Source organism: Cinclus cinclus, chromosome 3 (assembly GCF_963662255.1).
Source record: "Cinclus cinclus chromosome 3, bCinCin1.1, whole genome shotgun sequence".
NCBI lineage: Eukaryota > Metazoa > Chordata > Aves > Passeriformes > Cinclidae > Cinclus > Cinclus cinclus.
Genome location: NC_085048.1, coordinates 111,578,762 through 112,152,319, shown reverse-complemented (window position 1 = coordinate 112,152,319; position 573,558 = coordinate 111,578,762). Strand labels below are relative to the sequence as shown.

Here is a 573,558-nt window from a genome sequence, read left to right as displayed (position 1 = left end):
GGAGCCATGATGGGCCAGTGTCCCTTCATGGCAACAGCAAAGCTATTCATTTGGGAAATCTAATGGGGTCCAAGCAAACTCCAAAATCCCCTTTGCCTCTGAATTGTAGCAAAGCTGTAGTCCAGGACCTCCTCTCCAGACAAGCAGCACAGAGCCAAGGGCTCCTGGCACTTGTGGGAAATGCTGATGCACATTCAAGCCTCTTGGGGGACTGGTGCCTAAGGACTGCACCCCCACAGCTTCTGGTGGATGTCAGCTGCAGTGTTCCACGGGCAACAAGAGCTCTCATGGCACTCAGTGTTCTCTTGTGTCAGAGAGGCAGAGACACAGTTGAGGAGAGTCCATGTCAGCCTTACCAAAATGAGAAACGGATTTTTCCAGCGCTTTCACAGCTGCAGCATGAACCCCGGTATCCTTTGAGTTCAGGCTCTTTAGTATTCCTTCCACTAAACGGACAATCACGGGGTTCAAGGCATCTTCCAGGATGGCTATCATTTCTGCCAGCACGTCCAGCGCCATCTGCTTCACTCTCTTGTGCGTGTCAGATATTCTCAGGACAAAATGATCAAAAATCTGTGAAGAGAACAAGCAGCAAGAAAGCTGGATTAAAATGTCCTTGTTTGAAGAGGGGATGTAGAAATGAGCATTCGATACCCGAGAAGGTTACACACCATCTTTACCAAGTGCAATAGAGACAAGGATGGAAACGAGTAGCCACAGTTGTGTTTGTGCAAGACAGGATGGAGTTTGGAGAAGTATGTCTGTAAAAACATTTGGGTTATACCAACCCAGCCTGATACTTCTCTTCCCCATTCAAAGCCATTTTTCATCAAGAGAAGAATTGCCATGCTTTCAGTGGCTGGATTCCTTTCATTGAACCCAGCTGGGAGTAGGAGACAGCAAAGGTTAGAGCAGTGGAAAATTCTGTCATCATGTGATGAACAACATCAATAGGCACCTGCCAGACAAATACAGCTGGACTGAAAGAACTTGTCCTGCATGCTGGACCTGAATTAAATTTGTCTGGGTAAGAGGGACCAGCCTGTCCCAACAAGGCAGGATGTAGTGCCAAGACAGACTGAATTAACTTCATTGCTACAGGCTTGGGAGAGGAGCTGAAGGGAAGGAACAGTGAAGATACCCTACATACTTGGACAATGTTTGTGGTGATGAGCTTGGGGCTGTTTTTGCACAGGTCTAGGAGGAGTGCCACTCCTTCCATCCGTGTCTCAAACCCCTTGGCTTCCAGGAGATCATAAAGCTTCTGGAGCATCTCCATTTCATCCACAGCTGGAGGCAACGTGACCTGGACTTTTGGATGGTGTAGGAGGCGTCCATCCGAGGTCGACTTCACCCTGGAAAATAAAAGCAAATGATGGCTTGTTGGTGATAATACCTGCAGATAATCGTGAGCAAAACATCCAGAGGTGATTTACTCATTATGTGATTTCAAGCTAGAGAATCATGAGGCTCTGAAAACAGCATGGACTTCAAGACAATCATTACGGGAGACAATCTACAAATATTATTAATGCAGATATAGGCATTTTTATCAAAGAAAATTTGTAGGGTAAGGAAAGAATCAGTGGCACAGGCCATCTCTCCAGAAAGATTTTCTTGAGGAAGAGAAATGTCAAGCTTGTTGTGTGCTTTGTCACATCTAACAAAAGTGCTCAGTACCGTTGACTAGAAGGAAATGTGGCCTGGGGCTTCTTTGAGACATGGCTCCTCATCTTCACAGGGCTCTTGACAGATGGGCGTTCACCCTTCTGCTCTTCCATCCCCTACAAGGACACAGAGAAACCCCACCAACATTTCGAATATAGAATAGGAAACCGTCTGCTTAAAAACACAAGTTAGAACCAGGATCACTGCTACCAAGGCTTAGGGAAATATTTGCAAACCTACAGAAGGAAACAGACCAGAGATTCAGTGATGCCAACTCTTTGTTTGCAATAGCCCAAGGCAGGTTATGGGTGCTGCCATAGTGAGCAGCAGTTTAAACTCCCCAATTCATGAGTATCGAGCATAAATGGGAATAATGGAAACTGGTAGGCACCAAGAGATCTTATAGGAAAAAGCAGAAAAATTAGGACTCTTTGGGGTGGGCCAATTTTGTTGGAAGATGATTTGGTTCAACACTCGCTCTCCCTGTTTGTGCACAAAGGACACGCTCCCTTCTATAACGTAGATAAAAACAATGAAAGTCCCCCCCCAGACAAATGATTTTCCTCTGGATGCTGCTGGATTCACCAAGCTTCTTCCAGCTCCACAGGGCTTGACAGCAGGGCAGTATTCCCAAAAGACAGACGGTAATTGTAGTAATTAGGATTGACTGGGACATCTGCTGCAGTTTTGGAAATTCTCTTGGCACTACTGCTTCCAGTGTCTTTTGCAAAGACTCTGTTCTCCTCAGAAGCACTTTTCTCACTTCATTGCTTTACTGGGAGCAGAGCAGGGACAGCAGGGTGGGGAGTTATGCTTAAATGTAAACCCACTTTCTCCTCTTCCCCTTTCCTCTTTGTGACCAATAGTCAAAATATTCAAAGCCCCACTTTTCCCCTAAGAATATCAGTTCCTTTGTGGTCTGCAGATGAACAGGCTGGGGATTAACAGCTCATTCCCAGGAGCAAAATGATTGAGCAGAAGGGGAATGAGATAAAGACAGATTAGGTATGTTTGATGTCCTATTAGCTGTGGCTATACTTGCACAAAGGAGACATTTCTCCTGCCAAGCACTTACTTTCTTCTTTATTCTTCCCAGAATATCTTCCAGGTCACAGGCAGGAATGGATCGCTCCAAAAGCATTTTACATTTTGGATGATTTATCAACATCTTCACCATCTCCTGTCCATAATGCCTATGGAAGGAAGGAAGGAGGGAAGGAGGAAGCAAAGGGGGGAAGGGGGGAAGGGGGGAGGGGAGTAAGGGAGGGAGGGAGGAAGGAAGGCAGGAAGGAAGGCAGGAAGGCAGGAAGGAAGGCAGGAAGGAAGGCAGGCAGGCAGGCAGGCAGGCAGGAAGGCAGGAAGGAAGGCAGGAAGGAAGGAAGGATTGATTCCAGGAAGGAAGGAAGGAAGGATTCCAGGAAGGAAGGAAGGAAGGAAGGAAATCGAACAAACAAAGGAAACCTGTTAACAGAAGAGGCTGATACCTTAATGTCATCCTTTGCAATCCTTGCATGAGATGGCATTACCTACTCAGCAAAGTGAGAGAAAAATATCATTTCACTCTGAAACTGTGGGTGTGCTTCTGTGGGATCAAAGGATCCCAGGGAACAAGTGAAACACATCTGTTTTGTTGTCAGATCCCATTAGAAGTACCTTGCTGCCATTGCTCAATAATTTGCCTTCCATTAACTGGCAGAGAATCCAGCACAAAACACCTCAGGCCTCCTATTGACTATTCTATATGTATGCAGAGCAGCAGCTAGTTGCTCCTGTATTTTTGGCAGCTATTAATTGAATCATCAAAGTAAGGGGATTTGGGTGGCTTGGGTTGATTTTGCCACTAGGAAGCCAGTTTTCCCCCAGAAGAAATTTAGAGGTCATTGAGCACAGACAACAGCATTCTAGAAAGCTGCAGAAGAGGTTTAGACAGACTGAATACATTAGCCCTGAAATACTTCTAGAAAAGTTTTAAGTTAACAAGAAAGATCTGCTTTGGGTCTTTCAGTGATGAACATGAGGCAACATTTTGGCTCTGTGTTGTGCACCTAAGATCAAACAAAACTGTTTGACTGCCAAATCTGAGCTCTTTTGATCTCAGGAAAGAATCCTTCAAGTCACAGGAAGTTGGCAATGCTCCTTCTTGCTGGACAACCTCAGCTTACCCACTACAGTCATTTCCCCAGGTAATCCAGAGCAGTGGTCACAGCACCAAGGCTGACAGAGCTCGAGAAACGTTTGGACAATGCTCTTGGGCACATGGAGTGACTCTTGGCATGTCCTGCATATGGCTGGCAGCTGGACTCCATGGCCCCAATGGATCCCATACAACTCCGGGTATTCCATGCCTCTATGGCCCTTATCCACACCGTGAGGTAACTTAATATTGCCTTTCGTTACCACTCTTTTGTGGTTTTACCTTTCTAGACAGACACAAGGCAGTTTTCCTGCGTGAGGAGGTGAAATGAAGATGGTTACCTTGTGTCCTTGTGGCAGTCCTGAGCAAGCGTCCCTGCCGCGTGCGCCAGCCTCTCAGCCCTGGGTGTGCCTGCGAGCTTCGTGACTCCAATTTTCTCCATCAAGGACAGCAGCAGTTGCGCCGCACACTTCCGCACCTGGGCGTGGCGGCTCCTGGCAAGAGGAGAGCAAACACTGGGGCACAGGGAGAAGGAGCAACAGCAGCACAGGCCTTGGCCAGAGCGTGCTCCCTGCCACTGCTGCGGGAAGGAGGCCTGGCTTCTCCCTGCAGCTTCAGACACCTGTAGAAGCTTCTGTCCTCAGAGAAACTCAAATTAGCATTGGACACAAGGACTGTCTGCAAGGAAGACGGAGGAATTCAGTCTCCCTGCACGACCTGATACTCAGTGTCTTTGCCACAATTTCCACTGAGAAAGATAAAATAATAGATTACATATGAATTCTTTAGAAATGAAAGACCATTCATGCTAACCTATCAGAGGGCACCCATTACACAGAGCTGCAGCAGGACTGAGGCTCATTCCAGCCATTTATCCCCAAATCTGCAGAGCTTTGGAAAAATACAGATGCAGAGAAAACACACTGTGGGCCGTGAAGTTGCAGAATATGCAGCAATGCAGCCTGTTTCTTTTGTGAGGATTGGCAAGGGGTACATCTGAATGTTTTATCCTATTGCAAAGATGGGGAAAGTGTGGCAATCAATTTAACCAGATTGTCCAGTTCTAGAGAGTGTCTTTTGATAATTATCAGGCTCAGCACAAACACTTAAGGCAGCATTTGCATCAGCTATTCCATAGTAGTGGGCCTGTGAAGGTGTATGTGCAGTGATTCATCATCTCAAGGCTCACATGAAACACCAGTTTGATTAGAAAGTAGAGCTCTATGGCCAGGACAGTCATTCAGGACTCCTTTTGGCAGGAGCTGCACCTGCTGTGCAGGCTGTGTCACAGCCAGCACATTCTCCCCTAGGTGCTCCATACCCCAGCAAGTACCCTCCTTATTTCTCCAGTTAATGGCATCATGAGGATGCATGTTTTTTCCCAGGGCCTCTGTGCTTAGTGCAGTGAAATATCAAAGAGCACTCATAGCTGCAATTGCAATTGTCCCTCTTCCCACAGAAGCACAAGGCTCTATCCTTAGCCTTTGCAGGCACTTGCACTTCCCCACCATTCACCACATCTAGGCAACTCTGACAGACTGGGAGGACTCCAGGAAGCAGCGGGAAGATGAGTCAGAAGAGGTTTAGGTTGCATATCAGGAAAAGCTTTTTCACCCACAGGGTGCCTGGGACACTGGAACAGGCTCCCCAGGGCAGTGGTCAACAGCACCAAGCCTGACAGAGTTCAAGAAGCATTTGGACAACAATCTCAGGCACATGGTGTGACTCTTGGGGTGCTCTGTGCAAGGCCAGGAACTGGATTTAATCATCCTCATGGCCTCGTCCAACTTCCCATGTTCTACAGTTCTGTGATTCTGAGACCTCATAGGCTGAGGGAGGGCAGAAATAAGGGAGAAGAAGAAAGAAATGAGGTGGATTGGAGAATCCAGTCACTGAGTTGACAGAAGATGCAGGATACAGGACCCTTCCCTCCCACCATTCCCATTCTTTCTCTCATCCCTTCCCCCACCTAGAAGTACTCTAGAAGGTGAAGAATATCACTGAAACAAGAAACCTACTTGACTCCACTGTCCAGGAGAGCAGTCATTGCTCGTGCAGGAGTCACATTCTCCACCATGATCCCCAGGGTGTGACTGGCTGCTTTCTCAACAAACTCTGGCGAATTACACATCATGTGCAGAAGGACCCGAGCCACCTCATCCACCTCAGAGTCCATGTCCTTCTTCAAGGTCACAAAGAGCTCTCCCAGAGTGACAATGGCCGAGTAGGACACCTTTGAGCGGAGGTTGGTCACCTGGGGAAGTCATGAGGGGAAACATAAGAATGACCTCGGAAAGAAAACCAGTTGCCTTAGACAGACGACTCAGGAAATGACAACACATCCCACTGTGTCCAGAGGAACATAAAAGCACAATAAGAGCAGAAGAGCACATGCACAGCATGACACTTCCACTGGCACCAATATCTGGCCTCAGACTTGCATGTAACAGGCCTAAAAATAAGAAATTTCATAAAGTATCTACTTAAGCCTTCTTTAATGTCAACTGCTTTCCCTTTAGGCTCTTTTCTTTGAAACACAAAGAACCAAATTAAAGTAAGGGCTGCTTTCAAACCATAAAGGCGTCAGTCATAAAGATAAAAGAGTCACGTGCTCCTGTTTAAAAAAGCAACACCAGCAGTTGAAGCACTCAGCCAGGAAACAGAAAACACACGCTCAGGCCTACAGACTAATTTGCAGTGTTGAATGACAGCTCGGGCAGAGACTAGGACTCTGAAAATAACATAATTAGAGTATCTTTTTCTGCATTTGCACATTTCATGATAATGGCAGCTCACTCAAAGATGAGTGTCAGATACCCGACCTACCAGTGAATACAACTACATCTACACACAGATCCCATAGAAACCTGACAGACATTAGAAATACAAGATCTAAAAAGAGAAATGAAGGCAGTCTCTGAGCACACATGGAGATGAACAAGCACATAGCTACTCCACACACTGTGTATGAAGTACAGGGCACAATTCACAAGAGTGTTCTCACCTCACTGGTAACTGCCAAGCAAATGTCACGAAGCCTTGAAAGCAGGACTTCTGAATGGGACCCAGCCAGGAGTTTGATGCTGACCAGTCCCTTCTCCTTCATCTCCCTGAAAGGCAAGTACCAAAAAGATGGATTTTTCTCTCCACCCAAGAACTAGGCAGCACCCTCTGAAATTACCAGGCTGGCAGCTCAGTCAAACAATGGGAGGTGCTTTTCAAGGAGTACTTAATGAAATTGTGGAGCTCCTTCCCGCAGGATGTTGTTGCTGTCAAAAGCATACACAAATCCAAGAGACAAATAGAGGGGTTTCAGTGTCTTCATTTGTGGCTCTTTTACAAGACAGCCTTTCTGAAATGTCTGGCCTATGGAGTCCCTATGTCACGGTCTCCTAGAAGCTGTGAGACTGGGTCATGCTCCTGTTTCTTGTCACCTCCCTATACCTGTCCCTAAGACACAATCCCCTTGGGCAGTTATTGGGGCATTTTCCTTCTTTTTCATCCCCAGCAGGCAGTTCAGCAATAAAAGTCTGCACTGGCACTCTGGAGCTCAGTTTCCATGCTACAATCCAGGCTTGTTTCTCACTCACTCCACTCCACCTCCACATTCCCCAGAAAAGGAGCAGCAGGGTGTCCCATAAGATTCCATGCCTGGGAAAGAACAGTTGAAACTCTGCCTTTTCCCAGAATCCCCTACCAAAAACAATGCCCACTACAGCAACATGTTATTTAAAAGGTGTAAACAACTCTGCCTCTCAGCACTTGCTCTAGGCAGCCCTGAGCTACAGGAAGGTGTGTGAGGCATCAGGGCTGCAGCACAGGGCTGCTGACCGATCCCATGGGCACCCCTGAGAGTCACCGGGACCCCCCACACCTGCAGAAGCTCTCTTGTACCTCAAAGGGCACCAAACAAAAAGGGGGAAGAGGAAGCAGAAGAGAATTGCAAAGCAAATGTGACTGCACAAAGAGATGCATGGTGGCAGATTTTTCATGCTTATCCCAGTGTGAATGGAGTCTGTACCCCTGTGTGAATGAAGCATCCAACAGTGAGTTTATGCTAACCCCGATATCACAACCAATATCACCAAAAACTTAACCAGCATCACCTAACATTCGTAGGGTTATCACCTCTGGGCCTCCTTCTCTCTGTGTCTAATTGTGGGACACATGTTGAGTATTGGCAAAACACCTCCAGCCCATATGAAGCAGTGAGAAGAGAAAAGTTGAATTCAAAAAGTCCAAGATTCCTAGAGGGTTTCATTGCTTTCTCCTTCCCTTCTGCCATGAGCCTTTCAGGAGTAAAGACAGGCTGGGGATTTGAAAGCACAAATCAGTCCATTTCTCAGAAAGAGTGACTCCCTGGAGCTGCTTCTGGGACTCACATGTAGGAGGTCACAGGGAGACCCTGTCACCTGCCATTGCTGTCAGCACTGGGAGCAGAGAGAAATCTTACTCAGTCCCACTGGGCCAGTGCCCCAAGGCACCCAAATCTCTACACTCAAAACTGCTGCCATCCTGCTGCTGCCTTCAGCCAGCAAATCATCTCATCCCACAGCTTCCTCTCTTCCCTCAAGACTTCCTTTGCAGCTCCATGGAGCAGCAGGCAAAGCGAGGGAGCAGCACAGAGCGGCAGCAGCTGGAGCACAGCTGCAGACTGAGGCCAAGCAAAGGCTGCTCTCAAATCTTGATCCTCTCACTGCTCTGGAGTGGTTTCAGCAGAGTCCTTTGCCCTCTGGGCTGTCGGGGCTCAGAGGCACTGGCAAGATCCACTTGTAAGCTTCCTTAACGCTAAGAGGGAGACAGAGTGACCGGGGCCTTTCTTACCAGTCATCGCTGCCCAGCCAGGAGAGTGCCTGGAGCAAGGACTGCTGTGGGTCAGCAGAGGCTGTGTCCTTGTGCCCACGCTCACGGAGCAGCTCCTGTCGGCGCTCGGCACCAGTGGCCGTCTGCGAGGTCACTGTGAGGAGAGGGTCAGCCCTGAGCGCTGCAGCCCCGGGCAAGGCACCCCGCCATGGAGCGGCCTGCAGCCCCAGCTCCCAGCCAGGCTTCCATGTGCTGCAAACTGGCACTGCCTCACACACCTCCCTGCTGTCTGCCTCCTTGGGCTCCTTGCTTTCTCCCAGCCCCCCCAGCTGGGCACAGCTCCAGGCTAAACCTGACCATTGCCCACACAGTGCCAGCTCCCAAGTGCCACAGGTAGCACAGCCAGCGGCAGGTTCCTGAGGCCGCAGAGCTCCCACTCCCTGCCAGACAGGGACGACCAGTGGGAATGGCTACACCTAGAGGGAACCCCCCAGGGGCCTCTCTTGTCCCAGCGCCCTCATTTCCCCCAGCCCTGAGGACTGAGGCACTCTGCAACTCTCTGAGGAAACTCCTGCAGCTGCCCTGCCACAGCACCAAGCCAAGCTGGAACAACCCAGGCTCAATTCTGGTCAGTTCTCAACGTGGAAGTAGCATCAGTAGAAAAGAGCATTCCAATTATTATTCCTTGCTCCCTTCTTTTTATCTCACCCTAGTTGGGATGATAGCACAGGCAACCTTGGAGCACCAGGCAGCCCCTCCTGACTGTCACCTCCTACCAGCAGCCACTGTGTTTGGCTGCAGTGACACAGGAGGCACTGCTTGTTTCCTCTTGGAATTGCAGGCCATGGGATGGTGGCAGCCAGGAGCCATTGATCGCTTCAGGGAGCAGCAGCACGACTGCACCAAGGCACTGACTGCCATGCAGAGACAACCCTTACTGGGATAGCAGAAAAGCTGGCTGCAGAGCCGAACAACAGCACAGGCAGAGGGCCCCGATGGGGAGTGGTCAACTGATGGTGGTGGTACTCGTAGGAGCACAGTCAGCACACCCTGGCACACTGCCCCCAGCTCCTCTCTGCACTTACAGCTGTCTCCTGGCACCAGCGCTGTAGTTTGGATTATCAGGATGGACAAAAGCCCGAGCTTAGGCCTTTACCTCTACTTTATTCAGCTCAACTTTCCAATGCATCTCTAAGAACCGACTACGGCAAGACAACCAAGCTGGAGGAACTCAAATGTGGATTTGGTGCTCATTCTCAGGACAGGCTATTGACCAAAGAGCCCAGTTGTGCTGGCTGAGGCAGGAGGCACTTTGGGCTCCTTTTGCAAGGAAATAACTATATGGGAAAAAGCTGCCACGGAGCAGACTTACCTGAGGAGTTGCATGGGACACTGCCTTCCTCTTGGATGATGGGCATAGTGGGCAGTAAGGGCATCTTGTCCTGCTTCCTCAAGACCTTCTTCTTCAAGGCATTACCAGGGTGTTTTCTCTGCACACTGGAAGCTGTGCCATTGACAGCTGCTTGGCTGAGGCCTGCAGGGACCAAAGAGGAGCTTGTAAGTGGAGGGTGCTGGACAGGGCAATGATGGAAAGGGCCAGAAAATTTGCTGGAGCTGGGTAACATCTCTGTGTTATCCCAAAGAACTTCAAGTAGAACACTGGCACGCTAGTATGGGACAAGGATCATACAATCACCCAGGAAAACCTACAACAATTTTGGTGGGAAGGCCCCTTTAACCACCATCTAGTCCAACCCCTGGGAAACGGAACATCTTCATCTGGATCAGGTTCCTCAGAGCCCCATGTAAACTGGCCTTGAACACCTTCATAGATAAATCAACAACAGCTTCTCTGGAAAAACCCTTGCAGCATTTCATTGCCTTCATTATAAAATAAATTCTACCTAATATCTAATCTAAATCTACCTTCTTCCAGTTTAAAAATCAAACTGCAGTGATGCTTCCCCTAAGAAACAAGGAGAAGCCAGTGTTGCTATGCTTTCGTTTTCCTGTTTCAGAGGCAGGCTGGGCAAGTTCCCAAAAGAAAGTGCAGATAAGCTTGGGTGGTGCCCTGGGGCTGAGTGCTGCCCCCGAAGGTCCCTGCTGCCGCCCTCGGGGCAGCGCACACAGCGCTGCAGCCAGAGCCCCTCAGCCGGGATTCACTGGGGAATGCTGCTTGCTCCTGGGGCTACAACAGAAGCACTGCCTCAGGGCTTCAGCACAGCTCTACAGTGCCAGCTCCTTGGAGGGGAGTGGCTCGAGAAGGATCTCTGGTCTTTTCATCAGTAGGAGCTGAATTTGGTTTCTTCCATGTTGCACCTTGGTTAAAAAGCATTCTTCTGCATTCACATTGCCTGGAAGCTGCTCTCCAGGACAGAGTCTGAAGGGCAGGCGACTTTCCAAGACTGAATTTTCTACTCTGAAAGATTTTAGAGGTGAAGGTGGGAAGCTGATACTCTGTTACTAAGTGAGGCCATGGGCAAGACAATTAATGCCTCTGTGTTTTTCTCTGCAAAATGGAAATCATTCCTATGCAGGTTTCCACTCAGATGCAAGTGCAACAGCCCCCCAGTCTGATTGCAACACTGTGCAGAGGGTAAGGAAGAGCTCAAAAAGGACCAGCAGTGTAGACACCACTTACTTGCTTCAGCTGCATCCCTGGGCTCAACTCTCAGTGGAGGCAGCTTTAAGGATGATAAAATTTCATTCCTCTTCTTCATCTCATTCTCAAAAATCTCAGTTTTCTTCTGCTCTAACTTCTTTTCAGCCAACTTGCACAATGAAGAACGAACCTAGTTGCAATGGAAATACATCACAGACTGTAAGCAGAGACACACAAACCAGGCACATCATCTCATTGGGAGCATAGAGTCCACAGAGTGCCACAGACATTAATCCAGCTCCATATGCATTCCAATAGTTTCAGGAGAATGTCTCCCATCCTCACCTTGGCAATTATACACAGTGAGGTGGAACACTTTAGTGCCACAGCCTTACTCTGCTCCAACTGTGACAGGAAACCCTACTTGAAACATGGAAGTCATAGGAATGCTCCAAGACAAAGGAAGAGCTCCCATGAGCAATGAGCAGGCAGTTCAGCTCCTAGAGGCCATGGCAGGAGAATAAAAGCCATGTGCAATATGCAGCAAGGAGGTGTAATTGGCTGATGCTTAACACTCATGGCCAGGAAGTGCAGCTGTTTGTCACTTCCTGGCTTCTGAAGGACTCAGCTCTGAAGGACTCTCAACGACTTGGTCTCTGAGACCAGGAGACCAAAAGGAGGAGGGAGTCATGTGAAAACAATTTGGAGGAACATGGATATTAAGGAGCAGAAAATGTGAGAATGAGAGGGCTGTGAGATACAGCCAGAAAGGTAACCAGGAGACATCAAACTGTCCCGTTTTTATTTTGAAGCCTTGCTTATACTCAACGTTAGCATCTTTGCTTCTCTGCTTCTGAGGGTGCCCTTTGCCCACATTCACTGGTTTGCAGTTTGCTCTGCCAATCAGAACTTCTCTAAAATGGCCTTTGCATATAAAGAATGCTTCGGGCATGACCTTGGCACCATCTCCAGGCAGTGACTTTGGCACCACTGGAAGTAGCCAAGCAATTGCTCAGTAGCCGTCAAATATATTCCCAAGACAATCCCCAACCCCCAAGAGTGGAGGATCATGGTTTTCAGAGGCATTTTGGGCCAAGCACTAAACAGCCACTGGAATGGAAGTCTGCTCATCCCTGTTCTTATCCCTTACCTTTCCAAAGCCCTCTCTCAGGTCTCTGTCACTTGTTAGACCAGGACTGCTGGGATGATCCATCTCCTTGAGCTGGCTCAGTGGGAGGCCTAGTACTGGAAGCAAAGGTTCCTGTAAATCTCTGGCACACTTCAATTGCCCAAAAATGTCATGCTTGGCAACAGGCAAGACAGCTTCCAGATTACAGAGCTCTAACAGGGCACAGAGATGGTGCATGAGAGCAGCAAGGTACATATGCCTAGACCCTCTCCCAGTGGATGGGCTCCTGGAAGGAGACATGACATTATTCTGTGGGCCAGCAGACTGAAACCTGCTGCCTCAGCCCCTGGTTGCTGGAGAGCCTCTGTGTTTGATAGAGAAGGGCAGAGATGAAGAATCTCTGTCAAGAGCAATCTCATCTGCCCTTATGCTGATTTTAGTAAACATCTTCTTTCTGGTTCCTAAAAGTAGTCCCAGGTTCTAAACCTGTATGCTTTTAGATCAACATTTTGGGACAGCAGGGAGCCCAGAGCCCTGAGCTTCCCAGCAATGGCTCAGCTGCACATGCAGCCTCCTGCTCCTCTCCCTGCCCCACAGCTCAGCAGCCCTACAGCTCCACGGGGCACTGGCAGCAGCACAGCTCATGGCAGGGGGCACCTGCAGGGCACAACTGCTCCCTGCCAATGTGCACAGGCTCTCCAGGCTGGCACAAGACCCTTCCTCCCACCAGAGAGCGGCCCAGCTCCCACCTTACCTCTGTGGGAGGCTGAGCCATGCTGGTCCTTCCCCTTGTCCTCCTCCCTGGCAGTGACCCTGGGGACAGCGCTGCTCAGCTGCCTCTGCCGGGGCTCCTGGGCCAAGGCCCCCTGAGCCGGCCGGGAGCCCACACCTCCATTCCCAACGCTGGGCTTCCGCATGCAGGTCTCCAATCTGAGCAATTCATCGTTTTTCCTTGGGAGCAGAGACATCCCAGCTCCTGTCACACACCAAGAGCTCTTTCCCTTCATCCTCTGGTTTTGTGTCGTAGACTCAGAAGGATCTGTAGATCAAGTACAGGAAAAGAAGTGAGTTAATTGAACTCACTCCTTTACAATCAACTCATCTAATGGGTAGCGAATTCAAACTTTATTTTTTTGACTGCAAACATTTGTTGTTTCTTTATTTTTCATGAATCTAGCATAATTTGAATTTCTCTGAACAATGTGGAGCTGGCAAGCCAGGAGAGATGGGTTCTATGCCTGTTGCCTCCCCACTACTCCAGGAATCATTTCCTTCCAAAGAGTTGGAAACTCACACTGGCCTCTGGAATTTGACACTGTCTAGGAAGTGATTGTTTTCCAATCCTGTTATCAGGGCCATTGTTTCTGTAACTCCCACTCAATTCTATTTTAGGTTTTACACTTCTGTGTTTTCTTTATTTCTCTTTCAAACAAAGGAATTGCTGGTACACAAACTTTGGCACCACATGTTAGATGCAAAAGAAGCTTTGCTTTCCCAGTTAGATGTCCTCAGGAATATGCAAGCCCCTCACTGAAGGGAATAAAGAGATCATCCAGAAGTTTCACTTTTGTTCTACTTCACTCTTGGAGGACTTTATTCCCTACCTTCTTTCCTGCAGAAACACCCAAGCCCAACATAGATATGACCTGTCTCAAAACATTTCTGATCACGGCCGATACTGACAAATTAGATTTTGTCTAATGGCGGGTCATTCTCAAATACTCTCCAACACAGCTCTTAGAACTATTTCTTTACATGGCTTCACAGGGGATAAAATCATGTAGCAGCCAAGCAGTAGGGGCAGAATAAGTGCCTCATACCAAGATTTTATTTCCCTTGTAGGATGTCAGGACAATTACAAAACTACAACCGGTAAGGGTTAATGCTATAGCTAATTTCTAGTCCAGAATAAATCCAGCAAAAATGCCACCTTACTTATTGAGCAATACTTCTCCCTAGCTGCATTAAGCATTCCAGCTGCATATCACCAATTAAGGAGTCATTCCAAAGGGCCTCTGCCCAGGATTTGGCAGAACTAATCCTGAGCAAAGGGGCCTGGGCATCTGATCCCTTTTTCTGCATCAGCACAACTATTTCTTCAAATCTCATCTCTCCTATCATGACATGCCCCAAAATGGCAAAAGAACAACAACAGGCTTTGATGGAGGCTTTCAACTCAAAGGCATTGGCTGGCACAGACGCACCAGAGACCGCATTTTGTCTGGCACAATTCTACTTGTCAGGGATCAGGCAAGGCAGGGACAGGGGGACAAGGCAGAAGGCATCTCCTCCCCCAGCCTCAGCCTGCAACACTGACACAGGCAGAGAGAGTCAGGCAAGAGATTTGCCATTGTGAACATTCCACAGGTGGCTTTGGGCTTGTGCTGTCAGAGGATGACAAACTCAGACCCTGCATAGGCTGCATCCATTTGGAAGATTCCTTCTCCTGAAATGCAAAATTCAACAGGATTTTCTGTCATAGGAGGTTTCCTGATTTCCCCCTGTGCAAAACCAGGCGGTGTCCATGAATCTGCCTTAGATCTCAAAGAGTCCAGCTGAGAAATTGCCCAAAGGAAAGGTTTTCTCCTTGAAGGGCAGGAGGAAGGAAAGGGAACATTTCTCATTTCCTGCTAAATGAGGATTTCCTTCTTTTTCTCTCCTAATTGCAACACTACAAAGACTGCATGGAGATAAAATGCAAATGCAGGATGGAGAAGAATGTTTTCTTTTCCCACACTACAATTCCAGTGCCCCAAAGTACCACTCTAGCTCCTGCCACTCAACACTTCACAATGCAGGAATTTTCATTGTACCACCGGAGCGCACTCCCCGTAACTGGGCTCTGGGACAGTCCACTGAGGCCATCAAGGAATTGAAACAAATTTAAAGAAATTCTTAAAACCATGGTTCATAACCAAGTTTTCAAGATGTCACCTCTGATTCAATATGCCAATGGTCATTTTAGGACCGACATGCCCTGTACCTACCTGCATGTTCAGACTTCTCTTTGATGCTGCCGCTCGGTCTTGGCCTTGAGAAAGGGAGAACAAAAGCACATATGAGGAGGGAGAAAGAGAAGGGAGGGAAGAGGTGTAGCATGAGAGGAGGCAATCTTTCCTAGCTTGTTCACTCTGATGAAGGAGGAAATGCAAGAGACATCAAGCCAACAAGATGCAAAGCTGATTAATTGTCCTTAAGCTTTCAGTTGCTGCAGTCAGACAGAGCTGGCCAAGCTCCAGCTGAAACACAGCAGTCATTCTCCAACTTGCATCATAACTCCCCAATTGTGGTGTCTCTCCTTTTGAAACCTGGGGGGCTCCTACAGCCTCTCTGAAGCAGCAAAGGTTGCTAAGCTGAGACACGAGTCTGTATGGAGGGCAGCTACTTTGCTTCTGCTGACAAAGCTTGGCTTTGCCTGCTCATGCCTTGCGCTGGTGCCAGTCTCGTGCTACATGTGGTCAGAGCAATGGAGTGTTCTGAGAAGGATATTCCACCTCCTTGCTTTTTGAATAAGAAAACTACTTTTTCCAACTCAGCTGATAGCCAAGGATATTCAGATTGCACTTTCAAAGCCCTACCTAAGCTCTTCAATAGGAATGATACTCCTGAGTCCTTCTTTCTTCTTATTTATCCTTCTTTCTAACTCAGATAAGCATGACAGCTACATTTTATCACACATTTCCAAACCAATCTTTCCATCAGGTACAGTGCTAGAACTCTTCTCTAGCACCATGACCTCTTGGATTTTGAACCCAGGCCTCTATATTAAACACTGATTAAATCGTACATCTATAACCCAAAACTTCCCTGGAATCTCAGTTCACAGTGGAGGCCAAGGAAGATAGAAGTTATGCCTGACATTGTCTTTGGGATCCCTTCCCTTCCAAACAGATGCCAACCCACAGAGATGTCCAGAATCTGACAATAACTCCCAGGAGGTAATTGCTTTCCTAAGCTAGATTTCATGGCCTTTCTATTTGCAACTCCCACTGAGTTCTGGATTGGGTTTTATGTGCTGTTTATATTTCTCTTTACAACAAAGGAATGTTGTAACATGAACAACAGCACCCCGTGTTAAAAGTAAAAAAAGCAATACTAGAATTCGCAGACCCCTCTCCAGCAGCCAATATTTCTACAAGCATATGCTTGTGGGTGCTGAAGGTGGCAGTCACGGATTATAGTATTCTATCATCTTCAGGAGACAGACCCATGCAATACAGTTCCCAAATGACACCACAAACATTACAGAGGGAATCAATACCAAGCCCAGCAGAGGACCCATCTTCAGATGCTTTTAAGCCCTGCCTCCTCTTCCCCACCACCACCACCTCTGCCCTTGTGACATGCGGTGTGGGGTTTGACATGGAGCTGGATCATCACGGATGGGCCAAATGGTGAATACACAGAGGTTTCCCTAAGTACATGGGAGAGAGCTGACTGTGCAAAGGAACCTCACAAGATGGCAAGAGGGAGCTGAACAGCAGAGTGGAGCAGCAGACACCTTGGCTTACCTCATCTCCTGGGACTCTTGGACATCCAGCTGCACAGAGCTGAGCAGAGACCCTGCAGCACTGCCAACACGGGGACTGACTGCCTTGGGTATAGGGGGGATCAAAGGCAGCCCCAATGACCCCTTCTTCATATCCCCACCTCTGGGATACAGCAAGGATGCCTGGAAAGAGTGGTACACAGTGCTCAAATATAGCATCCAGCCTTGCCCTCATTCATGACTCAAGACAGTTACACATGCCCTGACAGGAAAAGTCAATATCATATATAGCAGATTGTCCTAGGAAGGGGAAGGGCGGCATAGGAAAGGGAATTGGTGAGGGAGAGACCATCCCAGCAGGAATCCACATGGTTGGCATCAGCATGTTCTGCAGTGCCACTGCCTCCACTGGCCTTTTGGATGGTATGGGAATGGGTTCAGATCACTGTTCTCTCCCTGTCTCTTAGGCACCTCACAGCCAGTGCTGATCTCCAACCAAGTCTCCACAAAGCCATTCTGCAGGATGTCAGAACCTGCTTTTCTCAAGCCCCTCAATTCTTCTGCTGCTGCCCTTCCCTCTTACAGTTGCCCAGCAGCCTTTCAGCCCAGAAGCTGCTGAGCACTCGCAATGCTCCGTGCTCTCCAGCTCCCACACCTCCATCATCTCAGGCTCACTGGCATTTAGGAAGTTCAGCAGAGCTCCCTGCCCTGCTGCTCTCTGCAAGGTCTCTGCTTGCCCAAGTTGCTCCAGGGCCCCCATGCCATGACCAGGAAGGAGGGTGGAGGTAGGAGGGGCAGGTGCACACCATTCTTTAAGTGTCCCTTCCTTTCTGGCACAACTAAAGCCCCAAATCAAGTCCTCTTCAAACTATAGTTAAAGGACCACATCCTGTCAGGGATACACTGGGCCCTTCCTCAGCAAGGCTGGAATCAAGTACATCAGCCTTTGATTGGACATTCTGTTTGCCAGACCTGTTGCTCATTTGCCTCCTCCTGCACCCCATGGCAAACCCAGAACAACTGCAGGTGCTGGCCCTGCTGCAAAGGCAATCGTGTGCCTGGGCTTGGGGCTGCTCTCCCCATGGTCACCTCCCATCCCTTCTCTCTGGACAAAGCCATGCCACAGCACACAGCTGCCCAGAAGCTGAAGAAATCTAGAAATAGCATCAGAGACAACTGTGTAGGAGGCCATGGCTGTACAACTCAAACGCTGTGACAACCTGGAACTGACTTTGCAGGACTGCCTGTTCCAGCAAACTCCTTTTTCCATCCCCACCAGACAGAGCTGATGGAAACCACCACCAAGACATAGACATGGTTCACAGATACCCGTGGGTTACTGAATGCAGGAGGATTGCTTAGCTGGAGCAGACAACTTTAGCAGCGCTGCCTTCTTGTTGGTGTTTTCTCAGCTACAAGACAAAGGAGCAACCATGACAGAACCCAGAAATCATTCAAAGCACTCTCCTGCTATAGATACACAGTGAGGACTTGAAATCTGCACTACACACCCATTTGCAAAGACAGCCTGAAGTGCAGAGTCCAGCTGAGACCTTCCTTTACTCAGGGGTTTCCCTTGCCTCACACCATAGGAAAAAGTCTCAAAACTCTGCCTGCAGCACATAATCTGAAAATCTATCACATGGACTTATCTTGGTCTTCTTACCTTATGCATTTTTCCCTCTGAATCCAGCTCCTGCTTGTTCTTACTGTCACTGGTGCTGCTGCCATTTTTCCCACCCTCCTGCTCCACACTGCAGATTTTAATTGGTTTAGAAGAAGGAGAGCTCTTCTGGATGGGAGGCAACAGTTTAGAAGGAGGGAGCATGGAGGGAGATGGCCGGAACAACTTGGAAAACATGAACCTAGTCAGGCCTGCAATGTGGAGACATAAAATAGAACAGAGGCTGAGATGCAAAGCTAAAGCATCTAAAGCTCCATATACCATGGAACACATTTCCTCAAAACTTCTAAACAGCTGCACAGGGAAACATGCACGTAACAGCAGCCACGTGAGGCAGGCCAGGGGCACACCCTGAGCCACTTCGCAGAGTAACCAGGGGAACTCCATGGCTTCTGGGCTGCTCTGGGACAGCAGGGAGCCCTGTGCTTCCCAGCAATGGCTCAGCTGCACATGCAGCCTCCTGCTCCTCTCCCTGCCCCACAGCTCAGCAGCCCTACAGCTCCACGGGGCACTGGCAGCAGCACAGCTCATGGCAGGGGGCACCTGCAGGGCACAACTGCTGCCTGGCAATGTGCACAGGCTCTCCAGGCTGGCACAAGACCCTTCCTCCCACCAGAGAGCGGCCCAGCTCCCACCTTACCTCGGTGGGAGGCTGAGCCATGCTCACAAGGGAACAAGTGAGTTAGGTGAACTCCCACCTGTAGAACCAATACATCTAATGGATGAGGCAACCAAGGGGTCTTTTTAGTTATTCAGAAAATTGCTTTGCTTTTATTTTTCAGGAAATTAGTATCACTTTAATTACTCTGAACAGTATGGTGCTAGCAAGCCAGGAAAGAGAGCTTCTACTGCATTGCTTATGTGTTTCTCATTGCCACCCCACTACTTAGGGATCTCTTTCCTTCCAAACAGCTGGCAACCCACAGTGGTCCCCAGAATTTGACAATTACACCTAGGAAATCATTCCTTTCCAAAGCTAGATTTCATGGCACTTGTTTCTGTAACACCCACTCAGTTCTGGGTTGGCATTTGTTGGTTGCCTTTATTTCCTTTTGCAACAAAGGAAGGGCAGGCTCATGAATGATGGCAACCCACATTAGAGGTAAAAGATGCTTTGCCCTCCCCATTGCTTGTCCCCAGTATTCAAGGAGCCCATATCTGTAGGGGACACACTGGCTTGCAAACATTCTGTTTTTGCGAAGCTTTATTGCTTCATGGGTTTTGCTTCATGGGTTTTTTCCCTGCTTTCTTTCCTGCAGAGAACCCAAAACCCAACATAAGACCTACATCCAAACATTTCTGATCATTGCAGTTAAAAACAATTCCAAATTCGCTTGGTGGAAATGCCATAGGGCAGATCATCAAAAGAAGACCTTGCATAAATCTGTATTTCTTTATGCCTGTAGATGGAACAGGTCATTTGTAAAAGCACACCAGATAAGGAGTAATGATACAGCTCATTTCCACTCCAGAACTAATCCAGCAAAAATGTCACCTTACTTATTGAGCAATACTTCTCCCTAGCTGCATTAAGCATTCCAACTGCATATCACCAATTAAGGAGTCATTCCAAAGGGCCTCTGCCCAGGATTTGGCAGAACTAACCCAGAGCAAAGGGGCCTGGGCATCTGATCCCTTTTTCTGCATCAGCACAACTATTTCTTCAAATCTCATCTCTCCTATCATGACATGCTCCAAAATGGCAAAGGAACAACAACAGGCTTTGCTGGAGGCTTTCAACTCAAAGGCATTGGCTGGCACAGACGCACCAGAGACCGCAGTTTGTCTGGCACAATTCTACTTGTCAGGGATCAGGCAAGGCAGGGACAGGGGGACAAGGCAGAAGGCATCTCCTCCCCCAGCCTCAGCCTGCAACACTGACACAGGCAGAGGCAGTGGGGCAAGAGATTTGCCATGGTGAACCTGCCATAGGTGGCTTTGGGCCTGTGCTGTCAGAGGATGACAAACTCAGACCCTGCATATGCTGCATCCATTTGGAATTGTCCTTCTCCAAAACTGGAAAATTCAAAAGGACTTTCCCTCACAGGAGGTTTCCCTATTTCTCCCAGTGAAAAACCAGGCAATTTCCATGACTTTCCTTCCGATCTCAAAGGGTTCAGCTCAGAATATACCCCAAGTTAAAGTCTTCTCCTTCAAGGGCAGGAGGAAGGAGTGGGAATATTTCTCATTTCCTGCTAAATGCTTTCTTTTTTTGGTTCTAATTGCAACACTAGAAAGGCTTCAGGGAGATAAAAGGCAGGCAAAGAATGGAGAGGAATGTTTTGTTTCCTGCAATGCATTTCCAGGGCCTCAAGATACCACTCCAGCTTATGCCACCTAAGACTTCACATTAGAGGAGTTTTCAGAGCATCCCCGGAGCATAATCCCAGTGACTGGGCTCTGGGACAGTCCACTGAGGCCATCAAGGAATTGAAACAAATTTAAAGAAATTCTTAAAACCATGGTTTATAACCAAGTTTTCAAGATGTCACCTCTGATTCAATATGCCAATGGTCATTTTAGGACAGACATGCCCTGTACCTACCTGCATGTTCAGACTTCTCTTTGATGCTGCCGCTCGGTCTTGGCCTTGAGAAAGGGAGAACAAAAGCACATATGAGGAGGGAGAAAGAGAAGGGAGGGAAGAGGTGTAGCATGAGAGGAGGCAATCTTTCCTAGCTTGTTCACTCTGATGAAGGAGGAAATGCAAGAGACATCAAGCCAACAAGATGCAAAGCTGATTAATTGTCCTTAAGCTTTCAGTTGCTGCAGTCAGACAGAGCTGGCCAAGCTCCAGCTGAAACACAGCAGTCATTCTCCAACTTGCATCATAACTCCCCAATTGTGGTGTCTCTCCTTTTGAAACTTGGGGGGCTCCTACAGCCTCTCTGAAGCAGCAAAGGTTGCTAAGCTGAGACACGAGTCTGTATGGAGGGCAGCTACTTTGGTTCTGCTGACAAAGCTTGGCTTTGCCTGCTCATGCCTTGCGCTGGTGCCAGTCTCGTGCTACATGTGGTCAGAGCACTGGAGTGTTCTGAGAAGGATATTCCACCTCCTTGATCTTCCAAGAAGGAAAAGGCCTTTTCCAACTCAGCTGATAGCCAAGGATATTCAGATTGCACTTTTAAAGCCCTACCTAAGCTTTTCAATAGGAATGATATTTCTGTGACTCATTCATTATTGTAATCACTCGGATAAGCTTGACAGCTACATTTCCTCAAACATATCCAAGCCAATATCTTTCCATCAGGTACCATCCTATAAAACTTCTTTAGAACCTTTCCCTCTTTGATTTTAAGGCAAGATCTAAGCATTAAACATTGATTGGCTTACACATCTATAAACCAAACTTCTCTGGGAGCTCATTTCAGACCGGAGGCCAAGAAACAGACAAGTCACACAGCATGTTTACAGAGGCAGCACCTGACTGTCCAGACGCCTCTCCAGCAGCTAATATTTGGCAAAACGTAATTTTTGCGTGCTGAACTTGAGACTCAAGGATCACAGTATTCTATCATCTTCAGGAGACAGACCCATGCAATACAGTTCCCAAATGACACCACAAACATTACAGAGGGAATCAGTACCAAGCCCAGCAGAGGACCCATCTTCAGATGCTTTTAAGCCCTGCCTCCTCTTCCCCACCACCACCACCTCTCTGCCCTTGTGACATGAGGTGTGGGGTTTGACATGGAGCTGGATCATCACGGATGGGCCAAATGGTGAATACACAGAGGTTTGCCTAAATACATGGGAGACAGCTGACTGTGCAAAGGAACCTCACAAGATAGCAAAAGGGAGCTGAATTGCAGAGGGGAGCAGCAGACACCTTGGCTTACCTCATGTCCTGGGACTCTTGGACATCCAGCTGCACAGAGCTGCGCAGAGACCCTGCAGCACTGCCAACACGGGGACTGACTGCCTTGGGTATAGGGGGGACCAAAGGCAGTCCCAATGACCCCTTCTTCATATCCCCACCTCTGGGATACAGCAAGGATGCCTGGAAAGAGTGGTACACAGTGCTCAAATGTAGCATCCAGCCTTGCCCTCATTCATGACTCAAGACAGTTACACATGCCCTGACAGGAAAAGTCAATATCATATATAGCAGATTGTCCTAGGAAGGGGAAGGGCGGCATAGGAAAAGGAATTGGTGAGGGAGAGACCATCTCCCAAATTTGCCACCTCTCTCTTCCTGCTCATTTGTCTGCAATTGCAGCTACACTCCCAGCAGGAATCCACATGGTTGGCATCAGCATGTTCTGCAGTGCCACTGCCTCCACTGGCCTTTTGGATGGTATGGGAATGGGTTTAGACCACTGTTCTCTCCCTGCCCCTTAGGCACCTCACAGCCAGTGCTGATCACCAACCAAGTCTCCACAAAGCCATTCTGCAGGATGTCAGAACCTGCTTTTCTCAAGCCCCTCAATTCTTCTGCTGCTGCCCTTCCCTCTTACAGTTGCCCAGCAGCCTTTCAGCCCAGAAGCTGCTGAGCTCTCGCGATGCTCCGTGCTCTCCAGCTCCCACACCTCCATCATCTCAGGCTCACTGGCATTTAGGAAGTTCAGCAGAGCTCCCTGCCCTGCTGCTCTCTGCAAGGTCTCTGCTTGCCCAAGTTGCTCCAGGGCCCCCATGCCATGACCAGGAAGGAGGGTGGAGGTAGGAGGGGCAGGTGCACACCATTCTTTAAGTGTCCCTTCCTTTCTGGCACAACTAAAGCCCCAAATCAAGTCCTCTTCAAACTACAGTTAAAGGACCACATCCTGTCAGGGATACACTGGGCCCTTCCTCAGCAAGGCTGGAATCAAGTACATCAGCCTTTGATTGGACATTCTGTTTGCCAGACCTGTTGCTCATTTGCCTCCTCCTGCACCCCATGGCAAACCCAGAACAACTGCAGGTGCTGGCCCTGCTGCAAAGGCAATCGTGTGCCTGGGCTTGGGGCTGCTCTCCCCATGGTCACCTCCCATCCCTTCTCTCTGGACAAAGCCATGCCACAGCACACAGCTGCCCAGAAGCTGAAGAAATCTAGAAATAGCATCAGAGACAACTGTGTAGAAGGCCATGGCTGCACAGCTCAAAAAGCTGCGTCAACCTGGAACTGACTTTGCAGGACTGCCTGTTCCAGCAAACTCCTTTTTCCATCCCCACCAGACAGAGCTGATGGAAACCACCACCAAGACATAGACATGGTTCACAGATACCCGTGGGTTACTGAATGCAGGAGGATTGCTTAGCTGGAGCAGACAACTTTAGCAGCGCTGCCTTCTTGTTGGTGTTTTCTCAGCTACAAGACAGAGGAGCAACCATGACAGAGCCCAGAAACCTTTCAAAGCCCTCTCCTGCTATAGATACACAGTGAGGACTTGAAATCTGCACTACACACCCATTGCAAAGACAGCCTGAAGTGCAGAGTCCAGCTGAGATCCTACTTTGCTCACCTTCTTCCTTAGGCTCACACCACAGTTAATGGTCTCCGATCTCTGCTTACCGGACATTAACTAAAAATCTGCCACACAGGACTTATCTTGGTTGCCTTACCTTATGTGCTTTTCCCTCTGAATCCTGGTCCCGGTTGTTTCTAATATTGTCCTCCTTGTAGCCAGTGCCATTTTTCCCATTGTCCCGCTCTCCTCTGGACATCATATTTGACTTGGTTGAAGGAGAGCCCTTCTGGATGGGAGGCAATGGCTTGGAGGGAAGGAGCATAGAAGGATTTGCCAGGGAAAACCTCTTGGCAAGAGGGTAGCCAGTCAGGCCTGCAAAGTGGACACACAAAATGTAACAAGAGGCTGCAAAGCAAAACAAAAGCATCTGAAGCTCCATGTTTCATGGAACACATTTCCTGGAAACTTTCCTGGAAACTTTCCTGGAAAATAGCTTGAAAAGGAAACCTGCTCCTGCCATCAGCCCCTTGAGGCAGGCCAGGGGCACACCCTGAGCCACTTCCACAGAGCTCCCAGGGGAACTCCCTGGCCTCTGGGCTGCCCTGGGACAGCAGGGAGCCCAGAGCCCTGAGCTTCCCAGCAATGGCTCAGCTGCACATGCAGCCTCCTGCTCCTCTCCCTGCCCCACAGCTCAGCAGCCCTACAGCTCCACGGGGCACTGGCAGCAGCACAGCTCATGGCAGGGGGCACCTGCAGGGCACAACTGCTGCCTGGCAATGTGCACAGGCTCTCCAGGCTGGCACAAGACCCTTCCTCCCACCAGAGAGTGGCCCAGCTCCCACCTTACCTCGGTGGGAGGCTGAGCCAGGCTCACAAGGGAAGAAGTGAGGTTGGTCAATGCCCACCTCTATCCCAGAATCAACATGTCTAATGGGTGTGGCACTTAAGGGATATTTGATATTTTTAAAAACAATTGTTTGGTTTTAGTTTTCCTTAGACTGGCCTGTGTTTATTTCCTCCAAACTCTATTGAGTTAGCAAGTCTGAAGTGAAAGGTGCAAGGATCCAATAATAACAGGGGAATAAGGATCCCTTCTAGAGATTGGCTTTGTCAAAACCCAGGAAAGACCCTCACAGCGACGAATGCTATTTCTGCAAGCTACAGAGACCTCTCAGCATGCAGGCAGGCCTTGCTGGGGTTTTTATATTATCCTGTCATGCTCAGCGTTGGACCCACCCAATCACCAAGCAGAGGAAGAACAGGAAATTTATCAGTAGTGAGACCCAACATTTATGGTTGCGGATTTTGATTACTTCTCTTCACAACAAATAAAGTGGTGCCTTCCCCTCAGCAGCCCTGGGGATGTTCCTATGTGAAGCCATCTGTCTCACACGGTTTTAGACAATTTAAAACAGAACACTATGGATAAGCCGTCTCCTCTAAAGTGTTCCAACAATCCCGTTTCCAGCAAGAGGAAGTGAACAGTAAGAGATAAAGGTGGAAAAAAGGCCTGCCTCACCGCCCACACGGCCTGGGGGAGAGACAGCTGGGCCCCGATCTGGCAAGGGCCCCAACCTCGGCTGCTGGGCAAAGGAAAAGGAAAACCACCAGCCCACCACTAACATTACGTACAGCAAACGCCAAAAAACAACCTTACAACCAAAAAACTCATCTCCGCTTTCTGGCCGGGCCCTACAATCCCAGCCCGGCCCCAGTGCGGCCTTAGAAGGCTCCTTATGGTAAAGAGCTCCGGCCGCCCCACCTAAAAACAATCACAGAACCCTCTCCTGCCCCGGCAAAATATTAACTTTTTCACTGCCCAAAATATGACTTTACAAATACTTTATTCTCTGTCCTGTGGAAAAAAAAAAAGAGAACCGAAATGATAATATGTACAAAAACAGCACAAAAAACACCAAAATCAAAGTACGAGAAGAGTCAAGTCTCAGCTGAGGGAAGGAAGACATAGACTGAAATTCTTCCCTTTTTTTATGCTATAGAAAAGCATCCGTTGTTTCCCTATAACACATAAAAAAATATGGGGTGGATTAAAGATTCTAACTCTAGATGTAAGAAGAAGCGTTGGTGTTAAATTAAATCAATGTTAAAATTGCTGTAAGTGCCCTAGGTTTAAATAGTGAAAAAACCCCTGCTTCTCCCTAGGGAAGAAGAAGAAAAACACCCTCTATTTTTAAAAGTGGAGTAAGCTTTTGTTTCAACTATTATAATCCTTTAAGTGTGCCTCATAAGTTGATATGGTCCTCAGTATTAGTTATGAATTAAAATGTTAGTTGAGAAAAAAAATATTACATAATAACCAGATCTCTATCCTCCCTGACGGCTAAACACTAGAACAGCAAGACCACTTACAAATGGTTTCTTATGAAAAAATCTCTATAGGCTGAAGAATCTCCTCTCTGAAAGAAACAAGTAAATGACTATTTTAGAAATGGTAAACTAACTGAGTTGTTCTTTGTATGCTGTCAATGTAAAAAAACAAATGTGTGGAAAGAAGAAGAGTAGTCTGAAGTTTTATTCTAATTTTTCTTCTTCTTTTTTCCCCTATAGTTTCTGGTAATAAAGTTTGTCTTTGTACCATTTAATGCTAAGCCTGTTTTATCTTCCTCCTAATCCTATCTCACAACTAAAAACGTTCAAATTAACAATCCAAAACCACTACACTAAAGCAGTATCTCCACCCAAACTGAAACTGAACCCAAAACACCCCACTGTGGAGACCCTAGAAGGCATTCCCTAGTTAGGAAGACACGAGAGGCTTCTCTCATAGCAAGCCCTGTTCTGTTATGCCAATGTAGCCCTGTTCTGTTCCCTGGGCCAGCCCCCTGCCCTCTCCCTGTCTCTCAGGCTTTTGGTCACTCCCACCCTGTTTCCCTGTTGGCTCCCATGCCCTAACCCCACCTTTGTGCCACCCCCATGTCCCCTGGTAAGTGCTCCCTGATGCTCCCCCTGCCCAGGACACCCATCTGCTTCAACCTGGACCCTCACCCCGACGTTCCCCTTTGTCTTTGCCTCTGACCCTGGACTATCCACGCAGTGGCTGAAATAAACATCTCCGTGGATCCCATACAAAGGCCCTTGCTGCTCCTTTACCTGCAACCATCTTAACAGCTATCCAGGCTACAACACCTGGGGAGACAAAGGAGACAAGAAGGATGTCCCAGCTCCCAACATTTCCTTTATCCCTACAGTAGCTGTACTCCAATTACTGCATACGAGAGTTTTACTTGATCCCTTTAATGCCAAGGGACCATGAAGGACTTGAACCTTGTTCAAGTCCAGCCTTGCCTGCCTATTTTGGAGTGGAGGGCAAAGACGCAGACAACTTTGGGCGGGGGTAGAGCTGAAATCGCATTTTGCTGCTTCTGATTTCCTCCCTGCTTTTGCAGCAGAGGGACATCTTTGTCCCTGCAAACCACTCCCCTTTCTAAGTGAAATGTGGGCCTGGCTACCAACTCCAGGTTCTTGAAGAGACTGCTGCGGTTGGCAACAGGAATTGTTGCTGAACTTTTTGTGTTACTTAAACCCCCCCACCCATTCCACCAAGTGGATGAGGAAAGAGGCAAAGAGATTTCGGTGGAAGAAGGGAGGCCAAAAGCTTGAAAAAAGGATGAAAGAAATGCTCCGATGATGATGATGATGATGATGTTAGTAACAAGAATGATTTATTTTTGGCAGCAAATGAACACCCGCTGCCGTCCAGCCCTCCCAGACTGGCAGGTCGAGCGGTGCCGTTTCCATGGCATGAGCTGCTGGTAGCCTGGGGACAGAAACCAGAAAGCCACGGTCAGTGGCAGCAGGCTCCTTTCCCCCCTGTCCCACCACGGCCTATGCTCAGGCCAGGCTGCTGGCTGTGCTCAGAGCCCAAACCTCCCAGCCCATTCCCTCCTTGTTAGAGGAGAGCAGCGTGGCAGGACACGCTCCACCTCTTCTGCTCAAGCATGGCACAACAACCTCCTCAGCAGCTGCAAGAGCGACATTCTCGTGTGCCTGCTGCCGTTTGCCCTAAGCCCTTCTGCCACCCGAGCTGTGGAACCGGGTACCCACCTCTGGAGACCTGCTGCCAGGAGAGGAGCCGATCCCACACAAGGTCCTCATCCTTTTGCAGGGGACATCCACACTGTGGACCCTCCCCGGCTAGCACCGGCACGGGATGCACTCCACGGACGGTGCCGGTGCTTCTCCATCTGGTCTGGACACAAGTGGCAATCTTTCTGGAAAAAACAAAGAACAATTGCATGAAAGTCATTTCAAAACAAGACCTGGAAACAAGAAAAAGCACCAAAGGTTGTCACCGTTTCACGGGCCTGGGGAAGGTCTGACCGCTCTTTATGATACTAAAATCTCTCCAGTGGTGGGGAAAAACCCTACCTTTCCCACCTGTATGCCCACCCCTTCCTCAAGGGCCTGCAAAGCAGAGCAGCTGGGCCATGGCTAAAGAACCCGTCCCCCTCTGCTGCTCCCTATCCCCATGGATGCATGCTTTTGTCAGGCCGGATGCCCCCACCCCAGCCTGTGCCATGCTGGCAGGAAGAAGCTGTCAGCGAGGCCAGGAGCCGGCTCCCCTTCCACAACATCCATCCCCTGCCCCACCAAAAAGCAGCTGAGCAGTTGGCAGAAAGATTAATATTGTCCACTGCCACCCCATGGGGAACCTCCAGCATGTGGCCAGGCTGAGCCCTGCCATGCCTGGAGGCACGAGCATCCCCCCACCCCTGCACCGCCTGGGGACTCATCTTGATTTCGTCGGGGTGCAGAGCATGTCCTCTAGGAAGGGGCTGCAACCAAAGCCCATCAGCTTTGCCCTGCCAGTGGCCAGCTCGAGAACGGCGTTCTCCAGCTCTGCGCTGATCTCCAGAAGAACACACCATATGTGCCTTGGCTCGTGGGGACATCACGAGGCCATTGAGCTGCAGGGGGATGTTTCCCCTTTTCCACTCTGTGGCAACTTCACTGCACTGTGCCACAATTTCTCCAATAGGATGGGGAGCCCTGAGCCGCTCCCTCCACAAATCGCCGGGGACCTGAGGAAGCACCTCCTTGGCTGTGCTCTCTGCTCCATGCCAGGGCCACTGGGAAATGCTCTGGGGAATTCTTTGAGAGCCACAAGACACGAGCAGCTGCTGCTTGCGGGCATCCTGGATTCTACTGTGCAGAGGGATGGATCTCTGCTGTCTCCTGGGCCAGGTGGGGCTTCTGCACCCAAGAATGTTCTAAAAGGTCATCCAAGGATGGCCTGTCTGCAGGGTCCATGGATAAGCACCACCTGATCAGGTGCTGGCACTCTGCAGAGAGAAACCAGAAACTGCTGGTCAGCTCCTGTCCATGCTCTCCCAGATTTCACAGTGCCCACAGCACACTAAGAGTGCTCAGAGCTGTTCGCACAGCTTCCCATCCATCCTCTCTTCTGGAAGAGAGCAGCAGAGGCACACGTGCCACCTCCTCCAGCTCAGCCCAGGAGATGAACCTCCTCCCCAGCTGCAACAGCAGGACACTTATGTGCCACCTGCCCTCTCCCAAAGCCGTTCTTGCTCCCGTGCCTTGAAGGCCCATCCCCACCTTGAGACACCCGGGGCGGGAAGAAGAGTTGTCCCCGGACGATGTCCTCTCTGCTTTTGAAAGGAAGGTGCCTGCACACCAGCTGATAGAGCAGGATGCCCAGGGACCAGATGGTGGCTGGCTGGCCATGGTAGCGGCCAAAGAGGATCCACTCCGGTGGGTAGTACTCCCGCGTTCCTATGGCACACGGGCACAGCTCATCAGGCCAATGCTGATTGCTCCCTCCCTCCCAGCCAGCTCCTCAAAAGCCAGCCCCAGCTCCTGCCAAAATGCAACTTGGCTGCAGCCGGCTGAAGCAGCATTCCCCCTCCCTCCCTCCCTGTGTGTTCCACCTGTGGAAGCACAGGGGAGAAGCTCCACTGCCCGGCTGGGCCCCGGCTTTGGGCTCACCGGCCATCTGGGTGTAGAACGTGTCCTGCAGGATCGTGCCGCAGCCGAAGTCGATGAGCTTCGCCTCGCCGGTGGCCAGGTCAACGAGCACGTTCTCGGCCTTGATGTCGCGGTGCAGGACGCCGCGGCTGGTGCAGTGCCGCACGGCCCCCAGCACCTGCCGGAACAGCGCCCGCGCCACGGGCTCTGGCAGGAACCCCCCCGCGTGCAGCAGGTGCCAGAGGTCCTGACAGCGCTCCGGACGCTCCATGACCAGCGCGAAGCCGTCGGGCAGCTCGAACCAGTCCAGGAGCCGCACGATGCCGCGGAAGCCGGGCCACGACGCCATCCAGAGCAGCACCAGCTCCAGGGGCACAAGGGCGCCGTCGTGCTGCGGGGGAGCCGCCATGCCGTCAGCGGCGCCGATGCTGCGCTCGCCTTCGCCACCCCCTGCCCGGCGCCACCGCAGCTCCCATTGCCCATGGCCCGGGACGCTGCGCGGCCCCCGCTCGCTCCACGCTCGCTCCCATCGCAGCGTCCCGGCTCCCACCCGGCCGGGCCTGGCCTTACCCCGCCCGCCACGCCCCGCCGCCTGCTCCCGCTGGCCCCGCTCACTCACCAGCCGCGCCCACTCCAAGACGCGGTCCCGGGACACTCGCTTGATGGCCACCTGCAAGCCAAGGCGAGCGGAGGGCTCAGCTCGCCGCCCGCCGCTCGCCGCCCCCCTCCCCGCTCCGAGCCGGCCTCGTCTCTTACCGGGACGCCGTCGGCGAGCCGGGTCCCGGCGTAAACGCTGCCGAAGCCGCCGCTCCCCAGCAGCGGGCCCTCCCGGTACAGCTGCTCCAGGGGAGGCTTCTCCGCCCGTGCGGACGGCACCGCGCTCTCGGCATTCTGCCCGGGGCACCCGCCCGCCCCGGCCGCCGCTGCTTCCCGAGCCGCCCCGGGCTCCGGCGCCTCGGGGCCGGCGGCCGAACTGCCGGGCGGCGAGGCTCGCTCGGGGGAATGCGCCGGCGGCGGGGCGGGAGCCGGGCGGCTGCGGGCCAGCTGTGGGCGGAACCGCGGGAGGGGCCTCGGTCGGGGCCGGGCCAGCGCCAGGGCCCGCGCCAGGCGGAGCCAAGAGACGCTGCTGCTCCACCACCGCCACCAGCGCAGCGAGGAGCTCGTCCACAGGCTCTTCAAAAGGTGCCACAGGCGGTACGGACTGAGCCCCGCGGAGGCGGCACCGCGGCGTGCCCGACAGGGGCGGGCAGGGGGCCGGCTCGCCCACGGCCGCCTTGCGGGGCGCGGCATGAGCCGGGCTGGGAGAGGCGCAACAAGGACGGGACCGAACGGGATCACAGGGAGTCTGAGAGGGAGAAGGGCACGGAGGGCGAGCGGGAACTCGAGCGGAAAACCGATCGAAAAACCGATCGAGAGAGGCGCTGCTGCTGCTGCTGCTGCTGCTGCTGCTGCTGCTGCGGAGCCGCCGGAGCGCGCGGCCGTTCTGCCGTTGCCTCCGCGAACCCAACGGAGGAGCCGCCGCGCGCCCCGTGGAACACAGGAAGCAAAGTAAGAATAAATGAAGCTAATTCCTATTAGAGAAATAGCCAAATAAAGCAGTGGAGGCGTAAAGAAGACTGTTGGCTTGTGGCTTTCTTGTTTGAGTGAGATGAAGCATTTTGTGGGGAAGAATTGCCTCTTCTGACAATTTTGCCAGTGTGGGCTGGAGCGGAGCTTTTAAATTTCAAGTAGCAAAGACAAATCGTGTCAGTATTGTCATCCCTTTTCATTCTCTGCTGAGACACTTGCAGGCTGCCCAAAGACATCGTCTGCAATATGGAACTTGGACCCAAATGGATTGTTAAGTGTGTCTGGATGTCACCAAATCTATGGGAATGACAAAAACTCTCTAGCAATATTTTTAGTGTTAGAGAATCTAGGAACAATGATATTCTGACCACGATGTTGTTCTGGCCGGGATGTGAAACAGAAATAATGTAATCCACACGTAGCCCTGGTGTGCACAGAAATTTTGTTTGTTTATTTCCTGTCAGTGTTAGTGGCAGAAGCATCCATTGCTCAGTTTGGGAAGGCTGACCCCTGACATGGACTCTCCTCAACTGTGTCTCTGCCTCTGACACTAGAGAACACTGAGTGCCTGGAGAGCTCGTGTTGCCTGTGGAATGCTCCAGCTGACTGCCACCAGAAGCTGTGGACGTTCTTTTGGTATCTGATGCAGAAAAGGAGTTCTCCATAATACCATGCTACTTAAACCCACATTGGGATGCGGCTGTGTAGTGGCTCACCATGGAGCAGATTGCCTGCTTTGTCACTGCCAGCCCTGCTGATCCTGCAAGGGACCCTAGTGTATCCCATGCCTGTTTTGCCTGCAAGCAAAGCTTGCCTTGCCTTAGTAGTGTGGAGTAAATAGAGAAGTAATAAAATGGACAATTAAACAAGTTACTTTGGAGGAGATCCTCCTGCTTTCACACATCAGCCCTGCATCTCATGCTCCGTATCCTAGTTTGAATGGACAGGTGTGTGCTAGGGAAAAAGCAGGACGTTCCCTTGAAATGGAGAAAGTAAAATCCTTCCCACTGAGTCAGTATAATTTTGAAATCAAGAGGTTCTCAGGGAAAGATAGGGGGACAGGAAGAACAGTTCTCTACTAAATATATAACAAGGCCAATCTAAACAACAATAACTATGAAATTAACAGGAACCCAGTCACAGTTCCTTTGGTTGTGTGCTCTTTTCCCCCCTGGTGCAGTTACCATCGCCATTGGCAGTGAGCTCTGGCAGGTTCCCAGTGGACAGGGCAGGTGTGTGGATCCCTGCACAGCTGCAGGAGAGCTGGGGGTGATGGCAGCTGTGTCTCAGATGGGAAGGGTGGAGGAGAGACTCTGCTCACGAATCCTTGGAGCAGTGTCGGTCCCGGTGCTCCAACAGGATGCTTGGAGATAGCAAACTGAAGCAGGACAGCATCCTGGCAGGGGTGTGAGGTCCAACACCAGAAGAGGCAGCTCCTGGCACTGGGATGGCGTGGTGAGGTTTTCCAGCTGCCTTCCTCCTTCCAGAGCCAAAAAGGGGTGAGTACCAGTAACTGCCCCCCCACCCTCCTTTACCTGCTTCGAATCTCGTGGCCTTGGCCTCCTTCCCCCCACTGGCCCCACCCTCCCAGAGAAACTCACAAAATCAGGGAAGCTCTCCCTTCCCCATCTCAAGGTCTCAGGGACCTGGCCATCCTTAGCATGTCAATGGGAAAAAATATAAAACTATAAAATATAAAAAAACAAAACATACCACCAAAAATATACACAAAAAAAATATAACAACAAAATTATTAAGATACAATCAAAATATATTTATTGAAACCTACAGATAACTATCAGAACATATGTACATCTGGAACTATACAGGCTAATGCATAAATCCTTGTCTTCAAACGCTCTTTGGATAGGCAGCAGCTTCTTCCTGGGCTTGGAGGAAAGAGCTCTTCTGGACAGCAGGAAAGGACTTTGTGGGTAAATGCACAAAAGAATGTCCAGAGAAAACTTGGTGGAAACACAGGAGCCAGGCAGGTCTGCAAAATGGAGACACAAAATGTAACAGAGGCTGCAATGCAAACCTAAAGCATCTGAAGCTCCATATTTCATAGAACACATTTCTTGGAAATTCATAAATAGCTGCACAGGGAAACATTCTCCTACCATCACCCTCTGGAGGCAGGCCAGGGGCACACCCTGAGCCACTTCCACAGAGCTCCCAGGGGAACTCCCTGGCCTCTGGGCTGCCCTGGGACAGCAGGGAGCCCAGAGCCCTGTGCTTCCCAGCAATGGCTCAGCTGCACATGCAGCCTCCTGCTCCTCTCCCTGCCCCACAGCTCAGCAGCCCTACAGCTCCACGGGGCACTGGCAGCAGCACAGCTCATGGCAGGGGGCACCTGCAGGGCACAACTGCTGCCTGGCAATGTGCACAGGCTCTCCAGGCTGGCACAAGACCCTTCCTCCCACCAGAGAGCGGCCCAGCTCCCACCTTACCTCGGTGGGAGGCTGAGCCATGCTAGTCCTTCACTTTGTCCTCAATCCAGAGTGTCTTCAGGCCCCTGAGCATGCCATGACTAGGAAGGGCAGTGGAGAGAGCAGGGGCAGATGCACACCCTTCCTGAGTATTTTGTCAATTTTGGCACAGCTAAAAGGTCAGAACCGCAGGTGTCCATCTCAGCACTTGGTCAACTTGCTGGAGAACATCAAGCCTTCACCAGCCCAGGATGTTGGAGAGGTTTTCCTGGACATGTGGGGGCTGGGTGGCAGCACGCTTCTTCAGCTTGGTGCCCATCACCTCGTAGAGGGCAGAGGCGAGCCTGGTGACCACCGTGCGCACATTGGCGCTGCGGACAGGCAGCGCCTTGTTCTCCAGGAAGGACCAGAGCACGGGCAGGGCGTAGCGCTGGACCACTTCAGGGCTCCTGGCATAAACCCCTTCCACAAGCACTGCCGGGACAGAGACACAAGCTTCTGAAACAACAACCTTAATGCAAACAAGGATCCACCTCGAGATTTGCTTCTTGGAAGCCTCTCTGCCTAAGAGCAGCGAAATAGCACACAGAGCCCAACGATCCAGAAATGGCCAAAGCAGCTGATCCTCCCCAAAATAGAACCACCAACACCTCAGGAGTACTGTCTCCAAACAAATACTTGCACCTGTGGCAGAACTTGTACCTTTACTGGATCATTTCACAACCTGTTTCAACATCAAGAATGACTAAAATGTCAACTTCCCTTTCATTTCCATTAGGAAGTTGTCTAAACCCACACTGAAGATTTGGAAATGCACCATGGAGATTCAATTGAAAGGTTTCTAAGAAAAAGGACAATTCCATCTTTGTGACTCTTGATGTCAAAGTGCCAGAATCCAATCTGGCTCTTCCCTTTGCTCAGTGGCACACAGCAAAGGGCACTATTAGACCATACTTCCAAACTCCAGCCCACCAGACATGGGTGCTGCTTGACAGCTGGATTAGAAACATCAGTGACTAGCTGCTGTCTTTGGCACAATGCTTTTGTGCCTTCCAACAAACAGCTGCTTCAAACCTCAGGGTGTCTTAGGTAATTACCCAGACCTCATTGCTGTGGCATTTGTGCATCTCCACATTTTAATGTCATTCCCCCTCCCAATGTTAATGGCATTTTTCTTGCAATGTGCACTGCAATAGTAGAATGTAGAGAGAAAAATGCAACACAGATGAATGAAATTTAACCACAACACGAGTGTCTTCTCCCTTTCTCTCTGAAGCCTACTCCCTGCTCAATTTCTGAACTGAACTTTGTCAAACACAGGCAAAAAGTTGACAACCAACAGGCTCCTTGCATGGCAGATGTGGCTGAGACATCAAAACCTGAAATGCTCTGGACACCATTCATATTTTCTGATCAGGCAAAATGTTATGCAGTAACCACTTCTAATTCTGTGGTGGAAGAGACTTCATTTTCTCTATGCTCGTAATCCACCAGCAATCATCAACATTTAAACACTTCCTGAAAGTGCCCAAAACCAATTCTGCCAAGCAGGAAAAGGGTTATGGCATCCATTTCAAAATGGGTGTTAATTTCCAATGGGTGTTAAAATCCAATTCAAGACATTGGTCACAATGGAACTTGAGAAAACATTGTTTGTTCCCACTAAATCTCAGAGAGAACATCTGCTCTTCCTAAAAGAGTCCTAATTTATGTTTATTTCCTTTATTTGAAGAAGAGATCAAAATATCTCCAAAACTAAATTCCCTCTTCCTAGACATCTACTTTATCCCAATGCCCTTTCAAGGGCTTTTGACATTCTCAATCACCGAACACTGAGCATTTGAGATTGCTGAAGAAGACACAACATCTATGAAACCTTGCATTTAAAGATGCTGGCACACTTAGCAGTGCATTTAGACCCCGTTAAAGCAAGGCTGTAAATCATCTTGTCCACTATATATAGAGATTATCACTTTTCCATTCCTGGGCTGTTGCTGACATAGCAAGCTCCTCTGAGGAATCAATTATCAGCTGCATTTGTAGCATTTTGGACAGCACTGACACAGGAAGACAATGTTGGCACACCCTGAAATGCTCAGTCCAATGCCACTTTGACAGCACAGGCAGGGAGCCTCAGCACTCTGCTTCTGCCCCTCTGGCCCCAAAGGCTGCCTTGCACCAAATCCGTGCCCCTAATCTGGGTGCTGAGTTTTGACCTAAGCTGTGACCCCCAGGCACTGCAGGGTTCAGTCTCAAAACTTTTCAAGAGCAAGATGAGAATTCTGTGAGGACAAAAGAAACGGATTGCCTGAAACAGCACTTGCTACATTTTCCCTAAAGGACCAGAGATGACCCTGAGCTCCCAAGAGAAGAGCCAGCTCGGGTATTTTTAACCCCTCCCTTTCCTGGAGGTGGGCTCTGAGATGCCCCAGTGAGAGCTCGGCCCCAAGGCCGAGCGCCACCCCCGTGCCAGGTACTGCACACCTCTGCAGCAGCCAGGGAAAACCTGCCAAACACAGCTGCCATGGGCATTGGGCAGGAGGGACAAGCTCAGCACCTCCTGATTTGGAGCAGCTACTCTACTGTCTATTGCCAGGAATGCCCTGGAAATGCTCCCTGGGGAGACCTCTTGGCTTAGCAGAGGCCATACCTGTGATACGCTCTGTCACATCCAGCAGAGCTTGGCCACTCAGCTGACTCCATTGGTGGCTGAACTCTTTCATCAGTGCTACTTTATCTACAAGAGAAACACACGTTTCTGCTCACTCTTCTGAGGTCCTAGGAGAAAGGAGAGTGGGGAGGGGAAGGGCAGGGGCAGCCCCAATTTATAAAATCAAGTAATTTTCTGCTGATGTACTTCTTTCCTTCCAGCCTACTTGAGGGGGGTTAAATTCCCAAAGAAAATCTCTCTGTTCACATTTGTCAATGCAAAGTTGTCTGCTGGACCGGGAGCTGTGTTAAACATTTCAGATCAAGGACCTCAAGAGTTCAATCACACGTAAGCAGTGAAAAGGTTTTGAACTCCAGAGCAAACAGGAAGAAGCCCAGACTTGGGATACACAAAGGCACAGAGTCAGGCAGTTCAGGAGTTCGCAGAGCAGCTGAGGTGGAGAAAGTGGAAACTCCCCTTGAAGATCTGCCTCTTCAACACTCCATTTGTCAGGCATATTTCTCCCGAGCAGCATTTTCAGTGCTGACATAAATCTCTGTGACAAAGGAATTTAGAGCAGTCCTTGCCTGTGTAGGTATTTGCCACAGCCATCCTGCCCCATGAAAACAACATGTGGAACAAGACATCACTGACAGCTGGATTTCTATCTGCTTGTTTTAAGGAAATGCACTTGGTGAATCATAAGTGTCCCATTTGAAAAAAGAAGACAAATGGGAAAGGTGGAACAGAGGCAGCTAATGCCTATAATGTGGAGCCTTCCAGGGGGCTGCTCTGCAGAAGCTTTGATGGGCCAGTGTCCCTTCATGGCAACAGCAAAGCTGTTCATTTGGGAAATCTAATGGGGTCCAAGCAAACTCCAAAATCCCCTTTGCCTCTGAATTGTACAAAGCTGTAGTCCAGGACCTCCTCTCCAGACAAGCAGCACAGAGCCAAGGGCTCCTGGCACTTGTGGGAAATGCTGATGCACATTCAAGCCTCTTGGGGGACTGGTGCCTAAGGACTGCACCCCCACAGCTTCTGGTGGATGTCAGCTGGAGTGTTCCACGGGCAACAAGAGCTCTCATGGCACTCAGTGTTCTCTTGTGTCAGAGAGGCAGAGACACAGTTGAGGAGAGTCCATGTCAGCCTTACCAAAATGAGAAACGGATTTTTCCAGCGCTTTCACAGCTGCAGCATGAACCCCGGTATCCTTTGAGTTCAGGCTCTTTAGTATTCCTTCCACTAAACGGACAATCACGGGGTTCAAGGCATCTTCCAGGATGGCTATCATTTCTGCCAGCACGTCCAGCGCCATCTGCTTCACTCTCTTGTGCGTGTCAGATATTCTCAGGACAAAATGATCAAAAATCTGTGAAGAGAACAAGCAGCAAGAAAGGTGGATTAAAATGTCCTTGTTTGGAGAGGGGATGTAGCAATGATCATTTAGTGCCCAAGAGAGGTACACACCATCTTTACCAAGTGCAATAGAGACAAGGATGAAAATGAGTAGCCACAGATGTGTTTGTGCAAGACAGGATGGAGTTTACCAAAGTGTTCTTTTAGAAACATTTGGGTTATACCAACCCAGCCTGATACTTCTCTTCCCCATCCAAACCCATTTTTCATCAAGAGAAGAATTGCCATGCTTTCAGTGGCTGGATTCCTTTCATTGAACCCAGCTGGGAGTAGGAGACAGCAAAGGTTAGAGCAGTGGAAAATTCTGTCATCATGTGATGAACAGCATCAATAGGCACCTGCCAGACAAATACAGCTGGACTGAAAGAACTTGTCCTGCATGCTGGACCTGAGTTAAATTTGTCTGAGTAAGAGGGGCCATCCTATCCCAAACGGGCAGGATGTAGTGCCAAGATACAGTGAATTAAGTGTACTGCTACAGGCTTGGGAGAGGAGCTGAAGGGAAGGAACAGTGAAGATACCCTACATACTTGGACAATGTTCGTGGTGATGAGCTTGGGGCTGTTTTTGCACAGGTCTAGGAGGAGTGCCACTCCTTCCATCCGTGTCTCAAACCCCTTGGCTTCCAGGAGATCATCAAGCTTCTGGAGCATCTCCATTTCATCCACAGCTGGAGGCAACGTGACCTGGACTTTTGGATGGTGTAGGAGGCGTCCATCCGAGGTCGACTTCACCCTGGAAAATAAAAGCAAATGATGGCTTGTTGGTGATAATACCTGCAGATAATTGTGAGCAAAACATCCAGAGGTGATTTACTCGTGATTTCAAGCTAGAGAATCATGAGGCTCTGAAAAGAGCATGGACTTCATGACAATCATTATGGGAGAAAATCTGCAAAGTAACATTTTCGCCAGTTCTCACTCAGGAAAACCAAGTATGAGATGCATCTGATCTATCTTCAGGTGGCTTCCCAGGCACACAGGTTGCATTGCTCTGTGGAGAACGAGAGACACTAATTCCATGTTTAAATGCCTGCTCATATGGGAGGTGTGTGTCTTGTAAGAAGGAAACTCATCACTCTGCAGAAATGTCTCTACACCAGGCATGACAGTCTGAAAGAGGAGCTCAGATGCATCTGAGCAGATGACCAGGGGCATATCTGAAGGATCCAGAAAATCAGTAACAGAGATAAAAACAGATGCCAGACATCCCAGCACTATGCTCACATTAAGTTTGCGTTCCTAGAGTCTAGATCTATAACTTAACAAACCCACTGGGAACAATTCTCTTGGATCAACTTGTCTCTCCCATGAGCATGGGAAGATCCTAGCTATGCTACTGAGGCATGTGGTCACTTTCCTGCCACTGCTGAGCATCACAGAGCTAAATAAATCTGTTCTGTTATCAGAGAACAGGTACAAGTAGCTCTGCCACTGGCATGAAGACACAGCAAGGACCAAATCCCTGTCTTAAGTGCAGATTGCAGCACAGGAGGAAATCAACCAAACATGCTGTCCATCCAGCAAACTATATGAAGGACAAGAATATCAAGACAAAAAGTCCCTATTGAGACACCTTTTGACCAAAGTTGCTCAGGAGTTGCCTTGCTACTTACTACTCAAACTTGGTTCTGTGTGAGGGTAAGAAAACCATGACTCAGCCAAGCCAATCCACTTGATTGGGAACTGCTTGTTTGGGGAATGGCATCTTGCCGCTAGACTGGGATTTCTCCTCAAAACACCCATCTGAAAAAGACTCCACTCAGATGTAAAAAGCCCTGGTTGAATTTACTTGTCCCAAGTCGGGCAGCAGAGACATGGCCCTCTCCAATCCTCCACAACACAGCCCTTGCCACTGCCCTGACTTGTCTGTGCTGCAACCAATAAGTGTCTTTCTGTTGCCTCATTTCTGTGGAAACCCCTGCAGAGATGTTTGTTCAGTGTAACACAGAAGTAGACATTTTTATTAAAGAGCATTTGTAGGGAAAGGAAACAATCTCTGGCACAGGCCATCTCTGCCAGAAAGATTTTCCTGAAGAAGAGAAATGTCAAACTTGTTGTGTGCTTTGTCACATCTAACAAAAGTGCTCAGTACCGTTGACTAGAAGGAAATGTGGCCTGGGGCTTCTTTGAGACATGGCTCCTCATCTTCACAGGGCTCTTGACACATGGGCGTTCACCCTTCTGCTCTTCCATCCCCTACAAGGACACAGAGAAACCCCACCAACATTTCGAATATAGAATAGGAAACCGTCTGCTTAAAAACACAAGTTAGAACCAGGATCACTGCTACCAAGGCTTAGGGAAATATTTCCAAACCTACAGAAGGAAACAGACCAGAGATTCAGTGATGCCAACTCTTTGTTTGCAATAGCCCAAGGCAGGTTATGGGTGCTGCCATAGTGAGCAGCAGTTTAAACTCCCCAATTCATGAGTCTCGAGCATAAATGGCAATAATGGAAACTGGTAGGCACCAAGAGTTCTTATAGGAAAAAGCAGAAAAATTAGGACTCTTTGGGGTGGGCCAATTTTGTTGGAAGGTGATTTGGTTCAACACTCGCTCTCCCTGTTTGTGCACAAAGGACACGCTCCCTTCTATAATGTAGATAAAAACAATGAAAGTCCCCCCAAGACAAATGATTTTCCTCTGGATGCTGCTGGATTCACCAAGCTTCTTCCAGCTCCACAGGGCTTGACAGCAGGGCAGTATTCCCAAAAGACAGACGGTAATTGTAGCAATTAGGATTGACTTGGACATCTGCTGCAGTTTTGGAAATTCTCTTGGCACTACTGCTTCCAGTGTCTTTTGCAAAGACTGTTCTCCTCAGAAGCACTTTTCTCACTTCATTGCTTTACCGGGAGCAGAGCAGGGACAGCAGGGTGGGGAGTTATGCTTAAATGTAAACCCACTTTCTCCTCTTCCCCTTTCCTCTTTGTGACCAATAGTCAAAATATTCAAAGCCCCACTTTTCCCCTAAGAATATCAGCTCCTTTGTGGTCTGCAGATGAACAGGCTGGGGATTAACAGCTCATTCCCAGGAGCAAAATGATTGAGCAGAAGGGGAATGAGATAAAAACAGATTAGGTATGTTTGATGTCCTATTAGCTGTGGCTATACTTGCACAAAGGAGACATTTCTCCTGCCAAGCACTTACTTTCTTCTTAATTCTTCTCAGAATATCTTCCAGGTCACAGGCAGGAACGGATCGCTCCAAAAGCATTTTACATTTTTGGTCATCCAGCAATATCTTCACCATCTCCTGTCCATAATGCCTATGGAAGGATTGAGGGAAGACGGGAAGAAAGGGAGGCAGGCAGGCAGGAAGGAAGGAAGGAGAGAAAAGACAGAAAGGTGAACAAACAAAGCAAGACTATTAAAAGAAAAGGCTGATACATTAACCTTAAACATATCAGCTGCAATCCTTGCATGAGAAGGCATTACCTACTCATCAAAGAGAGAGATTTACCCCTACTTGTCACTGCACAGTTCTGTCAGCTGAACACAAGAGGCAAGAGGAGAATGTGGGGCTACAGAAAAATACCATTTCACTCTGAAACTCGGGGTGTGATTCTGTGGGATCAAAGGATCCAAGGGAACAAGCAAAAGACATCTGCTTTGTTGTCGGAGCCATTAGCAGTACTTTCTGACATTTGCAATGGCAGTGCAATACAATACAATAATTTGCCTTTCTTTAGCTGGTAGGGAAAACAGGGAAAAACACCTCATGCTTTCTATGTGAGATTCTATAGGATATGTATGCACAGGGGCAACGAGTTGTGCTTGTATTCGAGGCGTCTACAGATGTGAATTTGAGTAAGGGGAGTTTGGTGTTTTGGGTGGATTTTGCCACTAGGAAACCACAGTTTTCTTCAAGAAGAAATTTGGAGGTCATTGAGTCACAGACAACAGCATTCTAGAAATCTGCAGAAGAGATTTAGACAGACTACAGAATACATTCTAAACAATATAGACAGAATACATTAGCTAAAGTGCCCTGGCATATTTCCAGGAAAGCCTTAAATTCATAAGAAAGAGATGTTTGGGATCCTTTGGTGATGAACACTTTGGATTTGTGTTGTGCACTTCAGACCAAACAAAACTATTTGACTGCCAAATCTGAGCTCTTTTGATCTCAGGAAAGAATCCTTCAAGTCACAGGAAGTTGGCAATGCTCTTTCTTGCTGGACAACCTCAGCTTACCCACTACAGTCATTTCCCCAGGTAATCCAGAGCAGTGGTCACAGCACCAAGGCTGACAGAGCTCAAGAAGCGTTTGGATGATGCCCTTGGGCACATGGAGTGACTCTTGGCATGTCCTGCACATTGCTGGCAGCTGGACTCCATGGCCCCAATGGATCCCATACAACTCCGGGTATTCCATGCCTCTATGGCCCTTATCCACACCGTGATGTAACTTAATATTTCTTTCATTACCACTCTTTTGTGGTTTTACCTTTCTAGACAGACACAAGGCAGTTTTCCTGTGTGAGGAGGTGAAATGAAGATGGTTACCTTGTGTCCTTGTGGCAGTCCTGAGCAAGCGTCCCTGCCGCGTGCGCCAGCCTCTCAGCCCTGGGTGTGCCTGCGAGCTTCGTGACTCCAATTTTCTCCATCAAGGACAGCAGCAGTTGCACCGCACACTTCCGCACCTGGGCGTGGCGGCTCCTGGCAAGAGGAGAGCAAACACTGGGGCACAGGGAGAAGGAGCAACAGCAGCACAGGCCTTGGCCAGAGCGTGCTCCCTGCCACTGCTGCGGGAAGGAGGCCTGGCTTCTCCCTGCAGCTTCAGACACCTGTAGAAGCTTCTGTCCTCAGAGAAACTCAAATTAGCATTGGACACAAGGACTGTCTGCAAGGAAGACGGAGGAATTCAGTCTCCCTGCACGACCTGATACTCAGTGTCTTTGCCACAATTTCCACTGAGAAAGATAAAAAATTAGATTATATATGAATTCTTTAGAAATGAAAGACCATTCATGCTAACCTATCAGAGGGCACCCATCACACAGAGCTGCAGCAGGACTGAGGCTCATTCCAGCCATTTATCCCCAAATCTGCAGAGCTTTGGAAAAATACAGATGCAGAGAAAACACACTGTGGGCCGTGAAGTTGCAGAATATGCAGCAATGCAGCCTGTTTCTTTTGTGAGGATTGGCAAGGGGTACATCTGAATGTTTTATCCTATTGCAAAGATGGGGAAAGTGTGGCAATCAATTTACCCAGATTGTCCAGTTCTAGAGAGTGTCTTTTGATAATTATCAGGCTCAGCACAAACACTTAAGGCAGCATTTGCATCAGCTATTCCATAGTAGTGGGCCTGTGAAGGTGTATGTGCAGTGATTCATCATCTCAAGGCTAACATGAAACACCAGTTTGATTAGAAAGTAGAGCTCTATGGCCAGGATAGTCATACAGGACTCCTTTTGGCAGGAGCTGCACCTGCTGTGCAGGCTGTGTCACAGCCAGCACATTCTCCCCTAGGTGCTCCATACCCCAGCAAGTACCCTCCTTATTTTCCCAGTGAATGGCATCATGAGGATCCATGGTTTCTCACAGGGTCTCTGTGCTTAGTGCAGTGAAATATCATAGAGCTCTCACAGATGAAAACTGCAATTGTCCCTCTTCCCACAGAAGCACAAGGCTCTATCCTTAGCCTTTGCAGGCACTTGCACTTCCCCACCATTCACCACATCTAGGCAACTCTGACAGACTGGGAGGACTCCAGGAAGCAGCGGGAAGATGAGTCAGAAGAGGTTTAGGTTGCATATCAGGAAAAGCTTTTTCACCCACAGGGTGCCTGGGACACTGGAACAGGCTCCCCAGGGCAGTGGTCAACAGCACCAAGCCTGACAGAGTTCAAGCAGCATTTGGACAACAATCTCAGGCACATGGTGTGACTCTTGGGGGGCTCTGTGCAAGGCCAGGAACTGGATTTGATCATCCTCCTGGCCTCGTCCAACTTCCCATGTTCTACAGTTCTGTGATTCTGAGAACTCATAGGCTGAGGGAGGGCAGAAAGAGGGGAGAAGAGGAAAGAAATGAGGTGGATTGGAGAATCCAGTCACTGAGTTGACAGAAGATGCAGGATACAGGACCCTTCCCTCCCACCATTCCCATTCTTTCTCTCATCCCTTCCCCCACCTAGAAGTACTCTAGAAGGTGAAGAATATCACTGAAAGAAGAACCTACTTGACTCCACTGTCCAGGAGAGAAGTCATTGCTCGTGCAGGAGTCACATTCTCCACCATGATCCCCAGGGTGTGACTGGCTGCTTTCTCAACAAACTCTGGCGAATTACACATCATGTGCAGAAGGACCCGAGCCACCTCATCCACCTCAGAGTCCATGTCCTTCTTCAAGGTCACAAAGAGCTCTCCCAGAGTGACAATGGCCGAGTAGGACACCTTTGAGCGGAGGTTGGTCACCTGGGGAAGTCAGAGGGGAAACATAAGAATGACCTCGGAAAGAAAACCAGTTGCCTTAGACAGACGACTCAGGAAATGACAACACGTCCCACTGTGTCCAGAGGAACATAAAAGCACAATAAGAGCAGAAGAGCACATGCACAGCATGGCACTTCCACTGGCACCAGTATCTGGCCTCAGACTTGCATGTAACAGGCCTAAAAATAAGAAATTTCATAAAGTATCTACTTAAGCCTTCTTTAATGTCAACTGCTTTCCCTTTAGGCTCTTTTCTTTGAAACACAAAGAACCAAATTAAAGTAAGGGCTGCTTTCAAACCATAAAGGCGTCAGTCATAAAGATAAAAGAGTCACGTGCTCCTGTTTAAAAAAGCAACACCAGCAGTTGAAGCACTCAGCCAGGAAACAGAAAACACACGCTCAGGCCTACAGACTAATTTGCAGTGTTGAATGACAGCTCGGGCAGAGACTAGGACTCTGAAAATAACATAATTAGAGTATCTTTTTCTGCATTTGCACATTTCATGATAATGGCAGCTCACTCAAAGATGAGTGTCAGATACCCGACTTACCAGTGAATACAACTACATCTACACACAGATCCCATAGAAACCTGACAGACATTAGAAATACAAGATCTAAAAAGAGAAATGAAGGCAGTCTCTGAGCACACATGGAGATGAACAAGCACATAGCTACTCTACACACCGTGTATGAAGTACAGGGCACAATTCACAAGAGTGTTCTCACCTCACTGGTAACTGCCAAGCAAATGTCACGAAGCCTTGAAAGCAGGACTTCTGAATGGGACCCAGCCAGGAGTTTGATGCTGACCAGTCCCTTCTCCTTCATCTCCCTGAAAGGCAAGTACCAAAAAGATGGATTTTTCTCTCCACCCAAGAACTAGGCAGCACCCTCTGAAATTACCAGGCTGGCAGCTCAGTCAAACAATGGGAGGTGCTTTTCAAGGAGTACTTAATGAAATTGTGGAGCTCCTTCCTGCAGGATGTTGTGGCTGTCAAAAGCATACACAAATCCAAGAGACAAATAGAGGGGTTTCAGTGTTTTAATTTCTGACTAATTTTACAAGATAGCATTTCTGAAATGTCTGGCCTATGGAGTCCCTATGTCACGGTCTCCTAGAAGCTGTGAGACTGGGTCATGCTGCTGTTCCTTGTCACCTCCCTATACCTGTCCCTAAGACACAATCCCCTTGGGCAGTTATTGGGGCATTTTCCTTCTTTTTCATCCCCAGCAGGCAGTTCAGCAGTGAGACTCTGCACTGGCACTCTGGAGCTCAGTTTCCACTCTACAATTTAGGCCTGTGTCTCACCCAATCCACTCCACCTCCACATTCCCCAGAAAAGCAGCAGCAGGGTGTCCCATAAGATTCCATGCCTGGGAAAGAACAGTTGAAACTCTGCCTTTTCCCAGAATCCCCTACCAAAAACAATGCCCACTACAGCAACATGTTATTTAAGAGGTGTAAACAACTCTGTCTCTCAGCACTTGCTCTAGGCAGCCCTGAGCTACAGGAAGGTGTGTGAGGCATCAGGACTGCAGCACAGGGCTGCTGACCGATCCCATGGGCACCCCTGAGAGTCACCGGGACCCCCCACACCTGCAGAAGCTCTCTTGTACCTCAGAGGGCACCAAACAAAAAGGGGGAAGAGAAAGCAGAAGAGAATTGCAAAGCAAATGTGACTGCACAAAGAGATGCATGGTGGCAGATTTTTCATGCTTATCCCAGTGTGAATGGAGTCCGTACCCATGTGTGAATGAAGCATCCAACAGTGAGTTTATGCTAACCCTGACATCACAACCAATATCACCAAAAATTTAACCAGCATCACCTAACATTCATAGGGTTATCACCTCTGGGCCTCCTTCTCTCTGTGTCTAATTGTGGGACACATGTTGAGTATTGGCTAAACACCTCCGGCCCATACGAAGCAGTGAAAAGGAAAAAGTTGAATTCAAAAATCCAAGATTCCCAGAGGGTTTCATTGCTTTCTCCTTCCCTTCTGCCATGAGCCTTCAGGAGTAAAGACAGGCTGGGGATTTGAAAGCACAAATCAGTCCATTTCTCAGAAAGAGTGACTCCCTGGAGCTGCTTCTGGGACTCACATGCAGGAGGTCACAGGGAGACCCTGTCACCTGCCATTGCTGTCAGCACTGGGAGCAGAGAGAAATCTTACTCAGTCCCACTGGGCCAGTGCCCCAAGGCACCCAAATCTCTACACTCAAAACTGCTGCCATCCTGCTGCTGCCTTCAGCCAGCAAATCATCTCATCCCACAGCTTCCTCTCTTCCCTCAAGACTTCCTTTGCAGCTCCATGGAGCAGCAGGCAAAGCGAGGGAGCAGCACAGAGCGGCAGCAGCTGGAGCACAGCTGCAGACCGAGGCCAAGCAAAGGCTGCTCTCAAATCTTGATCCTCTCACTGCTCTGGAGTGGTTTCAGCAGAGTCCTTTGCCCTCTGGGCTGTCGGGGCTCAGAGGCACTGGCAAGATCCACTTGTAAGCTTCCTTAACGCTAAGAGGGAGACAGAGTGACCGGGGCCTTTCTTACCAGTCATCGCTGCCCAGCCAGGAGAGTGCCTGGAGCAAGGACTGCTGTGGGTCAGCAGAGGCTGTGTCCTTGTGCCCACGCTCACGGAGCAGCTCCTGTCGGCGCTCGGCACCAGTGGCCGTCTGCGAGGTCACTGTGAGGAGAGGGTCAGCCCTGAGCGCTGCAGCCCCGGGCAAGGCACCCCGCCATGGAGCGGCCTGCAGCCCCAGCTCCCAGCCAGGCTTCCATGTGCTGCAAACTGGCACTGCCTCACACACCTCCCTGCTGTCTGCCTCCTTGGGCTCCTTGCTTTCTCCCAGCCCCCCCAGCTGGGCACAGCTCCAGGCTAAACCTGACCATTGCCCACACAGTGCCAGCTCCCAAGTGCCACAGGTAGCACAGCCAGCGGCAGGTTCCTGAGGCCGCAGAGCTCCCACTCCCTGCCAGACAGGGACGACCAGTGGGAATGGCTACACCTAGAGGGAACCCCCCAGGGGCCTCTCTTGTCCCAGCGCCCTCATTTCCCCCAGCCCTGAGGACTGAGGCACTCTGCAACTCCCTGAGGAAATTCCTGCAGCTGCCCTGCCACAGCACCAAGCCAAGCCGGAACAACCCAGGCTCAATTCTGGTCAGTTCTCAACGTGGAAATAGCATCAGTAGAAAAGAGCATTCCAATTATTATTCCTTGCTCCCTTCTTTTTATCTCACCCTAGTTGGGATGATAGCACAGGCAACCTTGGAGCACCAGGCAGCCCCTCCTGACTGTCACCTCCTACCAGCAGCCACTGTGTTTGGCTGCAGTGACACAGCAGGCACTGCTTGTTTCCTCTTGGAATTGCAGGCCATGGGATGGTGGCAGCCAGGAGCCATTGATCACTTCAGGGAGCAGCAGCACGACTGCACCAAGGCACTGACTGCCATGCAGAGACAACCCTTACTGGGATAGCAGAAAAGCTGGCTGCAGAGCCGGACAACAGCACAGGCAGAGGGCCCCGATGGGGAGTGGTCAACTGATGGTGGTGGTACTCGTAGGTGCACAGTGAGCACACCCTGGCACACTGCCCCCAGCTCATCTCTGCACTTACAGCTGTCTCCTGGCACCAGCCCTGTAGTTTGGATTATCAGGATGGACAAAAGCCCGAGCTTAGGCCTTTACCTCTACTTTATTCAGCTCAACTTTCCAATGCATCTCTAAAAACCGACTACGGCAAGACAACCAAGCTGTAGGAACTCAAAAGTGGATTTGGTGCTCATTCCCGGACAGGCTATTGACCAAAGAGCCCAGTTGTGCTGGCTGAGGCAGGAGGCACACTTTGTGCTTCTTTTGCAAGGAAATAACTATATGGGAAAAAGCTGCCACAGAGCAGACTTACCTGAGGAGTTGCATGGGACACTGCCTTCCTCTTGGATGATGGGCATAGTGAGCAGTAAGGGCATCTTGTCCTGCTTCCTCAAGACCTTCTTCTTCAAGGCATTACCAGGGTGTTTTCTCTGCACACTGGAAGCTGTGCCATTGACAGCTGCTTGGCTGAGGCCTGCAGGGACCAAAGAGGAGCTTGTAAGTGGAGGGTGCTGGACAGGGTCACTATGGAAAGGGCCAGAAAATTTGCTGGAGCTGGGTAACATCTCTGTGTTATCCCAAAGAACTTCAAGTAGAACACTGGCACGCTAGTATGGGACAAGGATCATACAATCACCCAGGAAAACCTACAACAATTTTGGTGGGAAGGCCCCTTTAACCACCATCTAGTCCAACCCCTGGGAAACGGAACATCTTCATCTGGATCAGGTTCCTCAGAGCCCCATGTAAACTGGCCTTGAACACCTTCATAGATAAATCAACAACAGCTTCTCTGGAAAAACCCTTGCAGCATTTCATTGCCTTCATTATAAAATAAATTCTACCTAATATCTAATCTAAATCTACCTTCTTCCAGTTTAAAAATCAAACTGCAGTGATGCTTCCCCTAAGAAACAAGGAGAAGCCAGTGTTGCTATGCTTTCGTTTTCCTGTTTCAGAGGCAGGCTGGGCAAGTTCCCAAAAGAAAGTGCAGATAAGCTTGGGTGGTGCCCTGGGGCTGAGTGCTGCCCCCGAAGGTCCCTGCTGCCGCCCTCGGGGCAGCGCACACAGCGCTGCAGCCAGAGCCCCTCAGCCGGGATTCACTGGGGAATGCTGCTTGCTCCTGGGGCTACAACAGAAGCACTGCCTCAGGGCTTCAGCACAGCTCTACAGTGCCAGCTCCTTGGAGGGGAGTGGCTCGAGAAGGATCTCTGGTCTTTTCATCAGAAGGTGCTGAATTTGGTTTCTTCCAGGTTGCACCTTGGTGGAAAAGCATTCTTCTGCATTCACATTGCCTGGAAGCTGCTCTTCAGAACAGAGTCTGAAGGGCAGGCGACTTTCCAAGACTGAATTTTCTACTCTGAAAGATTTTAGAGGTGAAGGTGGGAAGCTGATACTCTGTTACTAAGTGAGGCCATGGGCAAGACAATTAATGCCTCTGTGTTTTTCTCTGCAAAATGGAAATCATTCCTATGCAGGTTTCCACTCAGATGCAAGTGCAACAGCCCCCCAGTCTGATTGCAACACTGTGCAGAGGGTAAGAGCTCAAAAAGGACCAGCAGTGTAGGCACCACTTACTTGCTTCAGCTGCATCCTTGGGCTCAACTCTCTGTGGAGGCACCTGCAAGGATGTTTTCTTTGCTCTCCTTTTCTTCATCTCTTTCTCAAAAAGCTCCACATCCTTTGGTTCTAAGTTCTTCTCAGCCAACATGCACAATGCAGCACGGATCTGGTTGCAATGGAAATACATCACAGACTGTAAGCAGAGACACACACAGACCAGGCACAACCTCTCACTGGGAGCGGAGTCCACACAGTGCTACAGACATTAATCCAGCTCCATATCCATTCCAATAGTTTCAGGAGAATGTCTCCCATCCTCACCTTGGTAATTACACACAGTGAGGTGGAACACTTTATTTCCACAGCTTTACTCTGCTCCAACTGCAACCTGTGACAGGAAGCCCTGCTTGAAGCATGAAAGTCATAGGAATGCTCCAAGACAAAGGAAGAGCTCACATGAGCAATGAGCATGCAGTTCAGTTCCTACAGGCCAGGGCAGGAGAATAAAAGCCATGTGCAATATGCAGCAAGGACGGGTAATTAGCTGATGCTTAACACTCATGGCCAGGAAGTGCAGCTGTTTGTCACTTCCTGGCTTCTGAAGGACTCAGCTCTGAAAGACTCTCAACGACTTGGTCTCTGAGACCAGGAGACCAAAAGGAGGAGGGAGTCATGTGAAAACAATTTGGAGGAACATGGATATTAAGGAGCAGAAAATGTGAGAATGAGAGGGCTGTGAGATACAGCCAGAAAGGTAACCAGGAGACATCAAACTGTCCCGTTTTATTTTGCAGCCTTGCTTATACTCAACGTTAGCATCTTTGCTTCTCTGCTTCTGAGGGTGCCCTTTGCCCACATTCACTGGTTTGCAGTTTGCTCTGCCAATCAGAACTTCTCTAAAGTGCTCTTTGCACATAAAGAATGCCTCAGGCATGTCCTTGGCACCATCCCCAAAGCACTGACTTTGGCACCTCTGGAAACAGCCAAGCAATTGCTCAGTAGCCGTCAAATATATTCCCAAGACAATCCCCAACCCCCAAGAGTGGAGGATCATGGTTTTCAGAGGCATTTTGGGCCAAGCACTAAACAGCCACTGGAATGGAAGTCTGCTCATCCCTGTTCTTATCCCTTACCTTTCCAAAGCCCTCTCTCAGGTCTCTGTCACTTGTTAGACCAGGACTGCTGGGATGATCCATCTCCTTGAGCTGGCTCAGTGGGAGGCCTGGTACTGGAAGCAAAGGTTCCTGTAAATCTCTGGCACACTTCAATTGCCCAAAAATGTCATGCTTGGCAACAGGCAAGACAGGTTCCAGATTACAGAGCTCTAACAGGGCACAGAGATGGTGCATGAGAGCAGCAAGCTACATATGCCTAGACCCTCTCCCAGTGGATGGGCTCCTGGAAGGAGACATGACATTACTCTGTGGCCCAGCAGACTGAAACCTGCTGCCTCAGCCCCTGGTTGCTGGAGAGCCTCTGTGTTTGATAGAGAAGGGCAGAGATGGAGATTGCTCTTGACAGAGATTCTTATCTGCCCTTATGCTGATTTTAGTAAACATCTTCTTTCTGGTTCCTAAAAGTAGTCCTGGGTTCTAATACCTGTATACATTCAGATCAACTTTTTCTTCACTTTGTTGGAATATTTCAGTGGACAATAAAGAAAAACTTAGGATTACAGGAGGGGTACCCTAATGAAAATTGTGCCCTTGACACTAGATTATTCATTTTCCCCAAAGAATTTTCTGTCTAAACTGTATGGGCTCTGGCACTTTCAGGCCAGCCTGACAGAACGCTGATTTTCTGAATGCAAGTAAGAACAATGTAACTCATTCTGCAACACTCTCCAACACAGCTGATAAAATTCAGACACTTTTTCAGTCTTTGACAGCAGGGAGCCCAGAGCCCTGTGCTTCCCAGCAATGGCTCAGCTGCACATGCAGCCTCCTGCTCCTCTCCCTGCCCCACAGCTGAGCAGCCCTACAGCTCCACGGGGCACTGGCAGCAGCACAGCTCATGGCAGGGGGCACCTGCAGGGCACAACTGCTCCCTGCCAATGTGCACAGGCTCTCCAGGCTGGCACAAGACCCTTCCTCCCACCAGAGAGCGGCCCAGCTCCCACCTTACCTCTGTGGGAAGCTGAGCCATGCTGGTCCGTCCCCTTGTCCTCCTCCCTGGCAGTGACCCTGGGGACAGCGCTGCTCAGCTGCCTCTGCCGGGGCTCCTGGGCCAAGGCCCCCTGAGCCGGCCGGGAGCCCACACCTCCATTCCCAACGCCGGGGTTCCGCACATAGGTCTGCATGCCAAACACGTCAGCGAGTTTCCTTGGGAACAGAGGCATCCCAGGTCCTATCACACACCAAGAGCTCTTTGCCTTCATTCTCTGCGTTTCTGTTGTAGACTCAGAAGAAGCTGTAGACAGGTACAAGAGAAGAAGCGAGTTAATTGAACTCACTCCTTTACAATCAACCCATCTAAAGAGTGGGGAATTCAAAGAGCACTTCAGCTACTGAAATGATTAGTTGTTTTTTTTATTTTTCATGAAACTAATGTCTAACTAACTTGAATTTCTCTGAACAATGTGGATCTGGCAAGCCAGGAGAGATGGGTTCTATGACTTGATGTGCTGCTCGTTGTCTCCACACTACTACAGGATTCCTTTCCTTCCAAAGAGTTGGAAACTCACAGTAGTCTCTAGAATTTGACACTATCTAGGAAGCGATTGTTTTCAAAAGTAGATTTCAGGTTATTGTTTCTGTAACTCCCAATCAGTTCTAGGCTGGGTTTTTTATTCTGGGATCTTTTTAATTCCTCTTTGTAACAAAGGAAGTGGTGGTACACAATCAAGATCACTACATGTTACATGCAAAAAGGGCTTTGCTTTCCCAATTACACGTCCCCAGTATTCTGCAAGCCCATAGTTATAGGGAATAAAGTGGTCATCCAGAAGTTTCTCTTTTGCTCTACTTCACTCTTTGATCGGTTTATTCCTTGCTTTCTTTCCTGCACAGATACCTAAGCCCAACATAAACATGACCTGCCTCAAAACATTTCTGATCATGGCTGACACTGACAACTGAAGGTTTTCAAAATGGAAATAGCAGAGGGCAGGACATTCTGAAATACTCTTCAACAGAGCTGTTAGATATAAGGCAACTAATCATTTTTACGTGGCTAAACATGGGGTAAAATCATGTAGCAGCCAAGCAATAAGAGTGGAATAACATTCTTTAAACTGGGTTGATTTCTCCTGTAGAATGTTCTACTGAGTTATAAAAGAAAGGCAGGTAAGGTTTAATGACATAGCTCGTTTCTAGTCCAGAGTAAATCCAACAAAACTGTCACCTTACTTACTGAGCAATACTTCTCCCTAGCTGCATTAAGCATTCCAGCTGCATATCACCAACAAAGGAGTCATTCCAAAGGGGCACTACCCAGGATTTGGCAGAACTAACCCTACGCAAAGGGACCTGGCATCTGATCCCTTTTTCTGTATCAGCAAAAGTCTTTCTTCAAATTTCATCTCTCCTATCATTACCTGCCCAGTGATGGCAAAGGAACAACAACAACAGGCTTTGATGGAGGCTTTCAACTCAAAGGCATTGGCTGGCACAGACGCACCAGAGACCGCATTTTGTCTGGCACAATTCTACTTGTCAGGGATCAGGCAAGGCAGGGACAGGGGGACAAGGCAGAAGGCATCTCCTCCCCCAGCCTCAGCCTGCAACACTGACACAGGCAGAGAGAGTCAGGGAAGAGATTTGTCATGATGAACTTGCCATAGGTGGCTTTGGGCTTGTGCTGTCATAGGATGACAAACTCAGACCCTGCATAGGCTGCATCCATTTGGAAGTTTCCATGACCATGATTGCAATTTCAAAAGGAATTTCTATAGCAGGACGTTTCCATATTTCCCCCAAAGCAAAATCAGGTCATGACCATCAATCTCCTATGGATCTGAAAGGTTTCAGCTGAATATCTGCCCCAAGGACAGGTTTTTTCACTTTACTGGGCAAGAGAAATGAGTGGGAATATTTCTAATTTCCAGAAAAATGCATAATTTTTTTCTACAAATTGTGACATGAGAAACACTGCATGGAGATAAAAGGCATGTGAAGGATGGAGACGAATGCTTCTGTTTCCTGCACTGCACTTCCAGGATCCCAAGGTCCCACTGCAGCTCCTCCCACTCAAGAATTCACAATGCAGGAATTCTCACTGCACCACTACAGCACACTCCCAGTGACTGCACTCCAGGAGAGTCCACTGAGCCTATCAAGGAGTGAAACAAATTTAAAGAAATTCTGAAAGGAATGGTGTTTAATAAACCTTTCAAAAGGTCACCTCCGAGTCTAGATTCCAATAGTCATTTTAAGACAGACATGCCCTGTACCTACATGCATGTTCAGACTTCTTCTCTTTGATGCTGCTGCTTGATCGTGGCCTGGAGAAAATGGAAAACACAAGAACATATGAGGAGGGAGAAAGAGAAGGGAAGGAACAGGTGTAGCAATCCTTCCTTGCTTGGTCCCTCTGATGAAGGAGAAAATGCAACACATCAAGCCAACAAGATGCAAAGCTCATTAATTGTCCTTAAGCATTCAGTTGCTGCAGCCAGGCAGAGCTGGCCAAGCTCCAGCTGAAACTCAGCAGTCATTCCTCAACTTGCATCATAACTCCCCAGTTCTGCTGACTTTCCTTTTGGAGCCAAGGGGCTCCTACAGCCTCCCTCAAGCAGCAGGAGCTGCTAAGCTGAGACACGAGTCTGCAGGGAGGGCAGCTACTTTGGTTCTGCTGACAAAGCTTGACTTTGCCTGCTTGTGGCTTTCACTGGTACCAGTCTCGTGCTACATGTGGTCCGAACACGGCAGTATCCTGAGAAGGATATTCCACCTCATGGCTGTCTCAAGAAGGAAAAGCCTTTTTCCAACTCAACTGCTAGGCAAGGGTATTCACATTGCACTTTCAATGCACTACCAAAGCTTTCCAGTTGGAATGACATTTTTGTGACTCCTTCATTATTGCTGTCCTTCAGATAAGCTACATTGACAGCTACATTTTCTCACATATATACAAGCCAATATCTTCCCATCAGGTACAGTACTATAACTCTTCTGTACCTCCTTGCCCTCTCTGTTTTAATCCCAGACCTAAATATTAAACATTGATAGGATTTTACATCTATACCCAGAAAATATAGCTGGGTTCTCAATTCACAGTGTCGTCCCAGGCACAGAGAAATTATGCCTGACATTTACAGAAGCAGCACGTAAAGACAGAGACACCCCTCCAGCATCCAATATTTGGCCAAACAAAGTTTTCCAGTGCTGAAGTTGCCAGTCAAGGATCACAGTATTCAAAGATCTGCAGGATCCAGAGCCATGCAATACAGCTCCCAAATGACACCACAAACATTACAGAGGGAATCAATACCAAGCCCAGCAGAGGACCCATCTTCAGGTGCTTTTAAGCCCTGCCTCCTCTTCCCCACCACCACCACCTCTGCTCTTGGGACACATGGTGTGGGGTTTGACATGGAGCTGGATCATCACAGATGGGCCAAATGGTGAATACACAGAGGTTTGCCTAAATACATGGGAGACAGCTGACTGTGCAAAGGAACCTCACAAGATGGCAAGAGGGAGCTGAACAGCAGAGTGGAGCAGCAGACACCTTGGCTTACCTCATCTCCTGGGACTCTTGGACATCCAGCTGCACAGAGCTGTGCAGAGACCCTGCAGCACTGCCAACACGGGGACTGACTGCCTTGGGTATAGGGGGGATCAAAGGCAGTCCCAATGACCCCTTCTTCATATCCCCACCTCTGGGATACAGCAAGGATGCCTGGAAAGAGTGGTACAGAGTGCTCAGATGAAGCATTCAGCCCTTCCTCACTGATGGCTGAAGACATTTAGCCATGCTTTTAACTGGGACCTGGCAGGAAAAGACCAGTCAAACTGCTGGAGTAGCTTGGCCTAGCATGGGGAATGAAAAGGCAAGTGGTGAGGGCGTGCTCATGCCCTAGACTTGCCAACTCTCTCCTTGGGCTCAGTTCACTGCAAGTGTGGCTATGATCCCAGCTGGAATCCACATGTTTGGTATCAAGTTGTTCTGCGGTGCCACGGCCTCCACTGGCCTTTGGGATGGTATGGGAACAGGTTCAGATCACTGTTCTCTCCCTGCCTCTTAGGCACCTCACAGCCAGTGCTGATCTCCAGCCAAGTCCCCACAAAGCCATTCTGCAGGATGTCAAAACCTGCTTTTCTCAAGCCCCTCAATTCTTCTGCTGCTGCCCTTCCCTCTTACAGTTGCCCAGCAGCCTTTCAGCCCAGAAGCTGCTGAGCTCTCGCGATGCTCCGTGCTCTCCAGCTCCCACACCTCCATCATCTCAGGCTCACTGGCATTTAGGAAGTTCAGCAGAGCTCCCTGCCCTGCTGCTCTCTGGAAGGTCTCTGCCTGCCCAAATTTCTCCAGGGCCCCCATGCCATGGCCAGGAAGGGAGGTGGAGGCAGTGGAGACAGATGAACGCCCTTCCTCAGTATCCCATCATTTCTGGCACAACTAAAGGGCCAAATCAGGACCTGTTTGAACTGCAGTGGAAGGATTAGATCCTGTCAGGAATACACTGGGCCCTTCCTCAGCAAGGCTGGAATCAAGTACATCAGCCTTTGATTGGACATTCTGTTTGCCAGAGCTGTTGCTCATTTGCCTCCTCCTGCACCCCATGGTAAACCCAAAACAACTGCAGGTGCTGGCCCTGCTGCAAAGGAAATTGTGTGCCTGGGCTTTGAGCTGCTCTCCCCATGGCCACCTCCCATCCCTTCCCTCTGGACAAAGCCATGCCAGAGCACACAGCTGCCCAGAAGCTGACGAAATCTAGAAATAGCATCAGAGACAACTGTGTAGAAGGCCATGGCTGTACAACTCAAAAGCTGAGACCACCTGGAACTGACTTTGTAGCACTGCCTGTTCCAGCAAACTCCTTTTTTCCTTAGCAAGCAGACACAGCTGATGGAATACATATCCCTGACACAGCCATGGTTCAAAAATACATGTAGGTTATAAAATCTAACATGCTTGCTTGGCCAGATTGGACAGCATAAGCAGCTTGGCCTGATTCTTGGGCTTTTCTCAGTCATAAGTCAGACAAGGAATTATGACAGAGCCCAGAAACCATTCAAAGACTTCTCCTGCCATTGATGCATGCTGAAGATGTGAAGTTTGCACTACACACCCATTGCAAAGGCAGCGTTTTCTCAGACACTTCCCAGAAGTGCAGTGTCCAGCTGAGCTCTTCCTTGGCCCAGCTGGTTCCATGTGCTCACACCACAGGAAAAGCTCTCTGAGCTCTGCTTACAGTGCAGAAAGTGAAAATCTATCACACAGGACTTAGCTCGGTCTCCTTACCATCTGTTCTTTTCCTTCTGAACTCAGCTCCCTGTTATTTCTAATTTTATCCTCGCAGCCGGTGCCGTTTTTCCCAGTCTCGTGCTCTCCTCTGGACACTGTGCTTGGCTTGGTGGAAGGAGAGTCCTTCTGGATGGGAGGCAATGGCTTGGAGGGAAGGAGCATAGAAGGATTTGCCAGGGAAAACTTCTTGGCAAGAGGGTAGCCAGTCAGGCCTGGAAAGTAGAGATATAAAACTGTAACAGAGGCTGCAATGCAAACCTAAAGCATCTGAAGCTCCATATTTCATAGAACACATTTCCTGGAAACTTTCCTGGAAACTAGCTGCACAGGGAAACATGCACCTGACAGCAGCCACCTGAGGCAGGCCACAGGATCACACCCTGAGCCACTTCCACAGAGCTCCCAGGGGAACTCCCTGGCCTCTGGGCTGCTCTGGGACAGCAGGGAGCCCAGAGCCCTGTGCTTCCCAGCAATGGCTCAGCTGCACATGCAGCCTCCTGCTCCTCTCCCTGCCCCACAGCTCAGCAGCCCTACAGCTCCACGGGGCACTGGCAGCAGCACAGCTCATGGCAGGGGGCACCTGCAGGGCACAACTGCTCCCTGCCAATGTGCACAGGCTCTCCAGGCTGGCACAAGACCCTTCCTCCCACCAGAGAGCGGCCCAGCTCCCACCTTACCTCTGTGGGAGGCTGAGCCAGCCTCACAAGGGATGAACTCATTTAGGTGAAGTCCCATCTTTATCATAAACACGTCTAATGGGTGGGGCATTTGCAGGATTCTTGAACTTTGGAGAAAATTTCTTAGGTTTCATTTCTCAAGGACCTAGCCTGTGAACTATTCCTCTGAACACTATTGAGTTACCATGGCTGAACAGAAAGTTGGATGGCTCCAATGGGAAGAGGGGAAAAAAACTCCTTCTCTAGTGTGGCTTCTGTGAACACCCAATAAAGACCCACACAGCTGTGACTGCTGTTTCTGCAAACTACAAAGAGCTCTCAGCAAGCAGGCAGGACTTGCTGGCGTTTTCATAGCACCTTAATATCATTCTCAGTGTTACACCCAATTAGCAAGCAGAGGAAGAACAGGAAATTTATCTGTTGTGAGACCTGACATTGGTGGCAAACAAAGGAACAGAACTTGCGTCTCATGACCGTGTCCAGTTTGTGGTCAGCTGTGGCCACAGTCCCTGTCCTGACTGAAAGTTTGAGTGATTTGGCTACTGTGAAAAGAAGAGGACGCTAATGACAAAACATAATGAGTAAGCTAATGAGAAAATGTTGTGATGCCAGGGCTGTCCTGGCAAGATCACCTGTAGCTCACAGCCACCAACTCTGACACAGAGCCAGAACTGACCACCATGGACCAATTTTCCCTGAAATCTGGTGGAATTTGTCTCCATTTGACTCGGGCCTTTCAGCTCCTTTCTATCCTCACCTTTTCCTTCCGTGGTCTTTCCTTTTGCAGTAAAATCCATCTTTGAACCCGTGCTTCTGTCTCGCAGAAGTACCTGGGGTTGAATTTGGGAACTGTCTCGGAGCAGACGGCGATAGGAGCTCGGTCCCCAGCCCTAGAACAAGGTGGGGTGACTCCAATCGCCAGCAGTCGGCACAGACAGGCAGAGCCAGACGTGTCTCCTGCCACTGTGTCCGTGTCAACCACAACCTTCACAGCCCCTTGCGGGGCTGCCCCTTTGTGACGCGCTGGCCCGTGGTTCTCTCGTTTCCATGGCCACAGAGCCCCCACCCCAGCTCCATCCCATCCCCTTCCCTTCCCTTCCCTTCCCAAGGGCAGCCAGCCCTGGGCCCGGCCAGGCCAGGTCGGAGGGTTTGGCACTGTCTAGGAAGTAGCTGCTTTCCAAAGCTGCTTTTCAAGGCCTTTATTTCTGTAATTCCCACTCCGTTCTGCCTTGCAGCTTGTTGGTTGCGGATTTTGATTACTTCTCTTCACAACAAATAAAGTGGTGCCTTCCCCTCAGCAGCCCTGGGGATGTTCCTATGTGAAGCCATCTGTCTCACACGGTTTTAGACAATTTAAAACAGAACACTATGGATAAGCCGTCTCCTCTGAAGTGTTCCAACAATCCCGTTTCCAGCAAGAGGAAGTGAACAGTAAGAGATAAAGGTGGAAAAAAGGCCTGCCTCACCGCCCACACGGCCTGGGGGAGAGACAGCTGGGCCCCGATCTGGCAAGGGCCCCAACCTCGGCTGCTGGGCAAAGGAAAAGGAAAACCACCAGCCCACCACTAACATTACGTACAGCAAACGCCAAAAAACAACCTTACAACCAAAAAACTCATCTCTGCTTTCTGGCCGGGCCCTACAATCCCAGCCCGGCCCCGGCGCAGCCTTAGAAGGCTCCTTATGGTAAAGAGCTCCGGCCGCCCCACCTAAAAACAATCACAGAACCCTCTCCTGCCCCGGCAAAATATTAACTTTTTCACTGCCCAAAATATGACTTTACAAATACTTTATTCTCTGTCCTGTGGAAAAAAAAACAGAGAACCAAAATGATAATATGTACAAAAACAGCACAAAAAACACCAAAATCAAAGTATGAGAAGAGTCAAGTCTCAGCTGAGGGAAGGAAGACATAGACTGAAATTCTTCCCTTTTTTTTATGCTACAGAAAAGCAACCCTTGTTTCCCTATAACACATAAAAAAATATGGGGTGGATTAAAGATTCTAACTCTAGATGTAAGAAGAAGCGTTGGTGTTAAAATAAACCAATGTTAAAATTGCTGTAAGTGCCCTAGGTTTAAATAGTGAAAAAACCCCTGCTTCTCCCTAGGGAAGAAGAAGAAAAACACCCTCTATTTTTAAAAGTGGAGTAAGCTTTTGTTTCAACTATTATAATCCTTTAAGTGTGCCTCATAAGTTGATATGGTCCTCAGTATTAGTTATGAATTAAAATGTTAGTTGAGAAAAAAAATATTACATAATAACCAGATCTCTATCCTCCCTGACGGCTAAACACTAGAACAGCAAGACCACCTAAAAATGGTTTCTTATGAAAAATCTCTATAGGCTGAAGAATCTCCTCTCTGAAAGAAACAAGTAAATGACTATTTTAGAAATGGTAAACTAACTGAGTTGTTCTTTGTATGCTGTCAATGTAAAAAAAACAAATGTGTGGAAAGAAGAAGAGTAGTCTGAAGTTTTATTCTAATTTTTCTTCTTCTTTTTTCCCCTATAGTTTCTGGTAATAAAGTTTGTCTTTGTACCATTTAAAGCTAAGCCTGTTTTATCTTCCTCCTAATCCTATCTCACAACTAAAAACGTTCAAATTAACAATCCAAAACCACTACACTAAAGCAGTATCTCCACCCAAACTCAAACTGAACCCAAAACACCCCACTGTGGAGACCCTAAAAGGCATTCCCTAGTTAGGAAGACACGAGAGGCTTCTCTCATAGCAAGCCCTGTTCTGTCATGCCAATGTAGCCCTGTTCTGTTCCCTGGGCCAGCCCCCTGCCCTCTCCCTGTCTCTCAGGCTTTTGGTCACTCCCACCCTGTTTCCCTGTTGGCTCCCATGCCCTAACCCCACCTTTGTGCCACCCCCATGTCCCCTGGTAAGTGCTCCCTGATGCTCCCCCTGCCCAGGACACCCATCTGCTTCAACCTGGACCCTCACCCCGACGTTCCCCTTTGTCTTTGCCTCTGACCCTGGACTATCCACTCAGTGGCTGAAATAAACATCTCCGTGGATCCCATACAAAGGCCCTTGCTGCTCCTTTACCTGCAACCATCTTAACAGCTATCCAGGCTACAACACCTGGGGAGACAAAGGAGACAAGAAGGATGTCCCAGCTCCCAACATTTCCTTTATCCCTACAGTAGCTGTACTCCAATTACTGCATACGAGAGTTTTACTTGATCCCTTTAATGCCAAGGGACCATGAAGGACTTGAACCTTGTTCAAGTCCAGCCTTGCCTGCCTATTTTGGAGTGGAGGGCAAAGACGCAGACAACTTTGGGCGGGGGTAGAGCTGAAATTGCATTTTGCTGCTTCTGATTTCCTCCCTGCTTTTGCAGCAGAGGGACATCTTTGTCCCTGCAAACCACTCCCCTTTCCAAGTGAAATGTGGGCCTGGCTACCAACTCCAGGTTCTTGAAGAGACTGCTGCGGTTGGCAACAGGAATTGTTGCTGAACTTTTTGTGTTACTTAAACCCCCCCCACCAATTCCACCAAGTGGATGAGGAAAGAGGCAAAGAGATTTCGGTGGAAGAAGGGAGGCCAAAAGCTTGAAAAAAGGATGAAAGAAATGCTCCGATGATGACGATGATGTTAGTAACAAGAATGATTTATTTTTGGCAGCAAATGAACACCCGCTGCCGTCCAGCCCTCCCAGACTGGCAGGTCGAGCGGTGCCGTTTCCATGGCATGAGCTGCTGGTAGCCTGGGGACAGAAACCAGAAAGCCACGGTCAGTGGCAGCAGGCTCCTCTCCCCCCTGTCCCACCATAGCCTATACTCAGGCCAGGCTGCTGGCTGTGCTCAGAGCCCAAACCTCCCAGCCCATTCCCTCCTTGTTAGAGGAGAGCAGCGTGGCAGGACACGCTCCACCTCTTCTGCTCAAGCATGGCACAACAACCTCCTCAGCAGCTGCAAGAGCGACATTCTCGTGTGCCTGCTGCCGTTTGCCCTAAGCCCTTCTGCCACCCGAGCTGTGGAACCGGGTACCCACCTCTGGAGACCTGCTGCCAGGAGAGGAGCCGATCCCACACAAGGTCCTCATCCTTTTGCAGGGGACATCCACACCGTGGACCCTCCCCGGGTAGCACCGACACGGGATGCACTCCAGGGACGGTACCGGTGCTTCTCCATCTGGTCTGGACACAAGCTGCAATCTTTCTGGAAAAAGCAAAGAACAATTGCATGAAAGTCATTTCAAAACAAGACCTGGAAACAAGAAAAAGCACCAAAGGTTGTCACCGTTTCACAGGACTGGGGAAGGTCTGACCGCTCTTTATGATACTAAAATCTCTCCAGTGGTGGGGAAAAACCCTACCTTTCCCACCTGTATGCCCACCCCTTCCTCAAGGGCCTGCAAAGCAGAGCAGCTGGGCCATGGCTAAAGAACCCGTCCCCCTCTGCTGTTCCCCATCCACACGGATGGACGCTTATGTCAGGCCGGATGCCCCCACCCCAGCCTGTGCCATGCTGGCAGGAAGAAGCTGTCAGCGAGGCCAGGAGCTGGCTCCCCTTCCACAACATCCATCCCCTGCCCCACCAAAAAGCAGCTGAGCAGTTGGCAGAAAGATTAATATTGTCCACTGCCACCCCACGGGGAACCACCGGCACGTGGCCAGGCTGAGCCCTGCCATGCCTGGAGGCACGAGCATCCCCCCACCCCTGCGCTGCCTGGGGACTCATCTTGATTTCGTTGGGGTGCAGAGCGTGTCCTCTAGGAAGGGGCTGCAACCAAAGCCCATCAGCTTTGCCCTGCCAGTGGCCAGCTCGAGGACGGCGTTCTCCAACTCTGCGCTGATCTCCAGAAGAACACGCCAGATGTGCCTTGGCTCGCGGGGACATCACGAGGCCATTGAGCTGCAGGGGGATGTTTCCCCTTTTCCACTCTGTGGCAACTTCACTGCACTGTGCCACAATTTCTCCAATAGGATGGGGAGCCCTGAGCCGCTCCCTCCACAAATCGCCGGGGACCTGAGGAAGCACCTCCTTGGCTGTGCTCTCTGCTCCATGCCAGGGCCACTGGGAAATGCTCTGGGGAATTCTTTGAGAGCCACGAGACACGAGCAGCTGCTGCTTGCGGGCATCCTGGATTCTACTGTGCAGAGGGATGGATCTCTGCTGTCTCCTGGGCCAGGTGGGGCTTCTGCACCCAAGAATGTTCTAAAAGGTCATCCAAGGATGGCCTGTCTGCAGGGTCCATGGATAAGCACCACCTGATCAGGTGCTGGCACTCTGCAGAGAGAAACCAGAAACTGCTGGTCAGCTCCTGTCCATGCTCTCCCAGATTTCACAGTGCCCACAGCACACTAAGAGTGCTCAGAGCTGTTCGCACAGCTTCCCATCCATCCTCTCTTCTGGAAGAGAGCAGCAGAGGTACACGTGCCACCTCGTCCAGCTCAGCCCAGGAGATGAACCTCCTCCCCAGCTGCAACAGCAGGACACTTATGTGCCACCTGCCCTCTCCCAAAGCCGTTCTTGCTCCCGCGCCTTGAAGGCCCATCCCCACCTTGAGACACCCGGGGCGGGAAGAAGAGCTGTCCCCGGACGATGTCCTCTCTGCTTTTGAAAGGAAGGTGCCTGCACACCAGCTGATAGAGCAGGATGCCCAGGGACCAGATGGTGGCTGGCTGGCCATGGTAGCGGCCAAAGAGGATCCACTCCGGTGGGTAGTACTCCCGCGTTCCTATGGCACACGGGCACAGCTCATCAGGCCAATGTTGATTGCTCCCTCCCAGCCACCTCCTGCCAAAATGCAACTTGGCTGCAGCCGGCTGAAGCAGCATTCCCCCTCCCTCCCTCCCTGTGTGTTTCACCCGTGGAAGCAAAGGGGAGAAGCTCCACTGCCCGGCTGGGCCCCGGCTTTGGGCTCACCGGCCATCTGGGTGTAGAAGCCGTCCTGCAGGATCGTGCCGCAGCCGAAGTCGATGAGCTTCGCCTCGCCGGTGGCCAGGTCAACGAGCACGTTCTCGGCCTTGATGTCGCGGTGCAGGACGCCGCGGCTGGTGCAGTGCCGCACGGCCCCCAGCACCTGCCGGAACAGCGCCCGCGCCACGGGCTCTGGCAGGAACCCCCCCGCGTGCAGCAGGTGCCAGAGGTCCTGACAGCGCTCCGGACGCTCCATGACCAGCGCGAAGCCGTTGGGCAGCTCGAACCAGTCCAGGAGCCGCACGATGCCGCGGAAGCCGGGCCACGACGCCATCCAGAGCAGCACCAGCTCCAGGGGCACAAGGGCGCCGTCGTGCTGCGGGGGAGCCGCCATGCCGTCAGCGGCGCCGATGCTGCGCTCGCCTTCGCCACCCCCTGCCCGGCGCCACCGCAGCTCCCATTGCCCATGGCCCGGGACGCTGCGCGGCCCCCGCTCGCTCCACGCTCGCTCCCATCGCAGCGTCCCGGCTCCCACCCGGCCGGGCCTGGCCTTACCCCGCCCGCCACGCCCCGCCGCCTGCTCCCGCTGGCCCCGCTCACTCACCAGCCGCGCCCACTCCAAGACGCGGTCCCGGGACACTCGCTTGATGGCCACCTGCAAGCCAAGGCGAGCGGAGGGCTCAGCTCGCCGCCCGCCGCTCGCCGCCCCACCTCCCCGCTCCGAGCCGGCCCCGTCTCTTACCGGAACGCCGTCGGCGAGCCGGGTCCCGGCGTAAACGCTGCCGAAGCCGCCGCTCCCCAGCAGCGGGCCCTCCCGGTACAGCTGCTCCAGGGGAGGCTTCTCCGCCCGTGCGGACGGCACCGCGCTCTCGGCATTCTGCCCGGGGCACCCGCCCGCCCCGGCCGCCGCTGCTTCCCGAGCCGCCCCGGGCTCCGGCGCCTCGGGGCCGGCGGCCGAACTGCCGGGCGGCGAGGCTCGCTCGGGGGAATGCGCCGGCGGCGGGGCGGGAGCCGGGCGGCTGCGGGCCAGCTGTGGGCGGAACCGCGGGAGGGGCCTCGGTCGGGGCCGGGCCAGCGCCGGGGCCCGCGCCAGGCGGAGCCAAGAGACGGTGCTGCTCCACCACCGCCACCAGTGCAGCGAGGAGCTCGTCCACAGGCTCTTCAAAAGGTGCCACAGGCGGTACGGACTGAGCCCCGCGGAGGCGGCACCGCGGCGTGCCCGACAGGGGCGGGCAGGGGGCCGGCTCGCCCACGGCCGCCTTGCGGGGCGCGGCATGAGCCGGGCTGGGAGAGGCGCAACAAAGACGGGACCGAACGGGATCACAGGGAGTCTGAGAGGGAGAAGGGCACGGAGGGCGAGCGGGAACTCGAGCGGAAAACCGATCGAGACAGGCGCTGCTGCTGCTGCTGCTGCTGCTGCTGCTGCTGCTGCTGCTGCTGCGGAGCCGCCGGAGCGCGCGGCCGTTCTGCCGTTGCCTCCGCGAACCCAACGGAGGAGCCGCCGCGCGCCCCGTGGAACACAGGAAACAAAGTAAGAATAAATGAAGCTAATTCCTATTAGAGAAATAGCCAAATAAAGCAGTGGAGGAGTAAAGAAGACTGTTGGCTGGTGGCTTTCTTGTTTGAGTGAGATGAAGCATTTTGTGGGGAAGAATTGCCTCTTCTGACAATTTTGCCAGTGTGGGCTGGAGCGGAGCTTTTAAATTTCAAGTAGCAAAGAGAAATCGTGTCAGTATTGTCATCCCTTTTCATTCTCTGCTGAGACACTTGCAGGCTGCCCAAAGACATCGTCTGCAATATGGAACTTGGACCCAAATGGATTGTTAAGTGTGTCTGGATGTCACCAAATCTATTGGAATGACAAAAACTCTCCAGCAATATTTTTAGTGTTAGAGAATCTAGGAACAATGATATTCTGACCACGATGTTGTTCTGGCCGGGATGTGAAACAGAAATAATTTAATCCACAGGTAGCCCTGGTGTGCACAGAAATTTTGTTTGTTTATTTCCTGTCAGTGTTAGTGGCAGAAGCATCCATTGCTCAGTTTGGGAAGGCTGACCCCTGACATGGACTCTCCTCAAGTGTGTCTCTGCCTCTGACACTAGAGAACACTGAGTGCCTGGAGAGCTCGTGTTGCCTGTGGAATGCTCCAGCTGACTGCCACCAGAAGCTGTGGACGTTCTTTTGGTATCTGATGCAGAAAAGGAGTTCTCCATAATACCATGCTACTTAAACCCACATTAGGATGCGGCTGTGTAGTGGCTCACCATGGAGCAGATTGCCTGCTTTGTCACTGCCAGCCCTGCTGATCCTGCAAGGGACCCTAGTGTATCCCATGCCTGTTTTGCCTGCAAGCAAAGCTTGCCTTGCCTTAGTAGTGTGGAGTAAATAGAGAAGTAATAAAATGGACAATTAAACAAGTTACTTTGGAGGAGATCCTCATGCTTTCACACATCAGCCCTGCACCTCATGCTCCGTATCCTAGTTTGAATGGACAGGTGTGTGCTAGGGAAAAAGCAGGACCTTCCCTTGAAATGGAGAAAGTAAAATCCTTCCCACTGAGTCAGTATAATTTTGAAATCAAGAGGTTCTCAGGGAAAGATAGGGGGACAGGAAGAACAGTTCTCTACTAAATATACAACAAGGCCAATCTAAACAACAATAACTATGAAATTAACAGGAACCCAGTCACAGTTCCTTTGGTTGTGTGCTCTTTTCCCCCCTGGTGCAGTTACCATTGCCATTGGCAGTGAGCTCTGGCAGGTTCCCAGTGGACAGGGCAGGTGTGTGGATCCCTGCACAGCTGCAGGAGAGCTGGGGGTGATGGCAGATGTGTCCCAGATAGGAAGGGTGGAGGAGAGACTCTGCTCACGAATCCTTGGAGCAGTGTTGGTCCTGGTGCTCCAACAGGATGCTTGGAGATAGCAAACTGAAGCAGGACAGCATCCTGGCAGGGGTGTGAGGTCCAACACCAGAAGAGGCAGCTCCTGGCACTGGGATGGCGCGGTGAGATTTTCCAGCTGCCTTCCTCCTTCCAGAGCCAAAAAGGGGTGAGTACCAGTAACTGCCCCCCCACCCTCCTTTACCTGCTTCGAATCTCGTGGCCTTGGCCTCCTTCCCCCCACTGGCCCCACCCTCCCAGAGAAACTCACAAAATCAGGGAAGCTCTCCCTTCCCCATCTCAAGGTCTCAAGGACCTGGCCATCCTTAGCATGTCAATGGGAAAAAATATAAAACTATAAAATATAAAAAAACAAAATATACCACCAAATATATACACAATAAAAATATAACAACAAAATTATTAAGATAGAATCAAAATATATTTATTGAAACCTACAGATAACTATCAGAACATATGTACATCTGGAACTATACAGGCTAATGCATAAATCCTTGTCTTCAAACGCTCTTTGGATAGGCAGCAGCTTCTTCCTGGGCTTGGAGGAAAGAGCTCTTCTGGACAGCAGGAAAGGACTTTGTGGGTAAATGCACAAAAGAATGTCCAGAGAAAACTTGGTGGAAACACAGGAGCCAGGCAGGTCTGCAAAATGGAGACACAAAATGTAACAGAGGCTGCAATGCAAACCTAAAGCATCTGAAGCTCCATATTTCATAGAACACATTTCTTGGAAATTCATAAATAGCTGCACAGGGAAACATTCTCCTACCATCACCCTCTGGAGGCAGGCCAGGGGCACACCCTGAGCCACTTCCACAGAGCTCCCAGGGGAACTCCCTGGCCTCTGGACTGCTCTGGGACAGCAGGGAGCCCAGAGCCCTGTGCTTCCCAGCAATGGCTCAGCTGCACATGCAGTCTCCTGCTCCTCTCCCTGCCCCACAGCTCAGCAGCCCTACAGGTCCACGGGGCACTGGCAGCAGCACAGCTCATGGCAGGGGGCACCTGCAGGTTACAACTGCTCCCTGGCAATGTGCACAGGCTCTCCAGGCTGGCACAAGACCCTTCCTCCCACCAGAGAGCGGCCCAGCTCCCACCTTACCTCGGTGGGAGGCTGAGCCATGCTAGTCCTTCACTTTGTCCTCAATCCAGAGTGTCTTCAGGCCCCTGAGCATGCCATGACTAGGAAGGGCAGTGGAGAGAGCAGGGGCAGATGCACACCCTTCCTGAGTATTTTGTCATTTCTGGCACAGCTAAAAGGTCAGAACCGCAGGTGTCCATCTCAGCACTTGGTCAACTTGCTGGAGAACATCAAGCCTTCACCAGCCCAGGATGCTGGAGAGGTTTTCCTGGACATGTGGGGGCTGGGTGGCAGCACGCTTCTTCAGCTTGGTGCCCATCACCTCGTAGAGGGCAGAGGCGAGCCTGGTGACCACCGTGCGCACATTGGCGCTGCGGACAGGCAGCGCCTTGTTCTCCAGGAAGGACCAGAGCACGGGCAGGGCGTAGCGCTGGACCACTTCAGGGCTCCTGGCATAAACCCCTTCCACAAGCACTGCCGGGACAGAGACACAAGCTTCTGAAACAACAACCTTAATGCAAACAAGGATCCACCTCGAGATTTGCTTCTTGGAAGCCTCTCTGCCTAAGAGCAGCGAAATAGCACACAGAGCCCAACGATCCAGAAATGGCCAAAGCAGCTGATCCTCCCCAAAATAGAACCACCAACACCTCAGGAGTACTGTCTCCAAACAAATACTTGCACCTGTGGCAGAACTTGTACCTTTACTGGATCATTTCACAACCTGTTTCAACATCAAGAATGACTAAAATGTCAACTTCCCTTTCATTTCCATTAGGAAGTTGTCTAAACCCACACTGAAGATTTGGAAATGCACCATGGAGATTCAATTGAAAGGTTTCTAAGAAAAAGGACAATTCCATCTTTGTGACCCTTGATGTCAAAGTGCCAGAATCCAATCTGGCTCTTCCCTTTGCTCAGTGGCACACAGCAAAGGGCACTATTAGACCACACTTCCAAACTCCAGCCCACCAGACATGGGTGCTGCTTGACAGCTGGATTAGAAACATCAGTGACTAGCTGCTGTCTTTGGCACAATGCTTTTGTGCCTTCCAACAAACAGCTGCTTCAAACCTCAGGGTGTCTTAGGTAATTACCCAGACCTCATTGCTGTGGCATTTGTGCATCTCCACATTTTAATGTCATTCCCCCTCTCAATGTTAATGGCATTTTTCTTGCAATGTGCACTGCAATAGTAGAATGTAGAGAGAAAAATGCAACACAGATGAATGAAATTTAACCACAACACGAGTGTCTTCTCCCTTTCTCTCTGAAGCCTACTCCCTGCTCAATTTCTGAACTGAACTTTGTCAAACACAGGCAAAAAATTGACAACCAACAGGCTCCTTGCATGGCAGATGTGGCTGAGACATCAAAACTTGAAATGCTCTGGACACCATTCATATTTTCTGATCAGGCAAAATGTTATGCAGTAACCACTTCTTATTCTGTGGTGGAAGAGACTTCATTTTCTCTATGCTCGTAATCCACCAGCAATCATCAACATTTAAACGCTTCCTGAAAGTGCCCAAAACCAATTCTGTCAAGCAGGAAAAGGGTTATGGCATCCATTTCAAAATGGGTGTTAATTTCAGTTAAAATCCAATTCAAGACATTGGTCACAATGGAACTTGAGAAAACATTGTTTGTTCCCACTAAATCTCAGAGAGAACATCTGCTCTTCCTAAAAGAGTCCTAATTTATGTTTATTTCCTTTATTTGAAGAAGAGATCAAAATATCTCCAAAACTAAATTCCCTCTTCCTAGACATCTACTTTATCCCAATGCCCTTTCAAGGGCTTTTGACATTCTCAATCACCGAACACTGAGCATTTGAGATTGCTGAAGAAGACACAACATCTATGAAACCTTGCATTTAAAGATGCTGGCACACTTAGCAGTGCATTTAGACCCCATTAAAGCAAGGCTGTAAATCATCTTGTCCACTATATAGAGAGATTATCACTTTTCCAATCCTGGGCTGTTGCTGACATAGCAAGCTCCTCTGAGGAATCAATTATCAGCTGCATTTGTAGCATTTTGGACAGCACTGACACAGGAAGACACTGTTTGCACACCCTGAAATGCTCAGTCCAATGTCACTTTGACAGCACAGGCAGGGAGCCTCAGCACTCTGCTTCTGCCCCTCTGGCCCCAAAGGCTGCCTTGCACCAAATCCGTGCCCCCAATCTGGGTGCTGAGTTTTGACCTAAGCTGTGACCCCCAGGCACTGCAGGGTTCAGTCTCAAAACTTTTCAAGAGCAAGATGAGAATTCTGTGAGGACAAAAGAAACGGATTGCCTGAAACAGCACTTGCTACATTTTCCCTAAAGGACCAGAGATGACCCTGAGCTCCCAAGAGAAGAGCCAGCTCGGGTATTTTTAACCCCTCCCTTTCCTGGAGGTGGGCTCTGAGATGCCCCAGTGAGAGCTCGGCCCCAAGGCCGAGCGCCACCCCCGTGCCAGGTACTGCACACCTCTGCAGCAGCCAGGGAAAACCTGCCAAACACAGCTGCCATGGGCATTGGGCAGGAGGGACAAGCTCAGCACCTCCTGATTTGGAGCAGCTACTCTACTGTCTATTGCCAGGAATGCCCTGGAAATGCTCCCTGGGGAGACCTCTTGGCTTAGCAGAGGCCATACCTGTGATACGCTCTGTCACATCCAGCAGAGCTTGGCCACTCAGCTGACTCCATTGGTGGCTGAACTCTTTCATCAGTGCTACTTTATCTACAAGAGAAACACACGTTTCTGCTCACTCTTCTGAGGTCCTAGGAGAAAGGAGAGTGGGGAGGGGAAGAGCAGGGGCAGCCCCAATTTATAAAATCAAGTAATTTTCTGCTGATGTACTTCTTTCCTTCCAGCCTACTTGAGGGGGGGTTAAATTCCCAAAGAAAACCTCTCCGTTCACATTTGTCAATGCAAAGTTGTCTGCTGGACCTGGAGCTACGTTAAACATTTCAGATCAAGGACCTCAAGAGTTCAATCACACGTAAGCAGTGAAAAGGTTTTGAACTCCAGAGCAAACAGGAAGAAGCCCAGACTTGGGATACACAAAGGCACAGAGTCAGGCAGTTCAGGAGTTCGCAGAGCAGCTGAGGTGGAGAAAGTGGAAACTCCCCTTGAAGATCTGCCTCTTCAACACTCCATTTGTCAGGCATATTTCTCCCGAGCAGCATTTTCAGTGCTGACATAAATCTCTGTGACAAAGGAATTTAGAGCAGTCCTTGCCTGTGTAGGTATTTGCCACAGCCATCCTGCCCCATGAAAACAACATGTGGAACAAGACATCACTGACAGCTGGATTTCTATCTGTTTGTTTTAAGGAAATGCACTTGGTGAATCATAAGTGTCCCATTTGAAAAAGGAAGACAAATGGGAAAGGTGGAACAGAGGCAGCTACTGCCTATAATGTGGAGCTTTCCAGGGGGCTGCTCTGCAGGAGCCATGATGGGCCAGTGTCCCTTCATGGCAACAGCAAAGCTATTCATTTGGGAAATCTAATGGGGTCCAAGCAAACTCCAAAATCCCCTTTGCCTCTGAATTGTAGCAAAGCTGTAGTCCAGGACCTCCTCTCCAGACAAGCAGCACAGAGCCAAGGGCTCCTGGCACTTGTGGGAAATGCTGATGCACATTCAAGCCTCTTGGGGGACTGGTGCCTAAGGACTGCACCCCCACAGCTTCTGGTGGATGTCAGCTGCAGTGTTCCACGGGCAACAAGAGCTCTCATGGCACTCAGTGTTCTCTTGTGTCAGAGAGGCAGAGACACAGTTGAGGAGAGTCCATGTCAGCCTTACCAAAATGAGAAACGGATTTTTCCAGCGCTTTCACAGCTGCAGCATGAACCCCGGTATCCTTTGAGTTCAGGCTCTTTAGTATTCCTTCCACTAAACGGACAATCACGGGGTTCAAGGCATCTTCCAGGATGGCTATCATTTCTGCCAGCACGTCCAGCGCCATCTGCTTCACTCTCTTGTGCGTGTCAGATATTCTCAGGACAAAATGATCAAAAATCTGTGAAGAGAACAAGCAGCAAGAAAGCTGGATTAAAATGTCCTTGTTTGAAGAGGGGATGTAGAAATGAGCATTCGATACCCGAGAAGGTTACACACCATCTTTACCAAGTGCAATAGAGACAAGGATGGAAACGAGTAGCCACAGTTGTGTTTGTGCAAGACAGGATGGAGTTTGGAGAAGTATGTCTGTAAAAACATTTGGGTTATACCAACCCAGCCTGATACTTCTCTTCCCCATTCAAAGCCATTTTTCATCAAGAGAAGAATTGCCATGCTTTCAGTGGCTGGATTCCTTTCATTGAACCCAGCTGGGAGTAGGAGACAGCAAAGGTTAGAGCAGTGGAAAATTCTGTCATCATGTGATGAACAACATCAATAGGCACCTGCCAGACAAATACAGCTGGACTGAAAGAACTTGTCCTGCATGCTGGACCTGAATTAAATTTGTCTGGGTAAGAGGGACCAGCCTGTCCCAACAAGGCAGGATGTAGTGCCAAGACAGACTGAATTAACTTCATTGCTACAGGCTTGGGAGAGGAGCTGAAGGGAAGGAACAGTGAAGATACCCTACATACTTGGACAATGTTTGTGGTGATGAGCTTGGGGCTGTTTTTGCACAGGTCTAGGAGGAGTGCCACTCCTTCCATCCGTGTCTCAAACCCCTTGGCTTCCAGGAGATCATAAAGCTTCTGGAGCATCTCCATTTCATCCACAGCTGGAGGCAACGTGACCTGGACTTTTGGATGGTGTAGGAGGCGTCCATCCGAGGTCGACTTCACCCTGGAAAATAAAAGCAAATGATGGCTTGTTGGTGATAATACCTGCAGATAATCGTGAGCAAAACATCCAGAGGTGATTTACTCATTATGTGATTTCAAGCTAGAGAATCATGAGGCTCTGAAAACAGCATGGACTTCAAGACAATCATTACGGGAGACAATCTACAAATATTATTAATGCAGATATAGGCATTTTTATCAAAGAAAATTTGTAGGGTAAGGAAAGAATCAGTGGCACAGGCCATCTCTCCAGAAAGATTTTCTTGAGGAAGAGAAATGTCAAGCTTGTTGTGTGCTTTGTCACATCTAACAAAAGTGCTCAGTACCGTTGACTAGAAGGAAATGTGGCCTGGGGCTTCTTTGAGACATGGCTCCTCATCTTCACAGGGCTCTTGACAGATGGGCGTTCACCCTTCTGCTCTTCCATCCCCTACAAGGACACAGAGAAACCCCACCAACATTTCGAATATAGAATAGGAAACCGTCTGCTTAAAAACACAAGTTAGAACCAGGATCACTGCTACCAAGGCTTAGGGAAATATTTGCAAACCTACAGAAGGAAACAGACCAGAGATTCAGTGATGCCAACTCTTTGTTTGCAATAGCCCAAGGCAGGTTATGGGTGCTGCCATAGTGAGCAGCAGTTTAAACTCCCCAATTCATGAGTCTCGAGCATAAATGGCAATAATGGAAACTGGTAGGCACCAAGAGATCTTATAGGAAAAAGCAGAAAAATTAGGACTCTTTGGGGTGGGCCAATTTTGTTGGAAGATGATTTGGTTCAACACTCGCTCTCCCTGTTTGTGCACAAAGGACACGCTCCCTTCTATAACGTAGATAAAAACAATGAAAGTCCCCCCCCAGACAAATGATTTTCCTCTGGATGCTGCTGGATTCACCAAGCTTCTTCCAGCTCCACAGGGCTTGACAGCAGGGCAGTATTCCCAAAAGACAGACGGTAATTGTAGTAATTAGGATTGACTGGGACATCTGCTGCAGTTTTGGAAATTCTCTTGGCACTACTGCTTCCAGTGTCTTTTGCAAAGACTCTGTTCTCCTCAGAAGCACTTTTCTCACTTCATTGCTTTACTGGGAGCAGAGCAGGGACAGCAGGGTGGGGAGTTATGCTTAAATGTAAACCCACTTTCTCCTCTTCCCCTTTCCTCTTTGTGACCAATAGTCAAAATATTCAAAGCCCCACTTTTCCCCTAAGAATATCAGTTCCTTTGTGGTCTGCAGATGAACAGGCTGGGGATTAACAGCTCATTCCCAGGAGCAAAATGATTGAGCAGAAGGGGAATGAGATAAAGACAGATTAGGTATGTTTGATGTCCTATTAGCTGTGGCTATACTTGCACAAAGGAGACATTTCTCCTGCCAAGCACTTACTTTCTTCTTTATTCTTCCCAGAATATCTTCCAGGTCACAGGCAGGAATGGATCGCTCCAAAAGCATTTTACATTTTGGATGATTTATCAACATCTTCACCATCTCCTGTCCATAATGCCTATGGAAGGAAGGAAGGAGGGAAGGAGGAAGCAAAGGGGGGAAGGGGGGAAGGGGGGAGGGGAGTAAGGGAGGGAGGGAGGAAGGAAGGCAGGAAGGAAGGCAGGAAGGCAGGAAGGAAGGCAGGAAGGAAGGCAGGCAGGCAGGCAGGAAGGCAGGAAGGAAGGCAGGAAGGAAGGAAGGATTGATTCCAGGAAGGAAGGAAGGAAGGATTCCAGGAAGGAAGGAAGGAAGGAAGGAAATCGAACAAACAAAGGAAACCTGTTAACAGAAGAGGCTGATACCTTAATGTCATCCTTTGCAATCCTTGCATGAGATGGCATTACCTACTCAGCAAAGTGAGAGAAAAATATCATTTCACTCTGAAACTGTGGGTGTGCTTCTGTGGGATCAAAGGATCCCAGGGAACAAGTGAAACACATCTGTTTTGTTGTCAGATCCCATTAGAAGTACCTTGCTGCCATTGCTCAATAATTTGCCTTCCATTAACTGGCAGAGAATCCAGCACAAAACACCTCAGGCCTCCTATTGACTATTCTATATGTATGCAGAGCAGCAGCTAGTTGCTCCTGTATTTTTGGCAGCTATTAATTGAATCATCAAAGTAAGGGGATTTGGGTGGCTTGGGTTGATTTTGCCACTAGGAAGCCAGTTTTCCCCCAGAAGAAATTTAGAGGTCATTGAGCACAGACAACAGCATTCTAGAAAGCTGCAGAAGAGGTTTAGACAGACTGAATACATTAGCCCTGAAATACTTCTAGAAAAGTTTTAAGTTAACAAGAAAGATCTGCTTTGGGTCTTTCAGTGATGAACATGAGGCAACATTTTGGCTCTGTGTTGTGCACCTAAGATCAAACAAAACTGTTTGACTGCCAAATCTGAGCTCTTTTGATCTCAGGAAAGAATCCTTCAAGTCACAGGAAGTTGGCAATGCTCCTTCTTGCTGGACAACCTCAGCTTACCCACTACAGTCATTTCCCCAGGTAATCCAGAGCAGTGGTCACAGCACCAAGGCTGACAGAGCTCGAGAAACGTTTGGACAATGCTCTTGGGCACATGGAGTGACTCTTGGCATGTCCTGCATATGGCTGGCAGCTGGACTCCATGGCCCCAATGGATCCCATACAACTCCGGGTATTCCATGCCTCTATGGCCCTTATCCACACCGTGAGGTAACTTAATATTTCCTTTCGTTACCACTCTTTTCTGGTTTTACCTTTCTAGACAGACACAAGACAGTTTTGCTGTGTGAGGAGGTGAAATGAAGATGGTTACCTTGTGTCCTTGTGGCAGTCCTGAGCAAGCGTCCCTGCCGCGTGCGCCAGCCTCTCAGCCCTGGGTGTGCCTGCGAGCTTCGTGACTCCAATTTTCTCCATCAAGGACAGCAGCAGTTGCGCCGCACACTTCCGCACCTGGGCGTGGCGGCTCCTGGCAAGAGGAGAGCAAACACTGGGGCACAGGGAGAAGGAGCAACAGCAGCACAGGCCTTGGCCAGAGCGTGCTCCCTGCCACTGCTGCGGGAAGGAGGCCTGGCTTCTCCCTGCAGCTTCAGACACCTGTAGAAGCTTCTGTCCTCAGAGAAACTCAAATTAGCATTGGACACAAGGACTGTCTGCAAGGAAGACGGAGGAATTCAGTCTCCCTGCACGACCTGATACTCAGTGTCTTTGCCACAATTTCCACTGAGAAAGATAAAAAAATAGATTACATATGAATTCTTTAGAAATGAAAGACCATTCATGCTAACCTATCAGAGGGCACCCATTACACAGAGCTGCAGCAGGACTGAGGCTCATTCCAGCCATTTATCCCCAAATCTGCAGAGCTTTGGAAAAATACAGATGCAGAGAAAACACACTGTGGGCCGTGAAGTTGCAGAATATGCAGCAATGCAGCCTGTTTCTTTTGTGAGGATTGGCAAGGGGTACATCTGAATGTTTTATCCTATTGCAAAGATGGGGAAAGTGTGGCAATCAATTTACCCAGATTGTCCAGTTCTAGAGAGTGTCTTTTGATAATTATCAGGCTCAGCACAAACACTTAAGGCAGCATTTGCATCAGCTATTCCATAGTAGTGGGCCTGTGAAGGTGTATGTGCAGTGATTCATCATCTCAAGGCTAACATGAAACACCAGTTTGATTAGAAAGTAGAGCTCTATGGCCAGGATAGTCATACAGGACTCCTTTGGCAGGAGCTGCACCTGCTGTGCAGGCTGTGTCACAGCCAGCACATTCTCCCCTAGGTGCTCCATACCCCAGCAAGTACCCTCCTTATTTCTCCAGTTAATGGCATCATGAGGATGCATGTTTTTTCCCAGGGCCTCTGTGCTTAGTGCAGTGAAATATCAAAGAGCACTCATAGCTGCAATTGCAATTGTCCCTCTTCCCACAGAAGCACAAGGCTCTATCCTTAGCCTTTGCAGGCACTTGCACTTCCCCACCATTCACCACATCTAGGCAACTCTGACAGACTGGGAGGACTCCAGGAAGCAGAGGGAAGATGAGTCAGAAGAGGTTTAGGTTGCATATCAGGAAAAGCTTTTTCACCCACAGGGTGCCTGGGACACTGGAACAGGCTCCCCAGGGCAGTGGTCAACAGCACCAAGCCTGACAGAGTTCAAGAAGCATTTGGACAACAATCTCAGGCACATGGTGTGACTCTTGGGGTGCTCTGTGCAAGGCCAGGAACTGGATTTAATCATCCTCATGGCCTCGTCCAACTTCCCATATTCTACAGCTCTTTCATTCTGAGAACTCATAGGCTGAGGGAGGGCAGAAAGAGGGGACAAGAGGAAAGAAATGAGGTGGATTGGAGAATCCAGTCACTGAGTTGACAGAAGATGCAGGATACAGGACCCTTCCCTCCCACCATTCCCATTCTTTCTCTCATCCCTTCCCCCACCTAGAAGTACTCTAGAAGGTGAAGAATATCACTGAAAGAAGAACCTACTTGACTCCACTGTCCAGGAGAGAAGTCATTGCTCGTGCAGGAGTCACATTCTCCACCATGATCCCCAGGGTGTGACTGGCTGCTTTCTCAACAAACTCTGGTGAATTACACATCATGTGCAGAAGGACCCGAGCCACCTCATCCACCTCAGAGTCCATGTCCTTCTTCAAGGTCACAAAGAGCTCTCCCAGAGTGACAATGGCCGAGTAGGACACCTTTGAGCGGAGGTTGGTCACCTGGGGAAGTCATGAGGGGAAACATAAGAATGACCTCGGAAAGAAAACCAGTTGCCTTAGACAGACGACTCAGGAAATGACAACACGTCCCACTGTGTCCAGAGGAACATAAAAGCACAATAAGAGCAGAAGAGCACATGCACAGCATGACACTTCCACTGGCACCAATATCTGGCCTCAGACTTGCATGTAACAGGCCTAAAAATAAGAAATTTCATAAAGTATCTACTTAAGCCTTCTTTAATGTCAACTGCTTTCCCTTTAGGCTCTTTTCTTTGAAACACAAAGAACCAAATTAAAGTAAGGGCTGCTTTCAAACCATAAAGGCCTCAGTCATAAAGATAAAAGAGTCACGTGCTCCTGTTTAAAAAAGCAACACCAGCAGTTGAAGCACTCAGCCAGGAAACAGAAAACACACGCTCAGGCCTACAGACTAATTTGCAGTGTTGAATGACAGCTCGGGCAGAGACTAGGACTCTGAAAATAACATAATTAGAGTATCTTTTTCTGCATTTGCACATTTCATGATAATGGCAGCTCACTCAAAGATGAGTGTCAGATACCCGACCTACCAGTGAATACAACTACATCTACATACAGATCCCATAGAAACCTGACAGACATTAGAAATACAAGATCTAAAAAGAGAAATGAAGGCAGTCTCTGAGCACACTTGGAGATGAACAAGCACATAGCTACTCTACACACAGTGTATGAAGTACAGGGCACAATTCACAAGAGTGTTCTCACCTCACTGGTAACTGCCAAGCAAATGTCACGAAGCCTTGAAAGCAGGACTTCTGAATGGGACCCAGCCAGGAGTTTGATGCTGACCAGTCCCTTCTCCTTCATCTCCCTGAAAGGCAAGTACCAAAAAGATGGATTTTTCTCTCCACCCAAGAACTAGGCAGCACCCTCTGAAATTACCAGGCTGGCAGCTCAGTCAAACAATGGGAGGTGCTTTTCAAGGAGTACTTAATGAAATTGTGGAGCTCCTTCCCGCAGGATGTTGTTGCTGTCAAAAGCATACACAAATCCAAGAGACAAATAGAGGGGTTTCAGTGTCTTCATTTGTGGCTCTTTTACAAGACAGCCTTTCTGAAATGTCTGGCCCATGGAGTCCCTATGACACAGTTTCCTAGAAGCTGTGAGACTGGGTCATGCTCCTGTTTCTTGTCACCTCCCTATACCTGTCCCTAAGACACAATCCCCTTGGGCAGTTATTGGGGCATTTTCCTTCTTTTTCATCCCCAGCAGGCAGTTCAGCAATAAAAGTCTGCACTGGCACTCTGGAGCTCAGTTTCCATGCTACAATCCAGGCTTGTTTCTCACTCACTCCACTCCACCTCCACATTGCCCAGAAAAGGAGCAGCAGGGTTTCCCATAAGATTCCACGCCTGGGAAAGAACAGTTGAAACTCTGCCTTTTCCCAGAATCCCCTACCAAAAACAATGCCCACTACAGCAACATGTTATTTAAAAGGTGTAAACAACTCTGTCTCTAGGCACTTGCTCTAGGCAGCCCTGAGCTACAGGAAGGTGTGTGAGGCATCAGGGCTGCAGCACAGGGCTGGTGACCGATCCCACGGGCACCCCTGAGAGTCACCAGGACCCCCCACACCTGCAGAAGCTCTCTTGTACCTCAGAGGGCACCAAACAAAAAGGGGGAAGAGAAAGCAGAAGAGAATTGCAAAGCAAATGTGACTGCACAAAGAGATGCATGGTGGCAGATTTTTCATGCTTATCCCAGTGTGAATGGAGTCCGTACCCCTGTGTGAATGAAGCATCCAACAGTGAGTTTATGCTAACCCCGATACCACAACCAATATCACCAAAAACTTAACCAGCATCACCTAACATTCGTAGGGTTATCACCTCTGGGCCTCCTTCTCTCTGTGTCTAATTGTGGGACACATGTTGAGTATTGGCAAAACACCTCCAGCCCATATGATGCAGTGAGAAGAAAAAAGTTGAATTCAAAAAGTCCAAGATTCCTAGAGGGTTTCATTGCTTTCTCCTTCCCTTCTGCCATGAGCCTTTCAGGAGTAAAGACAGGCTGGGGATTTGAAAGCACAAATCAGTCCATTTCTCAGAAAGAGTGACTCCCTGGAGCTGCTTCTGGGACTCACATGCAGGAGGTCACAGGGAGACCCTGTCACCTGCCATTGCTGTCAGCACTGGGAGCAGAGAGAAATCTTACTCAGTCCCACTGGGCCAGTGCCCCAAGGCACCCAAATCTCTACACTCAAAACTGCTGCCATCCTGCTGCTGCCTTCAGCCAGCAAATCATCTCATCCCACAGCTTCCTCTCTTCCCTCAAGACTTCCTTTGCAGCTCCATGGAGCAGCAGGCAAAGCGAGGGAGCAGCACAGAGCGGCAGCAGCTGGAGCACAGCTGCAGACCGAGGCCAAGCAAAGGCTGCTCTCAAATCTTGATCCTCTCACTGCTCTGGAGTGGTTTCAGCAGAGTCCTTTGCCCTCTGGGCTGTCGGGGCTCAGAGGCACTGGCAAGATCCACTTGTAAGCTTCCTTAACGCTAAGAGGGAGACAGAGTGACCGGGGCCTTTCTTACCAGTCATCGCTGCCCAGCCAGGAGAGTGCCTGGAGCAAGGACTGCTGCGGGTCAGCAGAGGCTGTGTCCTTGTGCCCACGCTCACGGAGCAGCTCCTGTCGGCGCTCGGCACCAGTGGCCGTCTGCGAGGTCACTGTGAGGAGAGGGTCAGCCCTGAGCGCTGCAGCCCCGGGCAAGGCACCCCGCCATGGAGCGGCCTGCAGCCCCAGCTCCCAGCCAGGCTTCCATGTGCTGCAAACTGGCACTGCCTCACACACCTCCCTGCTGTCTGCCTCCTTGGGCTCCTTGCTTTCTCCCAGCCCCCCCAGCTGGGCACAGCTCCAGGCTAAACCTGACCATTGCCCACACAGTGCCAGCTCCCAAGTGCCACAGGTAGCACAGCCAGCGGCAGGTTCCTGAGGCCGCAGAGCTCCCACTCCCTGCCAGACAGGGACGACCAGTGGGAATGGCTACACCTAGAGGGAACCCCCCAGGGGCCTCTCTTGTCCCAGCGCCCTCATTTCCCCCAGCCCTGAGGACTGAGGCACTCTGCAACTCCCTGAGGAAACTCCTGCAGCTGCCCTGCCACAGCACCAAGCCAAGCCGGAACAACCCAGGCTCAATTCTGGTCAGTTCTCAACGTGGAAATAGCATCAGTAGAAAAGAGCATTCCAATTATTATTCCTTGCTCCTTTCTTCTTATGTCACTCTAGCTGGGATGATAGCACAGGCAACCTTGGAGCACCAGGCAGCCCCTCCTGACTGTCACCTCCTACCAGCAGCCACTGTGTTTGGCTGCAGTGACACAGGAGGCACTGCTTGTTTCCTCTTGGAATTGCAGGCCATGGGATGGTGGCAGCCAGGAGCCATTGATCGCTTCAGGGAGCAGCAGCACGACTGTACCAAGGCACTGACTGCCATGCAGAGACAACCCTTACTGGGATAGCAGAAAAGCTGGCTGCAGAGCCGGACAACAGCACAGGGAGAGGGCCCCGATGGGGAGTGGTCAACTGATGGTGGTGGTACTCATAGGTGCACAGTGAGCACACCCTGGCACACTGCCCCCAGCTCCTCTCTGCACTTACAGCTGTCTCCTGGCACCAGCGCTGTAGTTTGGATTATCAGGATGGACAAAAGCCCGAGCTTAGGCCTTTACCTCTACTTTATTCAGCTCAACTTTCCAATGCATCTCTAAAAACCGACTACGGCAAGACAACCAAGCTGTAGGAACTCAAATGTGGATTTGGTGCCCATTCTCAGGACAGGCTATGGACCAAAGAGCCCAGTTGTGCTGGCTGAGGCAGGAGGCACACTTTGTGCTCCTTTTGCAAGGAAATAACTATATGGGAAAAAGCTGCCACAGAGCAGACTTACCTGAGGAGTTGCATGGGACACTGCCTTCCTCTTGGATGATGGGCATAGTGGGCAGTAAGGGCATCTTGTCCTGCTTCCTCAAGACCTTCTTCTTCAAGGCATTACCAGGGTGTTTTCTCTGCACACTGGAAGCTGTGCCATCGACAGCTGCTTGGCTGAGGCCTGCAGGGACCAAAGAGGAGCTTGTAAGTGGAGGGTGCTGGACAGGGTCACTATGGAAAGGGCCAGAAAATTTGCTGGAGCTGGGTAACATCTCTGTGTTATCCCAAAGAACTTCAAGTAGAACACTGGCACGCTAGTATGGGACAAGGATCATACAATCACCCAGGAAAACCTACAACAATTTTGGTGGGAAGGCCCCTTTAACCACCATCTAGTCCAAACCCTGGGAAATGGAACATCTTCATCTGGATCAGGTTCCTCAGAGCCCCATGTAAACTGGCCTTGAACACCTTCATAGATAAATCAACAACAGCTTCTCTGGAAAAACCCTTGCAGCATTTCATTGCCTTCATTATAAAATAAATTCTACCTAATATCTAATCTAAATCTACCTTCTTCCAGTTTAAAAATCAAACTGCAGTGATGCTTCCCCTAAGAAACAAGGAGAAGCCAGTGTTGCTATGCTTTCATTTTCCTGTTTCAGAGGCAGGCTGGGCAAGTTCCCAAAAGAAAGTGCAGATAAGCTTGGGTGGTGCCCTGGGGCTGAGTGCTGCCCCCGAAGGTCCCTGCTGCCGCCCTCGGGGCAGCGCACACAGCGCTGCAGCCAGAGCCCCTCAGCCGGGATTCACTGGGGAATGCTGCTTGCTCCTGGGGCTACAACAGAAGCACTGCCTCAGGGCTTCAGCACAGCTCTACAGTGCCAGCTCCGTGGAGGGGAGTGGCTCGAGAAGGATCTCTGGTCTTTTCATCAGTAGTAGCTGAATTTGGTTTCTTCCATGTTGCACCTTGGTTAAAAAGCATTCTTCTGCATTCACATTGCCTGGAAGCTGCTCTCCAGGACAGAGTCTGAAGCCCCAGGCGACTTTCCAAGACTGAATTTTCTACTCTGAAAGATTTTAGAGGTGAAGGTGGGAAGCTGATACTCTGTTACTAAGTGAGGCCATGGGCAAGACAATTAATGCCTCTGTGTTTTTCTCTGCAAAATGGAAATCATTCCTATGCAAGCTTCCACTCAGATGCAAGTGCAACAGCCCCCCAGTCTGATTGCAACACTGTGCAGAGGGTAAGGAAGAGCTCAAAAAGGACCAGCAGTGTAGACACCACTTACTTGCTTCAGCTGCATCCCTGGGCTCAACTCTCAGTGGAGGCAGCTTTAAGGATGATAAAATTTCATTCCTCTTCTTCATCTCATTCTCAAAAATCTCAGTTTTCTTCTGCTCTAACTTCTTTTCAGCCAACTTGCACAATGAAGAACGAACCTAGTTGCAATGGAAATACATCACAGACTGTAAGCAGAGACACACAAACCAGGCACATCATCTCATCGGGAGCATAGAGTCCACAGAGTGCCACAGACATTAATCCAGCTCCATATGCATTCCAATAGTTTCAGGAGAATGTCTCCCATCCTCACCTTGGCAATTATACACCGTCAGGTGGAACACTTTAGTGCCACAGCCTTACTCTGCTCCAACTGTGACAGGAAACCCTACTTGAAACATGGAAGTCATAGGAATGCTCCAAGACAAAGGAAGAGCTCCCATGAGCAATGAGCAGGCAGTTCAGCTCCTACAGGCCAGGGCAGGAGAATAAAAGCCATGTGCAATATGCAGCAAGGAGGGGTAATTAGCTGATGCTTAACACTTATGGCCAGGAAGTGTAGCTGTTTGTCACTTCCTGGCTTCTGAAGGACTCAGCTCTGAAGGACTCTCAACGACTTGGTCTCTGAGACCAGGAGACCAAAAGGAGGAGGGAGTCATGTGAAAACAATTTGGAGGAACATGGATATTAAGGAGCAGAAAATGTGAGAATGAGAGGGCTGTGAGATACAGCCAGAAAGGTAACCAGGAGACATCAATCTGTCCCGTTTTTATTTTGAAGCCTTGCTTATACTCAACGTTAGCATCTTTGCTTCTCTGCTTCTGAGGGTGCCCTTTGCCCACATTCACTGGTTTACAGTTTGCTCTGCCAATCAGAACTTCTCTAAAATGGCCTTTGCATATAAAGAATGCTTCGGGCATGACCTTGGCACCATCTCCATGCACTGACTTTGGCACCTCTGGAAACAGCCAAGCAATTGCTCAGTAGCCGTCAAATATATTCCCAAGACAATCCCCAACCCCCAAGAGTGGAGGATCATGGTTTTCAGAGGCATTTTGGGCCAAGCACTAAACAGCCACTGGAATGGAAGTCTGCTCATCCCTGTTCTTATCCCTTACCTTTCCAAAGCCCTCTCTCAGGTCTCTGTCACTTGTTAGACCAGGACTGCTGGGATGATCCATCTCCTTGAGCTGGCTCAGTGGGAGGCCTGGTACTGGAAGCAAAGGTTCCTGTAAATCTCTGGCACACTTCAATTGCCCAAAAATGTCATGCTTGGCAACAGGCAAGACAGGTTCCAGATTACAGAGCTCTAACAGGGCACAGAGATGGTGCAGGAAAGCAGCAAGCTACATATGCCTAGACCCTCTCCCAGTGGATGGGCTCCTGGAAGGAGACATGACATTATTCTGTGGGCCAGCAGACTGAAACCTGCTGCCTCAGCCCCTGGTTGCTGGAGAGCCTCTGTGTTTGATAGAGAAGGGCAGAGATGGAGATTGCTCTTGACAGAGATTCTTATCTGCCCTTATGCTGATTTTAGTAAACATCTTCTTTCTGGTTCCTAAAAGTAGTCCCAGGTTCTAAACCTGTATGCTTTTAGATCAACATTTTGGGACAGCAGGGAGCCCAGAGCCCTGTGCTTCCCAGCAATGGCTCAGCTACACATGCAGCCTCCTGCTCCTCTCCCTGCCCCACAGCTCAGCAGCCCTACAGCTCCACGGGGCACTGGCAGCAGCACAGTAATGGCAGGGGGCACCTGCAGGGCACAACTGCTCCCTGGCAATGTGCACAGGCTCTCCAGGCTGGCACAAGACCCTTCCTCCCACCAGAGAGCGGCCCAGCTCCCACCTTACCTCTGTGGGAGGCTGAGCCATGCTGGTCCTTCCCCTTGTCCTCCTCCCTGGCAGTGACCCTGGGGACAGCGCTGCTCAGCTGCCTCTGCCGGGGCTCCTGGGCCAAGGCCCCCTGAGCTGGCCGGGAGCCCACACCTCCATTCCCAACGCTGGGCTTCCGCATGCAGGTCTCCAATCTGAGCAATTCATCGTTTTTCCTTGGGAGCAGAGGCATCCCAGCTCCTGTCACACACCAAGAGCTCTTTCCCTTCATCCTCTGGTTTTGTGTCGTAGACTCAGAAGGATCTGTAGATCAAGTACAGGAAAAGAAGTGAGTTAATTGAACTCACTCCTTTACAATCAACTCATCTAATGGGTAGCGAATTCAAACTTTATTTTTTTGACTGCAAACATTTGTTGTTTCTTTATTTTTCATGAATCTAGCATAATTTGAATTTCTCTGAACAATGTGGAGCTGGCAAGCCAGGAGAGATGGGTTCTATGCCTGTTGCCTCCCCACTACTCCAGGAATCATTTCCTTCCAAAGAGTTGGAAACTCCCACTGGTCTCTGGAATTTGACACTGTCTAGGAAGTGATTGTTTGCCAATCCTGTTATCAGGGCCATTGTTTCTGTAACTCCCACTCAATTCTATTTTAGGTTTTACACTTCTGTGTTTTCTTTATTTCTCTTTCAAACAAAGGAATTGCTGGTACACAAACTTTGGCACCACATGTTAGATGCAAAAGAAGCTTTGCTTTCCCAGTTAGATGTCCTCAGGAATATGCAAGCCCCTCACTGAAGGGAATAAAGAGATCATCCAGAAGTTTCACTTTTGTTCTACTTCACTCTTGGAGGACTTTATTCCCTACCTTCTTTCCTGCAGAAACACCCAAGCCCAACATAGATATGACCTGTCTCAAAAAATTTCTGATCACGGCAGATACTGACAAATTAGATTTTGTCTAATGGCGGGTCATTCTCAAATACTCTCCAACACAGCTCTTAGAACTATTTCTTTACATGGCTTCACAGGGGATAAAATCATGTAGCAGCCAAGCAGTAGGGGAAGAATAAGTGCCTCATACCAAGATTTTATTTCCCTTGTAGGATGTCAGGACAATTACAAAACTACAACCGGTAAGGGTTAATGCTATAGCTAATTTCTAGTCCAGAATAAATCCAGCAAAAATGCCACCTTACTTATTGAGCAATACTTCTCCCTAGCTGCATTAAGCATTCCAGCTGCATATCACCAATTAAGGAGTCATTCCAAAGGGCCTCTGCCCAGGATTTGGCAGAACTAATCCTGAGCAAAGGGGCCTGGGCATCTGATCCCTTTTTCTGTATCAGCACAACTATTTCTTCATATCTCAACTCTCCTATCATGACAAGCCCCAAAATGGCAAAAGAATAACAACAAACTTTGCTGGAGGCTTTCAACTCAAAGGCATTGGCTGGCACAGTCGCACCAGAGACCGCAGTTTGTCTGGCACAATTCTACTTGTCAGGGATCAGGCAAGGCAGGGACAGAGGGACAAGGCAGAAGGCATCTCCTCCCCCAGCCTCAGCCTGCAACACTGACACAGGCAGAGGCAGTGGGGCAAGAGATTTGTCATGGTGAACCTGCCATAGGTGGCTTTGGGCTTGTGCTGTCAGAGGATGACAAACTCAGACCCTGCATATGCTGCATCCATTTGGAATTGTCCTTCTCCTGAAATGCAAAATTCAACAGGATTTTCTGTCATAGGAGGTTTCCTGATTTCCCTCTGTGCAAATCCAGGCGGTGTCTATGAATCTGCCTTAGATCTCAAAGAGTCCAGCTGAGAAATTGCCCAAAGGAAAGGTTTTCTCCTTGAAGGGCAGGAGGAAGGAAAGGGAATATTTCTCATTTCCTGCTAAATGAGGATTTCCTTCTTTTTCTCTCCTAATTGCAACACTACAAAGACTGCATGGAGATAAAATGCAAATGCAGGATGGAGAAGAATGTTTTCTTTTCCCACACTACAATTCCAGTGCCCCAAAGTACCACTCTAGCTCCTGCCACTCAACACTTCACAATGCAGGAATTTTCATTGTACCACCGGAGCGCACTCCCAGTAACTGGGCTCTGGGACAGTCCACTGAGGCCATCAAGGAATTGAAACAAATTTAAAGAAATTCTTAAAACCATGGTTCATAACCAAGTTTTCAAGATGTCACCTCTGATTCAATATGCCAATGGTCATTTTAGGACCAACATGCCCTGTACCTACCTGCATGTTCAGACTTCTCTTTGATGCTGCCGCTCGGTCTTGGCCTTGAGAAAGGGAGAACAAAAGCACATATGAGGAGGGAGAAAGAGAAGGGAGGGAAGAGGTGTAGCATGAGAGGAGGCAATCTTTCCTAGCTTGTTCACTCTGATGAAGGAGGAAATGCAAGAGACATCAAGCCAACAAGATGCAAAGCTGATTAATTGTCCTTAAGCTTTCAGTTGCTGCAGTCAGACAGAGCTGGCCAAGCTCCAGCTGAAACACAGCAGTCATTCTCCAACTTGCATCATAACTCCCCAATTGTGGTGTCTCTCCTTTTGAAACTTGGGGGGCTCCTACAGCCTCTCTGAAGCAGCAAAGGTTGCTAAGCTGAGACACGAGTCTGTATGGAGGGCAGCTACTTTGCTTCTGCTGACAAAGCTTGGCTTTGCCTGCTCATGCCTTGCGCTGGTGCCAGTCTCGTGCTACATGTGGTCAGAGCAATGGAGTGTTCTGAGAAGGATATTCCACCTCCTTGCTTTTTGAATAAGAAAACTACTTTATCCAACTCAGCTGATAGCCAAGGATATTCAGATTGCACTTTCAAAGCCCTACCTAAGCTCTTCAATAGGAATGATACTCCTGAGTCCTTCTTTCTTCTTATTTATCCTTCTTTCTAACTCAGATAAGCATGACAGCTACATTTTATCACACATTTCCAAACCAATCTTTCCATCAGGTACAGTGCTAGAACTCTTCTCTAGCACCATGACCTCTTGGATTTTAAATCCAGGCCTCTATATTAAACACTGATTAAATCGTACATCTATAACCCAAAACTTCCCTGGAATCTCAGTTCACAGTGGAGGCCAAGGAAGATAGAAGTTATGCCTGACATTGTCTTTGGGATCCCTTCCCTTCCAAACAGATGCCAACCCACAGAGATGTCCAGAATCTGACAATAACTCCCAGGAGGTAATTGCTTTCCTAAGCTAGATTTCATGGCCTTTCTATTTGCAACTCCCACTGAGTTCTGGATTGGGTTTTATGTGCTGTTTATATTTCTCTTTACAACAAAGGAATGTTGCAACATGAACAACAGCACCCCGTGTTAAAAGTAAAAAAAGCAATACTAGAATTCGCAGACCCCTCTCCAGCAGCCAATATTTCTACAAGCATATGCTTGTGGGTGCTGAAGGTGGCAGTCACGGATTATAGTATTCTATCATCTTCAGGAGACAGACCCATGCAATACAGTTCCCAAATGACACCACAAACATTACAGAGGGAATCAATACCAAGCCCAGCAGAGGACCCATCTTCAGATGCTTTTAAGCCCTGCCTCCTCTTCCCCACCACCACCACCTCTGCCCTTGTGACATGCAGTGTGGGGTTTGACATGGAGCTGGATCATCACAGATGGGCCACATGGTGAATACACAGAGGTTTCCCTAAGTACATGGGAGAGAGCTGACTGTGCAAAGGAACCTCACAAGATGGCAAGAGGGAGCTGAATTGCAGAGGGGAGCAGCAGACACCTTGGCTTACCTCATCTCCTGGGACTCTTGGACATCCAGCTGCACAGAGCTGAGCAGAGACCCTGCAGCACTGCCAACACTGGGACTGACTGCCTTGGGTATAGGGGGGACCAAAGGCAGCCCCAATGACCCCTTCTTCATATCCCCACCTCTGGGATACAGCAAGGATGCCTGGAAAGAGTGGTACACAGTGCTCAAATATAGCATCCAGCCTTGCCCTCATTCATGACTCAAGACAGTTACACATGCCCTGACAGGAAAAGTCAATATCATATATAGCAGATTGTCCTAGGAAGGGGAAGGGTGGCATAGGAAAGGGAATTGGTGAGGGAGAGACCATCCCAGCAGGAATCCACATGGTTGGCATCAGCATGTTCTGCAGTGCCACTGCCTCCACTGGCCTTTTGGATGGTATGGGAATGGGTTTAGACCACTGTTCTCTCCCTGCCCCTTAGGCACCTCACAGCCAGTGCTGATCTCCAGCCAAGTCCCCACAAAGCCATTCTGCAGGATGTCAGAACCTGCTTTTCTCAAACCCCTCATTTCTTCTGCTGCTGCCCTTCCCTCTTACAGTTGCCCAGCAGCCTTTCAGCCCAGAAGCTGCTGAGCTCTCGCGATGCTCCGTGCTCTCCAGCTCCCACACCTCCATCATCTCAGGCTCACTGGCATTTAGGAAGTTCAGCAGAGCTCCCTGCCCTGCTGCTCTCTGCAAGGTCTCTGCTTGCCCAAGTTGCTCCAGGGCCCCCATGCCATGACCAGGAAGGAGGGTGGAGGTAGGAGGGGCAGGTGCACACCATTCTTTAAGTGTCCCTTCCTTTCTGGCACAACTAAAGCCCCAAATCAAGTCCTCTTCAAACTACAGTTAAAGGACCACATCCTGTCAGGGATACACTGGGCCCTTCCTCAGCAAGGCTGGAATCAAGTACATCAGCCTTTGATTGGACATTCTGTTTGCCAGACCTGTTGCTCATTTGCCTCCTCCTGCACCCCATGGCAAACCCAGAACAACTGCAGGTGCTGGCCCTGCTGCAAAGACAATCGTTTGCCTGGGCTTGGGGCTGCTCTCCCCATGGCCACCTCCCATCCCTTCCTTCTGGACAAAGCCATGCCAGAGCACACAGCTGCCCAGAAGCTGAAGAAATCTAGAAATAGCATCAGAGACAACTGTGTAGGAGGCCATGGCTGTACAACTCAAATGCTGCATCAACCTGGAACTGACTTTGCAGGACTGCCTGTTCCAGCAAACTCCTTTTTCCATCCCCACCAGACAGAGCTGATGGAAACTACCACCAAGACATAGACATGGTTCACAGATACCCGTGGGTTACTGAATGCAGGAGGATTGCTTAGCTGGAGCAGACAACTTTAGCAGCGCTGCCTTCTTGTTGGTGTTTCCTCAGCTACAAGACAGAGGAGCAACCATGACAGAACCCAGAAACCATTCAAAGCCCTCTCCTGCTATAGATACACAGTGAGGACTTGAAATCTGCACTACACACCCATTGCAAAGACAGCCTGAAGTGCAGAGTCCAGCTGAGACCTTCCTTTACTCAGGGGTTTCCCTTGCCTCACACCATAGGAAAAAGTCTCAAAACTCTGCCTGCAGCACATAATCTGAAAATCTATCACATGGACTTATCTTGGTCTTCTTACCTTATGCATTTTTCCCTCTGAATCCAGCTCCTGCTTGTTCTTACTGTCACTGGTGCTGCTGCCATTTTTCCCACCCTCCTGCTCCACACTGCAGATTTTAATTGGTTTAGAAGAAGGAGAGCTCTTCTGGATGGGAGGCAACGGTTTAGAGGGAAGGAGCATGGAGGGAGATGGCCGGAACAACTTGGAAAACATGAACCTAGTCAGGCCTGCAATGTGGAGACATAAAATAGAACAGAGGCTGAGATGCAAAGCTAAAGCATCTAAAGCTCCATATACCATGGAACACATTTCCTCAAAACTTCTAAACATCTGCACAGGGAAACATGCACGTAACAGCAGCCACGTGAGGCAGGCCAGGGGCACACTCTGAGCCATTTCGCAGAGTAACCAGGGGAACTCCATGGCCTCTGGGCTGCTCTGGGACAGCAGGGAGCCCTGTGCTTCCCAGCAATGGCTCAGCTGCACATGCAGCCTCCTGCTCCTCTCCCTGCCCCACAGCTCAGCAGCCCTACAGCTCCACGGGGCACTGGCAGCAGCACAGCTCATGGCAGGGGGCACCTGCAGGGCACAACTGCTCCCTGGCAATGTGCACAGGCTCTCCAGGCTGGCACAAGACCCTTCCTCCCACCAGAGAGCGGCCCAGCTCCCACCTTACCTCTGTGGGAGGCTGAGCCATGCTCACAAGGGAACAAGTGAGTTAGGTGAACTCCCACCTGTAGAACCAATACATCTAATGGATGAGGCAACCAAGGGGTCTTTTTAGTTATTCAGAAAATTGCTTTGCTTTTATTTTCCAGGAAATTAGTATCACTTTAATTACTCTGAACAGTATGGTGCTGGCAAGCCAGGAAAGAGAGCTTCTACTGCATTGCTTATGTGTTTCTCATTGCCACCCCACTACTTAGGGATCTCTTTCCTTCCAAACAGCTGGCAACCCACAGTGGTCTCCAGAATTTGACAATTACACCTAGGAAATCATTCCTTTCCAACGCTAGATTTCATGGCACTTGTTTCTGTAACACCCACTCAGTTCTGGGTTGGCATTTGTTGGTTGCCTTTATTTCCTTTTGCAACAAAGGAAGGGCAGGCTCATGAATGATGGCAACCCACATTAGAGGTAAAAGATGCTTTGCCCTCCCCATTGCTTGTCCCCAGTATTCAAGGAGCCCATATCTGTAGGGGACACACTGGCTTGCAAACATTCTGTTTTTGCGAAGCTTTATTGCTTCATGGGTTTTGCTTCATGGGTTTTTTCCCTGCTTTCTTTCCTGCAGAGAACCCAAAACCCAACATAAGACCTACATCCAAACATTTCTGATCATTGCAGTTAAAAACAATTCCAAATTCTCTTGGTGGAAATGCCATAGGGCAGATCATCAAAAGAAGACCTTGCATAAATCTGTATTTCTTTATGCCTGTAGATGGAACAGGTCATTTGTAAAAGCACACCAGATAAGGAGTAATGATACAGCTCATTTCCAGTCCAGAACTAATCCAGCAAAAATGTCACCTTACTTATTGAGCAATACTTCTCCCTAGCTGCATTAAGCATTCCAACTGCATATCACCAATTAAGGAGTCATTCCAAAGGGCCTCTGCCCAGGATTTGGCAGAACTAACCCAGAGCAAAGGGGCCTGGGCATCTGATCCCTTTTTCTGCATCAGCACAACTATTTCTTCAAATCTCATCTCTCCTATCATGACATGCTCCAAAATGGCAAAGGAACAACAACAGGCTTTGCTGGAGGCTTTCAACTCAAAGGCATTGGATGGCACAGATGCACCAGAGACCGCAGTTTGTCTGGCACAATTCTACTTGTCAGGGATCAGGCAAGGCAGGGACAGGGGGACAAGGCAGAAGGCATCTCCTCCCCCAGCCTCATCTTGCAACACTGACATAGGCAGAGGCAGTGGGGCAAGAGATTTGCCATGGTGAACCTGCCATAGGTGGCTTTGGGCTTGTGCTGTCAGAGGATGACAAACTCAGACCCTGCATATGCTGCATCCATTTGGAATTGTCCTTCTCCAAAACTGGAAAATTCAAAAGGACTTTCTCTCACAGGAGGGTTCCCTATTTCTCCCAGTGAAAAACCAGGCAATTTCCATGACTTTCCTTCCGATCTCAAAGGGTTCAGCTCAGAATATACCCCAAGTTAAAGTCTTCTCCTTCAAGGGCAGGAGGAAGGAGTGGGAATATTTCTCATTTCCTGCTAAATGCTTTCTTTTTTTGGTTCTAATTGCAACACTAGAAAGGCTTCAGGGAGATAAAAGGCAGGCAAAGAATGGAGAGGAATGTTTTGTTTCCTGCAATGCATTTCCAGGGCCTCAAGATACCACTCCAGCTTATGCCACCTAAGACTTCACATTAGAGGAGTTTTCAGAGCATCCCCGGAGCATAATCCCAGTGACTGGGCTCTGGGACAGTCCACTGAGGCCATCAAGGAATTGAAACAAATTTAAAGAAATTCTTAAAACCATGGTTCATAACCAAGTTTTCAAGATGTCACCTCTGATTCAATATGCCAATGGTCATTTTAGGACAGACATGCCCTGTACCTACCTGCATGTTCAGACTTCTCTTTGATGCTGCCGCTCGGTCTTGGCCTTGAGAAAGGGAGAACAAAAGCACATATGAGGAGGGAGAAAGAGAAGGGAGGGAAGAGGTGTAGCATGAGAGGAGGCAATCTTTCCTAGCTTGTTCACTCTGATGAAGGAGGAAATGCAAGAGACATCAAGCCAACAAGATGCAAAGCTGATTAATTGTCCTTAAGCTTTCAGTTGCTGCAGTCAGACAGAGCTGGCCAAGCTCCAGCTGAAACACAGCAGTCATTCTCCAACTTGCATCATAACTCCCCAATTGTGGTGTCTCTCCTTTTGAAACTTGGCGGGCTCCTACAGCCTCTCTGAAGCAGCAAAGGTTGCTAAGCTGAGACACGAGTCTGTATGGAGGGCAGCTACTTTGCTTCTGCTGACAAAGCTTGGCTTTGCCTGCTCATGCCTTGCGCTGGTGCCAGTCTCGTGCTACATGTGGTCAGAGCAATGGAGTGTTCTGAGAAGGATATTCCACCTCCTTGCTTTTTGAATAAGAAAACTACTTTATCCAACTCAGCTGATAGCCAAGGATATTCAGATTGCACTTTTAAAGCCCTACCTAAGCTTTTCAATGGGAATGATATTTCTGTGACTCATTCATTATTGTAATCACTAGGATAAGCTTGACAGCTACATTTCCTCAAACATATCCAAGCCAATATCTTTCCATCAGGTACCATCGTATAAAACTTCTTTAGAACCTTTCCCTCTTTGATTTTAAGGCAAGATCTAAGCATTAAACATTGATTGGCTTACACATCTATAACCCAAACTTCTCTGGGAGCTCATTTCAGACCGGAGGCCAAGAAACAGACAAGTTCCACAGCATGTTTACAGAGGCAGCACCTGACTGTCCAGACGCCTCTCCAGCAGCTAATATTTGGCAAAACGTAATTTTTGCGTGCTGAACTTCAGACTCAAGGATCACAGTATTCTATCATCTTCAGGAGACAGACCCATGCAATACAGTTCCCAAATGACACCACAAACATTACAGAGGGAATCAGTACCAAGCCCAGCAGAGGACCCATCTTCAGATGCTTTTAAGCCCTGCCTCCTCTTCCCCACCACCACCACCTCTGCCCTTGTGACATGAGGTGTGGGGTTTGACATGGAGCTGGATAATCACGGATGGGCCAAATGGTGAATACACAGAGGTTTCCCTAAGTACATGGGAGAGAGCTGACTGTGCAAAGGAACCTCACAAGATGGCAAGAGGGAGCTGAACAGCAGAGTGGAGCAGCAGACACCTTGGCTTACCTCATCTCCTGGGACCCTTGGACATCCAGCTGCAGAGAGCTGCGCAGAGACCCTGCAGCACTGCCAACACTGGGACTGACTGCCTTGGGTATAGGGGGGATCAAAGGCAGCCCCAATGACCCCTTCTTCATATCCCCACCTCTGGGATACAGCAAGGATGCCTGGAAAGAGTGGTACACAGTGCTCAAATATAGCATCCAGCCTTGCCCTCATTCATGACTCAAGACAGTTACACATGCCCTGACAGGAAAAGTCAATATCATATATAGCAGATTGTCCTAGGAAGGGGAAGAGCGGCATAGGAAAAGGAATTGGTGAGGGAGAGACCATCTCCCAAATTTGCCACCTCTCTCTTCCTGCTCATTTTTCTGCAATTGCAGCTACACTCCCAGCTGGAATCCACATGGTTGGCATCAGCATGTTCTGCAGTGCCACTGCCTCCACTGGCCTTTTGGATGGTATGGGAACGGGTTCAGATCACTGTTCTCTCCCTGTCTCTTAGGCACCTCACAGCCAGTGCTGATCACCAACCAAGTCCCCACAAAGCCATTCTGCAGGATGTCAGAACCTGCTTTTCTCAAACCCCTCAATTCTTCTGCTGCTGCCCTTCCCTCTTACAGTTGCCCAGCAGCCTTTCAGCCCAGAAGCTGCTGAGCTCTCACGATGCTCCGTGCTCTCCAGCTCCCACACCTCCATCATCTCAGGCTCACTGGCATTTAGGAAGTTCAGCAGAGCTCCCTGCCCTGCTGCTCTCTGCAAGGTCTCTGCTTGCCCAAGTTGCTCCAGGGCCCCCATGCCATGACCAGGAAGGAGGGTGGAGGTAGGAGGGGCAGGTGCACACCATTCTTTAAGTGTCCCTTCATTTCTGGCACAACTAAAGCCCCAAATCAAGTCCTCTTCAAACTACAGTTAAAGGACCACATCCTGTCAGGGATACACTGGGCCCTTCCTCAGCAAGGCTGGAATCAAGTACATCAGCCTTTGATTGGACATTCTGTTTGCCAGACCTGTTGCTCATTTGCCTCCTCCTGCACCCCATGGCAAACCCAGAACAACTGCAGGTGCTGGCCCTGCTGCAAAGGCAATCGTGTGCCTGGGCTTGGGGCTGCTCTCCCCATGGTCACCTCCCATCCCTTCTCTCTGGACAAAGCCATGCCACAGCACACAGCTGCCCAGTAGCTGAAGAAATCTAGAAATAGCATCAGAGACAACTGTGTAGGAGGCCATGGCTGTACAACTCAAACGCTGTGTCAACCTGGAACTGACTTTGCAGGACTGCCTGTTCCAGCAAACTCCTTTTTCCATGCCCACCAGACAGAGCTGATGGAAACCACCACCAAGACATAGACATGGTTCACAGATACCCGTGGGTTACTGAATGCAGGAGGATTGCTTAGCTGGAGCAGACAACTTTAGCAGCGCTGCCTTCTTGTTGGTGTTTTCTCAGCTACAAGACAGAGGAGCAACCATGACAGAGCCCAGAAACCTTTCAAAGCCCTCTCCTGCTATAGATACACAGTGAGGACTTGAAATCTGCACTACACACCCATTGCAAAGACAGCCTGAAGTGCAGAGTCCAGCTGAGATCCTACTTTGCTCACCTTCTTCCTTAGGCTCACACCACAGTTAATGGTCTCCAATCTCTGCTTACAGGACATTAACTGAAAATCTGCCACACAGGACTTATCTTGCTTGCCTTACCTTATGTGCTTTTCCCTCTGAATCCTGGTCCCGGTTGTTTCTAATATTGTCATCCTTGTAGCCAGTGCCATTTTTCCCATTGTCCCGCTCTCCTCTGGACATCATATTTGACTTGGTTGAAGGAGAGCCCTTCTGGATGGGAGGCAATGGCTTGGAGGGAAGGAGCATAGAAGGATTTGCCAGGGAAAACCTCTTGGCAAGAGGGTAGCCAGTCAGGCCTGCAAAGTGGAGACACAAAATGTAACAAGAGGCTGCAAAGCAAAACAAAAGCATCTGAAGCTCCATGTTTCATGGGACACATTTCCTGGAAAATTTCCTGGAAACTTGCTGCACAGGGAAATATGCACCTGACAGCCGCCACCTGAGGCAGGCCACAGGATCACACCCTGAGCCACTTCCACAGATCTCCCAGGGGAACTCCCTGGCCTCTGGGCTGCCCTGGGACAGCAGGGAGCCCAGAGCCCTGTGCTTCCCAGCAATGGCTCAGCTGCACATGCAGCCTCCTGCTCCTCTCCCTGCCCCACAGCTGAGCAGCCCTACAGCTCCACGGGGCACTGGCAGCAGCACAGCTCATGGCAGGGGGCACCTGCAGGTTACAACTGCTCCCTGGCAATGTGCACAGGCTCTCCAGGCTGGCACAAGACCCTTCCTCCCACCAGAGAGTGGCCCAGCTCCCACCTTACCTCTGTGGGAGGCTGAGACACTCTCACAAGGGAAGAAGTGACGTTGGTCAATGCCCACCTCTATCCCAGCATCAACATGTCTAACGGGTGTGGCACTTAAGGGATATTTGATATTTTTAAAAACAATTGTTTGGTTTTAGTTTTCCTTAGACTAGCCTGTGTTTAATTCCTCCAAACACTATTGAGTTAGCAAGTCTGAAGTGAAAGGTGCAAGGATCCAATAATAACAGGGGAATAAGGATCCCTTCTAGAGATTGGCTTTGTCAAAACCCAGGAAAGACCCTCACAGCGACGAATGCTATTTCTGCAAGCTATAGAGACCTCTCAGCATGCAGGCAGGCCTTGCTGGGGTTTTTATATTATCCTGTCATCCTCAGTGTTGGACCCAATCACCAAGCAGAGGAAGAACAGGAAATTTATCAGTAGTGAGACCCAACGTTGATGGCAAAGAAAGAAGCAGAATTTGCATCACATGACCACGTTGTATTTGTCATGGCCACAGTCCCTGTCCTGGCTGACAGTATGAGTGATTTGGCTACTGTCAAAAAGCAGGAAGCAGAGTAAACTAAAGGTAGAATGTTGTGATGCCAGGGCTGTCCTTGCAAGATCACCTGTAGCTCACAGCCACCAACTCTGACACAGAGCCAGAACTGACCACCATGGACCAATTTTCCCTGAAATCTGGTGGATTTTGTCTCCATTTGACTCGGGCCTTTCAGCTCCTTTCTATCCTCACCTTTTCCTTCCGTGGTCTTTCCTTTTGCAGTAAAATCCATCTTTGAACCCGTGCTTCTGTCTCGCAGAAGTACCTGGGGTTGAATTTGGGAACTGTCTCGGAGCAGACGGCGATAGGAGCTCGGTCCCCAGCCCTAGAACAAGGTGGGGTGACTCCAATCGCCAGCAGTCGGCACAGACAGGCAGAGCCAGACGTGTCTCCTGCCACTGTGTCCGTGTCAACCACAACCTTCACAGCCCCTTGCGGGGCTGCCCCTTTGTGACGCGCTGGCCCCTGGTTCTCTCGTTTCCATGGCCACAGAGCCCCCACCCCAGCTCCATCCCCTTCCCTTTCCCTTCCCTTCCCAAGGGCAGCCAGCCCTGGGCCCGGCCAGGCCAGGTCGGAGGGTTTGGCACTGTCTAGGAAGTAGCCGCTTTCCTAAGCTGCTTTTCAAGGCCTTTATTTCTGTAATTCCCACTCCGTTCTGCCTTGCAGCTTGTTGGTTGCGGATTTTGATTACTTCTCTTCACAACAAATAAAGTGGTGCCTTCCCCTCAGCAGCCCTGGGGATGTTCCTATGTGAAGCCATCTGTCTCACACGGTTTTAGACAATTTAAAACAGAACACTATGGATAAGCCGTCTCCTCTAAAGTGTTCCAACAATCCCGTTTCCAGCAAGAGGAAGTGAACAGTAAGAGATAAAGGTGGAAAAAAGGCCTGCCTCACCGCCCACACGGCCTGGGGGAGAGACAGCTGGGCCCCGATCTGGCAAGGGCCCCAACCTCGGCTGCTGGCAAAAGGAAAAGGAAAACCACCAGCCCACCACTAACATTACGTACAGCAAACGCCAAAAAACAACCTTACAACCAAAAAACTCATCTCCGCTTTCTGGCCGGGCCCTACAATCCCAGCCCGGCCCCGGCGCGGCCTTAGAAGGCTCCTTATGGTAAAGAGCTCCGGCCGCCCCACCTAAAAACAATCACAGAACCCTCTCCTGCCCCGGCAAAATATTAACTTTTTCACTGCCCAAAATATGATTTTACAAATACTTTATTCTCTGTCCTGTGGAAAAAAAACCAGAGAACCAAAATGATAATATGTACAAAAACAGCACAAAAAACACCAAATTCAAAGTACGAGAAGAGTCAAGTCTCAGCTGAGGGAAGGAAGACATAGACTGAAATTCTTCCCTTTTTTTAATGCTACAGAAAAGCAACCCTTGTTTCCCTATAACACATAAAAAAATATGGGGTGGATTAAAGATTCTAACTCTAGATGTAAGAAGAAGCGTTGGTGTTAAAATAAACCAATGTTAAAATTGCTGTAAGTGCCCTAGGTTTAAATAGTGAAAAAACCCCTGCTTCTCCCTAGGGAAGAAGAAGAAAAACACCCTCTATTTTTAAAAGTGGAGTAAGCTTTTGTTTCAACTATTATAATCCTTTAAGTGTGCCTCATAAGTTGATATGGTCCTCAGTATTAGTTATGAATTAAAATGTTAGTTGAGAAAAAAAATATTACATAATAACCAGATCTCTATCCTCCCTGACGGCTAAACACTAGAACAGCAAGACCACCTAAAAATGGTTTCTTATGAAAAATCTCTATAGGCTGAAGAATCTCCTCTCTGAAAGAAACAAGTAAATGACTATTTTAGAAATGGTAAACTAACTGAGTTGTTCTTTGTATGTTGTCAATGTAAAAAAACAAATGTGTGGAAAGAAGAAGAGTAGTCTGAAGTTTTATTCTAATTTTTCTTCTTCTTTTTTCCCCTATAGTTTCTGGTAATAAAGTTTGTCTTTGTACCATTTAAAGCTAAGCCTGTTTTATCTTCCTCCTAATCCTATCTCACAACTAAAAACGTTCAAATTAAGAATCCAAAACCACTACACTAAAGCAGTATCTCCACCCAAACTCAAACTGAACCCAAAACACCCCACTGTGGAGACCCTAAAAGGCATTCCCTAGTTAGGGAGACATGAGAGGCTTCTCTCATAGCAAGCCCTGTTCTGTCATGCCAATGTAGCCCTGTTCTGTTCCCTGGGCCAGCCCCCTGCCCTCTCCCTGTCTCTCAGGCTTTTGGTCACTCCCACCCTGTTTCCCTGTTGGCTCCCATGCCCTAACCCCACCTTTGTGCCACCCCCATGTCCCCTGGTAAGTGCTCCCTGATGCTCCCCCTGCCCAGGACACCCATCTGCTTCAACCTGGACCCTCACCCCGACGTTCCCCTTTGTCTTTGCCTCTGACCCTGGACTATCCACGCAGTGGCTGAAATAAACATCTCCGTGGATCCCATACAAAGGCCCTTGCTGCTCCTTTACCTGCAACCATCTTAACAGCTATCCAGGCTACAACACCTGGGGAGACAAAGGAGACAAGAAGGATGTCCCAGCTCCCAACATTTCCTTTATCCCTACAGTAGCTGTACTCCAATTACTGCATACGAGAGTTTTACTTGATCCCTTTAATGCCAAGGGACCATGAAGGACTTGAACCTTGTTCAAGTCCAACCTTGCCTGCCTATTTTGGAGTGGAGGGCAAAGACGCAGACAACTTTGGGCGGGGTAGAGCTGAAATTGCATTTTGCTGCTTCTGATTTCCTCCCTGCTTTTGCAGCAGAGGGACATCTTTGTCCCTGCAAACCACTCCCCTTTCCAAGTGAAATGTGGGCCTGGCTACCAACTCCAGGTTCTTGAAGAGACTGCTGCGGTTGGCAACAGGAATTGTTGCTGAACTTTTTCTGTTACTTAAACCCCCCCCACCAATTCCACCAAGTGGATGAGGAAAGAGGCAAAGAGATTTCGGTGGAAGAAGGGAGGCCAAAAGCTTGAAAAAAGGATGAAAGAAATGCTCCGATGATGATGATGATGTTAGTAACATGAATGATTTATTTTTGGCAGCAAATGAACACCCGCTGCCGTCCAGCCCTCCCAGACTGGCAGGTCGAGCAGTGCCGCTTCCATGGCATGAGCTGCTGGTAGCCTGGGGACAGAAACCAGAAAGCCACGGTCAGTGGCAGCAGGCTCCTGTCCCCCCTGTCCCACCACGGCCTGTGCTCAGGCCAGGCTGCTGGCTGTGCTCAGAGCCCAAACCTCCCAGCCCATTCCCTCCTTGTTAGAGGAGAGCAGCGTGGCAGGACACGCTCCACCTCTTCTGCTCAAGCATGGCACAACAACCTCCTCAGCAGCTGCAAGAGCGACATTCTTGTGTGCCTGCTGCCGTTTGCCCTAAGCCCTTCTGCCACCCGAGCTGTGGAACCGGGTACCCACCTCTGGAGACCTGCTGCCAGGAGAGGAGCCGATCCCACACAAGGTCCTCATCCTTTTGCAGGGGACATCCACACCGTGGACCCTCCCCGGGTAGCACCGGCACGGGATGCACTCCACGGACGGTGCTGGTGCTGCTCCATCTGGTCTGGACACAAAAAAAAAGCACCAAAGCTTATTCTTCAAAGTTTCACGGGCCTGACTGCTCCATGTGATAATTAAATCTCTCCAGTGGTGGGGAAAAACCCCACCTTTCCCACCCGTAAGCCCACCCCTCTTTCAAGGGCCTGCAAAGCAGAGCAGCTGGGCCATGGCTAAAGAACCCGTCCCCCTCTGCTACTCCCCATCCACACGGATGCATGCTTTTGTCAGGCCGGATGCCCCCACCCCAGCCTGTGCCATGCTGGCAGGAAGAAGCTGTCAGCGAGGCCAGGAGCCAGCTCCCCTTCCACAACATCCATCCCCTGCCCCACCAAAAAGCAGCTGGGCAGTTGGCAGAAAGATTAATATTGTCCACTGCCACCCCACGGGGAACCACCGGCACGTGGCCAGGCTGAGCCCTGCCATGCCTGGAGGCACGAGCATCCCCTCACCCCTGCGCTGCCTGGGGACTCATCTTGATTTCGTCGGGGTGCAGAGCGTGTCCTCTAGGAAGGGGCTGCAACCAAAGCCCATCAGCTTTGCCCTGCCAGTGGCCAGCTCGAGAACGGCGTTCTCCAGCTCTGCGCTGATCTCCAGAAGAACACGCCAGATGTGCCTTGGCTCGCGGGGACATCACGAGGCCATTGAGCTGCAGGGGGATGTTTCCCCTTTTCCACTCTGTGGCAATTTCACTGCACTGTGCCACAATTTCTCCAATAGGATGGGGAGCCCTGAGCCGCTCCCTCCACAAATCGCTGGGGACCTGAGGAAGCACCTCCTTGGCTGTGCTCTCTGCTCCATGCCAGGGCCACTGGGAAATGCTCTGGGGAATTCTTTGAGAGCCACAAGACACGAGCAGCTGCTGCTTGCGGGCATCCTGGATTCTACTGTGCAGAGGGATGGATCTCTGCTGTCTCCTGGGCCAGGTGGGGCTTCTGCACCCAAGAATGTTCTAAAAGGTCATCCAAGGATGGCCTGTCTGCAGGGTCCATGGATAAGCACCACCTGATCAGGTGCTGGCACTCTGCAGAGAGAAACCAGAAACTGCTGGTCAGCTCCTGTCCATGCTCTCCCAGATTTCACAGTGCCCACAGCACACTAAGAGTGCTCAGAGCTGTTCGCACAGCTTCCCATCCATCCTCTCTTCTGGAAGAGAGCAGCAGAGGCACACGTGCCGCCTCGTCCAGCTCAGCCCAGGAGATGAACCTCCTCCCCAGCTGCAACAGCAGGACACTTATGTGCCACCTGCCCTCTCCCAAAGCCGTTCTTGCTCCCGTGCCTTGAAGGCCCATCCCCACCTTGAGACACCCGGGGCGGGAAGAAGAGCTGTCCCCGGACGATGTCCTCTCTGCTTTTGAAAGGAAGGTGCCTGCACACCAGCTGATAGAGCAGGATGCCCAGGGACCAGATGGTGGCTGGCTGGCCATGGTAGCGGCCAAAGAGGATCCACTCCGGTGGGTAGTACTCCCGCGTTCCTATGGCACACGGGCACAGCTCATCAGGCCAATGCTGATTGCTCCCTCCCTCCCAGCCAGCTCCTCAAAAGCCAGCCCCAGCTCCTGCCAAAATGAAACTTGGCTGCAGCCGGCTGAAGCAGCATTCCCCCTCCCTCCCTCCCTCCCTGTGTGTTCCACCTGTGGAAGCACAGGGGAGAAGCTCCACTGCCCGGCTGGGCCCCGGCTTTGGGCTCACCGGCCATCTGGGTGTAGAACGTGTCCTGCAGGATCGTGCCGCAGCTGAAGTCGATGAGCTTCGCCTCGCCGGTGGCCAGGTCAACGAGCACGTTCTCGGCCTTGATGTCGCGGTGCAGGACGCCGCGGCTGGTGCAGTGCCGCACGGCCCCCAGCACCTGCCGGAACAGCGCCCGCGCCACGGGCTCTGGCAGGAACCCCCCCGCGTGCAGCAGGTGCCAGAGGTCCTGACAGCGCTCCGGACGCTCCATGACCAGCGCGAAGCCGTCGGGCAGCTCGAACCAGTCCAGGAGCCGCACGATGCCGCGGAAGCCGGGCCACGACGCCATCCAGAGCAGCACCAGCTCCAGGGGCACAAGGGCGCCGTCGCGCTGCGGGGGAGCCGCCATGCCGTCAGCGGCGCCGATGCTGCGCTCGCCTTCGCCACCCCCCGCCCGGCGCCACCGCAGCTCCCATTGCCCATGGCCCGGGACGCTGCGCGGCCCCCGCTCGCTCCACGCTCGCTCCCATCGCAGCGTCCCGGCTCCCACCCGGCCGGGCCTGGCCTTACCCCGCCCGCCACGCCCCGCCGCCTGCTCCCGCTGGCCCCGCTCACTCACCAGCCGCGCCCACTCCAAGACGCGGTCCCGGGACACTCGCTTGATGGCCACCTGCAAGCCAAGGCGAGCGGAGGGCTCAGCTCGCCGCCCGCCGCCCGCCGCTCGCCGCCCCCCTCCCCGCTCCGAGCCGGCCCCGTCTCTTACCGGGACGCCGTCGGCGAGCCGGGTCCCGGCGTAAACGCTGCCGAAGCCGCCGCTCCCCAGCAGCGGGCCCTCCCGGTACAGCTGCTCCAGGGGAGGCTTCTCCGCCCGTGCGGACGGCACCGCGCTCTCGGCATTCTGCCCGGGGCACCCGCCCGCCCCGGCCGCCGCTGCTTCCCGAGCCGCCCCGGGCTCCGGCGCCTCGGGGCCGGCGGCCGAACTGCCGGGCGGCGAGGCTCGCTCGGGGGAATGCGCCGGCGGCGGGGCGGGAGCCGGGCGGCTGCGGGCCAGCTGTGGGCGGAACCGCGGGAGGGGCCTCGGTCGGGGCCGGGCCAGCGCCAGGGCCCGCGCCAGGCGGAGCCAAGAGACGGTGCTGCTCCACCACCGCCACCAGCGCAGCGAGGAGCTCGTCCACAGGCTCTTCAAAAGGTGCCACAGGCGGTACGGACTGAGCCCCGCGGAGGCGGCACCGCGGCGTGCCCGACAGGGGCGGGCAGGGGGCCGGCTCGCCCACGGCCGCCTTGCGGGGCACGGCATGAGCCGGGCTGGGAGAGGCGCAACAAGGACGGGACTGAACGGGATCACAGGGAGTCTGAGAGGGAGAAGGGCACGGAGGGCGAGCGGGAACTCGAGCGGAAAACCGATCGAGACAGGCGCTGCTGCTGCTGCTGCTGCTGCTGCTGCTGCTGCTGCTGCTGCTGCTGCGGAGCCGCCGGAGCGCGCGGCCGTTCTGCCGTTGCCTCCGCGAACATAACGGAGGAGCCGCCGCGCGCCCCGTGGAACACAGGAAACAAAGTAAGAATAAATGAAGCTAATTCCTATTAGAGAAATAGCCAAATAAAGCAGTGGAGGCGTAAAGAAGACTGTTGGCTTGTGGCTTTCTTGTTTGAGTGAGATGAAGCATTTTGTAGGGAAGAATTGCCTCTTCTGACAATTTTGCCAGTGTGGGCTGGAGCGGAGCTTTTAAATTTCAAGTAGCAAAGAGAAATCGTGTCAGTATTGTCATCCCTTTTCATTCTCTGCTGAGACACTTGCAGGCTGCCCAAAGACATCGTCTGCAATATGGAACTTGGACCCAAATGGATTGTTAAGAGTGTCTGGATGTCACCAAATCTATGGGAATGACAAAAACTCTCCAGCAATATTTTTAGTGTTAGAGAATCTAGGAACAATGATATTCTGACCACGATGTTGTTCTGGCCGGGATGTGAAACAGAAATAATTTAATCCATACGTAGCCCTGGTGTGCACAGAAATTTTGTTTGTTTATTTCCTGTCAGTGTTAGTGGCAGAAGCATCCATTGCTCAGTTTGGGAAGGCTGACCCCTGACATGGACTCTCCTCAACTGTGTCTCTGCCTCTGACACTAGAGAACACTGAGTGCCTTGAGAGCTCGTGTTGCCTGTGGAATGCTCCAGCTGACTGCCACCAGAAGCTGTGGACGTTCTTTTGGTATCTGATGCAGAAAAGGAGTTCTCCATAATACCATGCTACTTAAACCCACATTGGGATGCGGCTGTGTAGTGGCTCACCATGGAGCAGATTGCCTGCTTTGTCACTGCCAGCCCTGGTGATCCTGCAAGGGACCCTAGTGTATCCCATGCCTGTTTTGCCTGCAAGCAAAGCTTGCCGTGCCTTAGTAGTGTGGAGTAAATAGAGAAGTAATAAAATGGACAATTAAACAAGTTACTTTGGAGGAGATCCTCATGCTTTCACACATCAGCCCTGCACCTCATGCTCCGTATCCTAGTTTGAATGGACAGGTGTGTGCTAGGGAAAAAGCAGGACGTTCCCTTGAAATGGAGAAAGTAAAATCCTTCCCACTGAGTCAGTATAATTTTGAAATCAAGAGGTTCTCAGGGAAAGATAGGGGGACAGGAAGAACAGTTCTCTACTAAATATACAACAAGGCCAATCTAAACAACAATAACTATGAAATTAACAGGAACCCAGTCACAGTTCCTTTGGTTGTGTGCTCTTTTCCCCCCTGGTGCAGTTACCATCGCCATTGGCAGTGAGCTCTGGCAGGTTCCCAGTGGACAGGGCAGGTGTGTGGATCCCTGCACAGCTGCAGGAGAGCTGGGGGTGATGGCAGCTGTGTCCCAGATGGGAAGGGTGGAGGAGAGACTCTGCTCACGAATCCTTGGAGCAGTGTCGGTCCCGGTGCTCCAACAGGATGCTTGGAGATAGCAAACTGAAGCAGGACAGCATCCTGGCAGGGGTGTGAGGTCCAACACCAGAAGAGGCAGCTCCTGGCACTGGGATGGCGCGGTGAGGTTTTCCAGCTGCCTTCCTCCTTCCAGAGCCAAAAAGGGCTGAGTACCAGTAACTGCCCCCCCACGCTCCTTTACCTGCTTCGAATCTCGTGGCCTTGGCCTCCTTCCCCACACTGGCCCCACCCTCCCAGAGAAACTCACAAAATCAGGGAGGCTCTCCCTTCCCCATCTCAAGCTCTCAAGGACCTGGCCACCCTTAGCATGTCAGTGGGAAAAAATATAAAACTATAAAATATAAAAAAACAAAACATACCACCAAAAATATACACAATAAAAAATATAACAACAAAATTATTAAGATACAATCAAAATATATTTATTGAAACCTACAGATAACTATCAGAACATATGTACATCTGGAACTATACAGGCTAATGCATAAATCCTTGTCTTCAAACGCTCTTTGGATAGGCAGCAGCTTCTTCCTGGGCTTGGAGGAAAGAGCTCTTCTGGACAGCAGGAAAGGACTTTGTGGGTAAATGCACAAAAGAATGTCCAGAGAAAACTTGGTGGAAACACAGTAGCCAGGCAGGTCTGCAAAATGGAGACACAAAATGTAACAGAGGCTGCAATGCAAACCTAAAGCATCTGAAGCTCCATATTTCATAGAACACATTTCTTGGAAATTCATAAATAGCTGCACAGGGAAACATTCTCCTACCATCACCCTCTGGAGGCAGACCAGGGGCACACCCTGAGCCACTTCCACAGAGCTCCCAGGGGAACTCCCTGGCCTCTGGGCTGCCCTGGGACAGCAGGGAGCCCAGAGCCCTGTGCTTCCCAGCAATGGCTCAGCTGCACATGCAGCCTCCTGCTCCTCTCCCTGCCCCACAGCTCAGCAGCCCTACAGCTCCACGGGGCACTGGCAGCAGCACAGCTCATGGCAGGGGGCACCTGCAGGGCACAACTGCTCCCTGGCAATGTGCACAGGCTCTCCAGGCTGGCACAAGACCCTTCCTCCCACCAGAGAGCGGCCCAGCTCCCACCTTACCTCGGTGGGAGGCTGAGCCATGCTAGTCCTTCACTTTGTCCTCAATCCAGAGTGTCTTCAGGCCCCTGAGCATGCCATGACTAGGAAGGGCAGTGGAGAGAGCAGGGGCAGATGCACACCCTTCCTGAGTATTTTGTCAATTTTGGCCCAGCTAAAAGGTCAGAACCGCAGGTGTCCATCTCAGCACTTGGTCAACTTGCTGGAGAACATCAAGCCTTCACCAGCCCAGGATGTTGGAGAGGTTTTCCTGGACATGTGGGGGCTGGCTGGCAGCACGCTTCTTCAGCTTGGTGCCCATCACCTCGTAGAGGGCAGAGGCGAGCCTGGTGACCACCGTGCGCACATTGGCGCTGCGGACAGGCAGCGCCTTGTTCTCCAGGAAGGACCAGAGCACGGGCAGGGCGTAGCGCTGGACCACTTCAGGGCTCCTGGCATAAACCCCTTCCACAAGCACTGCCGGGACAGAGACACAAGCTTCTGAAACAACAACCTTAATGCAAACAAGGATCCACCTCGAGATTTGCTTCTTGGAAGCCTCTCTGCCTAAGAGCAGCGAAATAGCACACAGAGCCCAACGATCCAGAAATGGCCAAAGCAGCTGATCCTCCCCAAAATAGAACCACCAACACCTCAGGAGTACTGTCTCCAAACAAATACTTGCACCTGTGGCAGAACTTGTACCTTTACTGGATCATTTCACAACCTGTTTCAACATCAAGAATGACTAAAATGTCAACTTCCCTTTCATTTCCATTAGGAAGTTGTCTAAACCCACACTGAAGATTTGGAAATGCACCATGGAGATTCAATTGAAAGGTTTCTAAGAAAAAGGACAATTCCATCTTTGTGACCCTTGATGTCAAAGTGCCAGAATCCAATCTGGCTCTTCCCTTTGCTCAGTGGCACACAGCAAAGGGCACTATTAGACCACACTTCCAAACTCCAGCCCACCAGACATGGGTGCTGCTTGACAGCTGGATTAGAAACATCAGTGACTAGCTGCTGTCTTTGGCACAATGCTTTTGTGCCTTCCAACAAACAGCTGCTTCAAACCTCAGGGTGTCTTAGGTAATTACCCAGACCTCATTGCTGTGGCATTTGTGCATCTCCACATTTTAATGTCATTCCCCATCCCAATGTTAATGGCATTTTTCTTGCAATGTGCACTGGAATTGTAGAATGTAGAGAGAAAAATGCAACACAGATGAATGAAATTTAACCACAACACGAGTGTCTACTCCCTTTCTCTCTGAAGCCTTCTCCCTGCTCAATTTCTGAACTGAACTTTGTCAAACACAGGCAAAAAATTGACAACCAACAGGCTCCTTGCATGGCAGATGTGGCTGAGACATCAAAACCTGAAATGCTCTGGACACCATTCATATTTTCTGATCAGGCAAAATGTTATGCAGTAGCTACTTCTAATTCTGTGGTGGAAGAGACTTCATTTTCTCTATGCTCGTAATCCACCAGCAATCATCAGTATTTAAACACTTCCTGAAAGTGCCCAAAACCAATTCTGCCAAGCAGGAAAAGGGTTATGGCATCCATTTCAAAATGGGTGTTAAGTTCAGTTAAAATCCAATTCAAGACATTGGTCACAATGGAACTTGAGAAAACATTGTTTGTTCCCACTAAATCTCAGAGAGAACATCTGCTCTTCCTAAAAGAGTCCTAATTTATGTTTATTTCCTTTATTTGAAGAAGAGATCAAATTATCTCCAAAACTAAATTCCCTCTTCCTAGACATCTACTTTATTCCAATGCCCTTTCAAGCGCTTTTGACATTCTCAATCACCGAACACTGCGCATTTGAGATTCCTGAAGAAGACACCAAGTCTATGAAACCTTGCATTTAAAGATGCTGGCACACTTAGCAGTGCATTTAGACCCCGTTAAAGCAAGGCTGTAAATCATCTTGTCCACTATATAGAGAGATTATCACTTTTCCATTCCTGGGCTGTTGCTGACATAGCAAGCTCCTCTGAGGAATCAATTATCAGCTGCATTTGTAGCATTTTGGACAGCACTGACACAGGAAGACACTGTTTGCACACCCTGAAATGCTCAGTCCAATGCCACTTTGACAGCACAGGCAGGGAGCCTCAGCACTCTGCTTCTGCCCCTCTGGCCCCAAAGGCTGCCTTGCACCAAATCCGTGCCCCTAATCTGGGTGCTGAGTTTTGACCTAAGCTGTGACCCCCAGGCACTGCAGGGTTCAGTCTGAAAACTTTTCAAGAGCAAAATGAGAATTCTGTGAGGACAAAACAAACGGATTGCCTGAAACAGCACTTGCTACATTTTCCCTAAAGGACCAGAGATGACCCTGAGCTCCCAAGAGAAGAGCCAGCTCGGGTATTTTTAACCCCTCCCTTTCCTGGAGGTGGGCTCTGAGATGCCCCAGTGAGAGCTCGGCCCCAAGGCCGAGCGCCACCCCCGTGCCAGGTACTGCACACCTCTGCAGCAGCCAGGGAAAACCTGCCAAACACAGCTGCCATGGGCATTGGGCAGGAGGGACAAGCTCAGCACCTCCTGATTTGGAGCAGCTACTCTACTGTCTATTGCCAGGAATGCCCTGGAAATGCTCCCTGGGGAGACCTCTTGGCTTAGCAGAGGCCATACCTGTGATACGCTCTGTCACATCCAGCAGAGCTTGGCCACTCAGCTGACTCCATTGGTGGCTGAACTCTTTCATCAGTGCTACTTTATCTACAAGAGAAACACACGTTTCTGCTCACTCTTCTGAGGTCCTAGGAGAAAGGAGAGTGGGGAGGGGAAGGGCAGGGGCAGCCCCAATTTATAAAATCAAGTAATTTTCTGCTGATGTACTTCTTTCCTTCCAGCCTACTTGAGGGGGGTTCAAATTCCCAAAGAAAACCTCTCCGTTCACATTTGTCAATGCAGAGTTGTCTGCTAGACCAGGAGCTGTGTTAAACATTTCAGATCAAGGACCTCAAGAGTTCAATCACACGTAAGCAGTGAAAAGGTTTTGAACTCCAGAGCAAACAGGAAGAAGCCCAGACTTGGGATACACAAAGGCACAGAGTCAGGCAGTTCAGGAGTTCACAGAGCAGCTGAGGTGGAGAAAGTGGAAACTCCCCTTGAAGATCTGCCTCTTCAACACTCCATTTGTCAGGCATATTTCTCCCGAGCAGCATTTTCAGTGCTGACATAAATCTCTGTGACAAAGGAATTTAGAGCAGTCCTTGCCTGTGTAGGTATTTGCCACAGCCATCCTGCCCCATGAAAACAACATGTGGAACAAGACATCACTGACAGCTGGATTTCTATCTGCTTGTTTTAAGGAAATGCACTTGGTGAATCATAAGCGTCCCATTTGAAAAAAGAAGACAAATGGGAAAGGTGGAACAGAGGCAGCTAATGCCTATAATGTGGAGCTTTCCAGGGGGCTGCTCTGCAGAAGCTCTGATGGGCCAGTGTCCCTTCATGGCAACAGCAAAGCTATTCATTTGGGAACTCTAATGGGGTCCAAGCAAACTCCAAAATCCCCTTTGCCTCTGAATTGTAGCAAAGCTGTAGTCCAGGACCTCCTCTCCAGACAAGCAGCACAGAGCCAAGGGCTCCTGGCACTTGTGGGAAATGCTGATGCACATTCAAGCCTCTTGGGGGACTGGTGCCTAAGGACTGCACCCCCACAGCTTCTGGTGGATGTCAGCTGCAGTGTTCCACGGGCAACAAGAGCTCTCATGGCACTCAGTGTTCTCTTGTGTCAGAGAGGCAGAGACACAGTTGAGGAGAGTCCATGTCAGCCTTACCAAAATGAGAAACGGATTTTTCCAGCGCTTTCACAGCTGCAGCATGAACCCCGGTATCCTTTGAGTTCAGGCTCTTTAGTATTCCTTCCACTAAACGGACAATCACGGGGCTCAAGGCATCTTCCAGGATGGCTATCATTTCTGCCAGCACGTCCAGCGCCATCTGCTTCACTCTCTTGTGCGTGTCAGATATTCTCAGGACAAAATAATCAAAAATCTGTGAAGAGAACAAGCAGCAAGAAAGCTGGATTAAAATGTCCTTGTTTGAAGAGGGGATGTAGCAATGATCATTTAGTGCCCAAGAGAGGTACACACCATCTTTACCAAGTGCAATAGAGACAAGGATGAAAATGAGTAGCCAGAGATGTGTTTGTGCAAGACAGGATGGAGTTTACCGAAGTGTTCTTTTAGAAACATTTGGGTTATACCAACCCAGCCTGATACTTCTCTTCCCCATCCAAACCCATTTTTTATCAAGAGAAGAATTGCCATGCTTTCAGTGGCTGGATTCCTTTCATTGAACCCAGCTGGGAGTAGGAGACAGCAAAGGTTAGAGCAGTGGAAAATTCTGTCATCATGTGATGAACAGCATCAATAGGCACCTGCCAGACAAATACAGCTGGACTGAAAGAACTTGTCCTGCATGCTGGACCTGAGTTAAATTTGTCTGAGTAAGAGGGGCCATCCTATCCCAAACGGGCAGGATGTAGCGCCAAGATACAGTGAATTAAGTGTACTGCTACAGGCTTGGGAGAGGAGCTGAAGGGAAGGAACAGTGAAGATACCCTACATACTTGGACAATGTTCGTGGTGATGAGCTTGGGGCTGTTTTTGCACAGGTCTAGGAGGAGTGCCACTCCTTCCATCCGTGTCTCAAACCCCTTGGCTTCCAGGAGATCATAAAGCTTCTGGAGCATCTCCATTTCATCCACAGCTGGAGGCAACGTGACCTGGACTTTTGGATGGTGTAGGAGGCGTCCATCCGAGGTCGACTTCACCCTGGAAAATAAAAGCAAATGATGGCTTGTTGGTGATAATACCTGCAGATAATTGTGAGCAAAACATCCAGAGGTGATTTACTCGTGATTTCAAGCTAGAGAATCATGAGGCTCTGAAAAGAGCATGGACTTCATGACAATCATTATGGGAGAAAATCTGCAAAGTAACATTTTCGCCAGTTCTCACTCAGGAAAACCAAGTATGAGATGCATCTGATCTATCTTCAGGTGGCTTCCCAGGCACACAGGTTGCATTGCTCTGTGGAGAACGAGAGACACTAATTCCATGTTTAAATGCCTGCTCATATGGGAGGTGTGTGTCTTGTAAGAAGGAAACTCATCACTCTGCAGAAATGTCTCTACACCAGGCATGACAGTCTGAAAGAGGAGCTCAGATGCATCTGAGCAGATGACCAGGGGCATATCTGAAGGATCCAGAAAATCAGTAACAGAGATAAAAACAGATGCCAGACATCCCAGCACTATGCTCACATTAAGTTTGCGTTCCTAGAGTCTAGATCTATAACTTAACAAACCCACTGGGAACAATTCTCTTGGATCAACTTGTCTCTCCCATGAGCATGGGAAGATCCTAGCTATGCTACTGAGGCATGTGGTCACTTTCCTGCCACTGCTGAGCATCACAGAGCTAAATAAATCTGTTCTGTTATCAGAGAACAGGTACAAGTAGCTCTGCCACTGGCATGAAGACACAGCAAGGACCAAATCCCTGTCTTAAGTGCAGATTGCAGCACAGGAGGAAATCAACCAAACATGCTGTCCATCTAGCAAACTATATGAAGGACAAGAATATCAAGACAAAAAGTCCCTATTGAGACACCTTTTGACCAAAGTTGCTCAGGAGTTGCCTTGCTACTTACTACTCAAACTTGGTTCTGTGTGAGGGTAAGAAAACCATGACTCAGCCAAGCCAATCCACTTGATTGGGAACTGCTTGTTTGGGGAATGGCATCTTGCCGCTAGACTGGGATTTCTCCTCAAAACACCCATCTGAAAAAGACTCCACTCAGATGTAAAAAGCCCTGGTTGAATTTACTTGTCCCAAGTCGGGCAGCAGAGACATGGCCCTCTCCAATCCTCCACAACACAGCCCTTGCCACTGCCCTGACTTGTCTGTGCTGCAACCAATGAGTGTCTTTCTGTTGCCTCATTTCTGTGGAAACCCCTGCAGAGATGTTTGTTCAGTGTAACACAGAAGTAGACATTTTTATTAAAGAGCATTTGTAGGGAAAGGAAACAATCTCTGGCACAGGCCATCTCTGCCAGAAAGATTTTCCTGAGGAAGAGAAATGTCAAACTTGTTGTGTGCTTTGTCACATCTAACAAAAGTGCTCAGTACCGTTGACTAGAAGGCAATGTGGCCTGGGGCTTCTTTGAGATATTGCTCCTCATCTTCACAGGGCTCTTGACACATGGGCGTTCACCCTTCTGCTCTTCCATCCCCTACAAGGACACAGAGAAACCCCACCAACTTTTAGAATATAGAATAGGAAACTGTCTGCTTAAAAACACAAGTTAGAACCAGGGTCACTGCTACCAAGGCTTAGGGAAATATTTGCAAACCTACAGAAGGAAACAGACCAGAGATTCAGTGATGCCAACTCTTTGTTTGCAATAGCCCAAGGCAGGTTATGGGTGCTGCCATAGTGAGCAGCAGTTTAAACTCCCCAATTCATGAGTCTCGAGCATAAATGGCAATAATGGAAACTGCTAGGCACCAAGAGATCTTATAGGAAAAAGCAGAAAAATTAGGACTCTTTGGGGTGGGCCAATTTTGTTGGAAGGTGATTTGGTTCAACACTCGCTCTCCCTGTTTGTGCACAAAGGACACGCTCCCTTCTATAATGTAGATAAAAACAATGAAAGTCCCCCCAAGACAAATGATTTTCCTCTGGATGCTGCTGGATTCACCAAGCTTCTTCCAGCTCCACAGGGCTTGACAGCAGGGCAGTATTCCCAAAAGACAGACGGTAATTGTAGCAATTAGGATTGATTGGGACATCTGCTGCAGTTTTGGAAATTCTCTTGGCACTACTGCTTCCAGTATCTTTTGCAAAGACTGTTCTCCTGAGAAGCACCTTTCTCACTTCATTGCTTTACCGGGAGCAGAGCAGGGACAGCAGGGTGGGGAGTTATGCTTAAATGTAAACCCACTTTCTCCTCTTCCCCTTTCCTCTTTGTGACCAATAGTCAAAATATTCAAAGCCCCACTTTTCCCCTAAGAATATCAGTTCCTTTGTGGTCTGCAGATGAACAGGCTGGGGATTAACAGCTCATTCCCAGGAGCAAAATGATTGAGCAGAAGGGGAATGAGATAAAGACAGATTAGGTATGTTTGATGTCCTATTAGCTGTGGCTATACTTGCACAAAGGAGACATTTCTCCTGCCAAGCACTTACTTTCTTCTTTATTCTTCTCAGAATATCTTCCAGGTCACAGGCAGGAATGGATCGCTCCAAAAGCATTTTACATTTTTGGTCATCCAGCAATATCTTCACCATCTCCTGTCCATAATGCCTATGGAAGGATTGAGGGAAGACGGGAAGAAAGGGAGGCAGGCAGGCAGGAAGGAAGGAAGGAGAGAAAAGACAGAAAGGTGAACAAACAAAGCAAGACTATTAAAAGAAAAGGCTGATACATTAACCTTAAACACATCAGCTGCAATCCTTGCATGAGAAGGCATTACCTACTCATCAAAGAGAGAGATTTACCCCTACTTGTCACTGCACAGTGCTGTCAGCTGAACACAAGAGGCAAGAGGAGAATGTGGGGCTACAGAAAAATACCATTTCACTCTGAAACTGGGGGTGTGATTCTGTGGGATCAAAGGATCCAAGGGAACAAGCAAAAGACATCTGCTTTGTTGTCGGAGCCATTAGCAGTACTTTCTGACATTTGCAATGGCAGTGCAATACAATACAATAATTTGCCTTTCTTTAGCTGGTAGGGAAAACAGGGAAAAACACCTCATGCTTTCTATGTGAGATTCTATAGGATATGTATGCACAGGGGCAACGAGTTGTGCTTGTATTCGAGGCGTCTACAGATGTGAATTTGAGTAAGGGGAGTTTGGTGTTTTGGGTGGATTTTGCCACTAGGAAACCACAGTTTTCTTCAAGAAGAAATTTGGAGGTCATTGAGTCACAGACAACAGCATTCTAGAAATCTGCAGAAGAGATTTAGACAGACTACAGAATACATTCTAAACAATATAGACAGAATACATTAGCTAAAGTGCCCTGGCATATTTCCAGGAAAGCCTTAAATTCATAAGAAAGAGATGTTTGGGATCCTTTGGTGATGAACACTTTGGATTTGTGTTGTGCACTTAAGATCAAACAAAACTGTTTGACTGCCAAATCTGAGCTCTTTTGATCTCAGGAAAGAATCCTTCAAATCACAGGAAGTTGGCAATGCTCCTTCTTGCTGGACAACCTCAGCTTACCCACTACAGTCATTTCCCCAGGTAATCCAGAGCAGTGGTCACAGCACCAAGGCTGACAGAGCTCAAGAAGCGTTTGGATGATGCCCTTGGGCACATGGAGTGACTCTTGGCATGTCCTGCACATGGCTGGCAGCTGGACTCCATGGCCCCAATGGATCCCATACAACTCCGGGTATTCCATGCCTCTATGGCCCTTATCCACACTGTGAGGTAACTTAATATTTCCTTTCATTACCACTCTTTTGTGGTTTTACCTTTCTAGACAGACACAAGGCAGTTTTCCTGTGTGAGGAGGTGAAATGAAGATGGTTACCTTGTGTCCTTGTGGCAGTCCTGAGCAAGCGTCCCTGCCGCGTGCGCCAGCCTCTCAGTCCTGGGTGTGCCTGCGAGCTTCGTGACTCCAATTTTCTCCATCAAGGACAGCAGCAGTTGCGCCGCACACTTCCGCACCTGGGCGTGGCGGCTCCTGGCAAGAAGAGAGCAAACACTGGGGCACAGGGAGAAGGAGCAACAGCAGCACAGGCCTTGGCCAGAGCGTGCTCCCTGCCATTGCTGCGGGAAGGAGGCCTGGCTTCTCCCTGCAGCTTCAGACACCTGTAGAAGCTTCTGTCCTCAGAGAAACTCAAATTAGCATTGGACACAAGGACTGTCTGCAAGGAAGACGGAGGAATTCAGTCTCCCTGCACTACCTGATACTCAGTGTCTTTGCCACAATTTCCACTGAGAAAGATAAAATAATAGATTACATATGAATTCTTTAGAAATGAAAGACCATTCATGCTAACCTATCAGAGGGCACCCATTACACAGAGTTGCAGCAGGACTGAGGCTCATTCCAGCCATTTATCCCCAAATCTGCAGAGATTTGGAAAAATACAGATGCAGGGAAAACACACTGTGGGCCATGAAGTTGCAGAATATGCAGCAATGCAGCCTGTTTCTTTTGTGAGGATTGGCAAGGGGTACATCTGAATGTTTTATCCTATTGCAAAGATGGGGAAAGTGTGGCAATCAATTTACCCAGATTGTCCAGTTCTAGAGAGTGTCTTTTGATAATTATCAGGCTCAGCACAAACACTTAAGGCAGCATTTGCATCAGCTATTCCATAGTAGTGGGCCTGTGAAGGTGTATGTGCAGTGATTCATCATCTCAAGGCTAACATGAAACACCAGTTTGATTAGAAAGTAGAGCTCTATGGCCAGGACAGTCATACAGGACTCCTTTTGGCAGGAGCTGCACCTGCTGTGCAGGCTGTGTCACAGCCAGCACATTCTCCCCTAGGTGCTCCATACCCCAGCAAGTACCCTCCTTATTTCTCCAGTTAATGGCATCATGAGGATGCATGTTTTTTCCCAGGGCCTCTGTGCTTAGTGCAGTGAAATATCAAAGAGCTCTCACAGATGAAAACTGCAATTGTCCCTCTTCCCACAGAAGCACAAGGCTCTATCCTTAGCCTTTGCAGGCACTTGCACTTCCCCACCATTCACCACATCTAGGCAACTCTGACAGACTGGGAGGCATCCAGGAAGCAGCAGGAAGCTGAGTCAGAAGAGGTTTAGGCTGCATATCAGGAAAAGTTTTTTCACCCACAGGGTGCCTGGAGCACTGGAACAGGCTCCCCAGGGCAGTGGTCAACAGCACCAAGCCTGACAGAGTTCAAGCAGCATTTGGACAACAATCTCAGGCACATGGTGTGACTCTTGGGGGGCTCTGTGCAAGGCCAAGAACTGGATTTGATCATCCTCCTGGCCTCGTCCAACTTCCCATGTTCTACAGTTCTGTAATTCTGAGAACTCATAGGCTGAGGGAGGGCAGAAATAGGGGACAAGAGGAAAGAAATGAGGTGGATTGGAGAATCCAGTCACTGAGTTGACAGAAGATGCAGGATACAGGACCCTTCCCTCCCACCATTCCCATTCTTTCTCTCATCCCTTCCCCCACCCACAAGCACTCTAGAGGGTGAGGAATATCACTGAAAGAAGAAGAACGTACTTGACTCCACTGTCCAGGAGAGCAGTCATTGCTCGTGCAGGAGTCACATTCTCCACCATGATCCCCAGGGTGTGACTGGCTGCTTTCTCAACAAACTCTGGCGAGTTCCAAACCATGTGCAGAAGGACCCGAGCCACCTCATCCACCTCAGAGTCCATGTCCTTCTTCAAGGTCACAAAGAGCTCTCCCAGAGTGACAATGGCCAAGTAGGACACCTTTGAGCGGAGGTTGGTCACCTGGGGAAGTCAGAGGGGAAACATAAGAATGACCTCGGAAAGAAAACCAGTTGCCTTAGACAGACGTCCCAGCAAATGACAACACATCCCACTGTGTCCAGAGGAACATAAAAGCACAATAAGAGCAGAAGAGCATATGCACAGCATGACACTTCCACTGGCACCAATATCTGGCCTCAGACTTGCATGTAACAGGCCTAAAAATAAGAAATTTCATAAAGTATCTACTTAAGCCTTCTTTAATGTCAACTGCTTTCCCTTTAGGCTCTTTTCTTTGAAACACAAAGAACCAAATTAAAGTAAGGGCTGCTTTCAAACCATAAAGGCGTCAGTCATAAAGATAAAAGAGTCACGTGCTCCTGTTTAAAAAAGCAACACCAGCAGTTGAAGCACTCAGCCAGGAAACAGAAAACACACGCTCAGGCCTACAGACTAATTTGCAGTGTTGAATGACAGCTCGGGCAGAGACTAGGACTCTGAAAATAACATAATTAGAGTATCTTTTTCTGCATTTGCACATTTCATGATAATGGCAGCTCACTCAAAGATGAGTGTCAGATACCCGACCTACCAGTGAATACAACTACATCTACACACAGATCCCATAGAAACCTGACAGACATTAGAAATACAAGATCTAAAAAGAGAAATGAAGGCAGTCTCTGAGCACACATGGAGATGAACAAGCACATAGCTACTCTACACACCGTGTATGAAGTACAGGGCACAATTCACAAGAGTGTTCTCACCTCACTGGTAACTGCCAAGCAAATGTCATGAAGCCTTGAAAGCAGGACTTCTGAATGGGACCCAGCCAGGAGTTTGATGCTGACCAGTCCCTTCTCCTTCATCTCCCTGAAAGGCAAGTACCAAAAAGATGGATTTTTCTCTCCACCCAAGAACTAGGCAGCACCCTCTGAAATTACCAGGCTGGCAGCTCAGTCAAACAATGGGAGGTGCTTTTCAAGGAGTACTTAATGAAATTGTGGAGCTCCTTCCTGCAGGATGTTGTGGCTGTCAAAAGCATACACAAATCCAAGAGACAAATAGAGGGGTTTCAGTGTTTTAATTTCTGACTAATTTTACAAGACAGCCTTTCTGAAATGACTGGCCTATGGAGTCCCTATGTCACGGTCTCCTAGAAGCTGTGAGACTGGGTCATGCTGCTGTTCCTTGTCACCTCCCTGTGCATGTCCCTGAGACACAATCCCATTGGGCTGTTATTGGGGCATGTTCCTTCTTTGGCAGTGCCAGCAGGCAGATCAGCAGTGAGACTCTGCACTGGCACTCTGGAGCTGAGTTTCCACTCTACAATTTAGGCCTGTGTCTCACCCACTCCACTCCACCTCCACATTCCCCAGAAAAGGAGCAGCAGGGTGTCCCATAAGATTCCACGCCTGGGAAAGAACAGTTGAAACTCTGCCTTTTCCCAGAATCCCCTACCAAAAACAATGCCCACTACAGCAACATGTTATTTAAGAGGTGTAAACAACTCTGTCTCTCAGCACTTGCTCTAGGCAGCCCTGAGCTACAGGAAGGTGTGTGAGGCATCAGGGCTGCAGCACAGGGCTGGTGACCGATCCCATGGGCACCCCTGAGGGTCACCGGGACCCCCCACACCTGCAGAAGCTCTCTTGCACCTCAGAGGGCACCAAACAAAAAGGGGGAAGAGAAAGCAGAAGAGAATTGCAAAGCAAATGTGACTGCACAAAGAGATGCATGGTGGCAGATTTTTCATGCTTATCCCAGTGTGAATGGAGTCTGTACCCCTGTGTGAATGAGGCATCCAACAGTGAGTTTATGCTAACCCCGACATCACAACCAATATCACCAAAAATTTAACCAGCATCACCTAACATTCGTAGAGTTATCACCTCTGGGCCTCCTTCTCTCTGTGTCTAATTGTGGGACACATGTTGAGTATTGGCAAAACACCTCCGGCCCATACGAAGCAGTGAAAAGGAAAAAGTTGAATTCAAAAATCCAAGATTCCTAGAGGGTTACATTTCTTTCTCCTTCCCTTCTGCCATGAGCCTTTCAGGAGTAAAGACAGGCTGGGGATTTGAAAGCACAAATCAGTCCATTTCTCAGAAAGAGTGACTCCCTGGAGCTGCTTCTGGGACTCACATGCAGGAGGTCACAGAGAGACCCCGTCACCTGCCATTGCTGTCAGCACTGGGCGCAGAGAGAAATCTTACTCAGTCCCACTGGGCCAGTGCCCCAAGGCACCCAAATCTCTACACTCAAAACTGCTGCCATCCTGCTGCTGCCTTCAGCCAGCAAATCATCTCATCCCACAGCTTCCTCTCTTCCCTCAAGACTTCCTTTGCAGCTCCATGGAGCAGCAGGCAAAGCGAGGGAGCAGCACAGAGCGGCAGCAGCTGGAGCACAGCTGCAGACCGAGGCCAAGCAAAGGCTGCTCTCAAATCTTGATCCTCTCACTGCTCTGGAGTGGTTTCAGCAGAGTCCTTTGCCCTCTGGGCTGTCGGGGCTCAGAGGCACTGGCAAGATCCACTTGTAAGCTTCCTTAACGCTAAGAGGGAGACAGAGTGACCGGGGCCTTTCTTACCAGTCATCGCTGCCCAGCCAGGAGAGTGCCTGGAGCAAGGACTGCTGCGGGTCAGCAGAGGCTGTGTCCTTGTGCCCACGCTCACGGAGCAGCTCCTGTCGGCGCTCGGCACCAGTGGCCGTCTGCGAGGTCACTGTGAGGAGAGGGTCAGCCCTGAGCGCTGCAGCCCCGGGCAAGGCACCCCGCCATGGAGCGGCCTGCAGCCCCAGCTCCCAGCCAGGCTTCCATGTGCTGCAAACTGGCACTGCCTCACACACCTCCCTGCTGTCTGCCTCCTTGGGCTCCTTGCTTTCTCCCAGCCCCCCCAGCTGGGCACAGCTCCAGGCTAAACCTGACCATTGCCCACACAGTGCCAGCTCCCAAGTGCCACAGGTAGCACAGCCAGCGGCAGGTTCCTGAGGCCGCAGAGCTCCCACTCCCTGCCAGACAGGGACGACCAGTGGGAATGGCTACACCTAGAGGGAACCCCCCAGGGGCCTCTCTTGTCCCAGCGCCCTCATTTCCCCCAGCCCTGAGGACTGAGGCACTCTGCAACTCCCTGAGGAAACTCCTGCAGCTGCCCTGCCACAGCACCAAGCCAAGCCGGAACAACCCAGGCTCAATTCTGGTCAGTTCTCAACGTGGAAGTAGCATCAGTAGAAAAGAGCATTCCAATTATTATTCCTTGCTCCCTTCTTTTTATCTCACCCTAGTTGGGATGATAGCACAGGCAACCTTGGAGCACCAGGCAGCCCCTCCTGACTGTCACCTCCTACCAGCAGCCACTGTGTTTGGCTGCAGTGACACAGGAGGCACTGCTTGTTCCCTCTTGGAATTGCAGGCCATGGGATGGTGGCAGCCAGGAGCCATTGATCGCTTCAGGGAGCAGCAGCACGACTGTACCAAGGCACTGACTGCCATGCAGAGACAACCCTTACTGGGATAGCAGAAAAGCTGGCTGCAGAGCCGAACAACAGCACAGGCAGAGGGCCCCGATGGGGAGTGGTCAACTGATGGTGGTGGTACTCGTAGGAGCACAGTCAGCACACCCTGGCACACTGCCCCCAGCTCCTCTCTGCACTTACAGCTGTCTCCTGGCACCAGCGCTGTAGTTTGGATTATCAGGATGGACAAAAGCCCGAGCTTACGCCTTTACCTCTACTTTATTCAGCTCAACTTTCCAATGCATCTCTAAGAACCGACTACGGCAAGACAACCAAGCTGGAGGAACTCAAAAGTGGATTTGGTGCTCATTCCCGGACAGGCTATTGACCAAAGAGCCCAGTTGTGCTGGCTGAGGCAGGAGGCACTTTGTGCTCCTTTTGCAAGGAAATAACTATATGGGAAAAAGCTGCCACAGAGCAGACTTACCTGAGGAGTTGCATGGGACACTGCCTTCCTCTTGGATGATGGGCATAGTGGGCAGTAAGGGCATCTTGTCCTGCTTCCTCAAGACCTTCTTCTTCAAGGCATTACCAGGGTGTTTTCTCTGCACACTGGAAGCTGTGCCATTGACAGCTGCTTGGCTGAGGCCTGCAGGGACCAAAGAGGAGCTTGTAAGTGGAGGGTGCTGGACAGGGTCACTATGGAAAGGGCCAGAAAATTTGCTGGAGCTGGGTAACATCTCTGTGTTATCCCAAAGAACTTCAAGTAGAACACTGGCACGCTAGTATGGGACAAGGATCATACAATCACCCAGGAAAACCTACAACAATTTTGGTGGGAAGGCCCCTTTAACCACCATCTAGTCCAACCCCTGGGAAACGGAACATCTTCATCTGGATCAGGTTCCTCAGAGCCCCATGTAAACTGGCCTTGAACACCTTCATAGATAAATCAACAACAGCTTCTCTGGAAAAACCCTTGCAGCATTTCATTGCCTTCATTATAAAATAAATTCTACCTAATATCTAATCTAAATCTACCTTCTTCCAGTTTAAAAATCAAACTGCAGTGATGCTTCCCCTAAGAAACAAGGAGAAGCCAGTGTTGCTATGCTTTCGTTTTCCTGTTTCAGAGGCAGGCTGGGCAAGTTCCCAAAAGAAAGTGCAGATAAGCTTGGGTGGTGCCCTGGGGCTGAGTGCTGCCCCCGAAGGTCCCTGCTGCCGCCCTCGGGGCAGCGCACACAGCGCTGCAGCCAGAGCCCCTCAGCCGGGATTCACTGGGGAATGCTGCTTGCTCCTGGGGCTACAACAGAAGCACTGCCTCAGGGCTTCAGCACAGCTCTACAGTGCCAGCTCCTTGGAGGGGAGTGGCTCGAGAAGGATCTCTGGTCTTTTCATCAGAAGGTGCTGAATTCGGTTTCTTCCAGGTTGCACCTTGGTGGAAAAGCATTCTTCTGCATTCACATTGCCTGGAAGCTGCTCTTCAGAACAGAGTCTGAAGGGCAGGCGACTTTCCAAGACTGAATTTTGTACTCTGAAAGATTTTAGAGGTGAAGGTGGGAAGCTGATACTCTGTTACTAAGTGAGGCCATGGGCAAGACAATTAATGCCTCTGTGTTTTTCTCTGCAAAATGGAAATCATTCCTATGCAGGTTTCCACTCAGATGCAAGTGCAACAGCCCCCCAGTCTGATTGCAACACTGTGCAGAGGGTAAGGAAGAGCTCAAAAAGGACCAGCAGTGTAGACACCACTTACTTGCTTCAGCTGCATCCTTGGGCTCAACTCTCTGTGGAGGCACCTGCCAGGATGTTTTCTTTGCTCTCCTTTTCTTCTTCTCTTTCTCAAAATGCTCCACATCCTTTGGTTCTAAGTTCTTCTCAGCCAACATGCACAATGCAGCACGGATCTAGTTGCAATGGAAATACATCACAGACTGTAAGCAGAGACACACACAGACCAGGCACAACCTCTCATCGGGAGCAGAGTCCACACAGTGCTACAGACATTAATCCAGCTCCATATCCATTCCAATAGTTTCAGGAGAATGTCTCCCATCCTCACCTTGGTAATTACACACAGTGAGGTGGAACACTTTAGTCATAGGAATGCTCCAAGACAAAGGAAGAGCTCACATGAGCAATGAGCATGCAGTTCAGTTCCTACAGGCCATGGCAGGAGAATAAAAGCCATGTGCATTATGCAGCAAGGAGGTGTAATTGGCTGATGCTTAACACTCATGGCCAGGAAGTGCAGCTGTTTGTCACTTCCTGGCTTCTGAAGGACTCAGCTCTGAAAGACTCTCAACGACTTGGTCTCTGAGACCGGGAGACCAAAAGGAGGAGGGAGTCATGTGAAAACAATTTGGAGGAACATGGATATTAAGGAGCAGAAAATGTGAGAATGAGAGGGCTGTGAGATACAGCCAGAAAGGTAACCAGGAGACATCAAACTGTCCCGTTTTATTTTGCAGCCTTGCTTATACTCAACGTTAGCATCTTTGCTTCTCTGCTTCTGAGGGTGCCCTTTGCCCACATTCACTGGTTTACAGTTTGCTCTGCCAATCAGAACTTCTCTAAAATGGCCTTTGCATATAAAGAATGCTTCGGGCATGACCTTGGCACCATCTCCATGCAGTGACTTTGGCACCACTGGAAGTAGCCAAGCAATTGCTCGGTAGCCGTCAAATATATTCCCAAGACAATCCCCAACCCCCAAGAGTGGAGGATCATGGTTTTCAGAGGCATTTTGGGCCAAGCACTAAACAGCCACTGGAATGGAAGTCTGCTCATCCCTGTTCTTATCCCTTACCTTTCCAAAGCCCTCTCTCAGGTCTCTGTCACTTGTTAGACCAGGACTGGTGGGATGATCCATCTCCTTGAGCTGGCTCAGTGGGAGGCCTGGAACTGGAAGCAAAGGTTCCTGTAAATCTCTGGCACACTTCAATTGCCCAAAAATGTCATGCTTGGCAACAGGCAAGACAGCTTCCAGATTACAGAGCTCTAACAGGGCACAGAGATGGTGGATGAGAGCAGCAAGGTACATATGCCTAAACCCTCTCCCAGTGAATGGGCTCCTGGAAGGAGACATGACATTATTCTGTGGGCCAGCAGACTGAAACCTGCTGCCTCAGCCCCTGGATGCTGGAGAGCCTCTGTGTTTGATAGAGAAGGGCAGAGATGGAGATTGCTCTCGACAGAGATTCTTATCTGCCCTTATGCTGATTTTAGTAAACATCTTCTTTCTGGTTCCTAAAAGTAGTCCTGGGTTCTAATACCTGTATACATTCAGATCAACTTTTTCTTCACTTTGTTGGAATATTTCAGGGGACAATAAAGAAAAACTTAGGATTACAGGAGGGGTACCCTAATGAAAATTGTGTTCTTGACACTCGATTATTCATTTTCCCCAAAGAATTTTTCTGTCTAAACTGTATGGGCTCTGGCACTTTCAGGCCAGCCTGACAGAACGCTGATTTTTCTGAATGCAAGTAAGAACAATGTAACTCATTCTGCAACACTCTCCAACACAGCTGATAAAATTCAGACACTTTTTCAGTCTTTGACAGCAGGGAGCCCAGAGCCCTGTGCTTCCCAGCAATGGCTCAGCTGCACATGCAGCCTCCTGCTCCTCTCCCTGCCCCACAGCTCAGCAGCCCTACAGCTCCACGGGGCACTGGCAGCAGCACAGCTCATGGCAGGGTGCACCTGCAGGGCACAACTGCTCCCTGGCAATGTGCACAGGCTCTCCAGGCTGGCACAAGACCCTTCCTCCCACCAGAGAGCGGCCCAGCTCCCACCTTACCTCTGTGGGAAGCTGAACCATGCTGGTCCGTCCCCTTGTCCTCCTCCCTGGCAGTGACCCTGGGGACAGCGCTGCTCAGCTGCCTCTGCCGGGGCTCCTGGGCCAAGGCCCCCTGAGCCGGCCGGGAGCCCACACCTCCATTCCCAACGCCGGGGTTCCGCACATAGGTCTGCATGCCAAACACGTCAGCGAGTTTCCTTGGGAACAGAGGCATCCCAGGTCCTATCACACACCAAGAGCTCTTTGCCTTCATTCTCTGCGTTTCTGTTGTAGACTCAGAAGAAGCTGTAGACAGGTACAAGAGAAGAAGCGAGTTAATTGAACTCACTCCTTTACAATCAACCCATCTAAAGAGTGGGGAATTCAAAGAGCACTTCAGCTACTGAAATGATTAGTTGTTTTTTTTATTTTTCATGAAACTAATGTCTAACTAACTTGAATTTCTCTGAACAATGTGGATCTGGCAAGCCAGGAGAGATGGGTTCTATGACTTGATGTGCTGCTCGTTGTCTCCACACTACTACAGGATTCCTTTCCTTCCAAAGAGTTGGAAACTCACAGTAGTCTCTAGAATTTGACACTATCTAGGAAGCGATTGTTTTCAAAAGTAGATTTCAGGTTATTGTTTCTGTAACTCCCAATCAGTTCTAGGCTGGATTTTTTATTCTGGGGATCTTTTTAATTCCTCTTTGTAACAAAGGAAGTGGTGGTACACAATCAAGATCACTACATGTTACATGCAAAAAGGGCTTTGCTTTCCCAATTACACGTCCCCAATATTCTGCAAGCCCATAGTTATAGGGAATAAAGTGGTCATCCAGAAGTTTCACTTTTGCTCTACTTCACTCTTTGACGGGTTTATTCCTTACTTTCTTTCCTGCACAGACACCTAAGCCCAACATAAACATGACATGCCTCAAAACATTTCTGATCATGGCTGACACTGACAACTGAAGGTTTTCAAAATGGAAATAGCAGAGGGCAGGACATTCTGAAATACTCTTCAACAGAGCTGTTAGATATAAGGCAACTAATCATTTTTACGTGGCTAAACATGGGGTAAAATCATGTAGCAGCCAAGCAATAAGAGTGGAATAACATTCTTTAAACTGGGTTGTTTTCTCCTGTAGAATGTTCTACTGAGTTATAAAAGAAAGGCAGGTAAGGTTTAATGATATAGCTCGTTTCTAGTCCAGAGTAAATCCAACAAAACTGTCACCTTACTTACTGAGCAATACTTCTACCTAGCTGCATTAAGCATTCCAGCTGCATATCACCAACAAAGGAGTCATTCCAAAGGGGCACTACCCAGGATATCGCAGAACTAACCCTGCGCAAAGGGATCCGGCATCTGATCCCCTTTTCTGTATCAGCAAAAGTCTTTCTTCAAATTTCATCTCTCCTATCGTGACGTGCCCAGTGATGGCAAAGGAACAACAACAGGCTTTGATGGAGGCTTTCAACTCAAAGGCATTGGCTGGCACAGACGCACCAGAGACCGCATTTTGTCTGGCACAATTCTACTTGTCAGGGATCAGGCAAGGCAGGGACAGGGGGACAAGGCAGAAGGCATCTCCTCCCCCAGCCTCAGCCTGCAACACTGACACAGGCAGAGGCAGTGGGGCAAGAGATTTGTCATGGTGAACATTCCACAGGTGGCTTTGGGCTTGTGCTGTCATAGGATGACAAACTCAGACCCTGCATAGGCTGCATCCATTTGGAAGTTTCCATGACCATGACTGCAATTTCAAAAGGACTTTCTATAGCAGGACGTTTCCATATTTCCCCCAAAGCAAAATCAGGTCATGACCATCAATCTCCTATGGATCTGAAAGGTTTCAGCTGAATATCTGCCCCAAGGACAGGTTTTTTCACTTTACTGGGCAAGAGAAATGAGTGGGAATATTTCTAATTTCCAGAAAAATGCATAATTTTTTTCTGCAAATTGTGACATGAGAAACACTGCATGGAGATAAAAGGCATGTGAAGGATGGAGACGAATGCTTCCGTTTCCTGCACTGCACTTCCAGGGTCGCAAGGTCCCACTGCAGCTCCTCCCACTCAAGAATTCACAATGAAGGAATTCTCACTGCAGCACTACAGCACACTCCCAGTGACTGCACTCCAGGAGAGTCCACTGAGCCCATCAAGGAGTGAAACAAATTTAAAGAAATTCTGAAAAGAATGGTGTTTAATAAACCTTTCAAAAGGTCACCTCCGAGTCTAGATTCCAATAGTCATTTTAAGACAGACATGCCCTGTACCTACCTGCATGTTCAGACATCGTCTCTTTGATGCTGCTGCTTGATTGTGGCCTTGAGAAAATGGAAAACACAAGAACATATGAGGAGGGAGAAAGAGAAGGGAAGGAACAGGTGTAGCAATCCTTCCTTGCTTGGTCCCTCTGATGAAGAAGAAAATGCAACACATCAAGCCAACAAGATGCAAAGCTCATTAATTGTCCTTAAGCATTCAGTTGCTGCAGCCAGGCAGAGCTGGCCAAGCTCCAGCTGAAACTCAGCAGTCATTCCTCAACTTACATCATAACTCCCCAGTTCTGCTGACTTTCCTTTTGGAGCCAAGGGGCTTCTACAGCCTCCCTCAAGCAGCAGGAGCTGCTAAGCTGAGACACGAGTCTGCATGGAGGGCAGCTACTTTGGTTCTGCTGACAAAGCTTGACTTTGCCTGCTTGTGGCTTTCACTGGTACCAGTCTCGTGCTACATGTGGTCCGAACATGGCAGTATCCTGAGAAGGATATTCCACCTCATGGCTGTCTCAAGAAGGAAAAGCCTTTTTCCAACTCAACTGCTAGGCAAGTGTATTCACATTGCACTTTCAATGCACTACCAAAGCTTTCCAGTTGGAATGACATTTTTGTGACTCCTTCATTATTGCTGTCCTTCAGATAAGCTACATTGACAGCTACATTTTCTCATATATATACAAGCCAATATCTTCCCATCAGGTACAGTACTACAGCTCTTCTGTACCTCCTTTCCCTCTCTGTTTTAATCCCAGACCTAAATATTAAACATTGATAGGATTTTACATCTATACCCGGAAAATATAGCTGGGTTCTCATTTCACAGTGCCGTCCCAGGCACAGAGAAATTATGCCTGACATTTACAGAAGCAGCACATAAAGACAGAGACACCCCTCCAGCATCCAATATTTGGCCAAACAGAGTTTTCCGGTGCTGAAGTTGCCAGTCAAGGATCACAGTATTCAAAGATCTGCAGGATCCAGAGCCATGCAATACAGCTCCCAAATGACACCACAAACATTACAGAGGGAATCAATACCAAGCCCAGCAGAGGACCCATCTTCAGGTGCTTTTAAGCCCTGCCTCCTCTTCCCCACCACCACCACCTCTGCTCTTGGGACACATGGTGTGGGGTTTGACATGGAGCTGGATCATCACGGATGGGCCAAATGGTGAATACACAGAGGTTTGCCTAAATACATGGGAGAGAGCTGACTGTGCAAAGGAACCTCACAAGATGGCAAGAGGGAGCTGAACAGCAGAGTGGAGCAGCAGACACCTTGGCTTACCTCATCTCCTGGGACTCTTGGACATCCAGCTGCACAGAGCTGCGCAGAGACCCTGCAGCACTGCCAACACGGGGACTGACTGCCTTGGGTATAGGGGGGATCAAAGGCAGCCCCAATGACCCCTTCTTCATATCCCCACCTCTGGGATACAGCAAGGATGCCTGGAAAGAGTGGTAAAAAGTGCTGAGATGAAGCATTCAGCCCTTCCTCACTGATGGCTGAAGACATTTAGCCATGCTTTAAACTGGGACCTGGCAGGGAAAGACCAGTCAAACTGCTGGAGTAGCTTGGCCTAGCATGGAGAATGAAAAGGCAAGTGGTGAGGGGGTGCTCATGCCCTAGACTTGCCAACTCTCTCCTTGGGCTCAGTTCACTGCAAGTGTGGCTATGATCCCAGCTGGAATCCACATGTTTGGTATCAAGATGTTCTGCGGTGCCACGGCCTCCACTGGCCTTTGGGATGGTATAGGAACAGGTTCAGATCACTGTTCTCTCCCTGCCTCTTAGACACCTCACAGCCAGTGCTGATCTCCAGCCAAGTCCCCACAAAGCCATTCTGCAGGATGTCAGAACCTGCTTTTCTCAAGCCCCTCAATTCTTCTGCTGCTGCCCTTCCCTCTTACAGTTGCCCAGCAGCCTTTCAGCCCAGAAGCTGCTGAGCTCTCGCGATGCTCCGTGCTCTCCAGCTCCCACACCTCCATCATCTCAGGCTCACTGGCATTTAGGAAGTTCAGCAGAGCTCCCTGCCCTGCTGCTCTCTGGAAGGTCTCTGCCTGCCCAAATTTCTCCAGGGCCCCCATGCCATGGCCAGGAAGGGAGGTGGAGGTATTGGATACAGATGCACGCCCTTCCTCAGTATCCCATCATTTCTGGCACAACTAAAGGGCCAAATCAGGACCTGTTTGCACTGCAGTGGAAGGATTAGATCCTGTCAGGAATACATTGGGCCCTTCCTCAGCAAGGCTGGAATCAAGTACATCAGCCTTTGATTGGACATTCTGTTTGCCAATGCTGTTGCTCATCTGCCTCCTCCTGCACCCCATGGCAAACCCAGAACAACTGCAGGTGCTGGCCCTGCTGCAAAGGCAATCGTGTGCCTGGGCTTGGGGCTGCTCTCCCCATGGCCACCTCCCATCCCTTCCCTCTGGACAAAGCCATGCCAGAGCACACAGCTGCCCAGAAGCTGATGAAATCTAGAAATAGCATCAGAGACAACTGTGTAGAAGGCCATGGCTGTACAACTCAAAAGCTGAGACCACCTGGAACTGACTTTGTAGCACTGCCTGTTCCAGCAAACAACTTCTTCCTTCCCAGCCAGACAGATTTGACAGAAAAAAAAACACCAAGGCTTAGACATGGTTCAAAGTTACCCTTACGTTACTAAATGCAGAAGGATGGTTTCCCTTTTGGGCAACTTTTGCTGCCCTGACTTGCTTTTGGTGTTTTCTCAGCCATATGACAGAGGAAAAGCCATGACAGAACCCAGAAACCATTCAAAGACCTCTCCTGCTATTGGTACATGCTGAGGATTGTGAAGTCTGCACTACACACTCATTGCAAAGACAGCCTGAAGTGCAGTGTCCAGCTGAGCTCTTCCTTGGCTGAGCTGCCTCCATGGGCTTAGTCCACAGGAAAAGCTCTCAGACTCCCTCCTCTTGATGCTTTAAGTTTTAGCTTTCACTTTCCTCAGATTCTGTGCTGACTTGGTGTGGGACTCTGAACTTCGTATTAAGTGTTGGTAGGTTCTCTTCTCAGGGCAGTTAGACACAGCAATCTTTTTCCAGCTTAAGAATCAAGGACAACCATTACCCAAAAATCATAAACAATGGGAAAGCACCGGGAGTGGACCAGAAGGATGGGACTTGGTGACCTGAAGCTGTAACTGGACAATTAACCCCTACTATATAAGTTGACCAAAGGTTATAAAAGTGTAAAAACTCATGAGCGGGATCCATCTTGGATCCCTCCTGGGTGTAGCCCGGGCCAGGCTCTAGTACTGCCCAAGGTGTATCCTTTTAAGGCCTCTTAATTATCACCTACTGTATTCCTTTAACTATGCGCGGTCTCTCTTCCAGATCAGCCTCTCTAGGAATCACTACAGTGCAGAAACTGAAAATCTATCACACAGGACTTAGCTTGGTATCCTTACCTCACTCCCTTTTCCCTCTGAACTCAGCTCCGCACTGTTTCTACTGATATCTTTGTAGCCAGTGCCATCTTTCCCTTTCTCTTCCTCTCCATTGCACATTGTGATTGGCTTGCAGGAAGGAGAGCCCTTCCGGATGGGAGGCAACGGCTTGGAGGGAAGGAGCATAGAGGGAGGTGACCCAGAAAGATTCTCGGCAATAAAGTCACCACTCAGGCCTGCAAAGTGGGAAAACAAAATGTAACAGAGGCTGCAATGTAAACCTAAAACATCAGAAGCTCCATGTTTCATGGGACACATTTCCTGGAAACTTTCCTGGAAACTAGCTGCACAGGGAAACATGCACCTGACAGCAGCCACCTGAGGCAGGCCACAGGATACCCTGAGCCACTTCCACAAAGCTCCCAGGGGAACTCCCTGGCCTCTGGGCTGCTCTGGGACAGCAGGGAGCCCAGAGCCCTGTGCTTCCCAGCAATGGCTCAGCTGCACATGCAGCCTCCTGCTCCTCTCCCTGCCCCACAGCTCAGCAGCCCTACAGCTCCACGGGGCACTGGCAGCAGCACAGCTCATGGCAGGGTGCACCTGCAGGGCACAACTGCTCCCTGGCAATGTGCACAGGCTCTCCAGGCTGGCACAAGACCCTTCCTCCCACCAGAGAGCGGCCCAGCTCCCACCTTACCTCTGTGGGAGGCTGAGCCAGGCTCACGAGGGAAAAAGTGAGTTAGGTGAACTCCCACCTTTACAAACAATCATCTAATTGATGAGGAATACAAGGGAGTTTTGAATTAATCAGAAAATCACTTTGTGGTTTTTTGTTGTTGTTGATGTTTTTTCCATGAAACTACCATCACTGTAATTCCTCTGAACGGTATGGAGCTGGCAAGCCAGGAGAGAGAGCTTCTACTCCTTTCCTTATGTATTACTCATTGCCCATCAAGTACTTTGGGATCCCTTTCCTTCCAAACAGTTGGCAAACCACAGTGATCACAAGTATTTGACAATTACACCTAGGAAGTAGTTGTTTTCAGATGCTAGTTTTCAGGGCCTTTGTTTCTCTAAGTCCCACTCGGTTCTGGGTTGGGTTTCCTTGGTTGCTTTTATTTCGCTTTACAACAAAGGAAGTGATGGTACAAGAACAATGGCACCCCATGTTACAAGTAAAGGAAGCTTTGCGCTCCCCATTACATATCCTCAGTATTCAAGGAGCCCAAATCTTTAGGGAACAAATTAGCTTTCAAATGTTCCACTTCTGCTCAAATACTTGTCCCGTGGGTTTTATTCCCTGCTTTCTTTCCTGCAGACACACCCAAATCCAGTATAAACAAGACCTGCATCAAAACATTTCTCATCATGGCAGTTAAAAGCAATTCAAACTTTCCTTAATGGAAATGGAAGACGGCAGATCATAAAAAGAAGAACATCCTTAAACCAATCTTTTATTTATCCATAGAGAATGTACAGGTCAATTTATGAAAGCACAACAGGTAATATTTAACGAAATTGCACATTTCTAGTCCAAAATGAATCCAGCAAAAACATCACCTTACTTACTGAGCAATACTTCTCCCTAGCTGCATTAAGCATTCCAGCTGCATATCACCCACAAAGGAGTCATTCCAAAGGGCCTCTGCCCAGGATTTCTCAGAAATAACCCAGAGCAAAGGGACCTGGAAATCTCATCTGCTTTCTTCATCAGCTAATTATGTCTTCAAATTTCATCTCTCCTATCGTGACGTGCCCCAAAATGGCAAAGGAACAACAACAACAGGCTTTGATGGAGGCTTTCAACTCAAAGGCATTGGCTGGCACAGACGCACCAGAGACCGCAGTTTGTCTGGCACAATTCTACTTGTCAGGGATCAGGCAAGGCAGGGACAGGGGGACAAGGCAGAAGGCATCTCCTCCCCCAGCCTCAGCCTGCAACACTGACACAGGCAGAGAGAGTCAGGCAAGAGATTTGTCATTGTGAACAATCCACAGGTGGCTCTGGGCTTGTGCTGTCAGAGGATGACAGACCCTGCATAGGCTGCATCCCTTTGGAAGTTTCCATCTCCATAACTGGAAAATTCAAAAGGACTTTCTCTCACAGAAGGTTTCCCCTCTTTCTCCCAGAGCAAAACCAGGCAATGGCTTTGATAGTCCATGACTCTCTTTCAGATGTCAAAGGTTTCAGTTCAGAATCTGCCTCAAGGAAATGTTATCTCCTTCAAGGGCAGGAGGAAGGAGTGAGAGGATTTCTAATTTCCTGATAAATGCCTTCTTCTTCTCTGCTAATTCTGACATGAGAAAGACTGCATGGAGATAAAAGGCGTGTGCTGGATGGACAGGAATGTTTCCTTTTCCTGCACTGCACTTCCAGGGCCCCAAGGTCCCAATCCAGCTCTTGCCACTCAAGATTCACAATGCAGGAATTTTCACTTCACACCACTGCAGCACACTCCCAGTGACTGGGCTCTGGGATAGTCCACTGAGCCCATCAAGGAATTCAAATGAGTTTAAAGAAATTTTTAAAAGAATGATTTTTAACAAAGCTTTCAAAATATCACCTCTAATTCAAGGTTCTAGTAGTAATTTTAAGACAGACATGCCCTGTACCTACCTGCATGTTCAGACTTCTTCTCTCTGATGCTGCTGCTTGATCGTGGCCTTGAGAAAATGGAAAACACAAGAACATATGAGGAGGGAGAAAGCGAAGGGAAGGAACAGGTGTAGCAATCCTTCCTTGCTTGGTCCCTCTGATGAAGGAGAAAATGCAACACATCAAGCCAACAAGATGCAAAGCTCATTAATTGTCCTTAAGCATTCAGTTGCTGCAGCCAGGCAGAGCTGGCCAAGCTCCAGCTGAAACTCAGCAGTCATTCCTCAACTTGCACCATAACTCCCCAATTCTGCTGACTTTCCTTTTGGAGCCAAGGGGCTCCTACAGCCTCCCTCAAGCAGCAGGAGCTGCCAAGCTGAGACATGAGTCTGCAGGGAGGGCAGCTACTTTGGTTCTGCTGACAAAGCTTGACTTTGCCTGCTTGTGGCTCTCACTGGTACCAGTCTCGTGCTACATGTGGTCCGAACATGGCAGTATCCTGAGAAGGATATTCCACCTCATGGCTGTCTCAAGAAGGAAAAGCCTTTTTCCAACTCAACTGCTAGGCAAGTGTATTCACATTGCACTTTCAATGCACTACCAAAGCTTTCCAGTTGGAATGACATTTTTGTGACTCCTTCATTATTGCTGTCCTTCAGATAAGCTACATTGACAGCTACATTTTCTCACATATATACAAGCCAATATCTTTCCATCAGGTACTGTACTATAACTCTTCTGTACCTCCTTGCCCTCTCTGTTTTAATCCCAGACCTAAATATTAAACATTGATAGGATTTTACATCTATACCCGGAAAATATAGCTGGGTTCTCAATTCACAGTGTCGTCCCAGGCACAGAGAAATTATGCCTGACATTTACAGAAGCAGCACCTAAAGACGGAGACACCCCTCCAGCATCCAATATTTGGCCAAACAGAGTTTTCCGGTGCTGAAGTTGCCAGTCAAGGATCACAGTATTCAAAGATCTGCAGGATCCAGAGCCGTGCAATACAGCTCCCAAATGACACCACAAACATTACAGAGGGAATCAATACCAAGCCCAGCAGAGGACCCATCTTCAGGTGCTTTTAAGCCCTGCCTCCTCTTCCCCACCACCACCACCTCTGCTCTTGGGACACATGGTGTGGGGTTTGACATGGAGCTGGATCATCACGGATGGGCCAAATGGTGAATACACAGAGGTTTCCCTAAATACATGGGAGAGAGCTGACTGTGCAAAGGAACCTCACAAGATGGCAAGAGGGAGCTGAACAGCAGAGTGGAGCAGCAGACACCTTGGCTTACCTCATCTCCTGGGACTCTTGGACATCCAGCTGCACAGAGCTGCGCAGAGACCCTGCAGCACTGCCAACACGGGGACTGACTGCCTTGGGTATAGGGGGGATCAAAGGCAGCCCCAATGACCCCTTCTTCATATCCCCACCTCTGGGATACAGCAAGGATGCCTGGAAAGAGTGGTAAAAAGTGCTGAGATGAAGCATTCAGCCCTTCCTCACTGATGGCTGAAGACATTTAGCCATGCTTTAAACTGGGACCTGGCAGGGAAAGACCAGTCAAACTGCTGGAGTAGCTTGGCCTAGCATGGAGAATGAAAAGGCAAGTGGTGAGGGGGTGCTCATGCCCTAGACTTGCCAACTCTCTCCTTGGGCTCAGTTCACTGCAAGTGTGGCTATGATCCCAGCTGGAATCCACATGTTTGGTATCAAGATGTTCTGCGGTGCCACGGCCTCCACTGGCCTTTGGGATGGTATAGGAACAGGTTCAGATCACTGTTCTCTCCCTGCCTCTTAGACACCTCACAGCCAGTGCTGATCTCCAGCCAAGTCCCCACAAAGACATTCTGCAGGATGTCAGAACCTGCTTTTCTCAAGCCCCTCAATTCTTCTGCTGCTGCCCTTCCCTCTTACAGTTGCCCAGCAGCCTTTCAGCCCAGAAGCTGCTGAGCTCTCGCGATGCTCCGTGCTCTCCAGCTCCCACACCTCCATCATCTCAGGCTCACTGGCATTTAGGAAGTTCAGCAGAGCTCCCTGCCCTGCTGCTCTCTGGAAGGTCTCTGCCTGCCCAAATTTCTCCAGGGCCCCCATGCCATGGCCAGGAAGGGAGGTGGAGGTATTGGATACAGATGCACGCCCTTCCTCAGTATCCCATCATTTCTGGCACAACTAAAGGGCCAAATCAGGACCTGTTTGCACTGCAGTGGAAGGATTAGATCCTGTCAGGAATACATTGGGCCCTTCCTCAGCAAGGCTGGAATCAAGTACATCAGCCTTTGATTGGACATTCTGTTTGCCAATGCTGTTGCTCATCTGCCTCCTCCTGCACCCCATGGCAAACCCAGAACAACTGCAGGTGCTGGCCCTGCTGCAAAGGCAATCGTGTGCCTGGGCTTGGGGCTGCTCTCCCCATGGCCACCTCCCATCCCTTCCCTCTGGACAAAGCCATGCCAGAGCACACAGCTGCCCAGAAGCTGATGAAATCTAGAAATAGCATCAGAGACAACTGTGTAGAAGGCCATGGCTGTACAACTCAAAAGCTGAGACCACCTGGAACTGACTTTGTAGCACTGCCTGTTCCAGCAAACAACTTCTTCCTTCCCAGCCAGACAGATTTGACAGAAAAAAAAACACCAAGGCTTAGACATGGTTCAAAGTTACCCTTACGTTACTAAATGCAGAAGGATGGTTTCCCTTTTGGGCAACTTTTGCTGCCCTGACTTGCTTTTGGTGTTTTCTCAGCCATATGACAGAGGAAAAGCCATGACAGAACCCAGAAACCATTCAAAGACCTCTCCTGCTATTGGTACATGCTGAGGATTGTGAAGTCTGCACTACACACTCATTGCAAAGACAGCCTGAAGTGCAGTGTCCAGCTGAGCTCTTCCTTGGCTGAGCTGCCTCCATGGGCTTAGTCCACAGGAAAAGCTCTCAGACTCCCTCCTCTTGATGCTTTAAGTTTTAGCTTTCACTTTCCTCAGATTCTGTGCTGACTTGGTGTGGGACTCTGAACTTCGTATTAAGTGTTGGTAGGTTCTCTTCTCAGGGCAGTTAGACACAGCAATCTTTTTCCAGCTTAAGAATCAAGGACAACCATTACCCAAAAATCATAAACAATGGGAAAGCACCGGGAGTGGACCAGAAGGATGGGACTTGGTGACCTGAAGCTGTAACTGGACAATTAACCCCTACTATATAAGTTGACCAAAGGTTATAAAAGTGTAAAAACTCATGAGCGGGATCCATCTTGGATCCCTCCTGGGTGTAGCCCGGGCCAGGCTCTAGTACTGCCCAAGGTGTATCCTTTTAAGGCCTCTTAATTATCACCTACTGTATTCCTTTAACTATGCGCGGTCTCTCTTCCAGATCAGCCTCTCTAGGAATCACTACAGTGCAGAAACTGAAAATCTATCACACAGGACTTAGCTTGGTATCCTTACCTCACTCCCTTTTCCCTCTGAACTCAGCTCCGCACTGTTTCTACTGATATCTTTGTAGCCAGTGCCATCTTTCCCTTTCTCTTCCTCTCCATTGCACATTGTGATTGGCTTGCAGGAAGGAGAGCCCTTCCGGATGGGAGGCAACGGCTTGGAGGGAAGGAGCATAGAGGGAGGTGACCCAGAAAGATTCTCGGCAATAAAGTCACCACTCAGGCCTGCAAAGTGGGAAAACAAAATGTAACAGAGGCTGCAATGTAAACCTAAAACATCAGAAGCTCCATGTTTCATGGGACACATTTCCTGGAAACTTTCCTGGAAACTAGCTGCACAGGGAAACATGCACCTGACAGCAGCCACCTGAGGCAGGCCACAGGATACCCTGAGCCACTTCCACAAAGCTCCCAGGGGAACTCCCTGGCCTCTGGGCTGCTCTGGGACAGCAGGGAGCCCAGAGCCCTGTGCTTCCCAACAATGGCTCAGCTGCACATGCAGCCTCCTGCTCCTCTCCCTGCCCCACAGCTCAGCAGCCCTACAGCTCCACGGGGCACTGGCAGCAGCACAGCTCATGGCAGGGTGCACCTGCAGGGCACAACTGCTCCCTGGCAATGTGCACAGGCTCTCCAGGCTGGCACAAGACCCTTCCTCCCACCAGAGAGCGGCCCAGCTCCCACCTTACCTCTGTGGGAGGCTGAGCCAGGCTCACGAGGGAAAAAGTGAGTTAGGTGAACTCCCACCTTTACAAACAATCATCTAATTGATGAGGAATACAAGGGAGTTTTGAATTAATCAGAAAATCACTTTGTGGTTTTTTGTTGTTGTTGATGTTTTTTCCATGAAACTACCATCACTGTAATTCCTCTGAACGGTATGGAGCTGGCAAGCCAGGAGAGAGAGCTTCTACTCCTTTCCTTATGTATTACTCATTGCCCATCAAGTACTTTGGGATCCCTTTCCTTCCAAACAGTTGGCAAACCACAGTGATCACAAGTATTTGACAATTACACCTAGGAAGTAGTTGTTTTCAGATGCTAGTTTTCAGGGCCTTTGTTTCTCTAAGTCCCACTCGGTTCTGGGTTGGGTTTCCTTGGTTGCTTTTATTTCGCTTTACAACAAAGGAAGTGATGGTACAAGAACAATGGCACCCCATGTTACAAGTAAAGGAAGCTTTGCGCTCCCCATTACATATCCTCAGTATTCAAGGAGCCCAAATCTTTAGGGAACAAATTAGCTTTCAAATGTTCCACTTCTGCTCAAATACTTGTCCCGTGGGTTTTATTCCCTGCTTTCTTTCCTGCAGACACACCCAAATCCAGTATAAACAAGACCTGCATCAAAACATTTCTCATCATGGCAGTTAAAAGCAATTCAAACTTTCCTTAATGGAAATGGAAGACGGCAGATCATAAAAAGAAGAACATCCTTAAACCAATCTTTTATTTATCCATAGAGAATGTACAGGTCAATTTATGAAAGCACAACAGGTAATATTTAACGAAATTGCACATTTCTAGTCCAAAATGAATCCAGCAAAAACATCACCTTACTTACTGAGCAATACTTCTCCCTAGCTGCATTAAGCATTCCAGCTGCATATCACCCACAAAGGAGTCATTCCAAAGGGCCTCTGCCCAGGATTTCTCAGAAATAACCCAGAGCAAAGGGACCTGGAAATCTCATCTGCTTTCTTCATCAGCTAATTATGTCTTCAAATTTCATCTCTCCTATCGTGACGTGCCCCAAAATGGCAAAGGAACAACAACAACAGGCTTTGATGGAGGCTTTCAACTCAAAGGCATTGGCTGGCACAGACGCACCAGAGACCGCAGTTTGTCTGGCACAATTCTACTTGTCAGGGATCAGGCAAGGCAGGGACAGGGGGACAAGGCAGAAGGCATCTCCTCCCCCAGCCTCAGCCTGCAACACTGACACAGGCAGAGAGAGTCAGGCAAGAGATTTGTCATTGTGAACAATCCACAGGTGGCTCTGGGCTTGTGCTGTCAGAGGATGACAGACCCTGCATAGGCTGCATCCCTTTGGAAGTTTCCATCTCCATAACTGGAAAATTCAAAAGGACTTTCTCTCACAGAAGGTTTCCCCTCTTTCTCCCAGAGCAAAACCAGGCAATGGCTTTGATAGTCCATGACTCTCTTTCAGATGTCAAAGGTTTCAGTTCAGAATCTGCCTCAAGGAAATGTTATCTCCTTCAAGGGCAGGAGGAAGGAGTGAGAGGATTTCTAATTTCCTGATAAATGCCTTCTTCTTCTCTGCTAATTCTGACATGAGAAAGACTGCATGGAGATAAAAGGCGTGTGCTGGATGGACAGGAATGTTTCCTTTTCCTGCACTGCACTTCCAGGGCCCCAAGGTCCCAATCCAGCTCTTGCCACTCAAGATTCACAATGCAGGAATTTTCACTTCACACCACTGCAGCACACTCCCAGTGACTGGGCTCTGGGATAGTCCACTGAGCCCATCAAGGAATTCAAATGAGTTTAAAGAAATTTTTAAAAGAATGATTTTTAACAAAGCTTTCAAAATATCACCTCTAATTCAAGGTTCTAGTAGTAATTTTAAGACAGACATGCCCTGTACCTACCTGCATGTTCAGACTTCTTCTCTCTGATGCTGCTGCTTGATCGTGGCCTTGAGAAAATGGAAAACACAAGAACATATGAGGAGGGAGAAAGCGAAGGGAAGGAACAGGTGTAGCAATCCTTCCTTGCTTGGTCCCTCTGATGAAGGAGAAAATGCAACACATCAAGCCAACAAGATGCAAAGCTCATTAATTGTCCTTAAGCATTCAGTTGCTGCAGCCAGGCAGAGCTGGCCAAGCTCCAGCTGAAACTCAGCAGTCATTCCTCAACTTGCACCATAACTCCCCAATTCTGCTGACTTTCCTTTTGGAGCCAAGGGGCTCCTACAGCCTCCCTCAAGCAGCAGGAGCTGCCAAGCTGAGACATGAGTCTGCAGGGAGGGCAGCTACTTTGGTTCTGCTGACAAAGCTTGACTTTGCCTGCTTGTGGCTCTCACTGGTACCAGTCTCGTGCTACATGTGGTCCGAACACGGCAGTATCCTGAGAAGGATATTCCACCTCATGGCTGTCTCAAGAAGGAAAAGCCTTTTTCCAACTCAACTGCTAGGCAAGTGTATTCACATTGCACTTTCAATGCACTACCAAAGCTTTCCAGTTGGAATGACATTTTTGTGACTCCTTCATTATTGCTGTCCTTCAGATAAGCTACATTGACAGCTACATTTTCTCACATATATACAAGCCAATATCTTTCCATCAGGTACTGTACTATAACTCTTCTGTACCTCCTTGCCCTCTCTGTTTTAATCCCAGACCTAAATATTAAACATTGATAGGATTTTACATCTATACCCGGAAAATATAGCTGGGTTCTCAATTCACAGTGTCGTCCCAGGCACAGAGAAATTATGCCTGACATTTACAGAAGCAGCACCTAAAGACGGAGACACCCCTCCAGCATCCAATATTTGGCCAAACAGAGTTTTCCGGTGCTGAAGTTGCCAGTCAAGGATCACAGTATTCAAAGATCTGCAGGATCCAGAGCCGTGCAATACAGCTCCCAAATGACACCACAAACATTACAGAGGGAATCAATACCAAGCCCAGCAGAGGACCCATCTTCAGGTGCTTTTAAGCCCTGCCTCCTCTTCCCCACCACCACCACCTCTGCTCTTGGGACACATGGTGTGGGGTTTGACATGGAGCTGGATCATCACGGATGGGCCAAATGGTGAATACACAGAGGTTTCCCTAAATACATGGGAGAGAGCTGACTGTGCAAAGGAACCTCACAAGATGGCAAGAGGGAGCTGAACAGCAGAGTGGAGCAGCAGACACCTTGGCTTACCTCATCTCCTGGGACTCTTGGACATCCAGCTGCACAGAGCTGCGCAGAGACCCTGCAGCACTGCCAACACGGGGACTGACTGCCTTGGGTATAGGGGGGATCAAAGGCAGTCCCAATGACCCCTTCTTCATATCCCCACCTCTGGGATACAGCAAGGATGCCTGGAAAGAGTGGTACAGAGTGCTCAGATGAAGCATTCAGCCCTTCCTCACTGATGGCTGAAGACATTTAGCCATGCTTTTAACTGGGACCTGGCAGGAAAAGACCAGTCAAACTGCTGGAGTAGCTTGGCCTAGCATGGGGAATGAAAAGGCAAGTGGTGAGGGCGTGCTCATGCCCTAGACTTGCCAACTCTCTCCTTGGGCTCAGTTCACTGCAAGTGTGGCTATGATCCCAGCTGGAATCCACATGTTTGGTATCAAGTTGTTCTGCGGTGCCACGGCCTCCACTGGCCTTTGGGATGGTATGGGAACAGGTTCAGATCACTGTTCTCTCCCTGCCTCTTAGGCACCTCACAGCCAGTGCTGATCTCCAGCCAAGTCCCCACAAAGCCATTCTGCAGGATGTCAAAACCTGCTTTTCTCAAGCCCCTCAATTCTTCTGCTGCTGCCCTTCCCTCTTACAGTTGCCCAGCAGCCTTTCAGCCCAGAAGCTGCTGAGCTCTCGCGATGCTCCGTGCTCTCCAGCTCCCACACCTCCATCATCTCAGGCTCACTGGCATTTAGGAAGTTCAGCAGAGCTCCCTGCCCTGCTGCTCTCTGGAAGGTCTCTGCCTGCCCAAATTTCTCCAGGGCCCCCATGCCATGGCCAGGAAGGGAGGTGGAGGCAGTGGAGACAGATGAACGCCCTTCCTCAGTATCCCATCATTTCTGGCACAACTAAAGGGCCAAATCAGGACCTGTTTGAACTGCAGTGGAAGGATTAGATCCTGTCAGGAATACACTGGGCCCTTCCTCAGCAAGGCTGGAATCAAGTACATCAGCCTTTGATTGGACATTCTGTTTGCCAGAGCTGTTGCTCATTTGCCTCCTCCTGCACCCCATGGTAAACCCAAAACAACTGCAGGTGCTGGCCCTGCTGCAAAGGAAATTGTGTGCCTGGGCTTTGAGCTGCTCTCCCCATGGCCACCTCCCATCCCTTCCCTCTGGACAAAGCCATGCCAGAGCACACAGCTGCCCAGAAGCTGACGAAATCTAGAAATAGCATCAGAGACAACTGTGTAGAAGGCCATGGCTGTACAACTCAAAAGCTGAGACCACCTGGAACTGACTTTGTAGCACTGCCTGTTCCAGCAAACTCCTTTTTTCCTTAGCAAGCAGACACAGCTGATGGAATACATATCCCTGACACAGCCATGGTTCAAAAATACATGTAGGTTATAAAATCTAACATGCTTGCTTGGCCAGATTGGACAGCATAAGCAGCTTGGCCTGATTCTTGGGCTTTTCTCAGTCATAAGTCAGACAAGGAATTATGACAGAGCCCAGAAACCATTCAAAGACTTCTCCTGCCATTGATGCATGCTGAGGATGTGAAGTTTGCACTACACACCCATTGCAAAGGCAGCGTGTTCTCAGACACTTCCCAGAAGTGCAGTGTCCAGCTGAGCTCTTCCTTGGCCCAGCTGGTTCCATGTGCTCACACCACAGGAAAAGCTCTCTGAGCTCTGCTTACAGTGCAGAAAGTGAAAATCTATCACACAGGACTTAGCTCGGTCTCCTTACCATCTGTTCTTTTCCTTCTGAACTCAGCTCCCTGTTATTTCTAATTTTATCCTCGCAGCCGGTGCCGTTTTTCCCAGTCTCGTGCTCTCCTCTGGACACCGTGCTTGGCTTGGTGGAAGGAGAGTCCTTCTGGATGGGAGGCAATGGCTTGGAGGGAAGGAGCATAGAAGGATTTGCCAGGGAAAACTTCTTGGCAAGAGGGTAGCCAGTCAGGCCTGGAAAGTAGAGATATAAAACTGTAACAGAGGCTGCAATGTAAACCTAAAGCATCTGAAGCTCCATATTTCATAGAAGACATTTCCTGGAAACTTTCCTGGAAACTAGCTGCACAGGGAAACATGCACCTGACAGCAGCCACCTGAGGCAGGCCACAGGATCACACCCTGAGCCACTTCCACAGAGCTCCCAGGGGAACTCCCTGGCCTCTGGGCTGCTCTGGGACAGCAGGGAGCCCAGAGCCCTGTGCTTCCCAGCAATGGCTCAGCTGCACATGCAGCCTCCTGCTCCTCTCCCTGCCCCACAGCTCAGCAGCCCTACAGCTCCATGGGGCACTGGCAGCAGCACAGCTCATGGCAGGGGGCACCTGCAGGGCACAACTGCTCCCTGGCAATGTGCACAGGCTCTCCAGGCTGGCACAAGACCCTTCCTCCCACCAGAGAGCGGCCCAGCTCCCACCTTACCTCGGTGGGAGGCTGAGCCAGCCTCACAAGGGATGAACTCATTTAGGTGAAGTCCCATCTTTATCATAAACACGTCTAATGGGTGGGGCATTTGCAGGATTCTTGAACTTTGGAGAAAATTTCTTAGGTTTCATTTCTCAAGGACCTAGCCTGTGAACTATTCCTCTGAACACTATTGAGTTACCATGGCTGAACAGAAAGTTGGATGGCTCCAATGGGAAGAGGGGAAAAAAACTCCTTCTCTAGTGTGGCTTCTGTGAACACCCAATAAAGACCCACACAGCTGTGACTGCTGTTTCTGCAAACTACAAAGAGCTCTCAGCAAGCAGGCAGGACTTGCTGGCGTTTTCATAGCACCTTAATATCATTCTCAGTGTTACACCCAATTAGCAAGCAGAGGAAGAACAGGAAATTTATCTGTTGTGAGACCTGACATTGGCGGCAAACAAAGGAACAGAACTTGCGTCTCATGACCGTGTCCAGTTTGTGGTCAGCTGTGGCCACAGTCCCTGTCCTGACTGAAAGTTTGAGTGATTTGGCTACTGTGAAAAGAAGAGGACGCTAATGACAAAACATAATGAGTAAGCTAATGAGAAAATGTTGTGATGCCAGGGCTGTCCTGGCAAGATCACCTGTAGCTCACAGCCACCAACTCTGACACAGAGCCAGAACTGACCACCATGGACCAATTTTCCCGGAAATCTGGTGGAATTTGTCTCCATTTGACTCGGGCCTTTCAGCTCCTTTCTATCCTCACCTTTTCCTTCCGTGGTCTTTCCTTTTCCAGTAAAATCCATCTTTGAACCCGTGCTTCTGTCTCGCAGAAGTACCTGGGGTTGAATTTGGGAACTGTCTCGGAGCAGACGGCGATAGGAGCTCGGTCCCCAGCCCTAGAACAAGGTGGGGTGACTCCAATCGCCAGCAGTCGGCACAGACAGGCAGAGCCAGACGTGTCTCCTGCCACTGTGTCCGTGTCAACCACAACCTTCACAGCCCCTTGCGGGGCTGCCCCTTTGTGACGCGCTGGCCCGTGGTTCTCTCGTTTCCATGGCCACAGAGCCCCCACCCCAGCTCCATCCCCTTCCCTTCCCTTCCCTTCCCTTCCCAAGGGCAGCCAGCCCTGGGCCCGGCCAGGCCAGGTCGGAGGGTTTGGCACTGTCTAGGAAGTAGCTGCTTTCCAAAGCTGCTTTTCAAGGCCTTTATTTCTGTAATTCCCACTCCGTTCTGCCTTGCAGCTTGTTGGTTGCGGATTTTGATTACTTCTCTTCACAACAAATAAAGTGGTGCCTTCCCCTCAGCAGCCCTGGGGATGTTCCTATGTGAAGCCATCTGTCTCACACGGTTTTAGACAATTTAAAACAGAACACTATGGATAAGCCGTCTCCTCTGAAGTGTTCCAACAATCCCGTTTCCAGCAAGAGGAAGTGAACAGTAAGAGATAAAGGTGGAAAAAAGGCCTGCCTCACCGCCCACACGGCCTGGGGGAGAGACAGCTGGGCCCCGATCTGGCAAGGGCCCCAACCTCGGCTGCTGGGCAAAGGAAAAGGAAAACCACCAGCCCACCACTAACATTACGTACAGCAAACGCCAAAAAACAACCTTACAACCAAAAAACTCATCTCTGCTTTCTGGCCGGGCCCTACAATCCCAGCCTGGCCCCAGCGCAGCCTTAGAAGGCTCCTTATGGTAAAGAGCTCCGGCCGCCCCACCTAAAAACAATCACAGAACCCTCTCCTGCCCCGGCAAAATATTAACTTTTTCACTGCCCAAAATATGACTTTACAAATACTTTATTCTCTGTCCTGTGGAAAAAAAAACAGAGAACCAAAATGATAATATGTACAAAAACAGCACAAAAAACACCAAAATCAAAGTATGAGAAGAGTCAAGTCTCAGCTGAGGGAAGGAAGACATAGACTGAAATTCTTCCCTTTTTTTTATGCTACAGAAAAGCAACCCTTGTTTCCCTATAACACATAAAAAAATATGGGGTGGATTAAAGATTCTAACTCTAGATGTAAGAAGAAGCGTTGGTGTTAAAATAAACCAATGTTAAAATTGCTGTAAGTGCCCTAGGTTTAAATAGTGAAAAAACCCCTGCTTCTCCCTAGGGAAGAAGAAGAAAAACACCCTCTATTTTTAAAAGTGGAGTAAGCTTTTGTTTCAACTATTATAATCCTTTAAGTGTGCCTCATAAGTTGATATGGTCCTCAGTATTAGTTATGAATTAAAATGTTAGTTGAGAAAAAAAATATTACATAATAACCAGATCTCTATCCTCCCTGACGGCTAAACACTAGAACAGCAAGACCACCTAAAAATGGTTTCTTATGAAAAATCTCTATAGGCTGAAGAATCTCCTCTCTGAAAGAAACAAGTAAATGACTATTTTAGAAATGGTAAACTAACTGAGTTGTTCTTTGTATGCTGTCAATGCAAAAAAAACAAATGTGTGGAAAGAAGAAGAGTAGTCTGAAGTTTTATTCTAATTTTTCTTCTTCTTTTTTCCCCTATAGTTTCTGGTAATAAAGTTTGTCTTTGTACCATTTAAAGCTAAGCCTGTTTTATCTTCCTCCTAATCCTATCTCACAACTAAAAACGTTCAAATTAACAATCCAAAACCACTACACTAAAGCAGTATCTCCACCCAAACTCAAACTGAACCCAAAACACCCCACTGTGGAGACCCTAAAAGGCATTCCCTAGTTAGGAAGACACGAGAGGCTTCTCTCATAGCAAGCCCTCTTCTGTCATGCCAATGTAGCCCTGTTCTGTTCCCTGGGCCAGCCCCCTGCCCTCTCCCTGTCTCTCAGGCTTTTGGTCACTCCCACCCTGTTTCCCTGTTGGCTCCCATGCCCTAACCCCACCTTTGTGCCACCCCCATGTCCCCTGGTAAGTGCTCCCTGATGCTCCCCCTGCCCAGGACACCCATCTGCTTCAACCTGGACCCTCACCCCGACGTTCCCCTTTGTCTTTGCCTCTGACCCTGGACTATCCACGCAGTGGCTGAAATAAACATCTCCGTGGATCCCATACAAAGGCCCTTGCTGCTCCTTTACCTGCAACCATCTTAACAGCTATCCAGGCTACAACACCTGGGGAGACAAAGGAGACAAGAAGGATGTCCCAGCTCCCAACATTTCCTTTATCCCTACAGTAGCTGTACTCCAATTACTGCATACGAGAGTTTTACTTGATCCCTTTAATGCCAAGGGACCATGAAGGACTTGAACCTTGTTCAAGTCCAGCCTTGCCTGCCTATTTTGGAGTGGAGGGCAAAGACGCAGACAACTTTGGGCGGGGGTAGAGCTGAAATTGCATTTTGCTGCTTCTGATTTCCTCCCTGCTTTTGCAGCAGAGGGACATCTTTGTCCCTGCAAACCACTCCCCTTTCCAAGTGAAATGTGGGCCTGGCTACCAACTCCAGGTTCTTGAAGAGACTGCTGCGGTTGGCAACAGGAATTGTTGCTGAACTTTTTGTGTTACTTAAACCCCCCCCACCAATTCCACCAAGTGGATGAGGAAAGAGGCAAAGAGATTTCGGTGGAAGAAGGGAGGCCAAAAGCTTGAAAAAAGGATGAAAGAAATGCTCCGATGATGACGATGATGTTAGTAACAAGAATGATTTATTTTTGGCAGCAAATGAACACCCGCTGCCGTCCAGCCCTCCCAGACTGGCAGGTCGAGCGGTGCCGTTTCCATGGCATGAGCTGCTGGTAGCCTGGGGACAGAAACCAGAAAGCCACGGTCAGTGGCAGCAGGCTCCTCTCCCCCCTGTCCCACCATAGCCTATACTCAGGCCAGGCTGCTGGCTGTGCTCAGAGCCCAAACCTCCCAGCCCATTCCCTCCTTGTTAGAGGAGAGCAGCGTGGCAGGACACGCTCCACCTCTTCTGCTCAAGCATGGCACAACAACCTCCTCAGCAGCTGCAAGAGCGACATTCTCGTGTGCCTGCTGCCGTTTGCCCTAAGCCCTTCTGCCACCCGAGCTGTGGAACCGGGTACCCACCTCTGGAGACCTGCTGCCAGGAGAGGAGCCGATCCCACACAAGGTCCTCATCCTTTTGCAGGGGACATCCACACCGTGGACCCTCCCCGGGTAGCACCGGCACGGGATGCACTCCAGGGACGGTACCGGTGCTTCTCCATCTGGTCTGGACACAAGCTGCAATCTTTCTGGAAAAAGCAAAGAACAATTGCATGAAAGTCATTTCAAAACAAGACCTGGAAACAAGAAAAAGCACCAAAGGTTGTCACCGTTTCACAGGACTGGGGAAGGTCTGACCGCTCTTTATGATACTAAAATCTCTCCAGTGGTGGGGAAAAACCCTACCTTTCCCACCTGTATGCCCACCCCTTCCTCAAGGGCCTGCAAAGCAGAGCAGCTGGGCCATGGCTAAAGAACCCGTCCCCCTCTGCTGTTCCCCATCCACACGGATGGACGCTTATGTCAGGCCGGATGCCCCCACCCCAGCCTGTGCCATGCTGGCAGGAAGAAGCTGTCAGCGAGGCCAGGAGCTGGCTCCCCTTCCACAACATCCATCCCCTGCCCCACCAAAAAGCAGCTGAGCAGTTGGCAGAAAGATTAATATTGTCCACTGCCACCCCACGGGGAACCACCGGCACGTGGCCAGGCTGAGCCCTGCCATGCCTGGAGGCACGAGCATCCCCCCACCCCTGCGCTGCCTGGGGACTCATCTTGATTTCGTTGGGGTGCAGAGCGTGTCCTCTAGGAAGGGGCTGCAACCAAAGCCCATCAGCTTTGCCCTGCCAGTGGCCAGCTCGAGGACGGCGTTCTCCAGCTCTGCGCTGATCTCCAGAAGAACACGCCAGATGTGCCTTGGCTCGCGGGGACATCACGAGGCCATTGAGCTGCAGGGGGATGTTTCCCCTTTTCCACTCTGTGGCAACTTCACTGCACTGTGCCACAATTTCTCCAATAGGATGGGGAGCCCTGAGCCGCTCCCTCCACAAATCGCCGGGGACCTGAGGAAGCACCTCCTTGGCTGTGCTCTCTGCTCCATGCCAGGGCCACTGGGAAATGCTCTGGGGAATTCTTTGAGAGCCACGAGACACGAGCAGCTGCTGCTTGCGGGCATCCTGGATTCTACTGTGCAGAGGGATGGATCTCTGCTGTCTCCTGGGCCAGGTGGGGCTTCTGCACCCAAGAATGTTCTAAAAGGTCATCCAAGGATGGCCTGTCTGCAGGGTCCATGGATAAGCACCACCTGATCAGGTGCTGGCACTCTGCAGAGAGAAACCAGAAACTGCTGGTCAGCTCCTGTCCATGCTCTCCCAGATTTCACAGTGCCCACAGCACACTAAGAGTGCTCAGAGCTGTTCGCACAGCTTCCCATCCATCCTCTCTTCTGGAAGAGAGCAGCAGAGGTACACGTGCCACCTCGTCCAGCTCAGCCCAGGAGATGAACCTCCTCCCCAGCTGCAACAGCAGGACACTTATGTGCCACCTGCCCTCTCCCAAAGCCGTTCTTGCTCCCGCGCCTTGAAGGCCCATCCCCACCTTGAGACACCCGGGGCGGGAAGAAGAGCTGTCCCCGGACGATGTCCTCTCTGCTTTTGAAAGGAAGGTGCCTGCACACCAGCTGATAGAGCAGGATGCCCAGGGACCAGATGGTGGCTGGCTGGCCATGGTAGCGGCCAAAGAGGATCCACTCCGGTGGGTAGTACTCCCGCGTTCCTATGGCACACGGGCACAGCTCATCAGGCCAATGTTGATTGCTCCCTCCCAGCCACCTCCTGCCAAAATGCAACTTGGCTGCAGCCGGCTGAAGCAGCATTCCCCCTCCCTCCCTCCCTGTGTGTTTCACCCGTGGAAGCAAAGGGGAGAAGCTCCACTGCCCGGCTGGGCCCCGGCTTTGGGCTCACCGGCCATCTGGGTGTAGAAGCCGTCCTGCAGGATCGTGCCGCAGCCGAAGTCGATAAGCTTCGCCTCGCCGGTGGCCAGGTCAACGAGCACGTTCTCGGCCTTGATGTCGCGGTGCAGGACGCCGCGGCTGGTGCAGTGCCGCACGGCCCCCAGCACCTGCCGGAACAGCGCCCGCGCCACGGGCTCTGGCAGGAACCCCCCCGCGTGCAGCAGGTGCCAGAGGTCCTGACAGCGCTCCGGACGCTCCATGACCAGCGCGAAGCCGTCGGGCAGCTCGAACCAGTCCAGGAGCCGCACGATGCCGCGGAAGCCGGGCCACGACGCCATCCAGAGCAGCACCAGCTCCAGGGGCACAAGGGCGCCGTCGTGCTGCGGGGGAGCCGCCATGCCGTCAGCGGCGCCGATGCTGCGCTCGCCTTCGCCACCCCCTGCCCGGCGCCACCGCAGCTCCCATTGCCCATGGCCCGGGACGCTGCGCGGCCCCCGCTCGCTCCACGCTCGCTCCCATCGCAGCGTCCCGGCTCCCACCCGGCCGGGCCTGGCCTTATCCCGCCCGCCACGCCCCGCCGCCTGCTCCCGCTGGCCCCGCTCACTCACCAGCCGCGCCCACTCCAAGACGCGGTCCCGGGACACTCGCTTGATGGCCACCTGCAAGCCAAGGCGAGCGGAGGGCTCAGCTCGCCGCCCGCCGCTCGCCGCCCCCCTCCCCGCTCCGAGCCGGCCCCGTCTCTTACCGGGACGCCGTCGGCGAGCCGGGTCCCGGCGTAAACGCTGCCGAAGCCGCCGCTCCCCAGCAGCGGGCCCTCCCGATACAGCTGCTCCAGGGGAGGCTTCTCCGCCCGTGCGGACGGCACCGCGCTCTCGGCATTCTGCCCGGGGCACCCGCCCGCCCCGGCCGCCGCTGCTTCCCGAGCCGCCCCGGGCTCCGGCGCCTCGGGGCCGGCGGCCGAACTGCCGGGCGGCGAGGCTCGCTCGGGGGAATGCGCCGGCGGCGGGGCGGGAGCCGGGCGGCTGCGGGCCAGCTGTGGGCGGAACCGCGGGAGGGGCCTCGGTCGGGGCCGGGCCAGCGCCAGGGCCCGCGCCAGGCGGAGCCAAGAGACGCTGCTGCTCCACCACCGCCACCAGCGCAGCGAGGAGCTCGTCCACAGGCTCTTCAAAAGGTGCCACAGGCGGTACGGACTGAGCCCCGCGGAGGCGGCACCGCGGCGTGCCCGACAGGGGCGGGCAGGGGGCCGGCTCGCCCACGGTCGCCTTGCGGGGCGCGGCATGAGCCGGGCTGGGAGAGGCGCAACAAGGACGGGACCGAACGGGATCACAGGGAGTCTGAGAGGGAGAAGGGCACGGAGGGCGAGCGGGAACTCGAGCGGAAAACCGATCGAGACAGGCGCTGCTGCTGCTGCTGCTGCGGAGCCGCCGGAGCGCGCGGCCGTTCTGCCGTTGCCTCCGCGAACCCAACGGAGGAGCCGCCGCGCGCCCCGGGGAACACAGGAAACAAAGTAAGAATAAATGAAGCTAATTCCTATTAGAGAAATAGCCAAATAAAGCAGTGGAGGAGTAAAGAAGACTGTTGGCTGGTGGCTTTCTTGTTTGAGTGAGATGAAGCATTTTGTGGGGAAGAATTGCCTCTTCTGACAATTTTGCCAGTGTGGGCTGGAGCGGAGCTTTTAAATTTCAAGTAGCAAAGAGAAATCGTGTCAGTATTGTCATCCCTTTTCATTCTCTGCTGAGACACTTGCAGGCTGCCCAAAGACATCGTCTGCAATATGGAACTTGGACCCAAATGGATTGTTAAGTGTGTCTGGATGTCACCAAATCTATGGGAATGACAAAAACTCTCCAGCAATATTTTTAGTGTTAGAGAATCTAGGAACAATGATATTCTGACCACGATGTTGTTCTGGCCAGGATGTGAAACAGAAATAATTTAATCCACACGTAGCCCTGGTGTGCACAGAAATTTTGTTTGTTTATTTCCTGTCAGTGTTAGTGGCAGAAGCATCCATTGCTCAGTTTGGGAAGGCTGACCCCTGACATGGACTCTCCTCAACTGTGTCTCTGCCTCTGACACTAGAGAACACTGAGTGCCTTGAGAGCTCGTGTTGCCTGTGGAATGTTCCAGCTGACTGCCACCAGAAGCTGTGGACGTTCTTTTGGTATCTGATGCAGAAAAGGAGTTCTCCATAATACCATGCTACTTAAACCCACATTGGGATGCGGCTGTGTAGTGGCTCACCATGGAGCAGATTGCCTGCTTTGTCACTGCCAGCCCTGCTGATCCTGCAAGGGACCCTAGTGTATCCCATGCCTGTTTTGCCTGCAAGCAAAGCTTGCCTTGCCTTAGTAGTGTGGAGTAAATAGAGAAGTAATAAAATGGACAATTAAACAAGTTACTTTGGAGGAGATCCTCCTGCTTTCACACATCAGCCCTGCACCTCATGCTCCGTATCCTAGTTTGAATGGACAGGTGTGTGCTAGGGAAAAAGCAGGACCTTCCCTTGAAATGGAGAAAGTAAAATCCTTCCCACTGAGTCAGTATAATTTTGAAATCAAGAGGTTCTCAGGGAAAGATAGGGGGACAGGAAGAACAGTTCTCTACTAAATCTACAACAAGGCCAATCTAAACAACAATAACTATGAAATTAACAGGAACCCAGTCACAGTTCCTTTGGTTGTGTGCTCTTTTCCCCCCTGGTGCAGTTACCATCGCCATTGGCAGTGAGCTCTGGCAGGTTCCCAGTGGACAGGGCAGGTGTGAGGATCCCTGCACAGCTGCAGGAGAGCTGGGGGTGATGGCAGCTGTGTCCCAGATGGGAAGGGTGGAGGAGAGACTCTGCTCACGAATCCTTGGAGCAGTGTCGGTCCCGGTGCTCCAACAGGATGCTTGGAGATAGCAAACTGAAGCAGGACAGCATCCTGGCAGGGGTGTGAGGTCCAACACCAGAAGAGGCAGCTCCTGGCACTGGGATGGCGCGGTGAGGTTTTCCAGCTGCCTTCCTCCTTCCAGAGCCAAAAAGGGGTGAGTACCAGTAACTGCCCCCCCACCCTCCTTTACCTGCTTCGAATCTCGTGGCCTTGGCCCCCTTCCCCACACTGGCCCCACCCTCCCAGAGAAACTCACAAAATCAGGGAGGCTCTCCCTTCCCCATCTCAAGGTCTCAAGGACCTGGCCACCCTTAGCATGTCAATGGGAAAAAATATAAAACTATAAAATATAAAAAAACAAAACATACCACCAAAAATATACACAATAAAAAATATAACAACAAAATTATTAAGATACAATCAAAATATATTTATTGAAACCTACAGATAACTATCAGAACATATGTACATCTGGAACTATACAGGCTAATGCATAAATCCTTGTCTTCAAACACTCTTTGGATAGGCAGCAGCTTCTTCCTGGGCTTGGAGGAAAGAGCTCTTCTGGACAGCAGGAAAGGACTTTGTGGGTAAATGCACAAAAGAATGTCCAGAGAAAACTTGGTGGAAACACAGGAGCCAGGCAGGTCTGCAAAATGGAGACACAAAATGTAACAGAGGCTGCAATGCAAACCTAAAGCATCTGAAGCTCCATATTTCATAGAACACATTTCTTGGAAATTCATAAATAGCTGCACAGGGAAACATTCTCCTACCATCACCCTCTGGAGGCAGGCCAGGGGCACACCCTGAGCCACTTCCACAGATCTCCCAGGGGAACTCCATGGCCTCTGAGCTGCTCTGGGACAGCAGGGAGCCCAGAGCCCTGTGCTTCCCAGCAATGGCTCAGCTGCACATGCAGCCTCCTGCTCCTCTCCCTGCCCCACAGCTCAGCAGCCCTACAGCTCCACGGGGCACTGGCAGCAGCACAGCTCATGGCAGGGGGCACCTGCAGGGCACAACTGCTCCCTGGCAATGTGCACAGGCTCTCCAGGCTGGCACAAGACCCTTCCTCCCACCAGAGAGCGGCCCAGCTCCCACCTTACCTCGGTGGGAGGCTGAGCCATGCTAGTCCTTCACTTTGTCCTCAATCCAGAGTGTCTTCAGGCCCCTGAGCATGCCATGACTAGGAAGGGCAGTGGAGAGAGCAGGGGCAGATGCACACCCTTCCTGAGTATTTTGTCATTTCTGGCACAGCTAAAAGGTCAGAACCGCAGGTGTCCATCTCAGCACTTGGTCAACTTGCTGGAGAACATCAAGCCTTCACCAGCCCAGGATGCTGGAGAGGTTTTCCTGGACATGTGGGGGCTGGCTGGCAGCACGCTTCTTCAGCTTGGTGCCCATCACCTCGTAGAGGGCAGAGGCGAGCCTGGTGACCACCGTGCGCACATTGGCGCTGCGGACAGGCAGCGCCTTGTTCTCCAGGAAGGACCAGAGCACGGGCAGGGCGTAGCGCTGGACCACTTCAGGGCTCCTGGCATAAACCCCTTCCACAAGCACTGCCGGGACAGAGACACAAGCTTCTGAAACAACAACCTTAATGCAAACAAGGATCCACCTCGAGATTTGCTTCTTGGAAGCCTCTCTGCCTAAGAGCAGCGAAATAGCACACAGAGCCCAACGATCCAGAAATGGCCAAAGCAGCTGATCCTCCCCAAAATAGAACCACCAACACCTCAGGAGTACTGTCTCCAAACAAATACTTGCACCTGTGGCAGAACTTGTACCTTTACTGGATCATTTCACAACCTGTTTCAACATCAAGAATGACTAAAATGTCAACTTCCCTTTCATTTCCATTAGGAAGTTGTCTAAACCCACACTGAAGATTTGGAAATGCACCATGGAGATTCAATTGAAAGGTTTCTAAGAAAAAGGACAATTCCATCTTTGTGACCCTTGATGTCAAAGTGCCAGAATCCAATCTGGCTCTTCCCTTTGCTCAGTGGCACACAGCAAAGGGCACTATTAGACCACACTTCCAAACTCCAGCCCACCAGACATGGGTGCTGCTTGACAGCTGGATTAGAAACATCAGTGACTAGCTGCTGTCTTTGGCACAATGCTTTTGTGCCTTCCAACAAACAGCTGCTTCAAACCTCAGGGTGTCTTAGGTAATTACCCAGACCTCATTGCTGTGGCATTTGTGCATCTCCACATTTTAATGTCATTCCCCCTCCCAATGTTAATGGCATTTTTCTTGCAATGTGCACTGCAATAGTAGAATGTAGAGAGAAAAATGCAACACAGATGAATGAAATTTAACCACAACACGAGTGTCTTCTCCCTTTCTCTCTGAAGCCTACTCCCTGCTCAATTTCTGAACTGAACTTTGTCAAACACAGGCAAAAAATTGACAACCAACAGGCTCCTTGCATGGCAGATGTGGCTGAGACATCAAAACCTGAAATGCTCTGGACACCATTCATATTTTCTGATCAGGCAAAATGTTATGCAGTAACCCCTTCTTATTCTGTGGTGGAAGAGACTTCATTTTCTCTATGCTCGCAATCCACCAGCAATCATCAACATTTAAACACTTCCTGAAAGAGCCCAAAACCAATTTTGCCAAGCAGGAAAAGGGTTATGGCATCCATTTCAAAATGGATGTTAATTTCAGTTAAAATCCAATTCAAGACATTGATCACAATGGAACTTGAGAAAACATTGTTTGTTCCCACTAAATCTCAGAGAGAACATCTGCTCTTCCTAAAAGAGTCCTAATTTATGTTTATTTCCATTATTTCAAGAAGAGATCAAAATATCTCCAAAACTAAATTCCCTCTTCCTAGACATCTACTTTATCCCAATGCCCTTTCAAGGGCTTTTGACATTCTCAATCACCGAACACTGAGCATTTGAGACTGCTGAAGAAGACACAACATCTATGAAACATTGCATTTAAAGATGCTGGCACACTTAGCAGTGCATTTAGACCCCGTTAAAGCAAGGCTGTAAATCATCTTGTCCACTATATATAGAGATTATCACTTTTCCAATCCTGGGCTGTTGCTGACATAGCAAGCTCCTCTGAGGAATCAATTATCAGCTGCATTTGTAGCATTTTGGACAGCACTGACACAGGAAGACACTGTTTGCACACCCTGAAATGCTCAGTCCAATGCCACTTTGACAGCACAGGCAGGGAGCCTCAGCACTCTGCTTCTGCCCCTCTGGCCCCAAAGGCTGCCTTGCACCAAATCCGTGCCCCTAATCTGGGTGCTGAGTTTTGACCTAAGCTGTGACCCCCAGGCACTGCAGGGTTCAGTCTCAAAACTTTTCAAGAGCAAGATGAGAATTCTGTGAGGACAAAAGAAACGGATTGCCTGAAACAGCACTTGCTACATTTTCCCTAAAGGACCAGAGATGACCCTGAGCTCCCAAGAGAAGAGCCAGCTCGGGTATTTTTAACCCCTCCCTTTCCTGGAGGTGGGCTCTGAGATGCCCCAGTGAGAGCTCGGCCCCAAGGCCGAGCGCCACCCCCGTGCCAGGTACTGCACACCTCTGCAGCAGCCAGGGAAAACCTGCCAAACACAGCTGCCATGGGCATTGGGCAGGAGGGACAAGCTCAGCACCTCCTGATTTGGAGCAGCTACTCTACTGTCTATTGCCAGGAATGCCCTGGAAATGCTCCCTGGGGAGACCTCTTGGCTTAGCAGAGGCCATACCTGTGATACGCTCTGTCACATCCAGCAGAGCTTGGCCACTCAGCTGACTCCATTGGTGGCTGAACTCTTTCATCAGTGCTACTTTATCTACAAGAGAAACACACGTTTCTGCTCACTCTTCTGAGGTCCTAGGAGAAAGGAGAGTGGGGAGGGGAAGGGCAGGGGCAGCCCCAATTTATAAAATCAAGTAATTTTCTGCTAATGTACTTCTTTCCTTCCAGCCTACTTGAGGGGGGGGTTAAATTCCCAAAGAAAACCTCTCCGTTCACATTTGTCAATGCAAAGTTGTCTGCTGCACCGGGAGCTGTGTTAAACATTTCAGATCAAGGACCTCAAGAGTTCAATCACACGTAAGCAGTGAAAAGGTTTTGAACTCCAGAGCAAACAGGAAGAAGTCCTGACTTGGGATACACAAAGGCACAGCGTCAGGCAGTTCAGGAGTTCGCAGAGCAGATGAGGTGGAGAAAGTGGAAACTCCCCTTGAAGATCTGCCTCTTCAACACTCCATTTGTCAGGCATATTTCTCCCGAGCAGCATTTTCAGTGCTGACATAAATCTCTGTGACAAAGGAATTTAGAGCAGTCCTTGCCTGTGTAGGTAATTGCCACAGCCATCCTGCCCCATGAAAACAACATGTGGAACAAGACATCACTGACAGCTGGATTTCTATCTGCTTGTTTTAAGGAAATGCACTTGGTGAATCATAAGTGTCCCATTTGAAAAAAGAAGACAAATGGGAAAGGTGGAACAGAGGCAGCTACTGCCTATAATGTGGAGCTTTCCAGGGGGCTGCTCTGCAGGAGCCATGATGGGCCAGTGTCCCTTCATGGCAACAGCAAAGCTATTCATTTGGGAACTCTAATGGGGTCCAAGCAAACTCCAAAATCCCCTTTGCCTCTGAATTGTAGCAAAGCTGTAGTCCAGGACCTCCTCTCCAGACAAGCAGCACAGAGCCAAGGGCTCCTGGCACTTGTGGGAAATGCTGATGCACATTCAAGCCTCTTGGGGGACTGGTGCCTAAGGACTGCACCCCCACAGCTTCTGGTGGATGTCAGCTGCAGTGTTCCACGGGCAACAAGAGCTCTCATGGCACTCAGTGTTCTCTTGTGTCAGAGAGGCAGAGACACAGTTGAGGAGAGTCCATGTCAGCCTTACCAAAATGAGAAACGGATTTTTCCAGCGCTTTCACAGCTGCAGCATGAACCCCGGTATCCTTTGAGTTCAGGCTCTTTAGTATTCCTTCCACTAAACGGACAATCACGGGGTTCAAGGCATCTTCCAGGATGGCTATCATTTCTGCCAGCACGTCCAGCGCCATCTGCTTCACTCTCTTGTGCGTGTCAGATATTCTCAGGACAAAATGATCAAAAATCTGTGAAGAGAACAAGCAGCAAGAAAGCTGGATTAAAATGTCCTTGTTTGGAGAGGGGATGTAGAAATGAGCATTCGATACCCGAGAAGGTTACACACCATCTTTACCAAGTGCAATAGAGACAAGAATGGAAACGAGTAGCCACAGTTGTGTTTGTGCAAGACAGGATGGAGTTTGGAGAAGTATCTCTGTAAAAACATTTGGGTTATACCAACCCAGCCTGATACTTCTCTTCCCCATTCAAAGCCATTTTTCATCAAGAGAAGAATTGCCATGCTTTCAGTGGCTGGATTCCTTTCATTGAACCCAGCTGGGAGTAGGAGACAGCAAAGGTTAGAGCAGTGGAAAATTCTGTCATCATGTGATGAACAGCATCAATAGGCACCTGCCAGACAAATACAGCTGGACTGAAAGAACTTGTCCTGCATGCTGGACCTGAATTAAATTTGTCTGGGTAAGAGGGACCAGCCTGTCCCAACAAGGCAGGATGTAGTGCCAAGACAGACTGAATTAACTTCATTGCTACAGGCTTGGGAGAGGAGCTGAAGGGAAGGAACAGTGAAGATACCCTACATACCTGGACAATGTTTGTGGTGATGAGCTTGGGGCTGTTTTTGCACAGGTCTAGGAGGAGTGCCACTCCTTCCATCCGTGTCTCAAACCCCTTGGCTTCCAGGAGATCATAAAGCTTCTGGAGCATCTCCATTTCATCCACAGCTGGAGGCAACGTGACCTGGACTTTTGGATGGTGTAGGAGGCGTCCATCCGAGGTCGACTTCACCCTGGAAAATAAAAGCAAATGATGGCTTGTTGGTGATAATACCTGCAGATAATTGTGAGCAAAACATCCAGAGGTGATTTACTCATGCTGTGATTTCAAGCTAGAGAATCATGAGGCTCTGAAAACAGCATGGACTTCAAGACAATCATTACGGGAGACAATCTACAAATATTATTAATGCAGATATAGGCATTTTTTATCAAAGAAAATTTATAGAGTAAGGAAAGAATCAGTGGCACAGGCCATCTCTCCAGAAAGATTTTCCTGACGAAGAGAAATGTCAAGCTTGTTGTGTGCTTTGTCACATCTAACAAAAGTGCTCAGTACCGTTGACTAGAAGGAAATGTGGCCTGGGGCTTCTTTGACACATGGCTCCTCATCTTCACAGGGCTCTTGACAGATGGGCGTTCACCCTTCTGCTCTTCCATCCCCTACAAGGACACAGAGAAACCCCACCAACATTTAGAATATAGAATAGGAAACTGTCTGCTTAAAAACACAAGTTAGAACCAGGATCACTGCTACCAAGGCTTAGGGAAATATTTGCAAACCTACAGAAGGAAACAGACCAGAGATTCAGTGATGCCAACTCTTTGTTTGCAATAGCCCAAGGCAGGTTATGGGTGCTGCCATAGTGAGCAGCAGTTTAAACTCCCCAATTCATGAGTCTCGAGCATAAATGGGAATAATGGAAACTGGTAGGCACCAAGAGATCTTATAGGAAAAAGCAGAAAAATTAGGACTCTTTGGGGTGGGCCAATTTTGTTGGAAGGTGATTTGGTTCAACACTCGCTCTCCCTGTTTGTGCACAAAGGACACGCTCCCTTCTATAACGTAGATAAAAACAATGAAAGTCCCCCCCCAGACAAATGATTTTCCTCTGGATGCTGCTGGATTCACCAAGCTTCTTCCAGCTCCACAGGGCTTGACAGCAAGGCAGTATTCCCAAAAGACAGACGGTAATTGTAGCAATTAGGATTGACTGGGACATCTGCTGCAGTTTTGGAAATTCTCTTGGCACTACTGCTTCCAGTGTCTTTTGCAAAGACTCTGTTCTCCTCAGAAGCACTTTTCTCACTTCATTGCTTTACTGGGAGCAGAGCAGGGACAGCAGGGTGGGGAGTTATGCTTAAATGTAAACCCACTTTCTTCTCTTCCCCTTTCCTCTTTGTGACCAATAGTCAAAATATTCAAAGCCCCACTTTTCCCCTAAGAATATCAGCTCCTTTGTGGTCTGCAGATGAACAGGCTGGGGATTAACAGCTCATTCCCAGGAGCAAAATGATTGAGCAGAAGGGGAATGAGATAAAGACAGATTAGGTATGTTTGATGTCCTATTAGCTGTGGCTATACTTGCACAAAGGAGACATTTCTCCTGCCAAGCACTTACTTTCTTCTTTATTCTTCTCAGAATATCTTCCAGGTCACAGGCAGGAATGGATCGCTCCAAAAGCATTTTACATTTTGGATGATTTATCAACATTTTCACCATCTCCTGTCCATAATGCCTATGGAAGGAAGGAAGGAGGGAAGGAAGAAAGGAAGAAGGGAGGAAGGGAGGAAGGGAGGAAGGGAGGAAGGGAGGAAGGGAGGAAGGGAGGAAGGATTCCAGGAAGGAAGGAAGGATTCCAGGAAGGAAGGATTCCAGGAAGGAAGGAAGGATTCCAGGAAGGAAGGAAGGATTCCAGGAAGGAAGGAAGGATTTCAGGAAGGAAGGAAGGATTCCAGGAAGGAAGGATTCCAGGAAGGAAGGATTCCAGGAAGGAAGGAAGGAAATCGAACAAACAAAGGAAACTTGTTAACAGAAGAGGCTGATACCTTAATGTCATCCTTTGCAATCCTTGCATGAGATGGCATTACCTACTCAGCAAAGTGAGATAAAAATATCATTTCACTCTGAAACTGTGGGTGTGCTTCTGTGGGATCAAAGGATCCCAGGGAACAAGTGAAACACATCTGCTTTGTTGTCAGATCCCATTAGAAGTACCTTGCTGCCATTGCTCAATAATTTGCCTTCCATTAACTGGCAGAGAATCCAGCACAAAACACCTCAGGCCTCCTATTGACTATTCTATATGTATGCAGAGCAGCAGCTAGTTGCTCCTGTATTTTTGGCAGCTATTAATTGAATCATCAAAGTAAGGGGATTTGGGTGGCTTGGGTTGATTTTGCCACTAGGAAACCAGTTTTCCTCAAGAAGAAATTTAGAGGTCATTGAGCCACAGACAACAGCATTCTAGAAAGCTGCAGAAGAGGTTTAGACAGACTGAATACATTAGCCCTGAAATACTTCTAGAAAAGTTTTAAGTTAACAAGAAAGATCTGCTTTGGGTCTTTCAGTGATGAACATGAGGCAACATTTTGGCTCTGTGTTGTGCACCTAAGATCAAACAAAACTGTTTGACTGCCAAATCTGAGCTCTTTTGATCTCAGGAAAGAATCCTTCAAGTCACAGGAAGTTGGCAATGCTCCTTCTTGCTGGACAACCTCAGCTTACCCACTACAGTCATTTCCCCAGGTAATCCAGAGCAGTGGTCACAGCACCAAGGCTGACAGAGCTCGAGAAGTGTTTGGACCATGCTCTTGGGCACATGGAGTGACTCTTGGCATGTCCTGCACATGGCTGGCAGCTGGACTCCATGGCCCCAATGGATCCCATACAACTCCGGGTATTCCATGCCTCTATGGCCCTTATCCACACCGTGAGGTAACTTAATATTGCCTTTCGTTACCACTCTTTTGTGGTTTTACCTTTCTAGACAGACACAAGGCAGTTTTCCTGTGTGAGGAGGTGAAATGAAGATGGTTACCTTGTGTCCTTGTGGCAGTCCTGAGCAAGCGTCCCTGCCGCGTGCGCCAGCCTCTCAGCCCTGGGTGTGCCTGCGAGCTTCGTGACTCCAATTTTCTCCATCAAGGACAGCAGCAGTTGCGCCGCACACTTCCGCACCTGGGCGTGGCGGCTCCTGGCAAGAGGAGAGCAAACACTGGGGCACAGGGAGAAGGAGCAACAGCAGCACAGGCCTTGGCCAGAGCGTGCTCCCTGCCACTGCTGCGGGAAGGAGGCCTGGCTTCTCCCTGCAGCTTCAGACACCTGTAGAAGCTTCTGTCCTCAGAGAAACTCAAATTAGCATTGGACACAAGGACTGTCTGCAAGGAAGACGGAGGAATTCAGTCTCCCTGCACTACCTGATACTCAGTGTCTTTGCCACAATTTCCACTGAGAAAGATAAAATAATAGATTACATATGAATTCTTTAGAAATGAAAGACCATTCATGCTAACCTATCAGAGGGCACCCATTACACAGAGCTGCAGCAGGACTGAGGCTCATTCCAGCCATTTATCCCCAAATCTGCAGAGCTTTGGAAAAATACAGATGCAGAGAAAACACACTGTGGGCCGTGAAGTTGCAGAATATGCAGCAATGCAGCCTGTTTCTTTTGTGAGGATTGGCAAGGGGTACATCTGAATGTTTTATCCTATTGCAAAGATGGGGAAAGTGTGGCAATCAATTTACCCAGATTGTCCAGTTCTAGAGAGTGTCTTTTGATAATTATCAGGCTCAGCACAAACACTTAAGGCAGCATTTGCATCAGCTATTCCATAGTAGTGGGCCTGTGAAGGTGTATGTGCAGTGATTCATCATCTCAAGGCTAACATGAAACACCAGTTTGATTAGAAAGTAGAGCTCTATGGCCAGGATAGTCATACAGGACTCCTTTGGCAGGAGCTGCACCTGCTGTGCAGGCTGTGTCACAGCCAGCACATTCTCCCCTAGGTGCTCCATACCCCAGCAAGTACCCTCCTTATTTCTCCAGTTAATGGCATCATGAGGATGCATGTTTTTTCCCAGGGCCTCTGTGCTTAGTGCAGTGAAATATCAAAGAGCACTCATAGCTGCAATTGCAATTGTCCCTCTTCCCACAGAAGCACAAGGCTCTATCCTTAGCCTTTGCAGGCACTTGCACTTCCCCACCATTCACCACATCTAGGCAACTCTGACAGACTGGGAGGACTCCAGAAAGCAGCGGGAAGATGAGTCAGAAGAGGTTTAGGTTGCATATCAGGAAAAGCTTTTTCACCCACAGGGTGCCTGGGACACTGGAACAGGCTCCCCAGGGCAGTGGTCAACAGCACCAAGCCTGACAGAGTTCAAGCAGCATTTGGACAACAATCTCAGGCACATGGTGTGACTCTTGGGGGGCTCTGTGCAAGGCCAGGAACTGGATTTGATCATCCTCCTGGCCTCGTCCAACTTCCCATATTCTACAGCACTTTCATTCTGAGAACTCATAGGCTGAGGGAGGGCAGAAATAGGGGACAAGAGGAAAGAAATGAGGTGGATTGGAGAATCCAGTCACTGAGTTGACAGAAGATGCAGGATACAGGACCCTTCCCTCCCACCATTCCCATTCTTTCTCTCATCCCTTCCCCCACCTAGAAGTACTCTAGAAGGTGAAGAATATCACTGAAAGAAGAACCTACTTGACTCCACTGTCCAGGAGAGAAGTCATTGCTCGTGCAGGAGTCACATTCTCCACCATGATCCCCAGGGTGTGACTGGCTGCTTTCTCAACAAACTCTGGTGAATTACACATCATGTGCAGAAGGACCCGAGCCACCTCATCCACCTCAGAGTCCATGTCCTTCTTCAAGGTCACAGAGAGCTCTCCCAGAGTGACAATGGCCAAGTAGGACACCTTTGAGCGGAGGTTGGTCACCTGGGGAAGTCATGAGGGGAAACATAAGAATGACCTCGGAAAGAAAACCAGTTGCCTTAGACAGATGACTCAGGAAATGACAACACATCCCACTGTGTCCAGAGGAACATAAAAGCACAATAAGAGCAGAAGAGCACATGCACAGCAAGGCACTTCCACTGGCACCAATATCTGGCCTCAGACTTGCATATTACAGGCCTAAAAATAAGAAATTTCATAAAGTATCTACTTAAGCCTTCTTTAATGTCAACTGCTTTCCCTTTAGGCTCTTTACTTTGAAACACAAAGAACCAAATTAAAGTAAGGGCTGCTTTCAAACCATAAAGGCGTCAGTCATAAAGATAAAAGAGTCACGTGCTCCTGTTTAAAAAAGCAACACCAGCAGTTGAGGCACTCAGCCAGGAAACAGAAAACACACGCTCAGGCCTACAGACTAATTTGCAGTGTTGAATGACAGCTCGGGCAGAGACTAGGACTCTGAAAATAACATAATTAGAGTATCTTTTTCTGCATTTGCACATTTCATGATAATGGCAGCTCACTCAAAGATGAGTGTCAGATACCCGACCTACCAGTGAATACAACTACATCTACACACAGATCCCATAGAAACCTGACAGACATTAGAAATACAAGATCAAAAAAGAGAAATGAAGGCAGTCTCTGAGCACACATGGAGATGAACAAGCACATAGCTACTCTACACACCGTGTATGAAGTACAGGGTACAATTCACAAGAGTGTTCTCACCTCACTGGTAACTGCCAAGCAAATGTCACGAAGCCTTGAAAGCAGGACTTCTGAATGGGACCCAGCCAGGAGTTTGATGCTGACCAGTCCCTTCTCCTTCATCTCCCTGAAAGGCAAGTACCAAAAAGATGGATTTTTCTCTCCACCCAAGAACTAGGCAGCACCCTCTGAAATTACCAGGCTGGCAGCTCAGTCAAACAATGGGAGGTGCTTTTCAAGGAGTACTTAATGAAATTGTGGAGCTCCTTCCCGCAGGATGTTGTTGCTGTCAAAAGCATACACAAATCCAAGAGACAAATAGAGGGGTTTCAGTGTCTTCATTTGTGGCTCTTTTACAAGACAGCCTTTCTGAAATGTCTGGCCCATGGAGTCCCTATGACACAGTTTCCTAGAAGCTGTGAGACTGGGTCATGCTCCTGTTTCTTGTCACCTCCCTATACCTGTCCCTAAGACACAATCCCCTTGGGCAGTTATTGGGGCATTTTCCTTCTTTTTCATCCCCAGCAGGCAGTTCAGCAATAAAAGTCTGCACTGGCACTCTGGAGCTCAGTTTCCATGCTACAATCCAGGCTTGTTTCTCACTCACTCCACTCCACCTCCACATTCCCCAGAAAAGGAGCAGCAGGGTGTCCCATAAGATTCCACGCCTGGGAAAGAACAGTTGAAACTCTGCCTTTTCCCAGAATCCCCTACCAAAAACAATGCCCACTACAGCAACATGTTATTTAAAAGGTGTAAACAACTCTGTCTCTCAGCACTTGCTCTAGGCAGCCCTGAGCTACAGAAAGGTGTGTGAGGCATCAGGGCTGCAGCACAGGGCTGGTGACCGATCCCATGGGCACCCCTGAGAGTCACCGGGACCCCCCACACCTGCAGAAGCTCTCTTGTACCTCAAAGGGCACCAAACAAAAAGGGGGAAGAGGAAGCAGAAGAGAATTGCAAAGCAAATGTGACTGCACAAAGAGATGCATGTGGCAGATTTTTCATGCTTATCCCAGTGTGAATGGAGTCCGTACCCCTGTGTGAATGAAGCATCCAACAGTGAGTTTATGCTAACCCCAACATCACAACCAATATCACCAAAAACTTAACCAGCATCACCTAACATTCGTAGGGTTACCACCTCTGGGCCTCCTTCTCTCTGTGTCTAATTGTGGGACACATGTTGAGTATTGGCAAAACACCTCCGGCCCATACGAAGCAGTGAAAAGGAAAAAGTTGAATTCAAAAATCCAAGATTCCTAGAGGGTTTCATTGCTTTCTCCTTCCCTTCTGCCATGAGCCTTTCAGGAGTAAAGACAGGCTGGGGATTTGAAAGCACAAATCAGTCCATTTCTCAGAAAGAGCGACTCCCTGGAGCTGCTTCTGGGACTCACATGCAGGAGGTCACAGGGAGACCCTGTCACCTGCCATTGCTGTCAGCACTGGGAGCAGAGAGAAATCTTACTCAGTCCCACTGGGCCAGTGCCCCAAGGCACCCAAATCTCTACACTCAAAACTGCTGCCATCCTGCTGCTGCCTTCAGCCAGCAAATCATCTCATCCCACAGCTTCCTCTCTTCCCTCAAGACTTCCTTTGCAGCTCCATGGAGCAGCAGGCAAAGCGAGGGAGCAGCACAGAGCGGCAGCAGCTGGAGCACAGCTGCAGACCGAGGCCAAGCAAAGGCTGCTCTCAAATCTTGATCCTCTCACTGCTCTGGAGTGGTTTCAGCAGAGTCCTTTGCCCTCTGGGCTGTCGGGGCTCAGAGGCACTGGCAAGATCCACTTGTAAGCTTCCTTAACGCTAAGAGGGAGACAGAGTGACCGGGGCCTTTCTTACCAGTCATCGCTGCCCAGCCAGGAGAGTGCCTGGAGCAAGGACTGCTGTGGGTCAGCAGAGGCTGTGTCCTTGTGCCCACGCTCACGGAGCAGCTCCTGTCGGCGCTCGGCACCAGTGGCCGTCTGCGAGGTCACTGTGAGGAGAGGGTCAGCCCTGAGCGCTGCAGCCCCGGGCAAGGCACCCCGCCATGGAGCGGCCTGCAGCCCCAGCTCCCAGCCAGGCTTCCATGTGCTGCAAACTGGCACTGCCTCACACACCTCCCTGCTGTCTGCCTCCTTGGGCTCCTTGCTTTCTCCCAGCCCCCCCAGCTGGGCACAGCTCCAGGCTAAACCTGACCATTGCCCACACAGTGCCAGCTCCCAAGTGCCACAGGTAGCACAGCCAGCGGCAGGTTCCTGAGGCCGCAGAGCTCCCACTCCCTGCCAGACAGGGACGACCAGTGGGAATGGCTACACCGGGAGGGAACCCCCCAGGGGCCTCTCTTGTCCCAGCGCCCTCATTTCCCCCAGCCCTGAGGACTGAGGCACTGTGCAACTCCCTGAGGAAACTCCTGAAGCTGCTTTGCCACAGCACCAAGCCAAGCCGGAACAACCCAGGCTCAATTCTGGTCAGTTCTCAACGTGGAAATAGCATCAGTAGAAAAGAGCATTCCAATTATTATTCCTTGCTCCCTTCTTCTTATGTCACTTTAGCTGGGATGATAGCACAGGCAGGCTACCCCCAAAGGAAAGACAAGAGCCACTAGGGACTATCTGCTGTGTATTTCCTGCAGGCAGCAAACAGCCTGCAGGAGGCAGTTTGTGCTCCTTCTGCAAGGAAATAACTATATGGCAAAAAGCTGCCATGGAGCAGACTTACCTGAGGAGTTGCATGGGACACTGCCATCCTCTTGGATGATGGGCATAGTGGGCAGTAAGGGCATCTTGTCCTGTTTCCTCAAGACCTTCTTCTTCAAGGCATTACCAGGGTGTTTTCTTTGCACACTGGAAGCTGTGCCATTGACAGCTGCTTGGCTGAGGCCTGCAGGGACCAAAGAGGAGCTTGTAAGTGGAGGGTGCTGGACAGGGTCACTATGGAAAGGGCCAGAAAATTTGCTGGAGCTGGGTAACATCTCTGTGTTATCCCAAAGAACTTCAAGTAGAACACTGGCACGCTAGTATGGGACAAGGATCATACAATCACCCAGGAAAACCTACAACAATTTTGGTGGGAAGGCCCCTTTAACCACCATCTAGTCCAAACCCTGGGAAATGGAACATCTTCATCTGGATCAGGTTCCTCAGAGCCCCATGTAAACTGGCCTTGAACACCTTCATAGATAAATCAACAACAGATTCTCTGGAAAAACCTTTGCAGCATTTCATTGCCTTCATTATAAAATAAATTCTACCTAATATCTAATCTAAATCTACCTTCTTCGAATTTCAAACCAAACTGCAGTGATGCTTTCCCTAAGAAACAAGGAGAAGCCAGTATTGCTATGCTTTCGTTTTCCTGTTTCAGAGGCAGGCTGGGCAAGTTCCCAAAAGAAAGTGCAGATAAGCTTGGGTGGTGCCCTGGGGCTGAGTGCTGCCCCCGAAGGTCCCTGCTGCCGCCCTCGGGGCAGCGCACACAGCGCTGCAGCCAGAGCCCCTCAGCCGGGATTCACTGGGGAATGCTGCTTGCTCCTGGGGCTACAACAGAAGCACTGCCTCAGGGCTTCAGCACAGCTCTACAGTGCCAGCTCCTTGGAGGGGAGTGGCTCGAGAAGGATCTCTGGTCTTTTCATCAGAAGGTGCTGAATTTGGTTTCTTCCAGGTTGCACCTTGGTGGAAAAGCATTCTTCTGCATTCACATTGCCTGGAAGCTGCTCTTCAGAACAGAGTCTGAAGGGCAGGCGACTTTCCAAGACTGAATTTTCTACTCTGAAAGATTTTAGAGGTGAAGGTGGGAAGCTGATACTCTGTTACTAAGTGAGGCCATGGGCAAGACAATTAATGCCTCTGTGTTTTTCTCTGCAAAATGGAAATCATTCCTATGCAGGTTTCCACTCAGATGCAAGTGCAACAGCCCCCCAGTCTGATTGCAACACTGTGCAGAGGGTAAGGAAGAGCTCAAAAAGGACCAGCAGTGTAGGCACCACTTACTTGCTTCAGCTGCATCCCTGGGCTCAACTCTCTGTGGAGGCAGCTTTAAGGATGTTTTCTTTGCTCTCCTTTTCTTCATCTCTTTCTCAAAAAGCTCCACATCCTTTGGTTCTAAGTTCTTCTCAGCCAACATGCACAATGCAGCACGGATCTAGTTGCAATGGAAATACATCACAGACTGTAAGCAGAGACACACACAGACCAGGCACAACCTCTCATCGGGAGCGGAGTCCACACAGTGCTACAGACATTAATCCAGCTCCATATCCATTCCAATAGTTTCAGGAGAATGTCTCCCATCCTCACCTTGGTAATTACACACAGTGAGGTGGAACACTTTAGTCATAGGAATGCTCCAAGACAAAGGAAGAGCTCACATGAGCAATGAGCATGCAGTTCAGTTCCTACAGGCCATGGCAGGAGAATAAAAGCCATGTGCAATATGCAGCAAGGAGGTGTAATTGGCTGATGCTTAACACTCATGGCCAGGAAGTGCAGCTGTTTGTCACTTCCTGGCTTCTGAAGGACTCAGCTCTGAAAGACTCTCAACGACTTGGTCTCTGAGACCGGGAGACCAAAAGGAGGAGGGAGTCATGTGAAAACAATTTGGAGGAACATGGATATTAAGGAGCAGAAAATGTGAGAATGAGAGGGCTGTGAGATACAGCCAGAAAGGTAACCAGGAGACATCAAACTGTCCCGTTTTATTTTGCAGCCTTGCTTATACTCAACGTTAGCATCTTTGCTTCTCTGCTTCTGAGGGTGCCCTTTGCCCACATTCACTGGTTTGCAGTTTGCTCTGCCAATCAGAACTTCTCGAAAGTGCTCTTTGCACATAAAGAATGCCTCAGGCATGTCCTTGGCACCATCCCCAAAGCACTGACTTTGGCACCTCTGGAAACAGCCAAGCAATTGCTCAGTAGCCGTCAAATATATTCCCAAGACAATCCCCAACCCCCAAGAGTGGAGGATCATGGTTTTCAGAGGCATTTTGGGCCAAGCACTAAACAGCCACTGGAATGGAAGTCTGCTCATCCCTGTTCTTATCCCTTACCTTTCCAAAGCCCTCTCTCAGGTCTCTGTCACTTGTTAGACCAGGACTGGTGGGATGATCCATCTCCTTGAGCTGGCTCAGTGGGAGGCCTGGAACTGGAAGCAAAGGTTCCTGTAAATCTCTGGCACACTTCAATTGCCCAAAAATGTCATGCTTGGCAACAGGCAAGACAGCTTCCAGATTACAGAGCTCTAACAGGGCACAGAGATGGTGCAGGAAAGCAGCAAGGTACATATGCCTAGACCCTCTCCCAATGAATGGGCTCCTGGAAGGAGACATGACATTATTCTGTGGGCCAGCAGACTGAAACCTGCTGCCTCAGCCCCTGGATGCTGGAGAGCCTCTGTGTTTGATAGAGAAGGGCAGAGATGGAGATTGCTCTTGACAGAGATTCTTATCTGCCCTTATGCTGATTTTAGTAAACATCTTCTTTCTGGTTCCTAAAAGTAGTCCTGGGTTCTAATACCTGTATACATTCAGATCAACTTTTTCTTCACTTTATTGGAATATTTCAGGGGACAATAAAGAAAAACTTAGGATTACAGGAGGGGTACCCTAATGAAAATTGTGTTCTTGACACTCGATTATTCATTTTCCCCAAAGAATTTTTCTGTCTAAACTGTATGGGCTCTGGCACTTTCAGGCCAGCCTGACAGAACGCTGATTTTTCTGAATGCAAGTAAGAACAATGTAACTCATTCTGCAACACTCTCCCACACAGCTGATAAAATTCAGACACTTTTTCAGTCTTTGACAGCAGGGAGCCCAGAGCCCTGTGCTTCCCAGCAATGGCTCAGCTGCACATGCAGCCTCCTGCTCCTCTCCCTGCCCCACAGCTCAGCAGCCCTACAGCTCCACGGGGCACTGGCAGCAGCACAGCTCATGGCAGGGGGCACCTGCAGGGCACAACTGCTCCCTGGCAATGTGCACAGGCTCTCCAGGCTGGCACAAGACCCTTCCTCCCACCAGAGAGCGGCCCAGCTCCCACCTTACCTCTGTGGGAGGCTGAGCCATGCTGGTCCGTCCCCTTGTCCTCCTCCCTGGCAGTGACCCTGGGGACAGCGCTGCTCAGCTGCCTCTGCCGGGGCTCCTGGGCCAAGGCCCCCTGAGCCGGCCGGGAGCCCACACCTCCATTCCCAACGCCGGGGTTCCGCACATAGGTCTGCATGCCAAACACCTCAGCGAGTTTCCTTGGGAACAGAGGCATCCCAGGTCCTATCACACACCAAGAGCTCTTTGCCTTCATTCTCTGGGTTTCTGTTGTAGACTCAGAAGAAGCTGTAGACAGGTACAAGAGAAGAAGCGAGTTAATTGAACTCACTCCTTTACAATCAACCCATCTAAAGAGTGGGGAATTCAAAGAGCACTTCAGCTACTGAAATGATTAGTTGTTTTTTTTATTTTTCATGAAACTAATGTCTAACTAACTTGAATTTCTCTGAACAATGTGGATCTGGCAAGCCAGGAGAGATGGGTTCTATGACTTGATGTGCTGCTCGTTGTCTCCACACTACTACAGGATTCCTTTCCTTCCAAAGAGTTGGAAACTCACAGTAGTCTCTAGAATTTGACACTATCTAGGAAGCGATTGTTTTCAAAAGTAGATTTCAGGTTATTGTTTCTGTAACTCCCAATCAGTTCTAGGCTGGGTTTTTTATTCTGGGGATCTTTTTAATTCCTCTTTGTAACAAAGGAAGTGGTGGTACACAATCAAGATCACTACATGTTACATGCAAAAAGGGCTTTGCTTTCCCAATTACACGTCCCCAGTATTCTGCAAGCCCATAGTTATAGGGAATAAAGTGGTCATCCAGAAGTTTCTCTTTTGCTCTACTTCACTCTTTGATCGGTTTATTCCTTGCTTTCTTTCCTGCACAGATACCTAAGCCCAACATAAACATGACCTGCCTCAAAACATTTCTGATCATGGCTGACACTGACAACTGAAGGTTTTCAAAATGGAAATAGCAGAGGGCAGGACATTCTGAAATACTCTTCAACAGAGCTGTTAGATATAAGGCAACTAATCATTTTTACGTGGCTAAACATGGGGTAAAATCATGTAGCAGCCAAGCAATAAGAGTGGAATAACATTCTTTAAACTGGGTTGATTTCTCCTGTAGAATGTTCTACTGAGTTATAAAAGAAAGGCAGGTAAGGTTTAATGACATAGCTCGTTTCTAGTCCAGAGTAAATCCAACAAAACTGTCACCTTACTTACTGAGCAATACTTCTCCCTAGCTGCATTAAGCATTCCAGCTGCATATCACCAACAAAGGAGTCATTCCAAAGGGGCACTACCCAGGATTTGGCAGAACTAACCCTACGCAAATGGACCTGGCATCTGATCCCTTTTTCTGTATCAGCAAAAGTCTTTCTTCAAATTTCATCTCTCCTATCGTGACGTGCCCAGTGATGGCAAAGGAACAACAACAACAGGCTTTGCTGGAGGCTTTCAACTCAAAGGCATTGGCTGGCACAGATGCACCAGAGACCGCATTTTGTCTGGCACAATTCTACTTGTCAGGGATCAGGCAAGGCAGGGACAGGGGGACAAGGCAGAAGGCATCTCCTCCCCCAGCCTCATCTTGCAACACTGACACAGGCAGAGGCAGTGGGGCAAGAGATTTGTCATGATGAACTTGCCATAGGTGGCTTTGGGCTTGTGCTGTCAGAGGATGACAGACTCAGACCCTGCATAGGCTGCATCCATTTGGAAGTTTCCATGACCATGATTGCAATTTCAAAAGGAATTTCTATAGCAGGACGTTTCCATATTTCCCCCAAAGCAAAATCAGGTCATGACCATCAATCTCCTATGGATCTGAAAGGTTTCAGCTGAATATCTGCCCCAAGGACAGGTTTTTTCACTTTACTGGGCAAGAGAAATGAGTGGGAATATTTCTAATTTCCAGAAAAATGCATAATTTTTTTCTACAAATTGTGACATGAGAAACACTGCATGGAGATAAAAGGCATGTGAAGGATGGAGACGAATGCTTCTGTTTCCTGCACTGCACTTCCAGGATCCCAAGGTCCCACTGCAGCTCCTCCCACTCAAGAATTCACAATGGAGGAATTCTCACTGCACCACTACAGCACACTCCCAGTGACTGCACTCCAGGAGAGTCCACTGAGCCCATCAAGGAGTGAAACAAATTTAAAGAAATTCTGAAAAGAATGGTGTTTAATAAACCTTTCAAAAGGTCACCTCCGAGTCTAGATTCCAATAGTCATTTTAAGACAGACATGCCCTGTACCTACCTGCATGTTCAGACTTCTTCTCTCTGATGCTGCTGCTTGATCGTGGCCTTGAGAAAATGGAAAACACAAGAACATATGAGGAGGGAGAAAGAGAAGGGAAGGAACAGGTGTAGCAATCCTTCCTTGCTTGGTCCCTCTGATGAAGGAGAAAATGCAACACATCAAGCCAACAAGATGCAAAGCTCATTAATTGTCCTTAAGCATTCAGTTGCTGCAGCCAGGCAGAGCTGGCCAAGCTCCAGCTGAAACTCAGCAGTCATTCCTCAACTTGCACCATAACTCCCCAATTCTGCTGACTTTCCTTTTGGAGCCAAGGGGCTCCTACAGCCTCCCTCAAGCAGCAGGAGCTGCCAAGCTGAGACACGAGTCTGCATGGAGGGCAGCTACTTTGCTTCTGCTGACAAAGCTTGGCTTTGCCTGCTTGTGGCTCTCACTGGTACCAGTCTCGTGCTACATGTGGTCCGAACACGGCAGTATCCTGAGAAGGATATTCCACCTCATGGCTGTCTCAAGAAGGAAAAGCCTTTTACCAACTCAACTGCTAGGCAAGTGTATTCACATTGCACTTTCAATGCACTACCAAAGCTTTCCAGTTGGAATGACATTTTTGTGACTCCTTCATTATTGCTGTCCTTCAGATAAGCTACATTGACAGCTACATTTTCTCATATATATTCAAGCCAATATCTTCCCATCAGGTACAGTACTATAACTCTTCTGTACCTCCTTGCCCTCTCTGTTTTAATCCCAGACCTAAATATTAAACATTGATAGGATTTTACATCTATACCCGGAAAATATAGCGGGGTTCTCAATTCACAGTGTCGTCCCAGGCACAGAGAAATTATGCCTGACATTTACAGAAGCAGCACGTAAAGACGGAGACACCCCTCCAGCATCCAATATTTGGCCAAACAGAGTTTTCCGGTGCTGAAGTTGCCAGTCAAGGATCACAGTATTCAAAGATCTGCAGGATCCAGAGCCATGCAATACAGCTCCCAAATGACACCACAAACATTACAGAGGGAATCAATACCAAGCCCAGCAGAGGACCCATCTTCAGGTGCTTTTAAGCCCTGCCTCCTCTTCCCCACCACCACCACCTCTGCTCTTGGGACACATGGTGTGGGGTTTGACATGGAGCTGGATCATCACGGATGGGCCAAATGGTGAATACACAGAGGTTTGCCTAAATACATGGGAGACAGCTGACTGTGCAAAGGAACCTCACAAGATGGCAAGAGGGAGCTGAACAGCAGAGTGGAGCAGCAGACACCTTGGCTTACCTCATCTCCTGGGACTCTTGGACATCCAGCTGCACAGAGCTGCGCAGAGACCCTGCAGCACTGCCAACACCGGGACTGACTGCCTTGGGTATAGGGGGGACCAAAGGCAGCCCCAATGACCCCTTCTTCATATCCCCACCTCTGGGATACAGCAAGGATGCCTGGAAAGAGTGGTACAGAGTGCTCAGATGAAGCATTCAGCCCTTCCTCACTGATGGCTGAAGACATTTAGCCATGCTTTTAACTGGGACCTGGCAGGAAAAGACCAGTCAAACTGCTGGAGTAGCTTGGCCTAGCATGGGGAATGAAAAGGCAAGTGGTGAGGGCGTGCTCATGCCCTAGACTTGCCAACTCTCTCCTTGGGCTCAGTTCACTGCAAGTGTGGCTATGATCCCAGCTGGAATCCACATGTTTGGTATCAAGATGTTCTGCGGTGCCACGGCCTCCACTGGCCTTTGGGATGGTATGGGAACAGGTTCAGATCACTGTTCTCTCCCTGCCTCTTAGGCACCTCACAGCCAGTGCGGATCACCAACCAAGTCCCCACAAAGCCATTCTGCAGGATGTCAAAACCTGCTTTTCTCAAGCCCCTCAATTCTTCTGCTGCTGCCCTTCCCTCTTACAGTTGCCCAGCAGCCTTTCAGCCCAGAAGCTGCTGAGCTCTCGCGATGCTCCGTGCTCTCCAGCTCCCACACCTCCATCATCTCAGGCTCACTGGCATTTAGGAAGTTCAGCAGAGCTCCCTGCCCTGCTGCTCTCTGGAAGGTCTCTGCCTGCCCAAATTTCTCCAGGGCCCCCATGCCATGGCCAGGAAGGGAGGTGGAGGCATTGGAGACAGATGAACGCCCTTCCTCAGTATCCCATCATTTCTGGCACAACTAAAGGGCCAAATCAGGACCTGTTTGAACTGCAGTGGAAGGATTAGATCCTGTCAGGAATACATTGGGCCCTTCCTCAGCAAGGCTGGAATCAAGTACATCAGCCTTTGATTGGACATTCTGTTTGCCAAAGCTGTTGCTCATTTGCCTCCTCCTGCACCCCATGGCAAACCCAAAACAACTGCAGGTGCTGGCCCTGCTGCAAAGGCAATCGTGTGCCTGGGCTTGGGGCTGCTCTCCTCATGGCCACCTCCCATCCCTTCTCTCTGGACAAAGCCATGCCAGAGCACACAGCTGCCCAGAAGCTGACGAAATCTAGAAATAGCATCAGAGACAACTGCGTAGAAGGCCATGGCTGTACAACTCAAAAGCTGAGACCACCTGGAACTGACTCTGTAGCACTGCCTGTTCCAGCAAACAACTTCTTCCTTCCCAGCCAGCCAGAGTTGACAGAAAAAAAACACCAAGGCTTAGACATGGTTCAAAGTTACCCTTACGTTACTAAATGCAGAAGGATGGTTTCCCTGTTGGGCAACTTTTGCTGCCCTGACTTGCTTTTGGTGTTTTCTCAGCCATATGACAGAGGAAAAGCCATGACAGAACCCAGAAACCATTCAAAGACCTCTCCTGCTATTGGTACATGCTGAGGATTGTGAAGTCTGCACTACACACTCATTGCAAAGACAGCCTGAAGTGCAGTGTCCAGCTGAGCTCTTCCTTGGCTGAGCTGCCTCCATGGGCTTAGCCCACAGGAAAAGCTCTCAGACTCCCTCCTGTTGATGCTTTAAGTTTTAGCTTTCACTTTCCTCAGATTCTGTGCTGACTTGGTGTGGGACTCTGAACTTCGTATTAAGTGTTGGTAGGTTCTCTTCTCAGGGCAGTTAGACACAGCAATCTTTTTCCAGCTTAACAATCAAGGACAACCATTACCTAAAAATCATAAACAATGGGAAAGCGCTGGGAGTGGACCAGAAGGATGGGACTTGGTGACCTGAAGCTGTAACTGGACAATTAACCCCTACTATATAAGTTGACCAAAGGTTATAAAAGTGTAAAAACTCATGAGCGGGATCCATCTTGGATCCCTCCTGGGTGTAGCCCGGGCCAGGCTCTTGTACTGCCCAAGGTGTATCCTTTTAAGGCCTCTTAATTATCACCTACTGTATTCCTTTAACTATGCGTGGTCTCTCTTCCAGATCAGCCTCTCTAGGAATCACTACAGTGCAGAAACTGAAAATCTATCACACAGGACTTAGCTTGGTATCCTTACCTCACTCCCTTTTCCCTCTGAACTCAGCTCCGCACTGTTTCTACTGATATCTTTGTAGCCAGTGCCATCTTTCCCTTTCTCTTCCTCTCCATTGCACATTATGATTGGCTTGCAGGAAGGAGAGCCCTTCCGGATGGGAGGCAACGGCTTGGAGGGAAGGAGCATAGAGGGAGGTGACCCAGAAAGATTCTCGGCAATAAAGTCACCACTCAGGCCTGCAAAGTGGGAAAACAAAATGTAACAGAGGCTGCAATGTAAACCTAAAACATCAGAAGCTCCATGTTTCATGGGACACATTTCCTGGAAACTTTCCTGGAAACTAGCTGCACAGGGAAACATGCACCTGACAGCAGCCACCTGAGGCAGGCCACAGGATACCCTGAGCCACTTCCACAGATCTCCCAGGGGAACTCCCTGGCCTCTGGGCTGCCCTGGGACAGCAGGGAGCCCAGAGCCCTGTGCTTCCCAGCAATGGCTCAGCTGCACATGCAGCCTCCTGCTCCTCTCCCTGCCCCACAGCTCAGCAGCCCTACAGCTCCACGGGGCACTGGCAGCAGCACAGCTCATGGCAGGGGGCACCTGCAGGGCACAACTGCTCCCTGGCAATGTGCACAGGCTCTCCAGGCTGGCACAAGACCCTTCCTCCCACCAGAGAGCGGCCCAGCTCCCACCTTACCTCTGTGGGAGGCTGAGCCAGGCTCACGAGGGAAAAAGTGAGTTAGGTGAACTCCCACCTTTACAATCAATCTGCCTAATGGATGAGGAATACAAGGGAGTTTTGAATTAATCAGAAAATCACTTTGTGGTTTTTTGTTGTTGTTGATGTTTTTTCCATGAAACTAGCATCACTGTAATTCCTCTGAATGGTATGGAGCTGGCAAGCCAGGAGAGAGAGCTTCTACTCCTTTCCTTATGTATTACTCATTGCCCATCAAGTACTTTGGGATCCCTTTCCTTCCAAACAGTTGGCAAACCACAGTGATCACAAGTATTTGACAATTACACCTAGGAAGTAGTTGTTTTCAGATGCTAGTTTTCAGGGCCTTTGTTTCTCTAAGTCCCACTCGGTTCTGGGTTGGGTTTTCTTGGTTGCCCGTGGGTTTATTCCCTGCTTTCTTTCCTGCAGACACACCCAAATCCAGTATAAACAAGACCTGCATCAAAACATTTCTCATCATGGCAGTTAAAAGCAATTCAAACTTTCCTTAATGGAAATGGAAGACGGCAGATCATAAAAAGAACATCCTTAAACCAATCTTTTATTTATCCATAGAGAATGTACAGGTCAATTTATGAAAGCACAACAGGTAATATTTAACGAAATTGCACATTTCTAGTCAAAATGAATCCAGCAAAAACGTCACCTTACTTACTGAGCAATACTTCTCCCTAGCTGCATTAAGCATTCCAGCTGCATATCACCAATTAAGGAGTCATTCCAAAGGGACAAAACCCAGGATTTCTCAGAAATAACCCAGAGCAAAGGGACCTGGAAATCTCATCTGCTTTCTTCATCAGCTAATTATTTCTTCAAATTTCATCTCTCCTATCGTGACGCGCCCCAAAATGGCAAAGGAACAACAACAACAGGATTTGATGGAGGCTTTCAACTCAAAGGCATTGGCTGGCACAGACGCACCAGAGACCGCAGTTTGTCTGGCACAATTCTACTTGTCAGGGATCAGGCAAGGCAGGGACAGGGGGACAAGGCAGAAGGCATCTCCTCCCCCAGCCTCAGCCTGCAACACTGACACAGGCAGAGAGAGTCAGGCAAGAGATTTGCCATGGTGAACATTCCACAGGTGGCTCTGGGCTTGTGCTGTCATAGGACGACAGACTCAGACCCTGCATAGGCTGCATCCCTTTGGAAGTTTCCATCTCCATAACTGGAAAACTCAAAAGGACTTTCTCTCACAGAAGGTTTCCCCTCTTTCTCCCAGAGCAAAACCAGGCAATGGCTTTGATAGTCCATGACTCTCTTTCAGGTGTCAAAGGTTTCAGTTCAGAATCTGCCTCAAGGAAATGTTATCTCCTTCAAGGGTAGGAGGATGGATTGAGAGGATTTCTAATTTCCTGATAAATGCCTTCTTCTTCTCTGCTAATTCTGACATGAGAAAGACTGCATGGAGATAAAAGGCGTGTGCTGGATGGACAGGAATGTTTCCTTTTCCTGCACTGCACTTCCAGGGCCCCAAGGTCCCAATCCAGCTCTTGCCACTCAAGATTCACAATGCAGGAATTTTCACTACACCACTGCAGCACACTCCCAGTGACTGGGCTCTGGGATAGTCCACTGAGCCCATCAAGGAATTCAAATGAGTTTAAAGAAATTTTTAAAAGAATGATTTTTAACAAAGCTTTCAAAATATCACCTCTAATTCAAGGTTCTAGTAGTAATTTTAAGACAGACATGCCCTGTACCTACCTGCATGTTCAGACTTCTTCTCTCTGATGCTGCTGCTTGATCGTGGCCTTGAGAAAATGGAAAACACAAGAACATATGAGGAGGGAGAAAGAGAAGGGAAGGAACAGGTGTAGCAATCCTTCCTTGCTTGGTCCCTCTGATGAAGAAGAAAATGCAACACATCAAGCCAACAAGATGCAAAGCTCATTAATTGTCCTTAAGCATTCAGTTGCTGCAGCCAGGCAGAGCTGGCCAAGCTCCAGCTGAAACTCAGCAGTCATTCCTCAACTTGCACCATAACTCCCCAATTCTGCTGACTTTCCTTTTGGAGCCAAGGGGCTCCTACAGCCTCCCTCAAGCAGCAGGAGCTGCTAAGCTGAGACACGAGTCTGCAGGGAGGGCAGCTACTTTGGTTCTGCTGACAAAGCTTGACTTTGCCTGCTTGTGGCTCTCACTAGTACCAGTCTTGTGCTACATGTGGTCCGAACACGGCAGTATCCTGAGAAGGATATTCCACCTCATGGCTGTCTCAAGAAGGAAAAGCCTTTTTCCAACTCAACTGCTAGGCAAGGGTATTCACATTGCACTTTCAATGCACTACCAAAGCTTTCCAGTTGGAATGACATTTTTGTGACTCCTTCATTATTGCTGTCCTTCAGATAAGCTACATTGACAGCTACATTTTCTCATATATATACAAGCCAATATCTTCCCATCAGGTACAGTACTATAGCTCTTCTGTACCTCCTTGCCCTCTCTGTTTTAATCCCAGACCTAAATATTAAACATTGATAGGATTTTACATCTATACCCGGAAAATATAGCTGGGTTCTCAATTCACAGTGTCGTCCCAGGCACAGAGAAATTATGCCTGACATTTACAGAAGCAGCACGTAAAGACAGAGACACCCCTCCAGCATCCAATATTTGGCCAAACAGAGTTTTCCGGTGCTGAAGTTGCCAGTCAAGGATCACAGTATTCAAAGATCTGCAGGATCCAGAGCCATGCAATACAGCTCCCAAATGACACCACAAACATTACAGAGGGAATCAATACCAAGCCCAGCAGAGGACCCATCTTCAGGTGCTTTTAAGCCCTGCCTCCTCTTCCCCACCACCACCACCTCTGCTCTTGGGACACATGGTGTGGGGTTTGACATGGAGCTGGATCATCACAGATGGGCCAAATGGTGAATACACAGAGGTTTGCCTAAATACATGGGAGAGAGCTGACTGTGCAAAGGAATCTCACAAGATGGCAAGAGGGAGCTGAACAGCAGAGTGGAGCAGCAGACACCTTGGCTTACCTCATCTCCTGGGACTCTTGGACATCCAGCTGCACAGAGCTGTGCAGAGACCCTGCAGCACTGCCAACACTGGGACTGACTGCCTTGGGTATAGGGGGGATCAAAGGCAGTCCCAATGACCCCTTCTTCATATCCCCACCTCTGGGATACAGCAAGGATGCCTGGAAAGAGTGGTACAAAGTGCTGAGATGAAGCATTCAGCCCTTCCTCACTGATGGCTGAAGACATTTAGCCATGCTTTTAACTGGGACCTGGCAGGAAAAGACCAGTCAAACTGCTGGAGTAGCTTGGCCTAGCATGGGGAATGAAAAGGCAAGTGGTGAGGGCGTGCTCATGGCCAAGACTTGCCAACTCTCTCCTTGGGCTCAGTTCACTGCAAGTGTGGCTATGATCCCAACTGGAATCCACATGTTTGGTATCAAGATGTTCTGCGGTGCCACAGCCTCCACTGGCCTTTGGGATGGTATGGGAACAGGTTCAGATCACTGTTCTCTCCCTGCCTCTTAGGTACCTCACAGCCAGTGCTGATCTCCAGCCAAGTCCCCACAAAGCCATTCTGCAGGATGTCAAAACCTGCTTTTCTCAAGCCCCTCAATTCTTCTGCTGCTGCCCTTCCCTCTTACAGTTGCCCAGCAGCCTTTCAGCCCAGAAGCTGCTGAGCTCTCGCGATGCTCCGTGCTCTCCAGCTCCCACACCTCCATCATCTCAGGCTCACTGGCATTTAGGAAGTTCAGCAGAGCTCCCTGCCCTGCTGCTCTCTGGAAGGTCTCTGCCTGCCCAAATTTCTCCAGGGCCCCCATGCCATGGCCAGGAAGGGAGGTGGAGGCAGTGGAGACAGATGAACGCCCTTCCTCAGTATCCCATCATTTCTGGCACAACTAAAGGGCCAAATCAGGACCTGTTTGAACTGCAGTGGAAGGATTAGATCCTGTCAGGAATACATTGGGCCCTTCCTCAGCAAGGCTGGAATCAAGTACATCAGCCTTTGATTGGACATTCTGTTTGCCAAAGCTGTTGCTCATTTGCCTCCTCCTGCACCCCATGGTAAACCCAAAACAACTGCAGGTGCTGGCCCTGCTGCAAAGGAAATTGTGTGCCTGGGCTTTGAGCTGCTCTCCCCATGGCCACCTCCCATCCCTTCCCTCTGGACAAAGCCATGCCAGAGCACACAGCTGCCCAGAAGCTGACGAAATCTAGAAATAGCATCAGAGACAGCTGTGTACAAGGCCATGGCTGTACAACTCAAGAGCTGAGACCACCTGGAATTGACTTTGTAGCACTGCCTGTTCCAGCAAACTTTTTCCTTAGCAAGCAGACACAGCTGATGGAATACATATCCCTGACACAGCCATGGTTCAAAAATACATGTAGGTTATAAAATCTAACATGCTTGCTTGGCCAGATTGGACAGCATAAGCAGCTTGGCCTGATTCTTGGGCTTTTCTCAGTCATAAGTCAGACAAGGAATTATGACAGAGCCCAGAAACCATTCAAAGACTTCTCCTGCCATTGATGCATGCTGAAGATGTGAAGTTTGCAGTACACACCCATTGCAAAGGCAGCGTGTTCTCAGACACTTCCCAGAAGTGCAGTGTCCAGCTGAGCTCTTCCTTGGCCCAGCTGGTTCCATGTGCTCACACCACAGGAAAAGCTCTCTGAGCTCTGCTTACAGTGCAGAAAGTGAAAATCTATCACACAGGACTTAGCTCGGTCTCCTTACCATCTGTTCTTTTCCTTCTGAACTCAGCTCCCTGTTATTTCTAATTTTATCCTCGCAGCCGGTGCCGTTTTTCCCAGTCTCATGCTCTCCTCTGGACACCGTGCTTGGCTTGGTGGAAGGAGAGTCCTTCTGGATGGGAGGCAATGGCTTGGAGGGAAGGAGCATAGAAGGATTTGCCAGGGAAAACTTCTTGGCAAGAGGGTAGCCAGTCAGGCCTGGAAAGTAGAGATATAAAACTGTAACAGAGGCTGCAATGCAAACCTAAAGCATCTGAAGCTCCATATTTCATAGAAGACATTTCCTGGAAACTTTCCTGGAAACTAGCTGCACAGGGAAACATGCACCTGACAGCAGCCACCTGAGGCAGGCCACAGGATCACACCCTGAGCCACTTCCACAGATCTCCCAGGGGAACTCCCTGGCCGCTGGGCTGCCCTGGGACAGCAGGGAGCCCAGAGCCCTGTGCTTCCCAGCAATGGCTCAGCTGCACATGCAGCCTCCTGCTCCTCTCCCTGCCCCACAGCTCAGCAGCCCTACAGCTCCACGGGGCACTGGCAGCAGCACAGCTCATGGCAGGGGGCACCTGCAGGGCACAACTGCTCCCTGGCAATGTGCACAGGCTCTCCAGGCTGGCACAAGACCCTTCCTCCCACCAGAGAGCGGCCCAGCTCCCACCTTACCTCTGTGGGAGGCTGAGCCAGCCTCACAAGGGATGAACTCATTTAGGTGAAGTCCCATCTTTATCATAAACACGTCTAATGGGTGGGGCATTTGCAGGATTCTTGAACTTTGGTGAGAATTTCTTAGGTTTCATTTTTCAAGGACCTAGCCTGTGAACTATTCCTCTGAACACTATTGAGTTACCATGGCTGAACAGAAAGTTGGATGGCTCCAATGGGAAGAGGGGAAAAAAACTCCTTCTCTAGTGTGGCTTCTGTGAACACCCAATAAAGACCCACACAGCTGTGACTGCTGTTTCTGCAAACTACAAAGAGCTCTCAGCAAGCAGGCAGGACTTGCTGGCGTTTTCATAGCACCTTAATATCATTCTCAGTGTTACACCCAATTAGCAAGCAGAGGAAGAACAGGAAATTTATCTGTTGTGAGACCTGACATTGGTGGCAAACAAAGGAACAGAACTTGCGTCTCATGACCGTGTCCAGTTTGTGGTCAGCTGTGGCCACAGTCCCTGTCCTGACAGAAAGTTTGAGTGATTTGGCTACTGTGAAAAGAAGAGGACGCTAATGACAAAACATAATGAGTAAGCTAATGAGAAAATGTTGTGATGCCAGGGCTGTCCTGGCAAGATCACCTGTAGCTCACAGCCACCAACTCTGACACAGAGCCAGAACTGACCACCATGGACCAATTTTCCCTGAAATCTGGTGGAATTTGTCTCCATTTGACTCGGGCCTTTCAGCTCCTTTCTATCCTCACCTTTTCCTTCCGTGGTCTTTCCTTTTCCAGTAAAATCCATCTTTGAACCCGTGCTTCTGTCTCACAGAAGTACCTGGGGTTGAATTTGGGAACTGTCTCGGAGCAGACGGCGATAGGAGCTTGGTCCCCAGCCCTAGAACAAGGTGGGGTGACTCCAATCGCCAGCAGTCGGCACAGACAGGCAGAGCCAGACGTGTCTCCTGCCACTGTGTCCGTGTCAACCACAACCTTCACAGCCCCTTGCGGGGCTGCCCCTTTGTGACGCGCTGGCCCGTGGTTCTCTCGTTTCCATGGCCACAGAGCCCCCACCCCAGCTCCATCCCTTTCCCTTCCCTTCCCAAGGGCAGCCAGCCCTGGGCCCGGCCAGGCCAGGTCGGAGGGTTTGGCACTGTCTAGGAAGTAGCCGCTTTCCTAAGCTGCTTTTCAAGGCCTTTATTTCTGTAATTCCCACTCCGTTCTGCCTTGCAGCTTGTTGGTTGCGGATTTTGATTACTTCTCTTCACAACAAATAAAGTGGTGCCTTCCCCTCAGCAGCCCTGGGGATGTTCCTATGTGAAGCCATCTGTCTCACACGGTTTTAGACAATTTAAAACAGAACACTATGGATAAGCCGTCTCCTCTAAAGTGTTCCAACAATCCCGTTTCCAGCAAGAGGAAGTGAACAGTAAGAGATAAAGGTGGAAAAAAGGCCTGCCTCACCGCCCACACGGCCTGGGGGAGAGACAGCTGGGCCCCGATCTGGCAAGTGCCCCAACCTCGGCTGCTGGGCAAAGGAAAAGGAAAACCACCAGCCCACCACTAACATTACGTACAGCAAACGCCAAAAAACAACCTTACAACCAAAAAACTCATCTCTGCTTTCTGGCCGGGCCCTACAATCCCAGCCCGGCCCCGGCACGGCCTTAGAAGGCTCCTTATGGTAAAGAGCTCCGGCCGCCCCACCTAAAAACAATCACAGAACCCTCTGCTGCCCCGGCAAAATATTAACTTTTTCACTGCCCAAAATATGACTTTACAAATACTTTATTCTCTGTCCTGTGGAAAAAAAAAAAGAGAACCAAAATGATAATATGTACAAAAACAGCACAAAAAACACCAAATTCAAAGTACGAGAAGAGTCAAGTCTCAGCTGAGGGAAGGAAGACATAGACTGAAATTCTTCCCTTTTTTTTATGCTACAGAAAAGCAACCCTTGTTTCCCTATAACACATAAAAAATATGGGGTGGATTAACGATTCTAACTCTAGATGTAAGAAGAAGCGTTGGTGTTAAAATAAACCAATGTTAAAATTGCTGTAAGTGCCCTAGGTTTAAATAGTGAAAAAACCCCTGCTTCTCCCTAGGGAAGAAGAAAAACACCCTCTATTTTTAAAAGTGGAGTAAGCTTTTGTTTCAACTATTATAATCCTTTAAGTGTGCCTCATAAGTTGATATGGTCCTCAGTATTAGTTATGAATTAAAATGTTAGTTGAGAAAAAAAATATTACATAATAACCAGATCTCTATCCTCCCTGACGGCTAAACACTAGAACAGCAAGACCACCTAAAAATGGTTTCTTATGAAAAAATCTCTATAGGCTGAAGAATCTCCTCTCTGAAAGAAACAAGTAAATGACTATTTTAGAAATGGTAAACTGAGTTGTTCTTTGTATGCTGTCAATGCAAAAAAAACAAATGTGTGGAAAGAAGAAGAGTAGTCTGAAGTTTTATTCTAATTTTTCTTCTTCTTTTTTCCCCTATAGTTTCTGGTAATAAAGTTTGTCTTTGTACCATTTAATGCTAAGCCTGTTTTATCTTCCTCCTAATCCTATCTCACAACTAAAAACGTTCAAATTAACAATCCAAAACCACTACACTAAAGCAGTATCTCCACCCAAACTCAAACTGAACCCAAAACACCCCACTGTGGAGACCCTAAAAGGCATTCCCTAGTTAGGGAGACACGAGAGGCTTCTCTCATAGCAAGCCCTCTTCTGTCATGCCAATGTAGCCCTGTTCTGTTCCCTGGGCCAGCCCCCTGCCCTCTCCCTGTCTCTCAGGCTTTTGGTCACTCCCACCCTGTTTCCCTGTTGGCTCCCATGCCCTAACCCCACCTTTGTGCCACCCCCATGTCCCCTGGTAAGTGCTCCCTGATGCTCCCCCTGCCCAGGACACCCATCTGCTTCAACCTGGACCCTCACCCCGACGTTCCCCTTTGTCTTTGCCTCTGACCCTGGACTATCCACGCAGTGGCTGAAATAAGCATCTCCGTGGATCCCATACAAAGGCCCTTGCTGCTCCTTTACCTGCAACCATCTTAACAGCTATCCAGGCTACAACACCTGGGGAGACAAAGGAGACAAGAAGGATGTCCCAGCTCCCAACATTTCTTTTATCCCTACAGTAGCTGTACTCCAATTACTGCATACGAGAGTTTTACTTGATCCCTTTAATGCCAAGGGACCATGAAGGACTTGAACCTTGTTCAAGTCCAGCCTTGCCTGCCTATTTTGGAGTGGAGGGCAAAGACGCAGACAACTTTGGGCGGGGGTAGAGCTGAAATTGCATTTTGCTGCTTCTGATTTCCTCCCTGCTTTTGCAGCAGAGGGACATCTTTGTCCCTGCAAACCACTCCCCTTTCCAAGTGAAATGTGGGCCTGGCTACCAGCTCCAGGTTCTTGAAGAGACTGCTGCGGTTGGCAACAGGAATTGTTGCTGAACTTTTTGTGTTACTTAAACCCCCCCACCAATTCCACCAAGTGGATGAGGAAAGAGGCAAAGAGATTTCGGTGGAAGAAGGGAGGCCAAAAGCTTGAAAAAAGGATGAAAGAAATGCTCCGATGATGATGATGATGATGTTAGTAACATGAATGATTTATTTTGGGCAGCAAATGAACACCCGCTGCCGTCCAGCCCTCCCAGACTGGCAGCTCGAGCGGTGCCGTTTCCATGGCATGAGCTGCTGGTAGCCTGGGGACAGAAACCAGAAAGCCACGGTCAGTGGCATCAGGCTCCTGTCCCCCCTGTCTCACCACGGCCTGTGCTCAGGCCAGGCTGCTGGCTGTGCTCAGAGCCCAAACCTCCCAGCCCATTCCCTCCTTGTTAGAGGAGAGCAGCGTGGCAGGACACGCTCCACCTCTTCTGCTCAAGCATGGCACAACAACCTCCTCAGCAGCTGCAAGAGCGACATTCTCGTGTGCCTGCTGCCGTTTGCCCTAAGCCCTTCTGCCACCCGAGCTTGTGGAACCGGGTACCCACCTCTGGAGACCTGCTGCCAGGAGAGGAGCTGATCCCACACAAGGTCCTCATCCTTTTGCAGGGGACATCCACACCGTGGACCCTCCCCGGCTAGCACCGGCACGGGATGCACTCCACGGACGGTGCCGGTGCTTCTCCATCTGGTCTGGACACAAGCTGCAATCTTTCTGGAAAAAACAAAGAACAATTGCATGAAAGTCATTTCAAAACAAGACCTGGAAACAAGAAAAAGCACCAAAGGTTGTCACCGTTTCACGGGACTGGGGAAGGTCTGACCACTCTTTATGATACTAAAATCTCTCCAGTGGTGGGGAAAAACCCTACCTTTCCCACCTGTATGCCCACCCCTTCCTCAAGAGCCTGCAAAGCAGAGCAGCTAGGCCATGGCTAAAGAACCCGTCCCCCTCTGCTGCTCCCCATCCACACGGATGGACGCTTATGTCAGGCCGGATGCCCCCACCCCAGCCTGTGCCATGCTGGCAGGAAGAAGCTGTCAGTGAGGCCAGGAGCCGGCTCCCCTTCCACAACATCCATCCCCTGCCCCACCAAAAAGCAGCTGAGCAGTTGGCAGAAAGATTAATATTGTCCACTGCCACCCCACGGGGAACCACCGGCACGTGGCCAGGCTGAGCCCTGCCATGCCTGGAGGCACGAGCATCCCCCCACCCCTGCACCGCCTGGGGACTCATCTTGATTTCGTCGGGGTGCAGAGCGTGTCCTCTAGGAAGGGGCTGCAACCAAAGCCCATCAGCTCTGCCCTGCCAGTGGCCTGCTCGAGGACGGCGTTCTCCAGCTCTGCGCTGACCTCCAGAAGAACACACCAGATGTGCCTTGGCTCGCGGGGACATCACGAGGCCATTGAGCTGCAGGGGGATGTTTCCCCTTTTCCACTCTGTGGCAACTTCACTGCACTGTGCCACAATTTCTCCAATAGGATGGGGAGCCCTGAGCCGCTCCCTCCACAAATCGCCGGGGACCTGAGGAAGCACCTCCTTGGCTGTGCTCTCTGCTCCATGCCAGGGCCACTGGGAAATGCTCTGGGGAATTCTTTGAGAGCCACAAGACACGAGCAGCTGCTGCTTGCGGGCATCCTGGATCCTACTGTGCAGAGGGATGGATCTCTGCTGTCTCCTGGGCCAGGTGGGGCTTCTGCACCCAAGAATGTTCTAAAAGGTCATCCAAGGATGGCCTGTCTGCAGGGTCCATGGATAAGCACCACCTGATCAGGTGCTGGCACTCTGCAGAGAGAAACCAGAAACTGCTGGTCAGCTCCTGTCCATGCTCTCCCAGATTTCACAGTGCCCACAGCACACTAAGAGTGCTCAGAGCTGTTCGCACAGCTTCCCATCCATCCTCTCTTCTGGAAGAGAGCAGCAGAGGCACACGTGCCGCCTCCTCCAGCTCAGCCCAGGAGATGAACCTCCTCCCCAGCTGCAACAGCAGGACACTTATGTGCCACCTGCCCTCTCCCAAAGCCGTTCTTGCTCCCGGGCCTTGAAGGCCCATCCCCACCTTGAGACACCCGGGGCGGGAAGAAGAGCTGTCCCCGGACGATGTCCTCTCTGCTTTTGAAAGGAAGGTGCCTGCACACCAGCTGATAGAGCAGGATGCCCAGGGACCAGATGGTGGCTGGCTGGCCATGGTAGCGGCCAAAGAGGATCCACTCCGGTGGGTAGTACTCCCGCGTTCCTATGGCACACGGGCACAGCTCATCAGGCCAATGCTGATTGCTCCCTCCCTCCCAGCCAGCTCCTCAAAAGCCAGCCCCAGCTCCTGCCAAAATGCAACTTGGCTGCAGCCGGCTGAAGCAGCATTCCCCCTCACTCCCTCCCTCCCTCCCTGTGTGTTCCACCTGTGGAAGCACAGGGGAGAAGCTCCACTGCCCGGCTGGGCCCCGGCTTTGGGCTCACCGGCCATCTGGGTGTAGAACGTGTCCTGCAGGATCGTGCCGCAGCTGAAGTCGATGAGCTTCGCCTCGCCGGTGGCCAGGTCAACGAGCACGTTCTCGGCCTTGATGTCGCGGTGCAGGACGCCGCGGCTTTTGCAGTGCCGCACGGCCCCCAGCACCTGCCGGAACAGCGCCCGCGCCACGGGCTCTGGCAGGAACCCCCCCGCGTGCAGCAGGTGCCAGAGGTCCTGACAGCGCTCCGGACGCTCCATGACCAGCGCGAAGCCGTCGGGCAGCTCGAACCAGTCCAGGAGCCGCACGATGCCGCGGAAGCCGGGCCACGACGCCATCCAGAGCAGCACCAGCTCCAGGGGCACAAGGGCGCCGTCGTGCTGCGGGGGAGCCGCCATGCCGTCAGCGGCGCCGATGCTGCGCTCGCCTTCGCCACCCCCTGCCCGGCGCCACCGCAGCTCCCATTGCCCATGGCCCGGGACGCTGCGCGGCCCCCGCTCGCTCCACGCTCGCTCCCATCGCAGCGTCCCGGCTCCCACCCGGCCGGGCCTGGCCTTACCCCGCCCGCCACGCCCCGCCGCCTGCTCCCGCTGGCCCCGCTCACTCACCAGCCGCGCCCACTCCAAGACGCGGTCCCGGGACACTCGCTTGATGGCCACCTGCAAGCCAAGGCGAGCGGAGGGCTCAGCTCGCCGCCCGCCGCCCGCCGCTCGCCGCCCCCCTCCCCGCTCCGAGCCGGCCCCGTCTCTTACCGGGACGCCGTCGGCGAGCCGGGTCCCGGCGTAAACGCTGCCGAAGCCGCCGCTCCCCAGCAGCGGGCCCTCCCGGTACAGCTGCTCCAGGGGAGGCTTCTCCGCCCGTGCGGACGGCACCGCGCTCTCGGCATTCTGCCTGGGGCACCCGCCCGCCCCGGCCGCCGCTGCTTCCCGAGCCGCCCCGGGCTCCGGCGCCTCGGGGCCGGCGGCCGAACTGCCGGGCGGCGAGGCTCGCTCGGGGGAATGCGCCGGCGGCGGGGCGGGAGCCGGGCGGCTGCGGGCCAGCTGTGGGCGGAACCGCGGGAGGGGCCTCGGTCGGGGCCGGGCCAGCGCCAGGGCCCGCGCCAGGCGGAGCCAAGAGACACTGCTGCTCCACCACCGCCACCAGCGCAGCGAGGAGCTCGTCCACAGGCTCTTCAAAAGGTGCCACAGGCGGTACGGACTGAGCCCCGCGGAGGCGGCATCGCGGCGTGCCCGACAGGGGCGGGCAGGGGGCCGGCTCGCCCACGGTCGCCTTGCGGGGCGCGGCATGAGCCGGGCTGGGAGAGGCGCAACAAGGAGGGGACCGAACGGGATCACAGGGAGTCTGAGAGGGAGAAGGGCACGGAGGGCGAGCGGGAACTCGAGCGGAAAACCGATCGAGACAGGCGCTGCTGCTGCTGCTGCTGCTGCGGAGCCGCCGGAGCGCGCGGCCGTTCTGCCGTTGCCTCCGCGAACCCAACGGAGGAGCCGCCGCGCGCCCCGTGGAACACAGGAAACAAAGTAAGAATAAATGAAGCTAATTCCTATTAGAGAAATAGCCAAATAAAGCAGTGGAGGAGTAAAGAAGACTGTTGGCTTGTGGCTTTCTTGTTTGAGTGAGATGAAGCATTTTGTGGGGAAGAATTGCCTCTTCTGACAATTTTGCCAGTGTGGGCTGGAGCGGAGCTTTTAAATTTCAAGTAGCAAAGAGAAATCGTGTCAGTATTGTCATCCCTTTTCATTCTCTGCTGAGACACTTGCAGGCTGCCCAAAGACATCGTCTGCAATATGGAACTTGGACCCAAATGGATTGTTAAGTGTGTCTGGATGTCACCAAATCTATGGGAATGACAAAAACTCTCCAGCAATATTTTTAGTGTTAGAGAATCTAGGAACAATGATATTCTGACCACGATGTTGTTCTGGCCAGGATGTGAAACAGAAATAATTTAATCCACAGGTAGCCCTGGTGTGCACAGAAATTTTGTTTGTTTATTTCCTGTCAGTGTTAGTGGCAGAAGCATCCATTGCTCAGTTTGGGAAGGCTGACCCCTGACATGGACTCTCCTCAACTGTGTCTCTGCCTCTGACACTAGAGAACACTGAGTGCCTGGAGAGCTCGTGTTGCCTGTGGAATGCTCCAGCTGACAGCCACCAGAAGCTGTGAACGTTCTTTTGGTATCTGATGCAGAAAAGGAGTTCTCCATAATACCATGCTACTTAAACCCACATTGGGATGCGGCTGTGTAGTGGCTCACCATGGAGCAGATTGCCTGCTTTGTCACTGCCAGCCCTGCTGATCCTGCAAGGGACCCTAGTGTATCCCATGCCTGTTTTGCCTGCAAGCAAAGCTTGCCTTGCCTTAGTAGTGTGGAGTAAATAGAGAAGTAATAAAATGGACAATTAAACAAGTTACTTTGGAGGAGATCCTCCTGCTTTCACACATCAGCCCTGCACCTCATGCTCCGTATCCTAGTTTGAATGGACAGGTGTGTGCTAGGGAAAAAGCAGGACCTTCCCTTGAAATGGAGAAAGTAAAATCCTTCCCACTGAGTCAGTATAATTTTGAAATCAAGAGGTTCTCAGGGAAAGATAGGGGGACAGGAAGAACAGTTCTCTACTAAATATATAACAAGGCCAATCTAAACAACAATAACTATGAAATTAACAGGAACCCAGTCACAGTTCCTTTGGTTGTGTGCTCTTTCCCCCCCTGGTGCAGTTACCATCGCCATTAGCAGTGAGCTCTGGCAGGTTCCCAGTGGACAGGGCAGGTGTGTGGATCCCTGCACAGCTGCAGGAGAGCTGGGGGTGATGGCAGCTGTGTCCCAGATGGGAAGGGTGGAGGAGAGACTCTGCTCACGAATCCTTGGAGCAGTGTCGGTCCCGGTGCTCCAACAGGATGCTTGGAGATAGCAAACTGAAGCAGGACAGCATCCTGGCAGGGGTGTGAGGTCCAACACCAGAAGAGGCAGCTCCTGGCACTGGGATGGCGCGGTGAGGTTTTCCAGCTGCCTTCCTCCTTCCAGAGCCAAAAAGGGGTGAGTACCAGTAACTGCCCCCCCACCCTCCTTTACCTGCTTCGAATCTCGTGGCCTTGGCCCCCTTCCCCACACTGGCCCCGCCCTCCCAGAGAAACTCACAAAATCAGGGAGGCTCTCCCTTCCCCATCTCAAGGTCTCAAGGACCTGGCCATCCTTAGCATGTCAATGGGAAAAAATATAAAACTATAAAATATAAAAAAACAAAACATACCACCAAAAATATACACAATAAAAAATATAACAACAAAATTATTAAGATAGAATCAAAATATATTTATTGAAACCTACAGATAACTATCAGAACATATGTACATCTGGAACTATACAGGCTAATGCATAAATCCTTGTCTTCAAACGCTCTTTGGATAGGCAGCAGCTTCTTCCTGGGCTTGGAGGAAAGAGCTCTTCTGGACAGCAGGAAAGGACTTTGTGGGTAAATGCACAAAAGAATGTCCAGAGAAAACTTGGTGGAAACACAGGAGCCAGGCAGGTCTGCAAAATGGAGACACAAAATGTAACAGAGGCTGCAATGCAAACCTAAAGCATCTGAAGCTCCATATTTCATAGAACACATTTCTTGGAAATTCATAAATAGCTGCACAGGGAAACATTCTCCTACCATCACCCTCTGGAGGCAGGCCAGGGGCACACCCTGAGCCACTTCCACAGAGCTCCCAGGGGAACTCCCTGGCCTCTGGGCTGCCCTGGGACAGCAGGGAGCCCAGAGCCCTGTGCTTCCCAGCAATGGCTCAGCTGCACATGCAGCCTCCTGCTCCTCTCCCTGCCCCACAGCTCAGCAGCCCTACAGCTCCACGGGGCACTGGCAGCAGCACAGCTCATGGCAGGGGGCACCTACAGGGCACAACTGCTCCCTGGCAATGTGCACAGGCCCTCCAGGCTGGCACAAGACCCTTCCTCCCACCAGAGAGCGGCCCAGCTCCCACCTTACCTCGGTGGGAGGCTGAGCCATGCTAGTCCTTCACTTTGTCCTCAATCCAGACTGTCTTCAGGCCCCTGAGCATGCCATGACTAGGAAGGGCAGTGGAGAGAGCAGTGGCAGATGCACACCCTTCCTGAGTATTTTGTCAATTTTGGCCCAGCTAAAAGGTCAGAACCGCAGGTGTCCATCTCAGCATTTGGTCAACTTGCTGGAGAACATCAAGCCTTCACCAGCCCAGGATGTTGGAGAGGTTTTCCTGGACATGTGGGGGCTGGCTGGCAGCACGCTTCTTCAGCTTGGTGCCCATCACCTCGTAGAGGGCAGAGGCGAGCCTGGTGACCACCGTGCGCACATTGGCGCTGCGGACAGGCAGCGCCTTGTTCTCCAGGAAGGACCAGAGCACGGGCAGGGCGTAGCGCTGGACCACTTCAGGGCTCCTGGCATAAATCCCTTCCACAAGCACTGCCGGGACAGAGACACAAGCTTCTGAAACAACAACCTTAATGCAAACAAGGATCCACCTCGAGATTTGCTTCTTGGAAGCCTCTCTGCCTAAGAGCAGCGAAATAGCACACAGAGCCCAACGATCCAGAAATGGCCAAAGCAGCTGATCCTCCCCAAAATAGAACCACCAACACCTCAGGAGTACTGTCTCCAAACAAATACTTGCACCTGTGGGCAGAACTTGTACCTTTACTGGATCATTTCACAACCTGTTTCAACATCAAGAATGACTAAAATGTCAACTTCCCTTTTATTTCCTTTAGGAAGTTGTCTAAACCCACACTGAAGATTTGGAAATGCACCATGGAGATTCAATTGAAAGGTTTCTAAGAAAAAGGACAATTCCATCTTTGTGACCCTTGATGTCAAAGTGCCAGAATCCAATCTGGCTCTTCCCTTTGCTCAGTGGCACACAGCAAAGGGCACTATTAGACCACACTTCCAAACTCCAGCCCACCAGACATGGGTGCTGCTTGACAGCTGGATTAGAAACATCAGTGACTAGCTGCTGTCTTTGGCACAATGCTTTTGTGCCTTCCAACAAACAGCTGCTTCAAACCTCAGGGTGTCTTAGGTAATTACCCAGACCTCATTGCTGTGGCATTTGTGCATCTCCACATTTTAATGTCATTCCCCCTCCCAATGTTAATGGCATTTTTCTTGCAATGTGCACTGCAATAGTAGAATGTAGAGAGAAAAATGCAACACAGATGAATGAAATTTAACCACAACACGAGTGTCTTCTCCCTTTCTCTCTGAAGCCTACTCCCTGCTCAATTTCTGAACTGAACTTTGTCAAACACAGGCAAAAAATTGACAACCAACAGGCTCCTTGCATGGCAGATGTGGCTGAGACATCAAAACCTGAAATGCTCTGGACACCATTCATATTTTCTGATCAGGCAAAATGTTATGCAGTAACCACTTCTTATTCTGTGGTGGAAGAGACTTCATTTTCTCTATGCTCGTAATCCACCAGCAATCATCAACATTTAAACAGTTCCTGAAAGTGCCCAAAACCAATTCTGCCAAGCAGGAAAAGGGTTATGGCATCCATTTCAAAATGGGTGTTAATTTCAGTTAAAATCCAATTCAAGACATTGGTCACAATGGAACTTGAGAAAACATTGTTTGTTCCCACTAAATCTCAGAGAGAACATCTGCTCTTCCTAAAAGAGTCCTAATTTATGTTTATTTCCTTTATTTGAAGAAGAGATCAAATTATCCCCAAAACTAAATTCCCTCTTCCTAGACATCTACTTTATCCCAATGCCCTTTCAAGGGCTTTTGACATTCTCAGTCACCGAACACTGAGCATTTGAGATTGCTGAAGAAGACACAACATCTATGAAACCTTGCATTTAAAGATGCTGGCACACTTAGCAGTGCATTTAGACCCCGTTAAAGCAAGGCTGTAAATCATCTTGTCCACTATATAGAGAGATTATCACTTTTCCATTCCTGGGCTGTTGCTGACATAGCAAGTTCCTCTGAGGAATCAATTATCAGCTGCATTTGTAGCATTTTGGACAGCACTGACACAGGAAGACACTGTTTGCACACCCTGAAATGCTCAGTCCAATGCCACTTTGACAGCACAGTCAGGGAGCCTCAGCACTCTGCTTCTGCCCCTCTGGCCCCAAAGGCTGCCTTGCACCAAATCCGTGCCCCTAATCTGGGTGCTGAGTTTTGACCTAAGCTGTGACCCCCAGGCACTGCAGGGTTCAGTCTGAAAACTTTTCAAGAGCAAGATGAGAATTCTGTGAGGACAAAACAAATGGATTGCCTGAAACAGCACTTGCTACATTTTCCCTAAAGGACCAGAGATGACCCTGAGCTCCCAAGAGAAGAGCCAGCTCGGGTATTTTTAACCCCTCCCTTTCCTGGAGGTGGGCTCTGAGATGCCCCAGTGAGAGCTCGGCCCCAAGGCCGAGCGCCACCCCCGTGCCAGGTACTGCACACCTCTGCAGCAGCCAGGGAAAACCTGCCAAACACAGCTGCCATGGGCATTGGGCAGGAGGGACAAGCTCAGCACCTCCTGATTTGGAGCAGCTACTCTACTGTCTATTGCCAGGAATGCCCTGGAAATGCTCCCTGGGGAGACCTCTTGGCTTAGCAGAGGCCATACCTGTGATACGCTCTGTCACATCCAGCAGAGCTTGGCCACTCAGCTGACTCCATTGGTGGCTGAACTCTTTCATCAGTGCTACTTTATCTACAAGAGAAACACACGTTTCTGCTCACTCTTCTGAGGTCCTAGGAGAAAGGAGAGTGGGGAGGGGAAGGGCAGGGGCAGCCCCAATTTATAAAATCAAGTAATTTTCTGCTGATGTACTTCTTTCCTTCCAGCCTACTTGAGGGGGGGATTAAATTCCCAAAGAAAACCTCTCCGTTCACATTTGTCAATGCAAAGTTGTCTGCTGGACCGGGAGCTGTGTTAAACATTTCAGATCAAGGACCTCAAGAGTTCAATCACATGTAAGCAGTGAAAAGGTTTTGAACTCCAGAGCAAACAGGAAGAAGCCCAGACTTGGGATACACAAAGGCACAGAGTCAGGCAGTTCAGGAGTTCGCAGAGCAGCTGAGGTGGAGAAAGTGGAAACTCCCCTTGAAGATCTGCCTCTTCAACACTCCATTTGTCAGGCATATTTCTCCCGAGCAGCATTTTCAGTGCTGACATAAATCTCTGTGACAAAGGAATTTAGAGCAGTCCTTGCCTGTGTAGGTATTTGCCACAGCCATCCTGCCCCATGAAAACAACATGTGGAACAAGACATCACTGACAGCTGGATTTCTATCTGCTTGTTTTAAGGAAATGCACTTGGTGAATCATAAGTGTCCCATTTGAAAAAAGAAGACAAATGGGAAAGGTGGAACAGAGGCAGCTAATGCCTATAATGTGGAGCCTTCCAGGGGGCTGCTCTGCAGAAGCTCTGATGGGCCAGTGTCCCTTCATGGCAACAGCAAAGCTATTCATTTGGGAAATCTAATGGGGTCCAAGCAAACTCCAAAATCCCCTTTGCCTCTGAATTGTAGCAAAACTGTAGTCCAGGACCTCCTCTCCAGACAAGCAGCACAGAGCCAAGGGCTCCTGGCACTTGTGGGAAATGCTGATGCACATTCAAGCCTCTTGGGGGACTGGTGCCTAAGGACTGCACCCCCACAGCTTCTGGTGGATGTCAGCTGCAGTGTTCCACGGGCAACAAGAGCTCTCATGGCACTCAGTGTTCTCTTGTGTCAGAGAGGCAGAGACACAGTTGAGGAGAGTCCATGTCAGCCTTACCAAAATGAGAAACGGATTTTTCCAGCGCTTTCACAGCTGCAGCATGAACCCCGGCATCCTTTGAATTCAGGCTCTTTAGTATTCCTTCCACTAAACGGACAATCACGGGGTTCAAGGCATCTTCCAGGATGGCTATCATTTCTGCCAGCACGTCCAGCGCCATCTGCTTCACTCTCTTGTGCGTGTCAGATATTCTCAGGACAAAATGATCAAAAATCTGTGAAGAGAACAAGCAGCAGGAAAGGTGGATTAAAATGTCCTTGTTTGGAGAGGGGATGTAGAAATGAGCATTCAATACCTGAGAAGGTTACACACCATCTTTACCAAGTGCAATAGAGACAAGGATGGAAACGAGTAGCCACAGTTGTGTTTGTGCAAGACAGGATGGAGTTTGGAGAAGTATCTCTGTAAAAACATTTGGGTTATACCAACCCAGCCTGATACTTCTCTTCCCCATCCAAACCCATTTTTCATCAAGAGAAGAATTGCCATGCTTTCAGTGGCTGGATTCCTTTCATTGAACCCAGCTAGGAGTAGGAGACAGCAAAGGTTAGAGCAGTGGAAAATTCTGTCATCATGTGATGAACAACATCAATAGGCACCTGCCAGACAAATACAGCTGGACTGAAAGAACTTGTCCTGCATGCTGGACCTGAATTAAATTTGTCTGGGTAAGAGGGACCAGCCTGTCCCAACAAGGCAGGATGTAGTGCCAAGACAGACTGAATTAACTTCATTGCTACAGGCTTGGGAGAGGAGCTGAAGGGAAGGAACAGTGAAGATACCCTACATACTTGGACAATGTTTGTGGTGATGAGCTTTGGGCTGTTTTTGCACAGGTCTAGGAGGAGTGCCACTCCTTCCATCCGTGTCTCAAACCCCTTGGCTTCCAGGAGATCATAAAGCTTCTGGAGCATCTCCATTTCATCCACAGCTGGAAGCAACGTGACCTGGACTTTTGGATGGTGTAGGAGGCGTCCATCCGAGGTCGACTTCACCCTGGAAAATAAAAGCAAATGATGGCTTGTTGGTGATAATACCTGCAGATAATTGTGAGCAAAACATCCAGAGGTGATTTACTCATGCTGTGATTTCAAGCTAGAGAATCATGAGGCTCTGAAAACAGCATGGACTTCAAGACAATCATTACGGGAGACAATCTACAAATATTATTAATGCAGATATAGGCATTTTTTATCAAAGAAAATTTGTAGGGTAAGGAAAGAATCAGTGGCACAGGCCATCTCTCCAGAAAGATTTTCCTGAGGAAGAGAAATGTCAAGCTTGTTGTGTGCTTTGTCACATCTAACAAAAGTGCTCAGTACCGTTGACTAGAAGGAAATGTGGCCTGGGGCTTCTTTGAGACATGGCTCCTCATCTTCACGGGGCTCTTGACAGATGGGCGTTCACCCTTCTGCTCTTCCATCCCCTACAAGGACACAGAGAAACCCCACCAACATTTCGAATATAGAATAGGAAACCGTCTGCTTAAAAACACAAGTTAGAACCAGGATCACTGCTACCAAGGCTTAGGGAAATATTTGCAAACCGACAGAAGGAAACAGACCAGAGATTCAGTGATGCCAACTCTTTGTTTGCAATAGCCCAAGGCAGGTTATGGGTGCTGCCATAGTGAGCAGCAGTTTAAACTCCCCAATTCATGAGTCTCAAGCATAAATGGCAATAATGGAAACTGGTAGGCACCAAGAGATCTTATAGGAAAAAGCAGAAAAATTAGGACTCTTTGGGGTGGGCCAATTTTGTTGGAAGGTGATTTGGTTCAACACTCGCTCTCCCTGTTTGTGCACAAAGGACACGCTCCCTTCTATAACGTAGATAAAAACAATGAAAGTCCCCCCCCAGACAAATGATTTTCCTCTGGATGCTGCTGGATTCACCAAGCTTCTTCCAGCTCCACAGGGCTTGACAGCAGGGCAGTATTCCCAAAAGACAGACGGTAATTGTAGCAATTAGGATTGACTGGGACATCTGCTGCAGTTTTGGAAATTCTCTTGGCACTACTGCTTCCAGTGTCTTTTGCAAAGACTCTGTTCTCCTCAGAAGCACTTTTCTCACTTCATTGCTTTACTGGGAGCAGAGCAGGGACAGCAGGGTGGGGAGTTATGCTTAAATGTAAACCCACTTTCTCCTCTTCCCCTTTCCTCTTTGTGACCAATAGTCAAAATATTCAAAGCCCCACTTTTCCCCTAAGAATATCAGTTCCTTTGTGGTCTGCAGATGAACAGGCTGGGGATTAACAGCTCATTCCCAGGAGCAAAATGATTGAGCAGAAGGGGAATGAGATAAAAACAGATTAGGTATGTTTGATGTCCTATTAGCTGTGGCTATACTTGCACAAAGGAGACATTTCTCCTGCCAAGCACTTACTTTCTTCTTTATTCTTCTCAGAATATCTTCCAGGTCACAGGCAGGAATGGATCCCTCCAAAAGCATTTTACATTTTGGATGATTTATCAACATCTTCACCATCTCCTGTCCATAATGCCTATGGAAGGAAGGAAGGAGGGAAGGAGGAATCAAAGGGGGGAAGGGGGGAAGAGGGGAAGAGAGGGAGGGAGGGAGGGAGGAAGGAAGGCAGGAAGGCAGGAAGGAAGGCAGGAAGGAAGGCAGGCAGGCAGGCAGGAAGGCAGGCAGGAAGGCAGGAAGGAAGGCAGGAAGGAAGGAAGGAAGGCAGGAACGCAGGAACGCAGGAAGGCAGGAAGGCAGGAAGGCAGGAAGGATTGATTCCAGGAAAAAAGGAAGGAAGGATTCCAGGAAGGAAGGAAGGAAGGATTCCAGGAAGGAAGGAAGGATTCCAGGAAGGAAGGAAGGATTCCAGGAAGGAAGGATTCCAGGAAGGAAGGAAGGAAGGAAATCGAACAAACAAAGGAAACCTGTTAACAGAAGAGGCTGATACCTTAATGTCATCCTTTGCAATCCTTGCATGAGATGGCATTACCTACTCAGCAAAGTGAGAGAAAAATATCATTTCACTCTGAAACTGTGGGTGTGCTTCTGTGGGATCAAAGGATCCCAGGGAACAAGTGAAACACATCTGTTTTGTTGTCAGATCCCATTAGAAGTACCTTGCTGCCATTGCTCAATAATTTCCCTTCCATTAACTTGCAGAGAATCCAGCACAAAACACCTCAGGCCGCCTATTGACTATTCCATATGTGTGCAGAGCAGCAGCTAGTTGCTCCTGTATTTTTGGCAGCTATTAATTGAATCATCAAAGTAAGGGGATTTGGGTGGCTTGGGTTGATTTTGCCACTAGGAAACCAGTTTTCCTCCAGAAGAAATTTAGAGGTCATTGAGCCACAGACAACAGCATTCTAGAAAGCTGCAGAAGAGGTTTAGACAGACTGAATACATTAGCCCTGAAATACTTCTAGAAAAGTTTTAAGTTAACGAGAAAGATCTGCTTTGGGTCTTTCAGTGATGAACATGAGGCAACATTTTGGCTCTGTGTTGTGCACCTAAGATCAAACAAAACTGTTTGACTGCCAAATCTGAGCTCTTTTGATCTCAGGAAAGAATCCTTCAAGTCACAGGAAGTTGGCAATGCTCCTTCTTGCTGGACAACCTCAGCTTACCCACTACAGTCATTTCCCCAGGTAATCCAGAGCAGTGGTCACAGCACCAAGGCTGACAGAGCTCGAGAAGTGTTTGGACCATGCTCTTGGGCACATGGAGTGACTCTTGGCATGTCCTGCACATGGCTGGCAGCTGGACTCCATGGCCCCAATGGATCCCATACAACTCCGGGTATTCCATGCCTCTATGGCCCTTATCCACACCGTGAGGTAACTTAATATTTCCTTTCGTTACCACTCTTTTGTGGTTTTACCTTTCTAGACAGACACAAGACAGTTTTCCTGTGTGAGGAGGTGAAATGAAGATGGTTACCTTGTGTCCTTGTGGCAGTCCTGAGCAAGCGTCCCTGCCGTGTGCGCCAGCCTCTCAGCCCTGGGTGTGCCTGCGAGCTTCGTGACTCCAATTTTCTCCATCAAGGACAGCAGCAGTTGCGCCGCACACTTCCGCACCTGGGCGTGGCGGCTCCTGGCAAGAGGAGAGCAAACACTGGGGCACAGGGAGAAGGAGCAACAGCAGCACAGGCCTTGGCCAGAGCGTGCTCCCTGCCACTGCTGCGGGAAGGAGGCCTGGCTTCTCCCTGCAGCTTCAGACACCTGTAGAAGCTTCTGTCCTCAGAGAAACTCAAATTAGCATTGGACACAAGGACTGTCTGCAAGGAAGACGGAGGAATTCAGTCTCCCTGCACTACCTGATACTCAGTGTCTTTGCCACAATTTCCACTGAGAAAGATAAAAAATTAGATTACATATGAATTCTTTAGAAATGAAAGACCATTCATGCTGACCCATCAGAGGGCACCCATTACACAGAGCTGCAGCAGGACTGAGGCTCATTCCAGCCATTTATCCCCAAATCTGCAGAGCTTTGGAAAAATACAGATGCAGAGAAAACACACTGTGGGCCGTGAAGTTGCAGAATATGCAGCAATGCAGCCTGTTTCTTTTGTGAGGATGGGCAAGGGGTACATCTGAATGTTTTATCCTATTGCAAAGATGGGGAAAGTGTGGCAATCAATTTACCCAGATTGTCCAGTTCTAGAGAGTGTCTTTTGATAATTATCAGGCTCAGCACAAACACTTAAGGCAGCATTTGCATCAGCTATCCCATAGTAGTGGGCCTGTGAAGGTGTATGTGCAGTGATTCATCATCTCAAGGCTAACATGAAACACCAGTTTGATTAGAAAGTAGAGCTCTATGGCCAGGACAGTCATTCAGGACTCCTTTTGGCAGGAGCTGCACCTGCTGTGCAGGCTGTGTCACAGCCAGCACATTCTCCCCTAGGTGCTCCATACCCCAGCAAGTACCCTCCTTATTTCTCCAGTTAATGGCATCATGAGGATGCATGTTTTTTTCCCAGGGCCTCTGTGCTTAGTGCAGTGAAATATCAAAGAGCACTCATAGCTGCAATTGCAATTGTCCCTCTTCCCACAGAAGCACAAGGCTCTATCCTTAGCCTTTGCAGGCACTTGCACTTCCCCACCATTCACCACATCTAGGCAACTCTGACAGACTGGGAGGACTCCAGGAAGCAGCGGGAAGATGAGTCAGAAGAGGTTTAGGTTGCATATCAGGAAAAGCTTTTTCACCCACAGGGTGCCTGGGACACTGGAACAGGCTCCCCAGGGCAGTGGTCAACAGCACCAAGCCTGACAGAGTTCAAGAAGCATTTGGACAACAATCTCAGGCACATGGTGTGACTCTTGGGGTGCTCTGTGCAAGGCCAGGAACTGGATTTAATCTCCTCATGGCCTCGTCCAACTTCCCATATTCTACAGCTCTTTCTTTCTGAGAACTCATAGGCTGAGGGAGGGCAGAAATACGGGACAAGAGGAAAGAAATGAGGTGGATTGGAGAATCCAGTCATTGAGTTGACAGAAGATGCAGGATACAGGACCCTTCCCTCCCACCATTCCCATTCTTTCTCTCATCCCTTCCCCCACCTAGAAGTACTCTAGAAGGTGAAGAATATCACTGAAAGAAGAACCTACTTGACTCCACTGTCCAGGAGAGCAGTCATTGCTGGTGCAGGAGTCACATTCTCCACCATGATCCCCAGGGTGTGACTGGCTGCTTTCTCAACAAACTCTGGCGAGTTCCACACCATGTGCAGAAGGACCCGAGCCACCTCATCCACCTCAGAGTCCATGTCCTTCTTCAAGGTCACAAAGAGCTCTCCCAGAGTGACAATGGCTAAGTAGGACACCTTTGAGCGGAGGTTGGTCACCTGGGGAAGTCATAAGGGGAAACATAAGAATGACCTTGGAAAGAAAACCAGTTGCCTTAGACAGACGACTCAGGAAATGACAACACATCCCACTGTGTCCAGAGGAACATAAAAGCACAATAAGAGCAGAAGAGCACATGCACAGCATGACACTTCCACTGGCACCAATATCTGGCCTCAGACTTGCATGTAACAGGCCTAAAAATAAGAAATTTCATAAAGTATCTACTTAAGCCTTCTTTAATGTCAACTGCTTTCCCTTTAGGCTCTTTTCTTTGAAACACAAAGAACCAAATTAAAGTAAGGGCTGCTTTCAAACCATAAAGGCATCAGTCATAAAGATAAAAGAGTCACGTGCTCCTGTTTAAAAAAGCAACACCAGCAGTTGAAGCACTCAGCCAGGAAACAGAAAACACACGCTCAGGCCTACAGACTAATTTGCAGTGTTGAATGACAGCTCGGGCAGAGACTAGGACTCTGAAAATAACATAATTAGAGTATCTTTTTCTGCATTTGCACATTTCATGATAATGGCAGCTCACTCAAAGATGAGTGTCAGATACCCGACCTACCAGTGAATACAACTACATCTACATACAGATCCCATAGAAACCTGACAGACATTAGAAATAGAAGGTCTAAAAAGAGAAATGAAGGCAGTCTCTGAGCACACATGGAGATGAACAAGCACATAGCTACTCTACACACTGTGTATGAAGTACAGGGCACAGTTCACAAGAGTGTTCTCACCTCACTGGTAACTGCCAAGCAAATGTCACGAAGCCTTGAAAGCAGGACTTCTGAATGGGACCCAGCCAGGAGTTTGATGCTGACCAGTCCCTTCTCCTTCATCTCCCTGAAAGGCAAGTACCAAAAAGATGGATTTTTCTCTCCACCCAAGAACTAGGCAGCACCCTCTGAAATTACCAGGCTGGCAGCTCAGTCAAACAATGGGAGGTGCTTTTCAAGGAGTACTTAATGAAATTGTGGAGCTCCTTCCCGCAGGATGCTGTGGCTGTCAAAAGAATACACAAATCCAAGAGACAAATAGAGGGGTTTCAGTGTCTTCATTTGTGGCTCTTTTACAAGACAGCATTTCTGAAATGTCTGGCCCATGGAGTCCCTATGACACAGTTTCCTAGAAGCTGTGAGACTGGGTCATGCTCCTGTTTCTTGTCACCTCCCTATACCTGTCCCTAAGACACAATCCCCTTGGGCTATTACTGGGGCATGTTCCTTCTTTGGCAGTGCCAGCAGGCAGATCAGCAGTGAGACTCTGCACTGGCACTCTGGAGCTGAGTTTCCACTCTACAATTTAGGCCTGTGTCTCACCCACTCCACTCCACCTCCACATTCCCCAGAAAAGCAGCAGCAGGGTGTCCCATAAGATTCCACGCCTGGGAAAGAACAGTTGAAACTCTGCCTTTTCCCAGAATCCCCTACCAAAAACAATGCCCACTACAGCAACATGTTATTTAAAAGGTGTATACAACTCTGTCTCTAGGCACTTGCTCTAGGCAGCCCTGAGCTACAGAAAGGTGTGTGAGGCATCAGGGCTGCAGCACAGGGCTGGTGACCGATCCCATGGGCACCCCTGAGAGTCACCAGGACTCCCCACACCTGCAGAAGCTCTCTTGTACCTCAGAGGGCACCAAACAAAAAGGGGGAAGAGGAAGCAGAAGAGAATTGCAAAGCAAATGTGACTGCACAAAGAGATGCATTGTGGCAGATTTTTCATACTTATCCCAGTGTGAATGGAGTCCGTACCCATGTGTGAATGAAGCATCCAACAGTGAGTTTATGCTAACCCCGACATCACAACCAATATCACCAAAAATTTAACTAGCATCACCTAACATTCATAGGGTTATCACCTCTGGGCCTCCTTCTCTCTGTGTCTAATTGTGGGACACATGTTGAGTATTGGCAAAACACCTCCAGCCCATATGAAGCAGTGAGAAGAAAAAAGTTGAATTCAAAAAGTCCAAGATTCCTAGAGGGTTTCATTGCTTTCTCCTTCCCTTCTGCCATGAGCCTTTCAGGAGTAAAGACAGGCTGGGGATTTGAAAGCACAAATCAGTCCATTTCTCAGAAAGAGTGACTCCCTGGAGCTGCTTCTGGGACTCACATGCAGGAGGTCACAGGGAGACCCTGTCACCTGCCATTGCTGTCAGCACTGGGAGCAGAGAGAAATCTTACTCAGTCCCACTGGGCCAGTGCCCCAAGGCACCCAAATCTCTACACTCTAAACTGCTGCCATCCTGCTGCTGCCTTCAGCCAGCAAATCATCTCATCCCACAGCTTCCTCTCTTCCCTCAAGACTTCCTTTGCAGCTCCATGGAGCAGCAGGCAAAGCGAGGGAGCAGCACAGAGCGGCAGCAGCTGGAGCACAGCTGCAGACCGAGGCCAAGCAAAGGCTGCTCTCAAATCTTGATCCTCTCACTGCTCTGGAGTGGTTTCAGCAGAGTCCTTTGCCCTCTGGGCTGTCGGGGCTCAGAGGCACTGGCAAGATCCACTTGTAAGCTTCCTTAACGCTAAGAGGGAGACAGAGTGACCGGGGCCTTTCTTACCAGTCATCGCTGCCCAGCCAGGAGAGTGCCTGGAGCAAGGACTGCTGCGGGTCAGCAGAGGCTGTGTCCTTGTGCCCACGCTCACGGAGCAGCTCCTGTCGGCGCTCGGCACCAGTGGCCGTCTGCGAGGTCACTGTGAGGAGAGGGTCAGCCCTGAGCGCTGCAGCCCCGGGCAAGGCACCCCGCCATGGAGCGGCCTGCAGCCCCAGCTCCCAGCCAGGCTTCCATGTGCTGTAAACTGGCACTGCCTCACACACCTCCCTGCTGTCTGCCTCCTTGGGCTCCTTGCTTTCTCCCAGCCCCCCCCAGATGGGCACAGCTCCAGGCTAAACCTGACAATTGCCCACACAGTGCCAGCTCCCAAGTGCCACAGGTAGCACAGCCAGCGGCAGGTTCCTGAGGCTGCAGAGCTCCCACTCCCTGCCAGACAGGGACGACCAGTGGGAATGGCTACACCGGGAGGGAACCCCCCAGGGGCCTCTCTTGTCCCAGTGCCCTCATTTCCCCCAGCCCTGAGGACTGAGGCACTCTGCAACTCCCTGAGGAAATTCCTGCAGCTGCCCTGCCACAGCACCAAGCCAAGCCGGAACAACCCAGGCTCAATTCTGGTCAGTTCTCAACGTGGAAATAGCATCAGTAGAAAAGAGCATTCCAATTATTATTCCTTGCTCCCTTCTTCTTATGTCACTCTAGCTGGGATGATAGCACAGGCAGGCTACCCCCAAAGGAAAGACAAGAGCCACTAGGGACTATCTGCTGTGTATTTCCTGAAGGCAGCAAACAGTCTGCAGGAGGCAGTTTGTGCTCCTTCTGCAAGGAAATAACTATATGGCAAAAAGCTGCCACAGAGCAGACTTACCTGAGGAGTTGCATGGGACACTGCCTTCCTCTTGGATGATGGGCATAGTGGGCAGTAAGGGCATCTTGTCCTGCTTCCTCAAGACCTTCTTCTTCAAGGCATTACCAGGGTGTTTTCTCTGCACACTGGAAACTGTGCCATTGACAGCTGCTTGGCTGAGGCCTGCAGGGACCAAAGAGGAGCTTGTAAGTGGAGGGTGCTGGACAGGGTCACTATGGAAAGGGCCAGAAAACTTGCTGGAGCTGGGTAACATCTCTGTGTTATCCCAAAGAACTTCAAGTAGAACACTGGCACGCTAGTATGGGACAAGGATCATACAATCACCCAGGAAAACCTACAACAATTTTGGTGGGAAGGCCCCTTTAACCACCATCTAGTCCAACCCCTGGGAAAAGGAACATCTTCATCTGGATCGGGTTCCTCAGAGCCCCATGTAAACTGGCCTTGAACACCTTCATAGATAAATCAACAACAGCTTCTCTGGAAAAACCCTTGCAGCATTTCATTGCCTTCATTATAAAATAAATTCTACCTAATATCTAATCTAAATCTACCTTCTTCGAATTTCAAATCAAACTGCAGTGATGCTTCCCCTAAGAAACAAGGAGAAGCCAGTATTGCTATGCTTTCGTTTTCCTGTTTCAGAGGCAGGCTGGGCAAGTTCCCAAAAGAAAGTGCAGATAAGCTTGGGTGGTGCCCTGGGGCTGAGTGCTGCCCCCGAAGGTCCGTGCTGCCGCACTCGGGGCAGCGCACACAGCGCTGCAGCCAGAGCCCCTCAGCCGGGATTCACTGGGGAATGCTGCTTGCTCCTGGGGCTACAACAGAAGCACTGCCTCAGGGCTTCAGCACAGCTCTACAGTGCCAGCTCCTTGGAGGGGAGTGGCTCGAGAAGGATCTCTGGTCTTTTCATCAGAAGGTGCTGAATTTGGTTTCTTCCAGGTTGCACCTTGGTGGAAAAGCATTCTTCTGCATTCACATTGCCTGGAAGCTGCTCTTCAGAACAGAGTCTGAAGGGCAGGCGACTTTCCAAGACTGAATTTTCTACTCTGAAAGATTTTAGAGGTGAAGGTGGGAAGCTGATACTCTGTTACTAAGTGAGGCCATGGGCAAGACAATTAATGCCTCTGTGTTTTTCTCTGCAAAATGGAAATCATTCCTATGCAGGTTTCCACTCAGATGCAAGTGCAACAGCCCCCCAGTCTGATTGCAACACTGTGCAGAGGGTAAGGAAGAGCTCAAAAAGAACCAGCAGTGTAGACACCACTTACTTGCTTCAGCTGCATCCCTGGGCTCAACTCTCAGTGGAGGCAGCTTTAAGGATGATAAAATTTCATTCCTCTTCTTCATCTCATTCTCAAAAATCTCAGTTTTCTTCTGCTCTAACTTCTTTTCAGCCAACTTGCACAATGAAGAACGAACCTAGTTGCAATGGAAATACATCACAGACTGTAAGCAGAGACACACAAACCAGGCACATCATCTCATCAGGAGCATAGAGTCCACAGAGTGCCACAGACATTAATCCAGCTCCATATGCATTCCAATAGTTTCAGGAGAATGTCTCCCATCCTCACCTTGGCAATTATACACAGTGAGGTGGAACACTTTAGTGCCACAGCCTTACTCTGCTCCAACTGTGACAGGAAACCCTACTTGAAACATGGAAGTCATAGGAATGCTCCAAGACAAAGGAAGAGCTCCCATGAGCAATGAGCAGGCAGTTCAGTTCCTACAGGCCATGGCAGGAGAATAAAAGCCATGTGCAATATGCAGCAAGGAGGGGTAATTAGCTGATGCTTAACACTCATGGCCAGGAAGTGCAGCTGTTTGTCACTTCCTGGCTTCTGAAGGACTCAGCTCTGAAGGACTCTCAACGACTTGGTCTCTGAGACCAGGAGACCAAAAGGAGGAGGGAGTCATGTGAAAACAATTTGGAGGAGCATTGATATTAAGGAGCAGAAAATGTGAGAATGAGAGGGCTGTGAGATACAGCCAGAAAGATAACCAGGAGACATCGAACTGTCCCGTTTTATTTTGCAGCCTTGCTTATACTCAACATTAGCATTTTGCTTCTCTGCTTCTGAGGGTGCCCTTTGAATTAGCTCACTCCTGTGAAGCTTGATCTGCCATTCAGAACTTCTCTGAAATGGCCTTTGCATATAAAGAATGCTTCGGGCATGACCTTGGCACCATCTCCATGCAGTGACTTTTCCACAACTGGAAACAGCCAAGCAATTGCTCAAATAGCTGTCAAATATATTCCCAAGAGAATCCCCAACCCCCAAGAGTGGAAGATTATGGTTTTCAGAGGGATTTTGGGCCAAGCACTAAACAGCCACTGGAATGGAAGTCTGCTCATCCCTGTTCTTATCCCTTACCTTTCCAAAGCCCTCTCTCAGGTCTCTGTCACTTGTTAGACCAGGACTGGTGGGATGATCCATCTCCTTGAGCTGGCTCAGTGGGAGGCCTGGAACTGGAAGCAAAGGTTCCTGTAAATCTCTGGCACACTTCAATTGCCCAAAAATGTCATGCTTGGCAACAGGCAAGACAGGTTCCAGATTACAGAGCTCTAACAGGGCACAGAGATGGTGCAGGAAAGCAGCAAGGTACATATGCCTAGACCCTCTCCCAGTGGATGGGCTCCTGGAAGGAGACATGACATTGCTCTGTGGATCAGCAGACTGAAACCTGCTGCCTCAGCCCCTAGTTGCTGGAGAGCCTCTGTGTTTGATAGAGAAGGGCAGAGATGGAGATTGCTCTTGACAGAGATTCTTATCTGCCCTTATGCTGATTTTAGTCAGCATCTCCTTTCTGGTTCCTAAAAGTAGTCCCAGGTTCTAAACCTGTATGCTTTCAGATCAACATTTTGGGGCACCAGGGAGCCCAGAGCCCTGTGCTTCCCAGCAATGGCTCAGCTGCACATGCAGCCTCCTGCTCCTCTCCCTGCCCCACAGCTCAGCAGCCCTACAGCTCCACGGGGCACTGGCAGCAGCACAGCTCATGGCAGGGGGCACCTGCAGGGCACAACTGCTCCCTGGCAATGTGCACAGGCTCTCCAGGCTGGCACAAGACCCTTCCTCCCACCAGAGAGCGGCCCAGCTCCCACCTTACCTCTGTGGGAGGCTGAGCCATGCTGGTCCATCCCCTTGTCCTCCTCCCTGGCAGTGACCCTGGGGACAGCGCTGCTCAGCTGCCTCTGCCGGGGCTCCTGGGCCAAGGCCCCCTGAGCCGGCCGGGAGCCCACACCTCCATTCCCAACGCCGGGGTTCCGCACATAGGTCTGCATGCCAAACACCTCAGCGAGTTTCCTTGGGAACAGAGGCATCCCAGGTCCTATCACACACCAAGAGCTCTTTGCCTTCATTCTCTGGGTTTCTGTTGTAGACTCAGAAGAAGCTGTAGACAGGTACAAGAGAAGAAGCGAGTTAATTGAACTCACTCCTTTACAATCAACCCATCTAAAGAGTGGGGAATTCAAAGAGCACTTCATCTACTGAAATGATTAGTTGTTTTTTTTATTTTTCATGAAACTAATGTCTAACTAACTTGAATTTCTCTGAACAATGTGGATCTGGCAAGCCAGGAGAGATGGGTTCTATGACTTGATGTGCTGCCCGTTGTCTCCACACTACTACAGGATTCCTTTCCTTCCAAAGAGTTGGAAACTCACAGTAGTCTCTAGAATTTGACACTATCTAGGAAGCGATTGTTTTCAAAAGTAGATTTCAGGTTATTGTTTCTGTAACTCCCAATCAGTTCTAGGCTGGGTTTTTTATTCTGGGGATCTTTTTAATTCCTCTTTGTAACAAAGGAAGTGGTGGTACACAATCAAGATCACTACATGTTACATGCAAAAAGGGCTTTGCTTTCCCAATTACATGTCCCCAGTACTCTGCAAGCCCATAGTTATAGGGAATAAAGTGGTCATCCAGAAGTTTCACTTTTGCTCTACTTCACTCTTTGACGGGTTTATTCCTTGCTTTCTTTCCTGCACAGATACCTAAGCCCAACATAAACATGACCTGCCTCAAAACATTTCTGATCATGGCTGACACTGACAACTGAAGGTTTTCAAAATGGAAATAGCAGAGGGCAGGACATTCTGAAATACTCTTCAACAGAGCTGTTAGATATAAGGCAACTAATTATTTTGATGTGGCTAAACACGGGGTAAAATCATGTAGCAGCCAAGCAATAAGAGTGGAATAACATTCTTTAAACTGGGTTGTTTTCTCCTGTAGAATGTTCTACTGAGTTATAAAAGAAAGGCAGGTAAGGTTTAATGACATAGCTCGTTTCTAGTCCAGAGTAAATCCAGCAAAACAGTCACCTTACTTACTGAGCAATACTTCTCCCTAGCTGCATTAAGCATTCCAGCTGCATATCACCAATTAAGGAGTCATTCCAAAGGAGCCTACCCAGGATTTCTCAGAAATAACCCTGCGCAAAGGGACCCGGCCTCTGATCCCTTTTTCTCCATCAGCAAAAGTCTTTCTTCAAATTTCATCTCTCCTATCATTACCTGCCCAGTGATGGCAAAGGAACAACAACAACAGGCTTTGATGGAGGCTTTCAACTCAAAGGTATTGGCTGGCACAGACGCACCAGAGACCGCAGTTTGTCTGGCACAATTCTACTTGTCAGGGATCAGGCAAGGCAGGGACAGGGGGACAAGGCAGAAGGCATCTCCTCCCCCAGCCTCAGCCTGCAACACTGACACAGGCAGAGAGAGTCAGGCAAGAGATTTGTCATTGTGAACATTCCACAGGTGGCTTTGGGCTTGTGCTGTCAGAGGATGACAAACTCCTGGTTTGAAAGACAGGTGTTTGCTGAGGAAAGCAGAAGCCTCCCTTTGAACTGAAAAATGTGATCCTTCCTTCCGACAGATTATTATGATTTTGAAATTAAGGGAGCTCTCAGGCAAAGATATGGGGGTAGGAATAACAGTTCTTTACTAGTATATGTAACAAGACAAACAAGAACAACAACAGCTATGAAATTACCCACAAACAGAACAGTAACTCAGTCCCAGTCCCTTTCTGGCTGCAGGCACCTTTTCCCTGAGCTGCAGTTCCCTGCTGCTGGGCAGGTCCCGCAGAGCTGCAGGAGGACTGGGGGTGATGGCAGCGCTGTCCCAGGTGGGGAAGAGAGATGGAGAGAGTCCTTCGCTCACGGCATCGGTCCTGGAGGATGGCTCCCGGCGCTGGGATGGCAGGAATGGGACAGAGGAGGCAATCGTCCTTCTTGTCCGAACTCCGCGGGGAAAATGGGCCGAGGCCCAGCCTTCGGCTTCCACTTCTGGCTGTTTGAATCCCGCGGGGTTACCCTCCCCTCCCCTCCCCTCCCCTCCCCTCCCCTCCCCTCCCCTCCCCTCCCCTCCCCTCCCCTCCCCTCCCCTCCCCTCCCCTCCCCTCCCCTCCCCTCCCCTCCCCTCCCCTCCCCTCCCCTCCCCTCCCCCTCGACACCAGGGCCCAGTCAACAGGTATCTTAGCATGACAATGGGGAAAATTCCACAGAGGGAAAAGGGAAAGAACCAACCCCCAACATTATCCACCCCAAATTTTCTCCTACCATCATGCTACATCAAATTAAAATCTTCAAATTATAGACATCCATATAGTTACAGATACAGGCACAGTATTGTAGGTAGTTCACCCTAAAACAAGGTCTCCTTGGGGTATGCGTCGGGTCTCTCCATCCCTTTGCATGATGCACCAGGTGCAACCTGGCCCTTGAGCAAAAACCACCTCACGAATTGCATTGTCTTTGCTGGATGCAGAGTTCACCCAAACAATTTTTCCTAGCATACCTCTCATGTGCACCATTGGAACCTTGTGCCCGTCTGGTGTTCTCAAGGGCTCAGACTGGGCAGGGCCTGCTCGAATAGTGGAACCTCGGGTGTTCACTAACCATGTGGCCTTTGGTAGATTAATCTCCCAGTTCTTGAAAGTCCCCCCACCCAGTGCCTTCAAGGTGGTTTTAAGCAATCCATTGCACCGTTCCACTTTCCCAGCGGCTGGTGCGTGATAAGGAATGTGGTACACCCGCTCGATGCCGTGTTCTCTGGCCCAGGTGTTTATGAGGCTGTTCTTGAAATGAGTCCCATTGCCTGACTCAATTCTCTCAGAGGTACCATGTCTCCAAAGGACTTGCTTTTCCAGGCCCAGGATGGTGTTGCGGGCGGTGGCACGAGGCACAGGGTAGGTCTCCAACCATCCAGTGGTGGCTTCCACCATGGTCAGCACATAGCGCTTGCCTTGGTGTGTCTGAGGCAGTGTGATGTAATCAATCTGCCAGGCCTCCCCATACTTATATTTGGACCACCGCCCCCCATACCAGAGGGGCTTCACTCGCTTGGCTTGCCTGATGGCAGCACACGTCTCACAGTCATGGATAACCTGGGAAATACTGTCCATGGTGAGATCCACCCCTCGGTCTCGTGCCCACTTATAGGTAGCATCTCTGCCTTGATGACCTGAGGCATCGTGGGCCCATCGAGCCAGGAACAATTCTCCCTTATGTTGCCAGTCTAAGTCTATCTGTGACACCTCTATCCTTGCAGCCTGATCTACTTGCTCATTGTGTCGGTGCTCCTCATTAGCCCGACTCTTGGGGACATGGGCATCTACATAACGGACTTTTACGGGTAGCTTCTCTACCTGAGTGGCAATGTCTTTCCACTCATCAGCAGCCCAGATTGGTTTTCCCCTACGTTGCCAGTTAGCTTTTTTCCATCTTTCCAGCCAACCCCACAGAGCATTGGCTACCATCCATGAATCAGTGAAAAGGTAAAGCTTTGGCCACTTCTCTCTTTCAGCAATGTCCAGGGCCAGCTGAATGGCTTTGAGTTCAGCAAGTTGACTTGATCCACCTTCTCCTTCAGTAGCTTGTGCAACTTGTCGTGTGGGGCTCCATACGGCTGCTTTCCACTTCCGGTTCATCCCCACGATGCGACAGGAACCGTCAGTGAAAAGAGCGTAGTGAGTTTCATCTGCTGGCAGTTGGTTGTATGGCGGGGCTTCATCAGCCCGGGTCACTTGTTCTTGCTCCTCTTCATCGGCAAGACCAAAATTTTCACCTTCTGGCCAGTTTGTAATTATTTCCAAAATCCCAGGGCGATTTGGGTTTCCAATACGGGCGCGCTGTGTGATGAGGGTGATCCACTTGCTCCATGTGGCATCGGTGGCGTGGTGGGTAGAGGGGACCTTCCCTTTAAACATCCACCCCAGCACTGGTAGTCGGGGAGCCAGGAGGAGCTGTGCTTCTGTGCCAATCACCTCTGAGGCAGCTTGAACTCCTTCATAAGCAGCCAAGATCTCCTTCTCTGTTGGGGTGTAGTTGGCTTCAGACCCTCTGTAACTTCGGCTCCAGAATCCCAGAGGTCGGCCTCGGGTCTCACCAGGTACCTTCTGCCAAAGGCTCCAGGACAAGCCCTTGTTCCCGGCTGCAGAGTAGAGCACATTCTTCACCTCTGGTCCTGTCCTGACTGGGCCGAGGGCTACCGCATGAGCAATCTCCTGCTTGATCTGGGCAAAGGCTTGCTACTGCTCAGGGCCCCAGTGGAATTCATTCTTCCGGGTGACCAGGTAGAGAGGGCTGATGATCTGGCTGTACTCAGGAATGTGCATTCTCCAAAAGCCTATGGCACCTAGGAAAGCTTGTGTTTCCTTCTTGTTGGTTGGTGGAGACGTCGCGGTGATCTTATTGATGACCTCAGTGGGGATTTGGCGCCGCCCATCTTGCCACTTTACTCCCAGGAACTGGATCTCTCGGGCAGGACCTTTGACTTTGCTCCTCTTGATGGCAAAACCAGCTCCCAGCAGAATTTGGATGATCTTCTCTCCTTTCTCAAATACTTCCATTGCCCTGTTCCTCCACACAATGATGTCATCAATGTATTGCAGATGTTCTGGAGCTTCACCCTTTTCCAGTGCAGCCTGGATCAGTCCATGGCAGATGGTGGGGCTGTGTTTCCACCCCTGGGGCAGTCGGTTCCAGGTGTACTGCACGCCCCTCCAGGTGAAAGCAAACGGAGACCTGCACTCTGCTGCCAGAGGAATGGAGAAAAATGCATTGGCAATGTCAATGGTGGCGTACCACTTTGCTGCCTTGGACTCCAGCTCGTACTGGAGTTCCAGCATGTCCGGCACGGCAGCGTTCAGCGGTGGAGTCACTTCATTCAATGCATGATAGTCCACAGTCAATCTCCATTCTCTGTCAGACTTGCGCACAGGCCAGATGGGGCTGTTGAAGGGTGAGTGGGTTTTGCTGACCACCCCTTGGCCCTCCAGCTCACGGATCATCTTGTGGATGGGGATCATGGCATCTCGATTTGTCCCGTACTGCCGATGGTGCACTGTCGAGGTGACAATTGGCACTTGCTGCTCCTTCACCTTCAGGAGTCCCACTGCAGATGGGTTCTCTGGCAGTCCAAGCAAGGTGTTCAATTGCTTAAGGTTTTCTCCCTCTACAGCAGCTATTCCAAAAGCCCACCTGAGTCCCTTTGGGTCTTTGTAATAACCATTCCTGAGGAAGTCTATGCCAAGAATACACGGTGCCTCTGGGCCAGTCACAATTGGATGCTTCTGCCACTCCTTCCCAGTCAGGCTCACCTCAGCCTCCAGCAAAGTCAATTCCTGTGATCCCCCCACCACCCCAGCAATAGAAACAGGCTCTTCCCCCACATGTTCTGATGGTATTAGGGTGCACTGTGAACCAGTATCAACTAATGCCCTATGTTTTTATGGCTCTGATGTGCCAGGCCATCGGATCCACACCATCCAAAAGACCCGGTTTTCCCGTGCCTCTCCCTGGCTAGAGGCAGGGCCCCTCTAGCACTGGTTATTATTTCCTTCCTGGGCATACATATTGGAAGTTCCCTCAAGGGGATCTGACAAATCATCCTCCCTTTTGTGGTACCCTGCATCTTGGTTATGGGAAGTTGAGGCTACCTTCACTTTAGTGGAGCTCCCTTGGTTAGTGTTTCCCTCCCTGAGTTGACGCACCGGTGCTGCCAGGGCAGAAGTGGGTTTCCTATCCCATCTTCTCATGTCTTCCCCATGGTCATGCAGAAAGAACCACAGGTCAGCTCGTGGGTGTACCCTCTCTCCCTACCTGGGGGACGTTGGGCTCTAACTCTGGCATCTGTGACTCGCACTGGTGCTGCACTGACCTTCCTCATCTCTTCCCTCACCCCACTTATCTCCTCCTTAAACTCCTCTCTGAGTTCCCTAATCACGGCACAGACCTGAGCCTGCATTGGGCCATTCATTATACTCTCAAAATTTCTGAGCTTATTGGCAACAGAACCCACTGTCTCGTGGTTGGTGTCAGCATTAATGGCTGCAATGAATGTGGTGTATTGAGATGGCCCCAGGTGTGCCAGATTCCACAACATCTGCCCTGTGCACCTGACCTTGTCGGGGTCATTGTCATGTTGTCCACTCCTCCCAAAGAGTATCTCCAGTACTGCCACTTCTCTCAGCTGTTGGATCCCCTCCTCAGCGGTCTTCCAGCGCATTCTACGGTGGTGCTCTTGCATTCTCTCTCTATGGACAAACCTCTCTCTTACACTCATTAAAAGCCGCTCCCAGAGGGAAAGGGGGCCTGGTTCCCTTACGAATACGTGATCCACACCTGAGTCCTGGGTCAGGGGTCCCAAATTCCTTGCCTCAGTACCATCCAGCTGCACACCTGTACCCATAAGGTCCCAGACCTGCACTAACCACGTTGTAAAAGCCTCACGGCCCCTTCGTACAACGTCTTTACGCAGATTACGGAGACTCTCGTATGACAGGGACTCTGTGATGATCTCAACCTCTGGCTCCCCTGCTGGTTGTGAGGACCCTGTTTTCTGATCCTTATAATCCAGGTGCTTTGTTTTCACCTTAGACTTTCTAGTTTCCATGGGGGCAATTGCTGCTGGTTGTGAGTGCCCTTGCAGTTCAGCTGGAACCTGGAGAGATGTAACATTTGTGGGTTCCACTGCTGCACCATCAGGTTCTCCCTCTTTAAGGCAGGGGGAGTTTCTCAAGAGCTGGGGAAAGGTACTCCTTCAGCATTTGGCCCATCTCCTTCACTAGAAACCCCACCCACTCTGGGTGGTTCCTTTCTGAGGTGAGCTCTGGGGCAGAGTCAGGCTCAGGGGCAACATCCTTAACCTCTGGGGCAGAATCCTTAGTCTCTGGGGCAGGGGCAGGGTCAGGGTCAGGCTCTGGGGCAGAATCCTTAGTCTCTGGGGCAGAGCCAGGCTGTGGGGCAGAATCCCTATTTCTTGGGGGACGTATCAGGGTTGTCATCCAAGTCATTCTCCCCTCATCTCGGAATGTTAAATAGAACAGGTTTACAAGGCCTATTAGCAATGTCAGCCACTGTATGATATCATTACTACTTACAAGAGATTTGAACCCATCAAAAGCTGGTGGAGCAGACCCAAAAAACTGTGTAAGGGGTTGGAACAAAATTTTTCTTGGTGTCATATCCTCACAGTATGTACCATTATTAATGTAACCCCAAAACCATACAGTTAGAGTGTGATAGCCCTGAATCCATGTGCCCACCTTCCAGAGGAAGTTAAAAATCAATGAATTTCTCACGTTATCAGCCCAGAAAATGAACTGGATAATACTTACAGCAGCCTGAGTTATAGGACCCATGTTCAAGTAAGGGATTGCAAATGGGAGAGATAAAGCTGTGGCCACATGGAGCCCAAACCATGGTAAGCTGGACAACATGATGCCACCTAACACAAAACTGAGGTAACTCAAGAACTGTTATTCCTTTTTCGCCCTTTCCTCTCAATGCCCTTGGGCCTCATGTTGGGTGGCCAAAATCTGTCCTGGTTTGAAAGACAGGTGTTTGCTGAGGAAAGCAGAAGCCTCCCTTTGAACTGAAAAATGTGATCCTTCCTTCCGACAGATTATTATGATTTTGAAATTAAGGGAGCTCTCAGGCAAAGATATGGGAGTAGGAATAACAGTTCTTTACTAGTATATGTAACAAGACAAACAAGAACAACAACAGCTATGAAATTACCCACAAACAGAACAGTAACTCAGTCCCAGTCCCTTTCTGGCTGCAGGCACCTTTTCCCTGAGCTGCAGTTCCCTGCTGCTGGGCAGGTCCCGCAGAGCTGCAGGAGGACTGGGGGTGATGGCAGCGCTGTCCCAGGTGGGGAAGAGAGATGGAGAGAGTCCTTCGCTCATGGCGTCAGTCCTGGAGGATGGCTCCCGGCGCTGGGATGGCAGGGATGGGACAGAGGAGGCAATCGTCCTTCTTGTCCGAACTCCGCGGGGAAAATGGGCCGAGGCCCAGCCTTCGGCTTCCACTTCTGGCTGTTTGAATCTCGCAGGGTTACCCTCTCCCCTCCCCTCCCCTCCCCTCCCCTCCCCTCCCCTCCCCTCCCCTCCCCTCCCCTCCCCTCCCCTCCCCTCCCCTCCCCTCCCCTCCCCTCCCCTCCCCTCCCCTCCCCTCCCCTCCCCCTTGACACCAGGGCCCAGTCAACAGGTATCTTAGCATGACAATGGGGAAAATTCCACAGAGGGAAAAGGGAAAGAACCAACCCCTAACACAAACTCAGACCCTGCATAGGCTGCATCCATTTGGAAGTTTCCATGACCATGATTGCAATTTCAAAAGGAATTTCTATAGCAGGATGTTTCCCTATTTCCCCTAAAGCAAAATCAGGTCATGACCATCAATCTCCTATGGATCTGAAAGGTTTCAGCTGAAAATCTGCCCCAAGGACAGGTGTTTTCACTTTACTGGGCAAGAGAAATGAGTGGGAATATTTCTAATTTCCAGAAAAATGCATAATTTTTTTCTGCAAATTGTGACATGAGAAACACTGCATGGAGATAAAAGGCATGTGCAGGATGGAGAGGAATGCTTCCTTTTCCTGCACTGCACTTCCAGGGTCCCAAGGTCCCACTGCAGCTCCTCCCACTCAAGACTTCACAATGGAGGAATTCTCACTGCACCACCACAGCACACTCCCAGTGACTGCACTCCAGGAGAGTCCACTGAGCCCATCAAGGAGTGAAACAAATTTAAAGAAATTCTTAAAGGAATGGATTTTAATAAACCGTGCAAAATGTCATGTCCAAGTCCAGATTCCAATAGTCATTTTAGGAGAAACATGCCCTGTACCTCCCTGCATGTTCAGACTTCGTCTCTTTGATGCTGCGGCTTGATCTTGGCCTGGAGAAAATGGAAAACACAAGAACATATCAGGAGGGAGAAAGAAAAAGGAAGGAAGAGTTGTAGCATGACAGCAGGCAAACCTTTCAAGCTTGGTCACACTGATGAAGGAGAAAATGCAACACATCAAGCCAACAAGATGCAAAGCTCATTAATTGTCCTTAAGCATTCAGTTGCTGCAGTCACTGGCCAGAGCTGGCCAGGCTCCAGCTGAAATATAACAGTCTTTCCTCAGCATACATCATAACTCCCCAATTGTGCTGTCTTTTCTTTTGGAGCCAAGGGGCTCCTACAGCCTCCCTCAAGCAGCAAGAGCTGCCAAGCTGAGACACGAGTCTGCATGGAGGGCAGCTACTTTGGTTCTGCTGACAAAGCTTGACTTTGCCTGCTTGTGGCTTTCACTGGTACCAGTCTCATGCTACATGTGGTCCGAACACGGCAGTATCCTGAGAAGGATATTCCACCTCCTTGCTCTCTCAAGAAGGAAAAGCCTTTTACCAACTCAACTGCTAGGCAAGTGTATTCACATTGCACTTTCAATGCACTACCAAAGCTTTCCAGTTGGAATGACATTTTTGTGACTCCTTCATTATTGCTGTCCTTCAGATAAGCTACATTGACAGCTACATTTTCTCACATATATTCAAGCCAATATCTTCCCATCAGGTACAGTACTATAGCTCTTCTGTACCTCCTTGCCCTCTCTGTTTTAAACCCAGACCTAAATATTAAACATTGATAGGATTTTACATCTATACCCGGAAAATATAGCTGGGTTCTCATTTCACAGCGCCGTCCCAGGCACAGAGAAATTATGCCTGACATATACAGAAGCAGCACGTAAAGACAGAGACACCCCTCCAGCATCCAATATTTGGCCAAACAGAGTTTTCCAGTGCTGAAGTTGCCAGTCAAGGATCACAGTATTCAAAGATCTGCAGGATCCAGAGCTGTGCAATACAGCTCCCAAATGACACCACAAACATTACAGAGGGAATCAATACCAAGCCCAGCAGAGGACCCATCTTCAGGTGCTTTTAAGCCCTGCCTCCTCTTCCCCACCACCACCACCTCTGCTCTTGGGACACATGGTGTGGGGTTTGACATGGAGCTGGATCATCACAAATGGGCCAAATGGTGAATACACAGAGGTTTGCCTAAATACATGGGAGACAGCTGACTGTGCAAAGGAACCTCACAAGATGGCAAGAGGGAGCTGAACAGCAGAGTGGAGCAGCAGACACCTTGGCTTACCTCATCTCCTGGGACTCTTGGACATCCAGCTGCACAGAGCTGTGCAGAGACCCTGCAGCACTGCCAACACCGGGACTGAGTGCCTTGGGTATAGGGGGGACGAAAGGCAGCCCCAATGACCCCTTCTTCATATCCCCACCTCTGGGATACAGCAAGGATGCCTGGAAAGAGTGGTACAAAGTGCTCAGATGAAGCATTCAGCCCTTCCTCACTGATGGCTGAAGACATTTAGCCATGCTTTTAACTGGGACCTGGCAGGGAAAGACCAGTCAAACTGCTGGAGTAGCTTGGCCTAGCATGGGGAATGAAAAGGCAAGTGGTGGGGGCGTGCTCATGCCCTAGACTTGCCAACTCTCCCCTTGGGCTCAGTTCACTGCAAGTGTGGCTATGATCCCAGCTGGAATCCACATGTTTGGTATCAAGATGTTCGGCAGAGCCACGGCCTCCACTGGCCTTTTGGATGGTATGGGAACAGGTTCAGATCACTGTTCTCTCCCTGTCCCTTAGGCACCTCACAGCTAGTGCTGATCTCCAGCCAAGTCTCCACAAAGCCATTCTGCAGGATGTCAAAACCTGCTTTTCTCAAGCCCCTCAATTCTTCTGCTGCTGCCCTTCCCTCTTACAGTTGCCCAGCAGCCTTTCAGCCCAGAAGCTGCTGAGCTCTCGCGATGCTCCGTGCTCTCCAGCTCCCACACCTCCATCATCTCAGGCTCACTGGCATTTAGGAAGTTCAGCAGAGCTCCCTGCCCTGCTGCTCTCTGGAAGGTCTCTGCCTGCCCAACTTTCTCCAGGGCCCCCATGCCATGGCCAGGAAGGGAGGTGGAGGCAGTGGAGACAGATGAACGCCCATCCTCAGTATCCCATCATTTCTGGCACAACTAAAGGGCCAAATCAGGACCTATTTGCACTGCAGTGGAAGGATTAGATCCTGTCAGGAATACATTGGGCCTTTCCTCAGCAAGGCTGGAATCAAGTACATCACCCTTTGATTGGACATTCTGTTTGCCAGAGCTGTTGCTCATCTGCCTCCTCCTGCACCCCATGGCAAACCCAAAACAACTGCAGGTGCTGGCCCTGCTGCAAAGGCAATCGTGTACCTGGGCTTTGAGCTCCTCTCCCCATGGCCACCTCCCATTCCTTCCCTCTGGACAAAGCCATGCCAGAGCACACAGCTGCCCAGAAGCTGACGAAATCTAGAAATAGCATCAGAGACAGCTGTGTACAAGGCCATGGCTGTACAACTCAAAAGCTGAGACCACCTGGAACTGACTTTGTAGCACTGCCTGTTCCAGCAAACTCCTTTTTCCTTAGCAATCAGACACAGCTGAAAGAAAACATATCCCAGACACAGCCATGGTTCAAAAATACATGTAGGTTATAAAATCTTACATGCTTGCTTGGCAGATTGGACAACATAAGCAGCTTGGCCTGATTCTTGGGCTTTTCTCAGGCATAAGTCAGACAAGGAATTATGACAGAGCCCAGAAACCATTCAAAGACCGCTCCTGCCTTTGATGCATGCTGAGGATGTGAAGTTTGCACTACACACCCATTGCAAAGGCAGCGTGTTCTCTGACACTTCCCAGAAATGCAGTGTCCAGCTGAGCTCGTCTTGGCTCAGCTGCTTCCATGTGCTCACACCACAGGAAAACCTCTCTGAGCTCTGCTTACAGTGCAGAAACTGAAAATCTATCACACAGGACTTAGCTTGGTCTCCTTACCATCTGTTCTTTTCCCTCTGAACTCAGCTCCCTGTTATTTCTAACTTCATCCTCACAGCCAGTGTCGTTTTTCCCAGTCTCGTGCTCTCCTCTGGACACTGTGCTTGGCTTGGTGGAAGGAGAGTCCTTCTGGATGGGAGGCAATGGCTTGGAGGGAAGGAGCATAGAGGGATTTGCCAGGGAAAACCTCTTGGCAAGAGGGTAGCCTGTCAGGCCTGCAAAGCGGACACACAAAATGTAACAAGAGGCTGCAATGCAAACTTAAAACATCAGAAGCTCCATGTTTCATGGAACACATTTCCTGGAAACTATCCTGGAAACTTGCTGCACAGGGAAACATGCACCTGACAGCAGCCACCTGAGGCAGGCCACAGGATCACACCCTGAGCCACTTCCACAAAGCTCCCAGGGGAACTCCCTGGCCTCTGGGCTGCCCTGGGACAGCAGGGAGCCCAGAGCCCTGTGCTTCCCAGCAATGGCTCAGCTGCACATGCAGCCTCCTGCTCCTCTCCCTGCCCCACAGCTCAGCAGCCCTACAGCTCCACGGGGCACTGGCAGCAGCACAGCTCATGGCAGGGGGCACCTGCAGGGCACAACTGCTCCCTGGCAATGTGCACAGGCTCTCCAGGCTGGCACAAGACCCTTCCTCCCACCAGAGAGTGGCCCAGCTCCCACCTTACCTCTGTGGGAGGCTGAGCCAGCCTCACAGGGGAACAAGTGAGTTAGGTGAACTCCCACTTTTACAATCAATCTGTCTAATGGATGAGGAACACACGGGAGTTTTGAATTAATCAGAAAATCACTTTGTGGTTTTTTGTTGTTGTTGATGTTTTTTCCATGAAACTAGCATCACTGTAATTCCTCTGAACGGTATGGAGCTGGCAAGCCAGGAGAGAGAGCTTCTACTCCTTTCCTTATGTATTACTCATTGCCCATCAAGTACTTTGTGATCCCTTTCTGTCCAAACAGTTGGCAAACCACAGTGATCACAAGTATTTGACAATTACACCTAGGAAGTAGTTGTTTTCAGATGCTAGTTTTCAGGGCCTTTGTTTCTCTAAGTCCCACTCGGTTCTGGGTTGGGTTTTCTTGGTTGCTTTTATTTCGCTTTACAACAAAGGAAGTGATGGTACAAGAACAATGGCACCCCATGTTACAAGTAAAGGAAGCTTTGCGCTCCCCATTACATATCCTCAGTATTCAAGGAGCCCAAATCTTTAGGGAACAAATTAGCTTTCAAACGTTCCACTTCTGCTCAAATACTTGTCCCGTGGGTTTTATTCCCTGCTTTCTTTCCTGCAGACACACCCAAATCCAGTATAAACAAGACCTGCATCAAAACATTTCTCATCATGGCAGTTAAAAGCAATTCAAACTTTCCTTAATGGAAATGGAAGACGGCAGATCATAAAAAGAAGAACATCCTTAAACCAATCTTTTATTTATCCATAGAGAATGTACAGGTCAATTTATGAAAGCACAACAGGTAATATTTAACGAAATTGCACATTTCTAGTCCAAAATGAATCCAGCAAAAACATCACCTTACTTACTGAGCAATACTTCTCCCTAGCTGCATTAAGCATTCCAGCTGCATATCACCAATTAAGGAGTCATTCCAAAGGGGCAAAACCCAGGATTTCTCAGAAATAACCCAGAGCAAAGGGACCTGGAAATCTCATCTGCTTTCTTCATCAGCTAATTATGTCTTCAAATTTCATCTCTCCTATCGTGACGTGCCCAGTGATGGCAAAGGATCAACAACAACAGGCATTGATGGAGGCTTTCAACTCAAAGGCATTGGCTGGCACAGACGCACCAGAGACCTCATTTTGTCTGGCACAATTCTACTTGTCAGGGATCAGGCAAGGCAGGGACAGGGGGACAAGGCAGAAGGCATCTCCTCCCCCAGCCTCAGCCTGCAACACTGACACAGGCAGAGGCAGTGGGGCAAGAGATTTGTCATTGTGAACAATCCACAGGTGGCTCTGGGCTTGTGCTGTTATAGGACGACAAACTCAGACCCTGCATAGGCTGCATCCCTTTGGAAGTTTCCATCTCCATAACTGGAAAATTCAAAAGGACTTTCTCTCACAGAAGGTTTCCCCTCTTTCTCCCAGAGCAAAACCAGGCAATGGCTTTGATAGTCCATGACTCTCTTTTAGATGTCAAAGGTTTCAGCTCAGAATCTGCCCCAAGGAAATGTTTTCACCTTCAAGGGCAGGAGGAAGGATTGAGAGGATTTCTAATTTCCTGATAAATGCCTTCTTCTTCTCTGCTAATTCTGACATGAGAAAGACTGCATGGAGATAAAAGGTGTGTGCAGGATGGACAGGAATGTTTCCTTTTCCTGCACTGCACTTCCAGGGCCCCAAGGTCCCAATCCAGCTCTTGCCACTCAAGATTCACAATGCAGGAATTTTCACTGCACCACTGCAGCACACTCCCAGTGACTGGGCTCTGGGATAGTCCACTGAGCCCATCAAGGAATTCAAATGAGTTTAAAGAAATTTTTAAAAGAATGATTTTTAACAAAGCTTTCAAAATATCATCTCTAATTCAAGGCTCTAGTAGTAATTTTAAGACAGACATGCCCTGTACCTACCTGCATGTTCAGACTTCTTCACTCTGATGCTGCTGATTGATCGTGGCCTTAAAAAATGGAAAACACAAGAACATATGAGGAGGGAGAAAGAGAAGGGAAGGAACATGTGTAGCAATCCTTCCTTGCTTGGTGCCTCTGATGAAGGAGAAAATGCAACACATCAAGCCAACAAGATGCAAAGCTCATTAATTGTCCTTAAGCATTCAGTTGCTGCAGCCAGGCAGAGCTGGCAAAGCTCCAGCTGAAACTCAGCAGTCATTCCTCAACTTCCACCATAACTCCCCAGTTCTGCTGTCTTTCCTTTTGGAGCCAAGGGGCTCCTACAGCCTCCCTCAAGCAGCAGGAGCTGCCAAGCTGAGACACGAGTCTGCAGGGAGGGCAGCTACTTTGGTTCTGCTGACAAAGCTTGACTTTGCCTGCTTGTGGCTTTCACTGGTACCAGTCTCGTGCTACATGTGGTCCGAACACGGCAGTATCCTGAGAAGGATATTCCACCTCCTTGCTCTCTCAAGAAGGAAAAGCCTTTTACCAACTCAACTGCTAGGCAAGGGAATTCACATTGCACTTTCAATGCACTACCAAAGCTTTCCAGTTGGAATGACATTTTTGTGACTCCTTCATTATTGCTGTCCTTCAGATAAGCTACATTGACAGCTACATTTTCTCACATATATTCAAGCCAATATCTTCCCATCAGGTACAACACTATAACTCTTCTGTACATCCTTACTCTCCCTGTTTTAATCCCAGACCTAAATATTAAACGTTGATAGGATTTTACATCTATACCCGGAAAATATAGCTGGGTTCTCATTTCACAGCGCCGTCCCAGGCACAGAGAAATTATGCCTGACATTTACAGAAGCAGCACGTAAAGACAGAGACACCCCTCCAGCATCCAATATTTGGCCAAACAGAGTTTTCCGGTGCTGAAGTTGCCAGTCAAGGATCACAGTATTCAAAGATCTGCAGGATCCAGAGCCATGCAATACAGCTCCCAAATGACACCACAAACATTACAGAGGGAATCAATACCAAGCCCAGCAGAGGACCCATCTTCAGGTGCTTTTAAGCCCTGCCTCCTCTTCCCCACCACCACCACCTCTGCTCTTGGGACACATGGTGTGGGGTTTGACATGGAGCTGGATCATCACAGATGAGCCACATGGTGAATACACAGAGGTTTGACTAAGTACATGGGAGAGAGCTGACTGTGCAAAGGAACCTCACAAGATGGCAAGAGGGAGCTGAATTGCAGAGTGGAGCAGCAGACACCTTGGCTTACCTCATCTCCTGGGACTCTTGGACATCCAGCTGCACAGAGCTGCGCAGAGACCCTGCAGCACTGCCAACACGGGGACTGACTGCCTTGGGTATAGGGGGGATCAAAGGCAGTCCCAATGACCCCTTCTTCATATCCCCACCTCTGGGATACAGCAAGGATGCCTGGAAAGAGTGGTACACAGTGCTCAAATATAGCATCCAGCCTTGCCCTCATTCATGACTCAAGACAGTTACACATGCCCTGACAGGAAAAGTCAATATCATATATAGCAGATTGTCCTAGGAAGGGGAAGGGTGGCATAGGAAAGGGAATTGGTGAGGGAGAGACCATCCCAGCAGGAATCCACATGTTTGGTATCACCATGTTCTGCGGTGCCACAGCCTCCACTGGCCTTTGGGATGATATGGGAACGGGTTCAGGTCACTGTTCTCTCCCTGCCCCTTAGGCACCTCACAGCCAGTGCGGATCACCAACCAAGTCCCCACAAAGCCATTCTGCAGGATGTCAGAACCTGCTTTTCTCAAGCCCCTCATTTCTTCTGCTGCTGCCCTTCCCTCTTACAGTTGCCCAGCAGCCTTTCAGCCCAGAAGCTGCTGAGCTCTCACGATGCTCCGTGCTCTCCAGCTCCCACACCTCCATCATCTCAGGCTCACTGGCATTTAGGAAGTTCAGCAGAGCTCCCTGCCCTGCTGCTCTCTGCAAGGTCTCTGCCTGCCCAAATTTCTCCAGGGCCCCCATGCCATGGCCAGGAAGGGAGGTGGAGGCAGTGGAGACAGATGCACGCCCTTCCTCAGTATCCCATCATTTCTGGCACAACTAAAGGGCCAAATCAGGACCTGTTTGAACTGCAGTGGAAGGATTAGATCCTGTCAGGAATACATTGGGCCCTTCCTCAGCAAGGCTGGAATCAAGTACATCAGCCTTTGATTGGACATTCTGTTTGCCAATGCTGTTGCTCATCTGCCTCCTCCTGCACCCCATGGCAAACCCAAAACAACTGCAGGTGCTGGCCCTGCTGCAAAGGCAATCGTGTACCTGGGCTTGGGGCTGCTCTCCCCATGGCCACCTCCCATCCCTTCCTTCTGGACAAAGCCATGCCAGAGCACACAGCTGCCCAGAAATCTAGAAATAGCATCAGAGACAGCTGTGTAGGAGGCCATGGCTGTACAACTCAAAAGCTGAGACCACCTGGAACTGACTCTGTAGCACTGCCTGTTCCAGCAAACAACTTCTTCCTTCCCAGCCAGACAGAGTTGACAGAAAAAAAACACCAAGGCTTAGACATGGTTCACAGTTACCCTTACATTACTAAATGAAGAAGGATGGTTTCCCTTTTGGGCAACTTTTGCTGCCCTGACTTGCTTTTGGTGTTTTCTCAGCCATATGACAGGAAAAGCCATGACAGAACTCAGAAACCATTCAAAGACCTCTCCTGCTATTGATACATGCTGAGGATTGTGAAGTCTGCACTACACACTCATTGCAAAGACAGCCTGAAGTGCAGTGTCCAGCTGAGCTCTTCCTTGGCTGAGCTGCCTCCATGGGCTTAGCCCACAGGAAAAGCTCTCAGACTCCCTCCTGTTGATGCTTTAAGTTTTAGCTTTCACTTTCCTCAGATTCTGTGCTGACTTGGTGTGGGACTCTGAACTTCGTATTAAGTGTTGGTAGGTTCTCTTCTCAGGGCAGTTAGACACAGCAATCTTTTTCCAGCTTAAGAATCAAGGACAACCATTACCTAAAAATCATAAACAATGGGAAAGCGCCGGGAGTGGACCAGAAGGATGGGACTTGGTGACCTGAAGCTGTAACTGGACAATTAACCCCTACTATATAAGTTGACCAAAGGTTATAAAAGTGTAAAAACTCATGAGCGGGATCCATCTTGGATCCCTCCTGGGTGTAGCCCGGGCCAGGCTCTTGTACTGCCCAAGGTGTATCCTTTTAAGGCCTCTTAATTATCACCTACTGTATTCCTTTAACTATGCGCGGTCTCTCTTCCAGATCAGCCTCTCTAGGAATCACTACAGTGCAGAAACTGAAAATCTATCACACAGGACTTAGCTTGGTATCCTTACCTCACTCCCTTTTCCCTCTGAACTCAGCTCCGCACTGTTTCTACTGATATCTTTGTAGCCAGTGCCATCTTTCCCTTTCTCTTCCTCTCCATTGCACATTGTGATTGGCTTGCAGGAAGGAGAGCCCTTCCGGATGGGAGGCAACGGCTTGGAGGGAAGGAGCATAGAGGGAGGTGACCCAGAAAGATTCTCGGCAATAAAGTCACCACTCAGGCCTGCAAAGTGGGAAAACAAAATGTAACAGAGGCTGCAATGTAAACCTAAAACATCAGAAGCTCCATGTTTCATGGGACACATTTCCTGGAAACTATCCTGGAAACTAGCTGCACAGGGAAACATGCACCTGACAGCAGCCACCTGAGGCAGGCCACAGGATACCCTGAGCCACTTCCACAGAGCTCCCAGGGGAACTCCCTGGCCTCTGGGCTGCCCTGGGACAGCAGGGAGCCCAGAGCCCTGTGCTTCCCAGCAATGGCTCAGCTGCACATGCAGCCTCCTGCTCCTCTCCCTGCCCCACAGCTCAGCAGCCCTACAGCTCCACGGGGCACTGGCAGCAGCACAGCTCATGGCAGGGGGCACCTGCAGGGCACAACTGCTCCCTGGCAATGTGCACAGGCTCTCCAGGCTGGCACAAGACCCTTCCTCCCACCAGAGAGTGGCCCAGCTCCCACCTTACCTCTGTGGGAGGCTGAGCCAGGCTCACGAGGGAAAAAGTGAGTTAGGTGAACTCCCACCTTTACAAACAATCATCTAATTGATGAGGAATACAAGGGAGTTTTGAATTAATCAGAAAATCACTTTGTGGTTTTTTGTTGTTGTTGATGTTTTTTCCATGAAACTAGCATCACTGTAATTCCTCTGAACGGTATGGAGCTGGCAAGCCAGGAGAGAGAGCTTCTACTCCTTTCCTTATGTATTACTCATTGCCCATCAAGTACTTTGGGATCCCTTTCCTTCCAAACAGTTGGCAAACCACAGTGATCACAAGTATTTGACAATTACACCTAGGAAGTAGTTGTTTTCAGATGCTAGTTTTCAGGGCCTTTGTTTCTCTAAGTCCCACTCGGTTCTGGGTTGGGTTTTCTTGGTTGCTTTTATTTCGCTTTACAACAAAGGAAGTGAGGGTACAAGAACAATGGCACCCCATGTTACAAGTAAAGGAAGCTTTGCGCTCCCCATTACATATCCTCAGTATTCAAGGAGCCCAAATCTTTAGGGAACAAATTAGCTTTCAAACGTTCCACTTCTGCTCAAATACTTGTCCTGTGGGTTTATTCCCTGCTTTCTTTCCTGCAGACACACCCAAATCCAGTATGAACAAGACCTGCATCAAAACATTTCTCATCATGGCAGTTAAAAGCAATTCAAACTTTCCTTAATGGGAATGGAAGACGGCAGATGATAAAAAGAAGAACATCCTTAAATCAATCTTTTATTTATCCATAGAGAATGTACAGGTCAATTTATGAAAGCACAACAGGTAATATTTAACGAAATTGCACATTTCTAGTCCAAAATGAATCCAGCAAAAACGTCACCTTACTTACTGAGCAATACTTCTCCCTAGCTGCATTAAGCATTCCAGCTGCATATCACCAATTAAGGAGTCATTCCAAAGGGGCAAAACCCAGGATTTCTCAGAAATAACCCAGAGCAAAGGGACCTGGAAATCTCATCTGCTTTCTTCATCAACTAATTATTTCTTCAAATTTCATCTCTCCTATCGTGACGTGCCCCAGAATGGCAAAGGAACAACAACAACAGGCTTTGATGGAGGCTTTCAACTCAAAGGCATTGGCTGGCACAGACGCACCAGAGACCGCAGTTTGTCTGGCACAATTCTACTTGTCAGGGATCAGGCAAGGCAGGGACAGGGGGACAAGGCAGAAGGCATCTCCTCCCCCAGCCTCAGCCTGCAACACTGACACAGGCAGAGAGAGTCAGGCAAGAGATTTGTCATTGTGAACATTCCACAGGTGGCTCTGGGCTTGTGCTGTCAGAGGATGACAGACTCAGACCCTGCATAGGCTGCATCCCTTTGGAAGTTTCCATCTCCATAACTGGAAAATTCAAAAGGACTTTCTCTCACAGAAAGTTTCCCCTCTTTCTCCCAGAGCAAAACCAGGCAATGGCTTTGATAGTCCATGACTCTCTTTCAGATGTCAAAGGTTTCAGTTCAGAATCTGCCTCAAGGAAATGTTATCTCCTTCAAGGGTAGGAGGATGGATTGAGAGGATTTCTAATTTCCTGATAAATGCCTTCTTCTTCTCTGCTAATTCTGACATGAGAAAGACTGCATGGAGATAAAAGGCGTGTGCAGGATGGACAGGAATGTTTCCTTTTCCTGCACTGCACTTCCAGGGCCCCAAGGTCCCAATCCAGCTCTTGCCACTCAAGATTCACAATGCAGGAATTTTCACTACACCACTGCAGCACACTCCCAGTGACTGGGCTCTGGGATAGTCCACTGAGCCCATCAAGGAATTCAAATGAGTTTAAAGAAATTTTTAAAAGAATGATTTTTAACAAAGCTTTCAAAATATCACCTCTAATTCAAGGTTCTAGTAGTAATTTTAAGACAGACATGCCCTGTACCTACCTGCATGTTCAGACTTCTTCTCTCTGATGCTGCTGCTTGATCGTGGCCTTGAGAAAATGGAAAACACAAGAACATATGAGGAGGGAGAAAGAGAAGGGAAGGAACAGGTGTAGCAATCCTTCCTTGCTTGGTGCCTCTGATGAAGAAGAAAATGCAACACATCAAGCCAACAAGATGCAAAGCTCATTAATTGTCCTTAAGCATTCAGTTGCTGCAGCCAGGCAGAGCTGGCCAAGCTCCAGCTGAAACTCAGCAGTCATTCCTCAACTTGCACCATAACTCCCCAATTCTGCTGACTTTCCTTTTGGAGCCAAGGGGCTCCTACAGCCTCCCTCAAGCAGCAGGAGCTGCTAAGCTGAGACACGAGTCTGCAGGGAGGGCAGCTACTTTGGTTCTGCTGACAAAGCTTGACTTTGCCTGCTTGTGGCTCTCACTAGTACCAGTCTTGTGCTACATGTGGTCCGAACACGGCAGTATCCTGAGAAGGATATTCCACCTCATGGCTGTCTCAAGAAGGAAAAGCCTTTTTCCAACTCAACTGCTAGGCAAGGGTATTCACATTGCACTTTCAATGCACTACCAAAGCTTTCCAGTTGGAATGACATTTTTGTGACTCCTTCATTATTGCTGTCCTTCAGATAAGCTACATTGACAGCTACATTTTCTCATATATATACAAGCCAATATCTTCCCATCAGGTACAGTACTACAGCTCTTCTGTACCTCCTTGCCCTCTCTGTTTTAATCCCAGACCTAAATATTAAACATTGATAGGATTTTACATCTATACCCGGAAAATATAGCTGGGTTCTCATTTCACAGTGTCATCCAAGGCACAGAGAAATTATGCCTGACATTTACAGAAGCAGCACGTAAAGACAGAGACACCCCTCCAGCATCCAATATTTGGCCAAACAGAGTTTTCCGGTGCTGAAGTTGCCAGTCAAGGATCACAGTATTCAAAGATCTGCAGGATCCAGAGCCATGCAATACAGCTCCCAAATGACACCACAAACATTACAGAGGGAATCAATACCAAGCCCAGCAGAGGACCCATCTTCAGGTGCTTTTAAGCCCTGCCTCCTCTTCCCCACCACCACCACCTCTGCTCTTGGGACACATGGTGTGGGGTTTGACATGGAGCTGGATCATCACAGATGGGCCAAATGGTGAATACACAGAGGTTTGCCTAAATACATGGGAGAGAGCTGACTGTGCAAAGGAACCTCACAAGATGGCAAGAGGGAGCTGAACAGCAGAGTGGAGCAGCAGACACCTTGGCTTACCTCATCTCCTGGGACTCTTGGACATCCAGCTGCACAGAGCTGTGCAGAGACCCTGCAGCACTGCCAACACCGGGACTGACTGCCTTGGGTATAGGGGGGATCAAAGGCAGTCCATATGACCCCTTCTTCATATCCCCACCTCTGGGATACAGCAAGGATGCCTGGAAAGAGTGGTACAAAGTGCTGAGATGAAGCATTCAGCCCTTCCTCACTGATGGCTGAAGACATTTAGCCATGCTTTTAACTGGGACCTGGCAGGAAAAGACCAGTCAAACTGCTGGAGTAGCTTGGCCTAGCATGGGGAATGAAAAGGCAAGTGGTGAGGGGGTGCTCATGGCCAAGACTTGCCAACTCTCTCCTTGGGCTCAGTTCACTGCAAGTGTGGCTATGATCCCAGCTGGAATCCACATGTTTGGTATCACCATGTTCTGCGGTGCCACGGCCTCCACGGGCCTTTGGGATGGTATGGGAACAGGTTCAGATCACTGTTCTCTCCCTGTCCCTTAGGCACCTCACAGCCAGTGCTGATCTCCAGCCAAGTCCCCACAAAGCCATTCTGCAGGATGTCAAAACCTGCTTTTCTCAAGCCCCTCAATTCTTCTGCTGCTGCCCTTCCCTTTTACAGTAGCCCAGCAGCCTTTCTGCCCAGAAGCTGCTGAGCTCTCGCGATGCTCCGTGCTCTCCAGCTCCCACACCTCCATCATCTCAGGCTCACTGGCATTTAGGAAGTTCAGCAGAGCTCCCTGCCCTGCTGCTCTCTGCAAGGTCTCTGCCTGCCCAAATTTCTCCAGGGCCCCCATGCCATGGCCAGGAAGGGAGGTGGAGGCAGTGGAGACAGATGAACGCCCTTCCTCAGTATCCCATCATTTCTGGCACAACTAAAGGGCCAAATCAGGACCTGTTTGAACTGCAGTGGAAGGATTAGATCCTGTCAGGAATACATTGGGCCCTTCCTCAGCAAGGCTGGAATCAAGTACATCAGCCTTTGATTGGACATTCTGTTTGCCAAAGCTGTTGCTCATTTGCCTCCTCCTGCACCCCATGGTAAACCCAAAACAACTGCAGGTGCTGGCCCTGCTGCAAAGGAAATTGTGTGCCTGGGCTTTGAGCTGCTCTCCCCATGGCCACCTCCCATCCCTTCCCTCTGGACAAAGCCATGCCAGAGCACACAGCTGCCCAGAAGCTGACGAAATCTAGAAATAGCATCAGAGACAGCTGTGTAGAAGGCCATGGCTGTACAACTCAAAAGCTGAGACCACCTGGAACTGACTTTGTAGCACTGCCTGTTCCAGCAAACTCCTTTTTTCCTTAGCAAGCAGACACAGCTGATGGAATACATATCCCTGACACAGCCATGGTTCAAAAATACATGTAGGTTATAAAATCTAACATGCTTGCTTGGCAGATTGGACAGCATAAGCAGCTTGGCCTGATTCTTGGGCTTTTCTCAGTCATAAGTCAGACAAGGAATTATGACAGAGCCCAGAAACCATTCAAAGACTTCTCCTGCCATTGATGCATGCTGAGGATGTGAAGTTTGCACTACACACCCATTGCAAAGGCAGCGTGTTCTCAGACACTTCCCAGAAGTGCAGTGTCCAGCTGAGCTCTTCCTTGGCCCAGCTGCTTCCATGTGCTCACACCACAGGAAAAGCTCTCTGAGCTCTGCTTACAGTGCAGAAAGTGAAAATCTATCACACAGGACTTAGCTCGGTCTCCTTACCATCTGTTCTTTTCCTTCTGAACTCAGCTCCCTGTTATTTCTAATTTTATCCTCGCAGCTGGTGCCGTTTCTCCCAGTCTCGTGCTCTCCTCTGGACACCGTGCTTGGCTTGGTGGAAGGAGAGTCCTTCTGGATGGGAGGCAATGGCTTGGAGGGAAGGAGCATAGAAGGATTTGCCAGGGAAAACTTCTTGGCAAGAGGGTAGCCAGTCAGGCCTGGAAAGTAGAGATATAAAACTGTAACAGAGGCTGCAATGCAAACCTAAAGCATCTGAAGCTCCATATTTCATAGAACACATTTCCTGGAAACTTTCCTGGAAACTAGCTGCACAGGGAAACATGCACCTGACAGCAGCCACCTGAGGCAGGCCACAGGATCACACCCTGAGCCACTTCCACAGAGCTCCCAGGGGAACTTCCTAGCCTCTAGGCTGCTCTGGGACAGCAGGGAGCCCAGAGCCCTGTGCTTCCCAGCAATGGCTCAGCTGCACATGCAGCCTCCTGCTCCTCTCCCTGCCCCACAGCTCAGCAGCCCCACAGCTCCACGGGGCACTGGCAGCAGCACAGCTCATGGCAGGGGGCACCTGCAGGGCACAACTGCTCCCTGGCAATGTGCACAGGCTCTCCAGGCTGGCACAAGACCCTTCCTCCCACCAGAGAGCGGCCCAGCTCCCACCTTACCTCTGTGGGAGGCTGAGCCAGCCTCACAAGGGATGAACTCATTTAGGTGAAGTCCCATCTTTATCATAAACACGTCTAATGGGTGGGGCATTTGCAGGATTCTTGAACTTTGGTGAGAATTTCTTAGGTTTCATTTTTCAAGGACCTAGCCTGTGAACTATTCCTCTGAACACTATTGAGTTACCATGGCTGAACAGAAAGTTGGATGGCTCCAATGGGAAGAGGGGAAAAAAACTCCTTCTCTAGTGTGGCTTCTGTGAACACCCAATAAAGACCCACACAGCTGTGACTGCTGTTTCTGCAAACTACAAAGAGCTCTCAGCAAGCAGGCAGGACTTGCTGGCGTTTTCATAGCACCTTAATATCATTCTCAGTGTTACACCCAATTAGCAAGCAGAGGAAGAACAGGAAATTTATCTGTTGTGAGACCTGACATTGGTGGCAAACAAAGGAACAGAACTTGCGTCTCATGACCGTGTCCAGTTTGTGGTCAGCTGTGGCCACAGTCCCTGTCCTGACTGAAAGTTTGAGTGATTTGGCTACTGTGAAAAGAAGAGGACGCTAATGACAAAACATAATGAGTAAGCTAATGAGAAAATGTTGTGATGCCAGGGCTGTCCTGGCAAGATCACCTGTAGCTCACAGCCACCAACTCTGACACAGAGCCAGAACTGACCACCATGGACCAATTTTCCCTGAAATCTGGTGGAATTTGTCTCCATTTGACTCGGGCCTTTCAGCTCCTTTCTATCCTCACCTTTTCCTTCCGTGGTCTTTCCTTTTCCAGTAAAATCCATCTTTGAACCCGTGCTTCTGTCTCGCAGAAGTACCTGGGGTTGAATTTGGGAACTGTCTCGGAGCAGACGGCGATAGGAGCTCGGTCCCCAGCCCTAGAACAAGGTGGGGTGACTCCAATCGCCAGCAGTCGGCACAGACAGGCAGAGCCAGACGTGTCTCCTGCCACTGTGTCCGTGTCAACCACAACCTTCACAGCCCCTTGCGGGGCTGCCCCTTTGTGACGCGCTGGCCCGTGGTTCTCTCGTTTCCATGGCCACAGAGCCCCCACCCCAGCTCCATCCCTTTCCCTTCCCTTCCCAAGGGCAGCCAGCCCTGGGCCCGGCCAGGCCAGGTCGGAGGGTTTGGCACTGTCTAGGAAGTAGCCGCTTTCCTAAGCTGCTTTTCAAGGCCTTTATTTCTGTAATTCCCACTCCGTTCTGCCTTGCAGCTTGTTGGTTGCGGATTTTGATTACTTCTCTTCACAACAAATAAAGTGGTGCCTTCCCCTCAGCAGCCCTGGGGATGTTCCTATGTGAAGCCATCTGTCTCACACGGTTTTAGACAATTTAAAACAGAACACTATGGATAAGCCGTCTCCTCTAAAGTGTTCCAACAATCCCGTTTCCAGCAAGAGGAAGTGAACAGTAAGAGATAAAGGTGGAAAAAAGGCCTGCCTCACCGCCCACACGGCCTGGGGGAGAGACAGCTGGGCCCCGATCTGGCAAGGGCCCCAACCTCGGCTGCTGGCAAAAGGAAAAGGAAAACCACCAGCCCACCACTAACATCACGTACAGCAAACGCCAAAAAACAACCTTACAACCAAAAAACTCATCTCCGCTTTCTGGCCGGGCCCTACAATCCCAGCCCGGCCCCGGCGCGGCCTTAGAAGGCTCCTTATGGTAAAGAGCTCCGGCCGCCCCACCTAAAAACAATCTGTACTGGTTTGAAAAGCAAAACCAGTGAGACTTCAAGTCAGTAATACAATTTTTAATGGGGAAGAGGAAAAAAAGAAGAAAAAAACAAAATACATGCAATAATAAAAATAAAACCACTGACAGAGTCAGAATACAACCTGATACCCTGTCAGTCAGGGTGCTGGTGCAGTTTTCCTCCAAAGGGTCCAGCGATGATGTGGATAAGAACCTGGTTCTTCCTCTGGAATCCAGTGGAGAAAGGCTGCTTTTGGCGTTCTAAACCTCAGTTTTTATCTAGGTAGGAAAGGCTTGGCTCATCCTCCTGGCTGGAGCATCTCCCAATGGGATGAAGTAATCTTATCAGTTCTACAGTAGGACTCAATGGCCCATTAACAGAAGATACTTCCCACAGAGATAAGGATGATCACCCTTATCAGTGATGGCCCATCAACAGAAGACATTTCCCACAGAGATAAGGATGATCACACTTCTCAGATGGTAATAGAATATGTATGTTGTATTGTAAACCAGGACATAATCCACCCCTTATTCTATTACCATCTACATTATACCCAAACCAATACCCTATATATTTACATATAATACAGAATGAAACCCTACACACAGTTCTCTCTTAAAATAAGGTTTCCTTGCGGTACACAGCGGGTTTCTCCATCTTTCTGCATTACCCACCAAGTGTAACCAGGTCCTTGAGCAAAAACAATCCCACTGATTGGTTTGCCTTTGCCTGTGGTGGGATTGATCCAAACAGTCTTTCCTAAAATACCTTTCATGTGTACCACAGGGATTTTGTCTCCATCCACTGTGTGCAGGGGTTCAGATTGGGCAGGACCGGCTCGATTGATGGACCCTCTGGTGTTGACCATCCAGGTGGCTTTTGCCAAGTTCATTTCCCAATTTCTGAAGGTTCCCCCACCGAGTGCCTTCAGGGTAGTTTTAAGGAGTCCATTGCACCGTTCAACTTTCCCGGCAGCTGGTGCGTGGTAAGGGATATGATATATCCATTCAATACCATGTTCTCTGGCCCAGGTGTTGATAAGGCTGTTCTTGAAATGGGTTCCGTTGTCTGACTCAATTCTTTCGGGGGTACCATGCCTCCAAAGGACTTGTTTTTCTAGGCCCAAGATGGTGTTGCGGGCAGTAGCATGAGGCACAGGGTAGGTTTCCAACCATCCTGTGGTTGCTTCCACCATGGTCAGTACGTAGCGCTTGCCTTGGCGGGTTTGGGGAAGGGTGATGTAGTCAATTTGCCAGGCTTCCCCATACCTGTACTTTGACCATCGTCCACCGTACCACAGAGGCTTCACCCGCTTGGCCTGTTTGATTGTGGCACAGGTCTCACAGTTCTGGATGACCTGTGAGATGCTGTCCATAGTAAGGTCCACCCCTCGGTCACGGGCCCATCGGTATGTTGCATCTCTCCCCTGATGACCAGAGGCATCATGGGCCCAACGAGCTAGGAATAATTCTCCCTTGTGCTGCCAGTCTAGATCCACTTGTGATATTTTTACCTTGGCAGCTCGGTCCACCTGCTCGTTGTTGTGATGCTCTTCATTAGCTCGACTCTTAGGTACATGCGCATCCACATGTCGAACCTTCACGGTTAGCTTCTTTACTCGGGTGGCAATGTCCTGCCAAATCTCAGCAGCCCAGATGGGTTTCCCTCTGCGCTGCCAGTTGGCCTTTTTCCAGCGATCCAACCATCCCCACAGAGCATTAGCTACCATCCATGAGTCAGTGTAGAGATAGAGCTTTGACCACTTCTCCCGTTCGGCAATATCTAAAGCCAGCTGGATGGCTTTTAACTCTGCAACCTGACTCGATCCACCTTGTCCCTCGGTAGCTTGTGCAACTTGTCGTGTGGGGCTCCATACTGCAGCTTTCCATTTTCGGTTAGTGCCTACAACTCGGCAGGAACCATCAGTGAAGAGGGCATATCGTCTTTCAGTCTCCGGTAGCTCATTGTATGGTGGGGCTTCCTCGGCACGTGCCACTTGCTCCTCCTCTTCAGAAGATAACCCAAAAGTCTCACCTTCCGGCCAGTTTGTAATTATTTCCAGAATCCCAGGGCGATTTGGATTTCCAATACGGGCGCGCTGAGTGAGGAGGGCAATCCATTTGCTCCATGTAGTGTCAGTGGCATGATGTGTGGAAGGAACCTTTCCCTTGAACATCCAGCCCAGTACCGGTAGTCGAGGTGCTAGAAGCAGCTGTGTTTCAGTGCCAATTACTTCAGAGGCTGCTTGAACTCCTTCATAGGCAGCCAAAATTTCTTTCTCTGTGGGAGTGTAGTTGTTTTCAGACCCTTTGTAGCTTCTGCTCCAGAATCCCAGTGGTCGACCCCGAGTCTCACCAGGTACCTTCTGCCAAAGGCTCCAGGATAGACCATGATTTCCAGCTGCAGAGTAGAGCACGTTCTTTACCTCTGGTCCTGTCCTGACTGGACCAAGGGCTACCGCATGAGCGATCTCTTGCTTGATCTGGGTGAAGGCTTGCTGTTGTTCAGGGCCCCAGTGGAAATCATTCTTCTTGCGGGTAACCAGGTAGAGAGGGCTCACAATCTGGCTGTACTCAGGGATGTGCATTCTCCAAAAGCCTATGGCACCTAGGAAAGCTTGTGTTTCCTTCTTGTTGGTTGGTGGAGACATAGCGGTGATCTTGTTAATTACCTCTGTTGGGATCTGACGACGTCCATCTTGCCATTTGACTCCTAGAAACTGAATTTCCTGAGCTGGTCCCTTTACCTTACTTTGCTTAATGGCAAAACCAGCCTTCAGCAGAATCTGAATAATCTTCTCTCCTTTCTCGAAGACTTCCCCTGCTGTGCTCCCCCATACAATGATGTCATCGATATACTGTAGATGTTCAGGAGCCTCACCCTTTTCCAGTGCAGCCTGGATCAGTCCATGGCAGATGGTGGGACTGTGTTTCCACCCCTGGGGCAGTCGGTTCCAGGTGTACTGCACCCCCCTCCAGGTGAAAGCAAACTGAGGCCTGCACTCTGCTGCCAGAGGAATGGAGAAAAATGCATTGGCAATGTCAATGGTGGCGTACCACTTTGCTGCCTTGGACTCCAGCTCGTACTGGAGTTCCAGCATATCTGGCACGGCAGCGCTCAGCGGTGGAGTCACTTCATTCAATGCACGATAGTCCACAGTCAATCTCCATTCTCCATCAGACTTGCGCACAGGCCAGATGGGGCTGTTGAAGGGTGAATGGGTTTTGCTGACCACCCCTTGGCTTTCCAGTTTACGAATCATCTCATGGATGGGAGTCACAGAGTCTCTGTCGGTACGGTATTGCCGACGGTGTACTGTTGTTGTGGCGATTGGTACCTGTTGCTCTTCAACTCTCAATAGTCCCACAGCAGAGGGGTCATCTGAGAGACCAGGTAAGGTATTCAGTTTTCTGATGTCTTCTGTCTCTACAGAAGCTATCCCAAAAGCCCAGCGATATCCCTTTGGGTCTTTGAAATACCCATTTCGAAGATAGTCTATGCCGAGGATGCATGGGGCCTCTGGGCCAGTCACGATGGGGTGTTTCTGCCACCCTTTCCCAGTTAAACTCACTTCGGCCTCTACTACAGTCAGCTGCTGGGATCCTCCTGTTACCCCAGAAATAGAGATTGACTCTTCTCCTACATACCTTGATGGCATCAGGGTACATTGGGCGCCGGTGTCAACCAAAGCCTTATGTTTTTGTGGGTCAGATGTGCCAGGCCATCGGATCCACACAGTCCAGTAGATCCGATTGTCCCTCTCCTCTACCTGGCTAGAGGCAGGGCTCCTCTATTCCTGGTCTTGGTACACGTTGCTCTCTTCCTGTAGATAGTTCTTGAGGTCCCTTCAAGAGGATCAGTCATATCATCGTTCTGATACTGTTTGGAGTTCTGTGCACGAGAGACTGGAGCAGCGTTGACTCTAGGTGAGCTTCTTATGTTCGGTGTCCCTCTTTTCAGTTCACGTACCCGGGCTGCTAAGGAGGAGGTGGGTTTTCTATCCCACTTCCTCATGTCTTCTCCATGCTCCTGAAGGAAAAACCAGAGGTTACCTCGTGGAGTGTGTCCTTTCTCCCTGGCTGGGAAACGCCGGCTCCTAATGGCAGAGACTCTTGTTGGTTCTGGTGAGATCTGGTAGTTTTCTGCCTTAAGTTCTTTTTTAAGCTTCTGATGGCCCTCTTCAATCAAGCTCCGGACTTGCTCAACCAGCCTTGTTTCCACGGTTGAGACATGGGTACGAAATGGGGCAGTGACAGTGTCCTCATAAATTCTTAGTTTATTGGCCAAGACGCCTACCATGTCCTCACCTTCCCTCCATTGCAGTGTTGCCAGGTAACGGGAGTATATCTCTGGTCCAAGCCGTGCGAATCTCAACCACATCTGTGAGGTGCACCGGACACAGTCTGGGCTCTTAGGAAATCTCTCATCTTCTGAGAAAATGATCTCCAGCACAGCCAATTCCCTCAGGCATCGGATACCTTGTTCCATTGTACTCCATTTTCCTTGGTGCACCTGGAGATCTTCTTTACAAAGGTATCTGTCCTTCACACTTGTCAACAGTCGCCGCCAGAGGCTGAGGGTTTCTTGGGTTTTCCCGATCCCCTGGTCAATGACCACATCCCGGGACAGAGATCCCAGTTGCCTGGCCTCACTTCCATCCAGAACTGTGTCATTGGCTGCAGCGTCCCAGATGCGGAGCAGCCAGGTCAGGATGGACTCGTTTGCCTGGCGGGTGAATTCCCTCCGCAGGTCACGCAGCTCACCCAGGGATAGAGAGCGAGTGATGATTTCTGGCTCTGTCTCTTCTGCTGGGTGCGAAGGTCCTGCCACGTCCTCATCAGTGACTATGCGAACTGATTTGCTCTTTGATTTCTTCTTCTGAACGGGGGCAACTGCTACTGGTCTGGGCTGTTCTGGTTCGGTGACAGTTTGTGTGGAGATGCTGGTGGCACTTTTGGTTCCTTCTTCCTGGATAAAAGTCTGTGTAGAGACGGATGCTGTTGCTTTTCTTTTGGCTCTTTTCTCCTTTGTGACAGTCTGTGCAGACATGGACGCAGTAGATTTGTTTCTTTTTTCCTCTTCCTCAAGAATACGCTGCACTATACCATGTAGTGTTTTGTTTCTAAGCATGTTGCAGGCTGTGAAGGCTGTGCAGAGAAGACAAAGCAGAACTAACAACAATATTATGCTGTCCTTGGCATCCAGAGAGAACTCAACATTTCCAAAAACTGCTGTGCCATGCCTGAAAGATTGGAAAAAATCATCCTTTTCCCCTCCCCCCAGGGGCTGGGTGCGATTGTTGAGACCCCAGATGTAGCAGCCTAGACTAGGACAAACAAACAAAGTTGAGTATATATTCCGAATGATGTTCATTGCCTCAGAGGTTATCATGCAATAGACATAATAGACCAATAAAGCAATTTTTATACCATACCCTGGTCTACACAGGAGCATTACAACCGGCAGATAGTTCCCCATGTGCGGAAAAATATAGAGAGTAAGATATAAAACCCACGTAAGCATGTTGAGAATCATGGTGAATAGGTGGCTGGCAAAATTCAAAATTGTAATGCTGACTTTTTTCTCAGTACCTTCTTGCCCCACATTGGGCGCCAATAAATGTACTGGTTTGAAAAGCAAAACCAGTGAGACTTCAAGTCAGTAATACAATTTTTAATAGGGAAGAGGAAAAAAAGAAGAAAAAAACAAAATACATGCAATAATAAAAATAAAACCACTGACAGAGTCAGAATACAACCTGATACCCTGTCAGTCAGGGTGCTGGTGCAGTTTTCCTCCAAAGGGTCCAGCGATGATGTGGATAAGAACCTGGTTCTTCCTCTGGAATCCAGTGGAGAAAGGCTGCTTTTGGCGTTCTAAACCTCAGTTTTTATCTAGGTAGGAAAGGCTTGGCTCATCCTCCTGGCTGGAGCATCTCCCAATGGGATGAAGTAATCTTATCAGTTCTACAGTAGGACTCAATGGCCCATTAACAGAAGATACTTCCCACAGAGATAAGGATGATCACCCTTATCAGTGATGGCCCATCAACAGAAGACATTTCCCACAGAGATAAGGATGATCACACTTCTCAGATGGTAATAGAATATGTATGTTGTATTGTAAACCAGGACACAATCACAGAACCCTCTCCTGCCCCGGCAAAATATTAACTTTTTCACTGCCCAAAATATGACTTTACAAATACTTTATTCTCTGTCCTGTGGAAAAAAAAACCAGAGAACCAAAATGATAATATGTACAAAAACAGCACAAAAAACACCAAATTCAAAGTACGAGAAGAGTCAAGTCTCAGCTGAGGGAAGGAAGACATAGACTGAAATTCTTCCCTTTTTTTTATGCTACAGAAAAGCAACCCTTGTTTCCCTATAACACATAAAAAATATGGGGTGGATTAAAGATTCTAACTCTAGATGTAAGAAGAAGCGTTGGTGTTAAAATAAACCAATGTTAAAATTGCTGTAAGTGCCCTAGGTTTAAATAGTGAAAAAACCCCTGCTTCTCCCTAGGGAAGAAGAAAAACACCCTCTATTTTTAAAAGTGGAGTAAGCTTTTTTTTCAACTATTATAATCCTTTAAGTGTGCCTCATAAGTTGATATGGTCGTCAGTATTAGTTATGAATTAAAATGTTAGTTGAGAAAAAAAATATTACATAATAACCAGATCTCTATCCTCCCTGACGGCTAAACACTAGAACAGCAAGACCACCTAAAAATGGTTTCTTATGAAAAACCTCTATAGGCTGAAGAATCTCCTCTCTGAAAGAAACAAGTAAATGACTATTTTAGAAATGGTAAACTAACTGAGTTGTTCTTTGTATGCTGTCAATGCAAAAAAACCAAATGTGTGGAAAGAAGAAGAGTAGTCTGAAGTTTTATTCTAACTTTTCTTCTTCTTTTTTCCCCTATAGTTTCTGGTAATAAAGTTTGTCTTTGTACCATTTAAAGCTAAGCCTGTTTTATCTTCCTCCTAATCCTATCTCACAACTAAAAACGTTCAAATTAACAATCCAAAACCACTACACTAAAGCAGTATCTCCACCCAAACTCAAACTGAACCCAAAACACCCCACTGTGGAGACCCTAAAAGGCATTCCCTAGTTAGGAAGACACGAGAGGCTTCTCTCATAGCAAGCCCTGTTCTGTCATGCCAATGTAGCCCTGTTCTGTTCCCTGGGCCAGCCCCCTGCCCTCTCCCTGTCTCTCAGGCTTTCGGTCACTCCCACCCTGTTTCCCTGTTGGCTCCCATGCCCTAACCCCACCTTTGTGCCACCCCCATGTCCCCTGGTAAGTGCTCCCTGATGCTCCCCCTGCCCAGGACACCCATCTGCTTCAACCTGGACCCTCACCCCGACGTTCCCCTTTGTCTTTGCCTCTGACCCTGGACTATCCACGCAGTGGCTGAAATAAGCATCTCCGTGGATCCCATACAAAGGCCCTTGCTGCTCCTTTACCTGCAACCATCTTAACAGCTATCCAGGCTACAACACCTGGGGAGACAAAGGAGACAAGAAGGATGTCCCAGCTTCCAACATTTCTTTTATCCCTACAGTAGCTGTACTCCAATTACTGCATACGAGAGTTTTACTTGATCCCTTTAATGCCAAGGGACCATGAAGGACTTGAACCTTGTTCAAGTCCAGCCTTGCCTGCCTATTTTGGAGTGGAGGGCAAAGATGCAGACAACTTTGGGCGGGGGTAGAGCTGAAATTGCATTTTGCTGCTTCTGATTTCCTCCCTGCTTTTGCAGCAGAGGGACATCTTTGTCCCTGCAAACCACTCCCCTTTCCAAGTGAAATGTGGGCCTGGCTACCAACTCCAGGTTCTTGAAGAGACTGCTGCGGTTGGCAACAGGAATTGTTGCTGAACTTTTTGTGTTACTTAAACCCCCCCACCAATTCCACCAAGTGGATGAGGAAAGAGGCAAAGAGATTTCGGTGGAAGAAGGGTGCCAAAAGCTTGAAAAAAGGATGAAAGAAATGCTCCGATGATGATGATGATGTTAGTAACAAGAATGATTTATTTTTGGCAGCAAATGAACACCCGCTGCCGTCCAGCCCTCCCAGACTGGCAGGTCGAGCGGTGCCGTTTCCATGGCATGAGCTGCTGGTAGCCTGGGGACAGAAACCAGAAAGCCACGGTCAGTGGCAGCAGGCTCCTGTCCCCCCTGTCTCACCACGGCCTGTGCTCAGGCCAGGCTGCTGGCTGTGCTCAGAGCCCAAACCTCCCAGCCCATTCCCTCCTTGTTAGAGGAGAGCAGCGTGGCAGGACACGCTCCACCTCTTCTGCTCAAGCATGGCACAACAACCTCCTCAGCAGCTGCAAGAGCGACATTCTCGTGTGCCTGCTGCCGTTTGCCCTAAGCCCTTCTGCCACCCGAGCTGTGGAACCGGGTACCCACCTCTGGAGACCGGCTGCCAGGAGAGGAGCCGATCACACACAAGGTCCTCATCCTTCTTGCAGGGACGTCCTTGCACACCGTGGACCCTCCCCGGGGAGCACCAGCATGGGACGCACTCCAAGGACGGTGCTGGTGCTGCTCCATCTGGTCTGGACACAAGCTGCAATCTTTCTGGAAAAAACAAAGAACAATTGCATGAAAGTCATTTCAAAACAAGACCTGGAAACAAGAAAAAGCACCAAAGGTTGTCACCGTTTCACGGGCCTGGGGAAGGTCTGACCGCTCTTTATGATACTAAAATCTCTTCAGTGGTGGGGAAAAACCCTACCTTTCCCACCTGTATGCCCACCCCTTCCTCAAGGGCCTGCAAAGCAGAGCAGCTGGGCCATGGCTAAAGAACCCGTCCCCCTCTGCTGCTCCCCATCCACACGGATGGACGCTTATGTCAGGCCGGATGCCCCCACCCCAGCCTGTGCCATGCTGGCAGGAAGAAGCTGTGAGCGAGGCCAGGAGCCGGCTCCCCTTCCACAACATCCATCCCCTGCCCCACCAAAAAGCAGCTGAGCAGTTGGCAGAAAGATTAATATTGTCCACTGCCACCCCAAGGGGAACCTCCGGCACGTGGCCAGGCTGAGCCCTGCCATGCCTGGAGGCACGAGCATCCCCCCACCCCTGCACCGCCTGGGGACTCATCTTGATTTCGTCGGGGTGCAGAGCGTGTCCTCTAGGAAGGGGCTGCAACCAAAGCCCATCAGCTTTGCCCTGCCAGTGGCCAGCTCGAGAACGGCGTTCTCCAGCTCTGCGCTGATCTCCAGAAGAACACGCCAGATGTGCCTTGGCTCGCGGGGACATCACGAGGCCATTGAGCTGCAGGGGGATGTTTCCCCTTTTCCACTCTGTGGCAACTTCACTGCACTGTGCCACAATTTCTCCAATAGGATGGGGAGCCCTGAGCCGCTCCCTCCACAAATCGCCGGGGACCTGAGGAAGCACCTCCTTGGCTGTGCTCTCTGCTCCATGCCAGGGCCACTGGGAAATGCTCTGGGGAATTCTTTGAGAGCCACGAGACACGAGCAGCTGCTGCTTGCGGGCATCCTGGATCCTACTGTGCAGAGGGATGGATCTCTGCTGTCTCCTGGGCCAGGTGGGGCTTCTGCACCCAAGAATGTTCTAAAAGGTCATCCAAGGATGGCCTGTCTGCAGGGTCCATGGATAAGCACCACCTGATCAGGTGCTGGCACTCTGCAGAGAGAAACCAGAAACTGCTGGTCAGCTCCTGTCCATGCTCTCCCAGATTTCACAGTGCCCACAGCACACTAAAGAGTGCTCAGAGCTGTTCGCACAGCTTCCCATCCATCCTCTCTTCTGGAAGAGAGCAGCAGAAGCACACGTGCCGCCTCCTCCAGCTCAGCCCAGGAGATGAACCTCCTCCCCAGCTGCAACAGCAGGACACTTATGTGCCACCTGCCCTCTCCCAAAGCCGTTCTTGCTCCTGTGCCTTGAAGGCTCATCCCCACCTTGAGACACCCGGGGCGGGAAGAAGAGCTGTCCCCGGACGATGTCCTCTCTGCTTTTGAAAGGAAGGTGCCTGCACACCAGCTGATAGAGCAGGATGCCCAGGGACCAGATGGTGGCTGGCTGGCCATGGTAGCGGCCAAAGAGGATCCACTCCGGTGGGTAGTACTCCCGCGTTCCTATGGCACACGGGCACAGCTCATCAGGCCAATGCTGATTGCTCCCTCCCTCCCAGCCAGCTCCTCAAAAGCCAGCCCCAGCTCCTGCCAAAATGCAACTTGGCTGCAGCCGGCTGAAGCAGCATTCCCCCTCACTCCCTCCCTCCCTCCCTGTGTGTTCCACCTGTGGAAGCACAGGGGAGAAGCTCCACTGCCCGGCTGGGCCCCGGCTTTGGGCTCACCGGCCATCTGGGTGTAGAAGGTGTCCTGCAGGATCGTGCCACAGCCAAAGTCGATGAGCTTCGCCTCGCCGGTGGCCAGGTCAATGAGCACGTTCTCGGCCTTGATGTCGCGGTGCAGGACGCCGCGGCTGGTGCAGTGCCGCACGGCCCCCAGCACCTGCCGGAACAGCGCCCGCGCCACGGGCTCTGGCAGGAACCCCCCCGCGTGCAGCAGGTGCCAGAGGTCCTGACAGCGCTCCGGACGCTCCATGACCAGCGCGAAGCCGTCGGGCAGCTCGAACCAGTCCAGGAGCCGCACGATGCCGCGGAAGCCGGGCCACGACGCCATCCAGAGCAGCACCAGCTCCAGGGGCACAAGGGCGCCGTCGTGCTGCGGGGGAGCCGCCATGCCGTCAGCGGCGCCGATGCTGCGCTCGCCTTCGCCACCCCCTGCCCGGCGCCACCGCAGCTCCCATTGCCCATGGCCCGGGACGCTGCGCGGCCCCCGCTCGCTCCACGCTCGCTCCCATCGCAGCGTCCCGGCTCCCACCCGGCCGGGCCTGGCCTTACCCCGCCCGCCACGCCCCGCCGCCTGCTCCCGCTGGCCCCGCTCACTCACCAGCCGCGCCCACTCCAAGACGCGGTCCCGGGACACTCGCTTGATGGCCACCTGCAAGCCAAGGCGAGCGGAGGGCTCAGCTCGCCGCCCGCCGCTCGCCGCCCCCCTCCCCGCTCCGAGCCGGCCCCGTCTCTTACCGGAACGCCGTCGGCGAGCCGGGTCCCGGCGTAAACGCTGCCGAAGCCGCCGCTCCCCAGCAGCGGGCCCTCCCGGTACAGCTGCTCCAGGGGAGGCTTCTCCGCCCGTGCGGACGGCACCGCGCTCTCGGCATTCTGCCTGGGGCACCCGCCCGCCCCGGCCGCCGCTGCTTCCCGAGCCGCCCCGGGCTCCGGCGCCTCGGGGCCGGCGGCCGAACTGCCGGGCGGCGAGGCTCGCTCGGGGGAATGCGCCGGCGGCGGGGCGGGAGCCGGGCGGCTGCGGGCCAGCTGTGGGCGGAACCGCGGGAGGGGCCTCGGTCGGGGCCGGGCCAGCGCCAGGGCCCGCGCCAGGCGGAGCCAAGAGACGGTGCTGCTCCACCACCGCCACCAGTGCAGCGAGGAGCTCGTCCACAGGCTCTTCAAAAGGTGCCACAGGCGGTACGGACTGAGCCCCGCGGAGGCGGCACCGCGGCGTGCCCGACAGGGGCGGGCAGGGGGCCGGCTCGCCCACGGCCGCCTTGCGGGGCGCGGCATGAGCCGGGCTGGGAGAGGCGCAACAAGGACGGGACTGAACGGGATCACAGGGAGTCTGAGAGGGAGAAGGGCACGGAGGGCGAGCGGGAACTCGAGCGGAAAACCGATCGAAAAACCGATCGAGAGAGGCGCTGCTGCTGCTGCTGCTGCTGCTGCTGCTGCTGCTGCTGCGGAGCCGCCGGAGCGCGCGGCCGTTCTGCCGTTGCCTCCGCGAACCCAACGGAGGAGCCGCCGCGCGCCCCGTGGAACACAGGAAACAAAGTAAGAATAAATGAAGCTAATTCCTATTAGAGAAATAGCCAAATAAAGCAGTGGAGGCGTAAAGAAGACTGTTGGCTTGTGGCTTTCTTGTTTGAGTGAGATGAAGCATTTTGTGGGGAAGAATTGCCTCTTCTGACAATTTTGCCAGTGTGGGCTGGAGCGGAGCTTTTAAATTTCAAGTAGCAAAGAGAAATCGTGTCAGTATTGTCATCCCTTTTCATTCTCTGCTGAGACACTTGCAGGCTGCCCAAAGACATCGTCTGCAATATGGAACTTGGACCCAAATGGATTGTTAAGTGTGTCTGGATGTCACCAAATCTATGGGAATGACAAAAACTCTCCAGCAATATTTTTAGTGTTAGAGAATCTAGGAACAATGATATTCTGACCACGATGTTGTTCTGGCCGGGATGTGAAACAGAAATAATTTAATCCACACGTAGCCCTGGTGTGCACAGAAATTTTGTTTGTTTATTTCCTGTCAGTGTTAGTGGCAGAAGCATCCATTGCTCAGTTTGGGAAGGCTGACCCCTGACATGGACTCTCCTCAACTGTGTCTCTGCCTCTGACACTAGAGAACACTGAGTGCCTTGAGAGCTCGTGTTGCCTGTGGAATGCTCCAGCTGACTGCCACCAGAAGCTGTGGACATTCTTTTGGTATCTGATGCAGAAAAGGAGTTCTCCATAATACCATGCTACTTAAACCCACATTGGGATGCGGCTGTGTAGTGGCTCACCATGGAGCAGATTGCCTGCTTTGTCACTGCCAGCCCTGCTGATCCTGCAAGGGACCCTAGTGTATCCCATGCCTGTTTTGCCTGCATGCAAAGCTTGCCTTGCCTTAGTAGTGTGGAGTAAATAGAGAAGTAATAAAATGGACAATTAAACAAGTTACTTTGGAGGAGATCCTCCTGCTTTCACACATCAGCCCTGCACCTCATGCTCCGTATCCTAGTTTGAATGGACAGGTGTGTGCTAGGGAGAAAGCAGGACCTTCCCTTGAAATGGAGAAAGTAAAATCCTTCCCACTGAGTCAGTATAATTTTGAAATCAAGAGGTTCTCAGGGAAAGATAGGGGGACAGGAAGAACAGTTCTCTACTAAATATACAACAAGGCCAATCTAAACAACAATAACTATGAAATTAACAGGAACCCAGTCACAGTTCCTTTGGTTGTGTGCTCTTTTCCCCCCTGGTGCAGTTACCATCGCCATTGGCAGTGAGCTCTGGCAGGTTCCCAGTGGACAGGGCAGGTGTGTGGATCCCTGCACAGCTGCAGGAGAGCTGGGGGTGATGGCAGCTGTGTCCCAGATGGGAAGGGTGGAGGAGAGACTCTGCTCACGAATCCTTGGAGCAGTGTCGGTCCCGGTGCTCCAACAGGATGCTTGGAGATAGCAAACTGAAGCAGGACAGCATCCTGGCAGGGGTGTGAGGTCCAACACCAGAAGAGGCAGCTCCTGGCACTGGGATGGCGCGGTGAGGTTTTCCAGCTGCCTTCCTCCTTCCAGAGCCAAAAAGGGGTGAGTACCAGTAACTGCCCCCCCACCCTCCTTTACCTGCTTCGAATCTCGTGGCCTTGGCCTCCTTCCCCCCACTGGCCCCACCCTCCCAGAGAAACTCACAAAATCAGGGAAGCTCTCCCTTCCCCATCTCAAGGTCTCAAGGACCTGGCCACCCCTAGCATGTCAGTGGGAAAAAATATAAAACTATAAAATATAAAAAAACAAAACATACCACCAAAAATATACACAATAAAAAATATAACAACAAAATTATTAAGATACAATCAAAATATATTTATTGAAACCTACAGATAACTATCAGAACATATGTACATCTGGAACTATACAGGCTAATGCATAAATCCATGTCTTCAAACGCTCTTTGGATAGGCAGCAGCTTCTTCCTGGGCTTGGAGGAAAGAGCTCTTCTGGACAGCAGGAAAGGACTTTGTGGGTAAATGCACAAAAGAATGTCCAGAGAAAACTTGGTGGAAACACAGGAGCGAGGCAGGTCTGCAAAATGGAGACACAAAATGTAACAGAGGCTGCAATGCAAACCTAAAGCATCTGAAGCTCCATATTTCATAGAACACATTTCTTGGAAATTCATAAATAGCTGCACAGTGAAACATTCTCCTACCATCACCCTCTGGAGGCAGGCCAGGGGCACACCCTGAGCCACTTCCACAGAGCTCCCAGGGGAACTCCCTGGCCTCTGGGCTGCCCTGGGACAGCAGGGAGCCCAGAGCCCTGTGCTTCCCAGCAATGGCTCAGCTGCACATGCAGCCTCCTGCTCCTCTCCCTGCCCCACAGCTCAGCAGCCCTACAGCTCCATGGGGCACTGGCAGCAGCACAGCTCATGGCAGGGGGCACCTGCAGGGCACAACTGCTCCCTGCCAATGTGCACAGGCTCTCCAGGCTGGCACAAGACCCTTCCTCCCGCCAGAGAGCGGCCCAGCTCCCACCTTACCTCTGTGGGAGGCTGAGCCATGCTAGTCCTTCACTTTGTCCTCAATCCAGACTGTCTTCAGGCCCCTGAGCATGCCATGACTAGGAAGGGCAGTGGAGAGAGCAGGGGCAGATGCACACCCTTCCTGAGTATTTTGTCATTTCTGGCCCAGCTAAAAGGTCAGAAGCGCAGGTGTCCATCTCAGCACTTGGTCAACTTGCTGGAGAACATCAAGCCTTCACCAGCCCAGGATGTTGGAGAGGTTTTCCTGGACATGTGGGGGCTGGCTGGCAGCACGCTTCTTCAGCTTGGTGCCCATCACCTCGTAGAGGGCAGAGGCGAGCCTGGTGACCACCGTGCGCACATTGGCGCTGCGGACAGGCAGCGCCTTGTTCTCCAGGAAGGACCAGAGCACGGGCAGGGCGTAGCGCTGGACCACTTCAGGGCTCCTGGCATAAACCCCTTCCACAAGCACTGCCGGGACAGAGACACAAGCTTCTGAAACAACAACCTTAATGCAAACAAGGATCCACCTCGAGATTTGCTTCTTGGAAGCCTCTCTGGCTAAGAGCAGTGAAATAGCACACAGAGCCCAACGATCCAGAAATGGCCAAAGCAGCTGATCCTCCCCAAAATAGAACCACCAACACCTCAGGAGTACTGTCTCCAAACAAATACTTGCACCTGTGGCAGAACTTGTACCTTTACTGGATCATTTCACAAGCTGTTTCAACATCAAGAATGACTAAAATGTCAACTTCCCTTTCATTTCCATTAGGAAGTTGTCTAAACCCACACTGAAGATTTGGAAATGCACCATGGAGATTCAATTGAAAGGTTTCTAAGAAAAAGGACAATTCCATCTTTGTGACCCTTGATGTCAAAGTGCCAGAATCCAATCTGGCTCTTCCCTTTGTTCAGTGGCACACAGCAAAGGGCACTATTAGACCACACTTCCAAACTCCAGCCCACCAGACATGGGTGCTGCTTGACAGCTGGATTAGAAACATCAGTGACTAGCTGCTGTCTTTGGCACAATGCTTTTGTGCCTTCCAACAAACAGCTGCTTCAAACCTCAGGGTGTCTTAGGTAATTACCCAGACCTCATTGCTGTGGCATTTGTGCATCTCCACATTTTAATGTCATTCCCCCTCCCAATGTTAATGGCATTTTTCTTGCAATGTGCACTGCAATAGTAGAATGTAGAGAGAAAAATGCAACACAGATGAATGAAATTTAACCACAACACGAGTGTCTTCTCCCTTTCTCTCTGAAGCCTTCTCCCTGCTCAATTTCTGGACTGAACTTTGTCAAACACAGACAAAACATTGACAACCAACAGGCTCCTTGCATGGCAGATGTGGCTGAGACATCAAAACCTGAAATGCTCTGGACACCATTCATATTTTCTGATCAGGCAAAATGTTATGCAGTAACCACTTCTTATTCTGTGGTGGAAGAGACTTCATTTTCTCTATGCTCGTAATCCACCAGCAATCATCAATATTTAAACAGTTCCTGAAAGTGCCCAAAACCAATTCTGCCAAGCAGGAAAAGGGTTATGGCATCCATTTCAAAATGGATGTTAATTTCAGTTAAAATCCAATTCAAGACATTGGTCACAATGGAACTTGAGAAAACATTGTTTGTTCCCACTAAATCTCAGAGAGAACATCTGCTCTTCCTAAAAGAGTCCTAATTTATGTTTATTTCCTTTATTTGAAGAAGAGATCAAAATATCTCCAAAACTAAATTCCCTCTTCCTAGACATCTACTTTATTCCAATGCCCTTTCAAGCGCTTTTGACATTCTCAATCACCGAACACTGAGCATTTGAGATTGCTGAAGAAGACACAACATCTATGAAACCTTGCATTTAAAGATGCTGGCACACTTAGCAGTGCATTTAGACCCCGTTAAAGCAAGGCTGTAAATCATCTTGTCCACTATATATAGAGATTATCACTTTTCCATTCCTGGGCTGTTGCTGACATAGCAAGCTCCTCTGAGGAATCAATTATCAGCTGCATTTGTAGCATTTTGGACAGCACTGACACAGGAAGACACTGTTTGCACACCCTGAAATGCTCAGTCCAATGCCACTTTGACAGCACAGGCAGGGAGCCTCAGCACTCTGCTTCTGCCCCTCTGGCCCCAAAGGCTGCCTTGCACCAAATCCGTGCCCCTAATCTGGGTGCTGAGTTTTGACCTAAGCTGTGACCCCCAGGCACTGCAGGGTTCAGTCTCAAAACTTTTCAAGAGCAAGATGAGAATTCTGTGAGGACAAAAGAAACGGATTGCCTGAAACAGCACTTGCTACATTTTCCCTGAAGGACCAGAGATGACACTGAGCTCCCAAGAGAAGAGCCAGCTCGGGTATTTTTAACCCCTCCCTTTCCTGGAGGTGGGCTCTGAGATGCCCCAGTGAGAGCTCGGCCCCAAGGCCGAGCGCCACCCCCGTGCCAGGTACTGCACACCTCTGCAGCAGCCAGGGAAAACCTGCCAAACACAGCTGCCATGGGCATTGGGCAGGAGGGACAAGCTCACCACCTCCTGATTTGGAGCAGCTACTCTACTGTCTATTGCCAGGAATGCCCTGGAAATGCTCCCTGGAGAGACCTCTTGGCTTAGCAGAGGCCATACCTGTGATACGCTCTGTCACATCCAGCAGAGCTTGGCCACTCAGCTGACTCCATTGGTGGCTGAACTCTTTCATCAGTGCTACTTTATCTACAAGAGAAACACACGTTTCTGCTCACTCTTCTGAGGTCCTAGGAGAAAGGAGAGTGGGGAGGGGAAGGGCAGGGGCAGCCCCAATTTATAAAATCAAGTAATTTTCTGCTGATGTATATCTTTCCTTCCAGCCTACTTGAGGGGGGTTCAAATTCCCAAAGAAAACCTCTCCGTTCACATTTGTCAATGCAAAGTTGTCTGCTGGACCTGGAGCTACGTTAAACATTTCAGATCAAGGACCTCAAGAGTTCAATCACACGTAAGCAGTGAAAAGGTTTTGAACTCCAGAGCAAACAGGAAGAAGCCCAGACTTGGGATACACAAAGGCACAGAGTCAGGCAGTTCAGGAGTTCACAGAGCAGCTGAGGTGGAGAAAGTGGAAACTCCCCTTGAAGATCTGCCTCTTCAACACTCCATTTGTCAGGCATATTTCTCCCGAGCAGCATTTTCAGTGCTGACATAAATCTCTGTGACAAAGGAATTTAGAGCAGTCCTTGCCTGTGTAGGTAATTGCCACAGCCATCCTGCTCCATGAAAACAACATGTGGAACAAGACATCACTGACAGCTGTATTTCTATCTGCTTGTTTTAAGGAAATGCACTTGGTGAATCATAAGTGTCCCATTTGAAAAAAGAAGACAAATGGGAAAGGTGGAACGGAGGCAGCTACTGCCTATAATGTGGAGCCTTCCAGGGGGCTGCTCTGCAGAAGCCATGATGGGCCAGTGTCCCTTCATGGCAACAGCAAAGCTGTTCATTTGGGAAATCTAATGGGGTCCAAGCAATCTCCAAAATCCCCTTTGCCTCTGAATTGTAGCAAAGCTGTAGTCCAGGACCTCCTCTCCAGACAAGCAGCACAGAGCCAAGGGCTCCTGGCACTTGTGGGAAATGCTGATGCACATTCAAGCCTCTTGGGGGACTGGTGCCTAAGGACTGCACCCCCACAGCTTCTGGTGGATGTCAGCTGGAGTGTTCCACGGGCAACAAGAGCTCTCATGGCACTCAGTGTTCTCTTGTGTCAGAGAGGCAGAGACACAGTTGAGGAGAGTCCATGTCAGCCTTACCAAAATGAGAAACGGATTTTTCCAGCGCTTTCACAGCTGCAGCATGAACCCCGGTATCCTTTGAGTTCAGGCTCTTTAGTATTCCTTCCACTAAACGGACAATCACGGGGTTCAAGGCATCTTCCAGGATGGCTATCATTTCTGCCAGCACGTCCAGCGCCATCTGCTTCACTCTCTTGTGCGTGTCAGATATTCTCAGGACAAAATGATCAAAAATCTGTGAAGAGAACAAGCAGCAGGAAAGGTGGATTAAAATGTCCTTGTTTGGAGAGGGGATGTAGAAATGAGCATTCAATACCCGAGAAGGTTACACACCATCTTTACCAAGTGCAATAGAGACAAGAATGGAAACGAGTAGCCACAGTTGTGTTTGTGCAAGACAGGATGGAGTTTGGAGAAGTATGTCTGTAAAAACATTTGGGTTATACCAACCCAGCCTGATACTTCTCTTCCACATCCAAACCCATTTTTCATCAAGAGAAGAATTGCCATGCTTTCAGTGGCTGGATTCCTTTCATTGAACCCAGCTGGGAGTAGGAGACAGCAAAGGTTAGGGCAGTGGAAAATTCTGTCATCATGTGATGAACAACATCAATAGGCACCTGCCAGACAAATACAGCTGGACTGAAAGAACTTGTCCTGCATGCTGGACCTGAATTAAATTTGTCTGGGTAAGAGGGACCAGCCTGTCCCAACAAGGCAGGATGTAGTGCCAAGACAGACTGAATTAACTTCATTGCTACAGGCTTGGGAGAGGAGCTGAAGGGAAGGAACAGTGAAGATACCCTACATACTTGGACAATGTTTGTGCTGATGAGCTTGGGGCTGTTTTTGCACAGGTCTAGGAGGAGTGCCACTCCTTCCATCCGTGTCTCAAACCCCTTGGCTTCCAGGAGATCATCAAGCTTCTGGAGCATCTCCATTTCATCCACAGCTGGAGGCAACGTGACCTGGACTTTTGGATGGTGTAGGAGGCGTCCATCCGAGGTCGACTTCACCCTGGAAAATAAAAGCAAATGATGGCTTGTTGGTGATAATACCTGCAGATAATTGTGAGCAAAACATCCAGAGGTGCTTTACTCATGATGTGATTTCAAGCTAGAGAATCATGAGGCTCTGAAAACAGCATGGACTTCAAGACAATCATTACGGGAGACAATCTACAAATATTATTAATGCAGATATAGGCATTTTTATCAAAGAAAATTTGTAGGTTAAGGAAAAAATCAGTGGCACAGGCCATCTCTCCAGAATGATCTTCCTGAGGAAGAGAAATGTCAAGCTTGTTGTGTGCTTTGTCACATCTAACAAAAGTGCTCAGTACCGTTGACTAGAAGGAAATGTGGCCTGGGGCTTCTTTGAGACATGGCTCCTCATCTTCACAGGGCTCTTGACACATGGGCGTTCACCCTTCTGCTCTTCCATCCCCTACAAGGACACAGAGAAACCCCACCAACATTTCGAATATAGAATAGGAAACTGTCTGCTTAAAAACACAAGTTAGAACCAGGATCACTGCTACCAAGTCTTAGGGAAATATTTGCAAACCGACAGAAGGAAACAGACCAGAGATTCAGTGATGCCAACTCTTTGTTTGCAATAGCCCAAGGCAGGTTATGGGTGCTGCCATAGTGAGCAGCAGTTTAAACTCCCCAATTCATGAGTCTCGAGCATAAATGGCAATAATGGAAACTGGTAGGCACCAAGAGTTCTTATAGGAAAAAGCAGAAAAATTAGGACTCTTTGGGGTGGACCAATTTTGTTGGAAGGTGATTTGGTTCAACACTCGCTCTCCCTGTTTGTGCACAAAGGGCACGCTCCCTTCTATAACGTAGATAAAAACAATGAAAGTCCCCCCAAGACAAATGATTTTCCTCTGGATGCTGCTGGATTCACCAAGCTTCTTCCAGCTCCACAGGGCTTGACAGCAGGGCAGTATTCCCAAAAGACAGACGGTAATTGTAGCAATTAGGATTGACTGGGACATCTGCTGCAGTTTTGGAAATTCTCTTGGCACTACTGCTTCCAGTGTCTTTTGCAAAGACTCTGTTCTCCTCAGAAGCACTTTTCTCACTTCATTGCTTTACTGGGAGCAGAGCAGGGACAGCAGGGTGGGGAGTTATGCTTAAATGTAAACCCACTTTCTCCTCTTCCCCTTTCCTCTTTGTGACCAATAGTCAAAATATTCAAAGCCCCACTTTTCCCCTAAGAATATCAGTTCCTTTGTGGTCTGCAGATGAACAGGCTGGGGATTAACAGCTCATTCCCAGGAGCAAAATGATTGAGCAGAAGGGGAATGAGATAAAGACAGATTAGGTATGTTTGATGTCCTATTAGCTGTGGCTATACTTGCACAAAGGAGACATTTCTCCTGCCAAGCACTTACTTTCTTCTTTATTCTTCTCAGAATATCTTCCAGGTCACAGGCAGGAACGGATCGCTCCAAAAGCATTTTACATTTTGGATGATTTATCAACATCTTCACCATCTCCTGTCCATAATTCCTATGGAAGGAAGGAAGGAGGGAAGGAAGGAAGGAGGAAGGGAGGAAGGGAGGAAGGGAGGAAGGGAGGAAGGATTCCAGGAAGGAAGGATTCCAGGAAGGAAGGAAGGATTCCAGGAAGGAAGGATTCCAGGAAGGAAGAAAGGAAGGAAGGAAATCGAACAAACAAAGGAAACCTGTTAACCGAAGAGGCTGAAATTTAGAGGTCATTGAGCCACAGACAACAGCATTCTAGAAAGCTGCAGAAGAGGTTTAGACAGACTGAATACATTAGCCCTGAAATACTTCTAGAAAAGTTTTAAGTTAACAAGAAAGATCTGCTTTGGGTCTTTCAGTGATGAACATGAGGCAACATTTTGGCTCTGTGTTGTGCACCTAAGATCAAACAAAACTGTTTGACTGCCAAATCTGAGCTCTTTTGATCTCAGGAAAGAATCCTTCAAGTCACAGGAAGTTGGCAATGCTCCTTCTTGCTGGACAACCTCAGCTTACCCACTACAGTCATTTCCCCAGGTAATCCAGAGCAGTGGTCACAGCACCAAGGCTGACAGAGCTCAAGAAACGTTTGGATGATGCCCTTGGGCACATGGAGTGACTCTTGGCATGTCCTGCACATGGCTGGCAGCTGGACTCCATGGCCCCAATGGATCCCATACAACTCCGGGTATTCCATGCCTCTATGGCCCTTATCCACACCGTGAGGTAACTTAATATTGCCTTTCGTTTCCACTCTTTTGTGGTTTTACCTTTCTAGACAGACACAAGACAGTTTTCCTGCGTGAGGAGGTGAAATGAAGATGGTTACCTTGTGTCCTTGTGGCAGTCCTGAGCAAGCGTCCCTGCCGCGTGCGCCAGCCTCTCAGCCCTGGGTGTGCCTGCGAGCTTCGTGACTCCAATTTTCTCCATCAAGGACAGCAGCAGTTGCGCCGCACACTTCCGCACCTGGGCGTGGCGGCTCCTGGCAAGAGGAGAGCAAACACTGATGCACAGGGAGAAGGAGCAACAGCAGCACAGGCCTTGGCCAGAGCGTGCTCCCTGCCACTGCTGCGGGAAGGAGGCCTGGCTTCTCCCTGCAGCTTCAGACATCTGTAGAAGCTTCTGTCCTCAGAGAAACTCAAATTAGCATTGGACACAAGGACTGTCTGCAAGGAAGACGAAGGAATTCAGTCTCCCTGCACTACCTGATATTCAGTGTCTTTGCCACAATTTCCACTGAGAAAGATAAAAAAATAGATTACATATGAATTCTTTAGAAATGAAAGACCATTCATGCTAACCTATCAGAGGGCACCCATTACACAGAGCTGCAGCAGGACTGAGGCTCATTCCAGCCATTTATCCCCAAATCTGCAGAGCTTTGGAAAAATACAGATGCAGAGAAAACACACTGTGGGCCGTGAAGTTGCAGAATATGCAGCAATGCAGCCTGTTTCTTTTGTGAGGATTGGCAAGGGGTACATCTGAATGTTTTATCCTATTGCAAAGATGGGGAAAGTGTGGCAATCAATTTACCCAGATTGTCCAGTTCTAGAGAGTGTCTTTTGATAATTATCAGGCTCAGCACAAACACTTAAGGCAGCATTTGCATCAGCTATTCCATAGTAGTGGGCCTGTGAAGGTGTATGTGCAGTGATTCATCATCTCAAGGCTAACATGAAACACCAGTTTGATTAGAAAGTAGAGCTCTATGGCCAGGACAGTCATTCAGGACTCCTTTTGGCAGGAGCTGCACCTGCTGTGCAGGCTGTGTCACAGCCAGCACATTCTCCCCTAGGTGCTCCATACCCCAGCAAGTACCCTCCTTATTTCTCCAGTTAATGGCATCATGAGGATGCATGTTTTTTCCCAGGGCCTCTGTGCTTAGTGCAGTGAAATATCAAAGAGCACTCATAGCTGCAATTGCAATTGTCCCTCTTCCCACAGAAGCACAAGGCTCTATCCTTAGCCTTTGCAGGCACTTGCACTTCCCCACCATTCACCACATCTAGGCAACTCTGACAGACTGGGAGGACTCCAGGAAGCAGCGGGAAGATGAGTCAGAAGAGGTTTAGGTTGCATATCAGGAAAAGCTTTTTCACCCACAGGGTGCCTGGGACACTGGAACAGGCTCCCCAGGGCAGTGGTCAACAGCACCAAGCCTGACAGAGTTCAAGCAGCATTTGGACAACAATCTCAGGCACATGGTGTGACTCTTGGGGTGCTCTGTGCAAGGCCAGGAACTGGATTTAATCATCCTCATGGCCTCGTCCAACTTCCCATGTTCTACAGTTCTGTGATTCTGAGAACTCATAGGCTGAGGGAGGGCAGAAATAAGGGAGAAGAGGAAAGAAATGAGGTGGATTGGAGAATCCAGTCACTGAGTTGACAGAAGATGCAGGATACAGGACCCTTCCCTCCCACCATTCCCATTCTTTCTCTCATCCCTTCCCCCACCTAGAAGTACTCTAGAAGGTGAAGAATATCACTGAAACAAGAAACCTACTTGACTCCACTGTCCAGGAGAGCAGTCATTGCTCGTGCAGGAGTTACATTCTCCACCATGATCCCCAGGGTGTGACTGGCTGCTTTCTCAACAAACTCTGGCGAATTACACATCATGTGCAGAAGGACCCGAGCCACCTCATCCACCTCAGAGTCCATGTCCTTCTTCAAGGTCACAAAGAGCTCTCCCAGAGTGACAATGGCCGAGTAGGACACCTTTGAGCGGAGGTTGGTCACCTGGGGAAGTCATGAGGGGAAACATAAGAATGACCTCGGAAAGAAAACCAGTTGCCTTAGACAGACGACTCAGGAAATGACAACACATCCCACTGTGTCCAGAGGAACATAAAAGCACAATAAGAGCAGAAGAGCACATGCACAGCATGACACTTCCACTGGCACCAGTATCTGGCCTCAGACTTGCATGTAACAGGCCTAAAAATAAGAAATTTCATAAAGTATCTACTTAAGCCTTCTTTAATGTCAACTGCTTTCCCTTTAGGCTCTTTTCTTTGAAACACAAAGAACCAAATTAAAGTAAGGGCTGCTTTCAAACCATAAAGGCGTCAGTCATAAAGATAAAAGAGTCACGTGCTCCTGTTTAAAAAAGCAACACCAGCAGTTGAAGCACTCAGCCAGGAAACAGAAAACACACGCTCAGGTCTACAGACTAATTTGCAGTGTTGAATGACAGCTCGGGCAGAGACTAGGACTCTGAAAATAACATAATTAGAGTATCTTTTTCTGCATTTGCACATTTCATGATAATGGCAGCTCACTCAAAGATGAGTGTCAGATACCCGACCTACCAGTGAATACAACTACATCTACACACAGATCCCATAGAAAGCTGACAGACATTAGAAATACAAGATCTAAAAAGAGAAATGAAGGCAGTCTCTGAGCACACATGGAGATGAACAAGCACATAGCTACTCTACACACTGTGTATGAAGTACAGGGCACAATTCACAAGAGTGTTCTCACCTCACTGGTAACTGCCAAGCAAATGTCACGAAGCCTTGAAAGCAGGACTTCTGAATGGGACCCAGCCAGGAGTTTGATGCTGACCAGTCCCTTCTCCTTCATCTCCCTGAAAGGCAAGTACCAAAAAGATGGATTTTTCTCTCCACCCAAGAACTAGGCAGCACCCTCTGAAATTACCAGGCTGGCAGCTCAGTCAAACAATGGGAGGTGCTTTTCAAGGAGTACTTAATGAAATTGTGGAGCTCCTTCCCGCAGGATGTTGTTGCTGTCAAAAGCATACACAAATCCAAGAGACAAATAGAGGGGTTTCAGTGTCTTCATTTGTGGCTCTTTTACAAGACAGCCTTTCTGAAATGTCTGGCCCATGGAGTCCCTATGACACAGTTTCCTAGAAGCTGTGAGACTGGGTCATGCTCCTGTTTCTTGTCACCTCCCTATACCTGTCCCTAAGACACAATCCCCTTGGGCAGTTATTGGGGCATTTTCCTTCTTTTTCATCCCCAGCAGGCAGTTCAGCAATAAAAGTCTGCACTGGCACTCTGGAGCTCAGTTTCCATGCTACAATCCAGGCTTGTTTCTCACTCACTCCACTCCACCTCCACATTCCCCAGAAAAGGAGCAGCAGGGTGTCCCATAAGATTCCACGCCTGGGAAAGAACAGTTGAAACTCTGCCTTTTCCCAGAATCCCCTACCAAAAACAATGCCCACTACAGCAACATGTTATTTAAAAGGTGTAAACAACTCTGTCTCTCAGCACTTGCTCTAGGCAGCCCTGAGCTACAGAAAGGTGTGTGAGGCATCAGGACTGCAGCACAGGGCTGGTGACCGATCCCACGGGCACCCCTGAGAGTCACCGGGACTCCCCACACCTGCAGAAGCTCTCTTGTACCTCAAAGGGCACCAAACAAAAAGGGGGAAGAGGAAGCAGAAGAGAATTGCAAAGCAAATGTGACTGCACAAAGAGATGCATGTGGCAGATTTTTCATGCTTATCCCATTGTGAATGGAGTCCGTACCCCTGTGTGAATGAAGCATCCAACAGTGAGTTTATGCTAACCCTGACATCACAACCAATATCACCAAAAACTTAACCAGCATCACCTAACATTCGTAGGGTTATCACCTCTGGGCCTCCTTCTCTCTGTGTCTAATTGTGGGACACATGTTGAGTATTGGCTAAACACCTCCAGCCCATATGAAGCAGTGAGAAGAAAAAAGTTGAATTCAAATGTCCAAGATTCCTAGAGGGTTTCATTGCTTTCTCCTTCCCTTCTGCCATGAGCCTTTCAGGAGTAAAGACAGGCTGGGGATTTGAAAGCACAAATCAGTCCATTTCTCAGAAAGAGCAACTCCCTGGAGCTGCTTCTGGGACTCACATGCAGGAGGTCACAGGGAGACCCTGTCACCTGCCATTGCTGTCAGCACTGGGAGCAGAGAGAAATCTTACTCAGTCCCACTGGGCCAGTGCCCCAAGGCACCCAAATCTCTACACTCAAAACTGCTGCCATCCTGCTGCTGCCTTCAGCCAGCAAATCATCTCATCCCACAGCTTCCTCTCTTCCCTCAAGACTTCCTTTGCAGCTCCATGGAGCAGCAGGCAAAGCGAGGGAGCAGCACAGAGCGGCAGCAGCTGGAGCACAGCTGCAGACCGAGGCCAAGCAAAGGCTGCTCTCAAATCTTGATCCTCTCACTGCTCTGGAGTGGTTTCAGCAGAGTCCTTTGCCCTCTGGGCTGTCGGGGCTCAGAGGCACTGGCAAGATCCACTTGTAAGCTTCCTTAACGCTAAGAGGGAGACAGAGTGACCGGGGCCTTTCTTACCAGTCATCGCTGCCCAGCCAGGAGAGTGCCTGGAGCAAGGACTGCTGCGGGTCAGCAGAGGCTGTGTCCTTGTGCCCACGCTCACGGAGCAGCTCCTGTCGGCGCTCGGCACCAGTGGCCGTCTGCGAGGTCACTGTGAGGAGAGGGTCAGCCCTGAGCGCTGCAGCCCCGGGCAAGGCACCCCGCCATGGAGCGGCCTGCAGCCCCAGCTCCCAGCCAGGCTTCCATGTGCTGCAAACTGGCACTGCCTCACACACCTCCCTGCTGTCTGCCTCCTTGGGCTCCTTGCTTTCTCCCAGCCCCCCCAGCTGGGCACAGCTCCAGGCTAAACCTGACCATTGCCCACACAGTGCCAGCTCCCAAGTGCCACAGGTAGCACAGCCAGCGGCAGGTTCCTGAGGCCGCAGAGCTCCCACTCCCTGCCAGACAGGGACGACCAGTGGGAATGGCTACACCTAGAGGGAACCCCCCAGGGGCCTCTCTTGTCCCAGCTCCCTCATTTCCCCCAGCCCTGAGGACTGAGGCACTCTGCAACTCCCTGAGGAAACTCCTGCAGCTGCCCTGCCACAGCACCAAGCCAAGCCGGAACAACCCAGGCTCAATTCTGGTCAGTTCTCAACGTGGAAGTAGCATCAGTAGAAAAGAGCATTCCAATTATTATTCCTTGCTCCCTTCTTTTTATCTCACCCTAGTTGGGATGATAGCACAGGCAACCTTGGAGCACCAGGCAGCCCCTCCTGACTGTCACCTCCTACCAGCAGCCACTGTGTTTGGCTGCAGTGACACAGGAGGCACTGCTTGTTTCCTCTTGGAATTGCAGGCCATGGGATGGTGGCAGCCAGGAGCCATTGATCGCTTCAGGGAGCAGCAGCACGACTGCACCAAGGCACTGACTGCCATGCAGAGACAACCCTTACTGGGATAGCAGAAAAGCTGGCTGCAGAGCCGGACAACAGCACAGGCAGAGGGCCCCGATGGGGAGTGGTCAACTGATGGTGGTGGTACTCGTAGGTGCACAGTCAGCACACCCTGGCACACTGCCCCCAGCTCATCTCTGCACTTACAGCTGTCTCCTGGCACCAGCGCTGTAGTTTGGATTATCAGGATGGACAAAAGCCCGAGCTTAGGCCTTTACCTCTACTTTATTCAGCTCAACTTTCCAATGCATCTCTAAGAACTGACTACGGCAAGACAACCAAGCTGGAGGAACTCAAATGTGGATTTGGTGCTCATTCCCGGACAGGCTATTGACCAAAGAGCCCAGTTGTGCTGGCTGAGGCAGGAGGCACTTTGTGCTCCTTTTGCAAGGAAATAACTATATGGGAAAAAGCTGCCACAGAGCAGACTTACCTGAGGAGTTGCATGGGACACTGCCTTCCTCTTGGATGATGGGCATAGTGGGCAGTAAGGGCATCTTGTCCTGCTTCCTCAAGACCTTCTTCTTCAAGGCATTACCAGGGTGTTTTCTCTGCACACTGGAAGCTGTGCCATTGACAGCTGCTTGGCTGAGGCCTGCAGGGACCAAAGAGGAGCTTGTAAGTGGAGGGTGCTGGACAGGGTCACTATGGAAAGGGCCAGAAAATTTGCTGGAGCTGGGTAACATCTCTGTGTTATCCCAAAGAACTTCAAGTAGAACACTGGCACGCTAGTATGGGACAAGGATCATACAATCACCCAGGAAAACCTACAACAATTTTGGTGGGAAGGCCCCTTTAACCACCATCTAGTCCAACCCCTGGGAAACGGAACATCTTCATCTGGATCAGGTTCCTCAGAGCCCCATGTAAACTGGCCTTGAACACCTTCATAGATAAATCAACAACAGCTTCTCTGGAAAAACCCTTGCAGCATTTCATTGCCTTCATTATAAAATAAATTCTACCTAATATCTAATCTAAATCTACCTTCTTCCAGTTTAAAAATCAAACTGCAGTGATGCTTCCCCTAAGAAACAAGGAGAAGCCAGTGTTGCTATGCTTTCGTTTTCTTGTTTCAGAGGCAGGCTGGGCAAGTTCCCAAAAGAAAGTGCAGATAAGCTTGGGTGGTGCCCTGGGGCTGAGTGCTGCCCCCGAAGGTCCCTGCTGCCGCCCTCGGGGCAGCGCACACAGCGCTGCAGCCAGAGCCCCTCAGCCGGGATTCACTGGGGAATGCTGCTTGCTCCTGGGGCTACAACAGAAGCACTGCCTCAGGGCTTCAGCACAGCTCTACAGTGCCAGCTCCTTGGAGGGGAGTGGCTCGAGAAGGATCTCTGGTCTTTTCATCAGAAGGTGCTGAATTTGGTTTCTTCCAGGTTGCACCTTGGTGGAAAAGCATTCTTCTGCATTCACATTGCCTGGAAGCTGCTCTTCAGAACAGAGTCTGAAGGGCAGGCGACTTTCCAAGACTGAATTTTCTACTCTGAAAGATTTTAGAGGTGAAGGTGGGAAGCTGATACTCTGTTACTAAGTGAGGCCATGGGCAAGACAATTAATGCCTCTGTGTTTTTCTCTGCAAAATGGAAATCATTCCTATGCAAGCTTCCACTCAGATGCAAGTGCAACAGCCCCCCAGTCTGATTGCAACACTGTGCAGAGGGTAAGGAAGAGCTCAAAAAGGACCAGCAGTGTAGACACCACTTACTTGCTTCAGCTGCATCCCTGGGCTCAACTCTCAGTGGAGGCAGCTTTAAGGATGATAAAATTTCATTCCTCTTCTTCATCTCATTCTCAAAAATCTCAGTTTTCTTCTGCTCTAACTTCTTTTCAGCCAACTTGCACAATGAAGAACGAACCTAGTTGCAATGGAAATACATCACAGACTGTAAGCAGAGACACACAAACCAGGCACATCATCTCATTGGGAGCATAGAGTCCACAGAGTGCCACAGACATTAATCCAGCTCCATATGCATTCCAATAGTTTCAGGAGAATGTCTCCCATCCTCACCTTGGCAATTATACACAGTGAGGTGGAACACTTTAGTGCCACAGCCTTACTCTGCTCCAACTGTGACAGGAAACCCTACTTGAAACATGGAAGTCATAGGAATGCTCCAAGACAAAGGAAGAGCTCCCATGAGCAGGCAGTTCAGCTCCTACAGGCCAGGGCAGGAGAATAAAAGCCATGTGCATTATGCAGCAAGGAGGGGTAATTGGCTGATGCTTAACACTTATGGCCAGGAAGTGCAGCTGTTTGTCACTTCCTGGCTTCTGAAGGACTCAGCTCTGAAAGACTCTCAACGACTTGGTCTCTGAGACCAGGAGACCAAAAGGAGGAGGGAGTCATGTGAAAACAATTTGGAGGAACATGGATATTAAGGAGCAGAAAATGTGAGAATGAGAGGGCTGTGAGATACAGCCAGAAAGGTAACCAGGAGACATCAATCTGTCCCGTTTTTATTTTGAAGCCTTGCTTATACTCAACGTTAGCATCTTTGCTTCTCTGCTTCTGAGGGTGCCCTTTGCCCACATTCACTGGTTTACAGTTTGCTCTGCCAATCAGAACTTCTCTAAAATGGCCTTTGCATATAAAGAATGCTTCGGGCATGACCTTGGCACCATCTCCATGCAGTGACTTTGGCACCACTGGAAGTAGCCAAGCAATTGCTCAGTAGCCGTCAAATATATTCCCAAGACAATCCCCAACCCCCAAGAGTGGAGGATCATGGTTTTCAGAGGCATTTTGGGCCAAGCACTAAACAGCCACTGGAATGGAAGTCTGCTCATCCCTGTTCTTATCCCTTACCTTTCCAAAGCCCTCTCTCAGGTCTCTGTCACTTGTTAGACCAGGACTGCTGGGATGATCCATCTCCTTGAGCTGGCTCAGTGGGAGGCCTAGTACTGGAAGCAAAGGTTCCTGTAAATCTCTGGCACACTTCAATTGCCCAAAAATGTCATGCTTGGCAACAGGCAAGACAGGTTCCAGATTACAGAGCTCTAACAGGGCACAGAGATGGTGCATGAGAGCAGCAAGCTACATATGCCTAGACCCTCTCCCAGTGGATGGGCTCCTGGAAGGAGACATGACATTACTCTGTGGGCCAGCAGACTGAAACCTGCTGCCTCAGCCCCTGGATGCTGGAGAGCCTCTGTGTTTGATAGAGAAGGGCAGAGATGGAGATTGCTCTTGACAGAGATTCTTATCTGCCCTTATGCTGATTTTAGTAAACATCTTTCTGGTTCCTAAAAGTAGTCCCAGGTTCTAAACCTGTATGCTTTCAGATCAACATTTTGGGGCACCAGGGAACCCAGAGCCCTGTGCTTCCCAGCAATGGCTCAGCTGCACATGCAGCCTCCTGCTCCTCTCCCTGCCCCACAGCTCAGCAGCCCTACAGCTCCACGGGGCACTGGCAGCAGCACAGCTCATGGCAGGGGGCACCTGCAGGGCACAACTGCTCCCTGGCAATGTGCACAGGCTCTCCAGGCTGGCACAAGACCCTTCCTCCCACCAGAGAGCGGCCCAGCTCCCACCTTACCTCTGTGGGAGGCTGAGCCATGCTGGTCCGTCCCCTTGTCCTCCTCCCTGGCAGTGACCCTGGGGACAGCGCTGCTCAGCTGCCTCTGCCGGGGCTCCTGGGCCAAGGCCCCCTGAGCCGGCCGGGAGCCCACACCTCCATTCCCAACGCTGGGCTTCCGCATGCAGGTCTCCAATCTGAGCAATTCATCGTTTTTCCTTGGGAGCAGAGGCATCCCAGCTCCTGTCACACACCAAGAGCTCTTTCCCTTCATCCTCTGGTTTTGTGTCATAGACTCAGAAGGATCTGTAGATCAAGTACAGGCAAAGAAGTGAGTTAATTGAACTCACTCCTTTACAATCAACTCATCTAATGGGTAGCGAATTCAAACTTTATTTTTTTGACTGCAAACATTTGTTGTTTCTTTATTTTTCATGAATCTAGCATAATTTGAATTTCTCTGAACAATGTGGAGCTGGCAAGCCAGGAGAGATGGGTTCTATGCCTGTTGCCTCCCCACTACTCCAGGAATCATTTCCTTCCAAAGAGTTGGAAACTCACACTGGTCTCTGGAATTTGACACTGTCTAGGAAGTGATTGTTTGCCAATCCTGTAATCAGGGCCATTGTTTCTGTAACTCCCACTCAATTCTATTTTAGGTTTTACACTTCTGTGTTTTCTTTATTTCTCTTTCAAACAAAGGAATTGCTGGTACACAAACTTTGGCACCACATGTTAGATGCAAAAGAAGCTTTGCTTTCCCAATTAGATGTCCTCAGGAATATGCAAGCCCCTCACTGAAGGGAATAAAGAGATCATCCAGAAGTTTCACTTTTGTTCTACTTCACTCTTGGAGGACTTTATTCCCTACCTTCTTTCCTGCAGAAACACCCAAGCCCAACATAGATATGACCTGTCTCAAAACATTTCTGATCACGGCCGATACTGACAAATTAGATTTTGTCTAATGGCAGGTCATTCTCAAATACTCTCCAACACAGCTCTTAGAACTATTTCTTTACATGGCTTCACAGGGGATAAAATCATGTAGCAGCCAAGCAGTAGGGGAAGAATAAGTGCCTCATACCAAGATTTTATTTCCCTTGTAGGATGTCAGGACAATTACAAAACTACAACCGGTAAGGGTTAATGCTATAGCTAATTTCTAGTCCAGAATAAATCCAGCAAAAATGTCACCTTACTTATTGAGCAATACTTCTCCCTAGCTGCATTAAGCATTCCAGCTGCATATCACCAATTAAGGAGTCATTCCAAAGGGCCTCTGCCCAGGATTTGGCAGAACTAATCCTGAGCAAAGGGGCCTGGGCATCTGATCCCTTTTTCTGCATCAGCACAACTGTTTCTTCAAATCTCATCTCTCCTATCATGACATGCCCCAAAATGGCAAAGGAACAACAACAACAGGCTTTGCTGGAGGCTTTCAACTCAAAGGCATTGGCTGGCACAGACGCACCAGAGACCGCATTTTGTCTGGCACAATTCTACTTGTCAGGGATCAGGCAAGGCAGGGACAGGGGGACAAGGCAGAAGGCATCTCCTCCCCCAGCCTCAGCCTGCAACACTGACACAGGCAGAGGCAGTGGGGCAAGAGATTTGCCATGGTGAACCTGCCATAGGTGGCTTTGGGCTTGTGCTGTCAGAGGATGACAAACTCAGACCCTGCATATGCTGCATCCATTTGGAATTGTCCTTCTCCTGAAATGCAAAATTCAACAGGATTTTCTGTCATAGGAGGTTTCCTGATTTCCCCCTGTGCAAAACCAGGCGGTGTCCATGAATCTGCCTTAGATCTCAAAGAGTCCAGCTGAGAAATTGCCCAAAGGAAAGGTTTTCTCCTTGAAGGGCAGGAGGAAGGAAAGGGAACATTTCTCATTTCCTGCTAAATGAGGATTTCCTTCTTTTTCTCTCCTAATTGAAACACTACAAAAGCTGCAGGGAGATAAAATCCAAATGCAGGATGGAGAAGAATGTTTTCTTTTCCCACACTACAATACCAGTGCCCCAAAGTACCACTCTAGCTCCTGCCACTCAACACTTCACAATGCAGGAATTTTCATTGTACCACCGGAGCGCACTCCCAGTAACTGGGCTCTGGGACAGTCCACTGAGGCCATCAAGGAATTGAAACAAATTTAAAGAAATTCTTAAAACCATGGTTCATAACCAAGTTTTCAAGATGTCACCTCTGATTCAATATGCCAATGGTCATTTTAGGACCGACATGCCCTGTACCTACCTGCATGTTCAGACTTCTCTTTGATGCTGCCGCTCGGTCTTGGCCTTGAGAAAGGGAGAACAAAAGCACATATGAGGAGGGAGAAAGAGAAGGGAGGGAAGAGGTGTAGCATGAGAGGAGGCAATCTTTCCTAGCTTGTTCACTCTGATGAAGGAGGAAATGCAAGAGACATCAAGCCAACAAGATGCAAAGCTGATTAATTGTCCTTAAGCTTTCAGTTGCTGCAGTCAGACAGAGCTGGCCAAGCTCCAGCTGAAACACAGCAGTCATTCTCCAACTTGCATCATAACTCCCCAATTGTGGTGTCTCTCCTTTTGAAACCTGGGGGGCTCCTACAGCCTCTCTGAAGCAGCAAAGGTTGCTAAGCTGAGACACGAGTCTGTATGGAGGGCAGCTACTTTGCTTCTGCTGACAAAGCTTGGCTTTGCCTGCTCATGCCTTGTGCTGGTGCCAGTCTCGTGCTACATGTGGTCAGAGCACTGGAGTGTTCTGAGAAGGATATTCCACCTCCTTGCTTTTTGAATAAGAAAACTACTTTTTCCAACTCAGCTGATAGCCAAGGATATTCAGATTGCACTTTCAAAGCCCTACCTAAGCTCTTCAATAGGAATGAGACTCCTGAGTCCTTCTTTCTTCTTATTTATCCTTCTTTCTAATTCAGATAAGCATGACAGCTACATTTTATCACACATTTCCAAACCAATCTTTCCATCAGGTACAGTGCTAGAACTCTTCTCTAGCACCATGACCTCTTGGATTTTGAATCCAGGCCTCAATATTAAACACTGATTAAATCGTACATCTATAACCCAAAACTTCCCTGGAATCTCAGTTCACAGTGGAGGCCAAGGAAGATAGAAGTTATGCCTGACATTGTCTTTGGGATCCCTTCCCTTCCAAACAGATGCCAACCCACAGAGATGTCCAGAATCTGACAATAACTCCCAGGAGGTAATTGCTTTCCTAAGCTAGATTTCATGGCCTTTCTATTTGCAACTCCCACTGAGTTCTGGATTGGGTTTTATGTGCTGTTTATATTTCTCTTTACAACAAAGGAATGTTGTAACATGAACAACAGCACCCCGTGTTAAAAGTAAAAAAAGCAATACTAGAATTCGCAGACCCCTCTCCAGCAGCCAATATTTCTACAAGCATATGCTTGTGGGTGCTGAAGGTGGCAGTCACGGATTATAGTATTCTATCATCTTCAGGAGACAGACCCATGCAATACAGTTCCCAAATGACACCACAAACATTACAGAGGGAATCAATACCAAGCCCAGCAGAGGACCCATCTTCAGATGCTTTTAAGCCCTGCCTCCTCTTCCCCACCACCACCACCTCTGCCCTTGTGACATGCGGTGTGGGGTTTGACATGGAGCTGGATCATCACGGATGGGCCAAATGGTGAATACACAGAGGTTTCCCTAAGTACATGGGAGAGAGCTGACTGTGCAAAGGAACCTCACAAGATGGCAAGAGGGAGCTGAACAGCAGAGTGGAGCAGCAGACACCTTGGCTTACCTCATCTCCTGGGACTCTTGGACATCCAGCTGCACAGAGCTGAGCAGAGACCCTGCAGCACTGCCAACACGGGGACTGACTGCCTTGGGTATAGGGGGGATCAAAGGCAGTCCCCATGACCCCTTCTTCATATCCACACCTCTGGGATACAGCAAGGATGCCTGGAAAGGGAGGTACACAGTGCTCAAATATAGCATCCAGCCTTGCCCTCATTCATGACTCAAGACAGTTACACATGCCCTGACAGGAAAAGTCAATATCATATATAGCAGATTGTCCTAGGAAGGGGAAGGGTGGCATAGGAAAGGGAATTGGTGAGGGAGAGACCATCCCAGCAGGAATCCACATGGTTGGCATCAGCATGTTCTGCAGTGCCACTGCCTCCACTGGCCTTTTGGATGGTATGGGAATGGGTTCAGATCACTGTTCTCTCCCTGTCTCTTAGGCACCTCACAGCCAGTGCTGATCACCAACCAAGTCTCCACAAAGCCATTCTGCAGGATGTCAGAACCTGCTTTTCTCAAGCCCCTCAATTCTTCTGCTGCTGCCCTTCCCTCTTACAGTTGCCCAGCAGCCTTTCAGCCCAGAAGCTGCTGAGCTCTCGCGATGCTCCGTGCTCTCCAGCTCCCACACCTCCATCATCTCAGGCTCACTGGCATTTAGGAAGTTCAGCAGAGCTCCCTGCCCTGCTGCTCTCTGCAAGGTCTCTGCTTGCCCAAGTTGCTCCAGGGCCCCCATGCCATGACCAGGAAGGAGGGTGGAGGTAGGAGGGGCAGGTGCACACCATTCTTTAAGTGTCCCTTCCTTTCTGGCACAACTAAAGCCCCAAATCAAGTCCTCTTCAAACTATAGTTAAAGGACCACATCCTGTCAGGGATACACTGGGCCCTTCCTCAGCAAGGCTGGAATCAAGTACATCAGCCTTTGATTGGACATTCTGTTTGCCAGACCTGTTGCTCATTTGCCTCCTCCTGCACCCCATGGCAAACCCAAAACAACTGCAGGTGCTGGTCCTGCTGCAAAGGCAATCGTGTGCCTGGGCTTGGGGCTGCTCTCCCCATGGCCACCTCCCATCCCTTCCCTCTGGACAAAGCCATGCCACAGCACACAGCTGCCCAGAAGCTGAAGAAATCTAGAAATAGCATCAGAGACAACTGTGTAGGAGGCCATGGCTGTACAACTCAAACGCTGTGACAACCTGGAACTGACTTTGCAGGACTGCCTGTTCCAGCAAACTCCTTTTTCCATCCCCACCAGACAGAGCTGATGGAAACCACCACCAAGACATAGACATGGTTCACAGATACCCGTGGGTTACTGAATGCAGGAGGATTGCTTAGCTGGAGCAGACAACTTTAGCAGCGCTGCCTTCTTGTTGGTGTTTTCTCAGCTACAAGACAAAGGAGCAACCATGACAGAACCCAGAAATCATTCAAAGCACTCTCCTGCTATAGATACACAGTGAGGACTTGAAATCTGCACTACACACCCATTTGCAAAGACAGCCTGAAGTGCAGAGTCCAGCTGAGACCTTCCTTTACTCAGGGGTTTCCCTTGCCTCACACCATAGGAAAAAGTCTGAAAACTCTGCCTGCAGCACATAATCTGAAAATCTATCACATGGACTTTTCTTGGTCTTCTTACCTTATGCATTTTTCCCTCTGAATCCAGCTCCTGCTTGTTCTTACTGTCACTGGTGCTGCTGCCATTTTTCCCTCCCTCCTGCTCCACACTGCAGATTTTAATTGGTTTAGAAGAAGGAGAGCTCTTCTGGATGGGAGGCAACAGTTTAGAAGGAGGGAGCATGGAGGGAGATGGCCGGAACAACTTGGAAAACATGAACCTAGTCAGGCCTGCAATGTGGAGACATAAAATAGAACAGAGGCTGAGATGCAAAGCTAAAGCATCTAAAGCTCCATATACCATGGAACACATTTCCTCAAAACTTCTAAACAGCTGCACAGGGAAACATGCACGTAACAGCAGCCACGTGAGGCAGGCCAGGGGCACACCCTGAGCCACTTCGCAGAGTAACCAGGGGAACTCCATGGCTTCTGGGCTGCTCTGGGACAGCAGGGAGCCCTGTGCTTCCCAGCAATGGCTCAGCTGCACATGCAGCCTCCTGCTCCTCTCCCTGCCCCACAGCTCAGCAGCCCTACAGCTCCACGGGGCACTGGCAGCAGCACAGCTCATGGCAGGGGGCACCTGCAGGGCACAACTGCTCCCTGGCAATGTGCACAGGCTCTCCAGGCTGGCACAAGACCCTTCCTCCCACCAGAGAGCGGCCCAGCTCCCACCTTACCTCGGTGGGAGGCTGAGCCATGCTCACAAGGGAACAAGTGAGTTAGGTGAACTCCCACCTGTAGAACCAATACATCTAATGGATGAGGCAACCAAGGGGTCTTTTTAGTTATTCAGAAAATTGCTTTGCTTTTATTTTTCAGGAAATTAGTATCACTTTAATTACTCTGAACAGTATGGTGCTGGCAAGCCAGGAAAGAGAGCTTCTACTGCATTGCTTATGTGTTTCTCATTGCCACCCCACTACTTAGGGATCTCTTTCCTTCCAAACAGCTGGCAACCCACAGTGGTCTCCAGAATTTGACAATTACACCTAGGAAATCATTCCTTTCCAAAGCTAGATTTCATGGCACTTGTTTCTGTAACACCCACTCAGTTCTGGGTTGGCATTTGTTGGTTGCCTTTATTTCCTTTTGCAACAAAGGAAGGGCAGGCTCATGAATGATGGCAACCCACATTAGAGGTAAAAGATGCTTTGCCCTCCCCATTGCTTGTCCCCAGTATTCAAGGAGCCCATATCTGTAGGGGACACACTGGCTTGCAAACATTCTGTTTTTGCGAAGCTTTATTGCTTCATGGGTTTTGCTTCATGGGTTTTTTCCCTGCATTCTTTCCTGCAGAGAACCCAAAACCCAACATAAGACCTACATCCAAACATTTCTGATCATTGCAGTTAAAAACAATTCCAAATTCGCTTGGTAGAAATGGCATAGGGCAGATCATCAAAAGAAGACCTTGCATAAATCTGTATTTCTTTATCCCTGTAGATGGAACAGGTCATTTGTAAAAGCACACCAGATAAGGAGTAATGATACAGCTCATTTCCACTCCAGAACTAATCCAGCAAAAATGTCTCCTTACTTATTGAGCAATACTTCTCCCTAGCTGCATTAAGCATTCCAACTGCATATCACCAATTAAGGAGTCATTCCAAAGGGCATCTGCCCAGGATTTGGCAGAACTAACCCAGAGCAAAGGGGCCTGGGCATCTGATCCCTTTTTCTGCATCAGCACAACTATTTCTTCAAATCTCAACTCTCCTATCATGACATGCCCCAAAATGGCAAAGGAACAACAACAGGCTTTGATGGAGGCTTTCAACTCAAAGGCATTGGCTGGCACAGATGCACCAGAGACCGCATTTTGTCTGGCACAATTCTACTTGTCAGGGATCAGGCAAGGCAGGGACAGGGGGACAAGGCAGAAGGCATCTCCTCCCCCAGCCTCAGCCTGCAACACTGACACAGGCAGAGGCAGTGGGGCAAGAGATTTGCCATGGTGAACCTGCCATAGGTGGCTTTGGGCTTGTGCTGTCAGAGGATGACAAACTCAGACCCTGCATATGCTGCATCCATTTGGAATTGTCCTTCTCCAAAACTGGAAAATTCAAAAGGACTTTCTCTCACAGGAGGTTTCCCTATTTCTCCCAGTGAAAAACCAGGCAATTTCCATGACTTTCCTTCCGATCTCAAAGGGTTCAGCTCAGAATATACCCCAAGTTAAAGTCTTCTCCTTCAAGGGCAGGAGGAAGGAGTGGGAATATTTCTCATTTCCTGCTAAATGCTTTCTTTTTTTGGTTCTAATTGCAACACTAGAAAGGCTTCAGGGAGATAAAAGGCAGGCAAAGAATGGAGAGGAATGTTTTGTTTCCTGCAATGCATTTCCAGGGCCTCAAGATACCACTCCAGCTTATGCCACCTAAGACTTCACATTAGAGGAGTTTTCAGAGCATCCCCGGAGCATAATCCCAGTGACTGGGCTCTGGGACAGTCCACTGAGGCCATCAAGGAATTGAAACAAATTTAAAGAAATTCTTAAAACCATGGTTCATAACCAAGTTTTCAAGATGTCACCTCTGATTCAATATGCCAATGGTCATTTTAGGACCGACATGCCCTGTACCTACCTGCATGTTCAGACTTCTCTTTGATGCTGCCGCTCGGTCTTGGCCTTGAGAAAGGGAGAACAAAAGCACATATGAGGAGGGAGAAAGAGAAGGGAGGGAAGAGGTGTAGCATGAGAGGAGGCAATCTTTCCTAGCTTGTTCACTCTGATGAAGGAGGAAATGCAAGAGACATCAAGCCAACAAGATGCAAAGCTGATTAATTGTCCTTAAGCTTTCAGTTGCTGCAGTCAGACAGAGCTGGCCAAGCTCCAGCTGAAACACAGCAGTCATTCTCCAACTTGCATCATAACTCCCCAATTGTGGTGTCTCTCCTTTTGAAACCTGGGGGGCTCCTACAGCCTCTCTGAAGCAGCAAAGGTTGCTAAGCTGAGACACGAGTCTGTATGGAGGGCAGCTACTTTGGTTCTGCTGACAAAGCTTGGCTTTGCCTGCTCATGCCTTGCGCTGGTGCCAGTCTCGTGCTACATGTGGTCAGAGCACTGGAGTGTTCTGAGAAGGATATTCCACCTCCTTGATCTTCCAAGAAGGAAAAGGCCTTTTCCAACTCAGCTGATAGCCAAGGATATTCAGATTGCACTTTTAAAGCCCTACCTAAGCTTTTCAATAGGAATGATATTTCTGTGACTCATTCATTATTGTAATCACTCGGATAAGCTTGACAGCTACATTTCCTCAAACATATCCAAGCCAATATCTTTCCATCAGGTACCATCCTATAAAACTTCTTTAGAACCTTTCCCTCTTTGATTTTAAGGCAAGATCTAAGCATTAAACATTGATTGGCTTACACATCTATAACCCAAACTTCTCTGGGAGCTCATTTCAGACCGGAGGCCAAGAAACAGACAAGTCACACAGCATGTTTACAGAGGCAGCACCTGACTGTCCAGACACCTCTCCAGCAGCTAATATTTGGCAAAACGTAATTTTTGCGTGCTGAACTTGAGACTCAAGGATCACAGTATTCTATCATCTTCAGGAGACAGACCCATGCAATACAGTTCCCAAATGACACCACAAACATTACAGAGGGAATCAATATCAAGCCCAGCAGAGGACCCATCTTCAGATGCTTTTAAGCCCTGCCTCCTCTTCCCCACCACCACCACCTCTCTGCCCTTGTGACATGAGGTGTGGGGTTTGACATGGAGCTGGATCATCACAGATGGGCCAAATGGTGAATACAAAGAGGTTTGCCTAAATACATGGGAGACAGCTGACTGTGCAAAGGAACCTCACAAGATAGCAAAAGGGAGCTGAATTGCAGAGGGGAGCAGCAGACACCTTGGCTTACCTCATCTCCTGGGACTCTTGGACATCCAGCTGCACAGAGCTGAGCAGAGACCCTGCAGCACTGCCAACACTGGGACTGACTGCCTTGGGTATAGGGGGGATCAAAGGCAGCCCCAATGACCCCTTCTTCATATCCCCACCTCTGGGATACAGCAAGGATGCCTGGAAAGAGTGGTACACAGTGCTCAAATGTAGCATCCAGCCTTGCCCTCATTCATGACTCAAGACAGTTACACATGCCCTGACAGGAAAAGTCAATATCATATATAGCAGATTGTCCTAGGAAGGGGAAGGGCGGCATAGGAAAGAGAATTGGTGAGGGAGAGACCATCTCCCAAATTTGCCACCTCTCTCTTCCTGCTCATTTGTCTGCAATTGCAGCTACACTCCCAGCAGGAATCCACATGGTTGGCATCAGCATGTTCTGCAGTGCCACTGCCTCCACTGGCCTTTTGGATGGTATGGGAATGGGTTTAGACCACTGTTCTCTCCCTGCCCCTTAGGCACCTCACAGCCAGTGCTGATCACCAACCAAGTCTCCACAAAGCCATTCTGCAGGATGTCAGAACCTGCTTTTCTCAAGCCCCTCAATTCTTCTGCTGCTGCCCTTCCCTCTTACAGTTGCCCAGCAGCCTTTCAGCCCAGAAGCTGCTGAGCTCTCGCGATGCTCCGTGCTCTCCAGCTCCCACACCTCCATCATCTCAGGCTCACTGGCATTTAGGAAGTTCAGCAGAGCTCCCTGCCCTGCTGCTCTCTGCAAGGTCTCTGCTTGCCCAAGTTGCTCCAGGGCCCCCATGCCATGACCAGGAAGGAGGGTGGAGGTAGGAGGGGCAGGTGCACACCATTCTTTAAGTGTCCCTTCCTTTCTGGCACAACTAAAGCCCCAAATCAAGTCCTCTTCAAACTACAGTGAAAGGACCACATCCTGTCAGGGATACACTGGGCCCTTCCTCAGCAAGGCTGGAATCAAGTACATCAGCCTTTGATTGGACATTCTGTTTGCCAGAGCTGTTGCTCATTTGCCTCCTCCTGCACCCCATGGCAAACCCAGAACAACTGCAGGTGCTGGCCCTGCTGCAAAGGCAATCGTGTGCCTGGGCTTGGGGCTGCTCTCCCCATGGCCACCTCCCATCCCTTCTCTCTGGACAAAGCCATGCCACAGCACACAGCTGCCCAGAAGCTGAAGAAATCTAGAAATAGCATCAGAGACAACTGTGTAGAAGGCCATGGCTGCACAGCTCAAAAAGCTGCGTCAACCTGGAACTGACTTTGCAGGACTGCCTGTTCCAGCAAACTCCTTTTTCCATCCCCACCAGACAGAGCTGATGGAAACCACCACCAAGACATGGTTCACATATACCCATGGGTTACTGAATGCAGGAGGATTGCTTAGCTGGAGCAGACAACTTTAGCAGCGCTGCCTTCTTGTTGGTGTTTCCTCAGCTACAAGACAGAGGAGCAACCATGACAGAGCCCAGAAACCTTTCAAAGCCCTCTCCTGCTATAGATACACAGTGAGGACTTGAAATCTGCACTACACACCCATTGCAAAGACAGCCTGAAGTGCAGAGTCCAGCTGAGATCCTACTTTGCTCACCTTCTTCCTTAGGCTCACACCACAGTTAATGGTCTCCGATCTCTGCTTACCGGACATTAACTAAAAATCTGCCACACAGGACTTATCTTGGTTGCCTTACCTTATGTGCTTTTCCCTCTGAATCCTGGTCCCGGTTGTTTCTAATATTGTCCTCCTTGTAGCCAGTGCCATTTTTCCCATTGTCCCGCTCTCCTCTGGACATCATATTTGACTTGGTTGAAGGAGAGCCCTTCTGGATGGGAGGCAATGGCTTGGAGGGAAGGAGCATAGAAGGATTTGCCAGGGAAAACCTCTTGGCAAGAGGGTAGCCAGTCAGGCCTGCAAAGTGGAGACACAAAATGTAACAAGAGGCTGCAAAGCAAAACAAAAGCATCTGAAGCTCCATGTTTCATGGGACACATTTCCTGGAAACTTTCCTGGAAAATAGCTTCAAAAGGAAACCTGCTCCTGCCATCAGCCCCTTGAGGCAGGCCAGGGGCACACCCTGAGCCACTTCCACAGAGCTCCCAGGGGAACTCCCTGGCCTCTGGGCTGCCCTGGGACAGCAGGGAGCCCAGAGCCCTGTGCTTCCCAGCAATGGCTCAGCTGCACATGCAGCCTCCTGCTCCTCTCCCTGCCCCACAGCTCAGCAGCCCTACAGCTCCACGGGGCACTGGCAGCAGCACAGCTCATGGCAGGGGGCACCTGCAGGGCACAACTGCTCCCTGGCAATGTGCACAGGCTCTCCAGGCTGGCACAAGACCCTTCCTCCCACCAGAGAGCGGCCCAGCTCCCACCTTACCTCTGTGGGAGGCTGAGCCAGCCTCACAAGGGATGAACTCATTTAGGTGAAGTCCCATCTTTATCATAAACACGTCTAATGGGTGGGGCATTTGCAGGATTCTTGAACTTTGGAGAAAATTTCTTAGGTTTCATTTCTCAAGGACCTAGCCTGTGAACTATTCCTCTGAACACTATTGAGTTACCATGGCTGAACAGAAAGTTGGATGGCTCCAATGGGAAGAGGGGAAAAAAACTCCTTCTCTAGTGTGGCTTCTGTGAACACCCAATAAAGACCCACACAGCTGTGACTGCTGTTTCTGCAAACTACAAAGAGCTCTCAGCAAGCAGGCAGGACTTGCTGGCGTTTTCATAGCACCTTAATATCATTCTCAGTGTTACACCCAATTAGCAAGCAGAGGAAGAACAGGAAATTTATCTGTTGTGAGACCTGACATTGGTGGCAAACAAAGGAACAGAACTTGCGTCTCATGACCGTGTCCAGTTTGTGGTCAGCTGTGGCCACAGTCCCTGTCCTGACTGAAAGTTTGAGTGATTTGGCTACTGTGAAAAGAAGAGGACGCTAATGACAAAACATAATGAGTAAGCTAATGAGAAAATGTTGTGATGCCAGGGCTGTCCTGGCAAGATCACCTGTAGCTCACAGCCACCAACTCTGACACAGAGCCAGAACTGACCACCATGGACCAATTTTCCCGGAAATCTGGTGGAATTTGTCTCCATTTGACTCGGGCCTTACAGCTCCTTTCTATCCTCACCTTTTCCTTCCGTGGTCTTTCCTTTTGCAGTAAAATCCATCTTTGAACCCGTGCTTCTGTCTCGCAGAAGTACCTGGGGTTGAATTTGGGAACTGTCTCGGAGCAGACGGCGATAGGAGCTCGGTCCCCAGCCCTAGAACAAGGTGGGGTGACTCCAATCGCCAGCAGTCGGCACAGACAGGCAGAGCCAGACGTGTCTCCTGCCACTGTGTCCGTGTCAACCACAACCTTCACAGCCCCTTGCGGGGCTGCCCCTTTGTGACGCGCTGGCCCGTGGTTCTCTCGTTTCCATGGCCACAGAGCCCCCACCCCAGCTCCATCCCTTTCCCTTCCCTTCCCAAGGGCAGCCAGCCCTGGGCCCGGCCAGGCCAGGTCGGAGGGTTTGGCACTGTCTAGGAAGTAGCTGCTTTCCTAAGCTGCTTTTCAAGGCCTTTATTTCTGTAATTCCCACTCCGTTCTGCCTTGCAGCTTGTTGGTTGCGGATTTTGATTACTTCTCTTCACAACAAATAAAGTGGTGCCTTCCCCTCAGCAGCCCTGGGGATGTTCCTATGTGAAGCCATCTGTCTCACACGGTTTTAGACAATTTAAAACAGAACACTATGGATAAGCCGTCTCCTCTAAAGTGTTCCAACAATCCCGTTTCCAGCAAGAGGAAGTGAACAGTAAGAGATAAAGGTGGAAAAAAGGCCTGCCTCACCGCCCACACGGCCTGGGGGAGAGACAGCTGGGCCCCGATCTGGCAAGGGCCCCAACCTCGGCTGCTGGGCAAAGGAAAAGGAAAACCACCAGCCCACCACTAACATTACGTACAGCAAACGCCAAAAAACAACCTTACAACCAAAAAACTCATCTCTGCTTTCTGGCCGGGCCCTACAATCCCAGCCTGGCCCCAGCGCAGCCTTAGAAGGCTCCTTATGGTAAAGAGCTCCGGCCGCCCCACCTAAAAACAATCACAGAACCCTCTCCTGCCCCGGCAAAATATTAACTTTTTCACTGCCCAAAATATGACTTTACAAATACTTTATTCTCTGTCCTGTGGAAAAAAAAACAGAGAACCAAAATGATAATATGTACAAAAACAGCACAAAAAACACCAAAATCAAAGTATGAGAAGAGTCAAGTCTCAGCTGAGGGAAGGAAGACATAGACTGAAATTCTTCCCTTTTTTTTATGCTACAGAAAAGCAACCCTTGTTTCCCTATAACACATAAAAAAATATGGGGTGGATTAAAGATTCTAACTCTAGATGTAAGAAGAAGCGTTGGTGTTAAAATAAACCAATGTTAAAATTGCTGTAAGTGCCCTAGGTTTAAATAGTGAAAAAACCCCTGCTTCTCCCTAGGGAAGAAGAAGAAAAACACCCTCTATTTTTAAAAGTGGAGTAAGCTTTTGTTTCAACTATTATAATCCTTTAAGTGTGCCTCATAAGTTGATATGGTCCTCAGTATTAGTTATGAATTAAAATGTTAGTTGAGAAAAAAAATATTACATAATAACCAGATCTCTATCCTCCCTGACGGCTAAACACTAGAACAGCAAGACCACCTAAAAATGGTTTCTTATGAAAAATCTCTATAGGCTGAAGAATCTCCTCTCTGAAAGAAACAAGTAAATGACTATTTTAGAAAAGGTAAACTAACTGAGTTGTTCTTTGTATGCTGTCAATGCAAAAAAAACAAATGTGTGGAAAGAAGAAGAGTAGTCTGAAGTTTTATTCTAATTTTTCTTCTTCTTTTTTCCCCTATAGTTTCTGGTAATAAAGTTTGTCTTTGTACCATTTAAAGCTAAGCCTGTTTTATCTTCCTCCTAATCCTATCTCACAACTAAAAACGTTCAAATTAACAATCCAAAACCACTACACTAAAGCAGTATCTCCACCCAAACTCAAACTGAACCCAAAACACCCCACTGTGGAGACCCTAAAAGGCATTCCCTAGTTAGGAAGACACGAGAGGCTTCTCTCATAGCAAGCCCTGTTCTGTCATGCCAATGTAGCCCTGTTCTGTTCCCTGGGCCAGCCCCCTGCCCTCTCCCTGTCTCTCAGGCTTTCGGTCACTCCCACCCTGTTTCCCTGTTGGCTCCCATGCCCTAACCCCACCTTTGTGCCACCCCCATGTCCCCTGGTAAGTGCTCCCTGATGCTCCCCCTGCCCAGGACACCCATCTGCTTCAACCTGGACCCTCACCCCGACGTTCCCCTTTGTCTTTGCCTCTGACCCTGGACTATCCACGCAGTGGCTGAAATAAACATCTCCGTGGATCCCATACAAAGGCCCTTGCTGCTCCTTTACCTGCAACCATCTTAACAGCTATCCAGGCTACAACACCTGGGGAGACAAAGGAGACAAGAAGGATGTCCCAGCTCCCAACATTTCCTTTATCCCTACAGTAGCTGTACTCCAATTACTGCATACGAGAGTTTTACTTGATCCCTTTAATGCCAAGGGACCATGAAGGACTTGAACCTTGTTCAAGTCCAGCCTTGCCTGCCTATTTTGGAGTGGAGGGCAAAGACGCAGACAACTTTGGGCGGGGGTAGAGCTGAAATTGCATTTTGCTGCTTCTGATTTCCTCCCTGCTTTTGCAGCAGAGGGACATCTTTGTCCCTGCAAACCACTCCCCTTTCCAAGTGAAATGTGGGCCTGGCTACCAACTCCAGGTTCTTGAAGAGACTGCTGCGGTTGGCAACAGGAATTGTTGCTGAACTTTTTGTGTTACTTAAACCCCCCCCACCAATTCCACCAAGTGGATGAGGAAAGAGGCAAAGAGATTTCGGTGGAAGAAGGGAGGCCAAAAGCTTGAAAAAAGGATGAAAGAAATGCTCCGATGATGATGATGATGTTAGTAACAAGAATGATTTATTTTTGGCAGCAAATGAACACCCGCTGCCGTCCAGCCCTCCCAGACTGGCAGGTCGAGCGGTGCCGTTTCCATGGCATGAGCTGCTGGTAGCCTGGGGACAGAAACCAGAAAGCCACGGTCAGTGGCATCAGGCTCCTGTCCCCCCTGTCCCACCATAGCCTGTGCTCAGGCCAGGCTGCTGGCTGTGCTCAGAGCCCAAACCTCCCAGCCCATTCCCTCCTTGTTAGAGGAGAGCAGCGTGGCAGGACACGCTCCACCTCTTCTGCTCAAGCATGGCACAACAACCTCCTCAGCAGCTGCAAGAGCGACATTCTCGTGTGCCTGCTGCCGTTTGCCCTAAGCCCTTCTGCCACCCAAGCTGTGGAACCGGGTACCCACCTCTGGAGACCTGCTGCCAGGAGAGGAGCCGATCCCACACAAGGTCCTCATCCTTTTGCAGGGGACATCCACACCGTGGACCCTCCCCGGGTAGCACCGGCACGGGATGCACTCCAGGGACGGTACCGGTGCTTCTCCATCTGGTCTGGACACAAGCTGCAATCTTTCTGGAAAAAGCAAAGAACAATTGCATGAAAGTCATTTCAAAACAAGACCTGGAAACAAGAAAAAGCACCAAAGGTTGTCACCGTTTCACAGGCCTGGGGAAGGTCTGACCGCTCTTTATGATACTAAAATCTCTCCAGTGGTGGGGAAAAACCCTACCTTTCCCACCTGTATGCCCACCCCTTCCTCAAGGGCCTGCAAAGCAGAGCAGCTGGGCCATGGCTAAAGAACCCGTCCCCCTCTGCTGTTCCCCATCCACACGGATGGACGCTTATGTCAGGCCGGATGCCCCCACCCCAGCCTGTGCCATGCTGGCAGGAAGAAGCTGTCAGCGAGGCCAGGAGCTGGCTCCCCTTCCACAACATCCATCCCCTGCCCCACCAAAAAGCAGCTGAGCAGTTGGCAGAAAGATTAATATTGTCCACTGCCACCCCACGGGGAACCACCGGCACGTGGCCAGGCTGAGCCCTGCCATGCCTGGAGGCACGAGCATCCCCCCACCCCTGCGCTGCCTGGGGACTCATCTTGATTTCGTCGGGGTGCAGAGCGTGTCCTCTAGGAAGGGGCTGCAACCAAAGCCCATCAGCTTTGCCCTGCCAGTGGCCAGCTCGAGGACGGCGTTCTCCAGCTCTGCGCTGATCTCCAGAAGAACACGCCAGATGTGCCTTGGCTCGCGGGGACATCACGAGGCCATTGAGCTGCAGGGGGATGTTTCCCCTTTTCCACTCTGTGGCAACTTCACTGCACTGTGCCACAATTTCTCCAATAGGATGGGGAGCCCTGAGCCGCTCCCTCCACAAATCGCCGGGGACCTGAGGAAGCACCTCCTTGGCTGTGCTCTCTGCTCCATGCCAGGGCCACTGGGAAATGCTCTGGGCAATTCTTTGAGAGCCACGAGACACGAGCAGCTGCTGCTTGCGGGCATCCTGGATTCTACTGTGCAGAGGGATGGATCTCTGCTGTCTCCTGGGCCAGGTGGGGCTTCTGCACCCAAGAATGTTCTAAAAGGTCATCCAAGGATGGCCTGTCTGCAGGGTCCATGGATAAGCACCACCTGATCAGGTGCTGGCACTCTGCAGAGAGAAACCAGAAACTGCTGGTCAGCTCCTGTCCATGCTCTCCCAGATTTCACAGTGCCCACAGCACACTAAGAGTGCTCAGAGCTGTTCGCACAGCTTCCCATCCATCCTCTCTTCTGGAAGAGAGCAGCAGAGGCACACCTGCCACCTCGTCCAGCTCAGCCCAGGAGATGAACCTCCTCCCCAGCTGCAACAGCAGGACACTTATGTGCCACCTGCCCTCTCCCAAAGCCGTTCTTGCTCCCGCGCCTTGAAGGCCCATCCCCACCTTGAGACACCCGGGGCGGGAAGAAGAGCTGTCCCCGGACGATGTCCTCTCTGCTTTTGAAAGGAAGGTGCCTGCACACCAGCTGATAGAGCAGGATGCCCAGGGACCAGATGGTGGCTGGCTGGCCATGGTAGCGGCCAAAGAGGATCCACTCCGGTGGGTAGTACTCCCGCGTTCCTATGGCACACGGGCACAGCTCATCAGGCCAATGCTGATTGCTCCCTCCCAGCCACCTCCTGCCAAAATGCAACTTGGCTGCAGCCGGCTGAAGCAGCATTACCCCTCCCTCCCTCCCTGTGTGTTTCACCCGTGGAAGCAAAGGGGAGGAGCTCCACTGCCCGGCTGGGCCCCGGCTTTGGGCTCACCGGCCATCTGGGTGTAGAACGTGTCCTGCAGGATGGTGCCGCAGCCGAAGTCGATGAGCTTCGCCTCGCCGGTGGCCAGGTCAACGAGCACGTTCTCGGCCTTGATGTCGCGGTGCAGGACGCCGCGGCTGGTGCAGTGCCGCACGGCCCCCAGCACCTGCCGGAACAGCGCCCGCGCCACGGGCTCTGGCAGGAACCCCCCCGCGTGCAGCAGGTGCCAGAGGTCCTGACAGCGCTCCGGACGCTCCATGACCAGCGCGAAGCCGTCGGGCAGCTCGAACCAGTCCAGGAGCCGCACGATGCCGCGGAAGCCGGGCCACGACGCCATCCAGAGCAGCACCAGCTCCAGGGGCACAAGGGCGCCGTCGTGCTGCGGGGGAGCCGCCATGCCGTCAGCGGCGCCGATGCTGCGCTCGCCTTCGCCACCCCCTGCCCGGCGCCACCGCAGCTCCCATTGCCCATGGCCCGGGACGCTGCGCGGCCCCCGCTCGCTCCACGCTCGCTCCCATCGCAGCGTCCCGGCTCCCACCCGGCCGGGCCTGGCCTTACCCCGCCCGCCACGCCCCGCCGCCTGCTCCCGCTGGCCCCGCTCACTCACCAGCCGCGCCCACTCCAAGACGCGGTCCCGGGACACTCGCTTGATGGCCACCTGCAAGCCAAGGCGAGCGGAGGGCTCAGCTCGCCGCCCGCCGCTCGCCGCCCCACCTCCCCGCTCCGAGCCGGCCCCGTCTCTTACCGGAACGCCGTCGGCGAGCCGGGTCCCGGCGTAAACGCTGCCGAAGCCGCCGCTCCCCAGCAGCGGGCCCTCCCGGTACAGCTGCTCCAGGGGAGGCTTCTCCGCCCGTGCGGACGGCACCGCGCTCTCGGCATTCTGCCCGGGGCACCCGCCCGCCCCGGCCGCCGCTGCTTCCCGAGCCGCCCCGGGCTCCGGCGCCTCGGGGCCGGCGGCCGAACTGCCGGGCGGCGAGGCTCGCTCGGGGGAATGCGCCGGCGGCGGGGAGGGAGCCGGGCGGCTGCGGGCCAGCTGTGGGCGGAACCGCGGGAGGGGCCTCGGTCGGGGCCGGGCCAGCGCCGGGGCCCGCGCCAGGCGGAGCCAAGAGACGGTGCTGCTCCACCACCGCCACCAGTGCAGCGAGGAGCTCGTCCACAGGCTCTTCAAAAGGTGCCACAGGCGGTACGGACTGAGCCCCGCGGAGGCGGCACCGCGGCGTGCCCGACAGGGGCGGGCAGGGGGCCGGCTCGCCCACGGCCGCCTTGCGGGGCGCGGCATGAGCCGGGCTGGGAGAGGCGCAACAAAGACGGGACCGAACGGGATCACAGGGAGTCTGAGAGGGAGAAGGGCACGGAGGGCGAGCGAGAACTCGAGCGGAAAACCGATCGAGAGAGGCGCTGCTGCTGCTGCTGCTGCTGCTGCTGCTGCTGCTGCTGCTGCTGCTGCTGCTGCTGCTGCTGCTGCTGCTGCTGCGGAGCCGCCGGAGCGCGCGGCCGTTCTGCCGTTGCCTCCGCGAACCCAACGGAGGAGCCGCCGCGCGCCCCGTGGAACACAGGAAACAAAGTAAGAATAAATGAAGCTAATTCCTATTAGAGAAATAGCCAAATAAAGCAGTGGAGGAGTAAAGAAGACTGTTGGCTGGTGGCTTTCTTGTTTGAGTGAGATGAAGCATTTTGTGGGGAAGAATTGCCTCTTCTGACAATTTTGCCAGTGTGGGCTGGAGCGGAGCTTTTAAATTTCAAGTAGCAAAGAGAAATCGTGTCAGTATTGTCATCCCTTTTCATTCTCTGCTGAGACACTTGCAGGCTGCCCAAAGACATCGTCTGCAATATGGAACTTGGACCCAAATGGATTGTTAAGTGTGTCTGGATGTCACCAAATCTATGGGAATGACAAAAACTCTCCAGCAATATTTTTAGTGTTAGAGAATCTAGGAACAATGATATTCTGACCACGATGTTGTTCTGGCCGGGATGTGAAACAGAAATAATTTAATCCACACGTAGCCCTGGTGTGCACAGAAATTTTGTTTGTTTATTTCCTGTCAGTGTTAGTGGCAGAAGCATCCATTGCTCAGTTTGGGAAGGCTGACCCCTGACATGGACTCTCCTCAAGTGTGTCTCTGCCTCTGACACTAGAGAACACTGAGTGCCTTGAGAGCTCGTGTTGCCTGTGGAATGCTCCAGCTGACAGCCACCAGAAGCTGTGGACGTTCTTTTGGTATCTGATGCAGAAAAGGAGTTCTCCATAATACCATGCTACTTAAACCCACATTAGGATGTGGCTGTGTAGTGGCTCACCATGGAGCAGATTGCCTGCTTTGTCACTGCCAGCCCTGCTGATCCTGCAAGGGACCCTAGTGTATCCCATGCCTGTTTTGCCTGCAAGCAAAGCTTGCCTTGCCTTAGTAGTGTGGAGTAAATAGAGAAGTAATAAAATGGACAATTAAACAAGTTACTTTGGAGGAGATCCTCCTGCTTTCACACATCAGCCCTGCATCTCATGCTCCGTATCCTAGTTTGAATGGACAGGTGTGTGCTAGGGAAAAAGCAGGACCTTCCCTTGAAATGGAGAAAGTAAAATCCTTCCCACTGAGTCAGTATAATTTTGAAATCAAGAGGTTCTCAGTGAAAGACAGGGGGACAGGAAGAACAGTTCTCTACTAAATATACAACAAGGCCAATCTAAACAACAATAACTATGAAATTAACAGGAACCCAGTCACAGTTCCTTTGGTTGTGTGCTCTTTTCCCCCCTGGTGCAGTTACCATCGCCATTGGCAGTGAGCTCTGGCAGGTTCCCAGTGGACAGGGCAGGTGTGAGGATCCCTGCACAGCTGCAGGAGAGCTGGGGGTGATGGCAGATGTGTCCCAGATAGGAAGGGTGGAGGAGAGACTCTGCTCACGAATCCTTGGAGCAGTGTTGGTCCCGGTGCTCCAACAGGATGCTTGGAGATAGCAAACTGAAGCAGGACAGCATCCTGGCAGGGTTGTGAGGTCCAACACCAGAAGAGGCAGCATCTGGCACTGGGATGGCGCGGTGAGGTTTTCCAGCTGCCTTCCTCCTTCCAGAGCCAAAAAGGGGTGAGTACCAGTAACTGCCCCCCCACCCTCCTTTACCTGCTTCGAATCTCGTGGCCTTGGCCTCCTTCCCCCCACTGGCCCCACCCTCCCAGAGAAACTCACAAAATCAGGGAAGCTCTCCCTTCCCCATCTCAAGCTCTCAAGGACCTGGCCATCCTTAGCATGTCAATGGGAAAAAATATAAAACTATTAAATATAAAAAAACAAAATATACCACCAAATATATACACAATAAAAATATAACAACAAAATTATTAAGATAGAATCAAAATATATTTATTGAAACCTACAGATAACTATCAGAACATATGTACATCTGGAACTATACAGGCTAATGCATAAATCCTTGTCTTCAAACGCTCTTTGGATAGGCAGCAGCTTCTTCCTGGGCTTGGAGGAAAGAGCTCTTCTGGACAGCAGGAAAGGACTTTGTGGGTAAATGCACAAAAGAATGTCCAGAGAAAACTTGGTGGAAACACAGGAGCCAGGCAGGTCTGCAAAATGGAGACACAAAATGTAACAGAGGCTGCAATGCAAACCTAAAGCATCTGAAGCTCCATATTTCATAGAACACATTTCTTGGAAATTCATAAATAGCTGCACAGGGAAACATTCTCCTACCATCACCCTCTGGAGGCAGGCCAGGGGCACACCCTGAGCCACTTCCACAGAGCTCCCAGGGGAACTCCCTGGCCTCTGGACTGCCCTGGGACAGCAGGGAGCCCAGAGCCCTGTGCTTCCCAGCAATGGCTCAGCTGCACATGCAGCCTCCTGCTCCTCTCCCTGCCCCACAGCTCAGCAGCCCTACAGCTCCACGGGGCACTGGCAGCAGCACAGCTCATGGCAGGGGGCACCTGCAGGTTACAACTGCTCCCTGGCAATGTGCACAGGCTCTCCAGGCTGGCACAAGACCCTTCCTCCCACCAGAGAGCGGCCCAGCTCCCACCTTACCTCGGTGGGAGGCTGAGCCATGCTAGTCCTTCACTTTGTCCTCAATCCAGACTGTCTTCAGGCCCCTGAGCATGCCATGACTAGGAAGGGCAGTGGAGAGAGCAGGGGCAGATGCACACCCTTCCTGAGTATTTTGTCATTTCTGGCACAGCTAAAAGGTCAGAACCGCAGGTGTCCATCTCAGCACTTGGTCAACTTGCTGGAGAACATCAAGCCTTCACCAGCCCAGGATGCTGGAGAGGTTTTCCTGGACATGTGGGGGCTGGCTGGCAGCACGCTTCTTCAGCTTGGTGCCCATCACCTCGTAGAGGGCAGAGGCGAGCCTGGTGACCACCGTGCGCACATTGGTGCTGCGGACAGGCAGCGCCTTGTTCTCCAGGAAGGACCAGAGCACGGGCAGGGCGTAGCGCTGGACCACTTCAGGGCTCCTGGCATTAACCCCTTCCACAAGCACTGCCGGGACAGAGACACAAGCTTCTGAAACAACAACCTTAATGCAAACAAGGATCCACCTCAAGATTTGCTTCTTGGAAGCCTCTCTGGCTAAGAGCAGTGAAATAGCACACAGAGCCCAACGATCCAGAAATGGCCAAAGCAGCTGATCCTCCCCAAAATAGAACCACCAACACCTCAGGAGTACTGTCTCCAAACAAATACTTGCACCTGTGGCAGAACTTGTACCTTTACTGGATCATTTCACAACCTGTTTCAACATCAAGAATGACTAAAATGTCAACTTCCCTTTCATTTCCATTAGGAAGTTGTCTAAACCCACACTGAAGATTTGGAAATGCACCATGGAGATTCAATTGAAAGGTTTCTAAGAAAAAGGACAATTCCATCTTTGTGACCCTTGATGTCAAAGTGCCAGAATCCAATCTGGCTCTTCCCTTTGCTCAGTGGCACACAGCAAAGGGCACTATTAGACCACACTTCCAAACTCCAGCCCACCAGACATGGGTGCTGCTTGACAGCTGGATTAGAAACATCAGTGACTAGCTGCTGTCTTTGGCACAATGCTTTTGTGCCTTCCAACAAACAGCTGCTTCAAACCTCAGGGTGTCTTAGGTAATTACCCAGACCTCATTGCTGTGGCATTTGTGCATCTCCACATTTTAATGTCATTCCCCCTCCCAATGTTAATGGCATTTTTCTTGCAATGTGCACTGCAATAGTAGAATGTAGAGAGAAAAATGCAACACAGATGAATGAAATTTAACCACAACACGAGTGTCTTCTCCCTTTCTCTCTGAAGCCTACTCCCTGCTCAATTTCTGAACTGAACTTTGTCAAACACAGGCAAAAAATTGACAACCAACAGGCTCCTTGCATGGCAGATGTGGCTGAGACATCAAAACCTGAAATGCTCTGGACACCATTCATATTTTCTGATCAGGCAAAATGTTATGCAGTAACCACTTCTTATTCTGTGGTGGAAGAGACTTCATTTTCTCTATGCTCGTAATCCACCAGCAATCATCAACATTTAAACACTTCCTGAAAGTGCCCAAAATCAATTCTGCCAAGCAGGAAAAGGGTTATGGCATCCATTTCAAAATGGGTGTTAATTTCAGTTAAAATCCAATTCAAGACATTGGTCACAATGGAACTTGAGAAAACATTGTTTGTTCCCACTAAATCTCAGAGAGAACATCTGCTCTTCCTAAAAGAGTCCTAATTTATGTTTATTTCCTTTATTTGAAGAAGAGATCAAAATATCTCCAAAACTAAATTCCCTCTTCCTAGACATCTACTTTATCCCAATGCCCTTTCAAGCGCTTTTGACATTCTCAATCACCGAACACTGAGCATTTGAGATTGCTGAAGAAGACACAACATCTATGAAACATTGCATTTAAAGATGCTGGCACACTTAGCAGTGAATTTAGACCCAGTTAAAGCAAGGCTGTAAATCATCTTGTCCACTATATAGAGAGATTATCACTTTTCCATTCCTGGGCTGTTGCTGACATAGCAAGCTCCTCTGAGGAATCAATTATCAGCTGCATTTGTAGCATTTTGGACAGCACTGACACAGGAAGACACTGTTTGCACACCCTGAAATGCTCAGTCCAATGCCACTTTGACAGCACAGGCAGGGAGCCTCAGCACTCTGCTTCTGCCCCTCTGGCCCCAAAGGCTGCCTTGCACCAAATCCGTGCCCCTAATCTGGGTGCTGAGTTTTGACCTAAGTTGTGACCCCCAGGCAATGCAGGGTTCAGTCTGAAAACTTTTCAAGAGCAAGATGAGAATTCTGTGAGGACAAAACAAACGGATTGCCTGAAACAGCACTTGCTACATTTTCCCTAAAGGACCAGAGATGACCCTGAGCTCCCAAGAGAAGAGCCAGCTCGGGTATTTTTAACCCCTCCCTTTCCTGGAGGTGGGCTCTGAGATGCCCCAGTGAGAGCTGGGCCCCAAGGCCGAGCGCCACCCCCGTGCCAGGTACTGCACACCTCTGCAGCAGCCAGGGAAAACCTGCCAAACACAGCTGCCATGGGCATTGGGCAGGAGGGACAAGCTCAGCACCTCCTGATTTGGAGCAGCTACTCTACTGTCTATTGCCAGGAATGCCCAGGAAATGCTCCCTGGGGAGACCTCTTGGCTTAGCAGAGGCCATACCTGTGATACGCTCTGTCACATCCAGCAGAGCTTGGCCACTCAGCTGACTCCATTGGTGGCTGAACTCTTTCATCAGTGCTACTTTATCTACAAGAGAAACACACGTTTCTGCTCACTCTTCTGAGGTCCTAGGAGAAAGGAGAGTGGGGAGGGGAAGGGCAGGGGCAGCCCCAATTTATAAAATCAAGTAATTTTCTGCTGATGTACTTCTTTCCTTCCAGCCTATTTGAGGGGGGTTCAAATTCCCAAAGAAAACCTCTCCGTTCACATTTGTCAATGCAAAGTTGTCTGCTGGACCTGGAGCTATGTTAAACTTTCAGATCAAGGACCTCAAGAGTTCAATCACATGTAAGCAGTGAAAAGGTTTTGAACTCCAGAGCAAACAGGAAGAAGTCCAGACTTGGGATACACAAAGGCACAGCGTCAGGCAGTTCAGGAGTTCGCAGAGCAGCTGAGGTGGAGAAAGTGGAAACTCCCCTTGAAGATCTGCCTCTTCAACACTCCATTTGTCAGGCATATTTCTCCCGAGCAGCATTTTCAGTGCTGACATAAATCTCTGTGACAAAGGAATTTAGAGCAGTCCTTGCCTGTGTAGGTATTTGCCACAGCCATCCTGCCCCATGAAAACAACATGTGGAACAAGACATCACTGACAGCTGGATTTCTATCTGCTTGTTTTAAGGAAATGCACTTGGTGAATCATAAGTGTCCCATTTGAAAAAAGAAGACAAATGGGAAAGGTGGAACGGAGGCAGCTAATGCCTATAATGTGGAACCTTCCAGGGGGCTGCTCTGCAGGAGCCATGATGGGCCAGTGTCCCTTCTTGGCAACAGCAAAGCTATTCATTTGGGAAATCTAATGGGGTCCAAGCAAACTCCAAAATCCCCTTTGCCTCTGAATTGTAGCAAAGCTGTAGTCCAGGACCTCCTCTCCAGACAAGCAGCACAGAGCCAAGGGCTCCTGGCACTTGTGGGAAATGCTGATGCACATTCAAGCCTCTTGGGGGACTGGTGCCTAAGGACTGCACCCCCACAGCTTCTGGTGGATGTCAGCTGCAGTGTTCCACGGGCAACAAGAGCTCTCATGGCACTCAGTGTTCTCTTGTGTCAGAGAGGCAGAGACACAGTTGAGGAGAGTCCATGTCAGCCTTACCAAAATGAGAAATGGATTTTTCCAGCGCTTTCACAGCTGCAGCATGAACCCCGGTATCCTTTGAGTTCAGGCTCTTTAGTATTCCTTCCACTAAACGGACAATCACGGGGTTCAAGGCATCTTCCAGGATGGCTATCATTTCTGCCAGCACGTCCAGCGCCATCTGCTTCACTCTCTTGTGCGTGTCAGATATTCTCAGGACAAAATGATCAAAAATCTGTGAAGAGAACAAGCAGCAGGAAAGCTGGATTAAAATGTCCTTGTTTGGAGAGGGGATGTAGAAATGAGCATTCGATACCCGAGAAGGTTACACACCATCTTTACCAAGTGCAATAGAGACAAGAATGGAAACGAGTAGCCACAGTTGTGTTTGTGCAAGACAGGATGGAGTTTGGAGAAGTATGTCTGTAAAAACATTTGGGTTATACCAACCCAGCCTGATACTTCTCTTCCCCATTCAAAGCCATTTTTCATCAAGAGAAGAATTGCCATGCTTTCAGTGGCTGGATTCCTTTCATTGAACCCAGCTGGGAGTAGGAGACAGCAAAGGTTAGGGCAGTGGAAAATTCTGTCATCATGTGATGAACAACATCAATAGGCACCTGCCAGACAAATACAGCTGGACTGAAAGAACTTGTCCTGCATGCTGGACCTGAATTAAATTTGTCTGGGTAAGAGGGACCAGCCTGTCCCAACAAGGCAGGATGTAGTGCCAAGACAGACTGAATTAACTTCATTGCTACAGGCTTGGGAGAGGAGCTGAAGGGAAGGAACAGTGAAGATACCCTACATACTTGGACAATGTTTGTGGTGATGAGCTTGGGGCTGTTTTTGCACAGGTCTAGGAGGAGTGCCACTCCTTCCATCCGTGTCTCAAACCCCTTGGCTTCCAGGAGATCATCAAGCTTCTGGAGCATCTCCATTTCATCCACAGCTGGAGGCAACGTGACCTGGACTTTTGGATGGTGTAGGAGGCGTCCATCCGAGGTCGACTTCACCCTGGAAAATAAAAGCAAATGATGGCTTGTTGGTGATAATACCTGCAGATAATTGTGAGCAAAACATCCAGAGGTGATTTACTCATGCTGTGATTTCAAGCTAGAGAATCATGAGGCTCTGAAAACAGCATGGACTTCAAGACAATCATTACGGGAGACAATCTACAAATATTATTAATGCAGATATAGGCATTTTTTATCAAAGAAAATTTGTAGGACAGGAAAGAATCAGTGGCACAGGCCATCTCTCCAGAATGATTTTCCTGAGGAAGAGAAATGTCAAGCTTGTTGTGTGCTTTGTCACATCTAACAAAAGTGCTCAGTACCGTTGACTAGAAGGAAATGTGGCCTGGGGCTTCTTTGAGACATGGCTCCTCATCTTCACAGGGCTCTTGACACATGGGCGTTCACCCTTCTGCTCTTCCATCCCCTACAAGGACACAGAGAAACCCCACCAACATTTAGAATATAGAATAGGAAACTGTCTGCTTAAAAACACAAGTTAGAACCAGGATCACTGCTACCAAGGCTTAGGGAAATATTTGCAAACCGACAGAAGGAAACAGACCAGAGATTCAGTGATGCCAACTCTTTGTTTGCAATAGCCCAAGGCAGGTTATGGGTGCTGCCATAGTGAGCAGCAGTTTAAACTCCCCAATTCATGAGTCTCGAGCATAAATGGCAATAATGGAAACTGGTAGGCACCAAGAGATCTTATAGGAAAAAGCAGAAAAATTAGGACTCTTTGGGGTGGGCCAATTTTGTTGGAAGGTGATTTGGTTCAACACTCGCTCTCCCTGTTTGTGCACAAAGGACACGCTCCCTTCTATAACGTAGATAAAAACAATGAAAGTCCCCCCCCAGACAAATGATTTTCCTCTGGATGCTGCTGGATTCACCAAGCTTCTTCCAGCTCCACAGGGCTTGACAGCAGGGCAGTATTCCCAAAAGACAGACGGTAATTGTAGTAATTAGGATTGACTGGGACATCTGCTGCAGTTTTGGAAATTCTCTTGGCACTACTGCTTCCAGTGTCTTTTGCAAAGACTCTGTTCTCCTCAGAAGCACTTTTCTCACTTCATTGCTTTACTGGGAGCAGAGCAGGGACAGCAGGGTGGGGAGTTATGCTTAAATGTAAACCCACTTTCTTCTCTTCCCCTTTCCTCTTTGTGACCAATAGTCAAAATATTCAAAGCCCCACTTTTCCCCTAAGAATATCAGCTCCTTTGTGGTCTGCAGATGAACAGGCTGGGGATTAACAGCTCATTCCCAGGAGCAAAATGATTGAGCAGAAGGGGAATGAGATAAAGACAGATTAGGTATGTTTGATGTCCTATTAGCTGTGGCTATACTTGCACAAAGGAGACATTTCTCCTGCCAAGCACTTACTTTCTTCTTTATTCTTCTCAGAATATCTTCCAGGTCACAGGCAGGAATGGATCGCTCCAAAAGCATTTTACATTTTGGATGATTTATCAACATCTTCACCATCTCCTGAGCATAATGCCTATGGAAGGAAGGAAGGAGGGAAGGAAGAAAGGAGGAAGGGAGGAAGGGAGGAAGGATTCCAGGAAGGAAGGATTCCAGGAAGGATTCCAGGAAGGAAGGAAAGATTCCAGGAAGGAAGGATTCCAGGAAGGAAGGAAGGATTCCAGGAAGGATTCCAGGAAGGAAGGAAGGATTTCAGGAAGGAAGGAAGGATTCCAGGAAGGAAGGAAGGATTCCAGGAAGGAAGGATTCCAGGAAGGAAGGAAGGAAATCGAACAAACAAAGGAAACCTGTTAACAGAAGAGGCTGATACCTTAATGTCATCCGTTGCAATCCTTGCATGAGATGGCATTACCTACTCAGCAAAGTGAGAGAAAAATATCATTTCACTCTGAAACTGTGGGTGTGCTTCTGTGGGATCAAAGGATCCCAGGGAACAAGTGAAACACATCTGTTTTGTTGTCAGATCCCATTAGAAGTACCTTGCTGCCATTGCTCAATAATTTGCCTTCCATTAACTGGCAGAGAATCCAGCACAAAACACCTCAGGCCTCCTCTTGACTATTCTATATGTGTGCAGAGCAGCAGCTAGTTGCTCCTGTATTTTTGGCAGCTATTAATTGAATCATCAAAGTAAGGGGATTTGGGTGGCTTGGGTTGATTTTGCCACTAGGAAACCAGTTTTCCTCCAGAGGAAATTTAGAGGTCATTGAGCCACAGACAACAGCATTCTAGAAAGCTGCAGAAGAGGTTTAGACAGACTGAATACATTAGCCCTGAAATACTTCTAGAAAAGTTTTAAGTTAACAAGAAAGATCTGCTTTGGGTCTTTCAGTGATGAACATGAGGCAACATTTTGGCTCTGTGTTGTGCACCTAAGATCAAACAAAACTGTTTGACTGCCAAATCTGAGCTCTTTTGATCTCAGGAAAGAATCCTTCAAATCACAGGAAGTTGGCAATGCTCCTTCTTGCTGGACAACCTCAGCTTACCCACTACAGTCATTTCCCCAGGTAATCCAGAGCAGTGGTCACAGCACCAAGGCTGACAGAGCTCGAGAAGTGTTTGGACCATGCTCTTGGGCACATGGAGTGACTCTTGGCATGTCCTGCACATGGCTGGCAGCTGGACTCCATGGCCCCAATGGATCCCATACAACTCCGGGTATTCCATGCTTCTATGGCCCTTATCCACACCGTGAGGTAACTTAATATTTCCTTTCGTTACCACTCTTTTGTGGTTTTACCTTTCTAGACAGACACAAGACAGTTTTCCTGTGTGAGGAGGTGAAATGAAGATGGTTACCTTGTGTCCTTGTGGCAGTCCTGAGCAAGCGTCCCTGCCGCGTGCGCCAGCCTCTCAGCCCTGGGTGTGCCTGCGAGCTTCGTGACTCCAATTTTCTCCATCAAGGACAGCAGCAGTTGCGCCGCACACTTCCGCACCTGGGCGTGGCGGCTCCTGGCAAGAGGAGAGCAAACACTGGGGCACAGGGAGAAGGAGCAACAGCAGCACAGGCCTTGGCCAGAGCGTGCTCCCTGCCACTGCTGCGGGAAGGAGGCCTGGCTTCTCCCTGCAGCTTCAGACACCTGTAGAAGCTTCTGTCCTCAGAGAAACTCAAATTAGCATTGGACACAAGGACTGTCTGCAAGGAAGACGGAGGAATTCAGTCTCCCTGCACTACCTGATACTCAGTGTCTTTGCCACAATTTCCACTGAGAAAGATAAAATAATAGATTACATATGAATTCTTTAGAAATGAAAGACCATTCATGCTAACCTATCAGAGGGCACCCATTACACAGAGCTGCAGCAAGACTGAGGCTCATTCCAGCCATTTATCCCCAAATCTGCAGAGCTTTGGAAAAATACAGATGCAGAGAAAACACACTGTGGGCCGTGAAGTTGCAGAATATGCAGCAATGCAGCCTGTTTCTTTTGTGAGGATTGGCAAGGGGTACATCTGAATGTTTTATCCTATTGCAAAGATGGGGAAAGTGTGGCAATCAATTTACCCAGATTGTCCAGTTCTAGAGAGTGTCTTTTGATAATTATCAGGCTCAGCACAAACACTTAAGGCAGCATTTGCATCAGCTATTCCATAGTAGTGGGCCTGTGAAGGTGTATGTGCAGTGATTCATCATCTCAAGGCTAACATGAAACACCAGTTTGATTAGAAAGTAGAGCTCTATGGCCAGGACAGTCATTCAGGACTCCTTTTGGCAGGAGCTGCACCTGCTGTGCAGGCTGTGTCACAGCCAGCACATTCTCCCCTAGGTGCTCCATACCCCAGCAAGTACCCTCCTTATTTCTCCAGTTAATGGCATCATGAGGATGCATGTTTTTTCCCAGGGCCTCTGTGCTTAGTGCAGTGAAATATCAAAGAGCACTCATAGCTGCAATTGCAATTGTCCCTCTTCCCACAGAAGCACAAGGCTCTATCCTTAGCCTTTGCAGGCACTTGCACTTCCCCACCATTCACCACATCTAGGCAACTCTGACAGACTGGGAGGACTCCAGGAAGCAGCGGGAAGATGAGTCAGAAGAGGTTTAGGTTGCATATCAGGAAAAGCTTTTTCACCCACAGGGTGCCTGGGACACTGGAACAGGCTCCCCAGGGCAGTGGTCAACAGCACCAAGCCTGACAGAGTTCAAGCAGCATTTGGACAACAATCTCAGGCACATGGTGTGACTCTTGGGGTGCTCTGTGCAAGGCCAGGAACTGGATTTAATCATCCTCATGGCCTCGTCCAACTTCCCATGTTCTACAGTTCTGTGATTCTGAAAATAACATAATTAGAGTATCTTTTTCTGCATTTGCACATTTCATGATAATGGCAGCTCACTCAAAGATGAGTGTCAGATACCCGACCTACCAGTGAATACAACTACATCTACACACAGATCCCATAGAAAGCTGACAGACATTAGAAATACAAGATCTAAAAAGAGAAATGAAGGCAGTCTCTGAGCACACATGGAGATGAACAAGCACATAGCTACTCTACACACTGTGTATGAAGTACAGGGCACAATTCACAAGAGTGTTCTCACCTCACTGGTAACTGCCAAGCAAATGTCACGAAGCCTTGAAAGCAGGACTTCTGAATGGGACCCAGCCAGGAGTTTGATGCTGACCAGTCCCTTCTCCTTCATCTCCCTGAAAGGCAAGTACCAAAAAGATGGATTTTTCTCTCCACCCAAGAACTAGGCAGCACCCTCTGAAATTACCAGGCTGGCAGCTCAGTCAAACAATGGGAGGTGCTTTTCAAGGAGTACTTAATGAAATTGTGGAGCTCCTTCCCGCAGGATGTTGTTGCTGTCAAAAGCATACACAAATCCAAGAGACAAATAGAGGGGTTTCAGTGTCTTCATTTGTGGCTCTTTTACAAGACAGCCTTTCTGAAATGTCTGGCCCATGGAGTCCCTATGACACAGTTTCCTAGAAGCTGTGAGACTGGGTCATGCTCCTGTTTCTTGTCACCTCCCTATACCTGTCCCTAAGACACAATCCCCTTGGGCAGTTATTGGGGCATTTTCCTTCTTTTTCATCCCCAGCAGGCAGTTCAGCAATAAAAGTCTGCACTGGCACTCTGGAGCTCAGTTTCCATGCTACAATCCAGGCTTGTTTCTCACTCACTCCACTCCACCTCCACATTCCCCAGAAAAGGAGCAGCAGGGTGTCCCATAAGATTCCACGCCTGGGAAAGAACAGTTGAAACTCTGCCTTTTCCCAGAATCCCCTACCAAAAACAATGCCCACTACAGCAACATGTTATTTAAAAGGTGTAAACAACTCTGTCTCTCAGCACTTGCTCTAGGCAGCCCTGAGCTACAGAAAGGTGTGTGAGGCATCAGGACTGCAGCACAGGGCTGGTGACCGATCCCACGGGCACCCCTGAGAGTCACCGGGACTCCCCACACCTGCAGAAGCTCTCTTGTACCTCAGAGGGCACCAAACAAAAAGGGGGAAGAGGAAGCAGAAGAGAATTGCAAAGCAAATGTGACTGCACAAAGAGATGCATGTGGCAGATTTTTCATGCTTATCCCATTGTGAATGGAGTCCGTACCCCTGTGTGAATGAAGCATCCAACAGTGAGTTTATGCTAACCCTGACATCACAACCAATATCACCAAAAACTTAACCAGCATCACCTAACATTCGTAGGGTTATCACCTCTGGGCCTCCTTCTCTCTGTGTCTAATTGTGGGACACATGTTGAGTATTGGCTAAACACCTCCAGCCCATATGAAGCAGTGAGAAGAAAAAAGTTGAATTCAAATGTCCAAGATTCCTAGAGGGTTTCATTGCTTTCTCCTTCCCTTCTGCCATGAGCCTTTCAGGAGTAAAGACAGGCTGGGGATTTGAAAGCACAAATCAGTCCATTTCTCAGAAAGAGCAACTCCCTGGAGCTGCTTCTGGGACTCACATGCAGGAGGTCACAGGGAGACCCTGTCACCTGCCATTGCTGTCAGCACTGGGAGCAGAGAGAAATCTTACTCAGTCCCACTGGGCCAGTGCCCCAAGGCACCCAAATCTCTACACTCAAAACTGCTGCCATCCTGCTGCTGCCTTCAGCCAGCAAATCATCTCATCCCACAGCTTCCTCTCTTCCCTCAAGACTTCCTTTGCAGCTCCATGGAGCAGCAGGCAAAGCGAGGGAGCAGCACAGAGCGGCAGCAGCTGGAGCACAGCTGCAGACCGAGGCCAAGCAAAGGCTGCTCTCAAATCTTGATCCTCTCACTGCTCTGGAGTGGTTTCAGCAGAGTCCTTTGCCCTCTGGGCTGTCGGGGCTCAGAGGCACTGGCAAGATCCACTTGTAAGCTTCCTTAACGCTAAGAGGGAGACAGAGTGACCGGGGCCTTTCTTACCAGTCATCGCTGCCCAGCCAGGAGAGTGCCTGGAGCAAGGACTGCTGCGGGTCAGCAGAGGCTGTGTCCTTGTGCCCACGCTCACGGAGCAGCTCCTGTCGGCGCTCGGCACCAGTGGCCGTCTGCGAGGTCACTGTGAGGAGAGGGTCAGCCCTGAGCGCTGCAGCCCCGGGCAAGGCACCCCGCCATGGAGCGGCCTGCAGCCCCAGCTCCCAGCCAGGCTTCCATGTGCTGCAAACTGGCACTGCCTCACACACCTCCCTGCTGTCTGCCTCCTTGGGCTCCTTGCTTTCTCCCAGCCCCCCCAGCTGGGCACAGCTCCAGGCTAAACCTGACCATTGCCCACACAGTGCCAGCTCCCAAGTGCCACAGGTAGCACAGCCAGCGGCAGGTTCCTGAGGCCGCAGAGCTCCCACTCCCTGCCAGACAGGGACGACCAGTGGGAATGGCTACACCTAGAGGGAACCCCCCAGGGGCCTCTCTTGTCCCAGCTCCCTCATTTCCCCCAGCCCTGAGGACTGAGGCACTCTGCAACTCCCTGAGGAAACTCCTGCAGCTGCCCTGCCACAGCACCAAGCCAAGCCGGAACAACCCAGGCTCAATTCTGGTCAGTTCTCAACGTGGAAGTAGCATCAGTAGAAAAGAGCATTCCAATTATTATTCCTTGCTCCCTTCTTTTTATCTCACCCTAGTTGGGATGATAGCACAGGCAACCTTGGAGCACCAGGCAGCCCCTCCTGACTGTCACCTCCTACCAGCAGCCACTGTGTTTGGCTGCAGTGACACAGGAGGCACTGCTTGTTTCCTCTTGGAATTGCAGGCCATGGGATGGTGGCAGCCAGGAGCCATTGATCGCTTCAGGGAGCAGCAGCACGACTGCACCAAGGCACTGACTGCCATGCAGAGACAACCCTTACTGGGATAGCAGAAAAGCTGGCTGCAGAGCCGGACAACAGCACAGGCAGAGGGCCCCGATGGGGAGTGGTCAACTGATGGTGGTGGTACTCGTAGGTGCACAGTCAGCACACCCTGGCACACTGCCCCCAGCTCATCTCTGCACTTACAGCTGTCTCCTGGCACCAGCGCTGTAGTTTGGATTATCAGGATGGACAAAAGCCCGAGCTTAGGCCTTTACCTCTACTTTATTCAGCTCAACTTTCCAATGCATCTCTAAGAACTGACTACGGCAAGACAACCAAGCTGGAGGAACTCAAATGTGGATTTGGTGCTCATTCCCGGACAGGCTATTGACCAAAGAGCCCAGTTGTGCTGGCTGAGGCAGGAGGCACTTTGTGCTCCTTTTGCAAGGAAATAACTATATGGGAAAAAGCTGCCACAGAGCAGACTTACCTGAGGAGTTGCATGGGACACTGCCTTCCTCTTGGATGATGGGCATAGTGGGCAGTAAGGGCATCTTGTCCTGCTTCCTCAAGACCTTCTTCTTCAAGGCATTACCAGGGTGTTTTCTCTGCACACTGGAAGCTGTGCCATTGACAGCTGCTTGGCTGAGGCCTGCAGGGACCAAAGAGGAGCTTGTAAGTGGAGGGTGCTGGACAGGGTCACTATGGAAAGGGCCAGAAAATTTGCTGGAGCTGGGTAACATCTCTGTGTTATCCCAAAGAACTTCAAGTAGAACACTGGCACGCTAGTATGGGACAAGGATCATACAATCACCCAGGAAAACCTACAACAATTTTGGTGGGAAGGCCCCTTTAACCACCATCTAGTCCAACCCCTGGGAAACGGAACATCTTCATCTGGATCAGGTTCCTCAGAGCCCCATGTAAACTGGCCTTGAACACCTTCATAGATAAATCAACAACAGCTTCTCTGGAAAAACCCTTGCAGCATTTCATTGCCTTCATTATAAAATAAATTCTACCTAATATCTAATCTAAATCTACCTTCTTCCAGTTTAAAAATCAAACTGCAGTGATGCTTCCCCTAAGAAACAAGGAGAAGCCAGTGTTGCTATGCTTTCGTTTTCTTGTTTCAGAGGCAGGCTGGGCAAGTTCCCAAAAGAAAGTGCAGATAAGCTTGGGTGGTGCCCTGGGGCTGAGTGCTGCCCCCGAAGGTCCCTGCTGCCGCCCTCGGGGCAGCGCACACAGCGCTGCAGCCAGAGCCCCTCAGCCGGGATTCACTGGGGAATGCTGCTTGCTCCTGGGGCTACAACAGAAGCACTGCCTCAGGGCTTCAGCACAGCTCTACAGTGCCAGCTCCTTGGAGGGGAGTGGCTCGAGAAGGATCTCTGGTCTTTTCATCAGAAGGTGCTGAATTTGGTTTCTTCCAGGTTGCACCTTGGTGGAAAAGCATTCTTCTGCATTCACATTGCCTGGAAGCTGCTCTTCAGAACAGAGTCTGAAGGGCAGGCGACTTTCCAAGACTGAATTTTCTACTCTGAAAGATTTTAGAGGTGAAGGTGGGAAGCTGATACTCTGTTACTAAGTGAGGCCATGGGCAAGACAATTAATGCCTCTGTGTTTTTCTCTGCAAAATGGAAATCATTCCTATGCAAGCTTCCACTCAGATGCAAGTGCAACAGCCCCCCAGTCTGATTGCAACACTGTGCAGAGGGTAAGGAAGAGCTCAAAAAGGACCAGCAGTGTAGACACCACTTACTTGCTTCAGCTGCATCCCTGGGCTCAACTCTCAGTGGAGGCAGCTTTAAGGATGATAAAATTTCATTCCTCTTCTTCATCTCATTCTCAAAAATCTCAGTTTTCTTCTGCTCTAACTTCTTTTCAGCCAACTTGCACAATGAAGAACGAACCTAGTTGCAATGGAAATACATCACAGACTGTAAGCAGAGACACACAAACCAGGCACATCATCTCATTGGGAGCATAGAGTCCACAGAGTGCCACAGACATTAATCCAGCTCCATATGCATTCCAATAGTTTCAGGAGAATGTCTCCCATCCTCACCTTGGCAATTATACACAGTGAGGTGGAACACTTTAGTGCCACAGCCTTACTCTGCTCCAACTGTGACAGGAAACCCTACTTGAAACATGGAAGTCATAGGAATGCTCCAAGACAAAGGAAGAGCTCCCATGAGCAATGAGCAGGCAGTTCAGTTCCTACAGGCCATGGCAGGAGAATAAAAGCCATGTGCATTATGCAGCAAGGAGGGGTAATTAGCTGATGCTTAACACTCATGGCCAGGAAGTGCAGCTGTTTGTCACTTCCTGGCTTCTGAAGGACTCAGCTCTGGAAGACTCTCAACGACTTGGTCTCTGAGACCAGGAGACCAAAAGGAGGAGGGAGTCATGTGAAAACAATTTGGAGGAACATGGATATTAAGGAGCAGAAAATGTGAGAATGAGAGGGCTGTGAGATACAGCCAGAAAGGTAACCAGGAGACATCAATCTGTCCCGTTTTTATTTTGAAGCCTTGCTTATACTCAACATTAGCATTTTGCTTCTCTGCTTCTGAGGGTGCCCTTTGAATTAGCTCACTCCTGTGAAGCTTGATCTGCCATTCAGAACTTCTCTGAAATGGCCTTTGCATATAAAGAATGCTTCAGGCATGACCATGGCACCATCTCCATGCAGTGACTTTTCCACAACTGGAAACAGCCAAGCAATTGCTCAAATAGCTGTCAAATATATTCCCAAGAGAATCCCCAACCCCCAAGAGTGGAAGATTATGGTTTTCAGAGGCATTTTGGGCCAAGCACTAAACAGCCACTGGAATGGAAGTCTGCTCATCCCTGTTCTTATCCCTTACCTTTCCAAAGCCCTCTCTCAGGTCTCTGTCACTTGTTAGACCAGGACTGCTGGGATGATCCATCTCCTTGAGCTGGCTCAGTGGGAGGCCTGGTACTGGAAGCAAAGGTTCCTGTAAATCTCTGGCACACTTCAATTGCCCAAAAATGTCATGCTTGGCAACAGGCAAGACAGGTTCCAGATTACAGAGCTCTAACAGGGCACAGAGATGGTGCATGAGAGCAGCAAGGTACATATGCCTAGACCCTCTCCCAGTGGATGGGCTCCTGGAAGGAGACATGACATTGCTCTGTGGATCAGCAGACTGAAACCTGCTGCCTCAGCCCCTAGTTGCTGGAGAGCCTCTGTGTTTGATAGAGAAGGGCAGAGATGGAGATTGCTCTTGACAGAGATTCTTATCTGCCCTTATGCTGATTTTAGTAAACATCTTCTTTCTGGTTCCTAAAAGTAGTCCCAGGTTCTAAACCTGTATGCTTTCAGATCAACATTTTGGGGCAGCAGGGAGCCCAGAGCCCTGTGCTTCCCAGCAATGGCTCAGCTGCACATGCAGCCTCCTGCTCCTCTCCCTGCCCCACAGCTCAGCAGCCCTACAGCTCCACGGGGCACTGGCAGCAGCACAGCTCATGGCAGGGGGCACCTGCAGGGCACAACTGCTCCCTGGCAATGTGCACAGGCTCTCCAGGCTGGCACAAGACCCTTCCTCCCACCACAGAGCGGCCCAGCTCCCACCTTACCTCTGTGGGAGGCTGAGCCATGCTGGTCCTTCCCCTTGTCCTCCTCCCTGGCAGTGACCCTGGGGACAGCGCTGCTCAGCTGCCTCTGCCGGGGCTCCTGGGCCAAGGCCCCCTGAGCCAGCCGGGAGCCCACACCTCCATTCCCAACACCGGGGTTCCGCACATAGGTCTGCATGCCAAACACCTCAGCGAGTTTCCTTGGGAACAGAGGCATCCCAGGTCCTATCACACACCAAGAGCTCTTTGCCTTCATTCTCTGCGTTTCTGTTGTAGACTCAGAAGAAGCTGTAGACAGGTACAAGAGAAGAAGCAAGTTAATTGAACTCACTCCTTTACAATCAACCCATCTAAAGAGTGGGGAATTCAAAGAGCACTTCAGCTACTGAAATGATTAGTTGTTTTTTTTATTTTTCATGAAACTAATGTCTAACTAACTTGAATTTCTCTGAACAATGTGGATCTGGCAAGCCAGGAGAGATGGGTTCTATGACTTGATGTGCTGCTCGTTGTCTCCACACTACTACAGGATTCCTTTCCTTCCAAAGAGTTGGAAACTCACAGTGGTCTCTAGAATTTGACACTATCTAGGAAGCGATTGTTTTCAAAAGTAGATTTCAGGTTATTGTTTCTGTAACTCCCAATCAGTTCTAGGCTGGATTTTTTATTCTGGGGATCTTTTTAATTCCTCTTTGTAACAAAGGAAGTGGTGGTACACAATCAAGATCACTACATGTTACATGCAAAAAGGGCTTTGCTTTCCCAATTACATGTCCCCAGTACTCTGCAAGCCCATAGTTATAGGGAATAAAGTGGTCATCCAGAAGTTTCACTTTTGCTCTACTTCACTCTTTGACGGGTTTATTCCTTGCTTTCTTTCCTGCACAGACACCTAAGCCCAACATAAACATGACCTGCCTCAAAACATTTCTGATCATGGCTGACACTGACAACTGAAGGTTTTCAAAATGGAAATAGCAGAGGGCAGGACATTCTGAAATACTCTTCAACAGAGCTGTTAGATATAAGGCAACTAATTATTTGGATATGGCTAAACACGGGGTAAAATCATGTAGCAGCCAAGCAATAAGAGTGGAATAACATTCTTTAAACTGGGTTGTTTTCTCCTGTAGAATGTTCTACTGAGTTATAAAAGAAAGGCAGGTAAGGTTTAATGACATAGCTCGTTTCTAGTCCAGAGTAAATCCAACAAAACTGTCACCTTACTTACTGAGCAATACTTCTCCCTAGCTGCATTAAGCATTCCAGCTGCATATCACCAATTAAGGAGTCATTCCAAAGGAGCCTACCCAGGATTTCTCAGAAATAACCCTGCGCAAAGGGACCCGGCCTCTGATCCCTTTTTCTCCATCAGCAAAAGTCTTTCTTCAAATTTCATCTCTCCTATCATTACCTGCCCAGTGATGGCAAAGGAACAACAACAACAGGCTTTGATGGAGGCTTTCAACTCAAAGGCATTGGCTGGCACAGACGCACCAGAGACCGCATTTTGTCTGGCACAATTCTACTTGTCAGGGATCAGGCAAGGCAGGGACAGGGGGACGAGGCAGAAGGCATCTCCTCCCCCAGCCTCAGCCTGCAACACTGACACAGGCAGAGAGAGTCAGGCAAGAGATTTGTCATTGTGAACATTCCACAGGTGGCTTTGGGCTTGTGCTGTCAGAGGATGACAAACTCCTGGTTTGAAAGACAGGTGTTTGCTGAGGAAAGCAGAAGCCTCCCTTTGAACTGAAAAATGTGATCCTTCCTTCCGACAGATTATTATGATTTTGAAATTAAGGGAGCTCTCAGGCAAAGATATGGGAGTAGGAATAACAGTTCTTTACTAGTATATGTAACAAGACAAACAAGAACAACAACAGCTATGAAATTACCCACAAACAGAACAGTAACTCAGTCCCAGTCCCTTTCTGGCTGCAGGCACCTTTTCCCTGAGCTGCAGTTCCCTGCTGCTGGGCAGGTCCCGCAGAGCTGCAGGAGGACTGGGGGTGATGGCAGCGCTGTCCCAGGTGGGGAAGAGAGATGGAGAGAGTCCTTCGCTCATGGCGTCAGTCCTGGAGGATGGCTCCCGGCGCTGGGATGGCAGGGATGGGACAGAGGAGGCAATCGTCCTTCTTGTCCGAACTCCGCGGGGAAAATGGGCCGAGGCCCAGCCTTCGGCTTCCACTTCTGGCTGTTTGAATCCCGCGGGGTTACCCTCTCCCCTCTCCCCTCCCCTCCCCCTCGACACCAGGGCCCAGTCAACAGGTATCTTAGCATGACAATGGGGAAAATTCCACAGAGGGAAAAGGGAAAGAACCAACCCCCAACATTATCCACCCCAAATTTTCTCCTACCATCATGCTACATCAAATTAAAATCTTCAAATTATAGACATCCATATAGTTACAGATACAGGCACAGTATTGTAGGTAGTTCACCCTAAAACAAGGTCTCCTTGGGGTATGCGTCGGGTCTCTCCATCCCTTTGCATGATGCACCAGGTGCAACCTGGCCCTTGAGCAAAAACCACCTCACGAATTGCATTGTCTTTGCTGGATGCAGAGTTCACCCAAACAGTTTTTCCTAGCATACCTCTCATGTGCACCATTGGAACCTTGTGCCCGTCTGGTGTTCTCAAGGGCTCAGACTGGGCAGGGCCTGCTCGAATAGTGGAACCTCGGGTGTTCACTAACCATGTGGCCTTTGGTAGATTAATCTCCCAGTTCTTGAAAGTCCCCCCACCCAGTGCCTTCAAGGTGGTTTTAAGCAATCCATTGCACCGTTCCACTTTCCCAGCGGCTGGTGCGTGATAAGGAATGTGGTACACCCGCTCGATGCCGTGTTCTCTGGCCCAGGTGTTTATGAGGCTGTTCTTGAAATGAGTCCCATTGCCTGACTCAATTCTCTCAGAGGTACCATGTCTCCAAAGGACTTGCTTTTCCAGGCCCAGGATGGTGTTGCGGGCGGTGGCACGAGGCACAGGGTAGGTCTCCAACCATCCAGTGGTGGCTTCCACCATGGTCAGCACATAGCGCTTGCCTTGGTGTGTCTGAGGCAGTGTGATGTAATCAATCTGCCAGGCCTCCCCATACTTATATTTGGACCACCGCCCCCCATACCAGAGGGGCTTCACTCGCTTGGCTTGCCTGATGGCAGCACACGTCTCACAGTCATGGATAACCTGGGAAATACTGTCCATGGTGAGATCCACCCCTCGGTCTCGTGCCCACTTATAGGTAGCATCTCTGCCTTGATGACCTGAGGCATCGTGGGCCCATCGAGCCAGGAACAATTCTCCCTTATGTTGCCAGTCTAAGTCTATCTGTGACACCTCTATCCTTGCAGCCTGATCTACTTGCTCATTGTGTCGGTGCTCCTCATTAGCCCGACTCTTGGGGACATGGGCATCTACATAACGGACTTTTACGGGTAGCTTCTCTACCTGAGTGGCAATGTCTTTCCACTCATCAGCAGCCCAGATTGGTTTTCCCCTACGTTGCCAGTTAGCTTTTTTCCATCTTTCCAGCCAACCCCACAGAGCATTGGCTACCATCCATGAATCAGTGAAAAGGTAAAGCTTTGGCCACTTCTCTCTTTCAGCAATGTCCAGGGCCAGCTGAATGGCTTTGAGTTCAGCAAGTTGACTTGATCCACCTTCTCCTTCAGTAGCTTGTGCAACTTGTCGTGTGGGGCTCCATACGGCTGCTTTCCACTTCCGGTTCATCCCCACGATGCGACAGGAACCGTCAGTGAAAAGAGCGTAGTGAGTTTCATCTGCTGGCAGTTGGTTGTATGGCGGGGCTTCATCAGCCCGGGTCACTTGTTCTTGCTCCTCTTCATCGGCAAGACCAAAATTTTCACCTTCTGGCCAGTTTGTAATTATTTCCAAAATCCCAGGGCGATTTGGGTTTCCAATACGGGCGCGCTGTGTGATGAGGGCGATCCACTTGCTCCATGTGGCATCGGTGGTGTGATGGGTACAGGGGACCTTCCCTTTAAACATCCACCCCAGCACTGGTAGTCGGGGAGCCAGGAGGAGCTGTGCTTCTGTGCCAATCACCTCTGAGGCAGCTTGAACTCCTTCATAAGCAGCCAAGATCTCCTTCTCTGTTGGGGTGTAGTTGGCTTCAGACCCTCTGTAACTTCGGCTCCAGAATCCCAGAGGTCGGCCTCGGGTCTCACCAGGTACCTTCTGCCAAAGGCTCCAGGACAAGCCCTTGTTCCCGGCTGCAGAGTAGAGCACATTCTTCACCTCTGGTCCTGTCCTGACTGGGCCGAGGGCTACCGCATGAGCAATCTCCTGCTTGATCTGGGCAAAGGCTTGCTACTGCTCAGGGCCCCAGTGGAATTCATTCTTCCGGGTGACCAGGTAGAGAGGGCTGATGATCTGGCTGTACTCAGGAATGTGCATTCTCCAAAAGCCTATGGCACCTAGGAAAGCTTGTGTTTCCTTCTTGTTGGTTGGTGGAGACGTCGCGGTGATCTTATTGATGACCTCAGTGGGGATTTGGCGCCGCCCATCTTGCCACTTTACTCCCAGGAACTGGATCTCTCGGGCAGGACCTTTGACTTTGCTCCTCTTGATGGCAAAACCAGCTCCCAGCAGAATTTGGATGATCTTCTCTCCTTTCTCAAATACTTCCATTGCCCTGTTCCTCCACACAATGATGTCATCAATGTATTGCAGATGTTCTGGAGCTTCACCCTTTTCCAGTGCAGCCTGGATCAGTCCATGGCAGATGGTGGGGCTGTGTTTCCACCCCTGGGGCAGTCGGTTCCAGGTGTACTGCACGCCCCTCCAGGTGAAAGCAAACGGAGACCTGCACTCTGCTGCCAGAGGAATGGAGAAAAATGCATTGGCAATGTCAATGGTGGCGTACCACTTTGCTGCCTTGGACTCCAGCTCGTACTGGAGTTCCAGCATGTCCGGCACGGCAGCGTTCAGCGGTGGAGTCACTTCATTCAATGCATGATAGTCCACAGTCAATCTCCATTCTCTGTCAGACTTGCGCACAGGCCAGATGGGGCTGTTGAAGGGTGAGTGGGTTTTGCTGACCACCCCTTGGCCCTCCAGCTCACGGATCATCTTGTGGATGGGGATCATGGCATCTCGATTTGTCCCGTACTGCCGATGGTGCACTGTCGAGGTGACAATTGGCACTTGCTGCTCCTTCACCTTCAGGAGTCCCACTGCAGATGGGTTCTCTGGCAGTCCAAGCAAGGTGTTCAATTGCTTAAGGTTTTCTCCCTCTACAGCAGCTATTCCAAAAGCCCACCTGAGTCCCTTTGGGTCTTTGTAATAACCATTCCTGAGGAAGTCTATGCCAAGAATACACGGTGCCTCTGGGCCAGTCACAATTGGATGCTTCTGCCACTCCTTCCCAGTCAGGCTCACCTCAGCCTCCAGCAAAGTCAATTCCTGTGATCCCCCCACCACCCCAGCAATAGAAACAGGCTCTTCCCCCACATGTTCTGATGGTATTAGGGTGCACTGTGAACCAGTATCAACTAATGCCCTATGTTTTTATGGCTCTGATGTGCCAGGCCATCGGATCCACACCATCCAAAAGACCCGGTTTTCCCGTGCCTCTCCCTGGCTAGAGGCAGGGCCCCTCTAGCACTGGTTATTATTTCCTTCCTGGGCATACATATTGGAAGTTCCCTCAAGGGGATCTGACAAATCATCCTCCCTTTTGTGGTACCCTGCATCTTGGTTATGGGAAGTTGAGGCTACCTTCACTTTAGTGGAGCTCCCTTGGTTAGTGTTTCCCTCCCTGAGTTGACGCACCGGTGCTGCCAGGGCAGAAGTGGGTTTCCTATCCCATCTTCTCATGTCTTCCCCATGGTCATGCAGAAAGAACCACAGGTCAGCTCGTGGGTGTACCCTCTCTCCCTACCTGGGGGACGTTGGGCTCTAACTCTGGCATCTGTGACTCGCACTGGTGCTGCACTGACCTTCCTCATCTCTTCCCTCACCCCACTTATCTCCTCCTTAAACTCCTCTCTGAGTTCCCTAATCACGGCACAGACCTGAGCCTGCATTGGGCCATTCATTATACTCTCAAAATTTCTGAGCTTATTGGCAACAGAACCCACTGTCTCGTGGTTGGTGTCAGCATTAATGGCTGCAATGAATGTGGTGTATTGAGATGGCCCCAGGTGTGCCAGATTCCACAACATCTGCCCTGTGCACCTGACCTTGTCGGGGTCATTGTCATGTTGTCCACTCCTCCCAAAGAGTATCTCCAGTACTGCCACTTCTCTCAGCTGTTGGATCCCCTCCTCAGCGGTCTTCCAGCGCATTCTACGGTGGTGCTCTTGCATTCTCTCTCTATGGACAAACCTCTCTCTTACACTCATTAAAAGCCGCTCCCAGAGGGAAAGGGGGCCTGGTTCCCTTACGAATACGTGATCCACACCTGAGTCCTGGGTCAGGGGTCCCAAATTCCTTGCCTCAGTACCATCCAGCTGCACACCTGTACCCATAAGGTCCCAGACCTGCACTAACCACGTTGTAAAAGCCTCACGGCCCCTTCGTACAACGTCTTTACGCAGATTACGGAGACTCTCGTATGACAGGGACTCTGTGATGATCTCAACCTCTGGCTCCCCTGCTGGTTGTGAGGACCCTGTTTTCTGATCCTTATAATCCAGGTGCTTTGTTTTCACCTTAGACTTTCTAGTTTCCATGGGGGCAATTGCTGCTGGTTGTGAGTGCCCTTGCAGTTCAGCTGGAACCTGGAGAGATGTAACATTTGTGGGTTCCACTGCTGCACCATCAGGTTCTCCCTCTTTAAGGCAGGGGGAGTTTCTCAAGAGCTGGGGAAAGGTACTCCTTCAGCATTTGGCCCATCTCCTTCACTAGAAACCCCACCCACTCTGGGTGGTTCCTTTCTGAGGTGAGCTCTGGGGCAGAGTCAGGCTCAGGGGCAACATCCTTAACCTCTGGGGCAGAATCCTTAGTCTCTGGGGCAGGGGCAGGGTCAGGGTCAGGCTCTGGGGCAGAATCCTTAGTCTCTGGGGCAGAGCCAGGCTGTGGGGCAGAATCCCTATTTCTTGGGGGACGTATCAGGGTTGTCATCCAAGTCATTCTCCCCTCATCTCGGAATGTTAAATAGAACAGGTTTACAAGGCCTATTAGCAATGTCAGCCACTGTATGATATCATTACTACTTACAAGAGATTTGAACCCATCAAAAGCTGGTGGAGCAGACCCAAAAAACTGTGTAAGGGGTTGGAACAAAATTTTTCTTGGTGTCATATCCTCACAGTATGTACCATTATTAATGTAACCCCAAAACCATACAGTTAGAGTGTGATAGCCCTGAATCCATGTGCCCACCTTCCAGAGGAAGTTAAAAATCAATGAATTTCTCACGTTATCAGCCCAGAAAATGAACTGGATAATACTTACAGCAGCCTGAGTTATAGGACCCATGTTCAAGTAAGGGATTGCAAATGGGAGAGATAAAGCTGTGGCCACATGGAGCCCAAACCATGGTAAGCTGGACAACATGATGCCACCTAACACAAAACTGAGGTAACTCAAGAACTGTTATTCCTTTTTCGCCCTTTCCTCTCAATGCCCTTGGGCCTCATGTTGGGTGGCCAAAATCTGTCCTGGTTTGAAAGACAGGTGTTTGCTGAGGAAAGCAGAAGCCTCCCTTTGAACTGAAAAATGTGATCCTTCCTTCCGACAGATTATTATGATTTTGAAATTAAGGGAGCTCTCAGGCAAAGATATGGGAGTAGGAATAACAGTTCTTTACTAGTATATGTAACAAGACAAACAAGAACAACAACAGCTATGAAATTACCCACAAACAGAACAGTAACTCAGTCCCAGTCCCTTTCTGGCTGCAGGCACCTTTTCCCTGAGCTGCAGTTCCCTGCTGCTGGGCAGGTCCCGCAGAGCTGCAGGAGGACTGGGGGTGATGGCAGCGCTGTCCCAGGTGGGGAAGAGAGATGGAGAGAGTCCTTCGCTCATGGCGTCAGTCCTGGAGGATGGCTCCCGGCGCTGGGATGGCAGGGATGGGACAGAGGAGGCAATCGTCCTTCTTGTCCGAACTCCGCGGGGAAAATGGGCCGAGGCCCAGCCTTCGGCTTCCACTTCTGGCTGTTTGAATCTCGCAGGGTTACCCTCTCCCCTCCCCTCCCCTCCCCTCCCCTCCCCTCCCCTCCCCTCCCCTCCCCTCCCCTCCCCTCCCCTCCCCTCCCCTCCCCTCCCCTCCCCTCCCCTCCCCTCCCCCTTGACACCAGGGCCCAGTCAACAGGTATCTTAGCATGACAATGGGGAAAATTCCACAGAGGGAAAAGGGAAAGAACCAACCCCTAACACAAACTCAGACCCTGCATAGGCTGCATCCATTTGGAAGTTTCCATGACCATGATTGCAATTTCAAAAGGAATTTCTATAGCAGGATGTTTCCCTATTTCCCCTAAAGCAAAATCAGGTCATGACCATCAATCTCCTATGGATCTGAAAGGTTTCAGCTGAAAATCTGCCCCAAGGACAGGTGTTTTCACTTTACTGGGCAAGAGAAATGAGTGGGAATATTTCTAATTTCCAGAAAAATGCATAATTTTTTTCTGCAAATTGTGACATGAGAAACACTGCATGGAGATAAAAGGCATGTGCAGGATGGAGAGGAATGCTTCCTTTTCCTGCACTGCACTTCCAGGGTCCCAAGGTCCCACTGCAGCTCCTCCCACTCAAGACTTCACAATGGAGGAATTCTCACTGCACCACCACAGCACACTCCCAGTGACTGCACTCCAGGAGAGTCCACTGAGCCCATCAAGGAGTGAAACAAATTTAAAGAAATTCTTAAAGGAATGGATTTTAATAAACCGTGCAAAATGTCATGTCCAAGTCCAGATTCCAATAGTCATTTTAGGAGAAACATGCCCTGTACCTCCCTGCATGTTCAGACTTCGTCTCTTTGATGCTGCGGCTTGATCTTGGCCTGGAGAAAATGGAAAACACAAGAACATATCAGGAGGGAGAAAGAAAAAGGAAGGAAGAGTTGTAGCATGACAGCAGGCAAACCTTTCAAGCTTGGTCACACTGATGAAGGAGAAAATGCAACACATCAAGCCAACAAGATGCAAAGCTCATTAATTGTCCTTAAGCATTCAGTTGCTGCAGTCACTGGCCAGAGCTGGCCAGGCTCCAGCTGAAATATAACAGTCTTTCCTCAGCATACATCATAACTCCCCAATTGTGCTGTCTTTTCTTTTGGAGCCAAGGGGCTCCTACAGCCTCCCTCAAGCAGCAAGAGCTGCCAAGCTGAGACACGAGTCTGCATGGAGGGCAGCTACTTTGGTTCTGCTGACAAAGCTTGACTTTGCCTGCTTGTGGCTTTCACTGGTACCAGTCTCATGCTACATGTGGTCCGAACACGGCAGTATCCTGAGAAGGATATTCCACCTCCTTGCTCTCTCAAGAAGGAAAAGCCTTTTACCAACTCAACTGCTAGGCAAGTGTATTCACATTGCACTTTCAATGCACTACCAAAGCTTTCCAGTTGGAATGACATTTTTGTGACTCCTTCATTATTGCTGTCCTTCAGATAAGCTACATTGACAGCTACATTTTCTCACATATATTCAAGCCAATATCTTCCCATCAGGTACAGTACTATAGCTCTTCTGTACCTCCTTGCCCTCTCTGTTTTAAACCCAGACCTAAATATTAAACATTGATAGGATTTTACATCTATACCCGGAAAATATAGCTGGGTTCTCATTTCACAGCGCCGTCCCAGGCACAGAGAAATTATGCCTGACATATACAGAAGCAGCACGTAAAGACAGAGACACCCCTCCAGCATCCAATATTTGGCCAAACAGAGTTTTCCAGTGCTGAAGTTGCCAGTCAAGGATCACAGTATTCAAAGATCTGCAGGATCCAGAGCTGTGCAATACAGCTCCCAAATGACACCACAAACATTACAGAGGGAATCAATACCAAGCCCAGCAGAGGACCCATCTTCAGGTGCTTTTAAGCCCTGCCTCCTCTTCCCCACCACCACCACCTCTGCTCTTGGGACACATGGTGTGGGGTTTGACATGGAGCTGGATCATCACAAATGGGCCAAATGGTGAATACACAGAGGTTTGCCTAAATACATGGGAGACAGCTGACTGTGCAAAGGAACCTCACAAGATGGCAAGAGGGAGCTGAACAGCAGAGTGGAGCAGCAGACACCTTGGCTTACCTCATCTCCTGGGACTCTTGGACATCCAGCTGCACAGAGCTGTGCAGAGACCCTGCAGCACTGCCAACACCGGGACTGAGTGCCTTGGGTATAGGGGGGACGAAAGGCAGCCCCAATGACCCCTTCTTCATATCCCCACCTCTGGGATACAGCAAGGATGCCTGGAAAGAGTGGTACAAAGTGCTCAGATGAAGCATTCAGCCCTTCCTCACTGATGGCTGAAGACATTTAGCCATGCTTTTAACTGGGACCTGGCAGGGAAAGACCAGTCAAACTGCTGGAGTAGCTTGGCCTAGCATGGGGAATGAAAAGGCAAGTGGTGGGGGCGTGCTCATGCCCTAGACTTGCCAACTCTCCCCTTGGGCTCAGTTCACTGCAAGTGTGGCTATGATCCCAGCTGGAATCCACATGTTTGGTATCAAGATGTTCGGCAGAGCCACGGCCTCCACTGGCCTTTTGGATGGTATGGGAACAGGTTCAGATCACTGTTCTCTCCCTGTCCCTTAGGCACCTCACAGCTAGTGCTGATCTCCAGCCAAGTCTCCACAAAGCCATTCTGCAGGATGTCAAAACCTGCTTTTCTCAAGCCCCTCAATTCTTCTGCTGCTGCCCTTCCCTCTTACAGTTGCCCAGCAGCCTTTCAGCCCAGAAGCTGCTGAGCTCTCGCGATGCTCCGTGCTCTCCAGCTCCCACACCTCCATCATCTCAGGCTCACTGGCATTTAGGAAGTTCAGCAGAGCTCCCTGCCCTGCTGCTCTCTGGAAGGTCTCTGCCTGCCCAACTTTCTCCAGGGCCCCCATGCCATGGCCAGGAAGGGAGGTGGAGGCAGTGGAGACAGATGAACGCCCATCCTCAGTATCCCATCATTTCTGGCACAACTAAAGGGCCAAATCAGGACCTATTTGCACTGCAGTGGAAGGATTAGATCCTGTCAGGAATACATTGGGCCTTTCCTCAGCAAGGCTGGAATCAAGTACATCACCCTTTGATTGGACATTCTGTTTGCCAGAGCTGTTGCTCATCTGCCTCCTCCTGCACCCCATGGCAAACCCAAAACAACTGCAGGTGCTGGCCCTGCTGCAAAGGCAATCGTGTACCTGGGCTTTGAGCTCCTCTCCCCATGGCCACCTCCCATTCCTTCCCTCTGGACAAAGCCATGCCAGAGCACACAGCTGCCCAGAAGCTGACGAAATCTAGAAATAGCATCAGAGACAGCTGTGTACAAGGCCATGGCTGTACAACTCAAAAGCTGAGACCACCTGGAACTGACTTTGTAGCACTGCCTGTTCCAGCAAACTCCTTTTTCCTTAGCAATCAGACACAGCTGAAAGAAAACATATCCCAGACACAGCCATGGTTCAAAAATACATGTAGGTTATAAAATCTTACATGCTTGCTTGGCAGATTGGACAACATAAGCAGCTTGGCCTGATTCTTGGGCTTTTCTCAGGCATAAGTCAGACAAGGAATTATGACAGAGCCCAGAAACCATTCAAAGACCGCTCCTGCCTTTGATGCATGCTGAGGATGTGAAGTTTGCACTACACACCCATTGCAAAGGCAGCGTGTTCTCTGACACTTCCCAGAAATGCAGTGTCCAGCTGAGCTCGTCTTGGCTCAGCTGCTTCCATGTGCTCACACCACAGGAAAACCTCTCTGAGCTCTGCTTACAGTGCAGAAACTGAAAATCTATCACACAGGACTTAGCTTGGTCTCCTTACCATCTGTTCTTTTCCCTCTGAACTCAGCTCCCTGTTATTTCTAACTTCATCCTCACAGCCAGTGTCGTTTTTCCCAGTCTCGTGCTCTCCTCTGGACACTGTGCTTGGCTTGGTGGAAGGAGAGTCCTTCTGGATGGGAGGCAATGGCTTGGAGGGAAGGAGCATAGAGGGATTTGCCAGGGAAAACCTCTTGGCAAGAGGGTAGCCTGTCAGGCCTGCAAAGCGGACACACAAAATGTAACAAGAGGCTGCAATGCAAACTTAAAACATCAGAAGCTCCATGTTTCATGGAACACATTTCCTGGAAACTATCCTGGAAACTTGCTGCACAGGGAAACATGCACCTGACAGCAGCCACCTGAGGCAGGCCACAGGATCACACCCTGAGCCACTTCCACAAAGCTCCCAGGGGAACTCCCTGGCCTCTGGGCTGCCCTGGGACAGCAGGGAGCCCAGAGCCCTGTGCTTCCCAGCAATGGCTCAGCTGCACATGCAGCCTCCTGCTCCTCTCCCTGCCCCACAGCTCAGCAGCCCTACAGCTCCACGGGGCACTGGCAGCAGCACAGCTCATGGCAGGGGGCACCTGCAGGGCACAACTGCTCCCTGGCAATGTGCACAGGCTCTCCAGGCTGGCACAAGACCCTTCCTCCCACCAGAGAGTGGCCCAGCTCCCACCTTACCTCTGTGGGAGGCTGAGCCAGCCTCACAGGGGAACAAGTGAGTTAGGTGAACTCCCACTTTTACAATCAATCTGTCTAATGGATGAGGAACACACGGGAGTTTTGAATTAATCAGAAAATCACTTTGTGGTTTTTTGTTGTTGTTGATGTTTTTTCCATGAAACTAGCATCACTGTAATTCCTCTGAACGGTATGGAGCTGGCAAGCCAGGAGAGAGAGCTTCTACTCCTTTCCTTATGTATTACTCATTGCCCATCAAGTACTTTGTGATCCCTTTCTGTCCAAACAGTTGGCAAACCACAGTGATCACAAGTATTTGACAATTACACCTAGGAAGTAGTTGTTTTCAGATGCTAGTTTTCAGGGCCTTTGTTTCTCTAAGTCCCACTCGGTTCTGGGTTGGGTTTTCTTGGTTGCTTTTATTTCGCTTTACAACAAAGGAAGTGATGGTACAAGAACAATGGCACCCCATGTTACAAGTAAAGGAAGCTTTGCGCTCCCCATTACATATCCTCAGTATTCAAGGAGCCCAAATCTTTAGGGAACAAATTAGCTTTCAAACGTTCCACTTCTGCTCAAATACTTGTCCCGTGGGTTTTATTCCCTGCTTTCTTTCCTGCAGACACACCCAAATCCAGTATAAACAAGACCTGCATCAAAACATTTCTCATCATGGCAGTTAAAAGCAATTCAAACTTTCCTTAATGGAAATGGAAGACGGCAGATCATAAAAAGAAGAACATCCTTAAACCAATCTTTTATTTATCCATAGAGAATGTACAGGTCAATTTATGAAAGCACAACAGGTAATATTTAACGAAATTGCACATTTCTAGTCCAAAATGAATCCAGCAAAAACATCACCTTACTTACTGAGCAATACTTCTCCCTAGCTGCATTAAGCATTCCAGCTGCATATCACCAATTAAGGAGTCATTCCAAAGGGGCAAAACCCAGGATTTCTCAGAAATAACCCAGAGCAAAGGGACCTGGAAATCTCATCTGCTTTCTTCATCAGCTAATTATGTCTTCAAATTTCATCTCTCCTATCGTGACGTGCCCAGTGATGGCAAAGGATCAACAACAACAGGCATTGATGGAGGCTTTCAACTCAAAGGCATTGGCTGGCACAGACGCACCAGAGACCTCATTTTGTCTGGCACAATTCTACTTGTCAGGGATCAGGCAAGGCAGGGACAGGGGGACAAGGCAGAAGGCATCTCCTCCCCCAGCCTCAGCCTGCAACACTGACACAGGCAGAGGCAGTGGGGCAAGAGATTTGTCATTGTGAACATTCCACAGGTGGCTCTGGGCTTGTGCTGTCAGAGGATGACAGACTCAGACCCTGCATAGGCTGCATCCCTTTGGAAGTTTCCATCTCCATAACTGGAAAACTCAAAAGGACTTTCTCTCACAGAAGGTTTCCCCTCTTTCTCCCAGAGCAAAACCAGGCAATGGCTTTGATAGTCCATGACTCTCTTTCAGGTGTCAAAGGTTTCAGTTCAGAATCTGCCTCAAGGAAATGTTATCTCCTTCAAGGGCAGGAGGATGGATTGAGAGGATTTCTAATTTCCTGATAAATGCCTTCTTCTTCTCTGCTAATTCTGACATGAGAAAGACTGCATGGAGATAAAAGGTGTGTGCTGGATGGACAGGAATGTTTCCTTTTCCTGCACTGCACTTCCAGGGCCCCAAGGTCCCAATCCAGCTCTTGCCACTCAAGATTCACAATACAGGAATTTTCACTACACCACTGCAGCACACTCCCAGTGACTGGGCTCTGGGATAGTCCACTGAGCCCATCAAGGAATTCAAATGAGTTTAAAGAAATTTTTAAAAGAATGATTTTTAACAAAGCTTTCAAAATATCACCTCTAATTCAAGGTTCTAGTAGTAATTTTAAGACAGACATGCCCTGTACCTACCTGCATGTTCAGACTTCTTCACTCTGATGCTGCTGCTTGATCGTGGCCTTGAGAAAATGGAAAACACAAGAACATATGAGGAGGGAGAAAGAGAAGGGAAGGAACAGGTGTAGCAATCCTTCCTTGCTTGGTCCCTCTGATGAAGAAGAAAATGCAACACATCAAGCCAACAAGATGCAAAGCTCATTAATTGTCCTTAAGCATTCAGTTGCTGCAGCCAGGCAGAGCTGGCCAAGCTCCAGCTGAAACTCAGCAGTCATTCCTCAACTTGCACCATAACTCCCCAATTCTGCTGACTTTCCTTTTGGAGCCAAGGGGCTCCTACAGCCTCCCTCAAGCAGCAGGAGCTGCTAAGCTGAGACACGAGTCTGCAGGGAGGGCAGCTACTTTGGTTCTGCTGACAAAGCTTGACTTTGCCTGCTTGTGGCTCTCACTAGTACCAGTCTCGTGCTACATGTGGTCCGAACACGGCAGTATCCTGAGAAGGATATTCCACCTCATGGCTGTCTCAAGAAGGAAAAGCCTTTTTCCAACTCAACTGCTAGGCAAGGGTATTCACATTGCACTTTCAATGCACTACCAAAGCTTTCCAGTTGGAATGACATTTTTGTGACTCCTTCATTATTGCTGTCCTTCAGATAAGCTACATTGACAGCTACATTTTCTCATATATATTCAAGCCAATATCTTCCCATCAGGTACAGTACTACAGCTCTTCTCTACCTCCTTGCCCTCTCTGTTTTAATCCCAGACCTAAATATTAAACATTGATAGGATTTTACATCTATACCCGGAAAATATAGCTGGGTTCTCATTTCACAGCGCCGTCCCAGGCACAGAGAAATTATGCCTGACATTTACAGAAGCAGCACGTAAAGACAGAGACACCCCTCCAGCATCCAATATTTGGCCAAACAGAGTTTTCCGGTGCTGAAGTTGCTAGTCAAGGATCACAGTATTCAAAGATCTGCAGGATCCAGAGCCATGCAATACAGCTCCCAAATGACACCACAAACATTACAGAGGGAATCAATACCAAGCCCAGCAGAGGACCCATCTTCAGGTGCTTTTAAGCCCTGCCTCCTCTTCCCCACCACCACCACCTCTGCTCTTGGGACACATGGTGTGGGGTTTGACATGGAGCTGGATCATCACAAATGGGCCAAATGGTGAATACACAGAGGTTTGCCTAAATACATGGGAGACAGCTGACTGTGCAAAGGAACCTCACAAGATGGCAAGAGGGAGCTGAACAGCAGAGTGGAGCAGCAGACACCTTGGCTTACCTCATCTCCTGGGACTCTTGGACATCCAGCTGCACAGAGCTGTGCAGAGACCCTGCAGCACTGCCAACACGGGGACTGACTGCCTTGGGTATAGGGGGGACCAAAGGCAGTCCCAATGACCCCTTCTTCATATCCCCACCTCTGGGATACAGCAAGGATGCCTGGAAAGAGTGGTACAAAGTGCTGAGATGAAGCATTCAGCCCTTCCTCACTGATGGCTGAAGACATTTAGCCATGCTTTTAACTGGGACCTGGCAGGAAAAGACCAGTCAAACTGCTGGAGTAGCTTGGCCTAGCATGGGGAATGAAAAGGCAAGTGGTGAGGGCGTGCTCATGCCCTAGACTTGCCAACTCTCTCCTTGGGCTCAGTTCACTGCAAGTGTGGCTATGATCCCAGCTGGAATCCACATGTTTGGTATCAAGATGTTCTGCGGTGCCACGGCCTCCACTGGCCTTTTGGATGGTATGGGAACAGGTTCAGATCACTGTTCTCTCCCTGTCTCTTAGGCACCTCACAGCCAGTGCTGATCTCCAGCCAAGTCCCCACAAAGCCATTCTGCAGGATGTCAAAACCTGCTTTTCTCAAGCCCCTCATTTCTTCTGCTGCTGCCCTTCCCTCTTACAGTTGCCCAGCAGCCTTTCAGCCCAGAAGCTGCTGAGCTCTCGCGATGCTCCGTGCTCTCCAGCTCCCACACCTCCATCATCTCAGGCTCACTGGCATTTAGGAAGTTCAGCAGAGCTCCCTGCCCTGCTGCTCTCTGGAAGGTCTCTGCCTGCCCAAATTTCTCCAGGGCCCCCATGCCATGGCCAGGAAGGGAGGTGGAGGCAGTGGAGACAGATGAACGCCCTTCCTCAGTATCCCATCATTTCTGGCACAACTAAAGGGCCAAATCAGGACCTGTTTGAACTGCAGTGGAAGGATTAGATCCTGTCAGGAATACATTGGGCCCTTCCTCAGCAAGGCTGGAATCAAGTACATCAGCCTTTGATTGGACATTCTGTTTGCCAATGCTGTTGCTCATTTGCCTCCTCCTGCACCCCATGGTAAACCCAAAACAACTGCAGGTGCTGGCCCTGCTGCAAAGGCAATCGTGTGCCTGGGCTTTGAGCTGCTCTCCCCATGGCCACCTCCCATCCCTTCCCTCTGGACAAAGCCATGCCAGAGCACACAGCTGCCCAGAAGCTGACGAAATCTAGAAATAGCATCAGAGACAGCTGTGTACAAGGCCATGGCTGTACAACTCAAAAGCTGAGACCACCTGGAACTGACTTTGTAGCACTGCCTGTTCCAGCAAACTCCTTTTTTCCTTAGCAAGCAGACACAGCTGATGGAATACATATCCCTGACACAGCCATGGTTCAAAAATACATGTAGGTTATAAAATCTAACATGCTTGCTTGGCAGATTGGACAGCATAAGCAGCTTGGCCTGATTCTTGGGCTTTTCTCAGTCATAAGTCAGACAAGGAATTATGACAGAGCCCAGAAACCATTCAAAGACTTCTCCTGCCATTGATGCATGCTGAGGATGTGAAGTTTGCACTACACACCCATTGCAAAGGCAGCGTGTTCTCAGACACTTCCCAGAAGTGCAGTGTCCAGCTGAGCTCTTCCTTGGCCCAGCTGGTTCCATGTGCTCACACCACAGGAAAAGCTCTCTGAGCTCTGCTTACAGTGCAGAAAGTGAAAATCTATCACACAGGACTTAGCTCGGTCTCCTTACCATCTGTTCTTTTCCTTCTGAACTCAGCTCCCTGTTATTTCTAATTTTATCCTCGCAGCCAGTGCCGTTTTTCCCAGTCTCGTGCTCTCCTCTGGACACCGTGCTTGGCTTGGTGGAAGGAGAGTCCTTCTGGATGGGAGGCAATGGCTTGGAGGGAAGGAGCATAGAAGGATTTGCCAGGGAAAACTTCTTGGCAAGAGGGTAGCCAGTCAGGCCTGGAAAGTAGAGATATAAAACTGTAACAGAGGCTGCAATGCAAACCTAAAGCATCTGAAGCTCCATATTTCATAGAAGACATTTCCTGGAAACTTTCCTGGAAACTAGCTGCACAGGGAAACATGCACCTGACAGCAGCCACCTGAGGCAGGCCACAGGATCACACCCTGAGCCACTTCCACAGAGCTCCCAGGGGAACACCCTGGCCTCTAGGCTGCTCTGGGACAGCAGGGAGCCCAGAGCCCTGTGCTTCCCAGCAATGGCTCAGCTGCACATGCAGCCTCCTGCTCCTCTCCCTGCCCCACAGCTCAGCAGCCCTACAGCTCCACGGGGCACTGGCAGCAGCACAGCTCATGGCAGGGGGCACCTGCAGGGCACAACTGCTCCCTGGCAATGTGCACAGGCTCTCCAGGCTGGCACAAGACCCTTCCTCCCACCAGAGAGCGGCCCAGCTCCCACCTTACCTCTGTGGGAGGCTGAACCAGCCTCACAAGGGATGAACTGCGTTAGGTGAAGTCCCATCTTTATCATAAACACGTCTAATGGGTGGGGCATTTGCAGGATTCTTGAACTTTGGAGAAAATTTCTTAGGTTTCATTTTTCAAGGACCTAGCCTGTGAACTATTCCTCTGAACACTATTGAGTTACCATGGCTGAACAGAAAGTTGGATGGCTCCAATGGGAAGAGGGGAAAAAAACTCCTTCTCTAGTGTGGCTTCTGTGAACACCCAATAAAGACCCACACAGCTGTGACTGCTGTTTCTGCAAACTACAAAGAGCTCTCAGCAAGCAGGCAGGACTTGCTGGCGTTTTCATAGCACCTTAATATCATTCTCAGTGTTAGACCCAATTAGCAAGCAGAGGAAGAACAGGAAATTTATCTGTTGTGAGACCTGACATTGGTGGCAAACAAAGGAACAGAACTTGCGTCTCATGACCGTGTCCAGTTTGTGGTCAGCTGTGGCCACAGTCCCTGTCCTGACTGAAAGTTTGAGTGATTTGGCTACTGTGAAAAGAAGAGGACGCTAATGACAAAACATAATGAGTAAGCTAATGAGAAAATGTTGTGATGCCAGGGCTGTCCTGGCAAGATCACCTGTAGCTCACAGCCACCAACTCTGACACAGAGCCAGAACTGACCACCATGGACCAATTTTCCCTGAAATCTGGTGGAATTTGTCTCCATTTGACTCGGGCCTTTCAGCTCCTTTCTATCCTCACCTTTTCCTTCCGTGGTCTTTCCTTTTGCAGTAAAATCCATCTTTGAACCCGTGCTTCTGTCTCGCAGAAGTACCTGGGGTTGAATTTGGGAACTGTCTCGGAGCAGACGGCGATAGGAGCTCGGTCCCCAGCCCTAGAACAAGGTGGGGTGACTCCAATCGCCAGCAGTCGGCACAGACGGGCAGAGCCAGACGTGTCTCCTGCCACTGTGTCCATGTCAACCACAACCTTCACAGCCCCTTGCGGGGCTGCCCCTTTGTGACGCGCTGGCCCGTGGTTCTCTCGTTTCCATGGCCACAGAGCCCCCACCCCAGCTCCATCCCTTTCCCTTCCCTTCCCAAGGGCAGCCAGCCCTGGGCCCGGTCGGAGGGTTTGGCACTGTCTAGGAAGTAGCCGCTTTCCTAAGCTGCTTTTCAAGGCCTTTATTTCTGTAATTCCCACTCCGTTCTGCCTTGCAGCTTGTTGGTTGCGGATTTTGATTACTTCTCTTCACAACAAATAAAGTGGTGCCTTCCCCTCAGCAGCCCTGGGGATGTTCCTATGTGAAGCCATCTGTCTCACACGGTTTTAGACAATTTAAAACAGAACACTATGGATAAGCCGTCTCCTCTAAAGTGTTCCAACAATCCCGTTTCCAGCAAGAGGAAGTGAACAGTAAGAGATAAAGGTGGAAAAAAGGCCTGCCTCACCGCCCACACGGCCTGGGGGAGAGACAGCTGGGCCCCGATCTGGCAAGGGCCCCAACCTCGGCTGCTGGCAAAAGGAAAAGGAAAACCACCAGCCCACCACTAACATCACGTACAGCAAATGCCAAAAAACAACCTTACAACCAAAAAACTCATCTCCGCTTTCTGGCCGGGCCCTACAATCCCAGCCCGGCCCCGGCGCGGCCTTAGAAGGCTCCTTATGGTAAAGAGCTCCGGCCGCCCCACCTAAAAACAATCACAGAACCCTCTCCTGCCCCGGCAAAATATTAACTTTTTCACTGCCCAAAATATGATTTTACAAATACTTTATTCTCTGTCCTGTGGAAAAAGAAACAGAGAACCAAAATGATAATATGTACAAAAACAGCACAAAAAACACCAAATTCAAAGTACGAGAAGAGTCAAGTCTCAGCTGAGGGAAGGAAGACATAGACTGAAATTCTTCCCTTTTTTTTATGCTACAGAAAAGCAACCCTTGTTTCCCTATAACACATAAAAAAATATGGGGTGGATTAAAGATTCTAACTCTAGATGTAAGAAGAAGCGTTGGTGTTAAAATAAACCAATGTTAAAATTGCTGTAAGTGCCCTAGGTTTAAATAGTGAAAAAACCCCTGCTTCTCCCTAGGGAAGAAGAAGAAAAACACCCTCTATTTTTAAAAGTGGAGTAAGCTTTTGTTTCAACTATTATAATCCTTTAAGTGTGCCTCATAAGTTGATATGGTCCTCAGTATTAGTTATGAATTAAAATGTTAGTTGAGAAAAAAAATATTACATAATAACCAGATCTCTATCCTCCCTGACGGCTAAACACTAGAACAGCAAGACCACTTACAAATGGTTTCTTATGAAAAAATCTCTATAGGCTGAAGAATCTCCTCTCTGAAAGAAACAAGTAAATTACTATTTTAGAAAAGGTAAACGAACTGAGTTGTTCTTTGTATGTTGTCAATGTAAAAAAACAAATGTGTGGAAAGAAGAAGAGTAGTCTGAAGTTTTATTCTAATTTTTCTTCTTCTTTTTTCCCCTATAGTTTCTGGTAATAAAGTTTGTCTTTGTACCATTTAAAGCTAAGCCTGTTTTATCTTCCTCCTAATCCTATCTCACAACTAAAAACGTTCAAATTAACAATCCAAAACCACTACACTAAAGCAGTGTCTCCACCCAAACTCAAACTGAACCCAAAACACCCCACTGTGGAGACCCTAGAAGGCATTCCCTAGTTAGGAAGACACGAGAGGCTTCTCTCATAGCAAGCCCTGTTCTGTCATGCCAATGTAGCCCTGTTCTGTTCCCTGGGCCAGCCCCCTGCCCTCTCCCTGTCTCTCAGGCTTTCGGTCACTCCCACCCTGTTTCCCTGTTGGCTCCCATGCCCTAACCCCACCTTTGTGCCACCCCCATGTCTCCTGGTAAGTGCTCCCTGATGCTCCCCCTGCCCAGGACACCCATCTGCTTCAACCTGGACCCTCACCCCGACGTTCCCCTTTGTCTTTGCCTCTGACCCTGGACTATCCACGCAGTGGCTGAAATAAACATCTCCGTGGATCCCATACAAAGGCCCTTGCTGCTCCTTTACCTGCAACCATCTTAACAGCTATCCAGGCTACAACACCTGGGGAGACAAAGGAGACAAGAAGGATGTCCCAGCTCCCAACATTTCCTTTATCCCTACAGTAGCTGTACTCCAATTACTGCACACGAGAGTTTTACTTGATCCCTTTAATGCCAAGGGACCATGAAGGACTTGAACCTTGTTCAAGTCCAGCCTTGCCTGCCTATTTTGGAGTGGAGGGCAAAGACGCAGACAACTTTGGGCGGGGTAGAGCTGAAATTGCATTTTGCTGCTTCTGATTTCCTCCCTGCTTTTGCAGCAGAGGGACATCTTTGTCCCTGCAAACCACTCCCCTTTCCAAGTGAAATGTGGGCCTGGCTACCAACTCCAGGTTCTTGAAGAGACTGCTGCGGTTGGCAACAGGAATTGTTGCTGAACTTTTTGTGTTACTTAAACCCCCCCACCAATTCCACCAAGTGGATGAGGAAAGAGGCAAAGAGATTTCGGTGGAAGAAGGGAGGCCAAAAGCTTGAAAAAAGGATGAAAGAAATGCTCCGATGATGATGATGATGTTAGTAACAAGAATGATTTATTTTTGGCAGCAAATGAACACCCGCTGCCGTCCAGCCCTCCCAGACTGGCAGGTCGAGCGGTGCCGTTTCCATGGCATGAGCTGCTGGTAGCCTGGGGACAGAAACCAGAAAGCCACGGTCAGTGGCAGCAGGCTCCTCTCCCCCCTGTCCCACCACGGCCTGTGCTCAGGCCAGGCTGCTGGCTGTGCTCAGAGCCCAAACCTCCCAGCCCATTCCCTCCTTGTTAGAGGAGAGCAGCGTGGCAGGACACGCTCCACCTCTTCTGCTCAAGCATGGCACAACAACCTCCTCAGCAGCTGCAAGAGCGACATTCTTGTGTGCCTGCTGCCGTTTGCCCTAAGCCCTTCTGCCACCCGAGCTGTGGAACCGGGTACCCACCTCTGGAGACCTGCTGCCAGGAGAGGAGCCGATCACACACAAGGTCCTTATCCTTTTGCAGGGGACATCCACACCGTGGACCCTCCCCGGGTAGCACCGGCACGGGATGCACTCCACGGACGGTGCCGGTGCTTCTCCATCTGGTCTGGACACAAGCTGCAATCTTTCTGGAAAAAACACAAGAACAATTGCATGAAAGTCATTTCAAAACAAGACCTGGAAACAAGAAAAAGCACCAAAGGTTGTCACCGTTTCACGGGCCTGGGGAAGGTCTGACCGCTCTTTATGATACTAAAATCTCTCCAGTGGTGGGGAAAAACCCTACCTTTCCCACCTGTATGCCCACCCCTTCCTCAAGGGCCTGCAAAGCAGAGCAGCTGGGCCATGGCTAAAGAACCCGTCCCCCTCTGCTGCTCCCTATCCACATGGATGCATGCTTTTGTCAGGCCGGATGCCCCCACCCCAGCCTGTGCCATGCTGGCAGGAAGAAGCTGTCAGCGAGGCCAGGAGCCGGCTCCCCTTCCACAACATCCATCCCCTGCCCCACCAAAAAGCAGCTGAGCAGTTGGCAGAAAGATTAATATTGTCCACTGCCACCCCAAGGGGAACCACCGGCACGTGGCCAGGCTGAGCCCTGCCATGCCTGGAGGCACGAGCATCCCCCCACCCCTGCACCGCCTGGGGACTCATCTTGATTTCGTCGGGGTGCAGAGCGTGTCCTCTAGGAAGGGGCTGCAACCAAAGCCCATCAGCTTTGCCCTGCCAGTGGCCAGCTCGAGGACGGCGTTCTCCAGCTCTGCGCTGATCTCCAGAAGAACACGCCAGATGTGCCTTGGCTCGCAGGGACATCACGAGGCCATTGAGCTGCAGGGGGATGTTTCCCCTTTTCTACTCTGTGGCAACTTCACTGCACTGTGCCACAATTTCTCCAATAGGATGGGGAGCCCTGAGCCGCTCCCTCCACAAATCGTCGGGGACCTGAGGAAGCACCTCCTTGGCTGTGCTCTCTGCTCCATGCCAGGGCCACTGGGAAATGCTCTGGGCAATTCTTTGAGAGCCACGAGACACGAGCAGCTGCTGCTTGCGGGCATCCTGGATTCTACTGTGCAGAGGGATGGATCTCTGCTGTCTCCTGGGCCAGGTGGGGCTTCTGCACCCAAGAATGTTCTAAAAGGTCATCCAAGGATGGCCTGTCTGCAGGGTCCATGGATAAGCACCACCTGATCAGGTGCTGGCACTCTGCAGAGAGAAACCAGAAACTGCTGGTCAGCTCCTGTCCATGCTCTCCCAGATTTCACAGTGCCCACAGCACACTAAGAGTGCTCAGAGCTGTTCGCACAGCTTCCCATCCATCCTCTCTTCTGGAAGAGAGCAGCAGAGGTACACCTGCCACCTCGTCCAGCTCAGCCCAGGAGATGAACCTCCTCCCCAGCTGCAACAGCAGGACACTTATGTGCCACCTGCCCTCTCCCAAAGCCGTTCTTGCTCCCGTGCCTTGAAGGCCCATCCCCACCTTGAGACACCCGGGGCGGGAAGAAGAGCTGTCCCCGGACGATGTCCTCTCTGCTTTTGAAAGGAAGGTGCCTGCACACCAGCTGATAGAGCAGGATGCCCAGGGACCAGATGGTGGCTGGCTGGCCATGGTAGCGGCCAAAGAGGATCCACTCCGGTGGGTAGTACTCCCGCGTTCCTATGGCACACGGGCACAGCTCATCAGGCCAATGTTGATTGCTCCCTCCCAGCCACCTCCTGCCAAAATGCAACTTGGCTGCAGCCGGCTGAAGCAGCATTCCCCCTCCCTCCCTCCCTGTGTGTTCCACCTGGGGAAGCACAGGGGAGAAGCTCCACTGCCCGGCTGGGCCCCGGCTTTGGGCTCACCGGCCATCTGGGTGTAGAAGGTGTCCTGCAGGATGGTGCCGCAGCCGAAGTCGATGAGCTTCGCCTCGCCGGTGGCCAGGTCAACGAGCACGTTCTCGGCCTTGATGTCGCGGTGCAGGACGCCGCGGCTGGTGCAGTGCCGCACGGCCCCCAGCACCTGCCGGAACAGCGCCCGCGCCACGGGCTCTGGCAGGAACCCCCCCGCGTGCAGCAGGTGCCAGAGGTCCTGACAGCGCTCCGGACGCTCCATGACCAGCGCGAAGCCGTCGGGCAGCTCGAACCAGTCCAGGAGCCGCACGATGCCGCGGAAGCCGGGCCACGACGCCATCCAGAGCAGCACCAGCTCCAGGGGCACAAGGGCGCCGTCGTGCTGCGGGGGAGCCGCCATGCCGTCAGCGGCGCCGATGCTGCGCTCGCCTTCGCCACCCCCTGCCCGGCGCCGCCGCAGCAGCCATTGCCCATGGCCCGGGACGCTGCGCGGCCCCCGCTCGCTCCACGCTCGCTCCCATCGCAGCGTCCCGGCTCCCACCCGGCCGGGCCTGGCCTTACCCCGCCCGCCACGCCCCGCCGCCTGCTCCCGCTGGCCCCGCTCACTCACCAGCCGCGCCCACTCCAAGACGCGGTCCCGGGACACTCGCTTGATGGCCACCTGCAAGCCAAGGCGAGCGGAGGGCTCAGCTCGCCGCCCGCCGCTCGCCGCCCCCCTCCCCGCTCCGAGCCGGCCCCGTCTCTTACCGGGACGCCGTCGGCGAGCCGGGTCCCGGCGTAAACGCTGCCGAAGCCGCCGCTCCCCAGCAGCGGGCCCTCCCGGTACAGCTGCTCCAGGGGAGGCTTCTCCGCCCGTGCGGACGGCACCGCGCTCTCGGCATTCTGCCCGGGGCACCCGCCCGCCCCGGCCGCCGCTGCTTCCCGAGCCGCCCCGGGCTCCGGCGCCTCGGGGCCGGCGGCCGAACTGCCGGGCGGCGAGGCTCGCTCGGGGGAATGCGCCGGTGGCGGGGCGGGAGCCGGGCGGCTGCGGGCCAGCTGTGGGCGGAACCGCGGGAGGGGCCTCGGTCGGGGCCGGGCCAGCGCCAGGGCCCGCGCCAGGCGGAGCCAAGAGACGGTGCTACTCCACCACCGCCACCAGTGCAGCGAGGAGCTCGTCCACAGGCTCTTCAAAAGGTGCCACAGGCGGTACGGACTGAGCCCCGCGGAGGCGGCACCGCGGCGTGCACGACAGGGGCGGGCAGGGGGCCGGCTCGCCCACGGCCGCCTTGCGGGGCGCGGCATGAGCCGGGCTGGGAGAGGCGCAACAAGGACGGGACCGAACGGGATCACAGGGAGTCTGAGAGGGAGAAGGGCACGGAGGGCGAGCGGGAACTCGAGCGGAAAACCGATCGAGACAGGCGCTGCTGCTGCTGCTGCTGCTGCGGAGCCGCCGGAGCGCGCGGCCGTTCTGCCGTTGCCTCCGCGAACCCAACGGAGGAGCCGCCGCGCGCCCCGTGGAACACAGGAAACAAAGTAAGAATAAATGAAGCTAATTCCTATTAGAGAAATAGCCAAATAAAGCAGTGGAGGAGTAAAGAAGACTGTTGGCTTGTGGCTTTCTTGTTTGAGTGAGATGAAGCATTTTGTGGGGAAGAATTGCCTCTTCTGACAATTTTGCCAGTGTGGGCTGGAGCGGAGCTTTTAAATTTCAAGTAGCAAAGAGAAATCGTGTCAGTATTGTCATCCCTTTTCATTCTCTGCTGAGACACTTGCAGGCTGCCCAAAGACATCGTCTGCAATATGGAACTTGGACCCAAATGGATTGTTAAGTGTGTCTGGATGTCACCAAATCTATGGGAATGACAAAAACTCTCCAGCAATATTTTTAGTGTTAGAGAATCTAGGAACAATGATATTCTGACCACGATGTTGTTCTGGCCGGGATGTGAAACAGAAATAATTTAATCCACACGTAGCCCTGGTGTGCACAGAAATTTTGTTTGTTTATTTCCTGTCAGTGTTAGTGGCAGAAGCATCCATTGCTCAGTTTGGGAAGGCTGACCCCTGACATGGACTCTCCTCAACTGTGTCTCTGCCTCTGACACTAGAGAACACTGAGTGCCTTGAGAGCTCGTGTTGCCTGTGGAATGCTCCAGCTGACAGCCACCAGAAGCTGTGGACGTTCTTTTGGTATCTGATGCAGAAAAGGAGTTCTCCATAATACCATGCTACTTAAACCCACATTGGGATGCGGCTGTGTAGTGGCTCACCATGGAGCAGATTGCCTGCTTTGTCACTGGCAGCCCTGCTGATCCTGCAAGGGACCCTAGTGTATCCCATGCCTGTTTTGCCTGCAAGCAAAGCTTGCCTTGCCTTAGTAGTGTGGAGTAAATAGAGAAGTAATAAAATGGACAATTAAACAAGTTACTTTGGAGGAGATCCTCATGCTTTCACACATCAGCCCTGCACCTCATGCTCCGTATCCTAGTTTGAATGGACAGGTGTGTGCTAGGGAAAAAGCAGGACCTTCCCTTGAAATGGAGAAAGTAAAATCCTTCCCACTGAGTCAGTATAATTTTGAAATCAAGAGGTTCTCAGGGAAAGATAGGGGGACAGGAAGAACAGTTCTCTACTAAATCTACAACAAGGCCAATCTAAACAACAATAACTATGAAATTAACAGGAACCCAGTCACAGTTCCTTTGGTTGTGTGCTCTTTTCCCCTCTGGTGGAGTTACCATCACCATTGGCAGTGAGCTCTGGCAGGTTCCCAGTGGACAGGGCAGGTGTGTGGATCCCTGCACAGCTGCAGGAGAGCTGGGGGTGATGGCAGCTGTGTCTCAGATGGGAAGGGTGGAGGAGAGACTCTGCTCACGAATCCTTGGAGCAGTGTTGGTCCCGGTGCTCCAACAGGATGCTTGGAGATAGCAAACTGAAGCAGGACAGCATCCTGGCAGGGTTGTGAGGTCCAACACCAGAAGAGGCAGCTCCTGGCACTGGGATGGCGCGGTGAGGTTTCCCAGCTGCCTTCCTCCTTCCAGAGCCAAAAAGGGGTGAGTACCAGTAACTGCCCCCCCACGCTCCTTTACCTGCTTCGAATCTCGTGGCCTTGGCCTCCTTCCCCACACTGGCCCCGCCCTCCCAGAGAAACTCACAAAATCAGGGAGGCTCTCCCTTCCCCATCTCAAGCTCTCAAGGACCTGGCCACCCTTAGCATGTCAGTGGGAAAAAATATAAAACTATAAAATATAAAAAACCAAAACATACCACCAAAAATATACACAATAAAAAATATAACAACAAAATTATTAAGATACAATCAAAATATATTTATTGAAACCTACAGATAACTATCAGAACATATGTACATCTGGAACTATACAGGCTAATGCATAAATCCTTGTCTTCAAACGCTCTTTGGATAGGCAGCAGCTTCTTCCTGGGCTTGGAGGAAAGAGCTCTTCTGGACAGCAGGAAAGGACTTTGTGGGTAAATGCACAAAAGAATGTCCAGAGAAAACTTGGTGGAAACACAGGAGCCAGGCAGGTCTGCAAAATGGAGACACAAAATGTAACAGAGGCTGCAATGCAAACCTAAAGCATCTGAAGCTCCATATTTCATAGAACACATTTCTTGGAAATTCATAAATAGCTGCACAGGGAAACATTCTCCTACCATCACCCTCTGGAGGCAGGCCAGGGGCACACCCTGAGCCACTTCCACAGATCTCCCAGGGGAACTCCCTGGCCTCTGGGCTGCCCTGGGACAGCAGGGAGCCCAGAGCCCTGTGCTTCCCAGCAATGGCTCAGCTGCACATGCAGCCTCCTGCTCCTCTCCCTGCCCCACAGCTCAGCAGCCCTACAGCTCCACGGGGCACTGGCAGCAGCACAGCTCATGGCAGGGGGCACCTGCAGGGCACAACTGCTCCCTGGCAATGTGCACAGGCTCTCCAGGCTGGCACAAGACCCTTCCTCCCACCACAGAGCGGCCCAGCTCCCACCTTACCTCGGTGGGAGGCTTGAGCCATGCTAGTCCTTCACTTTGTCCTCAATCCAGAGTGTCTTCAGGCCCCTGAGCATGCCATGACTAGGAAGGGCAGTGGAGAGAGCAGTGGCAGATGCACACCCTTCCTGAGTATTTTGTCAATTTTGGCCCAGCTAAAAGGTCAGAAGCGCAGGTGTCCATCTCAGCACTTGGTCAACTTGCTGGAGAACATCAAGCCTTCACCAGCCCAGGATGTTGGAGAGGTTTTCCTGGACATGTGGGGGCTGGCTGGCAGCACGCTTCTTCAGCTTGGTGCCCATCACCTCGTAGAGGGCAGAGGCGAGCCTGGTGACCACCGTGCGCACATTGGCGCTGCGGACAGGCAGCGCCTTGTTCTCCAGGAAGGACCAGAGCACGGGCAGGGCGTAGCGCTGGACCACTTCAGGGCTCCTGGCATAAACCCCTTCCACAAGCACTGCCGGGACAGAGACACAAGCTTCTGAAACAACAACCTTAATGCAAACAAGGATCCACCTCGAGATTTGCTTCTTGGAAGCCTCTCTGCCTAAGAGCAGTGAAATAGCACACAGAGCCCCACGATCTAGAAATGGCCAAAGCAGCTGATCCTCCCCAAAATAGAACCACCAACACCTCAGGAGTACTGTCTCCAAACAAATACTTGCACCTGTGGCAGAACTTGTACCTTTACTGAATCATTTCACAATCTGTTTCAACATCAAGAATGACTAAAATGTCAACTTCCCTTTCATTTCCATTAGGAAGTTGTCTAAACCCACACTGAAGATTTGGAAATGCACCATGGAGATTCAATTGAAAGGTTTCTAAGAAAAAGGACAATTCCATCTTTGTGACCCTTGATGTCAAAGTGCCAGAATCCAATCTGGCTCTTCCCTTTGCTCAGTGGCACACAGCAAAGGGCACTATTAGACCACACTTCCAAACTCCAGCCCACCAGACATGGGTGCTGCTTGACAGCTGGATTAGAAACATCAGTGACTAGCTGCTGTCTTTGGCACAATGCTTTTGTGCCTTCCAACAAACAGCTGCTTCAAACCTCAGGGTGTCTTAGGTAATTACCCAGACCTCATTGCTGTGGCATTTGTGCATCTCCACATTTTAATGTCATTCCCCCTCCCAATGTTAATGGCATTTTTCTTGCAATGTGCACTGCAATAGTAGAATGTAGAGAGAAAAATGCAACACAGATGAATGAAATTTAACCACAACACGAGTGTCTTCTCCCTTTCTCTCTGAAGCCTACTCCCTGCTCAATTTCTGAACTGAACTTTGTCAAACACAGGCAAAAAATTGACAACCAACAGGCTCCTTGCATGGCAGATGTGGCTGAGACATCAAAACCTGAAATGCTCTGGACACCATTCATATTTTCTGATCAGGCAAAATATTATGCAGTAACCACTTCTTATTCTGTGGTGGAAGAGACTTCATTTTCTCTATGCTCGCAATCCACCAGCAATCATCAACATTTAAACACTTCCTGAAAGTGCCCAAAACCAATTCTGCCAAGCAGGAAAAGGGTTATGGCATCCATTTCAAAATGGGTGTTAATTTCAGTTAAAATCCAATTCAAGACACTGATCACAATGGAACTTGAGAAAACATTGTTTGTTCCCACTAAATCTCAGAGAGAACATCTGCTCTTCCTAAAAGAGTCCTAATTTATGTTTATTTCCATTATTTCAAGAAGAGATCAAAATATCTCCAAAACTAAATTCCCTCTTCCTAGACATCTACTTTATCCCAATGCCCTTTCAAGCGCTTTTGACATTCTCAATCACCGAACACTGAGCATTTGAGATTGCTGAAGAAGACACAACATCTATGAAACATTGCATTTAAAGATGCTGGCACACTTAGCAGTGCATTTAGACCCCGTTAAAGCAAGGCTGTAAATCATCTTGTCCACTATATAGAGAGATTATCACTTTTCCAATCCTGGGCTGTTGCTGACATAGCAAGCTCCTCTGAGGAATCAATTATCAGCTGCATTTGTAGCATTTTGGACAGCACTGACACAGGAAGACACTGTTTGCACACCCTGAAATACTCAGTCCAATGCCACTTTGACAGCACAGGCAGGGAGCCTCAGCACTCTGCTTCTGCCCCTCTGGCCCCAAAGGCTGCCTTGCACCAAATCCGTGCCCCTAATCTGGGTGCTGAGTTTTGACCTAAGCTGTGACCCCCAGGCACTGCAGGGTTCAGTCTCAAAACTTTTCAAGAGCAAGATGAGAATTCTGTGAGGACAAAAGAAACGGATTGCCTGAAACAGCACTTGCTACATTTTCCCTAAAGGACCAGAGATGACCCTGAGCTCCCAAGAGAAGAGCCAGCTCGGGTATTTTTAACCCCTCCCTTTCCTGGAGGTGGGCTCTGAGATGCCCCAGTGAGAGCTCAGCCCCAAGGCCGAGCGCCACCCCCGTGCCAGGTACTGCACACCTCTGCAGCAGCCAGGGAAAACCTGCCAAACACAGCTGCCATGGGCATTGGGCAGGAGGGACAAGCTCAGCACCTCCTGATTTGGAGCAGCTACTCTACTGTCTATTGCCAGGAATGCCCTGGAAATGCTCCCTGGGGAGACCTCTTGGCTTAGCAGAGGCCATACCTGTGATACGCTCTGTCACATCCAGCAGAGCTTGGCCACTCAGCTGACTCCATTGGTGGCTGAACTCTTTCATCAGTGCTACTTTATCTACAAGAGAAACACACGTTTCTGCTCACTCTTCTGAGGTCCTAGGAGAAAGGAGAGTGGGGAGGGGAAGGGCAGGGGCAGCCCCAATTTATAAAATCAAGTAATTTTCTGCTGATGTACTTCTTTCCTTCCAGCCTACTTGAGGGGGGTTCAAATTCCCAAAGAAAACCTCTCCGTTCACATTTGTCAATGCAAAGTTGTCTGCTGGACCGGGAGCTACGTTAAACATTTCAGATCAAGGACCTCAAGAGTTCAATCACACGTAAGCAGTGAAAAGGTTTTGAACTCCAGAGCAAACAGGAAGAAGCCCAGACTTGGGATACACAAAGGCACAGCGTCAGGCAGTTCAGGAGTTCGCAGAGCAGCTGAGGTGGAGAAAGTGGAAACTCCCCTTGAAGATCTGCCTCTTCAACACTCCATTTGTCAGGCATATTTCTCCCGAGCAGCATTTTCAGTGCTGACATAAATCTCTGTGACAAAGGAATTTAGAGCAGTCCTTGCCTGTGTAGGTATTTGCCACAGCCATCCTGCCCCATGAAAACAACATGTGGAACAAGACATCACTGACAGCTGGATTTCTATCTGCTTGTTTTAAGGAAATGCACTTGGTGAATCATAAGTGTCCCATTTGAAAAAGGAAGACAAATGGGAAAGGTGGAACGGAGGCAGCTAATGCCTATAATGTGGAGCCTTCCAGGGGGCTGCTCTGCAGAAGCTCTGATGGGCCAGTGTCCCTTCATGGCAACAGCAAAGCTATTCATTTGGGAAATCTAATGGGGTCCAAGCAAACTCCACAATCCCCTTTGCCTCTGAATTGTAGCAAAGCTGTAGTCCAGGACCTCCTCTCCAGACAAGCAGCACAGAGCCAAGGGCTCCTGGCACTTGTGGGAAATGCTGATGCACATTCAAGCCTCTTGGGGGACTGGTGCCTAAGGACTGCACCCCCACAGCTTCTGGTGGATGTCAGCTGGAGTGTTCCACGGGCAACAAGAGCTCTCATGGCACTCAGTGTTCTCTTGTGTCAGAGAGGCAGAGACACAGTTGAGGAGAGTCCATGTCAGCCTTACCAAAATGAGAAACAGATTTTTCCAGCGCTTTCACAGCTGCAGCATGAACCCCGGTATCCTTTGAGTTCAGGCTCTTTAGTATTCCTTCCACTAAACGGACAATCACGGGGTTCAAGGCATCTTCCAGAATGGCTATCATTTCTGCCAGCACGTCCAGCGCCATCTGCTTCACTCTCTTGTGCGTGTCAGATATTCTCAGGACAAAATGATCAAAAATCTGTGAAGAGAACAAGCAGCAAGAAAGGTGGATTAAAATGTCCTTGTTTGGAGAGGGGATGTAGAAATGAGCATTCAATACCCGAGAAGGTTACACACCATCTTTACCAAGTGCAATAGAGACAAGGATGGAAACGAGTAGCCACAGTTCTTTGTGGCACAAACACAGTGTTTGTGCAAGACGGGATGGAGTTTACCAAAGTGTTCTTTTAGAAACATTTGGGTTATACCAACCCAGCCTGATACTTCTCTTCCCCATCCAAAGCCATTTTTTGTCAAGACAAGAATTGCCATGCTTTCAGTGGCTGGATTCCTTTCATTGAACCCAGCTGGGAGTAGGAGACAGCAAAGGTTAGAGCAGTGGAAAATTCTGTCATCATGTGATGAACAACATCAATAGGCACCTGCCAGACAAATACAGCTGGACTGAAAGAATTTGTCCTGCATGCTGGACCTGAATTAAATTTGTCTGGGTAAGAGGGACCAGCCTGTCCCAACAAGGCAGGATGTAGTGCCAAGACAGACTGAATTAACTTCATTGCTACAGGCTTGGGAGAGGAGCTGAAGGGAAGGAACAGTGAAGATACCCTACATACTTGGACAATGTTTGTGGTGATGAGCTTGGGGCTGTTTTTGCACAGGTCTAGGAGGAGTGCCACTCCTTCCATCCGTGTCTCAAACCCCTTGGCTTCCAGGAGATCATAAAGCTTCTGGAGCATCTCCATTTCATCCACAGCTGGAGGCAACGTGACCTGGACTTTTGGATGGTGTAGGAGGCGTCCATCCGAGGTCGACTTCACCCTGGAAAATAAAAGCAAATGATGGCTTGTTGGTGATAATACCTGCAGATAATTGTGAGCAAAACATCCAGAGGTGATTTACTCATGATGTGATTTCAAGCTAGAGAATCATGAGGCTCTGAAAAGAGCATGGACTTCATGACAATCATTATGGGAGAAAATCTGCAAAGTAACATTTTCGCCAGTTCTCACTCAGGAAAACCAAGGATGAGATGCATCTGATCTATCTTCAGGAGGCTTCCCAGGCACACAGGTTGCATTGCTTTGTGGAGAACGAGAGACACTAATTCCATGTTTAAATGCCTGCTCATATGGGAGGTGTGTGTCTTGCAAGAAGGAAACTCATCACTCTGCAGAAATGTCTCTACACCAGGCATGACAGTCTGAAAGAGGAGCTCAGATGCATCTGAGCAGATGACCAGGGGCATATCTGAAGGATCCAGAAAATCAGTAACAGAGATAAAAACAGATGCCAGACATCCCAGCACTATGCTCACATTAAGTTTGCATTCCTAAAGTCTAGATCTATAACTTAACAAACCCACTGGGAACAATTCTCTTGGATCAACTTGTCTCTCCCATGAGCATGGGAAGATCCTAGCTATGCTACTGAGGCATGTGGTCACTTTCCTGCCACTGCTGAGCATCACAGAGCTAAATAAATCTGTTCTGTTATCAGAGAACAGGTACAAGTAGCTCTGCCACTGGCATGAAGACACAGCAAGGACCAAATCCCTGTCTTAAGTGCAGATTGCAGCACAGGAGGAAATCAACCAAACATGCTGTCCATCCAGCAAACTATATGAAGGACAAGAATATCAAGACAAAAAGTCCCTATTGAGACACCTTTTGACCAAAGTTGCTCAGGAGTTGCCTTGCTACTTACTACTCAAACTTGGTTCTGTGTGAGGGTAAGAAAACCATGACTCAGCCAAGCCAATCCACTTAAATGGGAACTGCTTGTTTGGGGAATGGCATCTTGACCCTAGACTGGGATTTCTCCTCAAAACACCCATCTGAAAAAGACTCCACTCAGATGTAAAAAGCCCTGGTTGAATTTACTTGTCCCAAGTCGGGCAGCAGAGACATGGCCCTCTCCTATCCTCCACAACACAGCCCTTGCCACTGCCCTGACTTGTCTGTGCTGCAACCAATGAGTGTCTTTCTGTCGCCTCATTTCTGTGGAAACCCCTGCAGAGATGTTTGTTCAGTGTAACACAGAAGTAGACATTTTTATTAAAGAGCATTTGTAGGGAAAGGAAACAATCTCTGGCACAGGCCATCTCTGCCAGAACGATTTTCCTGAAGAAGAGAAATGTCAAGCTTGTTGTGTGCTTTGTCACATCTAACAAAAGTGCTCAGTACCGTTGACTAGAAGGAAATGTGGCCTGGGGCTTCTTTGAGATATTCCTCCTCATCTTCATGGGGCTCTTGACACATGGGCGTTCACCCTTCTGCTCTTCCATCCCCTACAAGGACACAGAGAAACCCCACCAACATTTCGAATATAGAATAGGAAACCGTCTGCTTAAAAACACAAGTTAGAACCAGGATCACTGCTACCAAGGCTTAGGGAAATATTTGCAAACCGACAGAAGGAAACAGACCAGAGATTCAGTGATGCCAACTCTTTGTTTGCAATAGCCCAAGGCAGGTTATGGGTGCTGCCATAGTGAGCAGCAGTTTAAACTCCCCAATTCATGAGTCTCGAGCATAAATGGGAATAATGGAAACTGCTAGGCACCAAGAGATCTTATAGGAAAAAGCAGAAAAATTAGGACTCTTTGGGGTGGGCCAATTTTGTTGGAAGGTGATTTGGTTCAACACTCGCTCTCCCTGTTTGTGCACAAAGGACACGCTCCCTTCTATAACGTAGATAAAAACAATGAAAGTCCCCCCCCAGACAAATGATTTTCCTCTGGATGCTGCTGGATTCACCAAGCTTCTTCCAGCTCCACAGGGCTTGACAGCAGAGCAGTATTCCCAAAAGACAGATGGTAATTGTAGCAATTAGGATTGACTGGGACATCTGCTGCAGTTTTGGAAATTCTCTTGGCACTACTGCTTCCAGTGTCTTTTGCAAAGACTGTTCTCCTCAGAAGCACTTTTCTCACTTCATTGCTTTACTGGGAGCAGAGCAGGGACAGCAGGGTGGGGAGTTATGCTTAAATGTAAACCCACTTTCTCCTCTTCCCCTTTCCTCTTTGTGACCAATAGTCAAAATATTCAAAGCCCCACTTTTCCCCTAAGAATATCAGTTCCTTTGTGGTCTGCAGATGAACAGGCTGGGGATTAACAGCTCATTCCCAGGAGCAAAATGATTGAGCAGAAGGGGAATGAGATAAAGACAGATTAGGTATGTTTGATGTCCTATTAGCTGTGGCTATACTTGCACAAAGGAGACATTTCTCCTGCCAAGCACTTACTTTCTTCTTAATTCTTCTCAGAATATCTTCCAGGTCACAGGCAGGAATGGATCGCTCCAAAAGCATTTTACATTTTGGATGATTTATCAACATCTTCACCATCTCCTGTCCATAATGCCTATGGAAGGAAGGAGGGAAGGAAGGAAGGAGGAAGGGAGGAAGGGAGAAAGGGAGGAAGGGAGGAAGGGAGGAAGGATTCCAGGAAGGAAGGATTCCAGGAAGGAAGGAAGGAAGGATTCCAGGAAGGATTCCAGGAAGGAAGGAAGGATTCCAGGAAGGAAGGATTCCAGGAAGGAAGGAAGGAAGGAAGGAAATCGAACAAACAAAGGAAACTTGTTAACAGAAGAGGCTGATACCTTAATGTCATCCTTTGCAATCCTTGCATGAGATGGCATTACCTACTCAGCAAAGTGAGAGAAAAATATCATTTCACTCTGAAACTGTGGGTGTGCTTCTGTGGGATCAAAGGATCCCAGGGAACAAGTGAAACACATCTGTTTTGTTGTCAGATCCCATTAGAAGTACCTTGCTGCCATTGCTCAATAATTTGCCTTCCATTAACTGGCAGAGAATCCAGCACAAAACACCTCAGGCCTCCTCTTGACTATTCTATATGTGTGCAGAGCAGCAGCTAGTTGCTCCTGTATTTTTGGCAGCTATTAATTGAATCATCAAAGTAAGGGGATTTGGGTGGCTTGGGTTGATTTTGCCACTAGGAAACCAGTTTTCCTCCAGAAGAAATTTAGAGGTCATTGAGCCACAGACAACAGCATTCTAGAAAGCTGCAGAAGAGGTTTAGACAGACTGAATACATTAGCCCTGAAATACTTCTAGAAAAGTTTTAAGTTAACGAGAAAGATCTGCTTTGGGTCTTTCAGTGATGAACATGAGGCAACATTTTGGCTCTGTGTTGTGCACCTAAGATCAAACAAAACTGTTTGACTGCCAAATCTGAGCTCTTTTGATCTCAGGAAAGAATCCTTCAAGTCACAGGAAGTTGGCAATGCTCCTTCTTGCTGGACAACCTCAGCTTACCCACTACAGTCATTTCCCCAGGTAATCCAGAGCAGTGGTCACAGCACCAAGGCTGACAGAGCTCGAGAAACGTTTGGACAATGCTCTTGGGCACATGGAGTGACTCTTGGCATGTCCTGCACATGGCTGGCAGCTGGACTCCATGGCCCCAATGGATCCCATACAACTCCAGGTATTCCATGCCTCTATGGCCCTTATCCACACCGTGAGGTAACTTAATATTTCCTTTCGTTTCCACTCTTTTGTGGTTTTACCTTTCTAGACAGACACAAGACAGTTTTGCTGTGTGAGGAGGTGAAATGAAGATGGTTACCTTGTGTCCTTGTGGCAGTCCTGAGCAAGCGTCCCTGCCGTGTGCGCCAGCCTCTCAGCCCTGGGTGTGCCTGTGAGCTTCGTGACTCCAATTTTCTCCATCAAGGACAGCAGCAGTTGCGCCGCACACTTCCGCACCTGGGCGTGGCGGCTCCTGGCAAGAGGAGAGCAAACACTGGGGCACAGGGAGAAGGAGCAACAGCAGCACAGGCCTTGGCCAGAGCGTGCTCCCTGCCATTGCTGCGGGAAGGAGGCCTGGCTTCTCCCTGCAGCTTCAGACACCTGTAGAAGCTTCTGTCCTCAGAGAAACTCAAATTAGCATTGGACACAAGGACTGTCTGCAAGGAAGACGGAGGAATTCAGTCTCCCTGCACGACCTGATACTCAGTGTCTTTGCCACAATTTCCACTGAGAAAGATAAAAAAATAGATTACATATGAATTCTTTAGAAATGAAAGACCATTCATGCTAACCTATCAGAGGGCACCCATTACACAGAGCTGCAGCAGGACTGAGGCTCATTCCAGCCATTTATCCCCAAATCTGCAGAGCTTTGGAAAAATACAGATGCAGAGAAAACACACTGTGGGCCGTGAAGTTGCAGAATATGCAGCAATGCAGCCTGTTTCTTTTGTGAGGATTGGCAAGGGGTACATCTGAATGTTTTATCCTATTGCAAAGATGGGGAAAATGTGGCAATCAATTTACCCAGATTGTCCAGTTCTAGAGAGTGTCTTTTGATAATTATCAGGCTCAGCACAAACACTTAAGGCAGCATTTGCATCAGCTATTCCATAGTAGTGGGCCTGTGAAGGTGTATGTGCAGTGATTCATCATCTCAAGGCTAACATGAAACATCAGTTTGATTAGAAAGTAGAGTTCTATGGCCAGGACAGTCATTCAGGACTCCTTTTGGCAGGAGCTGCACCTGCTGTGCAGGCTGTGTCACAGCCAGCACATTCTCCCCTAGGTGCTCCATACCCCAGCAAGTACCCTCCTTATTTCTCCAGTTAATGGCATCATGAGGATGCATGTTTTTTCCCAGGGCCTCTGTGCTTACTGCAGTGAAACACCACAGAGCTCTCACAGATGAAAACTGCAATTGTCCCTCTTCCCACAGAAGCACAAGGCTCTATCCTTAGCCTTTGCAGGCACTTGCACTTCCCCACCATTCACCACATCTAGGCAACTCTGACAGACTGGGAGGACTCCAGGAAGCAGAGGGAAGATGAGTCAGAAGAGGTTTAGGTTGCATATCAGGAAAAGCTTTTTCACCCACAGGGTGCCTGGGACACTGGAACAGGCTCCCCAGGGCAGTGGTCAACAGCATCAAGCCTGACAGAGTTCAAGCAGCAGTTGGACAACAATCTCAGGTACATGGTGTGACTCTTGGGGGGCTCTGTGCAAAGCCAGGAACTGGATTTAATCATCCTCATGGCCTCGTCCAACTTCCCATATTCTACAGCTCTTTCATTCTGAGAACTCATAGGCTGAGGGAGGGCAGAAATAAGGGAGAAGAGGAAAGAAATGAGGTGGATTGGAGAATCCAGTCACTGAGTTGACAGAAGATGCAGGATACAGGACCCTTCCCTCCCACCATTCCCATTCTTTCTCTCATCCCTTCCCCCACCTAGAAGTACTCTAGAAGGTGAAGAATATCACTGAAAGAAGAACCTACTTGACTCCACTGTCCAGGAGAGCAGTCATTGCTCGTGCAGGAGTCACATTCTCCACCATGATCCCCAGGGTGTGACTGGCTGCTTTCTCAACAAACTCTGGCGAATTACACATCATGTGCAGAAGGACCCGAGCCACCTCATCCACCTCAGAGTCCATGTCCTTCTTCAAGGTCACAAAGAGCTCTCCCAGAGTGACAATGGCCGAGTAGGACACCTTTGAGCGGAGGTTGGTCACCTGGGGAAGTCATGAGGGGAAACATAAGAATGACCTCGGAAAGAAAACCAGTTGCCTTAGACAGACGACTCAGGAAATGACAACACATCCCACTGTGTCCAGAGGAACATAAAAGCACAATAAGAGCAGAAGAGCACATGCACAGCATGACACTTCCACTGGCACCAATATCTGGCCTCAGACTTGCATGTAACAGGCCTAAAAATAAGAAATTTCATAAAGTATCTACTTAAGCCTTCTTTAATGTCAACTGCTTTCCCTTTAGGCTCTTTTCTTTGAAACACAAAGAACCAAATTAAAGTAAGGGCTGCTTTCAAACCATAAAGGCGTCAGTCATAAAGATAAAAGAGTCACGTGCTCCTGTTTAAAAAAGCAACACCAGCAGTTGAAGCACTCAGCCAGGAAACAGAAAACACACGCTCAGGCCTACAGACTAATTTGCAGTGTTGAATGACAGCTCGGGCAGAGACTAGGACTCTGAAAATAACATAATTAGAGTATCTTTTTCTGCATTTGCACATTTCATGATAATGGCAGCTCACTCAAAGATGAGTGTCAGATACCCGACCTACCAGTGAATACAACTACATCTACACACAGATCCCATAGAAACCTGACAGTCATTAGAAATACAAGATCTAAAAAGAGAAATGAAGGCAGTCTCTGAGCACACATGGAGATGAACAAGCACATAGCTACTCTACACACCGTGTATGAAGTACAGGGCACAATTCACAAGAGTGTTCTCACCTCACTGGTAACTGCCAAGCAAATGTCACGAAGCCTTGAAAGCAGGACTTCTGAATGGGACCCAGCCAGGAGTTTGATGCTGACCAGTCCCTTCTCCTTCATCTCCCTGAAAGGCAAGTACCAAAAAGATGGATTTTTCTCTCCACCCAAGAACTAGGCAGCACCCTCTGAAATTACCAGGCTGGCAGCTCAGTCAAACAATGGGAGGTGCTTTTCAAGGAGTATTTAATGAAATTGTGGAGCTCCTTCCCGCAGGATGTTGTTGCTGTCAAAAGCATACACAAATCCAAGAGACAAATAGAGGGGTTTCAGTGTCTTCATTTGTGGCTCTTTTACAAGACAGCCTTTCTGAAATGTCTGGCCCATGGAGTCCCTATGACACAGTTTCCTAGAAGCTGTGAGACTGGGTCATGCTCCTGTTTCTTGTCACCTCCCTATACCTGTCCCTAAGACACAATCCCCTTGGGCAGTTATTGGGGCATTTTCCTTCTTTTTCATCCCCAGCAGGCAGTTCAGCAATAAAAGTCTGCACTGGCACTCTGGAGCTCAGTTTCCATGCTACAATCCAGGCTTGTTTCTCACTCACTCCCCTCCACCTCCACATTCCCCAGAAAAGGAGCAGCAGGGTGTCCCATAAGATTCCACGCCTGGGAAAGAACAGTTGAAACTCTGCCTTTTCCCAGAATCCCCTACCAAAAACAATGCCCACTACAGCAACATGTTATTTAAAAGGTGTAAACAACTCTGTCTCTCAGCACTTGCTCTAGGCAGCCCTGAGCTACAGAAAGGTGTGTGAGGCATCAGGACTGCAGCACAGGGCTGGTGACCAATCCCATGGGCACCCCTGAGAGTCACCAGGACTCCCCACACCTGCAGAAGCTCTCTTGTACCTCAAAGGGCACTAAACAAAAAGGGGGAAGAGGAAGCAGAAGAGAATTGCAAAGCAAATGTGACTGCACAAAGAGATGCATGTGGCAGATTTTTCATGCTTATCCCATTGTGAATGGAGTCCGTACCCCTGTGTGAATGAAGCATCCAACAGTGAGTTTATGCTAACCCCAACATCACAACCAATATCACCAAAAACTTGACCAGCATCACCTAACATTCGTAGGGTTATCACCTCTGGGCCTCCTTCTCTCTGTGTCTAATTGTGGGACACATGTTGAGTATTGGCAAAACACCTCCAGCCCATATGAAGCAGTGAGAAGAAAAAAGTTGAATTCAAAAAGTCCAAGATTCCTAGAGGGTTTCATTGCTTTCTCCTTCCCTTCTGCCATGAGCCTTTCAGGAGTAAAGACAGGCTGGGGATTTGAAAGCACAAATCAGTCCATTTCTCAGAAAGAGCGACTCCCTGGAGCTGCTTCTGGGACTCACATGCAGGAGGTCACAGGGAGACCCTGTCACCTGCCATTGCTGTCAGCACTGGGAGCAGAGAGAAATCTTACTCAGTCCCACTGGGCCAGTGCCCCAAGGCACCCAAATCTCTACACTCAAAACTGCTGCCATCCTGCTGCTGCCTTCAGCCAGCAAATCATCTCATCCCACAGCTTCCTCTCTTCCCTCAAGATTTCCTTTGCAGCTCCATGGAGCAGCAGGCAAAGCGAGGGAGCAGCACAGAGCGGCAGCAGCTGGAGCACAGCTGCAGACCGAGGCCAAGCAAAGGCTGCTCTCAAATCTTGATCCTCTCACTGCTCTGGAGTGGTTTCAGCAGAGTCCTTTGCCCTCTGGGCTGTCGGGGCTCAGAGGCACTGGCAAGATCCACTTGTAAGCTTCCTTAACGCTAAGAGGGAGACAGAGTGACCGGGGCCTTTCTTACCAGTCATCGCTGCCCAGCCAGGAGAGTGCCTGGAGCAAGGACTGCTGTGGGTCAGCAGAGGCTGTGTCCTTGTGCCCACGCTCACGGAGCAGCTCCTGTCGGCGCTCGGCACCAGTGGCCGTCTGCGAGGTCACTGTGAGGAGAGGGTCAGCCCTGAGCGCTGCAGCCCCGGGCAAGGCACCCCGCCATGGAGCGGCCTGCAGCCCCAGCTCCCAGCCAGGCTTCCATGTGCTGCAAACTGGCACTGCCTCACACACCTCCCTGCTGTCTGCCTCCTTGGGCTCCTTGCTTTCTCCCAGCCCCCCCAGCTGGGCACAGCTCCAGGCTAAACCTGACCATTGCCCACACAGTGCCAGCTCCCAAGTGCCACAGGTAGCACAGCCAGTGGCAGGTTCCTGAGGCCGCAGAGCTCCCACTCCCTGCCAGACAGGGACGACCAGTGGGAATGGCTACACCTAGAGGGAACCCCCCAGGGGCCTCTCTTGTCCCAGTGCCCTCATTTCCCCCAGCCCTGAGGACTGAGGCACTCTGCAACTCCCTGAGGAAACTCCTGCAGCTGCCTTGCCACAGCACCAAGCCAAGCCGGAACAACCCAGGCTCAATTCTGGTCAGTTCTCAACGTGGAAGTAGCATCAGTAGAAAAGAGCATTCCAATTATTATTCCTTGCTCCTTTCTTCTTATGTCACTCTAGCTGGGATGATAGCACAGGCAGGCTACCCCCAAAGGAAAGACAAGAGCCACTAGGGACTATCTGCTGTGTAGTTCCTGCAGGCAGCAAACAGCCTGCAGGAGGCAGTTTGTGCTCCTTCTGCAAGGAAATAACTATATGGGAAAAAGCTGCCATGGAGCAGACTTACCTGAGGAGTTGCATGGGACACTGCCTTCCTCTTGGATGATGGGCATAGTGGGCAGTAAGGGCATCTTGTCCTGTTTCCTCAAGACCTTCTTCTTCAAGGCATTACCAGGATGGATTTTCTGCTCACTGGAAGCTGTGCCATTGAGAGGTGCTTGGCTGAGGCCTGTAGGGACTAAGGAGGAGCTTGTAAGTGGAGGGTGCTGGACAGGGTCACTATGGAAAGGACCAGAAAATTTGAGGGAGCTAGGTAACACATCTTTGTTATCCCAAAGAACTTCAAGTAGAACACTGGCACACTAACATGGGACTAGCATCACAGAAAAACAAAATCCTAGAACAGTTTGTGTGGGAAGACCCCTTTAACCACCATCTAGTCCAACCCCTGGCAGCAGGGATATTATCATCAAGATATTGTTCCTCAGAGGCCCATGTAAATTGGCCTTGAATGCCTGCAAGGATTGATGAATAACAGCTTTTCTGGGCATACACTTCCAGAGTTTCATTACCTTCAGTTTAAAAAAAAATAGTCCCTAATTTCTAATCTAAATCTACCTTCTAGTTTAAAACCAAACTGCAGTGATGCTCTCCCTAAGAAACAAGGAGAAGCCAGTATTGCTATGCTTTCATTTTCCGGTTTCAGAGGCAGGCTGGGCAAGTTCCCAAAAGAAAGTGCAGATAAGCTTGGGTGGTGCCCTGGGGCTGAGTGCTGCCCCCGAAGGTCCCTGCTGCCGCCCTCGGGGCAGCGCACACAGCGCTGCAGCCAGAGCCCCTCAGCCGGGATTCACTGGGGAATGCTGCTTGCTCCTGGGGCTACAACAGAAGCACTGCCTCAGGGCTTCAGCACAGCTCTACAGTGCCAGCTCCTTGGAGGGGAGTGGCTCGAGAAGGATCTCTGGTCTTTTCATCAGTAGGAGCTGAATTTGGTTTCTTCCATGTTGCACCTTGGTTAAAAAGCATACTTCTGCATTCACATTGCCTGGAAGCTGCTCTCCAGGACAGAGTCTGAAGCCCCAGGTGACGTTGCAAGACTGTAGTTTCTACTCTGAAAAAGTTTAGAGGTGAAGGTGGGAAGCTGATACTCTGTTACTCACTCAGTGAAGCCATGAGCGAGACAATTAATGTCTCTGTATTTGTCACTGGGTAATGGAAATCAATCCCATGCAAGCTTCCACTCAGATGCAAGTGCAACAGCCTCCCAGTCTGATTGCAACACTGTGCAGAGGGTAAGGAAGAGCTCAAAAAGGACCAGCAGTGTAGGCACCACTTACTTGCTGCAGCTGCATCCCTGGGCTCAACTCTCTGTGGAGGCACCTGCCAGGATGTTTTCTTTGCTCTCCTTTTCTTCATCTCTTTCTCAAAAAGCTCCACATCCTTTGGTTCTAAGTTCTTCTCAGCCAACATGCACAATGCAGCACGGATCTAGTTGCAATGGAAATACATCACAGACTGCAAGCAGAGACACACACAGACCAGGCACAACCTCTCATCGGGAGCGGAGTCCACACAGTGCTACAGACATTAATCCAGCTCCATATCCATTCCAATAGTTTCAGGAGAATGTCTCCCATCCTCACCTTGGTAATTACACACAGTGAGGTGGAACACTTTAGTTCCACAGCTTTACTCTGCTCCAACTGCAACCTGTGACAGGAAGCCCTGCTTGAAGCATGAAAGTCATAGGAATGCTCCAAGACAAAGGAAGAGCTCACATGAGCAATGAGCATGCAGTTCAGTTCCTACAGGCCATGGCAGGAGAATAAAAGCCATGTGCAATATGCAGCGAGGAGGGGTAATTGGCTGATGCTTAACACTCATGGCCAGGAAGTGCAGCTGTTTGTCACTTCCTGGCTTCTGAAGGACTCAGCTCTGGAAGACTCTCAACGACTTGGTCTCTGAGACCAGGAGACCAAAAGGAGGAGGGAGTCATGTGAAAACAATTTGGAGGAACATGGATATTAAGGAGCAGAAAATGTGAGAATGAGAGGGCTGTGAGATACAGCCAGAAAGGTAACCAGGAGACATCAAACTGTCCCGTTTTATTTTGCAGCCTTGCTTATACTCAACGTTAGCATCTTTGCTTCTCTGCTTCTGAGGGTGCCCTTTGCCCACATTCACTGGTTTGCAGTTTGCTCTGCCAATCAGAACTTCTCTAAAGTGCTCTTTGCACATAAAGAATGCCTCAGGCATGTCCTTGGCACCATCCCCAAAGCACTGACTTTGGCACCTCTGGAAACAGCCAAGCAATTGCTCAGTAGCCGTCAAATATATTCCCAAGACAATCCCCAACCCCCAAGAGTGGAGGATCATGGTTTTCAGAGGCATTTTGGGCCAAGCACTAAACAGCCACTGGAATGGAAGTCTGCTCATCCCTGTTCTTATCCCTTACCTTTCCAAAGCCCTCTCTCAGGTCTCTGTCACTTGTTAGACCAGGACTGGTGGGATGATCCATCTCCTTGAGCTGGCTCAGTGGGAGGCCTGGTACTGGAAGCAAAGGTTCCTGTAAATCTCTGGCACACTTCAATTGCCCAAAAATGTCATGCTTGGCAACAGGCAAGACAGGTTCCAGATTACAGAGCTCTAACAGGGCACAGAGATGGTGCAGGAAAGCAGCAAGCTACATATGCCTAGACCCTCTCCCAGTGGATGGGCTCCTGGAAGGAGACATGACATTACTCTGTGGGCCAGCAGACTGAAACCTGCTGCCTCAGCCCCTGGATGCTGGAGAGCCTCTGTGTTTGATAGAGAAGGGCAGAGATGGAGATTGCTCTTGACAGAGATTCTTATCTGCCCTTATGCTGATTTTAGTAAACATCTTCTTTCTGGTTCCTAAAAGTAGTCCTGGGTTCTAATACCTGTATACATTCAGATCAACTTTTTCTTCACTTTGTTGGAATATTTCAGTGGACAATAAAGAAAAACTTAGGATTACAGGAGGGGTACCCTAATGAAAATTGTGCCCTTGACACTAGATTATTCATTTTCCCCAAAGAATTTTCTGTCTAAACTGTATGGGCTCTGGCACTTTCAGGCCAGCCTGACAGAACGCTGATTTTCTGAATGCAAGTAAGAACAATGTAACTCATTCTGCAACATTCTCCAACACAGCTGATAAAATTCAGACACTTTTTCAGTCTTTGACAGCAGGGAGCCCAGAGCCCTGTGCTTCCCAGCAATGGCTCAGCTGCACATGCAGCCTCCTGCTCCTCTCCCTGCCCCACAGCTCAGCAGCCCTACAGCTCCACGGGGCACTGGCAGCAGCACAGCTCATGGCAGGGGGCACCTGCAGGGCACAACTGCTCCCTGCCAATGTGCACAGGCTCTCCAGGCTGGCACAAGACCCTTCCTCCCACCAGAGAGCGGCCCAGCTCCCACCTTACCTCTGTGGGAAGCTGAACCATGCTGGTCCGTCCCCTTGTCCTCCTCCCTGGCAGTGACCCTGGGGACAGCGCTGCTCAGCTGCCTCTGCCGGGGCTCCTGGGCCAAGGCCCCCTGAGCCGGCCGGGAGCCCACACCTCCATTCCCAACGCCGGGGTTCCGCACATAGGTCTGCATGCCAAACACCTCAGCGAGTTTCCTTGGGAACAGAGGCATCCCAGGTCCTATCACACACCAAGAGCTCTTTGCCTTCATTCTCTGGGTTTCTGTTGTAGACTCAGAAGAAGCTGTAGACAGGTACAAGAGAAGAAGCGAGTTAATTGAACTCACTCCTTTACAATCAACCCATCTAAAGAGTGGGGAATTCAAAGAGCACTTCAGCTACTGAAATGATTAGTTGTTTTTTTTATTTTTCATGAAACTTATGTCTAACTAACTTGAATTTCTCTGAACAATGTGGATCTGGCAAGCCAGGAGAGATGGGTTCTATGACTTGATGTGCTGCTCGTTGTCTCCACACTACTACAGGATTCCTTTCCTTCCAAAGAGTTGGAAACTCACAGTAGTCTCTAGAATTTGACACTATCTAGGAAGCGATTGTTTTCAAAAGTAGATTTCAGGTTATTGTTTCTGTAACTCCCAACCAGTTCTAGGCTGGATTTTTTATTCTGGGGATCTTTTTAATTCCTCTTTGTAACAAAGGAAGTGGTGGTACACAATCAAGATCACTACATGTTACATGCAAAAAGGGCTTTGCTTTCCCAATTACACGTCCCCAGTATTCTGCAAGCCCATAGTTATAGGGAATAAAGTGGTCATCCAGAAGTTTCTCTTTTGCTCTACTTCACTCTTTGATGGGTTTATTCCTTGCTTTCTTTCCTGCACAGACACCTAAGCCCAACATAAACATGACCTGCCTCAAAACATTTCTGATCATGGCTGACACTGACAACTGAAGGTTTTCAAAATGGAAATAGCAGAGGGCAGGACATTCTGAAATACTCTTCAACAGAGCTGTTAGATATAAGGCAACTAATCATTTTTACGTGGCTAAACATGGGGTAAAATCATGTAGCAGCCAAGCAATAAGAGTGGAATAACATTCTTTAAACTGGGTTGATTTCTCCTGTAGAATGTTCTACTGAGTTATAAAAGAAAGGCAGGTAAGGTTTAATGACATAGCTCGTTTCTAGTCCAGAGTAAATCCAACAAAACTGTCACCTTACTTATTGAGCAATACTTCTCCCTAGCTGCATTAAGCATTCCAACTGCATATCACCAACAAAGGAGTCATTCCAAAGGGGCACTACCCAGGATTTGGCAGAACTAACCCTACGCAAAGGGACCTGACATCTGATCCCTTTTTCTGTATCAGCAAAAGTCTTTCTTCAAATTTCATCTCTCCTATCGTGACGTGCCCAGTGATGGCAAAGGAACAACAACAACAGGCTTTGCTGGAGGCTTTCAACTCAAAGGCATTGGCTGGCACAGATGCACCAGAGACCGCATTTTGTCTGGCACAATTCTACTTGTCAGGGATCAGGCAAGGCAGGGACAGGGGGACAAGGCAGAAGGCATCTCCTCCCCCAGCCTCAGCCTGCAACACTGACACAGGCAGAGAGAGTCAGGGAAGAGATTTGTCATGATGAACTTGCCATAGGTGGCTTTGGGCTTGTGCTGTCAGAGGATGACAAACTCAGACCCTGCATAGGCTGCATCCATTTGGAAGTTTCCATGACCATGATTGCAATTTCAAAAGGAATTTCTATAGCAGGACGTTTCCATATTTCCCCCAAAGCAAAAACAGGTCATGACCATCAATCTCCTATGGATCTGAAAGGTTTCAGCTGAATATCTGCCCCAAGGACAGGTTTTTTCACTTTACTGGGCAAGAGAAATGAGTGGGAATATTTCTAATTTCCAGAAAAATGCATAATTTTTTTCTACAAATTGTGACATGAGAAACACTGCATGGAGATAAAAGGCATGTGAAGGATGGAGACGAATGCTTCCGTTTCCTGCACTGCACTTCCAGGGTCCCAAGGTCCCACTGCAGCTCCTCCCACTCAAGAATTCACAATGCAGGAATTCTCACTGCACCACTACAGCTCACTCCCAGTGACTGCACTCCAGGAGAGTCCACTGAGCCCATCAAGGAGTGAAACAAATTTAAAGAAATTCTGAAAAGAATGGTGTTTAATAAACCTTTCAAAAGGTCACCTCCGAGTCTAGATGCCAATAGTCATTTTAAGACAGACATGCCCTGTACCTACCTGCATGTTCAGACTTCTTCACTCTGATGCTGCTGCTTGATCGTGGCCTTGAGAAAATGGAAAACACAAGAACATATGAGGAGGGAGAAAGAGAAGGGAAGGAACAGGTGTAGCAATCCTTCCTTGCTTGGTCCCTCTGATGAAGGAGAAAATGCAACACATCAAGCCAACAAGATGCAAAGCTCATTAATTGTCCTTAAGCATTCAGTTGCTGCAGCCAGGCAGAGCTGGCCAAGCTCCAGCTGAAACTCAGCAGTCATTCCTCAACTTGCATCATAACTCCCCAGTTCTGCTGACTTTCCTTTTGGAGCCAAGGGGCTCCTACAGCCTCCCTCAAGCAGCAGGAGCTGCCAAGCTGAGACATGAGTCTGCAGAGAGGGCAGCTACTTTGGTTCTGCTGACAAAGCTTGACTTTGCCTGCTTGTGGCTCTCACTGGTACCAGTCTCGTGCTACATGTGGTCCGAACACGGCAGTATCCTGAGAAGGATATTCCACCTCATGGCTGTCTCAAGAAGGAAAAGCCTTTTACCAACTCAACTGCTAGGCAAGGGTATTCACATTGCACTTTCAATGCACTACCAAAGCTTTCCAGTTGGAATGACATTTTTGTGACTCCTTCATTATTGCTGTCCTTCAGATAAGCTACATTGACAGCTACATTTTCTCACATATATACAAGCCAATATCTTCCCATCAGGTACAGTACTATAGATCTTCTCTACCTCCTTGCCCTCTCTGTTTTAATCCCAGACCTAAATATTAAACATTGATAGGATTTTACATCTATACCCGGAAAATATAGCTGGGTTCTCATTTCACAGTGTCGTCCCAGGCACAAAGAAATTATGCCTGACATTTACAGAAGCAGCACGTAAAGACGGAGACACCCCTCCAGCATCCAATATTTGGCCAAACAGAGTTTTCCAGTGCTGAAGTTGCCAGTCAAGGATCACAGTATTCAAAGATCTGCAGGATCCAGAGCCATGCAATACAGCTCCCAAATGACACCACAAACATTACAGAGGGAATCAATACCAAGCCCAGCAGAGGACCCATCTTCAGGTGCTTTTAAGCCCTGCCTCCTCTTCCCCACCACCACCACCTCTGCTCTTGGGACACATGGTGTGGGGTTTGACATGGAGCTGGATCATCACAGATGGGCCAAATGGTGAATACACAGAGGTTTGCCTAAATACATGGGAGAGAGCTGACTGTGCAAAGGAACCTCACAAGATGGCAAGAGGGAGCTGAACAGCAGAGTGGAGCAGCAGACACCTTGGCTTACCTCATCTCCTGGGACTCTTGGACATCCAGCTGCACAGAGCTGCGCAGAGACCCTGCAGCACTGCCAACACGGGGACTGACTGCCTTGGGTATAGGGGGGATCAAAGGCAGTCCCAATGACCCCTTCTTCATATCCCCACCTCTGGGATACAGCAAGGATGCCTGGAAAGAGTGGTACAGAGTGCTCAGATGAAGCATTCAGCCCTTCCTCACTGATGGCTGAAGACATTTAGCCATGCTTTTAACTGGGACCTGGCAGGAAAAGACCAGTCAAACTGCTGGAGTAGCTTGGCCTAGCATGGGGAATGAAAAGGGAGGTGGTGAGGGGGTGCTCATGCCCTAGACTTGCCAACTCTCTCCTTGGGCTCAGTTCACTGCAAGTGTGGCTATGATCCCAGCTGGAATCCACATGTTTGGTATCAAGATGTTCTGCGGTGCCACGGCCTCCACTGGCCTTTGGGATGGTATGGGAACAGGTTCAGATCACTGTTCTCTCCCTGCCTCTTAGGCACCTCACAGCCAGTGCTGATCTCCAGCCAAGTCCCCACAAAGCCATTCTGCAGGATGTCAAAACCTGCTTTTCTCAAGCCCCTCAATTCTTCTGCTGCTGCCCTTCCCTCTTACAGTTGCCCAGCAGCCTTTCAGCCCAGAAGCTGCTGAGCTCTCGCGATGCTCCGTGCTCTCCAGCTCCCACACCTCCATCATCTCAGGCTCACTGGCATTTAGGAAGTTCAGCAGAGCTCCCTGCCCTGCTGCTCTCTGGAAGGTCTCTGCCTGCCCAAATTTCTCCAGGGCCCCCATGCCATGGCCAGGAAGGGAGGTGGAGGCAGTGGAGACAGATGAACGCCCTTCCTCAGTATCCCATCATTTCTGGCACAACTAAAGGGCCAAATCAGGACCTGTTTGAACTGCAGTGGAAGGATTAGATCCTGTCAGGAATACATTGGGCCCTTCCTCAGCAAGGCTGGAATCAAGTACATCAGCCTTTGATTGGACATTCTGTTTGCCAGAGCTGTTGCTCATTTGCCTCCTCCTGCACCCCATGGCAAACCCAAAACAACTGCAGGTGCTGGCCCTGCTGCAAAGGCAATCGTGTGCCTGGGCTTGGGGCTGCTCTCCCCATGGCCACCTCCCATCCCTTCTCTCTGGACAAAGCCATGCCACAGCACACAGCTGCCCAGAAGCTGATGAAATCTAGAAATAGCATCAGAGACAACTGTGTAGAAGGCCATGGCTGTACAACTCAAAAGCTGAGACCACCTGGAACTGACTTTGTAGCACTGCCTGTTCCAGCAAACAACTTCTTCCTTCCCAGCCAGACAGAGTTGACAGAAAAAAAACACCAAGGCTTAGACATGGTTCAAAGTTACCCTTACGTTACTAAATGCAGAAGGATGGTTTCCCTTTTGGGCAACTTTTGCTGCCCTGACTTGCTTTTGGTGTTTTCTCAGCCATATGACAGAGGAAAAGCCATGACAGAACCCAGAAACCATTCAAAGACCTCTCCTGCTATTGGTACATGCTGAGGATTGTGAAGTCTGCACTACACACTCATTGCAAAGACAGCCTGAAGTGCAGTGTCCAGCTGAGCTCTTCCTTGGCTGAGCTGCCTCCATGGGCTTAGCCCACAGGAAAAGCTCTCAGACTCCCTCCTGTTGATGCTTTAAGTTTTAGCTTTCACTTTCCTCAGATTCTGTGCTGACTTGGTGTGGGACTCTGAACTTCGTATTAAGTGTTGGTAGGTTCTCTTCTCAGGGCAGTTAGACACAGCAATCTTTTTCCAGCTTAAGAATCAAGGACAACCATTACCCAAAAATCATAAACAATGGGAAAGCGCCGGGAGTGGACCAGAAGGATGGGACTTGGTGACCTGAAGCTGTAACTGGACAATTAACCCCTACTATATAAGTTGACCAAAGGTTATAAAAGTGTAAAAACTCATGAGCGGGATCCATCTTGGATCCCTCCTGGGTGTAGCCCGGGCCAGGCTCTTGTACTGCCCAAGGTGTATCCTTTTAAGGCCTCTTAATTATCACCTACTGTATTCCTTTAACTATGCGTGGTCTCTCTTCCAGATCAGCCTCTCTAGGAATCACTACAGTGCAGAAACTGAAAATCTATCACACAGGACTTAGCTTGGTATCCTTACCTCACTCCCTTTTCCCTCTGAACTCAGCTCCGGGCTGTTTCTACTGATATCTTTGTAGCCAGTGCCATCTTTCCCTTTCTCTTCCTCTCCATTGCACATTATGATTGGCTTGCAGGAAGGAGAGCCCTTCCGGATGGGAGGCAACGGCTTGGAGGGAAGGAGCATAGAGGGAGGTGACCCAGAAAGATTCTCGGCAATAAAGTCACCACTCAGGCCTGCAAAGTGGGAAAACAAAATGTAACAGAGGCTGCAATGTAAACCTAAAACATCAGAAGCTCCATGTTTCATGGGACACATTTCCTGGAAACTTTCCTGGAAACTAGCTGCACAGGGAAACATGCACCTGACAGCAGCCACCTGAGGCAGGCCACAGGATACCCTGAGCCACTTCCACAGATCTCCCAGGGGAACTCCCTGGCCTCTGGGCTGCCCTGGGACAGCAGGGAGCCCAGAGCCCTGTGCTTCCCAGCAATGGCTCAGCTGCACATGCAGCCTCCTGCTCCTCTCCCTGCCCCACAGCTCAGCAGCCCTACAGCTCCACGGGGCACTGGCAGCAGCACAGCTCATGGCAGGGGGCACCTGCAGGGCACAACTGCTCCCTGGCAATGTGCACAGGCTCTCCAGGCTGGCACAAGACCCTTCCTCCCACCAGAGAGTGGCCCAGCTCCCACCTTACCTCTGTGGGAGGCTGAGCCAGGCTCACGAGGGAAAAAGTGAGTTAGGTGAACTCCCACCTTTACAAACAATCATCTAATTGATGAGGAATACAAGGGAGTTTTGAATTAATCAGAAAATCACTTTGTGGTTTTTTGTTGTTGTTGATGTTTTTTCCATGAAACTACCATCACTGTAATTCCTCTGAACGGTATGGAGCTGGCAAGCCAGGAGAGAGAGCTTCTACTCCTTTCCTTATGTATTACTCATTGCCCATCAAGTACTTTGGGATCCCTTTCCTTCCAAACAGTTGGCAAACCACAGTGATCACAAGTATTTGACAATTACACCTAGGAAGTAGTTGTTTTCAGATGCTAGTTTTCAGGGCCTTTGTTTCTCTAAGTCCCACTCGGTTCTGGGTTGGGTTTTCTTGGTTGCTTTTATTTCGCTTTACAACAAAGGAAGTGATGGTACAAGAACAATGGCACCCCATGTTACAAGTAAAGGAAGCTTTGCGCTCCCCATTACATATCCTCAGTATTCAAGGAGCCCAAATCTTTAGGGAACAAATTAGCTTTCAAACGTTCCACTTCTGCTCAAATACTTGTCCCGTGGGTTTATTCCCTGCTTTCTTTCCTGCAGACACACCCAAATCCAGTATAAACAAGACCTGCATCAAAACATTTCTCATCATGGCAGTTAAAAGCAATTCAAACTTTCCTTAATGGAAATGGAAGACGGCAGATCATAAAAAGAAGAACATCCTTAAATCAATCTTTTATTTATCCATAGAGAATGTACAGGTCAATTTATGAAAGCACAACAGGTAATATTTAATGAAATTGCACATTTCTAGTCCAAAATGAATCCAGCAAAAACATCACCTTACTTACTGAGCAATACTTCTCCCTAGCTGCATTAAGCATTCCAGCTGCATATCACCAATTAAGGAGTCATTCCAAAGGGGCAAAACCCAGGATTTCTCAGAAATAACCCAGAGCAAAGGGACCTGGAAATCTCATCTGCTTTCTTCATCAGCTAATTATGTCTTCAAATTTCATCTCTCCTATCGTGACGTGCCCAGTGATGGCAAAGGATCAACAACAACAGGCTTTGATGGAGGCTTTCAACTCAAAGGCATTGGCTGGCACAGACGCACCAGAGACCGCAGTTTGTCTGGCACAATTCTACTTGTCAGGGATCAGGCAAGGCAGGGACAGGGGGACAAGGCAGAAGGCATCTCCTCCCCCAGCCTCATCTTGCAACACTGACACAGGCAGAGGCAGTGGGGCAAGAGATTTGTCATTGTGAACATTCCACAGGTGGCTCTGGGCTTGTGCTGTCAGAGGATGACAGACTCAGACCCTGCATAGGCTGCATCCCTTTGGAAGTTTCCATCTCCATAACTGGAAAATTCAAAAGGACTTTCTCTCACAGAAGGTTTCCCCTCTTTCTCCCAGAGCAAAACCAGGCAATGGCTTTGATAGTCCATGACTCTCTTTCAGATGTCAAAGGTTTCAGTTCAGAATCTGCCTCAAGGAAATGTTATCTCCTTCAAGGGCAGGAGGAAGGAGTGAGAGGATTTCTAATTTCCTGATAAATGCCTTCTTCTTCTCTGCTAATTCTGACATGAGAAAGACTGCATGGAGATAAAAGGCGTGTGCAGGATGGACAGGAATGTTTCCTTTTCCTGCACTGCACTTCCAGGGCCCCAAGGTCCCAATCCAGCTCTTGCCACTCAAGATTCACAATGCAGGAATTTTCACTTCACACCACTGCAGCACACTCCCAGTGACTGGGCTCTGGGATAGTCCACTGAGCCCATCAAGGAATTCAAATGAGTTTAAAGAAATTTTTAAAAGAATGATTTTTAACAAAGCTTTCAAAATATCACCTCTAATTCAAGGCTCTAGTAGTAATTTTAAGACAGACATGCCCTGTACCTACCTGCATGTTCAGACTTCTTCTCTCTGATGCTGCTGCTTGATCGTGGCCTTGAGAAAATGGAAAACACAAGAACATATGAGGAGGGAGAAAGAGAAGGGAAGGAACAGGTGTAGCAATCCTTCCTTGCTTGGTCCCTCTGATGAAGGAGAAAATGCAACACATCAAGCCAACAAGATGCAAAGCTCATTAATTGTCCTTAAGCATTCAGTTGCTGCAGCCAGGCAGAGCTGGCCAAGCTCCAGCTGAAACTCAGCAGTCATTCCTCAACTTGCACCATAACTCCCCAATTCTGCTGACTTTCCTTTTGGAGCCAAGGGGCTCCTACAGCCTCCCTCAAGCAGCAGGAGCTGCCAAGCTGAGACACGAGTCTGCAGGGAGGGCAGCTACTTTGGTTCTGCTGACAAAGCTTGACTTTGCCTGCTTCTGGCTCTCACTAGTACCAGTCTCGTGCTACATGTGGTCCGAACAAGGCAGTATCCTGAGAAGGATATTCCACCTCATGGCTGTCTCAAGAAGGAAAAGCCTTTTACCAACTCAACTGCTAGGCAAGGGTATTCACATTGCACTTTCAATGCACTACCAAAGCTTTCCAGTTGGAATGACATTTTTGTGACTCCTTCATTATTGCTGTCCTTCAGATAAGCGACATTGACAGCTACATTTTCTCACATATATACAAGCCAATATCTTTCCATCAGGTACAGTACTATAACTCTTCTGTACCTCCTTGCCCTCTCTGTTTTAATCCCAGACCTAAATATTAAACATTGATAGGATTTTACATCTATACCCGGAAAATATAGCTGGGTTCTCAATTCACAGTGTCGTCCAAGGCACAGAGAAATTATGCCTGACATTTACAGAAGCAGCACGTAAAGACGGAGACACCCCTCCAGCATCCAATATTTGGCCAAACAGAGTTTTCCGGTGCTGAAGTTGCCAGTCAAGGATCACAGTATTCAAAGATCTGCAGGATCCAGAGCCATGCAATACAGCTCCCAAATGACACCACAAACATTACAGAGGGAATCAATACCAAGCCCAGCAGAGGACCCATCTTCAGGTGCTTTTAAGCCCTGCCTCCTCTTCCCCACCACCACCACCTCTGCTCTTGGGACACATGGTGTGGGGTTTGACATGGAGCTGGATCATCACGGATGGGCCAAATGGTGAATACACAGAGGTTTGCCTAAATAATGGGAGACAGCTGACTGTGCAAAGGAACCTCACAAGATGGCAAGAGGGAGCTGAACAGCAGAGTGGAGCAGCAGACACCTTGGCTTACCTCATCTCCTGGGACTCTTGGACATCCAGCTGCACAGAGCTGTGCAGAGACCCTGCAGCACTGCCAACACGGGGACTGACTGCCTTGGGTATAGGGGGGATCAAAGGCAGTCCCAATGACCCCTTCTTCATATCCCCACCTCTGGGATACAGCAAGGATGCCTGGAAAGAGTGGTACAGAGTGCTCAGATGAAGCATTCAGCCCTTCCTCACTGATGGCTGAAGACATTTAGCCATGCTTTTAACTGGGACCTGGCAGGAAAAGACCAGTCAAACTGCTGGAGTAGCTTGGCCTAGCATGGGGAATGAAAAGGCAAGTGGTGGGGGCGTGCTCATGCCCTAGACTTGCCAACTCTCTCCTTGGGCTCAGTTCACTGCAAGTGTGGCTATGATCCCAGCTGGAATCCACATGTTTGGTATCAAGTTGTTTTGCGGTGCCACGGCCTCCACTGGCCTTTTGGATGGTATGGGAACAGGTTCAGATCACTGTTCTCTCCCTGCCTCTTAGGCACCTCACAGCCAGTGCTGATCTCCAGCCAAGTCCCCACAAAGCCATTCTGCAGGATGTCAAAACCTGCTTTTCTCAAGCCCCTCAATTCTTCTGCTGCTGCCCTTCCCTCTTACAGTTGCCCAGCAGCCTTTCAGCCCAGAAGCTGCTGAGCTCTCGCGATGCTCCGTGCTCTCCAGCTCCCACACCTCCATCATCTCAGGCTCACTGGCATTTAGGAAGTTCAGCAGAGCTCCCTGCCCTGCTGCTCTCTGGAAGGTCTCTGCCTGCCCAAATTTCTCCAGGGCCCCCATGCCATGGCCAGGAAGGGAGGTGGAGGCAGTGGAGACAGATGAACGCCCTTCCTCAGTATCCCATCATTTCTGGCACAACTAAAGGGCCAAATCAGGACCTGTTTGAACTGCAGTGGAAGGATTAGATCCTGTCAGGAATACATTGGGCCCTTCCTCAGCAAGGCTGGAATCAAGTACATCAGCCTTTGATTGGACATTCTGTTTGCCAATGCTGTTGCTCATTTGCCTCCTCCTGCACCCCATGGCAAACCCAGAACAACTGGAGGTGCTGGCCCTGCTGCAAAGGCAATCGTGTGCCTGGGCTTGGGGCTGCTCTCCCCATGGCCACCTCCCATCCCTTCTCTCTGGACAAAGCCATGCCAGAGCACACAGCTGCCCAGAAGCTGACGAAATCTAGAAATAGCATCAGAGACAGCTGTGTAGAAGGCCATGGCTGTACAACTCAAAAGCTGAGACCACCTGGAACTGACTTTGTAGCACTGCCTGTTCCAGCAAACTCCTTTTTTCCTTAGCAATCAGACACAGCTGATGGAATACATATCCCTGACACAGCCATGGTTCAAAAATACATGTAGGTTATAAAATCTAACATGCTTGCTTGGCCAGATTGGACAGCATAAGCAGCTTGGCCTGATTCTTGGGCTTTTCTCAGTCATAAGTCAGACAAGGAATTATGACAGAGCCTAGAAACCATTCAAAGACCTCTCCTGCCATTGATGCATGCTGAGGATGTGAAGTTTGTACTACACACCCATTGCAAAGGCAGCGTGTTCTCAGACACTTCCCAGAAGTGCAGTGTCCAGCTGAGCTCTTCCTTGGCCCAGCTGCTTCCATGGGCTCACACCACAGGAAAAGCTCTCTGAGCTCTGCTTACAGTGCAGAAAGTGAAAATCTATCACACAGGACTTAGCTCGGTCTCCTTACCATCTGTTCTTTTCCCTCTGAACTCAGCTCCCTGTTATTTCTAATTTTATCCTCACAGCCGGTGCCGTTTTTCCCAGTCTCGTGCTCTCCTCTGGACACCGTGCTTGGCTTGGTGGAAGGAGAGTCCTTCTGGATGGGAGGCAATGGCTTGGAGGGAAGGAGCATAGAAGGATTTGCCAGGGAAAACTTCTTGGCAAGAGGGTAGCCAGTCAGGCCTGGAAAGTAGAGATATAAAACTGTAACAGAGGCTGCAATGCAAACCTAAAGCATCTGAAGCTCCATATTTCATAGAAGACATTTCCTGGAAACTTTCCTGGAAACTAGCTGCACAGGGAAACATGCACCTGACAGCAGCCACCTGAGGCAGGCCACAGGATCACACCCTGAGCCACTTCCACAGAGCTCCCAGGGGAACTCCCTGGCCTCTGGGCTGCTCTGGGACAGCAGGGAGCCCAGAGCCCTGTGCTTCCCAGCAATGGCTCAGCTGCACATGCAGCCTCCTGCTCCTCTCCCTGCCCCACAGCTCAGCAGCCCTACAGCTCCACGGGGCATTGGCAGCAGCACAGCTCATGGCAGGGGGCACCTGCAGGGCACAACTGCTCCCTGGCAATGTGCACAGGCTCTCCAGGCTGGCACAAGACCCTTCCTCCCACCACAGAGCGGCCCAGCTCCCACCTTACCTCGGTGGGAGGCTGAGCCATGCTAGTCCTTCACTTTGTCCTCAATCCAGAGTGTCTTCAGGCCCCTGAGCATGCCATGACTAGGAAGGGCAGTGGAGAGAGCAGGGGCAGATGCACACCCTTCCTGAGTATTTTGTCAATTTTGGCCCAGCTAAAAGGTCAGAACCGCAGGTGTCCATCTCAGCATTTGGTCAACTTGCTGGAGAACATCAAGCCTTCACCAGCCCAGGATGTTGGAGAGGTTTTCCTGGACATGTGGGGACTGGCTGGCAGCACGCTTCTTCAGCTTGGTGCCCATCACCTCGTAGAGGGCAGAGGCGAGCCTGGTGACCACCGTGCGCACATTGGCGCTGCGGACAGGCAGCGCCTTGTTCTCCAGGAAGGACCAGAGCACGGGCAGGGCGTAGCGCTGGGCCACTTCAGGGCTCCTGGCATAAACCCCTTCCACAAGCACTGCCGGGACAGAGACACAAGCTTCTGAAACAACAACCTTAATGCAAACAAGGATCCACCTCGAGATTTGCTTCTTGGAAGCCTCTCTGCCTAAGAGCAGTGAAATAGCACACAGAGCCCAACGATCCAGAAATGGCCAAAGCAGCTAATCCTCCCCAAAATAGAACCACCAACACCTCAGGAGTACTGTCTCCAAACAAATACTTGCACCTGTGGGCAGAACTTATACCTTTACTGGATCATTTCACAATCTGTTTCAACATCAAGAATGACTAAAATGTCAACTTCCCTTTCATTTCCATTAGGAAGTTGTCTAAACCCACACTGAAGATTTGGAAATGCACCATGGAGATTCAATTGAAAGGTTTCTAAGAAAAAGGACAATTCCATCTTTGTGACCCTTGATGTCAAAGTGCCAGAATCCAATCTGGCGCTTCCCTTTGCTCAGTGGCACACAGCAAAGGGCACTATTAGACCACACTTCCAAACTCCAGCCCACCAGACATGGGTGCTGCTTGACAGCTGGATTAGAAACATCAGTGACTAGCTGCTGTCTTTGGCACAATGCTTTTGTGCCTTCCAACAAACAGCTGCTTCAAACCTCAGGGTGTCTTAGGTAATTACCCAGACCTCATTGCTGTGGCATTTGTGCATCTCCACATTTTAATGTCATTCCCCCTCCCAATGTTAATGGCATTTTTCTTGCAATGTGCACTGCAATAGTAGAATGTAAAGAGAAAAATGCAACACAGATGAATGAAATTTAACCACAACACGAGTGTCTTCTCCCTTTCTCTCTGAAGCCTACTCCCTGCTCAATTTCTGAACTGAACTTTGTCAAACACAGGCAAAAAATTGACAACCAACAGGCTCCTTGCATGGCAGATGTGGCTGAGACATCAAAACCTGAAATGCTCTGGACACCATTCATATTTTCTGATCAGGCAAAATGTTATGCAGTAGCCACTACTTATTCTGTGGTGGAAGAGACTTCATTTTCTCTATGCTCGTAATCCACCAGCAATCATCAGTATTTAAACAGTTCCTAAAAGTGCCCAAAACCATTTCTGTCAAGCAGCAAAAGGGTTATGGCATCCATTTCAAAATGGGTGTTAATTTCAGTTAAAATCCAATTCAAGACATTGGTCACAATGGAACTTGAGAAAACATTGTTTGTTCCCACTAAATCTCAGAGAGAACATCTGCTCTTCCTAAAAGAGTCCTAATTTATGTTTATTTCCATTATTTCAAGAAGAGATCAAAATATCTCCAAAACTAAATTCCCTCTTCCTAGACATCTACTTTATTCCAATGCCCTTTCAAGCGCTTTTGACATTCTCAATCACCGAACACTGCGCATTTGAGATTCCTGAAGAAGACACAAAGTCTATGAAACCTTGCATTTAAAGATGCTGGCACACTTAGCAGTGCATTTAGACCCCGTTAAAGCAAGGCTGTAAATCATCTTGTCCACTATATAGAGAGATTATCACTTTTCCATTCCTGGGCTGTTGCTGACATAGCAAGCTCCTCTGAGGAATCAGTTATCAGCTGCATTTGTAGCATTTTGGACAGCACTGACACAGGAAGACACTGTTTGCACACCCTGAAATGCTCAGTCCAATGCCACTTTGACAGCACAGGCAGGGAGCCTCAGCACTCTGCTTCTGCCCCTCTGGCCCCAAAGGCTGCCTTGCACCAAATCCGTGCCCCTAATCTGGGTGCTGAGTTTTGACCTAAGCTGTGACCCCCAGGCACTGCAGGGTTCAGTCTGAAAACTTTTCAAGAGCAAAATGAGAATTCTGTGAGGACAAAACAAACGGATTGCCTGAAACAGCACTTGCTACATTTTCCCTAAAGGACCAGAGATGACCCTGAGCTCCCAAGAGAAGAGCCAGCTCGGGTATTTTTAACCCCTCCCTTTCCTGGAGGTGGGCCCTGAGATGCCCCAGTGAGAGCTCGGCCCCAAGGCCGAGCGCCACCCCCGTGCCAGGTACTGCACACCTCTGCAGCAGCCAGGGAAAACCTGCCAAACACAGCTGCCATGGGCATTGGGCAGGAGGGACAAGCTCAGCACCTCCTGATTTGGAGCAGCTACTCTACTGTCTATTGCCAGGAATGCCCTGGAAATGCTCCCTGGGGAGACCTCTTGGCTTAGCAGAGGCCATACCTGTGATACGCTCTGTCACATCCAGCAGAGCTTGGCCACTCAGCTGACTCCATTGGTGGCTGAACTCTTTCATCAGTGCTACTTTATCTACAAGAGAAACACACGTTTCTGCTCACTCTTCTGAGGTCCTAGGAGAAAGGAGAGTGGGGAGGGGAAGGGCAGGGGCAGCCCCAATTTATAAAATCAAGTAATTTTCTGCTAATGTACTTCTTTCCTTCCAGCCTACTTGAGGGGAGTTCAAATTCCCAAAGAAAACCTCTCCGTTCACATTTGTCAATGCAAAGTTGTCTGCTGGACCGGGAGCTGTGTTAAACATTTCAGATCAAGGACCTCAAGAGTTCAATCACACGTAAGCAGTGAAAAGGTTTTGAACTCCAGAGCAAACAGGAAGAAGCCCAGACTTGGGATACACAAAGGCACAGAGTCAGGCAGTTCAGGAGTTCACAGAGCAGCTGAGGTGGAGAAAGTGGAAACTCCCCTTGAAGATCTGCCTCTTCAACACTCCATTTGTCAGGCATATTTCTCCCGAGCAGCATTTTCAGAGCTGACATAAATCTCTGTGACAAAGGAATTTAGAGCAGTCCTTGCCTGTGTAGGTATTTGCCACAGCCATCCTGCCCCATGAAAACAACATGTGGAACAAGACATCACTGACAGCTGGATTTCTATCTGCTTGTTTTAAGGAAATGCACTTGGTGAATCATAAGCGTCCCATTTGAAAAAAGAAGACAAATGGGAAAGGTAGAACAGAGGCAGCTAATGCCTATAATGTGGAGCCTTCCAGGGGGCTGCTCTGCAGGAGCCATGATGGGCCAGTGTCCCTTCATGGCAACAGCAAAGCTATTCATTTGGGAACTCTAATGGGGTCCAAGCAAACTCCAAAATCCCCTTTGCCTCTGAATTGTAGCAAAGCTGTAGTCCAGGACCTCCTCTCCAGACAAGCAGCACAGAGCCAAGGGCTCCTGGCACTTGTGGGAAATGCTGATGCACATTCAAGCCTCTTGGGGGACTGGTGCCTAAGGACTGCACCCCCACAGCTTCTGGTGGATGTCAGCTGCAGTGTTCCACGGGCAACAAGAGCTCTCATGGCACTCAGTGTTCTCTTGTGTCAGAGAGGCAGAGACACAGTTGAGGAGAGTCCATGTCAGCCTTACCAAAATGAGAAACAGATTTTTCCAGCGCTTTCACAGCTGCAGCATGAACCCCGGTATCCTTTGAGTTCAGGCTCTTTAGTATTCCTTCCACTAAACGGACAATCACGGGGTTCAAGGCATCTTCCAGGATGGCTATCATTTCTGCCAGCACGTCCAGCGCCATCTGCTTCACTCTCTTGTGCGTGTCAGATATTCTCAGGACAAAATAATCAAAAATCTGTGAAGAGAACAAGCAGCAGGAAAGGTGGATTAAAATGTCCTTGTTTGGAGAGGGGATGTAGAAATGAGCATTCGATACCCGAGAAGGTTACACACCATCTTTACCAAGTGCAATAGAGACAAGAATGGAAACGAGTAGCCACAGTTGTGTTTGTGCAAGACAGGATGGAGTTTGGAGAAGTATCTCTGTAAAAACATTTGGGTTATACCAACCCAGCCTGATACTTCTCTTCCACATCCAAACCCATTTTTCATCAAGAGAAGAATTGCCATGCTTTCAGTGGCTGGATTCCTTTCATTGAACCCAGCTGGGAGTAGGAGACAGCAAAGGTTAGGGCAGTGGAAAATTCTGTCATCATGTGATGAACAACATCAATAGGCACCTGCCAGACAAATACAGCTGGACTGAAAGAACTTGTCCTGCATGCTGGACCTGAATTAAATTTGTCTGGGTAAGAGGGACCAGCCTGTCCCAACAAGGCAGGATGTAGTGCCAAGACAGACTGAATTAACTTCATTGCTACAGGCTTGGGAGAGGAGCTGAAGGGAAGGAACAGTGAAGATACCCTACATACTTGGACAATGTTTGTGGTGATGAGCTTGGGGCTGTTTTTGCACAGGTCTAGGAGGAGTGCCACTCCTTCCATCCGTGTCTCAAACCCCTTGGCTTCCAGGAGATCATAAAGCTTCTGGAGCATCTCCATTTCATCCACAGCTGGAGGCAACGTGACCTGGACTTTTGGATGGTGTAGGAGGCGTCCATCCGAGGTCGACTTCACCCTGGAAAATAAAAGCAAATGATGGCTTGTTGGTGATAATACCTGCAGATAATTGTGAGCAAAACATCCAGAGGTGCTTTACTCATGATGTGATTTCAAGCTAGAGAATCATGAGGCTCTGAAAACAGCATGGACTTCAAGACAATCATTACGGGAGACAATCTACAAATATTATTAATGCAGATATAGGCATTTTTATCAAAGAAAATTTGTAGGGTAAGGAAAGAATCAGTGGCACAGGCCATCTCTCCAGAAAGATTTTCTTGAGGAAGAGAAATGTCAAGCTTGTTGTGTGCTTTGTCACATCTAACAAAAGTGCTCAGTACCGTTGACTAGAAGGAAATGTGGCCTGGGGCTTCTTTGAGACATGGCTCCTCATCTTCACAGGGCTCTTGACAGATGGGCGTTCACCCTTCTGCTCTTCCATCCCCTACAAGGACACAGAGAAACCCCACCAACATTTCGAATATAGAATAGGAAACCGTCTGCTTAAAAACACAAGTTAGAACCAGGATCACTGCTACCAAGGCTTAGGGAAATATTTGCAAACCTACAGAAGGAAACAGACCAGAGATTCAGTGATGCCAACTCTTTGTTGCAATAGCCCAAGGCAGGTTATGGGTGCTGCCATAGTGAGCAGCAGTTTAAACTCCCCAATTCATGAGTATCGAGCATAAATGGGAATAATGGAAACTGGTAGGCACCAAGAGATCTTATAGGAAAAAGCAGAAAAATTAGGACTCTTTGGGGTGGGCCAATTTTGTTGGAAGGTGATTTGGTTCAACACTCGCTCTCCCTGTTTGTGCACAAAGGACACGCTCCCTTCTATAACGTAGATAAAAACAATGAAAGTCCCCCCAAGACAAATGATTTTCCTCTGGATGCTGCTGGATTCACCAAGCTTCTTCCAGCTCCACAGGGCTTGACAGCAGGGCAGTATTCCCAAAAGACAGACAGTAATTGTAGCAATTAGGATTGACTGGGACATCTGCTGCAGTTTTGGAAATTCTCTTGGCACTACTGCTTCCAGTGTCTTTTGCAAAGACTCTGTTCTCCTCAGAAGCACTTTTCTCACTTCATTGCTTTACTGGGAGCAGAGCAGGGACAGCAGGGTGGGGAGTTATGCTTAAATGTAAACCCACTTTCTCCTCTTCCCCTTTCCTCTTTGTGACCAATAGTCAAAATATTCAAAGCCCCACTTTTCCCCTAAGAATATCAGTTCCTTTGTGGTCTGCAGATGAACAGGCTGGGGATTAACAGCTCATTCCCAGGAGCAAAATGATTGAGCAGAAGGGGAATGAGATAAAGACAGATTAGGTATGTTTGATGTCCTATTAGCTGTGGCTATACTTGCACAAAGGAGACATTTCTCCTGCCAAGCACTTACTTTCTTCTTTATTCTTCTCAGAATATCTTCCAGGTCACAGGCAGGAATGGATCGCTCCAAAAGCATTTTACATTTTGGATGATTTATCAACATCTTCACCATCTCCTGTCCATAATGCCTATGGAAGGAAGGAAGGAGGGAAGGAAGGAAGGAGGAAGGGAGGAAGGGTGGAAGGGAGGAAGGGAGGAAGGATTCCAGGAAGGAAGGATTCCAGGAAGGAAGGATTCCAGGAAGGAAGGAAGGATTCCAGGAAGGAAGGATTCCAGGAAGGAAGGAAGGAAATCGAACAAACAAAGGAAACCTGTTAACAGAAGAGGCTGATACCTTAATGTCATCCGTTGCAATCCTTGCATGAGATGGCATTACCTACTCAGCAAAGTGAGAGAAAAATATCATTTCACTCTGAAACTGTGGGTGTGCTTCTGTGGGATCAAAGGATCCCAGGGAACAAGTGAAACACATCTGCTTTGTTGTCAGATCCCATTAGAAGTACCTTGCTGCCATTGCTCAATAATTTGCCTTCCATTAACTGGCAGAGAATCCAGCACAAAACACCTCAGGCCTCCTATTGACTATTCTATATGTATGCAGAGCAGCAGCTAGTTGCTCCTGTATTTTTGGCAGCTATTAATTGAATCATCAAAGTAAGGGGATTTGGGTGGCTTGGGTTGATTTTGCCACTAGGAAACCAGTTTTCCTCCAGAAGAAATTTAGAGGTCATTGAGCCACAGACAACAGCATTCTAGAAAGCTGCAGAAGAGGTTTAGACAGACTGAATACATTAGCCCTGAAATACTTCTAGAAAAGTTTTAAGTTAACAAGAAAGATCTGCTTTGGGTCTTTCAGTGATGAACATGAGGCAACATTTTGGCTCTGTGTTGTGCACCTAAGATCAAACAAAACTGTTTGACTGCCAAATCTGAGCTCTTTTGATCTCAGGAAAGAATCCTTCAAGTCACAGGAAGTTGGCAATGCTCCTTCTTGCTGGACAACCTCAGCTTACCCACTACAGTCATTTCCCCAGGTAATCCAGAGCAGTGGTCACAGCACCAAGGCTGACAGAGCTCGAGAAGTGTTTGGACCATGCTCTTGGGCACATGGAGTGACTCTTGGCATGTCCTGCACATGGCTGGCAGCTGGACTCCATGGCCCCAATGGATCCCATACAACTCCGGGTATTCCATGCCTCTATGGCCCTTATCCACACCGTGAGGTAACTTAATATTGCCTTTCGTTACCACTCTTTTGTGGTTTTACCTTTCTAGACAGACACAAGGCAGTTTTCCTGTGTGAGGAGGTGAAATGAAGATGGTTACCTTGTGTCCTTGTGGCAGTCCTGAGCAAGCGTCCCTGCCGCGTGCGCCAGCCTCTCAGCCCTGGGTGTGCCTGCGAGCTTCGTGACTCCAATTTTCTCCATCAAGGACAGCAGCAGTTGCGCCGCACACTTCCGCACCTGGGCGTGGCGGCTCCTGGCAAGAGGAGAGCAAACACTGGGGCACAGGGAGAAGGAGCAACAGCAGCACAGGCCTTGGCCAGAGCGTGCTCCCTGCCACTGCTGCGGGAAGGAGGCCTGGCTTCTCCCTGCAGCTTCAGACACCTGTAGAAGCTTCTGTCCTCAGAGAAACTCAAATTAGCATTGGACACAAGGACTGTCTGCAAGGAAGACGAAGGAATTCAGTCTCCCTGCACTACCTGATACTCAGTGTCTTTGCCACAATTTCCACTGAGAAAGATAAAATAATAGATTACATATGAATTCTTTAGAAATGAAAGACCATTCATGCTAACCTATCAGAGGGCACCCATTACACAGAGCTGCAGCAGGACTGAGGCTCATTCCAGCCATTTATCCCCAAATCTGCAGAGCTTTGGAAAAATACAGATGCAGAGAAAACACACTGTGGGCCGTGAAGTTGCAGAATATGCAGCAATGCAGCCTGTTTCTTTTGTGAGGATTGGCAAGGGGTACATCTGAATGTTTTATCCTATTGCAAAGATGGGGATAGTGTGGCAATCAATTTAACCAGATTGTCCAGTTCTAGAGAGTGTCTTTTGATAATTATCAGGCTCAGCACAAACACTTAAGGCAGCATTTGCATCAGCTATTCCATAGTAGTGGGCCTGTGAAGGTGTATGTGCAGTGATTCATCATCTCAAGGCTAACATGAAACACCAGTTTGATTAGAAAGTAGAGCTCTATGGCCAGGACAGTCATTCAGGACTCCTTTTGGCAGGAGCTGCACCTGCTGTGCAGGCTGTGTCACAGCCAGCACATTCTCCCCTAGGTGCTCCATACCCCAGCAAGTACCCTCCTTATTTCTCCAGTTAATGGCATCATGAGGATGCATGTTTTTTCCCAGGGCCTCTGTGCTTAGTGCAGTGAAATATCAAAGAGCACTCATAGCTGCAATTGCAATTGTCCCTCTTCCCACAGAAGCACAAGGCTCTATCCTTAGCCTTTGCAGGCACTTGCACTTCCCCACCATTCACCACATCTAGGCAACTCTGACAGACTGGGAGGACTCCAGGAAGCAGCGGGAAGATGAGTCAGAAGAGGTTTAGGTTGCATATCAGGAAAAGCTTTTTCACCCACAGGGTGCCTGGGACACTGGAACAGGCTCCCCAGGGCAGTGGTCAACAGCACCAAGCCTGACAGAGTTCAAGAAGCATTTGGACAACAATCTCAGGCACATGGTGTGACTCTTGGGGTGCTCTGTGCAAGGCCAGGAACTGGATTTAATCATCCTCATGGCCTCGTCCAACTTCCCATGTTCTACAGTTCTGTGATTCTGAGAACTCATAGGCTGAGGGAGGGCAGAAATAAGGGAGAAGAAGAAAGAAATGAGGTGGATTGGAGAATCCAGTCACTGAGTTGACAGAAGATGCAGAATACAGGACCCTTCCCTCCCACCATTCCCATTCTTTCTCTCATCCCTTCCCCCACCTAGAAGTACTCTAGAAGGTGAAGAATATCACTGAAACAAGAAACCTACTTGACTCCACTGTCCAGGAGAGCAGTCATTGCTCGTGCAGGAGTCACATTCTCCACCATGATCCCCAGGGTGTGACTGGCTGCTTTCTCAACAAACTCTGGCGAATTACACATCATGTGCAGAAGGACCCGAGCCACCTCATCCACCTCAGAGTCCATGTCCTTCTTCAAGGTCACAAAGAGCTCTCCCAGAGTGACAATGGCCGAGTAGGACACCTTTGAGCGGAGGTTGGTCACCTGGGGAAGTCATGAGGGGAAACATAAGAATGACCTCGGAAAGAAAACCAGTTGCCTTAGACAGACGACTCAGGAAATGACAACACATCCCACTGTGTCCAGAGGAACATAAAAGCACAATAAGAGCAGAAGAGCACATGCACAGCATGACACTTCCACTGGCACCAATATCTGGCCTCAGACTTGCATGTAACAGGCCTAAAAATAAGAAATTTCATAAAGTATCTACTTAAGCCTTCTTTAATGTCAACTGCTTTCCCTTTAGGCTCTTTTCTTTGAAACACAAAGAACCAAATTAAAGTAAGGGCTGCTTTCAAACCATAAAGGCATCAGTCATAAAGATAAAAGAGTCACGTGCTCCTGTTTAAAAAAGCAACACCAGCAGTTGAAGCACTCAGCCAGGAAACAGAAAACACACGCTCAGGCCTACAGACTAATTTGCAGTGTTGAATGACAGCTCGGGCAGAGACTAGGACTCTGAAAATAACATAATTAGAGTATCTTTTTCTGCATTTGCACATTTCATGATAATGGCAGCTCACTCAAAGATGAGTGTCAGATACCCGACCTACCTGTGAATACAACTACATCTACACACAGATCCCATAGAAAGCTGACAGACATTAGAAATACAAGATCTAAAAAGAGAAATGAAGGCAGTCTCTGAGCACACATGGAGATGAACAAGCACATAGCTACTCCACACACCGTGTATGAAGTACAGGGCACAATTCACAAGAGTGTTCTCACCTCACTGGTAACTGCCAAGCAAATGTCACGAAGCCTTGAAAGCAGGACTTCTGAATGGGACCCAGCCAGGAGTTTGATGCTGACCAGTCCCTTCTCCTTCATCTCCCTGAAAGGCAAGTACCAAAAAGATGGATTTTTCTCTCCACCCAAGAACTAGGCAGCACCCTCTGAAATTACCAGGCTGGCAGCTCAGTCAAACAATGGGAGGTGCTTTTCAAGGAGTACTTAATGAAATTGTGGAGCTCCTTCCCGCAGGATGTTGTTGCTGTCAAAAGCATACACAAATCCAAGAGACAAATAGAGGGGTTTCAGTGTCTTCATTTGTGGCTCTTTTACAAGACAGCCTTTCTGAAATGTCTGGCCTATGGAGTCCCTATGTCACGGTCTCCTAGAAGCTGTGAGACTGGGTCATGCTCCTGTTTCTTGTCACCTCCCTATACCTGTCCCTAAGACACAATCCCCTTGGGCAGTTATTGGGGCATTTTCCTTCTTTTTCATCCCCAGCAGGCAGTTCAGCAATAAAAGTCTGCACTGGCACTCTGGAGCTCAGTTTCCATGCTACAATCCAGGCTTGTTTCTCACTCACTCCACTCCACCTCCACATTCCCCAGAAAAGGAGCAGCAGGGTGTCCCATAAGATTCCACGCCTGGGAAAGAACAGTTGAAACTCTGCCTTTTCCCAGAATCCCCTACCAAAAACAATGCCCACTACAGCAACATGTTATTTAAAAGGTGTAAACAACTCTGCCTCTCAGCACTTGCTCTAGGCAGCCCTGAGCTACAGAAAGGTGTGTGAGGCATCAGGGCTGCAGCACAGGGCTGGTGACCAATCCCATGGGCACCCCTGAGAGTCACCGGGACCCCCCACACCTGCAGAAGCTCTCTTGTACCTCAAAGGGCACCAAACAAAAAGGGGGAAGAGAAAGCAGAAGAGAATTGCAAAGCAAATGTGACTGCACAAAGAGATGCATGGTGGCAGATTTTTCATGCTTATCCCAGTGTGAATGGAGTCTGTACCCCTGTGTGAATGAAGCATCCAACAGTGAGTTTATGCTAACCCCGATATCACAACCAATATCACCAAAAACTTAACCAGCATCACCTAACATTCGTAGGGTTATCACCTCTGGGCCTCCTTCTCTCTGTGTCTAATTGTGGGACACATGTTGAGTATTGGCAAAACACCTCCAGCCCATATGAAGCAGTGAGAAGAAAAAAGTTGAATTCAAAAAGTCCAAGATTCCCAGAGGGTTTCATTGCTTTCTCCTTCCCTTCTGCCATGAGCCTTTCAGGAGTAAAGACAGGCTGGGGATTTGAAAGCACAAATCAGTCCATTTCTCAGAAAGAGTGACTCCCTGGAGCTGCTTCTGGGACTCACATGCAGGAGGTCACAGGGAGACCCTGTCACCTGCCATTGCTGTCAGCACTGGGAGCAGAGAGAAATCTTACTCAGTCCCACTGGGCCAGTGCCCCAAGGCACCCAAATCTCTACACTCAAAACTGCTGCCATCCTGCTGCTGCCTTCAGCCAGCAAATCATCTCATCCCACAGCTTCCTCTCTTCCCTCAAGACTTCCTTTGCAGCTCCATGGAGCAGCAGGCAAAGCGAGGGAGCAGCACAGAGCGGCAGCAGCTGGAGCACAGCTGCAGACCGAGGCCAAGCAAAGGCTGCTCTCAAATCTTGATCCTCTCACTGCTCTGGAGTGGTTTCAGCAGAGTCCTTTGCCCTCTGGGCTGTCGGGGCTCAGAGGCACTGGCAAGATCCACTTGTAAGCTTCCTTAACGCTAAGAGGGAGACAGAGTGACCCGGGCCTTTCTTACCAGTCATCGCTGCCCAGCCAGGAGAGTGCCTGGAGCAAGGACTGCTGTGGGTCAGCAGAGGCTGTGTCCTTGTGCCCACGCTCACGGAGCAGCTCCTGTCGGCGCTCGGCACCAGTGGCCGTCTGCGAGGTCACTGTGAGGAGAGGGTCAGCCCTGAGCGCTGCAGCCCCGGGCAAGGCACCCCGCCATGGAGCGGCCTGCAGCCCCAGCTCCCAGCCAGGCTTCCATGTGCTGCAAACTGGCACTGCCTCACACACCTCCCTGCTGTCTGCCTCCTTGGGCTCCTTGCTTTCTCCCAGCCCCCCCAGCTGGGCACAGCTCCAGGCTAAACCTGACCATTGCCCACACAGTGCCAGCTCCCAAGTGCCACAGGTAGCACAGCCAGCGGCAGGTTCCTGAGGCCGCAGAGCTCCCACTCCCTGCCAGACAGGGACGACCAGTGGGAATGGCTACACCTAGAGGGAACCCCCCAGGGGCCTCTCTTGTCCCAGCGCCCTCATTTCCCCCAGCCCTGAGGATTGAGGCACTCTGCAACTCCCTGAGTAAACTCCTGCAGCTGCCTTGCCACAGCACCAAGCCAAGCCGGAACAACCCAGGCTCAATTCTTGTCAGTTCTCAACGTGGAAGTAGCATCAGTAGAAAAGAGCATTCCAATTATTATTCCTTGCTCCCTTCTTTTTATCTCACCCTAGTTGGGATGATAGCACAGGCAACCTTGGAGCACCAGGCAGCCCCTCCTGACTGTCACCTCCTACCAGCAGCCACTGTGTTTGGCTGCAGTGACACAGCAGGCACTGCTTGTTTCCTCTTGGAATTGCAGGCCATGGGATGGTGGCAGCCAGGAGCCATTGATCGCTTCAGGGAGCAGCAGCACGACTGCACCAAGGCACTGACTGCCATGCAGAGACAACCCTTACTGGGATAGCAGAAAAGCTGGCTGCAGAGCCGGACAACAGCACAGGCAGAGGGCCCCGATGGGGAGTGGTCAACTGATGGTGGTGGTACTCGTAGGTGCACAGTGAGCACACCCTGGCACACTGCCCCCAGCTCCTCTCTGCACTTACAGCTGTCTCCTGGCACCAGCGCTGTAGTTTGGATTATCAGGATGGACAAAAGCCCGAGCTTAGGCCTTTACCTCTACTTTATTCAGCTCAACTTTCCAATGCATCTCTAAGAACCGACTACGGCAAGACAACCAAGCTGTAGGAACTCAAATGTGGATTTGGTGCTCATTCTCAGGACAGGCTATTGACCAAAGAGCCCAGTTGTGCTGGCTGAGGCAGGAGGCACTTTGTGCTCCTTTTGCAAGGAAATAACTATATGGCAAAAAGCTGCCATGGAGCAGACTTACCTGAGGAGTTGCATGGGACACTGCCTTCCTCTTGGATGATGGGCATAGTGGGCAGTAAGGGCATCTTGTCCTGCTTCCTCAAGACCTTCTTCTTCAAGGCATTACCAGGGTGTTTTCTCTGCACACTGGAAGCTGTGCCATTGACAGCTGCTTGGCTGAGGCCTGCAGGGACCAAAGAGGAGCTTGTAAGTGGAGGGTGCTGGACAGGGTCACTATGGAAAGGGCCAGAAAATTTGCTGGAGCTGGGTAACATCTCTGTGTTATCCCAAAGAACTTCAAGTAGAACACTGGCACGCTAGTATGGGACAAGGATCATACAATCACCCAGGAAAACCTACAACAATTTTGGTGGGAAGGCCCCTTTAACCACCATCTAGTCCAACCCCTGGGAAACGGAACATCTTCATCTGGATCAGGTTCCTCAGAGCCCCATGTAAACTGGCCTTGAACACCTTCATAGATAAATCAACAACAGCTTCTCTGGAAAAACCCTTGCAGCATTTCATTGCCTTCATTATAAAATAAATTCTACCTAATATCTAATCTAAATCTACCTTCTTCCAGTTTAAAAATCAAACTGCAGTGATGCTTCCCCTAAGAAACAAGGAGAAGCCAGTGTTGCTATGCTTTCGTTTTCCTGTTTCAGAGGCAGGCTGGGCAAGTTCCCAAAAGAAAGTGCAGATAAGCTTGGGTGGTGCCCTGGGGCTGAGTGCTGCCCCCGAAGGTCCCTGCTGCCGCCCTCGGGGCAGCGCACACAGCGCTGCAGCCAGAGCCCCTCAGCCGGGATTCACTGGGGAATGCTGCTTGCTCCTGGGGCTACAACAGAAGCACTGCCTCAGGGCTTCAGCACAGCTCTACAGTGCCAGCTCCTTGGAGGGGAGTGGCTCGAGAAGGATCTCTGGTCTTTTCATCAGAAGGTGCTGAATTTGGTTTCTTCCAGGTTGCACCTTGGTGGAAAAGCATTCTTCTGCATTCACATTGCCTGGAAGCTGCTCTTCAGAACAGAGTCTGAAGGGCAGGCGACTTTCCAAGACTGAATTTTCTACTCTGAAAGATTTTAGAGGTGAAGGTGGGAAGCTGATACTCTGTTACTAAGTGAGGCCATGGGCAAGACAATTAATGCCTCTGTGTTTTTCTCTGCAAAATGGAAATCATTCCTATGCAGGTTTCCACTCAGATGCAAGTGCAACAGCCCCCCAGTCTGATTGCAACACTGTGCAGAGGGTAAGGAAGAGCTCAAAAAGGACCAGCAGTGTAGACACCACTTACTTGCTTCAGCTGCATCCCTGGGCTCAACTCTCAGTGGAGGCAGCTTTAAGGATGATAAAATTTCATTCCTCTTCTTCATCTCATTCTCAAAAATCTCAGTTTTCTTCTGCTCTAACTTCTTTTCAGCCAACTTGCACAATGAAGAACGAACCTAGTTGCAATGGAAATACATCACAGACTGTAAGCAGAGACACACAAACCAGGCACATCATCTCATTGGGAGCATAGAGTCCACAGAGTGCCACAGACATTAATCCAGCTCCATATGCATTCCAATAGTTTCAGGAGAATGTCTCCCATCCTCACCTTGGCAATTATACACAGTGAGGTGGAACACTTTAGTGCCACAGCCTTACTCTGCTCCAACTGTGACAGGAAACCCTACTTGAAACATGGAAGTCATAGGAATGCTCCAAGACAAAGGAAGAGCTCCCATGAGCAATGAGCAGGCAGTTCAGTTCCTACAGGCCATGGCAGGAGAATAAAAGCCATGTGCATTATGCAGCAAGGAGGTGTAATTGGCTGATGCTTAACACTCATGGCCAGGAAGTGCAGCTGTTTGTCACTTCCTGGCTTCTGAAGGACTCAGCTCTGAAGGACTCTCAACGACTTGGTCTCTGAGACCGGGAGACCAAAAGGAGGAGGGAGTCATGTGAAAACAATTTGGAGGAACATGGATATTAAGGAGCAGAAAATGTGAGAATGAGAGGGCTGTGAGATACAGCCAGAAAGGTAACCAGGAGACATCAAACTGTCCCGTTTTTATTTTGCAGCCTTGCTTATACTCAACGTTAGCATCTTTGCTTCTCTGCTTCTGAGGGTGCCCTTTGCCCACATTCACTGGTTTACAGTTTGCTCTGCCAATCAGAACTTCTCTAAAATGGCCTTTGCATATAAAGAATGCTTCGGGCATGACCTTGGCACCATCTCCAGGCAGTGACTTTGGCACCACTGGAAGTAGCCAAGCAATTGCTCAGTAGCCGTCAAATATATTCCCAAGACAATCCCCAACCCCCAAGAGTGGAAGATCATGGTTTTCAGAGGCATTTTGGGCCAAGCACTAAACAGCCACTGGAATGGAAGTCTGCTCATCCCTGTTCTTATCCCTTACCTTTCCAAAGCCCTCTCTCAGGTCTCTGTCACTTGTTAGACCAGGACTGGTGGGATGATCCATCTCCTTGAGCTGGCTCAGTGGGAGGCCTGGAACTGGAAGCAAAGGTTCCTGTAAATCTCTGGCACACTTCAATTGCCCAAAAATGTCATGCTTGGCAACAGGCAAGACAGGTTCCAGATTACAGAGCTCTAACAGGGCACAGAGATGGTGCATGAGAGCAGCAAGGTACATATGCCTAGACCCTCTCCCAGTGGATGGGCTCCTGGAAGGAGACATGACATTATTCTGTGGGCCAGCAGACTGAAACCTGCTGCCTCAGCCCCTGGTTGCTGGAGAGCCTCTGTGTTTGATAGAGAAGGGCAGAGATGAAGAATCTCTGTCAAGAGCAATCTCATCTGCCCTTATGCTGATTTTAGTAAACATCTTCTTTCTGGTTCCTAAAAGTAGTCCCAGGTTCTAAACCTGTATGCTTTCAGATCAACATTTTGGGACAGCAGGGAGCCCAGAGCCCTGAGCTTCCCAGCAATGGCTCAGCTGCACATGCAGCCTCCTGCTCCTCTCCCTGCCCCACAGCTCAGCAGCCCTACAGCTCCACGGGGCACTGGCAGCAGCACAGCTCATGGCAGGGGGCACCTGCAGGGCACAACTGCTCCCTGGCAATGTGCACAGGCTCTCCAGGCTGGCACAAGACCCTTCCTCCCACCAGAGAGCGGCCCAGCTCCCACCTTACCTCTGTGGGAGGCTGAGCCATGCTGGTCCTTCCCCTTGTCCTCCTCCCTGGCAGTGACCCTGGGGACAGCGCTGCTCAGCTGCCTCTGCCGGGGCTCCTGGGCCAAGGCCCCCTGAGCCGGCCGGGAGCCCACACCTCCATTCCCAACGCTGGGCTTCCGCATGCAGGTCTCCAATCTGAGCAATTCATCGTTTTTCCTTGGGAGCAGAGGCATCCCAGCTCCTGTCACACACCAAGAGCTCTTTCCCTTCATCCTCTGGTTTTGTGTCGTAGACTCAGAAGGATCTGTAGATCAAGTACAGGCAAAGAAGTGAGTTAATTGAACTCACTCCTTTACAATCAACTCATCTAATGGGTAGCGAATTCAAACTTTATTTTTTTGACTGCAAACATTTGTTGTTTCTTTATTTTTCATGAATCTAGCATAATTTGAATTTCTCTGAACAATGTGGAGCTGGCAAGCCAGGAGAGATGGGTTCTATGCCTGTTGCCTCCCCACTACTCCAGGAATCATTTCCTTCCAAAGAGTTGGAAACTCACACTGGCCTCTGGAATTTGACACTGTCTAGGAAGTGATTGTTTGCCAATCCTGTTATCAGGGCCATTGTTTCTGTAACTCCCACTCAATTCTATTTTAGGTTTTACACTTCTGTGTTTTCTTTATTTCTCTTTCAAACAAAGGAATTGCTGGTACACAAACTTTGGCACCACATGTTAGATGCAAAAGAAGCTTTGCTTTCCCAGTTAGATGTCCTCAGGAATATGCAAGCCCCTCACTGAAGGGAATAAAGAGATCATCCAGAAGTTTCACTTTTGTTCTACTTCACTCTTGGAGGACTTTATTCCCTACCTTCTTTCCTGCAGAAACACCCAAGCCCAACATAGATATGACCTGTCTCAAAACATTTCTGATCACGGCCGATACTGACAAATTAGATTTTGTCTAATGGCGGGTCATTCTCAAATACTCTCCAACACAGCTCTTAGAACTATTTCTTTACATGGCTTCACAGGGGATAAAATCATGTAGCAGCCAAGCAGTAGGGGCAGAATAAGTGCCTCATACCAAGATTTTATTTCCCTTGTAGGATGTCAGGACAATTACAAAACTACAACCGGTAAGGGTTAATGCTATAGCTAATTTCTAGTCCAGAATAAATCCAGCAAAAATGTCACCTTACTTATTGAGCAATACTTCTCCCTAGCTGCATTAAGCATTCCAGCTGCATATCACCAATTAAGGAGTCATTCCAAAGGGCCTCTGCCCAGGATTTGGCAGAACTAACCCTACGCAAAGGGGCCTGGGCATCTGATCCCTTTTTCTGCATCAGCACAACTATTTCTTCAAATCTCATCTCTCCTATCATGACATGCCCCAAAATGGCAAAAGAATAACAACAAACTTTGATGGAGGCTTTCAACTCAAAGGCATTGGCTGGCACAGACACAACAGAGACCGCATTTTGTCTGGCACAATTCTACTTGTCAGGGATCAGGCAAGGCAGGGACAGGGGGACAAGGCAGAAGGCATCTCCTCCCCCAGCCTCAGCCTGCAACACTGACATAGGCAGAGGCAGTGGGGCAAGAGATTTGCCATGGTGAACCTGCCATAGGTGGCTTTGGGCTTGTGCTGTCAGAGGATGACAAACTCAGACCCTGCATATGCTGCATCCATTTGGAATTGTCCTTCTCCAAAACTGGAAAATTCAAAAGGACTTCCTCTCACAGGAGGTTTCCTGATTTCCCTCTGTGCAAAACCAGGCGGTGTCCATGAATCTGCCTTAGATCTCAAAGAGTCCAGCTGAGAAATTGCCCAAAGGAAAGGTTTTCTCCTTGAAGGGCAGGAGGAAGGAAAGGGAACATTTCTCATTTCCTGCTAAATGAGGATTTCCTTCTTTTTCTCTCCTAATTGCAACACTACAAAGACTGCATGGAGATAAAATGCAAATGCAGGATGGAGAAGAATGTTTTCTTTTCCCACACTACAATTCCAGTGCCCCAAAGTACCACTCTAGCTCCTGCCACTCAACACTTCACAATGCAGGAATTTTCATTGTACCACCTGAGCGCACTCCCAGTAACTGGGCTCTGGGACAGTCCACTGAGGCCATCAAGGAATTGAAACAAATTTAAAGAAATTCTTAAAACCATGGTTCATAACCAAGTTTTCAAGATGTCACCTCTGATTCAATATGCCAATGGTCATTTTAGGACAGACATGCCCTGTACCTACCTGCATGTTCAGACTTCTCTTTGATGCTGCCGCTCGGTCTTGGCCTTGAGAAAGGGAGAACAAAAGCACATATGAGGAGGGAGAAAGAGAAGGGAGGGAAGAGGTGTAGCATGAGAGGAGGCAATCTTTCCTAGCTTGTTCACTCTGATGAAGGAGGAAATGCAAGAGACATCAAGCCAACAAGATGCAAAGCTGATTAATTGTCCTTAAGCTTTCAGTTGCTGCAGTCAGACAGAGCTGGCCAAGCTCCAGCTGAAACACAGCAGTCATTCTCCAACTTGCATCATAACTCCCCAATTGTGGTGTCTCTCCTTTTGAAACTTGGGGGGCTCCTACAGCCTCTCTGAAGCAGCAAAGGTTGCTAAGCTGAGACACGAGTCTGTATGGAGGGCAGCTACTTTGCTTCTGCTGACAAAGCTTGGCTTTGCCTGCTCATGCCTTGCGCTGGTGCCAGTCTCGTGCTACGTGTGGTCAGAGCACTGGAGTGTTCTGAGAAGGATATTCCACCTCCTTGATCTTCCAAGAAGGAAAAGGCCTTTTCCAACTCAGCTGATAGCCAAGGATATTCAGATTGCACTTTCAAAGCCCTACCTAAGCTCTTCAATAGGAATGATACTCCTGAGTCCTTCTTTCTTGTTATTTATCCTCCTTTCTAACTCAGATAAGCATGACAGCTACATTTTATCACACATTTCCAAACCAATCTTTCCATCAGGTACAGTGCTAGAACTCTTCTCTAGCACCATGACCTCTTGGATTTTAAATCCAGGCCTCTATATTAAACACTGATTAAATCGTACATCTATAACCCAAAACCTCCCTGGAATCTCAGTTCACAGTGGAGGCCAAGGAAGATAGAAGTTATGCCTGACATTGTCTTTGGGATCCCTTCCCTTCCAAACAGATGCCAACCCACAGAGATGTCCAGAATCTGACAATAACTCCCAGGAGGTAATTGCTTTCCTAAGCTAGATTTCATGGCCTTTCTATTTGCAACTCCCACTGAGTTCTGGATTGGGTTTTATGTGCTGTTTATATTTCTCTTTACAACAAAGGAATGTTGCAACATGAACAACAGCACCCCGTGTTAAAAGTAAAAAAAGCAATACTAGAATTCGCAGACCCCTCTCCAGCAGCCAATATTTCTACAAGCATATGCTTGTGGGTGCTGAAGGTGGCAGTCACGGATTATAGTATTCTATCATCTTCAGGAGACAGACCCATGCAATACAGTTCCCAAATGACACCACAAACATTACAGAGGGAATCAATACCAAGCCCAGCAGAGGACCCATCTTCAGATGCTTTTAAGCCCTGCCTCCTCTTCCCCACCACCACCACCTCTGCCCTTGTGACATGCGGTGTGGGGTTTGACATGGAGCTGGATCATCACGGATGGGCCACATGGTGAATACACAGAGGTTTCCCTAAGTACATGGGAGAGAGCTGACTGTGCAAAGGAACCTCACAAGATGGCAAGAGGGAGCTGAACAGCAGAGTGGAGCAGCAGACACCTTGGCTTACCTCATCTCCTGGGACCCTTGGACATCCAGCTGCACAGAGCTGCGCAGAGACCCTGCAGCACTGCCAACACGGGGACTGACTGCCTTGGGTATAGGGGGGACCAAAGGCAGCCCCAATGACCCCTTCTTCATATCCCCACCTCTGGGATACAGCAAGGATGCCTGGAAAGAGTGGTACACAGTGCTCAAATATAGCATCCAGCCTTGCCCTCATTCATGACTCAAGACAGTTACACATGCCCTGACAGGAAAAGTCAATATCATATATAGCAGATTGTCCTAGGAAGGGGAAGGGTGGCATAGGAAAGGGAATTGGTGAGGGAGAGACCATCCCAGCAGGAATCCACATGGTTGGCATCAGCATGTTCTGCAGTGCCACTGCCTCCACTGGCCTTTTGGATGGTATGGGAACGGGTTTAGACCACTGTTCTCTCCCTGCCCCTTAGGCACCTCACAGCCAGTGCTGATCACCAACCAAGTCCCCACAAAGCCATTCTGCAGGATGTCAGAACCTGCTTTTCTCAAGCCCCTCAATTCTTCTGCTGCTGCCCTTCCCTCTTACAGTTGCCCAGCAGCCTTTCAGCCCAGAAGCTGCTGAGCTCTCGCGATGCTCCGTGCTCTCCAGCTCCCACACCTCCATCATCTCAGGCTCACTGGCATTTAGGAAGTTCAGCAGAGCTCCCTGCCCTGCTGCTCTCTGCAAGGTCTCTGCTTGCCCAAGTTGCTCCAGGGCCCCCATGCCATGACCAGGAAGGAGGGTGGAGGTAGGAGGGGCAGGTGCACACCATTCTTTAAGTGTCCCTTCCTTTCTGGCACAACTAAAGCCCCAAATCAAGTCCTCTTCAAACTACAGTGAAAGGACCACATCCTGTCAGGGATACACTGGGCCCTTCCTCAGCAAGGCTGGAATCAAGTACATCAGCCTTTGATTGGACATTCTGTTTGCCAGAGCTGTTGCTCATTTGCCTCCTCCTGCACCCCATGGCAAACCCAGAACAACTGCAGGTGCTGGCCCTGCTGCAAAGGCAATCGTGTGCCTGGGCTTGGGGCTGCTCTCCCCATGGCCACCTCCCATCCCTTCCCTCTGGACAAAGCCATGCCAGAGCACACAGCTGCCAAGAAGCTGAAGAAATCTAGAAATAGCATCAGAGACAACTGTGTAGGAGGCCATGGCTGTACAACTCAAATGCTGCATCAACCTGGAACTGACTTTGCAGGACTGCCTGTTCCAGCAAACTCCTTTTTCCATCCCCACCAGACAGAGCTGATGGAAACTACCACCACGACATAGACATGGTTCACAGATACCCGTGGGTTACTGAATGCAGGAGGATTGCTTAGCTGGAGCAGACAACTTTAGCAGCGCTGCCTTCTTGTTGGTGTTTTCTCAGCTACAAGACAGAGGAGCAACCATGACAGAACCCAGAAACCATTCAAAGCCCTCTCCTGCTATAGATACACAGTGAGGACTTGAAATCTGCACTACACACCCATTGCAAAGACAGCCTGAAGTGCAGAGTCCAGCTGAGACCTTCCTTTACTCAGGGGTTTCCCTTGCCTCACACCATAGGAAAAAGTCTGAAAACTCTGCCTGCAGCACATAATCTGAAAATCTATCACATGGACTTATCTTGGTCTTCTTACCTTATGCATTTTTCCCTCTGAATCCAGCTCCTGCTTGTTCTTACTGTCACTGGTGCTGCTGCCATTTTTCCCACCCTCCTGCTCCACACTGCAGATTTTAATTGGTTTAGAAGAAGGAGAGCTCTTCTGGATGGGAGGCAACGGTTTAGAGGGAAGGAGCATGGAGGGAGATGGCCGGAACAACTTGGAAAACATGAACCTAGTCAGGCCTGCAATGTGGAGACACAAAATAGAACAGAGGCTGAGATGCAAAGCTAAAGCATCTAAAGCTCCATATACCATGGAACACATTTCCTCAAAACTTCTAAACAGCTGCACAGGGAAACATGCACATAACAGCAGCCACGTGAGGCAGGCCAGGGGCACACCCTGAGCCACTTCGCAGAGTAACCAGGGGAACTCCATGGCCTCTGGGCTGCTCTGGGACAGCAGGGAGCCCTGTGCTTCCCAGCAATGGCTCAGCTGCACATGCAGCCTCCTGCTCCTCTCCCTGCCCCACAGCTCAGCAGCCCCACAGCTCCACGGGGCACTGGCAGCAGCACAGCTCATGGCAGGGGGCACCTGCAGGGCACAACTGCTCCCTGGCAATGTGCACAGGCTCTCCAGGCTGGCACAAGACCCTTCCTCCCACCACAGAGCGGCCCAGCTCCCACCTTACCTCGGTGGGAGGCTGAGCCATGCTCACAAGGGAACAAGTGAGTTAGGTGAACTCCCACCTGTAGAACCAATACATCTAATGGATGAGGCAACCAAGGGGTCTTTTTAGTTATTCAGAAAATTGCTTTGCTTTTATTTTTCAGGAAATTAGTATCACTTTAATTACTCTGAACAGTATGGTGCTGGCAAGCCAGGAAAGAGAGCTTCTACTGCATTGCTTATGTGTTTCTCATTGCCACCCCACTACTTAGGGATCTCTTTCCTTCCAAACAGCTGGCAACCCACAGTGGTCTCCAGAATTTGACAATTACACCTAGGAAATCATTCCTTTCCAACGCTAGATTTCATGGCACTTGTTTCTGTAACACCCACTCAGTTCTGGGTTGGCATTTGTTGGTTGCCTTTATTTCCTTTTGCAACAAAGGAAGGGCAGGCTCATGAATGATGGCAACCCACATTAGAGGTAAAAGATGCTTTGCCCTCCCCATTGCTTGTCCCCAGTATTCAAGGAGCCCATATCTGTAGGGGACACACTGGCTTGCAAACATTCTGTTTTTGCGAAGCTTTATTGCTTCATGGGTTTTGCTTCATGGGTTTTTTCCCTGCTTTCTTTCCTGCAGAGAACCCAAAACCCAACATAAGACCTACATCCAAACATTTCTGATCATTGCAGTTAAAAACAATTCCAAATTCTCTTGGTGGAAATGCCATAGGGCAGATCATCAAAAGAAGACCTTGCATAAATCTGTATTTCTTTATGCCTGTAGATGGAACAGGTCATTTGTAAAAGCACACCAGATAAGGAGTAATGATACAGCTCATTTCCAGTCCAGAACTAATCCAGCAAAAATGTCACCTTACTTATTGAGCAATACTTCTCCCTAGCTGCATTAAGCATTCCAACTGCATATCACCAATTAAGGAGTCATTCCAAAGGGCCTCTGCCCAGGATTTGGCAGAACTAACCCAGAGCAAAGGGGCCTGGGCATCTGATCCCTTTTTCTGCATCAGCACAACTATTTCTTCAAATCTCATCTCTCCTATCATGACATGCTCCAAAATGGCAAAGGAACAACAACAGGCTTTGCTGGAGGCTTTCAACTCAAAGGCATTGGCTGGCACAGACGCACCAGAGACCGCAGTTTGTCTGGCACAATTCTACTTGTCAGGGATCAGGCAAGGCAGGGACAGGGGGACAAGGCAGAAGGCATCTCCTCCCCCAGCCTCATCTTGCAACACTGACATAGGCAGAGGCAGTGGGGCAAGAGATTTGCCATGGTGAACCTGCCATAGGTGGCTTTGGGCTTGTGCTGTCAGAGGATGACAAACTCAGACCCTGCATATGCTGCATCCATTTGGAATTGTCCTTCTCCAAAACTGGAAAATTCAAAAGGACTTTCTCTCACAGGAGGGTTCCCTATTTCTCCCAGTGAAAAACCAGGCAATTTCCATGACTTTCCTTCCGATCTCAAAGGGTTCAGCTCAGAATATACCCCAAGTTAAAGTCTTCTCCTTCAAGGGCAGGAGGAAGGAGTGGGAATATTTCTCATTTCCTGCTAAATGCTTTCTTTTTTTGGTTCTAATTGCAACACTAGAAAGGCTTCAGGGAGATAAAAGGCAGGCAAAGAATGGAGAGGAATGTTTTGTTTCCTGCAATGCATTTCCAGGGCCTCAAGATACCACTCCAGCTTATGCCACCTAAGACTTCACATTAGAGGAGTTTTCAGAGCATCCCCGGAGCATAATCCCAGTGACTGGGCTCTGGGACAGTCCACTGAGGCCATCAAGGAATTGAAACAAATTTAAAGAAATTCTTAAAACCATGGTTCATAACCAAGTTTTCAAGATGTCACCTCTGATTCAATATGCCAATGGTCATTTTAGGACAGACATGCCCTGTACCTACCTGCATGTTCAGACTTCTCTTTGATGCTGCCGCTCGGTCTTGGCCTTGAGAAAGGGAGAACAAAAGCACATATGAGGAGGGAGAAAGAGAAGGGAGGGAAGAGGTGTAGCATGAGAGGAGGCAATCTTTCCTAGCTTGTTCACTCTGATGAAGGAGGAAATGCAAGAGACATCAAGCCAACAAGATGCAAAGCTGATTAATTGTCCTTAAGCTTTCAGTTGCTGCAGTCAGACAGAGCTGGCCAAGCTCCAGCTGAAACACAGCAGTCATTCTCCAACTTGCATCATAACTCCCCAATTGTGGTGTCTCTCCTTTTGAAACCTGGGGGGCTCCTACAGCCTCTCTGAAGCAGCAAAGGTTGCTAAGCTGAGACACGAGTCTGTATGGAGGGCAGCTACTTTGGTTCTGCTGACAAAGCTTGGCTTTGCCTGCTCATGCCTTGCGCTGGTGCCAGTCTCGTGCTACATGTGGTCAGAGCACTGGAGTGTTCTGAGAAGGATATTCCACCTCCTTGATCTTCCAAGAAGGAAAAGGCCTTTTCCAACTCAGCTGATAGCCAAGGATATTCAGATTGCACTTTTAAAGCCCTACCTAAGCTTTTCAATAGGAATGATATTTCTGTGACTCATTCATTATTGTAATCACTCGGATAAGCTTGACAGCTACATTTCCTCAAACATATCCAAGCCAATATCTTTCCATCAGGTACCATCCTATAAAACTTCTTTAGAACCTTTCCCTCTTTGATTTTAAGGCAAGATCTAAGCATTAAACATTGATTGGCTTACACATCTATAACCCAAACTTCTCTGGGAGCTCATTTCAGACTGGAGGCCAAGAAACAGACAAGTTCCACAGCATGTTTACAGAGGCAGCACCTGACTGTCCAGACGCCTCTCCAGCAGCTAATATTTGGCAAAACGTAATTTTTGCGTGCTGAACTTGAGACTCAAGGATCACAGTATTCTATCATCTTCAGGAGACAGACCCATGCAATACAGTTCCCAAATGACACCACAAACATTACAGAGGGAATCAGTACCAAGCCCAGCAGAGGACCCATCTTCAGATGCTTTTAAGCCCTGCCTCCTCTTCCCCACCACCACCACCTCTGCCCTTGTGACATGAGGTGTGGGGTTTGACATGGAGCTGGATCATCACGGATGGGCCAAATGGTGAATAAACAGAGGTTTCCCTAAGTACATGGGAGAGAGCTGACTGTGCAAAGGAACCTCACAAGATGGCAAGAGGGAGCTGAACAGCAGAGTGGAGCAGCAGACACCTTGGCTTACCTCATCTCCTGGGACCCTTGGACATCCAGCTGCACAGAGCTGCGCAGAGACCCTGCAGCACTGCCAACACGGGGACTGACTGCCTTGGGTATAGGGGGGACCAAAGGCAGCCCCAATGACCCCTTCTTCATATCCCCACCTCTGGGATACAGCAAGGATGCCTGGAAAGAGTGGTACACAGTGCTCAAATATAGCATCCAGCCTTGCCCTCATTCATGACTCAAGACAGTTACACATGCCCTGACAGGAAAAGTCAATATCATATATAGCAGATTGTCCTAGGAAGGGGAAGAGCGGCATAGGAATAGGAATTGGTGAGGGAGAGACCATCTCCCAAATTTGCCACCTCTCTCTTCCTGCTCATTTTTCTGCAATTGCAGCTACACTCCCAGCTGGAATCCACATGGTTGGCATCAGCATGTTCTGCAGTGCCACTGCCTCCACTGGCCTTTTGGATGGTATGGGAACGGGTTCAGATCACTGTTCTCTCCCTGTCTCTTAGGCACCTCACAGCCAGTGCTGATCACCAACCAAGTCCCCACAAAGCCATTCTGCAGGATGTCAGAACCTGCTTTTCTCAAGCTCCTCAATTCTTCTGCTGCTGCCCTTCCCTCTTACAGTTGCCCAGCAGCCTTTCAGCCCAGAAGCTGCTGAGCTCTCGCGATGCTCCGTGCTCTCCAGCTCCCACACCTCCATCATCTCAGGCTCACTGGCATTTAGGAAGTTCAGCAGAGCTCCCTGCCCTGCTGCTCTCTGGAAGGTCTCTGCTTGCCCAAGTTGCTCCAGGGCCCCCATGCCATGACCAGGAAGGAGGGTGGAGGTAGGAGGGGCAGGTGCACACCATTCTTTAAGTGTCCCTTCCTTTCTGGCACAACTAAAGCCCCAAATCAAGTCCTCTTCAAACTACAGTTAAAGGACCACATCCTGTCAGGGATACACTGGGCCCTTCCTCAGCAAGGCTGGAATCAAGTACATCAGCCTTTGATTGAACATTCTGTTTGCCAGAGCTGTTGCTCATTTGCCTCCTCCTGCACCCCATGGCAAACCCAGAACAACTGCAGGTGCTGGCCCTGCTGCAAAGGCAATCGTGTGCCTGGGCTTGGGGCTGCTCTCCCCATGGCCACCTCCCATCCCTTCTCTCTGGACAAAGCCATGCCACAGCACACAGCTGCCCAGAAGCTGAAGAAATCTAGAAATAGCATCAGAGACAACTGTGTAGGAGGCCATGGCTGTACAACTCAAACGCTGTGTCAACCTGGAACTGACTTTGCAGGACTGCCTGTTCCAGCAAACTCCTTTTTCCATCCCCACCAGACAGAGCTGATGGAAACCACCACCAAGACATAGACATGGTTCACAGATACCCGTGGGTTACTGAATGCAGGAGGATTGCTTAGCTGGAGCAGACAACTTTAGCAGCGCTGCCTTCTTGTTGGTGTTTTCTCAGCTACAAGACAGAGGAGCAACCATGACAGAGCCCAGAAACCTTTCAAAGCCCTCTCCTGCTATAGATACACAGTGAGGACTTGAAATCTGCACTACACACCCATTGCAAAGACAGCCTGAAGTGCAGAGTCCAGCTGAGATCCTACTTTGCTCACCTTCTTCCTTAGGCTCACACCACAGTTAATGGTCTCCGATCTCTGCTTACAGGACATTAACTGAAAATCTGCCACACAGGACTTATCTTGGTTGCCTTACCTTATGTGCTTTTCCCTCTGAATCCTGGTCCCGGTTGTTTCTAATATTGTCATCCTTGTAGCCAGTGCCATTTTTCCCATTGTCCCGCTCTCCTCTGGTCATCATATTTGACTTGGTTGAAGGAGAGCCCTTCTGGATGGGAGGCAATGGCTTGGAGGGAAGGAGCATAGAAGGATTTGCCAGGGAAAACCTCTTGGCAAGAGGGTAGCCAGTCAGGCCTGCAAAGTGGAGACACAAAATGTAACAAGAGGCTGCAAAGCAAAACAAAAGCATCTGAAGCTCCATGTTTCATGGGACACATTTCCTGGAAAATTTCCTGGAAACTTGCTGCACCTGACAGCCGCCACCTGAGGCAGGCCACAGGATCACACCCTGAGCCACTTCCACAGATCTCCCAGGGGAACTTCCTGGCCTCTGGGCTGCCCTGGGACAGCAGGGAGCCCAGAGCCCTGTGCTTCCCAGCAATGGCTCAGCTGCACATGCAGCCTCCTGCTCCTCTCCCTGCCCCACAGCTCAGCAGCCCTACAGCTCCACGGGGCACTGGCAGCAGCACAGCTCATGGCAGGGGGCACCTGCAGGGCACAACTGCTCCCTGGCAATGTGCACAGGCTCTCCAGGCTGGCACAAGACCCTTCCTCCCACCAGAGAGTGGCCCAGCTCCCACCTTACCTCTGTGGGAGGCTGAGACACTCTCACAAGGGAAGAAGTGACGTTGGTCAATGCCCACCTCTATCCCAGCATCAACATGTCTAACGGGTGTGGCACTTAAGGGATATTTGATATTTTTAAAAACAATTGTTTGGTTTTAGTTTTCCTTAGACTAGCCTGTGTTTAATTCCTCCAAACACTATTGAGTTAGCAAGTCTGAAGTGAAAGGTGCAAGGATCTATCAATAATAACAGGGGAATAAGGATCCCTTCTAGAGATTGGCTTTGTCAAAACCCAGGAAAGACCCTCACAGCGACGAATGCTATTTCTGCAAGCTACAGAGACCTCTCAGCATGCAGGCAGGCCTTGCTGGGGTTTTTATATTATCCTGTCATCCTCAGTGTTGGACCCAATCACCAAGCAGAGGAAGAACAGGAAATTTATCAGTAGTGAGACCCAACGTTGATGGCAAAGAAAGAAGCAGAATTTGCATCACATGACCACGTTGTATTTGTCATGGCCACAGTCCCTGTCCTGGCTGACAGTATGAGTGATTTGGCTACTGTCAAAAAGCAGGAAGCAGAGTAAACTAAAGGTAGAATGTTGTGATGCCAGGGCTGTCCTTGCAAGATCACCTGTAGCTCACAGCCACCAACTCTGACACAGAGCCAGAACTGACCACCATGGACCAATTTTCCCTGAAATCTGGTGGAATTTGTCTCCATTTGACTTGGGCCTTTCAGCTCCTTTCTATCCTCACCTTTTCCTTCCATGGTCTTTCCTTTTCCAGTAAAATCCATCTTTGAACCCGTGCTTCTGTCTCGCAGAAGTACCTGGGGTTGAATTTGGGAACTGTCTCGGAGCAGACGGCGATAGGAGCTCGGTCCCCAGCCCTAGAACAAGGTGGGGTGACTCCAATCGCCAGCAGTCGGCACAGACAGGCAGAGCCAGACGTGTCTCCTGCCACTGTGTCCGTGTCAACCACAACCTTCACAGCCCCTTGCGGGGCTGCCCCTTTGTGACGCGCTGGCCCGTGGTTCTCTCGTTTCCATGGCCACAGAGCCCCCACCCCAGCTCCATCCCTTTCCCTTCCCTTCCCAAGGGCAGCCAGCCCTGGGACCGGCCAGGCCAGGTCGGAGGGTTTGGCACTGTCTAGGAAGTAGCCGCTTTCCAAAGCTGCTTTTCAAGGCCTTTATTTCTGTAATTCCCACTCCGTTCTGCCTTGCAGCTTGTTGGTTGCGGATTTTGATTACTTCTCTTCACAACAAATAAAGTGGTGCCTTCCCCTCAGCAGCCCTGGGGATGTTCCTATGTGAAGCCATCTGTCTCACACAGTTTTAGACAATTTAAAACAGAACACTATGGATAAGCCGTCTCCTCTAAAGTGTTCCAACAATCCCGTTTCCAGCAAGAGGAAGTGAACAGTAAGAGATAAAGGTGGAAAAAAGGCCTGCCTCACCGCCCACACGGCCTGGGGGAGAGACAGCTGGGCCCCGATCTGGCAAGGGCCCCAACCTCGGCTGCTGGCAAAAGGAAAAGGAAAACCACCAGCCCACCACTAACATTATGTACAGCAAACGCCAAAAAACAACCTTACAACCAAAAAACTCATCTCCGCTTTCTGGCCGGGCCCTACAATCCCAGCCCTGCCCCGGCGCGGCCTTAGAAGGCTCCTTATGGTAAAGAGCTCCGGCCGCCCCACCTAAAAACAATCACAGAACCCTCTCCTGCCCTGGCAAAATATTAACTTTTTCACTGCCCAAAATATGATTTTACAAATACTTTATTCTCTGTCCTGTGGAAAAAAAACCAGAGAACCAAAATGATAATATGTACAAAAACAGCACAAAAAACACCAAATTCAAAGTACGAGAAGAGTCAAGTCTCAGCTGAGGGAAGGAAGACATAGACTGAAATTCTTCCCTTTTTTTAATGCTACAGAAAAGCAACCCTTGTTTCCCTATAACACATAAAAAAATATGGGGTGGATTAAAGATTCTAACTCTAGATGTAAGAAGAAGCGTTGGTGTTAAAATAAACCAATGTTAAAATTGCTGTAAGTGCCCTAGGTTTAAATAGTGAAAAAACCCCTGCTTCTCCCTAGGGAAGAAGAAAAACACCCTCTATTTTTAAAAGTGGAGTAAGCTTTTGTTTCAACTATTATAATCCTTTAAGTGTGCCTCATAAGTTGATATGGTCCTCAGTATTAGTTATGAATTAAAATGTTAGTTGAGAAAAAAAATATTACATAATAACCAGATCTCTATCCTCCCTGACGGCTAAACACTAGAACAGCAAGACCACTTACAAATGGTTTCTTATGAAAAAATCTCTATAGGCTGAAGAATCTCCTCTCTGAAAGAAACAAGTAAATGACTATTTTAGAAATGGTAAACGAACTGAGTTGTTCTTTGTATGTTGTCAATGTAAAAAAACAAATGTGTGGAAAGAAGAAGAGTAGTCTGAAGTTTTATTCTAATTTTTCTTCTTCTTTTTTCCCCTATAGTTTCTGGTAATAAAGTTTGTCTTTGTACCATTTAAAGCTAAGCCTGTTTTATCTTCCTCCTAATCCTATCTCACAACTAAAAACGTTCAAATTAACAATCCAAAACCACTACACTAAAGCAGTATCTCCACCCAAACTCAAACTGAACCCAAAACACCCCACTGTGGAGACCCTAAAAGGCATTCCCTAGTTAGGGAGACACGAGAGGCTTCTCTCATAGCAAGCCCTGTTCTGTCATGCCAATGTAGCCCTGTTCTGTTCCCTGGGCCAGCCCCCTGCCCTCTCCCTGTCTCTCAGGCTTTTGGTCACTCCCACCCTGTTTCCCTGTTGGCTCCCATGCCCTAACCCCACCTTTGTGCCACCCCCATGTCCCCTGGTAAGTGCTCCCTGATGCTCCCCCTGCCCAGGACACCCATCTGCTTCAACCTGGACCCTCACCCCGACGTTCCCCTTTGTCTTTGCCTCTGACCCTGGACTATCCACTCAGTGGCTGAAATAAACATCTCCGTGGATCCCATACAAAGGCCCTTGCTGCTCCTTTACCTGCAACCATCTTAACAGCTATCCAGGCTACAACACCTGGGGAGACAAAGGAGACAAGAAGGATGTCCCAGCTCCCAACATTTCCTTTATCCCTACAGTAGCTGTACTCCAATTACTGCATACGAGAGTTTTACTTGATCCCTTTAATGCCAAGGGACCATGAAGGACTTGAACCTTGTTCAAGTCCAGCCTTGCCTGCCTATTTTGGAGTGGAGGGCAAAGACGCAGACAACTTTGGGCGGGGTAGAGCTGAAATTGCATTTTGCTGCTTCTGATTTCCTCCCTGCTTTTGCAGCAGAGGGACATCTTTGTCCCTGCAAACCACTCCCCTTTCCAAGTGAAATGTGGGCCTGGCTACCAACTCCAGGTTCTTGAAGAGACTGCTGCGGTTGGCAACAGGAATTGTTGCTGAACTTTTTGTGTTACTTAAACCCCCCCCACCAATTCCACCAAGTGGATGAGGAAAGAGGCAAAGAGATTTCGGTGGAAGAAGGGAGGCCAAAAGCTTGAAAAAAGGATGAAAGAAATGCTCCGATGATGATGATGATGATGATGTTAGTAACATGAATGATTTATTTTTGGCAGCAAATGAACACCCGCTGCCGTCCAGCCCTCCCAGACTGGCAGGTCGAGCGGTGCCGCTTCCATGGCATGAGCTGCTGGTAGCCTGGGGACAGAAACCAGAAAGCCACGGTCAGTGGCAGCAGGCTCCTGTCCCCCCTGTCCCACCACGGCCTGTGCTCAGGCCAGGCTGCTGGCTGTGGTCAGAGCCCAAACCTCCCAGCCCATTCCCTCCTTGTTAGAGGAGAGCAGCGTGGCAGGACATGCTCCACCTCTTCTGCTCAAGCATGGCACAACAACCTCCTCAGCAGCTGCAAGAGCGACATTCTCGTGTGCCTGCTGCCGTTTGCCCTAAGCCCTTCTGCCACCCGAGCTGTGGAACCGGGTACCCACCTCTGGAGACCTGCTGCCAGGAGAGGAGCCGATCCCACACAAGGTCCTCATCCTTCTTGCAGGGACGTCCTTGCACACCATGGACCCTCCCCGGGTAGCACCGGCACGGGATGCACTCCACGGACGGTGCTGGTGCTGCTCCATCTGGTCTGGACACAAAAAAAAAGCACCAAAGCTTATTCTTCAAAGTTTCACGGGCCTGACTGCTCCATGTGATAATTAAATCTCTCCAGTGGTGGGGAAAAACCCCACCTTTCCCACCCGTAAGCCCACCCCTCTTTCAAGGGCCTGCAAAGCAGAGCAGCTGGGCCATGGCTAAAGAACCTGTCCCCCTCTGCTACTCCCCATCCACACGGATGCATGCTTTTGTCAGGCCGGATGCCCCCACCCCAGCCTGTGCCATGCTGGCAGGAAGAAGCTGTCAGCGAGGCCAGGAGCCAGCTCCCCTTCCACAACATCCATCCCCTGCCCCACCAAAAAGCAGCTGGGCAGTTGGCAGAAAGATTAATATTGTCCACTGCCACCCCATGGGGAACCTCTGGCACGTGGCCAGGCCGAGCCCTGCCATGCCTGGAGGCACGAGCATCCCCCCACCCCTGCGCTGCCTGGGGACTCATCTTGATTTCGTCGGGGTGCAGAGCGTGTCCTCTAGGAAGGGGCTGCAACCAAAGCCCATCAGCTTTGCCCTGCCAGTGGCCAGCTCGAGAACGGCGTTCTCCAGCTCTGCGCTGATCTCCAGAAGAACACGCCAGATGTGCCTTGGCTCGCGGGGACATCACGAGGCCATTGAGCTGCAGGGGGATGTTTCCCCTTTTCCACTCTGTGGCAATTTCACTGCACCGTGCCACAATTTCTCCAATAGGATGGGGAGCCCTGAGCCGCTCCCTCCACAAATCGCTGGGGACCTGAGGAAGCACCTCCTTGGCTGTGCTCTCTGCTCCATGCCAGGGCCACTGGGAAATGCTCTGGGCAATTCTTTGAGAGCCACGAGACACGAGCAGCTGCTGCTTGCGGGCATCCTGGATTCTACTGTGCAGAGGGATGGATCTCTGCTGTCTCCTGGGCCAGGTGGGGCTTCTGCACCCAAGAATGTTCTAAAAGGTCATCCAAGGATGGCCTGTCTGCAGGGTCCATGGATAAGCACCACCTGATCAGGTGCTGGCACTCTGCAGAGAGAAACCAGAAACTGCTGGTCAGCTCCTGTCCATGCTCTCCCAGATTTCACAGTGCCCACAGCACACTAAGAGTGCTCAGAGCTGTTCGCACAGCTTCCCATCCATCCTCTCTTCTGGAAGAGAGCAGCAGAGGCACACGTGCCGCCTCCTCCAGCTCAGCCCAGGAGATGAACCTCCTCCCCAGCTGCAACAGCAGGACACTTATGTGCCACCTGCCCTCTCCCAAAGCCGTTCTTGCTCCCGTGCCTTGAAGGCCCATCCCCACCTTGAGACACCCGGGGCGGGAAGAAGAGCTGTCCCCGGACGATGTCCTCTCTGCTTTTGAAAGGAAGGTGCCTGCACACCAGCTGATAGAGCAGGATGCCCAGGGACCAGATGGTGGCTGGCTGGCCATGGTAGCGGCCAAAGAGGATCCACTCCGGTGGGTAGTACTCCCGCGTTCCTATGGCACACGGGCACAGCTCATCAGGCCAATGCTGATTGCTCCCTCCCTCCCAGCCAGCTCCTCAAAAGCCAGCCCCAGCTCCTGCCAAAATGAAACTTGGCTGCAGCTGGCTGAAGCAGCATTCCCCCTCCCTCCCTCCCTGTGTGTTCCACCTGTGGAAGCACAGGGGAGAAGCTCCACTGCCCGGCTGGGCCCCGGCTTTGGGCTCACCGGCCATCTGGGTGTAGAACGTGTCCTGCAGGATCGTGCCGCAGCTGAAGTCGATGAGCTTCGCCTCGCCGGTGGCCAGGTCAACGAGCACGTTCTCGGCCTTGATGTCGCGGTGCAGGACGCCGCGGCTGGTGCAGTGCCGCACGGCCCCCAGCACCTGCCGGAACAGCGCCCGCGCCACGGGCTCTGGCAGGAACCCCCCCGCGTGCAGCAGGTGCCAGAGGTCCTGACAGCGCTCCGGACGCTCCATGACCAGCGCGAAGCCGTCGGGCAGCTCGAACCAGTCCAGGAGCCGCACGATGCCGCGGAAGCCGGGCCACGACGCCATCCAGAGCAGCACCAGCTCCAGGGGCACAAGGGCGCCGTCGTGCTGCGGGGGAGCCGCCATGCCGTCAGCGGCGCAGATGCTGCGCTCGCCTTCGCCACCCCCTGCCCGGCGCCACCGCAGCTCCCATTGCCCATGGCCCGGGACGCTGCGCGGCCCCCGCTCGCTCCACGCTCGCTCCCATCGCAGCGTCCCGGCTCCCACCCGGCCGGGCCTGGCCTTACCCCGCCCGCCACGCCCCGCCGCCTGCTCCCGCTGGCCCCGCTCACTCACCAGCCGCGCCCACTCCAAGACGCGGTCCCGGGACACTCGCTTGATGGCCACCTGCAAGCCAAGGCGAGCGGAGGGCTCAGCTCGCCGCTCGCCGCCCGCCGCCCGCCGCCCGCCGCCCGCCGCTCGCCGCCCCCCTCCCCGCTCCGAGCCGGCCCCGTCTCTTACCGGGACGCCGTCGGCGAGCCGGGTCCCGGCGTAAACGCTGCCGAAGCCGCCGCTCCCCAGCAGCGGGCCCTCCCGGTACAGCTGCTCCAGGGGAGGCTTCTCCGCCCGTGCGGACGGCACCGCGCTCTCGTCATTCTGCCCGGGGCACCCGCCCGCCCCGGCCGCCGCTGCTTCCCGAGCCGCCCCGGGCTCCGGCGCCTCGGGGCCGGCGGCCGAACTGCCGGGCGGCGAGGCTCGCTCGGGGGAATGCGCCGGCGGCGGGGCGGGAGCCGGGCGGCTGCGGGCCAGCTGTGGGCGGAACCGCGGGAGGGGCCTCGGTCGGGGCCGGGCCAGCGCCAGGGCCCGCGCCAGGCGGAGCAAAGAGACGGTGCTACTCCACCACCGCCACCAGCGCAGCGAGGAGCTCGTCCACAGGCTCTTCAAAAGGTGCCACAGGCGGTACGGACTGAGCCCCGCGGAGGCGGCACCGCGGCGTGCCCGACAGGGGCGGGCAGGGGGCCGGCTCGCCCACGGCCGCCTTGCGGGGCGCGGCATGAGCCGGGCTGGGAGAGGCGCAACAAGGACGGGACCGAACGGGATCACAGGGAGTCTGAGAGGGAGAAGGGCACGGAGGGCGAGCGGGAACTCGAGCGGAAAACCGATCGAGACAGGCGCTGCTGCTGCTGCTGCTGCGGAGCCGCCGGAGCGCGCGGCCGTTCTGCCGTTGCCTCCGCGAACCCAACGGAGGAGCCGCCGCGCGCCCCGTGGAACACAGGAAACAAAGTAAGAATAAATGAAGCTAATTCCTATTAGAGAAATAGCCAAATAAAGCAGTGGAGGCGTAAAGAAGACTGTTGGCTTGTGGCTTTCTTGTTTGAGTGAGATGAAGCATTTTGTGGGGAAGAATTGCCTCTTCTGACAATTTTGCCAGTGTGGGCTGGAGCGGAGCTTTTAAATTTCAAGTAGCAAAGAGAAATCGTGTCAGTATTGTCATCCCTTTTCATTCTCTGCTGAGACACTTGCAGGCTGCCCAAAGACATCGTCTGCAATATGGAACTTGGACCCAAATGGATTGTTAAGAGTGTCTGGATGTCACCAAATCTATGGGAATGACAAAAACTCTCCAGCAATATTTTTAGTGTTAGAGAATCTAGGAACAATGATATTCTGACCACGATGTTGTTCTGGCCGGGATGTGAAACAGAAATAATTTAATCCATACGTAGCCCTGGTGTGCACAGAAATTTTGTTTTTTTATTTCCTGTCAGTGTTAGTGGCAGAAGCATCCATTGCTCAGTTTGGGAAGGCTGACCCCTGACATGGACTCTCCTCAACTGTGTCTCTGCCTCTGACACTAGAGAACACTGAGTGCCTTGAGAGCTCGTGTTGCCTGTGGAATGCTCCAGCTGACTGCCACCAGAAGCTGTGGACGTTCTTTTGGTATCTGATGCAGAAAAGGAGTTCTCCATAATACCATGCTACTTAAACCCACATTGGGATGCGGCTGTGTAGTGGCTCACCATGGAGCAGATTGCCTGCTTTGTCACTGCCAGCCCTGCTGATCCTGCAAGGGACCCTAGTGTATCCCATGCCTGTTTTGCCTGCAAGCAAAGCTTGCCTTGCCTTAGTAGTGTGGAGTAAATAGAGAAGTAATAAAATGGACAATTAAACAAGTTACTTTGGAGGAGATCCTCATGCTTTCACACATCAGCCCTGCACCTCATGCTCCGTATCCTAGTTTGAATGGACAGGTGTGTGCTAGGGAAAAAGCAGGACCTTCCCTTGAAATGGAGAAAGTAAAATCCTTCCCACTGAGTCAGTATAATTTTGAAATCAAGAGGTTCTCAGGGAAAGATAGGGGGACAGGAAGAACAGTTCTCTACTAAATATACAACAAGGCCAATCTAAACAACAATAACTATGAAATTAACAGGAACCCAGTCACAGTTCCTTTGGTTGTGTGCTCTTTTCCCCCCTGGTGCAGTTACCATCGCCATTGGCAGTGAGCTCTGGCAGGTTCCCAGTGGACAGGGCAGGTGTGTGGATCCCTGCACAGCTGCAGGAGAGCTGGGGGTGATGGCAGCTGTGTCCCAGATGGGAAGGGTGGAGGAGAGACTCTGCTCACGAATCCTTGGAGCAGTGTCGGTCCCGGTGCTCCAACAGGATGCTTGGAGATAGCAAACTGAAGCAGGACAGCATCCTGGCAGGGGTGTGAGGTCCAACACCAGAAGAGGCAGCTCCTGGCACTGGGATGGCGCGGTGAGGTTTTCCAGCTGCCTTCCTCCTTCCAGAGCCAAAAAGGGCTGAGTACCAGTAACTGCCCCCCCACGCTCCTTTACCTGCTTCGAATCTCGTGGCCTTGGCCCCCTTCCCCACACTGGCCCCACCCTCCCAGAGAAACTCACAAAATCAGGGAGGCTCTCCCTTCCCCATCTCAAGCTCTCAAGGACCTGGCCACCCTTAGCATGTCAGTGGGAAAAAATATAAAACTATAAAATATAAAAAAACAAAACATACCACCAAAAATATACACAATAAAAAATATAACAACAAAATTATTAAGATACAATAAAAATATATTTATTGAAACCTACAGATAACTATCAGAACATATGTACATCTGGAACTATACAGGCTAATGCATAAATCCTTGTCTTCAAACGCTCTTTGGATAGGCAGCAGCTTCTTCCTGGGCTTGGAGGAAAGAGCTCTTCTGGACAGCAGGAAAGGACTTTGTGGGTAAATGCACAAAAGAATGTCCAGAGAAAACTTGGTGGAAACACAGGAGCCAGGCAGGTCTGCAAAATGGAGACACAAAATGTAACAGAGGCTGCAATGCAAACCTAAAGCATCTGAAGCTCCATATTTCATAGAACACATTTCTTGGAAATTCATAAATAGCTGCACAGGGAAACATTCTCCTACCATCACCCTCTGGAGGCAGACCAGGGGCACACCATGAGCCACTTCCACAGAGCTCCCAGGGGAACTCCCTGGCCTCTGGGCTGCCCTGGGACAGCAGGGAGCCCAGAGCCCTGTGCTTCCCAGCAATGGCTCAGCTGCACATGCAGCCTCCTGCTCCTCTCCCTGCCCCACAGCTCAGCAGCCCTACAGCTCCACGGGGCACTGGCAGCAGCACAGCTCATGGCAGGGGGCACCTGCAGGGCACAACTGCTCCCTGGCAATGTGCACAGGCTCTCCAGGCTGGCACAAGACCCTTCCTCCCACCACAGAGCGGCCCAGCTCCCACCTTACCTCGGTGGGAGGCTGAGCCATGCTAGTCCTTCACTTTGTCCTCAATCCAGACTGTCTTCAGGCCCCTGAGCATGCCATGACTAGGAAGGGCAGTGGAGAGAGCAGGGGCAGATGCACACCCTTCCTGAGTATTTTGTCAATTTTGGCCCAGCTAAAAGGTCAGAAGCGCAGGTGTCCATCTCAGCACTTGGTCAACTTGCTGGAGAACATCAAGCCTTCACCAGCCCAGGATGCTGGAGAGGTTTTCCTGGACATGTGGGGGCTGGCTGGCAGCACGCTTCTTCAGCTTGGTGCCCATCACCTCGTAGAGGGCAGAGGCGAGCCTGGTGACCACCGTGCGCACATTGGCGCTGCGGACAGGCAGCGCCTTGTTCTCCAGGAAGGACCAGAGCACGGGCAGGGCGTAGCGCTGGACCACTTCAGGGCTCCTGGCATAAACCCCTTCCACAAGCACTGCCGGGACAGAGACACAAGCTTCTGAAACAACAACCTTAATGCAAACAAGGATCCACCTCGAGATTTGCTTCTTGGAAGCCTCTCTGGCTAAGAGCAGTGAAATAGCACACAGAGCCCAACGATCCAGAAATGGCCAAAGCAGCTGATCCTCCCCAAAATAGAACCACCAACACCTCAGGAGTACTGTCTCCAAACAAATACTTGCACCTGTGGCAGAACTTGTACCTTTACTGGATCATTTCACAACCTGTTTCAACATCAAGAATGACTAAAATGTCAACTTCCCTTTCATTTCCATTAGGAAGTTGTCTAAACCCACACTGAAGATTTGGAAATGCACCATGGAGATTCAATTGAAAGGTTTCTAAGAAAAAGGACAATTCCATCTTTGTGACCCTTGATGTCAAAGTGCCAGAATCCAATCTGGCTCTTCCCTTTGCTCAGTGGCACACAGCAAAGGGCACTATTAGACCACACTTCCAAACTCCAGCCCACCAGACATGGGTGCTGCTTGACAGCTGGATTAGAAACATCAGTGACTAGCTGCTGTCTTTGGCACAATGCTTTTGTGCCTTCCAACAAACAGCTGCTTCAAACCTCAGGGTGTCTTAGGTAATTACCCAGACCTCATTGCTGTGGCATTTGTGCATCTCCACATTTTAATGTCATTCCCCATCCCAATGTTAATGGCATTTTTCTTGCAATGTGCACTGGAATTGTAGAATGTAGAGAGAAAAATGCAACACAGATGAATGAAATTTAACCACAACACGAGTGTCTACTCCCTTTCTCTCTGAAGCCTTCTCCCTGCTCAATTTCTGAACTGAACTTTGTCAAACACAGGCAAAAAATTGACAACCAACAGGCTCCTTGCATGGCAGATGTGGCTGAGACATCAAAACCTGAAATGCTCTGGACACCATTCATATTTTCTGATCAGGCAAAATGTTATGCAGTAACCCCTTCTTATTCTGTGGTGGAAGAGACTTCATTTTCTCTATGCTCGCAATCCACCAGCAATCATCAACATTTAAACACTTCCTGAAAGTGCCCAAAATCAATTCTGCCAAGCAGGAAAAGGGTTATGGCATCCATTTCAAAATGAATGTTAAGTTCAGTTAAAATCCAATTCAAGACATTGGTCACAATGGAACTTGAGAAAACATTGTTTGTTCCCACTAAATCTCAGAGAGAACATCTGCTCTTCCTAAAAGAGTCCTAATTTATGTTTATTTCCTTTATTTGAAGAAGAGATCAAATTATCTCCAAAACTAAATTCCCTCTTCCTAGACATCTACTTTATTCCAATGCCCTTTCAAGCGCTTTTGACATTCTCAATCACCGAACACTGCGCATTTGAGATTCCTGAAGAAGACACCAAGTCTATGAAACCTTGCATTTAAAGATGCTGGCACACTTAGCAGTGCATTTAGACCCCGTTAAAGCAAGGCTGTAAATCATCTTGTCCACTATATAGAGAGATTATCACTTTTCCATTCCTGGGCTGTTGCTGACATAGCAAGCTCCTCTGAGGAATCAATTATCAGCTGCATTTGTAGCATTTTGGACAGCACTGACACAGGAAGACACTGTTTGCACACCCTGAAATGCTCAGTCCAATGCCACTTTGACAGCACAGGCAGGGAGCCTCAGCACTCTGCTTCTGCCCCTCTGGCCCCAAAGGCTGCCTTGCACCAAATCCGTGCCCCTAATCTGGGTGCTGAGTTTTGACCTAAGCTGTGACCCCCAGGCACTGCAGGGTTCAGTCTCAAAACTTTTCAAGAGCAAAATGAGAATTCTGTGAGGACAAAACAAACGGATTGCCTGAAACAGCACTTGCTACATTTTCCCTAAAGGACCAGAGATGACCCTGAGCTCCCAAGAGAAGAGCCAGCTCGGGTATTTTTAACCCCTCCCTTTCCTGGAGGTGGGCTCTGAGATGCCCCAGTGAGAGCTCGGCCCCAAGGCCGAGCGCCCCCCCCGTGCCAGGTACTGCACACCTCTGCAGCAGCCAGGGAAAACCTGCCAAACACAGCTGCCATGGGCATTGGGCAGGAGGGACAAGCTCAGCACCTCCCGATTTGGAGCAGCTACTCTACTGTCTATTGCCAGGAATGCCCAGGAAATGCTCCCTGGGGAGACCTCTTGGCTTAGCAGAGGCCATACCTGTGATACGCTCTGTCACATCCAGCAGAGCTTGGCCACTCAGCTGACTCCATTGGTGGCTGAACTCTTTCATCAGTGCTACTTTATCTACAAGAGAAACACACGTTTCTGCTCACTCTTCTGAGGTCCTAGGAGAAAGGAGAGTGGGGAGGGGAAGGGCAGGGGCAGCCCCAATTTATAAAATCAAGTAATTTTCTGCTGATGTACTTCTTTCCTTCCAGCCTACTTGAGGGGGGTTCAAATTCCCAAAGAAAACCTCTCCGTTCACATTTGTCAATGCAGAGTTGTCTGCTAGACGGGGAGCTGTGTTAAACATTTCAGATCAAGGACCTCAAGAGTTCAATCACACGTAAGCAGTGAAAAGGTTTTGAACTCCAGAGCAAACAGGAAGAAGCCCAGACTTGGGATACAGAAAGGCACAGAGTCAGGCAGTTCAGGAGTTCACAGAGCAGCTGAGGTGGAGAAAGTGGAAACTCCCCTTGAAGATCTGCCTCTTCAACACTCCATTTGTCAGGCATATTTCTCCCGAGCAGCATTTTCAGTGCTGACATAAATCTCTGTGACAAAGGAATTTAGAGCAGTCCTTGCCTGTGTAGGTATTTGCCACAGCCATCCTGCCCCATGAAAACAACATGTGGAACAAGACATCACTGACAGCTGGATTTCTATCTGCTTGTTTTAAGGAAATGCACTTGGTGAATCATAAGTGTCCCATTTGAAAAAAGAAGACAAATGGGAAAGGTGGAACAGAGGCAGCTAATGCCTATAATGTGGAGCCTTCCAGGGGGCTGCTCTGCAGAAGCTCTGATGGGCCAGTGTCCCTTCATGGCCACAGCAAAGCTATTAATTTGGGAACTCTAATGGGGTCCAAGCAAACTCCAAAATCCCCTTTGCCTCTGAATTGTAGCAAAGCTGTAGTCCAGGACCTCCTCTCCAGACAAGCAGCACAGAGCCAAGGGCTCCTGGCACTTGTGGGAAATGCTGATGCACATTCAAGCCTCTTGGGGGACTGGTGCCTAAGGACTGCACCCCCACAGCTTCTGGTGGATGTCAGCTGCAGTGTTCCACGGGCAACAAGAGCTCTCATGGCACTCAGTGTTCTCTTGTGTCAGAGAGGCAGAGACACAGTTGAGGAGAGTCCATGTCAGCCTTACCAAAATGAGAAACGGATTTTTCCAGCGCTTTCACAGCTGCAGCATGAACCCCGGTATCCTTTGAGTTCAGGCTCTTTAGTATTCCTTCCACTAAACGGACAATCACGGGGCTCAAGGCATCTTCCAGGATGGCTATCATTTCTGCCAGCACGTCCAGCGCCATCTGCTTCACTCTCTTGTGCGTGTCAGATATTCTCAGGACAAAATAATCAAAAATCTGTGAAGAGAACAAGCAGCAAGAAAGCTGGATTAAAATGTCCTTGTTTGGAGAGGGGATGTAGCAATGATCATTTAGTGCCCAAGAGAGGTACACACCATCTTTACCAAGTGCAATAGAGACAAGGATGAAAATGAGTAGCCAGAGATGTGTTTGTGCAAGACAGGATGGAGTTTACCGAAGTGTTCTTTTAGAAACATTTGGGTTATACCAACCCAGCCTGATACTTCTCTTCCACATCCAAACCCATTTTTCATCAAGAGAAGAATTGCCATGCTTTCAGTGGCTGGATTCCTTTCATTGAACCCAGCTGGGAGTAGGAGACAGCAAAGGTTAGAGCAGTGGAAAATTCTGTCATCATGTGATGAACAGCATCAATAGGCACCTGCCAGACAAATACAGCTGGACTGAAAGAACTTGTCCTGCATGCTGGACCTGAATTAAATTTGTCTGGGTAAGAGGGACCAGCCTGTCCCAAACGGGCAGGATGTAGCGCCAAGATACAGTGAATTAAGTGTACTGCTACAGGCTTGGGAGAGGAGCTGAAGGGAAGGAACAGTGAAGATACCCTACATACTTGGACAATGTTCGTGGTGATGAGCTTGGGGCTGTTTTTGCACAGGTCTAGGAGGAGTGCCACTCCTTCCATCCGTGTCTCAAACCCCTTGGCTTCCAGGAGATCATCAAGCTTCTGGAGCATCTCCATTTCATCCACAGCTGGAGGCAACGTGACCTGGACTTTTGGATGGTGTAGGAGGCGTCCATCCGAGGTCGACTTCACCCTGGAAAATAAAAGCAAATGATGGCTTGTTGGTGATAATACCTGCAGATAATTGTGAGCAAAACATCCAGAGGTGATTTACTCGTGATTTCAAGTTAGAGAATCATGAGGCTCTGAAAAGAGCATGGACTTCATGACAATCATTATGGGAGAAAATCTGCAAAGTAACATTTTCGCCAGTTCTCACTCAGGAAAACCAAGTATGAGATGCATCTGATCTATCTTCAGGTGGCTTCCCAGGCACACAGGTTGCATTGCTCTGTGGAGAACGAGAGACACTAATTCCATGTTTAAATGCCTGCTCATATGGGAGGTGTGTGTCTTGTAAGAAGGAAACTCATCACTCTGCAGAAATGTCTCTACACCAGGCATGACAGTCTGAAAGAGGAGCTCAGATGCATCTGAGCAGATGACCAGGGGCATATCTGAAGGATCCAGAAAATCAGTAACAGAGATAAAAACAGATGCCAGACATCCCAGCACTATGCTCACATTAAGTTTGCGTTCCTAAAGTCTAGATCTATAACTTAACAAACCCACTGGGAACAATTCTCTTGGATCAACTTGTCTCTCCCATGAGCATGGGAAGATCCTAGCTATGCTACTGAGGCATGTGGTCACTTTCCTGCCACTGCTGAGCATCACAGAGCTAAATAAATCTGTTCTGTTATCAGAGAACAGGTACAAGTAGCTCTGCCACTGGCATGAAGACACAGCAAGGACCAAATCCCTGTCTTAAGTGCAGATTGCAGCACAGGAGGAAATCAACCAAACATGCTGTCCATCCAGCAAACTATATGAAGGACAAGAATATCAAGACAAAAAGTCCCTATTGAGACACCTTTTGACCAAAGTTGCTCAGGAGTTGCCTTGCTACTTACTACTCAAACTTGGTTCTGTGTGAGGGTAAGAAAACCATGACTCAGCCAAGCCAATCCACTTGATTGGGAACTGCTTGTTTGGGGAATGGCATCTTGCCGCTAGACTGGGAATTCTCCTCAAAACACCCATCTGAAAAAGACTCCACTCAGATGTAAAAAGCCCTGGTTGAATTTACTTGTCCCAAGTCGGGCAGCAGAGACATGGCCCTCTCCTATCCTCCACAACACAGCCCTTGCCACTGCCCTGACTTGTCTGTGCTGCAACCAATAAGTGTCTTTCTGTTGCCTCATTTCTGTGGAAACCCCTGCAGAGATGTTTGTTCAGTGTAACACAGAAGTAGACATTTTTATTAAAGAGCATTTGTAGGGAAAGGAAACAATCTCTGGCACAGGCCATCTCTGCCAGAAAGATTTTCCTGAGGAAGAGAAATGTCAAGCTTGTTGTGTGCTTTGTCACATCTAACAAAAGTGCTCAGTACCGTTGACTAGAAGGAAATGTGGGCTGGGGCTTCTTTGACACATGGCTCCTCATCTTCACAGGGCTCTTGACACATGGGCGTTCACCCTTCTGCTCTTCCATCCCCTACAAGGACGCAGAGAAACCCCACCAACATTTAGAATATAGAATAGGAAACTGTCTGCTTAAAAACACAAGTTAGAACCAGGATCACTGCTACCAAGGCTTAGGGAAATATTTGCAAACCTACAGAAGGAAACAGACCAGAGATTCAGTGATGCCAACTCTTTGTTTGCAATAGCCCAAGGCAGGTTATGGGTGCTGCCATAGTGAGCAGCAGTTTAAACTCCCCAATTCATGAGTCTCGAGCATAAATGGCAATAATGGAAACTGGTAGGCACCAAGAGATCTTATAGGAAAAAGCAGAAAAATTAGGACTCTTTGGGGTGGGCCAATTTTGTTGGAAGGTGATTTGGTTCAACACTCGCTCTCCCTGTTTGTGCACAAAGGACACGCTCCCTTCTATAACGTAGATAAAAACAATGAAAGTCCCCCCAAGACAAATGATTTTCCTCTGGATGCTGCTGGATTCACCAAGCTTCTTCCAGCTCCACAGGGCTTGACAGCAGAGCAGTATTCCCAAAAGACAGACGGTAATTGTAGCAATTAGGATTGATTGGGACATCTGCTGCAGTTTTGGAAATTCTCTTGGCACTACTGCTTCCAGTATCTTTTGCAAAGACTGTTCTCCTGAGAAGCACTTTTCTCACTTCATTGCTTTACTGGGAGCAGAGCAGGGACAGCAGGGTGGGGAGTTATGCTTAAATGTAAACCCACTTTCTCCTCTTCCCCTTTCCTCTTTGTGACCAATAGTCAAAATATTCAAAGCCCCACTTTTCCCCTAAGAATATCAGCTCCTTTGTGGTCTGCAGATGAACAGGCTGGGGATTAACAGCTCATTCCCAGGAGCAAAATGATTGAGCAGAAGGGGAATGAGATAAAAACAGATTAGGTATGTTTGATGTCCTATTAGCTGTGGCTATACTTGCACAAAGGAGACATTTCTCCTGCCAAGCACTTACTTTCTTCTTAATTCTTCTCAGAATATCTTCCAGGTCACAGGCAGGAACGGATCGCTCCAAAAGCATTTTACATTTTTGGTCATCCAGCAATATCTTCACCATCTCCTGTCCATAATGCCTATGGAAGGATTGAGGGAAGACGGGAAGAAAGGGAGGCAGGCAGGCAGGAAGGAAGGAAGGAGAGAAAAGACAGAAAGGTGAACAAACAAAGCAAGACTATTAAAAGAAAAGGCTGATACATTAACCTTAAACATATCAGCTGCAATCCTTGCATGAGAAGGCATTACCTACTCATCAAAGAGAGAGATTTACCCCTACTTGTCACTGCACAGTGCTGTCAGCTGAACACAAGAGGCAAGAGGAGAATGTGGGGCTACAGAAAAATACCATTTCACTCTGAAACTCGGGGTGTGATTCTGTGGGATCAAAGGATCCAAGGGAACAAGCAAAAGACATCTGCTTTGTTGTCGGAGCCATTAGCAGTACTTTCTGACATTTGCAATGGCAGTGCAATACAATACAATAATTTGCCTTTCTTTAGCTGGTAGGGAAAACAGGGAAAAACACCTCATGCTTTCTATGTGAGATTCTATAGGATATGTATGCACAGGGGCAACGAGTTGTGCTTGTATTCGAGGCGTCTACAGATGTGAATTTGAGTAAGGGGAGTTTGGTGTTTTGGGTGGATTTTGCCACTAGGAAACCACAGTTTTCTTCAAGAAGAAATTTGGAGGTCATTGAGTCACAGACAACAGCATTCTAGAAATCTGCAGAAGAGATTTAGACAGACTACAGAATACATTCTAAACAATATAGACAGAATACATTAGCTAAAGTGCCCTGGCATATTTCCAGGAAAGCCTTAAATTCATAAGAAAGAGATGTTTGGGATCCTTTGGTGATGAACACTTTGGATTTGTGTTGTGCACTTCAGACCAAACAAAACTGTTTGACTGCCAAATCTGAGCTCTTTTGATCTCAGGAAAGAATCCTTCAAGTCACAGGAAGTTGGCAATGCTCCTTCTTGCTGGACAACCTCAGCTTACCCACTACAGTCATTTCCCCAGGTAATCCAGAGCAGTGGTCACAGCACCAAGGCTGACAGAGCTCAAGAAGCGTTTGGATGATGCCCTTGGGCACATGGAGTGACTCTTGGCATGTCCTGCACATGGCTGGCAGCTGGACTCCATGGCCCCAATGGATCCCATACAACTCCGGGTATTCCATGCCTCTATGGCCCTTTTCCACACCGTGATGTAACTTAATATTTCCTTTCATTACCACTCTTTTGTGGTTTTACCTTTCTAAACAGACACAAGACAGTTTTCCTGCGTGAGGAGGTGAAATGAAGATGGTTACCTTGTGTCCTTGTGGCAGTCCTGAGCAAGCGTCCCTGCCGTGTGCGCCAGCCTCTCAGCCCTGGGTGTGCCTGCGAGCTTCGTGACTCCAATTTTCTCCATCAAGGACAGCAGCAGTTGCGCCGCACACTTCCGCACCTGGGCGTGGCGGCTCCTGGCAAGAGGAGAGCAAACACTGGGGCACAGGGAGAAGGAGCAACAGCAGCACAGGCCTTGGCCAGAGCGTGCTCCCTGCCACTGCTGCGGGAAGGAGGCCTGGCTTCTCCCTGCAGCTTCAGACACCTGTAGAAGCTTCTGTCCTCAGAGAAACTCAAATTAGCATTGGACACAAGGACTGTCTGCAAGGAAGACGGAGGAATTCAGTCTCCCTGCACGACCTGATACTCAGTGTCTTTGCCACAATTTCCACTGAGAAAGATAAAAAATTAGATTATATATGAATTCTTTAGAAATGAAAGACCATTCATGCTAACCTATCAGAGGGCACCCATTACACAGAGTTGCAGCAGGACTGAGGCTCATTCCAGCCATTTATCCCCAAATCTGCAGAGATTTGGAAAAATACAGATGCAGGGAAAACACACTGTGGGCCATGAAGTTGCAGAATATGCAGCAATGCAGCCTGTTTCTTTTGTGAGGATTGGCAAGGGGTACATCTGAATGTTTTATCCTATTGCAAAGATGGGGAAAGTGTGGCAATCAATTTACCCAGATTGTCCAGTTCTAGAGAGTGTCTTTTGATAATTATCAGGCTCAGCACAAACACTTAAGGCAGCATTTGCATCAGCTATTCCATAGTAGTGGGCCTGTGAAGGTGTATGTGCAGTGATTCATCATCTCAAGGCTAACATGAAACACCAGTTTGATTAGAAAGTAGAGTTCTATGGCCAGGATAGTCATACAGGACTCCTTTTGGCAGGAGCTGCACCTGCTGTGCAGGCTGTGTCACAGCCAGCACATTCTCCCCTAGGTGCTCCATACCCCAGCAAGTACCCTCCTTATTTTCCCAGTGAATGGCATCATGAGGATCCATGGTTTCTCACAGGGTCTCTGTGCTTAGTGCAGTGAAATATCATAGAGCTCTCACAGATGAAAACTGCAATTGTCCCTCTTCCCACAGAAGCACAAGGCTCTATCCTTAGCCTTTGCAGGCACTTGCACTTCCCCACCATTCACCACATCTAGGCAACTCTGACAGACTGGGAGGCATCCAGGAAGCAGCAGGAAGCTGAGTCAGAAGAGGTTTAGGCTGCATATCAGGAAAAGTTTTTTCACCCACAGGGTGCCTGGAGCACTGGAACAGGCTCCCCAGGGCAGTGGTCAACAGCACCAAGCCTGACAGAGTTCAAGCAGCATTTGGACAACAATCTCAGGCACATGGTGTGACTCTTGGGGGGCTCTGTGCAAGGCCAGGAACTGGATTTGATCATCCTCCTGGCCTCGTCCAACTTCCCATGTTCTACAGTTCTGTGATTCTGAGAACTCATAGGCTGAGGGAGGGCAGAAATAGGGGAGAAGAGGAAAGAAATGAGGTGGATTGGAGAATCCAGTCACTGAGTTGACAGAAGATGCAGGATACAGGACCCTTCCCTCCCACCATTCCCATTCTTTCTCTCATCCCTTCCCCCACCCACAAGCACTCTAGAGGGTGAGGAATATCACTGAAAGAAGAAGAACGTACTTGACTCCACTGTCCAGGAGAGCAGTCATTGCTCGTGCAGGAGTCACATTCTCCACCATGATCCCCAGGGTGTGACTGGCTGCTTTCTCAACAAACTCTGGCGAATTACACATCATGTGCAGAAGGACCCGAGCCACCTCATCCACCTCAGAGTCCATGTCCTTCTTCAAGGTCACAAAGAGCTCTCCCAGAGTGACAATGGCCAAGTAGGACACCTTTGAGCGGAGGTTGGTCACCTGGGGAAGTCATGAGGGGAAACATAAGAATGACCTCGGAAAGAAAACCAGTTGCCTTAGACAGACGTCCCAGCAAATGACAACACATCCCACTGTGTCCAGAGGAACATAAAAGCACAATAAGAGCAGAAGAGCATATGCACAGCATGACACTTCCACTGGCACCAATATCTGGCCTCAGACTTGCATGTAACAGGCCTAAAAATAAGAAATTTCATAAAGTATCTACTTAAGCCTTCTTTAATGTCAACTGCTTTCCCTTTAGGCTCTTTTCTTTGAAACACAAAGAACCAAATTAAAGTAAAGGCTGCTTTCAAACCATAAAGGCGTCAGTCATAAAGATAAAAGAGTCACGTGCTCCTGTTTAAAAAAGCAACACCAGCAGTTGAAGCACTCAGCCAGGAAACAGAAAACACACGCTCAGGTCTACAGACTAATTTGCAGTGTTGAATGACAGCTCGGGCAGAGACTAGAACTCTGAAAATAACATAATCAGAGTATTTTTTCTGCATTTGTACATTTCATGATAATGGCAGCTCACTCAAAGATGAGTGTCAGATACCCGACCTACCAGTGAATACAACTACATCTACACACAGATCCCATAGAAAGCTGACAGACATTAGAAATACAAGATCTAAAAAGAGAAATGAAGGCAGTCTCTGAGCACACATGGAGATGAACAAGCACATATCTACTCTACACACCGTGTATGAAGTACAGGGCACAATTCACAAGAGTGTTCTCACCTCACTGGTAACTGCCAAGCAAATGTCATGAAGCCTTGAAAGCAGGACTTCTGAATGGGACCCAGCCAGGAGTTTGATGCTGACCAGTCCCTTCTCCTTCATCTCCCTGAAAGGCAAGTACCAAAAAGATGGATTTTTCTCTCCACCCAAGAACTAGGCAGCACCCTCTGAAATTACCAGGCTGGCAGCTCAGTCAAACAATGGGAGGTGCTTTTCAAGGAGTACTTAATGAAATTGTGGAGCTCCTTCCTGCAGGATGTTGTGGCTGTCAAAAGCATACACAAATCCAAGAGACAAATAGAGGGGTTTCAGTGTCTTCATTTGTGGCTCTTTTACAAGACAGCCTTTCTGAAATGTCTGGCCTATGGAGTCCCTATGTCACGGTCTCCTAGAAGCTGTGAGACTGGGTCATGCTGCTGTTCCTTGTCACCTCCCTGTGCATGTCCCTAAGACACAATCCCATTGGGCTGTTATTGGGGCATGTTCCTTCTTTGGCAGTGCCAGCAGGTAGATCAGGAGTGAGACTCTGCACTGGCACTCTGGAGCTCAGTTTCCACTCTACAATTTAGGCCTGTGTCTCACCCACTCCACTCCACCTCCACATTCCCCAGAAAAGGAGCAGCAGGGTGTCCCATAAGATTCCACGCCTGGGAAAGAACAGTTGAAACTCTGCCTTTTCCCAGAATCCCCTACCAAAAACAATGCCCACTACAGCAACATGTTATTTAAGAGGTGTAAACAACTCTGTCTCTCAGCACTTGCTCTAGGCAGCCCTGAGCTACAGGAAGGTGTGTGAGGCATCAGGGCTGCAGCACAGGGCTGGTGACCGATCCCATGGGCACCCCTGAGGGTCACCGGGACCCCCCACACCTGCAGAAGCTCTCTTGCACCTCAGAGGGCACCAAACAAAAAGGGGGAAGAGAAAGCAGAAGAGAATTGCAAAGCAAATGTGACTGCACAAAGAGATGCATGGTGGCAGATTTTTCATGCTTATCCCAGTGTGAATGGAGTCCGTACCCCTGTGTGAATGAAGCATCCAACAGTGAGTTTATGCTAACCCCGACATCACAACCAATATCACCAAAAATTTAACCAGCATCACCTAACATTCGTAGAGTTATCACCTCTGGGCCTCCTTCTCTCTGTGTCTAATTGTGGGACACATGTTGAGTATTGGCAAAACACCTCCGGCCCATACGAAGCAGTGAAAAGGAAAAAGTTGAATTCAAAAATCCAAGATTCCTAGAGGGTTACATTTCTTTCTCCTTCCCTTCTGCCATGAGCCTTTCAGGAGTAAAGACAGGCTGGGGATTTGAAAGCACAAATCAGTCCATTTCTCAGAAAGAGTGACTCCCTGGAGCTGCTTCTGGGACTCACATGCAGGAGGTCACAGGGAGACCCCGTCACCTGCCATTGCTGTCAGCACTGGGAGCAGAGAGAAATCTTACTCAGTCCCACTGGGCCAGTGCCCCAAGGCACCCAAATCTCTACACTCAAAACTGCTGCCATCCTGCTGCTGCCTTCAGCCAGCAAATCATCTCATCCCACAGCTTCCTCTCTTCCCTCAAGACTTCCTTTGCAGCTCCATGGAGCAGCAGGCAAAGCGAGGGAGCAGCACAGAGCGGCAGCAGCTGGAGCACAGCTGCAGACCAAGGCCAAGCAAAGGCTGCTCTCAAATCTTGATCCTCTCACTGCTCTGGAGTGGTTTCAGCAGAGTCCTTTGCCCTCTGGGCTGTCGGGGCTCAGAGGCACTGGCAAGATCCACTTGTAAGCTTCCTTAACGCTAAGAGGGAGACAGAGTGACCGGGGCCTTTCTTACCAGTCATCGCTGCCCAGCCAGGAGAGTGCCTGGAGCAAGGACTGCTGCGGGTCAGCAGAGGCTGTGTCCTTGTGCCCACGCTCACGGAGCAGCTCCTGTCGGCGCTCGGCACCAGTGGCCGTCTGCGAGGTCACTGTGAGGAGAGGGTCAGCCCTGAGCGCTGCAGCCCCGGGCAAGGCACCCCGCCATGGAGCGGCCTGCAGCCCCAGCTCCCAGCCAGGCTTCCATGTGCTGCAAACTGGCACTGCCTCACACACCTCCCTGCTGTCTGCCTCCTTGGGCTCCTTGCTTTCTCCCAGCCCCCCCAGCTGGGCACAGCTCCAGGCTAAACCTGACCATTGCCCACACAGTGCCAGCTCCCAAGTGCCACAGGTAGCACAGCCAGTGGCAGGTTCCTGAGGCCGCAGAGCTCCCACTCCCTGCCAGACAGGGACGACCAGTGGGAATGGCTACACCGGGAGGGAACCCCCCAGGGGCCTCTCTTGTCCCAGCGCCCTCATTTCCCCCAGCCCTGAGGACTGAGGCACTCTGCAACTCCCTGAGGAAACTCCTGCAGCTGCCCTGCCACAGCACCAAGCCAAGCCGGAACAACCCAGGCTCAATTCTGGTCAGTTCTCAACGTGGAAGTAGCATCACTTGAAAAGAGCATTCCAATTATTATTCCTTGCTCCCTTCTTTTTATCTCACCCTAGTTGGGATGATAGCACAGGCAACCTTGGAGCACCAGGCAGCCCCTCCTGACTGTCACCTCCTACCAGCAGCCACTGTGTTTGGCTGCAGTGACACAGGAGGCACTGCTTGTTCCCTCTTGGAATTGCAGGCCATGGGATGGTGGCAGCCAGGAGCCATTGATCGCTTCAGGGAGCAGCAGCACGACTGCACCAAGGCACTGACTGCCATGCAGAGACAACCCTTACTGGGATAGCAGAAAAGCTGGCTGCAGAGCCGGACAGCAGCACAGGCAGAGGGCCCCGATGGGGAGTGGTCAACTGATGGTGGTGGTACTCGTAGGTGCACAGTCAGCACACCCTGGCACAGTGCCCCCAGCTCCTCTCTGCACTTACAGCTGTCTCCTGGCACCAGCGCTGTAGTTTGGATTATCAGGATGGACAAAAGCCCGAGCTTACGCCTTTGCCTCTACTTTATTCAGCTCAACTTTCCAATGCATCTCTAAAAACCGACTACGGCAAGACAACCAAGCTGGAGGAACTCAAAAGTGGATTTGGTGCTCATTCCCGGACAGGCTATTGACCAAAGAGCCCAGTTGTGCTGGCTGAGGCAGGAGGCACTTTGTGCTCCTTTTGCAAGGAAATAACTATATGGGAAAAAGCTGCCACAGAGCAGACTTACCTGAGGAGTTGCATGGGACACTGCCTTCCTCTTGGATGATGGGCATAGTGGGCAGTAAGGGCATCTTGTCCTGCTTCCTCAAGACCTTCTTCTTCAAGGCATTACCAGGGTGTTTTCTCTGCACACTGGAAGCTGTGCCATTGACAGCTGCTTGGCTGAGGCCTGCAGGGACCAAAGAGGAGCTTGTAAGTGGAGGGTGCTGGACAGGGTCACTATGGAAAGGGCCAGAAAATTTGCTGGAGCTGGGTAACATCTCTGTGTTATCCCAAAGAACTTCAAGTAGAACACTGGCACGCTAGTATGGGACAAGGATCATACAATCACCCAGGAAAACCTACAACAATTTTGGTGGGAAGGCCCCTTTAACCACCATCTAGTCCAACCCCTGGGAAACGGAACATCTTCATCTGGATCAGGTTCCTCAGAGCCCCATGTAAACTGGCCTTGAACACCTTCATAGATAAATCAACAACAGCTTCTCTGGAAAAACCCTTGCAGCATTTCATTGCCTTCATTATAAAATAAATTCTACCTAATATCTAATCTAAATCTACCTTCTTCCAGTTTAAAAATCAAACTGCAGTGATGCTTCCCCTAAGAAACAAGGAGAAGCCAGTGTTGCTATGCTTTCGTTTTCCTGTTTCAGAGGCAGGCTGGGCAAGTTCCCAAAAGAAAGTGCAGATAAGCTTGGGTGGTGCCCTGGGGCTAAGTGCTGCCCCCGAAGGTCCCTGCTGCCGCCCTCGGGGCAGCGCACACAGCGCTGCAGCCAGAGCCCCTCAGCCAGGATTCACTGGGGAATGCTGCTTGCTCCTGGGGCTACAACAGAAGCACTGCCTCAGGGCTTCAGCACAGCTCTACAGTGCCAGCTCCTTGGAGGGGAGTGGCTCGAGAAGGATCTCTGGTCTTTTCATCAGAAGGTGCTGAATTTGGTTTCTTCCAGGTTGCACCTTGGTGGAAAAGCATTCTTCTGCATTCACATTGCCTGGAAGCTGCTCTTCAGAACAGAGTCTGAAGGGCAGGCGACTTTCCAAGACTGAATTTTCTACTCTGAAAGATTTTAGAGGTGAAGGTGGGAAGCTGATACTCTGTTACTAAGTGAGGCCATGGGCAAGACAATTAATGCCTCTGTGTTTTTCTCTGCAAAATGGAAATCATTCCTATGCAGGTTTCCACTCAGATGCAAGTGCAACAGCCCCCCAGTCTGATTGCAACACTGTGCAGAGGGTAAGGAAGAGCTCAAAAAGGACCAGCAGTGTAGACACCACTTACTTGCTTCAGCTGCATCCTTGGGCTCAACTCTCTGTGGAGGCACCAGCCAGGATGTTTTCTTTGCTCTCCTTTTCTTCATCTCTTTCTCAAAAAGCTCCACATCCTTTGGTTCTAAGTTCTTCTCAGCCAACATGCACAATGCAGCACGGATCTAGTTGCAATGGAAATACATCACAGACTGTAAGCAGAGACACACACAGACCAGGCACAACCTCTCATCGGGAGCGGAGTCCACACAGTGCTACAGACATTAATCCAGCTCCATATCCATTCCAATAGTTTCAGGAGAATGTCTCCCATCCTCACCTTGGTAATTACACACAGTGAGGTGGAACACTTTAGTCATAGGAATGCTCCAAGACAAAGGAAGAGCTCACATGAGCAATGAGCAGGCAGTTCAGTTCCTACAGGCCATGGCAGGAGAATAAAAGCCATGTGCAATATGCAGCAAGGAGGGGTAATTGGCTGATGCTTAACACTCATGGCCGGGAAGTGCAGCTGTTTGTCACTTCCTGGCTTCTGAAGGACTCAGCTCTGAAAGACTCTCAACGACTTGGTCTCTGAGACCGGGAGACCAAAAGGAGGAGGGAGTCATGTGAAAACAATTTGGAGGAACATGGATATTAAGGAGCAGAAAATGTGAGAATGAGAGGGCTGTGAGATACAGCCAGAAAGGTAACCAGGAGACATCAAACTGTCCCGTTTTATTTTGCAGCCTTGCTTATACTCAACGTTAGCATCTTTGCTTCTCTGCTTCTGAGGGTGCCCTTTGCCCACATTCACTGGTTTACAGTTTGCTCTGCCAATCAGAACTTCTCTAAAATGGCCTTTGCATATAAAGAATGCTTCGGGCATGACCTTGGCACCATCTCCATGCAGTGACTTTGGCACCACTGGAAGTAGCCAAGCAATTGCTCGGTAGCCGTCAAATATATTCCCAAGACAATCCCCAACCCCCAAGAGTGGAGGATCATGGTTTTCAGAGGCATTTTGGGCCAAGCACTAAACAGCCACTGGAATGGAAGTCTGCTCATCCCTGTTCTTATCCCTTACCTTTCCAAAGCCCTCTCTCAGGTCTCTGTCACTTGTTAGACCAGGACTGGTGGGATGATCCATCTCCTTGAGCTGGCTCAGTGGGAGGCCTGGTACTGGAAGCAAAGGTTCCTGTAAATCTCTGGCACACTTCAATTGCCCAAAAATGTCATGCTTGGCAACAGGCAAGACAGCTTCCAGATTACAGAGCTCTAACAGGGCACAGAGATGGTGGATGAGAGCAGCAAGGTACATATGCCTAAACCCTCTCCCAGTGAATGGGCTCCTGGAAGGAGACATGACATTATTCTGTGGGCCAGCAGACTGAAACCTGCTGCCTCAGCCCCTGGATGCTGGAGAGCCTCTGTGTTTGATAGAGAAGGGCAGAGATGGAGATTGCTCTCGACAGAGATTCTTATCTGCCCTTATGCTGATTTTAGTCAGCATCTTCTTTCTGGTTCCTAAAAGTAGTCCTGGGTTCTAATACCTGTATACATTCAGCTCAACTTTTTCTTCACTTTGTTGGAATATTTCAGGGGACAATAAAGAAAAACTTAGGATTACAGGAGGGGTACCCTAATGAAAATTGTGTTCTTGACACTCGATTATTCATTTTCCCCAAAGAATTTTTCTGTCTAAACTGTATGGGCTCTGGCACTTTCAGGCCAGCCTGACAGAACGCTGATTTTTCTGAATGCAAGTAAGAACAATGTAATTCATTCTGCAACACTCTCCAACACAGCTGATAAAATTCAGACACTTTTTCAGTCTTTGACAGCAGGGAGCCCAGAGCCCTGTGCTTCCCAGCAATGGCTCAGCTGCACATGCAGCCTCCTGCTCCTCTCCCTGCCCCACAGCTCAGCAGCCCTACAGCTCCACGGGGCACTGGCAGCAGCACAGCTCATGGCAGGGGGCACCTGCAGGGCACAACTGCTCCCTGGCAATGTGCACAGGCTCTCCAGGCTGGCACAAGACCCTTCCTCCCACCAGAGAGCGGCCCAGCTCCCACCTTACCTCTGTGGGAAGCTGAACCATGCTGGTCCGTCCCCTTGTCCTCCTCCCTGGCAGTGACCCTGGGGACAGCGCTGCTCAGCTGCCTCTGCCAGGGCTCCTGGGCCAAGGCCCCCTGAGCCGGCCGGGAGCCCACACCTCCATTCCCAACGCCGGGGTTCCGCACATAGGTCTGCATGCCAAACACCTCAGCGAGTTTCCTTGGGAACAGAGGCATCCCAGGTCCTATCACACACCAAGAGCTCTTTGCCTTCATTCTCTGGGTTTCTGTTGTAGACTCAGAAGAAGCTGTAGACAGGTACAAGAGAAGAAGCGAGTTAATTGAACTCACTCCTTTACAATCAACCCATCTAAAGAGTGGGGAATTCAAAGAGCACTTCAGCTACTGAAATGATTAGTTGTTTTTTTTATTTTTCATGAAACTAATGTCTAACTAACTTGAATTTCTCTGAACAATGTGGATCTGGCAAGCCAGGAGAGATGGGTTCTATGACTTGATGTGCTGCTCGTTGTCTCCACACTACTACAGGATTCCTTTCCTTCCAAAGAGTTGGAAACTCACAGTAGTCTCTAGAATTTGACACTATCTAGGAAGCGATTGTTTTCAAAAGTAGATTTCAGGTTATTGTTTCTGTAACTCCCAATCAGTTCTAGGCTGGATTTTTTATTCTGGGGATCTTTTTAATTCCTCTTTGTAACAAAGGAAGTGGTGGTACACAATCAAGATCACTACATGTTACATGCAAAAAGGGCTTTGCTTTCCCAATTACACGTCCCCAATATTCTGCAAGCCCATAGTTATAGGGAATAAAGTGGTCATCCAGAAGTTTCACTTTTGCTCTACTTCACTCTTTGACGGGTTTATTCCTTACTTTCTTTCCTGCACAGACACCTAAGCCCAACATAAACATGACCTGCCTCAAAACATTTCTGATCATGGCTGACACTGACAACTGAAGGTTTTCAAAATGGAAATAGCAGAGGGCAGGACATTCTGAAATACTCTTCAACAGAGCTGTTAGATATAAGGCAACTAATCATTTTTACGTGGCTAAACATGGGGTAAAATCATGTAGCAGCCAAGCAATAAGAGTGGAATAACATTCTTTAAACTGGGTTGTTTTCTCCTGTAGAATGTTCTACTGAGTTATAAAAGAAAGGCAGGTAAGGTTTAATGATATAGCTCGTTTCTAGTCCAGAGTAAATCCAACAAAACTGTCACCTTACTTACTGAGCAATACTTCTACCTAGCTGCATTAAGCATTCCAGCTGCATATCACCAACAAAGGAGTCATTCCAAAGGGGCACTACCCAGGATATCGCAGAACTAACCCTGCGCAAAGGGATCCGGCATCTGATCCCCTTTTCTGTATCAGCAAAAGTCTTTCTTCAAATTTCATCTCTCCTATCGTGACGTGCCCAGTGATGGCAAAGGAACAACAACAGGCTTTGATGGAGGCTTTCAACTCAAAGGCATTGGCTGGCACAGACGCACCAGAGACCGCATTTTGTCTGGCACAATTCTACTTGTCAGGGATCAGGCAAGGCAGGGACAGGGGGACAAGGCAGAAGGCATCTCCTCCCCCAGCCTCAGCCTGCAACACTGACACAGGCAGAGGCAGTGGGGCAAGAGATTTGTCATGGTGAACATTCCACAGGTGGCTTTGGGCTTGTGCTGTCATAGGATGACAAACTCAGACCCTGCATAGGCTGCATCCATTTGGAAGTTTTCATGTCCATGACTGGAATTTCAAAAGGACTTTCTATAGCAGGACGTTTCCATATTTCCCCCAAAGCAAAATCAGGTCATGACCATCAATCTCCTATGGATCTGAAAGGTTTCAGCTGAATATCTGCCCCAAGGACAGGTTTTTTCACTTTACTGGGCAAGAGAAATGAGTGGGAATATTTCTAATTTCCAGAAAAATGCATAATTTTTTTCTGCAAATTGTGACATGAGAAACACTGCATGGAGATAAAAGGCATGTGAAGGATGGAGACGAATGCTTCCGTTTCCTGCACTGCACTTCCAGGGTCGCAAGGTCCCACTGCAGCTCCTCCCACTCAAGAATTCACAATGAAGGAATTCTCACTGCACCACTACAGCACACTCCCAGTGACTGCACTCCAGGAGAGTCCACTGAGCCCATCAAGGAGTGAAACAAATTTAAAGAAATTCTGAAAAGAATGGTGTTTAATAAACCTTTCAAAAGGTCACCTCCGAGTCTAGATTCCAATAGTCATTTTAAGACAGACATGCCCTGTACCTACCTGCATGTTCAGACTTCTTCTCTTTGATGCTGCTGCTTGATCGTGGCCTTGAGAAAATGGAAAACACAAGAACATATGAGGAGGGAGAAAGAGAAGGGAAGGAACAGGTGTAGCAATCCTTCCTTGCTTGGTCCCTCTGATGAAGGAGAAAATGCAACACATCAAGCCAACAAGATGCAAAGCTCATTAATTGTCCTTAAGCATTCAGTTGCTGCAGCCAGGCAGAGCTGGCCAAGCTCCAGCTGAAACTCAGCAGTCATTCCTCAACTTACATCATAACTCCCCAGTTCTGCTGCCTTTCCTTTTGGAGCCAAGGGGCTCCTACAGCCTCTCTCAAGCAGCAGGAGCTGCCAAGCTGAGACACGAGTCTGCATGGAGGGCAGCTACTTTGGTTCTGCTGACAAAGCTTGACATTGCCTGCTTGTGGCTTTCACTGGTACCAGTCTCGTGCTACATGTGGTCCGAACATGGCAGTATCCTGAGAAGGATATTCCACCTCATGGCTGTCTCAAGAAGGAAAAGCCTTTTTCCAACTCAACTGCTAGGCAAGTGTATTCACATTGCACTTTCAATGCACTACCAAAGCTTTCCAGTTGGAATGACATTTTTGTGACTCCTTCATTATTGCTGTCCTTCAGATAAGCTACATTGACAGCTACATTTTCTCATATATATACAAGCCAATATCTTCCCATCAGGTACTGTACTATAACTCTTCTGTACCTCCTTGCCCTCTCTGTTTTAATCCCAGACCTAAATATTAAACATTGATAGGATTTTACATCTATACCCGGAAAATATAGCTGGGTTCTCATTTCACAGTGCCGTCCCAGGCACAGAGAAATTATGCCTGACATTTACAGAAGCAGCACCTAAAGACGGAGACACCCCTCCAGCATCCAATATTTGGCCAAACAGAGTTTTCCGGTGCTGAAGTTGCCAGTCAAGGATCACAGTATTCAAAGATCTGCAGGATCCAGAGCCATGCAATACAGCTCCCAAATGACACCACAAACATTACAGAGGGAATCAACACCAAGCCCAGCAGAGGACCCATCTTCAGGTGCTTTTAAGCCCTGCCTCCTCTTCCCCACCACCACCACCTCTGCTCTTGGGACACATGGTGTGGGGTTTGACATGGAGCTGGATCATCACAGATGGGCCAAATGGTGAATACACAGAGGTTTGCCTAAATACATGGGAGAGAGCTGACTGTGCAAAGGAACCTCACAAGATGGCAAGAGGGAGCTGAACAGCAGAGTGGAGCAGCAGACACCTTGGCTTACCTCATCTCCTGGGACTCTTGGACATCCAGCTGCACAGAGCTGCGCAGAGACCCTGCAGCACTGCCAACACGGGGACTGACTGCCTTGGGTATAGGGGGGATCAAAGGCAGCCCCAATGACCCCTTCTTCATATCCCCACCTCTGGGATACAGCAAGGATGCCTGGAAAGAGTGGTACAGAGTGCTCAGATGAAGCATTCAGCCCTTCCTCACTGATGGCTGAAGACATTTAGCCATGCTTTAAACTGGGACCTGGCAGGGAAAGACCAGTCAAACTGCTGGAGTAGCTTGGCCTAGCATGGAGAATGAAAAGGCAAGTGGTGAGGGGGTGCTCATGCCCTAGACTTGCCAACTCTCTCCTTGGGCTCAGTTCACTGCAAGTGTGGCTATGATCCCAGCTGGAATCCACATGTTTGGTATCACGATGTTCTGCGGTGCCACGGCCTCCACTGGCCTTTGGGATGGTATGGGAACAGGTTCAGATCACTGTTCTCTCCCTGCCTCTTAGGCACCTCACAGCCAGTGCTGATCTCCAACCAAGTCCCCACAAAGCCATTCTGCAGGATGTCAAAACCTGCTTTTCTCAAGCCCCTCAATTCTTCTGCTGCTGCCCTTCCCTCTTACAGTTGCCCAGCAGCCTTTCAGCCCAGAAGCTGCTGAGCTCTCGCGATGCTCCGTGCTCTCCAGCTCCCACACCTCCATCATCTCAGGCTCACTGGCATTTAGGAAGTTCAGCAGAGCTCCCTGCCCTGCTGCTCTCTGGAAGGTCTCTGCCTGCCCAAATTTCTCCAGGGCCCCCATGCCATGGCCAGGAAGGGAGGTGGAGGTATTGGAGACAGATGCACGCCCTTCCTCAGTATCCCATCATTTCTGGCACAACTAAAGGGCCAAATCAGGACCTGTTTGCACTGCAGTGGAAGGATTAGATCCTGTCAGGAATACATTGGGCCCTTCCTCAGCAAGGCTGGAATCAAGTACATCAGCCTTTGATTGGACATTCTGTTTGCCAATGCTGTTGCTCATCTGCCTCCTCCTGCACCCCATGGCAAACCCAAAACAACTGCAGGTGCTGGCCCTGCTGCAAAGGCAATCGTGTACCTGGGCTTGGGGCTGCTCTCCCCATGGCCACCTCCCATCCCTTCCCTCTGGACAAAGCCATGCCAGAGCACACAGCTGCCCAGAAGCTGATGAAATCTAGAAATAGCATCAGAGACAACTGTGTAGAAGGCCATGGCTGTACAACTCAAAAGCTGAGACCACCTGGAACTGACTTTGTAGCACTGCCTGTTCCAGCAAACAACTTCTTCCTTCCCAGCCAGACAGATTTGACAGAAAAAAAAACACCAAGGCTTAGACATGGTTCAAAGTTACCCTTACGTTACTAAATGCAGAAGGATGGTTTCCCTTTTGGGCAACTTTTGCTGCCCTGACTTGCTTTTGGTGTTTTCTCAGCCATATGACAGAGGAAAAGCCATGACAGAACTCAGAAACCATTCAAAGACCTCTCCTGCTATTGGTACATGCTGAGGATTGTGAAGTCTGCACTACACACTCATTGCAAAGACAGCCTGAAGTGCAGTGTCCAGCTGAGCTCTTCCTTGGCTGAGCTGCCTCCATGGGCTTAGTCCACAGGAAAGGCTCTCAGACTCCCTCCTGTTGATGCTTTAAGTTTTAGCTTTCACTTTCCTCAGATTCTGTGCTGACTTGGTGTGGGACTCTGAACTTCGTATTAAGTGTTGGTAGGTTCTCTTCTCAGGGCAGTTAGACACAGCAATCTTTTTCCAGCTTAAGAATCAAGGACAACCATTACCTAAAAATCATAAACAATGGGAAAGCGCCGGGAGTGGACCAGAAGGATGGGACTTGGTGACCTGAAGCTGTAACTGGACAATTAACCCCTACTATATAAGTTGACCAAAGGTTATAAAAGTGTAAAAACTCATGAGCGGGATCCATCTTGGATCCCTCCTGGGTGTAGCCCGGGCCAGGCTCTTGTACTGCCCAAGGTGTATCCTTTTAAGGCCTCTTAATTATCACCTACTGTATTCCTTTAACTATGCGTGGTCTCTCTTCCAGATCAGCCTCTCTAGGAATCACTACAGTGCAGAAACTGAAAATCTATCACACAGGACTTAGCTTGGTATCCTTACCTCACTCCCTTTTCCCTCTGAACTCAGCTCCGCACTGTTTCTACTGATATCTTTGTAGCCAGTGCCATCTTTCCCTTTCTCTTCCTCTCCATTGCACATTGTGATTGGCTTGCAGGAAGGAGAGCCCTTCCGGATGGGAGGCAACGGCTTGGAGGGAAGGAGCATAGAGGGAGGTGACCCAGAAAGACTCTCGGCAATAAAGTCACCACTCAGGCCTGCAAAGTGGGAAAACAAAATGTAACAGAGGCTGCAATGTAAACCTAAAACATCAGAAGCTCCATGTTTCATGGGACACATTTCCTGGAAACTTTCCTGGAAACTAGCTGCACAGGGAAACATGCACCTGACAGCAGCCACCTGAGGCAGGCCACAGGATACCCTGAGCCACTTCCACAAAGCTCCCAGGGGAACTCCCTGGCCTCTGGGCTGCTCTGGGACAGCAGGGAGCCCAGAGCCCTGTGCTTCCCAACAATGGCTCAGCTGCACATGCAGCCTCCTGCTCCTCTCCCTGCCCCACAGCTCAGCAGCCCCACAGCTCCACGGGGCACTGGCAGCAGCACAGCTCATGGCAGGGGGCACCTGCAGGGCACAACTGCTCCCTGGCAATGTGCACAGGCTCTCCAGGCTGGCACAAGACCCTTCCTCCCACCAGAGAGCGGCCCAGCTCCCACCTTACCTCTGTGGGAGGCTGAGCCAGGCTCACGAGGGAAAAAGTGAGTTAGGTGAACTCCCACCTTTACAAACAATCATCTAATTGATGAGGAATACAAGGGAGTTTTGAATTAATCAGAAAATCACTTTGTGGTTTTTTGTTGTTGTTGATGTTTTTTCCATGAAACTAGCATCACTGTAATTCCTCTGAACGGTATGGAGCTGGCAAGCCAGGAGAGAGAGCTTCTACTCCTTTCCTTATGTATTACTCATTGCCCATCAAGTACTTTGGGATCCCTTTCCTTCCAAACAGTTGGCAAACCACAGTGATCACAAGTATTTGACAATTACACCTAGGAAGTAGTTGTTTTCAGATGCTAGTTTTCAGGGCCTTTGTTTCTCTAAGTCCCACTCGGTTCTGGGTTGGGTTTTCTTGGTTGCTTTTATTTCGCTTTACAACAAAGGAAGTGATGGTACAAGAACAATGGCACCCCATGTTACAAGTAAAGGAAGCTTTGCGCTCCCCATTACATATCCTCAGTATTCAAGGAGCCCAAATCTTTAGGGAACAAATTAGCTTTCAAACGTTCCACTTCTGCTCAAATACTTGTCCCGTGGGTTTTATTCCCTGCTTTCTTTCCTGCAGACACACCCAAATCCAGTATAAACAAGACCTGCATCAAAACATTTCTCATCATGGCAGTTAAAAGCAATTCAAACTTTCCTTAATGGAAATGGAAGACGGCAGATCATAAAAAGAAGAACATCCTTAAACCAATCTTTTATTTATCCATAGAGAATGTACAGGTCAATTTATGAAAGCACAACAGGTAATATTTAACGAAATTGCACATTTCTAGTCCAAAATGAATCCAGCAAAAATGTCACCTTACTTACTGAGCAATACTTCTCCCTAGCTGCATTAAGCATTCCAGCTGCATATCACCCACAAAGGAGTCATTCCAAAGGGGCAAATCCCAGGATTTCTCAGAAATAACCCAGAGCAAAGGGACCTGGAAATCTCATCTGCTTTCTTCATCAGCTAATTATTTCTTCAAATTTCATTTCCCCTATCGTGACGTGCTCCAAAATGGCAAAGGAACAACAACAACAGGCTTTGATGGAGGCTTTCAACTCAAAGGCATTGGCTGGCACAGACGCACCAGAGACCGCAGTTTGTCTGGCACAATTCTACTTGTCAGGGATCAGGCAAGGCAGGGACAGAGGGACAAGGCAGAAGGCATCTCCTCCCCCAGCCTCAGCCTGCAACACTGACACAGGCAGAGGCAGTGGGGCAAGAGATTTGTCATTGTGAACATTCCACAGGTGGCTCTGGGCTTGTGCTGTTATAGGACGACAAACTCAGACCCTGCATAGGCTGCATCCCTTTGGAAGTTTCCATCTCCATAACTGGAAAATTCAAAAGGACTTTCTCTCACAGAAGGTTTCCCCTCTTTCTCCCAGAGCAAAACCAGGCAATGGCTTTGATAGTCCATGACTCTCTTTCAGATGTCAAAGGTTTCAGTTCAGAATCTGCCTCAAGGAAATGTTATCTCCTTCAAGGGCAGGAGGAAGGAGTGAGAGGATTTCTAATTTCCTGATAAATGCCTTCTTCTTCTCTGCTAATTCTGACATGAGAAAGACTGCATGGAGATAAAAGGTGTGTGCTGGATGGACAGGAATGTTTCCTTTTCCTGCACTGCACTTCCAGGGCCCCAAGGTCCCAATCCAGCTCTTGCCACTCAAGATTCACAATGCAGGAATTTTCACTTCACACCACTGCAGCACACTCCCAGTGACTGGGCTCTGGGATAGTCCACTGAGCCCATCAAGGAATTCAAATGAGTTTAAAGAAATTTTTAAAAGAATGATTTTTAACAAAGCTTTCAAAATATCACCTCTAATTCAAGGTTCTAGTAGTAATTTTAAGACAGACATGCCCTGTACCTACCTGCATGTTCAGACTTCTTCTCTCTGATGCTGCTGATTGATCGTGGCCTTAAAAAATGGAAAACACAAGAACATATGAGGAGGGAGAAAGAGAAGGGAAGGAACAGGTGTAGCAATCCTTCCTTGCTTGGTGCCTCTGATGAAGAAGAAAATGCAACACATCAAGCCAACAAGATGCAAAGCTCATTAATTGTCCTTAAGCATTCAGTTGCTGCAGCCAGGCAGAGCTGGCCAAGCTCCAGCTGAAACTCAGCAGTCATTCCTCAACTTGCACCATAACTCCCCAATTCTGCTGACTTTCCTTTTGGAGCCAAGGGGCTCCTACAGCCTCCCTCAAGCAGCAGGAGCTGCTAAGCTGAGACACGAGTCTGCAGGGAGGGCAGCTACTTTGGTTCTGCTGACAAAGCTTGACTTTGCCTGCTTGTGGCTTTCAATGGTACCAGTCTCGTGCTACATGTGGTCCGAACACGGCAGTATCCTGAGAAGGATATTCCACCTCATGGCTGTCTCAAGAAGGAAAAGCCTTTTTCCAACTCAACTGCTAGGCAAGTGTATTCACATTGCACTTTCAATGCACTACCAAAGCTTTCCAGTTGGAATGACATTTTTGTGACTCCTTCATTATTGCTGTCCTTCAGATAAGCTACATTGACATCTACATTTTCTCATATATATACAAGCCAATATCTTCCCATCAGGTACAGTACTACAGCTCTTCTGTACCTCCTTGCCCTCTCTGTTTTAATCCCAGACCTAAATATTAAACATTGATAGGATTTTACATTTATACCCGGAAAATATAGCTGGGTTCTCATTTCACAGCGTCGTCCAAGGCACAGAGAAATTATGCCTGACATTTACAGAAGCAGCACGTAAAGACAGAGACACCCCTCCAGCATCCAATATTTGGCCAAACAGAGTTTTCCGGTGCTGAAGTTGCCAGTCAAGGATCACAGTATTCAAAGATCTGCAGGATCCAGAGCCGTGCAATACAGCTCCCAAATGACACCACAAACATTACAGAGGGAATCAATACCAAGCCCAGCAGAGGACCCATCTTCAGGTGCTTTTAAGCCCTGCCTCCTCTTCCCCACCACCACCACCTCTGCTCTTGGGACACATGGTGTGGGGTTTGACATGGAGCTGGATCATCACAGATGAGCCAAATGGTGAATACACAGAGGTTTGCCTAAATACATGGGAGACAGCTGACTGTGCAAAGGAACCTCACAAGATGGCAAGAGGGAGCTGAACAGCAGAGTGGAGCAGCAGACATCTTGGCTTACCTCATCTCCTGGGACTCTTGGACATCCAGCTGCAGAGAGCTGCGCAGAGACCCTGCAGCACTGCCAACACCGGGACTGACTGCCTTGGGTATAGGGGGGATCAAAGGCAGCCCCAATGACCCCTTCTTCATATCCCCACCTCTGGGATACAGCAAAGATGCCTGGAAAGAGTGGTACACAGTGCTCAAATATAGCATCCAGCCTTGCCCTCATTCATGACTCAAGACAGTTACACATGCCCTGACAGGAAAAGTCAATATCATATATAGCAGATTGTCCTAGGAAGGGGAAGGGTGGCATAGGAAAGGGAATTGGTGAGGGAGAGACCATCCAGGCAGGAATCCACATGGTTGGTATCACCATGTTCTGCAGTGCCACTGCCTCCACTGGCCTTTTGGATGGTATGGCAACAGGTTCAGATCACTGTTCTCTCCCTGCCCCTTAGGCACCTCACAGCCAGTGCTGATCACCAACCAAGTCCCCACAAAGCCATTCTGCAGGATGTCAGAACCTGCTTTTCTCAAGCCCCTCATTTCTTCTGCTGCTGCCCTTCCCTCTTACAGTTGCCCAGCAGCCTTTCAGCCCAGAAGCTGCTGAGCTCTCGCGATGCTCCGTGCTCTCCAGCTCCCACACCTCCATCATCTCAGGCTCACTGGCATTTAGGAAGTTCAGCAGAGCTCCCTGCCCTGCTGCTCTCTGGAAGGTCTCTGCCTGCCCAAATTTCTCCAGGGCCCCCATGCCATGGCCAGGAAGGGAGGTGGAGGCAGTGGAGACAGATGAACGCCCTTCCTCAGTATCCCATCATTTCTGGCACAACTAAAGGGCCAAATCAGGACCTGTTTGAACTGCAGTGGAAGGATTAGATCCTGTCAGGAATACATTGGGCCCTTCCTCAGCAAGGCTGGAATCAAGTACATCAGCCTTTGATTGGACATTTTGTTTGCCAGAGCTGTTGCTCATCTGCCTCCTCCTGCACCCCATGGCAAACCCAAAACAACTGCAGGTGCTGGCCCTGCTGCAAAGGCAATCGTGTACCTGGGCTTGGGGCTGCTCTCCCCATGGCCACCTCCCATCCCTTCCTTCTGGACAAAGCCATGCCAGAGCACACAGCTGCCCAGAAATCTAGAAATAGCATCAGAGACAGCTGTGTACAAGGCCATGGCTGTACAACTCAAAAGCTGAGACCACCTGGAATTGACTTTGTAGCACTGCCTGTTCCAGCAAACAACTTCTTCCTTCCCAGCCAGCCAGAGTTGACAGAAAAAAAACACCAAGGCTTAGACATGGTTCACAGTTACCCTTACGTTACTAAATGCAGAAGGATGGTTTCCCTTTTGGGCAACTTTTGCTGCCCTGACTTGCTTTTGGTGTTTTCTCAGCCATATGACAGAGGAAAAGCCATGACAGAACCCAGAAACCATTCAAAGACTTCTCCTGCTATTGGTACATGCTGAGGATTGTGAAGTCTGCACTACACACTCATTGCAAAGACAGCCTGAAGTGCAGTGTCCAGCTGAGCTCTTCCTTGGCTGAGCTGCCTCCATGGGCTTAGCCCACAGGAAAAGCTCTCAGACTCCCTCCTGTTGATGCTTTAAGTTTTAACTTTCACTTTCCTCAGATTCTGTGCTGACTTGGTGTGGGACTCTGAACTTCGTATTAAGTGTTGGTAGGTTCTCTTCTCAGGGCAGTTAGACACAGCAATCTTTTTCCAGCTTAAGAATCAAGGACAACCATTACCCAAAAATCATAAACAATGGGAAAGCACCGGGAGTGGACCAGAAGGATGGGACTTGGTGACCTGAAGCTGTAACTGGACAATTAACCCCTACTATATAAGTTGACCAAAGGTTATAAAAGTGTAAAAACTCATGAGCGGGATCCATCTTGGATCCCTCCTGGGTGTAGCCCGGGCCAGGCTCTAGTACTGCCCAAGGTGTATCCTTTTAAGGCCTCTTAATTATCACCTACTGTATTCCTTTAACTATGCGCGGTCTCTCTTCCAGATCAGCCTCTCTAGGAATCACTACAGTGCAGAAACTGAAAATCTATCACACAGGACTTAGCTTGGTATCCTTACCTCACTCCCTTTTCCCTCTGAACTCAGCTCCGCACTGTTTCTACTGATATCTTTGTAGCCAGTGCCATCTTTCCCTTTCTCTTCCTCTCCATTGCACATTGTGATTGGCTTGCAGGAAGGAGAGCCCTTCCGGATGGGAGGCAACGGCTTGGAGGGAAGGAGCATAGAGGGAGGTGACCCAGAAAGACTCTCGGCAATAAAGTCACCACTCAGGCCTGCAAAGTGGGAAAACAAAATGTAACAGAGGCTGCAATGTAAACCTAAAACATCAGAAGCTCCATGTTTCATGGGACACATTTCCTGGAAACTTTCCTGGAAACTAGCTGCACAGGGAAACATGCACCTGACAGCAGCCACCTGAGGCAGGCCACAGGATACCCTGAGCCACTTCCACAAAGCTCCCAGGGGAACTCCCTGGCCTCTGGGCTGCTCTGGGACAGCAGGGAGCCCAGAGCCCTGTGCTTCCCAACAATGGCTCAGCTGCACATGCAGCCTCCTGCTCCTCTCCCTGCCCCACAGCTCAGCAGCCCCACAGCTCCACGGGGCACTGGCAGCAGCACAGCTCATGGCAGGGGGCACCTGCAGGGCACAACTGCTCCCTGGCAATGTGCACAGGCTCTCCAGGCTGGCACAAGACCCTTCCTCCCACCAGAGAGTGGCCCAGCTCCCACCTTACCTCTGCGGGAGGCTGAGCCAGGCTCACGAGGGAAAAAGTGAGTTAGGTGAACTCCCACCTTTACAAACAATCATCTAATTGATGAGGAATACACGGGAGTTTTGAATTAATCAGAAAATCACTTTGTGGTTTTTTGTTGTTGTTGATGTTTTTTCCATGAAACTACCATCACTGTAATTCCTCTGAACGGTATGGAGCTGGCAAGCCAGGAGAGAGAGCTTCTACTCCTTTCCTTATGTATTACTCATTGCCCATCAAGTACTTTGGGATCCCTTTCCTTCCAAACAGTTGGCAAACCACAGTGATCACAAGTATTTGACAATTACACCTAGGAAGTAGTTGTTTTCAGATGCTAGTTTTCAGGGCCTTTGTTTCTCTAAGTCCCACTCGGTTCTGGGTTGGGTTTTCTTGGTTGCTTTTATTTTGCTTTACAACAAAGGAAGTGATGGTACAAGAACAATGGCACCCCATGTTACAAGTAAAGGAAGCTTTGCGCTCCCCATTACATATCCTCAGTATTCAAGGAGCCCAAATCTTTAGGGAACAAATTAGCTTTCAAACGTTCCACTTCTGCTCAAATACTTGTCCCGTGGGTTTATTCCCTGCTTTCTTTCCTGCAGACACACCCAAATCCAGTATAAACAAGACCTGCATCAAAACATTTCTCATCATGGCAGTTAAAAGCAATTCAAACTTTCCTTGATGGAAATGGAAGACGGCAGATCATAAAAAGAAGAACATCCTTAAACGAATCTTTTATTTATCCATAGAGAATGTACAGGTCAATTTATGAAAGCACAACAGGTAATATTTCATGAAATTGCACATTTCTAGTCCAAAATGAATCCAGCAAAAACATCACCTTACTTACTGAGCAATACTTCTCCCTAGCTGCATTAAGCATTCCAGCTGCATATCACCAATTAAGGAGTCATTCCAAAGGGACAAAACCCAGGATTTCTCAGAAATAACCCAGAGCAAAGGGACCTGGAAATCTCATCTGCTTTCTTCATCAGCTAATTATGTCTTCAAATTTCATCTCTCCTATCGTGACATGCTCCAAAATGGCAAAGGAACAACAACAACAGGCATTGATGGAGGCTTTCAACTCAAAGGCATTGGCTGGCACAGATGCACCAGAGACCGCAGTTTGTCTGGCACAATTCTACTTGTCAGGGATCAGGCAAGGCAGGGACAGAGGGACAAGGCAGAAGGCATCTCCTCCCCCAGCCTCAGCCTGCAACACTGACACAGGCAGAGGCAGTGGGGCAAGAGATTTGTCATTGTGAACATTCCACAGGTGGCTCTGGGCTTGTGCTGTCATAGGACGACAAACTCAGACCCTGCATAGGCTGCATCCCTTTGGAAGTTTCCATCTCCATAACTGGAAAATTCAAAAGGACTTTCTCTCACAGAAGGTTTCCCCTCTTTCTCCCAGAGCAAAACCAGGCAATGGCTTTGATAGTCCATGACTCTCTTTCAGATGTCAAAGGTTTCAGTTCAGAATCTGCCTCAAGGAAATGTTATCTCCTTCAAGGGCAGGAGGATGGATTGAGAGGATTTCTAATTTCCTGATAAATGCCTTCTTCTTCTCTGCTAATTCTGACATGAGAAAGACTGCATGGAGATAAAAGGCGTGTGCTGGATGGACTTTTCCTGCACTGCACTTCCAGGGCCCCAAGGTCCCAATCCAGCTCTTGCCACTCAAGATTCACAATACAGGAATTTTCACTACACCACTGCAGCACACTCCCAGTGACTGGGCTCTGGGATAGTCCACTGAGCCCATCAAATAATTCAAATGAGTTTAAAGAAATTTTTAAAAGAATGATTTTTAACAAAGCTTTCAAAATATCACCTCTAATTCAAGGTTCTAGTAGTAATTTTAAGACAGACATGCCCTGTACCTACCTGCATGTTCAGACTTCTTCACTCTGATGCTGCTGCTTGATCGTGGCCTTGAGAAAATGGAAAACACAAGAACATATGAGGAGGGAGAAAGAGAAGGGAAGGAACAGGTGTAGCAATCCTTCCTTGCTTGGTGCCTCTGATGAAGAAGAAAATGCAACACATCAAGCCAACAAGATGCAAAGCTCATTAATTGTCCTTAAGCATTCAGTTGCTGCAGCCAGGCAGAGCTGGCCAAGCTCCAGCTGAAACTCAGCAGTCATTCCTCAACTTGCACCATAACTCCCCAATTCTGCTGACTTTCCTTTTGGAGCCAAGGGGCTCCTACAGCCTCCCTCAAGCAGCAGGAGCTGCTAAGCTGAGACACGAGTCTGCATGGAGGGCAGCTACTTTGGTTCTGCTGACAAAGCTTGACTTTGCCTGCTTGTGGCTTTCACTGGTACCAGTCTCGTGCTACATGTGGTCCGAACACGGCAGTATCCTGAGAAGGATATTCCACCTCATGGCTGTCTCAAGAAGGAAAAGCCTTTTACCAACTCAACTGCTAGGCAAGGGTATTCACATTGCACTTTCAATGCACTACCAAAGCTTTCCAGTTGGAATGACATTTTTGTGACTCCTTCATTATTGCTGTCCTTCAGATAAGCTACATTGACAGCTACATTTTCTCATATATATTCAAGCCAATATCTTCCCATCAGGTACAGTACTATAGCTCTTCTCTACCTCCTTGCCCTCTCTGTTTTAATCCCAGACCTAAATATTAAACATTGATAGGATTTTACATCTATACCCGGAAAATATAGCTGGGTTCTCATTTCACAGCGCCGTCCCAGGCACAGAGAAATTATGCCTGACATTTACAGAAGCAGCACGTAAAGACAGAGACACCCCTCCAGCATCCAATATTTGGCCAAACAGAGTTTTCCAGGGCTGAAGTTGCCAGTCAAGGATCACAGTATTCAAAGATCTGCAGGATCCAGAGCTGTGCAATACAGCTCCCAAATGACACCACAAACATTACAGAGGGAATCAATACCAAGCCCAGCAGAGGACCCATCTTCAGATGCTTTTAAGCCCTGCCTCCTCTTCCCCACCACCACCACCTCTGCTCTTGGGACACATGGTGTGGGGTTTGACATGGAGCTGGATCATCACGGATGGGCCAAATGGTGAATACACAGAGGTTTGCCTAAATACATGGGAGAGAGCTGACTGTGCAAAGGAACCTCACAAGATGGCAAGAGGGAGCTGAACAGCAGAGTGGAGCAGCAGACACCTTGGCTTACCTCATCTCCTGGGACTCTTGGACATCCAGCTGCACAGAGCTGCGCAGAGACCCTGCAGCACTGCCAACACGGGGACTGACTGCCTTGGGTATAGGGGGGATCAAAGGCAGTCCCAATGACCCCTTCTTCATATCCCCACCTCTGGGATACAGCAAGGATGCCTGGAAAGAGTGGTACAAAGTGCTCAGATGAAGCATTCAGCCCTTCCTCACTGATGGCTGAAGACATTTAGCCATGCTTTAAACTGGGACCTGGCAGGGAAAGACCAGTCAAACTGCTGGAGTAGCTTGGCCTAGCATGGGGAATGAAAAGGCAAGTGGTGAGGGCGTGCTCATGCCCTAGACTTGCCAACTCTCTCCTTGGGCTCAGTTCACTGCAAGTGTGGCTATGATCCCAGCTGGAATCCACATGTTTGGTATCAAGTTGTTCTGCGGTGCCACGGCCTCCACTGGCCTTTTGGATGGTATGGGAACAGGTTCAGATCACTGTTCTCTCCCTGCCTCTTAGGCACCTCACAGCCAGTGCTGATCTCCAGCCAAGTCCCCACAAAGCCATTCTGCAGGATGTCAGAACCTGCTTTTCTCAAGCCCCTCAATTCTTCTGCTGCTGCCCTTCCCTCTTACAGTTGCCCAGCAGCCTTTCAGCCCAGAAGCTGCTGAGCTCTCGCGATGCTCCGTGCTCTCCAGCTCCCACACCTCCATCATCTCAGGCTCACTGGCATTTAGGAAGTTCAGCAGAGCTCCCTGCCCTGCTGCTCTCTGGAAGGTCTCTGCCTGCCCAAATTTCTCCAGGGCCCCCATGCCATGGCCAGGAAGGGAGGTGGAGGCAGTGGAGACAGATGAACGCCCTTCCTCAGTATCCCATCATTTCTGGCACAACTAAAGGGCCAAATCAGGACCTGTTTGAACTGCAGTGGAAGGATTAGATCCTGTCAGGAATACATTGGGCCCTTCCTCAGCAAGGCTGGAATCAAGTACATCAGCCTTTGATTGGACATTCTGTTTGCCAATGCTGTTGCTCATTTGCCTCCTCCTGCACCCCATGGTAAACCCAAAACAACTGCAGGTGCTGGCCCTGCTGCAAAGGAAATTGTGTGCCTGGGCTTTGAGCTGCTCTCCCCATGGCCACCTCCCATCCCTTCCCTCTGGACAAAGCCATGCCAGAGCACACAGCTGCCCAGAAGCTGACGAAATCTAGAAATAGCATCAGAGACAACTGTGTACAAGGCCATGGCTGTACAACTCAAAAGCTGAGACCACCTGGAACTGACTTTGTAGCACTGCCTGTTCCAGCAAACTACTTTTTTCCTTAGCAAGCAGACACAGCTGATGGAATACATATCCCTGACACAGCCATGGTTCAAAAATACATGTAGGTTATAAAATCTAACATGCTTGCTTGGCCAGATTGGACAGCATAAGCAGCTTGGCCTGATTCTTGGGCTTTTCTCAGTCATAAGTCAGACAAGGAATTATGACAGAGCCCAGAAACCATTCAAAGACTTCTCCTGCCATTGATGCATGCTGAGGATGTGAAGTTTGCACTACACACCCATTGCAAAGGCAGCGTGTTCTCAGACACTTCCCAGAAGTGCAGTGTCCAGCTGAGCTCTTCCTTGGCCCAGCTGGTTCCATGTGCTCACACCACAGGAAAAGCTCTCTGAGCTCTGCTTACAGTGCAGAAAGTGAAAATCTATCACACAGGACTTAGCTCGGTCTCCTTACCATCTGTTCTTTTCCTTCTGAACTCAGCTCCCTGTTATTTCTAATTTTATCCTCGCAGCCGGTGCCGTTTTTCCCAGTCCCGTGCTCTCCTCTGGACACCGTGCTTGGCTTGGTGGAAGGAGAGTCCTTCTGGATGGGAGGCAATGGCTTGGAGGGAAGGAGCATAGAAGGATTTGCCAGGGAAAACTTCTTGGCAAGAGGGTAGCCAGTCAGGCCTGGAAAGTAGAGATATAAAACTGTAACAGAGGCTGCAATGCAAACCTAAAGCATCTGAAGCTCCATATTTCATAGAAGACATTTCCTGGAAACTTTCCTGGAAACTAGCTGCACAGGGAAACATGCACCTGACAGCAGCCACCTGAGGCAGGCCACAGGATCACACCCTGAGCCACTTCCACAGAGCTCCCAGGGGAACACCCTGGCCTCTAGGCTGCTCTGGGACAGCAGGGAGCCCAGAGCCCTGTGCTTCCCAGCAATGGCTCAGCTGCACATGCAGCCTCCTGCTCCTCTCCCTGCCCCACAGCTCAGCAGCCCTACAGCTCCACGGGGCACTGGCAGCAGCACAGCTCATGGCAGGGGGCACCTGCAGGGCACAACTGCTCCCTGCCAATGTGCACAGGCTCTCCAGGCTGGCACAAGACCCTTCCTCCCACCAGAGAGCGGCCCAGCTCCCACCTTACCTCTGTGGGAGGCTGAGCCAGCCTCACAAGGGATGAACTCATTTAGGTGAAGTCCCATCTTTATCATAAACACGTCTAATGGGTGGGGCATTTGCAGGATTCTTGAACTTTGGAGAAAATTTCTTACGTTTCATTTCTCAAGGACCTAGCCTGTGAACTATTCCTCTGAACACTATTGAGTTACCATGGCTGAACAGAAAGTTGGATGGCTCCAATGGGAAGAGGGGAAAAAAACTCCTTCTCTAGTGTGGCTTCTGTGAACACCCAATAAAGACCCACACAGCTGTGACTGCTGTTTCTGCAAACTACAAAGAGCTCTCAGCAAGCAGGCAGGACTTGCTGGCGTTTTCATAGCACCTTAATATCATTCTCAGTGTTACACCCAATTAGCAAGCAGAGGAAGAACAGGAAATTTATCTGTTGTGAGACCTGACATTGGTGGCAAACAAAGGAACAGAACTTGCGTCTCATGACCGTGTCCAGTTTGTGGTCAGCTGTGGCCACAGTCCCTGTCCTGACTGAAAGTTTGAGTGATTTGGCTACTGTGAAAAGAAGAGGACGCTAATGACAAAACATAATGAGTAAGCTAATGAGAAAATGTTGTGATGCCAGGGCTGTCCTGGCAAGATCACCTGTAGCTCACAGCCACCAACTCTGACACAGAGCCAGAACTGACCACCATGGACCAATTTTCCCGGAAATCTGGTGGAATTTGTCTCCATTTGACTCGGGCCTTTCAGCTCCTTTCTATCCTCACCTTTTCCTTCCGTGGTCTTTCCTTTTCCAGTAAAATCCATCTTTGAACCCGTGCTTCTGTCTCGCAGAAGTACCTGGGGTTGAATTTGGGAACTGTCTCGGAGCAGACGGCGATAGGAGCCCGGTCCCCAGCCCTAGAACAAGGTGGGGTGACTCCAATCGCCAGCAGTCGGCACAGACAGGCAGAGCCAGACGTGTCTCCTGCCACTGTGTCCGTGTCAACCACAACCTTCACAGCCCCTTGCGGGGCTGCCCCTTTGTGACGCGCTGGCCCGTGGTTCTCTCGTTTCCATGGCCACAGAGCCCCCACCCCAGCTCCATCCCTTTCCCTTCCCTTCCCAAGGGCAGCCAGCCCTGGGCCCGGCCAGGCCAGGTCAGAGGGTTTGGCACTGTCTAGGAAGTAGCCGCTTTCCTAAGCTGCTTTTCAAGGCCTTTATTTCTGTAATTCCCACTCCGTTCTGCCTTGCAGCTTGTTGGTTGCGGATTTTGATTACTTCTCTTCACAACAAATAAAGTGGTGCCTTCCCCTCAGCAGCCCTGGGGATGTTCCTATGTGAAGCCATCTGTCTCACACGGTTTTAGACAATTTAAAACAGAACACTATGGATAAGCCGTCTCCTCTAAAGTGTTCCAACAATCCCGTTTCCAGCAAGAGGAAGTGAACAGTAAGAGATAAAGGTGGAAAAAAGGCCTGCCTCACCGCCCACACGGCCTGGGGGAGAGACAGCTGGGCCCCGATCTGGCAAGGGCCCCAACCTCGGCTGCTGGCAAAAGGAAAAGGAAAACCACCAGCCCACCACTAACACTACATACAGCAAACGCCAAAAAACAACCTTACAACCAAAAAACTCATCTCCGCTTTCTGGCCGGGCCCTACAATCCCAGCCCGGCCCCGGCGCAGCCTTAGAAGGCTCCTTATGGTAAAGAGCTCCGGCCGCCCCACCTAAAAACAATCACAGAACCCTCTCCTGCCCCGGCAAAATATTAACTTTTTCACTGCCCAAAATATGACTTTACAAATACTTTATTCTCTGTCCTGTGGAAAAAAAACAGAGAACCAAAATGATAATATGTACAAAAACAGCACAAAAAACACCAAAATCAAAGTATGAGAAGAGTCAAGTCTCAGCTGAGGGAAGGAAGACATAGACTGAAATTCTTCCCTTTTTTTTATGCTATAGAAAAGCATCCGTTGTTTCCCTATAACACATAAAAAATATGGGGTGGATTAAAGATTCTAACTCTAGATGTAAGAAGAAGCGTTGGTGTTAAAATAAACCAATGTTAAAATTGCTGTAAGTGCCCTAGGTTTAAATAGTGAAAAAACCCCTGCTTCTCCCTAGGGAAGAAGAAGAAAAACACCCTCTATTTTTAAAAGTGGAGTAAGCTTTTGTTTCAACTATTATAATCCTTTAAGTGTGCCTCATAAGTTGATATGGTCCTCAGTATTAGTTATGAATTAAAATGTTAGTTGAGAAAAAAAATATTACATAATAACCAGATCTCTATCCTCCCTGACGGCTAAACACTAGAACAGCAAGACCACTTACAAATGGTTTCTTATGAAAAAATCTCTATAGGCTGAAGAATCTCCTCTCTGAAAGAAACAAGTAAATGACTATTTTAGAAATGGTAAACTAACTGAGTTGTTCTTTGTATGCTGTCAATGCAAAAAAAACAAATGTGTGGAAAGAAGAAGAGTAGTCTGAAGTTTTATTCTAATTTTTCTTCTTCTTTTTTCCCCTATAGTTTCTGGTAATAAAGTTTGTCTTTGTATTATTTAAAGCTAAGCCTGTTTTATCTTCCTCCTAATCCTATCTCACAACTAAAAACATTCAAATTAACAATCCAAAACCACTACACTAAAGCAGTATCTCCACCCAAACTCAAACTGAACCCAAAACACCCCACTGTGGAGACCCTAAAAGGCATTCCCTAGTTAGGAAGACACGAGAGGCTTCTCTCATAGCAAGCCCTGTTCTGTCATGCCAATGTAGCCCTGTTCTGTTCCCTGGGCCAGCCCCCTGCCCTCTCCCTGTCTCTCAGTTTTTCGGTCACTCCCACCCTGTTTCCCTGTTGGCTCCCATGCCCTAACCCCACCTTTGTGCCACCCCCATGTCCCCTGGTAAGTGCTCCCTGATGCTCCCCCTGCCCAGGACACCCATCTGCTTCAACCTGGACCCTCACCCCGACGTTCCCCTTTGTCTTTGCCTCTGACCCTGGACTATCCACGCAGTGGCTGAAATAAACATCTCCGTGGATCCCATACAAAGGCCCTTGCTGCTCCTTTACCTGCAACCATCTTAACAGCTATCCAGGCTACAACACCTGGGGAGACAAAGGAGACAAGAAGGATGTCCCAGCTCCCAACATTTCCTTTATCCCTACAGTAGCTGTACTCCAATTACTGCATACGAGAGTTTTACTTGATCCCTTTAATGCCAAGGGACCATGAAGGACTTGAACCTTGTTCAAGTCCAGCCTTGCCTGCCTATTTTGGAGTGGAGGGCAAAGATGCAGACAACTTTGGGCGGGGGTAGAGCTGAAATTGCATTTTGCTGCTTCTGATTTCCTCCCTGCTTTTGCAGCAGAGGGACATCTTTGTCCCTGCAAACCACTCCCCTTTCCAAGTGAAATGTGGGCCTGGCTACCAACTCCAGGTTCTTGAAGAGACTGCTGCGGTTGGCAACAGGAATTGTTGCTGAACTTTTTGTGTTACTTAAACCCCCCCCACCAATTCCACCAAGTGGATGAGGAAAGAGGCAAAGAGATTTCGGTGGAAGAAGGGAGGCCAAAAGCTTGAAAAAAGGATGAAAGAAATGCTCCGATGATGATGATGATGTTAGTAACATGAATGATTTATTTTTGGCAGCAAATGAACACCCGCTGCCGTCCAGCCCTCCCAGACTGGCAGGTCGAGCGGTGCCGTTTCCATGGCATGAGCTGCTGGTAGCCTGGGGACAGAAACCAGAAAGCCACGGTCAGTGGCAGCAGGCTCCTGTCCCCCCTGTCCCACCATAGCCTATACTCAGGCCAGGCTGCTGGCTGTGCTCAGAGCCCAAACCTCCCAGCCCATTCCCTCCTTGTTAGAGGAGAGCAGCGTGGCAGGACACGCTCCACCTCTTCTGCTCAAGCATGGCACAACAACCTCCTCAGCAGCTGCAAGAGCGACATTCTCGTGTGCCTGCTGCCATTTGCCCTAAGCCCTTCTGCCACCCGAGCTGTGGAACCGGGTACCCACCTCTGGAGACCTGCTGCCAGGAGAGGAGCCGATCCCACACAAGGTCCTCATCCTTTTGCAGGGGACATCCACACCGTGGACCCTCCCCGGGTAGCACCTGCATGGGATGCACTCCAGGGACGGTACCGGTGCTTCTCCATCTGGTCTGGACACAAGCTGCAATCTTTCTGGAAAAAACAAAGAACAATTGCATGAAAGTCATTTCAAAACAATACCTGGAAACAAGAAAAAGCACCAAAGGTTGTCACCGTTTCACAGGACTGGGGAAGGTCTGACCGCTCTTTATGATACTAAAATCTCTCCAGTGGTGGGGAAAAACCCTACCTTTCCCACCTGTATGCCCACCCCTTCCTCAAGGGCCTGCAAAGCAGAGCAGCTGGGCCATGGCTAAAGAACCCGTCCCCCTCTGCTGCTCCCCATCCACACGGATGGACGCTTATGTCAGGCCGGATGCCCCCACCCCAGCCTGTGCCATGCTGGCAGGAAGAAGCTGTCAGTGAGGCCAGGAGCCAGCTCCCCTTCCACAACATCCATCCCCTGCCCCACCAAAAAGCAGCTGAGCAGTTGGCAGAAAGATTAATATTGTCCACTGCCACCCCACGGGGAACCACCGGCACGTGGCCAGGCTGAGCCCTGCCATGCCTGGAGGCACGAGCATCCCCCCACCCCTGCACCGCCTGGGGACTCATCTTGATTTCGTCAGGGTGCAGAGCGTGTCCTCTAGGAAGGGGCTGCAACCAAAGCCCATCAGCTTTGCCCTGCCAGTGGCCAGCTCGAGGACGGCGTTCTCCAGCTCTGCGCTGATCTCCAGAAGAACACGCCAGATGTGCCTTGGCTCGCGGGGACATCACGAGGCCATTGAGCTGCAGGGGGATGTTTCCCCTTTTCCACTCTGTGGCAACTTCACTGCACTGTGCCACAATTTCTCCAATAGGATGGGGAGCCCTGAGCCGCTCCCTCCACAAATCGCCGGGGACCTGAGGAAGCACCTCCTTGGCTGTGCTCTCTGCTCCATGCCAGGGCCACTGGGAAATGCTCTGGGCAATTCTTTGAGAGCCACGAGACACGAGCAGCTGCTGCTTGCGGGCATCCTGGATTCTACTGTGCAGAGGGATGGATCTCTGCTGTCTCCTGGGCCAGGTGGGGCTTCTGCACCCAAGAATGTTCTAAAAGGTCATCCAAGGATGGCCTGTCTGCAGGGTCCATGGATAAGCACCACCTGATCAGGTGCTGGCACTCTGCAGAGAGAAACCAGAAACTGCTGGTCAGCTCCTGTCCATGCTCTGCCAGATTTCACAGTGCCCACAGCACACTAAGAGTGCTCAGAGCTGTTCGCACAGCTTCCCATCCATCCTCTCTTCTGGAAGAGAGCAGCAGAGGTACACCTGCCACCTCGTCCAGCTCAGCCCAGGAGATGAACCTCCTCCCCAGCTGCAACAGCAGGACACTTATGTGCCACCTGCCCTCTCCCAAAGCCGTTCTTGCTCCCGTGCCTTGAAGGCCCATCCCCACCTTGAGACACCCGGGGCGGGAAGAAGAGCTGTCCCCGGACGATGTCCTCTCTGCTTTTGAAAGGAAGGTGCCTGCACACCAGCTGATAGAGCAGGATGCCCAGGGACCAGATGGTGGCTGGCTGGCCATGGTAGCGGCCAAAGAGGATCCACTCCGGTGGGTAGTACTCCCGCGTTCCTATGGCACACGGGCACAGCTCATCAGGCCAATGCTGATTGCTCCCTCCCAGCCACCTCCTGCCAAAATGCAACTTGGCTGCAGCCGGCTGAAGCAGCATTCCCCCTCCCTCCCTCCCTGTGTGTTCCACCTGGGGAAGCACAGGGGAGAAGCTCCACTGCCCGGCTGGGCCCCGGCTTTGGGCTCACCGGCCATCTGGGTGTAGAACGTGTCCTGCAGGATGGTGCCGCAGCCGAAGTCGATGAGCTTCGCCTCGCCGGTGGCCAGGTCAACGAGCACGTTCTCGGCCTTGATGTCGCGGTGCAGGACGCCGCGGCTGGTGCAGTGCCGCACGGCCCCCAGCACCTGCCGGAACAGCGCCCGCGCCACGGGCTCTGGCAGGAACCCCCCCGCGTGCAGCAGGTGCCAGAGGTCCTGACAGCGCTCCGGACGCTCCATGACCAGCGCGAAGCCGTCGGGCAGCTCGAACCAGTCCAGGAGCCGCACGATGCCGCGGAAGCCGGGCCACGACGCCATCCAGAGCAGCACCAGCTCCAGGGGCACAAGGGCGCCGTCGTGCTGCGGGGGAGCCGCCATGCCGTCAGCGGCGCCGATGCTGCGCTCGCCTTCGCCACCCCCTGCCCGGCGCCACCGCAGCTCCCATTGCCCATGGCCCGGGACGCTGCGCGGCCCCCGCTCGCTCCACGCTCGCTCCCATCGCAGCGTCCCGGCTCCCACCCGGCCGGGCCTGGCCTTACCCCGCCCGCCACGCCCCGCCGCCTGCTCCCGCTGGCCCCGCTCACTCACCAGCCGCGCCCACTCCAAGACGCGGTCCCGGGACACTCGCTTGATGGCCACCTGCAAGCCAAGGCGAGCGGAGGGCTCAGCTCGCCGCCCGCCGCTCGCCGGTCGCCGCCCCCCTCCCCGCTCCGAGCCGGCCCCGTCTCTTACCGGGACGCCGTCGGCGAGCCGGGTCCCGGCGTAAACGCTGCCGAAGCCGCCGCTCCCCAGCAGCGGGCCCTCCCGGTACAGCTGCTCCAGGGGAGGCTTCTCCGCCCGTGCGGACGGCACCGCGCTCTCGTCATTCTGCCCGGGGCACCCGCCCGCCCCGGCCGCCGCTGCTTCCCGAGCCGCCCCGGGCTCCGGCGCCTCGGGGCCGGCGGCCGAACTGCCGGGCGGCGAGGCTCGCTCGGGGGAATGCGCCGGCGGCGGGGCGGGAGCCGGGCGGCTGCGGGCCAGCTGTGGGCGGAACCGCGGGAGGGGCCTCGGTCGGGGCCGGGCCAGCGCCAGGCCCCGCGCCAGGCGGAGCCAAGAGACGCTGCTGCTCCACCACCGCCACCAGTGCAGCGAGGAGCTCGCCCACAGGCTCTTCAAAAGGTGCCACAGGCGGTACGGACTGAGCCCCGCGGAGGCGGCACCGCGGCGTGCCCGACAGGGGCGGGCAGGGGGCCGGCTCGCCCACGGCCGCCTTGCTGGGCACGGCATGAGCCGGGCTGGGAGAGGCGCAACAAGGACGGGACCGAACGGGATCACAGGGAGTCTGAGAGGGAGAAGGGCACGGAGGGCGAGCGGGAACTCGAGCGGAAAACCGATCGAAAAACCGATCGAGAGAGGCGCTGCTGCTGCTGCTGCTGCTGCTGCTGCTGCTGCGGAGCCGCCGGAGCGCGCGGCCGTTCTGCCGTTGCCTCCGCGAACCCAACGGAGGAGCCGCCGCGCGCCCCGTGGAACACAGGAAACAAAGTAAGAATAAATGAAGCTAATTCCTATTAGAGAAATAGCCAAATAAAGCAGTGGAGGCGTAAAGAAGACTGTTGGCTTGTGGCTTTCTTGTTTGAGTGAGATGAAGCATTTTGTGGGGAAGAATTGCCTCTTCTGACAATTTTGCCAGTGTGGGCTGGAGCGGAGCTTTTAAATTTCAAGTAGCAAAGAGAAATCGTGTCAGTATTGTCATCCCTTTTCATTCTCTGCTGAGACACTTGCAGGCTGCCCAAAGACATCGTCTGCAATATGGAACTTGGACCCAAATGGATTGTTAAGAGTGTCTGGATGTCACCAAATCTATGGGAATGACAAAAACTCTCCAGCAATATTTTTAGTGTTAGAGAATCTAGGAACAATGATATTCTGACCACGATGTTGTTCTGGCCGGGATGTGAAACAGAAATAATTTAATCCACACGTAGCCCTGGTGTGCACAGAAATTTTGTTTGTTTATTTCCTGTCAGTGTTAGTGGCAGAAGCATCCATTGCTCAGTTTGGGAAGGCTGACCCCTGACATGGACTCTCCTCAAGTGTGTCTCTGCCTCTGACACTAGAGAACACTGAGTGCCTTGAGAGCTCGTGTTGCCTGTGGAATGCTCCAGCTGACTGCCACCAGAAGCTGTGGACGTTCTTTTGGTATCTGATGCAGAAAAGGAGTTCTCCATAATACCATGCTACTTAAACCCACATTGGGATGCGGCTGTGTAGTGGCTCACCATGAAGCAGATTGCCTGCTTTGTCACTGCCAGCCCTGCTGATCCTGCAAGGGACCCTAGTGTATCCCATGCCTGTTTTGCCTGCAAGCAAAGCTTGCCTTGCCTTAGTAGTGTGGAGTAAATAGAGAAGTAATAAAATGGACAATTAAACAAGTTACTTTGGAGGAGATCCAAAGACCACAACACGAGTGTCTTCTCCCTTTCTCTCTGAAGCCTACTCCCTGCTCAATTTCTGAACTGAACTTTGTCAAACACAGGCAAAAAATTGACAACCAACAGGCTCCTTGCATGGCAGATGTGGCTGAGACATCAAAACCTGAAATGCTCTGGACACCATTCATATTTTCTGATCAGGCAAAATGTTATGCAGTAACCACTTCTTATTCTGTGGTGGAAGAGACTTCATTTTCTCTATGCTCGTAATCCACCAGCAATCATCAACATTTAAACACTTCCTGAAAGTGCCCAAAACCAATTCTGTCAAGCAGGAAAAGGGTTATGGCATCCATTTCAAAATGGGTGTTAATTTCAGTTAAAATCCAATTCAAGACATTGGTCACAATGGAACTTGAGAAAACATTGTTTGTTCCCACTAAATCTCAGAGAGAACATCTGCTCTTCCTAAAAGAGTCCTAATTTATGTTTATTTCCTTTATTTCAAGAAGAGATCAAAATATCTCCAAAACTAAATTCCCTCTTCCTAGACATCTACTTTATCCCAATGCCCTTTCAAGGGCTTTTGACATTCTCAATCACCGAACACTGAGCATTTGAGATTGCTGAAGAAGACACAACATCTATGAAACCTTGCATTTAAAGATGCTGGCACACTTAGCAGTGCATTTAGACCCCGTTAAAGCAAGGCTGTAAATCATCTTGTCCACTATATAGAGAGATTATCACTTTTCCAATCCTGGGCTGTTGCTGACATAGCAAGCTCCTCTGAGGAATCAATTATCAGCTGCATTTGTAGCATTTTGGACAGCACTGACACAGGAAGACACTGTTTGCACACCCTGAAATGCTCAGTCCAATGTCACTTTGACAGCACAGGCAGGGAGCCTCAGCACTCTGCTTCTGCCCCTCTGGCCCCAAAGGCTGCCTTGCACCAAATCCGTGCCCCCAATCTGGGTGCTGAGTTTTGACCTAAGCTGTGACCCCCAGGCACTGCAGGGTTCAGTCTCAAAACTTTTCAAGAGCAAGATGAGAATTCTGTGAGGACAAAACAAACGGATTGCCTGAAACAGCACTTGCTACATTTTCCCTAAAGGACCAGAGATGACCCTGAGCTCCCAAGAGAAGAGCCAGCTCGGGTATTTTTAACCCCTCCCTTTCCTGGAGGTGGGCTCTGAGATGCCCCAGTGAGAGCTCGGCCCCAAGGCCGAGCGCCACCCCCGTGCCAGGTACTGCACACCTCTGCAGCAGCCAGGGAAAACCTGCCAAACACAGCTGCCATGGGCATTGGGCAGGAGGGACAAGCTCAGCACCTCCTGATTTGGAGCAGCTACTCTACTGTCTATTGCCAGGAATGCCCTGGAAATGCTCCCTGGGGAGACCTCTTGGCTTAGCAGAGGCCATACCTGTGATACGCTCTGTCACATCCAGCAGAGCTTGGCCACTCAGCTGACTCCATTGGTGGCTGAACTCTTTCATCAGTGCTACTTTATCTACAAGAGAAACACACGTTTCTGCTCACTCTTCTGAGGTCCTAGGAGAAAGGAGAGTGGGGAGGGGAAGGGCAGGGGCAGCCCCAATTTATAAAATCAAGTAATTTTCTGCTGATGTACTTCTTTCCTTCCAGCCTACTTGAGGGGGGGTTAAATTCCCAAAGAAAACCTCTCCGTTCACATTTGTCAATGCAAAGTTGTCTGCTGGACCTGGAGCTACGTTAAACATTTCAGATCAAGGACCTCAAGAGTTCAATCACACGTAAGCAGTGAAAAGGTTTTGAACTCCAGAGCAAACAGGAAGAAGCCCAGACTTGGGATACACAAAGGCACAGAGTCAGGCAGTTCAGGAGTTCGCAGAGCAGCTGAGGTGGAGAAAGTGGAAACTCCCCTTGAAGATCTGCCTCTTCAACACTCCATTTGTCAGGCATATTTCTCCCGACCAGCATTTTCAGTGCTGACATAAATCTCTGTGACAAAGGAATTTAGAGCAGTCCTTGCCTGTGTAGGTATTTGCCACAGCCATCCTGCCCCATGAAAACAACATGTGGAACAAGACATCACTGACAGCTGGATTTCTATCTGCTTGTTTTAAGGAAATGCACTTGGTGAATCATAAGTGTCCCATTTGAAAAAGGAAGACAAATGGGAAAGGTGGAACAGAGGCAGCTACTGCCTATAATGTGGAGCCTTCCAGGGGGCTGCTCTGCAGGAGCCATGATGGGCCAGTGTCCCTTCATGGCAACAGCAAAGCTATTCATTTGGGAACTCTAATGGGGTCCAAGCAATCTCCAAAATCCCCTTTGCCTCTGAATTGTAGCAAAGCTGTAGTCCAGGACCTCCTCTCCAGACAAGCAGCACAGAGCCAAGGGCTCCTGGCACTTGTGGGAAATGCTGATGCACATTCAAGCCTCTTGGGGGACTGGTGCCTAAGGACTGCACCCCCACAGCTTCTGGTGGATGTCAGCTGCAGTGTTCCACGGGCAACAAGAGCTCTCATGGCACTCAGTGTTCTCTTGTGTCAGAGAGGCAGAGACACAGTTGAGGAGAGTCCATGTCAGCCTTACCAAAATGAGAAACGGATTTTTCCAGCGCTTTCACAGCTGCAGCATGAACCCCGGTATCCTTTGAGTTCAGGCTCTTTAGTATTCCTTCCACTAAACGGACAATCACGGGGTTCAAGGCATCTTCCAGGATGGCTATCATTTCTGCCAGCACGTCCAGCGCCATCTGCTTCACTCTCTTGTGCGTGTCAGATATTCTCAGGACAAAATGATCAAAAATCTGTGAAGAGAACAAGCAGCAGGAAAGGTGGATTAAAATGTCCTTGTTTGGAGAGGGGATGTAGAAATGAGCATTCAATACCCGAGAAGGTTACACACCATCTTTACCAAGTGCAATAGAGACAAGAATGGAAACGAGTAGCCACAGTTGTGTTTGTGCAAGACAGGATGGAGTTTGGAGAAGTATGTCTGTAAAAACATTTGGGTTATACCAACCCAGCCTGATACTTCTCTTCCCCATTCAAAGCCATTTTTCATCAAGAGAAGAATTGCCATGCTTTCAGTGGCTGGATTCCTTTCATTGAACCCAGCCGGGAGTAGGAGACAGCAAAGGTTAGAGCAGTGGAAAATTCTGTCATCATGTGATGAACAACATCAATAGGCACCTGCCAGACAAATACAGCTGGACTGAAAGAACTTGTCCTGCATGCTGGACCTGAATTAAATTTGTCTGGGTAAGAGGGACCAGCCTGTCCCAACAAGGCAGGATGTAGTGCCAAGACAGACTGAATTAACTTCATTGCTACAGGCTTGGGAGAGGAGCTGAAGGGAAGGAACAGTGAAGATACCCTACATACTTGGACAATGTTTGTGGTGATGAGCTTGGGGCTGTTTTTGCACAGGTCTAGGAGGAGTGCCACTCCTTCCATCCGTGTCTCAAACCCCTTGGCTTCCAGGAGATCATAAAGCTTCTGGAGCATCTCCATTTCATCCACAGCTGGAGGCAACGTGACCTGGACTTTTGGATGGTGTAGGAGGCGTCCATCCGAGGTCGACTTCACCCTGGAAAATAAAAGCAAATGATGGCTTGTTGGTGATAATACCTGCAGATAATCGTGAGCAAAACATCCAGAGGTGATTTACTCATGATGTGATTTCAAGCTAGAGAATCATGAGGCTCTGAAAACAGCATGGACTTCAAGACAATCATTACGGGAGACAATCTACAAATATTATTAATGCAGATATAGGCATTTTTATCAAATAAAATTTGTAGGGTAAGGAAAGAATCAGTGGCACAGGCCATCTCTCCAGAAAGATTTTCTTGAGGAAGAGAAATGTCAAGCTTGTTGTGTGCTTTGTCACATCTAACAAAAGTGCTCAGTACCGTTGACTAGAAGGAAATGTGGCCTGGGGCTTCTTTGAGACATGGCACCTCATCTTCACAGGGCTCTTGACAGATGGGCGTTCACCCTTCTGCTCTTCCATCCCCTACAAGGACACAGAGAAACCCCACCAACATTTCGAATATAGAATAGGAAACCGTCTGCTTAAAAACACAAGTTAGAACCAGGATCACTGCTACCAAGGCTTAGGGAAATATTTGCAAACCTACAGAAGGAAACAGACCAGAGATTCAGTGATGCCAACTCTTTGTTTGCAATAGCCCAAGGCAGGTTATGGGTGCTGCCATAGTGAGCAGCAGTTTAAACTCCCTAATTCATGAGTATCGAGCATAAATGGGAATAATGGAAACTGCTAGGCACCAAGAGATCTTATAGGAAAAAGCAGAAAAATTAGGACTCTTTGGGGTGGGCCAATTTTGTTGGAAGGTGATTTGGTTCAACACTCGCTCTCCCTGTTTGTGCACAAAGGACACGCTCCCTTCTATAACGTAGATAAAAACAATGAAAGTCCCCCCCCAGACAAATGATTTTCCTCTGGATGCTGCTGGATTCACCAAGCTTCTTCCAGCTCCACAGGGCTTGACAGCAGGGCATTATTCCCAAAAGACAGACGGTAATTGTAGCAATTAGGATTGACTGGGACATCTGCTGCAGTTTTGGAAATTCTCTTGGCACTACTGCTTCCAGTGTCTTTTGCAAAGACTCTGTTCTCCTCAGAAGCACTTTTCTCACTTCATTGCTTTACTGGGAGCAGAGCAGGGACAGCAGGGTGGGGAGTTATGCTTAAATGTAAACCCACTTTCTTCTCTTCCCCTTTCCTCTTTGTGACCAATAGTCAAAATATTCAAAGCCCCACTTTTCCCCTAAGAATATCAGCTCCTTTGTGGTCTGCAGATGAACAGGCTGGGGATTAACAGCTCATTCCCAGGAGCAAAATGATTGAGCAGAAGGGGAATGAGATAAAGACAGATTAGGTATGTTTGATGTCCTATTAGCTGTGGCTATACTTGCACAAAGGAGACATTTCTCCTGCCAAGCACTTACTTTCTTCTTAATTCTTCTCAGAATATCTTCCAGGTCACAGGCAGGAACGGATCGCTCCAAAAGCATTTTACATTTTGGATGATTTATCAACATCTTCACCATCTCCTGTCCATAATGCCTATGGAAGGAAGGAAGGAGGGAAGGAGGAAGCAAAGGGGGGAAGGGGGGAAGGGGGGAGGGGAGTAAGGGAGGGAGGGAGGAAGGAAGGCAGGAAGGAAGGCAGGCAGGCAGGCAGGCAGGCAGGCAGGAAGGCAGGAAGGAAGGCAGGAAGGAAGGAAGGATTGATTCCAGGAAGGAAGGAAGGAAGGATTCCAGGAAGGAAGGAAGGAAGGATTCCAGGAAGGAAGGAAGGAAGGAAGGAAATCGAACAAACAAAGGAAACCTGTTAACAGAAGAGGCTGATACCTTAATGTCATCCTTTGCAATCCTTGCATGAGATGGCATTACCTACTCAGCAAAGTGAGAGAAAAATATCATTTCACTCTGAAACTGTGGGTGTGCTTCTGTGGGATCAAAGGATCCCAGGGAACAAGTGAAACACATCTGTTTTGTTGTCAGATCCCATTAGAAGTACCTTGCTGCCATTGCTCAATAATTTGCCTTCCATTAACTGGCAGAGAATCCAGCACAAAACACCTCAGGCCTCCTATTGACTATTCTATATGTATGCAGAGCAGCAGCTAGTTGCTCCTGTATTTTTGGCAGCTATTAATTGAATCATCAAAGTAAGGGGATTTGGGTGGCTTGGGTTGATTTTGCCACTAGGAAGCCAGTTTTCCCCCAGAAGAAATTTAGAGGTCATTGAGCACAGACAACAGCATTCTAGAAAGCTGCAGAAGAGGTTTAGACAGACTGAATACATTAGCCCTGAAATACTTCTAGAAAAGTTTTAAGTTAACGAGAAAGATCTGCTTTGGGTCTTTCAGTGATGAACATGAGGCAACATTTTGGCTCTGTGTTGTGCACCTAAGATCAAACAAAACTGTTTGACTGCCAAATCTGAGCTCTTTTGATCTCAGGAAAGAATCCTTCAAGTCACAGGAAGTTGGCAATGCTCCTTCTTGCTGGACAACCTCAGCTTACCCACTACAGTCATTTCCCCAGGTAATCCAGAGCAGTGGTCACAGCACCAAGGCTGACAGAGCTCGAGAAACGTTTGGACAATGCTCTTGGGCACATGGAGTGACTCTTGGCATGTCCTGCACATGGCTGGCAGCTGGACTCCATGGCCCCAATGGATCCCATACAACTCCGGGTATTCCATGCCTCTATGGCCCTTATCCACACCGTGAGGTAACTTAATATTTCCTTTCGTTACCACTCTTTTGTGGTTTTACCTTTCTAGACAGACACAAGACAGTTTTCCTGTGTGAGGAGGTGAAATGAAGATGGTTACCTTGTGTCCTTGTGGCAGTCCTGAGCAAGCGTCCCTGCCGCGTGCGCCAGCCTCTCAGCCCTGGGTGTGCCTGCGAGCTTCGTGACTCCAATTTTCTCCATCAAGGACAGCAGCAGTTGCGCCGCACACTTCCGCACCTGGGCGTGGCGGCTCCTGGCAAGAGGAGAGCAAACACTGGGGCACAGGGAGAAGGAGCAACAGCAGCACAGGCCTTGGCCAGAGCGTGCTCCCTGCCACTGCTGCGGGAAGGAGGCCTGGCTTCTCCCTGCAGCTTCAGACACCTGTAGAAGCTTCTGTCCTCAGAGAAACTCAAATTAGCATTGGACACAAGGACTGTCTGCAAGGAAGACGGAGGAATTCAGTCTCCCTGCACGACCTGATACTCAGTGTCTTTGCCACAATTTCCACTGAGAAAGATAAAAAATTAGATTACATATGAATTCTTTAGAAATGAAAGACCATTCATGCTAACCTATCAGAGGGCACCCATTACACAGAGCTGCAGCAGGACTGAGGCTCATTCCAGCCATTTATCCCCAAATCTGCAGAGCTTTGGAAAAATACAGATGCAGAGAAAACACACTGTGGGCCGTGAAGTTGCAGAATATGCAGCAATGCAGCCTGTTTCTTTTGTGAGGATTGGCAAGGGGTACATCTGAATGTTTTATCCTATTGCAAAGATGGGGAAAGTGTGGCAATCAATTTACCCAGATTGTCCAGTTCTAGAGAGTGTTTTTTGATAATTATCAGGCTCAGCACAAACACTTAAGGCAGCATTTGCATCAGCTATCCCATAGTAGTGGGCCTGTGAAGGTGTATGTGCAGTGATTCATCATCTCAAGGCTAACATGAAACACCAGTTTGATTAGAAAGTAGAGCTCTATGGCCAGGATAGTCATACAGGACTCCTTTGGCAGGAGCTGCACCTGCTGTGCAGGCTGTGTCACAGCCAGCACATTCTCCCCTAGGTGCTCCATACCCCAGCAAGTACCCTCCTTATTTCTCCAGTTAATGGCATCATGAGGATGCATGTTTTTTCCCAGGGCCTCTGTGCTTAGTGCAGTGAAATATCAAAGAGCACTCATAGCTGCAATTGCAATTGTCCCTCTTCCCACAGAAGCACAAGGCTCTATCCTTAGCCTTTGCAGGCACTTGCACTTCCCCACCATTCACCACATCTAGGCAACTCTGACAGACTGGGAGGACTCCAGGAAGCAGCGGGAAGATGAGTCAGAAGAGGTTTAGGTTGCATATCAGGAAAAGCTTTTTCACCCACAGGGTGCCTGGGACACTGGAACAGGCTCCCCAGGGCAGTGGTCAACAGCACCAAGCCTGACAGAGTTCAAGAAGCATTTGGACAACAATCTCAGGCACATGGTGTGACTCTTGGGGTGCTCTGTGCAAGGCCAGGAACTGGATTTAATCATCCTCATGGCCTCGTCCAACTTCCCATGTTCTACAGTTCTGTGATTCTGAGAACTCATAGGCTGAGGGAGGGCAGAAATAAGGGAGAAGAGGAAAGAAATGAGGTGGATTGGAGAATCCAGTCACTGAGTTGACAGAAGATGCAGGATACAGGACCCTTCCCTCCCACCATTCCCATTCTTTCTCTCATCCCTTCCCCCACCTAGAAGTACTCTAGAAGGTGAAGAATATCACTGAAACAAGAAACCTACTTGACTCCACTGTCCAGGAGAGCAGTCATTGCTCGTGCAGGAGTTACATTCTCCACCATGATCCCCAGGGTGTGACTGGCTGCTTTCTCAACAAACTCTGGCGAATTACACATCATGTGCAGAAGGACCCGAGCCACCTCATCCACCTCAGAGTCCATGTCCTTCTTCAAGGTCACAAAGAGCTCTCCCAGAGTGACAATGGCCGAGTAGGACACCTTTGAGCGGAGGTTGGTCACCTGGGGAAGTCATGAGGGGAAACATAAGAATGACCTTGGAAAGAAAACCAGTTGCCTTAGACAGACGACTCAGGAAATGACAACACATCCCACTGTGTCCAGAGGAACATAAAAGCACAATAAGAGCAGAAGAGCACATGCACAGCATGACACTTCCACTGGCACCAATATCTGGCCTCAGACTTGCATGTAACAGGCCTAAAAATAAGAAATTTCATAAAGTATCTACTTAAGCCTTCTTTAATGTCAACTGCTTTCCCTTTAGGCTCTTTTCTTTGAAACACAAAGAACCAAATTAAAGTAAGGGCTGCTTTCAAACCATAAAGGCGTCAGTCATAAAGATAAAAGAGTCACGTGCTCCTGTTTAAAAAAGCAACACCAGCAGCTGAAGCACTCAGCCAGGAAACAGAAAACACACGCTCAGGCCTACAGACTAATTTGCAGTGTTGAATGACAGCTCGGGCAGAGACTAGGACTCTGAAAATAACATAATTAGAGTATCTTTTTCTGCATTTGCACATTTCATGATAATGGCAGCTCACTCAAAGATGAGTGTCAGATACCCGACCTACCAGTGAATACAACTACATCTACACACAGATCCCATAGAAAGCTGACAGACATTAGAAATACAAGATCTAAAAAGAGAAATGAAGGCAGTCTCTGAGCACACATGGAGATGAACAAGCACATAGCTACTCTACACACCGTGTATGAAGTACAGGGCACAATTCACAAGAGTGTTCTCACCTCACTGGTAACTGCCAAGCAAATGTCACGAAGCCTTGAAAGCAGGACTTCTGAATGGGACCCAGCCAGGAGTTTGATGCTGACCAGTCCCTTCTCCTTCATCTCCCTGAAAGGCAAGTACCAAAAAGATGGATTTTTCTCTCCACCCAAGAACTAGGCAGCACCCTCTGAAATTACCAGGCTGGCAGCTCAGTCAAACAATGGGAGGTGCTTTTCAAGGAGTACTTAATGAAATTGTGGAGCTCCTTCCCGCAGGATGTTGTTGCTGTCAAAAGCATACACAAATCCAAGAGACAAATAGAGGGGTTTCAGTGTCTTCATTTGTGGCTCTTTTACAAGACAGCCTTTCTGAAATGTCTGGCCCATGGAGTCCCTATGACACAGTTTCCTAGAAGCTGTGAGACTGGGTCATGCTCCTGTTTCTTGTCACCTCCCTATACCTGTCCCTAAGACACAATCCCCTTGGGCAGTTATTGGGGCATTTTCCTTCTTTTTCATCCCCAGCAGGCAGTTCAGCAATAAAAGTCTGCACTGGCACTCTGGAGCTCAGTTTCCATGCTACAATCCAGGCTTGTTTCTCACTCACTCCACTCCACCTCCACATTGCCCAGAAAAGGAGCAGCAGGGTTTCCCATAAGATTCCACGCCTGGGAAAGAACAGTTGAAACTCTGCCTTTTCCCAGAATCCCCTACCAAAAACAATGCCCACTACAGCAACATGTTATTTAAAAGGTGTAAACAACTCTGTCTCTAGGCACTTGCTCTAGGCAGCCCTGAGCTACAGGAAGGTGTGTGAGGCATCAGGGCTGCAGCACTGGGCTGGTGACCGATCCCACGGGCACCCCTGAGAGTCACCGGGACCCCCCACACCTGCAGAAGCTCTCTTGTACCTCAGAGGGCACCAAACAAAAAGGGGGAAGAGAAAGCAGAAGAGAATTGCAAAGCAAATGTGACTGCACAAAGAGATGCATGGTGGCAGATTTTTCATGCTTATCCCAGTGTGAATGGAGTCCGTACCCCTGTGTGAATGAAGCATCCAACAGTGAGTTTATGCTAACCCCGATACCACAACCAATATCACCAAAAACTTAACCAGCATCACCTAACATTCGTAGGGTTATCACCTCTGGGCCTCCTTCTCTCTCTGTCTAATTGTGGGACACATGTTGAGTATTGGCAAAACACCTCCAGCCCATATGATGCAGTGAGAAGAAAAAAGTTGAATTCAAAAAGTCCAAGATTCCTAGAGGGTTTCATTGCTTTCTCCTTCCCTTCTGCCATGAGCCTTTCAGGAGTAAAGACAGGCTGGGGATTTGAAAGCACAAATCAGTCCATTTCTCAGAAAGAGTGACTCCCTGGAGCTGCTTCTGGGACTCACATGCAGGAGGTCACAGGGAGACCCCGTCACCTGCCATTGCTGTCAGCACTGGGAGCAGAGAGAAATCTTACTCAGTCCCACTGGGCCAGTGCCCCAAGGCACCCAAATCTCTACACTCAAAACTGCTGCCATCCTGCTGCTGCCTTCAGCCAGCAAATCATCTCATCCCACAGCTTCCTCTCTTCCCTCAAGACTTCCTTTGCAGCTCCATGGAGCAGCAGGCAAAGCGAGGGAGCAGCACAGAGCGGCAGCAGCTGGAGCACAGCTGCAGACCGAGGCCAAGCAAAGGCTGCTCTCAAATCTTGATCCTCTCACTGCTCTGGAGTGGTTTCAGCAGAGTCCTTTGCCCTCTGGGCTGTCGGGGCTCAGAGGCACTGGCAAGATCCACTTGTAAGCTTCCTTAACGCTAAGAGGGAGACAGAGTGACCGGGGCCTTTCTTACCAGTCATCGCTGCCCAGCCAGGAGAGTGCCTGGAGCAAGGACTGCTGTGGGTCAGCAGAGGCTGTGTCCTTGTGCCCACGCTCACGGAGCAGCTCCTGTCGGCGCTCGGCACCAGTGGCCGTCTGCGAGGTCACTGTGAGGAGAGGGTCAGCCCTGAGCGCTGCAGCCCCGGGCAAGGCACCCCGCCATGGAGCGGCCTGCAGCCCCAGCTCCCAGCCAGGCTTCCATGTGCTGCAAACTGGCACTGCCTCACACACCTCCCTGCTGTCTGCCTCCTTGGGCTCCTTGCTTTCTCCCAGCCCCCCCAGCTGGGCACAGCTCCAGGCTAAACCTGACCATTGCCCACACAGTGCCAGCTCCCAAGTGCCACAGGTAGCACAGCCAGCGGCAGGTTCCTGAGGCCGCAGAGCTCCCACTCCCTGCCAGACAGGGACGACCAGTGGGAATGGCTACACCGGGAGGGAACCCCCCAGGGGCCTCTCTTGTCCCAGCGCCCTCATTTCCCCCAGCCCTGAGGACTGAGGCACTCTGCAACTCCCTGAGGAAACTCCTGCAGCTGCCCTGCCACAGCACCAAGCCAAGCCGGAACAACCCAGGCTCAATTCTGGTCAGTTCTCAACGTGGAAGTAGCATCACTTGAAAAGAGCATTCCAATTATTATTCCTTGCTCCCTTCTTTTTATCTCACCCTAGTTGGGATGATAGCACAGGCAACCTTGGAGCACCAGGCAGCCCCTCCTGACTGTCACCTCCTACCAGCAGCCACTGTGTTTGGCTGCAGTGACACAGGAGGCACTGCTTGTTTCCTCTTGGAATTGCAGGCCATGGGATGGTGGCAGCCAGGAGCCATTGATCGCTTCAGGGAGCAGCAGCACGACTGCACCAAGGCACTGACTGCCATGCAGAGACAACCCTTACTGGGATAGCAGAAAAGCTGGCTGCAGAGCCGGACAACAGCACAGGCAGAGGGCCCCGATGGGGAGTGGTCAACTGATGGTGGTGGTACTCGTAGGTGCACAGTGAGCACACCCTGGCACACTGCCCCCAGCTCCTCTCTGCACTTACAGCTGTCTCCTGGCACCAGCGCTGTAGTTTGGATTATCAGGATGGACAAAAGCCCGAGCTTAGGCCTTTACCTCTACTTTATTCAGCTCAACTTTCCAATGCATCTCTAAGAACCGACTACGGCAAGACAACCAAGCTGGAGGAACTCAAAAGTGGATTTGGTGCTCATTCCCGGACAGGCTATTGACCAAAGAGCCCAGTTGTGCTGGCTGAGGCAGGAGGCACTTTGTGCTCCTTTTGCAAGGAAATAACTATATGGGAAAAAGCTGCCACAGAGCAGACTTACCTGAGGAGTTGCATGGGACACTGCCTTCCTCTTGGATGATGGGCATAGTGGGCAGTAAGGGCATCTTGTCCTGCTTCCTCAAGACCTTCTTCTTCAAGGCATTACCAGGGTGTTTTCTCTGCACACTGGAAGCTGTGCCATTGACAGCTGCTTGGCTGAGGCCTGCAGGGACCAAAGAGGAGCTTGTAAGTGGAGGGTGCTGGACAGGGTCACTATGGAAAGGGCCAGAAAATTTGCTGGAGCTGGGTAACATCTCTGTGTTATCCCAAAGAACTTCAAGTAGAACACTGGCACGCTAGTATGGGACAAGGATCATACAATCACCCAGGAAAACCTACAACAATTTTGGTGGGAAGGCCCCTTTAACCACCATCTAGTCCAACCCCTGGGAAACGGAACATCTTCATCTGGATCAGGTTCCTCAGAGCCCCATGTAAACTGGCCTTGAACACCTTCATAGATAAATCAACAACAGCTTCTCTGGAAAAACCCTTGCAGCATTTCATTGCCTTCATTATAAAATAAATTCTACCTAATATCTAATCTAAATCTACCTTCTTCCAGTTTAAAAATCAAACTGCAGTGATGCTTCCCCTAAGAAACAAGGAGAAGCCAGTGTTGCTATGCTTTCGTTTTCCTGTTTCAGAGGCAGGCTGGGCAAGTTCCCAAAAGAAAGTGCAGATAAGCTTGGGTGGTGCCCTGGGGCTGAGTGCTGCCCCCGAAGGTCCCTGCTGCCGCCCTCGGGGCAGCGCACACAGCGCTGCAGCCAGAGCCCCTCAGCCGGGATTCACTGGGGAATGCTGCTTGCTCCTGGGGCTACAACAGAAGCACTGCCTCAGGGCTTCAGCACAGCTCTACAGTGCCAGCTCCTTGGAGGGGAGTGGCTCGAGAAGGATCTCTGGTCTTTTCATCAGAAGGTGCTGAATTTGGTTTCTTCCAGGTTGCACCTTGGTGGAAAAGCATTCTTCTGCATTCACATTGCCTGGAAGCTGCTCTTCAGAACAGAGTCTGAAGGGCAGGCGACTTTCCAAGACTGAATTTTCTACTCTGAAAGATTTTAGAGGTGAAGGTGGGAAGCTGATACTCTGTTACTAAGTGAGGCCATGGGCAAGACAATTAATGCCTCTGTGTTTTTCTCTGCAAAATGGAAATCATTCCTATGCAAGCTTCCACTCAGATGCAAGTGCAACAGCCCCCCAGTCTGATTGCAACACTGTGCAGAGGGTAAGGAAGAGCTCAAAAAAGACCAGCAGTGTAGACACCACTTACTTGCTTCAGCTGCATCCCTGGGCTCAACTCTCAGTGGAGGCAGCTTTAAGGATGATAAAATTTCATTCCTCTTCTTCATCTCATTCTCAAAAATCTCAGTTTTCTTCTGCTCTAACTTCTTTTCAGCCAACTTGCACAATGAAGAACGAACCTAGTTGCAATGGAAATACATCACAGACTGTAAGCAGAGACACACAAACCAGGCACATCATCTCATTGGGAGCATAGAGTCCACAGAGTGCCACAGACATTAATCCAGCTCCATATGCATTCCAATAGTTTCAGGAGAATGTCTCCCATCCTCACCTTGGCAATTATACACAGTGAGGTGGAACACTTTAGTGCCACAGCCTTACTCTGCTCCAACTGTGACAGGAAACCCTACTTGAAACATGGAAGTCATAGGAATGCTCCAAGACAAAGGAAGAGCTCCCATGAGCAGGCAGTTCAGCTCCTACAGGCCAGGGCAGGAGAATAAAAGCCATGTGCATTATGCAGCAAGGAGGGGTAATTGGCTGATGCTTAACACTTATGGCCAGGAAGTGCAGCTGTTTGTCACTTCCTGGCTTCTGAAGGACTCAGCTCTGAAGGACTCTCAACGACTTGGTCTCTGAGACCAGGAGACCAAAAGGAGGAGGGAGTCATGTGAAAACAATTTGGAGGAACATGGATATTAAGGAGCAGAAAATGTGAGAATGAGAGGGCTGTGAGATACAGCCAGAAAGGTAACCAGGAGACATCAATCTGTCCCGTTTTTATTTTGAAGCCTTGCTTATACTCAACGTTAGCATCTTTGCTTCTCTGCTTCTGAGGGTGCCCTTTGCCCACATTCACTGGTTTACAGTTTGCTCTGCCAATCAGAACTTCTCTAAAATGGCCTTTGCATATAAAGAATGCTTCGGGCATGACCTTGGCACCATCTCCATGCAGTGACTTTTCCACAACTGGAAACAGCCAAGCAATTGCTCAGTAGCCGTCAAATATATTCCCAAGACAATCCCCAACCCCCAAGAGTGGAGGATCATGGTTTTCAGAGGCATTTTGGGCCAAGCACTAAACAGCCACTGGAATGGAAGTCTGCTCATCCCTGTTCTTATCCCTTACCTTTCCAAAGCCCTCTCTCAGGTCTCTGTCACTTGTTAGACCAGGACTGCTGGGATGATCCATCTCCTTGAGCTGGCTCAGTGGGAGGCCTGGTACTGGAAGCAAAGGTTCCTGTAAATCTCTGGCACACTTCAATTGCCCAAAAATGTCATGCTTGGCAACAGGCAAGACAGGTTCCAGATTACAGAGCTCTAACAGGGCACAGAGATGGTGCAGGAAAGCAGCAAGCTACATATGCCTAGACCCTCTCCCAGTGAATGGGCTCCTGGAAGGAGACATGACATTATTCTGTGGGCCAGCAGACTGAAACCTGCTGCCTCAGCCCCTGGTTGCTGGAGAGCCTCTGTGTTTGATAGAGAAGGGCAGAGATGGAGATTGCTCTTGACAGAGATTCTTATCTGCCCTTATGCTGATTTTAGTAAACATCTTTCTGGTTCCTAAAAGTAGTCCCAGGTTCTAAACCTGTATGCTTTCAGATCAACATTTTGGGGCAGCAGGGAGCCCAGAGCCCTGAGCTTCCCAGCAATGGCTCAGCTGCACATGCAGCCTCCTGCTCCTCTCCCTGCCCCACAGCTCAGCAGCCCTACAGCTCCACGGGGCACTGGCAGCAGCACAGCTCATGGCAGGGGGCACCTGCAGGGCACAACTGCTCCCTGCCAATGTGCACAGGCTCTCCAGGCTGGCACAAGACCCTTCCTCCCACCAGAGAGCGGCCCAGCTCCCACCTTACCTCTGTGGGAGGCTGAGCCATGCTGGTCCTTCCCCTTGTCCTCCTCCCTGGCAGTGACCCTGGGGACAGCGCTGCTCAGCTGCCTCTGCCGGGGCTCCTGGGCCAAGGCCCCCTGAGCCGGCCGGGAGCCCACACCTCCATTCCCAACGCTGGGCTTCCGCATGCAGGTCTCCAATCTGAGCAATTCATCGTTTTTCCTTGGGAGCAGAGGCATCCCAGCTCCTGTCACACACCAAGAGCTCTTTCCCTTCATCCTCTGGTTTTGTGTCGTAAACTCAGAAGGATCTGTAGATCAAGTACAGGAAAAGAAGTGAGTTAATTGAACTCACTCCTTTACAATCAACTCATCTAATGGGTAGCGAATTCAAACTTTATTTTTTTGACTGCAAACATTTGTTGTTTCTTTATTTTTCATGAATCTAGCATAATTTGAATTTCTCTGAGCAATGTGGAGCTGGCAAGCCAGGAGAGATGGGTTCTATGCCTGTTGCCTCCCCACTACTCCAGGAATCATTTCCTTCCAAAGAGTTGGAAACTCCCACTGGTCTCTGGAATTTGACACTGTCTAGGAAGTGATTGTTTTCCAATCCTGTTATCAGGGCCATTGTTTCTGTAACTCCCACTCAATTCTATTTTAGGTTTTACACTTCTGTGTTTTCTTTATTTCTCTTTAAAACAAAGGAATTGCTGGTACACAAACTTTGGCACCACATGTTAGATGCAAAAGAAGCTTTGCTTTCCCAGTTAGATGTCCTCAGGAATATGCAAGCCCCTCACTGAAGGGAATAAAGAGATCATCCAGAAGTTTCACTTTTGTTCTACTTCACTCTTGGAGGACTTTATTCCCTACCTTCTTTCCTGCAGAAACACCCAAGCCCAACATAGATATGACCTGTCTCAAAAAATTTCTGATCACGGCCGATACTGACAAATTAGATTTTGTCTAATGGCGGGTCATTCTCAAATACTCTCCAACACAGCTCTTAGAACTATTTCTTTACATGGCTTCACAGGGGATAAAATCATGTAGCAGCCAAGCAGTAGGGGAAGAATAAGTGCCTCATACCAAGATTTTATTTCCCTTGTAGGATGTCAGGACAATTACAAAACTACAACCGGTAAGGGTTAATGCTATAGCTAATTTCTAGTCCAGAATAAATCCAGCAAAAATGCCACCTTACTTATTGAGCAATACTTCTCCCTAGCTGCATTAAGCATTCCAGCTGCATATCACCAATTAAGGAGTCATTCCAAAGGGCCTCTGCCCAGGATTTGGCAGAACTAATCCTGAGCAAAGGGGCCTGGGCATCTGATCCCTTTTTCTGCATCAGCACAACTGTTTCTTCAAATCTCATCTCTCCTATCATGACATGCCCCAAAATAGCAAAGGAACAACAACAACAGGCTTTGCTGGAGGCTTTCAACTCAAAGGCATTGGCTGGCACAGACGCACCAGAGACCGCAGTTTGTCTGGCACAATTCTACTTGTCAGGGATCAGGCAAGGCAGGGACAGGGGGACAAGGCAGAAGGCATCTCCTCCCCCAGCCTCAGCCTGCAACACTGACACAGGCAGAGGCAGTGGGGCAAGAGATTTGCCATGGTGAACCTGCCATAGGTGGCTTTGGGCTTGTGCTGTCAGAGGATGACAAACTCAGACCCTGCATATGCTGCATCCATTTGGAATTGTCCTTCTCCTGAAATGCAAAATTCAACAGGATTTTCTGTCATAGGAGGTTTCCTGATTTCCCCCTGTGCAAAACCAGGCGGTGTCCATGAATCTGCCTTAGATCTCAAAGAGTCCAGCTGAGAAATTGCCCAAAGGAAAGGTTTTCTCCTTGAAGGGCAGGAGGAAGGAAAGGGAACATTTCTCATTTCCTGCTAAATGAGGATTTCCTTCTTTTTCTCTCCTAATTGAAACACTACAAAAGCTGCAGGGAGATAAAATCCAAATGCAGGATGGAGAAGAATGTTTTCTTTTCCCACACTATAATACCAGTGCCCCAAAGTACCACTCTAGCTCCTGCCACTCAACACTTCACAATGCAGGAATTTTCATTGTACCACCGGAGCGCACTCCCAGTAACTGGGCTCTGGGACAGTCCACTGAGGCCATCAAGGAATTGAAACAAATTTAAAGAAATTCTTAAAACCATGGTTCATAACCAAGTTTTCAAGATGTCACCTCTGATTCAATATGCCAATGGTCATTTTAGGACAGACATGCCCTGTACCTACCTGCATGTTCAGACTTCTCTTTGATGCTGCCGCTCGGTCTTGGCCTTGAGAAAGGGAGAACAAAAGCACATATGAGGAGGGAGAAAGAGAAGGGAGGGAAGAGGTGTAGCATGAGAGGAGGCAATCTTTCCTAGCTTGTTCACTCTGATGAAGGAGGAAATGCAAGAGACATCAAGCCAACAAGATGCAAAGCTGATTAATTGTCCTTAAGCTTTCAGTTGCTGCAGTCAGACAGAGCTGGCCAAGCTCCAGCTGAAACACAGCAGTCATTCTCCAACTTGCATCATAACTCCCCAATTGTGGTGTCTCTCCTTTTGAAACCTGGGGGGCTCCTACAGCCTCTCTGAAGCAGCAAAGGTTGCTAAGCTGAGACACGAGTCTGTATGGAGGGCAGCTACTTTGCTTCTGCTGACAAAGCTTGGCTTTGCCTGCTCATGCCTTGCGCTGGTGCCAGTCTCGTGCTACATGTGGTCAGAGCACTGGAGTGTTCTGAGAAGGATATTCCACCTCCTTGCTTTTTGAATAAGAAAACTACTTTTTCCAACTCAGCTGATAGCCAAGGATATTCAGATTGCACTTTCAAAGCCCTACCTAAGCTCTTCAATAGGAATGATACTCCTGAGTCCTTCTTTCTTCTTATTTATCCTTCTTTCTAACTCAGATAAGCATGACAGCTACATTTTATCACACATTTCCAAACCAATCTTTCCATCAGGTACAGTGCTAGAACTCTTCTCTAGCACCATGACCTCTTGGATTTTGAATCCAGGCCTCAATATTAAACACTGATTAAATCGTACATCTATAACCCAAAACTTCCCTGGAATCTCAGTTCACAGTGGAGGCCAAGGAAGATAGAAGTTATGCCTGACATTGTCTTTGGGATCCCTTCCCTTCCAAACAGATGCCAACCCACAGAGATGTCCAGAATCTGACAATAACTCCCAGGAGGTAATTGCTTTCCTAAGCTAGATTTCATGGCCTTTCTATTTGCAACTCCCACTGAGTTCTGGATTGGGTTTTATGTGCTGTTTATATTTCTCTTTACAACAAAGGAATGTTGCAACATGAACAACAGCACCCCGTGTTAAAAGTAAAAAAAGCAATACTAGAATTCGCAGACCCCTCTCCAGCAGCCAATATTTCTACAAGCATATGCTTGTGGGTGCTGAAGGTGGCAGTCACGGATTATAGTATTCTATCATCTTCAGGAGACAGACCCATGCAATACAGTTCCCAAATGACACCACAAACATTACAGAGGGAATCAATACCAAGCCCAGCAGAGGACCCATCTTCAGATGCTTTTAAGCCCTGCCTCCTCTTCCCCACCACCACCACCTCTCTGCCCTTGTGACATGAGGTGTGGGGTTTGACATGGAGCTGGATCATCACAGATGGGCCAAATGGTGAATACACAGAGGTTTGCCTAAATACATGGGAGACAGCTGACTGTGCAAAGGAACCTCACAAGATAGCAAAAGGGAGCTGAATTGCAGAGGGGAGCAGCAGACACCTTGGCTTACCTCATCTCCTGGGACTCTTGGACATCCAGCTGCACAGAGCTGAGCAGAGACCCTGCAGCACTGCCAACACGGGGACTGACTGCCTTGGGTATAGGGGGGATCAAAGGCAGCCCCAATGACCCCTTCTTCATATCCCCACCTCTGGGATACAGCAAGGATGCCTGGAAAGAGTGGTACACAGTGCTCAAATGTAGCATCCAGCCTTGCCCTCATTCATGACTCAAGACAGTTACACATGCCCTGACAGGAAAAGTCAATATCATATATAGCAGATTGTCCTAGGAAGGGGAAGGGTGGCATAGGAAAGGGAATTGGTGAGGGAGAGACCATCCCAGCAGGAATCCACATGGTTGGCATCAGCATGTTCTGCAGTGCCACTGCCTCCACTGGCCTTTTGGATGGTATGGGAATGGGTTCAGATCACTGTTCTCTCCCTGTCTCTTAGGCACCTCACAGCCAGTGCTGATCTCCAACCAAGTCTCCACAAAGCCATTCTGCAGGATGTCAGAACCTGCTTTTCTCAAGCCCCTCAATTCTTCTGCTGCTGCCCTTCCCTCTTACAGTTGCCCAGCAGCCTTTCAGCCCAGAAGCTGCTGAGCTCTCGCAATGCTCCGTGCTCTCCAGCTCCCACACCTCCATCATCTCAGGCTCACTGGCATTTAGGAAGTTCAGCAGAGCTCCCTGCCCTGCTGCTCTCTGCAAGGTCTCTGCTTGCCCAAGTTGCTCCAGGGCCCCCATGCCATGACCAGGAAGGAGGGTGGAGGTAGGAGGGGCAGGTGCACACCATTCTTTAAGTGTCCCTTCCTTTCTGGCACAACTAAAGCCCCAAATCAAGTCCTCTTCAAACTATAGTTAAAGGACCACATCCTGTCAGGGATACACTGGGCCCTTCCTCAGCAAGGCTGGAATCAAGTACATCAGCCTTTGATTGGACATTCTGTTTGCCAGAGCTGTTGCTCATTTGCCTCCTCCTGCACCCCATGGCAAACCCAGAACAACTGCAGGTGCTGGCCCTGCTGCAAAGGCAATCGTGTGCCTGGGCTTGGGGCTGCTCTCCCCATGGCCACCTCCCATCCCTTCCCTCTGGACAAAGCCATGCCAGAGCACACAGCTGCCCAGAAGCTGAAGAAATCTAGAAATAGCATCAGAGACAACTGTGTAGGAGGCCATGGCTGTACAACTCAAACGCTGTGACAACCTGGAACTGACTTTGCAGGACTGCCTGTTCCAGCAAACTCCTTTTTCCATCCCCACCAGACAGAGCTGATGGAAACCACCACCAAGACATAGACATGGTTCACAGATACCCGTGGGTTACTGAATGCAGGAGGATTGCTTAGCTGGAGCAGACAACTTTAGCAGCGCTGCCTTCTTGTTGGTGTTTTCTCAGCTACAAGACAAAGGAGCAACCATGACAGAACCCAGAAATCATTCAAAGCACTCTCCTGCTATAGATACACAGTGAGGACTTGAAATCTGCACTACACACCCATTTGCAAAGACAGCCTGAAGTGCAGAGTCCAGCTGAGACCTTCCTTTACTCAGGGGTTTCCCTTGCCTCACACCATAGGAAAAAGTCTCAAAACTCTGCCTGCAGCACATAATCTGAAAATCTATCACATGGACTTATCTTGGTCTTCTTACCTTATGCATTTTTCCCTCTGAATCCAGCTCCTGCTTGTTCTTACTGTCACTGGTGCTGCTGCCATTTTTCCCACCCTCCTGCTCCACACTGCAGATTTTAATTGGTTTAGAAGAAGGAGAGCTCTTCTGGATGGGAGGCAACAGTTTAGAGGGAGGGAGCATGGAGGGAGATGGCCGGAACAACTTGGAAAACATGAACCTAGTCAGGCCTGCAATGTGGAGACATAAAATAGAACAGAGGCTGAGATGCAAAGCTAAAGCATCTAAAGCTCCATATACCATGGAACACATTTCCTCAAAACTTCTAAACAGCTGCACAGGGAAACATGCACGTAACAGCAGCCACGTGAGGCAGGCCAGGGGCACACCCTGAGCCACTTCGCAGAGTAACCAGGGGAACTCCATGGCTTCTGGGCTGCTCTGGGACAGCAGGGAGCCCTGTGCTTCCCAGCAATGGCTCAGCTGCACATGCAGCCTCCTGCTCCTCTCCCTGCCCCACAGCTCAGCAGCCCTACAGCTCCACGGGGCACTGGCAGCAGCACAGCTCATGGCAGGGGGCACCTGCAGGGCACAACTGCTCCCTGCCAATGTGCACAGGCTCTCCAGGCTGGCACAAGACCCTTCCTCCCACCAGAGAGCGGCCCAGCTCCCACCTTACCTCGGTGGGAGGCTGAGCCATGCTCACAAGGGAACAAGTGAGTTAGGTGAACTCCCACCTGTAGAACCAATACATCTAATGGATGAGGCAACCAAGGGGTCTTTTTAGTTATTCAGAAAATTGCTTTGCTTTTATTTTTCAGGAAATTAGTATCACTTTAATTACTCTGAACAGTATGGTGCTAGCAAGCCAGGAAAGAGAGCTTCTACTGCATTGCTTATGTGTTTCTCATTGCCACCCCACTACTTAGGGATCTCTTTCCTTCCAAACAGCTGGCAACCCACAGTGGTCTCCAGAATTTGACAATTACACCTAGGAAATCATTCCTTTCCAACGCTAGATTTCATGGCACTTGTTTCTGTAACACCCACTCAGTTCTGGGTTGGCATTTGTTGGTTGCCTTTATTTCCTTTTGCAACAAAGGAAGGGCAGGCTCATGAATGATGGCAACCCACATTAGAGGTAAAAGATGCTTTGCCCTCCCCATTGCTTGTCCCCAGTATTCAAGGAGCCCATATCTGTAGGGGACACACTGGCTTGCAAACATTCTGTTTTTGCGAAGCTTTATTGCTTCATGGGTTTTGCTTCATGGGTTTTTTCCCTGCTTTCTTTCCTGCAGAGAACCCAAAACCCAACATAAGACCTACATCCAAACATTTCCGATCATTGCAGTTAAAAACAATTCCAAATTCGCTTGGTGGAAATGCCATAGGGCAGATCATCAAAAGAAGACCTTGCATAAATCTGTATTTCTTTATGCCTGTAGATGGAACAGGTCATTTGTAAAAGCACACCAGATAAGGAGTAATGATACAGCTCATTTCCAGTCCAGAACTAATCCAGCAAAAATGTCACCTTACTTATTGAGCAATACTTCTCCCTAGCTGCATTAAGCATTCCAACTGCATATCACCAATTAAGGAGTCATTCCAAAGGGCCTCTGCCCAGGATTTGGCAGAACTAACCCAGAGCAAAGGGGCCTGGGCATCTGATCCCTTTTTCTGCATCAGCACAACTATTTCTTCAAATCTCAACTCTCCTATCATGACATGCTCCAAAATGGCAAAGGAACAACAACAGGCTTTGCTGGAGGCTTTCAACTCAAAGGCATTGGCTGGCACAGACGCACCAGAGACCGCAGTTTGTCTGGCACAATTCTACTTGTCAGGGATCAGGCAAGGCAGGGACAGGGGGACAAGGCAGAAGGCATCTCCTCCCCCAGCCTCAGCCTGCAACACTGACACAGGCAGAGGCAGTGGGGCAAGAGATTTGCCATGGTGAACCTGCCATAGGTGGCTTTGGGCCTGTGCTGTCAGAGGATGACAAACTCAGACCCTGCATATGCTGCATCCATTTGGAATTGTCCTTCTCCAAAACTGGAAAATTCAAAAGGACTTTCCCTCACAGGAGGTTTCCCTATTTCTCCCAGTGAAAAACCAGGCAATTTCCATGACTTTCCTTCCGATCTCAAAGGGTTCAGCTCAGAATATACCCCAAGTTAAAGTCTTCTCCTTCAAGGGCAGGAGGAAGGAGTGGGAATATTTCTCATTTCCTGCTAAATGCTTTCTTTTTTTGGTTCTAATTGCAACACTAGAAAGGCTTCAGGGAGATAAAAGGCAGGCAAAGAATGGAGAGGAATGTTTTGTTTCCTGCAATGCATTTCCAGGGCCTCAAGATACCACTCCAGCTTATGCCACCTAAGACTTCACATTAGAGGAGTTTTCAGAGCATCCCCGGAGCATAATCCCAGTGACTGGGCTCTGGGACAGTCCACTGAGGCCATCAAGGAATTGAAACAAATTTAAAGAAATTCTTAAAACCATGGTTTATAACCAAGTTTTCAAGATGTCACCTCTGATTCAATATGCCAATGGTCATTTTAGGACAGACATGCCCTGTACCTACCTGCATGTTCAGACTTCTCTTTGATGCTGCCGCTCGGTCTTGGCCTTGAGAAAGGGAGAACAAAAGCACATATGAGGAGGGAGAAAGAGAAGGGAGGGAAGAGGTGTAGCATGAGAGGAGGCAATCTTTCCTAGCTTGTTCACTCTGATGAAGGAGGAAATGCAAGAGACATCAAGCCAACAAGATGCAAAGCTGATTAATTGTCCTTAAGCTTTCAGTTGCTGCAGTCAGACAGAGCTGGCCAAGCTCCAGCTGAAACACAGCAGTCATTCTCCAACTTGCATCATAACTCCCCAATTGTGGTGTCTCTCCTTTTGAAACTTGGGGGGCTCCTACAGCCTCTCTGAAGCAGCAAAGGTTGCTAAGCTGAGACACGAGTCTGTATGGAGGGCAGCTACTTTGCTTCTGCTGACAAAGCTTGGCTTTGCCTGCTCATGCCTTGCGCTGGTGCCAGTCTCGTGCTACATGTGGTCAGAGCACTGGAGTGTTCTGAGAAGGATATTCCACCTCCTTGATCTTCCAAGAAGGAAAAGGCCTTTTCCAACTCAGCTGATAGCCAAGGATATTCAGATTGCACTTTTAAAGCCCTACCTAAGCTTTTCAATAGGAATGATATTTCTGTGACTCATTCATTATTGTAATCACTCGGATAAGCTTGACAGCTACATTTCCTCAAACATATCCAAGCCAATATCTTTCCATCAGGTACCATCCTATAAAACTTCTTTAGAACCTTTCCCTCTTTGATTTTAAGGCAAGATCTAAGCATTAAACATTGATTGGCTTACACATCTATAACCCAAACTTCTCTGGGAGCTCATTTCAGACCGGAGGCCAAGAAACAGACAAGTTCCACAGCATGTTTACAGAGGCAGCACCTGACTGTCCAGACGCCTCTCCAGCAGCTAATATTTGGCAAAACGTAATTTTTGCGTGCTGAACTTGAGACTCAAGGATCACAGTATTCTATCATCTTCAGGAGACAGACCCATGCAATACAGTTCCCAAATGACACCACAAACATTACAGAGGGAATCAGTACCAAGCCCAGCAGAGGACCCATCTTCAGATGCTTTTAAGCCCTGCCTCCTCTTCCCCACCACCACCACCTCTCTGCCCTTGTGACATGAGGTGTGGGGTTTGACATGGAGCTGGATCATCACAGATGGGCCAAATGGTGAATACACAGAGGTTTGCCTAAATACATGGGAGACAGCTGACTGTGCAAAGGAACCTCACAAGATAGCAAAAGGGAGCTGAATTGCAGAGGGGAGCAGCAGACACCTTGGCTTACCTCATCTCCTGGGACCCTTGGACATCCAGCTGCACAGAGCTGCGCAGAGACCCTGCAGCACTGCCAACACGGGGACTGACTGCCTTGGGTATAGGGGGGATCAAAGGCAGTCCCAATGACCCCTTCTTCATATCCCCACCTCTGGGATACAGCAAGGATGCCTGGAAAGAGTGGTACACAGTGCTCAAATGTAGCATCCAGCCTTGCCCTCATTCATGACTCAAGACAGTTACACATGCCCTGACAGGAAAAGTCAATATCATATATAGCAGATTGTCCTAGGAAGGGGAAGGGTGGCATAGGAAAGGGAATTGGTGAGGGAGAGACCATCTCCCAAATTTGCCACCTCTCTCTTCCTGCTCATTTGTCTGCAATTGCAGCTACACTCCCAGCAGGAATCCACATGGTTGGCATCAGCATGTTCTGCAGTGCCACTGCCTCCACTGGCCTTTTGGATGGTATGGGAATGGGTTTAGACCACTGTTCTCTCCCTGCCCCTTAGGCACCTCACAGCCAGTGCTGATCACCAACCAAGTCTCCACAAAGCCATTCTGCAGGATGTCAGAACCTGCTTTTCTCAAGCCCCTCAATTCTTCTGCTGCTGCCCTTCCCTCTTACAGTTGCCCAGCAGCCTTTCAGCCCAGAAGCTGCTGAGCTCTCGCGATGCTCCGTGCTCTCCAGCTCCCACACCTCCATCATCTCAGGCTCACTGGCATTTAGGAAGTTCAGCAGAGCTCCCTGCCCTGCTGCTCTCTGCAAGGTCTCTGCTTGCCCAAGTTGCTCCAGGGCCCCCATGCCATGACCAGGAAGGAGGGTGGAGGTAGGAGGGGCAGGTGCACACCATTCTTTAAGTGTCCCTTCCTTTCTGGCACAACTAAAGCCCCAAATCAAGTCCTCTTCAAACTACAGTTAAAGGACCACATCCTGTCAGGGATACACTGGGCCCTTCCTCAGCAAGGCTGGAATCAAGTACATCAGCCTTTGATTGGACATTCTGTTTGCCAGAGCTGTTGCTCATTTGCCTCCTCCTGCACCCCATGGCAAACCCAGAACAACTGCAGGTGCTGGCCCTGCTGCAAAGGCAATCGTGTGCCTGGGCTTGGGGCTGCTCTCCCCATGGCCACCTCCCATCCCTTCTCTCTGGACAAAGCCATGCCACAGCACACAGCTGCCCAGAAGCTGAAGAAATCTAGAAATAGCATCAGAGACAACTGTGTAGAAGGCCATGGCTGCACAGCTCAAAAAGCTGCGTCAACCTGGAACTGACTTTGCAGGACTGCCTGTTCCAGCAAACTCCTTTTTCCATCTCCACCAGACAGAGCTGATGGAAACCACCACCAAGACATAGATATGGTTCACAGATACCCGTGGGTTACTGAATGCAGGAGGATTGCTTAGCTGGAGCAGACAACTTTAGCAGCGCTGCCTTCTTGTTGGTGTTTTCTCAGCTACAAGACAGAGGAGCAACCATGACAGAGCCCAGAAACCTTTCAAAGCCCTCTCCTGCTATAGATACACAGTGAGGACTTGAAATCTGCACTACACACCCATTGCAAAGACAGCCTGAAGTGCAGAGTCCAGCTGAGATCCTACTTTGCTCACCTTCTTCCTTAGGCTCACACCACAGTTAATGGTCTCCGATCTCTGCTTACAGGACATAAACTGAAAATCTGCCACACAGGACTTATCTTGGTTGCCTTACCTTATGTGCTTTTCCCTCTGAATCCTGGTCCCGGTTGTTTCTAATATTGTCCTCCTTGTAGCCAGTGCCATTTTTCCCATTGTCCCGCTCTCCTCTGGACATCATATTTGACTTGGTTGAAGGAGAGCCCTTCTGGATGGGAGGCAATGGCTTGGAGGGAAGGAGCATAGAAGGATTTGCCAGGGAAAACCTCTTGGCAAGAGGGTAGCCAGTCAGGCCTGCAAAGTGGACACACAAAATGTAACAAGAGGCTGCAAAGCAAAACAAAAGCATCTGAAGCTCCATGTTTCATGGAACACATTTCCTGGAAACTTTCCTGGAAACTTTCCTGGAAAATAGCTTGAAAAGGAAACCTGCTCCTGCCATCAGCCCCTTGAGGCAGGCCAGGGGCACACCCTGAGCCACTTCCACAGAGCTCCCAGGGGAACTCCCTGGCCTCTGGGCTGCCCTGGGACAGCAGGGAGCCCAGAGCCCTGTGCTTCCCAGCAATGGCTCAGCTGCACATGCAGCCTCCTGCTCCTCTCCCTGCCCCACAGCTCAGCAGCCCTACAGCTCCACGGGGCACTGGCAGCAGCACAGCTCATGGCAGGGGGCACCTGCAGGGCACAACTGCTCCCTGGCAATGTGCACAGGCTCTCCAGGCTGGCACAAGACCCTTCCTCCCACCAGAGAGTGGCCCAGCTCCCACCTTACCTCGGTGGGAGGCTGAGCCAGGCTCACAAGGGAAGAAGTGAGGTTGGTCAATGCCCACCTCTATCCCAGAATCAACATGTCTAATGGGTGTGGCACTTAAGGGATATTTGATATTTTTAAAAACAATTGTTTGGTTTTAGTTTTCCTTAGACTGGCCTGTGTTTATTTCCTCCAAACTCTATTGAGTTAGCAAGTCTGAAGTGAAAGGTGCAAGGATCCAATAATAACAGGGGAATAAGGATCCCTTCTAGAGATTGGCTTTGTCAAAACCCAGGAAAGACCCTCACAGCGACGAATGCTATTTCTGCAAGCTACAGAGACCTCTCAGCATGCAGGCAGGCCTTGCTGGGGTTTTTATATTATCCTGTCATGCTCAGCGTTGGACCCACCCAATCACCAAGCAGAGGAAGAACAGGAAATTTATCAGTAGTGAGACCCAACATTGATGGCAAAGAAAGAAGCAGAATTTGCATCACATGACCACGTTGTAATTGTCATGGCCACAGTCCCTGTCCTGGCTGACAGTATGAGTGATTTGGCTACTGTCAAAAAGCAGGAAGCAGAGTAAACTAAAGGTAGAATGTTGTGATGCCAGGGCTGTCCTTGCAAGATCACCTGTAGCTCACAGCCACCAGCTCTGACACAGAGCCAGAACTGACCACCATGGACCAATTTTCCCGGAAATCTGGTGGAATTTGTCTCCATTTGACTCGGGCCTTTCAGCTCCTTTCTATCCTCACCTTTTCCTTCCGTGGTCTTTCCTTTTGCAGTAAAATCCATCTTTGAACCCGTGCTTCTGTCTTGCAGAAGTACCTGGGGTTGAATTTGGGAACTGTCTCGGAGCAGACGGCGATAGGAGCCCGGTCCCCAGCCCTAGAACAAGGTGGGGTGACTCCAATCGCCAGCAGTCGGCACAGACAGGCAGAGCCAGACGTGTCTCCTGCCACTGTGTCCGTGTCAACCACAACCTTCACAGCCCCTTGCGGGGCTGCCCCTTTGTGACGCGCTGGCCCGTGGTTCTCTCGTTTCCATGGCCACAGAGCCCCCACCCCAGCTCCATCCCTTTCCCTTCCCTTCCCAAGGGCAGCCAGCCCTGGGCCCGGCCAGGCCAGGTCAGAGGGTTTGGCACTGTCTAGGAAGTAGCCGCTTTCCTAAGCTGCTTTTCAAGGCCTTTATTTCTGTAATTCCCACTCCGTTCTGCCTTGCAGCTTGTTGGTTGCGGATTTTGATTACTTCTCTTCACAACAAATAAAGTGGTGCCTTCCCCTCAGCAGCCCTGGGGATGTTCCTATGTGAAGCCATCTGTCTCACACGGTTTTAGACAATTTAAAACAGAACACTATGGATAAGCCGTCTCCTCTGAAGTGTTCCAACAATCCCGTTTCCAGCAAGAGGAAGTGAACAGTAAGAGATAAAGGTGGAAAAAAGGCCTGCCTCACCGCCCACACGGCCTGGGGGAGAGACAGCTGGGCCCCGATCTGGCAAGGGCCCCAACCTCGGCTGCTGGGCAAAGGAAAAGGAAAACCACCAGCCCACCACTAACATTACGTACAGCAAACGCCAAAAAACAACCTTACAACCAAAAAACTCATCTCCGCTTTCTGGCCGGGCCCTACAATCCCAGCCCGGCCCCAGTGCGGCCTTAGAAGGCTCCTTATGGTAAAGAGCTCCGGCCGCCCCACCTAAAAACAATCACAGAACCCTCTCCTGCCCTGGCAAAATATTAACTTTTTCACTGCCCAAAATATGACTTTACAAATACTTTATTCTCTGTCCTGTGGAAAAAAAAAAAAGAGAACCGAAATGATAATATGTACAAAAACAGCACAAAAAACACCAAAATCAAAGTATGAGAAGAGTCAAGTCTCAGCTGAGGGAAGGAAGACATAGACTGAAATTCTTCCCTTTTTTTATGCTATAGAAAAGCATCCGTTGTTTCCCTATAACACATAAAAAAATATGGGGTGGATTAAAGATTCTAACTCTAGATGTAAGAAGAAGCGTTGGTGTTAAATTAAATCAATGTTAAAATTGCTGTAAGTGCCCTAGGTTTAAATAGTGAAAAAACCCCTGCTTCTCCCTAGGGAAGAAGAAGAAAAACACCCTCTATTTTTAAAAGTGGAGTAAGCTTTTGTTTCAACTATTATAATCCTTTAAGTGTGCCTCATAAGTTGATATGGTCCTCAGTATTAGTTATGAATTAAAATGTTAGTTGAGAAAAAAAATATTACATAATAACCAGATCTCTATCCTCCCTGACGGCTAAACACTAGAACAGCAAGACCACTTACAAATGGTTTCTTATGAAAAAATCTCTATAGGCTGAAGAATCTCCTCTCTGAAAGAAACAAGTAAATGACTATTTTAGAAATGGTAAACTAACTGAGTTGTTCTTTGTATGCTGTCAATGTAAAAAAACAAATGTGTGGAAAGAAGAAGAGTAGTCTGAAGTTTTATTCTAATTTTTCTTCTTCTTTTTTCCCCTATAGTTTCTGGTAATAAAGTTTGTCTTTGTACCATTTAATGCTAAACCTGTTTTATCTTCCTCCTAATCCTATCTCACAACTAAAAACGTTCAAATTAACAATCCAAAACCACTACACTAAAGCAGTATCTCCACCCAAACTCAAACTGAACCCAAAACACCCCACTGTGGAGACCCTAGAAGGCATTCCCTAGTTAGGAAGACACGAGAGGCTTCTCTCATAGCAAGCCCTGTTCTGTTATGCCAATGTAGCCCTGTTCTGTTCCCTGGGCCAGCCCCCTGCCCTCTCCCTGTCTCTCAGGCTTTTGGTCACTCCCACCCTGTTTCCCTGTTGGCTCCCATGCCCTAACCCCACCTTTGTGCCACCCCCATGTCTCCTAGTAAGTGCTCCCTGATGCTCCCCCTGCCCAGGACACCCATCTGCTTCAACCTGGACCCTCACCCCGACGTTCCCCTTTGTCTTTGCCTCTGACCCTGGACTATCCACTCAGTGGCTGAAATAAACATCTCCGTGGATCCCATACAAAGGCCCTTGCTGCTCCTTTACCTGCAACCATCTTAACAGCTATCCAGGCTACAACACCTGGGGAGACAAAGGAGACAAGAAGGATGTCCCAGCTCCCAACATTTCCTTTATCCCTACAGTAGCTGTACTCCAATTACTGCATACGAGAGTTTTACTTGATCCCTTTAATGCCAAGGGACCATGAAGGACTTGAACCTTGTTCAAGTCCAGCCTTGCCTGCCTATTTTGGAGTGGAGGGCAAAGACGCAGACAACTTTGGGCGGGGGTAGAGCTGAAATTGCATTTTGCTGCTTCTGATTTCCTCCCTGCTTTTGCAGCAGAGGGACATCTTTGTCCCTGAAAACCACTCTCCTTTCTAAGTGAAATGTGGGCCTGGCTACCAGCTCCAGGTTCTTGAAGAGACTGCTGCGGTTGGCAACAGGAATTGTTGCTGAACTTTTTGTGTTACTTAAACCCCCCCACCCATTCCACCAAGTGGATGAGGAAAGAGGCAAAGAGATTTCGGTGGAAGAAGGGAGGCCAAAAGCTTGAAAAAAGGATGAAAGAAATGCTCCGATGATGATGATGATGATGTTAGTAACAAGAATGATTTATTTTTGGCAGCAAATGAACACCCGCTGCCGTCCAGCCCTCCCAGACTGGCAGGTCGAGCGGTGCCGTTTCCATGGCATGAGCTGCTGGTAGCCTGGGGACAGAAACCAGAAAGCCACGGTCAGTGGCAGCAGGCTCCTTTCCCCCCTGTCCCACCACGGCCTATGCTCAGGCCAGGCTGCTGGCTGTGCTCAGAGCCCAAACCTCCCAGCCCATTCCCTCCTTGTTAGAGGAGAGCAGCGTGGCAGGACACGCTCCACCTCTTCTGCTCAAGCATGGCACAACAACCTCCTCAGCAGCTGCAAGAGCGACATTCTCGTGTGCCTGCTGCCGTTTGCCCTAAGCCCTTCTGCCACCCGAGCTGTGGAACCGGGTACCCACCTCTGGAGACCTGCTGCCAGGAGAGGAGCCGATCCCACACAAGGTCCTCATCCTTTTGCAGGGGACATCCACACTGTGGACCCTCCCCGGCTAGCACCGGCACGGGATGCACTCCACGGACGGTGCCGGTGCTTCTCCATCTGGTCTGGACACAAGTGGCAATCTTTCTGGAAAAAACAAAGAACAATTGCATGAAAGTCATTTCAAAACAAGACCTGGAAACAAGAAAAAGCACCAAAGGTTGTCACCGTTTCACGGGCCTGGGGAAGGTCTGACCGCTCTTTATGATACTAAAATCTCTCCAGTGGTGGGGAAAAACCCTACCTTTCCCACCTGTATGCCCACCCCTTCCTCAAGGGCCTGCAAAGCAGAGCAGCTGGGCCATGGCTAAAGAACCCGTCCCCCTCTGCTGCTCCCTATCCACATGGATGCATGCTTTTGTCAGGCCGGATGCCCCCACCCCAGCCTGTGCCATGCTGGCAGGAAGAAGCTGTCAGCGAGGCCAGGAGCCGGCTCCCCTTCCACAACATCCATCCCCTGCCCCACCAAAAAGCAGCTGAGCAGTTGGCAGAAAGATTAATATTGTCCACTGCCACCCCATGGGGAACCTCCAGCATGTGGCCAGGCTGAGCCCTGCCATGCCTGGAGGCACGAGCATCCCCCCACCCCTGCACCGCCTGGGGACTCATCTTGATTTCGTCGGGGTGCAGAGCGTGTCCTCTAGGAAGGGGCTGCAACCAAAGCCCATCAGCTTTGCCCTGCCAGTGGCCAGCTCGAGAACGGCGTTCTCCAGCTCTGCGCTGATCTCCAGAAGAACACACCATATGTGCCTTGGCTCGTGGGGACATCACGAGGCCATTGAGCTGCAGGGGGATGTTTCCCCTTTTCCACTCTGTGGCAACTTCACTGCACTGTGCCACAATTTCTCCAATAGGATGGGGAGCCCTGAGCCGCTCCCTCCACAAATCGCCGGGGACCTGAGGAAGCACCTCCTTGGCTGTGCTCTCTGCTCCATGCCAGGGCCACTGGGAAATGCTCTGGGGAATTCTTTGAGAGCCACAAGACACGAGCAGCTGCTGCTTGCGGGCATCCTGGATTCTACTGTGCAGAGGGATGGATCTCTGCTGTCTCCTGGGCCAGGTGGGGCTTCTGCACCCAAGAATGTTCTAAAAGGTCATCCAAGGATGGCCTGTCTGCAGGGTCCATGGATAAGCACCACCTGATCAGGTGCTGGCACTCTGCAGAGAGAAACCAGAAACTGCTGGTCAGCTCCTGTCCATGCTCTCCCAGATTTCACAGTGCCCACAGCACACTAAGAGTGCTCAGAGCTGTTCGCACAGCTTCCCATCCATCCTCTCTTCTGGAAGAGAGCAGCAGAGGTACACGTGCTGCCTCCTCCAACTCAGCCCAGGAGATGAACCTCCTCCCCAGCTGCAACAGCACGACACTTATGTGCCACCTGCCCTCTCCCAAAGCCGTTCTTGCTCCCGTGCCTTGAAGGCCCATCCCCACCTTGAGACACCCGGGGCGGGAAGAAGAGCTGTCCCTGGACGATGTCCTCTCTGCTTTTGAAAGGAAGGTGCCTGCACACCAGCTGATAGAGCAGGATGCCCAGGGACCAGATGGTGGCTGGCTGGCCATGGTAGCGGCCAAAGAGGATCCACTCCGGTGGGTAGTACTCCCGCGTTCCTATGGCACACGGGCACAGCTCATCAGGCCAATGCTGATTGCTCCCTCCCTCCCAGCCAGCTCCTCAAAAGCCAGCCCCAGCTCCTGCCAAAATGCAACTTGGCTGCAGCCGGCTGAAGCAGCATTCCCCCTCCCTCTCTCCCTGTGTGTTTCACCCGTGGAAGCACAGGGGAGAAGCTCCACTGCCCGGCTGGGCCCCGGCTTTGGGCTCACCGGCCATCTGGGTGTAGAACGTGTCCTGCAGGATGGTGCCGCAGCCGAAGTCGATGAGCTTCGCCTCGCCGGTGGCCAGGTCAACGAGCACGTTCTCGGCCTTGATGTCGCGGTGCAGGACGCCGCGGCTGGTGCAGTGCCGCACGGCCCCCAGCACCTGCCGGAACAGCGCCCGCGCCACGGGCTCTGGCAGGAACCCCCCCGCGTGCAGCAGGTGCCAGAGGTCCTGACAGCGCTCCGGACGCTCCATGACCAGCGCGAAGCCGTCGGGCAGCTCGAACCAGTCCAGGAGCCGCACGATGCCGCGGAAGCCGGGCCACGACGCCATCCAGAGCAGCACCAGCTCCAGGGGCACAAGGGCGCCGTCGTGCTGCGGGGGAGCCGCCATGCCGTCAGCGGCGCCGATGCTGCGCTCGCCTTCGCCACCCCCTGCCCGGCGCCACCGCAGCTCCCATTGCCCATGGCCCGGGACGCTGCGCGGCCCCCGCTCGCTCCACGCTCGCTCCCATCGCAGCGTCCCGGCTCCCACCCGGCCGGGCCTGGCCTTACCCCGCCCGCCACGCCCCGCCGCCTGCTCCCGCTGGCCCCGCTCACTCACCAGCCGCGCCCACTCCAAGACGCGGTCCCGGGACACTCGCTTGATGGCCACCTGCAAGCCAAGGCGAGCGGAGGGCTCAGCTCGCCGCCCGCCGCTCGCCGCCCCCCTCCCCGCTCCGAGCCGGCCCCGTCTCTTACCGGGACGCCGTCGGCGAGCCGGGTCCCGGCGTAAACGCTGCCGAAGCCGCCGCTCCCCAGCAGCGGGCCCTCCCGGTACAGCTGCTCCAGGGGAGGCTTCTCCGCCCGTGCGGACGGCACCGCGCTCTCGTCATTCTGCCCGGGGCACCCGCCCGCCCCGGCCGCCGCTGCTTCCCGAGCCGCCCCGGGCTCCGGCGCCTCGGGGCCGGCGGCCGAACTGCCGGGCGGCGAGGCTCGCTCGGGGGAATGCGCCGGCGGCGGGGCGGGAGCCAGGCGGCTGCGGGCCAGCTGTGGGCGGAACCGCGGGAGGGGCCTCGGTCGGGGCCGGGCCAGCGCCAGGGCCCGCGCCAGGCGGGGCCAAGAGACGGTGCTACTCCACCACCGCCACCAGTGCAGCGAGGAGCTCGTCCACAGGCTCTTCAAAAGGTGCCACAGGCGGTACGGACTGAGCCCCGCGGAGGCGGCACCGCGGCGTGCCCGACAGGGGCGGGCAGGGGGCCGGCTCGCCCACGGCCGCCTTGCGGGGCACGGCATGAGCCGGGCTGGGAGAGGCGCAACAAGGACGGGACCGAACGGGATCACAGGGAGTCTGAGAGGGAGAAGGGCACGGAGGGCGAGCGGGAACTCGAGCGGAAAACCGATCGAAAAACCGATCGAGACAGGCGCTGCTGCTGCTGCTGCTGCTGCTGCTGCTGCTGCTGGTGCTGCTGCTGCTGCGGAGCCGCCGGAGCGCGCGGCCGTTCTGCCGTTGCCTCCGCGAACCCAACGGAGGAGCCGCCGCGCGCCCCGTGGAACACAGGAAGCAAAGTAAGAATAAATGAAGCTAATTCCTATTAGAGAAATAGCCAAATAAAGCAGTGGAGGCGTAAAGAAGACTGTTGGCTTGTGGCTTTCTTGTTTGAGTGAGATGAAGCATTTTGTGGGGAAGAATTGCCTCTTCTGACAATTTTGCCAGTGTGGGCTGGAGCGGAGCTTTTAAATTTCAAGTAGCAAAGAGAAATCGTGTCAGTATTGTCATCCCTTTTCATTCTCTGCTGAGACACTTGCAGGCTGCCCAAAGACATCGTCTGCAATATGGAACTTGGACCCAAATGGATTGTTAAGTGTGTCTGGATGTCACCAAATCTATGGGAATGACAAAAACTCTCCAGCAATATTTTTAGTGTTAGAGAATCTAGGAACAATGATATTCTGACCACGATGTTGTTCTGGCCGGGATGTGAAACAGAAATAATGTAATCCATACGTAGCCCTGGTGTGCACAGAAATTTTGTTTGTTTATTTCCTGTCAGTGTTAGTGGCAGAAGCATCCATTGCTCAGTTTGGGAAGGCTGACCCCTGACATGGACTCTCCTCAACTGTGTCTCTGCCTCTGACACTAGAGAACACTGAGTGCCTTGAGAGCTCGTGTTGCCTGTGGAATGCTCCAGCTGACAGCCACCAGAAGCTGTGGACGTTCTTTTGGTATCTGATGCAGAAAAGGAGTTCTCCATAATACCATGCTACTTAAACCCACATTGGGATGCGGCTGTGTAGTGGCTCACCATGGAGCAGATTGCCTGCTTTGTCACTGCCAGCCCTGCTGATCCTGCAAGGGACCCTAGTGTATCCCATGCCTGTTTTGCCTGCAAGCAAAGCTTGCCTTGCCTTAGTAGTGTGGAGTAAATAGAGAAGTAATAAAATGGACAATTAAACAAGTTACTTTGGAGGAGATCCTCCTGCTTTCACACATCAGCCCTGCATCTCATGCTCCGTATCCTAGTTTGAATGGACAGGTGTGTGCTAGGGAAAAAGCAGGACCTTCCCTTGAAATGGAGAAAGTAAAATCCTTCCCACTGAGTCAGTATAATTTTGAAATCAAGAGGTTCTCAGGGAAAGATAGGGGGACAGGAAGAACAGTTCTCTACTAAATATACAACAAGGCCAATCTAAACAACAATAACTATGAAATTAACAGGAACCCAGTCACAGTTCCTTTGGTTGTGTGCTCTTTTCCCCCCTGGTGCAGTTACCATCGCCATTGGCAGTGAGCTCTGGCAGGTTCCCAGTGGACAGGGCAGGTGTGTGGATCCCTGCACAGCTGCAGGAGAGCTGGGGGTGATGGCAGCTGTGTCTCAGATGGGAAGGGTGGAGGAGAGACTCTGCTCACGAATCCTTGGAGCAGTGTCGGTCCCGGTGCTCCAACAGGATGCTTGGAGATAGCAAACTGAAGCAGGACAGCATCCTGGCAGGGGTGTGAGGTCCAACACCAGAAGAGGCAGCTCCTGGCACTGGGATGGCGCGGTGAGGTTTTCCAGCTGCCTTCCTCCTTCCAGAGCCAAAAAGGGGTGAGTACCAGTAACTGCCCCCCCACGCTCCTTTACCTGCTTCGAATCTCGTGGCCTTGGCCTCCTTCCCCCCACCGGCCCCACCCTCCCAGAGAAACACCCAAAAAAAAGGGAGGCTCTCCCTTCCCCATCTCAAGGTCTCAAAGACCTGGCCATCCTTAGCATGTCAATGGGAAAAAATATAAAACTATAAAATATAAAAAAACAAAACATACCACCAAAAATATACACAAAAAAAATATAACAACAAAATTATTAAGATACAATCAAAATATATTTATTGAAACCTACAGATAACTATCAGAACATATGTACATCTGGAACTATACAGGCTAATGCATAAATCCTTGTCTTCAAACGCTCTTTGGATAGGCAGCAGCTTCTTCCTGGGCTTGGAGGAAAGAGCTCTTCTGGACAGCAGGAAAGGACTTTGTGGGTAAATGCACAAAAGAATGTCCAGAGAAAACTTGGTGGAAACACAGGAGCCAGGCAGGTCTGCAAAATGGAGACACAAAATGTAACAGAGGCTGCAATGCAAACCTAAAGCATCTGAAGCTCCATATTTCATAGAAGACATTTCTTGGAAATTCATAAATAGCTGCACAGGGAAACATTCTCCTACCATCACCCTCTGGAGGCAGGCCAGGGGCACACCCTGAGCCACTTCCACAGAGCTCCCAGGGGAACTCCCTGGCCTCTGGGCTGCCCTGGGACAGCAGGGAGCCCAGAGCCCTGTGCTTCCCAGCAATGGCTCAGCTGCACATGCAGCCTCCTGCTCCTCTCCCTGCCCCACAGCTCAGCAGCCCTACAGCTCCACGGGGCACTGGCAGCAGCACAGCTCATGGCAGGGGGCACCTGCAGGGCACAACTGCTCCCTGGCAATGTGCACAGGCTCTCCAGGCTGGCACAAGACCCTTCCTCCCACCAGAGAGCGGCCCAGCTCCCACCTTACCTCGGTGGGAGGCTTGAGCCATGCTAGTCCTTCACTTTGTCCTCAATCCAGAGTGTCTTCAGGCCCCTGAGCATGCCATGACTAGGAAGGGCAGTGGAGAGAGCAGGGGCAGATGCACACCCTTCCTGAGTATTTTGTCAATTTTGGCCCAGCTAAAAGGTCAGAAGCGCAGGTGTCCATCTCAGCACTTGGTCAACTTGCTGGAGAACATCAAGCCTTCACCAGCCCAGGATGTTGGAGAGGTTTTCCTGGACATGTGGGGACTGGCTGGCAGCACGCTTCTTCAGCTTGGTGCCCATCACCTCGTAGAGGGCAGAGGCGAGCCTGGTGACCACCGTGCGCACATTGGCGCTGCGGACAGGCAGCGCCTTGTTCTCCAGGAAGGACCAGAGCACGGGCAGGGCGTAGCGCTGGACCACTTCAGGGCTCCTGGCATAAACCCCTTCCACAAGCACTGCCGGGACAGAGACACAAGCTTCTGAAACAACAACCTTAATGCAAACAAGGATCCACCTCGAGATTTGCTTCTTGGAAGCCTCTCTGCCTAAGAGCAGCGAAATAGCACACAGAGCCCAACAATCCAGAAATGGCCAAAGCAGCTGATCCTCCCCAAAATAGAACCACCAACACCTCAGGAGTACTGTCTCCAAACAAATACTTGCACCTGTGGCAGAACTTGTACCTTTACTGGATCATTTCACAACCTGTTTCAACATCAAGAATGACTAAAATGTCAACTTCCCTTTCATTTCCATTAGGAAGTTGTCTAAACCCACACTGAAGATTTGGAAATGCACCATGGAGATTCAATTGAAAGGTTTCTAAGAAAAAGGACAATTCCATCTTTGTGACCCTTGATGTCAAAGTGCCAGAATCCAATCTGGCTCTTCCCTTTGCTCAGTGGCACACAGCAAAGGGCACTATTAGACCACACTTCCAAACTCCAGCCCACCAGACATGGGTGCTGCTTGACAGCTGGATTAGAAACATCAGTGACTAGCTGCTGTCTTTGGCACAATGCTTTTGTGCCTTCCAACAAACAGCTGCTTCAAACCTCAGGGTGTCTTAGGTAATTACCCAGACCTCATTGCTGTGGCATTTGTGCATCTCCACATTTTAATGTCATTCCCCCTCCCAATGTTAATGGCATTTTTCTTGCAATGTGCACTGCAATAGTAGAATGTAGAGAGAAAAATGCAACACAGATGAATGAAATTTAACCACAACACGAGTGTCTTCTCCCTTTCTCTCTGAAGCCTACTCCCTGCTCAATTTCTGAACTGAACTTTGTCAAACACAGACAAAAAATTGACAACCAACAGGCTCCTTGCATGGCAGATGTGGCTGAGACATCAAAACCTGAAATGCTCTGGACACCATTCATATTTTCTGATCAGGCAAAATGTTATGCAGTAACCCCTTCTTATTCTGTGGTGGAAGAGACTTCATTTTCTCTATGCTCGTAATCCACCAGCAATCATCAACATTTAAACACTTCCTGAAAGTGCCCAAAATCAATTCTGCCAAGCAGGAAAAGGGTTATGGCATCCATTTCAAAATGGGTGTTAATTTCAGTTAAAATCCAATTCAAGACATTGGTCACAATGGAACTTGAGAAAACATTGTTTGTTCCCACTAAATCTCAGAGAGAACATCTGCTCTTCCTAAAAGAGTCCTAATTTATGTTTATTTCCTTTATTTGAAGAAGAGATCAAAATATCTCCAAAACTAAATTCCCTCTTCCTAGACATCTACTTTATCCCAATGCCCTTTCAAGGGCTTTTGACATTCTCAATCACCGAACACTGAGCATTTGAGATTGCTGAAGAAGACACAACATCTATGAAACATTGCATTTAAAGATGCTGGCACACTTAGCAGTGCATTTAGACCCAGTTAAAGCAAGGCTGTAAATCATCTTGTCCACTATATAGAGAGATTATCACTTTTCCATTCCTGGGCTGTTGCTGACATAGCAAGCTCCTCTGAGGAATCAATTATCAGCTGCATTTGTAGCATTTTGGACAGCACTGACACAGGAAGACACTGTTTGCACACCCTGAAATGCTCAGTCCAATGTCACTTTGACAGCACAGGCAGGGAGCCTCAGCACTCTGCTTCTGCCCCTCTGGCCCCAAAGGCTGCCTTGCACCAAATCCGTGCCCCTAATCTGGGTGCTGAGTTTTGACCTAAGTTGTGACCCCCAGGCACTGCAGGGTTCAGTCTCAAAACTTTTCAAGAGCAAGATGAGAATTCTGTGAGGACAAAAGAAACGGATTGCCTGAAACAGCACTTGCTACATTTTCCCTAAAGGACCAGAGATGAGCCTGAGCTCCCAAGAGAAGAGCCAGCTCGGGTATTTTTAACCCCTCCCTTTCCTGGAGGTGGGCTCTGAGATGCCCCAGTGAGAGCTCGGCCCCAAGGCCGAGCGCCACCCCCGTGCCAGGTACTGCACACCTCTGCAGCAGCCAGGGAAAACCTGCCAAACACAGCTGCCATGGGCATTGGGCAGGAGGGACAAGCTCAGCACCTCCCGATTTGGAGCAGCTACTCTACTGTCTATTGCCAGGAATGCCCAGGAAATGCTCCCTGGGGAGACCTCTTGGCTTAGCAGAGGCCATACCTGTGATACGCTCTGTCACATCCAGCAGAGCTTGGCCACTCAGCTGACTCCATTGGTGGCTGAACTCTTTCATCAGTGCTACTTTATCTACAAGAGAAACACACGTTTCTGCTCACTCTTCTGAGGTCCTAGGAGAAAGGAGAGTGGGGAGGGGAAGGGCAGGGGCAGCCCCAATTTATAAAATCAAGTAATTTTCTGCTGATGTACTTCTTTCCTTCCAGCCTATTTGAGGGGGGTTCAAATTCCCAAAGAAAACCTCTCCGTTCACATTTGTCAATGCAAAGTTGTCTGCTGGACCTGGAGCTATGTTAAACTTTCAGATCAAGGACCTCAAGAGTTCAATCACATGTAAGCAGTGAAAAGGTTTTGAACTCCAGAGCAAACAGGAAGAAGTCCAGACTTGGGATACACAAAGGCACAGAGTCAGGCAGTTCAGGAGTTCGCAGAGCAGCTGAGGTGGAGAAAAGTGGAAACTCCCCCTGAAGATCTGCCTCTTCAACACTCCATTTGTCAGGCATATTTCTCCTGAGCAGCATTTTCAGAGCTGACATAAATCTCTGTGACAAAGGAATTTAGAGCAGTCCTTGCCTGTGTAGGTATTTGCCACAGCCATCCTGCCCCATGAAAACAACATGTGGAACAAGACATCACTGACAGCTGGATTTCTATCTGCTTGTTTTAAGGAAATGCACTTGGTGAATCATAAGTGTCCCATTTGAAAAAAGAAGACAAATGGGAAAGGTGGAACAGAGGCAGCTACTGCCTATAATGTGGAGCCTTCCAGGGGGCTGCTCTGCAGGAGCCATGATGGGCCAGTGTCCCTTCATGGCAACAGCAAAGCTATTCATTTGGGAACTCTAATGGGGTCCAAGCAAACTCCAAAATCCCCTTTGCCTCTGAATTGTAGCAAAGCTGTAGTCCAGGACCTCCTCTCCAGACAAGCAGCACAGAGCCAAGGGCTCCTGGCACTTGTGGGAAATGCTGATGCACATTCAAGCCTCTTAGGGGACTGGTGCCTAAGGACTGCACCCCCACAGCTTCTGGTGGATGTCAGCTGGAGTGTTCCACGGGCAACAAGAGCTCTCATGGCACTCAGTGTTCTCTTGTGTCAGAGAGGTAGAGACACAGTTGAGGAGAGTCCATGTCAGCCTTACCAAAATGAGAAACGGATTTTTCCAGCGCTTTCACAGCTGCAGCATGAACCCCGGCATCCTTTGAGTTCAGGCTCTTTAGTATTCCTTCCACTAAACGGACAATCACGGGGTTCAAGGCATCTTCCAGGATGGCTATCATTTCTGCCAGCACGTCCAGCGCCATCTGCTTCACTCTCTTGTGCGTGTCAGATATTCTCAGGACAAAATGATCAAAAATCTGTGAAGAGAACAAGCAGCAAGAAAGCTGGATTAAAATGTCCTTGTTTGAAGAGGGGATGTAGCAATGATCATTTAGTGCCCAAGAGAGGTACACACCATCTTTACCAAGTGCAATAGAGACAAGGATGGAAACGAGTAGCCACAGTTGTGTTTGTGCAAGACAGGATGGAGTTTGGAGAAGTATCTCTGTAAAAACATTTGGGTTATACCAACCCAGCCTGATACTTCTCTTCCCCATCCAAAGCCATTTTTCATCAAGAGAAGAATTGCCATGCTTTCAGTGGCTGGATTCCTTTCATTGAACCCAGCTGGGAGTAGGAGACAGCAAAGGTTAGAGCAGTGGAAAATTCTGTCATCATGTGATGAACAGCATCAATAGGCACCTGCCAGACAAATACAGCTGGACTGAAAGAACTTGTCCTGCATGCTGGACCTGAGTTAAATTTGTCTGAGTAAGAGGGGCCATCCTATCCCAAACGGGCAGGATGTAGTGCCAAGATACAGTGAATTAAGTGTACTGCTACAGGCTTGGGAGAGGAGCTGAAGGGAAGGAACAGTGAAGATACCCTACATACTTGGACAATGTTCGTGGTGATGAGCTTGGGGCTGTTTTTGCACAGGTCTAGGAGGAGTGCCACTCCTTCCATCCGTGTCTCAAACCCCTTGGCTTCCAGGAGATCATCAAGCTTCTGGAGCATCTCCATTTCATCCACAGCTGGAGGCAACGTGACCTGGACTTTTGGATGGTGTAGGAGGCGTCCATCCGAGGTCGACTTCACCCTGGAAAATAAAAGCAAATGATGGCTTGTTGGTGATAATACCTGCAGATAATTGTGAGCAAAACATCCAGAGGTGATTTACTCGTGATTTCAAGCTAGAGAATCATGAGGCTCTGAAAAGAGCATGGACTTCATGACAATCATTATGGGAGAAAATCTGCAAAGTAACATTTTCGCCAGTTCTCACTCAGGAAAACCAAGTATGAGATGCATCTGATCTATCTTCAGGTGGCTTCCCAGGCACACAGGTTGCATTGCTCTGTGGAGAACGAGAGACACTAATTCCATGTTTAAATGCCTGCTCATATGGGAGGTGTGTGTCTTGTAAGAAGGAAACTCATCACTCTGCAGAAATGTCTCTACACCAGGCATGACAGTCTGAAAGAGGAGCTCAGATGCATCTGAGCAGATGACCAGGGGCATATCTGAAGGATCCAGAAAATCAGTAACAGAGATAAAAACAGATGCCAGACATCCCAGCACTATGCTCACATTAAGTTTGCGTTCCTAGAGTCTAGATCTATAACTTAACAAACCCACTGGGAACAATTCTCTTGGATCAACTTGTCTCTCCCATGAGCATGGGAAGATCCTAGCTATGCTACTGAGGCATGTGGTCACTTTCCTGCCACTGCTGAGCATCACAGAGCTAAATAAATCTGTTCTGTTATCAGAGAACAGGTACAAGTAGCTCTGCCACTGGCATGAAGACACAGCAAGGACCAAATCCCTGTCTTAAGTGCAGATTGCAGCACAGGAGGAAATCAACCAAACATGCTGTCCATCCAGCAAACTATATGAAGGACAAGAATATCAAGACAAAAAGTCCCTATTGAGACACCTTTTGACCAAAGTTGCTCAGGAGTTGCCTTGCTACTTACTACTCAAACTTGGTTCTGTGTGAGGGTAAGAAAACCATGACTCAGCCAAGCCAATCCACTTGATTGGGAACTGCTTGTTTGGGGAATGGCATCTTGCCGCTAGACTGGGATTTCTCCTCAAAACACCCATCTGAAAAAGACTCCACTCAGATGTAAAAAGCCCTGGTTGAATTTACTTGTCCCAAGTCGGGCAGCAGAGACATGGCCCTCTCCAATCCTCCACAACACAGCCCTTGCCACTGCCCTGACTTGTCTGTGCTGCAACCAATAAGTGTCTTTCTGTTGCCTCATTTCTGTGGAAACCCCTGCAGAGATGTTTGTTCAGTGTAACACAGAAGTAGACATTTTTATTAAAGAGCATTTGTAGGGAAAGGAAACAATCTCTGGCACAGGCCATCTCTGCCAGAAAGATTTTCCTGAAGAAGAGAAATGTCAAACTTGTTGTGTGCTTTGTCACATCTAACAAAAGTGCTCAGTACCGTTGACTAGAAGGCAATGTGGGCTGGGGCTTCTTTGAGACATGGCTCCTCATCTTCACAGGGCTCTTGACACATGGGCGTTCACCCTTCTGCTCTTCCATCCCCTACAAGGACACAGAGAAACCCCACCAACATTTCGAATATAGAATAGGAAACTGTCTGCTTAAAAACACAAGTTAGAACCAGGATCACTGCTACCAAGGCTTAGGGAAATATTTCCAAACCTACAGAAGGAAACAGACCAGAGATTCAGTGATGCCAACTCTTTGTTTGCAATAGCCCAAGGCAGGTTATGGGTGCTGCCATAGTGAGCAGCAGTTTAAACTCCCCAATTCATGAGTCTCGAGCATAAATGGGAATAATGGAAACTGGTAGGCACCAAGAGTTCTTATAGGAAAAAGCAGAAAAATTAGGACTCTTTGGGGTGGGCCAATTTTGTTGGAAGGTGATTTGGTTCAACACTCGCTCTCCCTGTTTGTGCACAAAGGACACGCTCCCTTCTATAATGTAGATAAAAACAATGAAAGTCCCCCCAAGACAAATGATTTTCCTCTGGATGCTGCTGGATTCACCAAGCTTCTTCCAGCTCCACAGGGCTTGACAGCAGGGCAGTATTCCCAAAAGACAGACGGTAATTGTAGCAATTAGGATTGACTTGGACATCTGCTGCAGTTTTGGAAATTCTCTTGGCACTACTGCTTCCAGTGTCTTTTGCAAAGACTGTTCTCCTCAGAAGCACTTTTCTCACTTCATTGCTTTACTGGGAGCAGAGCAGGGACAGCAGGGTGGGGAGTTATGCTTAAATGTAAACCCACTTTCTCCTCTTCCCCTTTCCTCTTTGTGACCAATAGTCAAAATATTCAAAGCCCCACTTTTCCCCTAAGAATATCAGCTCCTTTGTGGTCTGCAGATGAACAGGCTGGGGATTAACAGCTCATTCCCAGGAGCAAAATGATTGAGCAGAAGGGGAATGAGATAAAAACAGATTAGGTATGTTTGATGTCCTATTAGCTGTGGCTATACTTGCACAAAGGAGACATTTCTCCTGCCAAGCACTTACTTTCTTCTTAATTCTTCTCAGAATATCTTCCAGGTCACAGGCAGGAACGGATCGCTCCAAAAGCATTTTACATTTTTGGTCATCCAGCAATATCTTCACCATCTCCTGTCCATAATGCCTATGGAAGGATTGAGGGAAGACGGGAAGAAAGGGAGGCAGGCAGGCAGGAAGGAAGGAAGGAGAGAAAAGACAGAAAGGTGAACAAACAAAGCAAGACTATTAAAAGAAAAGGCTGATACATTAACCTTAAACACATCAGCTGCAATCCTTGCATGAGAAGGCATTACCTACTCATCAAAGAGAGAGATTTACCCCTACTTGTCACTGCACAGTTCTGTCAGCTGAACACAAGAGGCAAGAGGAGAATGTGGGGCTACAGAAAAATACCATTTCACTCTGAAACTCGGGGTGTGATTCTGTGGGATCAAAGGATCCAAGGGAACAAGCAAAAGACATCTGCTTTGTTGTCGGAGCCATTAGCAGTACTTTCTGACATTTGCAATGGCAGTGCAATACAATACAATAATTTGCCTTTCTTTAGCTGGTAGGGAAAACAGGGAAAAACACCTCATGCTTTCTATGTGAGATTCTATAGGATATGTATGCACAGGGGCAACGAGTTGTGCTTGTATTCGAGGCGTCTACAGATGTGAATTTGAGTAAGGGGAGTTTGGTGTTTTGGGTGGATTTTGCCACTAGGAAACCACAGTTTTCTTCAAGAAGAAATTTGGAGGTCATTGAGTCACAGACAACAGCATTCTAGAAATCTGCAGAAGAGATTTAGACAGACTACAGAATACATTCTAAACAATATAGACAGAATACATTAGCTAAAGTGCCCTGGCATATTTCCAGGAAAGCCTTAAATTCATAAGAAAGAGATGTTTGGGATCCTTTGGTGATGAACACTTTGGATTTGTGTTGTGCACTTCAGACCAAACAAAACTATTTGACTGCCAAATCTGAGCTCTTTTGATCTCAGGAAAGAATCCTTCAAGTCACAGGAAGTTGGCAATGCTCTTTCTTGCTGGACAACCTCAGCTTACCCACTACAGTCATTTCCCCAGGTAATCCAGAGCAGTGGTCACAGCACCAAGGCTGACAGAGCTCAAGAAGCGTTTGGATGATGCCCTTGGGCACATGGAGTGACTCTTGGCATGTCCTGCACATGGCTGGCAGCTGGACTCCATGGCCCCAATGGATCCCATACAACTCCGGGTATTCCATGCCTCTATGGCCCTTATCCACACCGTGATGTAACTTAATATTTCCTTTCATTACCACTCTTTTGTGGTTTTACCTTTCTAGACAGACACAAGGCAGTTTTCCTGCGTGAGGAGGTGAAATGAAGATGGTTACCTTGTGTCCTTGTGGCAGTCCTGAGCAAGCGTCCCTGCCGCGTGCGCCAGCCTCTCAGCCCTGGGTGTGCCTGCGAGCTTCGTGACTCCAATTTTCTCCATCAAGGACAGCAGCAGTTGCGCCGCACACTTCCGCACCTGGGCGTGGCGGCTCCTGGCAAGAGGAGAGCAAACACTGGGGCACAGGGAGAAGGAGCAACAGCAGCACAGGCCTTGGCCAGAGCGTGCTCCCTGCCACTGCTGCGGGAAGGAGGCCTGGCTTCTCCCTGCAGCTTCAGACACCTGTAGAAGCTTCTGTCCTCAGAGAAACTCAAATTAGCATTGGACACAAGGACTGTCTGCAAGGAAGACGGAGGAATTCAGTCTCCCTGCACTACCTGATACTCAGTGTCTTTGCCACAATTTCCACTGAGAAAGATAAAAAATTAGATTATATATGAATTCTTTAGAAATGAAAGACCATTCATGCTAACCTATCAGAGGGCACCCATCACACAGAGCTGCAGCAGGACTGAGGCTCATTCCAGCCATTTATCCCCAAATCTGCAGAGCTTTGGAAAAATACAGATGCAGAGAAAACACACTGTGGGCCGTGAAGTTGCAGAATATGCAGCAATGCAGCCTGTTTCTTTTGTGAGGATTGGCAAGGGGTACATCTGAATGTTTTATCCTATTGCAAAGATGGGGAAAGTGTGGCAATCAATTTACCCAGATTGTCCAGTTCTAGAGAGTGTCTTTTGATAATTATCAGGCTCAGCACAAACACTTAAGGCAGCATTTGCATCAGCTATTCCATAGTAGTGGGCCTGTGAAGGTGTATGTGCAGTGATTCATCATCTCAAGGCTAACATGAAACACCAGTTTGATTAGAAAGTAGAGCTCTATGGCCAGGATAGTCATACAGGACTCCTTTGGCAGGAGCTGCACCTGCTGTGCAGGCTGTGTCACAGCCAGCACATTCTCCCCTAGGTGCTCCATACCCCAGCAAGTACCCTCCTTATTTTCCCAGTGAATGGCATCATGAGGATCCATGGTTTCTCACAGGGTCTCTGTGCTTAGTGCAGTGAAATATCATAGAGCTCTCACAGATGAAAACTGCAATTGTCCCTCTTCCCACAGAAGCACAAGGCTCTATCCTTAGCCTTTGCAGGCACTTGCACTTCCCCACCATTCACCACATCTAGGCAACTCTGACAGACTGGGAGGACTCCAGGAAGCAGCGGGAAGATGAGTCAGAAGAGGTTTAGGTTGCATATCAGGAAAAGCTTTTTCACCCACAGGGTGCCTGGGACACTGGAACAGGCTCCCCAGGGCAGTGGTCAACAGCACCAAGCCTGACAGAGTTCAAGCAGCATTTGGACAACAATCTCAGGCACATGGTGTGACTCTTGGGGGGCTCTGTGCAAGGCCAGGAACTGGATTTGATCATCCTCCTGGCCTCGTCCAACTTCCCATGTTCTACAGTTCTGTGATTCTGAGAACTCATAGGCTGAGGGAGGGCAGAAAGAGGGGAGAAGAGGAAAGAAATGAGGTGGATTGGAGAATCCAGTCACTGAGTTGACAGAAGATGCAGGATACAGGACCCTTCCCTCCCACCATTCCCATTCTTTCTCTCATCCCTTCCCCCACCTAGAAGTACTCTAGAAGGTGAAGAATATCACTGAAAGAAGAACCTACTTGACTCCACTGTCCAGGAGAGAAGTCATTGCTCGTGCAGGAGTCACATTCTCCACCATGATCCCCAGGGTGTGACTGGCTGCTTTCTCAACAAACTCTGGCGAATTACACATCATGTGCAGAAGGACCCGAGCCACCTCATCCACCTCAGAGTCCATGTCCTTCTTCAAGGTCACAAAGAGCTCTCCCAGAGTGACAATGGCCGAGTAGGACACCTTTGAGCGGAGGTTGGTCACCTGGGGAAGTCAGAGGGGAAACATAAGAATGACCTCGGAAAGAAAACCAGTTGCCTTAGACAGACGACTCAGGAAATGACAACACGTCCCACTGTGTCCAGAGGAACATAAAAGCACAATAAGAGCAGAAGAGCACATGCACAGCATGACACTTCCACTGGCACCAATATCTGGCCTCAGACTTGCATGTAACAGGCCTAAAAATAAGAAATTTCATAAAGTATCTACTTAAGCCTTCTTTAATGTCAACTGCTTTCCCTTTAGGCTCTTTTCTTTGAAACACAAAGAACCAAATTAAAGTAAGGGCTGCTTTCAAACCATAAAGGCGTCAGTCATAAAGATAAAAGAGTCACGTGCTCCTGTTTAAAAAAGCAACACCAGCAGTTGAAGCACTCAGCCAGGAAACAGAAAACACACGCTCAGGTCTACAGACTAATTTGCAGTGTTGAATGACAGCTCGGGCAGAGACTAGGACTCTGAAAATAACATAATTAGAGTATCTTTTTCTGCATTTGCACATTTCATGATAATGGCAGCTCACTCAAAGATGAGTGTCAGATACCCGACCTACCAGTGAATACAACTACATCTACACACAGATCCCATAGAAACCTGACAGACATTAGAAATACAAGATCTAAAAAGAGAAATGAAGGCAGTCTCTGAGCACACATGGAGATGAACAAGCACATAGCTACTCTACACACTGTGTATGAAGTACAGGGCACAATTCACAAGAGTGTTCTCACCTCACTGGTAACTGCCAAGCAAATGTCACGAAGCCTTGAAAGCAGGACTTCTGAATGGGACCCAGCCAGGAGTTTGATGCTGACCAGTCCCTTCTCCTTCATCTCCCTGAAAGGCAAGTACCAAAAAGATGGATTTTTCTCTCCACCCAAGAACTAGGCAGCACCCTCTGAAATTACCAGGCTGGCAGCTCAGTCAAACAATGGGAGGTGCTTTTCAAGGAGTACTTAATGAAATTGTGGAGCTCCTTCCTGCAGGATGTTGTGGCTGTCAAAAGCATACACAAATCCAAGAGACAAATAGAGGGGTTTCAGTGTTTTAATTTCTGACTAATTTTACAAGATAGCATTTCTGAAATGTCTGGCCTATGGAGTCCCTATGTCACGGTCTCCTAGAAGCTGTGAGACTGGGTCATGCTGCTGTTCCTTGTCACCTCCCTGTGCATGTCCCTAAGACACAATCCCATTGGGATGTTATTGGGGCATGTTCCTTCTTTGGCAGTGCCAGCAGGCAGATCAGCAGTGAGACTCTGCACTGGCACTCTGGAGCTCAGTTTCCATGCTACAATCCAGGCTTGTTTCTCACTCACTCCACTCCACCTCCACATTCCCCAGAAAAGGAGCAGCAGGGTGTCCCATAAGATTCCATGCCTGGGAAAGAACAGTTGAAACTCTGCCTTTTCCCAGAATCCCCTACCAAAAACAATGCCCACTACAGCAACATGTTATTTAAGAGGTGTAAACAACTCTGTCTCTCAGCACTTGCTCTAGGCAGCCCTGAGCTACAGAAAGGTGTGTGAGGCATCAGGGCTGCAGCACAGGGCTGCTGACCGATCCCATGGGCACCCCTGAGAGTCACCGGGACCCCCCACACCTGCAGAAGCTCTCTTGTACCTCAGAGGGCACCAAACAAAAAGGGGGAAGAGAAAGCAGAAGAGAATTGCAAAGCAAATGTGACTGCACAAAGAGATGCATGGTGGCAGATTTTTCATGCTTATCCCAGTGTGAATGGAGTCCGTACCCATGTGTGAATGAAGCATCCAACAGTGAGTTTATGCTAACCCCGACATCACAACCAATATCACCAAAAATTTAACCAGCATCACCTAACATTCATAGGGTTATCACCTCTGGGCCTCCTTCTCTCTGTGTCTAATTGTGGGACACATGTTGAGTATTGGCTAAACACCTCCGGCCCATACGAAGCAGTGAAAAGGAAAAAGTTGAATTCAAAAATCCAAGATTCCCAGAGGGTTTCATTGCTTTCTCCTTCCCTTCTGCCATGAGCCTTTCAGGAGTAAAGACAGGCTGGGGATTTGAAAGCACAAATCATTCCATTTCTCAGAAAGAGTGACTCCCTGGAGCTGCTTCTGGGACTCACATGCAGGAGGTCACAGGGAGACCCTGTCACCTGCCATTGCTGTCAGCACTGGGAGCAGAGAGAAATCTTACTCAGTCCCACTGGGCCAGTGCCCCAAGGCACCCAAATCTCTACACTCAAAACTGCTGCCATCCTGCTGCTGCCTTCAGCCAGCAAATCATCTCATCCCACAGCTTCCTCTCTTCCCTCAAGACTTCCTTTGCAGCTCCATGGAGCAGCAGGCAAAGCGAGGGAGCAGCACAGAGCGGCAGCAGCTGGAGCACAGCTGCAGACCGAGGCCAAGCAAAGGCTGCTCTCAAATCTTGATCCTCTCACTGCTCTGGAGTGGTTTCAGCAGAGTCCTTTGCCCTCTGGGCTGTTGGGGCTCAGAGGCACTGGCAAGATCCACTTGTAAGCTTCCTTAACGCTAAGAGGGAGACAGAGTGACCGGGGCCTTTCTTACCAGTCATCGCTGCCCAGCCAGGAGAGTGCCTGGAGCAAGGACTGCTGCGGGTCAGCAGAGGCTGTGTCCTTGTGCCCACGCTCACGGAGCAGCTCCTGTCGGCGCTCGGCACCAGTGGCCGTCTGCGAGGTCACTGTGAGGAGAGGGTCAGCCCTGAGCGCTGCAGCCCCGGGCAAGGCACCCCGCCATGGAGCGGCCTGCAGCCCCAGCTCCCAGCCAGGCTTCCATGTGCTGCAAACTGGCACTGCCTCACACACCTCCCTGCTGTCTGCCTCCTTGGGCTCCTTGCTTTCTCCCAGCCCCCCCAGCTGGGCACAGCTCCAGGCTAAACCTGACCATTGCCCACACAGTGCCAGCTCCCAAGTGCCACAGGTAGCACAGCCAGCGGCAGGTTCCTGAGGCCGCAGAGCTCCCACTCCCTGCCAGACAGGGACGACCAGTGGGAATGGCTACACCTAGAGGGAACCCCCCAGGGGCCTCTCTTGTCCCAGCGCCCTCATTTCCCCCAGCCCTGAGGACTGAGGCACTCTGCAACTCCCTGAGGAAATTCCTGCAGCTGCCCTGCCACAGCACCAAGCCAAGCCGGAACAACCCAGGCTCAATTCTGGTCAGTTCTCAACGTGGAAATAGCATCAGTAGAAAAGAGCATTCCAATTATTATTCCTTGCTCCCTTCTTTTTATCTCACCCTAGTTTGGATGATAGCACAGGCAACCTTGGAGCACCAGGCAGCCCCTCCTGACTGTCACCTCCTACCAGCAGCCACTGTGTTTGGCTGCAGTGACACAGGAGGCACTGCTTGTTTCCTCTTGGAATTGCAGGCCATGGGATGGTGGCAGCCAGGAGCCATTGATCGCTTCAGGGAGCAGCAGCACGACTGCACCAAGGCACTGACTGCCATGCAGAGACAACCCTTACTGGGATAGCAGAAAAGCTGGCTGCAGAGCCGGACAACAGCACAGGCAGAGGGCCCCGATGGGGAGTGGTCAACTGATGGTGGTGGTACTCGTAGGTGCACAGTGAGCACACCCTGGCACACTGCCCCCAGCTCATCTCTGCACTTACAGCTGTCTCCTGGCACCAGCGCTGTAGTTTGGATTATCAGGATGGACAAAAGCCCGAGCTTAGGCCTTTACCTCTACTTTATTCAGCTCAACTTTCCAATGCATCTCTAAAAACCGACTACGGCAAGACAACCAAGCTGGAGGAACTCAAAAGTGGATTTGGTGCTCATTCCCGGACAGGCTATTGACCAAAGAGCCCAGTTGTGCTGGCTGAGGCAGGAGGCACACTTTGTGCTTCTTTTGCAAGGAAATAACTATATGGGAAAAAGCTGCCACAGAGCAGACTTACCTGAGGAGTTGCATGGGACACTGCCTTCCTCTTGGATGATGGGCATAGTGGGCAGTAAGGGCATCTTGTCCTGCTTCCTCAAGACCTTCTTCTTCAAGGCATTACCAGGGTGTTTTCTCTGCACACTGGAAGCTGTGCCATTGACAGCTGCTTGGCTGAGGCCTGCAGGGACCAAAGAGGAGCTTGTAAGTGGAGGGTGCTGGACAGGGTCACTATGGAAAGGGCCAGAAAATTTGCTGGAGCTGGGTAACATCTCTGTGTTATCCCAAAGAACTTCAAGTAGAACACTGGCACGCTAGTATGGGACAAGGATCATACAATCACCCAGGAAAACCTACAACAATTTTGGTGGGAAGGCCCCTTTAACCACCATCTAGTCCAACCCCTGGGAAACGGAACATCTTCATCTGGATCAGGTTCCTCAGAGCCCCATGTAAACTGGCCTTGAACACCTTCATAGATAAATCAACAACAGCTTCTCTGGAAAAATCCTTGCAGCATTTCATTACCTTCATTATAAAATAAATTCTACCTAATATCTAATCTAAATCTACCTTCTTCCAGTTTAAAAATCAAACTGCAGTGATGCTTCCCCTAAGAAACAAGGAGAAGCCAGTGTTGCTATGCTTTCGTTTTCCTGTTTCAGAGGCAGGCTGGGCAAGTTCCCAAAAGAAAGTGCAGATAAGCTTGGGTGGTGCCCTGGGGCTGAGTGCTGCCCCCGAAGGTCCCTGCTGCCGCCCTCGGGGCAGCGCACACAGCGCTGCAGCCAGAGCCCCTCAGCCGGGATTCACTGGGGAATGCTGCTTGCTCCTGGGGCTACAACAGAAGCACTGCCTCAGGGCTTCAGCACAGCTCTACAGTGCCAGCTCCTTGGAGGGGAGTGGCTCGAGAAGGATCTCTGGTCTTTTCATCAGAAGGTGCTGAATTTGGTTTCTTCCAGGTTGCACCTTGGTGGAAAAGCATTCTTCTGCATTCACATTGCCTGGAAGCTGCTCTTCAGAACAGAGTCTGAAGGGCAGGCGACTTTCCAAGACTGAATTTTCTACTCTGAAAGATTTTAGAGGTGAAGGTGGGAAGCTGATACTCTGTTACTAAGTGAGGCCATGGGCAAGACAATTAATGCCTCTGTGTTTTTCTCTGCAAAATGGAAATCATTCCTATGCAGGTTTCCACTCAGATGCAAGTGCAACAGCCCCCCAGTCTGATTGCAACACTGTGCAGAGGGTAAGGAAGAGCTCAAAAAGGACCAGCAGTGTAGACACCACTTACTTGCTTCAGCTGCATCCCTGGGCTCAACTCTCAGTGGAGGCAGCTTTAAGGATGATAAAATTTCATTCCTCTTCTTCATCTCATTCTCAAAAAGCTCCACATCCTTTGGTTCTAAGTTCTTCTCAGCCAACATGCACAATGCAGCACGGATCTGGTTGCAATGGAAATACATCACAGACTGTAAGCAGAGACACACACAGACCAGGCACAACCTCTCACTGGGAGCGGAGTCCACACAGTGCTACAGACATTAATCCAGCTCCATATCCATTCCAATAGTTTCAGGAGAATGTCTCCCATCCTCACCTTGGTAATTACACACAGTGAGGTGGAACACTTTAGTTCCACAGCTTTACTCTGCTCCAACTGCAACCTGTGACAGGAAGCCCTGCTTGAAGCATGAAAGTCATAGGAATGCTCCAAGACAAAGGAAGAGCTCACATGAGCAATGAGCATGCAGTTCAGTTCCTACAGGCCAGGGCAGGAGAATAAAAGCCATGTGCAATATGCAGCAAGGACGGGTAATTAGCTGATGCTTAACACTCATGGCCAGGAAGTGCAGCTGTTTGTCACTTCCTGGCTTCTGAAGGACTCAGCTCTGGAAGACTCTCAACGACTTGGTCTCTGAGACCGGGAGACCAAAAGGAGGAGGGAGTCATGTGAAAACAATTTGGAGGAACATGGATATTAAGGAGCAGAAAATGTGAGAATGAGAGGGCTGTGAGATACAGCCAGAAAGGTAACCAGGAGACATCAAACTGTCCCGTTTTATTTTGCAGCCTTGCTTATACTCAACGTTAGCATCTTTGCTTCTCTGCTTCTGAGGGTGCCCTTTGCCCACATTCACTGGTTTGCAGTTTGCTCTGCCAATCAGAACTTCTCTAAAGTGCTCTTTGCACATAAAGAATGCCTCAGGCATGTCCTTGGCACCATCCCCAAAGCACTGACTTTGGCACCTCTGGAAACAGCCAAGCAATTGCTCAGTAGCCGTCAAATATATTCCCAAGACAATCCCCAACCCCCAAGAGTGGAGGATCATGGTTTTCAGAGGCATTTTGGGCCAAGCACTAAACAGCCACTGGAATGGAAGTCTGCTCATCCCTGTTCTTATCCCTTACCTTTCCAAAGCCCTCTCTCAGGTCTCTGTCACTTGTTAGACCAGGACTGCTGGGATGATCCATCTCCTTGAGCTGGCTCAGTGGGAGGCCTGGTACTGGAAGCAAAGGTTCCTGTAAATCTCTGGCACACTTCAATTGCCCAAAAATGTCATGCTTGGCAACAGGCAAGACAGGTTCCAGATTACAGAGCTCTAACAGGGCACAGAGATGGTGCATGAGAGCAGCAAGCTACATATGCCTAGACCCTCTCCCAGTGGATGGGCTCCTGGAAGGAGACATGACATTACTCTGTGGGCCAGCAGACTGAAACCTGCTGCCTCAGCCCCTGGATGCTGGAGAGCCTCTGTGTTTGATAGAGAAGGGCAGAGATGGAGATTGCTCTTGACAGAGATTCTTATCTGCCCTTATGCTGATTTTAGTAAACATCTTCTTTCTGGTTCCTAAAAGTAGTCCTGGGTTCTAATACCTGTATACATTCAGATCAACTTTTTCTTCACTTTGTTGGAATATTTCAGTGGACAATAAAGAAAAACTTAGGATTACAGGAGGGGTACCCTAATGAAAATTGTGCCCTTGACACTAGATTATTCATTTTCCCCAAAGAATTTTCTGTCTAAACTGTATGGGCTCTGGCACTTTCAGGCCAGCCTGACAGAACGCTGATTTTCTGAATGCAAGTAAGAACAATGTAACTCATTCTGCAACACTCTCCAACACAGCTGATAAAATTCAGACACTTTTTCAGTCTTTGACAGCAGGGAGCCCAGAGCCCTGTGCTTCCCAGCAATGGCTCAGCTACACATGCAGCCTCCTGCTCCTCTCCCTGCCCCACAGCTCAGCAGCCCTACAGCTCCACGGGGCACTGGCAGCAGCACAGCTCATGGCAGGGGGCACCTGCAGGGCACAACTGCTCCCTGGCAATGTGCACAGGCTCTCCAGGCTGGCACAAGACCCTTCCTCCCACCAGAGAGCGGCCCAGCTCCCACCTTACCTCTGTGGGAAGCTGAGCCATGCTGGTCCGTCCCCTTGTCCTCCTCCCTGGCAGTGACCCTGGGGACAGCGCTGCTCAGCTGCCTCTGCCGGGGCTCCTGGGCCAAGGCCCCCTGAGCCGGCCGGGAGCCCACACCTCCATTCCCAACGCCGGGGTTCCGCACATAGGTCTGCATGCCAAACACGTCAGCGAGTTTCCTTGGGAACAGAGGCATCCCAGGTCCTATCACACACCAAGAGCTCTTTGCCTTCATTCTCTGCGTTTCTGTTGTAGACTCAGAAGAAGCTGTAGACAGGTACAAGAGAAGAAGCGAGTTAATTGAACTCACTCCTTTACAATCAACCCATCTAAAGAGTGGGGAATTCAAAGAGCACTTCAGCTACTGAAATGATTAGTTGTTTTTTTTATTTTTCATGAAACTAATGTCTAACTAACTTGAATTTCTCTGAACAATGTGGATCTGGCAAGCCAGGAGAGATGGGTTCTATGACTTGATGTGCTGCTCGTTGTCTCCACACTACTACAGGATTCCTTTCCTTCCAAAGAGTTGGAAACTCACAGTAGTCTCTAGAATTTGACACTATCTAGGAAGCGATTGTTTTCAAAAGTAGATTTCAGGTTATTGTTTCTGTAACTCCCAATCAGTTCTAGGCTGGGTTTTTTATTCTGGGGATCTTTTTAATTCCTCTTTGTAACAAAGGAAGTGGTGGTACACAATCAAGATCACTACATGTTACATGCAAAAAGGGCTTTGCTTTCCCAATTACACGTCCCCAGTATTCTGCAAGCCCATAGTTATAGGGAATAAAGTGGTCATCCAGAAGTTTCTCTTTTGCTCTACTTCACTCTTTGATCGGTTTATTCCTTGCTTTCTTTCCTGCACAGATACCTAAGCCCAACATAAACATGACCTGCCTCAAAACATTTCTGATCATGGCTGACACTGACAACTGAAGGTTTTCAAAATGGAAATAGCAGAGGGCAGGACATTCTGAAATACTCTTCAACAGAGCTGTTAGATATAAGGCAACTAATCATTTTTACGTGGCTAAACATGGGGTAAAATCATGTAGCAGCCAAGCAATAAGAGTGGAATAACATTCTTTAAACTGGGTTGATTTCTCCTGTAGAATGTTCTACTGAGTTATAAAAGAAAGGCAGGTAAGGTTTAATGACATAGCTCGTTTCTAGTCCAGAGTAAATCCAACAAAACTGTCACCTTACTTACTGAGCAATACTTCTCCCTAGCTGCATTAAGCATTCCAGCTGCATACCACCAACAAAGGAGTCATTCCAAAGGGGCACTACCCAGGATTTGGCAGAACTAACCCTACGCAAAGGGACCTGGCATCTGATCCCTTTTTCTGTATCAGCAAAAGTCTTTCTTCAAATTTCATCTCTCCTATCATTACCTGCCCAGTGATGGCAAAGGAACAACAACAACAGGCTTTGATGGAGGCTTTCAACTCAAAGGCATTGGCTGGCACAGACGCACCAGAGACCGCATTTTGTCTGGCACAATTCTACTTGTCAGGGATCAGGCAAGGCAGGGACAGGGGGACAAGGCAGAAGGCATCTCCTCCCCCAGCCTCAGCCTGCAACACTGACACAGGCAGAGAGAGTCAGGGAAGAGATTTGTCATGATGAACTTGCCATAGGTGGCTTTGGGCTTGTGCTGTCATAGGATGACAAACTCAGACCCTGCATAGGCTGCATCCATTTGGAAGTTTCCATGACCATGATTGCAATTTCAAAAGGAATTTCTATAGCAGGACGTTTCCATATTTCCCCCAAAGCAAAATCAGGTCATGACCATCAATCTCCTATGGATCTGAAAGGTTTCAGCTGAATATCTGCCCCAAGGACAGGTTTTTTCACTTTACTGGGCAAGAGAAATGAGTGGGAATATTTCTAATTTCCAGAAAAATGCATAATTTTTTTCTACAAATTGTGACATGAGAAACACTGCATGGAGATAAAAGGCATGTGAAGGATGGAGACGAATGCTTCTGTTTCCTGCACTGCACTTCCAGGATCCCAAGGTCCCACTGCAGCTCCTCCCACTCAAGAATTCACAATGCAGGAATTCTCACTGCACCACTACAGCACACTCCCAGTGACTGCACTCCAGGAGAGTCCACTGAGCCCATCAAGGAGTGAAACAAATTTAAAGAAATTCTGAAAGGAATGGTGTTTAATAAACCTTTCAAAAGGTCACCTCCGAGTCTAGATTCCAATAGTCATTTTAAGACAGACATGCCCTGTACCTACATGCATGTTCAGACTTCTTCTCTTTGATGCTGCTGCTTGATCGTGGCCTGGAGAAAATGGAAAACACAAGAACATATGAGGAGGGAGAAAGAGAAGGGAAGGAACAGGTGTAGCAATCCTTCCTTGCTTGGTCCCTCTGATGAAGGAGAAAATGCAACACATCAAGCCAACAAGATGCAAAGCTCATTAATTGTCCTTAAGCATTCAGTTGCTGCAGCCAGGCAGAGCTGGCCAAGCTCCAGCTGAAACTCAGCAGTAATTCCTCAACTTGCATCATAACTCCCCAGTTCTGCTGACTTTCCTTTTGGAGCCAAGGGGCTCCTACAGCCTCCCTCAAGCAGCAGGAGCTGCTAAGCTGAGACACGAGTCTGCATGGAGGGCAGCTACTTTGGTTCTGCTGACAAAGCTTGACTTTGCCTGCTTGTGGCTTTCACTGGTACCAGTCTCGTGCTACATGTGGTCCGAACACGGCAGTATCCTGAGAAGGATATTCCACCTCATGGCTGTCTCAAGAAGGAAAAGCCTTTTTCCAACTCAACTGCTAGGCAAGGGTATTCACATTGCACTTTCAATGCACTACCAAAGCTTTCCAGTTGGAATGACATTTTTGTGACTCCTTCATTATTGCTGTCCTTCAGATAAGCTACATTGACAGCTACATTTTCTCACATATATACAAGCCAATATCTTCCCATCAGGTACAGTACTATAGCTCTTCTCTACCTCCTTGCCCTCTCTGTTTTAATCCCAGACCTAAATATTAAACATTGATAGGATTTTACATCTATACCCAGAAAATATAGCTGGGTTCTCAATTCACAGTGTCGTCCCAGGCACAGAGAAATTATGCCTGACATTTACAGAAGCAGCACGTAAAGACAGAGACACCCCTCCAGCATCCAATATTTGGCCAAACAGAGTTTTCCGGTGCTGAAGTTGCCAGTCAAGGATCACAGTATTCAAAGATCTGCAGGATCCAGAGGCATGCAATACAGCTCCCAAATGACACCACAAACATTACAGAGGGAATCAATACCAAGCCCAGCAGAGGACCCATCTTCAGATGCTTTTAAGCCCTGCCTCCTCTTCCCCACCACCACCACCTCTGCTCTTGGGACACATGGTGTGGGGTTTGACATGGAGCTGGATCATCACGAATGGGCCAAATGGTGAATACACAGAGGTTTGCCTAAATACATGGGAGACAGCTGACTGTGCAAAGGAACCTCACAAGATGGCAAGAGGGAGCTGAACAGCAGAGTGGAGCAGCAGACACCTTGGCTTACCTCATCTCCTGGGACTCTTGGACATCCAGCTGCACAGAGCTGAGCAGAGACCCTGCAGCACTGCCAACACTGGGACTGACTGCCTTGGGTATAGGGGGGATCAAAGGCAGTCCCAATGACCCCTTCTTCATATCCCCACCTCTGGGATACAGCAAGGATGCCTGGAAAGAGTGGTACAGAGTGCTCAGATGAAGCATTCAGCCCTTCCTCACTGATGGCTGAAGAAATTTAGCCATGCTTTTAACTGGGACCTGGCAGGGAAAGACCAGTCAAACTGCTGGAGTAGCTTGGCCTAGCATGGGGAATGAAAAGGCAAGTGGCGAGGGCGTGCTCATGCCCTAGACTTGCCAACTCTCTCCTTGGGCTCAGTTCACTGCAAGTGTGGCTATGATCCCAGCTGGAATCCACATGTTTGGTATCACCATGTTCTGCAGTGCCACGGCCTCTACTGGCCTTTGGGATGGTATGGGAACAGGTTCAGATCACTGTTCTCTCCCTGCCTCTTAGGCACCTCACAGCCAGTGCTGATCTCCAGCCAAGTCCCCACAAAGCCATTCTGCAGGATGTCAGAACCTGCTTTTCTCAAGCCCCTCAATTCTTCTGCTGCTGCCCTTCCCTCTTACAGTTGCCCAGCAGCCTTTCAGCCCAGAAGCTGCTGAGCTCTCGCGATGCTCCGTGCTCTCCAGCTCCCACACCTCCATCATCTCAGGCTCACTGGCATTTAGGAAGTTCAGCAGAGCTCCCTGCCCTGCTGCTCTCTGGAAGGTCTCTGCCTGCCCAAATTTCTCCAGGGCCCCCATGCCATGGCCAGGAAGGGAGGTGGAGGCAGTGGAGACAGATGAACGCCCTTCCTCAGTATCCCATCATTTCTGGCACAACTAAAGGGCCAAATCAGGACCTGTTTGAACTGCAGTGGAAGGATTAGATCCTGTCAGGAATACATTGGGCCCTTCCTCAGCAAGGCTGGAATCAAGTACATCAGCCTTTGATTGGACATTCTGTTTGCCAATGCTGTTGCTCATTTGCCTCCTCCTGCACCCCATGGCAAACCCAAAACAACTGCAGGTGCTGGCCCTGCTGCAAAGGCAATCGTGTGCCTGGGCTTGGGGCTGCTCTCCCCATGGCCACCTCCCATCCCTTCTCTCTGGACAAAGCCATGCCAGAGCACACAGCTGCCCAGAAGCTGACGAAATCTAGAAATAGCATCAGAGACAACTGTGTAGAAGGCCATGGCTGTACAACTCAAAAGCTGAGACCACCTGGAACTGACTTTGTAGCACCGCCTGTTCTAGCAAACAACTTCTTCCTTCCCAGCCAGCCAGAGTTGACAGAATAAAAACACCAAGGCTTAGACATGGTTCAAAGTTACCCTTACGTTACTAAATGCAGAAGGATGGTTTCCCTTTTGGGCAACTTTTGCTGCCCTGACTTGCTTTTGGTGTTTTCTCAGCCATATGACAGAGGAAAAGCCATGACAGAACCCAGAAACCATTCAAAGACCTCTCCTGCTATTGGTACATGCTGAGGATTGTGAAGTCTGCACTACACACTCATTGCAAAGACAGCCTGAAGTGCAGTGTCCAGCTGAGCTCTTCCTTGGCTGAGCTGCCTCCATGGGCTTAGCCCACAGGAAAAGCTCTCAGACTCCCTCCTGTTGATGCTTTAAGTTTTAGCTTTCACTTTCCTCAGATTCTGTGCTGACTTGGTGTGGGACTCTGAACTTCGTATTAAGTGTTGGTAGGTTCTCTTCTCAGGGCAGTTAGACACAGCAATCTTTTTCCAGCTTAAGAATCAAGGACAACCATTACCCAAAAATCATAAACAATGGGAAAGCACCGGGAGTGGACCAGAAGGATGGGACTTGGTGACCTGAAGCTGTAACTGGACAATTAACCCCTACTATATAAGTTGACCAAAGGTTATAAAAGTGTAAAAACTCATGAGCGGGATCCATCTTGGATCCCTCCTGGGTGTAGCCCGGGCCAGGCTCTTGTACTGCCCAAGGTGTATCCTTTTAAGGCCTCTTAATTATCACCTACTGTATTCCTTTAACTATGCGTGGTCTCTCTTCCAGATCAGCCTCTCTAGGAATCACTACAGTGCAGAAACTGAAAATCTATCACACAGGACTTAGCTTGGTATCCTTACCTCACTCCCTTTTCCCTCTGAACTCAGCTCCGCACTGTTTCTACTGATATCTTTGTAGCCAGTGCCATCTTTCCCTTTCTCTTCCTCTCCACTGCACATTATGATTGGCTTGCAGGAAGGAGAGCCCTTCCGGATGGGAGGCAACGGCTTGGAGGGAAGGAGCATAGAGGGAGGTGACCCAGAAAGATTCTCGGCAATAAAGTCACCACTCAGGCCTGCAAAGTGGGAAAACAAAATGTAACAGAGGCTGCAATGTAAACCTAAAACATCAGAAGCTCCATGTTTCATGGGACACATTTCCTGGAAACTTTCCTGGAAACTTGCTGCACAGGGAAACATGCACCTGACAGCAGCCACCTGAGGCAGGCCACAGGATACCCTGAGCCACTTCCACAGATCTCCCAGGGGAACTCCCTGGCCGCTGGGCTGCCCTGGGACAGCAGGGAGCCCAGAGCCCTGTGCTTCCCAGCAATGGCTCAGCTGCACATGCAGCCTCCTGCTCCTCTCCCTGCCCCACAGCTCAGCAGCCCCACAGCTCCACGGGGCACTGGCAGCAGCACAGCTCATGGCAGGGGGCACCTGCAGGGCACAACTGCTCCCTGGCAATGTGCACAGGCTCTCCAGGCTGGCACAAGACCCTTCCTCCCACCAGAGAGCGGCCCAGCTCCCACCTTACCTCTGTGGGAGGCTGAGCCAGGCTCACGAGGGAAAAAGTGAGTTAGGTGAACTCCCACCTTTACAAACAATCATCTAATTGATGAGGAATACACGGGAGTTTTGAATTAATCAGAAAATCACTTTGTGGTTTTTTGTTGTTGTTGATGTTTTTTCCATGAAACTACCATCACTGTAATTCCTCTGAACGGTATGGAGCTGGCAAGCCAGGAGAGAGAGCTTCTACTCCTTTCCTTATGTATTACTCATTGCCCATCAAGTACTTTGGGATCCCTTTCCTTCCAAACAGTTGGCAAACCACAGTGATCACAAGTATTTGACAATTACACCTAGGAAGTAGTTGTTTTCAGATGCTAGTTTTCAGGGCCTTTGTTTCTCTAAGTCCCACTCGGTTCTGGGTTGGGTTTTCTTGGTTGCTTTTATTTTGCTTTACAACAAAGGAAGTGATGGTACAAGAACAATGGCACCCCATGTTACAAGTAAAGGAAGCTTTGCGCTCCCCATTACATATCCTCAGTATTCAAGGAGCCCAAATCTTTAGGGAACAAATTAGCTTTCAAACGTTCCACTTCTGCTCAAATACTTGTCCCGTGGGTTTTATTCCCTGCTTTCTTTCCTGCAGACACACCCAAATCCAGTATAAACAAGACCTGCATCAAAACATTTCTCATCATGGCAGTTAAAAGCAATTCAAACTTTCCTTGATGGAAATGGAAGACGGCAGATCATAAAAAGAAGAACATCCTTAAACGAATCTTTTATTTATCCATAGAGAATGTACAGGTCAATTTATGAAAGCACAACAGGTAATATTTAACGAAATTGCACATTTCTAGTCCAAAATGAATCCAGCAAAAACATCACCTTACTTACTGAGCAATACTTCTCCCTAGCTGCATTAAGCATTCCAGCTGCATATCACCAATTAAGGAGTCATTCCAAAGGGGCAAAACCCAGGATTTCTCAGAAATAACCCAGAGCAAAGGGACCTGGAAATCTCATCTGCTTTCTTCATCAGCTAATTATGTCTTCAAATTTCATCTCTCCTATCGTGACATGCTCCAAAATGGCAAAGGAACAACAACAACAACAGGCATTGATGGAGGCTTTCAACTCAAAGGCATTGGCTGGCACAGATGCACCAGAGACCGCAGTTTGTCTGGCACAATTCTACTTGTCAGGGATCAGGCAAGGCAGGGACAGAGGGACAAGGCAGAAGGCATCTCCTCCCCCAGCCTCAGCCTGCAACACTGACACAGGCAGAGACAGTCAGGCAAGAGATTTGTCATTGTGAACATTCCACAGGTGGCTCTGGGCTTGTGCTGTCATAGGACGACAAACTCAGACCCTGCATAGGCTGCATCCCTTTGGAAGTTTCCATCTCCATAACTGGAAAATTCAAAAGGACTTTCTCTCACAGAAGGTTTCCCCTCTTTCTCCCAGAGCAAAACCAGGCAATGGCTTTGATAGTCCATGACTCTCTTTCAGATGTCAAAGGTTTCAGTTCAGAATCTGCCTCAAGGAAATGTTATCTCCTTCAAGGGCAGGAGGATGGATTGAGAGGATTTCTAATTTCCTGATAAATGCCTTCTTCTTCTCTGCTAATTCTGACATGAGAAAGACTGCATGGAGATAAAAGGCGTGTGCTGGATGGACTTTTCCTGCACTGCACTTCCAGGGCCCCAAGGTCCCAATCCAGCTCTTGCCACTCAAGATTCACAATACAGGAATTTTCACTACACCACTGCAGCACACTCCCAGTGACTGGGCTCTGGGATAGTCCACTGAGCCCATCAAATAATTCAAATGAGTTTAAAGAAATTTTTAAAAGAATGATTTTTAACAAAGCTTTCAAAATATCACCTCTAATTCAAGGTTCTAGTAGTAATTTTAAGACAGACATGCCCTGTACCTACCTGCATGTTCAGACTTCTTCACTCTGACGCTGCTGCTTGATCGTGGCCTTGAGAAAATGGAAAACACAAGAACATATGAGGAGGGAGAAAGAGAAGGGAAGGAACAGGTGTAGCAATCCTTCCTTGCTTGGTGCCTCTGATGAAGAAGAAAATGCAACACATCAAGCCAACAAGATGCAAAGCTCATTAATTGTCCTTAAGCATTCAGTTGCTGCAGCCAGGCAGAGCTGGCCAAGCTCCAGCTGAAACTCAGCAGTCATTCCTCAACTTGCACCATAACTCCCCAATTCTGCTGACTTTCCTTTTGGAGCCAAGGGGCTCCTACAGCCTCCCTCAAGCAGCAGGAGCTGCTAAGCTGAGACACGAGTCTGCATGGAGGGCAGCTACTTTGGTTCTGCTGACAAAGCTTGACTTTGCCTGCTTGTGGCTTTCACTGGTACCAGTCTCGTGCTACATGTGGTCCGAACACGGCAGTATCCTGAGAAGGATATTCCACCTCATGGCTGTCTCAAGAAGGAAAAGCCTTTTACCAACTCAACTGCTAGGCAAGGGTATTCACATTGCACTTTCAATGCACTACCAAAGCTTTCCAGTTGGAATGACATTTTTGTGACTCCTTCATTATTGCTGTCCTTCAGATAAGCTACATTGACAGCTACATTTTCTCATATATATTCAAGCCAATATCTTCCCATCAGGTACAGTACTATAGCTCTTCTCTACCTCCTTGCCCTCTCTGTTTTAATCCCAGACCTAAATATTAAACATTGATAGGATTTTACATCTATACCCGGAAAATATAGCTGGGTTCTCATTTCACAGCGCCGTCCCAGGCACAGAGAAATTATGCCTGACATTTACAGAAGCAGCACGTAAAGACAGAGACACCCCTCCAGCATCCAATATTTGGCCAAACAGAGTTTTCCAGGGCTGAAGTTGCCAGTCAAGGATCACAGTATTCAAAGATCTGCAGGATCCAGAGCTGTGCAATACAGCTCCCAAATGACACCACAAACATTACAGAGGGAATCAATACCAAGCCCAGCAGAGGACCCATCTTCAGATGCTTTTAAGCCCTGCCTCCTCTTCCCCACCACCACCACCTCTGCTCTTGGGACACATGGTGTGGGGTTTGACATGGAGCTGGATCATCACGGATGGGCCAAATGGTGAATACACAGAGGTTTGCCTAAATACATGGGAGAGAGCTGACTGTGCAAAGGAACCTCACAAGATGGCAAGAGGGAGCTGAACAGCAGAGTGGAGCAGCAGACACCTTGGCTTACCTCATCTCCTGGGACTCTTGGACATCCAGCTGCACAGAGCTGCGCAGAGACCCTGCAGCACTGCCAACACGGGGACTGACTGCCTTGGGTATAGGGGGGACCAAAGGCAGTCCCAATGACCCCTTCTTCATATCCCCACCTCTGGGATACAGCAAGGATGCCTGGAAAGAGTGGTACAAAGTGCTCAGATGAAGCATTCAGCCCTTCCTCACTGATGGCTGAAGACATTTAGCCATGCTTTAAACTGGGACCTGGCAGGGAAAGACCAGTCAAACTGCTGGAGTAGCTTGGCCTAGCATGGGGAATGAAAAGGCAAGTGGTGAGGGCGTGCTCATGCCCTAGACTTGCCAACTCTCTCCTTGGGCTCAGTTCACTGCAAGTGTGGCTATGATCCCAGCTGGAATCCACATGTTTGGTATCAAGTTGTTCTGCGGTGCCACGGCCTCCACTGGCCTTTTGGATGGTATGGGAACAGGTTCAGATCACTGTTCTCTCCCTGCCTCTTAGGCACCTCACAGCCAGTGCTGATCTCCAGCCAAGTCCCCACAAAGCCATTCTGCAGGATGTCAGAACCTGCTTTTCTCAAGCCCCTCAATTCTTCTGCTGCTGCCCTTCCCTCTTACAGTTGCCCAGCAGCCTTTCAGCCCAGAAGCTGCTGAGCTCTCGCGATGCTCCGTGCTCTCCAGCTCCCACACCTCCATCATCTCAGGCTCACTGGCATTTAGGAAGTTCAGCAGAGCTCCCTGCCCTGCTGCTCTCTGGAAGGTCTCTGCCTGCCCAAATTTCTCCAGGGCCCCCATGCCATGGCCAGGAAGGGAGGTGGAGGCAGTGGAGACAGATGAACGCCCTTCCTCAGTATCCCATCATTTCTGGCACAACTAAAGGGCCAAATCAGGACCTGTTTGAACTGCAGTGGAAGGATTAGATCCTGTCAGGAATACATTGGGCCCTTCCTCAGCAAGGCTGGAATCAAGTACATCAGCCTTTGATTGGACATTCTGTTTGCCAATGCTGTTGCTCATTTGCCTCCTCCTGCACCCCATGGTAAACCCAAAACAACTGCAGGTGCTGGCCCTGCTGCAAAGGAAATTGTGTGCCTGGGCTTTGAGCTGCTCTCCCCATGGCCACCTCCCATCCCTTCCCTCTGGACAAAGCCATGCCAGAGCACACAGCTGCCCAGAAGCTGACGAAATCTAGAAATAGCATCAGAGACAACTGTGTACAAGGCCATGGCTGTACAACTCAAAAGCTGAGACCACCTGGAACTGACTTTGTAGCACTGCCTGTTCCAGCAAACTACTTTTTTCCTTAGCAAGCAGACACAGCTGATGGAATACATATCCCTGACACAGCCATGGTTCAAAAATACATGTAGGTTATAAAATCTAACATGCTTGCTTGGCCAGATTGGACAGCATAAGCAGCTTGGCCTGATTCTTGGGCTTTTCTCAGTCATAAGTCAGACAAGGAATTATGACAGAGCCCAGAAACCATTCAAAGACTTCTCCTGCCATTGATGCATGCTGAGGATGTGAAGTTTGCACTACACACCCATTGCAAAGGCAGCGTGTTCTCAGACACTTCCCAGAAGTGCAGTGTCCAGCTGAGCTCTTCCTTGGCCCAGCTGGTTCCATGTGCTCACACCACAGGAAAAGCTCTCTGAGCTCTGCTTACAGTGCAGAAAGTGAAAATCTATCACACAGGACTTAGCTCGGTCTCCTTACCATCTGTTCTTTTCCTTCTGAACTCAGCTCCCTGTTATTTCTAATTTTATCCTCGCAGCCGGTGCCGTTTTTCCCAGTCCCGTGCTCTCCTCTGGACACCGTGCTTGGCTTGGTGGAAGGAGAGTCCTTCTGGATGGGAGGCAATGGCTTGGAGGGAAGGAGCATAGAAGGATTTGCCAGGGAAAACTTCTTGGCAAGAGGGTAGCCAGTCAGGCCTGGAAAGTAGAGATATAAAACTGTAACAGAGGCTGCAATGCAAACCTAAAGCATCTGAAGCTCCATATTTCATAGAAGACATTTCCTGGAAACTTTCCTGGAAACTAGCTGCACAGGGAAACATGCACCTGACAGCAGCCACCTGAGGCAGGCCACAGGATCACACCCTGAGCCACTTCCACAGAGCTCCCAGGGGAACACCCTGGCCTCTAGGCTGCTCTGGGACAGCAGGGAGCCCAGAGCCCTGTGCTTCCCAGCAATGGCTCAGCTGCACATGCAGCCTCCTGCTCCTCTCCCTGCCCCACAGCTCAGCAGCCCCACAGCTCCACGGGGCACTGGCAGCAGCACAGCTCATGGCAGGGGGCACCTGCAGGGCACAACTGCTCCCTGGCAATGTGCACAGGCTCTCCAGGCTGGCACAAGACCCTTCCTCCCACCAGAGAGCGGCCCAGCTCCCACCTTACCTCTGTGGGAGGCTGAGCCAGCCTCACAAGGGATGAACTCATTTAGGTGAAGTCCCATCTTTATCATAAACACGTCTAATGGGTGGGGCATTTGCAGGATTCTTGAACTTTGGAGAAAATTTCTTAGGTTTCATTTCTCAAGGACCTAGCCTGTGAACTATTCCTCTGAACACTATTGAGTTACCATGGCTGAACAGAAAGTTGGATGGCTCCAATGGGAAGAGGGGGAAAAAAACTCCTTCTCTAGTGTGGCTTCTGTGAACACCCAATAAAGACCCACACAGCTGTGACTGCTGTTTCTGCAAACTACAAAGAGCTCTCAGCAAGCAGGCAGGACTTGCTGGCGTTTTCATAGCACCTTAATATCATTCTCAGTGTTACACCCAATTAGCAAGCAGAGGAAGAACAGGAAATTTATCTGTTGTGAGACCTGACATTGGTGGCAAACAAAGGAACAGAACTTGCGTCTCATGACCGTGTCCAGTTTGTGGTCAGCTGTGGCCACAGTCCCTGTCCTGACTGAAAGTTTGAGTGATTTGGCTACTGTGAAAAGAAGAGGACGCTAATGACAAAACATAATGAGTAAGCTAATGAGAAAATGTTGTGATGCCAGGGCTGTCCTGGCAAGATCACCTGTAGCTCACAGCCACCAACTCTGACACAGAGCCAGAACTGACCACCATGGACCAATTTTCCCGGAAATCTGGTGGAATTTGTCTCCATTTGACTCGGGCCTTTCAGCTCCTTTCTATCCTCACCTTTTCCTTCCGTGGTCTTTCCTTTTCCAGTAAAATCCATCTTTGAACCCGTGCTTCTGTCTCGCAGAAGTACCTGGGGTTGAATTTGGGAACTGTCTCGGAGCAGACGGCGATAGGAGCCCGGTCCCCAGCCCTAGAACAAGGTGGGGTGACTCCAATCGCCAGCAGTCGGCACAGACAGGCAGAGCCAGACGTGTCTCCTGCCACTGTGTCCGTGTCAACCACAACCTTCACAGCCCCTTGCGGGGCTGCCCCTTTGTGACGCGCTGGCCCGTGGTTCTCTCGTTTCCATGGCCACAGAGCCCCCACCCCAGCTCCATCCCTTTCCCTTCCCTTCCCAAGGGCAGCCAGCCCTGGGCCCGGCCAGGCCAGGTCGGAGGGTTTGGCACTGTCTAGGAAGTAGCCGCTTTCCTAAGCTGCTTTTCAAGGCCTTTATTTCTGTAATTCCCACTCCGTTCTGCCTTGCAGCTTGTTGGTTGCGGATTTTGATTACTTCTCTTCACAACAAATAAAGTGGTGCCTTCCCCTCAGCAGCCCTGGGGATGTTCCTATGTGAAGCCATCTGTCTCACACGGTTTTAGACAATTTAAAACAGAACACTATGGATAAGCCGTCTCCTCTAAAGTGTTCCAACAATCCCGTTTCCAGCAAGAGGAAGTGAACAGTAAGAGATAAAGGTGGAAAAAAGGCCTGCCTCACCGCCCACACGGCCTGGGGGAGAGACAGCTGGGCCCCGATCTGGCAAGGGCCCCAACCTCGGCTGCTGGCAAAAGGAAAAGGAAAACCACCAGCCCACCACTAACACTACATACAGCAAACGCCAAAAAACAACCTTACAACCAAAAAACTCATCTCCGCTTTCTGGCCGGGCCCTACAATCCCAGCCCGGCCCCGGCGCAGCCTTAGAAGGCTCCTTATGGTAAAGAGCTCCGGCCGCCCCACCTAAAAACAATCACAGAACCCTCTCCTGCCCTGGCAAAATATTAACTTTTTCACTGCCCAAAATATGACTTTACAAATACTTTATTCTCTGTCCTGTGGAAAAAAAAACAGAGAACCAAAATGATAATATGTACAAAAACAGCACAAAAAACACCAAAATCAAAGTATGAGAAGAGTCAAGTCTCAGCTGAGGGAAGGAAGACATAGACTGAAATTCTTCCCTTTTTTTTATGCTATAGAAAAGAATCCGTTGTTTCCCTATAACACATAAAAAATATGGGGTGGATTAAAGATTCTAACTCTAGATGTAAGAAGAAGCGTTGGTGTTAAAATAAACCAATGTTAAAATTGCTGTAAGTGCCCTAGGTTTAAATAGTGAAAAAACCCCTGCTTCTCCCTAGGGAAGAAGAAGAAAAACACCCTCTATTTTTAAAAGTGGAGTAAGCTTTTGTTTCAACTATTATAATCCTTTAAGTGTGCCTCATAAGTTGATATGGTCCTCAGTATTAGTTATGAATTAAAATGTTAGTTGAGAAAAAAAATATTACATAATAACCAGATCTCTATCCTCCCTGACGGCTAAACACTAGAACAGCAAGACCACTTACAAATGGTTTCTTATGAAAAATCTCTATAGGCTGAAGAATCTCCTCTCTGAAAGAAACAAGTAAATGACTATTTTAGAAATGGTAAACTAACTGAGTTGTTCTTTGTATGCTGTCAATGCAAAAAAAACAAATGTGTGGAAAGAAGAAGAGTAGTCTGAAGTTTTATTCTAATTTTTCTTCTTCTTTTTTCCCCTATAGTTTCTGGTAATAAAGTTTGTCTTTGTATTATTTAAAGCTAAGCCTGTTTTATCTTCCTCCTAATCCTATCTCACAACTAAAAACATTCAAATTAACAATCCAAAACCACTACACTAAAGCAGTATCTCCACCCAAACTCAAACTGAACCCAAAACACCCCACTGTGGAGACCCTAAAAGGCATTCCCTAGTTAGGAAGACACGAGAGGCTTCTCTCATAGCAAGCCCTGTTCTGTCATGCCAATGTAGCCCTGTTCTGTTCCCTGGGCCAGCCCCCTGCCCTCTCCCTGTCTCTCAGTTTTTCGGTCACTCCCACCCTGTTTCCCTGTTGGCTCCCATGCCCTAACCCCACCTTTGTGCCACCCCCATGTCCCCTGGTAAGTGCTCCCTGATGCTCCCCCTGCCCAGGACACCCATCTGCTTCAACCTGGACCCTCACCCCGACGTTCCCCTTTGTCTTTGCCTCTGACCCTGGACTATCCACGCAGTGGCTGAAATAAACATCTCCGTGGATCCCATACAAAGGCCCTTGCTGCTCCTTTACCTGCAACCATCTTAACAGCTATCCAGGCTACAACACCTGGGGAGACAAAGGAGACAAGAAGGATGTCCCAGCTCCCAACATTTCCTTTATCCCTACAGTAGCTGTACTCCAATTACTGCATACGAGAGTTTTACTTGATCCCTTTAATGCCAAGGGACCATGAAGGACTTGAACCTTGTTCAAGTCCAGCCTTGCCTGCCTATTTTGGAGTGGAGGGCAAAGATGCAGACAACTTTGGGCGGGGGTAGAGCTGAAATTGCATTTTGCTGCTTCTGATTTCCTCCCTGCTTTTGCAGCAGAGGGACATCTTTGTCCCTGCAAACCACTCCCCTTTCCAAGTGAAATGTGGGCCTGGCTACCAACTCCAGGTTCTTGAAGAGACTGCTGCGGTTGGCAACAGGAATTGTTGCTGAACTTTTTGTGTTACTTAAACCCCCCCCACCAATTCCACCAAGTGGATGAGGAAAGAGGCAAAGAGATTTCGGTGGAAGAAGGGAGGCCAAAAGCTTGAAAAAAGGATGAAAGAAATGCTCCGATGATGATGATGATGTTAGTAACATGAATGATTTATTTTTGGCAGCAAATGAACACCCGCTGCCGTCCAGCCCTCCCAGACTGGCAGGTCGAGCGGTGCCGTTTCCATGGCATGAGCTGCTGGTAGCCTGGGGACAGAAACCAGAAAGCCACGGTCAGTGGCAGCAGGCTCCTGTCCCCCCTGTCCCACCATAGCCTATACTCAGGCCAGGCTGCTGGCTGTGCTCAGAGCCCAAACCTCCCAGCCCATTCCCTCCTTGTTAGAGGAGAGCAGCGTGGCAGGACACGCTCCACCTCTTCTGCTCAAGCATGGCACAACAACCTCCTCAGCAGCTGCAAGAGCGACATTCTCGTGTGCCTGCTGCCATTTGCCCTAAGCCCTTCTGCCACCCGAGCTGTGGAACCGGGTACCCACCTCTGGAGACCTGCTGCCAGGAGAGGAGCCGATCCCACACAAGGTCCTCATCCTTTTGCAGGGGACATCCACACCGTGGACCCTCCCCGGGTAGCACCTGCATGGGATGCACTCCAGGGACGGTACCGGTGCTTCTCCATCTGGTCTGGACACAAGCTGCAATCTTTCTGGAAAAAACAAAGAACAATTGCATGAAAGTCATTTCAAAACAATACCTGGAAACAAGAAAAAGCACCAAAGGTTGTCACCGTTTCACAGGACTGGGGAAGGTCTGACCGCTCTTTATGATACTAAAATCTCTCCAGTGGTGGGGAAAAACCCTACCTTTCCCACCTGTATGCCCACCCCTTCCTCAAGGGCCTGCAAAGCAGAGCAGCTGGGCCATGGCTAAAGAACCCGTCCCCCTCTGCTGCTCCCCATCCACACGGATGGACGCTTATGTCAGGCCGGATGCCCCCACCCCAGCCTGTGCCATGCTGGCAGGAAGAAGCTGTCAGTGAGGCCAGGAGCCAGCTCCCCTTCCACAACATCCATCCCCTGCCCCACCAAAAAGCAGCTGAGCAGTTGGCAGAAAGATTAATATTGTCCACTGCCACCCCACGGGGAACCACCGGCACGTGGCCAGGCTGAGCCCTGCCATGCCTGGAGGCACGAGCATCCCCCCACCCCTGCACCGCCTGGGGACTCATCTTGATTTCGTCAGGGTGCAGAGCGTGTCCTCTAGGAAGGGGCTGCAACCAAAGCCCATCAGCTTTGCCCTGCCAGTGGCCAGCTCGAGGACGGCGTTCTCCAGCTCTGCGCTGATCTCCAGAAGAACACGCCAGATGTGCCTTGGCTCGCGGGGACATCACGAGGCCATTGAGCTGCAGGGGGATGTTTCCCCTTTTCCACTCTGTGGCAACTTCACTGCACTGTGCCACAATTTCTCCAATAGGATGGGGAGCCCTGAGCCGCTCCCTCCACAAATCGCCGGGGACCTGAGGAAGCACCTCCTTGGCTGTGCTCTCTGCTCCATGCCAGGGCCACTGGGAAATGCTCTGGGGAATTCTTTGAGAGCCACGAGACACGAGCAGCTGCTGCTTGCGGGCATCCTGGATTCTACTGTGCAGAGGGATGGATCTCTGCTGTCTCCTGGGCCAGGTGGGGCTTCTGCACCCAAGAATGTTCTAAAAGGTCATCCAAGGATGGCCTGTCTGCAGGGTCCATGGATAAGCACCACCTGATCAGGTGCTGGCACTCTGCAGAGAGAAACCAGAAACTGCTGGTCAGCTCCTGTCCATGCTCTCCCAGATTTCACAGTGCCCACAGCACACTAAGAGTGCTCAGAGCTGTTCGCACAGCTTCCCATCCATCCTCTCTTCTGGAAGAGAGCAGCAGAGGCACACGTGCCGCCTCCTCCAGCTCAGCCCAGGAGATGAACCTCCTCCCCAGCTGCAACAGCAGGACACTTATGTGCCACCTGCCCTCTCCCAAAGCCGTTCTTGCTCCCGTGCCTTGAAGGCCCATCCCCACCTTGAGACACCCGGGGCGGGAAGAAGAGCTGTCCCCGGACGATGTCCTCTCTGCTTTTGAAAGGAAGGTGCCTGCACACCAGCTGATAGAGCAGGATGCCCAGGGACCAGATGGTGGCTGGCTGGCCATGGTAGCGGCCAAAGAGGATCCACTCCGGTGGGTAGTACTCCCGCGTTCCTATGGCACACGGGCACAGCTCATCAGGCCAATGCTGATTGCTCCCTCCCAGCCACCTCCTGCCAAAATGCAACTTGGCTGCAGCCGGCTGAAGCAGCATTCCCCCTCCCTCCCTCCCTGTGTGTTCCACCTGGGGAAGCACAGGGGAGAAGCTCCACTGCCCGGCTGGGCCCCGGCTTTGGGCTCACCGGCCATCTGGGTGTAGAACGTGTCCTGCAGGATGGTGCCGCAGCCGAAGTCGATGAGCTTCGCCTCGCCGGTGGCCAGGTCAACGAGCACGTTCTCGGCCTTGATGTCGCGGTGCAGGACGCCGCGGCTGGTGCAGTGCCGCACGGCCCCCAGCACCTGCCGGAACAGCGCCCGCGCCACGGGCTCTGGCAGGAACCCCCCCGCGTGCAGCAGGTGCCAGAGGTCCTGACAGCGCTCCGGACGCTCCATGACCAGCGCGAAGCCGTCGGGCAGCTCGAACCAGTCCAGGAGCCGCACGATGCCGCGGAAGCCGGGCCACGACGCCATCCAGAGCAGCACCAGCTCCAGGGGCACAAGGGCGCCGTCGTGCTGCGGGGGAGCCGCCATGCCGTCAGCGGCGCCGATGCTGCGCTCGCCTTCGCCACCCCCTGCCCGGCGCCACCGCAGCTCCCATTGCCCATGGCCCGGGACGCTGCGCGGCCCCCGCTCGCTCCACGCTCGCTCCCATCGCAGCGTCCCGGCTCCCACCCGGCCGGGCCTGGCCTTACCCCGCCCGCCACGCCCCGCCGCCTGCTCCCGCTGGCCCCGCTCACTCACCAGCCGCGCCCACTCCAAGACGCGGTCCCGGGACACTCGCTTGATGGCCACCTGCAAGCCAAGGCGAGCGGAGGGCTCAGCTCGCCGCCCGCCGCTCGCCGGTCGCCGCCCCCCTCCCCGCTCCGAGCCGGCCCCGTCTCTTACCGGGACGCCGTCGGCGAGCCGGGTCCCGGCGTAAACGCTGCCGAAGCCGCCGCTCCCCAGCAGCGGGCCCTCCCGGTACAGCTGCTCCAGGGGAGGCTTCTCCGCCCGTGCGGACGGCACCGCGCTCTCGTCATTCTGCCCGGGGCACCCGCCCGCCCCGGCCGCCGCTGCTTCCCGAGCCGCCCCGGGCTCCGGCGCCTCGGGGCCGGCGGCCGAACTGCCGGGCGGCGAGGCTCGCTCGGGGGAATGCGCCGGCGGCGGGGCGGGAGCCGGGCGGCTGCGGGCCAGCTGTGGGCGGAACCGCGGGAGGGGCCTCGGTCGGGGCCGGGCCAGCGCCAGGCCCCGCGCCAGGCGGAGCCAAGAGACGGTGCTGCTCCACCACCGCCACCAGTGCAGCGAGGAGCTCGCCCACAGGCTCTTCAAAAGGTGCCACAGGCGGTACGGACTGAGCCCCGCGGAGGCGGCACCGCGGCGTGCCCGACAGGGGCGGGCAGGGGGCCGGCTCGCCCACGGCCGCCTTGCTGGGCACGGCATGAGCCGGGCTGGGAGAGGCGCAACAAGGACGGGACCGAACGGGATCACAGGGAGTCTGAGAGGGAGAAGGGCACGGAGGGCGAGCGGGAACTCGAGCGGAAAACCGATCGAAAAACCGATCGAGAGAGGCGCTGCTGCTGCTGCTGCTGCTGCTGCTGCTGCTGCTGCTGCTGCGGAGCCGCCGGAGCGCGCGGCCGTTCTGCCGTTGCCTCCGCGAACCCAACGGAGGAGCCGCCGCGCGCCCCGTGGAACACAGGAAACAAAGTAAGAATAAATGAAGCTAATTCCTATTAGAGAAATAGCCAAATAAAGCAGTGGAGGCGTAAAGAAGACTGTTGGCTTGTGGCTTTCTTGTTTGAGTGAGATGAAGCATTTTGTGGGGAAGAATTGCCTCTTCTGACAATTTTGCCAGTGTGGGCTGGAGCGGAGCTTTTAAATTTCAAGTAGCAAAGAGAAATCGTGTCAGTATTGTCATCCCTTTTCATTCTCTGCTGAGACACTTGCAGGCTGCCCAAAGACATCGTCTGCAATATGGAACTTGGACCCAAATGGATTGTTAAGTGTGTCTGGATGTCACCAAATCTATGGGAATGACAAAAACTCTCCAGCAATATTTTTAGTGTTAGAGAATCTAGGAACAATGATATTCTGACCACGATGTTGTTCTGGCCGGGATGTGAAACAGAAATAATTTAATCCACACGTAGCCCTGGTGTGCACAGAAATTTTGTTTGTTTATTTCCTGTCAGTGTTAGTGGCAGAAGCATCCATTGCTCAGTTTGGGAAGGCTGACCCCTGACATGGACTCTCCTCAACTGTGTCTCTGCCTCTGACACTAGAGAACACTGAGTGCCTTGAGAGCTCGTGTTGCCTGTGGAATGCTCCAGCTGACTGCCACCAGAAGCTGTGGACGTTCTTTTGGTATCTGATGCAGAAAAGGAGTTCTCCATAATACCATGCTACTTAAACCCACATTGGGATGCGGCTGTGTAGTGGCTCACCATGAAGCAGATTGCCTGCTTTGTCACTGCCAGCCCTGCTGATCCTGCAAGGGACCCTAGTGTATCCCATGCCTGTTTTGCCTGCAAGCAAAGCTTGCCTTGCCTTAGTAGTGTGGAGTAAATAGAGAAGTAATAAAATGGACAATTAAACAAGTTACTTTGGAGGAGATCCTCCTGCTTTCACACATCAGCCCTGCACCTCATGCTCCGTATCCTAGTTTGAATGGACAGGTGTGTGCTAGGGAAAAAGCAGGACCTTCCCTTGAAATGGAGAAAGTAAAATCCTTCCCACTGAGTCAGTATAATTTTGAAATCAAGAGGTTCTCAGGGAAAGATAGGGGGACAGGAAGAACAGTTCTCTACTAAATATATAACAAGGCCAATCTAAACAACAATAACTATGAAATTAACAGGAACCCAGTCACAGTTCCTTTGGTTGTGTGCTCTTTTCCCCCCTGGTGCAGTTACCATCGCCATTGGCAGTGAGCTCTGGCAGGTTCCCAGTGGACAGGGCAGGTGTGTGGATCCCTGCACAGCTGCAGGAGAGCTGGGGGTGATGGCAGCTGTGTCCCAGATGGGAAGGGTGGAGGAGAGACTCTGCTCACGAATCCTTGGAGCAGTGTCGGTCCCGGTGCTCCAACAGGATGCTTGGAGATAGCAAACTGAAGCAGGACAGCATCCTGGCAGGGGTGTGAGGTCCAACACCAGAAGAGGCAGCTCCTGGCACTGGGATGGCGCGGTGAGGTTTTCCAGCTGCCTTCCTCCTTCCAGAGCCAAAAAGGGGTGAGTACCAGTAACTGCCCCCCCACGCTGCTTTACCTGCTTCGAATCTCGTGGCCTTGGCCTCCTTCCCCACACTGGCCCCGCCCTCCCAGAGAAACACCCAAAAAAAAGGGAGGCTCTCCCTTCCCCATCTCAAGGTCTCAAGGACCTGGCCATCCTTAGCATGTCAATGGGAAAAAATATAAAACTATAAAATATAAAAAAACAAAACATACCACCAAAAATATACACAATAAAAAATATAACAACAAAATTATTAAGATAGAATCAAAATATATTTATTGAAACCTACAGATAACTATCAGAACATATGTACATCTGGAACTATACAGGCTAATGCATAAATCCTTGTCTTCAAACGCTCTTTGGATAGGCAGCAGCTTCTTCCTGGGCTTGCAGGAAAGAGCTCTTCTGGACAGCAGGAAAGGACTTTGTGGGTAAATGCACAAATGAATGTCCAGAGAAAACTTGGTGGAAACACAGGAGCCAGGCAGGTCTGCAAAATGGAGACACAAAATGTAACAGAGGCTGCAATGCAAACCTAAAGCATCTGAAGCTCCATATTTCATAGAACACATTTCTTGGAAATTCATAAACAGCTGCCCAGGGAAACATTCTCCTACCATCACCCTCTGGAGGCAGGCCAGGGGCACACCCTGAGCCACTTCCACAGAGCTCCCAGGGGAACTCCCTGGCCTCTAGGCTGCCCTGGGACAGCAGGGAGCCCAGAGCCCTGTGCTTCCCAGCAATGGCTCAGCTGCACATGCAGCCTCCTGCTCCTCTCCCTGCCCCACAGCTCAGCAGCCCTACAGCTCCACGGGGCACTGGCAGCAGCACAGCTCATGGCAGGGGGCACCTGCAGGGCACAACTGCTCCCTGCCAATGTACACAGGCTCTCCAGGCTGGCACAAGACCCTTCCTCCCACCAGAGAGCGGCCCAGCTCCCACCTTACCTCTGTGGGAGGCTGAGCCATGCTAGTCCTTCACTTTGTCCTCAATCCAGAGTGTCTTCAGGCCCCTGAGCATGCCATGACTAGGAAGGGCAGTGGAGAGAGCAGGGGCAGATGCACACCCTTCCTGAGTATTTTGTCATTTCTGGCACAGCTAAAAGGTCAGAACCGCAGGTGTCCATCTCAGCACTTGGTCAACTTGCTGGAGAACATCAAGCCTTCACCAGCCCAGGATGTTGGAGAGGTTTTCCTGGACATGTGGGGGCTGGCTGGCAGCACGCTTCTTCAGCTTGGTGCCCATCACCTCGTAGAGGGCAGAGGCGAGCCTGGTGACCACCGTGCGCACATTGGCGCTGCGGACAGGCAGCGCCTTGTTCTCCAGGAAGGACCAGAGCACGGGCAGGGCGTAGCGCTGGACCACTTCAGGGCTCCTGGCATAAACCCCTTCCACAAGCACTGCCGGGACAGAGACACAAACTTCTGAAACAACAACCTTAATGCAAACAAGGATCCACCTCGAGATTTGCTTCTTGGAAGCCTCTCTGGCTAAGAGCAGTGAAATAGCACACAGAGCCCAACGATCCAGAAATGGCCAAAGCAGCTGATCCTCCCCAAAACAGAACCACCAACACCTCAGGAGTACTGTCTCCAAACAAATACTTGCACCTGTGGCAGAACTTGTACCTTTACTGGATCATTTCACAACCTGTTTCAACATCAAGAATGACTAAAATGTCAACTTCCCTTTCATTTCCATTAGGAAGTTGTCTAAACCCACACTGAAGATTTGGAAATGCACCATGGAGATTCAATTGAAAGGTTTCTAAGAAAAAGGACAATTCCATCTTTGTGACCCTTGATGTCAAAGTGCCAGAATCCAATCTGGCTCTTCCCTTTGCTCAGTGGCACACAGCAAAGGGCACTATTAGACCACACTTCCAAACTCCAGCCCACCAGACATGGGTGCTGCTTGACAGCTGGATTAGAAACATCAGTGACTAGCTGCTGTCTTTGGCACAATGCTTTTGTGCCTTCCAACAAACAGCTGCTTCAAACCTCAGGGTGTCTTAGGTAATTACCCAGACCTCATTGCTGTGGCATTTGTGCATCTCCACATTTTAATGTCATTCCCCCTCTCAATGTTAATGGCATTTTTCTTGCAATGTGCACTGCAATAGTAGAATGTAGAGAGAAAAATGCAACACAGATGAATGAAATTTAACCACAACACGAGTGTCTTCTCCCTTTCTCTCTGAAGCCTACTCCCTGCTCAATTTCTGAACTGAACTTTGTCAAACACAGGCAAAAAATTGACAACCAACAGGCTCCTTGCATGGCAGATGTGGCTGAGACATCAAAACCTGAAATGCTCTGGACACCATTCATATTTTCTGATCAGGCAAAATGTTATGCAGTAACCACTTCTTATTCTGTGGTGGAAGAGACTTCATTTTCTCTATGCTCGTAATCCACCAGCAATCATCAACATTTAAACACTTCCTGAAAGTGCCCAAAACCAATTCTGTCAAGCAGGAAAAGGGTTATGGCATCCATTTCAAAATGGGTGTTAATTTCAGTTAAAATCCAATTCAAGACATTGGTCACAATGGAACTTGAGAAAACATTGTTTGTTCCCACTAAATCTCAGAGAGAACATCTGCTCTTCCTAAAAGAGTCCTAATTTATGTTTATTTCCTTTATTTCAAGAAGAGATCAAAATATCTCCAAAACTAAATTCCCTCTTCCTAGACATCTACTTTATCCCAATGCCCTTTCAAGGGCTTTTGACATTCTCAATCACCGAACACTGAGCATTTGAGATTGCTGAAGAAGACACAACATCTATGAAACCTTGCATTTAAAGATGCTGGCACACTTAGCAGTGCATTTAGACCCCGTTAAAGCAAGGCTGTAAATCATCTTGTCCACTATATAGAGAGATTATCACTTTTCCAATCCTGGGCTGTTGCTGACATAGCAAGCTCCTCTGAGGAATCAATTATCAGCTGCATTTGTAGCATTTTGGACAGCACTGACACAGGAAGACACTGTTTGCACACCCTGAAATGCTCAGTCCAATGTCACTTTGACAGCACAGGCAGGGAGCCTCAGCACTCTGCTTCTGCCCCTCTGGCCCCAAAGGCTGCCTTGCACCAAATCCGTGCCCCCAATCTGGGTGCTGAGTTTTGACCTAAGCTGTGACCCCCAGGCACTGCAGGGTTCAGTCTCAAAACTTTTCAAGAGCAAGATGAGAATTCTGTGAGGACAAAACAAACGGATTGCCTGAAACAGCACTTGCTACATTTTCCCTAAAGGACCAGAGATGACCCTGAGCTCCCAAGAGAAGAGCCAGCTCGGGTATTTTTAACCCCTCCCTTTCCTGGAGGTGGGCTCTGAGATGCCCCAGTGAGAGCTCGGCCCCAAGGCCGAGCGCCACCCCCGTGCCAGGTACTGCACACCTCTGCAGCAGCCAGGGAAAACCTGCCAAACACAGCTGCCATGGGCATTGGGCAGGAGGGACAAGCTCAGCACCTCCTGATTTGGAGCAGCTACTCTACTGTCTATTGCCAGGAATGCCCTGGAAATGCTCCCTGGGGAGACCTCTTGGCTTAGCAGAGGCCATACCTGTGATACGCTCTGTCACATCCAGCAGAGCTTGGCCACTCAGCTGACTCCATTGGTGGCTGAACTCTTTCATCAGTGCTACTTTATCTACAAGAGAAACACACGTTTCTGCTCACTCTTCTGAGGTCCTAGGAGAAAGGAGAGTGGGGAGGGGAAGGGCAGGGGCAGCCCCAATTTATAAAATCAAGTAATTTTCTGCTGATGTACTTCTTTCCTTCCAGCCTACTTGAGGGGGGGTTAAATTCCCAAAGAAAACCTCTCCGTTCACATTTGTCAATGCAAAGTTGTCTGCTGGACCTGGAGCTACGTTAAACATTTCAGATCAAGGACCTCAAGAGTTCAATCACACGTAAGCAGTGAAAAGGTTTTGAACTCCAGAGCAAACAGGAAGAAGCCCAGACTTGGGATACACAAAGGCACAGAGTCAGGCAGTTCAGGAGTTCGCAGAGCAGCTGAGGTGGAGAAAGTGGAAACTCCCCTTGAAGATCTGCCTCTTCAACACTCCATTTGTCAGGCATATTTCTCCCGACCAGCATTTTCAGTGCTGACATAAATCTCTGTGACAAAGGAATTTAGAGCAGTCCTTGCCTGTGTAGGTATTTGCCACAGCCATCCTGCCCCATGAAAACAACATGTGGAACAAGACATCACTGACAGCTGGATTTCTATCTGCTTGTTTTAAGGAAATGCACTTGGTGAATCATAAGTGTCCCATTTGAAAAAGGAAGACAAATGGGAAAGGTGGAACAGAGGCAGCTACTGCCTATAATGTGGAGCCTTCCAGGGGGCTGCTCTGCAGGAGCCATGATGGGCCAGTGTCCCTTCATGGCAACAGCAAAGCTATTCATTTGGGAACTCTAATGGGGTCCAAGCAATCTCCAAAATCCCCTTTGCCTCTGAATTGTAGCAAAGCTGTAGTCCAGGACCTCCTCTCCAGACAAGTAGCACAGAGCCAAGGGCTCCTGGCACTTGTGGGAAATGCTGATGCACATTCAAGCCTCTTGGGGGACTGGTGCCTAAGGACTGCACCCCCACAGCTTCTGGTGGATGTCAGCTGCAGTGTTCCACGGGCAACAAGAGCTCTCATGGCACTCAGTGTTCTCTTGTGTCAGAGAGGCAGAGACACAGTTGAGGAGAGTCCATGTCAGCCTTACCAAAATGAGAAACGGATTTTTCCAGCGCTTTCACAGCTGCAGCATGAACCCCGGTATCCTTTGAGTTCAGGCTCTTTAGTATTCCTTCCACTAAACGGACAATCACGGGGTTCAAGGCATCTTCCAGGATGGCTATCATTTCTGCCAGCACGTCCAGCGCCATCTGCTTCACTCTCTTGTGCGTGTCAGATATTCTCAGGACAAAATGATCAAAAATCTGTGAAGAGAACAAGCAGCAAGAAAGCTGGATTAAAATGTCCTTGTTTGAAGAGGGGATGTAGCAATGATCATTTAGTGCCCAAGAGAGGTACACACCATCTTTACCAAGTGCAATAGAGACAAGAATGGAAACGAGTAGCCACAGTTGTGTTTGTGCAAGACAGGATGGAGTTTGGAGAAGTATGTCTGTAAAAACATTTGGGTTATACCAACCCAGCCTGATACTTCTCTTCCCCATTCAAAGCCATTTTTCATCAAGAGAAGAATTGCCATGCTTTCAGTGGCTGGATTCCTTTCATTGAACCCAGCTGGGAGTAGGAGACAGCAAAGGTTAGAGCAGTGGAAAATTCTGTCATCATGTGATGAACAACATCAATAGGCACCTGCCAGACAAATACAGCTGGACTGAAAGAACTTGTCCTGCATGCTGGACCTGAATTAAATTTGTCTGGGTAAGAGGGACCAGCCTGTCCCAACAAGGCAGGATGTAGTGCCAAGACAGACTGAATTAACTTCATTGCTACAGGCTTGGGAGAGGAGCTGAAGGGAAGGAACAGTGAAGATACCCTACATACTTGGACAATGTTTGTGGTGATGAGCTTGGGGCTGTTTTTGCACAGGTCTAGGAGGAGTGCCACTCCTTCCATCCGTGTCTCAAACCCCTTGGCTTCCAGGAGATCATCAAGCTTCTGGAGCATCTCCATTTCATCCACAGCTGGAGGCAACGTGACCTGGACTTTTGGATGGTGTAGGAGGCGTCCATCCGAGGTCGACTTCACCCTGGAAAATAAAAGCAAATGATGGCTTGTTGGTGATAATACCTGCAGATAATCGTGAGCAAAACATCCAGAGGTGATTTACTCATGATGTGATTTCAAGCTAGAGAATCATGAGGCTCTGAAAACAGCATGGACTTCAAGACAATCATTACGGGAGACAATCTACAAATATTATTAATGCAGATATAGGCATTTTTATCAAATAAAATTTGTAGGGTAAGGAAAGAATCAGTGGCACAGGCCATCTCTCCAGAAAGATTTTCTTGAGGAAGAGAAATGTCAAGCTTGTTGTGTGCTTTGTCACATCTAACAAAAGTGCTCAGTACCGTTGACTAGAAGGAAATGAGGCCTGGGGCTTCTTTGAGACATGGCTCCTCATCTTCACAGGGCTCTTGACAGATGGGCGTTCACCCTTCTGCTCTTCCATCCCCTACAAGGACACAGAGAAACCCCACCAACATTTCGAATATAGAATAGGAAACCGTCTGCTTAAAAACACAAGTTAGAACCAGGATCACTGCTACCAAGGCTTAGGGAAATATTTGCAAACCTACAGAAGGAAACAGACCAGAGATTCAGTGATGCCAACTCTTTGTTTGCAATAGCCCAAGGCAGGTTATGGGTGCTGCCATAGTGAGCAGCAGTTTAAACTCCCCAATTCATGAGTATCGAGCATAAATGGGAATAATGGAAACTGCTAGGCACCAAGAGATCTTATAGGAAAAAGCAGAAAAATTAGGACTCTTTGGGGTGGGCCAATTTTGTTGGAAGGTGATTTGGTTCAACACTCGCTCTCCCTGTTTGTGCACAAAGGACACGCTCCCTTCTATAACGTAGATAAAAACAATGAAAGTCCCCCCCCAGACAAATGATTTTCCTCTGGATGCTGCTGGATTCACCAAGCTTCTTCCAGCTCCACAGGGCTTGACAGCAGGGCAGTATTCCCAAAAGACAGACGGTAATTGTAGCAATTAGGATTGACTTGGACATCTGCTGCAGTTTTGGAAATTCTCTTGGCACTACTGCTTCCAGTGTCTTTTGCAAAGACTCTGTTCTCCTCAGAAGCACTTTTCTCACTTCATTGCTTTACTGGGAGCAGAGCAGGGACAGCAGGGTGGGGAGTTATGCTTAAATGTAAACCCACTTTCTTCTCTTCCCCTTTCCTCTTTGTGACCAATAGTCAAAATATTCAAAGCCCCACTTTTCCCCTAAGAATATCAGCTCCTTTGTGGTCTGCAGATGAACAGGCTGGGGATTAACAGCTCATTCCCAGGAGCAAAATGATTGAGCAGAAGGGGAATGAGATAAAGACAGATTAGGTATGTTTGATGTCCTATTAGCTGTGGCTATACTTGCACAAAGGAGACATTTCTCCTGCCAAGCACTTACTTTCTTCTTTATTCTTCTCAGAATATCTTCCAGGTCACAGGCAGGAATGGATCGCTCCAAAAGCATTTTACATTTTGGATGATTTATCAACATCTTCACCATCTCCTGTCCATAATGCCTATGGAAGGAAGGAAGGAGGGAAGGAGGAAGCAAAGGGGGGAAGGGGGGAAGGGGGGAGGGGAGTAAGGGAGGGAGGGAGGAAGGAAGGCAGGAAGGAAGGCAGGAAGGCAGGAAGGAAGGCAGGAAGGAAGGCAGGCAGGCAGGCAGGCAGGCAGGAAGGCAGGAAGGAAGGCAGGAAGGAAGGAAGGATTGATTCCAGGAAGGAAGGAAGGAAGGATTCCAGGAAGGAAGGAAGGAAGGATTCCAGGAAGGAAGGAAGGAAGGAAGGAAATCGAACAAACAAAGGAAACCTGTTAACAGAAGAGGCTGATACCTTAATGTCATCCTTTGCAATCCTTGCATGAGATGGCATTACCTACTCAGCAAAGTGAGAGAAAAATATCATTTCACTCTGAAACTGTGGGTGTGCTTCTGTGGGATCAAAGGATCCCAGGGAACAAGTGAAACACATCTGTTTTGTTGTCAGATCCCATTAGAAGTACCTTGCTGCCATTGCTCAATAATTTGCCTTCCATTAACTGGCAGAGAATCCAGCACAAAACACCTCAGGCCTCCTATTGACTATTCTATATGTATGCAGAGCAGCAGCTAGTTGCTCCTGTATTTTTGGCAGCTATTAATTGAATCATCAAAGTAAGGGGATTTGGGTGGCTTGGGTTGATTTTGCCACTAGGAAGCCAGTTTTCCCCCAGAAGAAATTTAGAGGTCATTGAGCACAGACAACAACATTCTAGAAAGCTGCAGAAGAGGTTTAGACAGACTGAATACATTAGCCCTGAAATACTTCTAGAAAAGTTTTAAGTTAACGAGAAAGATCTGCTTTGGGTCTTTCAGTGATGAACATGAGGCAACATTTTGGCTCTGTGTTGTGCACCTAAGATCAAACAAAACTGTTTGACTGCCAAATCTGAGCTCTTTTGATCTCAGGAAAGAATCCTTCAAGTCACAGGAAGTTGGCAATGCTCCTTCTTGCTGGACAACCTCAGCTTACCCACTACAGTCATTTCCCCAGGTAATCCAGAGCAGTGGTCACAGCACCAAGGCTGACAGAGCTCGAGAAGTGTTTGGACCATGCCCTTGGGCACATGGAGTGACTCTTGGCATGTCCTGCACATGGCTGGCAGCTGGACTCCATGGCCCCAATGGATCCCATACAACTCCGGGTATTCCATGCCTCTATGGCCCTTATCCACACCGTGAGGTAACTTAATATTTCCTTTCGTTACCACTCTTTTGTGGTTTTACCTTTCTAGACAGACACAAGACAGTTTTCCTGTGTGAGGAGGTGAAATGAAGATGGTTACCTTGTGTCCTTGTGGCAGTCCTGAGCAAGCGTCCCTGCCGCGTGCGCCAGCCTCTCAGCCCTGGGTGTGCCTGCGAGCTTCGTGACTCCAATTTTCTCCATCAAGGACAGCAGCAGTTGCGCCGCACACTTCTGCACCTGGGCGTGGCGGCTCCTGGCAAGAGGAGAGCAAACACTGGGGCACAGGGAGAAGGAGCAACAGCAGCACAGGCCTTGGCCAGAGCGTGCTCCCTGCCATTGCTGCGGGAAGGAGGCCTGGCTTCTCCCTGCAGCTTCAGACACCTGTAGAAGCTTCTGTCCTCAGAGAAACTCAAATTAGCATTGGACACAAGGACTGTCTGCAAGGAAGACGGAGGAATTCAGTCTCCCTGCACGACCTGATACTCAGTGTCTTTGCCACAATTTCCACTGAGAAAGATAAAAAAATAGATTACATATGAATTCTTTAGAAATGAAAGACCATTCATGCTAACCTATCAGAGGGCACCCATTACACAGAGCTGCAGCAGGACTGAGGCTCATTCCAGCCATTTATCCCCAAATCTGCAGAGCTTTGGAAAAATACAGATGCAGAGAAAACACACTGTGGGCCGTGAAGTTGCAGAATATGCAGCAATGCAGCCTGTTTCTTTTGTGAGGATTGGCAAGGGGTACATCTGAATGTTTTATCCTATTGCAAAGATGGGGAAAGTGTGGCAATCAATTTACCCAGATTGTCCAGTTCTAGAGAGTGTCTTTTGATAATTATCAGGCTCAGCACAAACACTTAAGGCAGCATTTGCATCAGCTATCCCATAGTAGTGGGCCTGTGAAGGTGTATGTGCAGTGATTCATCATCTCAAGGCTAACATGAAACACCAGTTTGATTAGAAAGTAGAGCTCTATGGCCAGGATAGTCATACAGGACTCCTTTGGCAGGAGCTGCACCTGCTGTGCAGGCTGTGTCACAGCCAGCACATTCTCCCCTAGGTGCTCCATACCCCAGCAAGTACCCTCCTTATTTCTCCAGTTAATGGCATCATGAGGATGCATGTTTTTTCCCAGGGCCTCTGTGCTTAGTGCAGTGAAATATCAAAGAGCACTCATAGCTGCAATTGCAATTGTCCCTCTTCCCACAGAAGCACAAGGCTCTATCCTTAGCCTTTGCAGGCACTTGCACTTCCCCACCATTCACCACATCTAGGCAACTCTGACAGACTGGGAGGACTCCAGGAAGCAGCGGGAAGATGAGTCAGAAGAGGTTTAGGTTGCATATCAGGAAAAGCTTTTTCACCCACAGGGTGCCTGGGACACTGGAACAGGCTCCCCAGGGCAGTGGTCAACAGCACCAAGCCTGACAGAGTTCAAGCAGCATTTGGACAACAATCTCAGGCACATGGTGTGACTCTTGGGGTGCTCTGTGCAAGGCCAGGAACTGGATTTAATCATCCTCATGGCCTCGTCCAACTTCCCATATTCTACAGCTCTTTCATTCTGAGAACTCATAGGCTGAGGGAGGGCAGAAAGAGGGGACAAGAGGAAAGAAATGAGGTGGATTGGAGAATCCAGTCACTGAGTTGACAGAAGATGCAGGATACAGGACCCTTCCCTCCCACCATTCCCATTCTTTCTCTCATCCCTTCCCCCACCTAGAAGTACTCTAGAAGGTGAAGAATATCACTGAAAGAAGAACCTACTTGACTCCACTGTCCAGGAGAGAAGTCATTGCTCGTGCAGGAGTCACATTCTCCACCATGATCCCCAGGGTGTGACTGGCTGCTTTCTCAACAAACTCTGGTGAATTACACATCATGTGCAGAAGGACCCGAGCCACCTCATCCACCTCAGAGTCCATGTCCTTCTTCAAGGTCACAAAGAGCTCTCCCAGAGTGACAATGGCAGAGTAGGACACCTTTGAGCGGAGGTTGGTCACCTGGGGAAGTCATGAGGGGAAACATAAGAATGACCTCGGAAAGAAAACCAGTTGCCTTAGACAGACGACTCAGGAAATGACAACACGTCCCACTGTGTCCAGAGGAACATAAAAGCACAATAAGAGCAGAAGAGCACATGCACAGCATGACACTTCCACTGGCACCAATATCTGGCCTCAGACTTGCATGTAACAGGCCTAAAAATAAGAAATTTCATAAAGTATCTACTTAAGCCTTCTTTAATGTCAACTGCTTTCCCTTTAGGCTCTTTTCTTTGAAATACAAAGAACCAAATTAAAGTAAGGGCTGCTTTCAAACCATAAAGGCGTCAGTCATAAAGATAAAAGAGTCACGTGCTCCTGTTTAAAAAAGCAACACCAGCAGCTGAAGCACTCAGCCAGGAAACAGAAAACACACGCTCAGGCCTACAGACTAATTTGCAGTGTTGAATGACAGCTCGGGCAGAGACTAGGACTCTGAAAATAACATAATTAGAGTATCTTTTTCTGCATTTGCACATTTCATGATAATGGCAGCTCACTCAAAGATGAGTGTCAGATACCCGACCTACCAGTGAATACAACTACATCTACACACAGATCCCATAGAAACCTGACAGACATTAGAAATACAAGATCTAAAAAGAGAAATGAAGGCAGTCTCTGAGCACACTTGGAGATGAACAAGCACATAGCTACTCTACACACCGTGTATGAAGTACAGGGCACAATTCACAAGAGTGTTCTCACCTCACTGGTAACTGCCAAGCAAATGTCACGAAGCCTTGAAAGCAGGACTTCTGAATGGGACCCAGCCAGGAGTTTGATGCTGACCAGTCCCTTCTCCTTCATCTCCCTGAAAGGCAAGTACCAAAAAGATGGATTTTTCTCTCCACCCAAGAACTAGGCAGCACCCTCTGAAATTACCAGGCTGGCAGCTCAGTCAAACAATGGGAGGTGCTTTTCAAGGAGTACTTAATGAAATTGTGGAGCTCCTTCCCGCAGGATGTTGTTGCTGTCAAAAGCATACACAAATCCAAGAGACAAATAGAGGGGTTTCAGTGTCTTCATTTGTGGCTCTTTTACAAGACAGCCTTTCTGAAATGTCTGGCCCATGGAGTCCCTATGACACAGTTTCCTAGAAGCTGTGAGACTGGGTCATGCTCCTGTTTCTTGTCACCTCCCTATACCTGTCCCTAAGACACAATCCCCTTGGGCAGTTATTGGGGCATTTTCCTTCTTTTTCATCCCCAGCAGGCATTTCAGCAATAAAAGTCTGCACTGGCACTCTGGAGCTCAGTTTCCATGCTACAATCCAGGCTTGTTTCTCACTCACTCCACTCCACCTCCACATTGCCCAGAAAAGGAGCAGCAGGGTTTCCCATAAGATTCCACGCCTGGGAAAGAACAGTTGAAACTCTGCCTTTTCCCAGAATCCCCTACCAAAAACAATGCCCACTACAGCAACATGTTATTTAAAAGGTGTAAACAACTCTGTCTCTAGGCACTTGCTCTAGGCAGCCCTGAGCTACAGGAAGGTGTGTGAGGCATCAGGGCTGCAGCACAGGGCTGGTGACCGATCCCACGGGCACCCCTGAGAGTCACCGGGACCCCCCACACCTGCAGAAGCTCTCTTGTACCTCAGAGGGCACCAAACAAAAAGGGGGAAGAGAAAGCAGAAGAGAATTGCAAAGCAAATGTGACTGCACAAAGAGATGCATGGTGGCAGATTTTTCATGCTTATCCCAGTGTGAATGGAGTCCGTACCCCTGTGTGAATGAAGCATCCAACAGTGAGTTTATGCTAACCCCGATACCACAACCAATATCACCAAAAACTTAACCAGCATCACCTAACATTCGTAGGGTTATCACCTCTGGGCCTCCTTCTCTCTCTGTCTAATTGTGGGACACATGTTGAGTATTGGCAAAACACCTCCAGCCCATATGATGCAGTGAGAAGAAAAAAGTTGAATTCAAAAAGTCCAAGATTCCTAGAGGGTTTCATTGCTTTCTCCTTCCCTTCTGCCATGAGCCTTTCAGGAGTAAAGACAGGCTGGGGATTTGAAAGCACAAATCAGTCCATTTCTCAGAAAGAGTGACTCCCTGGAGCTGCTTCTGGGACTCACATGCAGGAGGTCACAGGGAGACCCTGTCACCTGCCATTGCTGTCAGCACTGGGAGCAGAGAGAAATCTTACTCAGTCCCACTGGGCCAGTGCCCCAAGGCACCCAAATCTCTACACTCAAAACTGCTGCCATCCTGCTGCTGCCTTCAGCCAGCAAATCATCTCATCCCACAGCTTCCTCTCTTCCCTCAAGACTTCCTTTGCAGCTCCATGGAGCAGCAGGCAAAGCGAGGGAGCAGCACAGAGCGGCAGCAGCTGGAGCACAGCTGCAGACCGAGGCCAAGCAAAGGCTGCTCTCAAATCTTGATCCTCTCACTGCTCTGGAGTGGTTTCAGCAGAGTCCTTTGCCCTCTGGGCTGTTGGGGCTCAGAGGCACTGGCAAGATCCACTTGTAAGCTTCCTTAACGCTAAGAGGGAGACAGAGTGACCGGGGCCTTTCTTACCAGTCATCGCTGCCCAGCCAGGAGAGTGCCTGGAGCAAGGACTGCTGTGGGTCAGCAGAGGCTGTGTCCTTGTGCCCACGCTCACGGAGCAGCTCCTGTCGGCGCTCGGCACCAGTGGCCGTCTGCGAGGTCACTGTGAGGAGAGGGTCAGCCCTGAGCGCTGCAGCCCCGGGCAAGGCACCCCGCCATGGAGCGGCCTGCAGCCCCAGCTCCCAGCCAGGCTTCCATGTGCTGCAAACTGGCACTGCCTCACACACCTCCCTGCTGTCTGCCTCCTTGGGCTCCTTGCTTTCTCCCAGCCCCCCCAGCTGGGCACAGCTCCAGGCTAAACCTGACCATTGCCCACACAGTGCCAGCTCCCAAGTGCCACAGGTAGCACAGCCAGCGGCAGGTTCCTGAGGCCGCAGAGCTCCCACTCCCTGCCAGACAGGGACGACCAGTGGGAATGGCTACACCTAGAGGGAACCCCCCAGGGGCCTCTCTTGTCCCAGCGCCCTCATTTCCCCCAGCCCTGAGGACTGAGGCACTCTGCAACTCCCTGAGGAAACTCCTGCAGCTGCCCTGCCACAGCACCAAGCCAAGCCGGAACAACCCAGGCTCAATTCTGGTCAGTTCTCAACGTGGAAATAGCATCAGTAGAAAAGAGCATTCCAATTATTATTCCTTGCTCCTTTCTTCTTATGTCACTCTAGCTGGGATGATAGCACAGGCAACCTTGGAGCACCAGGCAGCCCCTCCTGACTGTCACCTCCTACCAGCAGCCACTGTGTTTGGCTGCAGTGACACAGGAGGCACTGCTTGTTTCCTCTTGGAATTGCAGGCCATGGGATGGTGGCAGCCAGGAGCCATTGATCGCTTCAGGGAGCAGCAGCACGACTGTACCAAGGCACTGACTGCCATGCAGAGACAACCCTTACTGGGATAGCAGAAAAGCTGGCTGCAGAGCCGGACAACAGCACAGGCAGAGGGCCCCGATGGGGAGTGGTCAACTGATGGTGGTGGTACTCGTAGGTGCACAGTGAGCACACCCTGGCACACTGCCCCCAGCTCCTCTCTGCACTTACAGCTGTCTCCTGGCACCAGCGCTGTAGTTCGGATTATCAGGATGGACAAAAGCCCGAGCTTAGGCCTTTACCTCTACTTTATTCAGCTCAACTTTCCAATGCATCTCTAAAAACCGACTACGGCAAGACAACCAAGCTGTAGGAACTCAAAAGTGGATTTGGTGCTCATTCCCGGACTGGCTATTGACCAAAGAGCCCAGTTGTGCTGGCTGAGGCAGGAGGCACTTTGTGCTCCTTTTGCAAGGAAATAACTATATGGGAAAAAGCTGCCACAGAGCAGACTTACCTGAGGAGTTGCATGGGACACTGCCTTCCTCTTGGATGATGGGCATAGTGGGCAGTAAGGGCATCTTGTCCTGCTTCCTCAAGACCTTCTTCTTCAAGGCATTACCAGGGTGTTTTCTCTGCACACTGGAAGCTGTGCCATTGACAGCTGCTTGGCTGAGGCCTGTAGGGACCAAAGAGGAGCTTGTAAGTGGAGGGTGCTGGACAGGGTCACTATGGAAAGGGCCAGAAAATTTGCTGGAGCTGGGTAACATCTCTGTGTTATCCCAAAGAACTTCAAGTAGAACACTGGCACGCTAGTATGGGACAAGGATCATACAATCACCCAGGAAAACCTACAACAATTTTGGTGGGAAGGCCCCTTTAACCACCATCTAGTCCAAACCCTGGGAAATGGAACATCTTCATCTGGATCAGGTTCCTCAGAGCCCCATGTAAACTGGCCTTGAACACCTTCATAGATAAATCAACAACAGCTTCTCTGGAAAAACCCTTGCAGCATTTCATTGCCTTCATTATAAAATAAATTCTACCTAATATCTAATCTAAATCTACCTTCTTCCAGTTTAAAAATCAAACTGCAGTGATGCTTCCCCTAAGAAACAAGGAGAAGCCAGTGTTGCTATGCTTTCATTTTCCTGTTTCAGAGGCAGGCTGGGCAAGTTCCCAAAAGAAAGTGCAGATAAGCTTGGGTGGTGCCCTGGGGCTGAGTGCTGCCCCCGAAGGTCCCTGCTGCCGCCCTCGGGGCAGCGCACACAGCGCTGCAGCCAGAGCCCCTCAGCCGGGATTCACTGGGGAATGCTGCTTGCTCCTGGGGCTACAACAGAAGCACTGCCTCAGGGCTTCAGCACAGCTCTACAGTGCCAGCTCCGTGGAGGGGAGTGGCTCGAGAAGGATCTCTGGTCTTTTCATCAGTAGGAGCTGAATTTGGTTTCTTCCATGTTGCACCTTGGTGGAAAAGCATTCTTCTGCATTCACATTGCCTGGAAGCTGCTCTCCAGGACAGAGTCTGAAGCCCCAGGCGACTTTCCAAGACTGAATTTTCTACTCTGAAAGATTTTAGAGGTGAAGGTGGGAAGCTGATACTCTGTTACTAAGTGAGGCCATGGGCAAGACAATTAATGCCTCTGTGTTTTTCTCTGCAAAATGGAAATCATTCCTATGCAGGTTTCCACTCAGATGCAAGTGCAACAGCCCCCCAGTCTGATTGCAACACTGTGCAGAGGGTAAGGAAGAGCTCAAAAAGGACCAGCAGTGTAGACACCACTTACTTGCTTCAGCTGCATCCCTGGGCTCAACTCTCAGTGGAGGCAGCTTTAAGGATGATAAAATTTCATTCCTCTTCTTCATCTCATTCTCAAAAATCTCAGTTTTCTTCTGCTCTAACTTCTTTTCAGCCAACTTGCACAATGAAGAACGAACCTAGTTGCAATGGAAATACATCACAGACTGTAAGCAGAGACACACAAACCAGGCACATCATCTCATCGGGAGCATAGAGTCCACAGAGTGCCACAGACATTAATCCAGCTCCATATGCATTCCAATAGTTTCAGGAGAATGTCTCCCATCCTCACCTTGGCAATTATACACCGTCAGGTGGAACACTTTAGTGCCACAGCCTTACTCTGCTCCAACTGTGACAGGAAACCCTACTTGAAACATGGAAGTCATAGGAATGCTCCAAGACAAAGGAAGAGCTCCCATGAGCAATGAGCAGGCAGTTCAGCTCCTACAGGCCAGGGCAGGAGAATAAAAGCCATGTGCATTATGCAGCAAGGAGGGGTAATTGGCTGATGCTTAACACTTATGGCCAGGAAGTGCAGCTGTTTGTCACTTCCTGGCTTCTGAAGGACTCAGCTCTGAAGGACTCTCAACGACTTGGTCTCTGAGACCAGGAGACCAAAAGGAGGAGGGAGTCATGTGAAAACAATTTGGAGGAACATGGATATTAAGGAGCAGAAAATGTGAGAATGAGAGGGCTGTGAGATACAGCCAGAAAGGTAACCAGGAGACATCAATCTGTCCCGTTTTTATTTTGAAGCCTTGCTTATACTCAACGTTAGCATCTTTGCTTCTCTGCTTCTGAGGGTGCCCTTTGCCCACATTCACTGGTTTACAGTTTGCTCTGCCAATCAGAACTTCTCTAAAATGGCCTTTGCATATAAAGAATGCTTCGGGCATGACCTTGGCACCATCTCCATGCACTGACTTTGGCACCTCTGGAAACAGCCAAGCAATTGCTCAGTAGCCGTCAAATATATTCCCAAGACAATCCCCAACCCCCAAGAGTGGAGGATCATGGTTTTCAGAGGCATTTTGGGCCAAGCACTAAACAGCCACTGGAATGGAAGTCTGCTCATCCCTGTTCTTATCCCTTACCTTTCCAAAGCCCTCTCTCAGGTCTCTGTCACTTGTTAGACCAGGACTGCTGGGATGATCCATCTCCTTGAGCTGGCTCAGTGGGAGGCCTGGTACTGGAAGCAAAGGTTCCTGTAAATCTCTGGCACACTTCAATTGCCCAAAAATGTCATGCTTGGCAACAGGCAAGACAGGTTCCAGATTACAGAGCTCTAACAGGGCACAGAGATGGTGCATGAGAGCAGCAAGCTACATATGCCTAGACCCTCTCCCAGTGGATGGGCTCCTGGAAGGAGACATGACATTACTCTGTGGGCCAGCAGACTGAAACCTGCTGCCTCAGCCCCTGGATGCTGGAGAGCCTCTGTGTTTGATAGAGAAGGGCAGAGATGGAGATTGCTCTTGACAGAGATTCTTATCTGCCCTTATGCTGATTTTAGTAAACATCTTCTTTCTGGTTCCTAAAAGTAGTCCCAGGTTCTAAACCTGTATGCTTTTAGATCAACATTTTGGGACAGCAGGGAGCCCAGAGCCCTGTGCTTCCCAGCAATGGCTCAGCTACACATGCAGCCTCCTGCTCCTCTCCCTGCCCCACAGCTCAGCAGCCCTACAGCTCCACGGGGCACTGGCAGCAGCACAGCTCATGGCAGGGGGCACCTGCAGGGCACAACTGCTCCCTGGCAATGTGCACAGGCTCTCCAGGCTGGCACAAGACCCTTCCTCCCACCAGAGAGCGGCCCAGCTCCCACCTTACCTCTGTGGGAGGCTGAGCCATGCTGGTCCTTCCCCTTGTCCTCCTCCCTGGCAGTGACCCTGGGGACAGCGCTGCTCAGCTGCCTCTGCCGGGGCTCCTGGGCCAAGGCCCCCTGAGCCGGCCGGGAGCCCACACCTCCATTCCCAACGCTGGGCTTCCGCATGCAGGTCTCCAATCTGAGCAATTCATCGTTTTTCCTTGGGAGCAGAGGCATCCCAGCTCCTGTCACACACCAAGAGCTCTTTCCCTTCATCCTCTGGTTTTGTGTCGTAGACTCAGAAGGTTCTGTAGATCAAGTACAGGAAAAGAAGTGAGTTAATTGAACTCACTCCTTTACAATCAACTCATCTAATGGGTAGCGAATTCAAACTTTATTTTTTTGACTGCAAACATTTGTTGTTTCTTTATTTTTCATGAATCTAGCATAATTTGAATTTCTCTGAACAATGTGGAGCTGGCAAGCCAGGAGAGATGGGTTCTATGCCTGTTGCCTCCCCACTACTCCAGGAATCATTTCCTTCCAAAGAGTTGGAAACTCCCACTGGTCTCTGGAATTTGACACTGTCTAGGAAGTGATTGTTTGCCAATCCTGTTATCAGGGCCATTGTTTCTGTAACTCCCACTCAATTCTATTTTAGGTTTTACACTTCTGTGTTTTCTTTATTTCTCTTTCAAACAAAGGAATTGCTGGTACACAAACTTTGGCACCACATGTTAGATGCAAAAGAAGCTTTGCTTTCCCAGTTAGATGTCCTCAGGAATATGCAAGCCCCTCACTGAAGGGAATAAAGAGATCATCCAGAAGTTTCACTTTTGTTCTACTTCACTCTTGGAGGACTTTATTCCCTACCTTCTTTCCTGCAGAAACACCCAAGCCCAACATAGATATGACCTGTCTCAAAAAATTTCTGATCACGGCCGATACTGACAAATTAGATTTTGTCTAATGGCGGGTCATTCTCAAATACTCTCCAACACAGCTCTTAGAACTATTTCTTTACATGGCTTCACAGGGGATAAAATCATGTAGCAGCCAAGCAGTAGGGGAAGAATAAGTGCCTCATACCAAGATTTTATTTCCCTTGTAGGATGTCAGGACAATTACAAAACTACAACCGGTAAGGGTTAATGCTATAGCTAATTTCTAGTCCAGAATAAATCCAGCAAAAATGCCACCTTACTTATTGAGCAATACTTCTCCCTAGCTGCATTAAGCATTCCAGCTGCATATCACCAATTAAGGAGTCATTCCAAAGGGCCTCTGCCCAGGATTTGGCAGAACTAATCCTGAGCAAAGGGGCCTGGGCATCTGATCCCTTTTTCTGTATCAGCACAACTATTTCTTCATATCTCAACTCTCCTATCATGACAAGCCCCAAAATGGCAAAAGAATAACAACAAACTTTGCTGGAGGCTTTCAACTCAAAGGCATTGGCTGGCACAGTCGCACCAGAGACCGCAGTTTGTCTGGCACAATTCTACTTGTCAGGGATCAGGCAAGGCAGGGACAGGGGGACAAGGCAGAAGGCATCTCCTCCCCCAGCCTCAGCCTGCAACACTGACACAGGCAGAGGCAGTGGGGCAAGAGATTTGCCATGGTGAACCTGCCATAGGTGGCTTTGGGCTTGTGCTGTCAGAGGATGACAAACTCAGACCCTGCATATGCTGCATCCATTTGGAATTGTCCTTCTCCTGAAATGCAAAATTCAACAGGATTTTCTGTCATAGGAGGTTTCCTGATTTCCCTCTGTGCAAAACCAGGCGGTGTCTATGAATCTGCCTTAGATCTCAAAGAGTCCAGCTCAGAAATTGCCCAAAGGAAAGGTTTTCTCCTTGAAGGGCAGGAGGAAGGAAAGGGAATATTTCTCATTTCCTGCTAAATGAGGATTTCCTTCTTTTTCTCTCCTAATTGCAACACTACAAAGACTGCATGGAGATAAAATGCAAATGCAGGATGGAGAAGAATGTTTTCTTTTCCCACACTACAATTCCAGTGCCCCAAAGTACCACTCTAGCTCCTGCCACTCAACACTTCACAATGCAGGAATTTTCATTGTACCACCGGAGCGCACTCCCAGTAACTGGGCTCTGGGACAGTCCACTGAGGCCATCAAGGAATTGAAACAAATTTAAAGAAATTCTTAAAACCATGGTTCATAACCAAGTTTTCAAGATGTCACCTCTGATTCAATATGCCAATGGTCATTTTAGGACCGACATGCCCTGTACCTACCTGCATGTTCAGACTTCTCTTTGATGCTGCCGCTCGGTCTTGGCCTTGAGAAAGGGAGAACAAAAGCACATATGAGGAGGGAGAAAGAGAAGGGAGGGAAGAGGTGTAGCATGAGAGGAGGCAATCTTTCCTAGCTTGTTCACTCTGATGAAGGAGGAAATGCAAGAGACATCAAGCCAACAAGATGCAAAGCTGATTAATTGTCCTTAAGCTTTCAGTTGCTGCAGTCAGACAGAGCTGGCCAAGCTCCAGCTGAAACACAGCAGTCATTCTCCAACTTGCATCATAACTCCCCAATTGTGGTGTCTCTCCTTTTGAAACCTGGGGGGCTCCTACAGCCTCTCTGAAGCAGCAAAGGTTGCTAAGCTGAGACACGAGTCTGTATGGAGGGCAGCTACTTTGCTTCTGCTGACAAAGCTTGGCTTTGCCTGCTCATGCCTTGCGCTGGTGCCAGTCTCGTGCTACATGTGGTCAGAGCACTGGAGTGTTCTGAGAAGGATATTCCACCTCCTTGCTTTTTGAATAAGAAAACTACTTTATCCAACTCAGCTGATAGCCAAGGATATTCAGATTGCACTTTCAAAGCCCTACCTAAGCTCTTCAATAGGAATGATACTCCTGAGTCCTTCTTTCTTCTTATTTATCCTTCTTTCTAACTCAGATAAGCATGACAGCTACATTTTATCACACATTTCCAAACCAATCTTTCCATCAGGTACAGTGCTAGAACTCTTCTCTAGCACCATGACCTCTTGGATTTTAAATCCAGGCCTCTATATTAAACACTGATTAAATCGTACATCTATAACCCAAAACTTCCCTGGAATCTCAGTTCACAGTGGAGGCCAAGGAAGATAGAAGTTATGCCTGACATTGTCTTTGGGATCCCTTCCCTTCCAAACAGATGCCAACCCACAGAGATGTCCAGAATCTGACAATAACTCCCAGGAGGTAATTGCTTTCCTAAGCTAGATTTCATGGCCTTTCTATTTGCAACTCCCACTGAGTTCTGGATTGGGTTTTATGTGCTGTTTATATTTCTCTTTACAACAAAGGAATGTTGCAACATGAACAACAGCACCCCGTGTTAAAAGTAAAAAAAGCAATACTAGAATTCGCAGACCCCTCTCCAGCAGCCAATATTTCTACAAGCATATGCTTGTGGGTGCTGAAGGTGGCAGTCACGGATTATAGTATTCTATCATCTTCAGGAGACAGACCCATGCAATACAGTTCCCAAATGACACCACAAACATTACAGAGGGAATCAATACCAAGCCCAGCAGAGGACCCATCTTCAGATGCTTTTAAGCCCTGCCTCCTCTTCCCCACCACCACCACCTCTGCCCTTGTGACATGCAGTGTGGGGTTTGACATGGAGCTGGATCATCACAGATGGGCCACATGGTGAATACACAGAGGTTTCCCTAAGTACATGGGAGAGAGCTGACTGTGCAAAGGAACCTCACAAGATGGCAAGAGGGAGCTGAATTGCAGAGGGGAGCAGCAGACACCTTGGCTTACCTCATCTCCTGGGACTCTTGGACATCCAGCTGCACAGAGCTGAGCAGAGACCCTGCAGCACTGCCAAGACTGGGACTGACTGCCTTGGGTATAGGGGGGACCAAAGGCAGTCCCAATGACCCCTTCTTCATATCCCCACCTCTGGGATACAGCAAGGATGCCTGGAAAGAGTGGTACACAGTGCTCAAATATAGCATCCAGCCTTGCCCTCATTCATGACTCAAGACAGTTACACATGCCCTGACAGGAAAAGTCAATATCATATATAGCAGATTGTCCTAGGAAGGGGAAGGGTGGCATAGGAAAGGGAATTGGTGAGGGAGAGACCATCCCAGCAGGAATCCACATGGTTGGCATCAGCATGTTCTGCAGTGCCACTGCCTCCACTGGCCTTTTGGATGGTATGGGAATGGGTTTAGACCACTGTTCTCTCCCTGCCCCTTAGGCACCTCACAGCCAGTGCTGATCTCCAGCCAAGTCCCCACAAAGCCATTCTGCAGGATGTCAGAACCTGCTTTTCTCAAACCCCTCATTTCTTCTGCTGCTGCCCTTCCCTCTTACAGTTGCCCAGCAGCCTTTCAGCCCAGAAGCTGCTGAGCTCTCGCGATGCTCCGTGCTCTCCAGCTCCCACACCTCCATCATCTCAGGCTCACTGGCATTTAGGAAGTTCAGCAGAGCTCCCTGCCCTGCTGCTCTCTGCAAGGTCTCTGCTTGCCCAAGTTGCTCCAGGGCCCCCATGCCATGACCAGGAAGGAGGGTGGAGGTAGGAGGGGCAGGTGCACACCATTCTTTAAGTGTCCCTTCCTTTCTGGCACAACTAAAGCCCCAAATCAAGTCCTCTTCAAACTACAGTTAAAGGACCACATCCTGTCAGGGATACACTGGGCCCTTCCTCAGCAAGGCTGGAATCAAGTACATCAGCCTTTGATTGGACATTCTGTTTGCCAGACCTGTTGCTCATTTGCCTCCTCCTGCACCCCATGGCAAACCCAGAACAACTGCAGGTGCTGGCCCTGCTGCAAAGACAATCGTTTGCCTGGGCTTGGGGCTTCTCTCCCCATGGCCACCTCCCATCCCTTCCTTCTGGACAAAGCCATGCCAGAGCACACAGCTGCCCAGAAGCTGAAGAAATCTAGAAATAGCATCAGAGACAACTGTGTAGGAGGCCATGGCTGTACAACTCAAATGCTGCATCAACCTGGAACTGACTTTGCAGGACTGCCTGTTCCAGCAAACTCCTTTTTCCATCCCCACCAGACAGAGCTGATGGAAACTACCACCAAGACATAGACATGGTTCACAGATACCCGTGGGTTACTGAATGCAGGAGGATTGCTTAGCTGGAACAGACAACTTTAGCAGCGCTGCCTTCTTGTTGGTGTTTCCTCAGCTACAAGACAGAGGAGCAACCATGACAGAACCCAGAAACCATTCAAAGCCCTCTCCTGCTATAGATACACAGTGAGGACTTGAAATCTGCACTACACACCCATTGCAAAGACAGCCTGAAGTGCAGAGTCCAGCTGAGACCTTCCTTTACTCAGGGGTTTCCCTTGCCTCACACCATAGGAAAAAGTCTCAAAACTCTGCCTGCAGCACATAATCTGAAAATCTATCACATGGACTTATCTTGGTCTTCTTACCTTATGCATTTTTCCCTCTGAATCCAGCTCCTGCTTGTTCTTACTGTCACTGGTGCTGCTGCCATTTTTCCCACCCTCCTGCTCCACACTGCAGATTTTAATTGGTTTAGAAGAAGGAGAGCTCTTCTGGATGGGAGGCAACGGTTTAGAGGGAAGGAGCATGGAGGGAGATGGCCGGAACAACTTGGAAAACATGAACCTAGTCAGGCCTGCAATGTGGAGACATAAAATAGAACAGAGGCTGAGATGCAAAGCTAAAGCATCTAAAGCTCCATATACCATGGAACACATTTCCTCAAAACTTCTAAACATCTGCACAGGGAAACATGCACGTAACAGCAGCCACGTGAGGCAGGCCAGGGGCACACCCTGAGCCACTTCGCAGAGTAACCAGGGGAACTCCATGGCCTCTGGGCTGCTCTGGGACAGCAGGGAGCCCTGTGCTTCCCAGCAATGGCTCAGCTGCACATGCAGCCTCCTGCTCCTCTCCCTGCCCCACAGCTCAGCAGCCCTACAGCTCCACGGGGCACTGGCAGCAGCACAGCTCATGGCAGGGGGCACCTGCAGGGCACAACTGCTCCCTGCCAATGTGCACAGGCTCTCCAGGCTGGCACAAGACCCTTCCTCCCACCAGAGAGCGGCCCAGCTCCCACCTTACCTCTGTGGGAGGCTGAGCCATGCTCACAAGGGAACAAGTGAGTTAGGTGAACTCCCACCTGTAGAACCAATACATCTAATGGATGAGGCAACCAAGGGGTCTTTTTAGTTATTCAGAAAGTTGCTTTGCTTTTATTTTTCAGGAAATTAGTATCACTTTAATTACTCTGAACAGTATGGTGCTGGCAAGCCAGGAAAGAGAGCTTCTACTGCATTGCTTATGTGTTTCTCATTGCCACCCCACTACTTAGGGATCTCTTTCCTTCCAAACAGCTGGCAACCCACAGTGGTCTCCAGAATTTGACAATTACACCTAGGAAATCATTCCTTTCCAACGCTAGATTTCATGGCACTTGTTTCTGTAACACCCACTCAGTTCTGGGTTGGCATTTGTTGGTTGCCTTTATTTCCTTTTGCAACAAAGGAAGGGCAGGCTCATGAATGATGGCAACCCACATTAGAGGTAAAAGATGCTTTGCCCTCCCCATTGCTTGTCCCCAGTATTCAAGGAGCCCATATCTGTAGGGGACACACTGGCTTGCAAACATTCTGTTTTTGCGAAGCTTTATTGCTTCATGGGTTTTGCTTCATGGGTTTTTTCCCTGCTTTCTTTCCTGCAGAGAACCCAAAACCCAACATAAGACCTACATCCAAACATTTCTGATCATTGCAGTTAAAAACAATTCCAAATTCTCTTGGTGGAAATGCCATAGGGCAGATCATCAAAAGAAGACCTTGCATAAATCTGTATTTCTTTATGCCTGTAGATGGAACAGGTCATTTGTAAAAGCACACCAGATAAGGAGTAATGATACAGCTCATTTCCAGTCCAGAACTAATCCAGCAAAAATGTCACCTTACTTATTGAGCAATACTTCTCCCTAGCTGCATTAAGCATTCCAACTGCATATCACCAATTAAGGAGTCATTCCAAAGGGCCTCTGCCCAGGATTTGGCAGAACTAACCCAGAGCAAAGGGGCCTGGGCATCTGATCCCTTTTTCTGCATCAGCACAACTATTTCTTCAAATCTCATCTCTCCTATCATGACATGCTCCAAAATGGCAAAGGAACAACAGGCTTTGCTGGAGGCTTTCAACTCAAAGGCATTGGCTGGCACAGACGCACCAGAGACCGCAGTTTGTCTGGCACAATTCTACTTGTCAGGGATCAGGCAAGGCAGGGACAGGGGGACAAGGCAGAAGGCATCTCCTCCCCCAGCCTCATCTTGCAACACTGACATAGGCAGAGGCAGTGGGGCAAGAGATTTGCCATGGTGAACCTGCCATAGGTGGCTTTGGGCTTGTGCTGTCAGAGGATGACAAACTCAGACCCTGCATATGCTGCATCCATTTGGAATTGTCCTTCTCCAAAACTGGAAAATTCAAAAGGACTTTCTCTCACAGGAGGGTTCCCTATTTCTCCCAGTGAAAAACCAGGCAATTTCCATGACTTTCCTTCCGATCTCAAAGGGTTCAGCTCAGAATATACCCCAAGTTAAAGTCTTCTCCTTCAAGGGCAGGAGGAAGGAGTGGGAATATTTCTCATTTCCTGCTAAATGCTTTCTTTTTTTGGTTCTAATTGCAACACTAGAAAGGCTTCAGGGAGATAAAAGGCAGGCAAAGAATGGAGAGGAATGTTTTGTTTCCTGCAATGCATTTCCAGGGCCTCAAGATACCACTCCAGCTTATGCCACCTAAGACTTCACATTAGAGGAGTTTTCAGAGCATCCCCGGAGCATAATCCCAGTGACTGGGCTCTGGGACAGTCCACTGAGGCCATCAAGGAATTGAAACAAATTTAAAGAAATTCTTAAAACCATGGTTCATAACCAAGTTTTCAAGATGTCACCTCTGATTCAATATGCCAATGGTCATTTTAGGACCGACATGCCCTGTACCTACCTGCATGTTCAGACTTCTCTTTGATGCTGCCGCTCGGTCTTGGCCTTGAGAAAGGGAGAACAAAAGCACATATGAGGAGGGAGAAAGAGAAGGGAGGGAAGAGGTGTAGCATGAGAGGAGGCAATCTTTCCTAGCTTGTTCACTCTGATGAAGGAGGAAATGCAAGAGACATCAAGCCAACAAGATGCAAAGCTGATTAATTGTCCTTAAGCTTTCAGTTGCTGCAGTCAGACAGAGCTGGCCAAGCTCCAGCTGAAACACAGCAGTCATTCTCCAACTTGCATCATAACTCCCCAATTGTGGTGTCTCTCCTTTTGAAACTTGGGGGGCTCCTACAGCCTCTCTGAAGCAGCAAAGGTTGCTAAGCTGAGACACGAGTCTGTATGGAGGGCAGCTACTTTGCTTCTGCTGACAAAGCTTGGCTTTGCCTGCTCATGCCTTGCGCTGGTGCCAGTCTCGTGCTACGTGTGGTCAGAGCACTGGAGTGTTCTGAGAAGGATATTCCACCTCCTTGATCTTCCAAGAAGGAAAAGGCCTTTTCCAACTCAGCTGATAGCCAAGGATATTCAGATTGCACTTTTAAAGCCCTACCTAAGCTTTTCAATAGGAATGATATTTCTGTGACTCATTCATTATTGTAATCACTCGGATAAGCTTGACAGCTACATTTCCTCAAACATATCCAAGCCAATATCTTTCCATCAGGTACCATCCTATAAAACTTCTTTAGAACCTTTCCCTCTTTGATTTTAAGGCAAGATCTAAGCATTAAACATTGATTGGCTTACACATCTATAACCCAAACTTCTCTGGGAGCTCATTTCAGACCGGAGGCCAAGAAACAGACAAGTTCCACAGCATGTTTACAGAGGCAGCACCTGACTGTCCAGACGCCTCTCCAGCAGCTAATATTTGGCAAAACGCAATTTTTGCGTGCTGAACTTGAGACTCAAGGATCACAGTATTCTATCATCTTCAGGAGACAGACCCATGCAATACAGTTCCCAAATGACACCACAAACATTACAGAGGGAATCAGTACCAAGCCCAGCAGAGGACCCATCTTCAGATGCTTTTAAGCCCTGCCTCCTCTTCCCCACCACCACCACCTCTGCCCTTGTGACATGAGGTGTGGGGTTTGACATGGAGCTGGATAATCACGGATGGGCCAAATGGTGAATACACAGAGGTTTCCCTAAGTACATGGGAGAGAGCTGACTGTGCAAAGGAACCTCACAAGATGGCAAGAGGGAGCTGAACAGCAGAGTGGAGCAGCAGACACCTTGGCTTACCTCATCTCCTGGGACCCTTGGACATCCAGCTGCACAGAGCTGCGCAGAGACCCTGCAGCACTGCCAACACGGGGACTGACTGCCTTGGGTATAGGGGGGATCAAAGGCAGTCCCCATGACCCCTTCTTCATATCACCACCTCTGGGATACAGCAAGGATGCCTGGAAAGAGTGGTACACAGTGCTCAAATATAGCATCCAGCCTTGCCCTCATTCATGACTCAAGACAGTTACACATGCCCTGACAGGAAAAGTCAATATCATATATAGCAGATTGTCCTAGGAAGGGGAAGAGCGGCATAGGAAAGGGAATTGGTGAGGGAGAGACCATCTCCCAAATTTGCCACCTCTCTCTTCCTGCTCATTTTTCTGCAATTGCAGCTACACTCCCAGCTGGAATCCACATGGTTGGCATCAGCATGTTCTGCAGTGCCACTGCCTCCACTGGCCTTTTGGATGGTATGGGAACGGGTTCAAATCACTGTTCTCTCCCTGTCTCTTAGGCACCTCACAGCCAGTGCTGATCACCAACCAAGTCCCCACAAAGCCATTCTGCAGGATGTCAGAACCTGCTTTTCTCAAGCCCCTCAATTCTTCTGCTGCTGCCCTTCCCTCTTACAGTTGCCCAGCAGCCTTTCAGCCCAGAAGCTGCTGAGCTCTCACGATGCTCCGTGCTCTCCAGCTCCCACACCTCCATCATCTCAGGCTCACTGGCATTTAGGAAGTTCAGCAGAGCTCCCTGCCCTGCTGCTCTCTGCAAGGTCTCTGCTTGCCCAAGTTGCTCCAGGGCCCCCATGCCATGACCAGGAAGGAGGGTGGAGGTAGGAGGGGCAGGTGCACACCATTCTTTAAGTGTCCCTTCATTTCTGGCACAACTAAAGCCCCAAATCAAGTCCTCTTCAAACTACAGTTAAAGGACCACATCCTGTCAGGGATACACTGGGCCCTTCCTCAGCAAGGCTGGAATCAAGTACATCAGCCTTTGATTGGACATTCTGTTTGCCAGAGCTGTTGCTCATTTGCCTCCTCCTGCACCCCATGGCAAACCCAGAACAACTGCAGGTGCTGGCCCTGCTGCAAAGGCAATCGTGTGCCTGGGCTTGGGGCTGCTCTCCCCATGGCCACCTCCCATCCCTTCTCTCTGGACAAAGCCATGCCAGAGCACACAGCTGCCCAGAAGCTGAAGAAATCTAGAAATAGCATCAGAGACAACTGTGTAGGAGGCCATGGCTGTACAACTCAAACGCTGTGTCAACCTGGAACTGACTTTGCAGGACTGCCTGTTCCAGCAAACTCCTTTTTCCATGCCCACCAGACAGAGCTGATGGAAACCACCACCAAGACATAGACATGGTTCACAGATACCCGTGGGTTACTGAATGCAGGAGGATTGCTTAGCTGGAGCAGACAACTTTAGCAGCGCTGCCTTCTTGTTGGTGTTTTCTCAGCTACAAGACAGAGGAGCAACCATGACAGAGCCCAGAAACCTTTCAAAGCCCTCTCCTGCTATAGATACACAGTGAGGACTTGAAATCTGCACTACACACCCATTGCAAAGACAGCCTGAAGTGCAGAGTCCAGCTGAGATCCTACTTTGCTCACCTTCTTCCTTAGGCTCACACCACAGTTAATGGTCTCCGATCTCTGCTTACAGGACATAAACTGAAAATCTGCCACACAGGACTTATCTTGGTTGCCTTACCTTATGTGCTTTTCCCTCTGAATCCTGGTCCCGGTTGTTTCTAATATTGTCCTCCTTGTAGCCAGTGCCATTTTTCCCATTGTCCCGCTCTCCTCTGGACATCATATTTGACTTGGTTGAAGGAGAGCCCTTCTGGATGGGAGGCAATGGCTTGGAGGGAAGGAGCATAGAAGGATTTGCCAGGGAAAACCTCTTGGCAAGAGGGTAGCCAGTCAGGCCTGCAAAGTGGAGACACAAAATGTAACAAGAGGCTGCAAAGCAAAACAAAAGCATCTGAAGCTCCATGTTTCATGGGACACATTTCCTGGAAAATTTCCTGGAAACTTGCTGCACAGGGAAACATGCACCTGACAGCCGCCACCTGAGGCAGGCCACAGGATCACACCCTGAGCCACTTCCACAGATCTCCCAGGGGAACTCCCTGGCCTCTGGGCTGCTCTGGGACAGCAGGGAGCCCAGAGCCCTGAGCTTCCCAGCAATGGCTCAGCTGCACATGCAGCCTCCTGCTCCTCTCCCTGCCCCACAGCTCAGCAGCCCTACAGCTCCACGGGGCACTGGCAGCAGCACAGCTCATGGCAGGGGGCACCTGCAGGGCACAACTGCTCCCTGGCAATGTGCACAGGCTCTCCAGGCTGGCACAAGACCCTTCCTCCCACCAGAGAGTGGCCCAGCTCCCACCTTACCTCTGTGGGAGGCTGAGACACTCTCACAAGGGAAGAAGTGACGTTGGTCAATGCCCACCTCTATCCCAGCATCAACATGTCTAACGGGTGTGGCACTTAAGGGATATTTGATATTTTTAAAAACAATTGTTTGGTTTTAGTTTTCCTTAGACTAGCCTGTGTTTAATTCCTCCAAACACTATTGAGTTAGCAAGTCTGAAGTGAAAGGTGCAAGGATCCAATAATAACAGGGGAATAAGGATCCCTTCTAGAGATTGGCTTTGTCAAAACCCAGGAAAGACCCACACAGCGACGAATGCTATTTCTGCAAGCTACAGAGACCTCTCAGCATGCAGGCAGCCCTTGCTGGGGTTTTTATATTATCCTGTCATCCTCAGTGTTGGACCCAATCACCAAGCAGAGGAAGAACAGGAAATTTATCAGTAGTGAGACCCAACGTTGATGGCAAAGAAAGAAGCAGAATTTGCATCACATGACCACGTTGTATTTGTCATGGCCACAGTCCCTGTCCTGGCTGACAGTATGAGTGATTTGGCTACTGTCAAAAAGCAGGAAGCAGAGTAAACTAAAGGTAGAATGTTGTGATGCCAGGGCTGTCCTTGCAAGATCACCTGTAGCTCACAGCCACCAACTCTGACACAGAGCCAGAACTGACCACCATGGACCAATTTTCCCGGAAATCTGGTGGAATTTGTCTCCATTTGACTCGGGCCTTTCAGCTCCTTTCTATCCTCACCTTTTCCTTCCGTGGTCTTTCCTTTTCCAGTAAAATCCATCTTTGAACCCGTGCTTCTGTCTCGCAGAAGTACCTGGGGTTGAATTTGGGAACTGTCTCGGAGCAGACGGCGATAGGAGCTCGGTCCCCAGCCCTAGAACAAGGTGGGGTGACTCCAATCGCCAGCAGTCGGCACAGACAGGCAGAGCCAGACGTGTCTCCTGCCACTGTGTCCGTGTCAACCACAACCTTCACAGCCCCTTGCGGGGCTGCCCCTTTGTGACGCGCTGGCCCGTGGTTCTCTCGTTTCCATGGCCACAGAGCCCCCACCCCAGCTCCATCCCTTTCCCTTCCCTTCCCTTCCCTTCCCAAGGGCAGCCAGCCCTGGGCCCGGCCAGGCCAGGTCGGAGGGTTTGGCACTGTCTAGGAAGTAGCCGCTTTCCTAAGCTGCTTTTCAAGGCCTTTATTTCTGTAATTCCCACTCCGTTCTGCCTTGCAGCTTGTTGGTTGCGGATTTTGATTACTTCTCTTCACAACAAATAAAGTGGTGCCTTCCCCTCAGCAGCCCTGGGGATGTTCCTATGTGAAGCCATCTGTCTCACACGGTTTTAGACAATTTAAAACAGAACACTATGGATAAGCCGTCTCCTCTAAAGTGTTCCAACAATCCCGTTTCCAGCAAGAGGAAGTGAACAGTAAGAGATAAAGGTGGAAAAAAGGCCTGCCTCACCGCCCACACGGCCTGGGGGAGAGACAGCTGGGCCCCGATCTGGCAAGGGCCCCAACCTCGGCTGCTGGCAAAAGGAAAAGGAAAACCACCAGCCCACCACTAACATTACGTACAGCAAACGCCAAAAAACAACCTTACAACCAAAAAACTCATCTCCGCTTTCTGGCCGGGCCCTACAATCCCAGCCCGGCCCCGGCGCGGCCTTAGAAGGCTCCTTATGGTAAAGAGCTCCGGCCGCCCCACCTAAAAACAATCACAGAACCCTCTCCTGCCCTGGCAAAATATTAACTTTTTCACTGCCCAAAATATGACTTTACAAATATTTTATTCTCTGTCCTGTGGAAAAAAAAAACAGAGAACCAAAATGATAATATGTACAAAAACAGCACAAAAAACACCAAATTCAAAGTATGAGAAGAGTCAAGTCTCAGCTGAGGGAAGGAAGACATAGACTGAAATTCTTCCCTTTTTTTATGCTATAGAAAAGCATCCGTTGTTTCCCTATAACACATAAAAAATTATGGGGTGGATTAAAGATTCTAACTCTAGATGTAAGAAGAAGCGTTGGTGTTAAAATAAACCAATGTTAAAATTGCTGTAAGTGCCCTAGGTTTAAATAGTGAAAAAACCCCTGCTTCTCCCTAGGGAAGAAGAAAAACACCCTCTATTTTTAAAAGTGGAGTAAGCTTTTGTTTCAACTATTATAATCCTTTAAGTGTGCCTCATAAGTTGATATGGTCCTCAGTATTAGTTATGAATTAAAATGTTAGTTGAGAAAAAAAATATTACATAATAACCAGATCTCTATCCTCCCTGACGGCTAAACACTAGAACAGCAAGACCACCTAAAAATGGTTTCTTATGAAAAAATCTCTATAGGCTGAAAAATCTCCTCTCTGAAAGAAACAAGTAAATGACTATTTGAGAAATGGTAAACGAACTGAGTTGTTCTTTGTATGCTGTCAATGTAAAAAAACAAATGTGTGGAAAGAAGAAGAGTAGTCTGAAGTTTTATTCTAATTTTTCTTCTTCTTTTTTCCCCTATAGTTTCTGGTAATAAAGTTTGTCTTTGTACCATTTAATGCTAAGCCTGTTTTATCTTCCTCCTAATCCTATCTCACAACTAAAAACGTTCAAATTAACAATCCAAAACCACTACACTAAAGCAGTATCTCCACCCAAACTCAAACTGAACCCAAAACACCCCACTGTGGAGACCCTAGAAGGCATTCCCTAGTTAGGAAGACACGAGAGGCTTCTCTCATAGCAAGCCCTGTTCTGTTATGCCAATGTAGCCCTGTTCTGTTCCCTGGGCCAGCCCCCTGCCCTCTCCCTGTCTCTCAGGCTTTTGGTCACTCCCACCCTGTTTCCCTGTTGGCTCCCATGCCCTAACCCCACCTTTGTGCCACCCCCATGTCTCCTAGTAAGTGCTCCCTGATGCTCCCCCTGCCCAGGACACCCATCTGCTTCAACCTGGACCCTCACCCCGACGTTCCCCTTTGTCTTTGCCTCTGACCCTGGACTATCCACTCAGTGGCTGAAATAAACATCTCCGTGGATCCCATACAAAGGCCCTTGCTGCTCCTTTACCTGCAACCATCTTAACAGCTATCCAGGCTACAACACCTGGGGAGACAAAGGAGACAAGAAGGATGTCCCAGCTCCCAACATTTCCTTTATCCCTACAGTAGCTGTACTCCAATTACTGCATACGAGAGTTTTACTTGATCCCTTTAATGCCAAGGGACCATGAAGGACTTGAACCTTGTTCAAGTCCAGCCTTGCCTGCCTATTTTGGAGTGGAGGGCAAAGACGCAGACAACTTTGGGCGGGGGTAGAGCTGAAATTGCATTTTGCTGCTTCTGATTTCCTCCCTGCTTTTGCAGCAGAGGGACATCTTTGTCCCTGCAAACCACTCCCCTTTCCAAGTGAAATGTGGGCCTGGCTACCAGCTCCAGGTTCTTGAAGAGACTGCTGCGGTTGGCAACAGGAATTGTTGCTGAACTTTTTGTGTTACTTAAACCCCCCCACCAATTCCACCAAGTGGATGAGGAAAGAGGCAAAGAGATTTCGGTGGAAGAAGGGTGCCAAAAGCTTGAAAAAAGGATGAAAGAAATGCTCCGATGATGATGATGATGTTAGTAACAAGAATGATTTATTTTTGGCAGCAAATGAACACCCGCTGCCGTCCAGCCCTCCCAGACTGGCAGGTCGAGCGGTGCCGTTTCCATGGCATGAGCTGCTGGTAGCCTGGGGACAGAAACCAGAAAGCCACGGTCAGTGGCAGCAGGCTCCTGTCCCCCCTGTCCCACCATAGCCTATACTCAGGCCAGGCTGCTGGCTGTGCTCAGAGCCCAAACCTCCCAGCCCATTCCCTCCTTGTTAGAGGAGAGCAGCGTGGCAGGACACGCTCCACCTCTTCTGCTCAAGCATGGCACAACAACCTCCTCAGCAGCTGCAAGAGCGACATTCTCGTGTGCCTGCTGCCGTTTGCCCTAAGCCCTTCTGCCACCCGAGCTGTGGAACCGGGTACCCACCTCTGGAGACCTGCTGCCAGGAGAGGAGCCGATCCCACACAAGGTCCTCATCCTTTTGCAGGGGACATCCACACTGTGGACCCTCCCCGGCTAGCACCGGCACGGGATGCACTCCACGGACGGTGCCGGTGCTTCTCCATCTGGTCTGGACACAAGTGGCAATCTTTCTGGAAAAAACAAAGAACAATTGCATGAAAGTCATTTCAAAACAAGACCTGGAAACAAGAAAAAGCACCAAAGGTTGTCACCGTTTCACGGGCCTGGGGAAGGTCTGACCGCTCTTTATGATACTAAAATCTCTCCAGTGGTGGGGAAAAACCCTACCTTTCCCACCTGTATGCCCACCCCTTCCTCAAGGGCCTGCAAAGCAGAGCAGCTGGGCCATGGCTAAAGAACCCGTCCCCCTCTGCTGCTCCCTATCCACATGGATGCATGCTTTTGTCAGGCCGGATGCCCCCACCCCAGCCTGTGCCATGCTGGCAGGAAGAAGCTGTCAGCGAGGCCAGGAGCCGGCTCCCCTTCCACAACATCCATCCCCTGCCCCACCAAAAAGCAGCTGAGCAGTTGGCAGAAAGATTAATATTGTCCACTGCCACCCCACGGGGAACCTCCGGCACGTGGCCAGGCCGAGCCCTGCAATGCCTGGAGGCACGAGCATCCCCCCACCCCTGCACCGCCTGGGGACTCATCTTGATTTCGTCAGGGTGCAGAGCGTGTCCTCTAGGAAGGGGCTGCAACCAAAGCCCATCAGCTTTGCCCTGCCAGTGGCCAGCTCGAGAACGGCGTTCTCCAGCTCTGCGCTGATCTCCAGAAGAACACGCCAGATGTGCCTTGGCTCGCGGGGACATCACGAGGCCATTGAGCTGCAGGGGGATGTTTCCCCTTTTCCACTCTGTGGCAACTTCACTGCACTGTGCCACAATTTCTCCAATAGGATGGGGAGCCCTGAGCCGCTCCCTCCACAAATCGCCGGGGACCTGAGGAAGCACCTCCTTGGCTGTGCTCTCTGCTCCATGCCAGGGCCACTGGGAAATGCTCTGGGGAATTCTTTGAGAGCCACAAGACACAAGCAGCTGCTGCTTGTGGGCATCCTAGATTCTACTGTGCAGAGGGATGGATCTCTGCTGTCTCCTGGGCCAGGTGGGGCTTCTGCACCCAAGAATGTTCTAAAAGGTCATCCAAGGATGGCCTGTCTGCAGGGTCCATGGATAAGCACCACCTGATCAGGTGCTGGCACTCTGCAGAGAGAAACCAGAAACTGCTGGTCAGCTCCTGTCCATGCTCTCCCAGATTTCACAGTGCCCACAGCACACTAAGAGTGCTCAGAGCTGTTCGCACAGCTTCCCATCCATCCTCTCTTCTGGAAGAGAGCAGCAGAGGTACACGTGCTGCCTCCTCCAACTCAGCCCAGGAGATGAACCTCCTCCCCAGCTGCAACAGCAGGACACTTATGTGTCACCTGCCCTCTCCCAAAGCCGTTCTTGCTCCCGTGCCTTGAAGGCCCATCCCCACCTTGAGACACCCGGGGCGGGAAGAAGAGCTGTCCCCGGACAATGTCCTCTTTGCTTTTGAAAGGAAGGTGCCTGCACACCAGCTGATAGAGCAGGATGCCCAGGGACCAGATGGTGGCTGGCTGGCCATGGTAGCGGCCAAAGAGGATCCACTCCGGTGGGTAGTACTCCCGCGTTCCTATGGCACACGGGCACAGCTCATCAGGCCAATGCTGATTGCTCCCTCCCTCCCAGCCAGCTCCTCAAAAGCCAGCCCCAGCTCCTGCCAAAATGCAACTTGGCTGCAGCCGGCTGAAGCAGCATTCACCCTCCCTCCCTCCCTGTGTGTTCCACCTGTGGAAGCAAAGGGGAGAAGCTCCACTGCCCGGCTGGGCCCCGGCTTTGGGCTCACCGGCCATCTGGGTGTAGAACGTGTCCTGCAGGATGGTGCCGCAGCCGAAGTCGATGAGCTTCGCCTCGCCGGTGGCCAGGTCAACGAGCACGTTCTCGGCCTTGATGTCGCGGTGCAGGACGCCGCGGCTGGTGCAGTGCCGCACGGCCCCCAGCACCTGCCGGAACAGCGCCCGCGCCACGGGCTCTGGCAGGAACCCCCCCGCGTGCAGCAGGTGCCAGAGGTCCTGACAGCGCTCCGGACGCTCCATGACCAGCGCGAAGCCGTCGGGCAGCTCGAACCAGTCCAGGAGCCGCACGATGCCGTGGAAGCCGGGCCACGACGCCATCCAGTGCACCACCAGCTCCAGGGGCACAAGGGCGCCGTCGTGCTGCGGGGGAGCCGCCATGCCGTCAGCGGCGCCGATGCTGCGCTCGCCTTCGCCACCCCCTGCCCGGCGCCACCGCAGCTCCCATTGCCCATGGCCCGGGACGCTGCGCGGCCCCCGCTCGCTCCACGCTCGCTCCCATCGCAGCGTCCCGGCTCCCACCCGGCCGGGCCTGGCCTTACCCCGCCCGCCACGCCCCGCCGCCTGCTCCCGCTGGCCCCGCTCACTCACCAGCCGCGCCCACTCCAAGACGCGGTCCCGGGACACTCGCTTGATGGCCACCTGCAAGCCAAGGCGAGCGGAGGGCTCAGCTCGCCGCCCGCCGCTCGCCGCCCCACCTCCCCGCTCCGAGCCGGCCCCGTCTCTTACCGGAACGCCGTCGGCGAGCCGGGTCCCGGCGTAAACGCTGCCGAAGCCGCCGCTCCCCAGCAGCGGGCCCTCCCGGTACAGCTGCTCCAGGGGAGGCTTCTCCGCCCGTGCGGACGGCACCGCGCTCTCGGCATTCTGCCCGGGGCACCCGCCCGCCCCGGCCGCCACTGCTTCCCGAGCCGCCCCGGGCTCCGGCGCCTCGGGGCCGGCGGCCGAACTGCCGGGCGGCGAGGCTCGCTCGGGGGAATGCGCCGGCGGCGGGGCGGGAGCCGGGCGGCTGCGGGCCAGCTGTGGGCGGAACCGCGGGAGGGGCCTCGGTCGGGGCCGGGCCAGCGCCAGGGCCCGCGCCAGGCGGGGCCAAGAGACGGTGCTGCTCCACCACCGCCACCAGTGCAGCGAGGAGCTCGTCCACAGGCTCTTCAAAAGGTGCCACAGGCGGTACGGACTGAGCCCCGCGGAGGCGGCACCGCGGCGTGCCCGACAGGGGCGGGCAGGGGGCCGGCTCGCCCACGGTCGCCTTGCGGGGCGCGGCATGAGCCGGGCTGGGAGAGGCGCAACAAGGAGGGGACTGAACGGGATCACAGGGAGTCTGAGAGGGAGAAGGGCACGGAGGGCGAGCGGGAACTCGAGCGGAAAACCGATCGAGACAGGCGCTGCTGCTGCTGCTGCTGCGGAGCCGCCGGAGCGCGCGGCCGTTCTGCCGTTGCCTCCGCGAACCCAACGGAGGAGCCGCCGCGCGCCCCGTGGAACACAGGAAACAAAGTAAGAATAAATGAAGCTAATTCCTATTAGAGAAATAGCCAAATAAAGCAGTGGAGGAGTAAAGAAGACTGTTGGCTTGTGGCTTTCTTGTTTGAGTGAGATGAAGCATTTTGTGGGGAAGAATTGCCTCTTCTGACAATTTTGCCAGTGTGGGCTGGAGCGGAGCTTTTAAATTTCAAGTAGCAAAGAGAAATCGTGTCAGTATTGTCATCCCTTTTCATTCTCTGCTGAGACACTTGCAGGCTGCCCAAAGACATCGTCTGCAATATGGAACTTGGACCCAAATGGATTGTTAAGTGTGTCTGGATGTCACCAAATCTATGGGAATGACAAAAACTCTCCAGCAATATTTTTAGTGTTAGAGAATCTAGGAACAATGATATTCTGACCACGATGTTGTTCTGGCCGGGATGTGAAACAGAAATAATTTAATCCACACGTAGCCCTGGTGTGCACAGAAATTTTGTTTGTTTATTTCCTGTCAGTGTTAGTGGCAGAAGCATCCATTGCTCAGTTTGGGAAGGCTGACCCCTGACATGGACTCTCCTCAACTGTGTCTCTGCCTCTGACACTAGAGAACACTGAGTGCCTTGAGAGCTCGTGTTGCCTGTGGAATGCTCCAGCTGACTGCCACCAGAAGCTGTGGACGTTCTTTTGGTATCTGATGCAGAAAAGGAGTTCTCCATAATACCATGCTACTTAAACCCACATTAGGATGTGGCTGTGTAGTGGCTCACCATGGAGCAGATTGCCTGCTTTGTCACTGCCAGCCCTGCTGATCCTGCAAGGGACCCTAGTGTATCCCATGCCTGTTTTGCCTGCAAGCAAAGCTTGCCTTGCCTTAGTAGTGTGGAGTAAATAGAGAAGTAATAAAATGGACAATTAAACAAGTTACTTTGGAGGAGATCCTCAAGCTTTCACACATCAGCCCTGCACCTCATGCTCCGTATCCTAGTTTGAATGGACAGGTGTGTGCTAGGGAAAAAGCAGGACCTTCCCTTGAAATGGAGAAAGTAAAATCCTTCCCACTGAGTCAGTATAATTTTGAAATCAAGAGGTTCTCAGGGAAAGATAGGGGGACAGGAAGAACAGTTCTCTACTAAATATACAACAAGGCCAATCTAAACAACAATAACTATGAAATTAACAGGAACCCAGTCACAGTTCCTTTGGTTGTGTGCTCTTTTCCCCCCTGGTGCAGTTACCATCGCCATTGGCAGTGAGCTCTGGCAGGTTCCCAGTGGACAGGGCAGGTGTGTGGATCCCTGCACAGCTGCAGGAGAGCTGGGGGTGATGGCAGCTGTGTCTCAGATGGGAAGGGTGGAGGAGAGACTCTGCTCACGAATCCTTGGAGCAGTGTCGGTCCCGGTGCTCCAACAGGATGCTTGGAGATAGCAAACTGAAGCAGGACAGCATCCTGGCAGGGGTGTGAGGTCCAACACCAGAAGAGGCAGCTCCTGGCACTGGGATGGCGCGGTGAGGTTTCCCAGCTGCCTTCCTCCTTCCAGAGCCAAAAAGGGGTGAGTACCAGTAACTGCCCCCCCACCCTCCTTTACCTGCTTCGAATCTCATGGCCTTGGCCTCCTTCCCCACACTGGCCCCACCCTCCCAGAGAAACTCACAAAATCAGGGAGGCTCTCCCTTCCCCATCTCAAGGTCTCAAGGACCTGGCCATCCTTAGCATGTCAATGGGAAAAAATATAAAACTATAAAATATAGAAAAACAAAACATACCACCAAAAATATACACAATAAAAAATATAACAACAAAATTATTAAGATACAATCAAAATATATTTATTGAAACCTACAGATAACTATCAGAAAATATGTACATCTGGAACTATACAGGCTAATGCATAAATTCTTGTCTTCAAACGCTCTTTGGATAGGCAGCAGCTTCTTCCTGGGCTTGGAGGAAAGAGCTCTTCTGGACAGCAGGAAAGGACTTTGTGGGTAAATGCACAAATGAATGTCCAGAGAAAACTTGGTGGAAACACAGGAGCCAGGCAGGTCTGCAAAATGGAGACACAAAATGTAACAGAGGCTGCAATGCAAACCTAAAGCATCTGAAGCTCCATATTTCATAGAACACATTTCTTGGAAATTCATAAATAGCTGCACAGGGAAACATTCTCCTACCATCACCCTCTGGAGGCAGGCCAGGGGCACACCCTGAGCCACTTCCACAGAGCTCCCAGGGGAACTCCCTGGCCTCTGGGCTGCCCTGGGACAGCAGGGAGCCCAGAGCCCTGTGCTTCCCAGCAATGGCTCAGCTGCACATGCAGCCTCCTGCTCCTCTCCCTGCCCCACAGCTCAGCAGCCCTACAGCTCCACGGGGCACTGGCAGCAGCACAGCTCATGGCAGGGGGCACCTGCAGGGCACAACTGCTCCCTGGCAATGTGCACAGGCTCTCCAGGCTGGCACAAGACCCTTCCTCCCACCAGAGAGCGGCCCAGCTCCCACCTTACCTCTGTGGGAGGCTGAGCCATGCTAGTCCTTCACTTTGTCCTCAATCCAGAGTGTCTTCAGGCCCCTGAGCATGCCATGACTAGGAAGGGCAGTGGAGAGAGCAGGGGCAGATGCACACCCTTCCTGAGTATTTTGTCAATTTTGGCCCAGCTAAAAGGTCAGAACCGCAGGTGTCCATCTCAGCACTTGGTCAACTTGCTGGAGAACATCAAGCCTTCACCAGCCCAGGATGTTGGAGAGGTTTTCCTGGACATGTGGGGACTGGCTGGCAGCACGCTTCTTCAGCTTGGTGCCCATCACCTCGTAGAGGGCAGAGGCGAGCCTGGTGACCACCGTGCGCACATTGGCGCTGCGGACAGGCAGCGCCTTGTTCTCCAGGAAGGACCAGAGCACGGGCAGGGCGTAGCGCTGGACCACTTCAGGGCTCCTGGCATAAACCCCTTCCACAAGCACTGCCGGGACAGAGACACAAGCTTCTGAAACAACAACCTTAATGCAAACAAGGATCCACCTCGAGATTTGCTTCTTGGAAGCCTCTCTGCCTAAGAGCAGCGAAATAGCACACAGAGCCCAACAATCCAGAAATGGCCAAAGCAGCTGATCCTCCCCAAAATAGAACCACCAACACCTCAGGAGTACTGTCTCCAAACAAATACTTGCACCTGTGGCAGAACTTGTACCTTTACTGGATCATTTCACAACCTGTTTCAACATCAAGAATGACTAAAATGTCAACTTCCCTTTCATTTCCATTAGGAAGTTGTCTAAACCCACACTGAAGATTTGGAAATGCACCATGGAGATTCAATTGAAAGGTTTCTAAGAAAAAGGACAATTCCATCTTTGTGACCCTTGATGTCAAAGTGCCAGAATCCAATCTGGCTCTTCCCTTTGCTCAGTGGCACACAGCAAAGGGCACTATTAGACCACACTTCCAAACTCCAGCCCACCAGACATGGGTGCTGCTTGACAGCTGGATTTAGAAACATCAGTGACTAGCTGCTGTCTTTGGCACAATGCTTTTGTGCCTTCCAACAAACAGCTGCTTCAAACCTCAGGGTGTCTTAGGTAATTACCCAGACCTCATTGCTGTGGCATTTGTGCATCTCCACATTTTAATGTCATTCCCCCTCCCAATGTTAATGGCATTTTTCTTGCAATGTGCACTGCAATAGTAGAATGTAGAGAGAAAAATGCAACACAGATGAATGAAATTTAACCACAACACGAGTGTCTTCTCCCTTTCTCTCTGAAGCCTACTCCCTGCTCAATTTCTGAACTGAACTTTGTCAAACACAGACAAAAAATTGACAACCAACAGGCTCCTTGCATGGCAGATGTGGCTGAGACATCAAAACCTGAAATGCTCTGGACACCATTCATATTTTCTGATCAGGCAAAATGTTATGCAGTAACCACTTCTTATTCTGTGGTGGAAGAGACTTCATTTTCTCTATGCTCGTAATCCACCAGCAATCATCAATATTTAAACAGTTCCTGAAAGTGCCCAAAACCAATTCTGCCAAGCAGGAAAAGGGTTATGGCATCCATTTCAAAATGGGTGTTAATTTCAGTTAAAATCCAATTCAAGACATTTGTCACAATGGAACTTGAGAAAACATTGTTTGTTCCCACTAAATCTCAGAGAGAACATCTGCTCTTCCTAAAAGAGTCCTAATTTATGTTTATTTCCATTATTTCAAGAAGAGATCAAAATATCTCCAAAACTAAATTCCCTCTTCCTAGACATCTACTTTATCCCAATGCCCTTTCAAGGGCTTTTGACATTCTCAATCACCGAACACTGAGCATTTGAGATTGCTGAAGAAGACACCAAGTCTATGAAACCTTGCATTTAAAGATGCTGGCACACTTAGCAGTGCATTTAGACCCCGTTAAAGCAAGGCTGTAAATCATCTTGTCCACTATATATAGAGATTATCACTTTTCCATTCCTGGGCTGTTGCTGACATAGCAAGCTCCTCTGAGGAATCAATTATCAGCTGCATTTGTAGCATTTTGGACAGCACTGACACAGGAAGACACTGTTTGCACACCCTGAAATGCTCAGTCCAATGCCACTTTGACAGCACAGGCAGGGAGCCTCAGCACTCTGCTTCTGCCCCTCTGGCCCCAAAGGCTGCCTTGCACCAAATCCGTGCCCCTAATCTGGGTGCTGAGTTTTGACCTAAGCTGTGACCCCCAGGCACTGCAGGGTTCAGTCTCAAAACTTTTCAAGAGCAAAATGAGAATTCTGTGAGGACAAAACAAACGGATTGCCTGAAACAGCACTTGCTACATTTTCCCTGAAGGACCAGAGATGACCCTGAGCTCCCAAGAGAAGAGCCAGCTCGGGTATTTTTAACCCCTCCCTTTCCTGGAGGTGGGCTCTGAGATGCCCCAGTGAGAGCTCGGCCCCAAGGCCGAGCGCCACCCCCGTGCCAGGTACTGCACACCTCTGCAGCAGCCAGGGAAAACCTGCCAAACACAGCTGCCATGGGCATTGGGCAGGAGGGACAAGCTCAGCACCTCCTGATTTGGAGCAGCTACTCTACTGTCTATTGCCAGGAATGCCCTGGAAATGCTCCCTGGGGAGACCTCTTGGCTCAGCAGAGGCCATACCTGTGATACGCTCTGTCACATCCAGCAGAGCTTGGCCACTCAGCTGACTCCATTGGTGGCTGAACTCTTTCATCAGTGCTACTTTATCTACAAGAGAAACACACGTTTCTGCTCACTCTTCTGAGGTCCTAGGAGAAAGGAGAGTGGGGAGGGGAAGGGCAGGGGCAGCCCCAATTTATAAAATCAAGTAATTTTCTGCTGATGTACTTCTTTCCCTCCAGCCTACTTGAGGGGGGGGTTAAATTCCCAAAGAAAACCTCTCCGTTCACATTTGTCAATGGAAAGTTGTCTGCTGGACCTGGAGCTACGTTAAACATTTCAGATCAAGGACCTCAAGAGTTCAATCACACGTAAGCAGTGAAAAGGTTTTGAACTCCAGAGCAAACAGGAAGAAGCCCAGACTTGGGATACACAAAGGCACAGAGTCAGGCAGTTCAGGAGTTCACAGAGCAGCTGAGGTGGAGAAAGTGGAAACTCCCCCTTGAAGATCTGCCTCTTCAACACTCCATTTGTCAGGCATATTTCTCCCGAGCAGCATTTTCAGTGCTGACATAAATCTCTGTGACAAAGGAATTTAGAGCAGTCCTTGCCTGTGTAGGTAATTGCCACAGCCATCCTGCCCCATGAAAACAACATGTGGAACAAGACATCACTGACAGCTGGATTTCTATCTGCTTGTTTTAAGGAAATGCACTTGGTGAATCATAAGTGTCCCATTTGAAAAAAGAAGACAAATGGGAAAGGTGGAACAGAGGCAGCTACTGCCTATAATGTGGAGCCTTCCAGGGGGCTGCTCTGCAGAAGCTCTGATGGGCCAGTGTCCCTTCATGGCAACAGCAAAGCTGTTCATTTGGGAAATCTAATGGGGTCCAAGCAATCTCCAAAATCCCCTTTGCCTCTGAATTGTAGCAAAGCTGTAGTCCAGGACCTCCTCTCCAGACAAGCAGCACAGAGCCAAGGGCTCCTGGCACTTGTGGGAAATGCTGATGCACATTCAAGCCTCTTGGGGGACTGGTGCCTAAGGACTGCACCCCCACAGCTTCTGGTGGATGTCAGCTGCAGTGTTCCACGGGCAACAAGAGCTCTCATGGCACTCAGTGTTCTCTTGTGTCAGAGAGGCAGAGACACAGTTGAGGAGAGTCCATGTCAGCCTTACCAAAATGAGAAACGGATTTTTCCAGCGCTTTCACAGCTGCAGCATGAACCCCGGTATCCTTTGAGTTCAGGCTCTTTAGTATTCCTTCCACTAAACGGACAATCACGGGGTTCAAGGCATCTTCCAGGATGGCTATCATTTCTGCCAGCACGTCCAGCGCCATCTGCTTCACTCTCTTGTGCGTGTCAGATATTCTCAGGACAAAATGATCAAAAATCTGTGAAGAGAACAAGCAGCAGGAAAGGTGGATTAAAATGTCCTTGTTTGGAGAGGGGATGTAGAAATGAGCATTCAATACCCGAGAAGGTTACACACCATCTTTACCAAGTGCAATAGAGACAAGAATGGAAACGAGTAGCCACAGTTGTGTTTGTGCAAGACAGGATGGAGTTTGGAGAAGTATCTCTGTAAAAACATTTGGGTTATACCAACCCAGCCTGATACTTCTCTTCCACATCCAAACCCATTTTTCATCAAGAGAAGAATTGCCATGCTTTCAGTGGCTGGATTCCTTTCATTGAACCCAGCTGGGAGTAGGAGACAGCAAAGGTTAGGGCAGTGGAAAATTCTGTCATCATGTGATGAACAACATCAATAGGCACCTGCCAGACAAATACAGCTGGACTGAAAGAACTTGTCCTGCATGCTGGACCTGAATTAAATTTGTCTGGGTAAGAGGGACCAGCCTGTCCCAACAAGGCAGGATGTAGTGCCAAGACAGACTGAATTAACTTCATTGCTACAGGCTTGGGAGAGGAGCTGAAGGGAAGGAACAGTGAAGATACCCTACATACTTGGACAATGTTTGTGGTGATGAGCTTGGGGCTGTTTTTGCACAGGTCTAGGAGGAATGCCACTCCTTCCATCCGTGTCTCAAACCCCTTGGCTTCCAGGAGATCATAAAGCTTCTGGAGCATCTCCATTTCATCCACAGCTGGAGGCAACGTGACCTGGACTTTTGGATGGTGTAGGAGGCGTCCATCCGAGGTCGACTTCACCCTGGAAAATAAAAGCAAATGATGGCTTGTTGGTGATAATACCTGCAGATAATTGTGAGCAAAACATCCAGAGGTGCTTTACTCATGATGTGATTTCAAGCTAGAGAATCATGAGGCTCTGAAAACAGCATGGACTTCAAGACAATCATTACGGGAGACAATCCACAAATATTATTAATGCAGATATAGGCATTTTTATCAAAGAAAATTTGTAGGTTAAGGAAAAAATCAGTGGCACAGGCCATCTCTCCAGAATGATCTTCCTGAGGAAGAGAAATATCAAGCTTGTTGTGTGCTTTGTCACATCTAACAAAAGTGCTCAGTACCGTTGACTAGAAGGAAATGTGGCCTGGGGCTTCTTTGAGACATGGCTCCTCATCTTCACGGGGCTCTTGACACATGGGCGTTCACCCTTCTGCTCTTCCATCCCCTACAAGGACACAGAGAAACCCCACCAACATTTAGAATATAGAATAGGAAACTGTCTGCTTAAAAACACAAGTTAGAACCAGGATCACTGCTACCAAGTCTTAGGGAAATATTTCCAAACCTACAGAAGGAAACAGACCAGAGATTCAGTGATGCCAACTCTTTGTTTGCAATAGCCCAAGGCAGGTTATGGGTGCTGCCATAGTGAGCAGCAGTTTAAACTCCCCAGTTCATGAGTCTCGAGCATAAATGGGAATAATGGAAACTGGTAGGCACCAAGAGTTCTTATAGGAAAAAGCAGAAAAATTAGGACTCTTTGGGGTGGGCCAATTTTGTTGGAAGGTGATTTGGTTCAACACTCGCTCTCCCTGTTTGTGCACAAAGGACACGCTCCCTTCTATAACGTAGATAAAAACAATGAAAGTCCCCCCAAGACAAATGATTTTCCTCTGGATGCTGCTGGATTCACCAAGCTTCTTCCAGCTCCACAGGGCTTGACAGCAGGGCAGTATTCCCAAAAGACAGACGGTAATTGTAGCAATTAGGATTGACTGGGACATCTGCTGCAGTTTTGGAAATTCTCTTGGCACTACTGCTTCCAGTGTCTTTTGCAAAGACTCTGTTCTCCTCAGAAGCACTTTTCTCACTTCATTGCTTTACTGGGAGCAGAGCAGGGACAGCAGGGTGGGGAGTTATGCTTAAATGTAAACCCACTTTCTCCTCTTCCCCTTTCCTCTTTGTGACCAATAGTCAAAATATTCAAAGCCCCACTTTTCCCCTAAGAATATCAGTTCCTTTGTGGTCTGCAGATGAACAGGCTGGGGATTAACAGCTCATTCCCAGGAGCAAAATGATTGAGCAGAAGGGGAATGAGATAAAGACAGATTAGGTATGTTTGATGTCCTATTAGCTGTGGCTATACTTGCACAAAGGAGACATTTCTCCTGCCAAGCACTTACTTTCTTCTTTATTCTTCTCAGAATATCTTCCAGGTCACAGGCAGGAACGGATCGCTCCAAAAGCATTTTACATTTTGGATGATTTATCAACATCTTCACCATCTCCTGTCCATAATTCCTATGGAAGGAAGGAAGGCGGGAAGGAAGGAAGGAGGAAGGGAGGAAGGGAGGAAGGGAGGAAGGGAGGAAGGATTCCAGGAAGGAAGGATTCCAGGAAGGAAGGAAGGATTCCAGGAAGGAAGGATTCCAGGAAGGAAGGAAGGAAGGAAGGAAATCGAACAAACAAAGGAAACCTGTTAACAGAAGAGGCTGATACCTTAATGTCATCCTTTGCAATCCTTGCATGAGATGGCATTACCTACTCAGCAAAGTGAGAGAAAAATATCATTTCACTCTGAAACTGTGGGTGTGCTTCTGTGGGATCAAAGGATCCCAGGGAACAAGTGAAACACATCTGTTTTGTTGTCAGATCCCATTAGAAGTACCTTGCTGCCATTGCTCAATAATTTGCCTTCCATTAACTGGCAGAGAATCCAGCACAAAACACCTCAGGCCTCCTATTGACTATTCTATATGTGTGCAGAGCAGCAGCTAGTTGCTCCTGTATTTTTGGCAGCTATTAATTGAATCATCAAAGTAAGGGGATTTGGGTGGCTTGGGTTGATTTTGCCACTAGGAAACCAGTTTTCCTCCAGAAGAAATTTAGAGGTCATTGAGCCACAGACAACAACATTCTAGAGAGCTGCAGAAGAGGTTTAGACAGACTGAATACATTAGCCCTGAAATACTTCTAGAAAAGTTTTAAGTTAACAAGAAAGATCTGCTTTGGGTCTTTCAGTGATGAACATGAGGCAACATTTTGGCTCTGTGTTGTGCACCTAAGATCAAACAAAACTGTTTGACTGCCAAATCTGAGCTCTTTTGATCTCAGGAAAGAATCCTTCAAGTCACAGGAAGTTGGCAATGCTCCTTCTTGCTGGACAACCTCAGCTTACCCACTACAGTCATTTCCCCAGGTAATCCAGAGCAGTGGTCACAGCACCAAGGCTGACAGAGCTCGAGAAGTGTTTGGACAATGCTCTTGGGCACATGGAGTGACTCTTGGCATGTCCTGCACATGGCTGGCAGCTGGACTCCATGGCCCCAATGGATCCCATACAACTCCGGGTATTCCATGCCTCTATGGCCCTTATCCACACCGTGAGGTAACTTAATATTGCCTTTCGTTACCACTCTTTTGTGGTTTTACCTTTCTAGACAGACACAAGGCAGTTTTCCTGTGTGAGGAGGTGAAATGAAGATGGTTACCTTGTGTCCTTGTGGCAGTCCTGAGCAAGCGTCCCTGCCGCGTGCGCCAGCCTCTCAGCCCTGGGTGTGCCTGCGAGCTTCGTGACTCCAATTTTCTCCATCAAGGACAGCAGCAGTTGCGCCGCACACTTCCGCACCTGGGCGTGGCGGCTCCTGGCAAGAGGAGAGCAAACACTGGGGCACAGGGAGAAGGAGCAACAGCAGCACAGGCCTTGGCCAGAGCGTGCTCCCTGCCACTGCTGCGGGAAGGAGGCCTGGCTTCTCCCTGCAGCTTCAGACACCTGTAGAAGCTTCTGTCCTCAGAGAAACTCAAATTAGCATTGGACACAAGGACTGTCTGCAAGGAAGACGGAGGAATTCAGTCTCCCTGCACTACCTGATACTCAGTGTCTTTGCCACAATTTCCACTGAGAAAGATAAAAAATTAGATTACATATGAATTCTTTAGAAATGAAAGACCATTCATGCTAACCTATCAGAGGGCACCCATTACACAGAGCTGCAGCAGGACTGAGGCTCATTCCAGCCATTTATCCCCAAATCTGCAGAGCTTTGGAAAAATACAGATGCAGAGAAAACACACTGTGGGCCGTGAAGTTGCAGAATATGCAGCAATGCAGCCTGTTTCTTTTGTGAGGATTGGCAAGGGGTACATCTGAATGTTTTATCCTATTGCAAAGATGGGGAAAGTGTGGCAATCAATTTACCCAGATTGTCCAGTTCTAGAGAGTGTCTTTTGATAATTATCAGGCTCAGCACAAACACTTAAGGCAGCATTTGCATCAGCTATTCCATAGTAGTGGGCCTGTGAAGGTGTATGTGCAGTGATTCATCATCTCAAGGCTAACATGAAACACCAGTTTGATTAGAAAGTAGAGCTCTATGGCCAGGATAGTCATACAGGACTCCTTTGGCAGGAGCTGCACCTGCTGTGCAGGCTGTGTCACAGCCAGCACATTCTCCCCTAGGTGCTCCATACCCCAGCAAGTACCCTCCTTATTTTCCCAGTGAATGGCATCATGAGGATCCATGGTTTCTCACAGGGTCTCTGTGCTTAGTGCAGTGAAATATCATAGAGCTCTCACAGATGAAAACTGCAATTGTCCCTCTTCCCACAGAAGCACAAGGCTCTATCCTTAGCCTTTGCAGGCACTTGCACTTCCCCACCATTCACCACATCTAGGCAACTCTGACAGACTGGGAGGACTCCAGGAAGCAGCGGGAAGATGAGTCAGAAGAGGTTTAGGTTGCATATCAGGAAAAGCTTTTTCACCCACAGGGTGCCTGGGACACTGGAACAGGCTCCCCAGGGCAGTGGTCAACAGCACCAAGCCTGACAGAGTTCAAGCAGCATTTGGACAACAATCTCAGGCACATGGTGTGACTCTTGGGGTGCTCTGTGCAAGGCCAGGAACTGGATTTAATCATCCTCATGGCCTCGTCCAACTTCCCATGTTCTACAGTTCTGTGATTCTGAGAACTCATAGGCTGAGGGAGGGCAGAAATAAGGGAGAAGAGGAAAGAAATGAGGTGGATTGGAGAATCCAGTCACTGAGTTGACAGAAGATGCAGGATACAGGACCCTTCCCTCCCACCATTCCCATTCTTTCTCTCATCCCTTCCCCCACCTAGAAGTACTCTAGAAGGTGAAGAATATCACTGAAACAAGAAACCTACTTGACTCCACTGTCCAGGAGAGCAGTCATTGCTCGTGCAGGAGTTACATTCTCCACCATGATCCCCAGGGTGTGACTGGCTGCTTTCTCAACAAACTCTGGCGAATTACACATCATGTGCAGAAGGACCCGAGCCACCTCATCCACCTCAGAGTCCATGTCCTTCTTCAAGGTCACAAAGAGCTCTCCCAGAGTGACAATGGCCGAGTAGGACACCTTTGAGCGGAGGTTGGTCACCTGGGGAAGTCATGAGGGGAAACATAAGAATGACCTTGGAAAGAAAACCAGTTGCCTTAGACAGACGACTCAGGAAATGACAACACATCCCACTGTGTCCAGAGGAACATAAAAGCACAATAAGAGCAGAAGAGCACATGCACAGCATGACACTTCCACTGGCACCAATATCTGGCCTCAGACTTGCATGTAACAGGCCTAAAAATAAGAAATTTCATAAAGTATCTACTTAAGCCTTCTTTAATGTCAACTGCTTTCCCTTTAGGCTCTTTTCTTTGAAACACAAAGAACCAAATTAAAGTAAGGGCTGCTTTCAAACCATAAAGGCGTCAGTCATAAAGATAAAAGAGTCACGTGCTCCTGTTTAAAAAAGCAACACCAGCAGCTGAAGCACTCAGCCAGGAAACAGAAAACACACGCTCAGGCCTACAGACTAATTTGCAGTGTTGAATGACAGCTCGGGCAGAGACTAGGACTCTGAAAATAACATAATTAGAGTATCTTTTTCTGCATTTGCACATTTCATGATAATGGCAGCTCACTCAAAGATGAGTGTCAGATACCCGACCTACCAGTGAATACAACTACATCTACACACAGATCCCATAGAAACCTGACAGACATTAGAAATACAAGATCTAAAAAGAGAAATGAAGGCAGTCTCTGAGCACACATGGAGATGAACAAGCACATAGCTACTCTACACACCGTGTATGAAGTACAGGGCACAATTCACAAGAGTGTTCTCACCTCACTGGTAACTGCCAAGCAAATGTCACGAAGCCTTGAAAGCAGGACTTCTGAATGGGACCCAGCCAGGAGTTTGATGCTGACCAGTCCCTTCTCCTTCATCTCCCTGAAAGGCAAGTACCAAAAAGATGGATTTTTCTCTCCACCCAAGAACTAGGCAGCACCCTCTGAAATTACCAGGCTGGCAGCTCAGTCAAACAATGGGAGGTGCTTTTCAAGGAGTACTTAATGAAATTGTGGAGCTCCTTCCCGCAGGATGTTGTTGCTGTCAAAAGCATACACAAATCCAAGAGACAAATAGAGGGGTTTCAGTGTCTTCATTTGTGGCTCTTTTACAAGACAGCCTTTCTGAAATGTCTGGCCCATGGAGTCCCTATGACACAGTTTCCTAGAAGCTGTGAGACTGGGTCATGCTCCTGTTTCTTGTCACCTCCCTATACCTGTCCCTAAGACACAATCCCCTTGGGCAGTTATTGGGGCATTTTCCTTCTTTTTCATCCCCAGCAGGCAGTTCAGCAATAAAAGTCTGCACTGGCACTCTGGAGCTCAGTTTCCATGCTACAATCCAGGCTTGTTTCTCACTCACTCCACTCCACCTCCACATTGCCCAGAAAAGGAGCAGCAGGGTGTCCCATAAGATTCCACGCCTGGGAAAGAACAGTTGAAACTCTGCCTTTTCCCAGAATCCCCTACCAAAAACAATGCCCACTACAGCAACATGTTATTTAAAAGGTGTAAACAACTCTGTCTCTCAGCACTTGCTCTAGGCAGCCCTGAGCTACAGAAAGGTGTGTGAGGCATCAGGGCTGCAGCACAGGGCTGGTGACCGATCCCACGGGCACCCCTGAGAGTCACCGGGACCCCCCACACCTGCAGAAGCTCTCTTGTACCTCAAAGGGCACCAAACAAAAAGGGGGAAGAGGAAGCAGAAGAGAATTGCAAAGCAAATGTGACTGCACAAAGAGATGCATGTGGCAGATTTTTCATGCTTATCCCATTGTGAATGGAGTCCGTACCCCTGTGTGAATGAAGCATCCAACAGTGAGTTTATGCTAACCCCGATATCACAACCAATATCACCAAAAACTTAACCAGCATCACCTAACATTCGTAGGGTTATCACCTCTGGGCCTCCTTCTCTCTGTGTCCAATTGTGGGACACATGTTGAGTATTGGCAAAACACCTCCAGCCCATATGAAGCAGTGAGAAGAAAAAAGTTGAATTCAAAAAGTCCAAGATTCCTAGAGGGTTTCATTGCTTTCTCCTTCCCTTCTGCCATGAGCCTTTCAGGAGTAAAGACAGGCTGGGGATTTGAAAGCACAAATCAGTCCATTTCTCAGAAAGAGTGACTCCCTGGAGCTGCTTCTGGGACTCACATGCAGGAGGTCACAGGGAGACCCTGTCACCTGCCATTGCTGTCAGCACTGGGAGCAGAGAGAAATCTTACTCAGTCCCACTGGGCCAGTGCCCCAAGGCACCCAAATCTCTACACTCAAAACTGCTGCCATCATGCTGCTGCCTTCAGCCAGCAAATCATCTCATCCCACAGCTTCCTCTCTTCCCTCAAGACTTCCTTTGCAGCTCCATGGAGCAGCAGGCAAAGCGAGGGAGCAGCACAGAGCGGCAGCAGCTGGAGCACAGCTGCAGACCGAGGCCAAGCAAAGGCTGCTCTCAAATCTTGATCCTCTCACTGCTCTGGAGTGGTTTCAGCAGAGTCCTTTGCCCTCTGGGCTGTCGGGGCTCAGAGGCACTGGCAAGATCCACTTGTAAGCTTCCTTAACGCTAAGAGGGAGACAGAGTGACCGGGGCCTTTCTTACCAGTCATCGCTGCCCAGCCAGGAGAGTGCCTGGAGCAAGGACTGCTGCGGGTCAGCAGAGGCTGTGTCCTTGTGCCCACGCTCACGGAGCAGCTCCTGTCGGCGCTCGGCACCAGTGGCCGTCTGCGAGGTCACTGTGAGGAGAGGGTCAGCCCTGAGCGCTGCAGCCCCGGGCAAGGCACCCCGCCATGGAGCGGCCTGCAGCCCCAGCTCCCAGCCAGGCTTCCATGTGCTGCAAACTGGCACTGCCTCACACACCTCCCTGCTGTCTGCCTCCTTGGGCTCCTTGCTTTCTCCCAGCCCCCCCAGCTGGGCACAGCTCCAGGCTAAACCTGACCATTGCCCACACAGTGCCAGCTCCCAAGTGCCACAGGTAGCACAGCCAGCGGCAGGTTCCTGAGGCCGCAGAGCTCCCACTCCCTGCCAGACAGGGACGACCAGTGGGAATGGCTACACCGGGAGGGAACCCCCCAGGGGCCTCTCTTGTCCCAGCGCCCTCATTTCCCCCAGCCCTGAGGACTGAGGCACTCTGCAACTCCCTGAGGAAACTCCTGCAGCTGCCCTGCCACAGCACCAAGCCAAGCCGGAACAACCCAGGCTCAATTCTGGTCAGTTCTCAACGTGGAAGTAGCATCACTTGAAAAGAGCATTCCAATTATTATTCCTTGCTCCCTTCTTTTTATCTCACCATAGTTGGGATGATAGCACAGGCAACCTTGGAGCACCAGGCAGCCCCTCCTGACTGTCACCTCCTACCAGCAGCCACTGTGTTTGGCTGCAGTGACACAGGAGGCACTGCTTGTTTCCTCTTGGAATTGCAGGCCATGGGATGGTGGCAGCCAGGAGCCATTGATCGCTTCAGGGAGCAGCAGCACGACTGCACCAAGGCACTGACTGCCATGCAGAGACAACCCTTACTGGGATAGCAGAAAAGCTGGCTGCAGAGCCGGACAACAGCACAGGCAGAGGGCCCCGATGGGGAGTGGTCAACTGATGGTGGTGGTACTCGTAGGTGCACAGTGAGCACACCCTGGCACAGTGCCCCCAGCTCCTCTCTGCACTTACAGCTGTCTCCTGGCACCAGCGCTGTAGTTTGGATTATCAGGATGGACAAAAGCCCGAGCTTAGGCCTTTACCTCTACTTTATTCAGCTCAACTTTCCAATGCATCTCTAAGAACCGACTACGGCAAGACAACCAAGCTGGAGGAACTCAAAAGTGGATTTGGTGCTCATTCCCGGACAGGCTATTGACCAAAGAGCCCAGTTGTGCTGGCTGAGGCAGGAGGCACTTTGTGCTCCTTTTGCAAGGAAATAACTATATGGGAAAAAGCTGCCACAGAGCAGACTTACCTGAGGAGTTGCATGGGACACTGCCTTCCTCTTGGATGATGGGCATAGTGGGCAGTAAGGGCATCTTGTCCTGCTTCCTCAAGACCTTCTTCTTCAAGGCATTACCAGGGTGTTTTCTCTGCACACTGGAAGCTGTGCCATTGACAGCTGCTTGGCTGAGGCCTGCAGGGACCAAAGAGGAGCTTGTAAGTGGAGGGTGCTGGACAGGGTCACTATGGAAAGGGCCAGAAAATTTGCTGGAGCTGGGTAACATCTCTGTGTTATCCCAAAGAACTTCAAGTAGAACACTGGCACGCTAGTATGGGACAAGGATCATACAATCACCCAGGAAAACCTACAACAATTTTGGTGGGAAGGCCCCTTTAACCACCATCTAGTCCAACCCCTGGGAAACGGAACATCTTCATCTGGATCAGGTTCCTCAGAGCCCCATGTAAACTGGCCTTGAACACCTTCATAGATAAATCAACAACAGCTTCTCTGGAAAAACCCTTGCAGCATTTCATTGCCTTCATTATAAAATAAATTCTACCTAATATCTAATCTAAATCTACCTTCTTCCAGTTTAAAAATCAAACTGCAGTGATGCTTCCCCTAAGAAACAAGGAGAAGCCAGTGTTGCTATGCTTTCGTTTTCCTGTTTCAGAGGCAGGCTGGGCAAGTTCCCAAAAGAAAGTGCAGATAAGCTTGGGTGGTGCCCTGGGGCTGAGTGCTGCCCCCGAAGGTCCCTGCTGCCGCCCTCGGGGCAGCGCACACAGCGCTGCAGCCAGAGCCCCTCAGCCGGGATTCACTGGGGAATGCTGCTTGCTCCTGGGGCTACAACAGAAGCACTGCCTCAGGGCTTCAGCACAGCTCTACAGTGCCAGCTCCTTGGAGGGGAGTGGCTCGAGAAGGATCTCTGGTCTTTTCATCAGAAGGTGCTGAATTTGGTTTCTTCCAGGTTGCACCTTGGTGGAAAAGCATTCTTCTGCATTCACATTGCCTGGAAGCTGCTCTTCAGAACAGAGTCTGAAGGGCAGGCGACTTTCCAAGACTGAATTTTCTACTCTGAAAGATTTTAGAGGTGAAGGTGGGAAGCTGATACTCTGTTACTAAGTGAGGCCATGGGCAAGACAATTAATGCCTCTGTGTTTTTCTCTGCAAAATGGAAATCATTCCTATGCAAGCTTCCACTCAGATGCAAGTGCAACAGCCCCCCAGTCTGATTGCAACACTGTGCAGAGGGTAAGGAAGAGCTCAAAAAGGACCAGCAGTGTAGACACCACTTACTTGCTTCAGCTGCATCCCTGGGCTCAACTCTCAGTGGAGGCAGCTTTAAGGATGATAAAATTTCATTCCTCTTCTTCATCTCATTCTCAAAAATCTCAGTTTTCTTCTGCTCTAACTTCTTTTCAGCCAACTTGCACAATGAAGAACGAACCTAGTTGCAATGGAAATACATCACAGACTGTAAGCAGAGACACACAAACCAGGCACATCATCTCATTGGGAGCATAGAGTCCACAGAGTGCCACAGACATTAATCCAGCTCCATATGCATTCCAATAGTTTCAGGAGAATGTCTCCCATCCTCACCTTGGCAATTATACACAGTGAGGTGGAACACTTTAGTGCCACAGCCTTACTCTGCTCCAACTGTGACAGGAAACCCTACTTGAAACATGGAAGTCATAGGAATGCTCCAAGACAAAGGAAGAGCTCCCATGAGCAGGCAGTTCAGCTCCTACAGGCCAGGGCAGGAGAATAAAAGCCATGTGCATTATGCAGCAAGGAGGGGTAATTGGCTGATGCTTAACACTTATGGCCAGGAAGTGCAGCTGTTTGTCACTTCCTGGCTTCTGAAGGACTCAGCTCTGAAGGACTCTCAACGACTTGGTCTCTGAGACCAGGAGACCAAAAGGAGGAGGGAGTCATGTGAAAACAATTTGGAGGAACATGGATATTAAGGAGCAGAAAATGTGAGAATGAGAGGGCTGTGAGATACAGCCAGAAAGGTAACCAGGAGACATCAATCTGTCCCGTTTTTATTTTGAAGCCTTGCTTATACTCAACGTTAGCATCTTTGCTTCTCTGCTTCTGAGGGTGCCCTTTGCCCACATTCACTGGTTTACAGTTTGCTCTGCCAATCAGAACTTCTCTAAAATGGCCTTTGCATATAAAGAATGCTTCGGGCATGACCTTGGCACCATCTCCATGCAGTGACTTTTCCACAACTGGAAACAGCCAAGCAATTGCTCAGTAGCCGTCAAATATATTCCCAAGACAATCCCCAACCCCCAAGAGTGGAGGATCATGGTTTTCAGAGGCATTTTGGGCCAAGCACTAAACAGCCACTGGAATGGAAGTCTGCTCATCCCTGTTCTTATCCCTTACCTTTCCAAAGCCCTCTCTCAGGTCTCTGTCACTTGTTAGACCAGGACTGCTGGGATGATCCATCTCCTTGAGCTGGCTCAGTGGGAGGCCTGGAACTGGAAGCAAAGGTTCCTGTAAATCTCTGGCACACTTCAATTGCCCAAAAATGTCATGCTTGGCAACAGGCAAGACAGGTTCCAGATTACAGAGCTCTAACAGGGCACAGAGATGGTGCAGGAAAGCAGCAAGCTACATATGCCTAGACCCTCTCCCAGTGGATGGGCTCCTGGAAGGAGACATGACATTACTCTGTGGGCCAGCAGACTGAAACCTGCTGCCTCAGCCCCTGGTTGCTGGAGAGCCTCTGTGTTTGATAGAGAAGGGCAGAGATGGAGATTGCTCTTGACAGAGATTCTTATCTGCCCTTATGCTGATTTTAGTAAACATCTTTCTGGTTCCTAAAAGTAGTCCCAGGTTCTAAACCTGTATGCTTTCAGATCAACATTTTGGGGCAGCAGGGAGCCCAGAGCCCTGAGCTTCCCAGCAATGGCTCAGCTGCACATGCAGCCTCCTGCTCCTCTCCCTGCCCCACAGCTCAGCAGCCCTACAGCTCCACGGGGCACTGGCAGCAGCACAGCTCATGGCAGGGGGCACCTGCAGGGCACAACTGCTCCCTGCCAATGTGCACAGGCTCTCCAGGCTGGCACAAGACCCTTCCTCCCACCAGAGAGCGGCCCAGCTCCCACCTTACCTCTGTGGGAGGCTGAGCCATGCTGGTCCTTCCCCTTGTCCTCCTCCCTGGCAGTGACCCTGGGGACAGCGCTGCTCAGCTGCCTCTGCCGGGGCTCCTGGGCCAAGGCCCCCTGAGCCGGCCGGGAGCCCACACCTCCATTCCCAACGCTGGGCTTCCGCATGCAGGTCTCCAATCTGAGCAATTCATCGTTTTTCCTTGGGAGCAGAGGCATCCCAGCTCCTGTCACACACCAAGAGCTCTTTCCCTTCATCCTCTGGTTTTGTGTCGTAAACTCAGAAGGATCTGTAGATCAAGTACAGGAAAAGAAGTGAGTTAATTGAACTCACTCCTTTACAATCAACTCATCTAATGGGTAGCGAATTCAAACTTTATTTTTTTGACTGCAAACATTTGTTGTTTCTTTATTTTTCATGAATCTAGCATAATTTGAATTTCTCTGAACAATGTGGAGCTGGCAAGCCAGGAGAGATGGGTTCTATGCCTGTTGCCTCCCCACTACTCCAGGAATCATTTCCTTCCAAAGAGTTGGAAACTCCCACTGGTCTCTGGAATTTGACACTGTCTAGGAAGTGATTGTTTTCCAATCCTGTAATCAGGGCCATTGTTTCTGTAACTCCCACTCAATTCTATTTTAGGTTTTACACTTCTGTGTTTTCTTTATTTCTCTTTCAAACAAAGGAATTGCTGGTACACAAACTTTGGCACCACATGTTAGATGCAAAAGAAGCTTTGCTTTCCCAGTTAGATGTCCTCTGGAATATGCAAGCCCCTCACTGAAGGGAATAAAGAGATCATCCAGAAGTTTCACTTTTGTTCTACTTCACTCTTGGAGGACTTTATTCCCTACCTTCTTTCCTGCAGAAACACCCAAGCCCAACATAGATATGACCTGTCTCAAAAAATTTCTGATCACGGCCGATACTGACAAATTAGATTTTGTCTAATGGCGGGTCATTCTCAAATACTCTCCAACACAGCTCTTAGAACTATTTCTTTACATGGCTTCACAGGGGATAAAATCATGTAGCAGCCAAGCAGTAGGGGAAGAATAAGTGCCTCATACCAAGATTTTATTTCCCTTGTAGGATGTCAGGACAATTACAAAACTACAACCGGTAAGGGTTAATGCTATAGCTAATTTCTAGTCCAGAATAAATCCAGCAAAAATGCCACCTTACTTATTGAGCAATACTTCTCCCTAGCTGCATTAAGTATTCCAGCTGCATATCACCAATTAAGGAGTCATTCCAAAGGGCCTCTGCCCAGGATTTGGCAGAACTAATCCTGAGCAAAGGGGCCTGGGCATCTGATCCCTTTTTCTGCATCAGCACAACTGTTTCTTCAAATCTCATCTCTCCTATCATGACATGCCCCAAAATGGCAAAGGAACAACAACAACAGGCTTTGCTGGAGGCTTTCAACTCAAAGGCATTGGCTGGCACAGACGCACCAGAGACCGCAGTTTGTCTGGCACAATTCTACTTGTCAGGGATCAGGCAAGGCAGGGACAGGGGGACAAGGCAGAAGGCATCTCCTCCCCCAGCCTCAGCCTGCAACAGTGACACAGGCAGAGGCAGTGGGGCAAGAGATTTGCCATGGTGAACCTGCCATAGGTGGCTTTGGGCTTGTGCTGTCAGAGGATGACAAACTCAGACCCTGCATATGCTGCATCCATTTGGAATTGTCCTTCTCCTGAAATGCAAAATTCAACAGGATTTTCTGTCATAGGAGGTTTCCTGATTTCCCCCTGTGCAAAACCAGGCGGTGTCCATGAATCTGCCTTAGATCTCAAAGAGTCCAGCTGAGAAATTGCCCAAAGGAAAGGTTTTCTCCTTGAAGGGCAGGAGGAAGGAAAGGGAACATTTCTCATTTCCTGCTAAATGAGGATTTCCTTCTTTTTCTCTCCTAATTGAAACACTACAAAAGCTGCAGGGAGATAAAATCCAAATGCAGGATGGAGAAGAATGTTTTCTTTTCCCACACTATAATACCAGTGCCCCAAAGTACCACTCTAGCTCCTGCCACTCAACACTTCACAATGCAGGAATTTTCATTGTACCACCGGAGCGCACTCCCAGTAACTGGGCTCTGGGACAGTCCACTGAAGCCATCAAGGAATTGAAACAAATTTAAAGAAATTCTTAAAACCATGGTTCATAACCAAGTTTTCAAGATGTCACCTCTGATTCAATATGCCAATGGTCATTTTAGGACCGACATGCCCTGTACCTACCTGCATGTTCAGACTTCTCTTTGATGCTGCCGCTCGGTCTTGGCCTTGAGAAAGGGAGAACAAAAGCACATATGAGGAGGGAGAAAGAGAAGGGAGGGAAGAGGTGTAGCATGAGAGGAGGCAATCTTTCCTAGCTTGTTCACTCTGATGAAGGAGGAAATGCAAGAGACATCAAGCCAACAAGATGCAAAGCTGATTAATTGTCCTTAAGCTTTCAGTTGCTGCAGTCAGACAGAGCTGGCCAAGCTCCAGCTGAAACACAGCAGTCATTCTCCAACTTGCATCATAACTCCCCAATTGTGGTGTCTCTCCTTTTGAAACCTGGGGGGCTCCTACAGCCTCTCTGAAGCAGCAAAGGTTGCTAAGCTGAGACACGAGTCTGTATGGAGGGCAGCTACTTTGCTTCTGCTGACAAAGCTTGGCTTTGCCTGCTCATGCCTTGCGCTGGTGCCAGTCTCGTGCTACATGTGGTCAGAGCACTGGAGTGTTCTGAGAAGGATATTCCACCTCCTTGCTTTTTGAATAAGAAAACTACTTTATCCAACTCAGCTGATAGCCAAGGATATTCAGATTGCACTTTCAAAGCCCTACCTAAGCTCTTCAATAGGAATGATACTCCTGAGTCCTTCTTTCTTCTTATTTATCCTTCTTTCTAACTCAGATAAGCATGACAGCTACATTTTATCACACATTTCCAAACCAATCTTTCCATCAGGTACAGTGCTAGAACTCTTCTCTAGCACCATGACCTCTTGGATTTTGAATCCAGGCCTCAATATTAAACACTGATTAAATCGTACATCTATAACCCAAAACTTCCCTGGAATCTCAGTTCACAGTGGAGGCCAAGGAAGATAGAAGTTATGCCTGACATTGTCTTTGGGATCCCTTCCCTTCCAAACAGATGCCAACCCACAGAGATGTCCAGAATCTGACAATAACTCCCAGGAGGTAATTGCTTTCCTAAGCTAGATTTCATGGCCTTTCTATTTGCAACTCCCACTGAGTTCTGGATTGGGTTTTATGTGCTGTTTATATTTCTCTTTACAACAAAGGAATGTTGCAACATGAACAACAGCACCCCGTGTTAAAAGTAAAAAAAGCAATACTAGAATTCGCAGACCCCTCTCCAGCAGCCAATATTTCTACAAGCATATGCTTGTGGGTGCTGAAGGTGGCAGTCACGGATTATAGTATTCTATCATCTTCAGGAGACAGACCCATGCAATACAGTTCCCAAATGACACCACAAACATTACAGAGGGAATCAATACCAAGCCCAGCAGAGGACCCATCTTCAGATGCTTTTAAGCCCTGCCTCCTCTTCCCCACCACCACCACCTCTCTGCCCTTGTGACATGAGGTGTGGGGTTTGACATGGAGCTGGATCATCACAGATGGGCCAAATGGTGAATACACAGAGGTTTGCCTAAATACATGGGAGACAGCTGACTGTGCAAAGGAACCTCACAAGATAGCAAAAGGGAGCTGAATTGCAGAGGGGAGCAGCAGACACCTTGGCTTACCTCATCTCCTGGGACTCTTGGACATCCAGCTGCACAGAGCTGAGCAGAGACCCTGCAGCACTGCCAACACGGGGACTGACTGCCTTGGGTATAGGGGGGATCAAAGGCAGTCCCAATGACCCCTTCTTCATATCCCCACCTCTGGGATACAGCAAGGATGCCTGGAAAGAGTGGTACACAGTGCTCAAATATAGCATCCAGCCTTGCCCTCATTCATGACTCAAGACAGTTACACATGCCCTGACAGGAAAAGTCAATATCATATATAGCAGATTGTCCTAGGAAGGGGAAGGGTGGCATAGGAAAGGGAATTGGTGAGGGAGAGACCATCCCAGCAGGAATCCACATGGTTGGCATCAGCATGTTCTGCAGTGCCACTGCCTCCACTGGCCTTTTGGATGGTATGGGAATGGGTTTAGACCACTGTTCTCTCCCTGCCCCTTAGGCACCTCACAGCCAGTGCTGATCTCCAGCCAAGTCCCCACAAAGCCATTCTGCAGGATGTCAGAACCTGCTTTTCTCAAACCCCTCATTTCTTCTGCTGCTGCCCTTCCCTCTTACAGTTGCCCAGCAGCCTTTCAGCCCAGAAGCTGCTGAGCTCTCGCGATGCTCCGTGCTCTCCAGCTCCCACACCTCCATCATCTCAGGCTCACTGGCATTTAGGAAGTTCAGCAGAGCTCCCTGCCCTGCTGCTCTCTGCAAGGTCTCTGCTTGCCCAAGTTGCTCCAGGGCCCCCATGCCATGACCAGGAAGGAGGGTGGAGGTAGGAGGGGCAGGTGCACACCATTCTTTAAGTGTCCCTTCCTTTCTGGCACAACTAAAGCCCCAAATCAAGTCCTCTTCAAACTACAGTTAAAGGACCACATCCTGTCAGGGATACACTGGGCCCTTCCTCAGCAAGGCTGGAATCAAGTACATCAGCCTTTGATTGGACATTCTGTTTGCCAGACCTGTTGCTCATTTGCCTCCTCCTGCACCCCATGGCAAACCCAGAACAACTGCAGGTGCTGGCCCTGCTGCAAAGACAATCGTTTGCCTGGGCTTGGGGCTTCTCTCCCCATGGCCACCTCCCATCCCTTCCTTCTGGACAAAGCCATGCCAGAGCACACAGCTGCCCAGAAGCTGAAGAAAT

The 573,558-nt window shown here is 49.8% G+C and overlaps 12 protein-coding genes across 12 annotated transcripts; all 12 read right to left on the bottom strand.

Annotated features, from left to right (window-relative positions):
• Positions 1–29,128: 29,128 nt before the first annotated feature.
• LOC134042048 (serine/threonine-protein kinase pim-1-like) lies at positions 29,129–39,724 on the bottom strand (the record flags this gene model as incomplete). Its single annotated transcript, XM_062489123.1, has 6 exons — positions 39,698–39,724; positions 30,599–30,694; positions 30,462–30,512; positions 29,864–30,233; positions 29,474–29,650; positions 29,129–29,199 (listed from the first exon to the last, which is right to left on the bottom strand). Coding segments are annotated over exons 1-6 (792 nt in total), but the record flags the coding sequence as incomplete, so codon positions are not given.
• Positions 39,725–62,766: 23,042 nt separating this feature from the next.
• On the bottom strand, positions 62,767–64,311 carry LOC134042336 (serine/threonine-protein kinase pim-1-like; the record flags this gene model as incomplete). Its single annotated transcript, XM_062489532.1, has 5 exons — positions 62,767–62,831; positions 63,106–63,282; positions 63,471–63,840; positions 64,069–64,119; positions 64,207–64,311. Coding segments are annotated over 5 exons (768 nt in total), but the record flags the coding sequence as incomplete, so codon positions are not given.
• A 35,863-nt stretch (positions 64,312–100,174) lies between these two features.
• On the bottom strand, positions 100,175–121,214 carry LOC134042047 (serine/threonine-protein kinase pim-1-like). Its single transcript, XM_062489122.1, has 7 exons — positions 121,125–121,214; positions 102,161–102,256; positions 102,017–102,067; positions 101,419–101,788; positions 101,025–101,201; positions 100,680–100,750; positions 100,175–100,243 (listed from the first exon to the last, which is right to left on the bottom strand). The coding sequence occupies exons 1-7, from the start codon at positions 121,212–121,214 to the stop codon at positions 100,175–100,177; spliced, it is 924 nt and encodes a 307-aa protein (XP_062345106.1).
• Positions 121,215–128,344: 7,130 nt separating this feature from the next.
• Positions 128,345–173,042, bottom strand: LOC134042046 (serine/threonine-protein kinase pim-1-like). The gene is made up of 9 exons (XM_062489120.1): positions 172,944–173,042; positions 147,768–147,863; positions 147,631–147,681; positions 147,033–147,402; positions 146,668–146,844; positions 146,323–146,393; positions 141,582–141,708; positions 128,831–129,045; positions 128,345–128,428 (listed from the first exon to the last, which is right to left on the bottom strand). The coding sequence occupies exons 1-9, from the start codon at positions 173,040–173,042 to the stop codon at positions 128,345–128,347; spliced, it is 1,290 nt and encodes a 429-aa protein (XP_062345104.1).
• An 11,179-nt stretch (positions 173,043–184,221) lies between these two features.
• On the bottom strand, positions 184,222–219,749 carry LOC134042045 (serine/threonine-protein kinase pim-1-like; the record flags this gene model as incomplete). The annotated part of the gene is made up of 7 exons (XM_062489119.1): positions 219,744–219,749; positions 217,139–217,285; positions 185,701–185,835; positions 185,557–185,607; positions 184,959–185,328; positions 184,561–184,737; positions 184,222–184,286 (listed from the first exon to the last, which is right to left on the bottom strand). Coding segments are annotated over exons 1-7 (951 nt in total), but the record flags the coding sequence as incomplete, so codon positions are not given.
• Positions 219,750–222,617: 2,868 nt separating this feature from the next.
• Positions 222,618–272,520, bottom strand: LOC134042044 (serine/threonine-protein kinase pim-1-like). Its single transcript, XM_062489118.1, has 8 exons — positions 272,416–272,520; positions 242,174–242,308; positions 242,037–242,087; positions 241,439–241,808; positions 241,041–241,217; positions 240,695–240,765; positions 223,104–223,250; positions 222,618–222,701 (listed from the first exon to the last, which is right to left on the bottom strand). The coding sequence occupies exons 1-8, from the start codon at positions 272,518–272,520 to the stop codon at positions 222,618–222,620; spliced, it is 1,140 nt and encodes a 379-aa protein (XP_062345102.1).
• Positions 272,521–278,213: 5,693 nt separating this feature from the next.
• LOC134042275 (serine/threonine-protein kinase pim-1-like) lies at positions 278,214–279,812 on the bottom strand (the record flags this gene model as incomplete). Its single annotated transcript, XM_062489450.1, has 5 exons — positions 278,214–278,332; positions 278,607–278,783; positions 278,972–279,341; positions 279,570–279,620; positions 279,708–279,812. Coding segments are annotated over 5 exons (822 nt in total), but the record flags the coding sequence as incomplete, so codon positions are not given.
• A 27,705-nt stretch (positions 279,813–307,517) lies between these two features.
• On the bottom strand, positions 307,518–383,425 carry LOC134042043 (serine/threonine-protein kinase pim-1-like). The gene is made up of 8 exons (XM_062489116.1): positions 383,321–383,425; positions 323,425–323,520; positions 323,288–323,338; positions 322,690–323,059; positions 322,325–322,501; positions 321,980–322,050; positions 310,532–310,678; positions 307,518–307,556 (listed from the first exon to the last, which is right to left on the bottom strand). Exons 1-8 carry the CDS (start codon positions 383,423–383,425, stop codon positions 307,518–307,520), a joined length of 1,056 nt encoding a protein of 351 aa, XP_062345100.1.
• A 1,035-nt stretch (positions 383,426–384,460) lies between these two features.
• On the bottom strand, positions 384,461–409,587 carry LOC134042042 (serine/threonine-protein kinase pim-1-like). The gene is made up of 7 exons (XM_062489115.1): positions 409,455–409,587; positions 390,565–390,731; positions 390,400–390,450; positions 389,802–390,171; positions 389,412–389,588; positions 389,067–389,137; positions 384,461–384,502 (listed from the first exon to the last, which is right to left on the bottom strand). The coding sequence occupies exons 1-7, from the start codon at positions 409,585–409,587 to the stop codon at positions 384,461–384,463; spliced, it is 1,011 nt and encodes a 336-aa protein (XP_062345099.1).
• A 7,130-nt stretch (positions 409,588–416,717) lies between these two features.
• On the bottom strand, positions 416,718–464,108 carry LOC134042041 (serine/threonine-protein kinase prk-2-like). Its single transcript, XM_062489114.1, has 13 exons — positions 464,004–464,108; positions 463,895–463,945; positions 436,061–436,195; positions 435,917–435,967; positions 435,319–435,688; positions 434,954–435,130; positions 434,561–434,679; positions 429,909–430,005; positions 423,203–423,382; positions 423,059–423,113; positions 419,806–419,852; positions 417,204–417,418; positions 416,718–416,801 (listed from the first exon to the last, which is right to left on the bottom strand). Exons 1-13 carry the CDS (start codon positions 464,106–464,108, stop codon positions 416,718–416,720), a joined length of 1,686 nt encoding a protein of 561 aa, XP_062345098.1.
• A 5,738-nt stretch (positions 464,109–469,846) lies between these two features.
• LOC134042039 (serine/threonine-protein kinase pim-1-like) lies at positions 469,847–492,574 on the bottom strand (the record flags this gene model as incomplete). Its single annotated transcript, XM_062489113.1, has 6 exons — positions 492,496–492,574; positions 471,317–471,483; positions 471,180–471,230; positions 470,582–470,951; positions 470,192–470,368; positions 469,847–469,917 (listed from the first exon to the last, which is right to left on the bottom strand). Coding segments are annotated over exons 1-6 (915 nt in total), but the record flags the coding sequence as incomplete, so codon positions are not given.
• Positions 492,575–497,579: 5,005 nt separating this feature from the next.
• Positions 497,580–548,614, bottom strand: LOC134042038 (serine/threonine-protein kinase pim-1-like). The gene is made up of 8 exons (XM_062489112.1): positions 548,518–548,614; positions 510,964–511,130; positions 510,820–510,870; positions 510,222–510,591; positions 509,857–510,033; positions 509,464–509,582; positions 498,066–498,212; positions 497,580–497,663 (listed from the first exon to the last, which is right to left on the bottom strand). The coding sequence occupies exons 1-8, from the start codon at positions 548,612–548,614 to the stop codon at positions 497,580–497,582; spliced, it is 1,212 nt and encodes a 403-aa protein (XP_062345096.1).
• Positions 548,615–573,558: the final 24,944 nt, after the last annotated feature.

What these genes read in the sequence shown, in the direction of transcription:
- LOC134042046 (XM_062489120.1), bottom strand. Translation starts at nt 173,042, where the DNA reads ATGTGCAATGGAGAGGAAGAGAAAGGGAAAGATGGCACTGGCTACAAA. An exon ending in CATCCTTGGATGACCTTTTA is followed by an intron (nt 141,709 to 146,322) that starts GAACATTCTTGG and finishes TTTTGTCATTAG; the next exon opens with CGTCCTCTTCTTTTCACAGT. An exon ending in TTCCTTTGTTTGCCGCCAAT is followed by an intron (nt 129,046 to 141,581) that starts GTCAGGTCTCAC and finishes CCCACTTTGCAG; the next exon opens with GCCTGAGTGGTGACTTTATT.
- LOC134042038 (XM_062489112.1), bottom strand. Translation starts at nt 548,614, where the DNA reads ATGGCGTCGTGGCCCGGCTTCCACGGCATCGTGCGGCTCCTGGACTGG. An exon ending in CCCGCCCCGGGTGTCTCAAG is followed by an intron (nt 509,583 to 509,856) that starts GTGGGGATGGGC and finishes TTCTCTCTGCAG; the next exon opens with AGTGCCAGCACCTGATCAGG. An exon ending in CAGAGGGAAAAGGGAGTGAG is followed by an intron (nt 497,664 to 498,065) that starts GTAAGGATACCA and finishes TGCCCTGAGAAG; the next exon opens with AGAACCTACCAACACTTAAT.
- LOC134042047 (XM_062489122.1), bottom strand. Translation starts at nt 121,214, where the DNA reads ATGTTGGCTGAGAAGAACTTAGAACCAAAGGATGTGGAGCATTTTGAG. An exon ending in CAAAGAAAACATCCTGGCAG is followed by an intron (nt 102,257 to 121,124) that starts GTGCCTCCACAG and finishes CGGGCGGAGAAG; the next exon opens with CCTCCCCTGGAGCAGCTGTA. An exon ending in CATCCTTGGATGACCTTTTA is followed by an intron (nt 100,244 to 100,679) that starts GAACATTCTTGG and finishes CTTTGGTTGCAG; the next exon opens with CCCCTTCCTAGAGGACACGC.
- LOC134042041 (XM_062489114.1), bottom strand. Translation starts at nt 464,108, where the DNA reads ATGATGTCCAGAGGAGAGCGGGACAATGGGAAAAATGGCACTGGCTAC. An exon ending in GTTCTACACCCAGATGGCCG is followed by an intron (nt 435,131 to 435,318) that starts GTGAGCCCAAAG and finishes CGTGTGCCATAG; the next exon opens with GAACGCGGGAGTACTACCCA. An exon ending in CGCATAGTTAAAGGAATACA is followed by an intron (nt 419,853 to 423,058) that starts GTAGGTGATAAT and finishes CCATTTTTTAAG; the next exon opens with GCCACGATCAATCAGCAGCA.
- LOC134042044 (XM_062489118.1), bottom strand. Translation starts at nt 272,520, where the DNA reads ATGATGTCCAGAGGAGAGCGGGACAATGGGAAAAATGGCACTGGCTAC. An exon ending in CCCGCCCCGGGTGTCTCAAG is followed by an intron (nt 240,766 to 241,040) that starts GTGGGGATGAGC and finishes TTCTCTCTGCAG; the next exon opens with AGTGCCAGCACCTGATCAGG. An exon ending in CAGAGGGAAAAGGGAGTGAG is followed by an intron (nt 222,702 to 223,103) that starts GTAAGGATACCA and finishes TGCCCTGAGAAG; the next exon opens with AGAACCTACCAACACTTAAT.
- LOC134042042 (XM_062489115.1), bottom strand. Translation starts at nt 409,587, where the DNA reads ATGTTGGCTGAGAAGAACTTAGAACCAAAGGATGTGGAGCTTTTTGAG. An exon ending in CCCGCCCCGGGTGTCTCAAG is followed by an intron (nt 389,138 to 389,411) that starts GTGGGGATGGGC and finishes TTCTCTCTGCAG; the next exon opens with AGTGCCAGCACCTGATCAGG. An exon ending in CATCCTTGGATGACCTTTTA is followed by an intron (nt 384,503 to 389,066) that starts GAACATTCTTGG and finishes ACTGTCAGCCAG; the next exon opens with GACAGGGACTGTGGCCATGA.
- LOC134042043 (XM_062489116.1), bottom strand. Translation starts at nt 383,425, where the DNA reads ATGATGACCAGAGGAGAGCGGGACAATGGGAAAAATGGCACTGGCTAC. An exon ending in CCCGCCCCGGGTGTCTCAAG is followed by an intron (nt 322,051 to 322,324) that starts GTGGGGATGGGC and finishes TTCTCTCTGCAG; the next exon opens with AGTGCCAGCACCTGATCAGG. An exon ending in CATCCTTGGATGACCTTTTA is followed by an intron (nt 310,679 to 321,979) that starts GAACATTCTTGG and finishes CTTCCCTCCAAG; the next exon opens with CCATTGCCTCCCATCCAGAA.